Source organism: Schistocerca gregaria, chromosome 2, assembly GCF_023897955.1.
Source record: "Schistocerca gregaria isolate iqSchGreg1 chromosome 2, iqSchGreg1.2, whole genome shotgun sequence".
NCBI classification, from domain to species: Eukaryota; Metazoa; Arthropoda; class Insecta; order Orthoptera; family Acrididae; genus Schistocerca; species Schistocerca gregaria.
The window spans coordinates 763,302,712-763,879,427 of record NC_064921.1 but is presented as its reverse complement, the minus strand read 5'-3'; the positions used below and the strand labels follow the sequence as shown (position 1 = coordinate 763,879,427).

General features: G+C 41.4%; 1 protein-coding gene, 1 non-coding gene and 1 pseudogene across 10 annotated transcripts; all 3 read right to left on the bottom strand.

Annotated features, from left to right (window-relative positions):
• Nucleotides 1–25,985: 25,985 nt before the first annotated feature.
• Nucleotides 25,986–26,103, bottom strand: LOC126337187 (5S ribosomal RNA; annotated as a pseudogene).
• An 11,961-nt stretch (nucleotides 26,104–38,064) lies between these two features.
• Trnac-gca (transfer RNA cysteine (anticodon GCA)) lies at nucleotides 38,065–38,139 on the bottom strand. Its single transcript has one exon. It is a non-coding gene; the product is annotated as a tRNA-Cys (tRNA).
• A 234,342-nt stretch (nucleotides 38,140–272,481) lies between these two features.
• LOC126334984 (ATP-binding cassette sub-family C member 4-like) lies at nucleotides 272,482–574,899 on the bottom strand. Of its 9 annotated transcripts, none has more exons than XM_049997789.1 (29): nucleotides 574,565–574,739; nucleotides 517,268–517,364; nucleotides 509,819–509,940; nucleotides 492,281–492,509; nucleotides 460,400–460,510; nucleotides 442,462–442,596; nucleotides 426,428–426,632; nucleotides 403,197–403,422; nucleotides 394,709–394,865; nucleotides 388,461–388,599; nucleotides 388,263–388,373; nucleotides 369,123–369,305; nucleotides 364,858–365,144; nucleotides 361,950–362,133; nucleotides 356,120–356,239; nucleotides 355,968–356,042; nucleotides 354,724–354,789; nucleotides 337,706–337,902; nucleotides 326,962–327,268; nucleotides 324,662–324,812; nucleotides 324,471–324,577; nucleotides 312,248–312,371; nucleotides 310,076–310,249; nucleotides 294,664–294,791; nucleotides 291,541–291,786; nucleotides 282,629–282,789; nucleotides 280,772–280,901; nucleotides 275,919–276,029; nucleotides 272,482–272,904 (listed from the first exon to the last, which is right to left on the bottom strand). In XM_049997789.1, exons 4-29 carry the CDS (start codon nucleotides 492,352–492,354, stop codon nucleotides 272,860–272,862), a joined length of 3,954 nt encoding a protein of 1,317 aa, XP_049853746.1. In that variant the 5' UTR covers nucleotides 492,355–492,509; nucleotides 509,819–509,940; nucleotides 517,268–517,364; nucleotides 574,565–574,739; the 3' UTR covers nucleotides 272,482–272,859. The 9 variants fall into 9 exon arrangements, with proteins under 9 accessions (XP_049853746.1, XP_049853747.1, XP_049853744.1 ...); XM_049997790.1 differs by having other exon boundaries at nucleotides 355,968–356,039; nucleotides 574,565–574,711; XM_049997787.1 differs by lacking the exon at nucleotides 509,819–509,940 and having other exon boundaries at nucleotides 574,565–574,745.
• Between the last annotated feature and the right edge of the window lie 1,817 nt (nucleotides 574,900–576,716).

Genomic DNA, 576,716 nt, shown 5'->3' with positions numbered 1-576,716 from the left:
GTGGTCAATAATTTTAATAAATCTTTATCCTGCAGTTGTTTTGTCTGTCATCATTTACCGTATTCCAACATTTCTACGGAATCCAAACTGATCTTCCCCATGGTCGGCTTCTACCAGTTTTTCCTTTCGTCTGTAAAGAATTCGTGTTAGTATTTTACAGCCGTGACTTATTGAACTGATAGTTCGGTAATTTTCACATATATCAACACCTGCTTTCTTTGGGATTGGAATTATTATTGAAGTCTGAGGGTATTTCACGTGTCTCATATCTCTTGCTCACAAGATGTTAGCGTCAGGACTGGTTCTCCCAAGGCTGTCAGTAGTTCTAAAGGAATGTTTTCTACTCCCGGGGCCTTGATTCGACTCAGGTCTTTCAGTGCTCTGTCAAACTCTTCACGTAGTATCATTTCGCCCGTTTCATCTTCATCTACATCCTCTTCCATTTCCATAATATTGCCCTCAAATATATCGCCCTTGTATAGACCCTCTATATAAACATTTCTGATTTCCCTTCTTCGCTTAGAACTGGGTTTCCATCTGACCTGTTGATATTCATCCAAGTAGTTCTCTTTTCTCCAAAGGTCTCTTTAATTTTCCTGTAGGCAGTATCTGTCTTACCCTTAGTGAGATAAGCCTCGACATCCTTACGTTTGTCCTCTAGCCTTCCCTGCTCAACCATTTCACACTTCCTGTCGATCTCATTTTTGAGACGTTTGTATTCGTTTTTGCCTGCTTCATTTACTGCATCTTTATATTTTCTCCTTTCTTCAATTAAACTCAATATTTCTTCTGTTACCCAAGAATTTCTGCTATCCCTCGTCTTTTTACCTACTTGATGCTCTGCTGCCTTCACTACTTCATCCCTCAAAGCTACCCATTCTTCTTCTGCTGTATTTCTTTCCTCCATTTCTGTCAATTGCTCCCTTATGCTCTCCCTAAAACTCTGTGCAACCTCTGGTTTAGTCAGTTTATCCAGGTCCCAACTCCTTAAATTCCCACCTTTTCGTAGTTTCTTCAATTTTAATTTACGGTTGATAATCAATAGATTGTGGCCAGAGTCCACATCTGCCCCAGTAAGTATCTTACAATTTTAAACCTGGTTCCTAAATCTCTGTCTTACCATTATATAATCTATCTGGTACTTTATAGTATCTCCAGGCTTCTTCCATGCATACAACCTTCTTTCATGATTCTTGGACAAAGTGTTAGCTATTATTAAGCTAAATTTTGTGCAAAATTCTACCAGGCGGCTTCCTCTTTCATTTCTTCCCCCCATTCCATATTCATCTACTATGTTTCCTTCTCTTCCTTTTCGTCCTATCGAATTCCAGTCACCCATGACTATTAAATTTTCGTCTCCCTTCACTATCTGAATATTTTTTTTATCACATCAAACATTTCTTCAATTTCTTCGTCATTTCCAGAGCTAGTTGGCATATAAACTTGTACTACTCCTGTAGTAGGCGTGGGCTTCGTGTCTATCTTGGCCACAATAATGCGTTCGCTATGCTGTTTGTAGCAGCCTACCTGCACTCCTGTTTTTTTATTCATTATTAAACCTACTCCTGCATTACCCCTATTTGATTTTGTATTTATAACCCCGTATTCACCTGACCAAAAGTCTTGTTCCTCCTGCCACCGAAGTTCAATAATTCCCACCATATCTACATTAAGCTATCCGTTTCCCTTTATAAATTTTCTAAACAACCTGCCCGATTAAGGGATCTGACATTCCACGGTCCGATCCGTAGAACGCCAGTTTTTTCTCCTTATAACGACGTCCTCTTGAGTAGTCCGCGCCCGAAGATCCGAATGGGGGACTATTTTACCTCTGGAATATTTTAGCCAAGTGGATGCCATCATCATTTAACCATACAGTAAAGCTGCATGCCCTCGGAAAAAATTACGGCTGTAGTTTCCCCTTGCTTTCAGCCGTTCGCAGTAACAGCACAGCAAGGCCGTTTTGGTTAGTGTTACGAGGCCAGATCAGTCAATCATCCAGACTGTTGCCCCTGCAACTACTGAAAAGGCTGCTGCCCCTCTTTAGGAACCACACGTTTGTCTTGCCTCTCAACAAATACCGCTCCGTTGTGGTTGCACCTACGGTACGGCTATATGTATCGCTGAGGCACGCAAGCCTCCCCACCAACGGCAAGGTCCGTGGTTAATTGGTGGGGGGGGGGGGAGGGGGGGAGGATTTAATATATATGCTGCTCACGCTGACCGTTGTGGCCGAACGGTTATAGGCGTGTCAATCTAGAACCGCGCGACCACTACGGTCGCAGGTTCGAATCCTGCCTCGGGCATGGATGTGTGTGATGTCCTTAGGTTAGTTAGGTTTATGTAGTTCGAAGTCCTAGGGGACTGATGACCTCAGATGTTAAGTCCCATAGTGCTCAGAGCCATTTGAACAATCCACCTGTCGCGCCTCACTTAAATGGTGCCAGAGAACTTCTGTTTGATGCAACACACAGTTTAACTGCCAGTGGATCCAAATCTGTAAATGTAGGTATACAAGCAGACAGTGACTGTTATATGGTAACCTGAACTGAGGACGTTAAACAATGTGAGGAATGAGTTACGTCATACAGTGCCTTACGCCAGTGCTCTTATGATGTCTGAGTATTTCTTATCAAAATATACCCATGTGCCCACATAGAGCCAAAGTAGCCTGCTGTCAGCCCCAGAAGTATTAAATCCATACAAACTGACTTAACAGACCGAATGTCTAGATTTTTATTGCTCTCATCTGCCTGAACACTATATGAGTCAAATTGAGGACATATAAGATACAATAATTTGGAAAATACTGCGTAACTGTTGAAGTAGTAAAGCAAAAAGTAATCAATGAATTATTTTAAAGATGGGTGAATTTCTGCACCCAACGTACAATTCCTGATGAATCAAAATACATTGACGGAAAAAATCACAACAGTATGTACTGAGCGACAAAACGTATCACGTTTTCTTTAAATACGCGCTGCAACGGCCGTGAGCGTTGATGAACAAGTTCCGGCCTTGTTTACTTGACAAACCATTCACTGCTGTGATGAACCATCATTCTCTATAATGGCTGACTAGCTAAATGATCTGTCGGTCGACAGCCGAGATGGGTACTGAGGCATTTGGGTGTATGACATAACAACAGTATACAAAAGCAGACTCATACACAAGAAATCCTTTGGCAGAACGTACTTCTTAATCTCAGTCTTCACTGTACTAAATGAGTTTGCTGCTGAACAGAGGGAAGATCCAACACTGCTGAAAACCTCAAAAGCCTTGGAGGAGGAGGACCCGAACAAAGAAGAATTCCAATTGACTAAAGAAGGATTTTATGAGAAGAACTATGGTCCAGTGGGGAAGTAATGGTCGCTCATCATCCCTGATCATCTGCGGTCATCCACCCTCGTATTCGTCCATGACGCTCACACATATGGCTATCTAGTCTTTGTGAAGTGTCTAGACAGATTTAGAACAAGGTATCACGGCCAAGTCCCGACCAGTCGTTCAGCACTATGTGAGCCACTGTAAGGAATGCCAGTGACAGAAACATGTGTCGCAGTTACTTCTGGACCAATCCCACCTGCAGCAGCACCTATACACCAAATTGGAATCGAACTCTCGACGAGGTTCCTGTATTCGAGAAACGCGAATTGACGGATACTTATCTGCACTGACTACCTCACCAGATATGATGTCACTAAGACTGTCAACGTTTTGGGAATTGTGAAGTTCCTTGTACAATAAATCACATCGAAGCACTACTTGTGATGATCTCCACGTGTGGAAAAGTTTTTCAGTCGAGATTAGTCATCATCATCATCATCATCATCATCATCATTTAAGACTGTTTATGCCTTTCAGCATTCAGTCTGGAGCATAGCCTCCTTATAAAATGCCTCCATGATCCCCTATTCAGTGCTAACATTGCTGTCTCTTCTGATGTTAAACCTATTACTTCAAAATCTTTCTTAACCGAATCCAGGTACCTTCTCCTTGGTCTGTCCCGACTCGTTCTACCCTCTACTGCTGAAACCATGAGTCTCTTGGGTAACCTTGCTTCTCCCATGCGTGTAACATGACTCCACCATCTAAGCCTGTTCATCCTGAATGCCACATCTATAGAGTTCATTCCCAGTTTTTCTTTGATGTCTTCATTGTGGACACCCTCCTGCCATTGTTCAACCTTGTTGATAAGGTAACCTGATTCCACCCAGCTTTCGCTCCCATACAACGAAGTTGGTCGAACGATTGAATGGTGCACAGATAACTTATTCTTGGTACTGACTTCCTTCTTGCAGAAGAGAGTAGATCGTAGCTGAGCCCTCTTTGCATTAGCTTTGCTACACCTCGCTTGCAGTTCTTTCACTATGTTGCCATCCTGTGAAAATATGCATCCTAAGTACTTGAAACTGTCCACCTGTTCTAACTTTGTTCCTCTATTTGGCACTCAATCCGTTTATATTTCTTTCCCACTGACATTACTTTCGTTTTGGAGATGCTAATCTTCATACCATAGTCCTTACATTTCTGATCTAGCTCTGAAATATTACTTTGCAAACTTTCAATCGAGTCTGCCATCACAACAAAGTCATCCGCATATGCAAGACTGCTTATTTCGTGTTCACATATCTTGAACTCACCCAGCCAGTGTATTGTTTTCAACATATGATCCATAAATAATATGAACAACAGTGGAAACAGGTTGCAGCCTTGTCTTACCCCTGAAACTACTCTGAACCATGAACTCAATTTACCGTCAACTCTAACTGCTGCCTGACTGTCCTTGAAAAGACCTTTAATTGCTTGCAAAAGTTTCCCTCCTATTCCATAATCTCGTGGAACAGACAATAACTTCCTCCTAGGAACCCGGTCATATACCTTTTCTAGATCTATGAAGCATAGATACAGTTCCCTGTTCCACTCATAACACTTCTCCATTATCTGCCGTAAGGTAAAGATCTGGTCCTGACAACCTCTAAGAGGCCTAAACCCACACTGATTTTCATCCAGTTGTCCTCAACTAATACTCGCACTTTCCTTTCAACAATACCTGAGAAGATTTTACCCACAACGCTGATTAAAGAGATACCTCTGTAGTTGTTACAATCTTTTCTGTTTCCATGTTTAAAGATTGGTGTGATTACTGCTTTTGTCCACTCTTATTGAACCTATCCCGACTCCCAGGCCATTTCAATTATCCTGTATAGTCATTTAAGACCTGACTCTCCACTGTATTTGATGAGTTCCGACTTAATTTCATCCACCCCAGCTGCTTTATTGCACTGCAATCTATTAACCATTTTCTCCACTTCCTCAAATGTGATCCTATTTCCATCATCATTCCTATCCCATTCTACCTCTAAATCTGAAACATTACTGATCGTATTTTCACCTACATTGAGCAATTCTTCAAAATATTCCCTCCATCTGCCCAAGCATCCACAGGATTCACCAGCAGTTTTCCTGACCTGTCCAAAATACTTGTCCTTTCCTTCTTACCTCCCTTTTGAAGACTGCTAATTACAATCCAGAATGGTTTTCCAGCAGCTTGACCCATAGTCTCGAACCTGTTTCCAAAGTCTTCCCAAGATTTCTTCTTGGATGCTGCAATTACCTGTTTGGCTTTGTTTCTTTCTTCAACATAACTTTCTCTGTCTACCTGAGTTCTAGGATGTAGCCATTTTTGATACGCCTTCTGTGACTGTGTCATTCCACCAAGCTGTTTGCTTCATCCTACTTTTACACACTACTGTTCCAAGACATTCTTTAGCCACTTCTAGTACTGTGTCCCTGTACCTTGTCCATTCCTTTTCTAATGACTGTAATTGACTACATTCAACTAACTGTACCGGAGATAATTTCAGGTTGCGACATCACACACGTGATGACTACTGCCTACCATCGGCAGACAAATGTCCTCACGAAACGCATTAATAAGATGCTATCAGAAATACTTCTCAAGTACACTGATGTCCAATACAGAAATTGCGATGCAGTACCGCGCATCATGACATTCGTATACAATACAGTGAAGCAAGAAACTACAGGCCTCACGAAGCCGATAAGATAATCAGTACGTTGTTCCCATTTCAGCCGGACGATATTCAGGATACCTACGTGAAACACCTCATCTCCTGGACATCCCCGATAAAGACTGAGAGCGTTAAAATGCCAAACACCGGCCATTGAGATACAGCCCAGGAGACTTAATATGAATTTTTATGCCTGTCCAGAACTGTGTAGGGAGAGGTGCTGATCGATGATGGAAGGTAAAGGAAACTGAAGACCTACTCGCCATAGACAGGAGAGGTTACCTTCAACGCTCATAACGGTGAAGGGGGTGTAACAATAAGACCATAATGAAAGGACCTGCCAGCGCCGCTATAAAGAGGACCATTGGAAACATTCAGATTCAGGGTGCTGTAGTCGCCTCCTATGAGTACATCTAGAACAGCGGATCGCTGTTTTTCCAGCAGGAGGAGCAATAGTGCAGGCACTCGTGCGTGCGTTGTTGTGTAGTGGTTAGCCTCATTGGCTGGCGTGCTTGGTACTGGAAGAGGAGGAAGAAGGATAGAAGAATGGGTTTAAAGTCCCGTCGACATCTAGGTCAGTAGAGATAGAGCACAAACTCGAATTGTGTCAAGGAAGGCGAAGGAAATCGGTCATGCCCTTTCAAATTGCCGGGAGTGATTTAGGGACGTCACGGAAAACCTAAATCTGAATGGCCGGACGCTAGTTTCAATAGTCGTCCTCCCAAATGTGAGTGCAGTCTGCTGACCACTGCGCCACTTCGCTCGATGGATTGCTGTGAATCTCTCTTAACCACAAACACTTTATCTGTTATCTCGTATTTATTATTTCTGGAAGTTTCTTGAAATATGTTATGTTTGTATAATTTTTGTGTATCTGGAATTTTCGATGGTTGTATGAATATTCACATTCTGAAGTATTCAATGACTGTCTAAACAGCAACGGTCTCCGTTCAGGGGATCAGAACTGCTCTGTCTGTCCTTTTGTGTCAGTAGTAAACGAGCTTTCAGTACTACGTGTTTTGCTTCAACCCTACCTGCGGATTGGGACGTGTGGTTTCGACATGACATGACAGTATGTCATGCACACAACTATAGTTATCCCCACAAATCTCATATATTATGCTAAGAAGAAATATGAAATAGAATACTCTAACAATTATTTTAGGTCCATAATTCATGTGTTGCCTTAGTGAATAAATATTCTTAACAACTTACCACTAATATATTTTACGTGTCGAACCCAGGATAATTTATTATCTAAAACTACATTCAAGAAATTAATACAACTACGATAATCGTATGAGAGCTTCTCTATTAAAAGAAGAGCCATCTGTTGAGGTTTCTTTTTTCATTCGGCGGAAGTCCATTTGCTCTAAACCAATTAGATTTGAGCGATTGTATTTTCAAAAGTTATTTTTGAGGCTGTTGAAATCATCACCTGTTTTTTGTTCATCAGCCTTGTGGTTGCTTTCAAGTTATCCGCCACAACTTCCTCTCCTGTTTCAACCTCTTGCTCATAGACTAGATCTTACACCCAGATATTAATCCCACACATTAACCTGTCTTTTATTTCCATCGTTGCTTCTTTGATGTGCAGAATAATAGTAGGGGAGATGTACTGCAACCCTGCCTTACACCCTTTCTATTCCATGAACTTCGTTTTTTGCCCTGCGTTCTTATTAAGCCTTCTTTGTGTTTATACATTTCGTATTATTTCCCCTTCTTCCCTATAACTTACTCTTATTGTTCTGACTATTTCGAACATCTCGCCCTATTTTATATTGTCTAACAATTTTTCTAGCTCTCTGAATCCTACGAAGGTGTATTCATTTTTCTTCAGTCTTGCTTCGATTATCAAGCGCAGTGTAAGAGCCGCCTCTCTGGTGCATTTACCTTTCCGAAAGCCAAACAGATCTTCACCTAAGACAGTATCAGTTTTCTTTTACATTCCTCTACATATTGTTCTTATCAACAGCTTGGGTGCATTAGGTGCTAAGATGATTGCAAAATAGTTTTCGCACTTATCTGCCCTCACTATCTTCGGGATTGATGATTTTTTCCGGAAGTATTTTGGTGTATCTGCAATCTCATATATTCTGCAAACCAGCTTGAACAGTCGTTTGATTGCTATTTCTCCCAGTATTTTTTAGAAATTCGGAAAGAATGTTGTGTACGCATTCTGCCTTATCTGATCACAAGTATTTCAAAGTTCTTTAAGCTCTCACTTTACTCTTGGATGCCCTATGTCTTCCATATCGATTCCCATTTCTTCTTCTGTTACGTCACCAGACAAGTCGACCCCTTCATAGAAGCCTTCAGTCTATTTTTTCCACATACATGCTCTCTCCTCTACATTTAAACATCAGAATTACTCCTGGACTCTAACGCAGAAGACGCCTTTGCTTTTAGTTGCACCGAAGGTTGTTTTTGATATGCTAAATGTGAATATGTCCTGCAACGACCGTTTCTTTTTGGACTCCCCCTTTTTTTTCTGCACCCATTTCGCATTTGCTTTCCCGTATTTCCTATTTATTTATTTCTTAAGTAAGTTATACTGATTCCTCTCTTTTCCTGAACATTTTTATATTTCCTTCCATCATAACGTATAGGGCCTACATGGTGTAAAGAAAAAAAGGTGTGGGCAACTTTCAGGAAATATTCCTCACACGTAAAGGAGAAAACATATTATATGGACATGGGTCTGGAAACGTTTATTTCCATGTTTGAGCTTATTTTCTACTTCTCTTCATGAACACATTAATCATGTGAACCACACAGAAACAGAACGTACCAGCATTACACGAAACGTTTTCTTACACGAAGTGCCCAACATACCTTCTCGGCTACACAATGAAAGTTTCCTAAATGAAATAAAACGCACCCCGTTAGCAAGGATACATGCATCAACCAGCCGCCGCATTCAATCCTTGATGAGCTGATGTATCCATGGAGAACTGCGTATTGTTTCGCAGCCTCTCAAAATACGAGCACGAAGACTCAATATATCTTCGTACCGCTGTTCCGCACACAAGCTTTCCAAATGCAACCACAAATGAAAGTCTGGTAGGTTTAGGTCCATAGAGCATGGAGGCCAGGGAACTGGTCCACCTCTAACTATCCATCTGTGACGAAATCTATTATTTAGAAGCCTACGAACATTAAACTGAAATGAAAAGGAGCTCCATCATGCATAACGTATATATTTTGCAGCTCTCGTAAAGAAAAATGTTCAGGTAAAACAGGTAGAGAATTCTACAAGAAACCGTGGTAAGTTTCTACACTAGTGATCGAAAGTATCCGGACACCTGGCTGAAAATGACTTACAAGTTCGTGGCGCCCTCCATCAGTAATGCTGGAATTCAGTATGGTGTTGGCCCATACTTAGCCTTAATGACAGCTTCCACTCTCGCAAGCATACGTTCACTCAGGTGCTGGAAGGTTTCTTGGGGAAAGGCAACCCATTCTTCACGGAGTGTTGCGCTTAGGAGAGGTATCGATGTCGGTCGGTGGGCCTGGCACGAAGTCGACGTTCCAAAATATCCCAACGGTGTTATACAGAATTCAGGTCAGGACTCTGTGCAGACCAGTCTATTACAGGGATGGTATTGTCGTGTAACCACAGCACCAAAGGCCGTGCATTATGAACAGGTGCTCGATCGTGTTGAAAGATGCAATCGCTATCACCGGAAAGCACTTCAACAGTGGGAAGCAAGAAGGTGATTAAAATATCAATGTCGGTCTGTTTTGTTATTGTGCCACGCAATACAACAAGGAGTGCAAGAACCCTCCGTGATAAACACGGCCACCGAACGAAGTGGCCGAGCGGTTCTAGGCGCTACAGTCTGGAACCACGCGAGCGCTACGGTCGCAGGTTCGAATCCTGCCTCTGGCATGGATGTGTGTGATGTCCTTAGGTTAGTTAGGTTTAAGTAGTTGTAAGTTCTAGGGGACTGATGACCACAGCAGTTAAGTCCCATAGTGCTCAGAGCCCATAAACACGACCACACTATAACACAACCGCCTCCGAATTTTACTGTTGGCACTACACACGCTGGCAGATGAGGTTCACCGGGCATTTGCCATACCCACACCCTGCCATCGTATCGCCACATTGCGTACCGTGATTTGTCACTCCACACAAGGTTTTTCCACTGTTCAGTCGTCCAGTGTTTACGCTCCTTATAGCAAGCGAGGCGTCGTTTGGCATTTACCGGCGCCATGTGTGGCTTATGAGCAGCCGCTCGACAATGAAATCTAAGTTTTCTCACCTCTCGCGTTTTTGGCATTGTACTTGCATTGGATCCTGATGCAGTTTGGAGTTCCTGTGTGATGGTCTAGATAGAATCTGTCTATTACACATTACGACCCTCTTCAACTGTCGGCGATCTCTCTCAGTCAACAGACGAGGTCAGCCTGTACGCTTTTGTGCTGTACGTGTCCCTTTACGTTTTCACTTCACTATCACGTCGGAAACACTGGACCTAGGGATGTTTAGGAATGTGAAAATCTCGCGTACAGAAGTATAACACAAGTGACACCCAATCACCTGACCACGTTCGAAGTCAGTTAGTCCTGCGGAGAACCCAATTCTGCTCTTTCACGATGTCTAATGACTACTGATGTCGTTGATATGGAATACCTGGCAGTAGATGGGAGCACAATGCACCTAATATGAAGAACGTTTGTTTTTGGATATGTCGGGATACTTTTGATCAGATAGTGTACATCGAGGTCGGGTGGAAGAATTTGAGACCCTAACGAACAGCGGTCAACAAGGCGGGCCCAAACGTTGACACAAAATCTTGCATCTACGCATCAGGGATTCAATGCGATGGCAGGTTGATAAACGTATCCTTACCAATGGACGGAATTTTACACATTTAATTTAGGAAAGTGTTTCACACTATAACCGAGAGATATTTTGAACAGTTCGTGTAAGAAAGCGTCTCATGTAATGCTGATACATTTTGTTTTTGTGTATTTCCGATGACTACTATGGTTATAAAGAAAGTAGTAAATGAGCCACAACATGCAAATAAAGCATTTCCGGACTCATGTCACACTTTTTTTTCCTCTATGTGCGAGAAATATTTGTTGGGTATCACTCTTTTCTACCATCCTGTATGAAGAAAGATTTTACCGTCGACATATAATACTGCACTGGATCTAATGACTGAGGGCATGTCATTAATCATTGTCAGGAACAAGAAAGGGACCAGCACACAATGAACTGAGCAAGGCCTTCGTCCTCCACCACTTGATTGTAGGGTCTGTGCTTACTGCTGCCTGCATACATTGCCGGAAAAAATTAGTGGACCTGCAAAGACGACGTCCATTTTGATCCGAAGATGGCATGTGCCACCTGGGGGATGGTTGATATACTGATCAATAGATGGCGTAGTGGCATAGTTTCTGGAGCGCCATCTGTGTCTACCCTGTGGCAGAGAATGCTTACAGCCAAAAGGCTCAATGTGGTGAAAACGTGTGAAGCAAGCAGTCAACCATGCCACAGAGACGCACTCGTTTTTCCTACAGTCAAGAGGGCAAATTTGAAAGGGTTCAAATTGTGGCTTTCCGAGTGGCGGGATGGTCCTTTCGGAGAACTGGCACACAAGTTGGACGTGTTGCGTCAGTTGTGCAAATGTGCTGATATCAGTGGTCACGTGAACATTCTCACACCCGCAGACGAGGTTCTGAACGTCCTCGGACCACAGACGCCCGCCAGGACCGTCGTGTTGTGCAGGCAGCAGTGGCAGATCGTACAGGTATCACAGCATAGATAAGAGGGTTTGCGACCCGTTTACTAACACTGGAACTATGGATACGTCACACCTCTAGTCCGTCTTCCAATCACATGACTGCTTCGACGTGCCAGGGTCGACTGGTGCCGTCAGAAGATCACTCGGGACATGGAATGGCGCGCCGTTGTCTTCAGCGATGAAATCGGATTCTGCCTGCACGCAAATGATGGTCGTTTGAGCCTACGACGTAGACCTCTACATCGATATATACATATATACTCCGCTAGCCACCAAGTGGTGTGTGGCGGAGGGCACAATTCGCGCCAAAGTAATATCCCCCCCCTGCCGACAGTTACACTCGCGGTTCGCGCGAGGGACAAACGACTGTCTGAACGCCTCAGTACGAGCTCCAATTTCCCTTATCTTTGAATGGTGATCACAGCGCGATCTGAAAGTTAGTGGTAATAATATATGCTCTACATCCTCGGTGACGATCAGATTTCGGAATTTAGTGAACAGCCCCTTCCGTTTAGCGCGACATCTATCAGCAAGTGTGTCCCACTTCAAACTTTCTATGAGATTTGTAAAGCTCTCGCGATGGCTAAATGTACTAGTCACGAATCTTGTCGCTCTTCTTTGTACTTTCTCAATCTCTTGAATCAGACGCAACTGGTAAGAGTCCCATACAGACGAACAATACTCCAAGACTGAACCAACTAACGTATTGTAAGCTATTTCCTTTGTTGAAGGACTGCATCGCTTCAAGATCCTACCAATAAACAGCAATCTAGAGTTTGCTTTACCCGTTACTTTTGTAATCTTATCATTCCATTTGAGATCATTTCGAATAGTCACAGCCATATTCTTGACGGATGTTACCGCTTCCAAAAACTGGGCATTTATTTTGTACTCGTACATTAACGGGGATTTTCACCTTGTCCTACACAGAAGGTTACACTTACCAATACTGAGAGATAACTGCCAGTCATTACACCACGCATTTATTTTCTGCAAATCCTCATTGATTTGTTCACAACTTTCGTGTGATACTACTTTCCTGTAGACTACAGCATCATCGGCAAACAGTCTAATGCCTCTGTCAATACCATCAAGCAGTTCGTTTATGTAAATCATAAAAAGTAGCGGACCTATTACGCTGCCCTGGGCACACCTGAAGTTACGCTTGTTTCTGTTGAAGTCACCCCGTTCAGGACGACATACTGCTCCCTGTGTGTTAGAAAACTTTCTATCCAACCGAATATGTCATTGGATAGACCGTAAGCGCGCACTTTTTGGAGCAAGCGGCAGTGCGGAACTGAGTCGAACGCCTTTTGAAAGTCGAGAAATATGGCATCAGCCTGGGAGCCGGTATCTAGAGTCTGTTGTATATCATGCACAAAGAGGGCCAGCTGTGTCTTGCATGACCACTGTTTCCTAAAACCGTGCTGGCTTCTGCGATGATCTTCTCATGGTCTAGAAAGGTCATTGTGTCTGAACACAAAATATGTTCCATGATTCTACAACAAATCTTATGTCAGTGAAATTGGCCGGTAATTATGTGCATCCGACTTCCTACCCTTTTTATAGATTGCTATGACCTGGGCCTTATCCAGTCCCGTGGAACTTCCCGCTGTTCCAGTGATCTCTGATAGATTATGGATAAAAATGGTGCTATATTTGTAGCATTGTCAACATATAATCTTCGGGGATACCGTCTGGGCCAGATGCCTTCCTGGTGTCTAAGGATGTTAGCTGTTTTACAGTCCCACTATGTCAACCACTAAACACTATGTCAGCCACCCTTGCGTTTGTTCGATAATTGAAAGTGGAAATGGTGCTGTAGTCCTCTACCACAAACGAGATTTGAAAACTAGATTTAGAATTTCGGCATTCTGTTTATCATCATCAGTTACATTACCCGTACTGTCAGCAAGAGAAGGTATTGAATTATTTGTAGCGTTCATAGATTTTACGTACGACCAAAATTTTTGGGGGTTATTTTTAGAATCTGCAGATAAAATATTGCTTTAAAATTCGTTAAAAGAATCTCTCATTGTCCTTCTGACAGCTGTTTTCATTTCGCATAATTTCTGTTCGTCAGCGGGGCAGTGACTACGTTTAAAACGACTGTGCGAAATTCTCTGCTTTCTCAGCAACGTCCTAATATGTTTGTTGTACCGAGGTGGATCCTTTCCCTCCCCTGTATTTTTGCTAGGCACATACTTCTCTAGCATGTGGTGGGCAATACCTTTAAATTCCGACCAAAGACGTTCAATTACTTTGTGTCGTGCGACGAATGCTTGGAGCTGACTATGAAGATATTCATTAGTGACACCTGTGGAGCACTGTCTCGTAGAGTGCATTCGTCCAAAACACAAAGGCGACACGCCAGGCCTTATGGTCTGGGGCGCGATAAGTTAGAACTCTCGTTCATCTTTGGTGTTTCTGGAAAGGATACTAACCAGAGCTCGGTACCTGCAGAATTTTGTTAGACCTGTTCTTTCGGCGTTCTTGCAACACGAAGGTGATGCGTTCTTCCAACAGGATAATACTGTCCCACACACTGCACGCGAAACTCAGCGTGCTCTGCAAGACGTACAGCGACTTCTCTGACCAGCTAGATCCCCGTACTTGTCTCGTCGAGCACGTGTGGGATATGATGGGATGAGAAGTGATTCGTGCGACTCTTCAACCAACAACTCTTACACAACTACGTTATCTGATCGAACAGGTGTGGAATAACGTATCCCAGGACAGTATTCGCCATCTGCACAATAGAGCTGATGCCAGAGTCTGCGCCTGCATTGCCGCCTGTGGACGCTACAACACATATTAATACGGATGTTTCAGCATGGGCCGTGACCTGGTATCCCAGAACCGCTTGCGCTATTGATCAGCAAATGTAAGCATTTCATGTACTCCAAATGCACTGTTGCAACAACAAATCTTGAGTGAATTGGAGACCTCTAAAAGGGTGTACAATATTTTTTCCGGCAGTGTCTTGTTTTGCCAGCGGCCAAAGGAGTATTAGTATGCTAAGTGACCCCCTGTTGGTTATGTTGTACTCCGCGATTTCATGAAACAGTCAGCAGTGACCACCAGGCGTCAGGAGAACGTCACTGGCACGACCAGCTTCTCAGGCGCCCGTCATCTACGGTACAACACGTTTCGCAAGTGGCACCCTGATGTGACACGGCCCTCGCGAAGTATCGTAAACCCAACAATAGGCGGCAGACCGCAGCTTGTGCAAGCCAAGCCCGGCTTTCCCAAACTGTACGGGCCCGTTACACAGATACAGCGGCGGAAAGGCGAGACCGGCCTTGGTAGTGAGTTGGCGTAAGATGTTGCCACTATTGAGGAGAGAGACAGAGAGGGGCGGGAGAACGTAAAAACCGGCTGCTGCCTGTGTACACTTCCCAGTGCAGGTATGGATACATATCTCAAGTTCTTTGTTAAAGATTTTTTTCTCAGTTTTTGTGGGACCCTTTAAACGTACGTAAGCGAACTACTGTACAGAGTGGTTCGTAATTAACGGTGTAACATACAGTTGAAAGCGCACGGTACTATAAGTAAAAAAGTCAAGTAAACATGAGCTTTAAAATGCACGTCTTAAGAGCTATGAGCACTTCTTCACGTTCTATACTGCAAAACAAATCTTTTCTATGGTACCCTCTTTGCTTTCCACATTTTGGGAGGAGCTAGAACGAACCAAAACAAAAGAAAAGATTCTGTAAATGTGGGCTCCAAAGTGCATACCTCAAGAGCTATGAGTACTTGTTCATCTTCGCTTTCTATGCATAAATCTAGTACATTAATGGTCTTCCAAGGCAATAGTGAAAGAAAACTCATAGGTAGGAACTAAGGAAACATAGGATGGCCGACTCGAGGAAGATTTCAGAATTAGATTAGCTTAGTTGAAGAAAGCTTTCTTCAATAGAAGAGCTGTGCCGGTATCAGGCATTGACATGGAACTGAGAGAGAAGCTTCTAAAAAATTTACGTATGGAGCAGAGCATCGCATGGAAGTGAAACATGGACCAATGGGAATCTGGATGATAGGAAATTACAAGTATTTGTGAAGCTATCGAAGAATGTAAAAAAAATTCGTGGACAGATGAAGTACGGCATGAAGGTATACTAAAAGGAATAAACGAGCAAAAAAGTTTATGGAGATCCGTCACAAGAAGAAGGGACAGTTAAGAGGCAAATGTGCAGTAGCATTCAAGTATAGTTAACTTGGCGGCGGAGATACAGTGGTGAGGAAAATAGTATGGGCATACAAAGACTGTAACATGCAAAATACGATATATTGAAAGTTCGGTGAGGTAGTAACATGGAGATGAAAATATTTGCATAGTATAGGAAAAATTGGAGAATAACGTCAAAACAGTCAGAAAACTGGTGACTCAAAAATATTTACCCCTTCCGCGAAAGATCAGGGCTTGCAGCTAATACTATCCCATCCCTGGAGCACTTGAAATTACGCCTGAATGCCTCCCCTTCGAGGGTACAAAGTTTCACCTGTCGGAAAGATCTGATTCTGCCTTTAAACTTAGCTAGCATCCGAAATCGACGTACACTGACAAGTCATGGGAGGACGCCGTGTCGCACTTCCTTCTACCCGGCGCAGTGCAACATCTCGACGTGCATCGACTCAACAAGTCGTTGGAAGTCCTCTGCAGAAATATTGAGCCATGCTGCCCCGGTAGCCGTCCATAGTTGCACAAGTGTTACCGGTGCAGGACTTTTTGCACGAACTGACCTCTCGGCTACGTCCCATAAATTTTCGATGGAATTCATGTCGGGCGATATGGGTTGCCAAATCATTCGATGGAATGTCCAGAATGTTCTTCAGACCAATCTTGAACAACTGTGGTCCGGTGGCATTTTGCACTGTCATCAATAAAAATTCCATCGTTGCTTGGCAACATGAAGTCCTAGAACGGCTGCAGATGGTCTCCAAGTAGCCAAATATAGCTACTTCCAGTCAATAATCGCTTCAGCTGAAACAGAGTACCCAGCGCACACCATTACAGAGCCATCACCAGCTTGCACAGTGCCTTTTTGACAACCTGGGTCCATGGCTTCGTGAGGTCATCGCCGCATTCGAACCTTACCAGCAGCACTCACCAACTGAAATCTGGACACATCTGACAAAACCATGATTTTCCATTCGTCTACGGTCTACCCGATATGGTCACGAACCGAGAAGAGCCGCTGCAGGTGATGTTGAGCAAAGGTACCCGCGTCGGTCGTCTGCTGCCACAACCCATTACAGCTAGATTTCGCCACACTCTTCATACTGATACGTTCGTCGTACGTTCTTCAGTGATTTATGGGAATATATCACACAGTTTGCTTGTCTGTTACCACTGACAACTCTTCGCAAACGCCGATGCTCTCGGTTGTTAAGTGAAGGCCGTCGGCCAGTGTTTTGTCCATGATGAGAGGTAATGCCTGAAATTTGGTATTCTCGGCACACTCTTGACGCTGTGGATCGAGTTGTACTGAATTCCCTAACGATTTCCGAAACGGAACGTCACTCACAAGGGGCGTTTGAGAAGTCCGAGAGATGGCACCACAGGCGATTATCGAGGTCATGTTTAGATAGTAGCATCTTTGGAAAGAACGCACGCCAAGTTTAAGCCATATTGGTCTATTTCTTTGTGTTTGGCATTCGCGTGAATCAAGGAAGTAAAGTGATTGTCAAAAAATGGACGAAAAAGAATTTCGTGTGGTGATTAAACATTACTTTATGAAAGAAAAAGCGCCTTAGGAGACTAATGAGAAGTTTGATAAACATTACGGTGACTCTGCACCTTCGATTACAACAGTTTATAAGTGGTTTCAAAATTTTCGGTGTGGCCATATGGGCACAAGTGATGCTGAACGTTCTGGACGCCCTGTGGAGGTTATGACTCCAGAAAAAATTGATGAAATCAATGGTATGGTGATTGACAACAGAAGAGTTAAGGTGCATGACATTGCTAGTGCTGTGGGCATCTCGTATGAACGGGTACATAATATTTTCCATAAACATTTGGACATGAGAAAGCTATCAGCAAGATGGGTTCCGTGACTGCTCACGCTTGACCAAAAACGGAATCGTGTGAAGTGTTGCAAGGATGGTTTGCAGCTGTTCAGGAAGAATCCGCAGGACTTTAAGCATCGTTTCGTCACAGTGGGTGAAACTTGGATACATTACTATGAAACGTCCCCTTAGAAAAATTATACACGACTGTGCTTTACTTTCAATAATCCCTACAGAAGAATGGCCCTGACTAACATTAACCTATACCTTTCACAAATCACTTACCTCACAAAAATCTTCGTTACTCAAGCTACTGCAATACAGCGAGCGCCACTACTGCCAGCTAAATAAAAGATTCGAACTACTGAAGACACTAACTACTGATGGGCATAGTTAGCAAGTGAAAGATTTTGATAGAGAACAAACAATGTATTTACCTTACTAGTGTTCAAAAGTCATAATGTATATAGCAGTTCATGACATCCAGTTTTACAAATTTCAAAACTCCGCCATCTCTTTCCCCACATCCACCACTGCTGGCGGCTCACCTCCAACTGCCTAACGCTACGCGCTGTTAACATCCAGCTGCCCAACACTACAATGGCAGACAACAATGCAAACTAGCCGCAGACTGCACACAGCACAGCCAGTGATTTTCATACAGAGGTGGCGTTACCAATAAAAAAACCTAAACAGCCTACTTACAACTATGGTCCTGAGAGCAAACAGCAATCTAAACAATGGTTACCAAGGGAGATTCTGCACCTTAAAAGGCGAAGACCATTCTTTCGGCCGGAAGGGTTATGGCGACTGTCTTTTGGGATTCGCAATGGATAATCCTCATCGACTATCTGTAAAAAGGGTTAAACTATTACAGGTGCACATTATTCATCGTTATTGGACCGTTTGAAAACCGAGTTGGAAGAAAAACGCCGGCGATTGGACCGCAAGAAAGCCCTTTCCCATCACGGCAGTGCATCAGCACACACCTCAGCTGTTGTGGTCGCAAAATTATTGTAAATAGCATTCCACCTCGTTTCATATCCCCACTATTCTCCAGACTTGGCTCCCTCGGACTACTATTTGTTCCCCAATTTGAAGAAATGGCTGGCGGGACAAAGACTTTATTCAAATGAGGAGGTGATTACAGCAACTAATAGCTATCTTGCAGACTTGGACAATTCCTATTATTCGGAAGGGATCGACAAATTAGAACAGCGTTGGACGAAGTGTGTATGTCTAAAAGGAGGCTACGCCGAAAAATAAAAAAGGTTTACCCCAAACATGTTAATGAACAAAGTAAGAGCATATGGACTACCAGACCAATTGTGTGATTGGATTGAAGAGTTCCTAGATAACAGAACGCATCATGTCATTCTCCATGGAGAGAAGTCTTCCGACGTAAGAGTGATTTCAGGTGTGTCACAGGGGAGTGTCGTAGTACCGTTGCTATTCACAACATACATAAATGACCTGGTGGATAACATCGGAAGTTCACTGAGGCTTTTTGCGGATAATGCTGTAGTATATCGAGAGGTTGTAACAATGGAAAATTGTACTGAAATGCAGAAGGATCTGCAACGTATTGACGCATGTTGCAGGGAATGGCAATTGAATCTCAGTGTAGACAAGTGTAATGTGCTGCGAATACATAGAAAGATCTTTATCATTTAGCTACAATACAGCAGGTCAGCAACTGGAAGCAGTTGATTCTATAAATTATCTGGGAATAGACATTAGGAGTGATTTAAAATGGAATGATCATATAAAGTTGATCGCCGGTAAAGCAGAAGCCAGACTGAGATTCATTGGAAGAATCCTAAGAAAACGCAATCCGAAAACAAAGGAAGTAGGTTACAGTACACTTGTTCGCCCACTGCTTGAATACTGATCAGCAGTGTGGGATCCGTACCAGATAGGGTTGTTGGAAGAGATAGTAAAAGATCCAACAGAGTGTAACGCGCTTCGTTACATGATCATTTAGTAATGGCGAAAGCGTTACGGAGATGATAGATAAACTCCAGTGGAAGACTTTGCAGGAGAGACGCTCAGTAGCTCGGTACGGGCTTTTGTTGAAGTTTCGAGAACATACCTTCACTGAGGAGTCAAGCAGTATATTGCTCCCTCCTGCGTACATCTCGCGAAGAGACCATGAGGATAAAATCAGAGAGATTAGAGCCCCCACGGAGGCATACAATCTTTCTTTCCACTGACAATACGAGGCTGGAATAGAAGGGAGAACAGATAGAGGTACTCAAAGTACCCTCCACCACGCACCGTCGGATGGCTTGCGGAGTATGGATGTAGATGTAGATGTAAGTGTTTTTAGGTTTGCAGGGACTTTTCAAACGCCCCTCGTATATCTACCTCCAACTACTACTCCGCGTTCAAAATCTGTTAAATCCTGTTATGCGGTCATAACAATGTCAGTAATCTTTTCACATGAATCGCTTGAGTACAAATGACATCTCTGCCAATGCACTGCCCTTTTGTACGTTGTGTATGCGGTACTACCGCCAATCGTATACGTGTATATCGCTATCCCATGAGTTTGTCACCTCAGTGTAATTTCAGATGAAGCTCTCAGTTCAGTAGCAGTTGTCACTGAAATGACAGCCGAGCAGTTAATTCCCCTATGACAATAAAGAGGAGTTCAGTAAACTGCAGTAAACTGCCGAGTGAAAATGGAGGTTAGTGTTGAGGGACGATTTCTTGTGGAGCGGCTGGGGTCGGCGCGCTTGACCCCCGCTGCGGCGCGCCTACTTACCCGTAACAAGGTCACCGCGGGGGGACTGTTCACCGCAGACAGCTCTAACGACGGACAGCAACAGGCGTAATTACCCCGTGAAAGCCAGCAGGCGCGCGAGCTGATTATGAACAACGGTTCCCCGTTCCAGCCCCTTTCCGCTATTTCTGTCGGTTGCGCTCTGTTTCAAGAAACGTTCTTGACAACCGGAAACTTCTTATGAGACTTTCGTAGCGTCCGGACAAAACTTGGGGACTTCATGTCAGGGATAATGAAAAATGGTGCCCATTACAACGGCAGTCACTCAGAAATATCTAGTACGTAAGAAGTACTCGTGGCCGATACTGTCAGAAGTATGTGGGACGACAAGCCCATACGTAGTTGATGTAGACGCATTTTACATTTCTGTACATCATCGGCTAGGTCGTATGCGCTCTTCCGTGCGAGAAAATGACGAAGAGACTTGACTCGTATTAGAGAGAAACGGTGCTCAACCTCCAGCAAAAAAAAAAAAAAAAAAAAAAAAAAAGCACTTCTATGACACTCACGTTTTCTCTCTAAGGATAAAAAGAAAAGAACGTGTACCTACAAGCACAGTATGGAAAGTCACCATTAGAATCTCTTCTGAGGCGGTAGGCGGAGCCGAACCAAGGCGGTGGCGAGGTAAACCGCTAAGCGCGCTGGCACAAAGAGGACATGAAAACTGACCGAAAAGAAAACTAGAGGTAAAGACGATTGAAAGATTAACTGGGAGAGCTACGTGAGTTCTCCTACCTCTTCTGCCTACGGGGAGAAGCCTTTCCCTCGGATCGCGTCAGTAAACGCACGCTGCTGCTACAGAGTCATTCCTAATGCGTCAATTGAAAAAAAAAGAAAAACAACATTGTAAAGGAACGACGGCTACGGAACACGCGTGTGTCACTAACACGGTTTCTGTAAGAACAGTACTAGAGCTACACACGACATAAATGACGTACCAAATGATAGAATTACCTTTAGTGTTGACAGGGAAAGAAACGTAAATGGATGTATAAGAGCCAACGACTTCTCTCTCCCTCTTTATTTCACATAATTAAAACCGAACATCATGCAGTGTTAGTCCAGTGTGTATTTTATATCTTCACAGAATATAAATTGCAATTTGTAAGTAATAGGAATTGTTTCATCGCGTAACTATTGCGCTTTCATGTAACAAAAGCAATTACTTTTGATGACAGTACCGTTAACGTACACAAACATACAAAATGTATCTAATTATTCACCAACTTCGACATAATCACGTATACAAACAGTGATGCAATTTTATTCCAGTCTCTGATGGTTCAAATGGTTCAAATGGCTCTGAGCACTATGGGACTCAACTGCTGTAGTCATTAGTCTCCTAGAACTTAGAACTACTTAAACCTAACTAACCTAAGGACATCACACACATCCATGCCCGAGGCAGGATTCGAACCTGCGACCGTAGCTGTCGCACGGTTCCGGACTGCGCGCCTAGAACCGCGAGACCACCGCGGCCGGCCCAGTCTCTGATCACAATATCAATTATTTAGACGATGGCCGGTTTTAGTCCGTAATGACCATCCTCAGTCTTTAGGACATGGGGTAAAAAAGATATGAGGATGGTGATTACGGACAGAAACCGGCCATCGTCTAAATAATTGATATCATGATCAGAAACTGGAATAAAAAACATATGTAATTATTGTTGTTATTTTGTAGTCAATAGAAAGTTCTTTATCATGATCAAAGAGCAACAGATTCCTGTTATTACTGACTTGAGGACAATATTATGGAAATGGAAGAGGATGAAGATGAAGATGAAATGGGAGATACGATACTGCGTGAAGATTTTGACAGAGCACTGAAAGACCTGAGTCGAAACAAGGCCCCCGGAGTAGACAACATTCCATTGGAACTACTGTCTGCCTTGGGAGAGCCAGTCCTGACAAAACTCTACCATCTGGTGAGCAAGATGTATGACACAGGTGAAATACCCTCAGACTTCAAGAAGAATATAATAATTCCAATCCCAAAGAAAGCACGTGTTGACAGATGTGAAAATTACCGAACTATCAGTTTAATAAGTCACAGCTGAAAAATACTAACACGAATTCTTTACAGACGAATGGAGAAACTAGTAGAATCCGACCTCGGGGAAGATTAGTTTGGATTCGGTAGAAATGTTGGAACACGTGAGGCAATACTGACCCTACGACTTATCTTAGAAGCTAGATTAACGAAGGGCAAACCTACGTTTCTAGCGTTTGTAGACTTAGAGAAAGCTTTTGACAATGTTGACTGGAATACTCTCTTTCAAATTTTAAAGGTGGCAGGGGTAAAATACAGGGAGCGAAAGGCTATTTACAATTTGTACAGAAACCAGATGGCAGTTATAAGAGTCGAGGGACATGAAAGGGAAGCAGTGGTTGGGAAGGGAGTGAGACAGGGTTGTAGCCTCTCCCCGATGTTATTTAATCTGTATATTGAGCAAGCAGTGAAGGAAACAAAAGAAAAGTTCGGAATAGATATTAAAATCCATGGAGAAGAAATAAAAACTTTGAGGTTCACCGATGACAATGTAATTCTGTCAGAGACAGCAAAGAACTTGGAAGAGCACTTGAACGGAATGGATAGTGTGTTGAAAGGAGGATATAAGATTAACATCAGCAAAAGCAAAACGAGGATAAAGGAATGTAGTCGAATTAAGTCGGGTGATGTTGAGGGTATTAGATTAGGAAATGAGACACTTAAAGCAGTAAAGGAGTTTTGCTATTTGAGGAGCAAAATAAGTGATGATGGTCGAAGTAGAGAGGATATAAAATGTAGACTGGCAATGGCAAGGAAAGCGTTTCTGAAGAAGAGAAATTTGTTAACATCGAGTATAGATTTAAGTATCAGGAAGACATTTCTGAAAGTATTTGTATGGAGTGTAGTCATGTATGGAAGTGAAACATGGACGATAAATAGTTTGGACAAGAAGAGAATAGCAGCTTTCGAAATGTGGTGCTACAGAAGAATGCTGCAGATTAGATTGGTAGATCACATAACTAATGAGGAAGTATTGAATAGGAAGAGAAGTTTGTGGCCAGAAGAAGGGATCGGTTGGTAGGACATGTACTGAAGCATCAAGGGATCACTAATTTAGTAAAAAATGGTTCAAATGGCTCTGAGCACTATGGGACTCAACTGCTGTGGTCATCAGTCCCATAGAACTTAGAACTACTTAAACCTAACTAACTTAAGGACATCACACACATCCATGCCCGAGGCAGGATTCGAACCTGCGACCGTAGCAGTCGCACGGCTCCGGACTGCGCGCCTAGAACCGCGAGACCACGGCGGCCGGCACTAATTTAGTATTGGAGGCAGCGTGGAGAGTAAAAATCCTCTGAGGGAGACCAAGAGATGACTACACTACGCAGATTCAGAAGGATGTAGGTTGCAGTGTGTACTGGGAGATGAAGAGGCTTGCACAGCATAGAGTAGCATGGAGAGCTGCATCAAACCAGTCTCAGGACTGAAGACCACAACAACAACAACTAAGAGTTTTGTTTATAAATAACAGAAACACGTTTCATATAAGTTCGGTGAAGTATTGAAGCAAGGTTTGATACAATTTTGTTCTACACTTCTTTTTAATTTTACCTTTTTGTTGAAGAAACTGCTTTTCTTAGCGCTATGTCATTAATCTGCATTCTTTTCTTTACTCTTACTACACCATCTTTCTGTTTCACGTTACAAATCAACAGTTTTCGAATAAAACTTGAACTGAACATTGCCATAAATACCATTTATTTTTAGGTAGTAGATAGGATGGCAACTACCTAGAACTAAAATGTTCCATAGGCTACTCAACCACTTACATGTACCCGCTCAATTTCTAAACTGTTCAGCGCTTCTGGTTTTTAGGAGATCTAATAAGATACTGAGGAGGATATGTAAAGGAAGCGATCGATATGAGATAACGCCCGACAGGTACACAACACACCTAACGTACAAGTAACGGGTTCAAATGGCTCTGAGCACTATGGGACTTAACATCTGAGGTCATCAGTCCCCTAGAGCTTAGAACTACTTAAACCTGACAAATATAATGACATCACACATATCCATGCTCGAGGCAGGATTCGAACCTGCGACCGTAGGAGTCGCGCGGTTCCAGACTGATGCGTCTAGAACCGCTTGGCCACCGCGGCCGGCCCAAGTAACGGGAATAGGATCTTAACTGAGCAAAGCTACTAAGAAAAGTACCATAGTCTGAATTTTGTTATGATAGTCTACGGTAACCTACGGTAGTTTTCAATTGTGGACAGTACGTCTGGTTCACACAGCTGCCGCCTACACAGTTCACTTATAATCAACAACGAAGTTCTTGCTGCTACTTCGCTAAGACATTTTAAGATCTCAGAGGTCAGCGAGCAGCTGCTGTTTGACAGAACGCTTCCGAGGTTTGCTGAGTCCCGCCGACTGAGCAGCGGAGTGAGATGCGACGATGGAGAAAGAAAGTGAAAGAGGTCCTCCCGTGTAAACAGGAAAGAGTTGAAGAGTAAGTCTTCTGTGGCTGATTCATAGTATCACAAGAGTTGTTAGTCGTTGTGCCTATTGGAACTACTTGAGGTGCAACGTCGCTACGATATTTTTTTGTTTCCTACTCCCGTGTGTTATTTATCTGGAAAGCAAAGTAACTGGGACGGTATAGGTTCTACTAACAATTTCAAGTTCCCTTTGCTCTGACTACACGAATGACACCGTTCGTGTTCCTCCGAAACATAGCAATACGGTGGAAACCCTACAAATTAGGTACACTGATTCATCACAGATAGTTTCCGAGGAGCTGATAACTAGTAGAAGAACCAATATGGTCTGGCATGTAATTTTCAACCAGTCGCTCCTGGTGGCGGCATAGAAAGTGAAATTCTTCTCTTGCAAGATGTTTCAACATAATTATTTTCGTTTTGACAGGGACATTTCTATTCCCGTGCCACTTGCATATCTTGATTATAATTCGGACTGTATTAATTTATGCCATACATGCCATGGGTGGTTGTTATAAACTCTTTATGTCTTACGTCAGTGTTAAATTTCAGATCCCTCATAAAATTGACGCAACCATTTAATCAGCATATGGTATAGTCTACCAAGATTATCTAATTTAGAATTTTATCCATCTCCAGCAACTTTAGTCGTATATAATGAAATAATAAGCAACCACTTGCATAAAATCCGTCCAAACAGGCCACGAAGGCCCAACGGTATCGACCGACCGCCGTGTCATCCTCAGCCCACAGGCGTCACTGAATGCGGATATAGATTTGCATGTGGTCAGCACACGACTCTCCCGGCCGTTTTGTCTGTTTACAAGACCGGAGCCGCTACTTCTCAGTCAAGTAGCTCCTCTATTTGCCTAACGAGGGCTGAGTGCACCCCGCTGGCCAACAGCGGTCGCCAGACCGGATGGTCACCCATCCAGTTGCTAGCCCAGCCCGACAGCGCTTAACTTCGGTGATCTGACGGGAACCGGTGTTACCACTGCGGCAAGGCTGTTGACCGTTGCGTAAAAGAAATTTAATTTATTTATCGGTTTCGCGCACTTAGTGCCCTTCTTCAGAAGTTTCTGCCTACCCCATTACTTGCTAGTGTCAGTAATAAAGTGCGTACAGCAAGTTGAAATTGTCCAAACATATACATGTGCAGGAGCAATAAGTAAAACAATATCGAATTCATTAAAACAATAATGTAATAATGGGTTCAGTATTGTTTTACTTAGACGCCTGCATATATATATTTTAGAAAAGAAATTAAATTTATTTTATACAGCAGCTTGCTTATTATTTCATTATATTTTCTTATTTAATACTAGTACTACGAGTACGGAAGGTTATGCTAACAACACAGAGGTGGAGAACTGTGGCCTATGGTAGTCTGGGGAAATGAGTAAGTAGATCTCTAACAAGGAACCGATTGAGTGAAAGGTCGCAAGTTAAATTTTTAGTAAGTCTCATTTGAAATGTTGTGTTAATACACTCCTGGAAATTGAAATAAGAACACCGTGAATTCATTGTCCCAGGAAGGGGAAACTTTATTGACACATTCCTGGGGTCAGATACATCACATGATCACACTGACAGAACCACAGGCACATAGACACAGGCAACAGAGCATGCACAATGTCGGCACTAGTACAGTGTATATCCACCTTTCGCAGCAATGCAGGCTGCTATTCTCCCATGGAGACGATCGTAGAGATGCTGGATGTAGTCCTGTGGAACGGCTTGCCATGCCATTTCCACCTGGCGCCTCAGTTGGACCATCGTTCGTGCTGGACGTGCAGACCGCGTGAGACGACGCTTCATCCAGTCCCAAACATGCTCAATGGGGGACAGATCCGGAGATCTTGCTGGCCAGGGTAGTTGACTTACACCTTCTAGAGAACGTTGGGTGGCACGGGATACATGCGGATGTGCATTGTCCTGTTGGAACAGCAAGTTCCCTTGCCGGTCTAGGAATGGTAGAACGATGGGTTCGATGACGGTTTGGATGTACCGTGCACTATTCAGTGTCCCCTCGACGATCACCAGAGGTGTACGGCCAGTGTAAGAGATCGCTCCCCACACCATGATGCCGGGTGTTGGTCCTGTGTGCCTCGGTCGTATGCAGTCCTGATTGTGGCGCTCACCTGCGCGGCGCCAAACACGCATACGACCATCATTGGCACTAAGGCAGAAGCGACTCTCATCGCTGAAGACGACACGTCTCCATTCGTCCCTCCATTCACGCCTGTCGCGACATCACTGGAGGCGGGCTGCACGATGTTTGGGCGTGAGCGGAAGACGGCCTAACGGTGTGCGGGACCGTAGCCCAGCTTCATGGAGACGGTTGCGAATGGTTCTCGCCGATACCCCAGGAGCAACAGTGTCCCTAATTTGCTGGGAAGTGGCGGTGCGGTCCCCTACGGCACTGCGTAGGATCCTACGGTCTTGGCGTGCATCCGTGCGTCGCTGCGGTCCGGTCCCAGGTCGACGGGCACGTGCACCTTCCGCCGACCACTGGCGACAACATCGATGTACTGTGGAGACCTCACGCCCCACGTGTTGAGCAATTCGGCGGTACGTCCACCCGGCCTCCCGCATGCCCACTATACGCCCTCGCTCAAAGTCCGTCAACTGCACATACGGTTCACGTCCACGCTGTCGCGGCATGCTACCAGTGTTAAAGATTGCGATGGAGCTCCGTATGCCACGGCAAACTGGCTGACACTGACGGCGGCGGTGCACAAATGCTGCGCAGCTAGCGCCATTCGACGGCCAACACCGCGGTTCCTGGTGTGTCCGCTGTGCCGTGCGTGTGATCATTGCTTGTACAGCCCTCTCGCAGTGTCCGGAGCAAGTATGGTGTGTCTGACACACCGGTGTCAATGTATTCTTTTTTCCATTTCCAGGAGTGTAATAATGACAGGAAAAATATTTGCTGCTTATGACTCATCATGTGTATCAGCAGGGTGGCAGAAAATGAATGTCCGAAAAGTGCAGAGTTCAACTTTTTATGGGATCTGTGTATTACACTTCACACAATGCACATCGCCGACATTCAGGGAATGCTCAAACCATTAGCTTGCACCATGAACACCGAATGAAAAACGGCGAACCACAGTGGTGAATAAGGTTCGCACCCTCAAGATCGAAGGCGAACTCCCTGGGAGTCGCAAACCCTGCAGGGCGTTCAGCTAGGTATCCATTCTTAAAGGATTCAAATAGAATCATATCGGCGTAACAGTGTGATGAGAACTGATCGAAAGTGAAGGCATGCAACCGAATGCGAAACAGTCTGTCGTGTAAATGTTCGTGAAACTGACTGTTCTTGAAGGTGTAGCTGCGGGTTGTGCGATAATATGTTTTATAGGCCGGAAAAACAAACATCCAGAGGCTGAATTTGTTCATTCGATCCAGGCTGTACGAATTGCAATGTCACAAAATTTTCAGGATGGATACTATGGTATAAAGGAGTATAATTTTTATACATAGACCAGGAATATAGCAAAAGTAAGTTATGTCGACCAGCTATTGTCCAGAAGCAGTGCTCATACCATAGTTCTCTTCCGCCCATTTTCGCACTCTTGATTGCTGCGACGTAAATATTCCCCATTGCCCCTGCAAAGTCACCCACACAAGAAAATCATAGACGGCAGAGAAACTACAGGTTCTCGCAGCACAATAAAAAACATTCCAGCTAATTTACCATCCACATTAACAGTTGGGATAACATTAAGCGAATGCATTAATGCATTGATGTTAGTTGATTTTGATACAACTCTAATTTCCAGGACTCCTTCCATAACCATTTCCTATTCAAATCCCGATTGGTACTGAACAATAAGTTTGTTTATCTCATCTACAAATTTTGGGCCCGTTTCGGCAAATTTTCTGTACATCGTCAAGTTGATGCTGTGTTTGAAATTTCTTAATACTACGTCTTCTAATTCCGTAGCACTGTTTGAATTCATGCAACCATCCACTGCTTTCCTTGGAACCACTGTACTCTACGTCGTGCTCTATTTTAAGTGCATAACGTTGTATGTCACTATCTAGCAATCCTCTAAATCTTATCAACCATCCTTGAAATACACAAACACCAGTTTTTGTAACAAGTGTGTCGTGTCCTCCATTGAATACCCGTAGTTTTTATTATGCACTACATGGTCATATTGCTAGGGAGTTATTCGAAATCTGTGCATGGTTGTTTTTTTTATTATGTTGTAAATGATCTTCCATATTCGTAATTACGTTTACTACACATCCCTTGGATGACTATCCTTCACTACGTTTCACTGGAGATGGGATTTTCAGCCTGCTGGACGAGAATGATGTACTATATGGCTCGACACATATTTCAGTATCACTTTCGCATTTTAAGCATGTGTTGTCATCTTTGTACTCGTCATGTATATTGTCGGCTAGTCGATCGTATACGACACCACACTCTCCACTGATTCATCTCACAATAACTCTATTATTTCCTCCGCCACTTCTTTCTCACTCTGCGAAATTCTTTCGGTTCCTTTCTTATGAAATATTAGTTTCGGCAGCTGTCGTTGTAGATATAATGCAATGTTTGCTTTGTGAGGCGCCATGTCCGTAACCTTAGCTTTTGTAGCAAATAAAAAAACTTTAAAATCTATATCAATGCAACATCATTGCTTTCTGCACTAATAAGTGATGTCGAGGCAACTGTTCCAAACGGCCTGCGAATCCCAACGATGGCTTTTAAAGTGGCACAGCACGTCTTGTTTTCGACACAGTACCACATTGCAGAAGACTACCATCAGTGGCTTATATAGCCCGTTTCACAGCCTTTTACAAGGGCATTCACAGACTGCATCATATGGATCCAATATGGAACACGCTATCACCGACGGGCTACGGGATTTCTTTGTAACTAAAACACAAGGATGATGCAAAGGTAACACTACTGCTCTTCCTTCACGGCCTTCACTGACTTCTTCCAGCAAGACAACGTCACAACCCACACCTTTCGTAATACGCCAGATGTCTCTTTGCTCTATAGCACACATAGCTGCTTGCCAAGATTACTGAAAGAAACCCAACTTCACCGACTGACGACTTACCTGCACTCAGCCATAAATGTCCCGAAAGTGTAGCGAGGATGTTTTAGTGAAGCTGCCTAATATTTACAAACTCACATTTCTGATATTGGTTCCGTTGAACGCCAGACTTCCAGATTTCGAAGAAGGCCAATTGTAATTCCTAATCTATGTATAAAAGTAGTAGCTGTTCTTCGTAGTCAGAAAAGATGTGTTCGAAATGTCGCACATTTATTCTGCCAAGGATATATTTTTGTACTTACAGCGATTATTTAAAACCTTAAACTGTTCGAATGAACATTAATAGGCAAGACAGTACCACAAGAGACTAGTTTCATATATGCATTATGTTTGGTTATTATAACGTCATCTTTCGTCAGAAATAACGGCATGAAATGCTGAGCACCGAGCAGGTCACTCAGTAAAGCGATGTGGGGAAACATGTTGGGGACTGTGTAAATTTATTGCTCAGAAAACCATGCACCAATGAGCTAGGTTAAATACCAAATCCCTCCAAAGCGTCTGAGGCGGCCACGATTCTTACAGTGAACCGCCCTTTATAGTCTGTGTATTCTCACCAAGTTGCACATTGTCCAATACTTTCTCTAATAGTCACCCACAAGGTAAATGTAACCCTAAATTCACACAGACGCTTCATTGAGCTCCCGAATTCCTTCTAAATATCCAAGTAATTTAATGGCTAACTGTGTTTTAAAATATTAACTCAATTTTCTTAACCCTAGAAGCACCAAGGATGGACAAAACTTGCCTGTACATTTTTCTTTTATTAAAATATTATAACAAATATTCATCTATGTTTATGGGCCTTTTCCTATTTGTTTTTCACGTTATATATTGTACATTTATATGGTTAAAATTTTAATAACCGAAAATAAAAAACATAACTTTTATGCTGAGGGGCGTATTTTGTCCTGGATTGGTGCCACCTGTGACCATAATTCACATTGTCTCTAAATTTCATTTGACAATCTTGGCATGCAGTAACTGCAGTAATTCACTTAGAAATCTTCTGTTTCTTAAACTACTTCTTTATTACCTTTATGTACTATCTACATTTGTTTATTCATATACACAAAATTCCTCTGGCTCTCGATTTTGTCGTTTGCGTGCATGGGGTAAATTTCATCTGTAAGTGGCAGAATTCTGTTCAGTTGAAGAGTGTTCCTTGAAAGTTTTCAATATACCGTAAACTATATTTTTGCAAGTTGCATGTGTTTTTATTTCTGTTTTTGAAACTTTTCGTCAACAACAACAATGAATTATTCAGTTAGATCAAAAATGAATCGAAATTTTGAACAGTCTGCATATTCAAATATGAACTTTATGTTTATTGTCTATAAAACCTTCATTGCCCAAATACTGAAAATTGTTGCTTGCTAAGCCTTTTGTCAGAGAAAAGTAGTACATTAACTGAAATATTTTTGGAAACACTATATGTTTTAACATTGGTTTTCAGCACTTTTAAATTTACAATGGAAACGAAATCACTTAAAATAAATATATATTACAAGTTTATAGACTACTGCAACATGAGCGAGTTTTGCCCTTGGTTAGGACTCTCTGTAATCCAAAATATGTTGGTGCTCCTAGGGTTCAGTAACAGGAGGGGGAAGCTTTTGATGCGGTATCATCTCGACTCAGCATGACTCTAGGTGTTTGGGACCAGTTACCAAAGTGTCTGTACTCTGTACAGACGGCAGAAAATTACAGCAGGATAACGCTACAATGGTTATAGTCAGAGACAAGGTGTATGCGTGATCGACAAGCAAGAAAAACAACTGACACCTTTGTCGTCGTAAAACTAAGCAATGAATTTGGGAATATACGATGATAGCACATGGACATCGTCAAAGAGTAGGTAAAGTGATCAGCGTTTACAGGTCAAGCAACTAAATTTTGAAACTCTATGAAAAATTTAACAATGCGCTCTTTCACAGTGTGTACCGTTACTAGATGCATATTCCTAAATCACACTCACTCCACGGCAAGCATCAATTTTCTACTCGTTCCACACTATATTGGGGAGACCGGGGTACGTTTACACACGGGATACGTTTACTCAGAGCACTTTTCTCAGGGAACCTTTCTTACTAGAGCGCTACCGATAACTCAAGATTAGTACTGTCATACATTGAGGGCTCTCACAAACTTCGCAGTACCAGCTGAGTGAACGTCTTAGCGCGAAGAACGTATTTGTATTTATGTGCAAAGTAAGTATATTTCGTAAGTCACATGTCGAAACTCCTACGAAGCATAACTCTTAGAACTGAGAATAGAAAAATACAGGAAGGTCCACTGATCGTGACCGGGCCAAATATCTAACGAAATAAGCGTCAAACGAAAAAACTACAAAGAACGAAACTTGTCTACCTTGAAGGGGAAACCAGATGGTTCTATGGTTGGCCCGCTAGATTGCGCTGCCATACGTGAAACGGATATCAACTGCGTGTTTTACAATAGGAATACAATTTTATTGCATATTCGTGTAGTACGTAAAGAAATATGAATGTTTTAGTTGGACCACTTTTTTCGCTTTGTGATAGATGGCTCTGTAATAGTCACAAACGTATGGCTCACAATTTTAAATGAACAGTCGGTAACAGGTAGGTTTTTTAAATTGAAATACAGAACGTAGGTATGTTTGAACATTTTATTTCGTTTGTTCCAATGTGATACATATACCTTTGTGAAATTATCATTTCTGAGAAGGCATGCTTCTACAGCGTGATTACCTGTAAATACCACATTATTGCAATAAATGCTCAAAATGATGTCCGTCAACCTCAATGCATTTGGCAATACGTATAACGACATTCCGCTCAACAGCGAGTAGTTCGCCTTCCGTAATGTTCGCACATGAACTGACAATGCGCTCACGCATGTTGTCAAGCGCTGTTGGTGGATCAAGATCGTAAATATCCTTCAACTTTCCCCACAGAAAGAAATATGCTATTCAACACCACTTCAACCGCACGCGAGCTATGTGCCGGACATCCATCATGTTGGAAGTAAATCGCCATTCTGTCATGCAGTGAAACATCTTGTACTAACATCGTTAGAACATTACGTAGGAAATCAGCATACATTGCACCATTTAGTTTTCCATCGATAAAATAAGGGCCAATTATCCTTCCTCCCATAATGCCAGACCATACATTAACCCACCAAGGTCGCTGATGTTCCACTTGTGACAGACACCGTGGATTTTCCGTTGCCCACTAGTGCATATTATGCCGGTTTACGTAACCGCTGTTGGTGAATGATGCTTCGTCGCTAAATAGAACGCGTGCAAAAAATCTGTCATCGTCCTGTAATTTCTCTTGTGCCCAGTGGCAGAACTGTACACGACGTTCAAAGTCGTCGCCATGCAATTCCTGGTGCATAGAAATATGGTACGGGTGCAATCGATGTTGATGCAGTATTCACAACACCGACGGTTATGAGACTCCCGATTCTCGCGCAATTTGTCTGCTACTGACGTGCGGATTAGCCGCGACAGCAGCTAATACACCTTCTTGGGCATTATCATCTGTTGTAGGTCTTGGTTGACGTTTCACATGTGGTTGAACACTTTCTGTTTCCTTAAACAACGTAACTGTCCAGTCAACGGTCCGGACATTTGGATGATGTCGTGCAGGATACCGAGCAGCATACATAGCACACGCCCGTTGGATATTTTGATCACAATAGCCATACATCAACACGATATCGACCTTTTCCGGAATTGGTAAACGGTCCATTTTAACACGGGTAATGTATCACGAAGCAAATACCGTCCGCACTGGCGGAATGTTACGTGATACCACGTACTTACACGTTTGTTAATATTACATCGCCATCTATTATCACAAAGCGAAAAAAATGGTCCAACTAAAATATTCATATTCCTTTACGTAATACACGAATATGTAATAAAAAATGTGGGTTCCTATTTAAGAAACACGATTGATATCCGTTTGACCTATGGCAGCGCCATCTAGAGGGCCAACCATAGCGCCATCTGGTTCCGCCCTTGAAGCTAGACGAGTTTCGTTCTTTGTAGTTTTTTCGTTTGATGCTTATTTCTTGAGATATTTGGCCAGGTCACTATCAATGGACCACCCTGTACATGTTCGTTTACAGGATATTATTCGACTTTACAAGACAAATTTTTTTTAATTTAAAAGCCTGAAAGTTACTACAAACATGGCGATGGGGCACCTACACGCAGTTCTGTTGCGGCACGATTACGCACTATTTTTGATTGCCCTTCTAACTATTTCCCACTCAAGGAAACTTCAAGGCAGCAGCAGTTGGAATCGCAGCCTAAAAAAATGGAGGCACAGGAGAATAAAAGTTAGAAAATGGTAAAAACTCTATTTGAACCTATTGAATCTCATGCAGAAAGAATTAATTCTTTGAGAGCAACGACTGATAAGAGCAAGAAATTGCTACAAGCAGGAACGAGGAAAAACGTGGGTAGGCTTACTTCTAATGACACCATTAGCGCTCTTCCCAAAGGCAGGTTTTCACATGGTAACTCTCAATTCTGTCCTGTCTTCTGCCGTCCTCTTCAGGCCCGCGTTATTTCCGCTTCCTTTTATGTCATCTGTCATCTCACATCCCCTCCTTCCTCTCAGTCTCCTCCCGTAAACTATTCCTTCTAAAGCGTCTGTTAGCAATCACTCCCGTCTTAACGAATGTCTCAACCAGTTCCTCTTCCTTTCTCCTATAACCGGCAGCAGTGTGATGAAGAGAATGAAACGTGGCTTTGTATTTACTGCTTGAAACGATAGAACCAATCAAAAAGATATCAAGAATGGGTCCTGTATTTTAGATGTTAAAGGTGGGCTCACGACGATAGTGCCACAGGAAACACATCTTATGTGTGTTAACGTGCATAAATTGCAACTCGGACAGTGATGACAATGACTCTCTACAAAATTATTTTGCATTCTTAAAAGTAATTTGAGTTAAAAGTTTGTACACCAAGTTACATTTTGATAACTATGTTACGAGACCAAACAATTTTGAACAGGATAGATCTAACCAAAATATTTAAAAATGCCGAAAACAAATGCGCGTAAATGTGCCCCTGTTGCCTTACATTGTCAAATAAAAACTTATTTTCTGGGCTAACTCAGCTGATGATAATGATAAATAAATAAATGACAGTCAAGTCAGTGGCTCTTACCTCTTTCTGGAAGGACATACTCGCCTCTGAAGCTGTGACTTTTCGCTTCGTTCAAAGCTTTTACAGCTTCTCAAGAACTTTAGAATGTTTCGTTGGTTGCAGTCGAAACACAGAATCCAGCACTACAATGCTCGAATCAAAAGTAAAGCTTCTACTCAGTAACACGACGAGGATATTCATATCGATACTTGAAATACTCGAAGGAATACGGAAGTAATTGCTAGACAACGACACAGGACGCTTCAGACGACATAGCATTGTTGTCAGCATGTTCCGTCACCATCATTAAGCACCTACGCCACCAATACCTACAGAGTATATCATTGGTTAATAACATCGATAGCAATGATTAACTGATAACTGGAATAAAATTTAAATAATTTAGATGCACGTATGACGTAATAAACAAACTTTGCGACTGAAAGATACCAAGTGATGTCTCAATGATGAAACCGCCCGAATAGCTAATAAACACCCAATCGAATAAACAGCTGATGACGCTGAATATATTTAATCAATTTCCTTGAGCAACGGGAGAAGAAAAGGCTTTTGGTAGTGCGCCAGCCGCACTTAATATTATTCTACGCACTTGCCACCAATTTTCAAACTGTCTTCGTTGTCACAGACGGCAGAAAATTACAGTGTCGCGAACCTACAACGATCACAGCCAGTGTATATGTGTAATCGACAAGCGCGAAAGACTGGTGACGCCGTTCTCATTGTGGAAATAAGCAAAGACTTTGAGAATACGCGATGTAAGCACCTGCACCCCGCCAAACACGAAATAAAGTGGTCTCCCTGCACAAGTCAAGCACCTAACCTTTGAAACGGCATAAAAGATGAAAACAACGCTTTCTTTCATGCATTGTACTGTTACTAACTGCAGGTTTCGAATCACATCACACTCCAATGCACGCATCAAAGTACCAGTACTTTCGTTCTACTTACACAATCAAATAAAATCCTGTACGTTGTTCTAACTGTAGCTAATGTTATGTTGTAAATAAAGAGGTGACAGGAAAGTCAGTGACTCTTATCTCTTGCGAGGACGATATGCATAAACGTGCCTCATACCCGGGACACGTTTACGCTTTCAACTTGAGCCTATATAAAATTATTTCGGACTTGCAAAGTGTCAACGTACCTCTGCGCTTTAGTTGTGGCAGTCTCCCCCAATGCGATTTCCATATTTTCGGAGCCCTGAAGAAATGTATTTCTGGCCGTCGATTTGCTTTGTACGAAGAGGTGTACGCCTGGATACCTCAACCGTGAAAGTACTGACCAAATATGGACGTGAAAATGATAAGTGTGTAACTAAGTGGAAAAACTGACACCACAGCGTAACTATAATAATGATGCTTCAGCTTTATGCAAGTGCAGATATATTTTCGACAAATGCTGCCTTGTCACTTGCAATTGTCCCACTTGTATCTGTTTAGTCACCAGCAAATAATTTCTTTATATTTATACAGTGATATCCAGTACATAAACATGTACATGAATGTATAAACACCTGAAGACGGGCGCAAGCCGGAAACCGGTTGTGTAATAAATAAATACCTTTTTATTGTGACTGGTAGCGTAAATTTTTTGTACACCCTACAGAGAATTTGGTATGGTTCGCTTTCTAACTTCCGTCCCGTGTTGAGTGTAGACCTTTAAGATAAAAGTGTCAGTTTTTCAGAACAGCAGATAGCATGAGCTGTTAGTTACATTTCAGAGACCTTACTCTGAGCAGATCGCATTTAACTATTTCATTTGTGCAACTAGAATGCGGAGTTCATTGTGTTATCTGTCTTGTTAATTTGAAAATGTGAGCTGGTCAGATGAGCAGCTCATATTTTCTCTTCTTTCAGACTGAATAACGATTTTATGAGCAGTGCAGTAAGATTCCATCTTATATTTTGAAACTGAATAGACGTTCGGAAATTTTGAAATCAGCTTCCGCTTGTGAATTCACTTTCCTTCAACTTCTCCCACAGTTACGCGCACCTATTCCCGTACCTTTGTCCTGTATAGTTTCAGGTTCGGCATGGTTATTGATGGATGTGACTTGATTAATTAAAGGGGTGGCCATATGCCCTTCATGTCGCCATCCCGATACGCCAGGGACGGAATGTGTGTGTCCCACATGGTTACGTGTAGTGTTATTCATGTGATAGCGACGGAAAGTTTTCTAAATGTCTCTGATTCGTGTAACTCAGGCAGAACTTGGATACCAGCCACATATTCGGATAGTCAGGTGAGAGAAACGGCCAAAAAGGAGAGGTGGAGTAAAAGTGGGCAGGGATCGCAAGCCGATATCTGGCCACCATCTCCCGTTCCATCTCCCAAGGAACCAAGGAAAGTGTGGGAACCGTGAAACAGAGGTACAAAGAACATCACTGATCTGAAACTTCCTGGCAGATTAAAACTGTGTGCCGGACCGAGACTCGAACGCGGGGCCTTTGCCTTTCGCGGGCAAGTGCTCTAACAACTGAGCTACCCAAGCACGACTCACGCCCCGTACTCACAGCTTTACTTCTGCCAGTACCTCGTCTCTACCTTCCAAACTTTACAGAAGCTCTCCTGCGAATCTTCTAGAACTAGCACTCCTGGAAGAAAGGATATTGCGGAGACATGGCTTAGCCACACCCTGGGGGATGTTTGTAGAGTGAAATTTTCACTCTACAGCGGAGTGTGCGCTGATATGAAACTTCCTGGCAGATTAAAACTGTGTGCCGGACCGAGACTCGAACTCGGGGCCTTTGCCTTTGCCGGGCAGATGCTCTACCAACTGAGCTATCCAAGCATGACTCACGCCCCGTACTCACAGCTTTACTTCTGCCAGTACCTCGTCTCCTACCTTCCAAACTTTACAGCCTGCCTTCCGCGGGCAGGCAAAGGTCTGTGCTGCTGAAGAGAGCCATAGTTCGCTTTCGTGGATGTCTAGTGCATCGGCAGTATCTCAGTATGGACGTAGTTCAATTCGAGGAAAAATTGTCGGAAGTAAAAGAAGGGCGACCGGACGTCCAAAAGCTGGATAAGTGGTGAGAGGGTGTGTTGCAAGTGCCCCCAGCAACAGGCTGGTAAGGCACGTGGGACAACGGCACGAAAGCGCCATCTGAGAGCTGACGAAAAGGGCTATAGCTCTGTCAGGGGCATAATACAGATCTAAAACCGCTCCAGCGCCACGGGAGTGTGAGGGGTCTCGTACCTTATCTTCAACAGCAAGCTGTGGCAAACATAAGAAGCAGTTGCCGCTAGCATGCGGTGGTTGATGGACGGCGGAATAGGAAGTATCTGTGCCACATGGGAGATACGTGACGCCAAATTCTCGAGGCATTAGTCAAATCCAAACCCTCCCACCGTATCGCCACAGGGCATGGCGTGATTCTTCACTCCAAATCACTCTTTGCAGTCATCCACTATCCAGTGGCGGCGCTTTTTGTACGACCTCAAGCTTCACTTAACACTGATTAGAAAAGTTTGTGGCTTATGAGAAGCTACCCCACCTTTGTTCCCCATTTCTTCACACTCCCTACACACAGTCAGAGTGCTACATGGACTGCTTGTAGTACAGGGTGTATCAAAAAGAATGATCCGATTTGGCACGTCTATATTTCTGAAACTAATAAACATATACAATGAATTTTGTTTTTTGGTGAACGGGAAAGTCAAAAAAAATTTTTTTCATACCTTTTCATAGGTATTCAATATGCCCCCTTGAGATGAACGGCATATATCAATGCGGTATTCAGATTGTTCTCGCACTACAGCTAGCATATCTTGAGTTATAGCTTCCACAGCTGTTGTTATGCGATGTCTCAGTTGATTCATTGTCTTTGGTAACGGAGGCGCATGAACAGAGTCTTATAAACCACCACAAAAAATAATCACATATAGTCTGGTCCGGTGATCGTGGAGGCCAGTAATATAAGACTGAATCATTTGCTCGAGTGCGACCGATCCATTGTTCAGTAATCCTTTGATTTAAAAATTCCCGCACATCCAAATGCCAGTGTGGCTGTGCCCCATTCTGTTGGTAAATGAAGTCGTTAGAATCAGTCTCCAACCGTAGGAAAAGAAAGTTCTCAACCATATCGAGACCTGTACATCCTGTAACAGTGCTCACGGCAAAAAAAAAAAAAAAAAAAAAAAAAAAAAAAAAAAAAAAAAAAAAAAAAAAACATACACCATTTCCCGTGAAACTGCACAAAAGAATTACATTTTGGAGAGTTCCTCTCATGTTATATCATGTAAAACTCGAGAGTTTGCTCTTCCCAACATTACGTTGTTCACGCACGTATTTCATGTAATATAATAGTTATGATATTTAAAAAATCTGATGATTCTTTTTACTTCGGAACTCACGAGTGATTCCTTCCGCTGATTTCTTACTATGTTTTACAGCCATCCTCCGCATTGCTCGGCGGTCCCTGTCCGCTCAAATGGCTCTGAGCGGTATGGGACTTAACATCTGAGGTCATCACTCCCCTACGGTTAGAACTACTTAAACCTAACTAACCTAAGGACATCACACACATCCATGCCCGAGGCAGGATTCGAACCTGCGACCCTACCAGTCACGCGGTTCCAGACTGAAGTGCCTAGAACCGCTCCCTGTCCGCCTGTGCATGAAGACTGCTTGACCTTGCTTAATCTGTGGTTGCTCCTTTACATTTCCACTTCACAGTGGCATTACTAACAATCGACTTGGGAAACTAGAGGCGTTGAAATGTTCCTCATGGATTTGTTACTCAGGTAAAATCCGACGATTAGGCCACGTTCGGAATCACTGAGTTCTCCTGGCGAACCAATTCTGCTGTTACTGCTTCTCTACACAATGCACCCCGCCACCTTTTATTACTGTAGTTCCGCTTCTCAAGACATCTAGTGATCAATTACGCATTATGCAAGGGTGTTCGGATACTTTTGATCACATAGTGTAGACGACTGTTTCCACCGGTGGCCGTTTGGGTTTCGCAGTTGAATCTGGCAACAGCGCTGCCAGCTTTCGGAGGCCTTTCGCCGACTCTATTGTAAGTTTAGTGCACGTGCCAGCACTTCACGATCTGTGAACAACGTGTTACATCTTTCAAGCATTCTCCCTCTTTCCATGTAGCACGTTTCATACCCATCCAGGTGCCCTTGTTACACAGAATATATGCGTCGTGTTTGTGTTTGTATAAGGAAGTCGCAAATTTCACAGAATAAAAAATTATTTGGACCACCCAGACAGACTGACTTTGAGATTATCAATGATCGTGCCCCCTGCTTATCAGTCTTCTCTCCTCTCAGCGGTGGTTTTCGACGTCGAGCTGAGGTCCAAGGTCCATGCATGCAGGGAAGTAGGATCCACACGTGTCTCCCGATAACACCACACGAGCAACAGGAAGATCTATCCGGACGTCCTTGTACCTCCCGGCGCTTCCAGCCACGCTACTCCCAGAGAAGGCAACGCGCCAGTGTTCCAGCATCTTCGGTGACCAGACTGAGCTAATCCTGCCCCAAGCGATGAGCGGCAGAGGTTAAGACACGAGTTACACATCCGGGAGTCTCTTTGTCGAAGGGACATTAATATCTAACTTACTTTCGTGCTATCGTCACACTATATAACATAACCCTTCGAATTCGATCGTTCACAGGATAAATGTTCGAAGAACCAACCAAAAATTGCCGCTGACATCGCCGCACTAATGCACAGGCATAGCGAGACATAGCTAGAGGAGAGCTTCCTGAGCGCTTCCCAAACAGCACTTCTGTGACAGCGTATTTTCCTAACCCTGAACTCAAACGGACAATGAATGATGTGACACACTAATTAGAGACGTGTTTGGACTAGAGTAAACCGTATGTTGTTGTTTCGAACGCCACTCTTAACGTTCGTTTCTTGAGTCCTCCAGTCCTGTCGCTTAGCACCTATGCTCTGCATTTCAACTAAAGTGCACGAAGGTCTACCTTACATATTCATTCCTAAGCCTCCCCAGAGATTGTTTTCCTCGACTGTTTGTTAACTGGCGTTTTAATTAACGAATAATGTTCCAATAAGTCTCAACCATTCTATCTCCTGGATTCATTGCGTTTCTTTTAGGCATTTTTTTCTAGTTAACTCGATTGACCTACCTGATCTTTAACAGTCTCCTGCAACATCACAACTCAAAGTCTTTTAATGATTTCATTTCTCCAAATTTTGCACACATTACAAGCTCTGCTCCAAACACAGTTTTTCAATCATCTTTCTCCTGATCTCAAAGATTTTTTATTTGAATGTAAACAGTAGTTTCTTGTATCTCAGGCTGTTTGTGAGTTTCTCTGTAATTTTACAATTATCTGGCCGCATCAAGTAATTAACAGTTGAATGTTGTAGAAACTGCAACCCTGATTTTGGGTTCATAGCAAAAGCGATCTCCCTCTTTAAGAAAGATAGACACGGTAACTCGTATAAAAACTATCGTGGCATCAGTCTTCTGAACACTGGCTACAAACTTTACTCAAAGACAATCAATAACTGCATGAAGAACATCCAAGAAGCTGTTATTTCTGAGCCGGCCGCGGTGGTCTCGCGGTTCTATGCTCGCAGTCCGGAACCGTGGGACTGCTGCGGTCGCAGGTTCGAATCCTGCCTCGGGCATGGATGTGTGTGATGTCCTTAGGTTAGTTAGGTTTAAGTAGTTCTAAGTTCTAGGGGACTAATGACCACAGCAGTTGAGTCCCATAGTGCTCAGAGACATTTTTTTCTGTTTTTTCTGAGGAACAAAATCGATTTAGATCACGCCGTTCGTGCGCAGAGAGCATGTCAGTAGAATGAGATTTTCACTCTGCAGCGGAGTGCGCGCTGATATGAAACTTCCTGGCAGATTAAAATTGTGTGACGGATCGAGACTCGAAGTCAGGACCTTTGCCTTTCGCGGGCAAGGCTTCTATCATCTGAGCTACCCAAGCACGACACATGTCCCCTCCTCACAGCTTCAGTTCTGTCAGCACTAGCCCGCGAAATGCAAAGGTCCCGAGTCCGAGTCTCGGTCCGGCAGACAGTTTTAATCTGCTAGGAAGTTTCAACTTGTCAGTAATTAATAACGTTGTAGAAATAGTCAGAGAATTCCATCTAGAAGCTCATTTGGCCTTCATCGGCTCCGCGAAAGCTTAAGAACTTGTGAGCCGTGATAGCATATGGAAGACTATGTCTAAATGTGGATGTCCTTATCACGTAACATAGGTAGTGAGAAGTGTTTATAAAAGTACACGGACTCTAACAAACACAGGTAGGAGTGACTTAGAAAAAATAGTTATTCACCAAGGTGTAAGACAAGGGTACTTTCTAATATTTACATTGACTTCGCTCTTCGTAAATAAAAATGTAAAGTAAGCAAACGAAAGTAAGATAGTGAATCATGAGTACCTGAATGTGAAGATGACCTCCAGAAACCAGTATAGCAGCTGAACGAAATATACAAGGAATACAATTTAAAATTTCTAGTAATCAAATGTAAATAATGGCATTCTGAGTAAAATATCCAGTTAGATCAAAAATTGTTTTTGGATAATTCAGTAGTTCAACAATTCTCTAGAATCTCTTACTTAGGCTGCTATGTAAGTTTCGATTTTTATTGCGATAGTGAAAATAAAAGACACTAATTCCAAGTTGTCTGCGGTATCATTAGTAGAACACAGGGCCATAAAGTGCAAAAAGAGACCACCATGGAATTCTGTAAAGCGATAGCGGCTCCTGTCCTATAATTAAATATTTTACTTTATTTGCTGATGTAGAAACCACACACTTTATATAAAAGCCTATTCCAGTCTACAATCAACAGAAGATTTTGTAGAAGAGAAAGTAGTTGATTACTGCGTTTACACCGGCGAAAATGTGACACAATCGTGCCTAAAGGCAGCGCTGGAGATTAGAAACAATGCTAGCATGAATGACGAGCTGGAAGCATCGACCTTTATCATGAGATACACGCTATTACATATCATCAATGGCGCACAATTACACGTGCGAGCGAAAGCAAAAACTTACCGGTCTTTCTCATATTCCACAAGAAAAGAATTGACCATGCAGTAAATAAATAACTGCATCAAAATCCCCATGCGTCTGACCAAATACTCTCGAAGCTTCTTATTTGTTGTAATACAAATGCAGGAGCTGGAACTCAGTACACACTTTAATATAAATCCTACACTTCATTCAAAAATTGTTAGATCAGATCAGATGACGTAGTTGTTCATTTCGTTCACTAAAGATATGGCTGTGAAACTTGTCAGAAAATCCTTCTCAGAAAGACAGTATACTGTAGAACAGCTTGCTCCATCCATTCATTAAGGAGTGAATCACATACAAATAAAAATGGGAACTTCGGCAAGAACATGTAGGTATATCTCTGACCTATGCAGAGCATTCACTGGCATCGTGTTTTGTACGTCGCGTTAACAAATGCCGAAGGAGGTTGTGTTGGCCACTGTTTATTACACCACTCTGTAAGTCACACTGCAATAATAGCGTATTCTTTCATAAGACGATAACGTCCTTTTCTTGTATTTCTTGCTCGCCCGTACGTCACAGCACCTACTACACTTTGCAATAGATTTCACATACGGCCCCTGCTAGATGGTGACGTAACTCATCGCAAGCACTTTCGAGGCGTAGTTACTGGACCACCTATCCAGGTCACCTGTCACCGAATTAGCGATGTAAATTGGAAAAATCAGCTCAGCGCCATACCGTAATGTTCTCGACCAGTTCCGATGTCGAGTACCTCGCACATCGCTGTTCGTCGCCATTGTAACCGAGAGGCTGCACTCCACTCTTAAGAGGTGGGCATTTGTGAGTGCTGAACGAATCAGACCATAATTCTAGTGTCAAATTCCTTTCTTTGTTTCCTTTAGATTTACTTTATACAAAAGTTTAAAAAAGCCCAAATTATAGTTTAGTCTGAAGTCTCACTTACAACGCTGGGGGGATGGACTATCGCATTTCAGTGGCAAATGCAGCGGTGGACTCATCAGCATCGTGCGTACGCTGCCAAAGACCTTTACCAATGTGGTAGTTCTTACACGCAAACACGCAACACTTTTCGCACAATTTTCGGATTAATCGGAATCGGCCGGTGCCGTCTGCCTGTAGGATTAAAAATTGGGCTAATAATTCTGAAAAGTCTTCGTCACCGGCGATAAAGAAGCCTGAGAAACCAAAGACAGTGCGTTTTCCTGAAAACATTAAGTGTGTAACAGCAGCAATCGAAAGATGCTCGTGTCGCTCAGGTCTCCAGCATGGCACTACAGCTGGGATTTCCCACGGAGTGGTTAGACAGATTTTGCACAATTTCCACTATCATCCTTACTCAACTCAAACTGTTCAGGCTCTTAAAGAAAGAGAATACTGGAATCGAAGATGGTTCTGTGAATAAATGTCGAATGTTAGTAATGAAGACGGCATTCTGAACAATTTGTGGATGACGCTCATTTCCGTTTGTCTTATTATCTGTTTACATTAACAGACGGAAATTAAGGTTTTAGAGTGACGCGTAGCCAGACAACAGAATAAATAAACCTGTCCATTCCACAAGAGCTACAGTCAGGTAAGCTATCTCTTTAGCAACGATCATACGGCCCTAACAAGATGGAGCGATTTCCCACACGGGAAGAGTTAGCGTAAATGTTGTCAGTGCTTCATTTCCAAATCAAATGCTTCTCGAAATGGTGATATCGCGTGGCCTCACAGTTCACAGGAGTTAACAATGTGTGGCTTTTTCTTGGAGGCTTATCTGACGAGTAAAGTACAGGGTGAGTCAAAAACGACTTCACAACTTTGGAATGAAATAGAAATTTATTGCTATAACTTATAGAATGGGTGGATGTGCCACTTTTCAGGAAACAACCTCACGTTTGAGTCATGTAGTGCATCAGTACTGGTCCCGGTGGAGGTTCGAGTCCTCTCTCGGGCATGGGTGTGTGTGTTTGTCCTTAGGATAATTTAGGTTAAGCAGTGTGTAAGCTTAGGGACTGATGACCTTAGCAGTTAAGTCCCATAAGATTTCACACACTTTTTTTGCATCAGTACCACATTCCGCCGCCAGGAGCACCGGTGTAGTGTACAGCTAAAATGGCTAATTTCACTGCCGCGGAGCTGCTCGTCTTATGTTTTGAGCTCATGAAACGAATTGTGCAACAACTATTCGGCGTAAATTTCGCACCGAACACGCTGAAGATCCTCGAAGCAGGCCTTCAATTCACTCTTGGCACATAAACTTTGTTGAGAAGGGCTATTCACTGCGACAAGGTAAATCACTACTTCGCCTGCGTGTGGAACAGGTTAGAGAGAGAGCTTTACTCGCAGTCCACAAAAATGAACGCAACATGCATCTCGCGAGAGTGGCATTCCACAAAAGACTGTTTGGCAATCAGTGTGTAGACGTTTACACTTGAAACCATGAAGATCACAATGGCACAGCACATTAGTGATGCAGGTAACGTAGCTCGTGGGGAGTTCTGTGCGGAAATACTGCATCGGACAGAGGACGACGAGACATTCCTGAACACAATAATCTTCAGCAATGGGTCAACATTTCATGTCAGTGGCACGGTAAACACCAACAACTGCAGAATATGGGGCAGCGAAAACCCACATGCAACCCTGGAACACCTTTGTGACGGCCCCAAATTAATGTGTTTTGTGCCCTTAGCAGATTACAAGTGTACGACTCTTTCTTCTTCATGGAGAAAACTGTCACTGGTATTGTATATCTGGGTATGCTTGACAACTTTTTTATTCCACAGATAGATGAAGATGACAGAGATGGGATAGTCTGCTGCCAGCAAGACGATGCACCACCTGAGGTCCTCACGGAAATTCTAGATTTCCTCGATAACCGCTTCTCACTTCGTTCGATTGGCCGTGTAGAGCCAATCGAATGGCCACCTCGCTCGCCAGGCTTGTCACCACTGGATTTCTTTCTCGTGTGTATGGTTCTCCCCTATCAAACAATTTAGCCATCCTGACAATTCGAATCTACGCTGCAGTTTCCCAAGTTACACCCGATTTGCTGCAACGAGTGTGGGAAGAAACGGCTTACCAGTGGGATGTTTGCCGCACCACAGATGGTAATCACATCGGACCAAAATGACACTTGACACTTTTATGTGAAATTGTAGGTTGTTTGCTACGAAATGACACATTTACCGATGCCGTAAACTATTTTAATAAATTTCTATATAATTCCAGAGTTGTAAAATCCTTTTTTGATTCACCCTGTATATCAGAAACATCCGCCATGAACAGTTAAAGCACTGAAAGAACGAATCCGGCAAGAGATGGTTCAAATTCCACTGCTTGAGCTGTACAATCTGATAAAAAACTTCAAGGCTCACCTCGATTAATATCTACAACTAAACGGACATCATCTTAATGGAGCTATTTTTAAAAATTAGTTAAATGTACTTAATTGTGTTAAATACTTCTTATGTAATGTAAGGTTGCAAAATTGAACTTTTTTCAGATCCTTTTCAAAATCGCTTTTTACTCTGTACCCTGCCCCAGCCTCTCCTTAGAAGTTGTCTTCAATGAGCAAAATGTGTGAGGCGCTTGATTGTGAATTGCATTTGCTTCATTGGAAAAAATGCATAACCCAGTGGCGTTGGGAGACGCTGCCTTCGAAAACAACAGTTATTCTTCCACCTGAAAAGAAAACTATTGTACTGATGCTGGGTATTTATAAGACATTACGTTAATTGTAGTGCTACATATAAAATACCAATGCAGTAGGTAATACGATTGTTACTATCAATGCTTGATTTAATCTATAAAGAAGTTAGTCTTGGCACTAATAGCCCCCCACCCAGGATTCTTTAAAGAGGAATCGTATTCCCGTGTATAAAACAGCATCAAACGTCTGGTTACTCGCTGTCATTGTTCAGGAGGAGAAAATAATCGGATATAGTAGCAACAACTCCGTTATAAGTGATTAAATAATCTGGGCCCTAAATTGTTTGGAAATACAGACGATAAATTATGTAGGCTCTTTGTTATGTGACAATAATGTGCCTTATTTCGGTACAAAGAATAATAATTTTACTTCCATGATCAATTATAACGTCTCTCATATTCACATTTTTTTCGGTAGTCGTAGGTCATATACTATAATCACATGAGAACTACCGTGGTGTGATGAGTAGTGGCTAGTTCTAAATGTAGAGAAATGTAGGTGCAGATGAGAAGGAAAAACAATCCCGTAAGTTTCAAATATAGTGTCAGTAATGTGCTGCTTGACACAATCCATCGATTAAATGTCTAGGTGTGACGTTACAAAGCGATGTGAAATGGGACGAGCAGTAAGGGCTTTAATAGGGAAGGCTTCGGTTTATTGTTACAATTTTACGAAAATGTGCGTCATCTGTAAAGGAGACAGCGTGTAGAACTCTAATCTTGCTCGAGTAGTCGGTATCCCCACCAGGTCAGATTGAAGGAAGAAATCGAAGCAGTTCAGAGGCGGGCTGCAAGATTTGTCACCGGTGGGTTCGATCTGCACGCAAGTATTGTGGACCTCTTTTGGGAATTCAGATGAGAATCCCTGGAGGGAAGGCGATGTTCCTTTTAGGAAAACTGTTAGGAAAGTTTATAGAACTGAAGCTTACTGCAGAAAGATTCTGCTGCCGCCAACATACATTTCGCGTAAGGACCTCCAAGATAAGACAACAGCAATAAGGGTTCGTACTGAGGCACATTCTCATATCTCTTTCGCTCTGTTTGCGTGTGGAACGGGAACGGAAATAATGTGTAGTGTTTAAGGAAAGCTCTGCTATGCACGATAAGTGGCTTGTGGCGTAAGTAGGTAGAATTAGATAAAGATACTTCGCAACACAGTTTTGTTTAATTCTATAAACATGTATAGAACCGATACTGAGAATTATTTACATTTTTCTGAAAAGATAGTTTTTCTCCTAAACTGTGTGCGGAATTTTGTATATGTCGCCAGTGATATATGTGGATACCGTCTGCAAAATGGACAGCAAATGGAGTTAGTAGTAATGAATAAGAAATTAAAACATCATGCTTGATGCTGTAGTTTTACTGCAACACTTTTGAGCGGATTTTAGTAAAAGATACACTGTTTTCCTTTCATTATTTTGTGAGGCTGTCAGAGAGAAAAATTTGGAAAAGGTTTGAAATGACGCATAAACTTTTCTGGAGATGTCTCAGAGCTCTCAATACAAAATACTGGATGAATTTATTCTGGGCAGTTTGCACGCTTGGAGTTCCATTGCCTCAACGTATATACGACAACATACTTTCTACCTTCAATACGTGACTTATCGTGTTAATTCTTTACGTAAGATTATACATCTTATAACAACATTTACAATTTCTAAATTTGATCAATAAATATACAATATTCTGTAAATCAAATTTTCTTTGCCCATTGGAGCCTTTAGGCAAGCAAAATGAAATTGAATACCGAGTGACTATTTTAGCCGTTCACGAGTACAGATAACACGTAATGACGAGGGCTTTGCTTTATTTCACCCGTCACGTGATATTGGTGTTGGTTTAGAAGCACAAAACGGCAGAAATAGGGGTACAGATGGTTTGTACTTGTCTGTGGTCTAACAAGGGGACCGCACTTATGCGTCATCAGCAATTTCGTCCAAAGTTACAGTATAAGTGAGGCCTCGCCTGAAATGAAAGTAGCAGAAGTGGGAGCTCCAGATGGCGAATAGCTTAGAAAAAAATAGTGTTTTTGGCACGGGTCGGGCAAGGCATGAATTATTTATGTTAGCGCAGTTCCCACACGAAGGTTGGCGCATCAGAAAGAGTACATAACGGTATTACGGGTGTCGTGGGGTCCAGTGCATATGTGTGAACTTTTCTGTCTTTTATTTCCAATTTAATCCTTCCTTACGCAGCAAATACATCGAAATAATACTCACTATGCTGCAGTTCTTAATATGTTCGTGAAGCATATAAAAAGGAAAGGTGAGAAAAATTTGGGATTCCGGATAGCCGGACGGAGTGGCCGTGCGGTTGTAGGCGCTACGGTCTGGAGCCGAGCGACCGCTACGGTCGCAGGTTCGAATCCTGCCTCGGGCATGGATGTGTGTGATGTCCTTAGGTTAGCTAGGTTTAATTAGTTCTAAGTTATATGCGACTGATGACCCCAGAAGTTAACTCGCATAGTGCTCAGAGCCATTTGAACCATTTTTGATTCCCGATAAATTTGGAGGACGGATTGTAATGAAAGCGTACACGAGAACGTCGAATATAAAATAGACACTTTCATCATTTTGCAGTTGATTTACACATGCAGGGGTGATAATCACCATAAAAATAGGGGAAGCAGTATTTTTTTCGGCATCTTGCGCACGTTATAAACATCTCATTTTTACAATTACATCGTAGTTTTAAGGTTTTGTAGAAAAGCATACTTGTTTTACATTCATAAAAGGTTCTCTCACATTTCAAAGTTTGATAGCAAACCACACGTAACCCTTCATTTCGCCATATGACGTGTAATGATAGTCCACCAGAGCAACTTTTTTATACGTTTTTCATTTATTATTACGATTTAAAGCATGTCTCATTTTCAAGCATAAATATAACAAAATACATGTGCATCTTATTTGAAAAATAGCATTTACAATAATGTTGTGCTTCGCTTGAAAATGAGCCATGTTCGAAACAGGCAGCAACCAATAAACAATATTCAAGAAAGCTGCTCTGGTGGATTATCACTACAGTACATTTCATATACTTTGTAGCTACAGAACGGCATGCAAAAGAAATATACAAAAAATATATTTTGCTAAATGTTGGCTAGGATACGGAGTGGTTTTGCCTACACTGGGAACCTTTTGTCCAAGTGCAGGGATCGAGGGCTGATCGAGGATCGAAATGAACCAAACGGAATACTAAGTCTGGGACACTATAATTGCAGTTCCTTCTTGGAAAGTTATTCGTGAAGCCCTCGTGTTTGCTGTAAGTACAATAAGTACAATCCTTTTTTTGTAAATTTACACACCTGGAAATTGAAATAAGAACACCGTGAATTAATTCTCCCAGGAAGGGGAAACTTTATTGACACATTCCTGGGGTCAGATACATCACATGATCACACTGACACAACCGCAGGCACATAGACACAGGCAACAGAGCATGCACAATGTCGGTACTAGTACAGTGTATATCCACCTTTCGCAGCAATTCAGGCTGCTATTCTCCCATGGAGACGATCGTAGAGATGCTGGATGTAGTCCTGTGGAACGGCTTGCCATGCCATTTCCACCTGGCACCTCAGTTGGACCAGCGTTCGTGCTGGACGTGCAGACCGCGTGAGACGACGCTTCATCCAGTCCCAAACATGCTCAATGGGAGACAGATCTGGAGATCTTGCTGGCCAGGGTAGTTGACTTACACCTTCTAGAGCACGTTGGGTGGCACGGGATACATGCGGACGTGCATTGTCCTGTTGGAACAGCAAGTTCCCTTCCCGGTCTAGGAATGGTAGAACGATGGGTTCGACGACGGTTTGGATGTACCGTGCACTATTCAGTGTCCCCTCGACGATCACCAGAGGTGTACGGCCAGTGTAGGAGATCGCTCCCCACACCATGATGCCGGGTGTTGGCCCTCTGTGCCTCGGTCGTATGCAGTCCTGATTGTGGCGCTCACCTGCACGGCGCCAAACACGCATACGACCATCATTGGCACTAAGGCAGAAGCGACTCTCATCGCTGAAGACGACACGTCTCCATTCGTCCCTCCATTCACGCCTGTCGCGACACCACTGGAGGCGGGCTGCACGATGTTGGGGCGTGAGCGGAAGACGGCCTAACGGTGTGCGGGACCGTAGCCCAGCTTCATGGAGACGGTTGCGAGTGGTCCTCGCCGATACCCCAGGAGCAACAGTGTCCCTAATTTGCTGGGAAGTGGCGGTGCGGTCCCCTACGGCACTGCGTAGGATCCTACGGTCTTGGCGTGCATCCGTGCGTCGCTGCGGTCCGGTCCCAGGTCGACGGGCACGTGCACCTTCCGCCGACCACTGGCGACAACATCGATGTACTGTGGAGACCTCACGCCCCACGTGTTGAGCAATTCGGCGGTACGTCCACCCGGCCTCCCGCATGCCCACTATACGCCCTCGCTCAAAGTCCGTCAACTGCACATACGGTTCACGTCCACGCTGTCGCGGCATGCTGCCAGTGTTAAAGACTGCGATGGAGCTCCGTATGCCACGGCAAACTGGCTGACACTGACGGCGGCGGTGCACAAATGCTGCGCAGCTAGCGCCATTCGACGGCCAACACCGCGGTTCCTGGTGTGTCCGCTGCGCCGTGCGTGTGATCATTGCTTGTACAGCCCTCTCGCAGTGTCCGGAGCAAGTATGGTGGGTCTGACACACCGGTGTCAATGTGTTCTTTTTTCCATTTCCAGGAGTGTATTTCCTATCCCAAAACTTTATTTGCCTTTCGTTTTAACGGCTTTACGAAAATGTTAAGTAATACAATATGTTGAGCATTATTTCGATTCATTTGCAGTGCAAGTAATGTAAAAATTGAAAATAAGGAAGTTCTCACACAAAGACTCGACCCCGCTACCCGCGGATTTTCTGGAAACAAAGCTATCAAAAAGGCTCATGCGTCATCCGATCCGCACCTAACTGCAATTTTTTCTAATCGCTTGACTATCAGGAGCTTCCATCTCGGACACTTTCATTTCTGGCCTAGCGCTGCATATACGAAAACTTTGGACGAAATCGGTGATGTCGAGTAGGCGTGGTCCCGTTGTAAGCTTCACAGTGTCGTGGAGGCAGACCATGCGGCACTGTTGATAATGGTCCAATGGATGAGCACGTCTTTCTCAGAGGAAAGCTTCCATACGGTACCGAAACATTTGACACTTTGCTGCGCGGCTGGAGGTACTTGACCATCAAGGTCTTGAGTACAGCAGGAAGGTTTTGGTAGGCTTTCCACGAAGCGCACCAGTGACGTTGTGAAGTAGCGGATGAGAGACTAAACAAGATCACAGCAGTAGATCTATATCTATATACTGGGAATCGGTGTAAAGTCCGTGGGAGAGTGTAATTTTTTACTTTAGATATACTAATGTTCCTTCCCATTCCATTCACGAATGCCCTGTAGGGTAATGACTGGGTTTTCGCCTTTGTGCGAACTGTGATTCATCTAATTTTGTCTGTGCAATCTCACGGGACGAATACATAGACGGCTGAAGAATATTCGCAATATCTGCATAGAAAGGCAGTTCTTGAAGTTTTCTAAAACGTTCCCGCAGAATTTGAGGTGTCTTTCTTCCTGTGTGCATTACACGAACAGCGATGGGCCTCTTACACACATTTGGGCACATCTGATATTACGCAAGTGTCTTTGATGACACTCCATCCAGGATTACGAGCTGCATCCTACTTTTCTGGAAATTTTCAGTTCAGTCGCAGACCTGGTTAGATATCCTTTAGGTACGTTTGTATTTCTTTTTTTAAATACGATACGATGTGATAATGAATTAAAAGCGTGTTTCTGAGGATATTATATGTGAAGAACGCGAGGTAAGTTTCCCACGTTCGATGTTTTCGGACTCATTCAGTCTTCTGCGGAAAAGTATTTTTGTTCCTGAAATATATTCATAGCGGACTATCCCAAATAAAGCTGATAAATACAGTTCACTGCCAACATTAAATTGTACTTTCACACCATAGATGCCACCGTGAGAGCTGGATATAGAGGATGTTTAAAAGTCTTCGCATCAAACTTCTAGGGGGTGACATTTCACGTCATGGGTCCCCTTCTGTTCTTGACGTATGTGAACGACCTCCCTTCCTATCTGAAACAGGAAGCTGAACTGACTCTGTTTGCTGATGAAACAAGCATAATTATTAATCCATTAAAAGAAACTCCAATTGAAAATGATACAAATAAGGTCTTTGGAAAAGTCATTAATTGGTTTTGTGCAAATGAGCTTGCTCTAAACTTTGAAAAAACACAGTACATCCAATTTTCTGCTGCAAAAAGTACAGTTCCTTCAATAAATATAACACATCAACAGAAGTCAGTAGACAGGGTAGAGCATACTAAGTTTTTGGAAGTACATATAGATGAGAATCTTAATTGGAAAATTCATATTTTGGATCTTCTAAAGCGACTAGGTTCAGCAACTTTTGCAATCAGAATAATTTCCAATTTTGAGGGTAGAGAAATTAGTAAGCTAACATACTTCGCATTAAAAGAAACTTCAATTGAAAATGATACAAATAAGGTTTTTGGAAAAGTCATTAATTGGTTTTGTGCAAATGAGCTTGCTCTAAACTTTGAAAAAACACAGTACATCCAATTTTCTGCTGCAAAAAGTACAGTTCCTTCAATAAATATAACACATCAACAGAAGTCAGTAGACAGGGTAGAGCATACTAAGTTTTTGGAAGTACATATAGATGAGAATCTTAATTGGAAAATTCATATTTTGGATCTTCTAAAGCGACTAGGTTCAGCAACTTTTGCAATCAGAATAATTTCCAATTTTGAGGGTAGAGAAATTAGTAAGCTAACATACTTCGCATACTTTCACTCTTTGATGTCATACAGAATAATATTTTGGGCTAACTCAACATTTAGGCAAAAAGTATTCACTGCTCAAAAGAAAGTGGTTAGAATATTGTGTGGGGTTCATAGTCGCACATCTTGTAGGCATCATTTTAAAGGATTGGGAATTCTTACAACAGCCTCACAGTACATTTACTCACCAATGAAATTAGTTCTCAAGAACATGGACCAGTTTAAAAAACAACAGTGACATTCATGATTATAATACCAGAAAAAAGAAAGAGGCCGCGGTGGCCGAGCGGTTCTAGGCACCTCAGTCTGGAACCGCGCGACTGCTACGGTCGCAGGTTCGATTCCTGCCTCGGGCATGGATGTGTGTGATGTCCTTAGGTTAGTTAGGTTTAAGTAGTTCTAAGTTCTAGGGGACTGATGACCTCTGATGTTAAGTCCCACAGTGCTCAGAGCCATTTGAGCCAAAAAAGAAAGACTTACACTATCCTTTACTCAACCTATCCTTGGCACAGAAAGGGGTAATAAATGTTGCTATAAAAATTTTCGACAAATTACCAGTTGAAATAAAATGTCTGACAGATAGCATTAATAGCTTCAAAAATTAATTAAAATCATATCACTTTAGCAACTCCTTCTATACCATAGATGAACTCTTGAATAGGAATAAATAAATCTATAGTATATTCATTTTGCGCCATTTAAAGGAATGGGGTAAAAACAGAAATACTAATCTATAGCTCTGTATCGTAATATATATATTGAAATAATTTGTTTCATATGTGCATTTATTGTGCACTTGAAACGTTCCACATCATAACGGCTAGCATACCGTGCGATTGATCAATGGAACAAGCAACCTACTAACTAACTAACAACATTGGTTAGAGTCAAAGCGTTCAGCTTTCTGGCATCGGCAGACGTCTTTTTGTACTCATTATGTACCGAGAGTTGGCAGAGTGTAGGAACTCTGTGCCATACATGTGCCTTTTGTGTTGCCTGTAATCCAGCCATTTGTTCCGTATGAAAGGGAACAGACCAGAAAAATTAAAAGTTCCTGATTCGCTTGCAAAATATTCTTCTACGCTTAGAGACACTCATTCTTAAAGTTTACTTGTTGAAAATCGCTATGTCAGTTTACTGGATGGAGTTAATATGCAGCACAACTGGTTAGCAAACCTTGCTAATTCGGTGAAATCTCGTCGCCCCAGGGCTGGCCATTACTAGAGTATGCCTAGCGTCGTCGGGAAGCGTCAGCAAGCATTATGTCTCTCACAAATGTTGTTCCCCATAACGTGGTCTGTCACCCATAGAGTTTTGATATAAAGACTTCGAAACACCGTGTATAAACAAATGGTTCAAATGGCTCTGAGCACTATGGGACTTAACATCTGAGGTAATCCGTCCCCTACAACTTAGAACTACCTAAACCTAACCAGCCTAAGGACATCACACACACCCATGCCCGAGGCAGGATTCGGATCTACGACCGTAGTGGTCGAGCGGTTCCAGACTGAAGCGGCCCGCGTATAAACCAAAACTTTAGTGCACAATCTAACTTTTGGACAGTGCATGTTGTTGCCATTTCTCCCATATTTACAGGGTGTCTGTGATATATTGTCACTTCAGAGAGTGTGTAAAAGTTATGAGGAAAGCAATGAAATAACACAAAATTTTCTGAGAATTCAAAGTAATAGTCCTCCCATCGGAGTTTCGAGTCCTCCCTCGGGTATGGGTATGTGTGTGTGTGTGTGTGTGTGTGTGTGTGTGTGTGTGTGTGTTGTATTTAGCATAATTTAATTTAAGTAGTGTGTTAGTCTAGGGACCGATGACCTTAGCAGTTTGGTCCCTTAGGAATTCACACACATTTGAACATTTGAAAGTAATAGTGCTCAACGGCTTACTTATTAAAATCGTGTTTGATTCTCTCTGTGTGTGTGTGTGTGTGTGTGTGTGTGATGTTTTTTTTTGTTTTTGTTTTCTCAAATTAGCTTATCATGGCATTTACACTACTGGCCGTTAAAATTGCCACACCATAAGAATAGCAGATGATAAACTAGTATTCATTGGACAAATATATTATACTAGAGCTGAGATGTGATTACATTTTCAAGCAATTTGGGTGCATGGTTCCTGAGAAATCAGTACCCAGAACAACCACCTCTGGCCGTAATAACGGCCTTCATACGCCTGGGCATTGCGTCAAAAAGAGCTTGGATGGCGTGTACAGGTACAGTTGCCCATGCAGCTTCAACACGATACCACTGCTCATCGAGAGTGGTAACTGGCGTATTGTGTCGAGCCAGTTTCTCGCCCACATTGACCAGACGTTTTCAGTTGGTGAGAGATCTGGAGAATGTGCTGGCCAGGATAGCAGTCGAACATTTTCTTTATCCAGAATGGCCCGTACAGGACCTGCAACATGCGGTCGTGCATTATCCTGCTGAAATGTAGGATTTCGCAGGGATCGAATGAAGGGTGGAGCCACGGGTCGTAACGCATCTGAAATGTAACGTCCACTGTTTAAAGTGCCCTCAATGCGAACAAGAGGTGACCGAGACGTGTAACCAATGGCACCCCATACCATTACGCCGGGTGATACTCCAATATGGCGATGACGAAAACACGCTTCCAATGTGCGTTCACCACGATGTCACCAAACGCGGATGCGACCATCATGATGCTGTAAACAGAACCTGCATTCATCCGAAAAAATGACGTTTTGCCATTCGTGCACCCAGTTTCGTCGTTGGGTACACCATCGCAGGCGCTCCTGTCAGTGATGCAGCGTCAGGGATACCCGGTCTCCGAGCTGATAGTCCATGCTGCTCCAAAACGTCGTCGAACTGTTTGTGCAGATAGTTGTTGTCTTGCAAACGTCCCCATCTGTTGACTCAGGGATCGAGACGTGGCTGCACGATCCGTTACAGCCATGCGGATAAGATTCCTGTCATCTCGACTGCTAGTGATACGAGGCCGTTGAGATCCAGCAAGGCGTTCCGTATTACCCTCCTGAACCCACCGATTCCATATTCTGCTAATAGTCATTGGATCTCGACTAACGCGAGCAGTCGCGAGCAATCGCGATAGGCTAGAATCCGAAAGTTATCAAAGTCGGAAACGTGATGGTACGCATTTCTCCTCCTTACTCGAGGCATCACAACAACGTTTCACCAGGCGACGCCGGTCAACTGCTGTTTGTGTATGAGAAATCGGTTGTAAACTGTCCTCATGTTAGCACGTTGTAGGTGTCGCCACCGGCGCAAGCCTTGTGTGAATGCTCTGAAAAGCTAATCATTTACATATCACATCATCTTCTTCCTGTCGGTTAAATTTCGCGTCTGTAGTTGTGTAGCAATTTTAATGCCCAGTAATGTATATTAAGTAAAAGTGTTTGAGGCTACAAATTATAAGGATTTGAGGTAGAAATACGACGTTCATCACACCACTACATCGTTATTTCTCAGGTGACCCATTTCATCTATACGTTACACTTTCCTGTTAGTCTACAGCGAATGCAGTCGATTAAGTTACTGTGTACCGTGTGCATTAGTCACCAGTGGAGGGACAGAATTATTCACAGTACAACGGCGGTGTAATGAGAATGAAGGACACCATCTCGGAGGAAACTGTTTTACAAAGTGAAGGGAAAGGAAATGCCCAAGGAAAAATACATAAGAAACGAGGCGACGCATTGGTCAAGGCACCGCACACTCATTCAGGAAGAGAGTGGTTAATACCTCCTACCTGTCGCCCCCACAGGTTCCCTGTGATTCCCCTTAATCACTTCAGACTAACAGGCAACACGGTGGCAGTTCTTTTGTCAGTGCTGGGAACAATTATTTCCATCAAACGTTACCATCCATTTGGTGTTCTGTCTCTAATGATCAGACATTAAATGCTTTCTTGTTTTCTTCCTTCCTGTAAGTTAAATCAAAGAAATTGTAAAGCAGAAGTGGAATGAGAAGTCGAAAGATCAGAGAAAGCGCAGGAATAAAGAACGTATAACGACGCGAAGACGTTGTAAGAGTTTGTACGCCACTTCCCAGGAAGTGGTGATAGAACATGATGACCAAAATGATGAAATGTGACGTTATGTAATGTTATACTATAACGGAGATGGAAAGGTTACGCAATGAAGTAACAATCCGATATTTATCAACTCTTTGGAGATTGTCAAGAGACTACGGGCATTAAATATTTAAACTTTTATTCTATTCTAACCTATGTCCGTCATCAACGGAAGTATAAAGTGTGAGCCCCATGGTCATTCGTACACCCCTGTACAAACAGCCTCTGCATATCACTTATAGGGTTATATTAATGCGTAGTATCTGTTCTTTTGGACACCACACGACATATGCAGCTGTGATACATATTGTGTAAATTGGTGGCAAGGGGGGGGAGGGGGAGAAAGGAAGGAAAAGGGATGGAACTAATGATATCAGCTACATCAGCACTTTGTACGTAATCAGCAGCGACGAGTGAAAAATGGGTACCCAACTGGGAATCGAACACACGACCTCCTGTGTATTAGGCAGCTGCGTTAACGAATACGCCGTCCGAACGCAGTGTTTATAGCAAATGTGCAAGCTGTCTAGGACTACCTTTGCCACCTAGCGCCACCTAGTTCATTATATCCTTCCCTTTCATTTCCTTTCTTCATCCTCCCACTGCAACCGAATGTCATGGAGCGTTATCGACGACAATTATAAAGTTTTTCGTTAAGTTTTGGATCACAGTGTCTTCAAACCATTTCACATCCATAAATGACTTGCGGACACAAATGGAATTATAGCAGAATCCTAACTTTTTCACGGTTTGTCACAAGGGCGATGTACTCTGAGTCAGGTCCACTGTTACAAGGCTAGCATGTAGCTTTTTGAGTGTCTGATACCTCTTCCCTGAATAATATGCATACATTTGACGACCAGCCGCATCTTCCTGAAAAAAGCCAAATTGTGTGACCTTCCGCTTGAAGCGCCTCTTCTTCCCAGGTGTCTCCAATTTGGATGACTCGCCTTATTCTTCTTTCGCGAATTTCTCCTTGTAGATTCTTACGACTGACTGTATGCTGATTTGTAGAGTAGCTACATTTCGCTCCATCGCTTTATACAATGGAACTAGAGGCGCTCCTGCATCCCTCTCTTCCTCTGAAAATACTCCCTCAAGGAACACACGAATTCACGCAACTGATTGAATATAATCATGCCATATTCGAAACTTTTTGAAAGTCTCTACAGGTGTGTAGCATTGGTTTGCCCTCTTTTGACTACGTTCATCACACATTGTAAGACATGTAAAGCTGAAAGTCACCCATATCTCTCACAACAGCAGCTCACTGAATACAGGCTGGTACAATGCTTTAGGCAGGGCAGTGCAGCACAGGGGAAATCGCAATGCAGTGAATGCTGACACTGCCATGTTCCTATTCATGCATTGGTGATGGGAGCTGTGCAGTCCACTGTCTGTCAAGTGACCACTAGTTTAAAACAGACTATAATATTAGTCTGCTTTATTGCCTTATTCTCATGGTGGCGTGTACACTAGGGGCAAAAAAAAAAATTTGCAAGCCTCTGATCTGTAGCCTTCCCTGCATGACAGTAGTGTTGTGGGAACAGTATTGGCCTGCTTTATGGAACTTTACTGCAGGGGCTGCATGTGCCTATGAGCATGACTAGGGACAGGTTGAGATGGATAGAGGAGAGGATGGACAGATCGAGAGGGGAGGAGGAGGAGATGCAGGAGGCAGGGTAGAGGGGTAGTGGGCAGGTGGAAAAGGAAGAGGGGGATTCCGAGGCGGAAAGAGAGAAGGCCAGGAAGATGGTCAGACGGAGTCGGGAGGAAGATACAGTCAGAGACAATGGCCGGAGAAAATAGGCAAAGTGGGCGGAGAGAAGATGAACAGACAGAGAGAGTGGGGAGAAGGAGAGGTAGGAAGATGAGGTGAGAGACAAAGGAAGACGTACACACAGAGGGGGGAAGAGGGGAAGTAAGGGTTGGCAATATATGTGTCGACTGCATATGAAGCCATGGGGAAACGGCCAGTATCCAATAATTCCCCCACCATGAATCCAGCAACTAGAGAGGTGTGGGTGCCGAAAAAGATTGTTTCCTGATACTTTCACCAGGTCGTCTACGGACAGTTTGACGTCTATCTGCCTGTCACAGATAGGAGCGACACTTATCGCTGAATGCCACTCAGTGTCGCTAGTGACACTGAATTTACACCATGAAAGTCGCTGTTGTCTGTCACCTGTTGTCAGCGGTAAAAGACGCATGGTAACATGAGATCCCAGCCTAGATTTCAGTAATTCGTTTCCGATGGTTCGTGATGATAATCTGCGTGGTTCTTAGCTGTTGTCATCCGTCTATTCGTCAGAATCAGTCAAATGATGTTACGATCTTCTCGTGGTGTAGTCGTCTCTTCTTGCGACACTGCTGTCCAGTCCAGCTCGACAACACTTGTACTGCAGTCACTGCGCTGCAACCAACTGTTTGTGCGATGACTGAGTCTTTCTCAGAGTCCGAGATATGACAATAAGCTATGGATTTTTATGCATAAATGTCAACAAAGAGCAAATTATTAGATTCACAGTGATTCATTGAAAAAATGTTATTTATGGAAGCAAAAAGATGTTTGAAGCTTAGTGGTTACTAACTCAACGATAAATAAATCCCAGCAAAAAAGACTGTAATTGCTTTACAGTCTCTGAAATAAAGCAAATGAATCTTCTTCTGACAAATTCCCATTATTTAGAAAGCATAAAGACAACTTCACTACTCTTGGCTTACGTCAGACGTAGACACCGCTTCACACCAGACTATCCAGTTTACAGCGCATTACATGTAGAGGAATGATATTTGCACTCATCAAATAGCGTGCTACAATTGCTCATTTGTCGTCAGTTGTCAAAATCATATCTTTTTATAATTCATAAGTAACAGCATTTCACGTTGCGACATTATCTCATCGTACATTCCGCTCTCTCTCTCTAAACTTCACTACCCTATCAGAAGTATCTGGGCACTTATTAACGGACATCAGTATGAGATGTATGCAACATTCACCTTCATGATGACTTCAACTCTTCTAGGGACTCTTGAAATGAGGTGTCTGAATTCCTATTGGAGAATGGGAGCCCATTCTTGCTCAAGATCCGAAATCAGAGGCGGAAGGATTGTTGGACGCGGAAGTCTGGAGTGAAGTCGACGTCTTACGTCACCCCAAAGTTGTTCCATTGTTTTCAGGTAGGGATTCTAGCAGGCTTGTCAATTCGTCAATTCCAGGAATGTTATTGTCCACAAATCAACGCCTTACAAACGCTTCTTTACGACAGGGTGCATGTCATGCTGACACAAACAATCATCGTCTCCGATCTGTTACTCTGCTGTAAGCAGCGCACGGTGCAGTAGAATGAATTCATAACTTTCTTCTTTTAGCGTTCTCCTAAGCACAATACGGGGACCACACCCCATCAACGAGAAGGAACGTCATATCCTGATACCACTTCCTGTGTACTTCACTCTTCGCACTATGCATGATGACAGGCAGTGTTCCCAGACATTCGCCAACCCCAAACCCTTCCATAGGATTACCACACGCTGTAGCGCTGCTCATCACCCCAAATCTCTCGTTTCCAGTCGTCCGCGGTCCAGCGTCGTCGCTCTTTACGCCACCTCAAGCGTTTCTTCGCACTGGCTACTTAAATGTGTGGCTTGTGAGGAGCTGCTCGACCACTGTACCCCACTCATTTCAACTCCCTGCGCACAGTTACCGTGCTAGCTGGTAACACTTTGGGACTCACGAGTGATTTTTTTCCGCTAAATTTCATTCGATTGCTTACAATGACCTTCTGCGATGCTCGACGGTCCCTGTCCGCAATGCGTATTTCCGCCCGGTCTTGTTTAATCTGTGGTCATTCCTTCGCCAGCAGTCAACTTGGGCAGCTCTAGAAGGGTTCAAATGTCCCTGATGGATTTGTTACTCAGGTCGCATGCAAAGGTTAGTCTACGTCATCGCCTCCTTTTACACCGGCAGGTCCGCCTCTCATGACATGTACATTGGGTAGGAGTGTCTGGCAACTTTCAATAAGACAGTGTATCAAGACACTGTTCAAGATGGAAAAACTAACACTACAATAAAAAGTTCATGTATCATGAAAGCACAAAGCTGCCCTAGTAGGTCCTGTGCGTGCCAAGAGTGATGAGTGTCATTTGCAGTCGAACTTCCTGTATCGGCCGCACCCGACCGGCGCCGGCGGGCGGCGGGCACCGTTGCACTGCCAGCGTGGAGGTCAAAGTGTCGAGCACGTAGTCGGCGCTACGGGAGCCTGCTCTGCGTGCGGAACTATCGCATTTCCAGCTCGCCGTCCTAGCCTCGGCTTCTCCTCTAGCCTGCGACCGCTCAAGGACGGCGCCATCCCGTCACGACGGCGTGACGGACGGCTAGCGCTATTGAACGGGGACGCGACGCAGCGCGGAGAGAGCAGCTAAATAGTGCGGTAACGTTAGGCTGCAGCATACCTCATCTGACACAAGTGGCATGGTGCATGATGAAGGGGCGGTAGACAAGAGGTTTTGCGGAACTTAACGAATGTTGTACACACCGGAAACTAAAGAAACGAGTAATAATAATATACGAAAATAAGTGTCTGGTTTACATTAAACAGGCAGGGATAAAGATATACGGCATTCAGTAGTAATACGGCAGACGGAAGGGGAACTGTTACACCACGAATACTTTGACCGAATGGATAGCGACTGGACAGAAATATGGAAATACTGCAATAAACGCATGCTTGAACACAAACGATGGTATTACCCAAGCTTGCAGGTTGCGCTGTCTATTTGACCACGCATAGTAGCTGTGTAGTGTCCTCAACACGCTGCAAGTCTCAGTCGTGGTCAATAGAGTGTCCTGCGTATCTGTGAGAGCATAATGTCGGAGCTAAGTGCCGGCCACTGTGACCGAACGGTTGTAGGCGCTTCAGTCTCGAACCGCGCTGCTACTACGGTGCAGGTTCGAATCCTGCCTCGGGCATGGATGTGTGTGATGTCCTTAGGTTAGTTAGGTTTAAGTAGTTCTAAGTCTAGGGGACTAATGACCTCAAATGTTAAGTCCCATTGTGCTTAGAGCCATTTGAACCATTTTTTCCGTTGTTATTGTTGTCTTCAGTCCTGAGACTGGTTTGATGCAGCTCTCCATGCTACTCTATCCTGTGCAGGCTTCTTCATCTCCATCTCCCTACATCATTCTGAATCTGCTTAGTGTATTCATCTCTTGGTCTCCCTCTACGATTTTTACCCTCCACGCTGCCCTCCAATGCTAAATTTGTGATCCCTTGATGCCTCAGAACATGTCCTACCAACCGGTACCTTTTTCTTGTCAAGTTGTGCCACAAACTCCTCTTCTCCCCAATTCTATTCAATACCTCCTCATTAGTTATCTGATCTATCCATCTAATCTTCAGCATTCTTCTGTATCACCACATTTCAAAAGCTTCTATTCTCTTCTTGTCCAAACTATATATCGTCCATGTTTCACTTCCATACATGGCTACACTCCATACAAATACTTTCAGAAACGACTTCCTGACACTTAAATCTATACTCGATGTCAACAAATTTCTCTTCTTCAGAAACGCTTTCCTTGCCATTGCCAGTCTACATTTTATATCCTCCATACTTCGACCATCATCAGTTATTTTGCTGCCCAAGTAGCAAAACTCATTTACTACTTTAAGTGTCTCATTTCCTAATCTAATTCCCTCAGCATCACCCGAATTAATTCGATTACATTCCATTATCCTCGCTTTTCTTTTGTTGATGTTCATCTTATATCTTTCTTTCAAGAAACTGTCCATTCCGTTCAACTGCTCTTCCAAGTCCTTTGCTGTTTCTGACAGAATTACAATGTCATCGGCGGACCTCAACGTTTTTATTTCTTTTCCATGGACTTTAATACCTACACCGAATTTTTCTTTTGTTTCCTTTACTGCTTGCTCAATATACAGATTGAATAACATCGGGGACACGCTACAACCCTGTCTCGCTCCCTTCCCAACCACTGCTTCCCTTTCATCTCCTTCGACTCTTATAACTGCCATCTGGTTTCTGTCCAAATTGTAAATAGCCTTTCGCTCCCGGTATTTTACCTCTGCCACCTTCAGAATTTGAAACAGAGTATTCCAGAGTCACTGCAGAACTTCTTAAGTAATAAAACCCACAACGTTATCCTGGATGGTGAGTGTTCATCGGAGGTGAGGGCATTATCTGGAGTGCCCCAGAGAAGTATGGCAGGTCCGCTGTTGTTTTCTATCTACATAAATGATCTTTTGGACTGGGTGGATAGTAATGTGCGGCGGTTTGCTGATGATGCTGTGGTGTACGGGAAGGTGTCGTCGTTGAGTGACTGTAGGATGACACAAGATGACTTGGACAGGATTTGTGATTGGTGTAAAGAATGGCAGCTAACTCTAAATATAGACAAATGTAAATTAATGCAGATGAATAGGAAAAAGAATCTCATAATGTTTGAATACTCCATTAGTAGTGTAGCGCTTGACACAGTAACGTCGATTAAATATTTGAGCCTAACATTGCACAGCTATATTAAGTGGGACAAGCATGTAATGGCAGCTGTGGGGAAGGCGGATAGTCGTCTTCGGTTCATTGGTAGAATTTTGGGAAGATGTGGTTCACCTGTTAAGGAGACCGCTTATAAAACACTAATACGACCTATTCTTGAGTACTGCTCGAGCGTTTGGGATCCCTATCAGGTCGGATTGAGGGAGGACATAGAAGCACTTCAGAGTCAGGCTGCTAGATTTGTTACTGGTAAGTTTGATCATCACGCAAGTGTTACGGAAATGCTTCAGGAACTTGGGTGGGAGTCTCTGAAGGAAAGGAGGCGTTCTTTTCGTGAGTTGCTACTGAGGAAATTTAGAAAACCAGCATTTAAGGCTGACTGCAGTACGATTTTATTGCCGCCAATTTAAATTTCGCGGAAAGACCACAAAGATAAGATAAGAGAGATTAGGGCTCGTACAGACGCATATAAGCAGTCATTTTTCACTCGTTCTGTTTGGAAGTGGAACAGGGAGAGAAGATGCTAGTTGTGGTTCGAGGTACCACCGTATCGTGGATTGCGGAGTATGTATGTAGATGTAGATGTAATGAATGTCGCATTCACGAGCCCTGTGAGCACCAAAGCAACACGAAGGGAGCTCCATAAGCAAGGGACTACAGGGCTAGCCGTAATTCCAAAACCACTCATCAGTAATGCAGGTGCCCGTAACAGGTAAACGTGGCGGCCAAGCCATTACACCGGGACAATGGAGCAATGGAAGAATGTCATTATTTCGAACTCCTGGCCGAGTTTACGTCCCAAGAGTGAAACGTGGCAGTGATATGGTGATGATTTGGGTAGTCATATTACATTATTCCATGTGTATCATGGCTCCTCTGCAAGTTCACATTACTGCCAAGGATTACGTGGCCACTTTGCTTAATATGATCCATCCTATGGTGAAATGTTTTTTCCCCAACAGCGATGTTGCATTCTAAGACAACAGGGCCCCTCTGCTCACGTAGCTCGCATAGCCCACGACTGGGTTTGTGGGCACGAGGAAGAATTGTCGCACATCCCCTGGTCACCATTGTCACCAAATAGCAATATTATTGATCCTCTGTGGTCTACTTAGGAGTGAAGGGTGCATGATCTCTATCCACCTCCAACATCGTAGCCTGAATTTGCGACTATTTTGCAAGAAGAGTGGTATAAAATGCCCTGGAAAGCAACATAAGCCCCTTCCTTTTATCCATTCAGAGACGACTGGAAGCTGTTTAGAATGCCAACGAGTTTCCTACACCGTATTATGCAAGGCAATGTGTTGCATTTTTTATGTTTTAATGTTTTTGTCCAACCCCTGTACTACAGTACTTTCACTCCTATCGGGTATATTGATTAAATTTTGATTCGTATGTGACCTTGTTTTCAGTATAGAAAACTGTTACTTCTATAGATCAAGAATGATGTGAGCACTTTTGAGGTTGACATCGCAACACAATATAGACAGAGAACGTACACACACAGCTTATTGCCATATCTCGGAATTTGAGAAAGACTCAGTCAGCGCACAAACAGTTGGTTGCAGCGCAGTGACTGCAGTACAGGTGTTGTCGAGCTGGACTGGACAGCAGTGTGGCAAGAATTGACGGACTACACCACGAGAAGATCGTAACATCATTTGACTGATTCTGACGAATAGACGGGTGACAACAGCTAAGAACCGCGCAAATTATCATCACGAACCGTCGGAAACGTATTACTGAATTACTGAAAGCTAGGTTGAGATCACGTGTTGCCATGCGTCTTTTACCGCTGACTACGTATGACAGATAAATCTACATCTACATCATACTCCGATAGCCATCTACGGGTGTGTGATGGATGGTACTTCTGGTACCACTTGCTGATCCCCACCCATCCTTCCCTGTTGCACTCGTGAATGGAGCGTGGAAAGAATGATTGACGCCTCTGTATCAGCTCAAATTTCTTAAATTTTCTCGTCGTGTCATTTCGCGAGTTGTTCGACTCTTCCCGGTCTCGAAATTTCAATAGTAATACCCTGAGTGATGCACAACGCCTCTCTTGCAGCGTCTGAGACTGAATTTTATTAAGCATCTCTGTAACGCCCTCGCGCCGACTAAACGATCCCATGACGAAACGCACCATTCTCCGTTAGATCTTTCCTATGTCTTCTATCAGTCCGACATGGTAAGGACCCCAGACTGATGAACAACACTCAAGAATCTCTCGAACAAGCGCCTTGTAAGCCACTTCCTTTGTGGATGAATCACATTTCCTTGAGATTCTTCCTATGAATCTTATTCTGGCATTTGCTTTTCCTGCGATTTGCTTCATGTGATCGTTCCACTTACGATAGTTCTGGATAGTTACTCCTAGATATTTCACTGTTGATACTGCTTCTAGCAATTTATCATCAATAGTGTAGTTGTAAAGTACTGGATTTTATATCCTACGTCTGTACAATATGTTACATTTATTGACGTTCACGATCAACTTCCACATCCTGCACCGTTAATTAATTCTCTACAGATCTTTCTGCAAAACGATACAGTATTCTGGCGTTACTAATTTCCTGTAGCTAACAAACAGTCTTATGGAGCGTTCTACTCTACCATTTGTATGCACTGTAAACAGTAATGGCCCTGTCTTTCCTTCCTTGGCGTACTTCGTAAATTACTTTTACATCTGTTGATATTTTTCCGTTAAGAGCGACGTGCTGAGTTCTGTCTCTAAGGAAGACTTGAGTCCAGTCGCAAACCTGGTCTGATACTCTGTAAACTCGTATTTTTTCGCTAAACGGCGGTAGGAACACGGTATCACCCTGAGCGCCGTTGTCTAGAGCGCTATGGGTCTCATGGAGGAACAGACGCATCTGAGTTTCGAAAGATGTTTGTTTGCGGAATTCATGTTGGTTTTTGTGAAGAATAATTTTATTCTTCGAAAATGCCGCAATTTTTGAATATAATATATATATTCCATAATTCTACAACAGGTTGTCGTCAACGATACAGGACTATAATTATGTACATCGTTCATTTGACCCTTCTTGAAAACGAGGACGACCTGTGCTTTTTCTCAGTCGTTGCTCCAGCGAACTACGACAAACTGATGCTAGAAGGGGAACAAGTTCTTTCACATAATCTTTGTGAATGTCATAGGTGACTCATTTGATTCTGATGCCTTTCCACTACTAAGCTATTGTAGTTGCGTTTCTATTCCGAAATCGGTTATATCAATATCCGCCAATTCACCCACTGAAAGGAGCAGCTGTGTTAATATCTTCCGCTGTGAAACAATTTCGGAAGACCGAATTAAGTTTTTCGGCCTTTTCTCTGTTATTTTGTGTTTTTCTCAGCCAGTACATGGGCCCCAGCCCCCCATACACTCCCCCACCAACTCTCCCTTCCCCAACCTACACTATTGGCGGGAATTCCGAATTTTGGTGGGAATTTCTTTGTCTCAGGGCTGTGCTGGCGTCGGACGCTACCCTCCACCCAGGAATCTGTGGGAAATTCAAATTGGCAGTACCCTTTCCAGAACTCTAACCATGGTCCTCCTGGATGGAAAAGCCCAAGTGCACCTCACCATAACACAATTATAATGCCAGAGCCGCTTGGAACTGACAGGAAATTAAAAAAGGCGGTGCCTTTTCTGGGACTCGAACCCTGGTTCTACTGGATGAAAAAATTCCATGAGCACCCCCCCCCCCCCCCAAATGGAAACCGTCCAGATGCAGGAGAGGAAGGTTAAGTTAGTATACTTTACTTATTTTAGTTCTAAACATTCATGGTGGTGTCTGTTTGTTTTATATCGTGTCTCCCTACCACTTTCGCGCAACGACGCTCTGAGCATGTTTTTTAGGGAATTAACTAGTTTGAACCTGGGACCTGTTGCTGGTAAGGAGACGCCAGACCACACATGACATGTAGAATTCAGAAGAGTTCAGTGAGACTAGCGATGATATAACCAAATACTAAATGATCTCAGCGTCAGCTCCACTGCACTCCCTGTAAAAGAATCTTAATACTAACTAAATTTAGTGGAAAGGGTTCAAGGATTTCCTATTTTTAGTTAGCTGGTAAAATAACGTCGAAAAAGCAGTTAAGTTTACCATTGGAAATTTTATTCTACTCACAAAACATCGTTTATAAATTGCACTATTGATAAAAGGAAATGTTTTAATACAGGATGGTAAAAACCAACAGCGTCCAACAAAAATGTGAACGAATATTCCCTGAATGGGTTTCCAAGTTCTACAATGGATCGAAGGATGACCTATGCCATATCACATCTATTATCTAGGTTTAATTTAAGTTTCACAAAAGAGAAAACTATCAAAATGGTCTACAGTGATCCTCAATTATCTTTAATTACTTATTTAACTTGTCGTAAATTACAGTGGCTTCTCAATAACTATATAAAATAGAAAAATTATCGCGTTTCAGATCTTTTCTTCAAGTGGCAAATGTGAACACCATGAGTTTTAATTAACGATCGACACTAGTATTACGCAAAAAGGGGGTGTAACAGATGAGACTTCTGCAGTTCTGAGTGAAGCCTTATGCGCTCATAAATGCGGCATCGCGTGCGTTCATGACCTTGTCGGTGTTTGAGCAGCGTCAGGGCGGCAGCGGCCGGCACAGCAGCCATCCAGCTCGCCGTCTCGGAATCAACTCTCTCTTAACTTCTCCTTACTACAATTTACCGAAGTTAGTTTAAAAACACTATCTGGCTATGTTTTCATCTGACCAATCAGGGTCTCAATGTTAACCTTAAGCTCCGCCTACAAAAATTCTGTCTATCCAATGAGAAACGTTATACTTTTCGTGGTGGGGCAATGTTTTTAAAGTTTGCAACGTAACAGGGACGATAAAAAGTCTCACGCCAAAACCTGCAGCTAGTGTGGTCCTTTTAGCGTTATCGTAAGATCTATACTGCTCTTCTGGATGGCTCTATCTTTTAACATGGGCTGGGGAGTGATCCTAATGTAACAGACACGCGAAAAAGTCTCACGCAAAAACTTGCGTGTGGTAGTGGCCCTTTCTGTGTTATCGTAAGATCTATACTGCTTTTCTGGAGGGCTCTAGCTTTTAACATGGGCTGGGGGTGATCCTTGACGTACCTGAGACGCGAAAAAGCCTCACGCTAAAATGTGCGGGTTGTATAGTCGTACAGGTAGGCTCGCGGCGTGGGTGCCCAGCCTCTCCCTTATCTAGCTTAACACGGTTCTGCTCTCGGCTTCTGTCCTCGTTTCTCCTCTCGGAACTGCGTCTGCCTCACGGTCGGAAGGTCCATTTGCTCACTCGTTACTCGTATTACTTTGGTTAATTTAATGTCACGATTTATTCCGAGCTATGTGACATACTACTGGATTTGCTTATCATGTCAGGGTTTTCATGTAAGGTGTTGGATTTGCCTGACACCTTACAATGCCAGAGCCGCTTGGAATTGACAGGAAATTAAAAAAGGCGGTGCCTTTTCTGGGACTCGAACCCTGGTTCTACTGGATGGAAAGTCCATGAGCACCCCCCACAAATGGAAACCGTCCAGATGCAGGAGAGGAAGGTTAAGTTAGTATACTTTACTTATTTTAGTCGGGACACTGTAGTAAAGATGGGTCCTAATTACATACTTAGTCCCAAAGATTGGGCCTAATTACACAACTATATGCATAGTGCTACACAATGGAAGTCTAAATTAGCAATACTGCTCAAAAATGGATGATTCCATATAACTGGTGTTATCTTGCTGAGAAAAAATGTCGCAGTACCACTCGAAACTGGTGACAGACACACTCAAATATTACACTTCACCTACACGCTGGTGGGGAAAAGAAATGGCTCAAATGGCTCTGAGCACTATGGAACTTAACTTCTGTGGTCATCAGTCCCCTAGAATTTACAACCGCTTAAACCTAACTAACCTAAGGACATAACAAAGATCCATGCCCGAGGCAGGACTCGAACCTGCGACCGTAGCGGCGCACGGTTCCAGACTTTAGCGCCTAGAACCGCACGGTCACACCAGCCGGCTGGTGGGAAAAAAGACTCGGATGTAAGATCTATTTTTATTCTTTTTGGTGGGCAATGTGTTCAACTGACGAGATGGTGGTAGTGGACAGAGAAGAGTTTAAAAAGTTTATTACCTGTAAGCATACATTATCTATTGTTGTTGACGTTAGAGTTCGCTACAGATGGCTACTCAAAAACCAACCTGCTGGCCAGGTAACCGAAGCCACTACATAATACCACAACTGATAGAAAAAATGTGTACCAGTTCTAATTTCTCTTCAGAACTGTCGTGAAAACACCAACACTCATAATGAATGGGTCATAATATAACACATGTACTGGAAAAAACCGTCGACAAAAAAAAAAAAACTGCAGAGGGGGCGGCAGTTGAATTTTCGTTCTCCTCTGCCCTCTGTTGTTTTCCTGCACCCCCCCCCCCCCCCCCCCCCCGACACCCTTCTGTATTCACTGGTCATAGCAGGCCTTTCACTACCCTCCACGGTCGATCGCAGAACATGGCTTTCTACCATCTGGTCGCCTCGAGGCAACGCTACTACTCCAAAACAATAGTGCGTATAGTCAACTAAACAATATGAGATAAAAGGTCAGCTGCCTCAAGTGTAACTTCTGTCTCTAAAATATAGCGACAGAGTCCACACACTTCACCCCTATGGTCAGAACGCGGTTGTGTCCAGTGACCAACCCCAGTAGACATGGCCCCCCTCACCCCCAGCGACCGCAGTTTTGCGATGGAGAACAGTTGCATTTAACGTCAACGCAACACTTTCTTGCAGTCTGTTAAACGTATTTCTCGGAAAGACTGGACTCCTCTTGAATAACAACGAAATTCTGGAGAATGCTCCAGATGGCTTTTCCAAAATTCGGCTGCTTGCGAAACAGGGATCCATCTGCCTAAATCGTCCACAGCCGCACCCCGCAGTGTCTTCAGTACAATGCGCTCCGGCGAGCACATTGCCAGGCGGTCAGCTACATATTCACTACTGTCCTTTAACATTGTTACACCAAGAATAAATGCAGATGATAAAAGGGTATCCATTGGACAAAGATATTATACTAGAACTGACATGTGATTACATTTTCACTCAGTTTGCGTGCATAGATCCTGATAAATCAGTACCCAGTACAACAGCCTCTGGCCGTAATAACGGCCTTGGTATGCCTGCGCATTGAGTCAAACAGAGCTTGGATGGCGTGTACAAGTACAGCTGCCCATGCAGCTTCAACACGATACCACAGTTCATCAAGAGTAGTGACTGGCTTATTGTGACGAGCCAGTTGCTCGGCCACCATTGACCAGACGTTTTCAATTGGTGCGAGATCTGGAGAATGTGCTGGCCAGGGCAGCAGTCGAGCATTTTCTGTGTCCAGAAAGGCTGTATAGGACCTGCAACATGCGGTCGTGCATTATCCTCCTGAAATGTAGGGTTTCGCAGGGATCGAATGAAGGGTAGAGCCACGGGTAGTAACGCATCTGAAATGTAACGTACACTGTTCGAAGTACCGTCAATGCAAACAAGAGGTGACCGAGACGTGTAATCAATGGCATCCCACACTATCACGTCAGGTGACGCCAGATGACGAATACACGCTTCCAATGTGCGTTCACCGCGATGTTGCCAAACGCGGATGCGACCATCACGATGCTGTAAACAGAACCTGGATTCATCCGAAAAAATGACGTTTTGCCATTCGTGCACCCAGGTTCGTCGTTAAGTACACCATCGCAGGCGCTCCTGTCTGTGATGCAGCGTCAAGGGTAACCGCATCCACGGTCACCGAGCTGATAGTCAATGCTGCTGCAAACGTCGTCGCATTTTTCGTGTAAATGGTTGTTGTCTTGCAAACCTCCCAATCTGTTGACTTAGGGATCGAGACGTGGTTGCACGATCCGTTACAGCCATGCGGATAAGATGCCTGTCATCTCGTCTGCTAGTGATACGTGGCCGTTGGGATCCGGCACGGCGTTCCGTATTACCCTCTTGAACCTACAAATTCCTTATTCTGCTAACATTCATTGCATCTCGAGCAACGCGAGCAGCAATGTCGCGATACGATAAACCGATATCGCAATAGACTACAATCCGACGTTTATCAAAGTCGGAAACGTGATGGTACGCATTTCGCCTCATTACACGAGGTATCACAACAACGTTTCACCAGGCAACGCCGGTCAACTGCTGTTTGTGTATGAGAAATCGGTTGGAAACTTTCTTCATGTCAGCACGTTGTAGGTGTTGCCACCGGCGGCAACCTTATGTGAATGCTCTGAAAAGCTAATCATTTGCATATCACAGCATCTTCTTCCTGTCGGTTAAATTTCGCGTCTGCAGCACGTCATCTTCATGGTGTAGCAATTTTAATGCCCAGTAGTATACAATAGAGCACGATGCCGTCATTCCTCAGAACAAAACCATGATAAATGACGGCTGTCCCAACCGCGAGTTGTTTGTCTCAAGGGACAGCCGCGATCTCTTAGGGAAGTCGGCCACCATGCCGTTCCAAGCACTGGGTATTTGTTTTAACATCAATGCGACTCCTTTGATAAAGCAACTGTTAAAAAAGGAAAACACAATCGTGATGAAAATAAATGTCGTCTTTCCACGAAAATAGTCACAGTCCATTTTCTTTTAGTTTTATGAGCAAAATTGGTATGGTTTTTACATTCAACAGCAGGATACAATTTGCATCTCTTTATTTTCCATCCAGCAAAGTGTGCCGCCACTGATCAAAGATGATCACGTGTGTATTACAAACATTTCAGACATGTGAAATAACATTAAAGAATACAATCTTTCACCCCATTAGTTCACATGTTGGAAAAATAAACACAATCTTTTTACATTCAACAACAAGCTAAAATTCAAAAAGACAAAGCTGCTTTGTGCACTATGGTAGTCTGGTTTTACCATTCTGATGCTATATCATACACGCGTTTACGAAACAAATTGTGAGATTCTGTCTTTTAATAGAACCTCCTATAAGTCTTTTCCGTTACATCGAAACTAGTTACCATCTGCATGTTAAAACTGAAATTTTTGATGCATTACTGACCTCTTTTGATATATCTGTAAAGCTTCTGTCATACAACAGCAGATTCTTGCGTTCTGGTTTTGTAAGCAATTTTATAATCACAACCTGTTTCATGCAATCTACTCAGACGTCAGGGAAAGAAACTACTATCATTTCTAGATTCTACAACGAGCTATAATTCAGTTGTTGTCTACTAGAGGTTATGTCGTGTGAAAGTTATTTTTTAAACACGCAGTCGTGACAATAAAAGAAAAAGAAATAGTCATGAGTCCACCAGAATAGAGACAGCCGATTTCTGCTAGTTTTATGAGTAAAATCGGTGTAGTTTTGAGAGAACTGTCTGCTTCCAAACTTTAACCAGTTACAACACTCCTTGTAATAGTACCTCCTATAAGACTTAACTTCATCTCTCTCTCCCGATATATCGAAAAACAATTACCACCTGTGTATTGTCATTGACCATATTTCATATACGACACGGTCCATTGGACCTGGAGGACAGTGCTCGAAGTCCTTTGCACAGATCTGCACAAAATTTTATCATCTGTACTGGAGGAAGACTATATCCAGCATACGAGAGGGACCCTTTATTGCTCCCTCATAAGCAGTGTAAAAATCTTTCATTCCACGTCAAGTCCATACCATCGCTTATGACAGGACATAGTCATTTTCTTTGCACATGTTGGAGCACCCACATACTTAATAAGCCTGCTGCTCAAGGCGAACCTGGCACGCATCCCCTACTACTACTAAGTATAATACTTCACGAATAACTGAATGCTGGCGATTCGAAACAATACTGAACGAAAATCAGGGATGCATGGGGATTTTTCATAAGCTTTCTTCTTGCATGTGATACCACAGTGTCTTAGAAAGAGAGCATAATCATCTTGCAAGCCACCAGATGTTGAAAACACAATCGCAATTACCATGTTACTGTCACATGTGGTCTTGGTTCTACAGGTGCTCACATGTATCGGTAATGACATCCATGTTAAAAACTATACAAGCCGGCCGGTGTGGCCGAGCGTTTCTAGGCTACGGTCGCAGGTTCGAATCCTGCCTCGGGCATGGATGTGTGTGATGTCCTTAGGTTAGTTAGGTTTAAGTAGTTCTAAGTTCTTGGGGACTGTTGACCTCAGATGTTAAGTCCCATAGTGCTCAGAGCCATTTTTAGCCAAACTATACAAACCATATAAAGGAGGTATAGCATCACCTCTGAATGAACTGGTTTTTTTCCACACAGATATCTCGACATCGAATATAGATGGTGATCGCCAGAGTGTGTATTAACAGACCGACAGTACTGTTACTCGTCGCCGAAGCTGTAAGCTCGTAATAAAATCACTGAATTTAGAAAGCGATTCGGCTAAGGAACGTGGTATGAAGCCTGTATTTGCAGCTTCCTCATGCCCCCGCTAGATATTTCCCCAGTATTTGTTATGCGTTCTGTCTCGATGATACATCAGACATTCTACGATATCTCCACTGGGTTACAGGAGATTGCTGATTGAGAATGATTACATACAGTAAATTGTATGTTGATTGAGGTCGTAAGAAATGTACACAGGCTTTTCAGACCTTTAGTGTTACGCTTTCCAGTAGAAATTCTGTCGGCGATTTTAAATCAAATCCATTCAACCACACACCTGCACTGGATCCTATGGAGAAGTCTTTTAATGATTACAGCCACTAGTGAATCATATTAACGGCACTCCCATACCTCGAAACGAGTCGCCTTTTTCCAACAGCAAAATTCCAACTCGGCTTTAGACAGTCCCTATGCGTCTTGTAACTGGTCCTCAGACTCTGCCCCGCCATCCATGCAGCTTTGCGGATGTGATCGTTCCAATTTAAACAGAGAGAGCTACATCTACCGCATTCTGCAAGCTGTGTAGAAACAGAATGAGCTGAATTAATGCTATAGTACTGTGTTTTGACCACTCAGTGGAAATGGAAACATGTCGTAGCTCTGCCAACATGTACAGTGTGTAAGGTCAGCGCCGAACGAAGCATGCTCCTGCAACAGAAGATAGTATAACACACAGTATGAACAGTTACGGTGGTGTTTCTTATTTGGAAAATTTAGAAAGACTCAATATCTTCCACCAAACATTCTATCATCGTTATTCTGTACCATCCAACAGAGAAAAATTATGGACTATAAAAGCTCCGCTAACTTCATCCAATAGAATTTTACTGCATCTCTCTCTTTTGATATATCGACAACAAATACCGTCTGTGTGCTGGCCTCGAGCATATCAGGCGATCCTATTAAATATACAGGTATTGATCCGTTGGAGCAGGTGACCAGCGATCGAAATACCAGTGTAAAGTTTCATCGCCTGTACTGTACAAGGGCCCACAGATTATCAGTTGCAAGAGAGGGTCCCTGTTTTGTTGTTTGATACACTGCTTTTTCTGCTGTAACACGCTTTGTAAACTGCCACACTTTTTTTCCGCCATGACTTCGACGTCTGTGTCAGGTTCTAAACAGACATTAACATGTTTTGGTCCATTGGCTCACCCAGAAAACTAGTCAACACACAGTGTAAATCATGTTGGTGCTGCTGATCCCACAACACACCCACACACTGGGTGATTGAAATAAAAGACAGACACAATATAAGGAAACTGGAAGAGTTTTGAGGCATTGTGGAGCGTTTCCAAACTGCCGTCCGAAGGTGACTGACGACCTCTACATTTAAACTCATAATTCACGGTGACGGGATAGCTAATGGCGCTGTGTTCCATTTCATTGATTCCTCACACTGCTGTCATGCACACAATAACTACACTCCTGGAAATGGAAAAAAGAACACATTGATACCGGTGTGTCAGACCCACCATACTTGCTCCGGACACTGCGAGAGGGCTGTACAAGCAATGATCACACGCACGGCACAGCGGACACACCAGGAACCGTGGTGTTGGCCGTCGAATGGCGCTAGCTGCGCAGCATTTGTGCACCGCCGCCGTCAGTGTCAGCCAGTTTGCCGTGGCATACGGAGCTCCATCGCAGTCTTTAACACTGGTAGCATGCCGCGACAGCGTGGATGTGAACCGTATGTGCAGTTGACGGACTTTGAGCGAGGGCGTATAGTGGGCATGCGGGAGGCCGGGTGGACGTACCGCCGAATTGCTCAACACGTGGGGCGTGAGGTCTCCACAGTACATCGATGTTGTCGCCAGTGGTCGGCGGAAGGTGCACGTGCCCGTCGACCTGGGACCGGACCGCAGCGACGCACGGATGCACGCCAAGACCGTAGGATCCTACCCAGTGCGGTAGGGGACCGAACCGCCACTTCCCAGCAAATTAGGGACACTGTTGCTCCTGGGGTATCGGCGAGGACCATTCGCAACCGTCTCCATGAAGCTGGGCTACGGTCCCGCACAACGTTAGGCCGTCTTCCGCTCACGCCCCAACATCGTGCAGCCCGCCTCCAGTGGTGTCGCGACAGGCGTGAATGGAGGGACGAATGGAGACGTGTCGTGTTCAGCGATGAGAGTCGCTTCTGCCTTGGTGCCAATGATGGTCGTATGCGTGTTTGGCGCCGTGCAGGTGAGCGCCACAATCAGGACTGCATACGACCGAGGCACACAGGGCCAACACCCTGCATCATGGTGTGGGGAGCGATCTCCTACACTGGCCGTACACCTCTGGTGATCGTCGAGGGGACACTGAATAGTGCACGGTACATCCAAACCCATTGTTCTACCGTTCCTAGACCGGCAAGGAAACTTGCTGTTCCAACAGGACAATGCACGTCCGCATGTATCCCGTGCCACCCCATTGAGCATGTTTGGGACTGGATGAAGCGTCGTCTCACGCGGTCTGCACGTCCCGCACGAACGCTGGTCCAACTGAGGCGCCAGGTGGAAATGGCATGGCAAGCCGTTCCACAGGACTACATCCAGCATCTCTACGATCGTCTCCATGGGAGAATAGCAGCCTGCATTGCTGCGAAAGGTGGATATACACTGTGCTAGTGCTGACATTGTGTATGCTCTGTTGCCTATGTCTATGTTCCTGTGGTTCTGTCAGTGTGATCATGTGATGTATCTGACCCCAGGAATGTGTGAATAAAGTTTCCCCTTCCTGGGAAAATGAATTCACGGTGTTCTTATTTCAATTTCCAGGAGTGTATTTTGGTGCTAGCCATCCCTGGAAGGCGTTGCCCCCTTCACCAAGATTTTTTCTCCATCTCAAACAAGCGATTTCAGTCAATCATTATGTCGTAGTCAACAGTGTACCAGTGGATGGATGGGGTGGAAAAGACACCATCGATGTACTGTTGTAATGAGCATCGCAGTTGATAGTGCGATAAATTTTAGCAATTTTACCGTAATTTCAACATCGACCAATGACGCGGCAGCATGCTTTCCAGTTTCCATATCATCGCTGAACAGCACCTCCACTACTTTGCGAGTACCATTGCGAATGTAAAAAGATGACTGTGCAGTACGTTCATTCATTGCCAATTCTCGAACAAATAAACCAAAGTATACCAGACAGCGGCCTACATATCTCTAGCACTCATCTACATCTACATGACTACTCTGCAATTCACATTTAAGTGCTTGGCAGAGGGTTCATCGAACCACAATCATACTATCTCTCTACTATTCCACTCCCGAACAGCGAGCGGGAAAAACGAACACCTAAACCTTTCTGTTCGAGCTCTGATTTCTCTTATTTTATTTTGATGATCATTCCTACCTATGTAGGTTGGGCTCAACAAAATATTTTCGCATTCGGAAGAGAAAGTTGGTGACTGAAATTTCGTAAAAAGGTCTCGCCGCGACGAAAAACGTCTATGCTGTAATGACTTCCATCCCAACTCGTGTATCATATCTGCCACACTCTCTCCCCTATAACGCGATAATACAAAACGAGCTGCCCTTCTTTGCACTCTCTCGATGTCCTCCGTCAATCCCACCTGGTAAGGATCCCACACCGCGCAGCAATATTCTAACAGAGGACGAACGAGTGTAGTGTAAGCTGTCTCTTTAGTGGACTTGTTGCATCTTCTAAGTGTCCTGCCAATGAAACGCAACCTTTGGCTCGCCTTCCCGACAATATTATCTATGTGGTCCTTCCAACTGAAGTTGTTCGTAATTTTAACACCCAGGTACTTAGTTGAATTGACAGCCTTGAGAATTGTACTATTTATCGAGTAATCGAATTCCAACGGATTTCTTTTGGAACTCATGTGGATCATCTCACACTTTTCGTTATTTAGCGTCAACTGCCACCTGACACACCATACAGCAATCTTTTCTAAATCGCTTTGCAGCTGATACTGGTCTTCGGATGACCTTACTAGACGGTAAATTACAGCATCATCTGCGAACAACCTAAGAGAACTGCTCAGATTGTCACCCAGGTCATTTATATAGATCAGGAACAGTAGAGGTCCCAGGACGCTTCCCTGGGGAACACCTGATATCACTTCAGTTTTACTCGATGATTTGCCGTCTATTACTACGAACTGCGACCTTCCTGACAGGAAATCACGAATCCAGTCGCACAACTGAGACGATACCCCATAGCTCCGCAGCTTGATTAGAAGTCGCTTGTGAGGAACGGTCCGATCATAGTGCGTAATTTACGATCTTTCTCTATGTGGATGGGAGTCGCATGGCATTCTTGTATTTTTGGGATAAAGTTAGAGACAGAAATATATTCTCGCATTGGCTTTGACCATCGCTCTCTGAAGCACTGTCACCGATTTGATCTGCAGCTGACCAGAAGTAGACCGCTATATTCCACGTTTCATGGAGGAACATTGCGAACCAATGCTGTAACTGCTGTCCCACACCCATCCAAGAACAAGAGATTTTTCCAGATGCGCGAACGTCGACGAGGTTAGTACCCCTTATCGGTGTATAGTAGATATGAAACTGTTGTGATGATATAACAAACAGTTAAGTAAAAGAAACGGGTGGTGTTATGCATGATGGAGCTCCAGGCGAACGAAGTTTGCAGCATTTTACGTAAATTCTAAAGTATTGTTCTAATGTCTGGGATCATTACCAAGAAGGTATTGGTAAGAGAGAACATAAACACATGCTCTCCTAAGGCTACAAGAGCCTTCACTTAACACATGCTATGATGTCAGACAGCTGCGGTTTCCGACCTATTAGTCATATGGAATGTAACGCTGTAACTATCCCAATGTAAGAAATATATTTCCAGAACATGATATACACTCTCCTTGCAGGTTTCTCTACCATAAACCATGGTGAGAAACTGTATAATGAAAAACTACTTCCTTAGAACATCGATTCCTTGTGATACATGGATAATATAGCTTCCCAGAGATGTATAGCGCCCTTCACATCCGATTATGGTTCAGAAATTATACTATGCTCGCATCAGTTCTATATAAAATGATCGTTAGTAACGGAGAAAGCCTCTTACAAAGAAAGATACAAACGCGTAGCAGTGGTGTTTGGCATGTGAAATTACATGTCGTGCCACCACTAACTCTGCAAACAGGACATCTGAGAAGTAGATGTATACATAGGGATTGTAGTACCTCACAGACACCTGTCGCTAACTTAGAATCGCCGCAGTTATCAAACTGAATACTCGATTTTATGCCCAAGATGTGGCAGGGGAATGGAGTATGTCGCATAAATCTTCGTTCGTCTAGAGGAATGTGTCGAAAAAGGATGGAAGTCCTCTGATGACCAACAGGTTTGCAGGGAAGTAGACAGTGCTCTAAGTCACACACAGAACACGCAGTTGTATGCGAGTCCAACACAGGTTATGTCACACAACTGATGCATTCCGACAGAACAACGGAAAAAATAGTCAAATGACCTGCAGAAACATGTCCCTCTCCTCTAGAATGCATCATCAGTCTACCATTAAATACTACCTCATTACATCTCAACCGATCACTCCATCCACTTTCTGTTGTCGTTTAACGCATATGCAAGTAAGTTTAGAGGCAGATGGTTCTTTTTTTTTTCAGGAAAGCACCAAAGACAGCAGTCAACTCGCGTGTATCACTATTATTTCAAGAGGCATACAGTACAATGTTGCCTCGATGAAAAATAAAAACACTGTTTCCCCGGTTCCCAGTGCTTCCATCTCAGTATTTTCTCGTATTCCTCTTGCTGTCGTATACTCGTTCCCATGTACAAGACTTGTTTGGCACCAATCAGAAAACATCAAAGTACTCCCTCAGTTTCCCCGCATTGCGGCGTATTTTCCCTCAATTTATACGTATTTTCCGTCATTTTTTATACTTTTATCGAATTTATGTCACTTCTATCCATGCAAACATGGCATCACTTCTTGTTCCGTATTCCAAAATTGCTTGTAAACCAGCTGCCAACACCTAGCGCAAATGCACTATTTTTCTGGTCGGGAGGTGTCTGACACTAGTTTCGAGTGGTGTTACGAAATTTTTTCCCTGCAGGATAAAACCAGTTGTATGGTATCGTCAGTTTTTGAGCTGTATTGCGAATTTAGACCACCCTCGTGTAGTGCTATGCATATACTTGTGTAATTAGGCCCAATCTCTACGATTAATTATGTCGTTAGGACCGATCTTTGCATCAGTTTCTCGACCAAAATAAATAAAGTACACTAACTGAACTTTCCTCCCCTGAATGTGGCCAGTTTCCATGTGCTGAGGCTGCACATGGGCTATCCATCCAGTGAACAAGGATTCGAGTCCTGGAAAGGGCACCGCCATTTTTAATGTCCTGTCAATTCCAAGCGCCTCTGGCGATATAATATTTTATGGGGGGGGGGGGGGGGGAGTTGCACTTGGGCTTTTCTGTCCAGGAGGACCAGGATTCAAGTCCCAAAAAGGGTACTGCCAATTTTAATTTCATGCCGATTCCTGGGTGACGGTAGGGTTGTTGGGTGGACGCCAGCACAGCCCTGGAACAAACAAATTCCCTCCAAAATTCGAAATTCCCGCCAAAGTTTGAAATTTCCCCCAGTAGGGTAGGTTGGAGGAGGGGGAGGGAGCGGGAGAGGGTGGGGAGTGAGCTGGGGCCCACGTGCAGGCTGAGAAAACACATGATGTCATCTGGCAGTGGGGTGGGCGTGGTCGTAGGCGGAGTGATCTGGGGTGGTGGAGGAAATTAATTGATCAACTTAATTAATTTGCGCATCAATTTGATATCAAAAGTGTCCTGATGCCGCCATCTCCATACTACTGATGTTGACCATTCATATGACTCATATGTCCTAGTATTTGAGTCCTTCCACTCCTGCTAAGCAAAAATATTTTTCTATCCTTCTCAACACATTTTGTAAAACTCAAGGTCATAATTCACAGTAGCTGGTTTTCAAAAAAACGAAATAGTCTGTATCCTTGACACTGACACTGTAGTAGTGGTGCAAATCAGGAAAATGACTATACACATTAAGTACAATAGCATGGCATCCATTGTTATCTTTATATCCTTTCTCTTTATTTTCGATAACCAATAATATAATTCCTTTTTACGAGCCTCCTTTACGATTTCCGTCTTCCTGGTTAACTTCCACTGCCCATTGTTCGCGTTTTTGTTCATTTCTTGGAAATATTGGCGTCGTGAAGCCTCATTGAATATCATCTTTTACAGTCAATAGCGGAACAACATGGCACTTGATAATTTCATAAGCGACGTTAGTTACATCCAGTAAATACACTCAGTTAAAATTTACTGTACAAAAATTGGTGTAAAATCTAATACAAAATTTACCATAGCAGATTCGGATTACATGATTCCTTTACCGGTGTTAAATTAAGTGCAATGAACCCACAAAGGGTAAGCAGACATGCTCCAAGATTTATTGCATTCCTACTAGGAAATAACTATGCCACAGAACAGGTATTGGGAATTTCAAAACAAGTGTACAATAACACCGCGCACACTACCCAATCCGCACTAAATACGAGATTTGTAAAAAAAAAAAAAAAAAAAAAAAAAAAAAAAAAAAAAAAAAAAAAAAAAAAAGAGTGGCATCCTGAACTCTAAATCCATCAGTGTGTATCATAATAAACAGCGAAAACTCTCACAGGTGAAAATATACGATAATAGAAGCAAAATCGTTCCAATAAACAGGACTGCACAGACGATCCGTTAGTGAAACAAACACCAATGCATGGTAACGTGCCATCCCTGGTGTCAGGGTGGAATAAGGTCCTCTACAGTACACTTTTTGAGGAAGTCGCGATGTAATTGGGTTCAAATTTAGACCGTGCCCTAACTTGGTGTGCTCTGAACGTCAGTGCTTGTAGTTTTTAGTAGTATTTTGAAACTTAATATTTCAAAACCTTTAATAGGTATCGGAATGAAACTTTAACGAAATAGTTATACTGAGACCTCCATCTGAAAAAAAAATTGGAAACTGTGAACACAAATTTTATTCTTTTAACTATCAGTTTTTCACAATAGTAAGCGAGGAATAATTACCAATTCGTTGTTTTGCGTTTTTAAACAATGTTTTGCGTATTTAAAAAAATTAAAATCGGTTTTTTGCCCTCATAATTTAGGAACATACGACATGCTCTAGCATAAAGTATTTAATATATTGTCGAATAATGTGGTGCACTGTGTAGGCAATCGCTATATTATTCGTTTTTTTTACCTTTAATGACTGATGAGTTAATGATACATAACCATGCAAAAAGTTGTTTACAGGAAATTGGAACTAAAAATTTGCATGTCATTTTCTTCTCAGCGATAACGCATCAAGACATTCCAGCTCCATAATATTGTTGATACTGAGTTTCCTTTTCATATTCTTTAGTTTTTTTCCTTTCCTTTGTTGTATTGTCCTCCTTTATTGTGCTTTCAGCAGTTTTTTCATCTTCAGTGACACGTTGCCTGTCCATTCACAGCAGCCCTCTTTTCATGTTGTCCCCACTTTCGGCGATTAACCTGTTCATGGCCTTTAATCTGTTAGCTACTACATCATCAAAAATATTTTTGAGTCCATCACACCAATCTGAAGAGCTGACATACATACAAATTATTTTTGGCAAGCATTCCCAAATGCAATTACCAAAGCTTTCATTCGAATTCTGTGTTTTCGGTGTAAACATTCTTCCAGGAGTTTAGGATCTGAAAGATCTCTATGTATTGGTTTTACTTCTACCATAACAGTATCTGGTTTGGTGCATACATGTGTGTGTTTTTGTCCATTTGCTTCACATCTATTATACTTGCAGCACGAAGTGGAGGCCTTGCAGTTTTGTGAAAGCTCATCAGTGGATATAATAAGAAACAGAGGTGCCCAAATTGCCTTTCTCATCTAACTAGAATTTTTGCTGTTTCTCATGATGGCTAGACTGTAATATTCTGTGGTATTTTCTATTTCCCATTTGGTGAGTCTACCTTGTCCACAAATTGCTTCCAATCACGTCCTCGCAAAAATTCCCATCGGTTCCCCATTCTCTTCAGCACGTATCCTAAACTTTCCATTTTTAAATTTTGGTTTCATGATTCAGTTTCACCATATGGTTTAGCAGTCACAACACTGTAAAAGCCTTTAAAGTCATCAACACGAAGGTTGTGAGTGTATTGCTAACAACATCAAGCAATTGAGCGACTAAAAATAGAGACTGCCCCTTGCTTTCTATTTCATCACTGAAACATTCCAATATTTTGTTACATTTGTGTTCATTTACCTCACTGACACAATCCTGGTAGTGTTCTGTCAGACATTAATAGCCCAGAAACTTGCCTGGAACTACAAATCTAACTGTGACAACTCCATTCAGCAATGTACGGCCTCTCCTCTGCCAAGAACTGTCTTATGCAGCAACAGTATCAGTAGAATGACTAATATCTAGTTACTTTCACTGCCTTCTGCATAGATGTTTCCCTGACATACATTAGAGCATTAGGCAAACGTTTATCATACCTCTCAGATTTGACAGGTGGCGGAGGGAGATCCATCATAGCACAGAATATCTGGGTTGCTTTCCTTCTGATCCCAATACACCTTGTGGCAAAAGCAAGGCGAATATTCATTTCACTACATTTTGTGCGTGTTACAAGAAATGTCACTGTACATTTCGTTACTGTACACACTTGACATTCCACTACAATTTTGCTGGATAGCCCTTGTCTCTTACTTATGTCCTCACTCAAAGTAAGGGATTTAAATGTTACAATATTTGCATTCAGCAAGTGACAAAAACAATTCTAAAAGCTTGTACTTACTAATTAAAATGTAACCTTTATTCTCACTATTTATAATACAGCATCTTGTTCATTTTCGGTAAGATGTTTCACCTTCAGTTTTGAAGCAGTGTCTGGCGAACTTTTAACCCTAACCTCACTTCACTGCGACCTAACAGTTTCTTCATTTTTACTTTTTCCAACAACATACTTTATGTACGTAATATTTACGATTGAAATTACACTTCCTCGTTTTTGGCATTTTACGACACAAGATGTTTGAAATACGCAGTCATAACAACAAGTTTATAGCACGAACAAACGTCAAAAACGTAAGTAAACTCAAGTAATGTATTTGTTTCGAAAAAAGATCGATTGCAATATATCGCTGCTCGTAATACAGTCGATATGTTCTTCAAGGATATTACATAAACGGGTTGCCAAGGAAATTGCGTCTCCAAAATTAAATAATGAGAAATTGTAGGCAAGGTTTTGTGTTTGACAGTAGTGTGACAGCTAAACATTCACGCCCCGCGTCCTCTTTAGAAAGGCATTTAAACACGAAAATGATGAGATGCTATACACAACGGTATATTTTTAGATTTACGAAGAATCAAAGAATTTCACTGAAATAAAAAATTCGATTTTTTGGGCTCTCATGACGTCCAGGTCCCCTTAAGAGAAGATACAATGCTACTTCAGTACGTTGCACGTTACGGTCCACTGTACAGTCGTTGCTGTTAAAGAATTGTTCCATGTGCCGTCCTCGCATTTGGATGCAATACTGCATTCGTCTCTGCACTGAATTACGAATTCTTTAAAATACTGCTGCATCATCTCGTAAATGTGGCAAGACTGTACAATTCGTCGCTCCAGTTCTTCAACGTATCTGTAGGAGTGCTGAACACGTCACCGCTGAGATCATCCCCGTACACTAAACTCTAAAATTTGAGGTCAGTTGATGTTTTCAAGGCATAGATCATACTCCACCTATCGACATTGGACCATATTGACACATTATATGTCAACTTACAACAGCAACAAAATGTGCCAGTGCCTCTGCTGAGCCATTGTGGATACGGGACACCGGCCAGTCAGATATTTACCAAAGAAAAACTGTCAAACAGCCTATGCTTTCAGAAGTTATTTTATTTAGATGACCAGTTTCGGCGTCTTATTAATGCCACATTCGGGCCCCTATCCACTGAAGATGGCGTAATGAGATGCCGGAACTGGTGGTCTGAATAAAATAACTTTTGACCCCATAGGGCTGTTTGACGTTTTTTCTTTGGTAAAAGTGTGACAGTGTCCCATCAAATATCTACCACATTCCCCAACGATGTGGGGTGGCTGAAATTTGACCCCTGTTAGATGCGGACGTAATCGAAACACTTACGTTTCAAATACATTTTACTTCCTAGGGTACTTTTTCATTGTGAAGTCGGTAACCGCTCGGAACCCATCCACTCACAGTTATCTCGCAAATGGACCGTTGTGGACCAGTGTTAATTGGATTCTTTCCGCTACTGTTATTGTTTACTTTCTCCCAACTGAGTCCCAAATGAACTTCTTGGAATGTTTGGTGGCAGAACTAGGGCATATAGAAAGTGTTAAAAAAGTATTCCGTTCTTTGAGGTGTGGTAGTATGGACCAAAAAAAAAAGACAAAAATGTCCATTGAACATAGGCTCTAAAATTAATATCTTAAGAGCTGTGAGGACTTTTTTTTTTTTTTACTGTGAAACGCATCTCTTCTACTGCAAGTTCTTTGCTGTTAAGAGCAACCTACACAACGCAATAAGAAAATCAGTAAACAAAAGAGAACACATTATTCGGTTACCGAGTCTATTGTATTGTGTTGTATGGAACTGGGGACCAATAAACGATGGAGAGACTTCGTCCCCACCGTAGCCCTCAGTGGTCCACAACCCCACACCGAACCCACGGTTATTGCGTGGTTCAGCCCCCAGTAGACTACATTTCTACTAGTTAAAATATTATGGCCGTTCTTCTGTACTTGTATTATCATAAATATCACGTAGTGCTTCACTGTTAATGGCACTTGAAATAAAAAAATTCTAAATGGCGCTTAGAAGCAGTGACGGCCGTAGTAGGGCAGTAGGACGTTCTTAATAAATTATGTATCTATCTGCTTGTCTCATTATTTTTGTAGCTTTAAAGTGGTCGGAATTCTCTGCGGTACCAGCATACCTTCTCTGTTTTTTGGATACAAGTAAGTTATTTACAAAAAGAGATACATTTTTCTTGATTATCCTGCAAATATGAGCTGTGACACTCAGTACCTTTTCCATTTTCAATTTTCAGTTAATCATGAGATTGGTTCATACGTGGCCCGAGGTGCCGCTGAACAACGCTTGTATTGGTCTTGAGCACAAGCGTTTGACGCCCTCTGATCTAGCGACTTCTGCTACTACCAATTCCATGACGTGTCAAAACGTTATTAATATATTACGGATTTAATAATAAAAGTAATGATGAAACTCTTACTGCAGCATATTAAAGAGTGCAAGTCATACATGAACATTGCCACTACCAAGACAGTCACGATTCAATTTAAATCTCGAGCTTCAGCTCGTCCGGCTATCTAGTGACGTCTGCTGTCATTATTTACACAACCAGTCTTGCAAATGTTATTTATTCTCACGATCGCAAATTTTAATCAATTTAATATCATTTGTTTCGTTTGTTAGACATTCAATTTTCAATTAATTTTCTTCCCTGTTCATTTGACTGCGAACATCTTGTTTTAAAGCTCATTGAAAGTTGGTAACCTTTTTACATATTATCCTAATATGTGAGAATGGATCGATATGCTTTTTTTGTAATTCACTTGGTAAATCATTCCGAGTATAGTCTACAATAACAAAATAAGACATTGATTGCAATTGTTTCTGTAAGCGCGCGCTCGTACCTGTGTTGTGTGTGTGTGTGTGTGTGTGTGTGTGTGTGTGTGTGTGTGTGTGTGGTCTGTTAGTGTTTTGTTCGGTTCAGCGTCGATCAATATTTTTGAAGTACAATACCTTCGCCTTTGACTATTAAGTACACATAAAAAATCACGGTAAATGTTTATATACGGTACGCACAACTACTGCATGAGAACTCTTATTGTAAATTAGTTTAAATACAACAGTAGTTTGAACGGCAAGAGTTGTTACCTTGTCCAATGAGTTTCACGATAGTGTCCAACTTCCAGGAGAGCTGCAGCTTGTTTTTGAGGCAACTTTTTAGCTCATCGTGATTACTTCATCTCGCGCAGCGTGAGTCTAATTGTCAAGTGATTATTCGAGCAGCAGTTGAAACTGTATCAAGCCCTGTGGCTTATCAAGAAATCTCGGACTCATCCGAACTCGCCCAGCCCTGCTTGTAACGTTATCTACATGCGGAACAAGGACTCGACAGACACTTGCTTCCGTTTGCCAGGCCGTAGGAGATCGTGTCTGTCATTTCGTGTGTGGAATACCAGACTTCCCTTATGATGCTAAGTGCAAAGATAAAACTATTTTATCAAAACACGAACTTGGTCCATTAATTAGTAACCCCCGATTTTGTAAATAATCTAACTCTCATGTATAAAACAGCTTCCTATTTCTCCTTACTTTACAAATGAGTTAACGTGTAAACTATTTGACGTTAAGCAGGTGAGTGAGGAAAAGTTAAGAAATTGTTTTAAGTTATGTTTAAAGTTTGTTGGAAGTCGCAAAGTGCTCCCATTCTCAAGCACTGGATAAATAACTACGTGACGTGGGCGATAGGGATAGTTTAGTCTGAAGGGAGGGGGACAAACTAAACCACCACCACACCCACCTCCTCCACTCTCCGCTAATCATTTAATACATCTTCACTAATTTACACTCACTAAACGACACGCACACACGACAACAAAAATAACTGCAGTCACAGGTTGGCAACATTCACAACCTACACAGAAGACACTGTGCCGAGTGCGGAACGCTCGAAAAACAATGTCATTTCCCTTGTGAAGTTTTACGAAAGACAGGTGTTGTTGAAAGAGGAACAATATATTGTAAAAAGAAGAAGGTTCATCGAAAAACTTCCGAAAGTATGCGCGCAACCAGTCCATTTCGAACTCAACATTCGCTAACAAAGAAGAAAAAACCAGTAATTCGAAAATATGTAGACAAGAGGTGAGAACACCGTAAGTAAATTGTACACCGATTTTGTGAGGAGATGCAATTTTTAATCAACAAATACAAGTATATAGAAACATATTAGGTATTCATATGTTAATACTTTATAAATAAAAGCGAAAGGCGTCTGGTCCAAAACACTTTAACTGCAGTAAGCTTAAGACGGAAAAAACAATAATAATTGATTAATGCATCTGCTGCGGAAGATGACTACGCAAACAAACATATAAAGCCAATTGAAGTAACGCAAAAAATGTCGCTTCCCTCTCGCAGTAGTATTTGATACACAACTAATGGTGGCTCTCGTTTTTTACCGCAGAATTTCTTAATTTGACACGGATAAATGCTCTATGAACGTCCTGTTTCTCGGTGGCTCAGCAGTTCGGCGTCACCAGTTCCTGGTCTTTTGGTTAGCATCACTGTCTGTAGAACTCGGGACACAGCTTGTCGTCGCTCGGGACTGGGTTTTCACGTTGTCTTAATCATTGACCAGACGCGCAAGTTGCCGAAGTGACGCCCAATAGAAGACTTGCACCTGGTGGACAAACAATTCGCGATGGAATATTCCGGCCAATAAGGCCATACAATCTTTCTATATCAATGTTTGTGTCACCAGCAGAGCCTTTTCTGTTGAGTGCTAGGGTATTCTGCTATCATGCTGAAGCAAGGTTCAATTTTATCTTCGAAACCCGAGATATCCTCCTTGTCGTTTCTGCTACACAAAATCACTCTGGCTCTTCTTGGTGTTGTAGTCTGCAGTCCGAAGATTGGTTTGACGCAGATTTCCATGCTCCTCCATCCTGTGCAGTCCTTTCCATCTCCCCACAACTACTGCAGCCCACATCCATTTGAACCTGCTTACTGTACTTGTCTTTTGCTCTTCTTTGCAATTTTCACCCCCGCCCCCACCCCCTCCTCCGCACATATACACATCACTTTAATATCAAATTGACGATATCTTGTTGTCTCAGAATGTGTCCTCTCAACCTGCTCTTTCCTTTGATGAAGTTACATCATAGATTTCTTTTCTCTCAATTCTGTTCTCTACCTCCTCATTATTTACGCGATCTACAAATGTAATCTTCAGAAATGCCAACTAGCTCTGCAGATGATGAAGAAATTGAAGAAATGTACAATGAAATAAAAGAAATCATTCAGATAGTGAAGGGAGACGAAAATTTAATAGTAATGGGTGACTGGAATTCGAGTGTAGGAAAAGGGAGAGAAGGAAACATAGTAGGTGAATATGGATTGGGGCTAAGAAATGAAAGAGGAAGCCGCCTAGTAGAATTTTGCACAGAACACAACTTAATCATAGCTAACACTTGGTTTAAGAATCATGAAAGAAGATTGTATACGTGGAAGAACCCTGGAGATACTAAAAGGTATCAGATAGATTATATAATGGTAAGACAGAGATTTAGGAACCAGGTTTTAAGTTGTAAGACATTTCCAGGGGCAGATGTGGACTCTGACCACAATCTGTTGGTTATGACCTGTAGAGTAAAACTGAAGAAACTGCAAAAATGTGGGAAATTAAGGAGATGGGACCTGGATAAACTGAAAGAACCAGAGGTTGTACAGAGTTTCAGATAGAGCATAAGGGAACAATTGACAGGAATAGGGGAAAGAAATACAGTAGAAGAAGAATGGGTAGCTCTGAGGGATGTAGTAGTGAAGGCAGCAGAGGATAAAGTAGGTACAAAGACGAGGGCTGCTAGAAATCCTTGGGTAACAGAAGAAATATTGAATTTAATTGATGAAAGGAGAAAATATAAAAATGCAGTAAATGAAGCAGGCAAAAAGGAATACAAACGTCTCAAAAATGAGATCGACAGGAAGTGCAAAATGGCTAAACAGGGATGGCTAGAGGACAAATGTAAGGATGTAGAAGCTTATCTCACTAGGGGTAAGATAGATACTGCCTACAGGAAAATTAAAGAGACCTTTGGAGAGAAGAAAACCACGTGTATGAATATCAAGAGCTCAGATGGCAGCCCAGTTCTAAGCAAAGAAGGGAAGGCAGAAAGGTGGAAGGAGTATATAGAAGGTTTATACAAGGGCGATGTACTTGAGGACAATATTATGGAAATAGAAGAGGATGTAGATGAAGACGAAATGGGAGATACGATACTGCGTGAAGAGTTTGACAGAGCACTGAAAGACCTGAGTCGAAACAAGGCCCCCGGAGTAGACAACATTCCACTAGAACTACTGACGGCCTTGGGAGAGCCAGTCATGACAAAACTCTACCAGCTGGTGAGCAAGATGTATGAGACAGGCGAAATACCCTCAGACTTCAAGAAGAATATAATAATTCCAATCCCAAAGAAAGCAGGTGCTGACAGATGTGAAAATTACCGAACTATCAGTTTAATAAGCCACGGCTGCAAAATACTAACGCGAATTCTTTACAGACGAATGGAAAAACTGGTAGATGCGGACCTCGGGGAGGATCAGTTTGGATTCCGTCGAAATGTTGGAACACGTGAGGCAATACTGACCTTACGACTTATCTTAGAAGAAAGATTAAGAAAAGGCAAACCTACGTTTCTAGCATTTGTAGACTTAGAGAAAGCTTTTGACAATGTTGACTGGAATACTCTTTTTCAAATTCTAAAGGTGGCAGGGGTAAAATACAGGGAGCGAAAGGCTATTTATAATTTGTACAGAAACCAGATGGCAGTAATAAGAGTCGAGGGGCATGAAAGGGAAGCAGTGGTTGGGAAAGGAGTGAGACAGGGTTGTAGCCTCTCCCCGATGTTATTCAATCTGTATATTGAGCAAGCAGTAAAGGAAACAAAAGAAAAATTCGGAGTAGGTACTAAAATTCATGGAGACGAAGTAAAAACTTTGAGGTTCGCCGATGACATTGTAATTCTGTCAGAGACGGCAAAGGACTTGGAAGAGCAGTTGAACGGAATGGACAGTGTCTTGAAAGGAGGATATAAGATGAACATTAACAAAAGCAAAACGAGGATAATGGAATGTAGTCAAATTAAATCGGGTGATGCTGAGGGAATTAGATTAGGAAATGAGACACTTAAAGTAGTAAAGGAGTTTCGCTATTTAGGAAGTAAAATAACTGATGATGGTCGAAGTAGAGAGGATATAAAATGTAGACTGGCAATGGCAAGGAAAGCGTTTCTGAAGAAGAGAAATTTGTTAACATCGAATATAGATTTATGTATCAGGAAGTCGTTTCTGAAAGTATTTGTTTGGAGTGTAGCCATGTATGGAAGTGAAACATGGACGATAACTAGTTTGGACAAGAAGAGAATAGAAGCTTTCGAAATGTGGTGCTACAGAAGAATGCTGAAGATTAGATGGGTAGATCGCATAACTAATGAGGAAGTATTGAATAGGATTGGGGAGAAGAGAAGTCTGTGGCACAACTTGACCAGAAGAAGGGATCGGTTGGTAGGACATGTTCTGAGGCATCAAGGGATCACAAATTTAGCATTGGAGGGCAGCGTGGAGGGTAAAAATCGTAGAGGGAGACCGAGAGATGAGTACACTAAGCAGATTCAGAAGGATGTAGGTTGCAGTAGGTACTGGGAGATGAAGCAGCTTGCACAGGATAGAGTAGCATGGAGAGCTGCATCAAACCAGTCTCAGGACTGAAGACAACAACAACAACAATCTTCAGAAATTGTTTGTAGCACCATATTCCAAAAGCTTCAACCCCCTTCATGTCTGGACTGCTTATTTTCACTTCCGTACATAGCTACACTTCTTCAGGATAAACTTTTAACACTTAAATTTATGTTTGATGTTAATACATTTCTCTTCTTCAGACACCCTTTGTTGCCACTTCCATTCTACATTTCATATCCTCTCTACTTGGCCATCGTTACTGCCCAAATAACGAAACGCATCTACTAATCTAATTCCCTCAGCTTCGTATGATTTAGTTTGACTACTTGCCATTATCCCTGTTTTACTTTTTACAACAGGTAAAACATGTTTATTTTACCAATTTCATAATTAGTGACATTACTTTTGAGGGCACCCTCACCATTTTCCATTTAATGAAGAAAGACAGACTCTGCCTTAGTCACTTTGTTTGGTTACTAGGAGCAGCCTACTCGATCGAAACCAGAAATCCTGATAAACATACAAAGCAACGCAGACTGTGTCTCTCTTTGTCCACTATATTTTACAAATAATTAACTAGCATGTTCTACAAAATTACGGGAAAGGAGCCGTACACACTAAGTGTCCTCTGCGGATATTTCTGCGGAGAATCGTCCTGCCAGCTTCTTACGGCTGGACACTTCCTCGCCGAAATATGAGCAGAGGAGGCCTTATAATACATTCCTTATATTGAACAGTATGCAGTAAAACATACGTGTTTGGTCCACTACCATTTTCTTAACAACTATAGTTATACTGGGTGCCAATCCTTCACTCTGTGACGACAAATGTAGAGAATTACTCATTGGATCGTCACAAATTATTGATGAAGAATTACTTTTTATGTTGTAAATTTTGAAACATGGGCACTCATGAAACAAAAGTCCGCCCCCGGTAGCCGAGTCGTCAGCGCGATAGAATGTCAATCCTAAGGGACCGAGTTCGATTCCCGGCTGGGTCGGAAATTTTCTCCACTCATGGACTGGCTGTTGTGTTGTCCTAATCTCATTATTTCATCCCCATCGACGCGCAAGTCGCCGAAGTGGCGTCAGATCGAAAGACTTGCACCCGGCGAACGGTCGACCCGACACGACGTTTCCATGTCCATGAAACAAAAGACCACAAGTCCATCTAGAATTACACAAATTGCTTATGTGATACGTCAGGAAGTTCCGTTAATGTACGAAAACGTAACAATGATAAGTTTACAGAATGTATTTGTATTACTGTTTTCAAAATGTCTCTTCATTACATCATGTAAATAATGAAATTTCTGTATCTTCATACTTAGGTTACTATTCAAGGTAAAAGTATTTTAACTTGCCCTATTTCTCCGTTATTAACGAATATTTTGGCCCAAACTGGATCACACATACTGAATGACGTGTCTGGCTCCATATTGCCTAAAATATTTAATTCGAATGAACTAATTATAAAGCACAGGAACAAATGGGAAGAATATGTAACGAAAATGGAAGAAACTTAAATATCAGACTCACTGCTGAAGTGAGCAGGAAGCTCGGAGCCAAACTTGGCAACGATACATGATTATGAAATAATATATTTAGTGAGTGGGCTGTATGTCGATGTCCCCATGTGTTCCCGATGAAGACTTGAGCGCTGCGAAATCTATGACGATAAGTAAACAGTGTTGTGTGAAGTAAAAATAATAACAAAGATGATAAACAGTTCATTACTCTCCGAAATATTTGTTGATAATTGGATTACCCAGGAAACTCAAGATCCAGTTTGGTGATTTAACCTGGCGCAAAATTTCGTTACAGAGTCACCCAACTGCAGAGTGAAACCTTCGTTCCGCAAGTGTACCTATCATCGTCATCTACAACAGTCTTTTTTCTTGCCTGTTCTCCATTCAGTATACCCTAGTGTCATTTTACCAGCAACTGCAGTGACCGAACAGGTTGCTTTCGTTTATGATTATGGACATTGTTCGCACGGGAGCGGTAATGTTTTGCTGCGAGTAGGCAACTCACGCCTGCGGAAATTCTCCAGGAAAGGCCACGAACCCCAGTGAGACCTGAGTGAAACATGGCCCGTTCCGGCTGGAGCGGTTGCTACACACTGTTCCCGCGGTCCGCACGGAGCTGCGAGATGAATCTCAATGGCTAGTCAATTTGTCGAGACGTTTATATACTCCGCGTCACGTACTGCGTTCACCATTTTCGGAAGAGTAATAGCTTCTCCATCTCACGGCTGCTGTATCTCCCCGTCAAACGAATTCCATCAACTACGCACATAGCCAAAGCTCTCTGTTTACTATTGACTTTTCAAGGTTAACTGAAGCTATACAAAATTCTGTTAGTATTATTGTAACAACAGAAATAATAATAATGTGAATAACATTGTTTGCAGATAGTAGGTGACATACAAAAATACAAATCCGATATTAAATATAAACTAAAAAATAAGGTGTTATATTGATGAATGATGTGTGAGACTAATTGAAACCATATAATCAGACGAGAAAGTGGGTAAGTAGCATTGCCTTCTGTCTCACAGATATTTAATTAAAAGTTTCTCAAAGAGCGACATCAGAGAGCATTTCATGAAATAAATGATTTTCCGTAGTTTAATTGTCGCGACAAGAAGACAAGCTATAGTGATGATGAAGAACAATTTTCCTTTAATGGCATCGTGCTGCGGAGTGCACTGATAAATTCTGTAGTTTTGACTGAATTTTTAACAGCATTGGTCCATCATCGTATGCGTTGTATCAAGCCAAAGAGTAGATTGACTAGCGTCATTGTACGACGGCGGGTGTCCGATCAAATCCGTACAATTCCTACGAGAAAATGTTACATAAGGTAATACATATGATCGACAGAAATCTGTCAGGGGGGTGGGGGCTTCTAGTTTCAGTTAAAGAAACATTTCCCGAGGGAAGGTTAATAGTGTTCGGTCGTTCAGTTTCGAAAAATCCACCTCCAACTTATTTGACAGCTGAAAAACAACCAAAGCCCAACAGAAGTTATTTGTATGACAAGGAGATCTGATACTAATGACTTTTAAATAATTAACACGGCTAAGTATAGTTAATATAGTAATTATTAAGCCAGCAAATACGAAGGGTTACATGTTGTCAGTACAAGCTCAGACATCAGGAAAGTAAGAAGACTGGCAGAAGAAAAGTGAAGCAACATTTATCATTTGTTCTCAGCAATATAAAACTCGCATTTTATACATTTCTAGAGGCTTCGTTAAGCATGAACGTTCACTTTGATTATAAAAGTGTCCGCTTTTTCCTTGAGAAGTTGCACTCTAGCAAAATATTTCACCAAATACATTCAGGTACAAACAGTCTGTGTGATTTTTCCCCCTTTGGTTTATCGTATGGAAGTAAGTTTCTGAAAGGAAAAGAATAGTGTTTAATACAAAAAAAATAATCTTTATACACGAAAGCCTGAAGTTGGCTACACACGTAACTGCATGCTTGACAAATATGCATGATCTAGCGTTAAGCACAAGCCTGCATAACTCCCTCATGCCTCCGCGAGGTTCAAGCATCCTTTTACATTCATCAGTTTCTACCTGAAATACGCCGAGCTCAGGCGAAGACGAATTCGCTTTAGAAGTCTTTGTCCTTTTGTCATGAAAAACAAAAGAGGGATCGTGACAGGCCCTATGTGGTGTAAATACATATTTCAAAAGCGAAAACTTATTTTCATATTAACATACTCTGTGAGCTGAAGACGTGCCCACTCATTTGCATAAAACTCGAAGGATAGATGAATGAAGAAACGTATTTGAACCTTCTGTCACTCATTACACTTTAGATTAAAAAGCACGATGAATCATGAGGAAGGCTATAACATCACTCGAAAGCTGGACAGCGATATTGCGATGTGTCGCGACAGGAACGAGTTATGAAGACCTCAAAATACCATCGGCAGATTCACCGGAGGCACTAAGTATCATAGTTCCTGATACATCAATACTATCTAACAGGTTCTGAAAAGTGATTGTTTGAAGGTAAGTGAAATGTTTCTTTTACGCTAAGTTTGTATGGAACTGTTTACTTGCGGAACACTTATGACTGCAAAGAAAGATGCAGCTCCATAATTTATTCTCAGATTATGAACATGCAAGTCACTCTACTGTTAACAGTTTCAGAGGTTTGGCCACAATCAATAAAAAGTATACTGGATGCAGGAATACTCATTGTAGTCACACAAGCACTTATATCACGTATACTCCGTGTAAGTATTATTTGTCCCAATAAAATAATAATAATGAATTTCTCTGCTAATAGTCTGTTTTTAGATGTCCCTCATCGTCACAGCTGCAGATTTACGCAAAACGTCATGCCTGTCTTCATATTTTTGGGTTTCCTGAAATGACTTGCTGTAGCACCAAGCACCAAATCAATACACCTACCACTTCGTTTACTCGTAGAAAGTGCGCATGGTGTTCTCTTCGGAGATAACTCAGTAGACTTTCTTGTAAAAGTAGGTTCGTAGTCTACACATGCCTGAGATGGTCCATCAACTCTTCTACAGCGCGTATGTTTGATACTTCTCCATTTTCATTCGACAAGCAAGATTTAACGATAGTAAGGTGTAACAATTATGTACTTGTTATCATAACGTTCAAATATGATTTATAATAACGTTTGTAGCGTTATGATTATTCATTTTTCAGGTATATCTGTGACAGAGTGGAAGTGATTCGCGATAGCGAATGATTTCGAGAAAGAAGTGGAATGTTCCACACAATGTTGCCCGCACTAATGGGGAATATTTAGAGACAGTTCCTCCATCTGAAAGTGGTTAACTATATTTTAATTGCAAACATACTCGCCGTATGGTCCTGCTTACCGTAGCAGGTGCCCAATTTCGCAACAAATGACAAAACATCGAATTGGGGAGTTTTTCACAACGCAGAATTTCTTACGAGACTCCAAAGCAAATTATTGAACATCTCTAGAGAAACGAAAACTTTGCTGTATATTTATACAGGACGGTGATTTCTCTTTGAGGACTGACATGCTAAAGCCATTCAGACAAAGTAACATGAACGGTACAGAAAACCGATTACGCAGAACTCCGCACATTATTGAAACGTGTAGGGATTTTGGAAGTACCATTCAGAATTTTTTATGCTGCTGCGGTAAACCGTATTGATTTAGTAGTAACAGCAGCTGTTGCTTTGAATAATTATTTAGCGACCATTGGAGGTCAGACCTACGATTCATGGGATTTTCTGCACTATGAGGAGAACATGGCATCATCCATGATGAAGTAACTTCAAGTGGGCCTGTTTCAGATATGTTACAAAGGTCTATCGCTAGAATTTTCCATTTGATGATTGTTAAAGAAGAGTTAATTTAATACTTGGTAAATGAAAGATAAGTCATCGTTCTTGGAGTTTTGCCGGCATAATGAGTGCTCCATGAAGTTTCAGGCTTGCAGCCCGATGACGTCGAGATCTTACCATGATATATCGGCTAAGAACCACTCAGCCATCTTCAGGTGAGTTTTATACTGGAGCTGCACGTCGCCAACTTTATACCGAAAATTGACCTGCTGGCGCAACCGCGTAGGTTTTCGTTGTATGACCGTGAGTTTAAAGCTCTCTATCTAATACTGCTCCACCTGAGGTGTCCCCTGTCGAACTGCGGGCTTGCGCAGTTAAAAACAGTTGCCAAAATGTTAAAATTAATTGTTGCTGGAAATGTATGATTTTATGTCTACGACTCAATGGATCGGACTTGTTAGCAAGTTTTCATGTTGTTTCACTTTTCACAAGGGTTCCTCTAATGGATTTATTGTCATGCATCGGCAATAAGTTCGAAACTGATATAACAGCCCTGTTCCATCACTCCCTTCCCTTAACTTACCTTTTCTTCAAATTCTTGTTTTGAACAAACCCCCTCTGTAATGAAAATGCAGATAAAATGCCTTCTGCGCCAACCAAAATTTTTCGCCGCTTAATGTCCGTTGGTAAGTTGTACTGTACTTCTAATTATGAATCTGTAAGCTTTACTACAGGAACTATGTTTAATGTGTAATCGATGTAGTAGTGTATTTATTTGTGAATGTATATAACTGATTGTGATTATAATATGAATATTGTAAATTTCTGGGTAATAGCCAAGGGAACTTTATTCAAACGTATCGACAGCAACGACGCAATGACATTAGCTATGTCATTGCTTATCTTTGCATGTGGAGAATCTCTGTCGCGCCGCGAGCAGAGAGGAGGCAGAACAGCTAGAGTAATGAAAGAGTGCAAAAGTGTTTGTTGGGCGCTCCTGCAGACGCCGTGTGCAGCTATGATCGCATCAGTGTAGGCGCACCTAATTCGTTAACCCACGACTATTGAGAGCACGATAGAAGTGAACAAACGGAGGAAACTGCAGCTCTAACTGTTGCGTGTCTCATAATTATCCACGGCTCTGCAGACGGCTCATGGTACTCAACCAGCAAAAGCAACAGCAGCAGCTCAGCGTTGTCGTAGGCTACGTCCTTCGTCGTCCACACAGCTACAACATAGTAAGACTATTAACTGACAGATTATAACTAATATTGTACAGGCATTACCCAATGCCATTTCTTTCACAAACTTTGACAAACTTTCTTGATTAATAATCTGCGATATTTAAAACTTGTAGGGCACCAGTGCTGTCATTGTGCTCAGACATTATTACCAAGCAGAGTCCCTTTCCTTTCCATGCAAGCACCGAGTGTCATAAAAAATTAAAATTGATTAACTATTTACTGCCAGTTTTTTACCTTTGCTAATGACCCGTTTCAGTATAAATTTTGCTCCCTCAGTAACTGCTCATTCTTATATTGCATAACGGAGGCTTAACGAATTTGCAGTTTTGAGTATTAACTTCACTCAAAGTAACCTAAAATCTCAATGTTAAAACTAATAACTAAAGATACAGCAAAAATTAAGGCTGGACGATTTTGTGTATTCTGTATTTAGCTTAATTAGTGATTTGTGCTGGCTTTGTACGTACTTTTTTGTTCTTATGGTAAAAGTAAATTCATTTGCTCGTTTACTTACAGTAAATTCGATTCAGTCTTTCAATAAATAAAAGCAAACTGCTAGCCTTTTTTCAGATTTTGCATTAACCTATGTTGAGGTCACTAAAACAATTTTTTTACGTAACAAAGTTTTAGTTACAAAGTTACTTATTTAACCAACAACTTCATTTAACTTTGCTTAACAAATTTAGATTAAGTAACGGCAAAATCAGCGCTTTCAGAGTCATTTATTTTCTCGTGAACTGTTGTGATGTGAAAAAAGGTAACAACCTCCTATTGCCATGCCAGTGATTATTCGCTTAATGTTATTTTGCCATTGTCTTTTATTAGGATTCTGGATATTCATTGCCCTAGTGAGCTGGCAACCGTTTAATTATCGTTTGTTTGCTAATCAGGATTTTTTGTATTAAATAATACGTGGTACCCTTTTCCCCCTGGGTGGTTTGTAAGCGATTATACTAAATTTGACTCATTTCAAAATCGTTACCGGTATTTATATTAGGTTTAGAATAGATTCTTGCTTCAGAATGATATGCTGTACACTTTCATCCTGCTAACCGCTAGTATGCTCCTTCGCTAACAGTATCAATACTCACTGTAAAATTTCATTAGCCATACGCGATCACTGTCAGTTATATCGCAATCCAGTAGGCCGATTAGGGAGGGTGAGGTTACAAGAGCATTCGAGTAGGCGGAATTTAAACCAAAAGTCTTCAGGCGATATGTAGATCATACTTTTGTTGTGTGACTCCGTGATGAGAAAGATCTGTCACAATACTTGCAACATCATAATTATATCCACGAGAATATCCAGTTTACAATGGAAGTGGAGAAGGATGACTGTCTTCCATTTCTAAATGTCTTAATCAGACGCAGAGTGGATGGATTAGGATATTTACCGTAGGCGAACACATTCTGGCTACAATTGTAGGCCTCTAGCCGTTAGCAGCCTTCATAAAATATGCACTTTCCTCATACGCTGGTGTATTAGTATGTGTTGTGTCTTATAGAGGCAATATTATGGAGATATAACACCTACAGTCTGTGTTTAAAGAGAATTGACGTTCTTTATACCAAATCAGAACAGCTTTACTACACATGACCTTTCAAAAAATAAAGAGAAGGAGCTATTTGAGTCCAGGACGTTCGTCCCATATGTGGGTAACATTTGCATAATACTGAAGAAACATTATGCTGAAGTATTCTTTCAACCACCTATAATCTTCTTCTCGGTTCGTAAAAGATAACCTAAGTTTGCGTAAGGTTGTAACCTACAGAATACCGAGTCAGTGTAGCAAAGCCTCCATTGTTCAGACCACATGCACAGTTCAAGAAAGGTGCATGGAACATGATCACCACACTCGTTCAGGACATTCCGCGGATTATTCTGCTGCGAAAATCTTGGTCACGACGAGATCCTTCTGGGATTCAATTGTTAAGAAATTTGTGGAAATACATTTGGCAGAAGATCTTATCGAACATGGTGGCCGTTTTCATTTTGATAAGTCTTGGGATTCGGTGGTTTCTGTGCTACCTTCATGAAGTCAAAATTCTACACCTAATCATACGTCCAGTGAGAGTGTTTTCATTATTTTGACCACTGAATTTTAGCTCCACAGGCCCATAAATCTAGAGGAGCGCGCATACAGTATCACTGTTGCGTATGCGCTTGTGGGCCTCAGATGGAGCAATATTCGACAAATGGCGCTGAAATCGGCTGAGAGCGGTCAAGCAGCTAAAACCTATGCGCATGCGCCTCCACGCCAGTCAGCTACGTGCACCAGGAATCTCCAGTTGAAACTCACCTGAAGATGGCTTGAAGTTTGTCGGTAGAAATATCGTGGCAAAATGTCGACGTCATCAGGCTGCAAGCCGGAAACCGCATGGAAGGCAAGTTGCTTGCCAACGAAACTTCATGTACGAACAAAGCTAAATCAGAATAAAAATATATTTGTATTGAAATTGTTGTATAAACAAGTAATTTTTATACTCTATATACTATAACTAAATACTCCTGACAACCTGTACCACTTACCTCTTTGTCTCCTAAAGTTTTTAAACAGACTCTGGGAGCTTCCTCGACTGGTGATCTAGTTGTAAAGGAGTACCTCAACACCGAAAGGTTGCGCAATCGAATCCATGTCAGACCGCGGAATATTTCAGTCTACCTTCAACCTAGCCGTCACTTCTCAATTACATGAAAATTCGCCAGGAACGACATGTGGTTCGAATCACAAGTTAATTGCATGTCCACATTTCCTGGTAGTATTACTGGGATAGGTTCGAGGTCTGCAAGTTGCAGAAGTGGTGTTTAGTTGAAGGACTTGCAGCAGGACGTTTAGACACACTAAATTGTTGTTGTTGTTATCGAGAAAACTAAACAAATTGTGTGTACTCTGATCTACGGCAGCCTCTGATGTACGACTACTTTCATTTTTTTTTCTTTAAGCTGTCTGTTCTCAGTTATAAATTTTTTGTTATTCATCGTTGCCTGTTGCTGGATCACTTCCCTTACCTTTAGCAAGAAGGAGATAATATGCACTATACGTCTTTTGCTTTCTAAACAGCGATTTCTGCATAATAGGTGTGAAACAAAGCATAGAGAAAGAGAGAGAGAGAGAGAGAGAGAGAGAGAGAGAGAGAGAGAGATGTTAAATGAAATGCGTTTTTTCTCTCAAGGGGGCAATATGTGAAATCTTCAGTGCTACCGAAGTAGAGTCTCATCGAATGATGCTTCACAACATCGGAAGACATTCTGGTCATGTATAGAAGATGACACTAGCATCAAAATTAGTGACCAGACACTCATGGAACACAGAGAAACTGAAACTGGAGATAGCAATGCAAACTCAAGGGACTGGACTCTCTCCAAATGTTCTTTTACCAAAAAAAGAAACTGCTACATTGCCCCATTTTACTTCTCGTACACCTTCGGAAATGAATGTTATAAATACTGGGTATCAATGATGTCGAGAAAAAGCTGCAATCGTTAAACGTAAACAAGGCTCCAGGACCGATGGGATTCCAGTCGCATCCTTCATAGAGTTTGCGGCAAAGTTTACTGCCCTATTAACAATTACATATCACAGATGCCTTTAAAAAGAACTCTACCCATTAATTCAAGAAAAGCACAGGCCAGGCCACACATTGCGACCAAACCCTCGCGTTATTTTACTTGTAGCTCAATCCACGCTTTTTAATTACCGACAAATTGCGTAAAAATCACATCAAATTCTTATCTTAACACTTCTACAGTGACTGTGGGTTGTCGACCAAGAGATCTTATATTTTTATTGTTTCAGTTAATATCGTTTTGTTAAACAGGTCGGTATAGAGTTCTTGTTTTTTTCGTGATGACAAGTAACTTCTGCAGCCCTGGTCGCTGTACCCTGTTTTTTGTCTCTCATACCATTAGCCCGAACTGTGGTGTTGCACGACCTTGGGCTCGTCAAAACTGTATCTCTGTTAAGCTCGACTCCGCTGCAACCAAGAACTTCGCGTTCATTCAGCGGCACTCAGATGCTGTTAGTATCTAGAAAATAATGATATCAGCTTAGCTGCATTTCGACTGACCCGAGTGTGCCCTATTTAACATATAATTCACCAAATATCACATAATATAAAATTGCACTAAGCTCCCAAACAGTTCCAGTGTTTGACAAAATTAATTGGAGAGTTTCGCCTTGTCGTGTTGTGAGGTTTGTTGCTGCGTGTGTCATTCAAATGAACGGTAGACAAACCAAGGAAGGTGATCATGAAATAAAATTCAGTGAGACAAGCGTCATATCAAAAACCTCGCATTATTATGCACTCTTGTATAGAGAGGTTACCGAGACTGATAAACATCGTAATAATTTTAACAGGAAAGACGAAGGTGTTAAACTGGATAAAATTTGGATGTCAGCGTTGCACCGCAAGCATGACGATCGATTACTTTCAATCGAGAATGTTGGCATTACCAGAGACAATCTCATAGACGACGCCACGAAATCGACAGTGGCGCTCTCTGTATTGCCTATATAATCAGCGCTTCCTCGAGTTCTCTTGGCAGTTCGCCGCTTTACCTCCGAGGATGTCTCCCGCAGTCGGAGACGAAACGTCAGGAGACAGTTTTATACTTCGACCAGGGCCTATCAGCCCGGAAGTTTTAAGTGAAGACAATACCGGCCGTGAAAGCTTGCATTATGTGGCAGACAAAGCAAGCTTGCACTCCTCCTTCATGTCCCTGATACAGGGACGCCGTTTACAGCCATTGTTAACGCGGCGGTCATAGCTCTAGAGCTTTATATCGTCACTGTCGAAGAAATTCTTGTATTTGTGCTTCACAGATTTCAGAGACGACTTAACAGCATGCACATTAACACCACACCACTTTATACTGTTTACGTCACAAGTCATAGACAACACGTCTGCTCAGTTCAAAGCCTTGCTGTCTTTCCTCCCCATTGCAACTGCACACGATACCACTGCATGTTCCACGTGTTCGGGCAATTACGACTCTCGATTCTCATTTTAACTTCAAGTAGTTGTTTTATAAACCGTGAGAGTCCTGCAATAAATTGCATTTACAATAGGAATTGTAACAACTCTTTCTCCATATTAACTAATTCATATTCAGAACCTCTTAATTATCTAAGCCAGAAGGATATCTGCTTTCCATTTACATGCAGGTATGTACCGAAATTTATTGATCAATAATAACATACCGAAAACATTTATGGAAAAAATTAACAATATTACATTTTGTTGATGAGTATACTTGTACTACTTATGCTCCTCATTTGCCTGAGTTATCCGCGAAAGCACAGTAACAATAAAATGTAACATCACGACAACTACATTTACGAGTGTGGTCGTTATTGTGTCTTTTGCGTCATATTTTACTTCACCTAGCAACATTATGTGATCCAAAGTATCCGGACACCCTCAAAAACATACGTTTCTCATATTAGGTGCATAGTGCTGCCACCCGCTGACAGGTACTCCATATCAGCGACCTCAGTAGTCTTTAGACGTCGTGAGAGAGCAGAATGGGGCGCTCTGTGGAACTCGCGGACTTCGAACGTCGTCAGGTGATTGTATGTCACTTGTGTGAGGCTTCCACACACCTAAACATCCTTAGGTCCACTGTTTCCGATGTGGTAGTGAAGTGGGAACCTGAAGGGATACGTACAGCACAAAAGCGCACAGGCCGATCTCGTCTGTTGACTGACAGAGACCGCCGACAGTTGAAGTGGGTCGTAATGTGTAATAAGCAGACATCTATCCAGACCATCACACAGGAATTCCAAACTGCATCAGGATCCACTGCAAGTACAATGCCAATTACGCGGGAGGTGAGAAAACTTGGATTTCATGGTCCAGCGGCTGGTCATAAGCCACACATCACGCCGGTAAATGCCAAACGGCGCCTCGCGTAAACATTGGACGATTGAACAGTCGTAAAACGTTGTGTGATCTGACGAATCAATGTACACAATGTGGCGATCCAATAGCAGGGTGTGGGTATGGCGAATGCCCGGTGAACGTCATCTGCCAGCGTGTGTAATGCCAAAAGTAAAATTCGGAGGCGGTGGTGTTATGGCGTGGTCGTGTTTTACTTGGAGGGGGTTTGCTCCCCTTGTTGTCTTGCGTGGCCCTATCACATCACAGGCCTACATTGATGTTTTAAGCACCTTCTTGCTTCCCATTCTTGAAGAGCAATTCGGGGATGGTGATTGCATCTTTCAACACGATTGAGCACCTGTTCATAATGCACTACCTGTGTCGGTGTGCTTACACGACAACAACATCCCTGTAATGAACTGGCCTGCACAGAGTCCTGACCTGAATCATACAGAACACCCTTGGAATGTTTTGGAACGCCAACTTCGTGCCATGATTCACTGACCGACACCGATACCTGTCCTCAATGCAGCACTCCGTGAAGAATGGGCTGCCATTCTCCAAGAAAACTCCCAGCACCTCATTGAACGTATGCCTGCGAGAGTGGAAGCAGTCATCAAGGCTGAGGGTGGGTCAACACCATATTGAATTCCAACATTATCAAAGGAGGGCGCCACGAACTTGTAAGTTATTTTCGGCCAGGTGTCCGGATACTTTTGATAACATAGCATAAATTAAAATTCCTTCAATGCATATCTGCAAAGACACGTGCTTAAAAACTTTTGTTAGAAACATTCTTCATACAAATATTTACACTGGTATTAGTACTCATGAACCATAGACCTTGCCGTTGGTAGGGAGGCTTGCGTGCCTCAGCGATACAGATAGCCGTACCGTAGGTGCAACCACAACGGAGGGGTATCTGTTGAGAGGCCAGACAAACGTGTGGTTCCTGAAGAGGGGCAGCAACCTTTTCGGTAGTTGCAGGGGCAATAGTCTACATGAGTGATCTGGCCTTGTAACACTAAACAAAACGGGCTTGCTGTGCTGGTACTGCAAACAGTTAAAAGCAAGGGGAAACTACGGCCGTAATTTTTCCCGAGGGCATGCAGCTCTACTGTATAGTTAAATGATAATGGCGACCTCTTGGGAGGTAAAATAGTCCCCCATTCGGATCTCCGGGCGGGAACTACTTAGCAGAACGTTGTTATCAGGAGAAAGAAAACTGGCTTCCTACGTGTTGGAGCGTGGAATGTCAGATCCCTTGATCGGGAAAGTAGGTTAGAAAATTTAGAAAGGGAAATTGATAGGTTAAAGTTAGATATAGTGGGAATTAGTGAAGTTCTGTGGCAGGAGGAACAAGACTTCTGGTCAGGTGAATACACTGTTATAAATACGAAATCAAATAGGGGTAATGCAGGAGTAGGTTTAATAATGAATAAAAAAGTAGGAATGCGGGTAAACTACTACAAACAGCATAGTGAGCGCATTATTGTGGCCAAGATAGACACGAAGCCCACGCCTACTACAGTAGTACAAGTTTATATGCCAACTAGCTCTGCAGATGATGAAGGAATTGATGAAATGTATGATGAGATATAAGAAATTATTCAGGTAGTGAAGGGAGATGAAAATTCAAAAGTTATGGGTGACTGGAATTCGATAGGGGGAAAGGGAAGAGAAGGAAACGTAGTAGGTCAATATGGAATGGAGGTAAGAAATGAGAGAGGAAGAAGCCTGGTAGAATTTTGCACAGAGCATAACTTAATCATAGCTAACACTTGGTTCAAGAATCATGAAAGAAGACTTTATACATGGGAGAACCCTGGAGATACTGGAAGGTATCAGATAGATGATATAATGGTGAGAAGGAGATTTAGGAACCACATTTTAAATATTAAGGCATTCCCAGGGGCAGATGTGGACTCTGACCACAATCTATTGGTTATGAACTGTAAATTAAAACTGAAGAAACTGCAAAAAGGTGGGAATTTAAGGACATGGGACCTGGATAAACTGACTAAACCAGATGTTGTACTGAGTTTCAGGGAGAGCATTAGAGAACGATTGAGAAGAAGGAGGGAAAGAAATACAGTAGAAGAAGGATGGATAGCATTGAGAGATGAAATACTGAAGGCAGCAGAGGATCAAGTAGGTAAAAAGACGAGGGCTAATAGAAATCCTTCTGTAACAGAAGCGATATTGAATTTACCTGATGAAAGGAGAAAATATAAAAATGCAGCAAATGAAGCAGGCAAAAGGAATACAAACGTCTCCAAAATGAGATCGACAGGAAGTGCAAAATGGCTAAGTAGGGATGGCTAGAGGACAAATGAAAGGATGTAGAAGCATATCACACTATGGGTAAGATAAATATTACCTACAGGAAAATTAAAGAGACCTTTGGAGAAAAGAGAACCACTTGCATGGATATCAAGAGCTCTGATGGAAACCCAGTTCCAAGTAAAGAAGGGAAAGCAGAAAGGTGGAAGGAGTAGATAGAGGGCCTATACAAGGGCGATGTTCTTGAGGACAATATTATGGAAATGGAAGAGGATGTAGATGAAGATGAAATGGGAGATATGATACTGCGTGAAGAGTGTAACAGAGCACTGAAGACCTAAGTCGAAACAAGGCCCCGGGAGTAGACAAATTTCAATTAGAACTACTGATAGCCTTGGGAGAGCCTGGTGACAAAATACCATCTGGTGAGCAAGATGTATGAGACAGGCAAATACCCTCAGACTTCAAGAAGCATATAATAATTCCAATCCCAAAGAAAGCAAGTGTTGACAGATGTGAAACTTACCGAACAATCAGTTTAATAAGTTACGGATGCAAAATACTAACGCGATTTCTTTACAGACGAATGGTAAAACTGGTAGAAGTCAACTTCGGGGAAGATCAGTGTGGATTCCTCAGAAATGTTGGAACACGCGAGGCGATACTGACCCTACGACTTATCTTAGAAAATAGATTAAGGAAAGATATACCTGTCTATCTAGCATTTGTAGACTTAGAGAAATCTTTTGACAGTGTTGGCAAGGGTAAAATATAGAGAGCGAAAGGCTATTTACAATTTGTACTGAAACCAGAAGGCAGTTATAAGAGTCGAGGGGCATGAAAGGAAAGCAGAGGTTGGGAAGGGAGTGAGACAGAGTTGTAGCCTATCCCCGATGTTATTCAATCTGTATATTGAGCAAGCAGTAAAGGAAACAAAAGAAAAATTTGGAGTAGGAATTAAAACCCAGGGAAAAGAAATAAAAACTTTGAGGTTCGCCGATGACATTGTAATTCTGTCAGAGACAGCACAGGACCTGGAACAGCAGCTGAACGGAATGAACAGTGTCTTGAAAGGAGGATATAAGATGAACATCAACAAAAGCAAAACAAGGATAATGGAATGTAGCCGAATTAAATCGAGTGATGCTGAGGGAATTAGATTAGGAAACGAGACGCTTAAAGTAGTAAATCAGTTTTGTTATTTGGGGAGCAAAATAACTGATGATGGTCGTAGCAGAGACGATATAAAATGTAGACTGGCAATGGCAAGAAAAGAGTTTCTGAAGAAGTGAAGTTTGTTAACATCGAGTTTTTAAGTGTCAGGAAGCCTTTTCTGAAAGTATTTGTATGGAGTGTAGCCATGTATGGAAGTGAAACGTGGACGATAAATAGTTTACTTAAGAAGAGAATAGAAGCTTTCGAACTGTGGTGCTACGGAAGAATGCTGGTGATTAGATGTGTAGATCACATAACTAATGAGGAGGTACTGAATAGAATTGGGGAGAAGAGAAATTTGTGGCACAACTTGACTAGAAGAAGGGATCGGTTGGTAGGACACAATCTGGGATCACCATTTTAGTAATGGAGGGCAGCGTGGAGGGTAAAAATTGTAGAGGGAGATCAAGAGATGAATAGACCAAGCAGATTCAGAAGGATGTAAGTTGCAGTAGTTACTGGGAGATGAAGTTTGACAGGATAGAGTAGCATGGAGAGCTGCATCAAAGTTTGTCATCTTATCCTTTTCTATTCACAGAAACCGTTAAAAATGTGACATGTTACATCAATAATTTTCGTGATGGCGGCACCTCTTTCAGCGTCCTTTTTTACTCTTTTGACCGCCAACTTTCTTTTTAACTCTAGGTTATTTAACAAGTCCTTTCTCGCATTTCTTTACACTACATTACTTTTTTAGTACTCAATTTTGTGTACAATTTTTGCACTAACCTTTTTGGTTAACTCTGTGTCACTTTATGCATTTCTGTTTCCATTTTCCTTTCATCAATTTATAGTTTCAGCAATCCTTTTTATTGTAACATTACCTGAAACTTGCAAGAACAACTTAAGAAATTTGACATTTATAATAGTATTTAGTAACATATTTTTGTATTACGAAATTTTTCGAATTTAAACACGCTTTAGAGTCTGTTCCGTGTCAACATTGAGTTCCTTCTTTTATGCTTTCTTACATCAGTTTTTCTTTGGATTTTATGCATTACCATTAACTCACGGTAAATACTTTCTTAAATCTGTAATATTTTCCATAGATCGGAAACTCTATAAGTAAAATGAATTGGCATTTGGACTGTTAGCAATTACAAATGGACTGTTATACACGAACTTGAACTTACATGTAGAATTCTAGCTTGTGCCTGCTTGCTCATCTTTTCCTTAACAAATCCTTTTTCTACTGATTCTTCCTCCTCTTTCTTTACATCTGTCACTGCGTATTTTCTCGGATGAAAATTATTTTTCTCCAACCTTCGGATTCATCAAATTTAGATTGTGTTGCTTCTGGGTCTCCATGAGCGGCGGTAACTTAAGTAAATTCATCTTGTACTACACACCTTTCCCCTTCGTTCTTACTAGCATCTCTTGCGTTCTCATTGTAGTTGGCCTCCTTCTCCTTATTCCGACAAGATAACATAAGATTTTCTGTGAATCTGAACGCTTCTTGCTCAAATTCACTCTAATCTGTTCCGAAACTATCCGAATCGTAAACCACATCATCAATACCTACCCAAATGGTTGTTATATCTTCCTGGATCACATTAATATTTACATATACATCTAGCGGCAAAGTTGTTACTCCATTCCCCGATACCTATTCTTTTCCACTTTCTCTATGCTCTGAATCGCTTTTGCTGTTGCCTGTTTTATTATTCTTGTATTGCTTGTCTCCTTCAAAAGTTACTGTTTCAACTGGATCAAGTTTCTACACATGATCTTCGAGTGGGATTATTTCATCTACATCTTCCTTGGCGAGCATCTTTGCATTATGCTCCTTTTTCTCCCCACTTCCCTTATGCGTTAAGTCATTACCTTCCTCAGTTTTCCATTTGCATTTCGCAGAGTGTTGCACGTCTTCAACCTCGTGCATTTGTCGGCAATCATTGTATGAAACGACAACTGTCATTTCTAGCGATACTTCCATCCTTCTCTTACACAGATCCATTATTTCAATTTGCTTCTCGCTGTTTTTCTAAGATTCTGGCTGTTTGTTCTTTACTTGAACTGCTTCATGTACGACCAGTTCTGTTCTTACGTCCAATGTTTGCCTCCTATTTTATTCCGATTATGGTTCCACTTTCGAAAGCATTTTCCATTGTGACAACTCCTTGTCCTCCAGCCTCCCACCTCATCTCGAAACTACACATGTGATTTTTTGCTTAAAGGCCAACTACTTTTATCCACGCCCGCCAGGCCCTCGCCCTACGTGAGGACTAGTTTTCCTCATCACTGTGCATTCTGTTGTTATTAAAGTTACCTCCACCACCGTTAGCACAGTTGCCTCTACTGTGTCCTCTCAACATAATAGCTTGTGGTCCATTTCCTCCACCTCTGTCAGATAATTCACTTGCCCGAAATTTCATTGTTCACTAGTTTCATGCCAACGACCTTCAATCACTACCTTTTCCAGAAACTCGTCGAATGTTTTGCAGTTACTCCCAATATAACGTTCTGAGTCATCTGGAAGCTTTTTCCAGAGTTCCCATATTATTTCTGATTTGGACTTTCTCTCTTCTCTCTTTTAGGTATCCGATCTTTTGATACCATCTTTCGCAAAAATTCCATAATTGTCAGGCATTCTGACGATGACAAATTAGGGCCAAAAACTGTCTTGATTTTTTTCCAAAAAGTCTCCTTAACCTCAGTAGACGTTGTCTCTTGTTAAGTCCAATCCTGATTTTCTTGCCGGCCGCGGTGGTCTCGCGGTTCTAGGCGCGCAGTCCGGAACCGTGCGACTGCTACGGTCGCAGGTTCGAATCCTGCCTCGGGCATGGATGTGTGTGATGTCCTTAGATTAGTTAGGTTTAAGTAGTTCTAAGTTCTAGGGGGCTGATGACCACAGCAGTTGAGTCCTATAGTGCTCAGAGCCATTTGAACCATTTTGAACCTGATTTTCTTGTGTTGCCTGCCAGGGCATCTATTACTAAACTGGTCCTTTCTATATCACTAATAACAGTCGGTAAATCTCTTTCGCAGTTACTTTTTCGTTCTGTTTACTCAAATTGATTAAGTTATCTTTTATGTTGTCAGATAACGTGTAGTTCTGTGATCTTTGTTTTCATGTGTTTAATTTATTTCTTCGTTTGCTTGCTATCCTTGTCTAACTGATTAGTGAAATGTGTATGCAGTACACCTAAATTACTATTCTCTGTATTCACATTTCTTTTCATGGTTGCTGTATTAATACTCATGTTCCTTAGAATTCGCTTGATAGTGATCTTGAACTGCTGCTGCTCCTCGACTACATTTTGATCTAATTCTTAGCTTATTTGTCGTTAAGTTACAGAATCAATTTCCACATCTGCTTTATCTGGAGTAACTGGTTTTGTTTTTACTTCCAGTAGACACGGAGTGACAACAACGGTTTTTATTTTGACAGAACAGTGACTGTCATCCACCCTTGATTCATCCAAACTACCTATGTCACTCTAGAATGAAATTTTCACTCTGCAGGGGAGTGTGCACCGATATGAAACTTCCGGGCAGATTAAAGCTGAGTGTCATACCGATACTCGAACTCGGGACCTTTGCCTTTCGCCGGCACGCTGTGAAGAGTCGTGCTTGGGTAGCTCAAATGGTAGAGCTGTGAGGAGTCGTGCTTGGGTAGCTCAAATGGTAGAGCTGTGAGGAGTCGTGAGGAGAACACTTGCCCGCGAAAGGCAAAGGTCCCGAGTTCGAGTCTCGGTCTGACACACAGCTTTAATCTGCCAGGAAGTTCCAAATCAGCGCAAACTCTGCTGCAGAGTGAAAATTTCATTCTGGAAACATCCCCCAGGCTGTGGCTAAGCCATGTCTGCACAATATCATTTCTTCCAGGAGTGCTAGTTCTGCAAGGTAAGCAGGAGACCTCTTGTGAAGTTTGGAAGGTAGGAGACAAGGTTCTGGCGGAATTAAAGCTGTGAGGACGGGTCGTGAGTCGTACTTGGGTAGCCCAGATGGTAGAGCACTTGCCCACAAAAGGCAAAGGTCGCGAGTGCGAGTCTCTGTCCGGCACACAGTTTTAATCTTCCAGGACGTTTCACACCAACGTAACTGTTTTAAAAAGGCGACGCCATCTGTTTGTCATCATCTGAACCTTCTGTGTTCGCGACTACACCGTTCCTTTCTACTGTGTCAATGTTACATTCGATATTGAATTTTGTAGCTACCTCTTTTCCAAGATAAAAATTTCGGTTTTACCACTCTGTTTCCAGTCTTACTGTTAAGTAAATAGTCTAATAAAACTTTTCATACATTTTGGAACAGATCTTTTTTTTTGCATTTTGCAAGTTCGTGTCTTTGGACTTTCTCAAATTATGGATAACTTGTATCACAAGAAAAACCTTCAGAAATCTACTGGCTGGAAAATCCTATTTTGGTCGCCACGTTCGACAGAGCGCTCACCATCTTTCTCTGTTAGTTCCATCCGCGCTTTTTAATTAGTAAAAATTACGTAAAAAACGCATCACCGTTATTAACTGTTCTACAATGACTGTTGATTGTAGACGAAGAGGTTTTATATTTTTGTTTATTGTTTCAGTTAGTATCGTTTTGATAGGCAGATCGGTTTAGAGTTTCTATTTTTTTCATGATGGCAAGTCACATTCTGCGACCCCGGTGGCTGCAAACTGCTTTTTGCCGGCCGCGGTGGTCTCGCGGTTCTAGTCGCGCAGTCCGGAACCGCGCGACTGCTACGGTCGCAGGTTCGAATCCTGCCTCGGGCATGGATGTGTGTGATGTCCTTAGGTTAGTTAGGTTTAAGTAGTTCTAAGGTCTAGGGGACTGATGAACAAAGATGTTAAGTCCCATAGTGCTCAGAGCCATTTGAGCCAAACTGCTTTTTGTCTATCCTATCGTTAACTCGAACTGTGGCATTGTATTACCTTGGCCTTATCAGCACTATGTCCCTTAAACTATAACGCTGGACACCACTGCAAGCGAGAATTTCGTTTTCATTCAGCAGCATTCCAACGTAGTTAATATCTAGCAAATAACGATATCGACTTAGCCATGTTTAGATTGCTTGCATTGTTTGAAGCATAATGTGGTGATCTACCACTTATTCCAAAGCAACTGGTGGATGCAGGGTTTCGATGCTCAACTACACTCACTGTGGCATATAAAGTATGTTAACACTGCCTAACATCGTTTTGATTTCGTGATTATATCGGCCAGTCCATAGTCGAAGATTCCACCCTAGGGACAAACAGTTTTGTGACTCATCTTGTATTATTCTTCTGTAATAAATACCGTTACTAAGTACTCTCCTGTTTTCCTTATAGTTATCAAGCTCTGATGGAGCTAATTCACTTTACTATAACTTTGAACGGAATTCTGGATTATTGTTGGATTGTAAGTCCAGTAGATGTTAATTACATTCTTGAGTATGGAAACTAGCTAGCGTTCTGGTTCACTCACATGCATTGAAGCGGCCGTCTTTAATTTTACGTATCAGTTTATGGAGAAGAATTTTCCTTGGCTAGAATTTAGCTTTCAATACAACTTTTCAGTTAGCACAGTAAAATATTCATGCCAAAAAGAATTTAATCAGAAAGCGACGAATCCACTCAATTGAAAACTTCTGTTCTCTCTGTGAGAATTATCAAAATTATCTCAGCAGTCTTCCTTTAGTTGTTTTCCAGTCTTTTATACTGTCAAACACTATGATTTAAGGAAAAAAAAAACATTTCTAGTAGTTCCGAAACTGTCTTGGAAATGGGAGTGTGAAATGGTTTAGACTGAAATTAACACCGTCTTTAAGAATTTTTTTTACATATAATTCACCAAATATTAGGTAACAGGAAATTGCAGTGAGCTCCCACACTGTTCTAGTCTTTAAGAAAATTAACGTCGTGTTGTGAGGCTCGTTGTTGTGGGCGTCATTTGGGTGAACGGTGGAAAAAAACAAAGGTAAGACTGCTTGTTCCCATATCTGATACATTAAATACTCGTCGACCAATGTGCCTCCATTTAGTGCCATTGTTGCTTCGGGGTCCATAGCTCCAAGATTTTGCAGCATCACTAGTTCGAAAATTCTTGCCTATGTGCTTTACAGGTTTCAAAATTACTTATTAGAGTGCACATTAATACCACACCACTACATAGTTGTTAAAACGTACTTTTACCTCAAAATAAATTTTTGCATCATCAGCCATAGGCAGCGCGACTGCTCAGTAAAAAGCCTCACTGTCTTCCTCTGTCCTTGCAAATGCGTGTGACAACATTGTGCGTCCCAGCTATGCGGCCAATCACAACTCGGGTGGTAAAGGATAGCAGCTCACTGATAGATAACTTCTTTATAGACCAAGATAAATTTAACCAGATAAATGCTCAGCCTGTTGAGAATGGTCTTTCTGATCATGGTGCACAGCTAGTTACAATATATGACATAGCTCCATTCAGCAGTACTAAACAGTCCTCCAAAGTAGTATGTTCAGTCAACGATTTAACAATTGCAAATTTCAGGAAAAGACTACAGCAGTTAGAATGGGATGAGGTGTACCGTGAACCTGATGCCAATTTAAAATATCATTTATTTCATGACACTTTTGTAAATGCATTTGAAAACCGCTTCCCCAAGAAAATAGTTAAATATACTCGTAAGAAACCACGTAAGAAACCATGGCTTACTAAGGGTATAAAAATATCTTGTAACCAGAAAAGGGAAATGTATCTGACAGCAAGAAAGAGTAGTGACCCAGAAACTATCAAACATTATAAAAACTACTGTGCTGTATTAAGAAAAGTTATTAAAAAATCCAGAAGTATTTGTATCATGTCTGAAATCAGCAACTCTGACAATAAAATTAAAACAATTTGGAATATTATTCAAAGAGAAACAGGTCAACTAAGAGCACAGGAAGGCAGTATTACCATGAAATTGAATGAAAACTTTACGAACAAAAAGTCAGAAGTTGAAAATATTTTTAATAATCATTTTCTAAATGTTGTGGATATAGTAGGATCCAGGCGTTCATTAGAAGATGCTACGCTGTTAGTGGAAGAGGTCATACATATGCAATTTGATACAATTGAAATCTCACCCACTTATCCCTCTGCCATTAGGAAAATCATAAACTTGTTTAAAAGCAAAAACTCACATGGAATTGATGGCATTTCCTGCAAAATAATAAAAGCTTTTTCTCAACAGATAAGTAAGATCCTCAGCCACCTGTGTAATAGCTCTCTGGAACAGGGGATTTTCCCTGATATACTGAAATATGCTATTGTTATAACTTTGCATAAAAAAGGGGATAGATCTGATGTAAACAATTACCGTCCAATATCCCTTCTAACAGCTTTATCCAAAATTTTTGAGAAAGTAATGTATTCAAGAGTAGCTTCACATATCTGTAAAAATGAAGTACTAACATTATGTCAGTTTGGTTTCCAGAAAGGTTTTTCAACAGAAAATGCCATATATGTTTTCACCAATCAAATTTTGAATGATCTGAATAACCGAACACCACCCATTGGGATTTTTTGTGATCTCTCAAAGATTTTTGATTGTGTAAATCATGAAATTCTGCTAAACACGCTCAAGCATTGTGACATGAGTGGGACAGTGCACAAATGGTTTAATTCGTACCTAACTGGAAGAGTGCAGAAAGTTGAAATAAGGAGTTCTCATAATATGCAAAGATCGGCACATTCCTCAAACTGGGGAACTATCAAGAATGGGGTTCCACAAAGATCGGTCTTGGGTCCTTTGTTGTTCTTAATATATATTAATGACTTGCCATTCTATATTCATGAAGAGGCAAAGTTAGTTCTCTTTGCTGATGATACAAGTATAGTAATCACACCTGAAAAACAATAATTAACTGATGAAATTATCAGTAATGTCTTTCAGAAAATTATTAAGTGGTTCCTTGTAAACGGACTCTCACTGAATTTAGATAAGACACAGTACATACAGTTCCGTACAGTAAATGGTATGACGCCATTAATAAATATAGACCTTAATCAGAAGCGTATAGCTAAGGAAGAATATTCAAAATTTTTAGGTGTGTCAATTGATGAGAGATTAAATTGTAAGAAACACATTGATGATCTGCTGAAACGTTTGAGTTCAGCTACTTATCCAATAAGGGTCATTGCAAATTTTGGTGATAAACATCTTAGTAAATTAGCTTACTACGCCTATTTTCACTCATTTCGTGGATATGGCATCATATTTTGGGTAATTCATCACTGAGGAATAAAGAATTTAGTGCACAAAAGGGTGCAATCAGAATAATAGCTGGAGTCCGCCCAAGATCATCCTGCAGACACTTATTTAAGGATCTAGGGAAATTCACAGTAGCTTCTCAGTATATATACTCTCTTATGAAATTTGTTATTAACAACCAAACCCAATTCAAAAGTAACAGCAGTGTGCATAACTACAACACTAGGAGAAAGGCACAGAAAGAGGTGAATTATACTGCCACTGAAGTCTCTGGTCACTTACCAAATAGTATCAAAAGTCTGACAGATAACCAACAAGTATTTAAGAAGAAATTAAAAGAATTTCTGAATGACAACTCCTTCTACTGCATAGAGGAATTTTTAGATATAATTTTTTTACAAAAGTTGTTATATTAACTTAATTATGTTATTAAACTAACTTAATTATGTCATGTATTGGAAAATTTGACTCGTTCCACTTCATTACGAAATATCATATTCATGATCCATGGAACTAGTATTAATCTAATCTAATCTACTCACTGGTCTCGTTGTTCATTTAGTTATTTCACAACCCTGGGAGCTGTGCTATAAATTACATTTACAAAAATAATTATTACAATTCTTTCTCCATATTAACTAATACATATGCACAAACTCGTTAGTTTCTTAATTTATATCTGATTTCCATGTACATATAGGTTGTTGTTGTTGTTGTGGTCTTCAGTCCAGAGACTGGTTTGATGCAGCTCTCCAAGCTACTCTATCCTGTGCAAGCTTCTTCATCTCCCAGTACCTACTGCAACCTACATCCTTCTGAATCTGCTTAGTGTATTCATCGCTTGGTCTCCCTCTATAATTTATACCCTCCATGCTGCCCTCCAATACTAAACTGGTGATCCCTTGATGCCTCAGAACATATCCTACCAACCGATCCCTTCTTCTAGTCAAGTTGTGCCACAAACTTCTCTTCTCCCCAATCCTATTCAATACCTCCTCATTAGTTATGTGATCTACCCATCTAATCTTCAGCATTCTTCTGTAGCACCACATTTCGAAAGCTTCTATTCTCTTCTTGTCCAAAATATTTATCGTCTATGTTTCACTTCCATACATGGCTACACTCCATACAAATACCTTCAGAAACGACTTCCTGACACTTAAATCTATACTTGATGTTAACAAATTTCTCTTCTTCAGAAACGCTTTCCTTGTAATTGCGAGTCTACATTTTATACCCTCTGTACTTTGACCATCATTTATTTTGCTCCCCAAATAGCAAAACTCCTTTACTACTTTAAGTGTCTCATTTCCTAATCTAATTCCATCAGCATCACCCGACTTAATTCGACTACATTCCATTGTCATTGTTTTGCTTTTGTTGGTGTTCATCTTACATCCTCCTTTCAAGACACTATACATTTCCTTCAACTGCTCCTCCAAGTCCTTTGCTGTCTCTGACAGAATTACAATGTCATCGGCGAACCTCAAAGTTTTAATTTCTTCTCCGTGGATTTTAATACCTACTCCGAATTTTTCTTTTGTTTCCTTCACTGCTTGCTCAATATACAGATTGAATGACATCGGGGAGAGATTACAACCCTGTCCCACTTCCTTCCCAACCACTGCTTCCCTTTCATGTCCCTCGACTCTTATAACTGCCATCTGGTTTCTGTACAAATTGTAAATAGCTTTTCGCTTCCTGTATTTTACCCCTGCCACCTTCAGAATTTGAAAGAGGGTATTCCAGTCAACATTGTCAAAAGCTTTCTCTAAGTCTACAAATGCTAGGAACGTAGATATGCCTTTCCTTAATCTAGCTTCTAAGATAAGTCGTAGGGTCACTCTTGCACACGTGTTCCCATATTTCTACGGAATCCAAACTGATCTTCCCCGAGGTCGGCTTCTACCAGTTTTTCCATTCGTCTCTAAAGAATTCGCGTTAGTATTTTGCAGCTATGACTTATTAAACTGATAGTTCGGTAATTTTCACATCTGTCAACACCTGCTTTCTTTGGGATTGGAATTATTATATTCTCCTTGAAGTCTGAGGGTATTTCCTCTGTCTCATACATCTTGCTCACCAGATGGTAGAGTTTTATCAGGACTGGCTCTCCCAAGGCTGTCAGTAGTTCCAATGGAATGTTGCCTGCTCCCGGGGCTTTGTTTTGACTCAGGTCTTTCAGTGTTCCGTCAAACTCTTCACACAGTATCATATCTCCCATTTCATCTTCATCTACACCCTCTTCAATTTCCAAAATATTGTCCTCACGTATATCGCCCTTGTATAGACCCTCTATATACTCCTTCCAACTTTTTGCTTTCCCTTCTTTGCTTAGAACTGGGTTGCCATCTGAGCTCTTGATATTCATACAAGTGGTTCTCTTTTCTCCAAAGGTCTCTTTAATTTTCCTGTAGGCAGTATCTATCTTACCCCTAGTGAGATAAGCCTCTACATCCTTACGTTTGTCCTCTAGCCATCCCTGCTTAGCCATTTTGCACTTCCTGTCGATCTCATTTTTGAGACGTCTGTATTTCTTTTTGCCTGTTCATTTACTGCATTTTTATATTTTCTCCTTTCATCAATTAAATTCAATATTTCTTCTGTTACCCAAGGATTTCTACTAGTCCTCGCCTTTTTACCTACTAGATCCTCTGCTGCCTTCACTACTTCATCCCTCAAAGCTACCCATTCTTCTTCTACTGTATTTCTTTCCCCCATTCTTGTCAATTGTTCCCTTATGTTCTCCCTGAAACTCTCTACAACCTCCGGTTCTTTCAGTTTATCTGGGTCCCATCTCCTTAAATTTCCACCTTTTTGCAGTTTCTTCAGTTTTAATCTACAGGTCATAACCAATAGATCGTGGTCAGAGTCCACATCTGCCCCTGGAAATGTCTTACAATTTAAAACCTGGTTCTTAATCTCTGTCTTACCATTATATAATCTATCTGAAACCTGTCAGTATCTCCAGGATTCTTCCATGTATATAACCTTCTTTTATGATTCCTTAACCAAGTGTTAGCTATGATTAAGTTGTGCTCTGTTCAGAATTCCTCCAGACGGTTTCCTCTTTCATTTCTTAGCCCCAATCCATATTCACCTACTATGTTTCCTTCTCTTCCTTGTCCTACTGTCGAGTTCTAGTCACCCATGTCTATTAAATTTTCGTCTCCCTTCACTATCTGAATAATTTCTTTTATTTCATCATACATTTCTTCAATTTCTTCGTCATCTGCAGAGCTAGTTGGCATATAAACTTGTACTACTGTGGTAGCCGTGGGCTTCGTATCTATCTTGGCCACAATAATGCGTTCACTATGCTGTTTGCAGTAGCTTACCCGCATTCCTATCTTCCTATTCATTATTAAACCTACTCCTGCATTACCCCTATTTGATTTTGTGTTTGTAACCCTGTAGTCACCTGACCAGAAGTCTTTTTCATCCTGCCACCTAACTTCACTAATTCCCACTATATCTAACATTAACCTATCCATTTCCCTTTTTAAATTTTCTAACCTACCTGCTCGATTAAGGGATCTGACATACCATGCTCCGAACCGTAGAACGCCAGTTTTCTTTCTCCTGATAATGACATCCTCTTGAATAGTCCCCGCCCATAGATCCGAATGGAGGACTATTTTCCCCCGGAATATTTTACCCAAGAGGACTCCATCATCATTTAACCACACAGTAAAGCTGCATGCCCTCGGGAAAAATTACGGCTGTAGTTTCCCCTTGCTTTCAGCCGTTCGCAGTACCAGCACAGCAAGGCCTTTTTGGGTATTGTTACAAGGCCAGATCACTCATGCAGACTATTGCCCCTGCAACTACCGAAAAGGCTGCTGCCCCTCTTCAGGAACCACACGTTTGTCTGGCCTCTCAATAGATACCCCTCCGTTGTGGTTGCACCTACGGTACGGCCGTCTGTATCGCTGAAGCACGCAAGCCTACCCACCAACGTCAAGGTCCATGGTTCATGGGGGGAATATAGGTGTGAATCGAAATGTATCGACTAATCACAACAAATCTATGGGAAAAAAATTTAATGTTATCACATTTTGTTGTCAAGTGTTGCTATTTCGTTACAGCTCGTCTATATGAAGGGTATACCATTATTGATATAAAGCTGTCGTAGTATCCTATTCTGAGCTGAAAAATAATGACGCATCCGAACAAAATGACGTCTTTTACTGAGCGAGAATTGATTCCGATAACGTCAAACATTCGATACCCAACTTGCTCTTTTGTCACAAGACATCCTAAATGCCATAGGCAAGGAAGTTAGATAGATGCAGTACTTCTTGACTTCCAAGAGGCATTTGCTCTGTGTCACACCTTCGTCTGTTAACGAAAGAACGATTATTTAGGGTATCAAGCGCAATTAGTGACTGGTTTGGGGATTGCTTTGTAAGGAGGAAGCAGCACTTTATAATGGGCGAAAAGTATTCGACAGAAGAAGTAACTTCATACATGGGGCATGGTAGTGTGTTGGAACCCTTTTCGTTTGTACTTTATGTTGATAACCCGGCAGATAATATTAATAGTAAGGGAAAGTACTGTCTCTTGGAACACTTTTGGGACTACTGCATCTAGCAAGCCTGTAATAGAAGCCTAACTTACAGCAGAAAACTGAGATTTTTCTAAATATGAAAAACTTTTCCAAGGTTCAATGTGGCCATATGCCTAGGAACGGAGATTCTATTGAAATTTATAGGTGTTCGATCGAAAAGATCTTGGTAATACTGTATTTAATAGTAGTCCAGTCAAATTGCAGAAATACCTTATAAAAGGTGGGGTAGAAGAGTTTATTTTTTCAACTCGTTCATATGGTTGGAAATATTAGAAAACCGAGTTTTGCCAACAAAATTGCGCTTGGGAAAACTTTCTGCAGTAAAAAAACTTGGAAAATTTCGGCTTTTTCCCGTTTTTTCAAAATATCTCAGTTTTATTTGGTCCTATCGCTTTAACGTCTATTTTCTTTTTTAAAGAGCACAAAATTCTCTACAAATTCGATTCTTGCCATTTTTTCTACTCCCAATATCTAAGGCACTACAGCGCCTCAAAAAATACCAATTTTTCCAATTTTGAGCATAGTAGCAAGATACCTTATACTATAAATATGAAAATACATTATTAAGACACACACACACACACACACACACACACACACACACACACACACACACACGCACACATACATACAAACGCACACAAAATAAATTGCCTCAGGAAGCTGAACTTTTATTACCTGCAATAGGCAACCTAATTAGGTAGGTAATTATTCTTGTGTATAAAAGCCACACAGTTGACATTAAAAATAAGTAGCTGTGTTACAATAAAAATGCATTGTCAGTTACTGAAAAATGTTGACAGTTCTGGGTGTGTAATACTTGTAATATTGCACATTAGCGCACTAGAAACAGATATGAGCATCACTTCCAACCTTTTGATGGGCCAGGTTCCTCAGTGTCACAAGAAATACATTAAGTTACGGATTCAGGGTCTGTACCTAGAGTTGATCCCAGATTGACCTTTTCTTTAAACAGCGAGTCAGCCTCAGCAAGTTCGTTGATTTCGTCAGCGGTTTCCTCAACATCCTCCATAACATCTTCTTCACTGTCTTTATATAAAAATTTTTGCACGTTTTCCCAGTTGACCCCAACACATTTCTTGCAAATTGAAGAACATTTCAAACCCGCTTTCTGCAGGAGCACGCTCCGCCACAGATCAGCTTGCATGAGCATGAAACAATGTGAAGAAGTGCTTCAGGTGCTGGATCTTGGCTCATTATGACGGGTATTGGACCATGGTCACTGTGACTCCAGCCCCATTTCTCAGGAGGTTTATAGTTTCCCATCCAACTTTGGACTTGTTTGTAAGTCCGCAACGAATGATGTTGTGCAGCATCTAGTGCAGGTGGCAACCGTGTAAGATTCAGTTTGATTTTTGTGGCAGACTTGGCGAATAGCTGGTACTGCAAATGGTCTAGTGTGTGGGAACTGCTGACACCTCCACTATACAATTCGATAGTAACCTGTTTTGTTGCTGTTATTACTTCTTCACGGGTAGCATATGGTTTATTGAACGTGCAAAGCGCTGAGGTTAGGTGTTCGTTTTTCGTAACAATATTGCAGCACTTAATTTTTCCTTGACCGAAAGAAGCGGATGTTGTATCATATCCGCTAAAGGTGTGAGTGAAAAGAATATATTCACTGTCAAACTTGTAAGATGAAGTGGAAAACCACTTGTCTTATGCATTTCCTCCTCCTGGCTTTAAGGAAAATAAGTTTTCAATGCCTTGCCCCAAACCGGTCATGAGCACAAGCAGGTCAACATCTTCTCCTACAATGACAACACTTCCAAAATCTTCGGTTCCTGAAATGACAGATGTTACAATCATAACGTCAGCATCTTCTTCTGGCTGGTGCACTTCAACGCTACACTCCAGAAGTTCCTTTTTAAGGAGTGTGATCAAACGCATCTTGTTTCATTCGTTGTGCAAAACTTGTCCTGAGGGACTTGGTTCACCATGTCTGATTCAACCACAACGTCAACTGAAGAATGTTTTTTGGAACTACGAATCCTCTCAGTACTCTTTGCGCTACATTTGTCTCCCTCACATGGATACCCATCAAATTCAGATCCAAATTGACGTTCCAAATTGACATCCAAATTGACGTTGCAGGTAAGAAACATAGCTTTGAGATACTGACTGGAAGCAAACATTTTGAGTCCAAGTCACTTTGTGGATAAGGTACCCTCCATGAAAATTTCGTTTGGCATGTGGCAGTCTTAACTGCTTGGTTAAAAAGTAATCAGAATTCCCTTTTGCGCATAGGAAGCATTTCTCTTTGAACTTGAACTGACGTTTTCCCTGCGACCGACGCAGCACGCCTCTTGATTCCTGAGGATGTCGAAGGCTAGCTGCTATCATTCTCTTGTGGCGACGTCATTTATCCACTGCGCCAAAAACAGCGGGTGAAAGCTGCAGCTGAAATATATTTACTTTGCCGTAGTCGGCTTGGTTACGAGTTGTTTATTCTTGTTAGTTTTTGATCTGTGCTTTAAAAATAAAATGTTTTCTCATCTCATGAAAAAGCTGTTACTTCATAAAATATAAAGGCTCCCATAGTGGTGACCCCGAAAAATCGTAGCAGAAGCATAAAGAAAATATATATACCGACGAGAATAATGAATTCAGAGACAAAAGCATGGGGCAATGAAATCAAGATTGAAGACTACAGTCTGTTCGACCAAGGATCGCGGTCCACGCCCTTTGATTCGCCACAAAATGGAACGACAGATGTTAACGGAAAAGATGGGAGTACCAACGCGCGACACGGAAATGTTAAGCTTTCCGCGTTCTGGCCGACGCGCCCCCAGCTTTGGTTTACGCAGGCTGAATGCATATTTCGGCAGCGTGGGGTGTCTAACAACATTGACAAATTTAATATAGTGGTTTCACATCTAAATTTAGAAGTGATAGAGCAAGTAGAAGAAACCTTGTCGCAACAAAATTATTTTTTGCTAAAGGAAGCTCTCGTATAGCATTATACGTTGTCACCATATTTGCGACTACAAAAAATTTTCGCATACGAAGATTTGGGCGACAAGACTCTGCCACAAGTACTCAAAGCCTTACGTACATTAGCCGGCCCGGAACTCCTACCTGAAGAGTCTTTACGTCTAATATGGCTTCGTAAACTTCCTGCCAACATCCGTGCCGTCATTGCAGCAGAAACAGACTTACCATTGCAAGTCTTAGCAAAAAAGGCAGACACCATCGCAAACATCTTAACCGAAGTTTCTGCGTGCTCCGAATTCAACTACAGCCAGGATAGAGGCCCAAGAACGTCTAGTGTGATGGAATCTAACGCCAGTGAGCCAGGAACATGCAATAATACTTCCCAACAGCAGTGCTCATCGACCGAGCCCACCATACAGCAACTGGCAGCACAAGTGGCAAAACTCAACGTGCAAGTAACTTCCCACCACCACCAGCTACGAAGTCGCAGTTGGAAAAGACGAAGAAGTGCTATCCAACAGGATTTGACAGATCAATGGTGCTGGTACCACAGACGCTTCGGTAACACTGCCCGTCAATGTATTCAACCCTGCAGCTACCCAAACTTAAAAGGCGGGCGTTAAAGGGCGCTAACGTTCGTCAACAACAACATAGGCGCCCGAGTCATAGCGTGATTCAAAGAGGTGAAAACGACACGGTATCTGCAGTCAACCAATCACACCGATTGTTCGTGTTGGACCTCTCTTCAGGTGCGAAGTTTCTGATTGACACAGGTTCAGAAGTCAGTGTTTATCCAAGAAATAGAGGCGATATACTCACCACAACAACGCAACATGTGCTGACTGCGGCAAACAATTCCAGAATATCTACCTATGGTGAGAAACAGTTGGCATTACATCTGAATTCTAACTTCCATCCAAAATGGACTTTAGTGGTTGCTGATGTGCCGAGTCCTATAATTGGAGCGGACTTTTTACGCAATTACCGACTTATGCCCGACCTGGTTAACAGTCGTTTGATGACAGTTCCCACAGAAGGGATATTGCCTACTGCGTCTTCCGCGTCGGTTCAAGTGCAGTGCGATGTGCCCGTGTCTTTCCGCACGAAGATTTCCGGCTCCTCTACCGCGTCATCCGCGTGGATATTGTGATACGATTTCGTACCCGCAACTAAGCGGGGCGCACACGTGTGCGTCACGCAAGAAGACACCCGACAGTCGTAACGATTCGTGTACTGTAGGCAATACCAGAGCGCTGTCGGAGGAATCACTTTTTCGTAAACTGCTTCAAGACTTTCCAGCACTCACCGAACCCGTCAACGCAACCAGGAAATGCAGACACAATACTCAACACCACATCAGCACGACACAAGGTCAACCCGTTGCCTTCCGCCCGCGGCGTCTGCCTCCAGAGAAGCTGCTCGCGGCGCGAGCTGAGTTCGACAGACTTCTAAAAACAGGTATTGTAAGTAGGTCTGATAGTGCATGGGCATCTCCAATTCACATGGTCCGTAAAAAAGACAATTCATGGAGAGTATGTGGAGACTACAGGGCGCTCAATGCCCGCACGATTCCCGACCACTACCCAGTACCCAATGTGACTGATTTTAATAGTACGATTAGCAATGCCAAAATATTTAGTGTGATTGATTGCACCAAAGCATTTTCCCAGATTCCCATGGGTCCATCTGACATTAAAAAAACAGCAGTTATCACACCATTCGGTTTGTTTGAGTACAATTTTATGCCATTTGGCCTCAGAAACGCTGCCCAAACATGGCAAAGATTCATGCATGAGGTGCTTCGAGAATTACCATTCGTATTTTGTTATATGGACGACATTTTTAGTATTTTCTGGTTCTGTATATTAGCATGTCGAACATCTGCGGCAGCTTTTCCGCCGTCTGACAGAGTATGGCATAATTATTAACGAAACAAAGTGCACGTTTGGAAAACGCGAGGTTAAGTTCCTGGGATATTTGGTTTCAGCAGCAGGCCTGTCACCTTTGCCTGAGCGGGTTGAAGCAGTACAACAGATGCCCCTTCCCACCAGTTACAAAGGACTTCGCAGATTTTTAGGCATGCTCAACTATTACAGACGTCACTTACCTAAATTAGCTGCCGCCCAAGAGCCACTCACAACGTTACTTGCAGGTAAAAATACAACAGGAAATCGTAAAATCCCATGGAGTCCAGATGCTGAAGCAGCTTTCCATGACTTAAAGAAATGTCTTTCTCGGGCAACACTACTGGGACATCCAAGATTGAGCGCTCCTTTAGCGCTCATGGTTGATGCGAGCCAAACAGCAGTGGGTACAGCGCTACAGCAAGAAGTTGATGGCAGATGGCAGCCGCTCGCATTTTTCTCTAAAAATCTGATTCGACAGCAGCAAAAATGGAGTGCTATTGACCGTGAGTTGCTTGCTATTTACTTAGCCATAAAGCATTTTCGCACGTCTGTCGGAGGGAGGCACTTTGCAATTTTTACCGATCACAGGCCGTTAGTAGCTATATTTCAACGAGACACAGAGCTCAATTCACCACGTCAGTGCACGCAAGTCGAGTACATTGCACAGTTCACAACTGACGGGCGTCACATTTCAGGAAAAGACAACCTGGTCGCAGATTGCCTGTCTAGGAATTGTACCAGTTTAAATTCAGTTCGTTGGACCGAGTTAGCGTCTAAACAACGAGAAGATCCTTTCTTGCGCCGTTTAATAGAGGAACAGAGAACTGCGCTGCAGCTCAGACGTGTGTCTGTCCCAAATATTCCAGACGGAATTTGGTGTGATATAGCAAAAAGAAAGGAGCGACCTAACATACCAGAACAATATCGCCGCGAGATTTATAATGCACTACATAACCTATTACATCCAGGAGTACGAGCTACAGCCAAGTTAGTTTCCTCCAAAGTAGTGTGGCCTGGAATACAAAAAAATTGTCGTGCATGGGCGCGTGCATGCCTAACATGCCAGCGTCATAAAATCAGCAGACATGTCTTTGCACCTATTGCTGACTTCCCATCTGCAAGATTTTCACATATACATGTGGACATTGTGGGCCCGCTATCATGCTCTTCAGAAGAACGCTATTTACTCACAATCATTGATCGTTTTACCAGGTGGCCAGAAGTAGTTGTAATACAAGACATTTCTGCGGAGTCGGTTGCAAAAGCACTGTTGCATTCATGGTTCTCCAGGTTTGGCGTTCCGCAAAACATAACAACAGATCGCGGAAGGCAGTTTGAAAGCCAACTTTTCAATGAACTTTTACTACTGTGCGGGTGCAACCATCTACGCACCACAAGCTATCATCCATCTAGTAATGGAATGGTGGAACGATTACACCGCACGCTCAAAGCTGCATTAATGTGTAGTTCCACTTCATGGCCTGAAGCACTACCGTTGGTCCTACTCGGATTGAGAACGGCCGTGAAGGAGGACTTACAACGCTCTTCCGCAGAATTGGTTTATGGCGAGCAATTGAGGGTTACTGGAGAATTTATCGTTCCAGCATCTACACAGTCGTTCGCCCCTGAGCTATGCACGCAATTCGCGAGACAACTCAGCGTTAGAATGAGAAACATCAAACCCATTAATCCTGTCAGACATGGAGACCGGAGAGTGTTTTTACATAAAGACCTGCAAGCAACGTCCCACGTGTGGCTTCGGGATGATACGGTGCGCCCGCCGCTTGTTCCGCCTTACTCTGGACCATACAGGGTAATCACAAGAGGAAGCCACAGCTTCAAAATCGATAAGGATGGTAAAGAAGAGACAGTCTCAACTGAGCGGCTTAAGCCTGCGTACACCGTAGAGGGTACACTCCTTCCTCGGTCTGCAAAATCACCCTCAAACGTGGAGGCCAAAGAAACAGCAGATAGTCTCGCCGGGCCCTCGGTTTCAGAAGAGGACAATGAAGCAGCAAGTGCAGAACAGGAGCAGCTATTGCCTGCACCAGATGTTTTCACGAGAGCTGGTAGAAAAATCAAGTGCAAGTTTCCCCACATACCTGGTGCACCCGGTTTCAAAAGGAGGGGGGCTGATGTGGTGACGTCATTTATCCACTGCGCTAAAAACAGCGGGTGAAAGCTGCAGCTGATAGATATTTATCTTTGCCGTAGTCGGCTTGGTTACGAGTTGTTTATTCTTGTTAGTTTTTGATCTGTGCTTAAAAAATAAAATGTGTTCTCATCTCATGAAAAAGCTGTTACTTCATAAAATATAAAGGCTCCCATACTCTCATTAACATACTTCTTGTAGCATGCTTCATGCACTATCACTTCTCTGAGCGTTTTCAGAAAACGGGTGTGACCGGACTCCCTGCGTTTAGCACTACAAACGATAAGTGTGCGCAGTCCTTTCTTTTTCACATTGCATCCACCACTCACTGCAGTTTTTTCGCAAATGAAACACAAATTCATGTCAGACATACTCATTTTCATCACCAAAACATATACAGAATGGAATCGACTCCAAACTGTAGGACACTTATTGTTGTGTGCTGATAGCTGTCAGCGCGCTGTGAACAATCACTAGAGATAATTGCCTTCCGCTCACCAAAGAATAAATGCGCTTTTGTCCGCTAAAGAACAATTCCTACATACTTTTTCTTATAACTGATCATTAACGTCAATCAACTGTAGAAAATGTACGGCACCTGTATGCAATCGTATTACATATTGTGACACAAATAAATTTCACGCAATCCGACGTAAATGTGTTCGTAGTTACTGAATATGATGCTGTTTGTCCTGGTCCTGCAGCAGAGTGAGATGGTAAATTCCAATGAATAACATGATGAGTAATATGTTTACACCACACAAATAGAAACTGAAATAACAGTGTTCAAAAATTAGGCAATTTGCCACTTTGGTCGAAATTTGAAAAATTGGTATTTTTGGGCGCGCTGTAGCGCCTTAGATATTGGGAGTAGAAAAAAATGGTAAAAATCAAATTTGTAGAGAATTTTGTGCTCTTTAAAAAAGAAAATAGACGTCAAAGCGATAGGAGCAAATAAAACAGATATTTTGAAAAAACTGAAAAAAGTCCGAAATTTTCAATGTTTTTTGACTGCAGAAAGTTTTCCCAAGAGAAATTTTGTTGGCAAAACTTGGTTTTCTGACCTTCCCAACAATATGATCGAGTTAAAAAAATAAAATCTTCTACCCCACCTTTTGCTAGGTACAGGCTTTTTTCTGACAGTTTCTATGTTTGATTATTATTTCCCACACATCAATAACACTGTGCAACAAAGAAAACATAAATCGAATAAAAACAGGCAATTCCTATCAATTCTAATGTACTGATCGCGAATATTACAAAGCCAATTCAAAATTAGCTCTAGTTTTCATTTAACATTTTTATTATGTTGAGATAATTATATGCGGAGTTTTATGTGAGGTTTAAAATTAAATATTATAATGGTTTGTCAAAGTCATAATAACTAGAAACAATGGATTATATTATTGTTCCTGGTCTTAGTTTTGTGCAATATTTGGGATATAAACATTTTGATACCAACTTTAGTAATCTTTATGTCTCCCTCCTCTTCAACTTCAGTTAGCCTACTTTATTAATGTAAGTAATAATTTTTGCGCATTTGTTTCCAGATTAACTACCAGTTGTTCAAGTTGATTGCTATTGAAGTGAACAAAAATGCCACGAGTTTGTGTTAACAGTGCTGACACATTTTGCTATGTGTGTGGAGAAGTGACATTTGCTTCACAAAAACAGCAAATAACCCTACTGATTAAAAAAAACTTACAGTTGTTATTTTTGGTGCAAAATAGGTGATGAGGATAAACCCTGGGCTCCACATGTGATCTGCAATGTTTGTGCCAGCAACCTCAGGAGATGGATGCATGAGAAAGGATGTTCAATGCCCTTTGCAGTGCCCATGATCTGGAATGAGCCAACTAACCATGTCACTGACTGCTACTTTTGCATGGTTCCTCCTATTAAGAAGGGAATATTGAAGAAGAAGAAGAAGAAGAAGAAGAAGAATCAGACACTGATCTATCCTAATATTCCATATGCCATATGTCCAGTTCTACATGGGGAAGGATTGCCATTACCTGAACCATCGACCGAGTACGAGATTACATCTGATGAGTATTCTGAATGTCCTGAATTGTGTGCATCACAAGATCCAGAGTTTCCTCCAAATATATCATCAACCGGGGATCCACAAAAATTGTTTCAAATAGAGTTAAGTGAACTCATTAGAGATTTGGAGTTCTCTAAAGCTAAGGCTGAGATTTTAGCATCAAGATTGCAGCAGCACAATTTTCAGGAAAGCAATGTAAATGCTTCATTTTACCACATAAGAGAGCAACAATTCACTCTTTTTTTTAACATCCAAGATAGTCTTGTGGTATGTGTGGACATAAATGATCTAATGAAGACTCCCAGAATTAATTACAGCCCTGATGAGTGGAGACTTTTTATTGATTCGCCAAACTTGAGCTTAAAAATTGTGCTTTTACATATTGGTAATGAACTTCCTTCTATTACAGTTCAGCATAGTGTGCATATGAAAGAGTCATACCAAAACATGAAAATGTTACTAGAAGCCAATGAGTATAATGACTCTCAATGCCATATTTGTGGGGCCTTGAAAATGGTTTCATTGCTATTAGGTATGCAGTTAGGGTATACTAAAAATTGCTGCTTTCTCTGTGAATGGGATAGCCAAGCTCATACATCTCATTACAGTTAACATGAATAGCCCACCAGAAAATCTCTTCAACCAGGTTTAAAGAACATTAAGAGTGAACCTCTAGTAGACCCTAAAAAGATTCTGCTCCCTCCGTTGCACATGAAGTTGGGTCTCATGAAAAACTTTTGTTAAGGGAATGAACAAAGATGATGACACATTTGCGTACTTAAGGCAAAAATTCCCTTAAGGCTACTTAAGTTATGCCAAAGTAAAGGAAGGCGTCTTTGTAGGTTCCCACATTTGACAGCATTTTGGAAACCATACTTTTGATGGAATCTCACAAGGTAATGAGATGGATGCATGGGAATGTTTTAAGACCGTCTGTTTACAGTCCTTAGGGAACACACAAGCAATAAATTACAAGGAGACTTTAGATAACATGTTGTCATCTTGTGAAAACCTTGGTTGCAACATCTCATTGAAAGGGCATTTCTTACGTAGTCATCTTGACTTCTTCCCCAATGATCGTGGTGCAGTAAGTGATGAACATGGAGAGTGGTTTCATCAAGATATTGCCACATTTGAGAAGAAGTATGCTGGAAAGTTAAGCCCTACTATTTTAGCAGATTACTGCTGGGCTGTCATAAGGCATGTTCCTGAGTATGCGTGTATACATCAAGCCAAGCAAAAACGGTAATCTTCTGAATTTATCTCTGAACAAAATATGTAATTGTATATACTGTACATATGGACAGTTCACATTTGTAATCCTTTACATACATCTGTGACCAGTTAATTTATATACTTTCTTTTGTGCTTTGCATAGTTCTGATACAAAGAAGACTCACAAAGTATTTTCATTTAAGTAATACTATCTTCATTTTTTCTTGATATTTAACTTTTGTACTTCCAGAATGGCACTGAAGTTTATCAATGAATAGTGGGCTGGAGTGGCCATGCAGTTCTAGGCGCTACAGTCTGGAACTGCGTGATTGCTATGGTCGCAGGTCGACTCCTGCCTTGGGCATGAATGTGTGTGATGTCCTTAGGTTAGTTCGGTTTAAGTAGTTCTATGTTCTAGGGGACTAATGACCACAGCAGTTAAGTCCCATAGCGCTCAGAGCCATTTGAACCATTTGTTTATCAATGCATAACACATAACATAATTCAGGTAATTATTCATTTAAAATTTGTTATACTGAATTTTGGAACATGAATGCATATTTAGTTAGTGGGTTATTTACGCAAGAAAGTAGATTACTTTAAAAAATATTTATGAAGATGATGATTTTGTATCATTTTATACTGTAATAAACATAACTAACTCAAAATCATGCAATTTACATGCATTCACTTCGAATTTGTTGTTCAGTGTAATCAGTAGTCTGAGTAAAATCAGATTAATATGAAATACTGTCAAAAACAAATTACAAGTTAAAACATTTTGAAATAGTAGCTACTGGCAAGTAACATAAATTTTCATTTTTGAGATAGGAAAAATTGTTGGACTATTAAAGAAACTCAGTTCACTTGCAAACGTCACAGTTTCTGTGGTAAAGGGACCTATCATTTCAAAGTACAAGATGCACAACTAGCATAATATTGCATATCCATTCATGCATTACATAACTAATTTTAAAAATATGAAGATGTAAATAAAATAGAAAGAAACTTCCACATGGGAAAAATATATTAAAAACAAAGATTCCAAGACTTACCAAGCGGGAAAGCGCCGGCAGACAGGCACATGAACAAAACACACAAACACACACACAGAATTACGAGCTTTCGCAACTGGCAGTTGCTTCGTCAGGAAAGAGGGAAGGAGAAGGAAAAATGAAAGGATGTGGGTTTTAAGGGAGAGGGTAAGGAGTCATTCCAATCCCGGGAGCGGAAAGACTTGCCTTAGGGGAAAAAAAGGACAGGTGTACACTCGCACACACACACACACACACATATCCATCCGCACATCCACAGACACAAGCAGACATATTTAAAGGCAAAGAGTAAGGGCAGAGATGTCAGTCGAGGCGGAAGTACAGAGGCAAAGAAGTTGTTGAAAGACAGGTGAGGTTTGAGCGGCGGCAACTTGAAATTAGCGGAGGTTGAGGCCTGGCGGATATCGAGAAGAGAGGATATACTGAAGGGCGAGTTCCCATCTCCAGAGTTCGGATAGGTTGGTGTTGGTGGGAAGTATCCAGATAACTCGGACGGTGTAACACTGTGCCAAGATGTGCTGGCCGTGCATCAAGGCATGTTTAGCCACAGGGTGATCCTCATTACCAACAAACACTGTCTGCCTGTGTCCATTCATGCGAATGGACAGTTTGTTGCTGGTCATTCCCACATAGAAAGCGTCACAGTGCAGGCAAGTCAGTTGGTAAATCACGTGGGTGCTTTCACATGTGGCTCTTCCTTTGATCGTGTACACCTTCCGAGTTACAGGACTGGAGTAGGTGGTGGTGGGAGGGTGCATAGGACAGGTTTTACACTGGGGGCGGTTGCAAGGGTAGGAGCCAGAGGGTAGGGAAGGTGGTTTGGGGATTTCATAGGGATGAACCAAGAGGTTACGAAGGTTAGGTGGACGGCGGAAAGACACTCTTGGTGGAGTGGGGAGGATTTCATGAAGGATGGATCTCATTTCGGGGCAGGATTTTAGGAAGTCGTATCCCTGCTGGAGAGCCACATTCAAGGTCTGATCCAGTCCCGGGAAGTATTCTGTCACAAGTGGGGCACTTTTGGGGTTCTTCTGTGAGAGGTTCTGGGTTTGAGGGGATGAGGAAGTGGCTCTGGTTATTTGCTTCTGTAGCAGGTTGGGAGGGTAGTTGCGGGATACGAAAGCTGTTTTCAGGTTGTTGGTGTAATGGTCGAGGGATTCAGGACTGGAGCAGATTCGTTTACCACGAAGGCCTAGGCTGTAGGGAAGGGACCGTTTGATATGGAATGGGTGGCAGCTGTCATAATGGAGGTACTGTTGCTTGTTGGTGGGTTTGATGTGGACGGATGTGTGCAGCTGGCCATTGGACAGATGGAGGTCAACGTCTAGGAAATTGGCATGGGATTTGGAGTAGGACCAGGTGAATCTGATGGAGCCAAAGGAGTTGAGGTTGGAGAGGAAATTCTGGAGTTGTTCTTCACTGTGAGTCCAGATCATGAAGATGTCATCAATAAATCTGTACCAAACTTTGGGTTGGCAGGCTTGGGTAACCAAGAAGACTTCCTCTAAGCGACCCATAAATATGTTGGCATACGAGGGGGCCATCCTGGTACCCATGGCTGTTCCCTTTAATTTTGGGTATGTCTGGCCTTCAAAAGTGAAGAAGTTGTGGGTCAGGATGAAGCTGGCTAAGGTGACGAGGAAAGAGGTTTTAGGTAGGGTGGCAGGTGGTCGGCGTGAAAGGAAGTGCTCCATTGCAGCGAGGCTCTGGACGTGCGGGATATTCGTGTATAGGGAAGTGGCATCAATGGTTACAAGGATGGTTTCCGGGGTTAACAGATTGGGTACGGATTCCAGGCGTTCGAGAAAGTGGTTGGTGTCTTTGATGAAGGATGGGAGACTGCATGTAATGGGTTGAAGGTGTTGATCTACGTAGGCAGAGATACGTTCTGTGGGGGCTTGGTAACCAGCTACAATGGGGCGGCCAGGATGTTTGGGTTTGTGAATTTTAGGAAGTAGGTAGAAGGTAGGAGTGCGAGGTGTCGGTGAGGTGAGGAGTTTGATGGAGTCAGGTGAAAAGTTTTGTAGGGGGCCTAAGGTTCTGAGGATTCCTTGAAGCTCCGCCTGGACATCAGGAATGGGGTTACCTCGGCAAACTTTGTATGTAGAGTTGTCTGAAAGCTGACGCAGTCCCTCAGCCACATACTCCCGACGATCAAGTACCACGGTCGTGGAACCCTTGTCAGCCGGAAGAATGATGATGGATCGGTCAGCTTTCAGATCACGGATAGCCTGGGATTCGGCTGTGGTGATGTTGGGAGTAGGATTAAGGTTTTTCAAGAAAGATTGAGAGGCAAGGCTGGAAGTGAGAAATTCCTGGAAGGTTTGGAGAGGGTGATTTTGAGGAAGAGGAGGTGGGTCCCGCTGTGATGGAGGACGGAACTGTTGCAGGCAGGGTTCAATTTGGATAGAGTCTTGGGGAGTTGGATCATTAGGAGTGGGATCAGGATTGTTTTTCTTCGTGGCAAAGTGATATTTCCAGCAGAGACTACGAGTGTAGGACAGTAAATCCTTGACAAGGGCAGTTTGGTTGAACCTGGGAGTGGGGCTGAAGGTGAGGCCTTTGGATAGGACAGAGGTTTCGGATTGGGAGAGGGGTTTGGAGGAAAGGTTAACTACTGAATTGGGGTGTTGTGGTTCCAGATTGTGTTGACTAGAATTTTGAGGTGTTGGGGGGAGTGGAGCTGGAAGTGGGAGATTGAGTAGATGGGAGAGACTGGGTCTGTGTGCAATGAGAGGAGGTTGAGGTTTGTTGGAAAGGTTGTGGAGGGTGAGTGAGTTGCCTTTCCGGAGGTGGGAAACCAGGAGATTGGATAGTTTTTTGAGGTGGAGGGTGGCATGTTGTTCTAATTTGCGGTTGGCCTGTAGGAGGATGCTATGTACAGCCGGTGTGGATGTGGGAGAGGAAAGATTGAGGACTTTGATTTGGGATAGGAGTTGACGGGTGTGTTCATTGGCCGAGTCGATGTAATGGTGAAGGATTAGGCGGGTGAGGGCTATGGATTGTGCTGTTTGGAACTGGTATAAGGACTGATGGAAAGAAGGATTGCAGCCAGAGATGGGAACTTTAAGTGTGAGGCCTTTGGGAGTAAGGCCAAATGTCAGACAAGCCTGAGTAAATAAAATATGGGAGCGTAATCTGGCTAGGGTGAAGGCATGTTTGCGGAGGGAATGTAAATAAAATTTAATGGGTCGTAGTAGGGACGTTGTGAGGTTGACATGGTATTAGTAGGTGGAAAGGGTAATATGAGGTTAAAGTGAAAGTAAAGAGAAATTTATATAGGAAGAGATAAAGGTGTGAAAAAAGACGAAAAAGTGTTGGTTTGAGATGAGCTATGTTGATCATGTGCTGAACTTAGGTTGGTGAACAACAATGGGTGCAAAGGTTGGGTAGTTATGTTGTCTCCAGATCACGTTAAAGGGTGGGAAAATTCAAGAAAATTTCGAAAAAAAATTTTTTCGAAAAAAGTTTCGAAAAAATAATCTGCGAAAAAATAAAATTCGAAAAAAAATTTTTCGAATAAAATCTCGAAGAATATGTGTGTAAATGTATTCAGAGGACTTGTTATGTACTGGCAGGTTATGATAATGAGGCTAACAATTGTTTGATGAAGAAATAATAACGTGTAAACCTGTGGGAAGCTGCTAAAAAACGATCGGTTTTGTGGGAAAAACGGGAATGGAAATAAAACGAAAGTTGTTGGAAAAAACTGAGATGGTTGTGTAATGGGTGAAAGGAACTGAAGCTGTGAAATAGTATTCACGAGTTTACACGAAATGTTTGTAAACTTGGAACAATGGATTTTATAGCAGCGGTTATGTTGAAAGCGTTGAAAATTTTAGGTTATGATTTGGAAGTAAATTATGTATTATTGAGTATAATTAGGCAGGATAAAATGTATGGTAGATTACGGAAAAATGGAATATGAATACAAAGTGAAACTTCTTGTACAAACGAAAAGAGAAAGTAAGACGATAGAAAAGATTTCGAAATGCAACAGAGACAATAACAAACGTAATTGTTGGGTTCAAATTAATGATGTTGTAAATAAAATAGAAAGAAACTTCCACATGGGAAAAATATATTAAAAACAAAGATTCCAAGACTTACCAAGCGGGAAAGCGCCGGCAGACAGGCACATGAACAAAACACACAAACACACACACAGAATTACGAGCTTTCGCAACTGGCAGTTGCTTCGTCAGGAAAGAGGGAAGGAGAAGGAAAAATGAAAGGATGTGGGTTTTAAGGGAGAGGGTAAGGAGTCATTCCAATCCCGGGAGCGGAAAGACTTCCCTTAGGGGAAAAAAAGGACAGGTGTACACTCGCACACACACACACACACACACACACACATATCCATCCACACATCCACAGACACAAGCAGACATATTTAAAGGCAAAGAGTAAGGGCAGAGATGTCAGTCGAGGCGGAAGTACAGAGGCAAAGAAGTTGTTGAAAGACAGGTGAGGTATGAGCGGCGGCAACTTGAAATTAGCGGAGGTTGAGGCCTGGCGGATATCGAGAAGAGAGGATATACTGAAGGGCGAGTTCCCATCTCCGGAGTTCGGATAGGGTTATCTGGATACTTCCCACCAACACCAACCTATCCGAACTCCGGAGATGGGAACTCGCCCTTCAGTATATCCTCTCTTCTCGATATCCGCCAGGCCTCAACCTCCGCTAATTTCAAGTTGCCGCCGCTCATACCTCACCTGTCTTTCAACAACTTCTTTGCCTCTGTACTTCCGCCTCGACTGACATCTCTGCCCTTACTCTTTGCCTTTAAATATGTCTGCTTGTGTCTGTGGATGTGCGGATGGATATGTGTGTGTGTGTGTGTGTGTGCAAGTGTACACCTGTCCTTTTTTTCCCCTAAGGTAAGTCTTTCCGCTCCCGGGATTGGAATGACTCCTTACCCTCTCCCTTAAAACCCACATCCTTTCATTTTTCCTTCTCCTTCCCTCTTTCCTGACGAAGCAACTGCCAGTTGCGAAAGCTCGTAATTCTGTGTGTGTGTTTGTGTGTTTTGTTCATGTGCCTGTCTGCCGGCGCTTTCCCGCTTAATAAGTCTTGGAATCTTTGTTTTTAATATAAAAATATGAAGAAATTTACTAAACATAAAACCCGATAACTGGAGAATTAGCAATATCCTCAAGATAGCTTTAATTTATAGCACAGCACTTAAATATGTGATACAGTGAAGCACCAAAGAAACTGGTATAGGCATGCTTATTCAAATACAGAGATATGTAAACAGGTAGAAGATGAAACTTCCTGGCAGATTAAAACTGTGTGCCCGACCTAGACTCGAACTCGGGACCTTTGCCTTTCGTGGGCAAGTGCTCCACCAACTGAGCTACCGAAGCTCGACTCACGCCCGGTACTCACAGCTTTACTTCTGCCAGTACCTCATCTCCTACCTTCCAAACTTTACAGAAGCTCTCCTGCGAACCTTGCAATACTAGCACTCCTGAAAGAAAGGATATTGTGGAGACATGGCTTAGCCACAGCCTGGGGGATGTTTCCAGAATGAGATTTTCATTCTGCAGCGGAGTGTGCGCTGATATGAAACTTCCTGGCAGATTAAAACTGTGTGTCCGACCGAGACTCGAACTCGGGACCTTTTCCCTTTTGCGGGCAAGTGCTTGGCAGAGCATGCAGGGACTAGATGGTAGCAGCACAAGGCTACGAGGCACAGCATTAAGAGGATGTGGGGTAGAATGTGAAGGAGAGGGGGAGGGAGAGCCAGGGAGTGGAAAAGAAGAGGAGCAGAGGAGGGAGAAAGCAGTGCACAATAAGAGTGAGGGGATGTGAATTGGAAGGAGGTGAGAGGGCAAAAGGGGTGGAAACTGTCACATGAAGGGTGTCAGGATGGTAGGTCCTCGTAGGCTGAGGCTGGGATGATTCCGGGAATGGAGAATGTGTTGCAAGGATAACTCCCTTCTGCACAGCTCACAAGAGATGGTGGTGGAGGTGAGGATCCAGATGGCCCAGGTTGTGAAGCAACCATGGGAAGCAAGTATGTTAGGTTCAGCTGCACATTGTGGCACAGACTGATCCACTTTGCTTCTGATAAAAATTTGGTGTTAGCCATTTATCCTGGTGGACAGCTGATTGGAAGTGATATAAATGTAAAAAGCTGTATAATGATTGCAGAACAGCTGTTGTGTGAAACATCATGTTTCATAGGTGGCCTGGCCTCTGATGGGATAGGATAAGCCCTTTACAGGACTGTCAGTCTTACTCCAGTCCTTTCACAGGCTTGCCTGCCTCAGCAGCCAGAGACTGTGGTCATATGCATGTGAGTTCTGTTTGCATAAGAGGGTGTTTGTGTATGTTGTCTAATTCCAATGAAAACCTTATTGACTGAAAGCTTACTTATTCGACAGTCTTTTTGTCCTGCCTATTTGCAATGCAGCATCTCTGCTATATGATTAGTAGCAATCTGTCCTTTTCACAACATTTTCTTTATTTCATTCTAGAATTTTCATTGACTGATTACAAGTTCTCTTGGTTCATCCTCCATAGTGATACATATGTACATTCACTGTGAATATGTAAAGATTTGCATCATCCCTAGCCTGGCTGATGAACACCTCCTGGAAGGTGTGACTTTTATGCAGGATGATGCTTCACCCATTTTGCTACACATGTGAACTCTCTTGTGCACACTGTTTGGTGAGAATCACATGGTGAGATGTCACTTCATCATGGTTGGCCTCCAAGGTCACTAGACCTTAGTCCATGTGATTGTTGGTCACGGTGGTTAAAGTCTACCGTGATCATCTCACCTCAATGGAGATGCTAAAAGACAAAATCCGATGGCAGTTTCCCACCATACCTATTGGTACACTGTACAGTCCTGTTCACATTGTCCTTTGACTACAGGTATTGTTGACTGATTACTGCCAACATGTTGAGCTTTTGTTATAAAGAACATTGACTTTGATAAAAATCGATTCTTATGCTAATTATTGCTTTTATATCATATGAAGTGCCATTTGTTAGTCATTCTCTGCACTTTTTTCAGTAAAACCCTGTATCATTACAAACATTACAAAGTGTCAATTTTTACCTCTCTACCTACCTATACAGTGAATTCAAATGTAAATGGGCTTTGGTGTCATCCTGTGGTTACCCTCAGACACAAACAAAATAGTTATAATACATCTTGGTATATTTTTCAAAACAGGAAAAACTAGCAAGTATTTCCCTTCAGGGTGCACAGCACAATAAAAAACAGATGTAGATTATGGAACTCCTAGTTTTCAGGACAACCAGTTCCATTTTCAGGATGTGATCAGGAACTGCTTCAGGTAGTTTTGATAGGGCGGACAGATCACTCATGATTCAAGCTGAGATCAGTATTGCACTATAAAATAAATTTTGTAAAAGATATTTCATAAAATATTTGACTGAGTACTGGGAAACTTTGATGATATCATTTATAAAAGTAGTAGTTTGAATTTAGCATTTGTAGAAGATTTGGGAAATATCTTTAACAGTTCAATAAGGCACTAAGCAGCAGCTATCTGTCATGAGGATGAAGCAGGTCTCCTTCACATCCAGCCTCTCCCAACCAATTCCTCTTTCCTTTCTGAAGAAGAAACTTAAATGTAAAGCTATCATCAATCTGAAGATTGGTTTTAATATCTCAGTGCTTAAATAGGCAGAGTTCTGTAGGAGGTGGTATGCCATTGCCTCCCTTTGGTCTTTGACAACCATTGCTAAATTTTGACCTTACTAATAATTATCAGTTTTAGGATTGACATTTCTTATTCAAAAACCCTCTTTTGTCTTTCTAAAGAACATATTATCGCTTCAAAAAACTACTTATTTCATAATCTATCCTTCAACAAATCGTTGTTATTGCAAGTATTCTAGACTTTTCAGATACCAAAATGAAACATTTTCACAAATCTGGTGTCATAGTCTTGTAGCCACCATTTTCCTGTATCCAAATACATACAACTTTTGTTGAAAAACATGTTAGTTTATGAAATATCCCAATTATAAAATCTGAGTTTATGAAAAATTCTTGATAGACTTTTGTAAACTTCAGTGTGTACCAGCACTTTCAAAACATAAAATAGAGTCTATCATTTATACCTTTTTGAAGATATTCAACCAGTTGTTAATCAAAAACGCATCTTTGCCTAATGTTTATCTGTATTCTATGCTTTTTCTGTGTTCTGTGTCCAGATATAAAATTTAATAGTTTAGTATGTCAACATTTTATGATCCTACATGCATACTGAAATAGGCATTGTACACAATGCAGCATTGTGAGTATGGTGAGGTATAATAGTGTGCAGCTATCAAATAAAGTTCCATGTCAGTCAGAATTTTCTCAAGTTAGAACGAAAGTAACTGCTCGAAAGCTATTTGAAAGTAACATTCATATTCATTTCTTACTGAAACTAGATGGCCAAAAAACTGGTTTTTTAAATGCTGTGAACTCAGGCTAAAATCATGTGCCACTACTGATTAGTTAGGTTGCCATTCAGTATGTCTTTGCACAATTTATAAACATATCAAACTGGTGCTTGATAGTAGCATAATTGACGGGGACTACAAATTTTTGATGGGGTTGATGGTGTTCTGTACTAAAACAAAAGCTTGCATGCGGTATCAATATGATAGCTGCCATGGAAGAAATGCACTTGAATCACACCTTCCAATCTACACAAGAACATTGAGCCTGAAGAAACTACAGAGTACAAATAGTGGATACAGAGAGATATTGCATCACTTAAAACTAAGAAACAGCCAGTATATCTTGTCACATAGGTGGAATCAAAAATTTGTGTGCTTTTTGGTCCAATCAACCAACTAACCAGCCACCCACCACAATATTTCAAAAAAATCAGCTCCAGTGTCTCAAAAGTATGCAACAAATCCCTACAGGTAATTTCTCTTTCGTTGTCGAGAATGCTGTGCCAGGTTTCCAATTCGAAAATAGTCAACCTCCTGTGTATCCCCTTGTTGTCAATTTTCTTGAAAAGGAGCAAATTTAGCTCAAACAATGGAAACTATAGGTAGCAATATCAACAGTGTAGGAAAAGATAGATTGGTGTTTACAGGGGAGATGACAGTTTTCACTAAAGTATATCAGACTGAAGGATGAAGAAGGAGGAATTGTGCCTGTCTGTAACACAATGTGTTATCTTTATGTTATGTAGCAATTTATCCTTTCCTACATTGTAAATATAGCTCAAAAGGTTTTTTTTTTTTTTAAAAAAATTAGTGACAGTGTAAGGGATGACACAGTTGCAGTTTATATCTCTTTGATAAAACTTGTCAATTTACTGAAAAGAAAAGTGAAATTGTGGCTCAATAGAAAAATAATTTAAGAATGTTATGAGTCTGTACTATCACCTAAAAGATTGTAGTGTAAATACTGAATGAAACTTTCAAAAAAAAAGTCGTGATAAATCCGAATGGGTGGAATTGGGAGTACTGTAAAAGAATTAAAGGTATGAGCCAGCTTACAGCACCTAAATGAATTCACCGAGTCCACAGATTTGTACGCTTTGTGTGGACGAAACATTTACGTTGAAGAGACCCAAACTGACCCAGTTACTTCATTTAAGGAAGTAATATTTCCTTCATCTACAAGAGCAGTCATAACAAGGGAAAATAACAATTTGATACGATTAATGTGGGAAAAACAATGGGTGTCATTTTTTGCCAAAATATCAGAGCCAGATGAAGACCCTACAGAATTTTTGATTTCAGTGCTGCAAATAGTACAGTTAGCTGCAAATAGTACAGGTAGTTGTAAGCACATATATATGACAACAGTTAAAGGGATGGAAATGCTACATTGGAAGAGGTATGTTTGGATCCTCCCACCAACGTACTATCACAAACATACTTTTCTCTTCTAAATAATTGAGTTGTCAAAGTAATTTCCCAGATGTTGGCATTACAAAAATTTATGAACAATTTAAATATCAACAATACTAATACTGTTTTTCATTAATTTCAATATTTCAGGTGTTTTATCCCCATCTCACAACAGATTCCTACCTTGTGCCAACCTTTTTCATTCTCAAGTAGCAGTTGCATTCATGTCCTCAGTTATTTGTTAGATGTATTCCAATCTCTGTCTTTTCCCACAGTTTTTACCCTGTTCATTTCCCTCTAGTACCACAGAATTTATTTCACAATGTCTTAAAAAATGTCCTAAAATTCTGTCCCTTCTTCTCATAAATGTCCCTATCACTGATTCTGTGGACCCTGCGGTGGTTTCTTTCTTTTATGTTTTCATTTGTTGTCCTTGGTGTCGATGTAGTGTATTGTGATACTGGCTGAAAAATGAATACTTTAAATAATGTAGCTGACAGGCGCACATTGGTGTTCCACAGTAGTTTCCTTTCACTGTTCACAACCCTCCCAATAATACACAGTTATATATGACCAGTGAACTATTGTTTAACTTTCCAGAAGCCTCATTAATAGTTTGCAGACAAAACCTAACCACAAAGTTCACAGTTCTAGAAGAATATCAAGGTACATATGGAGCAGACACTGCCATTATTTTAACACAAGGCCTAATTATGCTACACTTATTTCACGGATGCATTGTTGTTGATCTAACCCGTGCAGGTTTCTCGTCTGAAACTCAGCCGTTGACTGACTCTATTGGGACCAAAAATTGGTCCCTTATATATCCTCATAATAATAGGTGCTGAAACTACACATTGCTCAAAGTAAAATATACAGAAATTACAATTAAAACTTAATTTATTAAATTAGCTGAATACAATGAAAAATTGGTTCTTTTTAACAGTATCTTCTACTACAAGAGCTAAACCAAATTATTTGTTTAGATCGTGAAATTAACAAATATAATTGTGCAAACAATACCTTGGACAAAAATGTTAATTACTTTGAAGTTAATTAAAGCTGGCTTTGCGAAAATGCTTTTGAATATAGCCAAATAGACCCTTTAAGAATTCTATTAGTTGTTCCTCCAAATGTTTCTAATTAGTACTGAATTTATATGTGTTTATAAGTCAACAATATAATTTAAGTTACAAAGCAATAACTGATTTCACTCTGTAATGAAAGTATCAACTAAGAATAGTCTAAATAAATTAGAAAATCAATTACATACATCAAACCAAGCACAAATGTGATCTGGTGTTATATTTTTTAAAACTGAGGGTCAATCTTTCTCTATTATGAAAATACAGATTATACTCTTATGTTAATAGTAATTAATTCAAAAATGAATTTTAAGTAGGCAGATGGCAAAACAAGAGGGGAAGTAAAAATGTCCCAGCTTGCTTCTTCACAAGCGTCTCCTTGTTTCTCATTCATCCCACTAATTTTCAACATCCTTATGTAATAACACATCTCAGAAGCTTCAGTTCTCTTCTTCTGTGGTTTTCCCATGTGCATGATTCACTTTCACACAATGCTAAGCTCCCAATATAAATTTTCAGAAATTTCTTCCTCAAATTAAGTTCTATGTTTGATGCTAGTAGACTTCTTATGGTCCTCAGTTTTATTGTTACATTAATTGCTAATCTTGTTTCTGCTACCCCTCATTTCTTTTGTCTTTTTTCAGCTTATTCTCAATCAATAGCATGTATGCATAGATTGCTCATCCATTCAACAGGTTCTGCAGTAGCACTTCCTCACTTTCTCTAAGAATTGCAATATCATCAGCAAATCTCACCATTGATATCCTTTCACCCTAAATTTTCCTACCAGTCTTGAATCTTTGTTTTATTTCCATTGTTACTTCATTGACATACAGACTGAAGACCAGCAGCAAAAGATTGCATCCTTGTCTTATGTTCTTTTTAATCTAAGCATTTTATTGGTAATCTGCCACTTTCATTGTTCCCTCTTCATTCTTGTATGTATTAAATAATACCCACTGTTCTCTACAGCTTACTCCTATTTGTCTCAGAATTTCAATCATCTTGCACCGTTTTCATTGTTGAACACTTTTTGTAGGATGATATACCCCTTGAAAGAATCTTGATTCAGTTATCAAGTATAGTGTCAGTAGCCCTTCTCCAGTGCAGGTCCAGTGATTTGGAGGTACTGAGACATAAAGATTGAGGACCTCTGTTGAATACCCTGAAGATTTTCTAACCAGCATGCGAAACACACCAAGGCTTGAGAAACTCTATTTAAGCAACCTATAACAAAGCAGGTGGGTTCTTTCCAGCTGTTATGTTATTCTCTCCTCCTCCCCCCCCCCCCCCTGGTCCCCCCTGACCCAGTTTCTATTTATTTATTTATTTTTGCAGATATCTTCAGTAGTAGCCTATTATTTATGTTGCGTGTGCACATTATCCAAAACTCTTGAAGTGCTTAGCGAACTTAATTTTATTATCCATGACATTCTTTTGGTTAATTGGAACACATAGGTGTGAGTAGTTTACCAAAACACTAGGATTATTACATTTACTATCGATTTTTAATTTTCAATGTCACTGTTTGTATGAAAATACATAACCTGTTACCAACTTTCAGATCAGGTAGATCAAAAGTATTTATAAGTAAATGAATTATTTGTATGGATAATGTTGGAAATATTGTTGTAACTTGGAAATCAACACAACTAAGAATGTTAGTACAACATTATTAGACTGAGTCATGTATGTCAATTGCCATAACATACACTGTATGCAGTAAGATAAGCCAAATGTATGCAAGTAGCTATAATATGGTAACTGAGCATAAGCATAGTAAGGCAGTGTTTAAATAGACACTCATCTCCTGTGGGCTCTGTTGGAACTCCCTAGTATTGCTCTTTCATGGCACACTCTTGTGGATGACAACACATTGCCAGCGCTCACAGCTTTCAAGTAAGTGCACATTACTTCATTCCTCTTCCCTTGGGGAACAGCTCAGATTCAAGGGATGTTGATGGGGCATCCTCCTCCATGAGGCTCTGGCTAAGATGACATGCCGACATTGGGGCGTATGGTCAGAAGTAGTCTGGGCATGGGCAGCATTGCAGTCCGCCATCTCATGTCAATCCATATGGTAAGTTGGATGGAATCATTGTTAGCTCCATGTCCACATTGGGTCCAGAGCCTGGTGGTAGTGGTGGTGGCGCCCCTACGGTTAGTGGCTAAAGCAGAGGAGGTGGCTCCAGTGCGGATGGTACCTGCTTTGGTACTGGTAGCGATATTGTAGAAGCTGCGTCAGGTTTGTCCACCAGTGACGAGGGACCCCTCGTATGTTTTGGAAGGGTCCCAGCCACATAAAGTGATCCATCAAGTGACGCAAACTGGTGTGGCAATGTTAGTGTCCTGGCTGGGGTTGTCTGGTCATCCACACACAAGTGCAACTGGTCGTAATGACGTGCACAGAGGCCCTTCTCTATACGGACATCACAGAAACAGTGGCTGCAGCATCAGGAAATGATGGTGGGAATCCATTTTGGGCACAACCAAACCTGTGGGTCCAGACAGCAATCCTGGGCCAGAAACAGCATGATGACTGTACAGACTGGCGTCCCTGGCCAGACAGGAGCATCTGGGGTGACACCCATGGAACAGTTTGGTGGGCATGTTGTTGCCAAATGGAGGGAACTGAAAGGAAGGCAGAAATTGATGCAAGGCAACATAGGATGAGGACCAAGTCACGTACTTTTTCATATGCGATTTGAATGTTCTAACTAATGTTTTAGCCTCACTGTAGGACTGCAGATGGAATGGTGGGGCAAAAATGTGGCAAATCATGCAGGTTTTACAGAAGGAGGCAAACTCCTGCAACACAAACTGAGGCTATCATCAGAGACCAACGTTGCCAGAAGTCCTTCAATGGAAAAAAAATTGTGACAGGGCTGCCACACTGGCAGAAATTGAAGTTGATGGGCAATGAACAACATATGGAAACTGAGAGAGTTTATCAGTTACTATTAGCTATTATGGATTAAGGAAATGGCCAGCAAAATTGATGTGGAGATGGCCCCATATCTGCAAAGGTTGTGGCCACAGAGCTGCTGTGATGCACCTTAAGAATGAGCCAAACCAAGAAAGTGATGTCACCATCCAAACCAGGCCAAAAAACATGATGGCAGGCTAATTCCTTCTTGCATGACGAGCCCCAGTGGTCAGCACATGGCAATTGCTGGATCTGCAAATGGAGAAGAGCAGAATGGTCCATATCAAGGAGTGGAATGACATCAACAATGAAGAAATTATGCTGAAACACATAGTAGTTTTTGAGGGGGTTGTATGACTGTGATGGAGCTGCCTCAGACCAGCCATGTTGTATGCAATGTATCACTTTCCATATAACTGAATCAGTAGCACTAGCCTGTGTGACTCAAGCACTAGTGATTGGAAAATCATCAACAGAAAAACTCCTCCTGATCAGAAACTGACCAGCCAGAAGATGGGAGGGTGCATCAGCATTCACATGTTTAGCCATGGAGTGGAAGTGAACCTCATAGTTGTAATGAGAGAGGGACAGTACCCAATGTTTAAGGCAATATGCTGCTTTGTCTGGCAACAATGCTGAGGGGTTAAACAGTGAAACTAATGGCCTGTGATCTGTGATGAGATGGAATTTTGCACCATACAGGAAAACATGAAACTTCTTTAAGGCATAAACAATGATGAGGGCTTCTTTCTGTATTTGTGAATATCTAGTCGGAGCCGAATTAAGTGTCTTCAATGTGTATTCAATTGGCCACTCGGAGCCATCAAAATATTTTTGAGGTAACACTGCCTCCAGTCTCTCATATGCTGCTAACACTAAATGTTGACCCGGTTGGTAGGTTACAAGTCAAGGTGCAGATTGTAATGTAGATGTCAGTATGAAAAATGCCATTTCAGAGGCCTGTGTCCAGTGGAAAGACATCCCCTTATGCAGCAAGGCATGTAACAGTTGTGCAACCGATGCCACCCCCAGCACAAACTGATGGTAATAAGCAATCTTACCTACAAAAAACTGGAGTTCCTTGCTCAGTGTTGGACGCAGAAGACCCACAATGATAGAGACATTCTGATGAAGGGGTCTGATACCAGCACTAGAGACCTCAAAGCCAAGATAAACAATAGAAGGCTGAAAGAAGCAGTACTTTTCCATATTTCATCTTAACCTGGCAGCCTGTAACACCAAAAACAGCATATGTAAGTTGTTGAGATGTTCAGCCATGAAGGAGCCAGAGACCACAACATAATCAAGATAGTTGACACAGCCAGTCACATATCTCATGAGTTGTTTGAGAAACTGTTGAAAAATTGCCAGGGTACTGGCCACACAAAGGGCAAGCACAAGTATTGATACAAGCCAAAAGGTGTGTTAATGACCAAGAGCCATTGAGAGCCAGCACCAATGGGAAGCTGCAAATGAGCATTGGAGAGATCAGTCTTGAAAAAATACTGACTATCAGCAAACTTAGCAAAAAGTTCGTCATAGAGTGGCAAGGGATACATGTCAATGATAGACTGAGCTTTTACAGAAACTTTGAAATCATCACAAAGGTGTAACCAACTCAACAGCTTCTCGACAATGACTAAAGGGGTAGCTCATTCAGTTGATGTTATCAGCTAGACAACTGCGGAGGCAATGCGGCAGCGAGCTCCACTTTGACTTGGTCACAGTGCTGGACAGGCACAAAAGAAATGGGTCTGGCTGAAGGTTTCATTGTGATGTTTGCTTTCAAGGTATTTGCACAACTCAAATATACACAAAACAGTCTGGGAAATTCAGAGCATAAAGAGTTGAGTTGTGTATATGGCACTTGGTCAGAGATGAGACTACGTTCATCAGAAATAGTAAACCCAAAAAACTTAAAGATGTCCAAACTAAACAAATTTTCAGTGTGCACATTGTTCACCACCAGAAAAGTCAGCAGATGAACCACAGGTCTGTATGTAATTAGGGCTGAGAAACTACCTAATATTGCAAAGCTTTGTTTTAATATATCTGGCACTGGTGTCAAAGGGGGAGAAACCAAGTCCACGTATATTTGCAAGTTGAGTAATGACATGGCATCACCAGTGTCAACTTGCATGTGCAAAACCTACTGATAAACCTCAACATCAATAAAAAGCTTATTGGGTGCAACAGAGATTTCCAATATATGATTGACATCCATGTCAGCATCTGCAATATGCTGTTGGAATTTTGCATTACAAACAGGAGCAATGTGGTCCATTTTGTTGCACTAGCAGTAAAAGGCTCACAGCTTAGGACAGTCTGGCCCATCACGAGTGACAGAACATGATGGACAAGAGGGAAGTGGGGAGCACTTGCATATTTTGGCAAACTAAACAGCATAATTCAATAGCAATTATTGTTTATCTAAAAGTCCCTATTCAAAAAATCTCTTTCCTCTATTAATTTATTCAGAAAAAAGAGATCTTTAATGGTAACTTGTAAAAAGACAGTGAACAACAATAACTGAAAGTGGATTTAAGTATTGCAATCTTATAAAAGAGAGGCTGCTGGATGCCATTTTAGTCAGCCTGTGAGGTAATGATATGGGGTCCCTTCAAAATAGATGCACACTATTTTTTTTAATCCATCTTTTATTCTACATGTTTGAAAGTTTTGTAGTGTGTAGATATATCCTTTAGGAACAATATTTTCATTTCTCCACATAATTTCCATCCCTCTCAACTGCCTTACGCCATCTTGGAACCAGCACCTGTATACCCGCATGGTAAAATTCTGGACCAACCTGTTGGAGCCACTGTTTGGCAGTATGCACAAGGGAGTCATCATCTTCAAACCTCATTCCACAAAGAGAGTCTTTCAGTTTCCCAAAGAGATTATAGTCACATGAAGCCAGGTCCAGACTGTAAGACGGGTGTTTCAGTGTTGTCCTTCTGAGTTTTGTGATCACTTCCATGGTTTTTTGACTAACATGTGGCCATGCATTGTCGTGCAACAGCAAAACATCCTGCTTTTGCTGATGTGGTCAAACATGACTCAGTCAAGTTTGAAGTTTCTTCAGTGTCGTCACATATGCATCAGAATTTATGGTGGGTCCACTTGGCATGGTGTCCACAAGCAAGAGTCCTTCGTAATCAAAAAACACCTTAGCCATAACTTTTCCAGCAGGAGGTGCGGTTTTGAATTTTTTTTTTTTTCCTTGGGTGAATCTGCATGATGCCATCCATTCATTGCCTCTTTGTCTCTGTTGAAAAATGATGGAGCCATGTTTCATCACCTATCACAATTCTTCCAAGAAATTCATCTCCACCATTCTCATACTGGTCCACAAGTTCACTGTTTCTTTGTGAGCTACTGTCAACATCCTGGGAACCCCCCTGGCACAAACCTTTTTTAATGCCAACACTTTCAGTATTCTGCAAACACTTCCTTCCCCTATCCCAATGTAGTGTGAAAATTCATTCACTGTGATGCATCTGTCAGCTGTCACCAGTTCGTTGACTCTCTGCCCATGGTCTGCAGAGTGTGGAATACGAGTCCTGCTGCTGCAAGGACAGTCCTCAATATTGCCATGCCCACTTTCATCACATAATCTGCTTGCCAACCAACTAACTGTACTGTGATCGAGAGCAGCATCTCCATACAACTTTTTCAACCTCTTGTGGATGTTTCCCACTGTCTCGTTTTCACAGCACAGGAATTCTATGACAACACTTTGCCTCTAACGAACATCAAGTGTAGCAGCCATCTTGAAGACATGCTGTGACGGCACCACTCACGGGAACAGGTTGAACTAAGTTCGAAAACAAGCAGGAAGGATGTATCTACACACTGTAAAACTTTCACACATACAGAATGAAAACTGTATTTTTACAAAAATAGTGTGCATTTCTTTTTGAGTGACCCTTGTACAAGCAAGGTCTGTGCCCAAAATCACTGCACAATGTACACAGACAATTTCGCACAAAGTACAATTCATAAAAGGTGCCAACTTTTATCTAAATTCCATGTCCAAGACTATTTTTCATTTATTGACTGTGAACTCACAATGAATCTCATGAAATGTGTTAACAACATACTGTGCATACTGCAACAGTAATATTGTGAACAATGTTATTTCAAAATGATATTTACTGTGCACATAGTTTCTGTATTGATATTATTATCTCCTTGGAAGAACAGTGTAATCAAGAAATGTGTCAATGACTTACTTGTCTCATCTAAACCTTTGGGTTATATCAGTCTTAAATTGCTGTACTCAAACAGTCAGAACACAGGACATCAAGAGAGTGTAGTGTGTGGCTTACCATCTATCTGTGCATAAATTACAGTAAATGAGACCCTATGTGACCATAAACAGTAGATTATCTCATATCAAAGGGCAGTTAAAGTAGTAAAGTAGTAAAGTTAGACTATAAGTCTGATGTGTAATACATTGTTAAAAACTGTCTAGTTGAGTCAATTTCTTTTTAGCCAGATTCAGTGGATTCATAGCTACCAGAGGCAGAATAGCACAGGTAAATATGGCAGTGCCACAAATCCACCAGCTGATTTGGGAACATATGGGGGCATGGTGTCTTGGCTATAGGGATACCACTTTCTTACGAAGAGGTGGTGACAAAAACCATTTCATTGTAACTGAAAACCACTTTAAGAAATCCACTTTCACAGTGATCCAAACTATTAATTTCTATGAGAAACTTGGAAGGTGAAACAATCCCACATTCAGCACTCCAGGTGAAGCTACTCAGTGTGGTGTCTTTGTAAGAAAAAACAAAAATGGCATTTACAGATTAGAGCATGGAATATTAGATCCCTTAATCATTCAGGTAAGTTATAAAATTTAAAAAGGGAAATAAATAAGTTGAAATTAGATATAGTGGGAGTTGGTGAAGCTTGTTAGCAGGAGGAACAGTTATGGTCAGCCGAATACAGGTTATAAACACAAAATCAAATATGGGTAATGCAGGAGTAATGAATAAGAAACTAGGAATGCAGGTAGCCTACTATGAAGAGCACCGTGAACGCATTATTGCAGTCAAGGTAGATACAAAGCCAACACCAATTACAGTAGTACAAGTTTATATGCCAATTAGCTCTGCAGATGAAGAAACCAAAGAAATGTGTGATGAGATCAAAGAAATTATTCAGATATTTAAGGGTCATGAAAATTTAATTGTGGTGGGGGACTGGTGGGGGGATGAAAGAAGAAGCTGCCTGGTAGAATTTTAAAAAGAGCATAATTTAATCACAGCTAACACCTATTTTAAGAACTGTGGAAGAGACTTGGAGATACTCAAAGGATTCATATTGATTACATAAAAGCAAGACAGATACTTTGGAATGAGATGTTAAATTTTAAGACATTTGCAGGGGCAGATGTGGACTCTGACCACAGTTAATTGGTTATGAACAGTAGAATAAAATCAAAGAAATTGCAAAAAGCTGGAAAACTAAGGAGATGGGACCTTGATACATTGAAAGAACCAGAGGTTGTAAGGACAATTCAGCAATGATTGACTAGAACAGGACAGAAGACAGATGAGTAGCTTTGAGAGATAAAATAATGAAGGCAGCAGAGGATCAAATGGGTAAAAGGCAAGTCCTAATAAAAATCCTTGGATATTACAGAAGATAATGAATTTAACTGATGAAATGAGAAAAAAAATAAACATGCAGCAAATGAAGAAGGTGACTGAACACAAACACCTAAAAAAATGAAACTGATATGAAGTGCAAAGTGACTTAGCAAGAATGACTAGACGACAAATGTAAGGATTTAGAAGTATACTTCACTAGGACAAAGAAGGGTACCACCTACAAGAAAATTAAAGGGGCCTTTGGAGAAAATAGAAGCAGATATATGAATACCAAGTGTTCATATGGAAAATGAGCCCTAAGCAAAGAAGTGGTAGCTGAAAGATAGAAGGAGTATATAGAGGGTATCTACAAGGGAGATTCACTTGAAAGCAATATTATAGAAATGGAAGAGTATGTGCACTCATACTCATAAATTAAGGATAATGCTGGTACATGGTGAAACAATGTCCTGGTGGGCAGTTTGTGGGTTTTAATCAACTCGGGATCTGACCATGTGGAGCATTTGACCTGCAGTCATCGCACAGTGGCACTGGCAGTAGTCCACATGCACAGAGGTGTGTCGGTGCATGTCAGAGTACGGTGCAGCGAGCAAGTGTGCAGATGTTTTCAGACCTGCGAATGGTGACTGTGTGTTGCAAATGGCTCAAAGAACACATATTGATGATGTAATGAGGGGTAGAATACTAGGGTGACTGGAGACTGGTCAGACACAGCAGGTCATAGTATGGGGCCTCCTTGTGCCACAAAGTGTGATCTCAAGATTATGGCAACGATTCCAGCAGACAGAAAACATGTCCAGGCCCTACAGTATGGGATGTCCACAGTGTACAATACTACAAGAAGATCGATATCTCGCCAACAGTGACCGCAGATGGGCACACAGTACAGCAGGTGGCCTTGCTCGAGATCTTACTGCAACCACTGGAAGAGTTGTCTCCAGACATACAGTCTACAGACGACTGAACAGACATGGTTTATTCACCAGAAGACCTGCAAGGTGCTTTCCACTGACCCCTGGTCACAGGAGAGCCCATAAAGCCTGGTGTCAAGAACACAGTACGTGGTCAATGGAACAATGGTCCCAGGTTATGTTCACGGACGAGTCCAGGTATTGTCTGAACAGTGATTCTCACTGGGTTTTCATCTGGCGTGAACCATGAACCAGTCACCAGCCCCTTAATGTTGATGAAAGGGACTTGTATGGAGGTCTTGGTTTGATGGTGTGGGGAGGGATTATGATTGATGCACAAACACCCCTGCATGTCTTTAACAGAGGAACTGTAACAGGTTAGGTGTATCAGGACGTCATTTTGCATCAGTACGTCCGCCTTTTCAGGGGTGCAGTGGGTCTCACCTTCCTCCTGATGTATGATAATGCATGGCCCCACTAAACTGCCATCATGGAGGAGCACCTTGAAATAGAAGATATCAGGCAAATGGAGTGGCCTGCCTGTTCTCCAGACCTAAACCCCATCGAGCACGTCTGAGATACTCTCGGATGGTGTATTGCTGCACATCTTCAAACCCCTATGACACTTCAGGAGCTCCCACAGGCACTGGTGCAAGAATGGGAGGCTATACCCCAGCGGCTGCTCAACCATCTGATCCAGAGTATGTCAACCCATTGTGCAGCCTGTGTACGTGTGCATGGTGATGACATCCCATATTGATGTCGGGGTTCATGTGCAGGAGACAATGGCGTTTTGTAGCACATGTGTTTTGGGATGGTTTTCTCAACTTATCACCAATACCGTGGACTTACAGATCTATGTCATGTGTGTTCCCTATGTGGTTATGCAGTTAGTGGCAGTTTTGTGTAGTGCCACATTGTGTGGCTCCACATTCTTCAATTATCGTTAATTTATGTGTGTAGATGAGGATGAGATGACAGTCATGGAAGATCCAACCATGACAAAACTCTTCCATCTGGTGTGCAAGAGGCAAGCAAAATATCCTCAGAAATCAAGAAGAATGTCATAATTCCAATTTCAAAGAAAACAGGTGCTGACATTTGTGAACATTACTAACTATCAGTTTAATAACTTGTGGTTGCAGATTACTAACACAAATTCTCTATAAAAGAATGGAAAAACTGGTGGAAGCTGGACTCAGAGAAAATCAGTCTGGATTCTGGGGAAATGTAGGAACATGTGAGACAATACTGACCCTATGACTCATTTTAGAAGACACTTTAAGGATAGGCATACCTACATTGATAGCATGTTTAGACCTAGAGAAAGCATTTGACAATGTTGTCTGGAATACTCTCTTTGAAATACTAAAGGTAGCAAGGGTCAAATACAGGAAGCAAAAGGCTATTTACAACATATTTAGTAAGCAGACATTATCTATAAGAGTTACGGGGATGGAAGTAGTGACTTAGAAGGGAGTGAGACAAGGTTGTAGCCTGTTGTCAATATTATTCAATTGCTACACTGAGCAAGCACTAAAGGAAACAAATGAAAAGTTTAGAATATGAATTAAAATGCAGGAAGAAGAAATAAAAACTTTGAACTTCCTGATGACATTGTAATTCTGCCAGAGACAGGAAAGAATTTGATCAGTTAACAGAATGGACAGTATCTTGAAAGGATTGTATAAGATGATCATCAATAAAAGCCAAACAAGAATAATGGAGTGTAGCCAAAATAAATCAGGAGATGCTGTGGGAACTAGATTAGGAAACAAGACACTTCAAGTAGCAGATGTGTTTTGTTATTTGGGTAACAGAATAACTGATGGTGGCTGAGGGGGAGAGGATATCACATGTAGACTGAAAATGGCAAGAAAAGTGTTTCTGGAGAAAAGAAATTTGTTAACATTGGATATTGATTTAAGTGTTGGGCAGACTCTTCTGAAAATATTTGTATGGAGTGTATCCATGCATGGAAGTGAAACATGAATGGTAAACAGTTTAGACAAGAAGAGAATAGAAGCTTTTGAAATGTGGTGCTACAGAAGGATGCTGAAAAATTGTGTGGGTAGATCACATATCTAATGAGGATATCCTGAATAGATCTGGGAAGAAAAGAAATTTGTGGCACAACCTGACTAGAAGAAGGGATGGGTTGATAGGACACATTTTGAGACATCAAGGAATCACCAAAATACTTACTGTACACACCTTTTATGTACTGCAAATTTTAGACTACACCAAAGAGAATGTTCAGTAATATAAAACTAAGACAAGTGTCCTTATTTGTAAAACCAAAAGCATTAACTCATCTTTGTAATACTAATCAAGCCCCTTGAGGCAGAGTATTTCTGAACAAAGTACCCCAAAATGTAAAGAGGATGCCAGATAATAAGTTTGAAATAGTAATGCATCCTCAGATAAAAAAAAGTATGGGCCTTCTATAATGGAAATAAACCATTGACAGGGAAACATAGTACATGGCTGTTGGGTGGAGGGGGGGGGGGAGGCGGGGAATTGCCATTTCCATTTGATTTAGGGGAATTTTCTAAAGCTATTTATTTCATCATCACTGTCTCTGTTGGGGGGATGGGGATGAGGGAGTTTCATAACCTCCAGATCTATTTCTTGCTCAATAATAGACTACTTTTGTTGTAAATTATCTGTGCCCACAATTCCTGTATCACAAATACAACTTGCAATTACCTAAAGTTTTAATATGCCACAGTACCTATGGTTTTAATAATAACAACAATAACTATAAAATATACTAAATATATCAATATAATAATTTGCTTTTGTCAGTGATAAGTATATTACTATAACATAATTTCCAAGAAATTGCAATTTGAGGACTACATTATTTAAAAAGTATTCATCCCAAAATTTGGAAAGTACATGTGCCATGCACCTTATTTAAGGTACAGGCCTGTAATACTAACAAATGTTTACAACTTTGACATGGTCACTCAGCATTACCATATTCCACATAGCATGAAGATGATGAATACAGTTCTGTAGACTGTAGCTATATAAGCATGTAAATAGAGGGGGAGGGGGGGTTATATTTGTTTCAATTATATCTGCAAACATTTGGGAGAGGATATGCTTTCTTTTACTTTTTGCTTAGTGAAAGGTCTTAATATGTCTCCCTTGTCCTACTCAATTTCTTTGGGTGCACTAACATGTCAAATTAGTTGTTTCCAGCAAGTATTTATGGTCAGCTTGCCCATGGATGCCTTTAGGTCAGTATTTTCAGCAACCAGTGAGATTGCAAACCCTCAGCCAAGGAACAATTAAGTAGGATTCTTTGCTGTTACTGACCCTCTTAGTTTTCATGTTACAGTACACAGAAAAAGTTGACTAAAAAGTTTGAAAACTGATCTCAGTAAAAAAAAAAATGATTTTAGTAAATTGTTCTTTGAAAGGTAATGGCATCCATTACTCTCCTAGTGATCCATGCCTGCTTACATGATGATGTTTAGAATCTCACTGTTAATCTTCTTATAAAGTGTCGCAGTTCTGCAGGAAGACAGCATTTTTAGATTACAGTTCTTGTGTCTCCTTTCCCAAGAAAATGCCAAACAAATGAATCAGCTTCTATGGAAACTATGGATAGGATGGGAGGAATGTGGCCTTACCCTGAGAGCTTGCTATCTATGGCTGCCAGAGCCTTTCCTGGAAGTCATTGACCATCTAGTAACAAATTTATTCTTTGTTTTATGCTTCATGTTCATCATGAAGCAGAGTCTTAAAGGTTGCAGAAAGAATCAGGTTATATGTTAACAGGCAGAAGTAGCCAACACTGCAGGAGGCTTCTTTGAAGTATGTTGTTTTTTTGTGTTCTTCAGTCCAAAGAATGATTTGATGCAGCTCTCCATCTTACACTATCCCGTGTAAATTTCAGTGTTACTTACATGGTTGTTGACTGAAGTCCCTCAATAGCAACTCATATTCATAGTCTCTTACTAAAACCAATTTGGATATTTAACAAAGTCAAATAGTAACATATAGTAAACAATTGCTTTATTTTCATTAGTTCACACATTTCTTAAATTTTATGGTGGATACAGGTAGGTGACTTTTCTGAGATCAGTTATGATGGGTTTCTGAAGAACGATGGGTGTTGGTGGCAGTTCTGTGTAGCAAGAAAAACTGTCCATTGATACAAGTACATCTTTATCACTGTTTGTTTGCAATTATTAGACTTTAGAGCTGCTGGAATTGAATAAAATTGAAATGAATACACTCTTTAGTGTCTCATAGTGCACCATCCTCCAGCTTGGTGTGAACGTATTAGCAATGACCACATGCTCCCAATGTCCTCCATTGATATCTCAACAGGAGCAGGGCTGGCCACACCACAGTATTGTAGCCCTAAAGAAGATGGCAGGTGCTGTGCTGCCAGTGTGATCAGACAGAGGGCAGAGGTTTGAGGCTGGTGGTGGTAGAGATGGCAGCGATATCAGCACGGCACTGAATGACACAGACTTGACATCTCATACTGCTCAACTGCTCGACAATGATAGGTTAGCGACAGGCAATTTTAAATGCAGCTGCTCCAGACTGACATTGCTTCTGCTGCTGAGGATTGCTGAGCTGGCCGGGCAGTGACCAGTGGTGGTCATTGTCTGGTTCCTAGTGCACTGTGCTTGGGCCCAATTAATGCTGTAGTTTATCACATTATGGTTCTTCCCTCCTAAGAAACATTCAGTCTCTGGATTTCTGTTGAAAACTGGCTGTGACAGATGCACTGTTTTATTTATGAGTTTTTACACTTTGCGTTGCCTACTTCACTTACAATGACCCTTGGTCCTTCAAACTATTTACACTTCCTTTTTTGACCTCACTAGTGCTGGCTCTCACATTGAGGTTTCATTCACAAATGATTCTGTTCATTATCAGACCGTTTCTTGTTGGTACTATTACTATTGGCTTGAACCCATTGGTTGACTGTTAGCAGGAATTGATTTTGTGCTACTTGCCACTTAAACTTGCAGTAAGCAATAGCTGTTACAGCTAAAATCACACAGTCAGTTCAGGTTGAGGTTTCTATAGTTATGAGTTGGTGCTGATGTTCTGTGAAATAAAATTTCACATGGGCTAAAATGGGACCCATTGATATGCAACCATATTACACAGCTACCATCTGATCTTGGGAGGTGAAAAGGGTTACGTCTGAAGTATTATCTACGTAAGTTACATTTTCAATGGGCAGCATTTCTAAAGGGATGTTGGGTAGGTAACTAAATCCCTTCAGGCCTGAACTTTTCTGGAGTGAGGAAATTTTTTATGTGGCAATGCTCTTAGGTGATTTTTAATGACTTTAAATGCAACATTTATACAAAAATATGGGCCTATTTTCAAAATATGCTTTGTATGCTGGGCTTCATTTTATTGACTAAAATAATTAACTGCAAAATAGTCTCCATTTTAATAAATAGTAAAATAGTCGTTCAATAATTACAGCACAGAATAAAAATAATAATATTTGATTATACAATGCAATATAGTACACCAGTCATATCCATATTTTCATATTCGGATGGCCACAAGCTACAGTACACTGCTACATTGACTTGCTGATATTTTTATGGTGATGCCCAACAGTTGACAGTACTTGTACAAGATGAATAAACTGAACATTCACAAATGTGTACCTCAAGTTTCCAGTGGGAGAAAATACTTGTGTTGCAGCTAAGATACAGTAAAAGTTAATGTACACAATTGTAGCCAAAGGGATTCAAAGGGTTAACTGTGGGTGATGTTTAGGTTGGTGGTTCTTGTGATTGAGGCAGGTAATCAGAAAATTAGTCTAAGAATATTGCATCAGTTGCTGTTGGTTAATAACCCTTGAACCTGTAGCTCTGTGCACAGTGTGCCACTGTCCTCGTTTGTACAATAATAACCACTGTGTTTGCCACAGAGTATAGTCAATACAGACATACCGTTCGGAAGAATTCTGTTTTGTCTGTGATTATCTCTTTAGGACATACTGGCACAAATTTCTGGGAACAGAACAAGGTGAAGTCGCATAGCCTGGGAATAGCATGTTCCCCACTTGTATAGGGCAGATGGATAATTGCCTGGTTCAACAGCACAGTAATTCCTGTATTGGGAGGAGTGTAGGTGACTTTCTGTCTAATGTTATTACTCATTTTACATAAATAAAGCTGACTTAGAAATAATATTTATTCTTTAAGCTAAAAACCTAAGACAGAAAACACACACACACACACACACACACACACACACACACACACACACACACACACACACACACAATGTCAACTTTCTTGCTGTTCCATCCTGCTGAGAATGCATAACTACTTCCACATCAAGTAAATGTGTACTCTTCACAGAATAATTAACTGGTGACACTGTCACATCAATGATTTCCTACCAGCTTAGGCAGTAAGGCTGTACTACTGTTAACAACATTTTGAATAAAGATTTCATGCAACAGCTCCTTCAACCTAGTACATAAGCAACATGTTTCCATTACATTACATTCATTTGTGAGCCTCTTTCAAAGAAATAATGTAATCTACAAGTCTTCCAAAAACATAAACATAAATATAAAAAACACACACACAAATATATATGTATGTATTTGGGACACACCGCTATGTGCTTAGGCTACAAGTGGGAATGATGAGCTAATATATACACTATGTGATCAAAAGTATCCAAATACCTGGCTGAAAATGACTTACAAGTTCATGGCACCCTCCATTGGTAATGCTGGAATTCAGAATGGTGTTGGCCCACCCTTGATGACAGCTTCGACTTTTGCAGGCATACATTCAGTCAGGTGCTGGAAGGTTTCTTGGGGCATGGCAGCCCATTCTTCATGGAGTGCTGTACTGAGGAGAGGTGTCAATGTTCGTCGGTGAGACCTGGCGTGAACTCGGCTTTCCAAAACATCCCAAAGGTATTATAGGATTCAGGTCAGGACTCTGTGCAGGCCAGTCCAATACACAGATGTTATTGTCATGTAATGACTCAGCCACAGGCAGTACATTATGAACAGATGCTTGATCATGTTGAAAGATGCAGTCACCATCCCTGAATTGCTCTTCAACTGTGGAAAGCAAGCAGGTGCTTAAAACATCAATGTAGAGCTGTGCTGTGATAGTGCCATGCAAAACAACAGTGAGTGCAAGCCCCCTCCGTGAGAAACACTACCACACCATAACACCATACCACCTTCAAATTTTACTTTTGGCGCTACACACACTGGCATATGATGTTCACCAGGCATTCACCATAACCCCCTCCCCCCCCATACTGTCATCGGGTCACCACATTGTGCACCATGATTCATCACTTCACACAACATTTTTCCACTGTTCAATTGCCCAATGTTTATGCTCCTTACACCAAGTGATGTGTTGTTTGGCATTTACCAGCATGATTTGTGGCTTATGAGCAGCCACTTGACCATGCAATCCAAGTTTCCTCACCTCCTGACTGTCATAGATGTTGCAGTGGATGCTGGTGCAGTTTGGAGCTCCTGTGTGATGGTCTGGATAGATGTCTGCCTATTACACATTATGGCCCTCTTCGACTGTTGGCAGTCTATGTCAGTCAACAGATGAGGTCGGCCTGTAAGCTTTTGTACTGTACATGTCCCTTCACATTCCCACTTCACTATCACATTGGAAACAGTGGACCTAGGGATGCTAAGGACTGTGGAAATCTCACACACAGATGTATGACACAAGTGACACCCAATCACCTGACAACGTGCAAAGTTAGTGAGTTCTATGGAGCACCCCATTCTGCTCCCTCACAATTATAATGATTACTGAGGTCACTGATATAGAGTACCTGGCAGAAGGAGGCAACAAACTGTACCTAATATGAAAAACATATGTTTTTGGGAGTGTCCGAATGCTTTTGATCACGTACTGAATATTAGTTCATCATTACCTCTTGTGACCTAAGCATATTGCGATCTGTTACAGTAACTGTAGAAGTGTCCTGCTTTTCTTGTCTAATTTTATCCTTCTTTTCCTTTTTCCCAGGCACTCTCCTCCATACTTCTGAACATGCTGCCAGAAATGGATTGAATGTGACCTACTGCAGTGTGAGTTGGAAGCTGTAACTTAACTTTAACAGGTGATGTGATTTATTTCACTTTATATGGTCCTTGATAATATGTAATAAAGTTTTTCCTCTTTCCCTTTGGCACAAAGGGGTTGGGTAACATAACCCATTGTCCAACATGATGCTGATTTTATTACGTGTGCTTTCCTATCATTCCAAGGCTTTTGTGTTCATCTTTCTAACCTGGCACTACTTTTTAAAAAAAATTTATAGATTTTTTTTATGGATGAAGTATCTAATATTGTAAGGGTCTTACACAGTTCCAAAGGAAATGGCACATGCTGACCGAAAACAATCTCATAGAAGGATAGCTTTGTGCTCTTGTGGATTTTTGAATAATACACTGTGACAACATATGGGAGTAATGCATTCCAGTCATTTTAATGGCTGTTAATGTAGTAACTCCACATTTTTTTGCCATATGATGGACTTTCTCAGTATGTCCATTTGCATGTGCTTGTAATGCACTGGCTGTAAGATCTGTAATGAGTAATAATAACCAGCACAACTATTTTCTTAAATGGGCCATAAAATTCATTCCTCGGTCTGTTATAATGGTCTGAAGCATTCTGAACTTTACAATCCATTGGTTATCCATTGCTTATGTCACATTTCTTCCTGAAAGTTATGCATTGCTATTGTGATATTTGCCTGCTTTATTTCTTCATTGATAGTCCATGGTGTCAATGTACTGCACTGTTATACTGGCTGAAAAATTTGGGGGGGGGGGGGAGGGGGGGGGGGAGTTCAACACTGCCTACTGTAAAAAATGATGTAGCCTAGCCTACAGTTACACAGTTGCGTTTCACAGTTCTTTACTTTCACAGTTCCCAACCCCCCCCCCCCCCATATTACACAGTTATATGGCCAGTTCAGTACTGGTAACTTTTGATAAGCCCCATTAATAGTTTGCAGGCAAACATCAGCATACTGCTACAATAGCTTGCTGTTGAATATCTATGAGCAGTAAAAACCTAACCACACAGTTCACAGCTCTTGCAGAATAATACAGTATGTGTGGCACTATTTCTCAAATAAATTTAACAGCCACTGTCATTGTTTTAACACCGGGCCTATTTCTATTACACTGACTCCACTGTTCAGTTGAAGCATTATTCTAACTGATACAGACTTCCTGTCTGAATGTCAATCATGGACTGACTATCTCTGGACCAAAACTTGAGCCTTTATATGTCCACACAATAACAGGTACTGAAACTATACATTGTTTGATGTTTAATTTACAGAAATTAGAATTAAAACTTAAATCATTCAATTAACTGAATACATCAAAAATTTCTTGTTTTTAATAGTTTCTTCTACCACCAAGGCTAGGCTGAATTATTTGTTTAAATAATGAAATTAACAGATATAGTTACACAAACAATACTTTTGACAAACCTTGTAATTATTTTGGAATTAATTAAGGGCTGGTTTTGCTAATATGTTTTTGAATAGAGCCAAATAAATACATTAAGAATCCTGGTAGTTCTTTTTCCAGATGTTTATAATTACTACAGAATTTATATTCGTTTGTAAGTCAAAAATATAATTTATGTCATGAAACAATTATTGATTTCAACCTATAACAAAACGTATTAACTAGGAATAGTCAAAATAAATTAGGGAATTTATTACATACACAAAACTAAGCACAAAATTAGATCTGGTGCTATGTTTCTTAAGACTTAGGGCCAACCTTTATCTTTTATGGCAATACAGTTTATACTCAAGCATGTTAATGGTGATTAGACAAAAATGAATTTTAAGGAGGCAGATGGCAAAACAAGAGAGGAAGTAAAGAGATCCCAGCTTGATTTGTAACACTTTCATGGACATGAAATGAAAAAAAAAGTGATGAATTATCATTAGTATGTAACAGTTTTCTGCTAGTGTTTAAGGAAACAGTCTGAGTATATTTATGCCAATCATCTGAAAAGGTTTATCTGCCTATGGAAACTTCTGCAATGTAATTTTTTGATGACTGAGTTCTGCCCTTTGACCATATGGAACACAGTTTTTTTCATACTGATTGACATCCTGTGTTCTCTGTGCTGTTGATCTGTAGTCACTGGCTAGAACTGAATCATGAGCCTAGCTTAACACCTTGTTTTGTAATTTGGTATCACTGTGTATATCTAACACCATATTTTTCTGGTCAGTAGTCTGTCTTACATGCCAAATTGTGGTTGTTTAGTGAACCACTAACAGTCTGGGTCAGTGCTTTGTACCTCTTTCCATTCTTCTGTTTCTATACTGGTGTATTCTATGGAGCAGATTTTGTGACTGGACCATTAGCATTTCTATGTTATTCAATTGGTTAATGTATTACTTCAGAATGAAATTTACTCAATCACAGTGATCTTAAAGTGATGAGCAACTAGTTGGACCTTTAAATCCTAGTAATCATTTCAATGACGCACGATCAGTTACTTCTTTGAAGTGTCATCCATATAAACAGCAGCAGAAATAAGTTATTCCATGTATTACCACTAGCCTTTCTTTCCCAGTGCTCAAATAATTTTCCTCTGCCTTACTAAGCAGTCTTGATGCATATGCTATTGAATGTCATATTGAATGATGACACAATCCAGTAGCTTGAGGACCAAAATCAGTGTATGAAAGCAGATATGTATACATCTTGTTATATTGTCTACATTAGTAAATGCCTTCCACACAATTTGCTAATAGCCCATACAAACTAACCTACATAAATAAAGACCTAGGAGATTCATTTACACTTGATTAAAAAGGTACATACTGATTTCAAGTTACATAATGTATTGGGAAGTTAATACCCCTACTTGAAAAAACATACATTTATGTGAAATAACACTGTCTTTAACAGTCTCAATTACAACATTGATTTAGTTCACAGATGATTGAGTACATTATCCAGCACCTATGATCTCTTGTAAGTTGACTGGTCCAGCAGGGTACAGCCATACAGTAGTGAGGGGAGTGGATCCGCCTATGTCTTTCAGATTCCTCCCTAGTGTTCTCATCACACCCTTCACTTCTTGTCTAGCATTCACGTCAACTCCTGAAACATTGTTTTATTTACCAAATATGCTGTTCAGTACCTTCTTCACATCACACGAGACCTGCTCTCCTGTTCATTTTCCAAAATCAATTATATGGGATTTATGTCAGGTACTATTAAAAAGTGTTCACATATGAAGCATGAATAAACAGAGTCAAATGCAACAAAAAAATGGACTAACAAGGTGGTACACACAGATGCATTAAAATACTATTCCTAATTTTTACAGTACAAATTATGGACATTGTCCCATTTCAGAATTGTAAAAGGATCCACTCATTTAGTCGCACAGCTTATATGTATCAAATTATAAAGCACGAATCTATTACAAAACATCATTATATAGTGTATAATAGATTTTAACTCAGTCAATAGATAAGACAAAACTTTAAGAATCGCATCATCTTACATACTAAATTCATGACAATGGAAAAAGAACAAACAAGAAAAATTAGATACTTGTGGATCATGTCTATATGCTTTAAGTTCAGTGATATTGCCCAATCCAAACAACTTCTTAGATTCAGGATACACAAGTCTGTATGCATTAGGATGTGGATTTTCAAGAATTTTGAATGGTCTTATATAAATACTGAGAAATTTCTTTATCGCAGATATCAACACTTTAGATTTCTCTCTGGCTTTCATGAACACAAGATCTCCAACCTCAAACTAGGAAAATCTACCTTTACCATCATGTCCCTGCTTTGTCTTATCCCCCTGTATTTCCATTATCTCCCTAACACATTTTACATGGTGGAAATTCAACATTTTCAGAAACAAGGTTACCTAGTCTGTGAATAAACATGATTTCAAATGGTGAAAAACCTGTTGAAGAATGTTGCAAGCTGTTCATAATCTCCTCAATACCACTGACATAATCTATCCAACTGGTATGATTCTTACTACAATAAGCTCTAAACAGTCTTCAAATCTCTCTCATATATCGTTCTGCAGGGTTACTCGAAGGATGGTACACTGAAGTTAGAATATTCATCATTTTTCTGTGATCAACAAAATCTTTCCAAGCTTGTCCTGTAAACTGAGAACCATTGTTTTAGGAATACCCACATAATGAAAATATGTGTTTTCAAACTTAGAGATGATTTGCTTTCTTAAGAGGAAACAGCTTTATTAACTTCAAAAATACATCTGTCACCACAAAAATGTAACAAAATCCATTCTTAGATATAGGCAAGCATCCATAAACATCCACAGACATGAGCTCTAGGTTAGTATTAGGCAGTATTTTCTTGCATTTGGCCTCTACTTTTTAGTTACTTATCTTCAGTCTTTGACATAAGTCACAGCTGGCAATCTTCTTCTTGACTCTCTTACCTATGTTATAAAAATAGATTTTTTTCTGAATCTTTTGTGTGCATTTGGTTGATCCACAATGACCAAAACTCTCATGTCTACAAGTAATTGAAGTATCAATACAGTGTTCTGGCAAACATAGTTTCCAATCCTCTGAGTCAGTCTTATGTTCCCTGAATAAAATACCATTGTGTACCTTATACATTGTCTCTCTTTCCCCTTCCTTTCTTACCCAACATTCTCTCAACCAATTTCCAACTTTGATCATGATTTTGATAGCTACAGATGTCTTTGCAAACTTCCAGCATATCTTTTTCCTACTTTACACCTCTGAAGTACATAATTTTAAACTCTTTCTCTCCTTCTCCAAAGTTATTAGATGATTCATCCCCTAAAGGCAGCCTAGACAAAGCATCAGCGACTACATTGTCTGTGCCCTCAATGTATCTGATTTCATAATCAAACTGCTGTAAAAACAAGGCCTAATGAGTAATTCTGTTACAGTACAGCTTACAGATGTGAAGATAACATAATGCTTTGTGATCAGTATAGATGATGACTTTGTGGCCTGATAAATAATTTTTAAATTTGTTGAACATCCAACAGAGAGTCAAGAGTTCTTTCTCTGTTACAGTGTATGTCTTTTCATGTTTCTACAATACTCTACTAGCAAATGCAAGAGATCTATGTTTAATAACACCATCAACTTCAACCTCCTGAAATAAATGAGCACCCAAACCAACTTCACTATCATCTGTCATAATACAAGAAAAAGAGACAAATCTGGTCTGAACAATATCTGACTTTGACACAATTGTCCTTTGATCTCTTTGATTCCAATCCCAAATGGTATTCTTCTTCAAAAGTTCACATAAGCATGGAGCATTCAAAGTTTGGCTGCTACAAAGTTTTCTAAAAAATCCAGTTAACCCAAAAAATGATTTAAGCTTTTTTTTGAGGAGTAAGAAAATTAGCAATAGCATCAAGTTTCTCTTTATGAGGTGCAATTCCTTTTTCAGGTATAACGTGTCCTAAAAATTTATTTATTTATTTAGTCCTTCAAATCCTACATGTATAGAATATATACAAGGATACTGGACATTGTTAGGTCTTTACAAGATAAAATACAGTTTTCAGTGCATTCCTAAGGACTAGATATCGCAGTAATTTAGCAAAGAATCATTTATACAACAAACATTAGAGGCAACATACAAAGTAGAATATTCATAATGCATCTTTATTTATGTTGTTTGGATTGTAGGTACTCTGTCAGACTGTAAAATCAATGACCAATTAAATATACCTTTAGTTCAGCCTTCAAACTACTGTGTTTACTTACTGATTTAGGGTCATTCCACGCCAAATCAACAAATGAAACCATCATGTTCAACCTTACCCTCTTGGATTTAAATGAAATTAAGTATGCCTATAGTACTCATAAATAGTACCACAAATTAACTTTTTAACATTTTTCTGATAAAAAGTTACCGAGTAATAGACTTTCAAAAATTGGAAAAATGGAAAATTTTTGACTCACAGAACAATGTTGTTTTCTTTATAACTTGTGTTCTAATTAAGCTAGAAAACAAAATTTACTTCATTGGAAACTTCTTTTAAAGAGCTTTTGTATGATACCAAACATCATTAGTTTAACATATATACACACATTGTTTATAAAAACATTGTTGAATTTATCAAATTTTGAAAAACTGTTTTTTTTAATACTCAAAAAATATATGTGAAAGATACACTCTACATCTACATATTCTGAAAGTTTCAACTTGGGATGAGCATGGGACTACTATTAAAAGCAATTTTATGTTTACCACGATTCTCCAAAATCACAGTCAGATGGGTGAATTTCTATTATTTTGCTACACATGAAAATATTACAGTGTTAGATTTTGTTATATTACAGTGTTAGATTTTGTTACATGCTTCACAAAGTGTACTTTTGAAATGAATAACTGCTTATTAAACTTTAGTGCTAACTATTTATTAATAGCTGTAAAACCATGGGGGAAAAAAGAAAAAAAGGTAGCTATCTCTCATTTTAAAGATTATATATAAAATGTATCTTTTGTGTTACTATCTCCAATCTATTCAGTATTTTATCTCTGGTTGATATTGTCAGCAAATTTCACCTGTTGCTGAAGGTGACCCACACATTCTTTTGTTGTGAGGCAGCTGTAGTGAAATATTGTGATTAACTCTGAAATGTGTTTTGAATCTAGCTTAAAGGTGCTTTTGTACAAACCTCACAAGAGTCTGTAAGTTTGTAATCCTACAACCAGTTAATGTTTGCATACTATTAACATAATGAAATATTGTTTAGTATTGAATATAGAAAGCTGGGGCATTCAACTTCAAAAACATTTTTTTAAATTAGTTTGTTCACTTTAGAAATACAAAATGCCTAAAATTTCACCTTTGTGCTGTAATCAATTTAATGAAAAGGGCCACAATAAACACAAAAAAAACTTACAGCCTGTTTCATAATGGATGACAGCAAGAAGACCTTTCTTAAATTTAAATCAAAAAATGTGTGAAAACTGCCATAAAAAATTGCACGAGTGGAAATTTGTGATACGTCTAGTACAGAAAATGATGATGATCTACTGTGTTCTCTGATAAAACAAGAAAGTGAAAAGGTTTTGTGTGACAGTGATGTACAAGACATTGTAGCAAGTGAGGCCTTAGAAAGATTGAATGCTTCTTTGCAGTCCATTGGTGAATCACCAATTAAGAAGAAACAACTGTGTGAACCAAAATATCATAAGGAAAAACTAATTAAATTAACTTCAGCAATTCAAAAAAAGGTATTATTGCTTCCTTCTGAAAAAGAAGAAGGGGTACATGATCATGCAGAATCTGAGATGATCAGTCAGCTAAAGGATAAATTTCGTACATGTACATTTCGAAGTAAACATATGGAAATTCTTACCATTTTACATAAAAGCTAGAGTATTAAGAAGCTTCAAGATGAATTTAATGTAACAATTTACATCACTTGAAGAGTAAAAGATTTGGTGAAGGCCAAAGGAATTTTGTCTTCACCAAACCCAAAACCTGGCAAGACTGTTGATCAAACAACTGCTGGTTTTGTTAGAAACTTTGTTCTGATGAGATAAGCAGGGCAATGCCTGGAAAAAGGATTTGGGCTTGTGAGAGACAATGGAGAAAAACTGTAAGTACAAAAATGACTAGTTTTAAGTAATTTGAAAGAAATTTATGTGAGCTTTAAAGACAACCATCCAGAGCTCCACATTGGATTTTAAAAATGTGCAGACCTACGTAACAAAAATTGTGTTTTAGCTGGAAGTAGTGCTACACACAGTGTCTGTGTGTGTACTACCCATCAAATCTTCGAACTCATGCTGACTGGATGTAACATTCCTCAGCTGACAAAGGATGAAGATAATCCAATAAAAACTTACAAAGACTGCATTGCAAGAGTTGTATGTAATCCGTCATTATCTGCTTGTCATTTTGGTGAATGTAAATTCTGCCCTGGCCCAAAAACATTTAAAATATATTTACAAGATTTGTTTAATACTAATGATATTGATAATATAACTCATCAGCAATGGGTTTCCATTGATCACACATCTCTAGAAACAATCATAAAATCATCGGACAACTTTATTGATTGTTTTTTTGATAAATTAAATTCGCTTACACGACATTCATTTGTTGCTAGTCAACAATCAACCTTCCAAAAGAGACAGAGAAATGAACTTAATGAAGGCGAGGTCTTAGCGATCTGTGACTTTTCTGAGAATTACTCCTTTGTCATCCAGGACGAAGTTCAAGGCAACAAATATGCAAGCAACGATTCATCCCACTGCTGCTTATTACAAGGATGGGAACAAACTCGAGCACACAAGAAAAATATATTATTTCTCTGCTGGAGCAGCAGCACATTATAAAAATAGGAAGAACTTTATCAACCTGTGCCATCAAGGAGAAGATTTCCAAACTGAAGCTGAATGGCATTTTTCAGCCATGTCGCATGGGAATGGAGCGTGTGTTGGTGTTAGTGGAACAGTTAAACAACTTGCAGCTTGAGCAAGTCTGCAATGGCCATACAGTGACCAAATAATGACACCAAAACAACTTTACATGTTTGCCAAGGATAACATAGAAGGAATGAACTTCAAGTACGCTACTAAAGAAGATCACAAAAATGAAGAAATGAAACTTATGGAGAGATTTGATAAATGCTGCAAAATTGAAGGGACACAAAAACTTCACACTTTTATTCCTTTTAGCAAGGGCAAAATAACAACAAAAGTGTATTCAAACTCTGATGATAGTAAAACTGAACTGGTGACAGTTTCTGACAGTGATACAGTACCGTTCAAAGACGGAAAAGGATATGTTGCTTGTGATCATAATGGACACGGGTGGTTAATCTGGGTACTTGAAAAAATCAGGAGAAGGATGAAATCACAGTTAGTTTCTTACATCGACATGGACCGTCACCATCTTTTACATTTTCAGTCATCCAGACATTCTTTCCATAAGCAGTAAGGAAGTAGTGGCAATCATGAACCCCCAAACTGCTACAGGGTGAACATATATAAGTTATCCAGTGCAGAAATGTTGATGTGCAACAGACTGATTAGTTTGAAATATGAAGAAGTGCACTAATAGGACGCCTATTTGTAAATAATAGTAATTACTAACTGAATTTAGGTCAGATCGCAGGTATTCATTTTTCAGTTTTTTTTAATTTTTTTTATTTTTTTAGTTTTCATTTTGTATTTATTAATTACAGAAGCATAAAACATATGTTCTTTTGTCAGTTATAAGTTATTTTTATTTCCACATTTTACAACAACATACAGCTGGTAAGAAGTAGGCCTAATATCTAAAATAAATTAGTTTTTACAAATTTTTAAAGCACCACCCTTAACATAAAATTGCTTTTGATAGTGATCCCATGTTCATCCCAAGTTGAAACTTTCAGAATATGTAGATGTAAAGTGTATCTTTCACATATATTTTTTGAGAATTTTAAAAATACAGTTTTTCAAAATTCGGTAAATTCAACAATGTTGTTTTTTAACAATTTGTGTATATATATTAAACTAATGATGTCCAGTATCATATAAAAGCTCTTTAAAAGAGCTTTCCAATGAAGTAAATTTTATTTTTCTAGCTTAATTAGAACATGAGTTGTAAAGAAAACAACATTGTTCTGCGAGTAAAAAATTTGTCATCTTTTCAATTTTTGAAGGTCCATTACTCAGTAACTTTTCGTCAGAAAAATGTTAAAAAATTAATTTGTGTCATGATTTATGAGTAATATGTGCATACTTAATTTCAAAAAAATCTGAGAGGGTCAGGTTGTAGCACTTGTTGATTTGACATGGAATTGCGCTTTAATATGGTTAAGCAGATCATTGTAAATCTGTATCCCAGTATGTAGAGTGCCTTTTTGGCACAATGATGTTCTCACCTGTTTCATATGAAGGTCAGATTTTTGCCTTGTGTTGTATGCATGTATATTTTCATTTTTTAGAAAGATATCTGGGTGTCTATCAATATATTGTTTGATGAAAACTGATGTTTCATAGATAAAAATGCAAGGAAGAGGAAGAACTGACAATTTTTTGAATATGGGTCTGCATGATTTTGTATTGCTTACCTCTTCAATAATTCTCAATATTCTCTTTTGCATCTTGAAAAGTTCAATATTTGTTGTTGCATTGCCCCAGAACATTATGCCATATTTAATTACAGAATGCACATAGGAATAATATAGATTTAACAGGCTGGCTTTGCTGCGACAAGTTTTTAAGATCCTTATCATGTAGCATGTTTTGCTTAGTTTTCTTTGCAAATATTCAATGTATACCTCCCATTTTGTGTTGTTCTGGAGCCAGAGTCCCAACTTCCACCACAAATTTACACTTACCTTTTTTCAAAGTCATACCTCCCTATTCTAATTTTGAAAACACATCTCTCAACAGATTCAAATGTTGTTCCCAAGTCTTTTCAGTGACCAGAAGTCATCAACATACACTATTAATTCTGAACTCTGAGCTCTTATGGATTCAGCTACAGATACATTTAGTCCAAATGGCACCATGCAGTATTGAAAACAGTTACTTCTGTACAAACATGCTGTATACTTTCTAGAATTAATTTCAGCTGGGATCTGGTGAGTTCCAAAGGTCAAGTCCAAACTACTCATGTATTTTACATAATTAAATTTGTGTAACAGTTCGTCCATGGTCTCAGGATGGTCACTCTCTCTGATAAGAAATTTATTAAGATGTCTAGAATCCAAAACAATTCTCACTCCACCATTTCTCTTACTTACCACAATTAAGGGATTATTGTGAGCACTCCTACTCCTCACAATTATAGCCCATGTTTCCATTTTCTGAATTTCTTTATCTGCATCTTTCCTTTTTGAAAATGGTATGTTATACGGCTTGAGAAAGGAAGGTTGATGATATTTAAGGTAAACTATGCACTGATAGCCTTTCACTTTCTCTGGTTTTTCACCAAATACATTTCTAAGTTCCAATAACAAATTCCTAAGTTGTTCCTCTTGTATATTGTTAAGCGTCATAGCTTCCCTTACTTTACAATCTACTACACTTTCAAAATCCTGATCCTCAGTCCCATCAAAATCTAAATCAACATCAAAGACAATGTTTTGCAAATGGTTACAACTTTCCCCACAGTTTAATATACAGAAATTAGTTTTCACGTAAGTATTACTCTTAGTTTCCAAAATAAACTATTCTTTAGCATTCCATCCGAAAAAAGCCTCAGCTTCCACTATTCAATTCATACTGAGAATTATATTTTCTTCCAGACTAGGGATCACTAATCATCCATGTTAAAAGGTTTTACCTTCTATACCAAATGTTTAAATACCTGAGATTTTACTAGTTTGCTTTGCTTACTTATGGCTCCTCTTATCTTTACATCTACAACAGGCATTTTCACAAAATTCTTACTATACTTGGTCTTGTCTCTAAATTGTTCAGATATACCACAAATCGGGCTACCTGTAACCACAAACAGTTCCCTTTCCCACTGATCAATCTTAATATAAGGACACCCAAAATATAAATTATTATCTTCAGGTAAAAGATCACTTTCAGTTTCATCACACTACATCCATACTGTCTTCACAGGGTTTTAACAACTTTACTGGTATCTTAGCATTACTTTGGTTACTTTTGTTGTCAAGTAAAGATTGAACACAATGAATAGATTCCATAGCACAATGAACATCACTTATTACAGAAGGAACACAAAATATATTACTCTCAAAATTACATTTCCTACTTAGATCTTCCTTCACTTCATTCCACCAATTTGGATACAAATTTTGACTAACTTATCCCAAAATGCACATTTAATTATGTTATCATCAATCTGGTCCCAACAAACTTCAAAAAGTTTTCACCTTTTTCTCTAGGCTTGCAGATTACTCACCTTTACTGTTTGGATCATTACTCTGCATGACATTAATGGAAAGCTGCTTTGACTGGACTAGTTGGTATTCCATGATTCTCACTTTCATCATCATGAACACCACTTTCCTTATCTGCATTCACAAATAGCTCTGAAACTTCACTATTCTTAAAATCCACAAATACCTGATACTCATCATCATCAATATCATCATTAAAATCATCATCATCATACTCTTCCTAAATTACTTCATCAACAACACAAGTCTCATCTCATCTCCATTAAAGTCACGCACCTCGCCTACATTCATTTGCAATAAGCTACCAGTGTCAGACTTCACAGCCTCAGTCATTTCACAGCTCTCATTCACATCTACATAAAAAATACCACCTAATTCAGATCCAATACAGTCATCATCTGTTTTACACACATCTATAACATTGTTTTCTGACAAAGAGATGAAATCATTTGTACACACTAAATCAAAATTCTCATTACTCTCACATTCTGGTTTTTGATTAGTACCGACACCACTACAATTAAACACTGCATCCCAAAACTTTTGATCAAAACATAAAAGAGAAATCTGATGTCCCTTCTGTTCAACTCCAGATACCTGTGCCTCATTATGAACACTGTTATTATTGTCTAATTGCAAGTGCAAATTGGGGGTCCTGTGCTTGTTCTGTTTCCTCAATCCAAAACTGTGGACCTCCATTGAGGCTGACTGCCGTTTCCTGAGTAGTTACCTCTATGATTGTTTCTCCTGTTAAACTGCCCATGGTTATTCCCATTATTTCTATTCTGCTGATGTTCAGAATTTCTGTCTCTATTAATATTTTGACTCTGATAGAAGTTACCATTATCTCTGTTTCTGTAGTTATTACCATTGTGATATCTAACATTTTGATTAGTGTGGTACGTGTGTCTTTCTACCGTCCTATCCAGCCTGTCTACATATCATAAAAATTGTTCAAGACAGTCAACAGGTAAATCCCACTGCAACCTTTCTGGTAATCTCCTTTTGAGTGCATCAATCAAAATCATTTCGTCAAATGGTTTGTCAAGGGTGTGTTAATGTCTTAAGTTTGTTCTCACAAAACTCTTTCAGAATGCTGTCCCTATTCCTATAATTAGGATCATTCAAAAATTCACTTTTAATTCTCCCCTGTTCAGCTTCTGACCAAAATCTATTTAAAAAACTTTTTTGCAAAACTTTGATATGTTTCCCAATGACTTAAATTTAGGATTACTCAAGACAGAGCTTCACCTTCAAGGCGTCTTTTAACAAATTTAAGTTTTTGACTGTCACTCATACCTGACACAAAACTATCTCTACAGTGGTGTAGAAAATCCACTGATGTAAATTTTCTGATCAAAAACTTTTGCTGGGGATGTTGGACCATTCAGTACCATTGTTTAAATACAAATTTTTGTGAGCACAGTTTTCCTGAACTGCTGAAATTTTTCAATCTAAAACATTTACATTAGTTTGCATTCTGTTTTCAACATTTAAATTTTTTTTCATCTAAACTACTAAAGTATTGTTCCATTTTTTCCGCCACAGCATTCTGTTCAACTCTGACATCATTAACATTCTTCATCTGTCATGCAGATTCAATTACTAGCACATTTTCGAAAACAATAAATTTACTTTCAAAGACATCAACTTTTTCACTCACACTTTTTTCCCTCTGATAACCCATTTTTTAGCTCCAAAACCTGATTACTTAGTTGGTCTATTTGGTACTGTACCCTGTCCTTTTTACTATTGTTTCCAGACTGTCCTGTTTTCATTTCCTCTAATTTTGCCAAAATCAACTACAAAATTTCAGTTTCTACTGTCTCTTTGTTGACTATGCTTTCACTTGGTTCAAACATGTCCTGGCTGACTCCTACAGCTTTCACTTCTACCCTCATCTCTATTCATTTTCCTAGCAATCACACAAGTCCACCAAAAAAATTAATTTCACAAATTGTTTGTACTTATCCTTTTTTTTAGATGTTCCTCATTGTAGTTGTAAAGTCCTCTTTCAATGGATCCCATCCATCATTGGTGGTAGTACCTCATCACAGTTGATATGACTTTGTTGGGCAGCACTCGGGTCTTCTTTTTTTGCATGATTGGAGTTTCATTCTTATATAAACTGCAAAAGACACAAATCACTGTCCCTTCTTCTTCAGCAACAGACAAAACTTCATTATCAGTCATCTGATACCGGGCGATGCCCACAATTGTAACCTTACCTTCCCACACATCACCAATGATTTTATGGGGGAACTCAAGTTCTGTGCACAGCATTCCAATACTACAAAAGAAAACCATTAGATTAATTACTGGTTCTCCATATAAAGCACACTGCAAACCATTGTTCTATGAACAAAACATCATGACTATAATAAACCTATATATTTGTTATGTTTTATTCCACACAAGAAAGAAGTTACTGGAAGCAAAACACAGAGAAAATATACATTTCTACAACACAAGAAGGAGCAGATGCATATATACTCCTTACCACAGACTGTCAAAGTCACTTAACAGCTATGAAATGAAGGGGCACAAATTATTTAATAAGCTTCCACAATATGTACAAGAACTACCTGAACAAGTATTCAAACAAAATCTGTATGAATGGCTAGTTGCTCACCCATTCTACGACATAAATGACTATTTCAAATGTAATATAATTTTATAATGTTAATAACATGCCCTTTGTTTTTTTAACTAACAGTTATATTGTATTATATGCCTGACATTGTCTATTGCTGTAATAGCCGAATGAGAATAGAATTACTATTATTATCATCTGCTGAAAGAAAAATTAATGCTTTCAGGCACATCAATTTAATTACTAGTTTTATTTAGACAGAACAGTGGTGGAGTAAGAAACGATCCTGGGCTGTTGCTCTGTTTATTTTGCTGCTTTCTGAGCATGCTTAAATCAGTTAGTAAAATGCACTGATGCAAAATGAAAATGCACAAACAACTGGAATTTAAGAATACTGTTCACCTGATAAACCTCAAATGAAATGGAGCTACCGGAAATTACATTGCCTGAAAATTTCTTTAAAAGTACTTTCTACAGTTGAAAAACTTCTTTATCGAGAGTCACATTGATTGTTCCAGGTGGAATCTAAATTATTCCAATAGTCTTATCATTGTCTTTCGAAAGGACAGAGGTACCGTTACATCCAGAACAAGAGTTCAATAAAAGAAATGAATTAATTTCTGCAGCTGGCTATAAACAGTTTCAAATTAAATGTTAAATTTTATTCCTTTCTATTCCTCCATATTTTGATAGGTCAATTATCAGTTTTTTCGCAACTGAATACTCCTTTTCTTAATTTTTGGTACTAACATGCCTTGAGGTCCCTGAAGACAAAATGTCAGCTATGTATTAATGCCATCTGCCCTACACTTCTCCTTCAATTAAACTTCATTGTTGGCTTATTCCTATATTGTATGATTTCTTGAATCTGCTTAACTAGGTCCAAAAAGACTTAAAATTAGCAATTCCCATCTCAATTGCAATTTGGTGGGCTCAGTCTCATAAATCTCCATCAGTAACAATTTACTGCCTCTTATGAGTAGCTATACGTGATCCACATCTCAAGAAACTCTTCTAAAGAACTGTTGTTCATGTTATTTATTCAAGTTTATAGGTTTATGTTGGTTATTAGTGGTGGGTAACGGGAATTTGTAGATGCCTTGTACAATACTGGTAAAGCTTTTGGATAGTTTTTGTTTCAGTGTTTTGCAAGTTTCATGATGGTACATATTTAATACTTCATGTAAGTCTTTCTTCAATTTATACTGTTTACATAGCAAAACTGTGTTTGTACACTGCTTAACATAAAGTATTAAAGATAGCAGATATTAACTAAGTTTTATCTCCACTGTCAACACTGATGATACTGCAAAAGTAACTGGTAATGTAACTGTAAGAGAAAGTGCTGGTAGATAGACACAATAAAAAACACACAAACACACACACAAATTTCAAGATCTCACAACCCAAGGTTGCTTCATCAGGAAAGAAGGAAGGAGAGGGAAAGACGAAAGGATGTGGGTTTTAAGGGAGAGGGTAAGGAGTCATTCCAATCCCGGGAGCGGAAAGACTTACCTTAGGGGGAAAAAAGGACAGGTATACACTTGCACACACACATATCCATCCGCACATATACAGACATAAGCAGACATATTTATTTATTTATTTATTTATTTCACCTCTATATCTTATATTCATGCTTGTTTCTAAAGCTATGGAGTTTTAAAGTGTCTATTACTGAAAGAGACTGAAAATCTACTGGTGATGTGTGGGAGTGTAAGATTACATGGCACCTTGCAAAAGCTTCACATTATTAGTGAGCATTAAAAATAAGCAGATGTATGCAGCCTATATCTTGTGAAATATATCCCAGCCTGCAATGCAGTAGGCTGAAAATGAAGCTTCAGATATTTTATACAAAGGAAAAAAAGTTTAGAACTTCCACTTCTGCTATTCTTTCCCACAAATAAAATAATTTACATCTGCCTGAAAGTGGCTGTTACAATAACTATTGACAATGACTCAAGATATAGCAACACTAGAAGAGTTTTTCATAGGGAAACAGTTTATACGGAGCATTGCAATGAATACACTATAGACATGGACGTGCACCATATAAATAGGATACACATAGTACTTAACAAATGAGCTAAACTCTTATCAAAAATACTTAACAACAACTAAATCAATAAACACAAAGAAATTACAAAACATGATGGCAAAGGTAAAAAAGCAATCCACCAAAGAAATACCTCTCATACCCAGACACCATATTTTGCAAGATCATAAAAAAATATCATTGCTACGCAGTCCTCAGTCACCCCTCCCCCAACCCCTTAAAATGTGAAAATTTGGAGCACCTGAGAACTCTTGATATTTGAATTTAATCTGACAGCTGGCTCTTGAGTGTGTCAAGGGTCTTGGGATTGGTGACACTGTTGTTTGTAGTGGTGATGCATATTTCAGTTGTGGTGCTGTCTCGGACAATATGCTAGGTGTCCTTTCAGTTCATTCTGCATTTGCAGTGTCTTGATGCAGAGGTAGCACGGGTAAGGCCCTCACTGACTTGACACATTCAGTTGATATCTTCATCAAAATTCCATTGTACAATACATCTACAGTGTTCTTGTCTCTATCCAGCCCCTGAAAAGGGCCAGTATACAGTGGCTGTAAGGACTTGGGCAAGTCTGTTCATAACATTAAACGAGTACAATTGTGTAAGTTTCTAGGTACAAACACATTAAGGGTGCTATGGCAAAGAGACAGTGGGCAACATATATTTGTGCAGTTATGTTTTAGTTTCTGCACTCACTGTGTGAGGTTTTCTGAGTTTGGAAGTGAAGTTGATAGTAAATAGTCTGCTGGAATCCACAGCAGTTTGTTGTAAACCATTTCAGCTACTGACACACCAATCTTGGGTTTGTATGCTGTTTGAAGGCCTAACATCACTAATGCTTCTGTCTCTCTCTTATGACAATACATCAATGCTGCTTTGAGATTTCTGTAGCCATTGTTAAACCATATCTTTGTTGGTGGAGTGATAGCTAGTTATGTGGTGGCATTGGAAACCATACATGTTAGCCAGCTCTAAGAACAGTGTAGACTCAAACTGATGACCTTGATCAGTCATAATGTGGTGGGGGCATCAAAAAAGGGGCAACCCATGTACACAGAAATAGCTTTGCTGTAGTTTTTGCTGATTTGTATGTTGTTCCACCATGAGTTTATCATAGACTATAACCTCTGAAATCCCACAAATATCAGAAAAAAAGTCAGCCACTAAATTCTCCATACCTCTTACATGGTGTACATCTGTCATAAATTGGCTTATGAACTTAGTATAATGGAACTGTTTTGGTGTGAGCATTTATCACAAGTATTTATAAAGACAGATATTATGGGTTTGTGGTCTGTAAACATGGTCACTGATCTAGCTTCCATTTGCAGGTGGAAATATCTAATTTCTTTGTAGGTCACCAATAATGCCCTATCATACATGCTCCACATCTGTTGTGATATGTGTAGCTTCTTGGAGAAAAACTGCAGTGTCTGTCATTGCCATTCTACACACTGGTGAAGTGCTGCCATGAATACTAACTGACTCACATCTACAACAATAGCTAACTGTTCTAACAACCCTACCACAACAAAGGTCAAATGATTGTGGTGTTGCACACACTGCTAAATACTGCATTTTTGGGCAACAACAGACTTACATTAGTAGTAGTAGTAGTTTTATTCATCTGTAGATCTCTTTTTACAAGGATATAGGACATGTCAAAGTATTTACAAGCTTAGATCAATTTACAATAAGCTAATTCGTATACACATATATTTACAGACTTCTAGTTAGAGACAATCATTAGATTTTACTCCTGGTATACAATAATTTATTTACAAATAACTCATTAAATAATGTAATGCCACACTATTCACTCATATTTCACTATCAGTCACTGCACACACTATACACACATTGTTTCATAACACTTCACTCACTACATACACACACACACACACACACACACACACACACACACACACACACACACACACACACAGGTGATCCTTGGGCCATTTTCTGTACTGCAAGTTCCCATTTGCTATCCTGAAAAACTGAGTCAGCATCCCTTCATAAAGAGTGAGATGTTAAGCTCAGAAAGAGGAAGAGGTGTTAGTATTGTGCTATGCATAGCTTGAGGGGAGAGTGTCTCTAGAAAGGAAAAAAGAAGAAAAATAATAAAGTGAAGGTGTTATGTGGAATATTGGATGTTTTATAATCATCATTATTATTATTATTTGTTTGTACAACATTTTTTTATCAAACCCCTACTCTGCTTTATCTAAGTAATCCTTCAATGTATAAAATGTATTGCATAACAGGTACTTTTTAGCTGCCTTCTTAAATAAGTGTATATTTGAAATTTCTTTAATCTCATTTGGTAATTTATTGCACAGTTTTATTCCTTGGTAGAAAATGCTGTTTTGAGTTTTATGTTTATTTTTTCTTGGTAAATGTAAGTTGAGTCTATCTCTTGTTGCATGGTCATGGACAGAGCTGTTTGTGCAGTAATTGCCAATGTTACTTTTGATGTGTACAACTGACTGGTAAATGTGTTCACATGGAGCAGTTAAAATTCCCAGTGTTTTGAACAGATCTTTACAATGAGCTCGACTACTATTTCTGGTTATTATTCTTATGGCTCTTTTCTGGAGTTTGAAAATTGTGTTCATATTTTGTGGATTTGTTCCCCAAAAAAGAATGCCATAGCTAAGAATTGAGTGTACATATGAATAATATGTAACTAAAAGACACTGCATGTTACACACAGATGATAGAATTCTAAGGGCATAACATGCTGATGACATTCTGTTTGCAAGTACCTTTGTGTGTTCGCACCACTTCAGCTGAGAGTCAATATTCATTCCTAGAAATTTTGCATTTGTTACACAGTCTATAGAGGTGCCATCTACATTTAATTTAACAGTGTCATTTTTCCTCTTCAAACTGAAGTTCATGGCATTATTTTTCTTTATGTTTAATGTCAATTTGTTGCTTATTGACCAATCGTAAACTTCCTTGAGAGTTTCATTTGCTTTCTCGGTAAGGAGTTCTCTTGTTCTCTCAGTGACTATAATATTGCTGTCATCAGCGAAGAGAATTTTCTCACCATGAGTAACACTACTGGGAAAGTCATTGATGTATATCAGGAATAGTATTGGTCCTAATATGCTACCTTGTGGAACCCCTATATTAATATGTTTTGGTTCTGATAAGTATTTTACTAAATGTTTAGATCTATTTGAAGTATGTGTTATCTCTGCTCTTTGTACCCTATCTGTTAGGTATGATCGAAACCAGTCATTAGCTACCCCTCTTATTCCTAATGCTTCTAATTTATTTAATAGAATCTTGTGGTCGACTGTATCAAAAGCCTTAGAAAGATCCAAAAATATGCCTGTGACACACTCATCTTTATCAAGAGCATTAAGTACAACTTTTGTGAATTCTACTATGGCTGACTCCGTATTTTTGCCACTTCGAAAACCAAACTGTGATTTGCTTAAAAGATTGTATTTATTCAGATAATTCATTAATCTGTCTTTCATAATTGCTTCTATTATTTTTGAGAATGCTGACAGCAGGGAAATGGGCCGGTAATTTTCTATGTCTTCTGCATTACCTTTCTTAAGCAAAGGTACAACTCTTGCCTGTTTTAGCTGCTCTGGAAATGTCCCTGATGTGAAGGATTCATTTATTATATTTGTTAATGGGCCTTGTATAATCCCTATGCATTGTTTCAGTACACACATTGGTACATCATCTAAGCCTTCTGACTTTTTATTTTTTAGCTTTTGAACAGTTTTATTGACTTCATTCTCTGTGGTTGGAAGTAACATCATTGTATCTAGTGCAACAATTTTTGCAGGTGTTATATTTGTTTTGGGGAATTTTTGCTGTAACTTCTCTGCAATACTTGAAAAATGCTCGTTTACATAGTTTGCTAAGTGTTTTGGATCATTTATTACCTTATCCCCCTCCCTTAGCAGTATGTTATTCTGTGTTTGTTTGCCTCTCCCCGTTTCCTTTTTTATAACATCCCAGACTGCTTTGCTTTTATTCTCTGCATTATATATTATTTTGTCATTAAATGACTTTTTTGCAGCAATCAGCACCTTCCTATAAATCTTTTTGTATCTATGATAGAAATTTAAGAATTCTGGATCATTGTGAATCTTTTTCATGGAACTGAGGTGTTTAAGTGTTTGGGAGGACTTCTTAATACCTGCTGTTATCCATCTGTTTTTGTGAGATGTTGATGCAGTCATGCATACTTTTGGAAATGCTGTTTCAAAGTTCAATTTAAACAATGTGGAGAATTTCATATTCACATTGGTTTCCTTATACACTTCATCCCAGCTTTGTTTTTCTAGTTCTTTTGAAAAATCTTTTATTTTGATTTCTGATAGATGTTGTTTATAGGCTTGTAGTTTAGGGAATGATTCGATGCCTTATTTTACTGTTGTTATTTGACAGAGATGGTCTGATAGTCTGAGATCTTTTACAGCTACATCACATTTTTCCCTGTCTATATTTGTGGCCACATGGTCAATTACTGATGCAGTCATTGTAGTAACCCTTGTTGCACTATTGACCAATAGGGACATGCCAAAACTTTGAAGGATATTTATGAAGGTGCTGCTGGATTCATTTATGATATTAGTGTTGATGTTTATGTCCCCACACAGAATTATGTTGACCTTTGTACTTGAGACTTTATCTAGAACTTCTGTTAATTTATTGAAAAAAGTGTCCACACTACCACTGGGAGATCTACGTAGCAGGTGTCATTAGATCACAACTAATAAAGTCAGTTCATGAAATAATGAATAAACTAGGCACTCATCTTTTCGTATTTCCCATGCTGGTATCATTGTGAACTCATGGCTCAATCATTGAAAATCTAAGTGGTGATGATTCCAAGCTCAGATGTAAAGAGACCTAGGTTTTATTCTGCAATATTCAAAAGTTTTATAGATGTGTTTCACAAACCATTCTTGAAGATTAAACCTTTGAAAGTTAGTACAATGGCGATGTAAAAAAAGTAATCAGCACTCTGAATTTAAGTTACACTGCTTTTTTATTACTTTTGTTGCAGTATCACGTAACACACAAAACATCACTTCACAATACGAAACATACTTGAAAACATCTTCCTCACTGTTAAAGTTCACATTTTATAAACTGACTACAATTTGCGTCTTTCCAACATGATGTCCAAGACTTGACTTTCTGGTCTCTAACTAACTAATAATCGCTTATGTGCCCAAAAATCAGAGTTACAAGTACATCATAGATCATAGCGATAAAACAAAGAAATCACATAAGAATAATATCATTGCAATATAAACATATCGATGTATCAAAGTACCTCTACATTAATGAAATCAAATCTGAATGTTGTCTCAGAAACATGTTAACTACTTTACAGAAACACAGTAGAATATTGCTGGTATCGAGAGGTTGAGGTAAGGTGCCATAATGGTTATGTAATTCAAGTACCATTACACTGTGCATAGTGAAATGAGTGAAAAACGCTGCCTGGCTTAGGCTTACATTTAGGTCACTAGATGCCTTGTCCATGTCTGATGTCCACCTATTCAGTTGCAGACCCTTAGCATTATGTCCCTTGAGTGTATTGGTGAGTGGTGCTTGCACCACAGCTGTTACTAGCTGATGATATTGATAAAAATTTGTTACTCTCATATATCATCTTAGCTCTTGGTAGTTTCCCAGCTTTACCAGAGACTAAATTGCCATGATCTTCTCTGTCAGAGGCAGTATACCTTCTGACAACACAGTATGTCCAAGAAAAGTGAATTGGTTATTGTGTATGATGCATTTATTTTCATTTTACACCACTTTATGCTGAAAAATTCACCTGTGAACTTGAAGATGCTGTTTGTGCATTTGAATATCCAGTGATAACACCAAAATATCATCAAGAAAAGTAAAACAAAATGCCAATCCCCTTATCACTTGATCAATAAAATTGTGCCAAGTCTATGCTGCATTCTTCAGGCAAAAAGCCACAAACAAAAATTTGAATAACCTGAGTGGCAGAATCACTGCTGTCTTCAGAATGTCTCTTGGAGTTACTGGTACCGGTCTGTACGCTTTCTTGCAGGTGAGAACACTAAAAGATTTTGCTCCGGCCAGAACATGTATGAAGTCCTGTATTTTAGATATTGGGGGTCTGTCTAGGATGGTTCTCAAGTTTTAATGTCTGATAATCTCTATACTGCCTCTGTGAATCAGCCTTCTTATGTACTAAGGCTAGGGGTGAGGACCAAGGGCTATCTAACCAGCAAGTTGCTTCCAGCTGTAACATTTCTTTGAATATCACCTTTTTTTCTGTCAGTCCCTCTGGTGCAATTATCTGTGCTCATCATGAAACTGGTTGTCCCAGTTTGATATAGATATAGTGTACTGTACTATGTTTAATTTCTTTGCAGTGGGTCTGTTTAGTTAACTCATCCATTGTTCTTATTGCCAGGTTGTCCAGAAGTTTCTGGTTTTCCTCTTCATTGTGTAGATCCTCAGATACTGAGTTACCAATTGTGTGATGCTGCTTTCACAAGTCCTTCATATTGTACTGTTATCTGTCAGATTTAACAATTGTTCTCCCTGTAAGTCAATGGCAAATATGAAATGTGCTGAAAACTCAGCACCTAGTATAGGTTCTGATATATCAGCCATCACAAAAGACCATGTAAATTGTTTGAGGAAACCCCTCAGTCTTGCACACTTTTGCCCAAACATGTTAGTCACAGAGTTATTCATTGCTTTCAAACATGTCTATACATCTAGTTTGTTATGTGGTGTGTGGCTGACAGGAAGTGTGCTGATATATGACCCAGTATCCACCAAAAACCTTGTTCCTGTCTGTCTGTCTAATAAGTACAACCTCTTCAAAGCAGAAAAAGATGTATGTAGTAATGGTTGCTGTTGCTGACACAAAAACACTGGACTGTTACTGTACGTAACTTGGCTCTTTGAGCAGGAGCACAGCTGTGTGCACCTTACAGTATTTCTGCCTAGTAAGCAAGAAGACCTGGGTTCAAGTCCTGGCTGCAGCACAACTTTTAGTTCATATCTTCAGCTTCCAACATTATCATAGATAAAGATCAGACTTAAATGTCTCAGGGAAAACTCAATTATAAGATCTATACAATCACATGTACTACAGGAGTTCCCCAATACGTCCAATGCTGGGGCGCTGTCATAATGCCAGAGAGCCCTGGTAATAGTGACGATGTAAGGGGAAAATAAGCTGAAGATAGGAATTGAAGTTTGTGTTGGACACGGAATTACACTTGGATGGTTCATGCAGCAATGTTAACTACAGTGCCGTGCTGATGTAATGATCAGTGTTTCTGCCTAGTAAGCAAAAAGATCTGGGTTTGAGACCCAGATGTTGCACAAATTTTAATTCAGATCTTAAGCTCCCAACATTATTGTCAGTACCAGCACACTTCATGTACATCCTCTTGCTGGCTTCAGGTTTCACATCTAACCCAATTTCTTGTCTGATTAAGATTGACTTGTCATTGCTGTTGCATGCACAGTTCCATTCACAGGAACTCTATTGTAGCTTGTAAACCTCTAATCTCATTTGAAATGTTTTTTTGCATGTCATGATGTGACTGCAGTGCAATTTATAGTTGTGGCTCTGGTGTCGTTTTACTGTCCATTGTGGTTATTGTATATAGAATCTGTCAATGTCATTGTGACTGTAGCATTGTTTCATGAATCTCATGGATTCTTTCCCCAGTAGGTAGTAGTTTGTCATCTAATCTCTCCTTGTAAGTGACTGGCACAGTCCTTACTTGTGCTGGAAGCTGTTGTTGCCACACATACCACAGAAACCTGTCAGAGAGTGTTGAACTATCTACCTTGCTGCATAAATATTACCATTCTTTTCATATTGTTCATAAATGATCTCCCAGAACACATACCAAATGCCAGCTCCTTTCTGTATATGGACGACACAAATATCCTGATAACCAGTAGAAGTGACACATTGCAAGATGCAGTTAATGAAAACTACTTGTCATTTACAATCGTGGTTTGAAGCAAATAGACTACTCGTAAATACTAAAAAAACTGTAAGTATGAACTTCCATACTAGACAAAATGTAACTCCCTTCAATGCAGTTATAGTTATCGGCAAAGATGACATTACGTACCGGCAGGACACCAAATTTCTTGGACTTACCATCAGTAACACACTAAATTGGAAACCACTTATTAAGGCATTGTCACAAAAGCTTAGTAAAACCTGCTATCCATTACAATCATTAAAAGATGTAGCCAGTGTAGATACCTTGAAGCTGGTGTACCATGCCCTGTTTGAGTCTGTCTTGAGCTATGGGCTAATCTTCTGGGGAAAGAGCTCTGATTCTCTCACAATTCTCAAGTTACAAAAACAAGTAGTAAGAATAATGAAATGTAAAAACAGAACTGAACACTGTAAACCACTATTTCAACAACTAAAAATCCTGCCACTGCCATGCCTCTATATATTGGAACCAGCTTGTTTTACAGTACAGCACTTGGATGCCCTCGACAGAAATGCAAACTATCACACACATGACACCAGGAATAAAACACAGTTACAAATGATATCCCACAACACAAAGTTATATGCAAATGGGGTTAAATGTATGGCCACTAAAACATACAACCACCTCCCAACAGACATAAAAACAAGCAAAAACCCAAAAATAATGAGAACTAATTTAAAGGAATTGCTACTAAATCACTGTTTCTATTCCATACATGAATTTCTTGAAACAAAACTTTAATTACTTGCAATAAGCTGTTTATTCAGTTGTAGATATTTCTACTTAGTAAGATAATTTAATTATTGTATCTTATCTATATTCTGTCTGTATCTCATATAGGCCTATATATTCTGCTATGTGAACTATGTACCACAATATTTTAATTACTTGTAATAAGCTGTATATTCACTTATAGATTTTTGTACTTAGTAAGATAATTTAATTATTGTTTGTTACTCATATTCTGTCTGTATCTCATATATGTATTGTGCTATGTGAACTATGTACCACAATATTTTAATTACTTGTAATAAACTGTATATTCATTTGTAGATATTTCTACTTAGTAAGATAATTTAATTATTGTTAGTTACTCATGTTCTCTTTGTATCTCTCATATGTATTCTGCTATGTGCAATATGCAGCACTGTCATCTCTCATCACACACCAGCTTTTTTATATTTTTTTCTATATATCCTGTATGTATTCTGATATGTGAGTTATGTACCGCTACTGTCATCTCTCATCATATACCATCTTAACATAATTTTTCAAATTGACTTGTCCTATATCATGATGTGCTTTGCTGTACAAATTGTATGATCTACAGGACCAATAATAAATCAAATCAAATCAGTATTTCAACAGGGTCCTATCTCCCCACTTTCCTTGGTGCAGTACCTCCCTGACTCTGATGTTGACTGACTTCATGCACTGAGAAATTAGTACTTCTTTCAGTCTGTCATACACTCCTTCTGTAGGTGAGTTCACTGCAATGTCTGATATTAAAGTTGAGATCTGCTGATCCATGTTACTTATCACCAAAGTGAACTACTCTTGACTGTTCCCTAGTCTCTGTTCTCAAAATATATTGTCCATATATGTGTATTTTCCATATATGTATGTGATTGAAGACATGAATGAAGGTGCTACTAATTGCAGCCATTGAGTGGGTGAATTGTTGAACTCACTGTGGTCATGCTGTAGCAATCATCACCATTTCTGATGATATTGCCTTACTGGGCTGTGTCAGCATTGTTGAACCAATATTATTTCTTTGGTCCAGCATATCCTTAAAGTTCCTATCTTTTGAAAGCTGTAGCTGCAAGGTGTCTATTTCATTCTGAAGACTGTGAATTTCTTGCTTTATTGAACAATATTGCTTGATGCCTTTGTTCCAACTGCTTAGGTTTGCTGTAGACTCATGCCAATCAATGAAGAGCCTGAAAATGTCAGTTAGCCATCACCAATTATGTAGAATGGACCTACACTACATGTATAGAATATGTATAACATATAGTGAATGAACAAAATTCTTTATCAGTTCAAACTTGGTCAACATTACTTAATGACAACTAGACTCAACTAACACTAAGAAATTACATTACATGATGGAAAACATAAAGACAACTTCCACCAAAGAAACACCTTGCACTCTCTGAAATCACATCATACAAGTGCACAAAACAGTATCACTGCCACATCATGAATACATTGAGGTAACTAAAGTAATGGGATAATGATATGCATATATACATATGGTGGTAGTTTTGTGCACACAAGGTATAAAAGAGCAGTCCATTAGTGCAACTGTCCTTTGTACTCAGGTGATTCATGTGAAAAGTTTCCAGAAGTGATTATGGCTGCCTGATGGCAATTAACTGACTTTTAATGCAGAATTATACTTGGAGCATTTCATTTCAGAAATCATTACAGAATTCAGTATTCTGAGATTCACAGTGTCAAGAATGTACCAAAAATATCAAATTTCAGGTATTACCTCTAACCAAGGACAAAGCAATGGCAGATGGCATTCACTTAACAACTGAGAGAATCAGCATTTGTGTAGAGTTGTCAATGCTAACAGACAAGTAACATTGCATGAAATAAATATAGAAATCAATGTGGGATGCATGACAAATGTATCCATTAAGAGAGTGCAATTAAATGTGGCATTAATGGGCTGTGGGAGAAGATGACCAACATGAGTGCCTTTACTAACAGCATGACATCACTTGCTGCAATTCTGGACTCATGACCATAACAGTTGGACCCTAGATGACTGGTGACTGGAAAACCATGGCCTGGTCAGATGTCTCCCAATTTCAGTTGGTAATAGATGATGGCAGGGTATGAGTGTGGCACAAACACCATGAAGCCATGGAACCAAGTTGTCAACAAGGCACTGTGCAAGCTGGTGATGGCTCCATAATGGTGTGGGCTGAGATAGCACAGAATGGACTGGGTCCTCTGGTCCAACTAAACTGATCATTGACTAGGAGTGGTTATTTTTGGCTACTTGGAGACCATTTGCAGCCATCCACAGACTTCCTGTTCCCAAACATGTCACCACAATAGGTTCGAAGAACATCTTGGACAATTTGAGTGAGTGGTCTGGCCATCCAAATCACTCAACATGAATCCCAACGAATCTTTGTGGGACATAATTCAGAGGTCAGTTCATGCACAAAATCTTGTAGTGCCACATGGCTCATTATTTCTGCAGGAGACACAATGTCAAGTTGCTGCAGTACACCAGACAAATGGAGGTCCGACAAAATATTGGGAGGGATCCCATGACTTTTGTCACCTCAGTGTAATTCTGTGCTTTACCAATGAAAGATTGTTTTTGCAAAAGCTTTCAATATGGGATAAATGTATTTTCATACAGCATTTGTATGTTCATGATTTTAGTTGGTTTACATTCATTATTTGTAATTTAAAAATTGCTCTATATGTAAATTCACCAAAACAAATTCTAATAACCAACACTACTACAACAAATGATTACAAGGACAAGTAAATATCCATGAAGCTCTAGGGACTGGAAATTTATCTTGATTTTTGTATGTATAGCAACTTTTCCTTTGTGTTAATATGAGTTTAGAAATCATGAATCAAAACAGTATGTGGAAGAGATGTGGAGGTACCAGAAGGATTTGTGTAGGTTGTATAATGCTAAAAACAAAGATTTCAAGACTTACCAAGCGGGAAAGTGCCAGTAGATAGGCACAATAAATAAAACATCATATTTATTTTTTGTGTGTTTTATTTATTGCGCCTATATACCGGCGCTTTCCTGCTTGGTAAGTCTTGGAATCTTTGTTTTTAATATATTTTTCCCATGTGGAAGTTTCTTTCTATTGTATTTATATAATGCTAAGTCTGATTTTGAGAGCATATTTTAAATAACAAAAATTTGCAGTATTAGATGTGAACAATGCCCATAAATTATTAGCTATGAAATGCAGACTGAAGCACAAGAAATTGGAGAAAGGTAGTGAATTAAGGAGATGGGATTTACATGGGTTGAAACAAAGTTGGCTAAGAGTTTTGAAGTGAGCTTTAGCGAATGACTGCCAGAAATCAGTAACATAAATGTAACACAAGATAAATGGGTTGTTTTGAGATATAAATTAGTAATGGCACCAAAGAAACATCTAAATAAAAACACAACACCCAGTAGAAATCATTCCATAACACATACTTTGGCAAAATTAATTGACAAAAGGAGAAAAGATAAAAATGCGTCAGTGGTAAATTCTACCCCTTTGTTGCATGAAGAAATTACTATCATGAGATACACTGTAGAACAACTTTAATTACAAACTGCAGAACACTCACATGGGGTATAAACATTAAAAGCTGTACAAAGGCAAAGATGGAAAGAACATAGACCAAAGAGTCTGCAAGAAAAAATCAGAGGTTTTCTCTTTGTGGTCAATAGTTGCGACACAGACAATGAACCAGGGAAAAGAAAATATGGATGTAAAATAAAATTAGATTAACAGGAGCTATAAAACGGCCAGAAGAGAAGTACAAAGTTTTAGAAACATGCATGAATATAGGATACATAGATACTTGAGCCCATTTTTCATGTGGAATTTTTCATTTCATGGCTTCCCTGTTTGTTTCCTTACTTTGCATGTGTATATAGGATTACTGTGAACAGTTGTAAGAACATCAAGAGATTAGATGGAAAGCCAATACTATGCAGAGAAGGGAAAGCTGAAAGATGTAAGGAATATCTAGAAGGGCTATGCACAGGAAACAAACTTGAAGGCAATGTTATAGAAACTCAAGAAGAAGTAAATGAAGATGACATGGGAGGTACTATACTACAAGAAGAACTTGACAGAGCATTGAAAGATTAAGTTAAAACAAGGTCCTGGAGTGGACAAAATTCCCTCAGAATTATTGTGATCCTAGGGACAGCCAATTATGAAAAAACTATTCAACCAGACTTCAAGAATAATGTGATAATCAGAATACCAAAGAACTTCAAATGTTTTGCACTAGACTATATAAGGTGTATGAATACAAAATTGTTTCAGCCAAATGAACAAGCAGCTCTTCTGGAGTGTCTATTGGTGTCTCATATACCAAAGGCTTCACCTCCCCTTTCAAAATGAAATTCACAGGAGCAATTTTGGGAGAATGTGGTAGCCACAAAAGTTGGGGAAAACTTGGCTAAATATTATCCACCATCAACAGCAAAGTGTGGCAGGACCTCATCTTGCTGGAACCATAATTGTTCCCCAACTGCTAGAGGGACATTCTCCAACATTTCTAATACGACTTCAGGGAGAAAGATACAGTAATTTCCTACAGCAGTCATAGCAGGCAGAAGATGCAGCCTAGTCAGATAGTCATGATGGTATACCTCTGTTGATGGAATAACACATGAGTTGCTTAGAAATAGCTATTGTGGCTGTTGACTATTCCTTCCACTGTGAAGGCAGCCTTGTCAGTACACAAAACTCACATTTGAAAATCATCAGTGTTTGCAGTCTGGTTTAGATATCATTGCCAGACTACCACATACTGTGGAAAGTCATCAGCTAATAAATTTTGTATCTGGTAATGTCTGAATTGATGCATGTGCATCTCTTCAGAATGTTCTGCACATTGATGTTGAAAATATTTAGCTCCTTGGCTACTGAACTGAATTGAATTTTATTTGATCCTGTAGGATCACATAGTGTACAGTGAACATACATGTAATATAGGACATCTCAAAAATACAAGAACCTTCATTATCACCTACTTCCTAACTATTCTAACAACATTAGTTATAACTAACAATATTTACAAATTTAATGTGAGCAGTACTCATAAACACTTTTCCACCAGGTAGTCTTTTAGGTTCTTTGAAAACTTTGTGTCATGCACATTGTTACACAGTGTTTTAGGCAGGCTTCTTAGTAATTTGATACCTGAGTACTGGCGTCCTTTTCCAAGCATTTTCGGTTGGTGGGATATGCTTCATATGTCATTCTTTGCCTGTGTGTTGTAGGTGTGTACATTAGCATTTGTAGTCTACTCTGTACTATCTTTTGTGACATAGTATAGTTTTATGTATGGACAAGGAGGAAAAGTTAAGATGGCTAGTCTTTTGAAACAGTTGCTGCATGTTTCAGGAGCTTTTCTTCATAATATGATTCCGACTGCTTTTACTTTTGTAATGTAGGCATCATTTTTATTTCTTAAATGTTTGAGTTTTCCCACATTATCATTCCACACTGCAGTTATGGTTCAAAGAGTCCATGGTATGCTGTGCACAGAAGCTTTTTGTCTGCGTATTATGCTAGCAGCCTCATTATAAATATGATGGAGTTGAGTTTCTTCGGATAGAATTAATATGTTGTTTCCATTTCAATTTGTTATCCACAGTAATACCTAAGATCGTGGAGTGATACATCCAAAAGAAAGCCTAACAACTCAACTACTATTATGAAAGGAAATGAAACTGAAAGACCTGAACACTTGCGTGACCCAAATATCAAGTATTTGTCCAGCGCTGATACTAAATTGTTTGGCCATAACGACGGTGGACCCTCTAAACAGGCAGAGAACCCCAAATGAAGAAAAGTAGTTTTGATGACAGACAGTCATGGTCATGTATTTGCTCGCCTTCTGAGCGGTCAGTCCAGTTTACAAACAATGGCTTACATAAAGCCTGGTGCTTCTATGTCAGAAGTCTGCAATCATGTACGATCCACAGACGTTACTGACTTATCCTCTGAAGACTTTGTTGTGCTAATTGGAGGGTCAAATGACATATATAAAAACGAAACCCACAAAGCAAAACAAGAACTAAAAAGGTGCTTAGGACAGTTGACACACACAAATGTTTTAGTGCTGAACATTCCACATCGGCATGACTTACCATCTTGGTCATGCGTAAATAAAGAAATAATCAATGCCAACCAACAAATTTCATTACTTTGCAAACATTTCAGAAATGTAGAACTCGTACATGTTAATAATATTGGGCGCAGATTCCACACATTACATGGATTGCACGTTAACAACATGGGGAAAAAACTGCTCATCGGAAAAATCGAAGAAATTATCACCAAGAGGCATCAAACACTCAAAAGCAAAATCATCCTGGATTGGCCCCCCAAATATTCGAAGGAAACAACGCCAGCAAAACCTCACTCACCAACATCAACAACAAAAGAAGGAACTAGGTGCCTCCATAATCCAGGCACAGTGAATGCAGTAACAGCTCTACCAATTGCAGACCCAACTCTATCACCAGCAGCAATATTATCAACAGTAAGAGCAACAGCTGAACAACTACCAGGGGAGCCAGACACAGAAGAAAATTCTGCTGCAGATGATAATAGAAGAATATATGCAGTTGGGAAAAGTAAAGCAGCACTTCCAGCACACCTGAATGATTTTTTATTGACAAGGTAAAGGTAAGTCATCAATTAAATATGCCAAAGCCTAACAAACCCTTTAATTTCATGCTGATTCATCAAAATGTCCAATCAATGCTAAACAAATTAAGTGAAGTTGAAATTTTATGTACTGATGAGCTAAAAAACGTTTCTGTAGTGTGTATAACTGAACACTGGCTGCCTAAAGATGCAATGTCAGTCACAAAACTTGCAGACTTCAATCTTTCTTCATCATTTTGTAGAATTACATCCAGTTATGGAGGGTCATGTATATTTGTTAAAAGTGGCATTGATTATTTTAACATAAAACACATTGAACTGTTAGCTGAAGAGAAAATTTTTGAAGTATCCACAGTTGAACTCTCTGCATTAAAATTAATGATCATCTGTGTATATAGGAGCCCTGATGGGAAGTTAAATGATTTCTGTCACCAACTAGAAGCAGCTTTAAATACTATAAAAAACTTCAACAAAACAGTGATCATATGTGGAGATTTTAATATAGATTTTCAAGAAATCTCAAAAGACCAGCAAAGCTTGATGACCCTACTGGAAACATATAACATAAAAACCACCATTGACTCTCCTACAAGAGTTACACCAACAACTAGTACAACAATTGATCAGATATTAATAAACACAAATGTAAATAACAATTTCTGTGCCAGAAATCTTAATACTGGCTTTAGTGATCACTATGCGCAGTTTATTGCTTTGCACACCACAAGTGAAACAACTGAGAAAGAGGAAATTGTAAAAGAAGCAAGGAAATTCACTAACAAACAAATAAACCTTTTTGTACTGAGACTAAGTGAAGAAACTTGGTATGAAGTGTATACTTGTGAAAATACTAACAAAAAGTTTGAACAATTCATGGAAATCTTCATGTCATACTTTGAAGCTGCATTTCCATTAAAAAAGCAAAAATGTCAACCTAACTTCAAAAAGAACAAATGGATTACAACAGGTATTAGAATATCTTGTGCAGAGAAAAGAAGATTACACACTATAGCAAAGACACAGAACATGCCTCCTGAATTTCATTTGTACCTGAATAATTACAAGAGGATCCTCAAAAATGTTGTAAGAAAAGCTAAAACAATGGCAAATGACAAATACATTGAAAATTCAAAAAACAAATCTAAAGCTATATGGGAAGTTATAAAAAATCAAACAACAAGTGAAACTAAACAATATAAAAATATGAACTTATGTTATGAAGGACAAATGATTTCTTGCCCAACAGAAATTGCAAGGACCTTCAACAAATATTTTGCAAACGTAAGTGAACAGTTGGTGAATGGACTGGAAGAACACAACAAAATATCACCTCCATCATGCAATAGTGTGAGAAATGTGTCTACATCTTTGTTCCTTTCAGTCACAAATTCTGAAGAAATTTTATCAGTTATAAAAACCTTGAAAAACCTTGAAAACATGGAATACCAAATGCAATTATTAAAAAATGCTATATTGCCTTAGCTGAACCCTTGACACATTTGTGCAACAGCTCACTGGCATCAGGAACCTTCCCCTCATGCTTGAAAACAGCAAAGCTGAAACCACTGTTCTAAAAAGGAAATCCAGAATGTGTTTCAAATTATAGACCAATAGCCCTACTGCCTGTATTTTCTAAAATTTTAGAAAAAGTTTTTATAAGAAACTGTCTGATTTCCTAAATAAAAATAAAATTCTATCTCCTTCACAACATGGCTTCAGGAAAGGCTATTCAACTGAAAGTGCAATATTTGAATTTCTTAATGAAATCTATGCTAAACTGGATGCAAGTGAGTTTGTGACAGGCATATGTCTTGATTTATCTAAAGCTTTTGACGTCATTGACCATAATGCCCTACTGCAGAAACTTGACCAGTTAGAAATTAGAGGTATATCCAATGAGTGGCTCAAGACATACCTATGTGGTTGCAAACAGGTGGTTGAAGTGCAATATACTGACCATAACAAAATCAGCTACTTCTATTCAGAATATGAAAATGTGCAATATGGTGTCCCTCAAGGATCAGTATTAGGACCCATTCTGTTTCTCCTCTATGTCAATGATTTTATGTACAACAAGTATTGCCAAACTACCCACCAATTTGCAGACGATACAAGCTTCCTTAGTGAGTTCAAAATTAATTGTGTATGTTGATGACTTCTGGTCACTGAAAAGACTTGGGAACAACATTTGAATCTGTTGAGTGATGTGTTTTCAAAATTAGAATAGGGAGGTATGACTTTGAAAAAAGGTAAGTGTAAATTTGTGGTGGAAGTTGGGACTCTGGCTCCAGAACAACACAAAATGGGAGGTATACATTGAATATTTGCAAAGAAAACTAAGCAAAACGTGCTACATGATAAGGATCTTAAAAACTTGTTGCAGCAAAGCCAGCCTGTTAAATGTATACTATTCCTATTTGCATTCTGTAATTAAATATGGCATAATGTTCTGGGGCAATGCAACAACAAATATTAAACTTTTCAAGATGCAAAAGAGAATATTGAGAATTATTGAAGAGGTAAACAATACAAAATCATGCAGACCCATATTCAAAAAATTGTCAGTTCTTCCTCTTCCTTGCATTTTTATCTACGAAACATCAGTTTTTATCAAACAATATATTGATAGATACGCAGATATCTTATTAAAAAATGAAAATATACATGCACACAATACAAGGCAAAAATCTGACCTTCATGTGAAACAGGTGAGAACATCATTGTGCCAAAAAGGCACACTACATACTGGGATAAAGATTTTCAATAATCTACCTAAATATATTAAATCAATAGGTAAACTCTGTAGTTTTAAGGCTGAAGTAAAGGCATATTTAATTGATCATTGCTTCTACAGTCTGACAGAATATATAAAAGCCAAACAACAAAAATAAAGATGCATTATTAATATTCTAACTTGTATGTTGCCTGTGATGTTTGTTGTATTTAAGAATCTGTGCTAAATTACCTGACTATCTAGTCCTTAGCATTGCAATACAAACTGTATTTTTATCTTGTAAATACCTAACCATGTCCAATATCTTGTGATGTTTGTTGTATTTAAGAATCTGTGCTAAATTACCTGACTATCTAGTCCTTAGCATTGCAACACAAACTGTATTTTTATCTTGTAAATATCTAACCATATCCAATATCTTTGTATATATTCTATACATATAGGATTTGAAGGACTAAATAAATAAATAAATAAGAATCTAGTGGATTCTGCTTCTTATAGTCTCATTTCATCCATCTCTAAACCCAAGTGCACAGCCTTCTCTTCATTTCTGACACTGCATACTTAATCTTCTTTAGATTTGTAACAAGTCCATTTTCCAGGAGCTATTGAGCTGCAGTGTTTGCAGATAGGTATGTTCTTCTCTCAAGCTGTGCCACAGTTTGTTCATTGTTCCGCATTGTCATGTCACCAGCATATAATATTTTCTTCTCTTTCTCTTCAACTCCTATGTCATTAACAAACAGATCAAACAGCAATGGCCCCATTAGAAATCCATGCGGCACTCCATATTTGATGATTTGTGTGCTAATCTGTGGGTTGTTGTCAATTCTTTGTTACACAACTTCCTGAATATGGACAGTTTGTACACTGTCAGGTCCACCAGATTCCTGTCAGTCTGATGTATGTGTTTGTGTACCCTTTTTCCAATTAGTAGGGGCACTTTGCTACTCTGAATACCTTTGGTATGTGGCTGCTAGAAGCTGAGCAAAGACTTTCACATGCTCTATGTAGAATAGTGTAGATGTGCCATCAGTTCCAGTAGCCTTTGCTCTGTTGAGTAATTTCACTTTATTTTCTGCCTCATGGTCAGTTATTTCAGTATCTGGCATTTTACATTGGTACAAGAATTTAAAGCAGGAACCATATTATATTTTGCTTACTGATACAATTTTGGAAAAAACGAGTTTAGTATTCCAGCCTTTCATATTGTTATCCTCCATTTTGGAGCCATTATGTCCCTGGAGACATGCTTTCAATCTAGATACTGATTTATTTATTTATTTTTGATCCAACATCAACTGATTACAAAAAAAGTTTTTTTTTGGTCCAGTCTTCTGGATACGTCAAAGCCTTACTTACTAGAGTTACATATTATTGGCTGGCACTTTTATCTACACAACTTTTTCTAAATTGAGTTGAGAGAACAGAGTTACATGTTATTCCTATACTTAGATTGAGGAATCTACAGTTTGTGACACAGTATTCACATCTGACATTCAAACATTTGCAGTTTGTGACACAGTCTAAGATCTGAGATTACATATATTTTTAGATAGATGGTCTTCCATCATACGAGTGTACTGAATCTAGAAACTCATCTATTGAATATACAGGACTGTTTAGGAGCCATAATTTTAATTTTGTTTTTAGTTTTGTAATGGGCAATTTGGAGATATTAGGATGGAAGCATTTCAGTAGTTTTATGTCTGCTTACTGAGGGCTTTTCTCATAAAGTGTTGTTCTATGAGAGATGATATGGGGTCTCTCTCTACCTCTAGTGTTTTGCGATCGTGTATTTATTTATTAAGTGTTTTGTTACTGTTGACTGCCATAATGATTATCTTCAGCACATACAGGTTATGAACAGTTAGTATTTTAAATGCTTTAAACAAATTTCTGCAGGACTCCCTGGCATATTTCTTTCCCATAATTCTAAGTGCCTTCTTTTGTAAGATAAGTACACTTTTCATATTACCTTTACTGCTGGATCCCCATGTCTCTATCCCATAGGGATTCAAATAGTGCAAAATATATTTGCCTCAGAGTGGTGATGTTACAAAAAGGTGTCATTTTTCTTACTACATATATGGTAGTACGCAGCTTTTTGGAAATACCATTCACATGATCAGACCAGTTTAACTCTGCATCAAGTGTCAGGCCAAGAAATTTGGTTGAGTATTGTTTTTTCATGTATTCATCACCCATTAAAATTTGGTTTTCATGAGTTTTTTGCCCCCCAAGATCAAATTCAATTTAGACAGATTTATTTGTGTTTAATTTTGGTTTGTTTTTATAAAAATACTGCAGAATTAAGCCTGCTGCAGTATTGGATTCCACACCAAAACTTCTGAGGACTTTATGCCAGATATGAGATAAAACTTCACTTTCAAATTCATTGAAAACTTCATAATAGTTCTCAGTATGCTAATTTTAGTTTCATGAGGTTTAATTCATCTATGAGGTTTTTGCTACATTTAACTCTGCAGTGAAACTCCTTTCGAAGCAGGTTTCTAACATGGCTCTCAAACCATGGCATGTCTTTCCCATCCCTTACAGCTTTGTTGTTTAAGGCATACACTGAGGGAACATGAAGTTGATAACTGAATACAAATGGTCTCCAGGTAGCTGAAAATACACATCTCCAATCAATGACTGATTCAATTCGACCAGAGGACCCAGTAAATTCGGTGTAAAAATAGCCACAACCAGCTTGCACAGTGCTTCATTCACAACCTGAGTCCATGGTCTTGTGGGGTCTGTGGCGCACTTAAACCTCACCATCAGCTCTTACCAATTTCAACTGGGACAGGTCTGATGAGGCCATGGTTTTCCAGTCATCTAGGATCCTACAGATATGATCACAAGCCCAGGAGAGGTGCTGCAGGGGATGTTGTGCTGTTACAGAAGGCACTCGCATCAGTCATCTGCTGCCATAGCTTATTAATGCCAGATATTGCTACACTGTCCTAATAGGTACAGTCATCATACATCCCACATTGATTTCTGTAGTTATGTTACACAGTGTTGCTTGTTGGTAGCACTGACAATGCCATGCAAATGTCACTGTCTTTTTTAAGATAAGGCCACTAGCCAACATGTTGTCTGAGGTGAGAGGTAATGGCTGAAATTTGGTACTCTTGGCACACTCTTGATACTGTGGATTTTAGAATGTTGAATTCCCTAACAATTTCCAAACTAGAATGTCCCATGTGTCTAGCTCCAATTACCATTATGTCTTCAGAGTCTATTAATTCCTGTCACACGGTCATAATCACATCAGAAATCTATTCACGTGAATCACCTGAGTACAAATGGCAGATCTGCCAATGCACTGCCCTTTTATACCTTGTGCACATGATACTGCAACCACCTCAGTATTTGCATATTGCTATGTCATGATTTTTGTCTCCCTCAGTGTATTGTACAATATTTTTGAAATTTGCCCAATTATACACAATATTTTCAGCCTCCAGAATAAATGTGTAATGTTGACGACTGAGGTAATTTTAAATCTGTTCCTTGTTGGACTTGCTAAGCAGAAATATCTCCCACCTTCCTTTATATTCCTGGTATAGATATGTTAAATGTTACAGACTTAAAATTAGCTTCTTACTTCTGTAGAGAAAATATGGAAAAGTTGTCACATTTGTCAGAAACTGTTTTGGTTTCAAGAACAATGACAGTAATAAATTTTGCTCAGGGCAGTACTTGGAACTATGTACAACAGAATTTTCATAATAAGTTGTTTATAACAGTAAGTACATACAGAGCATCTTCAGGAAACTTTAACCTCTTCATAAAAAACGCCAGCCAAAGTGGGCGAGTGGTTCTTGGTGCTTCAGTCTGGAACCGCGCGACCGCTACGGTTGCAGGTTCGAATCCTGCCTCGGGCATGGGAGTTTGTGATGTCCTTAGGTTAGTTAGGACTAGGGGACTGATGACCTCAGACGTTAAGTCCCATAGTGCTCAGAGCCATTTGAACCATTTTTTGAACTATAAAACAACAACCAAGGAAACAGTGGTTGGTGGTGATTTTAATGTGGATTTATTGAAAAGCTCTGTCAATGAACAATTATTGCAACAAGTAACACTGTCATTCAATTTAATTCCTACTGTAAACCTTGCAACATGGGTAGTAAAAGCTCTGAAACTGCTACTGATAATATCTGTGTAGACAAATCTAGAGAAGAAGCTCATATCACAAAACCAATGGGCTATGTTATCATGACATGCAGTATCTTCTGTTAAATGTTGGAACTTGTCAAGATAAAAAATCTATTAAATCTGAGCACAGGAGGGTAATAAATCAGTGAAAAAATTGAGAATTTTAGGAAATTGTTCAAAGACATAGACCAAATAGATGTTACAATACTTCTAGCTTGAATTGAAAACAAAGCATTCAATAATAAGGCTACTTCCTTTTTTGAAAATTGTTTTTCCCTGAAGGCAAGTCAAATAAAACAGAAGTCTAAAAATAAGCCATGGATCACACAAGCAATAACGACTTCATGTGAGACAAAAAGGAGAATGTATTTACTATCTAGGAACAGCTCTCATGTTAGCATTGTAATGCATTACAAAGAATACTGCAAAATATTGAAGCAAGTAATCTAGACATCAAAACAGCTTTATTGTGAGAAAAAGATAGTTACACCAGGCAACAAAATAAAAACTGTATGGGATGTAGTGAAGACATAGACAGGAGGGGCCAAAAAGGAAGAGGAAAAGATAGCTCTAAAAACAAGTGAGATATGGGTAACAAGTGCGTATAGTGTTGCAAACCTCTTAAGCAAGTACTTTGTTTCCAATACTGACAGCTTGGGGTTGCCAGGTTTGGTAAACAGTGAAATGGACTACCTGAGACCAGTCTTTACAAATAACTTCAGTGAAATGGAAATTACATACATATGAGAATGCAGGCTTTCTCGGCGAATCTTGAAGATAAATTCTTCTCGGGTTGACAGCCGAGTCAATGCATTGTTCTCCGGCAATGTTTCAGCAAGTTTCTTATTTGCCATCTTCAGGCGAAACGTTGCTGGAGAATAATGCATTGACTCGGCTGTCAACCCGAGAAGAATTTATCTTCAAATTACATACATGTTTCCAAAAGAAGTAACATCCACACTAAAATCTTTAAAATCTAAGTATTCTAGTGGTTATAATAACATATTAATGAAGTTAATGGAAGAGTGCTCATGCAAGTTGAGTTCTATGTTAAGTTATTTGAGTAATCATTCTTTTATCAGTGGAACGTTTCCAGACTGGTTAAAATATACTGAAGTTAAGCCTCTTTACAAGAAGGGGGAGAATTTCTCTTTTTCCTGCCTTTTCAAAAACATTTGGAAAGTTTGTGTTCAAGCACCTCCTTAAGCATCCAACTGCGAATAATAAATTGTCCAAGTCACAGTTTGGGTTTCTTAAGGGTTCTGGTATAGAAAAAGCTATTTACACATATAGTAAGAATGTACTTAATTCATTATATAACAAATTAGATGCTACTGGAATTTTCTGGGACCAGTCAAAAGTCTTTGTGTGAAACAGAGCATTCTCTTAAGCAAATTTCATTATTATGTTGTTACCAGCAGTGCTGAAAAATTGTTTTAATCTTATCTAACTAAGAGGAAAGAAAGTGTGTCATTATCAAATACCTGTGTAGTAAGCAGTCAGTCTTCATCTGATTGGGAATTAATTAAATATGGTGTTCCTCAAGGCTCCATCTCAGGCCCATAGCTTTTCTTGTGTACATTATTGACGTCTTGTCTGTTACATTGCCAGATACTAAGTTTGTTTTGTTTGCAGATGATACAAACATTGCACTAAGTAGCAAGTTAAGTACAGATTTAGAAATGGCTGCTAATCAAATTTTCAAGGACATTAATAAATTGTTTAAAGCTAATTCACAGCCATTAAACTTTGAAAAGACCCACTATACACAGTTTAGGACCTGCAAGAGATTTCCTTCCAGCATGTGTATAACATATGAAGACATACAGATTGAAGAGGTTGACAGTGTTAAATTTCTGGGATTACAACTTGATAACAAATTCAGTTGGAAGGGCATATCATAGAACTGCTAAACTGCCTAAAAAAGACTGTATTTACACTTATAATGATGTCAGATGTAGGAGATATAAGTATAAAAAACTTACATACTTTGCTTACTTTCATTCTATTATGTCATGAAGGATTATATTCTGGGGTAACTCATCAAGCTGAGAAAACGTTCTTAGTGAGCAAAAGCATGTTACAAGAATTGTTTCTGGTGTAAATTCAAGAACATCATGTAGAAACCTGTTCAAGAAACATTGATACTAACCAGTGCTTCTTGGTACATTTATTTCTTAGTAAATATCACTGCAAGTAATATATCTCTATTTCCAACCAATAGCTCAGTACATAATACCAATACTAGGAATGAGAACAATCTACATAAAGACCTTAAGTCACATACCTTGATCCAAAAAAATAGTCCAAAATTCAGGAACACATATTTTCAATAAACTGCCAGAAACCATTAATAACTTGGTTTTGATCAAACATAGTTTAAGCAGAGTTTGAAGACTTCTTGATGGGCAACTCTTTCTTCTTTATGGATGAATATCTTAACAGGGACTGTCAGAGCAACTTAAGTAAAAATACCTGTTATACTTCAGTTTTGACAGCACATGGTCACAAAAGTAAAGAGTAAGTATTCTGTGTATGATAAATTTGTTAAAATGCATAACTATGTTTCATTCTGACAGTGTATTAATTCTGTAAATATTATCAGTTCCAGTTTACTGTAATGTATTCACCTATTTTGATAATATCCTGACAAATGATCAGGGTAGTGAGTATTGAATTTTTTGTGTTATACTTTCTGACATGTTCCACACCCACAAGAATCATCTCATTTAGGGTTTATGGAACAAGCTGAATCTAATCCAATCTAGTCCTGTTCACAGCAGTATTCACTGATGCTGTGACAGCCTTATGATCAATGACTCCCTGTTATACATTAACTGAGTTGAAAAGTTAGTGAGAAGACTGGTACAAGGCCCTTGATACCAATTGAGAAGCTACTTAAATGAGAAGTATCGGCTGCAAGGTCTGGTAAGTTGCATGGGAGAGCAGTGCGCTCACCACATTACTCTCCATACTGCATCTGTATGATGCTGAATAGCAGAGGATGACACAGTAGCCATTCATATCCTTAGGGCTTTCAGGGCCTGGCTCAGAAGGCTCAGTTTTTTTGCTTACTACTCACCCTAACCACTTGAGTCCATGCTTGCTAAGTTGAAATCTTCCCCTAATACTGTAGCAATACCAGCCAAACGATAAATGAATAATAAATAACCAGGAAATTTATACTCTAGCTTCTCCCGGTTTTCCTTGAAATTTTCCATCAGTACTACTCCTGAGGCAGATGGGTTATAAAAGCATCTGATTACCATATTTGATCTCCTTGTAACATCTTCAACCAAATTATCTTGCATCCGGGGTATGTATTTATTTCACTAGATATTGTTTTATTATTTATGTCTATAAACACACCTGCCACTGGTATTCAACCTATCTTCACAATATATATACCAATCAGAATTCCAAATTTCATTGTTGCTAATATCTCATTCCAGCAGGCTTTGTGTCCCTAGTGCTTTGTGGGTATTATTTCTGCATGTAAGCAAGACTAGTTCTGGGACCTTTCTGTGGACTCTCCTGCAGTTAACTAATACTATTTTTTTAATACCTTATTATTCTCTGATTTCCTTTGAAGACAGCTCCTCTCTTTAATTAATAGAGCTGATATTCTTCACTGTCTGAAATTATAATGTATATTATCGGACATGAGGAGGAATTTCTCTGTTCTAAAAAAGCCCACATGTTCATACACACATATTCTGGTGAACTAGTATTACAGAGGGTTTAGCTACCTTCTGTAATAAAAAAACTGAGTGAACGGATCAACAAACAACCTGAACGGGTTTCATTGAACATCTGCCATGAACAATTTCAACAAACAGCAAAATTAAATAAATAAATAAAAGAAAGTTGCCATTTCTGTTTGTAGTGCAGTCCTGATCTATTAAGAGGAGTCCTAAAATTCTCCATCTGATAGTAGGGGTCATGAAATCTATATCCATGGTTGTCACAAAATTGTCTGAGACATTGTTTTAAGCCTTCCAGTTGATTCCCAACCAGAGGACAGTGATTGGCTCTGGAAAGCAGCTGCAAAATGTTAATGCTCTATTTCCACCGTGATCATGAAGCTTGCAATTTTCATTGAAGAAGCCTACCATCTGTAGGAATTGAGGAAGGTCTGTAAGCACAGTTGCTAGGGACTGTTCACACCAACATGAGCCATGATTTATTGCCAGTTGTACCCAGTATGTTCAACTGCCACCAGCAGACAAGCAAACAGAGTGGAAATTGGTGTTTCTTCCCAATATGTCTGCTATTTCCCTGAGGGGCTCCTTCATTTGCCTAATGTTGGACCTCTCAATAATCATCAAACCAATCCTCTGCATTTGTCTGGATACATTCCAGGAAGATTGGCCATGGTCCCAAAAGATGTGGCACACCATGGCGCTAAGACATACTGTCAGCAGTGGACAATACGTCAAACCTATTTGTAAGGTGTAAGGGACAGCCATGTGGCAAATATTCACATTCACCAGAAATTCTCAACCTTGCTGCTGTTTATCATTCACCAAAAGTGAGTGTCAGCCCCAGCCATCCAGGATGAACAAATAGGAAGGCACTGTGACATTACAGACCCAAGGTAATGTTAAAATGTTTGTCTCAACTAACCCAGTGTCACTATTGTGTCACAGCAGCATAAAGACTCTCTGCTGTGGTCAACATAGATTCCAGCTGTTTATGGACAATGGCCAATTCTCCTTGTATCTGTAAACAACAGATGATCCATACTTATTTTAATCTTCGTTCACCTGTATAACAAGGAATATAATACTAACTCGAGCAGTTACTACATGCAGTGTAACAATTGCTGTTATGATGCTTCTGGATATCACTTCATAATGACATCAGCTCACATGACATGAATGTTTGAAAAATCCACAATCCCTTTTGTAAGTTGACCAGCACTGTTCATGTTGTTAGATACACATATAATATTCACTTCTTCACAACAGCACATGAGAATGGAGAATAAAATAAATGCTATGCAGAAACAGAAATTGCTGCCACTGCTTGAATATACACTTGACTTGACAGCTGCCAGTACAAGAAAGTGTATGGAGAATCATGCAGAAATCAGGGATATTTAATTAATGCACTCAGGTACTTACAAGCTAATATTGCAATTTTTTATGAGTTCTTTATGAACAAATTAATTAGTTATGTTTCTTGCTTCATTTGATTAACATTACTCCTCAAATTATGATACTTACATGTGTGAAAAAATGTGATGTTTAATACAGAAAAATGCTAGCCAGTCAGCGTGCTTCTTCTGTACAAGTGAATCATCCACAATTTTGTGTTTTTATTTGCTGAATAATGCAATCTTTGTCACCTTTATAAAGGAGGTGACTGTTTTAAAGTTGGATTATGTGAGTTTTCCACCTACTGAAATAAAGTGGTGGGTTGCATGGCACTTGCACTAGAAAGGACTATTACTGCTTTGGTGACTATGATTGAGTTCATTGCAAATGCAGCTATACATATGCATTTGCAAATGCATGTAGTGATGCCAGATCCATCACGTTTTATCCTATAGAGACTTTGTCCTGAATAGCAAGTATTTTAACAGTAGTAGCAAATAAGTTGCTGGAAATGAATGGTTCTAAGTATTATTGGATTTTTTTCAGTTATTGTGCGGTTTCAGTCATGTTTCCTTTCCTTTTGTATGTTCTTTTCTTTGAGGACAATGGGCAGTCTTAGCCTACAAGGAGTGACTACCAAAAAGGTACATGAAATGGGGATGAAGAACATTGTATCTCAAGTTTGTTAAAAATTCTGTTAGCACATCCCAACACATTGAAATGCAAGTCATCTTGAGGCTAAATTTTTCATGTTATGAAAGTTTTTAAAATCTTGCAGGATGGGTTGCTAAGAATGAATCTGCACATGTGTGACACTATATTCCACAATTGTGCTGTACAGTATTCACTGAAATACACCCAGTGATTGCAGAATAGTGAGCTTGCCACTCTCACTGTTACATCAGATTGGATGTATTGGGTTTTCCAAACCCACAACCAGATGAAATGTATAGCTTGTTGCATATTGCAGATGTATTGAGAATTATCCTTCTGTCCACTTCCTTTCAGCAATAAACTGCTGGAATGATCCATAGCTTAGCAATATGTACAATAGGAGTAGTGTAAATCAGTTGCCAGGGAAATGTATTATAATAACAAAATGGGAGCTTTTTGGCCTGGGATTGTTACAATTATTAAAAAAATTTCTGAAGTGTCAAGGAATGACTGAATTGTCTAGGTAAAACCAACATTCCTTGCCATCTGTAGAAGACACGTTCACAGTGAAGTTGATCATGGCTTTGAGTGGAAGCACAAATATGCTGACTCAGCTTAAATTTCATACATACCCACTAGGGCATCATGATGTCACATAATTTTGTAATTTGAGTTCAGTTGGCCAGTAGCTGACATACATTATCATCACCATGCTACAGTGGGAAACCAGAAAATTTCCTCTTCAGTACTGTAAACCAGATATCATTAAACTTGATGATTTTTCTGTTCCTATCTAAAATTACTGTTGTTCTTGGAGATCTCTGTTTACTCTTTGTATAACCAATTACAGTGTCCACTCATGACTGTCACAACCTGATTCTTATTCAACTGACTGCTGTAGTTTTATTGCTGATAATACAAAGTCCTCTTAATATCACATACTTCAGCAGCTTAGGACACAAAGTGCATAAAAAACCCACTCACAGGAACCATTGCTGACACTGAGTTTCATATCATTCACAGAAGCAGAATTGAGCATTATAAAAAATTTGGTGGGTGAAGTAAGAAAAATATCTGAATTGAAAATGCATGGAGAACAAATGAAATATCTTGAGAGCACAGTCTTTGGACACACCAAGGACATTACAGCCATCATGGGGATGTCAGAGTAGGATGTAGCTGTCTGTAAAATTAAAGGTTTACTGACGTTTACTAAGGATGTTGCAGATCATATAGAAAATATCTTGGCATATCACAGAAATTTTAAACATCAGCCAAAGATGCTCTCCAATTGCTGAAAATCAGGAGTAGGTGAATGTGAGCCATGACAGAAGAGTTATTTTCTCATGTTTCAGGAGTGGTATTTGAGAAGACATTGGTCTTTTATGTATTCTACTTAAAGGATCCATTAACAATCATTCAAAGCTCACAGACCCAGTATGGCTTTGGAAATGGTATACAGAATATTAAGTACGAATATAAACTGTTGCAGTCTGCACCAGTGTGGGGCAGAATGGAATAATACTGATGTGCAATGTAAAGAGCAGGAAAAACTGCATTTAAGTTGACGCAACTTGTATGATTCAACTGCTTCAGAATATGAATTATAATTAAATGCTAGACAAAATTAACATTTAGAATAATAGCATTTCTTTACAATATTCATTGAACATGAAAACTATTTAGATTAATATCAAACTTAATGCAACCATACTGCCTTTTAGTTTTTCCAAGCAAACAGGTTCTGATAAAACCATTACCACCCTTTTGTATGGCACATGTGCAGTATCATGTAACTGGATACATAAGGAAGCATGCTCATCAAGGAGTGGCACATGTAAAGGTTAAGTAACTTTTCAACCTTTCAGAGCCAGTAGCTCTTTGTTCTGGCAGAAGGTCAAGGAGGAAAGTCACCCTGAACCCCTGGTCAGAGGAGTCTTACTGGATAGGTGAGAAGAAAAGACGGATTGTTGAGGACTGCACCCAAACAAGATTTGTAAACTTTAGAGTTTAGAGGTAGAAGATAGACAGAGATTAATGGCAAAACCCTTCATCCAAGAATTAATTAGAGTGGAAAACTGAGTGCATTGCATGTGGTAGGGGTGAGGGCAGAGAAAAATAGACATGTCAGAAAATGAAAGATATAGAAAAGTAAAAGAGAGCTAAGAGAATAATACTTTATGAGAGCAAATGCTGAAACCAAAGGCATTAACAGAAAATAAGACAAGGTGGATGGCGAGAACCAAGGACATATTGTAACACCACTTCCCACCTGCAGAGTTCTGAAAAGCTATTGTCTGAGAGAAGAACCCAGATGGCATGTGTGGTGAAACAGGCACTGAGGACATAAATGTCATGTTGTAAACCATGTTCTGCAACAGGATACATGTAGCCAGTGTACACCTTCTGTCTATTTCCATTCATTCTGATCGATAACTTGGTGGTAATCATACCAATGTAAAAGGCTGAACAGTATTTACATGACAGATGGTACATGACTTGTTGTTTCACAGGTGCCCCTCCCTTTGATAGTGTATGTTTTGCCAGTTACAGGTCTGATATAGTTTGTGGTAGCAAGGTGCACAGGATAGGTCTTACTGCAGGGACAGTAATTGAGATAGGAGCCGTAGTGCAGGGAAATGGGTGCAGGAGAAGCACAGGGTCTGAGCAGGATATTACAGTGCTCAATGAGAATAGGATTGACACAGGTTTCAGATAATAATTAAAATTCACATGGTCCTTTTCTGAATCCCATGCCACTTTCCTTGATATGGACCTCATTCTCACCAACAGTTAGCTACACACTTCTGTTCACATTAAACCTTCTAAGAGGCAACAGTATTCACATGTTTGCAGCTGCCTTCCTTTCCATGTCAAACATTCCTTCCCATACAGCTTTGGCATTTGAGACAAACATTGGAAAACAGATGCAGCCTCTTTACAGCAATACAGCACCAGCCTCACCTCAGACTTCACTGGATGTAGTTATCGCACCAGCATAGTTCAAAATCCGATTTCCCAGGCCATCACATCCAGTCCAGGAATGATGATCTCTTCAAAAAACAACTTAGGAATACACCTCCTGTCACTCAGTATTACTTTAGTCTTGAATTCATTAATCAGCTAGTTTGACTAGACTATGATTTCCTAAACTCATGTCTTGAAATGAGATCCATTCCACCTGAAATTTTGCCCAAAACACCCCTTCCCCCCATATTCACAATATCCTGGCCAGACCCTATGCTCCTTGTGCCCCCTTTTCTCCACCCTACACCTCCTACCACTGTGACAGTCCCCGCTGTAAGACTTGCCCTCTGCACCCTCCTACCACCACCTATAACAGCTGTGTAACTGGAAAGACATATGCTATCAAAAAGAATGCCACCTATGGAACAACACATGCCATGTACCAGATGTTATGTAAATACTGTTTGGTTGTTTACATTGGTGTGATTACCATGAAGTTATCAATCAGGATTAGTTGATACAGAGGGTGTACAGCGCCAGCACAAAATATCCTGTTCAGAGCATGGTTTAGAACAAATAATTTTGACCACCATGCATTTTTTATTGCAGATGCCATCTGGGTTCCTCCCCTAGGCACTAGCTTCTCAGAACTCCGCAGGTGGAAACTGGCATTACAATATGTCCTTGGTTCTTGCCACCCACCTGGCCTTAACTTATATCCATGTCTTTGGTGTCAGCATTTCTTCCCAAAATGGATTCTTTTCTTCACTCCCTTTTAGTTTTCTGTATCTTTTATTTTCTGACCTGACTGTTCCCCCCCCCCCCCCCCCCCCCCCCGCCCCCCATATCTGTCTTGAACAGAGCATCAAATGTTCTCTTCCTTGCCCTCATTTTGATCTTTGGTTGTTTCATTGTCTGAGTAATTTAAAGGATCATACACTTTGTCTTAGACTGTTCCAGCCAAACCAGTAACAAGATTTCCTTGTTGGTTTTAGTTGTTTCTTGTTGAATCTTCTACGATTTTGAATTATCTTAAATTTTTTAAACTGGCTCATCCATTCCAATGTAACCCATTAGTCTCTATCTGTTTTTACAGTTGCTCATTTCTGTCATCATGTCTGCTTGTGTTTGTATATGTACGGATAGATATATATGTGTTTGTGCGAGTGCATACCTGTATTTTTTCCCCCCTAAGTGAAGTCTTTCCACTCCCAGGATTGGAATGACTCCTTACCCTTTCCCTTAAAACCCAGATCCTTTCTTCTTTCCCTCTCCTTCCCTATTTCCTGATGAAAGTGTCTTTAAACAAAGATGATGCTACTTACCAAACGAAAGTGTTGGCAGGTTGATAGATACACAAACAAACACAAACATACACACAAAATTCAAGCTTTTGCAACCAACGGTTGCTTCAGTAGGAAAGAGGGAAGGAGAGGGAAAGACGAAAGGATGTGGGTTTTAAGTCATTCCAATCCAGGTAACGGAAAGACTTACCTTAGGAGGGAAAAAGGAAAGGTATACACTAGCACACACACACACACATACACATATCCATCTGCACATACACAGTCACAAGCAGACATTTGTAAACGCAAAGAGTTTGGGCAGAGATGTCAGTCGAGGCGGAAGTACAGAGGCAAAGATGTTGTTGAAAGACAGGTGAGGTATGAGCAGTGGCAACTTGAAATTAGTGGAGGTTGAGGCCTGGTGGATAACGAGAAGAGAGGATATACTGAAGGGCAAGTTCCCATCTCCGGAGTTCTGACAGGTTGGTGTTAGTGGGAAGTATCTAGATAACGTGGACGGTGTAACACTGTGCCAAGATGTGCTGGACGTGCACCAAGGCATGTTTAGCCACCGGGTGATCCTCATTACCAACAAACATTGTCTGCCTGTGTCCATTCATGCAAATGGACAGTTTGCTGCTTGTCATTCCCACGTAGAAAGCTTCACAGTGTAGGCAGGTCAGTTGGTAAATCACATAGGTGCTTTCACACGTGGCTCTGCCTTTGATCGTGTAGGCAGATCAAAAACCCACATCCTTTTGTCTTTGCTTCTCCTTCCCTCTTTCCTGATGAAGCAACCATTGGCTGCGAAAGCTTGAGTTTTGTGTGTATGTTCGTGTATCTATCAACTTGCCAGCACTTTCGTTTGGTAAGTAACATCATCTTTGTTTTTATATATATTTTTCCCATGTGGAATGTTTCCCTCTATTATATTCATACACAAACACACACACAAAATTTCAAGCTTTTGCAACCAACGGTTGCTTCGTCAGGAATGAGGGAAGGATATATATATATATATATATATATATACCAAAAACAAAGATTCCAAGACCCACCAAGCGGGAAAGCGCCGGCAGACAGGCACAACAAACAAAAAACACAAACACACACACAGAACCACCAGCCCTCGCAACCAATGGCTGCTCCCCCAGGAAAGAGGGAAGGAGAGGGAAAGACGAAAGGATGTGGGTTTTAAGGGAGAGGGTAAGGAGTCATTCCAATTACTTTCCTTGATATTGACCTCATTCTCACCAACAGTTAGCTACCCACTTCTGTGTGTGTGTGCGAGTGTACACCTGTCCTTTTTTCCCCCTAAGGGAAGTCTTTCCGCTTCCGGGATTGGAATGACTCCTTACCCTCTCCCTTAAAACCCACATCCTTTCGTCTTTCCGTCTCCTTCCCTCTTTCCTGGGGGAGGAGCCATCGGATGCGGGGTCTGGTGGTTCTATGTGTGTGTTTGTGTGTTTTGTTCGTTGTGCCTGTCTGCAGGCACTTTCCCGCTTGGTGGGTCTTGGAATCTTTATTTTTAATATATTTTTCTCATGTGGAAGTTTCTTTCTATTATATATATATATATATATATATATATATATATATATATATATATATATATATATATATTCCAAGACTTACCAAGCGGGAAAGTGCACGTATATATATTGCTATAATGTTCCCCACATCTTCTTGAATTCATGTTCATCATTGTACCACTGTGTGTGTGTGCGCGTGTGTGTGTGTGTGTGTGTGTGTGTGTGTGTGTGTGTCTACATCTACATCTATGTGATTACTCTGCTATTCACAATAAAGTGCCTGGCAGAGGCTTCAATGAACCACTCTCTATCGTTCCACTCTAACGGTGCGTGGGAAAAACGAGCACTTCAAGTTTTCTGTGCGAGCCCAAGTTTCTCTTATTTTATCATGAAGATCATTTCTCCCTATGTTGGTGGGTGCCAACAGAATGTTTTCACAATCGGAGGAGAAAACTGGTGATTGAAATTTCATGAGAAGATCCCATTGCAACGAAAAATGCCTTTGTTTTATATGATTGCCAATCCAATTCATGTATCATATCTGTGGCACTATCTCCCCTACTTTGTGATAATACAAAACAAGCTTCACTTCTTTGTACTTTTTTGATGTCATCCATCTGTCCCATCTGATGCGGATCCCACACCGCACACCAATACACCAGAATAGGATGGACAAGCATGGTGTAAGCAGTCTCTTTGGTAGACCTGTTGCACCTTCCGAGTGTTCTGCCAATGACTTGCAGTTCTTGGTTGGCTCTACTCACAACATTATCTATGTGATCGTTCCAATTTAGGGTATTTGTAATTGTAATCCCTAAGTATTCAGTTGAATTTACAGCCTTCAGATTTGTGTGACTTATCGCATAATCTAAATTTAGTGGATTTCTTTTAGTATGCATGTGAATAACTTCACACTTTTCTTTATTCAGGGTAAATTGGCACTGTTGCACCATACAGATATCTTATCTAAATCATTTTGCAATTCATTTTGGTCATCTGATGACTTCACAAGACAGTAAATGACAGCATCATCTGCAAACAATTTAAGGTGGCTACTGAGATTGTCTCCTATAGCATTAATATAGATCAGGAACAGTAAATGGCCTGTAACACTTCCTTGGGGAATGCCAGGTATTATTTTTGTGTGAGTGTGACTTGTAATATCTGGAAATCCCACACCTCACCTATAAAATGAACACAAACCCACCCACAATACACTCACGAAATATAAAAGCTTAAGAAAAACAATACCTAATTCACATTGTTCACAGTCAAATAAAACAATGATTAATTGGGTTTGCATTCAGATACTCTGTTGCTTAAATCTCTTTACCATCTCTACATAGTATAGCCCTTTTTCTTTTCCTATAGCTGGCTCTATTAGAAGTAATGTTTTTGAATGGGGAACTCCTTCAACACTGTAGGGTCCAAATTACTTATGAAAATATTTACTCTTCTCTCTTTCTTAATATTTGAGCTCATGTGATGATCATTGATTAATACTAGGTCTTCAGTATTAAACTGTGGTACTTGCACTTGCCCATTGCACCACTGATCTGCACTGCCTATTAGGATTTTTTTTTTTTTTTTTTTTTTTTTTTTTTTTTGTATGTCTTCTATTGGCAATATTTCATGTTTTGGCAAACTTAAGAATTTTAACAAAGATTCTCCTATAAACTGTTTGTCCATTATTTCTAGCGGTGATAGGCCTGTAGCTACAGATGGCAGTTTGTTATTAATCATTTGAAACTCTGGAATCAGTTGTGCCCAACCAGTACGTTGCTTTGAACGATAGGTTCTACAAAGTCAAGCACTTTTCTTCATTATTCATTCATAAGCGTTACCTTGTAGGTGGTATTTTGAAATAGCAATGTTTTGAATGTTTTCACATCTTAAAAATCCTTTAAAGGCTTGACTGGTAAACTGTTGTCCATTGTCTGTCAATATCCTATGATACTTTCCTATATCATTGAAATATTCCTTTAAACACCTAATTACTGCTTCAGTGTTAATATGTTTCATTCAGTAGAGCTTAATGTACTTTGACCAACACTCTACTAGCACAAATATGGAAGTCACTTCTTCCCTGCTGTTGGGTAGTTGACCAAAAAATCTGCTGCTGTGAGGTTGTGCAGTCCCTTGGGTATTATTGGGTACAACTCATACAGCACTGATTGATTATTGTCTTTCATCCTTTGACATACTTCACAAGATCTAATTATTGATAATAGTTTTTGACCTAAGTTCATAAAATAGTGAAATTTAATCATGTTTTTTATACATCAGCATAATCCAAAATGTCCAGATACCCTATGAACAAAAATAATTGAACCAAATTTTATGAGATACACAATCTCCATTTTAGTGTAACTTTCTTGGCATTCCACAATAACACATTCTTTTGGATAGTCCAGTCTGGTACATCATCTGTTGTTCTTTCCTAGTTCAATATTATCCATGTATCACCAAATTTGGTCCATTAATTATGTTTTGTTTAATGGTGAAGTTCCATACTTCATTATTCATGTTGCTTAATGCTAGAAATCTTATGTTAAAGGTAGCACCAGGAGCCTCCGTCCTTAACATGACATTAATTCCTAAATTCATATGTCATAAAGTGTCAGGAACTACATTTTGTGAACCCTTTATGTATCTAGTATCAATGTGGTATTTCTGTAAAAAAAAAATAGTACCTGTTATATAAGCCTACTATGCAACAGGTGACTTTCCATAAGGAATACTAAGGCTAGGTGATCGGTATATACAATTATCTTTGATCCCCAAATCAAAGTTCGAAATTTCTTAATGCTCCATACAATAGCTAATAACTCATTTTCTGTTGCTGCGTAATTTAATTTATGCTTACTTAATGCTTAACTCACAAATGCTAGCATATTGTGCTCTCCCAAACTGATATCCCATTCACCTCAAAACAACTTGCTTGCTATCCTGTACTCAGAACCATCACTACTTAAGTTAAAGGTTTGATCCATTTCTGGACGTTTTAAAATTAGTGCCTCTGCCAATGCTACTTTACTTTTATTAAAAACTTCAGAACAATTCACTTCCCTGAATCCATTTTGACCTTTGCTGTAATATGTTTAACAATCTTGGGTTATTCATTGGTTGACTCCAAATATATCACCGATAAAATCCTGCAAACTCTAGAACCATTTGGTATTGTTTTGTTCTTTTACAGCTCTGATTCATTCTGGATCCGGTTTTGTGCTGTTTATACCTACTAGGTATCCATGGAATCGGAGCTCCATCTAACCAAGAAATGACTTAGATAGTTTAATAGTAATGCCTTTAACATAAAACTTTTCTACTGTCCTTGACAAAATATTATTATGTTCTCCCCATGTCTTGGATACTAGAAGTATATCATCCACATAGATTATTAATTCTTGTAACAAATCTTTACCTAGCACAGCATCTAGGGCTTTTATAAATACTGATACTCAATCCAAATGGTAATACTTCAAATTTGTATGAGTTATCTTCATACAGAAATGCAGTACATTCCTTGAATTCTCATCCAATTTGACCTGCCAGTAACCATCTAACTGAAATATCTAGCTTGTTTGAATTTTGTCAAATCAGTTACTGATCAGTATCTCTTTCAATTTCTATGTGTTTATTCAGAGTATGTGCATCCAGTACCAGACATGCACCCCCTGTGGCTTTACACATGACTGGTAATGGGTTGTTACACATACTTGAGCTATATTCTATTATTCCTCCATCCCACATATTATTTGTTTCTTCTTGTTTTGTTGGGTGTACACTCAAGGTTACAGGGTATGGTTGCAAATGAAAGGAGTTTCATCCTTGATCTTAAAACTACTTATATGATCATCCAATACTTCAAGCTTATCCAAAAATGTTGTAATGCACTTTAGTAATATTTTGCACAAATCATCTTTATGTAAGTCATTCAGTAATTCAGACTTTTAAGCTGTAGCTTTGATTTGTTCTTGTAGTGAACCTTGCATTCCAGTTGTACTCTCTAAGTTTATAACAGTACTAGTTGCTATTAAGTGGATGTTATTTCTGTCTGTATTACCAATAATGTTTCCTTTAAATGTTATTACATAATTATATTTTGTTTCTACAATTACACATTAGAAGTTCTGTGGAGGAATCAAGGACTACTCTGTATGTCATCAGCCAGTCCATACCCTATAACAATTGCAGATTCACATTAGGTACTACTAAACAGGTCTGCACAAACATAAAATTATTCAGTTTTATTGGTAATTGTTCTTCTTGTTTAACCTGTCTAGCTTTAACTCCTGTAATGCCCACTACAAATACACAACTTACAGGAAGTATTGGATAAACCTTTTTCTGTCTTAGAAAATCAAATAATGATTCTGAAATAATGGAAATTTCACTTCCCTAGACTATATATACATTTACTTCATAATTGTATATTGTACCTACAACTTTTGGTTTTGTGATTCTGGTACATTTCTGTCACTCGTCCTGTGCTAGTAGCCAATTCTTAGAGAGTGTGATTTTGCTAAAAGCTATATTTTTTTTTCCTATACGGGCCTATTTTCTATTTGACATGTCCTAAATCATGATCCTTTGAACAGGATGTGGTTCGTTTTCCATCCCTAAAATTGTTTGGGTTGACATAAAGGGATGTATAACCATAACCCTTCTTTCTTGTCACTATTATTATTATTAAACAAATGTGTGTCTGCATTTCTTAAGTAGTATCATTGTAGTTTCGACTTCTCTCCTGGACATTCAGTTACTTGGCAATGATTTACTTCTCATTTATTTTGAAACTTTTGCTTAAACTTCCTATTTTGATAACCCGTATCTTCCTCATTTGGACTATTCTTTTCATTGTTCATGGTATCTAGATTTCCCACAAATGATAACAACTTGTTTACAGCAGCCCAGCCCTGGTACAAAATTTCTTTATGTACATAATGAAGTAGCCGTTTCACTAATACTTAGCTAAATGAACTCCATCTAGTGGGTTGTCTAAACATTTAGATCATGTTAAATCCCACACAGTATACTTTTTAGAACTTTGCCTGAACCATTGTATTGCTTTGGATAGATTCATTCTAAATTAATTTTTCTTATAGCATCCCCTAATAGATAACTTAATGTAAAATCTATTTTCCAAGAATCATCCAATTTTTGAGGTAAAGATGTCGAAAAAAGTCGTAACAAGTATGTTGGATGTACATCTCTGTCAGGTTTAAACTTTCGTAAATGCTTGTACAGGTTCATGCTACTCCCTAATTGTAGTTCTCCTAATAAAGTACTTGTATATAAAAACTTCCATCTTCACTGACTTTCTGTGATTTCTTGTCTCATTTTCGCTACCTCATCTCACATTTTTTTAAATTCATTATTTGGATGAGTTTCTCATCCTCAGAAAGCTGTAAGCTATTTTAAGTTCGTGCATTCTCTTAAAATTTTTGATCTTCTAAGGCCCATATTTTTTTCCTCCAAACCTGTAAAGATATAATGTGAAGAAACGGAATCTCAATTTTCACTTCTTTGCTCTAAATGTTCAACACGATTTTCCGCAACAGAGATCTGATCCTATACAAGTTTACACACATTTACTGCAATTCTCAAAAACTATCTACACTAGTAGGAATGCCTCCAATATGTTCTTGAATTCTGTTATGTACAAGGTCGCGTTGTTGAGGCATTTCAGTATGAATTTAGTTTTTAAAAACATTTAATTTATAATCTACTATAATCAATAAAAATTCCTCCATACGTTAAAGCTTCTCGTCAAATTGAGCAAATCTGTCATTATTACTGTGAGGTAACTCCTCCTTGGATGACTGTATTTTATTATTAATCGCTCTGATTGATTTTGTATCTGCTTAGTAAATTCAACGAATTTTTCCAAAATTATTTCTAAATTCTTTTCTCCTGGCGTGATCGTCTTTCTTGTGGTGACAGGAATATCCAAATATTTTATTTTTCTTCGCAACATGCTTATCATCTATATCGATATTTTTAATTTTAAAATTAGTTGTATTCTACATTTGCCTTATTATGTCACTCACAACCTGTACAACTTTTTAAATTGGTCGAGGCACAGCTCACCATTAACTTAATATTGCGTGCTGCCAACAGTGTGTACAGTGAAGCCAGTTGCTCATGGCTGTGTGCTGCCGATGTGCTGTATGTAGTCTGCAATCTGCAGACGACTGTGTGCTGTTGATGAACTGCATCTAGGCCTCAATGTGCAGACAACTGCGTGTGCACTGAAATCTTTCGACAACTTCTTGTAGATTGCGTACTGTTGTTGTGTGAACACTGGTTCGTTTCTCCCCAACAGATTTCTTCCTTTTTCACTCGATTTTATTAGTCGTTTCTGATTTTGTTTGATGTCTGTACTGCACAGAACACATTGTTGTTTTATTCCCGTTGTCGTTGGTAACGCATTTTCTCCTTAGTGCTTTCTTACAAAATTTTCTTGAGATTTGGCTTTTTTATTACACTTTATCTGTCTTTTAGCTACAAAGGTCGCCATGTAAAGCATTTAAGGTTGGCTTGTGCAATGAGGTCGTTATACTTCACCTCATGCACTAAACACTTAAATAAGTTGCCACCTCAATACTCCTTTTATATACAATGATTGTTGCTTTCTGAATATTCAGTCATCATTAAGTATTATTAATCAGGTTCCAGCTAGTCTGTGCTCTGAATCCGTGTGCCGTCTTTCTCCAACTTTGCTCAGACTTCACTTCCTTACAGACTGCATATAAAGCTGCTGAAAATTAACTTCTCGTTCTCATTCAGTCCACCACATAAGTAAGAAGTGAGATTCAGTTCACCTTTTTTGTTGTCTTAAGAAGTGCAACTCAATATTTGATAAATGAGGACAGCTACCAACTCATATACTGCCTCTTCGTACTATGTACATAACAGATCTGATATTCTAGTTGATAATTAACAATTATGATACATTTATTATCTCTGACATTTCGCATTCTTAGATTTCATGGAACTGTTTTGTCCACACTATCCACTCCATGGAACTTCTGTCTCCACCTCAGCAAGTAGGGTCATCTGACTGCTACGCACCTTTGTACAGTCACTGGATCGTTAGCTCTGGTACCAGCACCTACGATTTAAAACAGCTCCCAACAGTGTGATGTTCACCACTTATTGACTACTCTCAGTCATAAACATCTTTTCTCTGACATGTATTTAAGGATGTGATTTCTCTAATTGAAGGAATGGGATGTATCACTACAGCATCTTCCACAGTGGTAATATTAGAATGGTCTTCCCATGGCTCACTTTGACCCTCATCATTGTCAATGGCTCCTACAACTGGGATTGCACATTCACATCACTTGAACAATGTTACACTATGCCCTGTAGATCTGTTTACACAATGTTGTAAGTTTTGAAAAAAGGTGAAAAATATTAGAAATTTTTCACAATGTAATATGGAATACTAGTATATAACCATGGCCATAATACTCAGAATTATAGCAGTTGTTCATAACTATAAACAACAGAGAGAATATTATATTATGATAAAAATTTACTTTACACACCTCAAAACACACTTTTTCACTACACATCAAAGATGAATTTTAATTGCTTTCAAAGTACACTGACCAAAAATGGCAACAAATGACAGTCATAAAAAGGTTAAACACTAGAGTACCAATATAGCATCTTTCACATGAAGATTCAAAGGCACACTCCTCCCTCCCCCACAGGCAACAGTACTAAAATCCTAGTGGTTAACTGACAAAACATTGGTAACAAAATGCCAGAGTTTAAAGCCCCACTGAGAAGCAGAAAAGCTCACATAATACTAGGCACAGAAAGCTGGTTAGAACCTTAAGTTTACAGTAGCAATGTTTTTGGATAAAATAAGTGTATAGCATAAGTATAGTTTAATGAGAAACAGTGATGGTGTATTTGTTGCAGAAGACAAACTCAATTCCACCAAGATGGAAACTGACGCTTTATGTAAAACTGTTTGGGGAAGTCTCATTATCAGTGTTGGGCAGAAACCTGCACCATACTCATCTCCTGATGTAGGCCTAAACAAAAACTTTAGAGGAAACCTCAGTTCACTTGTACTTAAGTCCCCCATCCACACTCATAATCATCAGTGGAGCCCCGAAATCGTCCAACAATCAATTGTGAAAATTGCAGTTTTGTTGGTAGTGAACATGAGAAGACATCCTGTGAAACGCTACTAAATGTCTTCTATGAAAACTGCTGAGACAGATAGTTTGGGACCCCACTCATGATGGAAATATATTAGATCTAATGACAAAAAATAGACGTAACCACTTTAAGGATATCTACATCGAAAATGGTAGCCATGAAAACAAAACAGTTGTGGCAGCAATGAATATCAAGGTCAAAGAGCAACTAAATCAAGCAGAAGGAGACATGTCTTCAATAAACTAGATAAAAAAACAGTAGTGTCATATCTCAAGGAACTTGAAACTTTCAGTACAGGATAGGAGCATGTAGATGAACTATGACACAAATTTAAAAGAATGGTTGACCATGCACTGGCCAAATATGTACCCGACAAAACAAGTTCATAACAGAGGGGATGGGGGCTACATGGTATACAGTCACTATAAAGAAGCTTGTCAAGAAACAGAGGGCCATAGATAGACAGATGATAAATGAAACATATTTGGCTATTAATAGAGCAATGCATGAAGCCTTCAAGGACTACTGTTGCATAATATTGTCAAATAATCTGTCACAGAACCCAAAGAAATTCAGGTTGTATGTAAAGGCTGTTAGTTGCAATAAAGTTAGTGTCCAGTCTGTCGTGGATGAGACAGGAATTGAAACTGAAGGTGGCAAAACAAAAGCAGAAATGGTCAACTACATTTTCAAATGTCCCTTTTCAAAGGTAAGCCCAGGAGAATCGTCCTACTTTAATCCTCATATCACTGAAAAGTTGTGTGAAATAAGTTTTAGTGTCAGTGGTGTTGAGTAACAGGTGCATCGTTAAAACTGAACAAAGTTCCAGGGCCCCTGATTTGAGGAATTTTTGGTAGGAAGGATTCAACAAGTTATCATGGATGTAGAGTCGTTAAAATGTACAGCAGTAATTTTGAGTGTGCCCCAGGGAAGCCTGTTGGGACGCATGCTGTTCAAGTTGTATATTAATGATCACAGACCGGATTATATGCACCATAAAAACTTCAAAATATACATGCAAATATGCATAAAAAATGCTTATGTTACAATGCACGAAAAGAGTCGAAATATGCTTAGATCAAATAATAAAAAAAACACGGTAGTTACTGCACTGTATCTCAGAGTCGAACCTGTGCATATCAATAACGAGGAAAAACTACGGTCACGCGAAAAATAGGTACATTTATAACACTGGTATCATTTTCTGAATACTTTCTGGTAGAGGTTAGAAAGGGGACCTTTCTGGGATTATTTTCTAAAAATTTGCAAAATGGGGACGCATACTGTGTTTCAAGAATTGTTTCTTCTTTGCTATTGTTGTCAGTAAGATGGGTATGCAATGCGAGTGAGTCGCACCGAAGCAATCGATATGTACAGGACCAACTTCGATATATATCGCACACGGAGGGACATGCTCAAAAACTCGTAATATTTTATTTAAAAACAACACACCATCATGAATTTTTTGAACATCATTAACTTTTAATTAATACTATTGGACCGAAGAATCATTTACAATTTATTTTATATTTTCCACTATTGTAAACATGAACGACCAAATACTGTTCCAAATGTTTGGTAGTAAGATTGTGTCTTCGATCACTGAAAACATTTTTATAAGCAGAAAAGGACCGTTCTATATCAACTGAGGTAACTGGGTAGTATTTGAATTTGGGTGCTATGTTGGCACTTATTGTTTCAGGTAAAAGTTCACCCGTCCCATTAATAAAACTATCAATTTGACACAATGGGTTATCCTTCAAATGTTCTCAAACTTTTCTGTAAGTTTTCTTGGGAATACCTCCGGCAATCAGGAGTTCACTACAATAATTTTATTCATTAACTGAATAGATACAGTCAATGCCAAACCTTGCGTTTCCAGCTTTTTAATATTTGCAGGTATATGGGAAAAATGAGAGCTAATCACAGCAACGTTTTTTAATACTGGAATCATTAAAAGTTTACTTGCACTGGCAAACTGCCAAAGCCTCTGCGCTGTTGAAGTCGTTCATTACCCCTATAATGGTCTCGAAATGTTCATTGTAAAACAACAGCTTGCCACCCGCGTACCCCAACGAATTACCACTGGTTCGGGAGCTAAAGACATAGTTTGTGGTTTTCCTTTGTAGGTCTTGATGCGAACAGGCGACTTTAGAAACACTTTCTTTGTGGCTGAAATCAGTTTATTCACAAACTTGGTACGTACTTCTTCTGCGGGGCGATGTACTCGATGAGTAAAGCACGTCACATGAATGAAATTGCCGGCAGTGGAGGCCGAGCGGTTCTAGGCGCCTCAGTCCGGAACCGCGCTCCTGCTACGGGTGCAGGTTCGAATCCTGCCACGGGCATGGATGTATGTGATGTCCTTATGTTAGTTGGTTTAAGTAGTTCTAAGTTCTAGGTGACTGATGACCTCAGATGTTAAGTCCCATAGTGCTTAGAGCCATTTGAACCATTATTTGAATCAAATTGGGATAAAATACTCTGAGGGCTATTCCTGCTTTGATCATATAGGGATCAGCATCTAAAATAATCACAAACATCCTTTCTTCTGAAGAAGATTCTGAAAATAATTTTCTAATGCCCTCATTTACAAATCTGGCGATCGTATAATGATTTACTTTTTCACGTTTTTTGCAGGTCGCTAAGTAGAAAGAAGAAGGCTCTTCTTTTAAAGCACCAACAATAAAATTTGCAATGTAACTGTCGCAAGTGTCTGTAGTTTCGTCAACTGAAATCCAGAGAATGCTGTCCTTGAGTTCACTGCGTATTTCTTCCAGAACATTTACGTAAATTGTCGGTATGTAATTATTACGCAATGTTGATTCATCTGGTATACTTTGATTTAAGCAATATTTGCGCAGGAAAACTTCGAGTATAGGGTTTGTAAGTTTGCTTCACATAGACCCATGTTAAACCGACTTCTTTGGTTACCTTTGGACAAATCCCTGCTACTGCAGCTATCTGTTGTCAGAATTTGTTGTCATGGTCTTTTCTTCTGCATTACTGTGATATGAATACTTGTCTTGACAAGATGGTCTACTTGAAATTTTTTTTGTATGAAACGTTTTTTTTTTTTTCACACACATTCTTCCCCTCCAGCTACTATTTTATTTCTAGACTCAGTTGATGTATTTCATGTCAACAATACTAACACGCCGGCTTCCGCGAGGCCGACAGTGAGCGCCGCAGCGTCCCAGGTGACTCCATGGCCTGGCCTGGCGGAAACATCCATCACTATGCGTGCGGCAGTCACGAATTATGCATTCCTGTTTATGTAACGTTTACATCCTTAAGTATCGCGTCATTATGCATACAGGGTGTGCCAGAAATGTTGCGAGAAACTTAGAGGAGTTGTAGAACATGTCTTGAGGAACTCCTCGAGGATAGGAATCCGAGTCTGGAAGCGTCATCCAACGACGCTACAGAGCGTCGGAGTTAAGTGCGGCTGCGCCTGCCACTAGTCCACTTGTACGCTACGGACAGTAGGCGCAATGTCTCGCAAAGTTCTTTGTTATGCCGTGATCGCGACTGGTTGCCACTATCGCCAGTGGAGAAGATGGAGCTAGGTGCTGTGTAGGAAAGCCTGGTCTCCTATGAATGAAGTGCTCTGTTGCCTCCGTGAAAGATGGTTTCGGACACAGGTTTCCTTCCACAGTTTATTTTTTTCCTGGAATCCTCTAAAATCTCTGTTGTTTTTCGGTATAAAGGATCAAAACGAAGTGCAGATGGAAAATCACGTCCGAGACCATTGTCTACCAAGGTAATAGAGCGTCGTATTCATGGGAGACAAGGTCTTCCTACGCTAGCTAGCTCCATCTTCTCCACTGTTGATCGTGACAACATTGCTAGGCGTTCCACCTGAGGTCTGTCAGCGGACAGGGTCACGTTTGTTGCCGAAGGGGTGGCCTAGTGGCTCTGTAACGTCTTTGGAGACGGATTCGTATCCTCGATTAGTTCCTCAAGTCACCTTCTACAACATCACGAAGTTTGTCGCAACATTTCTGGGACACTTTGTAAATGGAACGAAAGGTAAGCCCACTGGACAAAGAGTTAGCCAACGTCAAGACCCATTATCTTAAAACCGTGTAACACTTTGATAGTCGTAATAGCTTCTATTTGGAGGGGAAAAGATCCAATGGCCTTTTAGGTACGCCATGTCTAGCTGAAGCTTGCGATGGATGCTGACTGCTACGTTTCACAAGCTCTTCCTCGCAGTCTCAGATGTGTGTATAGGATTAAGGTCGGCTGATTTACTGTGCACGTCGAGATGCCTGAGTTTTCGTCAGACCAGGAAATTATCCATGCAGCCCAGTTATCACTCTTGTTATTATCTTGGAAGATGGGAGCTTCCAGTGCATACTCACCACGAAAATGAAGAAGAAAGACCAATACTTAGTCATCGAGAATGTTGAAATTAACATTCTGCTTCATGTTCAAGGTAACATGAGTTGTTTGGCTGGAATAATTCTGCGAGGAACACATGTTAAACGTCACAGGACCACCTTTGTACTGAATTACAGCCTCTGCATAATTTTGGTAAAATCTAAATGTGTGACTAGGGCCTCCTGTCGGGTAGACCGTTGACCGGGTGCAAGTCTTTCAATTTGACGCCACTTGGGCGACTTGCCCGTCGATGGGGATGGAATGATGATGATGATGATTAGAACACTACAACACCCAGTCCCTGAGCGGAGAAAATCTCCGACCCAGCTGGGAATCGAACCTGGGCCCCCTGGCATGGCAGCCCGTCGCGCTGACCACTCGATTATTGGGGCGGACAGATCAGTGATGGTCGGCCTGATCGCTGTTTATCATGGACGTTTCCCCATCTGTGAAAGTTCTCACCCACTTCCGCACTTTGCTATCTCTCACAACACTGGGGCCATACCTCACTTATCTGTCGATGAACTTCCGCTGCTGCAATGTTACTTCCTGTCAAAACCCGAATCGCTGACCATGTTCGATCAATTGTTTTAAACATTTTGAATGGATAGTATAAACAGCTCACTGGACAGTACCAACTCAAATGGCGTCGTTTGATGAGAAGGCATGTCGGGAGTCGTTGCGCATGAGAGTTTCAATGTTCGCGCTACTTTCCGCTAGTTACGGCGATACGGACCATAATTTCCGAATAACCCTCGTAAATTCGATTATTCTGTACAATCTATGATCACAAACACACATTTTGTCTACTGGGATTATATGTACCCATCACGAGATTAACGCCTGCCAGTCATTTGCTTGTGTAAGAAAGAACTGCAAGTTGACAAACCAGAGTGACTCGAAAAATAAGCTTCACACGAAAAAATGTGTAGAATCCAAAATTGATTATTTTCGAGGGGAACATCTGCTGGTGCTAAAATTAGCCTGTCACCCCAGCCCCCTGGGGGTGGGGCGGGAGCCAACTTTAAACTTTCAAATGGGAACCCCCATTTTTTTTATTGCAGAATCAGATTCTACATAAAGACTACGTCAATTTTATCTTAAACATTTTTTTTTATTCTTGGTAGTTGGCGCTGTAATTCAAGAATATCCGTCTTCTCATTTTTGCGTGGAAATGGGTACAGATAAATAAAAAATACTTATTTACTTCGTAAACTTTGTTTGACTAAAACTGAAACTCTCCCTCTCTCCCCATAGGGTGGGATTTGAGAGAGAGGAATTAGATTTTTACAAATGTTGACCCAAATATTAATTTTTTCCGCAGATTCGGATAAGTGTTGTCTGTAAAACTAATTCCTCTCTCTCAAACCCCAGCCTATGGGAGAAGATGGAGAGTTTTAGTTTTAGCGGTTCAAAATTTACGAAGTAAATAAGTATTTTTTTTATTTATCTGTAACCATTTTCCACGCAAAAATAAGAACACGAATTTTCTTGAACTACAGGGCCAACTACCAAGAATCAAAACAAATGTTTAAGATAAAATGGACGTAGTTCTTTATGTAGAGTCTGATACTGCAATAAAAAATGGGGGTTTCCATTTGAAATTTTAAAGTTGCCTCCCGCCCCACTCCCAGGGGGATGGGGTGGCAGGCTAATTTTAGTACCAGCAGATGTCACCCTCGAAAATAATCATTTTGGATTCTACACATTTTTTCGTGTGAAGCTTATTTTTAGAGTTACTCTGGTTTGTCAAATTAAAATTTACACCCTGTATATATATGTATAAACGTTACGACGTCGGGCTGCTGACTCCTGCGGGGAACGCAGTGCGGTACAGCATATGTGTATAAAACAGGCCCAGGCCCGGCCGCTGGTAACGGCGGGGTCGCGCTCCCAGTTAGTAACAATGAGGCGGCCGCCCCGTCATCGCCAGCTGATCCAGGCGCGTTACCATCCGCTGCTCAGCCGCTGCAGCTGCCGACGCAGTGCTGCAGCCGAGGCAACCGATATGGACGGCAGTTAAAGGGCCACAACTCTTCGAATTGACGCTTCACGACTGACACTTTAGTCTCACTGACGTTTGAGCACTTTTGTGGGATAAACCTGGCATTTGAACGAATGCGATAGGTGTTTCAAAACGAAGTATTCCATATTCCTACTTGCGACAGGACTGGTTAAAACTAGAAAAATTTCCTGTACACAAACTCCAGAAACAAATACTTGTCGAGGTACTCGCCACTTTGCTTATGACGTGAAGGTCGGAAGATTGTTTTTATGCTGACATTTGTTCAAATGGTTCATATGGCTCTGAGCACTATGGGACACAACTTCTAAGGTCATCAGTCCCCTAGAACTTAGAACTACTTAAACCTAACTAACCTAAGCAACCCACACACATCCATGCCCGAGGCAGGATTCGAACCTGCGACCTTAGCGGTCGCGCGGTTCCAGACTGTAGCGTCTAGAACCGCTCGGCCACCGTGGCCGGCCTTGACATTTGTTACTTATCTTTTACCCGCCTCCGAAGCTGAGGCCGCTAATGCTTGTCTATGCGGTCGCACTCGGCTCGGGAGTAAGCCAGTCAGAATCCTGGTGGTGGATGAAATTTTTACAGCCAATATTTGGCCGGAAAGGGAAGGAGAACTGGTGGTGTAAGGTTCCCGATTGTCAGATTATGCGCTAATGCCCTGGATTAAGTTGCAAACACTCCAGGAGTGTCTTATCAGGTAAGGGCAAGTGGCGCTGTTGTTGGTGGTCCGTCCGTCAGATGGGCAAGTTAAACTCGGCGGCCGCCTTCGTGCCATTCGACAGGAGTAGATCAGAATATCGGCACCAAGTTTCGCTTTCTCCAGTAGCTCATCACTTTTTTTCTTTTTTGTTTCTTTCCGTGGTTGTTCTGTATGGCTTGCTGCTCTAGCGGCAAAGCGCATGTCTGGAATCGGAGCATCTCAAGATCGAATCCCGGTTGGACCACCGATTTTTCAGTCTGCGGTTTGTCCTAGCAGTTCGGACTCCACGTTAAACTGTAGGTCCCCTTCCCCAAGTTTACTTTGTTATTATTATCATATGTAACACAAAGTGCGTGCAAGCTTTCAGGCCACAAGTCCACCATGCCAGATTACAAGTTCGCCAGTGGATTCTAAGATGGACTTCTGAAAATTTGTTGTTCACAGCTGCATTTTATTTACAAATGAGGCAATATACACACATAGTGGGACAATAAGTTACCACGATAATATCGTGTGGACATATGAAAATAGTGTGGCGAATATGGAAGCGAAGTATCGAGGTTGCTTCAGTATCAAATTCTGATAACGAGTGGTAAATACACTCCTGGAAATTGAAATAATAACACCGTGAATTCATTGTCCCAGGAAGGGGAAACTTTATTGACACATTCCTGGGGTCAGATACATCACATGATCACACTGACAGAACCACAGGCACATAGACACAGGCAACAGAGCATGCATAATGTCGGCACTAGTACAGTGAATATCCACCTTTCGCAGCAATGCAGGCTGCTATTCTCCCATGGAGACGATCGTACAGATGCTGGATGTAGACCTGTGGAACGGCTTGCCATGCCATTTCCACCTGGCGCCTCAGTTGGACCAGCGTTCGTGATGGACGTGCAGACCGCGTGAGACGACGCTTCGTCCAGTCCCAAACATGCTCAATGGGGGACAGATCCGGAGATGTTGCTGGCCAGGGTGGTTGACTTACACCTTCTAGAGCACGTTGGGTGGCACGGGATACATGCGGACGTGCATTGTCCAGTTGGAACAGCAAGTTCTCTTGCCGGTCTAGGAATGGTAGAACGATGGGTTCGATGACGGTTTGGATGTACCGTGCACTATTCAGTGTCCCCTCGACGATCACCACAGGTGTACGGCCAGTGTAGGAGATCGCTTCCCACACCATGATGCCGGGTGTTGGCCCTGTGTGCCTCGGTCGTATGCAGTCCTGATTGTAGCGCTCACCTGCACTGCGCCAAACACGCATACGACCATCATTGGCACCAAGGCAGAAGCGACTCTCATCGCTGAAGACGACACGTCTCCATTCGTCCCTCCATTCACGCCTGTCGCGACACCACTGGAGGCGGGCTGCACGATGTTGGGGCGTGAGCGGAAGACGGCCTAACGGTGTGTGGGACCGTAGCCCAGCTTCATGGAGACGGTTGCGAATGGTCCTCGCCGATACCCCAGGAGCAACAGTGTCCCTAATTTGCTGGGAAGTGGCGGTGCGGTCCCCTACGGCACTGCGTAGGATCCTACGGTCTTGGCGTGCATCCGTGCGTCGTTGCGGTCCGGTCCTAGGTCGACGGGCACGTGCACCTTCCGCCGACCACTAGCGACAACATCGATGTACTGTGGAGACCTCACGCCCCACGTGTTGAGCAATTCGGCGGTACGTCCACCCGGCCTCCCGCATGCCCACTATACGCCCTCGCTCAAAGTCCGTCAACTGCACATACGGTTCACGTCCAAGCTGTCGCGGCATGCTACCAGTGTTAAAGACTGCGATGGAGCTCCGTATGCCACGGCAAACTGGCTGACACTGACGGCGGCGGTGCACAAATGCTGCGCAGCTGGCGCCATTCGACGGCCAACACCGCGGTTCCTGGTGTGTCCGCTGTGCCGTGCGTGTGATCATTGCTTGTACAGCCCTCTCGCAGTGTCCGGAGCAAGTATGGTGGGTCTGACACACCGGTGTCAATGTGTTCTTTTTTCCATTTCCAGGAGTGTACATTAAGCACCTCCTGTAGACATGTGGCTATCATAGGACAGAATTGTACATACCTCAAAAAGTACCTGATTCTGATTTCACACCAAGGGAAACACCGCTGCGCTACCGTGGCCATGACACACACTGTTGGACCGAGTGAGCTGATGCAATGGCAGTCACTGGACGTGTATTCGGGAGAATGGCAGTGCTAATCCTCGCACGATTATCCAGACTTACGTTTCCCGTGGTTTCCTTGGATCGCTTCAGGCAAATGCTGAGATGATTTCTCTAGTGATAGCATCGTCGACGCCGCATTAAAAATGCAGATATTAAAAATCCTAGCTCAAGATTGCAAAAATTATTTTATTGAGTCTTCTTTCTAAGGTTTGAAGCTCCTCTTGACGTTTTTCCGTCTGTGCGGTTTCAAATTTGGGTTGTTTTAAAATCCACCTTATGCAGACACTATTTATTTCTTTTTATTCATCGAGACATGCTTCGACACCTATGTATCATCTTCTGCGGATCACATTTTATTTCTAGAGATTACACTGCTAATCACACTGGGTTATTATAGATGGGTTTTGCGCTTTTTTTCCATTTTTAGCTGCATGTCACATGCAATATAGTCATGAAGAAAATTCTTTATGCATTTCTGAAGTACTTTATTGTAGGTAGTGGTTGTGTATATTACTGTACTTACATTTGCCGTACTGTTGCGTAACTCTGGTGGATATCACTTTCTACTGTTATTGAGTACACTGTTATTTTTTAAAGAGTGTTTTCATAAACAGGAGTTTCAAAACAGCCCAAAAATATCTTTACTGATAACTAGTTTCAGCTCATTGACGAGCCACCTTCATATCAACATAAGGTTATTATTTTGTTTGGTGCGTTTCAGCCACCAAGCTTAACACATCGTCATAATCTGTTGAACCGAAACGCTATTGTTAAATTGAAGGACTGTACGGGCAAGTAGATGCCAAAGTAAAAGTTTTTTATTCATACGACGTTGGCCATTTATCATAGGTAGATATAGAAGCGTGGTCCGAGGCGCCTCGCCACGGTTCTCGCGGCTCCCCCCGTCGTAGGTTCGAGTCCTCCCTCGGGCATGGGTGTGTGTGTTGTCCTTAGCGTAAGTTAGTTTAACTTAGATTAAGTAGTGTGTAAACATAGGGACCAATGAAAAAATGTCTCTGAGCACTATGAGACTTAACATCTGTGGTCATCAGTCCCCTAGAACTTAGAACTACTTAAACCTAACTAACCTAAGGACATCACACAACACCCAGTCATCACGAGGCAGAGAAAATCCCTGACCCCGCCGGGAATCGAACCCGGGGATCCGGGCGCGGGAAGCGAGAACGCTACCGCACGACCACGAGATGCGGACTAGGGACCAATGACCTCATCAGTTTGGTTCCATAGGAATTTGCCACAAATTTCCAAAATGTTTTCCATACGTAGATACAATGCTCGTACTGCCACACTTCTGTGTTAATACAAAGTGAGTGACAACGGTAACTGTTATATAGTCCATATGTAGATGTAAATAAGACGTACCACTCGCAACGCTAGCTATTGGAACAAGGAAGCACCTGTTTTAAGGTTTGTAACAGAAGGACCGGATTCAGGACCGCTGTCTTCTACCCCGACGTCGGAACTTCCAGAAAGAAGATGGTGAGATGAAAACAAGTCACGATAAGCAGATTACATCGTTTCATCACATGGAAAGCCACGTTAACTAGTAACTCGGCAACTCACTTTTGTCGTAGAACTCTTCTGCGTACACTAAGGTCTCGTTTATCCACAAAATTCACGCGTTATGTGTATTGTTTAATTTTGTTTACTTAATAAATATGACATTGCATTAATCAATTATTTAGTGAAAGTATCCAGATAGCCTATTCATATTGAAAAATTTCAGATTGGAAATTGGTTATTGCATTTGAGTATATGACATCTCACCACACTAAATAAAAATGGAAATGCAGGGCTTTCTCCACGCATGTGAGAAGGTTAACCCTCACAACATTCGACTCTGGGGTACGGAAACCCCCCGTTTCTGGGGAATATACCATAGACAGCGAAAAGGTGAATGTGCGTTCTGCAGTGATGTAAGACAGCAGAGCTGGACCACTTTTCTTCATAGAGAAAATGGTAACAGGAACCGCGTGCTTGAGCAAATTGCTGTTCTTCAATTTCTTCCCCTTCAGCCATATGTGATCTTCCAGCATGATGGTGCGCCACCACACTGGAGTTCGTATTTTCATGAGTTATTGGGAAGAACATTTCCACAGCGATGGATAGGACGTAATGGACCGAACAAGTGATCACCATGATCTGGTAGTTGTGGATTTCTTTCGTGGCGTCATGTGAAAGACAATGTATACCCCGCAAGTATAGTACGTGATCTTGGCGATCTGCACCGAACGATGGTGGATGACAATAGCTTGGCTCCATCATCTCAGAAGTGCCTGCGCAAACATGATATAGTCTACACAATTTACAGATTAGGAAAGGAGTCCGTGTAAAAGGGTATTAATTTTTTGTAAAAAAAAAGAAAGAAACGCTTTGAGTTACTTTACATGATGCCGCAAACTGCAAGTATCCACGATTCACAATATTTTTAATTGCATTTGTAAATCAAGGAGGTTTCATGTGGACACCGTACACTCTTTCTGTATTACGTTTGGCGCCCAATGTGGCCCAATGGAAGCATATACTTTTACTGCAGTAGAACAGTGGTAGTTTTAAGCAAGTAGGTAAACTCTGCTGCTGAGGTTTCTCTTCTGACCATGTCTTAAAGATTCCTCTTCGGAATGAATTCGTAGTCGGTGGTCTAGAGAGAAACACGCTGGAACAGGTATGACATATTCGTGGTTAAGCTACTCATCCGCTATGAAAGTCTCTGAGAAGTCAGAGCCATTCAGTGCAGGCGGTCATCAGAGAAAGCACTCCGCACCAACTAGCACTCCCTCTCGTGCCTAGTAAAGCAGAAGGCAGAGGAGCTATTCTGTGCGTGCAAGACTCAAGGGTAGCTAAACTGCGAATGCACCAGTCCAGTGAGAAAACATCTCCAGGCAGTGATGCTGCTGTTGGAGCTCTGTCTACGAAATGAGGTGAGAGACTCTCTTGGCAACTCGCCTCGGAGTCGAATAACACTGCTTTCAGCCGCATGGAACCCGCTGTGCTTCTAGAGTAGCGATATCAGTAGGCTAAATATCAGAAGACTGTTGAGGCGGTCCAGCGATCCAATTGGCGCAGTAATAACACGCTGTATTCATATTCGGGAAAACGACAGTTAAAATCCCCATCCGTTCATCCTGATGTAGGTTTACCCTTTTAGTCCCCTAAATCGCCTAAAGCGAATTCCAGAATAGCTCCTTTCAAAGGGCACTGCCGTATTCCTTCCCCATCCTACCCTAATTTGAGTTTATGCTCTCACTCTAATGATACCGTCGTTGACTGGCCGCTAAACCACCAGTGTTTCTCCTGCTACTTTGGCCGATGGTGTAAAATGAGTCACACAGGTTAGAAATGGTTACACTAACTCCTAATTAATACGAACACTACTTACTACACACTAATGTTGAGTCGCATGACGTCGCTGCAAAATTTTGCAGTATTTCATGGAAGGAGTCCCAGAAGCTGCAGAAACAGTTATTAGGTCGGAAACGCCTTAAATAACTCATCAAAACTAAAAATCGTTGAAGTGATTACTATTTACTTCAACACGATGCTTTTAAGCGATCAGAATGAAATATTCCCAGTTTTGTCCGCCCCGATAGCTGCGTTGTCAGCGTGACGGACTACCGTCCTACGGGCCCGGGTTCGGTTCCCGCCTGGGTTGGGGATTTTCTGCGCTCAAGGGACTGGATGTTGTGCTGTCTTCATCATCATTTCATCCCCACCCGGCGCGCAGGTCGCCCAATGTGGCGTCGAATGTAATAAGACCTGCACCAAGGCGGCCGGACCTGTCCCGCAAGGGGCCTCCCGGCCAATGACGCCAAACTTCCATTTCCATTCCCATTTTTTGTAGTTTTATTTCTTATTGTTGTTGTTGTTGTTGTTGTGGTCTGCAGTCCCGAGAGTGGTTTGATGCAGCTCTCCATGCAACCCTAACCTGTGCAAATTTCTTCATCTCCCAGTACCTGCTGCAACCTACATCCTTCTAAATCTGCTTAGTGTATTCATCTCTTGGTCTCTCTCTACGATTTTTACCCTCCACGCTGCCCTCCAATGCTAAATTTGCGATTCCTTGATGCCTCAGAACATGTACTACCAACCGGTCCCTTCTTCTCGTCAAGTTGTGCCACAAACTCCTCTTCTCCCCAATTCTATTCAATACTTCCTCATTAGTTATGTGATCTACCCAACTAATCTTCAGCATTCTTCTGTAGCACCACATTTCGAAAGCTTCTATTCTCCTCCTGTCCGAACTATTTATCGTCCATGTTTCACTTCCATACATGGCTACACTCCATACAAATACTTTCAGAAACAACTTCCTGACACATAAATCTATACTCGATGTTAACAAATTTCTCTTCTTCAGAAACGCTTTCTTTGCCATTGCCAGTCTACGTTTTATATCCTCTCTACTTCGACCATCATCAGTTATTTTGCTCTACAAACAGCAAAACTCCTTTACTACTTTAAGTGTCTCTTTTCCTAATCTAATTCCCTCAGCATCACCCGACTTAATTCGACTACATTCCATTATCCTCGTTTTGCTTTTGTTGATGTTCATCATATATCCTCCTTTCAAGACACTGTCCATTCCGTTCAACTGCTCTTCCAAGTCCTTTGCTGTCTCTAACAGAATTACGATGTCACCGGCGAATCTCAAAGTTTCTATTTCTTCTCCATGGATTTTAATACCTACTCCGAATTTTTCTTTTGTTTCTTTTACTGCTTGCTCAATATACAGATTGAATAACGTTAGAGAGAGGCTCGACCCTGTCTCACTCCCTTCCCAACCACTGCTTCCCTTTCATGCCCCTCGACTCTTATAAGTGCCATCTGGTTCCTGTACAAATTGTAAATAGCCTTTCGCTCCCTGTATTTTACCCCTGCCACCTTCAGAATTTGGAAGAGAGTATTCCAGTCAATATTGTCAAAAGCTTTCTCTAATTCTACAAATGCTAGAAACGTAGGTTTGCCTTTCCTTAATCTTTCTTCTAAGATAAGTCGTAAGGTCAGTATTGCCTCACGTGTTCCAATATTTCAACGCAATCCAAACTGATCTTCCCCAATGTCGGCTTCTACCAGTTTTTTCATTCGTCTGTAAAGAATTCGTGTTAGTATTTTGCAGCTGTGACTTATTAAACTGATAGTTCGGTAATTTTCACATCTGTCAACACCTGCTTTCATTGGGATTGGAATTATTATATTCTTCTTGAAGTCTGAGGGTATTTCGCCTGTCTCATACATTTTGCTCACCAGATGGTAGAGTTTTGTCATGACTGGCTCTCCCAAGGCTGTCAGTAGTTCTAATGGAATATTGTCTACTCCCGGGGCCTTGTTTCGAATCAGGTCTTTCAGTGCTCTGTCATACTCTTCACGCAGTATCGTATCTCCCATTTTACCTTCATGTACATCCTCATCCATTTCCATAATATTGTCCTCAAGTACATTGCCCTTGTATGGACCCTCTATATACTCCTTCCAACTTTCTGCTTTCCCTTCTTTGGTTAGAAGTGGATTCCCATCTGAGCTCTTGATATTCATACAAGTGGTTCTCTTTTCTCCAACGGTCTCTTTAATTTTCCTGTAGGCAGTATCTATCTTACCCCTAGTGAGATAAGCCTCTACATCCTTACATTTGTCCTCTAGCCATTCCTGCTTAGCCATTTTGCACTTCCTGTCGATCTCATTTTTGAGACGTTTGTATTCCTTTTTGCCTGCTTCATTTACTGCATTTTTATATTTTCTCCTTTCATCAATTAAATTCAATATTTCTTCTATTACCCAAGGATTTCTGCTAGCCCTCGTCTTTTTACCTACTTGATCATCTACTGCCTTCACCATTTCATTCCTCAACGCTACCCATTCTTCTTCTACTGTATTTCTTTCCCCCATTCCTGTCAATTGTTCCCTTATGCTCTCTCTGAAACTCTGTACAACCTCTGGTTCTTTCAGTTTATCCAGGTCCCATCTCCTTAACTTCCCACCTTTTTGCAGTTTCTTCAATTTTAATCTGCAGTTCATAACCAATAGATTGTGGTCAGAGTTCACATCTGCCCCTGGAAATGTTTTACAATTTAAAACCTGGTTCCTAAATATCTGTCTTACCATTATGTAATTTATCTGATACCTTTTAGTATCTCCGGGGTTCTTCCATGCATACAACCTTCTTTTATGATTCTTGAACCAAGTGTTAGCTATGATTAATTTATGCTCTGTGCGAAATTCTACCAGACGGCTTCCTCTTTCATTTCTTAGCCCCAATCCATATTCACCTACTATGTTTCTTTCTCTCCCTTTTCCTACACTCGAAATCCAGTCACCCATGATTATTAAATTTTCGTCTCCCTTCACTACCTGAATAATTTATTTTATCTTATCACACATTTCATCAATTTCTTCGTCATCTGCAGAGGTAGTTGGCATATAAACTTGCATTACTGTTGTAGGCGTGGGCTTCGTGTCTATCTTGGCCACAATAATGCGTTCACTATGCTGTTTGTAGTAGCTTACCCGCACGCCTATTTTTTTATGCATTATTAAACCTACTCCTGCATTACCCCTATTTGTTTTTGTATTTATAACCCTGTATTCACCTGACCAAAAGTCTTGTTCCTCCTGCCACCGAACTTCACTAATTCCCACTATATCTAACTTTAACCTATCCGTTTCCCTTTTTAAATTTTTTAACCTACCTGCTCGATTAAGGGATCTGACATTCCACGCTCCGATCCGTAGAACGCCAGTTTTCTTTCTCCTGATAACAACGTCCTCTTGAGTAGTGCCCGCGCGGAGATCCGAATGGGGGACTTTTTTACCTCCGGAGTATTTTATCCAAGAGGACGCCATCATCATTTAACCATACAGTAAAGCCGCATGCCCTCGGGAAAAATTACGGCTGTAGTTTCCCCTTGCTTTCAGCCGTTCGCAGTACCAGCACAGAAAGGCCGTTTTGGTTATTGTTACAAGGCCAGATCAGTCAATCATCTAGACTGTTGCCCCTGCAGCTACTGAAAAGGCTGTTGCCCCTCTTCAGGAACCACACGTTTGTCTGGCCTCTCAACAGATACTCCTCCGTTGTGGTTGCACCTACGGTACGGCCATCTGTATCGCTGAGGCACACAAGCCTCCCCACCAACGGAAAGGTCCATGGTTCGTGGGGGGGGGTTTATTTCTTATATTCTCCTTTAATATATAATTTACTTTCAAGGGTCAATTTACTGTTTTCTATAAAATTATTATTTAATTCGTGTAATTGTTCTTATTTTATTTCATACAGTCTACTAAAACCAAGTGCCCTTAGCCCAATGAAAAGAACGAATACGAAGGGACTTCATATGACAGGCCAGTTAACTGTTACTGAATGCCGCGCTGCACTTCGAAGTGCATAACATTATGACCACCGACCCATATATGTCTACATAAACCCATCCAGGCGAAAGCAGCGCCACCTGGCCACAAATTACTCTAGTCAGACACAAGCGCGGTGCTTGTAGTATCAGTGAGCGTATAATCCGTTCATCATAACAATAAAAGTGAGGTAAACGTTGCATTATGTATTCTTCCGAGTTTGCTGGAACCTAATTGGGTTTCCGTTTCACGTGGGACTGCAGCCAAGCTGTCTCGAGTACTGTTAAGTACGATAATGAGGGTACGTTTTGTGCTGTGCGTTACGCTCACGTCGACTTAACGATAATACCGGTCAACAGCTTTACCGGCGCATGTAACTTGGACAGCACTGGCCGGTCAGCCTTCTGTGATGTGAGCAGTTGCAGTAAAGACGTACCGTGATAGAGGCGAGCAGTGGAGCAATACAGCTTCGAATGTCATTTAATTTGTAAGCAGAGTGAAATAATACATTGCAAATTTTCCACAATACGCTCCTTAGACGACTAGACGAAAACCGCAACGCGTTATCCTTTTTAGCTGACGTACTATTGTAATCGAAAACAAGAATGATGAAAATTCCTGACTTAACCAGAGGGTAATTTTTCTGCATAAGCTGTGCGTAACGTAAGAGAGTATTGAAGGATTTCACCGTATCGTTAAATATTGAACCCACTGAAGGTATTACTTCAGTCAGTTGTCTGGTAATCTAACTCATTCCTTATCCGAATCCGAGAAATACATTTTAGTACTGGAAGTGTCATTTGAATATCTTAAAGTTTCATTTAACGTAATTTGGTAATAAAATATCTAATACATAAGTAGGACCTACTTCCAAGAGCGTAACAACACCAGTGTACTTGTGCTACGGCTTCTGATCAAACATCGCGTTTGTGTTTGTTTACATCAGATTTATTCTTATGATGAACGGATTATAGAATGGGCAAATCACGTAGTATCACTTATTAGGTAGGTAGTGATAATGCTCTGCTTGATCAGTGTAGATAAACGACACAGTTTTTAACAGAATCACGAAGTCGCTGTAAATAACGATTGGAAAGTTCTACCAATCGTTCAGTTCCTCGACAATAGAAATCCGCTCCTTGGTCACGAAGCCATTCGAGAACTACTATGTGAATGTCCTCAGCGTTCGAAAATCTCTTTCTTGTCAGAAGTTGTTCTTCGGATTGCCTGGACGTTGTCCTCTGTGGTTGGTGTCGATGGCCTTCCGTCCCGATCAGCACGACCCAAGTCTGTGCGGCCTTGGTTAAATTAACGGCACCATTTCGCTACGTCTGGGTGCGACATTGCCTTTGGCCCATGTACTGCCAGAATTTCGCGGTGAATCTTGGCGCAATTTAGATGTTTTTCCCAGAAGAATCGTACCGTCCCTCGTACTTCAACTTCGGAGTACGTTTCCAGTTGCAGCGCCATTTCACTCACACACCGTGATGCACCTGTTATCTATATCACAGCAGAAAACCCTCTTCTGACACTGAGCCAGTCTTGTTGCGCAACGGTCTTAACGTGGGACGACAGGCGTAATTTACTTTCTGAAATCGCTACGTACTTTAATAAGAGAGTTGGTGACCTCGTTGCTTAGTAACCTAGTCACACAGCTAGCGGAAATATCTTTTTAAAAAAATCACTAGGTGCAATGGATGGCAGCTCACTCCACTTACACTACAATGCGCTGATTCACAGTCCATATTCAAAGTCACTAACGCAGGATTGTACTAGGTTACTCGATTTGGAAGTAACCGATAGCAGTCCTGGCGCCGGACCAAATTTTAACCATCTATATTTGGTCTACAAGAAGACGGAAGTGGTGGCTCACAAGTTTTGGCCGCCCGACTGTAAGTTATTACTGTGAGTTAAATCCAAATATCTGCGCAGTTTCCCGTAGGATGAAGGCGTGTTATGCTGTACAAAGTGAACTATCCACCGGATACTGACGTTAAATTTAGCAGGTGTCTTAGGATTATTTCAGATGTATCAACACTAGGTTTCACCCTTTATCCTTCCCGCATTTCGTATTCACCAATACTGACAAAAACACTACATTACACTGTGCAAGAGCTTGTCACATTGACACGCATGATACAAATACACATCTAACACTTTAGACACTTTAAATCTTACCAACTGTGACACATCTTGGACTCACATTTTTTTTTTCACTGAATGAACGTAAGCATGAAAAGAAGTGAATCTCATTACACTATTGCATTAGTGATGTGAATCCACAGTGATCAAATATCCAGGAGGAACTTTGACAAATTATGTCAAATACCCGAAAAATTAGACTGAGGAAACGCTTTGACTTGTCGATCGGTTTTTCTACGCAATCCGGCCCCAAGATGTTTCCCCCCGAGACCGTTAATCAGTCACGCATCACTCACTTGGCGGAACAAAAGAAACACTATGAGCATTAAAATTGCTCAACTCCTTTATCTAGAGATGTGTTTTGTTTTAATTCGTCTAGTAACGGGATCTTACGTGTCTATACAATTCTTATTAATTACACACAGGACTTAGAATTACTAATAATAAATAACAGTTCAAATAAAATTGAAGTCTAATTTACCAGAAATAACAATGTAATTGAGAAATGTGAAAGTGTTGCTTAATTGCAGTTGATATGAATTAGCGACTGTAAACTCCAGTCAACTGAATACTGCCCGGTCTCAACTGCATTTGTTATAAAATCAAAGTTCCGAGTTACCAGAATAATTATAAGTTTTGACAGCACAGGATATTATCAAGGTCTTATATCAATTCAATAAATGAAAGCTGACCTCGACAGACACATTTCTTGTCTTCACAACTTCCAGAAAAGCTCTGGAACGCGTTAGGATTTTATTAATTCATTTTTTTAGCCTTCATTCTCTCCCTGTGTAGGAAGGGCAGACCGAACGCGAACATACTGGCTCTTCACGGACAGTGGACTATCTGACTATGCTGATCCAATTCATTAGTAACTTGGATACAGGGAGTTGTTGAAGAAGGGAATTACTTTTCTCCGTTCTAAATGTGTTGGAGGGATCCTCTTGGGAAACAGCTCTAACGTTCGTGTTACAGGCAAGAAGAGTCTACAAAAGCGATCGCCTGAAATGTGCACCTCGAGCTAACTTCACTTGCCCTTATATAGCAACTAGACTGTCGTTGCTGCCGATTTTACGTACTTTACGCTAAGGCAGAGAGGACATAGGTTTGAACGTTCATGTATCTCAATATTGTCTTATAATCTTATTAGATATAGTGTCGACGAAGTGTTGAGTGCTACTGACAATGGATTTCAGATTGATTCCGTATTTCTGGATTTCCGGAAGGCTATTGACTCTGTACGACACAAGAGGCTCGTAGTGAAATTGCGTTCTTATGGAATACCGTCTCAGTTATGTGACTGGATTCGTGATTTCCTGTCAGAGAGGTCGCAGTTCATAGTAATTGAAGGAAAGTCATAGAGTAAAACAGAAGTGATTTCTGGCGTTGCCTAAGGTAGTGTAACATGCCCTTTGCTATTCCTTATCTATAAAAATGTTTTGGGAGATAATCTCAGCAGCCGCCTTAGGTTATTTGCAGATGATGCTGTCATTTATCGTCTAATAAAGTCATCAGAAGATCAAAACAAATTGCAAAACTATTTAGAAAAGATATCTGTATGGTGCGAAAATTGGCAATTGACCCTGAGAACGAAAAGTGTGAGGTTATCCACATGAGTTCTAAAAGGAACGCGTTAAACTTCGGTTACACTATAAATCAGTCAAATCTAAAGGCCGTAAATTCAACTAAATAACTACGAATTACAATTACGCGCAACTTAAATTGGAAGGAACACATAGAAAAAATTGTGAGGAATGCTAAGCGAAGACTACATTTTATTGGCAGCACACTTAGAAAATGTAACATATCTACTAATGAGACTGCCAACACTAAGCTTGTCCGTCCTCTTTTAGAATACTGCTGCGCGGTATGGCATCCTTACCAGGTATAATTGACGGAGTACATCGAAAAAGTTCAAAGAATGGCACCACGTTTTGTATTATCGCGAAATAGGGGAGATAGTGTGACTGAAATGATACAGGATTTGGGATGGTCATCATTAAAACAAAGGCGTTTTTCGTTTCGACGAAATCTTCTCACTAAATTCCAGTCCGAATGCGAAAATATTTTGTTGACACCGACCTACTTAGGGACAAACGATCACAATGATAAAAAAAGGGAAATCAGAGATCGTACGGAAATATATAGGTGTTCGTTCTTTCAGCGCACTATGCGAGATTGGAATAATAGATACTTGTGAAGGTGGTTCGATGAGCCCTGTGCCAGGCACTTAAATGTGATTTGCAGAGTTTCCATGTAGATGTAGTGTGAGCATTATTTTGCCTCTAGTTATAAGAAAAAACATTAAATGAATAATTCAAATTCTTTTTTAACTATATTAATGTCAATCGGAATATAGATGGTAAGATCTACCATCTTTTTTTTTTTGTAAATTTTAATTCCAATTGGAGTGAATGATATGTTTCACTAGTGGACTATCGCTTAACGACTTACTGTCAGAAACTTCTAAACTACTTTTGAATCATGAATAAAATATTATAGTATCCTAAAAAGTGGCTATCTTCAGCATATTTCCGAATTTTGGAGTATGGCAACGACAGCATTATTCACAGATGTTCAGAGAAAATAGAACACCTTGAACGACTGGAGACAGGACGCCCATATTCACAGGACAAGTAAATTAGTATGTTCTGCATACATTTGAACCATGTCGGCCCTCGTGTTCAAAATCAACACCGATATCACGGCACAACACCATCTACCGGTAAAATGTGCCAGCGGCTCTCGTTGTCGCTACAAACCGAAGGTAATGGATCAGTGTGACTTGAGCAGAAGTGCAGAATGCCTTGCAGACGTATGCAAGAACCGTACCGTCAAGTCAGTGAATTTGAAAGAGAGCGCATTATCGGCGCGAGAGAATGTAGTGCATCCATGCGCGAAACTGTGCAATGGAGGTGTGCATAATTATTGACGAAAGGCCGTAGAACACGACGCGATGGGTCAGGTCGCACCATCCAGTCCAGCCCCCGATAACAGCGACACCTTATTCGAATGCACTGCAGCACAGATCTGCGTCCTCCTCCGCTCTGGCGCAACAGTGGAACAGCGTACACCAAGGTGCACCATCACTTCGCCCTTTATTACGGCATGGGTTACGTGCCTGTCATCCACTTCTCTGCCTACCTTTGACGAATGTGCAGAAACATGCTAGACGTCAATAGTGTATGGAACAACGTCACTGGGGACAGGAACGGCATCAGATAGTGTTTTGGGACGAATCCAGATTCTGTTTGTTTGAAAATGATGGCCACGCTTTGGTTCGCCGCAGACAGGGGCAGCGACATCGAAGTGTCTGCATTCGCACAAGGCATACAGCGCCAACTCAAGCCCTTATGGTGTGGAGTGACATTAGGTACAACCACAGGTGAGAGATGGCACGTCCCCAGGGCACTGTGTCCAGTGTGACGTAGGCGAATGAGCCGTAACCGTACCATTTCTGCACAACACCCAAGACCCCATTTTTCAGCAAGACAATGGACGACACATGTTGCCGTCTTGGTGTTACTAGATGGCATGCTTTTGCCCTCCCCCACCAGTTCACCAGATTCGTCGCCAATTGAAAATATGTGGCATATGGTGAAACGACGCGTGCAGCGCTGTGACACAATGCCAGGCACCATAAATGAAATTTAGAACCATGTGAATGCAATATGGATAGCTATCCCGCGGGACGCCATTCGCGCATTAGGCGCTACAGTACCATCACGCATAGAACAAGTTATCAGGGCCCATGGTGGACCGAATGCCGACGAGGCAACAGGACACATACTGAACCGAGGTGACTAAAATGCTAACCGTTTTTGCAGTACATACTAATGTACATGTCCTATGAATGTGAAAGCCCTATTCCTAACCGTTCAAGGTGTTCTGATATTTTTGAACGTGAGTGTAATTAAACTAGAAATATTATAATGCTTCAGGCTTTCCCGGCAGAGCGTTGTCTTTTGATTAATGGTGTTTCTGCCGGTTACTCGGTCTTTCGTGCACGAGTGCCTAGCACAACATAGGCATAAATACCGGACTCGTTCCACACTGGAATCAGTGTCAGAGAGCACCTGAAGAAGAATGCGGGTCACGCAGTTGAAATATCGTGCAGGAAAGACGCAAATAACCGGCAGAAACCCGATTAACCAACACGAAATATTGTGTTTGCAAAAACTGGGAGTTCATCTAAGGGTGACGTCAATGTCTATTTTGGTTACGGAAATCAAAACTTCTGTTAAGGCAGCAATTGGCCGAACCGCACAATAACCCTGGGTTCGGTGTGGGGCGGCCGTGGGGTGGATGGACTGCTGTGGCATGTTGTGGGGTTGTGTATCACTGAGGGCTACGGCTACCCCGGTTTAATACACAATACTGGCTCGGCAAATGTACCTGTAAAGGTAGCCCCCTCAGCAGTTTTATAAATTCTGGCAGAAATGTTTAATACAAGTTTAAATGACGAGGAACCACGAAATGAATGAAAAAAGCAATATTTCATCTATATTTTAAAAAAAGATTGTGAGAATTTTTGAGGAATTAGCATTATCTGTACAACAGTACGACTGCTCTGTCAAGTAATTAAACAAATTAACCATGAAATAGAAGCACAAATAACGGAGTCGAAGAAGCAAAATGAGTTTAAAGCGGGATGCTCATGTACTAATGGCTTATTCGCCATTAAACACTTTATTGGATACAGGCCGGAAAGGGAAATGGTGGTTCACTTAACGTTTATTAATCTGCAGAAGTCATACGCACAGTCCCACTACGTAAGTTGTGAATAGCAATGCAAATTTTGGGTTTCGGTAACAGGTATGTCCAGACAATCGTAAACTTATAGGAAGGTTGCAGCAATATGCTTAAAGTAGGTAACAAAATTTCCGGAGAATTCTCCGTAAATAAGGATCGAAGACAAGGGTGACCATTACTACCGCATTTATTTAAAGTATACTTAGACGAATTTTTGTTAAACTGGAAGAAGAAATGTGGTGGAATGAGAATCCTTGTAGGACAATAAATTCTCTTTGCAACAGTTTACTGTATGGGCATCCACAATTAAACTTTTGTGTACTGAATAAAAATCGCTGCAGCTGTTGTAAATCCTTTATTCAAGGAACGACAGGTTTCGTAATTTAAATTACACAATCACGCGCAAATCTGAATAAGAAGAAGAAACAGATTGTAAACAGTATTATGCAAAGATCATATCACAGTGATAAAAAGTGTCCCCAAGCCTGAATACTTACATTATAGTGGTCAACACACTTTTACACTCCGATTTCAACACTTTCTTTAAAATTTGGGGAATTTTGCAAAAAGCGATATGCATGGATTAAAGCACTGTAATGAAAGTCGAACCTTTGAACAAATACGACGAAAAAAAAAAAGATTTTAAAGAGAACCAGAAAGAGAGGGGGAGTTAAAAAACAATGCAAGAATGTTTAAGATTTAGCCGCGCGTGGTAGCCACCTGGTCTCAGGCGCCTTGTCACGGTTCGCGCGGCTCCCCCCGTCGGAGGTTCGAGTCCTACCTCCCGCATGGGTGTGTGTGGGTGTGTTGTCCCTAGCGTAAGTTAGTTTAAGTTACATTAAGTAGTGTGTAAGTCTAGGGACCGATTACCTCAGCAGTTTAGTCCCGGAGGAACTTACCACTACCACTTTTTTAAAGATTTTTTATTTCGTAATGTTATGTTTATGAACGTTTTAGGCTGTTCTCTCCTTGTCTATGAGTCATTTAATCGACATTTTCTGTCTTAATTAGTATGTTTATTTTTGCACCACTGGTATCCTAAAGTTTCCTTAAACTTTGTCTGATGTCACGAACCCTTCCACGCATGCGCGCTCCCCTCGGGACCTATGTTTTGATATCCTGTCAGTTCGGGTATGGAAGTCGCAGCATTCCGTACCAGTGCGGCTTCAGATGAGGTATTGTCTTATCTTTCCTCCTTCCCCCCTCCCTATTTTCGGTTCTTTTTATAATCTTTTTTCTCGTCCTGTTTGCTCATAGGTTCCAGATTCAGTGTCGCGTTTTAAACTACGATTAATGCCTTTTTTCCGAGACGTTAAAGAAAGGGTTGAGATCGGACTGTAAAAGTGAGTTGGCAACTGTAATGTAATTATTTAGTCTTGGAGACACTTTCTATCACAGTGATACGGTCTTGGCGTAATATTGTTTATGGTCTTATTCTTCTTTTTACTCAGATTTGAACCTGATAATGTAATTTAAAGTGCAAAACCGGTGGTGCCGTTAGTAACAGATTTACAACAGGTGCAGCGGCTTTTATTCAACACGAATATACTCTACACTTTACTCTTCATCGATGACCAGATTCTGACAGTAAAAGATGAGTCCAACCAGTTACATGTTCAGAAAAAGCACGAAGTATACTGGAAATGGGGCCTGATAATAAACACAAAAAAGGCAGAGTACACAGTAGTGGGAAAATATGGATGAGTAGGATTCTGCAAAATTAAAAATGTCTCATTTTTACAAGAAATGGGAGAAGCGCATCAGACGCTAGAAATAAAAATGGGCAAGGAAAAAAAATTATTGGCAACTTAACGTGTTGCTGCGAAGTGGCAAAATTACGAAGAAAACAAAGCTCTTGCTGTACAAGTCCTTCCTGGGAAGTATAGCCACTTATGGCGCTGAAATATGGGAGCTAATGAAAAAGGAGAAAAACAAACTGTCACTTGAGATAGGTTTTTGGAGAAGAAGGTGTCGCACCACCAGAATAGAAAACATCAGAATTGAAAGAATACGGGAAATTATAGTTAAAGAGACACTATTATCGACACCATAGATAGCATAATATTAACTTGATATGTCCACATTCAACGAATGCCAAAAAGAATCTGTCAATGGTCATGGGTGAGCGAAGAAAACGTGGAAGACCACCGAAAAGATAAATGCATGATGTTTCACTATGAAAGCAGAAAAAGACGACGCTTTGTCTTCCTCGACGTCCTCGTCCGTCGCAAACTAAATGAATGCCTTGGCCACAGCGTCTACAGAAACCCTACTCACACCTGCCTGTACTTGTACGCCATCAGCCAGTTACCTGGCCAGAAGCGCACAGTGGCACAACTACGGTATGTCGTGCTATAGCGATATCAAACTCGATAACCTGTCTCAGGAATTGATCCATGTACGACAGGTCTTCAGGAACAACGACTACGACGATCAACATACAAATTAAGTGATCTGAAGTAAGAAACACAATAAGACCAGCAGGAAAAGAACTTTGCTCTTTTGCCTTTCTGTGGATCCGTGTCGGGCATGATAAGCCGTCAGTTGAAGAGTTACAAAACCAAATAGATCTTTGGGTCTCCATCGAAAATCCGGCAATTACTGAGACAAGCTAAGGAGGGGTACGTCGCAGAACACTTGAAATGCCCTGAAATTCTTCCTTAGCTGAGCATACTCTAAAAAATGGTCGCTGGAACAAATTTGACGACACCTCCGTCGTGGCTCGAACTAATGTCTTCTGGGACTGTTTATTAAAGAAGCCATTGAAACAAAAATCGCTGGCAACACCAGAGACGGCGGCCTACAACTGAGCGTGGTGCGGTGTCCAGCGATTGCGAGGTTGAAGAGTGTGCATCGAGAGCGGAGTCAACGATACCCGCATATGCCGAGACCGTGCGCACCAGTGATGTTACAGCCAGCAGTTAGCGTGTACCAGCAAACATCAACAGTCATTCCACTTGACAATGATCAAGGAATACTTTGCCGAAAGCTCATGGCATTTCAACCACTTGACGCTGCTGGAAACTTGAGAACATTTTACTCTCAGTTTTAAGCACATTCCATTAAAAAGTTTTATGGATAAAAGAATGTTAGGGAGGAATACGATGAAAGAAAGGAAGGAAGGAAGGGGAGAGAGAAGGAACGTACCATCGATCACAAGGTCATCAGAGACTGAGCACAAACTCTGACTGGAGATCGAAATCGGACGCGTGCTTTCAAATGAATCATCTCTGTATTCGTCTTAAGCGATTTAGATAAATCGTGGAAGACATACATGTAGATCACTGGGCCAACCATTGTACGATATCGTTCAGTGGAAAACCATAAATGGGCCGATTTTTAATTATGAATGACCACGTAATGTTATGATGAAATGTTAATTCGCACGTGTAAATGGTGTGCATGGTTTCCGGGAAAAAAAAATCAAAAAGAAGGTTGCTTCTGTCCTGAATGAGGCTTCTATCTGTTAGTGACACTGTCCTGATGATGGTCTGGTGATAAATATTGCTGGACGCTTGAATCCCACTGAAGTTACGTGGAATGCAGTTACGTACTTGGGAATGTATTCTAAGACTGATTCGCCACCACACGTTATACAAGGTGGTCAGAAACAGTCTGAAAAGCATGTAAGGGTGTTGCAGCGTAGGTTGAGCTGAGAAATAACCGTTGAGAAAAATATCGATACGTTGTGCCGTTTCCGAGTTAATTAGCATTGAAGTTAGCCATCCAGACAGATGCACGCCTAGATTCAAGAGGTCCGCCAGATACGATTAGTGTCAGTTGTTCTCATAGCGTGAGTGATAGCGGAAGACACTGCTCAACCTTTGGCTCGGATTCGAACCTTACTACCGTCCCATGTCCAATTTTTGTCTTATATTCTTGTTCGGTTAGAGGAAACCAAACGATGAAAACGTTTGGCGACACCGTCCCTGGCACGTCAGTTGTTCTTATAGCGTAAATAATAGCGGAAGACACTGCTCAACCTTTGGCTCGGATTCGAACCTTACTACCGTCCCATGTCCAATTTCTGTCTTACATTCTTGTTCGGTTAGAGGAAACCAAACGAAGAAAACGTTTGGCGACACCGTCCCTGCCAGACCTCATGAGTCTAAGTGCACAACGGCCTGATTGGTTAACTTCGATGCTAATTATATCGGAAACGACCAAGGTATCGAATTATTTTCTTAACAATTATTCCTTAGCACAACCTACCCTGCAACACTCTTACAAACTTTTCAGACTTTCTAAACACTTGTACAGAATGTTTCATAGTGTATAGCAGCTACATCAAGTATTAGTTCTTCTTATGTGATACTGGCTTGTTGGTCTGAGCATTTAGGCGTTATCTGCATCACTACAGATTTTACAGTGTGTTAGGAGTAAAGCAAGTGAAAATCAATACAAAAGTCTAAAAAAATTGATCGACAGAAAGTGCAAAATGGCTAAGCAGGGGTGGCTAGAGAGCAGATGTAAGGGTATAGAACCATGTATCACGAGGGGTAAGGCAGAAACTGCCTACCGCAAAATTAAAGAGATCTTTGGAGAAAAGAGAACCATCTGTATGAATATCAAGAGCTCAGAAGAAAAACCAATCCTAAGCAAAGAAGAGAAAGCAGAAAGGTGGAAGGAGTACGTAGAAGGTCTGTACAAGGGCGATGTAATTGAGGGCAGTATTATGGAATGGAAGAGGACATAGATGAAGATGAAATGGGAGATATGATACTGCGTAAAGAATTTGACAGACCACTGAAAGATCTAAGTCGAAATAAGGCTCAGGGAGTAGACAACATTCCATTAGAACTACTGATAGCCTTGGGCGACCTATCATGACAAAACTCTTTCATCTGGTGAGCAAGATGTATGAGACAGGCGAAATACCTTCAGACTTCTTGAAGAATTTATATTATTCTTGAAGAATATAATAATTCCAATCCCAAAGAAAGCAGATGTTGCCAGGTGCGAAAATTACCGAACTATCAGTTTAATAAGTCATGGTTGCAAAATACTAAAACGAATTCCTTTGAAGACTGGTAGGAGCCGACCTCGGGGGAGATCGTTTTGATTCCGGAGAAATGTTGGAACACGAGGGGCAAAACTGACCCTACGACTTATCTGAGAAGATCTACATCTACATGGATACTCTGCAAATAACATTCAAGTGCCTGACAGAGGGTTCATCGAACCACCTTCGCAATTCTCTATTATTCCAATGTCGTATAGCGCGCTGAAAGAACGAACACCTATATCTTTCCGTACGGGCTCTGATTTCCCTTATTTTACCGTGGTGATTGTTCCTCCCTATGCAGGTAAGAGTCAACAAAATATTTTCGCGTTAGGAAGAGAAAGTTGATGATTGGAATTTCGTGAGAAGATTCCGTCGCAGCGAAATACGCCTTTCTTTTAATGATTTCCAGTCCAAATCCTGTATCATTTCTGTGACACTCTCTCCCATATTTCGCGATAATACAAAACGTGCTGCCCTTCTTTGAACTTTTTCGATGTACTCCGTCAGTCCTATCTGGTAAGGATCCCACACCGCGCAGCAGTATTCTAAAAGAGGACGGACAAGCGTAGTGTAGACACTCTCCTTAATAGGTCTGTGACACTTTCTAAGTGTCCTGCCAATAAAACGCAGTCTTTGGTTAGAATTCCCCACAACATTTTCTGTGTGTTCCTTCCAATTTAAATTGTTCGTAATTGTAATACCTTGGTATTTCGTTGAATCTACGTCTTTTAGATTGCACTGATTTGCCGTGTAACCGAAGTTTAACGATTTCCTTTTAGCACTCATGTGGATGACCTCACACTTCTCGTTATTTAGGGTCAACTGCCACTTTTTGCACCATTCAGATATTTTTTTCTAAATCGTTTTGCAGTTTGTTTTGATCTCCTGATGACTTTATTAGTTGATAAACGACAGCGTCATCTGCAAACAACAGAAGGCGGCTGCTCAGAGTGTCTCCCAAATCATTTATATAGATAAGGAATAGCGAAGGGCCTATAACACTACCTTGGGGAACGCCAGAAATCACTTCTGCTGTACTCGATGACTTCCCGTCAATTCCTACGAAGTGTGGCCTCACTGACAGGAAATCACAAATCCAGTCACATAACTGAGACGATATTCCATAAGGACGCAATTTCACTTCAAGCCGCTTGTGTGGTACAGTGTCAAAAGCCTTCCGCAAATCCAGAAATACGGAATCAATCTGAAATCCCTTGTAAATAGCACTCAGCACTTCATGTGAATAAAGAGCTAGTTGTGTTTCACAGGAACGTTTTTTTCTAAATCCACGTTGAGTGTGCGTCAATACATCGTTTTCTTCGAGGTAATTCATAATGTTCGAACACAATATATGTTCCAAAATCCTGCTGCGTACCGACGTTAACGATTTGGACCTGTATTTTAGTGGATTACTTCTACTACTTTTCTTTAATATTGGTGTGATCTGTGCAACTTTCCAGTCTTTGGGTACGGATCTTTCTTCGAGCGAACGGTTGTATATGATTGTTAAGAATGGAGCTAATACATGAGCATACTCCGAAAGGAACCTAATTCGTATACAGTCTGGACCAGAAGACTTGCTTTTATTAACCCTCGCATTCCAAGCGGTGTATTCTCACTACCCCAGGTTGATTTTTTCCCTATAATAATGTTACCTGAAGGGCCACATTCCTGTGGTTTCATGACTTTGTACTAAAATGATCTACGTTGAATTCACACTCAGGACCGTCAAATTTTTTTTGTCTGTATCATTGTTTTCAAGTCATTTATTGGTGGGGTTGTGAGACTACCCCGCTTGGTATGAAACGTCTTATTTTCTTATTTGTAGAAAAAAAAAAGATTTTGGGAAATATATCTGTCATTCATCTTCTTTGTTGAGTTTTGCCATAGATCCAATGTTTGTTATTGTTGCTGGTTACTATTGTTTAGTTGAATTTGACATTCACTGTTGATCTGACATTACACGAGTCAGTATTTCATCAGCAAGTAAGGATGTCCAAAGGAATTTCTAGGGAAGAGATCTTGGAAATTCTATACAATTCTGATGTCAGTGACGATGAAAATGAATGGAACATTGATAATGAACTGAATGAATCAAGGACAGAGAGTTGTTTTGGATGTGATGAAACCATTTCTGAATAAAGGTCATTGTGTAACAACTGATAATTTTTTCATCAGTTTTCCATTGGCTGCTAAACTACTAAAACGAAACACGACATTGGTTGGTACCTTGTATTCCAATAAGAAAGAGATTCCGAAGGAATTCTTGCCAAACTCTTCAATGTTTGGTTTCACAAATGACTTGACCTTGGTTTTCTACGTTCCAAAGAAGGGAAAGGCAGTAATACTACTCTCTACTCAGCATAATGAGAGAAAAGTGAGTGGTGAAAAAAGTGAACACAAACCCGAAATCATACTTCACTAAAACAAAACCAAAGGTGCTGTAGATAATGGGGACAAAATGACAAGAAAATACAGTTGTGTTAGAGGAACGAGGTGATGGCCAACTGAGAAGCTTCATGGAAATGATAGATATTGCAGCACTGAATGCATAGATTCTGTACACACAAAGATTTCCTGAATGGCAGAAGAATAACCGAAGCCGACGTAAACTCTTCATGGCTGAACTGGCATTTGGACTCAGCAAAGGCAACATGGAAGAAAGAACCAAAAATATCAACGGTCTTCATAAAGATGTACAAGATGCACTGAAAGCTTGTGGTATTGCAATTCCTACAGCAGTGATCCAGACCCAGTGTTCCAAGTTACCAATGCCACAACGATGTCAAGATTGCAAGAGAAACGAAGATCGGAAAACAAGATTCTGTTGCATAACGTGCAAGAAACGTGTTTGTAATATACACAGAGAAGAAACTGTTACTGAGAAGTGCATGCAGTGCAAAAATGTACTTGACTGAAAAGTTGAATAAAGTCTTGTGTTATTTTACTGCGGTGACTGTTGAGGTACATAGATTGTTAATTATCTGTTCGTTGAGTACTGAATTTAGTGAAAGATATAAAAAAAATTGTACTTTGTATCTGTAATCTGATTAAATACTTCTAATAACCTGAAAAGTTGTTTTTCAATACTAAGTAAACTCATTCAATGGGAATAACGAAATCTGAGAACAAATATTACAATAAAACACAAAACTCTTTTGGGGTAGTCCAAATACCCCGCTTGGTAAAATAGAGGTGTGAAAAAGCTTGGTAATGGGAGGGTTTAATTTAAGTTGCTTCACTACTCTGAGGATATTTACTTCTACGTTACTCATGTTGGCAGCTGTTCTCGATTCGAATTCTGGAATATTTACTTCGTCTTCTTTTGTGAAGGTATTTCGGAAGGCTGTGTTTAGTAACTCTGCTTTGGCAGCACTGTCTTCGATAGTATCTCCATTGCTATCGCGCAGAGAAGGCATTGATTGTTTCTTGCCGCTAACATACTTCACATACGACCAGAATCTCTTTGGATTTTCTGCCAAGTTTCGAGACAGAATTTCGATGTGGATACTGTTCTAGGCATCTCGCATTGAAATCCGCGCTAAACTTCGAGCTTCTGTAAAAGACCGCCTATCATGGATATTTTGGGTCTGTTTAAATTTGGTATGCGGACCGCAGAGGGAACGCCTAGCACAACGTAGGCATAAATACCGGACTCGTTCCATACTGGAATCAGTATCGGACAGCACCTGAAGAAGACTGCGGATCACGTAGTTGAAATATCGTCCAGGAAAAACGCGAATAACCGGCAGAAACCCTATTAATCAACATAACAACGCCTTGCCGAGGAACCTTGAAGAATTACAAGACATTCCTTATTTACCATCATATGCTACACGTGATTAAATATCAGCTAAAATCTAGACTGAACTTTGAATGAAAGAAATACCAGACCAAGCTGTTTGCTGCTGTCTTATGGAGAACAGAAATTTCACAGGATTCAACGATTTGGGTCAACGTTAAAAGCAGGACACTCATTTAAGCAGAATGTGTTCTGACCAGACTTGTTGTGTTACTGAATGACTGCAGCAATGTGTCTGAATGCCTCTCTCAGCGAGATCACGGCGGATTTGTGCCTCTGTCGTTGTCAAAACGAGATACCGTCCCGCCTCTAATGACCTCACTGACGACGCGCGTTAAGGCAAAGAAGGGAGACAAGCTACTTAAAAAAGAATCTTAAGGGCCTTCTCCAAGCGGATACAGATAAACAGAATAACATAAGCAGGTAGAACCATTACCATCGGTGGAAGTCAAGTACAAGTGTGTGTGAAATCTTATGGGACTTAACTGCTAAGGTCATCAGTCCCTAAGCTTACACACCACTTAAGCTAAATTTTCCTAAGGACGAATACACACACCCATGCCCGAGGGAGGACTCGAACCTCCACCAGGACCAGCCGCACAGTCCATGACTGCAGCGCCCCAGACCGCTCGGCTAATCCCGCGCGGCAGGTGGAAGTCACAAATATTGCATTATGGCCACCTTGCAATGTTCACACAGCCGGTACTTCAGTACTAGTACGCTGCCAGAACTATATGAACAGTCCTAAAACACTGCGATGCATCAATATTTTGCATCCTTTTCTACACATCGAAGTAAGCAAATATGAATCCTAACTGCGGCAATGAAGAGCGGAGCTATGTATTAAAAGTTACCTGAAATAAATTGTGTAAATCAAGAAAGTTTATGCGGAATTTACCGAATGAGACAGCTCAGCTGTTAAGACACTGACCTCATATTCGGGGGGGATGGAGTTGCCAAATATCCTGATATGGGTTTTCCGTGGTTCTCCTTGATCGCAAAGACAAATGCTGGGATAATTCCTTAATCAAGGCCACGGCTGACTAGGCCACAGCTGACTACTTTTCCTATCCTCAGAAAGCATGTTATGTATGTTGTACAACGTGTGACCAGAACGTTATGGGAATTTTTGTTTTCCTTAAAGAATCTTTATTTAGTCATGAACATAACTTTCTCCTCAGATATAACAGTCTTGTACCAACGCTTTTTCCGATCTTGGAAGCACTTCTGAAACTCACTTTTCGTTATGGTGTTCAGCTCCAACAGCGTTTCTGTTTGTATCTCATCAATGGTGGCAAAACGACGGCCTTTCATTGTTTTCTTCAGCCTCGGGAACTGGAAGAACTTGAGGGGGGATATGTGAAGCGAATACGGTGGTTTAGACAACATAACCGTTAGTTTTTATTGTCAAAAAATCACGAACGAGCATTGATGTGTGAATAGGAACATTATCGTTATGCACTTTGCAAGAGTGGTTTTGCCACACTTCTGGCTGCTGTCTTCGGACTGCTTCACGCAAACGGCGCAAGACTTCCAGGTAGTATTACTCATACACCGTGCGACCATAACGCAGGAACTCATGAGGCACTATCCCATGCTAATCGATAAAAACAGTGAGAAGACCCTTCACATGTGATCGAACTTGTCGAAAATTTTTCTGTCTTGGCTCTTTAGGTAGTTTCCATCTTGACTATTGGGTCTTGATTTTGACGTCATACCGGTATATCCCTGTTTCGTCGCCTGTTATAATGTTCTTTAGAAATTCTGAATCGTTATCGGTTTCATTTAACAATTCCTGAGCCATGTCTATGCGACATTGTTTTAGGTCGAAGTTCAACCATTTCAGAACAAACTTTGTGCTACTACTTGTTTCATGTCCAAAACATCCGAAAAAATTGTTTGCCATCAGCCAAAGAATATGCCGACATCATCAGCAGCCTCTCTGATGCTGATTCGGCGATTTTCCAGAACTATTTTCTTTACTGCTTCACATTGTCGTCAGTAATTGATGTACTAGGGGTACAGGGCTATCGTCGTCTTCAATGTCTTCTCGGACCCTAGTTGAAACGTTTATACCTTTCGTAAACTCTTGTTTTACTCATTGTAGGTTCACCAAAAGCCACAGTCGACATTTCGAATGCGGTGCTGCACTTTATTCCATTTCCAAGCGAAATTTGATGCACATTCTTTGATTCATCTTCTTCGAAAGTAAAAATTCGCCGAGCAATAGAAAACACATAAAACTTTTTCGACTGCCAACAGTAAACTAAATACTCGAAACAGCTGAAAATTTAAACATATGTCAGGAACTTGTGTATCAACGTGACAAAAAAAAATGGCATTTGGACGTATAAAGCAGGTAAAATTAAAAAATTCCCGTTACTTTTTGATCACGTCTCGTATATTTTGACCTACTGATTTGTATCGTATTACTTGACAAATCCCATATCATAATGAAAAGATCTTTCGATGAATAAAAATAAATTAAAATTAAAATGAAATGAATATAACTTCACACAATCGACTATTTCATGTCACTGATTCATCACCCTAACCACGCTCTAATAGAAGAAGATGAGAACGATATACAGGGCGGCCGGCTTGTGTGGCCGAGCGGTTCTAGGCGCTTCAGTTTGGAACCGCGTGACCGCTACGGTCGCAGGTTCGAATCCTGCCTCGGGCATGGATGTGTGTGATGTCCTTAGGTTAGATACGTTTAAGTAGTTCTAAGTTCTAGGGGACTGGTGACCTCAGATGTTAAGTCGCATAGTGCTCAGAGCCATTTAACCATTTGGTACATCATAACCGAAACTCCACAGACAAAATCTTAAAGGTTGTTCATGGATATTTTGTGAGTAGTCTGGTACAAGGATCCCCTGGTCTCCTGGAACTCATTATTGGGTAACTGCATTGCTTTTGATTTCTCATCCCCTTTTATCTTTGGATCTGTATTACACTGAAAATATGTGCATAACAGAGCAAGCGTCGACGGCATGGGCTGTTTGTCTTATTTGGAGGCAAACTTATTCAGTTCATCCACGGTACTTGGGTTGTTGACAACTATAATGCCCATTTTACTCTTCGCCCTTGCATTCAGTGCCGTTCCGTTCTTTCGCAGGTTCATTTCTCCGGTACTGTCAGTTGTACATCAACAGTGATACACAGCAGCACCGATAGGAATAAGGATGAAGAGATCTCCGACATTGAACTCGTGTGTAGGTTCGCTGAGTGCAGTGGAAAAACGACAGAACAACTAACGCTATACTGAGCTGTTCCCGCAACGACGGCAACCACATCACGTTAATTCAGTAGGTGTATTTAGGCGCCTAAGAGAAAACTGATCCTTCTCTGACGCTCGCCGTGCGAGGTATGCCAGAATGCCCGATTTGGAAGGGAATGTGTCACACGGACTGGTGACAATCATGCCAACAGTTAGAGTGCGCGGCTTATGGGCTGTGAACACAAGCCCGACAGCTGAATTGAGAATCTTACATGAACAACAAAAACAACGGCAGCACCTGTGCAATCCACAGAAGGTGCAGTCTTTGCAACCAGCGGGCTTCCCAAGTCGAGTGAACTTCGTAACACGAAAGCAATGTGCAGAAAACCACAATTTTCCAGTAGGAAATACAGTCTAGGTTGCAAAAATAGCATGCGCTTCATTGACGCGTTTCGCCTCTTTGAAGCATCTTCAGAAATCATGTATGAATTGCGGGTAACGTATTGATCATAATTGGTCGACATTTTGGTGTGCATCTTCGGCGAAAACATGCAGCTATGCTTAGAAAGGACCACAGTTCCAGGCTTGACGCAAGTATTGTTATAAAAAAGGTTTTCACAGTCGGTACAGTTTGTATACTAATATTTGTGTAAAGTTTTGAAGTGTCAAGCTTGCATGCCTTCGACGAAGGTGCACACCGAAATTTCGACTGCTTATGTGTAGTGCGTTACCCGCAGTTCCAATACGATTTCTGAAGATGCATCAAAAAGGCAAACGCGTCAGTAAAGGCTATGATGTTTTTTTAACCTAGACTGTATTTTTCCTACTGGAAATATATCACGGTTGTTGCACCATGGCCATAAAGTAGGAGGATTTATAAACATAATTTCCAGTTTTCTTGTTGTTTATAGACAAGGTGATGCTTACAAGAGAGGACGTGTTCAAGAGTATATGTAGACGAAAACCCACACACACTGGATAGACAAGGTGATGCTTACAAGAGAGGACGTGTTCAAGAGTATATGTAGACGAAAACCCACACACACTGGTATGGCGAGCCTTACAATGTGTTATTTTATTGGACCTTATCTTCTTCCCGAAAAACTGAACGCAGTTATGTACAAGGTGTTTTTTCCAACATATCCTCCTACAGTTCCTAGAAGATGCACGGCTGAGAATCCGTCAGCTTACGTGGTTTCAAGAAGACGGAGCTCCTACATACACACTTTGCACTCAATGTTAGGAACCACACTGTTGTCCAGTTCGGACAACAATGGCTTGGTCACGGTAGTCCTTTTTCATGACTAGCTCTGTCACCAAACAGTATACGAGTACCAGCAGACTGACTGTTCTGGGAGCATCGACATAACGTAGAGATTGCGGTCGATGCTCGGATTGTTTCATTACTCTGTGTTTGGTGTTATACGTTTTGGTGATAGCACGCTACGCTGTTTCACTGTCGTCAACAAATTTTAACAAAACCAAAGGTAATTGGGATAGAAAACCGAATAAACCATCGGAAACGGCGGTTTCTTTACATCAAAATCATCAGAAAATTTGTGGCAGGTAACTGTAAAATGTGAGTTCCGTGTTTCTGCCTTTACTTGTTCTCTATATTACAAAAAGGACTCTGACTGTGTCTGTGGGACAAGTTGTCGCATATTCTCAATGAGGTTGGGGTTCCAAAACGTCTAGTATCATTACTAAAAGTTCTGTTTAACAGCCATACTGCAACCATAAAGGTTAATGGTGAATACTAAGAATTTTTTGATGTGACAAAGAGAGTCACACACGACTGTATATTGTCACCTCAGATCTACAACATCTATGCAGACTATGTCATCACAGGAGTACTCGTTGGCAGGATGATTTAATTACAATTAGCGGCGGGAAAATCGACCATCTTCATTTGAAAAATGTCATATTTTCGCCTTTAGCTGTTGATAAAATACTTTATAAGCAGTTTCAGTTCTCTGGCCATCATAAGGTTCATAAAAGTATTCACAGCAACATGTTAGGTGATAAAATCATGAATAACTGACTGTCATGATCAAGATGAAGATGATGATGTTTGGTTTGTGGGGCGCTCAACTGCGCGGTTATCAGCGCTTGGACAAATTGCCAACCGGTGCTCAGTCCAATGTTGCCACTTTCATGAATGATGATGAAATGATCAGGACAACACAAACACCCAGACACCTCGAGGCAGGTGAAAACCCCTGACCCCGCCGGGAATCGAACCAGAGGCCCCCTGCTGGGGAAGTGAGAATACAACCGCGAGACCACGAGCTGTGGATTCACTGTCATCATATCGTAATATAAATTACGTCGTCAATCTATAAAAAATGTGCTGGGGAGTGTACACATTCATGTTAAACTGTAATCAGCGTTGAACTCCCTAGCACTCGTTTTAAAGACTGATAACGTGATATGTAATACGGTACGATAACAGTGTATTATCCACGGTTTCATCAGCTGACGATAACGACTTTATATTTCATCTAACATGATGCTGTAAATACTTTTATGAACTTGATGATGCTCAGATGACTGAAACTGATTGTATAAATAAAGTACTTTACCAGCACAACAAGGCGGTAATGCGGCTTTTTTCAGATATACTGGGTGATCAAAAAGTCAGTATAAATTTGAAAACTGAATAAATCACGGAATAATGTACATAGAGAGGTACAAATTACCACACATGCTTGGAATGACATGGGGTTTTATTAGAATCAAAAAAATACAAAAGTTCAAAACAGGTCCGACGATGGCGCTTTATCTAATCAGAATAGCAATAATTAGCATAACAAAGTAAGACAAAGGAAAGATGATATTCTTTACAGGAAATGCTCAATATTCCTCAACAATAGCTGTAGTCGAGGAATAATGTTGTGGACAGCACTGTAAAGGATGTCCGGAGTTATGGTGAGGCATTGGCGTCGGATGTTGTCTTTCAGCATCCCTAGAGATGGTTCAAATGGCTCTGAGCACTATGCGACTTAACTTCTGAGGTCATCAGTCGCCTAGAACTTAGAACTAATTAAACCTAACTAACCTAAGGACATCACACACATCCATGTCCGAGGCAGAATTCGAACCTGCGACCGTAGCGGTCGCTCGGCTCCAGACTGTAGCGCCTAGAACCGCACGGCCACTCAGACCGGCCACCCCTAGAGATGTCGGTCGATCACGATACACTTGCGACTTCAGGTAACCCCAAAGCCAATAATCGCACGGACTGAGGTCTGGGGACCTGGGAGGCCAAGCAAGACAAAGTGGCGGCTGAGCATACGAGCATCACCAAACGACGTGCGCAAGAGATCTTTCACGCGTCTAGCAATATGGGGTGGAGCGCCATCCTGCATAAACATCGTACGTTCCAGCATGTGTTTATCAGCCAGGCTGGGGATGATGTGATTCTGTAACATATCGGCGTACCTCTCTCCCGTCACGGCAACACTTACAAAACCAGAATCATGCATTTCCTCGAAGAAAAAAGGCCCGATAGCGGTAGATGTGGTAAATCCAACCCACACCGTGACTTTCCCACGTCGTGCAATGGAGTTTCCACAACAGTTCTAGGATTTTCGGTAGCCCAAATTCTGCAGTTTTGGGCGTTTACAGACCATCGGAGCGTGAAATGAGCTTCGTTGGTCCACAACACGTTACTCAACCAATCGTCATCTTCCGCCATCTTTTGAAACGCCCACATCGCGAATGCCCTCCTCTTCACTTAATCGCCAGGTAACAGTTCATGATGCCGATGGATTTTGTACGGATAGCATCGGAGGGTACACCTCAGTGCCAACCAAACAGTAGTGTATGGAATGCCGGTGCGCCGTGCGACTGCAGGAGCGCTGACTTCATCGTGCATAGACGAACCAGCTACAGTCTCCATTTCTTCCTGAACTGTCTCAGCAGCATTACGCCTTGTGCTCGGTCGGCCACTACGGGGTCTATCGTCTAAACAACCCGTGGCTTCGAACTTCCAAATCATTCTCCCCACAGCTGCATTTGTCAACGGACCTTTACCCGTTCGAATCCCCTTCCTATGACGATAGGATCGTAACAATGACTAGCACATTCCCCATTCTGGTAATATAGCTTCACTAAAAGCCCCTTTTCAGGTAACGTCAACGTGCTACGACTGCTGGCGCATCTGATTCTCTCTCTCATTACAGCTCCTTTTATACACGATTGTCACGCGCAGTCACTGACGTTTTGCTGTCCAGCGCCATCTGTTGGAAACTTTGTGAACTTTTTTTTGTTCTAATAAAGCCCCATGTCATTCCAAGCATGTGTGTCAATTTTTACCTCTCTATCTACATTATTCCGTGGTTTATTAAGTTTTCAAATTTATTTCGACTTTTTGATCACCCGGTATAAAAAGTGTGGGGCACCACTCCCGAAAACACAACGATATACATTTTGCAAATGATGCTAACCTCATTGTAGGAAGTGAGGAAGAACTTAGTGATCTGATCTCCAGACTGAAAACTTATAGTTTTAAGTTTCGACCTAGAAATAAACATGAAAAGAAAGTAATGGTTATTAATCGCCAAGATTCAGATTAAATTCAAATGCTTAAGCGTGTGGAGGTAGGGAATGACTGTGTGTATCTATGATCTATGATCAGTGACACAGAAAGGTGTGATAAAGGAGTAAAACAAAGAATCGTCCTTGACCAAGCAGCAGTGGTTAAACTCACCAGGATCTTGCAGAACTGGGCTATACCAAAACAACAAGGAGTCGTTTCGTCGACTCATTGGTCTTTCCCGTGTTCTTGTAGGGCTGCGAGACCTGGATCGTGAAAGCCAGTGATAAGAGCCGAAATGATGCCTTCGAGACGTTGGCGGACGATGTTACATTTAGCATGGACCGAGCCGCAATGGTTAAACTCACCAGGATCTTGCAGAACTGGGCTACACCAAAACAACAAGGAGTCGTTTTGTCGAGTCATTGGTGTTTCCCATGTTCTTGTACGGCTGCGAGACCTGGATCGTGAAAGCCAAAGGAGCCAAAGAGAAGGACAAATGCTTCCATCATTCCATTATAGAAGAACTTAGCATTAAAATAAGTTTATCTTCCTGTCTCAGCCAAAGATACTTCCAGTTCCTTCTGCACATTTTCAGAAGGAAGGTGATAATTTAGAAAAGACAGTCTCGCAAGTCAAAATCGAAAGCAGAGGCCGTGATGAAGGACAGCGGGTAGTAGATTGTTGGATCAAGCGAAGGACGTTACCAGCCTATCTCTTCACATTGTACAGAATGAACATTAAAGAAACCAACAAACTGCAGGAACAGATTACTGGCTGCAAATGGAGGAAAAAAGGTTCTATGGACATGTGTTCGGAAATGCATGACCAGGTACCGTGTGTTCCTTGGGTGTTGCATGCTGTGTGGTTGACGCAGCGTACATTAAGTAGCAAATGGCTCTGAGTACTATGCGACTTAACTTCTGAGGTCATCAGTCGCCTAGAACTGAGAACTAATTAAACATAACTAATCTAAGGACATCACACACCTCCATGCCCGAGGCAGGATTCGAACCTGCGACCGTAGCGGTCACGCGGTTCCAGACTGTAGCGCCTATAACCGCACGACCACTCCGGCCGGCGTTAAGTAGCAGAACTGTGCGGTACATACGTTGGGAAAAAGCCGAGATGGTGTTTGTGTACAGTCAAGCAGGTGGAAACGGTCAGGAGGCAGTAGGGTAGGGGTGAGCATATTGACCACTGCGGGCATAGTGGTCACTGGCTGTTACTGCATTGTACGGTGCTCCTACACAGCGGCGGACGCGACAACTATTCCATTGGTACGCCATCTCAGATGTGTTAAAAGTGGAAGATGTTCTGATCACTTGTTTAAAAGTTATTGAATATTTTCGTGTTTTTCAATGTCCTGATGTAAGGTAAGTGTATTTAATTAACTATTATAACCAAACTTTCATTCATAATACAGGCAACATCTTAAAAGAGGTAGGTGTATTTAGGCTACAAAATGATGTGTCTGTGTAACGCGTTGCTCGGTTAGCCCGTAGTGTGGCATTTATGTAATGATGGCAAAGAGGGCAAAGTAGCCACGTCTGTGGCCACTATGCCCGACTGTGGCCACTTTGCCTGACAGAAACTAAAATATATTTTCATTGAAAAATAATAGTATTGCAAGTTTTTTACAAAACTACTGATAGTTTCAAACAGCCAATCCAGCCCACTGCCTCATTGCAGTACTTCATGTGATTTAATTGGCGTCTCCAAGACCAATAGGCCCTATACTTTTGCTGTAAGCTCACGGAATATTTTTCCAATTCCTAAAGCAAATATTATCAAACGAGAAAATAAACGAAAAAAAGGAACAGCTGCAGTTTTGACCGCAAGCCCTTCCAAGATAGAACTACTAGCCGCAAAAGAAGAAAAGAAGAAAAGGAAAGACTTAAGAAAATGAAGCTGGAACTGAAAAAAGAAAAACAGAGTAGGTAGAGGAATGAAGGAAGCAAAGAAGAAGTTAAAGGAAAGCAGAAAACGAAAGCAAAATCAACGAAGTGTGCTTTGTTTAATGACTCGGACGGTGACTTGAGTGATACTGATTGCTTTTTCTGCAGGGACTTATTTCCAAGTCAAGGGAAAATGAAGGATGGATAAGGTGTTCAAGCTGTTTACGATGGGCACATGAGGCTTGTGCTGGGTGTGAAGAAGAAGACAATGACTTTATTTGTGATGTTTGTAAATAAACTCAGTGTGAAACTTTCTTTTCTTACGATGATAGTAATGTTTTTATTTTGAAAATACACTTTCACTTACACTAGAATTTCAGTTTAAATTCTGTATTTTATATCGGGCAAAGTGGCCACCTCATGGCCACTCGGCCCCATCCCGAAGGGCAAAGTGGCCATTTGGTAGGGATAGAGTAAAATATATATATATATATATATATATATATATATATATATATATATATATATATATATATACACCGAGATAAAGTCAAAATTGCTTTATGTAGGTAAATATGTAGGATATCGTATGTTAATATATAGTTCATTTATTATTTATTTTCTTCAAGAAAAAAAAATATTCCTTAGCATGGCCACTTTGCCCACCCTTCCCCTACAGTTATACCAAAACAAGTACCTTACAGGCACCAGCCTCATCACACCACACTTCAAGCCTTTTTTAGGTGTTTGTGATCATGGTTTTTTTCCAGACGGACAAATATGCAAGGAGGCTGCGGTCTGTGTGTACACTAGACTTAGAGGAAGAGGCTCTACAGGCTATTGAGACGAACCCCAGAACAAGCTCCAGGCAAGCGGCCCGCGAACATGGTGTAAGACAATAGTACGGTTATGCGTATCCTGCACGACTATCGTTACTATCCCTATCATCTGCAACCCCATAGAGGCCACTTTGAACGTCTGTTGATACGATACGGCTCCGTACTGTGTTCTGGGAATATTTGTTGTCGTTGCACGCCCACTGTAGACTCCAGACACATGTTCACGGAACCAAAGTTTCGCATTACGGACATTACGGAGTATCACTCATTTACTGTAGCTATTCCATAATTTTCTGTACGATTTCTGGAGTTTCGTGTCTCTTTCTAACTTGGCTTTGCTGTCTAGTCCAGAAGGCACCTTCTCATACTACTTTGGAAGGCCAGTCTTTGGTGCTGTCTCGTGTAACTTTCAAACTGCTTAGAAGTAACACCACTGGTCAGAATGACGTCGAATTTAAACGGAATATTATCGGAGAAGGGGGAAAACGTACGGAAGAAGACAAAAAAATAGTGTGAAAATTGATCAATAGATTGCGCTGCATGTTTGCAGAATACGTAAATGAAAACACCTGTTATGTGCACGACCCTTATATGAACTTATTAGCGCTCAGTACAGTATAACAGACCCTTTTGCGTAGGCGCGCCATCAACGCCCAGAAAATGATTACTTTTTGACTTCTTTGCAATTTTTAAAACGTGCAGGCTATGTAAGTTTCGTGTCAATTTGCAGTTAAACATATCGAACGACAGTTTCTACAGAGATGGGAAACCGACCCACCAATTTCGTCCTGGGTCAGTAACGTAATGTCGAGTATATATTCACTCAAACAAATACATCCGTCGCTGAACGTATCTGAATTGTAACAATGAGTGGCTCTTTCTAATTCCTTTCTATTATAGTTTTCGTTCTCTTCGTTTCTCAGCTTTGATAAATCGTAGAAAAGACATATTATAACGAGCGAAGCTGGTGCATAACTTATTTTTAATTGTATGACCGGTTTTGCTCAGAGACGATTTTTCAACGTAATGGATACAGAACAAATTTTATGCAGAAATGATGTTTGAAAATTGTAGTAAGATATACGAAATACTTTCAGTTTTTGTTAACAACAGATGTCACCTACGTATATCTAATAAAAGAATTGTTAAATTATAGCATTTTTAAAAAATATTTTGTTATCCAAAGTAAATGCTTGGAGTGTTAAAAAATATTGAACATTTTCATAGTTAAGTGTTACAAACATAATACTGGTCATAACATCGATTCTTTGCCATTTTATTTTATACACTCTTTGGAGAGTTGTGTAATTGATACTCCATTCATCTACCTTTGAATCACATGTTATATTTTGACAATTATTTTATGTGATATATGTGACATCTGTTCTTAACAAAAGCTTTTTGCGTAACACTTGTCCTACAGGCTATCCATAGCACTGTACAATAGGTCTCTGACCGAAACAGGTCAGTACGTCATTCCTACTTTCTGTTAATTGGTCACGTGACTAAGAAATCAAAAATTGGGAGTTTGACAAGTTTAAAAGCAATGTATCAACCATTTTATTTATTTATTTTTGGGTCATTACTCTTCTTTCTGACCTGATCCGGTCCGCCACGACTTCCTCTTCTGCACCCAACTCTTCGCTTCACCCTAACTCTTACATCCAACGTCCTCAGTTTCTTGTTGAGTGTATTGCAGTCTCTCTCTACTCCTACAGCTTTACCCTCTACAGCTCCCACCAGTACCACGGAAGTTATTCTCTAATGTCTCAACAAATGTCCTATCATCTTGTCTCTTTTTGTCAGTGTTGTCCATATACTCCCTACCTTTCCGATTCTGCGGAGAACCAACTCATTCTTTACCTTACCAGTCCACCTAATTTTTAACGTCCTTCTACAGCCTCACACTCAAAGGTTCGATTCTCTTCTCTTTCCATTTTCCTAGAATCTGTGATCCACGTTCATACAATAATGTACTCCAATTGTACATTCCCAGACATTTCCTCAAATGAGGGCCTACGTTTGACATTACTAGAATTCTTTTGGATAGAAATGCCTTTTTTAATTCTGTTAGTCCTCTTGTAATATTCTCCTTGTTTCGTCCGTCACGCGTAATTTGGCTTCCGAGGTAGAGAAATTCTGACATTTCGTCTACTTAGTGGTTCCGAATTTTAATGTTTAATTAATTCCATTTCTACTACTTATTATCACTTTCATCTCTCCTCTTTCTTTTACTCCCTATCCTTAATCTGTCCGTATTAGACCGTTCATTCCATTAAACAGGTTCTGTGATCTTTCTTCTCTTTCATTATTCTAATTGTCTAGCTTTGACGATTAAAAACGATTATAAAGACGTTGTCAGTATCGGTACTCATAGTAAAGGAGACATCCTTCCTCACCGCATGTAGGTATCTTACTTTATTCGTAGAAATAATAAGATTCTTGTTTCAAGTACACTACTGGCCATTACAATTGCTACCCCACGAAGATGTGCTACAGACGCGAAATTTAACCGACAGGAAGAAGTTGCTGTGATATGCTAATCATTAGCCTTTCAGAGCATTCACACAAGGTTGGCGCCTGTGGCGACACCTACAACGTGCTGACATGAAGAAAGTTTCCAACCGATTTCTCATACACAAACAGCAGTTGACCGGGGTTGCCTGGTGAAACGTTGTTGTGATGCCTCGTGTAAGGAGGAGAAATGCGTACCATCAGTTTCCGACTTTGATAAAGGTCGGATTGCAGCCCATCGCGATTGCGGTTTATCGTATCGCGACATTGCTGCTCGAGTTGGTAGATATCCAATGACTGTTAGCAGAATATGGAATCGGTGGGGTCGGAAGGGTAATACGGAACACCACGCTGCATCCCAACGGCCTCGTATCACTAGCAGTCGACATGACAGGCATCTTGTCCGCATGGCTGTAACGGATCGTGCAGTCACGACTCGATCCCTGAGTCAACAGATGGGGACGTTTGCAAGACAACAACTATCTGCACGAACAGTTCGACGACGTTTGCAGCAGCATGGACTATCAGCTCGGAGACCACGGCTGCGGTTACCCTTGACGCTGCATCACAGACAGGACCGAATGCGATGGTGTACTCAACGACGAACCTGGGTGCACGAATGGCAAAACGTCATTTTTTCGGATGAATCGAGGTTCTGTTTATAGCATCATGATGGTCGCATCCGTATTTGTCGACATCGCGGTGAACCCACATTGGAAGCGTGTATTCGTCATCGCCATACTGGCGTACCACCCGGCGTGATGGTATGGGGCGCCATTGGTTACACGTCTCGGTCACCTCTTGTTCGCATTAACGGCACTTTGAAAAGTGGACGTTACATTTCAGATGTGTTACGACCCGTGGCTCTACCCTTCATTCGATCCCTGCGAAACCCTACATTTCAGCAGGAGAAAGCTCGACCGCATGTTGCAGGTCCTGTACGGGCCTTTCTGGATACAGAAAATATTCGACTGCTGCCCTGGCCAGAACATTCTCCAGATCTCTCGCCAGTTGAAAACGTCTGGTCAATGGTGGCCGAGCAACTGGCTCGTCACAATACGCCAGTCACTACTTTTGATGAACTGTGGTATCGTGTTTAAGCTGCATGGGCAGCTGTACCTGTACCCGCCATCCAAGCTCTGTCTGACTCAATGCCCAGGCGAATCAAGGCCGTTATTACGGCCAGAGGTGGTTGTTCTGGGTACTGATTTCGCGGTATCTATGCACCAAAATTGCGTGAAAATGTTATCACATGTCAGTTCTAGTATAATATATTTTTCCAATGAATACCCGTTTATCATGTGCATTTCTTCTTGGTGTAGCAATTTTAATGGCCAGTAGTGTAGTAGTACAGTATCGAGTAGCAGCTGATTGGGGACCTATTCAAACAGCAGCCATTTTCTTCAAAGAAAGTGGCACTTTATGTCCTTTTACACCCTCTCTAACCACAAACTGAGAAAAGCAAGTAAGTGCAATTACAGTATATAAGGCGATTGCCAGGTCCCTAGGGAATTATAGGACCTCCAATTTTTACTACGTTAAATCTTCGAGCAAGACTCTGCCACAAGAAGTTTGTATATACTCTTCCTTGTGTAGTGCCTAGTTTTTTCCGCATTTGAGTTAACTGATCTGATCCACAAAAGACGTTTCATTCCTACATAGATAGAAGATCCTTAACCGAGGTCGCTAGCACCCAGTTGTGTGACACACTACTCCAACACAACCAATTCGAATCCTGATGTTAGGACAAATATTTGCTGCCAGTGTCTGAACGACAAGGAGAAGAGAGGAGGCGGTATACAATTCTTGATCACTAGATTTTACAGCAATATCCTGGGTTAAATACCAAACCTCTCTGCAACATCTCATGACTGCCCCTTCTCTTCGTGCATAACATAGCACTAGCACTCATGGCATTCGACCACACGACATACTTGACACTTCGGAACAGGTCGGACTCGGTACCGTAGGTAACCGTTGTGAATATATTAGCCGAGGAGCCGTCGTTGCCCGGGAATGTATTTATTCCAGTCTTCTCTTAGTCCATCTCCTCCTCCCCTTCTCTCTGCCTACATAGTCACCCCCATCCCAATGGAAGGTTGCTGGTTCGTACCCCCACAGTACTTCTTTCCAGACAGTAAGTAATATGTATAGACTATCAAGTTTGGCTGAAATCGATCCAGTTGTTTAAAAGGAATGTGAAATATACATACATCTACATCTGTATGGTTTCTCTGCAATTCAGTGCCTGAATTCTCTACCATTCCACTCTCGAATGGCTCGTGGGAAAAAGTAACACCTAAATCTTTCCGTTCGAGCTCTGATTTCTCTTATTTTATTATGATGATCATTTCTCCCCACGTAGATGGGTGTCAACAAAATATTTTCGCATTCGGATGAGAAAGTTGGTGATTGAAATTTCGTAAATAGATCTCACTGCAAAGAAAACTGTTTCAGTTACTGCCACACCTACTCGCGTACCGTATCAGTGACACACACACACACACACACACACACACACACACACACACACACACACACACACCTTTTGCGCGATAACACGAAACGAGTTGCCCTTCTGTGCACTTTCTCGATGTACACCTCAATCCTACCTGGCAAGGTTCCTACATCGCGCAGCAATATTCCAGCTGAGGACGGACAAGTGTAGTGCAGGCATCTCTTTAGTGGGTTTGTCGCATCTTCTAAGTGTTCTGCCAACAAACGCAGTCTGTTTCGCCTTCCCCACAATATTATCTATGTGGTCTTTCCAATTTGCTCGTAATTGTAATTACTAGGTATTTACTCGAATTGTCAGCCCTAAGATTTGTGCGGTTTATCGTATACCCAAAATTTATCGGATTTCTTTTTATCCATGTTGATGACCTCGCACTTATCTTTGTTTAGTGCCAATTGCCACTTTTTGCACCATACAGAAATTCTCTCTAGATCATTTTGTAATTGGAATTTATCGTCTGATGATTTTACTAGACGGTAAATTACAGCGTCATCTGCAAACAGTCTAAAGGGGCTGCTCAGATACAGCATATACTTTTGTAATGTGTATAGAAGTTAACCATCTTGGTGCCTTTTAGTATCTAGCAATACTATGTGAATTACTTTTGGTTGTTTCGGCATGAAGGAAGACTCTTTCCTTCTGTATGGTTTGAAGGGGAAGACTAACAACGAAAGTCATTCCGATTCAGGCTGTCCTCCGAATGTTAATTTAAAGCGCGCTGAATATTCATCAAATACTTCGAAACAACAGCTTCGTGTCAGGGAACAAATACTCAATTCGACGACTGCCCTCATTACTATTGTCCGTGAAGAATAGATTCCCATTTCTAAAGAAACGTTTGGTCTTATAATCGATAATGTTCTGATAAGAGGAGAGGCTGTCATATTGTCAAATAAGGGTGAAACAGTTGATAGACGCCTGTATAGGAGATGCAGCCGTGAGAAAATGTAGACTGCAATTTGAACAGTGTATACTAAAGTTTTTCGTCGAGTAGTATTATGGAACAAATGCTCACGTATTCTAGTACTTACCTAGCCTACTGCTGATGGATTCTGGAATCTCAATACACATGGGCTATAATACAATCCTCCGCACCACTTAAAATGCTTGCCACACTGCAGCACTAATGATAATAAGCAGCCTTGTATTACTGTAAGTTACTTCAGTGAGAAAAACAAGATCATAGTTTAAGTCTCTTCAACGAAGCCGTATTAAAGACGGAACTCAACTGGTTGCAAAACAGGCGGAAGAAACTCTTTCCAAAGAACCATCCCGGGACTCATCATAAGTGATAAAGGAACCATCGAAAACCTAGATCAGGATACCCAGACGGGGATATGATACACTGCCCTCCGGAATAGGAGTGGAGTCTCTCACCATCTTAACTCCTCCCTAAGTACCTTCGAGGCACGCCAACTAGTAGAACGCAGAGGAGCGTAAGTAAAGCTTGCAACTTCAGAGTCATTGAAGCGACTGTTTTTAAATATAGTCGAAACCAGGAGAATTCCTTGGTATTGCCAAAGCTCACTGTTTCGAAGTAATATCCCCTTTACTTAGCAGTTGTTTGTGGAAACTGGTGAACTGTAAAAGGAAAGAAGTTTAGGATTAGTCGCCCCATCGATAAGATTAACAGCTCGTTTAAAACCAGGATTATTGAGTACACATTAAAACAGTCCTTACTACTCTTGCACCTCCTGTGACTGACCCTCTGACTGTGGCAGCTTGATTAGTTAAAACATTTTTACGAAAGTTAGCTAATCATTTAAATCATCGATGTTATCTACGATAACTCAGACTATACCGCGACTGTTTAAAACCATTTCACAAAATTCACTGACAGACACTACCGTATCTCCGACAGTGACTGACAAAGAGGAGCCAATTTAATACTCTGCAAGCGCAGACTATAATGCTCTGATAACAAGAGCTCGCTTTACTGTCACATATACTTAGGATATTAGTGCACAGCGTGACCACCACACCATCATCCGGGTGACATACTGTATGTAATAAAATGTAGCTTATGTCCGTCCGAAAATTTATCGCATTATCGTATAGGAGTTTGAAGTAAATCGTGACAGAAATTTTCGAGAGTTTTGGTAATAATGATAAAAGACGACTTGTCTTTATACAGACTTATAAATAATGACTGAAGCTTTTTCGGATGCTCTATGATAATCTTTAACATGTAATGTTTTGGAGTTGTAGAAACAGTGACCGAAAGCATTTTTTCCGCTCCTTCTGTAACAGTATGTCTTGATTTGGGGAATAGCTATTTACTTCTAGAGGCGACAATTTTAAGGATGGTGTTTTTACAATTTCGACTGTATGCATAGTTCGGCGATATTTACATTGGGAAGCGGCTAGCGATTGTTAGTTTGTACTATGTACGTGAATGTGAAGATGGATTTATATCGATAGACAGTATATACATTAATCAGTGTGTGGTCACTAAGAATCTCTGCCGACACGCTGATGCTGAAACGATGCTGCTGAGAAGCCTCAGCCATTCCCCGAAGACTGACTGTAGCCCACAGATGACAACTGTACAGCTTGATGATGGCAGTTCTGGTAAAGGCTGCTCTGTCAGTGAAGAAGACCGATGACCGAAATCCCATAATTGTGATGCTCTGGTACAAAGACCATCGACAAAAATACTTCGTGTACAGTGAAATCCACGGTTTATATTTGCTCTCGTTGCGGGTGATAGGGGTAGTAGCAGTTGCCATGCAGGATACACAAAATCCAACTTTGGCTTACACCATACTGGCGAGCCTCTCGCCTGGAGATTGTTCGTCTCCATATTCTGGAGAACCTGGTCCTCCAGACCTGGTGTACACTCAGTCCGCCGCCTCCCTGTACGTTCGTCTGTCTGAAAGGCCCCATGATGAAATAAACGCCCATAAAGAGCTTGGAATGTTGTGTGATTTGGTAGGTATCTGTGAGGGCACTTGTTTTGGTGTAGCCGTGCTGTCTCTCGACCGTGTCCATCTGCTTGGCCGTCCACAAAGACCATCTCGACTTGTTGCCGACATTAATACCGGACCATTCCGCAGCTTAGAGTGCGCTGCGTCAATCTCACAGCCAACAACACACAAGGAACACACAGACATGGTCAGAGGAAATTCATTCGTCAGGGCCATCTACCGTGGACACTTGTTCGTGGGACCTTTTATTCTCCATATGCACTCGAGAATCTGTCCCTGCAGTTTGTTTCATCAACGTTCACCGTATGTATAAATTACCTTTTTAGTATAATCCGTTCGTGATTAACTTGTGGACTACATACTACTATGAAAACCACCCGATTAACTTATGGACTACATACTACTTGTATGAAAACCACCCGAAAGCTAATTGTGCACATAAAATTTTAAAAAGTGAGCCTTTTTAAAGTCATCTAACAAATCGGACCCCCTTTTGACAAAATCCTGGCCATGTCCTTATATGGTGGGTCATTAAAAGTAGTTCTGCCGAAGTGCATGCAGGTCTGTCCACCTTACGTCATTTATTTTCAGTTACAGGTGAAGAACTTTCAGCGATTACAAAAGTGCCCTGTTGTCATTGCGCAGCAAAGGGAAATAACAAGCAGAAGTGATGCGATTAATACATGCACTTCTTCATCCGTGATGATGTAGGCTCCAGCTTTCGGGAAATACTTCGATACGTTTGGTTTGCTGTGCAGTTATCACCAAATGGAAGGGTATTTAGCGAAATTAACGAGTTTACTTTTCGTAATGATATTCACTCTAGAATATGTTATGGAAATATTCTCTCACGATGCTCGTTGTGCCCTGGCTTTTTGTGCTTTACATGTTTAATGACATATCATCGTGGGGAATGCATTGGTTCTCTTGAAGTACAAAAGTAGGAAAAACCAAAGCAAAAATTGAAATTTAACAATTTATATGTTTTTCATTTTCTATTGTTAATTATGTAAGATTACTGATGATAAAATCTATTTGAACAGGGTTTGAAATGCTTATTTCTTTTGTCAATAATTCCACCATCTATTTCGATGTCGTAAAAAGTGTTCACATACTTCCGTGGCAACGATTGGAAAAGGAACGTAGGTTTGGATATGAGCACGGAGCGTTAAGAACTCTGAACTGTCTTGTTAGTCACTACGCAATCTACTTGCTTGGCTTCTTGTCGCATGCGTGAAGTGATGAAAATTTTTTCACTTTCCTGGAAACTATTGAGTGTTGTCACCGTAGCCCAAATAAATGTCCCCTTGTCACCTTTGCATCGTCCTGCAATTTTCGATTGTGCCGGAGAGCGACCTATGGAAGTTTCCCTTGTTGGTAGCGTAGGGCTTTTTCTTTCTACGTGTAACAATGAAATCTGAAATACAAGAACTGATTCCGGGGTTCTTGCTTTTCAGCTGTAGCGTGTTTCTCGGGTATTTTGCTTCAAGTTTAAACGCGAACAGTGTTATATCCCTGGACTTTTTTTTCTGCAAGGGTTTTCGAATACCGTTAATAAAGTACGACCTTATACTGAAAAAAGTATTGCTTCAGAATCCTGGTTGATACAAAATGTGTTACCCACGCTAAAAAATTACATATATTTTTGCTCACCGTAATCCTTCGGGTCTTTAACAGTTCACGAAACAAAAAGAGGTACAAGTTTCAAGTGATTCATCCCGTATATTGTAAAACTGAGATTAGTTGGCAAACAGGAATATTTCAGTACCGCAACTACAGTTCGTAGTGTAAGCTAAAAAGCAGAGACTAACCAGTATTCCGAGAGACTTCCACCGTAAGTGCCAGACAAATTTTTTTAACTTTTTTCTGGTTATTGTAACTTACAGAAGTGGTATGCGTTTTTTGAAGAAAAAAGAGATTCGACTCATTTGTGGAAAATATATTCCGAGTTGATGTAACATCACTTAACAGCAGACATTTGTTTCAGGAAACAGCCTTTTACTTCCTCACGAGATTTTAATTATTTAGCATTTTAGATTCTTGTTAATTGAATGAAGAATCTTTTTGGTCAATTTTATTTAACTGTGATTTGGAACAATATATTTTTCTCTTGCAACAATAAAGGCTTATTTGTTGAAGGTGGAGCCGATTTTAACAGGGGTAATTTTGTTCGTTCGCTCCGCCAAATAATTAAATCTGACTAGAGAAAAAATTGAAATTTATTAAAATGGAAACTGACATGAAAGAAATATTTGTGTTAATATTTAAAAAAGTACATTTGTCATTTTCTTCACAATATTTTTTTCTTATAAAATCATGAGCACTTACAGGAACTACTACAAAAGCTTGTATCATATATACATTTGTTGGTTCCACTGAACACACTATAAATATCATCACAGCAGGAACTCTTCTTTGACTGGTTTTTCACTACGCACTGTTGTACATATGCAGCAGCGAAACAGTTCATTGTTTTCAATTTTTTTTAACACAGTTTCTGACGTCTGCTTGAAAGAGCAGCACACGCGGCACAAAGCAGGACCAATATCTTCGCGTCAACATATTCAGTTTCTTTGGTTTCACAAACGCACGGATTCTATTTCCGGCTGATCTTTCAGGTACGTCTGTAACAAAAGAACATTATCAACATCATAAACGCCAGAGCTATCGCATAAAATACAAAAATTTTGAAGTAGCAGACAACGCTCTATAAAGCATGCACTTGGATATTTGAAATAGATTAAATAGCTTGTTAATTAAATGAGAGTCACTGAATAACACACAGTATTGGCGACGAATCATGTGAAGCTGTTTTAGGCATACTGTTATTAGAACGTGGACTATTTGATAGCTACTTTTTTTTTCTTTTGTTTGAGCGCAGGCGAAGACACTTGCGCGAAACGAAATGTTTATTGTAACAGTTCTAATGACTAGTTCTCAAACAGGTCCACACAACTAAGACAACTAACAACGGACACAGCAGAGCACTTCGAAGACGAAGTAAAATTCTGCACCGGAGACAATACCGTAGGTCGGCTGTGAAGAAATTTAAATATTTAGAAAGAAAGTAGAGCAAGCAATTGACAAGGTAAGGAAGAAAAATGGTTCTCCGGAAGAAAACAGGAAATATTGACGGAATTAACTGGAACTTAATATGTATCCTTCTGATACGTATTATTATCGGGTCACACACAATTTCAAAATTTGCGAAACTACTAAATCATTCGTCTAGAATGACTCTTTTTGTAGTGGAGTATAGGCTATTTTGAACATTCCTGGCAGTTTAAAGTTGTGTGCTGAATCAAATTTCAAACAAACCCTTGCTTTACGAGCTGAGCCATCGAGGGAGGCAAAACGCTCAGTGTGCATCTTCCTGTTGTCAGTACTTCTCCCCTACTTTCCAAATTCTGATGCATTACTGAAACTAACTTTTCTAGAGTAGTGTACTGATACCTCGGCAGGTAAGAACCTTTCTCGCGATCATCGAACGTGTAGATATTCGAGGCTTGGTCTTTGACAATTTTAACGTTTTTCTTGACCTTAATAGCTTATCTTTACGCTATGATCAAAAATTAGAAATTAATTTCACTTTAGTCGTTCAGTTGCTCTGCTCTGTTACGGTAGTTCCTAAATGGAGTTGCTTGACAATGATTCGTCTCCAGATTTCCTTTTAATTGACGAGTTACTTGCCTGTGGAATAACCTACCATTTCTGCAATTCCGTGCAGTGTGTGTGTGTGTGTGTGTGTGTGTGTGTGTGTGTGTGTGTGTGTGGGGGGGGGGGGGGGGGGAGGGAGGGAGAGAGAGAGAGAGAGAGAGAGAGAGAGAGAGAGAGAGAGAGAGAGAGAGAGAGAGAGAGAGAGAGAGAGAGAGAGGTGCATCAGGGGGTGTTGGAACTGTTACTGTATTGTCAATAACTAAATTAAGTAATGTATTTGCTGAGGGAAGTGCACACTTTGAAATTAACTACAGAGAACAACTATTGCACTGCCAGGCAACCTTTTTCTTTTGTGTGTCCTATTGCTTTTAGCTGTTACTGTTTGATGTCAGAAGTCTTATGCTTGGAAATGGCACAAATGGCGGAACTGCTGTGGTAAAGAACAACAGCTAAAATGCAAGATAACATGACTTAAAAAATTATAGTATCTGTGGACCCATATTACAAGAAGGCAATAAAAACTTGTCTCAGACACTATTTGTGTGCTGTTTTACGGTGAAGGCCAAGCTCATCTGGGTTCCATGTCATCCATATCATTATCTGTTAAGTTCATATTAACCCACAAGACTACAGGTTTCAGGAGACCACTTACTTTGCTCTCCTCATTATGAAATGTGTGTAACCGATATGGTCTCTTCCCGTATCACAAAAATGTATTATATGAGCTAGTAATATAAGTGTATGCCGTAAGTATCTGCCCAAAATGAATTCCAAAGAGACCAACTCAATTCCCCAAGGCCAGTTTCAAGACATTCCTGTAGTCAGTCGAATAATATGAGGGGCACTCAAATGAAAACCGAACATTTGTCACGGTGAGACCATGGAATGTTTCTATTCAAGAGTAATCGCCACACTTAAGAAGCTTATCCCACTAAGAGACGACACGATCAGTCCCTGTTTCGTAGAACGAGGTTGGCCGCTGATGGATCCATAACTGCGCTCACTCTTGCACATGCTTGTCTGACAAACAGAAGTCCACGCATGTCTGTCTTGAGGTCGCCGAAGACGTAATGTCACATGGTGTAAGATCTGGGCTTTACGAAGAATGCTACAATGTCCACAACCAAATCCCTGAAGTGTAGCCTTTGTCAGATTGGCAATGAGGGCGTCGGCTTATCCTGCAACACCATGATTCAGTCCAACAGCATTCCTACAGGCAAAGGGCAAAGCCAAAAGTTGAAACATCCAACGTCTTCCCGCCAAAGAAATCCAAAGCTGTTCACACAAGTTCCGGTCATGACCATCATCTCCGACTGCAAGGGTCTTATACTCGTCAAGTTCCTCGAGCACGGAACCCCAATCAATGCACAGCGCTATGAAGACACTGTGCAAGATGCCCAGGAATTCTGTCAGACAGCGTCAGCCTGCCCCCACACCTCCAATCGGATGAAAGCTACGCTTCAGAGCTTTGGTTGGGAAACATTGCAACATTCGCCGTACAGCGCTCATCTTTCACCGTGAGAGTTTCATATTTTTGACGACCGGAAGAAAGAATGCGTGGACGTTGATTTCAGCGCAACGAGGAGGTGCAAGAGGGGGAGTGGTCGTGGATCCGTCGACAGCTGACCACATTCCACGTTATAAACTGACTGTTTCGTCTCCCAGTGGGATGAATGTCTAAATGCGTATGGCGATTACTTCGAATGGAACCATTCAATGGCCCGGCTGTGGCGGGTGTTCGGTTTTCAGTTGACTGCGCCTTGTACTAAATCTGAGGACTGAACCTTATGCTGCTGTCTGTTCAACACCAAAATCAAATGGATACCTCGAGACTAATGAAACTTTGTGCCACACCGCGTCCCTGAGATGGCTCTATGAGGAAGAGGGTAGTAGCAATGCCAGTCCCAGTGTGTTCTACTGATGATGTTCACTACTGCACGCATGCCGCGACGCTTGCCACAGGCCGGCAGCTGAGACTCACCTCTTGGGCGACTGCCCGCAACTGGCGCTCCATAGCGGGCCCAGTCTGGCGCACCATCGCCGTCAGGATGCCTTCCGGCCGCTGCAGCAGCTCGTGAGGCGTCCCGTACTCCTGAAACACACAGTCGTACATGTCACCCACACTATCAGGACGCATCGAATACAAGAATTATGCAACTTTCTGTGCTCGAGTGTGAATTTTTTTCCGGGTGTAAGGTGAGGGTTTAACATTCCCACGACATCACTGGAGACCTGAAAGGTAGTCAGTAGGAATCAAAATGACTCGCAAGCACCGAAAGCGTAAAATAAGATGGTATTTTGTTCAAAAGATCTAGAAGGCAGTAACTAGTGGAGACCAAGTTGATACCGAGTTTCTTGACCTCTTGACAGCCTTTGCTACGGCCCCACGCAGCTGCCTGGTAAACAAAATAAGCTCAACAGAAATTAATAATTAGTCACCCCGCTAGAAGAGTGCTTTGGAGTGCTGTGGATGGTGCTATAGGCCCTCTATTGTTCCCGATTTATATTAATGATATATGAGACAAACTAAGTAGCCCTCTTAATTGTTTGCAGATGATGCTGTCATTTACCGCCTTGTAAAGTCATCAGATGAGCAAAATGACTTGCAACATTATTTAGATAACATATTCGTACGGCGTGAAAAGTAGCAATTGACCCTGAATAAGGAAAAGTGCGAAGTTATTTACAGGAGTACCAGAAGAAATCCGCTAAATTTAGATTACGCGATAAGTCACACAAATTTGATGGCTGTAAATTCAACTAAATACTCAGAAATCACAGTTAAAAATAACCTAAATTGGAACGATCACGTAGATAATGTTGTGGTAGAGCAAACCGAAGACTGGGTTCATTAGCAGAACACTTAGAACGTGCAACAGGTGTACTAAAGAGACTGCTTACACCATACTTGTCCGGTGCAACAGGTGTACTAAAGAGACTGCTTACACCATACTTGTCCGCCCTATTCGCAGTGGTTAGCACACTGGACTCGCATTCGGGAGAACGACGGTTCTATCCCGCGTCCGGCCATCCTGATTTAGGTTTTCCGTGATTTCCCTAAATCGCTTCAGACAAATGCCGGGTTGGTACCTTTTAAAGGGCACGGCCGACTTCCTTCCCTATCCTTCCCTAATCCAATGAGACCGATGACCTCGTCGTCTGGTCTCTTCCTCAAACAACCCAACCCAACCTCCGCCCTATTCTCGAGTATTGCTGTGCGGTATGGGATTAGCATCAGGTGGGACTGACGAATAACATCGAAAAAGATCGAAGAAGGGCAGCTTGTTTTGTATTGCGGAAACATTCTGTTGGCACCCACCTACATAGGGACAAATGATCATCACTATAAAATAAGAGAAACCGGGGCTCGCACAGAAAAATGTAAGTGCTCGTTTTTTCCGCCCGCCGTTCCTTAGTGCAACGGTAGAGAGACAGCTTGAAGGTGGTTCATTGAACCCTCTGCCAGGCACTTTATTGTGAATAGCCGAGTAATCTCGCAGATACAGATATAAAACAGTACCAGGCAGTCAGTGACTCTCCTTTGCTGATGAAAGTCACACGGCAGCGAAGTGTTGTATGGGTCAGTTGGTGGTGCGGGGCCAGCACGTTAAGATGGGTTGACCTGGAGACGGTAGGACGTGCCCGTCGTCACGCTGTAAATGAAGCTGCCTGATTTGTTGGTATATCAAAGTGGACTTTCCAACATACCTACGGGGGATTGTGTACCACAGATTGTAGCTAACAAGGGCCAGAGCCGACGTCACTCCTTGTAAATGATAATCGACCACGAAAGGAATTCACGCTGTTGGTGAATGCTGGTCCATCTTAAGCTGCTCGTCTTCAACGGGCCAAATGACGCAGTCTGGACAATAGCTGACTGGAGAGAGTATTGTGGTCCGACGAGCCACCATCCTATCCCTTTTTCATATGATGCAAGGTGTCGAGTGTACTGACAGCCCTATGAGACGTTTAACCTCCAGTATACGAAGGGTACACTTCAGGTAGTTCTGTGATATTTTGGTGGCCTGTTTCGAACGTGAGTTGTGTCGTCCCATTCGTATTACTGTGAACTTACAGCAAGATCTTTATTTCAACAATATCGATGACTAGATGTCTTCTAAATCTGCTTAGAGCGTGCTGCAGATTCTCTCGCCTTCCAAGATGACAATTTTGTTCACAGGGCTGCATGCATACCTACCGCATCTCTGTTGACCCCACCTCGTCGCCCAGCTGATGCTGTTATCAAGTCTAGAGGCTATCTTACGCGGTTTTAACGTGGTGTCTCCTAGAAGTGACCAACTGTTTGCCCGGTTTGCTTATGGACTTTACAGATATTACCAGACTAAAGAATGAAAACTCCGTATGTGATCGTCGGTGGTGAGAAGTCTGAATCTAAAGTAGTGTCAGTCGTACCTAAGTATGTAAAGGAATTGGCATACAATATCTATGGCTTTCAGTGCTCGCAGATGACAGTTGTTTACAGGGTGTTGACGTTTAAAAACTGTTTTTCCAGAGTTACAAAAGTGGAACGAAGAGAGAAATTTTACCATCGGAAAGACAGACGTTATGTTAATTATGTCTACTATGTCTACTCCACATACGAAGGACATTACTTACAAAACTCTCCCTCAACCTAATAGTAACGTTTGTTCATCTGGGACCATTACTGGTTGTGATTAACGGAATAGTCAAAGCAAAGTTGCATAGTTCATCGTGGATTTGTTTGCCTAGCCAACACAAGAGCTTCACTAAATGCTTAACTAACTCCAACGAGGGATGCTACAAGAGAGACATTTGCTGCAAAGACAATTTTCCCCTCTCAGAACTCTCAGTGCCCATACTGCAGTACTAGTCAAGAAACTAGTTATTTATGTCAACTGATCCCTCTCATTGATACCATGAGAAAAGAATTGGCGAAACAGACTCAACTGTCTTTTCTACAGTATACCGGACTCAAGAACGTGAGCTGCGTGATATGAGCAGTCAGTGTACCCGTGTTTAGAACGAACGGAGTTCCAAACAAGTCGCTATTCTCTTTGAAGTACTTCGGTCCTTGCAGCCCAGGAACAACTCTATGATGACAAACAAAAAGGCGAGAAATTCCTCCTTTCTTTGTTAGGTAGCTTTCTTCTCTATTTGTCTTTTCGGCACAAAAACAACCTGATTTCAAGGTAACTTTCCGATGAGCTATATACGAAATTCAAAACGTTCAACCCAACTTAGAACTGGATCACAATGAAATATTAACTCTTCCTTGTCTGGAGTGTGGCGGAGGGTACTTCGTGTACCACAACTATTTCCCCCATTTCTGTTCTAGTAGCGAATTTTCATGGTAAGATCGTCTGCTGGTAAACCTCCGAGTGAGTTTTAATCTCTATCACTTTTACCTTCAGTCTTTTCGCAAGGCATACGGAAGAGAAAGTTGAAGAGAAGCTGAACTTTAAATTTACCACATGTCTCTGTTGTAATCTCACTAAACTGTTTGAAATTGGGTGAAAAATTTCACACTCCGAAGACTGAAAGGCAGAAAGTAATTAAGTACAAAATCTATAATGTAACACGTTTCTAAAGTGGACTAGAAATTATAAAATAATACAGATTTGTAGCCCCCATAAGACGGTAGTAAACATTTACAGGTGTGAATTTTTAGTAGCTTTGATAATATTTGTAAAATTAGAAACAGAAAACGTGGGACGCTTGCAACGTAACAGTAAATAGTCTAGAGAGTAGTCATAACAGTTCGTATCATTTGCAGTGCAATAAAAATGTTAGCGACTTAGCTGAGATTTTCATACGTCAGTTATCCACTGCATGCTCTTCGTTTTTTGTTTTAAATTTTGTGAACTATTATCATAGCTATTAAAAATTCAGAGGCACTAATGTTCAGAACCATCTGTTTGGGGTTACGAATCTGTATGGGTCTAGGATGATTTATTTTATACTTTTTAGTCCATTTTGAAACTTGTTATATTAAAAAGGTTTTTATTTAAATAATTTCAGATAAGCTAGTACCCCACATAGTAACTACCCCATCAACCAGACTGCCCATCATAGTAAACATCTGGTGCAAAAAACCTGTTGTGATTAAATGAAATGACGCAGGTGATTGGCAGCCAGAAGTCAAATCGTTATACGAAAAAAAATGTGATATTTGAGGTTTCACAGCACTCCATGACAACAGTTTGTGACATATTTGGTAACTAATTTCCTTGGAGCACAGAATGTCCCCGTTTCTGCCTTTACCAGTTAATTAGTTTATGCTTCTCGTTCTCTTCAGTTAAGCGTAAAAGCTCGAGTTCTGAGCCGCGTTAGTGTCAGGGTCTTTTTAGCTAAGTATCAGACGAACTGCTTGAGAGCGAGGAGTGTAAGTTCTGCGTACTTGGGAGGGGAATTCCAGCCCAGTCATTTACTTTGGTCTCAACTATGTTACTGCAACTAATTTTGAGATGACATGTCCTAAATGACACTATGAATCCTTGTTTATTTTAAAGCGTATTTATTTACATTTTTATTAAGGCAAAGTGTATGATGTGCTTGACATGTGCAACGTACCGATAAGTTTGTATATTAGCAATTAATAAGCTAAAAAAATGCCAATCTGACATTTGGGTCGCATTGATCAATACTGAACCCAGTCCGGGAATCCCCCTCTATTCTTCAATCTTCACAAGACTGAGGCCAAAACGCTACACAGGGTGCTAGTTTACTTCATTGGCGGTACTTAGATATTTCCTAGATGAAGTGATTTCACCCGAATCAGTTTGTTAATTAAATTTCTTCGTGACTAACTTGGCGTCCCGCCTTGAACAGGTAAGTGTAATTCGGCAGACTTACCGCGACCTGTCCAGCGTCCATGACGAGCACGCGGTCGGAGTCCATGATGGTGTTGAGGCGGTGGGCGATCGTCAGCACGGTGCACTCCTTGAACTTCCGGCGGATCGTCTTCTGGATCAGCGTGTCCGTCCTGCGACAGCCAGTATTTTAATGTGGACGGTTTAAAAAAGGAAAAACCGGCAACAGTGCGTTAAACTCATAGATAATGCAAAATATGTGTCAGTAAAGCTTCACCACTTATTTAGAGGTAGAGAATTAAGTCCATTACTTTATCCCTGGAAGGAGGGAAAGCTGGGTGTTCAACATCGAGGTCAGTAGGGATGGAGCACAAGCTCCGATTATGTCAAGGATGGGGAAGGAAATCGGACCAGGAACAAACCCGGCATTTACCAGGAACGGTTTAGGGAAAGAACTGAAAACCTAAATCTGCATAGCCGGACGACGCTCTGGACCGTCGTGTTCCCGAATGCGAGTCCAGTATGTTAACAACTGCGCCACCTCGCACGGTTTGTATCCCCCTTTTGTGTCTGACCTTGGTGGTTACACGATTTCACTACAGCAGCATTTCAAACAAATACTAGTATACGAATTCGCCGAGTTTAGTGCAAGGGGCGAACAAGAAGCTCCCGTTCGAGGCTTTCCAGCAGCGTATGCGCAACTTATCGTAACTCCGATGCAGGTATGGAAGCACAAACATCTTGGCAAGGGATTATTGTGGCATTTGCGCTTTTTGTACGTGCATGCGGTAAATGCCGAAACGTCAACTGTTGCAGCGTTATTTTCAGATACGTCTAAACTGGACTAATATGTTCCTGTCTTTTTATTTGGCTGCCGAAGCACAAACACCAGTAGAAATCCATCGGAGAATGAAGGATGTGTTTCGGGTAGCATATCTGTCGAAAACCGCTGTTGTAGAATGGTGTGCTGGTCACGATTCGACACTAGTCGCCTGTCGACCTGGGAAACAAATGTCGTCCATTATGAGTAACAAGTGGGCGACAAACTAACACCAGCCAAGTAGTCCTGATGTCTCCCCCGTCCGATCACCATATTTTCGTTCCCTTCAAACAGGCGCTGAAGTGTCGACGATTGCTGTCTGACGAGGATGTAAAGCGGGCAGTTACGAACTACTTCATTCAACAGGTCCTTGTCTTTAAGCAACCAGTTATCTTCAACCTGATACTTCAACGTTCACGACGATTTTGCGTGTTTGGCATACCGGTCTGGAGTGTACGGCCCTTTTAAGTTCAAAATTACTAATTAGACTAAGACTGAAAAATAGCTCGGTAGATAGTCACAGTGCATTGAAGCCTAACTGGACAAAGTATTAGTAACTCATTTAAAGAGAGCACACTGGTCGTTTCTGAGCGCTGTAGATGGTGCAGTGGTACCAGGTGGTAATGTGACCCTCTACCGCTGACGTAGAACATTGCAGTAAGTGATGTGTATGTGCCAGCCGGTTGTATGCAATATTAATTACGAATGGAATTAAAGTTTTATCTTTTAATACCCGTTGTGAACCTCTCCACAAACTTAAATATGGGATTATTACTGCGAGATGTAGCACCTTCCGATTCTGTCAGCCTACTTTGGCCGATGTAACAAACATTCACCTGAACCAGGATATCGCTATATACGCGCATGCATCGCGCTTTAGTTCAGGGTTTAGAGGACATATCAATGAAACTCTGGCTTGTTTTTGTGTTACATAAAGAGGCCGATAAACTGAATGTATTCAGAAAGTTTGCTAGACTGTCTGTTAGAAGTAAGAATAAACTTTTTTCTGTGGTCTAGGGAGGCTGAGAAACAGCCGTGTAGAGCAGTTGTCGGTGGCATATAGTGAGGGGTTGTACTCACTCTGTGTCTACGTTGGCGGTGGCCTCGTCCAGGACGAGCACCTTGTTGTTCCTGAGGATGGCCCTCGCCAGACACACCAGCTGGCGCTGCCCCACGCTCAGGTTGCCGCCGCCCTCCGTCACCTGCGAGTCCAGGCTGCCCACCGCCTGTTTCAGCTCCACCTGTTCGACAGTCAAAATATCTCTCCTGTTACACCCACCTTACCTCACACAACAGTCTTTAAGATCATGTCAGACTGAGCAGCTACGCTGGCGGTCAGCGGTGGCTGCCAGGCCTCGTATCAAAGATGTCACACAGCGTAAGGCGTGCAAGTTGACAAGAACAAATCAGCCCCATATGCTACCATTGAAGCAATAATGCTTCTTTATTATGACGGAAACTGACCTGGAATTACTGGATCGATTTTTTAAGAAAAATCTTAGAGAATTAGACTGTGCGGTGTTCCAAAGGCCTAATCAGGAAACATCGCGTTTCTTTACCGCTTGAGCGATGCCAGGTAAGAAATGTTATATTTTTAGTATGTTAAGTGGAGACTTGTTATTTCATGTCGAGCGTGGCAGCAAGACGTTCCAGTGGAGACTCCAGACGCGGCGGACGACGAGAGCTAACCACTATTGCATCGTAGTCGACGGCCGGCGGCCGGAAGAACCGTTGGAACTTCATGCTCACCATTAGTAAAATATGTTTGTTTTTTTTTATAAAAAGGAAAGGAAGTTCAATGTTGAATGTGGAAGTATAAAGTCAGTAATTGGATGTGAATTGGTTATCAACTGTTAAATAAACTTCGAGTTGGAAGTTGGAACAGTCAGTTGACGTTGTTACGACATGCGTCGTAAAAATTACTTACGTGTGAGATTTGCAAGTTTTATTAAAATTGAGTCTTCTTGGATAGGTTCTGGCAGGGCTTTGTCGAGAGTGTGGACGATCTTCAATCGTTGACTGGTTTGAAGTTTTATTGGTGAGAGGTCGACACGTATTGATATTTTGAAAATAATCGATATTGTGAAGTGTGCTACGATTCTGTTTTAAAACTTTATCGGCGATTGTGGTCGGGAGGATCGGTTTTAAAGTGGAATATTTCGTTAAATGATAACAGGATTGATTCTTTAGTGACAATTATTTAAGGAAAAATCAGGAGAATTTCAATTTATTCTGGCAAAGATATCAAGGAGTGTCAGACCGCAGAACAAATATATAAAAACTCTGTGACTTTGTTGAACTGTCAAAAATTGTTTTTACGGTAAAACTTGTCTACAACAAGGACTGGTGAAGTTTGCTTCGTCTATCCATATCTTCTAGGTTGAATCTGCTACAGCTTAATTTTTTCTTTATGGATTTTTCAAGCAACTGGGAAAAGAACTTATAATTTGATTTGCGGAGGACCGTCGATATTGGATACAATGTTAGGCTGTTGTGAAGCCTGTTGGTTTGCAAATTGTCTTTTTTCCCCTGCTGCAGACATCGTTGTTGAGTTGCTGCGACAGGATCGGCGGTTCAGTGCAACTGGAAGGGTTAGTTAAAAAAAAAATTAAGTTCCGGCCGCACCTCTGGGAAGACACCGACCACACTGCCGCTAGATCCAAGGGTGATTCGGCTGTTTCTGCCGAACTTTAACGCAACCCGCAATGTTATATCTGGCCTCCAGACACCATGTGCGATATTTTTATATTGTCTCGCTCGATACTTGCAAACTTGAGTTCTACAGAAAAGATGAACAGGACCTTTTTGTAGGACATTTAATGTAGTTAAATTTTGCATCGGGATAAGTTTTCGCTAAAGGCTGTAGTTTTCGAGTTATTCGAGGAAAAGGTACAAAACTGACCTTCAAACGCGCCCCCACTCTCACACTCAGTCCCCACCGGTAAAGATTTCTACTATGTTGTTGACGTCACTCTCTCCTACCTCTGTTCGAAATAATTCGTGCAGTCTCAAATTTTTGATCTACTAGCCTGATTACGCGATCGCTTCAGTCCAGCACATAGAAACTAAAATTTACGTCTGTGTAGATATTACCTAAAAATTTTAACAGCTTAAAATAAATAATTACAACGTTGTATTTGCCAGGCCTTATAACTACGAAACTATTGTCCTTTTAAGAGTGAAGTTTGGACCGAATTGTCAACTTAATTAGTTTCAACGTTCCATCCAATGCGCTCAAGGTCACGTTTAAATTAATAATGTTACCGAAATAGACGACTACGCTGGTGGCTACCATGAGCAACATACTAGAAAACCTGATAAATATAAATGCGGAACGAGTTCGGGGGGGGGGGGGGGGGGGGGGGGAGGGGTGGATCGAAATGCGTTTGAAGGTCACTGTTGTACAGTTTTCTTTAATAACTTTAAAATCGCGGCCTCCAGCGAAAACTGAGTTCAGAATTTAACTACATTAAACTTCCTACAAGAAGGTCCTGTTCGTTTCTTTCTGCATGACTAATAGTTTGCGTGTAGCGAGCTAGAAAATATGAAAATCTAGTGCGCGATTTTTTTTTTTTTTTTTTTTTTTTTTTTTTTTTTTTTTTTTGGCCGGACGACATCGGTAGGGGCAGCTGAATCGCGTTATATACTAGAACAAATATGTATTACAGGTCACTAAAAAGCGAAACCCGTATGGTACAATACAAACAGCTTTCCATTTAGTTGCATCAGACGAGCCATATCTTAAGAAGAATGAGGGACACTAAAGAAATCCAAAAGAATGGAAATTATTTTTAAAAATATGAGGTCCAAATTATACTGACGACGGAACAGCATACTGAAGAGCACATGCAAAAAATAAGTACAGCAAAATTTAACTCTGACATGAAAAATGCAGGCTAAAAATCTGCAGACATTTTGGGAGATTGGAACCGATCAAGTTAACTAGACAAGTAGTGAAATTCTATGCAACACGGAGCAAAACTGAAATTGAAACAATAAAAATTGAAACAAAAATTTATCGGTGCAATAAATGAAGACTTGTACGAAGAAGGAATAAGACCACTTTATGTTAGAGACAGAAAAAGAACTAGAAAATTTACGACTTGACACAGCCAGGAAGAAAAACCCAAGAAGATCAGAACAGCTTTGTATATCGAGAGGATTAGCACCAATGCTGCCATGGTGAGAGAATGGAAATAGTATGAGCACAAAGAAAAACTAAAGGCCCGCCTTTCAGATACTGACGTCAGATGCAGACAGGACTTGTGATTTGCCAATGTAGGTAACATACAGAGAAAGTTACTAGAGATGTAGCATAAGAGATATCAGCCGAAAACAAGCCAAGATCGGTACATGCGAATAACCTAGATGTCAAAGGTTTCTGCTTGGAAGATGTCGCGAGAACCGTCAAGCAAACTAACAGCAAATCTATCTCCGTGTGATACGACCGTTGGGCACCGAGCAGCCTGGAGGTACAAAGCGACTGGGTGATAAATGCACAACAGAACATTTAGTCAAACAACGAAGTGCAGCAGTTGGAAGAATGTGACAATGCAGTAAGATTAAACACATTACGAGATGTGGACAGCGTGTACGCGGGATGCCAAAGGTCAGGAAGCGCTACCTTAGGTAGGACATTACTGAACAGGCTTCGGGCCTGCGTCAGTCCAGGGCCGTCTAGAAACAGGTGGCCCCTGCGTGCGTCCGCCTGACGTCACAGAGTCCCTGCTTTCTCCTGGACAAGCAAGGAGTGCAAGGCAGTTTACGTTACTTCAGAACTGTGACGTGAGAATATTGTCTTCACCATGCTCAGTGAAGATGTGACAACAATACCATTTGCACTACATGTGAAAGAAGCGCATCAATGTGAAGCTGTCGTTGAGGCGACCAGTTTAAGACATGTAGCTACGCTGCAGAATGTGCAATTAAAATTTTATTCGCGGTTAAAGACGCTGATTAGTAAAAAGTTGTGGTTTTTGACAAATTCTTAGCTCAATGTGCGACGATTTGTAGGTGTATTCAGCCAGCCTGTAACGAAACTAAATTTCTAAATAGCTATCAAACGGCACCTGATTATTACGTAATTACAAGCGAACTACATATATTTCACTAAATAAAACCACAGCCGTATATAGCACTGGAGCAGAGAAGTTTTACATCAAATATAGAAGTGTTAGGAGATCCTTTCCAAAGGCCTTCGACTTGAATGTAGCCTTGTTCGGAAGTGCAATGTGGACGGTAAGCAGTACAGACAAGAAGAGAATGTAAGCTTTTTGAAATGTTGTGCTGCAGAAGAATTTTGAAGATTATGTCGGTAGATCCAGTAACTACTGTAAGATGCACTAGCGTGGAGAGCTGCATCAAACGAGTCTTCCTAGTTATGACCTCAACAACAATTAAAACCCAAACACACATCCAAAATCGTAGAGCTCTTCAGGAAGTTGATAAAGCAACTAGAATATTTTCATATCACAGCTACCGTAACGCAAAGGATTAGAATAAGTTTGAATATTAAAGGACGGAATATCAGACACTAAAGAAATAGGAAATATCCCTTCTCAAAAGGCAGGAGCAGCAGCAGCCGCCAGAGGACAGTCTTCAACAGTTAGTGAATGAAGTAAAATCTGATTTTCTGAGAACGACTGAAGTGTATGGCAAAGGATACTTCTCGTTGTATAGCTTTTAGGGCTGCTTCCCGTTGCATTCACATATGGAGCAAGAGAGAAATGAATGTTCATTGTCTCTGCGTGCGCGGTAGTTAAGTTAATCTAGTACTCGCGATCCCTGTAGGAGACACGCGTAGGGTATTGTGCTGGGAAGTAATGCCTTCGAATTCTTTATCTGAAACTTTGAAACGCTTTATATACGAAACGAATGTTATTAACCCTCTGCATGTTTATTGAAAAGACTGAGCACTATGCGACGTAACTTCTGAGGTCATCAGTCCCCTAGAACTTAGAACGACTTAAACCTAACTGACCTAAGGACATCAGACACATCCATGCCCGAGGAAGGATTCGAACCTGGGACCGTAGCTGTCGCTCGGCTCCAGACTGTAGCGCCTAGAACCGCACGGCCACTCGGGCCGGCACACGATTATTCTTCATGTCTATTGCAGCCTGTAACATGTCGCTGTGTAACGGAACTACGTTAGCGCGCGAGAAACGGCGTGCTGTAATAGACTTTCGAATTCGAGAAGGAGCACCTTCTCCTTCAAGATAACGATGCCAGAACACACAAGAGCGCTACTACATTTGCAACATCTTCTAGGACTTCACTTTGATAATGGTGAAGCGGGGCAATCAGAGGTGAGGTGGTGGTCCGTCAAAAACGTCAATCTAGAGTGACGTTATCAGCGCACTGGTTTCTCGTTGGGAGAAATGTGTTCGTCGCCAGGGTGACTATCTTGTGAAATAAATATGTATTCATGAAAAATAAAGATGTACAATCTTGGAACGTCTGGAAACCTTTAAGAGTTTTCACGTACATTCGAAGGGAGTAGTCTTCGTAGTACATTAAGTGTCTGTAGTTAAAGCAGGTTTTTGAAGCTTTTTAAGTATGCTCTCTCGCAATAGTTTGCATCTATCTATAAATTAATGTCAGATCAGTTCCTACAGCATCTCTGCGACTCTTTCATAGGTCTAACAATTTTTTTGTTACTCGTGTTGCCCACATTCATCTACATCCATATTCTGCAAGTCACCTGACGGTATGTGGCGGAGGGTACCTTGAGTACCTCTATCGGTTCTCCCTTCTATTCCAATATCGTATTGTTCGTGGAAAGAAAGATTGTCTGTATGCCTCTCTGATTTTATCCTCATGGTCTCTTCGCGAGATATACGTGGGAGGGAGCGATATACTGCTTGACTCCTCGATGAAGGTATGTTCTCGAAAGTTCAACAAAAGCCAATACCGAGTTACTGAGCGTCTCTCTTGCAGAGTCTTCCACTGAAGTTTATCTGTCATCACTGTGACGCTTTCGCTATTACTAAATGATCCTGCAACGAAGCACGCTGCTCTCCGTTGGATCTTCTGTATCTCTTCTATCAACCCTATCTGGTAAGCATCCCACACCGGTGAGCAGTATTCAAGTAGTGGGCGAAGAAGTGTACTGTAACCTACTTCCTACTACTTTGTAGACGTTCGATATCCCCTTTTAGTCCTTATTTGATATGGATTTCTCTCTCTCTCTCTCTCTCTCTCTCTCTCTCTCTCTCTCTCTCTCTCTCTCTCTCTCTCTCTCCAGTACAAAGTAAAAACGTTTTCGAAATGTGTGCATGTGTGCGTAGCCGCAATGCTTAATAACTCGCTGATTTCAGCACTCGTCTGTTCACGCTGCTGCCCGTGAACAGAGAGCTACGGCGAGGTAGAGAGAGAGAGAGAGAGAGAGAGAGAGAGAGAGAGAGAGAGAGAGAAATGCGCGACAACAAGGGAGTACCTCCAACTGTGAAAATACCGGAGTGTCAGTTTTGACAGAAATAGCGAGTCGCCGTTGGCTAACACCGACAATGTCTTTACACTTCAATCCTCAGTGCTAGTTGTCTCATCGTTTTACACACAATATTGTTCGCTAAACTTTTGGTGTATCTTAAGACGCTGAATACATTCGGGACGCCCAATTTGCGAAGGTACACAGCTGATGAGACATTCTTATCGGCGTTTAAGAAAGTGAAGAAATGTAGGTTTGTCTTTGATTTTATTTGTGTGTAACAGATATGGAGCGATTGTTATGTCGGTGGCGGGAAGGAGAGGGGGGGGGGGGGGGGGGGGGGAAATAAGATTCATAGAGCAACTGAATGGCGAAAATGAAGCTTCCAAGAAATAATTCGCACTGATCTACAGCTTGACGTTATTGATATGTACTGTGACAGTCCAGATTTCTCCAAGCCTTTGCCTCTTTTGCGCAACTCTCCACAAGGATCCCCATACCTTGTTCCCTGAAACGATGGGGTGTGGGGGCGGGGTGTGTGTACAGTACTTGCCGCTCGCACAGCTGGTCTCAGCGTCTGCTCTCTGTGCTCATTTCCAGGGCAACCTTGCGCGTAACCTGTACTTGAGGGGCGCATGCATACCAAGCCCAGCCTTCACGTATTTCCACACGGGAAACCACCAAATAACAGCATGCAGCTGTGTGGCTTGTCAACCCTCTTCGTTAATCCGCGAGGCAGATTCCATCCGGGAAGGCTTCTCTCTTCGAATCCCAAAAGCATCGTGTTAAGACACTCTGCTATTCGGGCTGGTTTAGGACTTAAATAATATGACTACAATAAATTCCTCATCTTACAATGGACTGTGACAAAAGATGCGTATTATACTAGAACTCAATTGCAGAAGTCACGGCCGCAGTGTGGACCAACGGGAGACTAGCGAGACAGGATTTGGGTAACATCGCAGTCAATGACAGTGACGAGTTGGCAACAACAGGTGTCCTACTGACGACCATGACCTTTGTGCCAGCACAGCTGCTATACCGAAACAAGAAAAAAATTGTTGGTGCCTGTGAAGGCAACTCACAATTCTAACCTACAATGCCCACGTCACGTCATATCAATATCCGACCATTATGTATTCACGTTTCAACCTAATGCGTGTCCATTTGGAAAGAATCTACAGGCAGAATAGTTTAACACACAGCCTCTGAATTTTGGTTAATGGTTTACTTGCAGAAAACCCAAGCGACGTAGCCATGCTGAAGAAATTGAAAACCAGAATCTGGTTTCTGACACGAAAAAAGAAACACGTTTGCGGATTTCCAGATATTGTCTGCCATTTTACAGTGAGAAAGGAGAGCAGATAAACATCTTCTGTTGATGTATTACACTGTTCTTTATGTTTGAGACGTTTTTCAGTGCTGTATTTGTACTCTAATAGTCATAGTAGTAGATTGGGTTTTGAAGGCAGATTGGAAGCTCAGACTGCTAGTTTCCAATGCTCATCAAGTGCTAGTTACAACACTAAAAGTCAATCCAAACACATAGTTTTCCTTTTGTCATGCTCGTATCTACTCTACAGCACACTTACCAAAAAATTGAGGTGACGGGGAGCTTGTTTGACCCTACAAGGAGTGCAATGTTACTTCTCATGCTGTAGACAGACAATGTTGGCCGGGAAACTCAGCACTCCGATAGTCTGTGGAAAATGTCAATTCTAGTTGTGAGACCACTTCTCAACTTCGTCTGCAGTAGTTTCATTGGTCCAACTGTTTCCTTTGTACTCAACTAGGGTGTGTACTCAGCGTCTAGTATTAAGCAGTCAAGAGTTTACGGTGCCACTAGAGGTTCCTTACAGATTACGTAACTGTAAGAATGGGATTTAGCTTTCAAAGAGAATTGTTCAAATTGTCACCCTGACGAGGCAATAAGGTACTCTAGTAATGGGGAATTTTGTCTATGTTCATACTCGCTTCTACTCTATTTCTGGCCGGTCGCTGTGGCCGAGCGGCTCTAAGAAATTCAGTCCGGAACCTCGCTGAAGCTACGGTCGCAGATTCGAATCCTGCCTCGGGCATAGACGTGTGTGATGTCCTTAGGTTAGTTAGGTTTAAGTATAAGTAGTACTAAGTTCTAGGGACTGATGACCTCAGATGTGAAGTCCCATACTGATTAGAGCCATTTGAACCGTTTCTTATATCTGTATGGGCTGTAGCTGTCTTAACGCCTTTTCTTCCCTCATACTTCAAACCTGTTACTGTTTCCTTAGTATTGCTGTAGATTCATCAACCAGTTGAGAATTCTCGCGCTTTTCGACTGTTAAAAAGTTTATTTTTCGTCACAGAATATCTATATTCATCAGACATAATGACCTGTAGTCTGAATGTGAAGTTGCAGTTTAAGAAAGACAAACTCCGCTGAGCTATGAAAATTACACTATGGATACTAGAGCTCGATTTGGTCGAGCCAATCTGCTTAGGTTGCCTCAGCCTGGTTGGGTTTACATCCTCTGCCAACTAGCTGTAAGCGCTAAGCGAACTTCCGTAAGCTCTTCGGCCGTACCTCCTCGAGCGCGTCCCACAGCTTAGCGTCGTCGAACTCCTGGAAGGGGTCGAGGTTGAACCTCATGGAGGCGGAGAAGAGCACCGGTTCCTGTGGGATGATGGAGATGCGGCGGCGCAGGTCGTGCAGCCCGATGGTCGACGAGTCGATGCCGTCGATAAGCACGGCGCCCTCCACCGGCGTCAGCCGGAACAACGCCGCGATCAGCGACGACTTACCGGCTCCCGTGCGACCCACGATGCCAACCTGTGGGCAAACATTGTACACGTTACATAGTTATGGGACATTGTATGATTAACGAATGAAATGGGCGACACATTCAGGATACATATCCTTGTTTGAATTTGACGTGTCAGAGCAACATACGACTGATACCCATCAACTTAACTATTGCGTTTTGGGGCAGGTTGTTACTGGAACTGAAAGTTGATAAACTGGGGACGGGCTGCGCCACTTTGTTTTCTTTACTCTACCTGCATGCCACAGTATTGTAATACACTGATTTCTATGTGTACCAGGGCTGCAGACGCATACCCACAAACATAATTACATAGCTACTTTTTCAGGAATAATTAGTACTTTATAGCTACCCACGGAAGTACAACATCGAAATTAGATGAACCGGTAACGTGCGTAAAGAGTGGTCTATATCTAGTGATTGGAACGGTCAAAATTCACAAGTAAAAGACGTTCTAAATTTTTGTAACAGACTGACGCCATCTTGAAAACAAAAATGAGCTACACATCTTTCCTATAACTACGAACCTCCAGCGATCTACTGCAGGCTACTGCTAGAAGAACACCTATTTTCTTCGCATACTACACGTAGAATCGTACACGTGTCCCATTAGTTCCTGTCGTCTCCCTTCTGTTCAGTAATTTTAGGAGATTTCCTACCTCGCAGCCAGTTATTTCGATTTCTTTCATTATTCACCTGTGCATGGAGTACGGATGGAGCAACTGCAGGACTGTAAGAGAAGTAGTTTTAGAAAAAACAATTAAGTATTATATCTGTCATCCTCCCCGAGGAAGCCACTTTATGGTCACTGAGTATCTCGATGGATGGGTTTGATCTGTTTACCGATTTAATACCAGGGTTAAACTTGTTAGGAAAAGTTAAAGGTGAAAAATGTTTCAATGGAATTTCCAACGTTTTACTTTTTCAGTGTGACGACTAAATGTTACAGAATGAAATTACACGGTAATCCAGACCAATAGCTGCTTACACAGGCGCTGATAAATATCAACGGGGACAGCTGAAAATGTGTGCCCCGACCGGGACTCGAACCCGGGATCTCCTGCTTACATGGCAGAGGGGAATGAGCCACCGGTGACACAGATTATAGTGCGACTGCAGAGACTTATCTCTGACCACTGACCCCCCCACCCACCGTGAGACCGACATTTCCAACTCACTTTCCACACATTACATTTGTAGTAGTGGCCCTGCACGCTGTACCAATTACTCGCGGCAGTCAATCTACCTATTCCCGTAAGAGTTTGAGCAATGTGAGCGCATCTCCACTGAAGAAAATCATTGACCGGTAAGCCGTATCTATATGAAGATGGTATCTTCTTCAGAGCGGATGCATTCACATTGCTCAAACTCTTACGGGAATCTGTAGATTGACTGCCGCGAGTAAGGGTTACAGGGGGAGGGGGGGGGGGGCAGGGGAACTACAAATATATATAGTGTGTGGACAGGTCGTTGGAAATGTGGGCCTCACGAGAAGGGGGGGGGGGGGGGGGGGGGGAAGGTGCCAGAGATAAGTCCCTGCAGTCGCACTGTCCTCTGTGTCCTTGATGGCTCAGTCGGTTAGAACGCCTGCCATGGAAGCAGGAGATTCTGGGGTAGAATCCTGGTGGGGGACACACATTTTCAGCTGTTCCCGTTGATATTTATCAACACCTTTAAGCAGCTAACGGTCATTCTTAGAGAGCTGCAAGATCACCAATGGTATATGTTCTTTCGGACATGCAGTTACATTAGATCTCTGTTAAAGGAGTAATGGTTATATTCCGAAGTGTTGTTTAGTTGTGAGAGGCTTACTTGTAGACGTATTCTCCCAGAGCGATAGCGACCTCGGGACATAACGATTCATTAAGTACGAGGACTCTTGCAGTCATCAGAAGAGAAAGATTTAGTTTCCTGAGCGTTATGTCATTGATCTTCTGAAATAATGCTTTTCGCGTCATCCACCATATTTTACAGAATATTTATATGCATGAAAGAAAACACCGCGTTTCAGACAGTAGTCGTTAGGGCTCTTTTCCTTGCGCCCTGTGTCAGCTGCAAGCGTCTGAACGATGCGTAGAGCGCTAGTTGAACTTTGAGTCTTGCCTTCATCTGAAATGTTCCGACAGCAGTGTGGCTGTCTATGACAACTGCTACTCTTGTGTCTTTTGTGGAGAGGTGAGCTTTTCCCAGTTTGCATGGCGTGTTAAATCCCTGAGATCAATATAGTATGCAGAGTCAGCCTTCGTACATTACGTCGTTTCACCACTGTAGCTTCAACATCTATTATTGCTCCAACCAGATCTACGTCTCACCCCATACTGTTCTATTTGAGTGGTATTTTCAACTTGAGATAGGCATTTTCTATTTAAATGAGAAAAGGTGTGAGGTGAGACAAAACTCTACACGTGTCGGGATTTCTCACTTATACGCTGTCGAAATCTCCCTTAATTACAACAGTCCCCAGTAAATTTTCTATAGGCGACTCAAACTTACCTGTCTCTCTAACAGTTCCTGTCGCTGTGAACTTCCAAGGAATACCCACAACACACGTGGTCCAGAGAGTGAAGTTGGCTCAGGAAATTAAAAGGTGGGACTTAGCTATAAATACGCTTTTTCGTTTCATTAATGTTTTCTTTAATGTACTAGTACAACTAGGTCTTACGTTCTTTTATTATGACTGCCGATTTCATTATTTAGGGTATGACATGGTTCATTCATCGGTTCAATATTTGTTGTAATTTTCAAATATTCCCCACACGCTGCAAATTAAATATAACGGTCTTCAATTTACTTATATAGGTTACAAGTTCACAGGCCTAAATAGATATAACAAGATGGTTTTCTTGTAAAACAACAACAAATGCACATAGATAAAGAAAGAGTACCTTGTGTGTTGGCGCAATAATAAAGTTGACTGCTTTGAGCACAGGTGGAGCGATCTCGCCGTATCGCAGCGAGACGTCCTTGAAGACTATCTCGCCTTTGGAAGGCCATTCCTTTGGTGGCTTCTTCCCTGGAGAGAAACAGACAGGCATTACCATTTATTTCACAATTACACTTGTAGAATATACAGAGAACATTCACCATTGCAACTCTACTACGACTTAGAGCCTCAGATCAGCTTGTGACTTGGCCACTGTATAGCGTCTTTAAATACTTCACATGTTGGTCTTCAATGATCGTTTGCTTCCTATACCACGGGAGGCGGGGCAATTTTTAGGACAAGCTGCTCACGTTTGGGAGGGAGGGGGTGTAGTTTCCTAATTCCCAGAATTATTCTTAAATGGACCAACGCCGACTACTACTTCCGTTATTCGGCTCCTGAGAAAGTCGTCTTGCTCCGTAAGCTCAATTTCGTCGGAGAAAAAAAAAAACTTCCTTTCTTGCCCGTTGGCAGTATGTAAATCGCAGCTGAAATGAATCAGCTGTCAGACATACAGTCTCACTCTACTTCAGCATGAGTCACACGACGGGGGTTGGATGATTCGCTCCTCTGTTTACTGTCCTCATTTTCGAAGTACAGCTCATAGTCCCAGACTTCTTCGAAGATGTGCTCCTTGGTAAAATGCAGTTTCGCAGCAGTGTTTTTGCACCTTAAACTTCTTTGGCCAATAATTATGAGCATATTGCAAATATTGCATGGAAATATGACATGAAAAAAAATGAATTTTAACCAAGATGGTATTGGGCTTTTTCACTATCACAGAATCATTACTGGAAACTGAACAGGTAGTTGTAGCAATGGAATATATCTGAGTAACAGGGATGACTATACACCACCTGGTAGCGATACAGCTTCCTAGCTAATGGGACTATTTAGTCACATGGGACTGTTTTAATGATGATAAATCCGTCCACTAAAGATATAGAATATAGACTTTCACACTTCTGGTAGTTTAAAAATATCACCTCATGAAACTTACAAAATATGGTAGCTTTCCATTCTTCACGTTAAGTATACTTTCACACCACCTTCCGACCACGTCCTTTCACCAACGTAAATTAGCAGCGTTTTTCATACACTGAGTTTCAAACTGATGAAGCTACGTTACACGAATGAAGCCACGTTTCATGAACTACATCATAGTCTGCCATACTTCTTTGTATAGTGATAAAAACCTTCAAGGTTCGCAGTTTGGAAATGGTCACATGATTCAGTTACACTCATTTGTGCGTCTGGACGTTATACTCTCTCAAATCCTCACTCCTTAAATACGCGCTTCCTAGAGAAGTGGACAGTGATTGCTGTCTAAAGATATCCACTCAGCGACAGAGCTAAACAATAATGCCAATTTTACTGGTGAGTCCATGCGCCCACACACACTTATATACAAGATTAAGTCAATAATTAACAGGGAAATGTGGTTGTGTTATAGCAACACTTACAAAGAAAAAGCCACTACCTGTGTTTGCAGTTGGGCCACCTGCTTGGTGTGTGGGTGGGGACGGAGATAGGGGCATAGAGTGTGTTAAGAAGCTACCGCTATTCATTAAGTTAAATGAAATGAAGCGTTATTTGGGTGTCTGGTACAAAGCAGAGTGTACTGAAATTCTGGTTTGACTGTGCAGGTCAGGTAATGGTTGGAGTGGAGAAATGTTTCGAAATTGTTAGGAGGAATAATACAAATAAACTCCTCCCTCAGTGTACGTTCTCAATATCGGCGCTCCATTAATTCCCAATGCCAACAATGCTACAAAAATTTCAATCCCGGAAAAAGTAATCTTCCAATCTAAGAATAACTCAGCGGGCACTGTTAATACAGGGTATAGTCTCACCATAACCCATGAGTAGGCATTTATTAGTATCTTCAGTTATAATTTGAATAATTAAGATGGCAGTCTTCTTGGCAAAGTTTAGGCAGATCTAGCTTCTATCATGAACCGATTCAGCGTTCCGGTAATTTCTTCATAAGGTAGAGGCTAATGGAAAAGGACTATCACCACAGAAAACAATATGCGCTGGGCGCAAAAGATCACTACTGCACAAAAATAGGAATTCTTGCTAACAGAAAAATTGCAACACATGACTTCTCTCAGTGTCCAGCGGTGTTATTCGGTATTTCCACAGACTGTACGCCAAGACGCGGACGTCGGACGTTGCAGTCAGCAGTCTGCCTTTTCTCTCAGAGGTAAGCCACGTAGGCGAGATTCCGCAGCCTGGGAAATTTAGCAGCCATGGTAGCTTGCGAAGTAGTTGCCGTTTCTGCACGAGTAACTAAAATTAGTAAGAGTCACAGCGTGTGGCTGAAAACGGTAGTCTCTTGCACGACGACCGTCACTCGCTACTTCTGAAACGCCGTATTGGATTCATCGTATTTTGTTGTTTCTTTATTATAACTTCTTGTTATGACAGTATGCCATTTCATGGGAATGGTGAGTTGTATTTTTATCATAAAGAAGTCACTCCCAATAAGATTTGTAGTAATTAATGTTAGTGAATGGCAATTGTTGTGAATGTCGTTAGGAGATAATATGAACAGTAATAACTTTCCAGGTAGCATGTCATTAGCGTGGCCAAGAGGTCAGATACGTGCACTTAGAGAGTTGAAGAAAGTAAACTACTGGCCATTAAAATTGCTACACCACGAAGACGACGTTCTACAGGCGCGAAATTTAACCGACAGGAAGAAGGTGCTGTGATATACAAATGATTAGCTTTTCAGAGCATTCACACAAGACTGGCGCCGGTGGCGACACCTACAACGTGCTAACATGAGGAAAGTTTCCAACCGATTTCTCATACACGAACAGCAGTTGACTGGCGTTGCCTGGCGAAACGTCGTTGTGATGCCTCGTGTAAGGAGGAGAAATGCGTACCATCACGTTTCCGACTTTCAGAAAGGTCGTATTGTAGCCTATCGCGATTGCGGTTTATCGTATCGCAACATTGCTGCTCGCATTGGTTAAGATCCAATGACTGTTGGCAGAATATGGAATCTAAAGCTCCAGAAGGGTAATACGGATCGCCGTGCTGGATCCTAACGGCCTCGTATCACCAGCTGTAGAGATAACAGGCATCTTATCCGCATAGCTGTAACGGATCGTGCAGCAATGTCTCGATCCCTGAGTCAACAGATGGGGACGTTTCCAAGACAACAAACATCTGCATGAACAGTTCGACGACGTTTGAAGCAGCATGGACTGTCAGCTCGGAGATCATGGCAAGCCAATATTCGACTTGCGGCCAATTTCAGTTGGTGTTCTTTGAACTGCTGCTTGATTTTATCGACGTTCCCATTTTACTCTTCGCGGTATGCGCCTGAGTTGTAATGGTGGCTCCAGATTCAAGCCATAGTTGCTATTATTTTTTGAACAGTTTATCACCCTAGAACTTCAGTCTGGTGACCTTTGGGAGAAGGCCATGCATTTGCGTTTATAATCACCTGTCAATTGATTTAGGACCCATCTTAACATTTTTCGTGAAAATACACTCCTGGAAATGGAAAAACAGAACACATTGACACCGGTGTGTCAGACCCACCATACTTGCTCCGGACACTGCGAGAGGGCTGTACAAGCAATGATCACACGCACGGCACAGCGGACACACCAGGAACCGCGGTGTTGGCCGTCGAATGGCGCTAGCTGCGCAGCATTTGTCCACCGCCGCCGTCAGTGTCAGCCAGTTTGCCGTGGCATACGGAGCTCCATCGCAGTCTTTAACACTGGTGGCATGCCGCGACAGCGTGGACATGAACCGTATGTGCAGTTGACGGACTTTGAGCGAGGGCGTATAGTGGGCATGCGGGAGGCCGGGTGGACGTACCGCCGAATTGCTCAACACGTGGGGCGTGAGGTCTCCACAGTACATCGATGTTGTCGCCAGTGGTCGGCGGAAGGTTCACGTGCCCGTCGACCTGGGACCGGACCACAGCGACGCACGGATGCACGCCAAGACCGTAGGATCCTACGTAGTGCCGTAGGAGACCGCACCGCCACTTCCCAGCAAATTAGGGACACTGTTGCTCCTGGGGTATCGGCGAGGACCGTTCGCAACCGTCTCCGTGAAGCTGGGCTACGGTCCCGCACACCGTTAGGACGTCTTCCGCTCACGCCCCAACATCGTGCAGCCCGCCTCCAGTGGTGTCGCGACAGGCGTGAATGGAGAGACGAATGGAGACGTGTCGTCTTCAGCGATGAGAGTCGCTTCTGCCTTGGTGCCAATGATGGTCGTATGCGTGTTTGGCGCCGTGCAGGTGAGTGCCACAATCAGGACTGCATACGACCGAGGCACACAGGGCCAACACCCGGCATCATGGTGTGGGGAGCGATCTCCTACACTGGCCATACACCTCTGGTGATCGTCGAGGGGACACCGAATAGTGCACGGTACATTAAAACCGTCATCGAACCCATCGTTCTACCATCCCTACACCGGCAAGGGAACTTGCTGTTCCAACAGGACAATGCACGTCCGCATGTATCCCGTGCCACCCAACGTGCTCTAGAAGGTGTAAGTCAACTACCCTGGCCAGCAAGATCTCCGGATCTGTCCCCCATTGAGCATGTTTGGGACTGGATGAAGCGTCGTCTCACGCGGTCTGCACGTCCAGCACGAACGCTGGTCCAACTGAGGCGCCAGGTGGAAATGGCATGGCAAGCCGTTCCACAGGACTACATCCAGCATCTCTACCATCGTCTCCATGGGAGAATAGCAGCGTGCATTGCTGCGAAAGGTGGATATACACTGTACTAGTGCCGACATTGTGCATGCTCTGTTGCCTGTGTCTATGTGCCTGTGGTTCTGTCAATGTGATCATGTGATGTATCTGACCCCAGGAATGTGCCAAAGTTTCCCCTTCCTGGGACAATGAATTCACGGTGTTCTTATTTCAATTTCCAGGAGTGTATAAAGATCTTTGATAGAACAAACGAAGGACTAATTTGCCGATCAGTAAGTATCTGATTCATCGGTTGTACTGAAGTCGACACATTTTGCGTCCGAAGTTGCTCAACGCTGGCATCGTAACTAGTACTGACTTCACAGATATGCGCCTGTTTTTTAAATGCAGTCAATGGCTGTGTGTCCAATGGTAAATCGTAATCGACGAAAGAGGATATTGGAAAGAGGAAACAATGTCAAGATAAACAGGTTTCGTCCCACGTCAGAATTACATTAGTTGTTTAAGAAAAGAGCACTCCCTTCTTTAAATGTTCACACAACTGAAAGACAACAAAAAGCTATTTCTCAGTCGTGTTTGCATTTTACGTGTGGGCGTAGAGGGTCATATTTGCCATATTTGCTGAGAAAAACTAGAACTAAATCTCTATTCGGATCAGTTTTCCAGGATAAAATCTTCTGATGCCTTTAAGCAGACACCGATTGCAGTCTCATACCAGTGGAGATAGCACATAGTGTCATTTTAAAGCTTTAGAACAACCCTTTCAGAGATACCCACGGATCTTAGACTGACACACAGTTCCTTGTTAGAAATAACATCTGTTAGCCGTTGGGTCCTTGAGGAACCTAATGAAGAATACAGAATGTCAATTTTCTAACAACCTCAGGTAATCACACGACCTTTTTTAATCTGTACCTAGACTTCGTAACAATTGCTCGTTTTAGACTCTAGGACTTACGACATTTTGTGTGGTAAACTTTTCCTTACCTTGAAACTCTTGCAGTATTCTTTTAGGAAAATTTAATATCACATCCTATTTATACTTAATTTAAAACAAAAGAATTGCCATATTTAACGTCAGGTGCTTGGAGAGGTTACCTGAAATGGAATACGACTTCGAATCGGAGGAGGATGGAATAGGAGACGGTGTTGTATTTTCGATTTAACTACCATTGCTTTTGCCGTAAGTGAACTAAGAAATCCTTGGGAGATAAAGAAACAGATTTGAATCCTAGTGCTCCCGAATGGAATATCGATGTTATGTTTACCTGTTGTTCAATGTTGCTGGCTCTTACTGTTGCAACTCCTGACAAACATACAGTTCAGGTTTCAGCTAATGGGTATACCCAACTCTCTAACGGCCCTTGTGTATGTACAGGGTGACAATTACTGAACTATATGAAAACAAATTTAAATTAGGTACAAACTACTGCATGCACACACCTTCTTCAACATGTAAACGTCCCTACAGATATTCAGATTTAGGTTATGACATGTTTGATATGCTAGCCATCATTGACGATGTGGCGCCTACGAATAGCGAAATCCTGCAGGACCCGCTGAAGCGTGGGAACATCGATGTTGTCGATGACCTCCTGAATGGCTGTTTTCAGCCCAGCAGTGGTTTTAGGGTTATTGTTGTGTAACTTATCTTTAATAAAGCTCCACAAAAAGGAGTCTAATGGTTTCAGGTCCGGAGAATACGGCGGCCAATCGAAGCTCATGCCAGTGGCTTCTGGCTACCCCAGAGCCAGAATGCGGTCCTGAAGTGCTCCTCCACGACATCAAACACACTCTTGCTTCGATGTGACCGAGCTCCACCTTGCATGAACCACTTCTTGTCGAAATCAGGGTCACTTTGGAAAATGGAGATGAAATCATCTTCCAAAACCTTCACGTACCATTCGGTAGTCACTGTGCCATCAAGAAATATCGCACTGATTATTCTGTGACTGTATATTGCATACCACACAGTCGCCCGATGAAGGTGAATAGACTTCTCGACGGCGAAATGCGAATTCTCAATTCCCCATAAGCGCCAGTTTTGCTTACGGACGAACCCACGAAAATGAAAGTGGGCTTCGTCGCTAAACCAACCCACGCATGCGCATACTAATTCCGATCATGCCCCGTGGTTAACCGTGCACCATGAACGCCCTAACGCAAACTATTAAGAAGTTATGACGATTTTGTTTCATCTAGTTTAATAATTGTCAGCCTGTAACTGTCAGAGAGCGAAATTAGACACTTTACAGTGCCTATCTCTACGAAGGTAGTAGTCAGGAGCGTTTGCGCTGGAATTTCAGCAGATATTTGCAATTTCGTTTTCGCATTGTCCAGCTGGAATCAAGACAAAAAAAAAAAATTGTGCCCAACACGTCTTTCATGTTAAGCCCAGTGTCGACGGAAAGCGTCAGTTTGTCCCTGCGTTATGAAGAAATTTTTTTTTTTTTTTTTTTTTTTTTTTTTTTTTTTTTTTTTTTACAGCGGAATTTTACGCGTCCATTGAATAGAGCTGTCCTAGGTTAGTCTAGGGTGATAATTGTTTGATCGATATGTTTTAACAGGGGCCGTAAAACACGAAGAATAAACAGCAATGCAGAAGCGACTCAGCAACACCGCATGCACTATTTATTTGGACTCATTCCAGCTGGACATTGCGAAAACAAAATTGCAAATATCTGCTGAAACACCAGAGAAAATGCTCATAGTACAATACTATCAGTATGTTGTTGTCTTCAGTCCTGAGACTGGTTTCATGCAGCACTCCATGCTACTCTATCCTGTGCAAGCTGCTTGATCTCCCAGTACCTACGATTTTCACCCTCCACGCTGCCCTCCAATACTAAATTGATGACAGGGACTGCGATTGCTGTGTTCGGATGAGGGCTGACTTGGCATCCCTTCGCTCACAGCTGCAATCGGCGCTGACTTCGGTCGCGCAGCTTGAGGCTGTTGCCAATGGGCACCACTGTGGGGAGCCGGACTTGGGTATCACGGGGATGTCAACCTCGTCCCGTCTGTCCCCAGATCGGTCTGCCGCTGTGGTTGCCCCGGTTGCTGCCCGCAGTGGGGCTGAGCCCTAGCCTGTGGTTGATTGGGAGGTCGTTCCAAGGCGTGGCACGCAGCGAAAGGCGTCCCCTGAGGCTGATCAGAAAGCCTCCCCGGTGCATCCGACAAACCGGTTTCAGGCACTGTCTCTGGCTGAGCCAGATGCAGCTGCCTGCCCTGTTTCAGAGGATCGTTCTCAGCCTTCAAGGTCCGAGCAATCGCAGAGGGTGGGCTTACTGGTAGTTGGGAGCTCCAATGTTAGGCGCGTAATGGGGCCCCTTAGGGATACGGCGGCTAAGGAGGCGAACAAATCCAGTGTGCACTCCGTGTGCATTCCGGAAGGAGTCATTCCTGATGTGGAAAGGGTCCTTCCGGATGCCATGAAGAGCACAGGGTGCAGCCAGCTGCAGGTGGTGGCACATGTCGGCACTAATGACGTGTGTCGCTCTGGATCTGTGGAAATTCTCTCTGGATTCCAGCGGCTATCTGATTTGGTGAAGGCTGCCGGTCTTGCTTACGAGATGAAGGCAGAGCTCACTATCTGAAGCATCGTTGACAGAACCGACTGTGGACCTTTGGTGCAGAGCCGGGTGGAGGGTCTGAATCAGAGGCTCAGACGGTTTTGCGACCGTATTGGCTGCAGATTCCTTGACTTGGGCCATAGGGTGGTGGGGTTTCGGGTTCCGCTGAATAGGTCAGGAGTTCACTACACTCAGCTGGCGGCTACACGGGTAGCGGAGGCTGTGTGGCGTGGACTGGGCGGTTTTTTAGGTTAGAAGGCCTCGGGAAAGTGCGGGATGGGCTGCAATGTCAGAGGGTGCTTGGCAATTACAGGACGTGCTTGGATCAAGGAACGGTCGGAATTATAGTTGTAAATTGTTGTAGTTGCACTGGATAAGTCCCTGAGTTTCAAGCGCTAATAGAAAGCACAGAAGCTGATATCGTTATAGGTACAGAAAGCTGGCTGAAGCCTGAAATAAGTTCTGCAGAAATATTTACGAAGTCTCAGACGGTGTTCAGGAAAGATAGATTAGGCAGAATTGGTGGTGGAGTGTTTGTGTCTGTCAGTAGTGGTTTATCTTGTAGTGACGTCGAAGTAGATACTCCGTGCGAATTGGTGTGGGTGGAGGTTATACTTAACAGCCGAATTAAGTTAATAATTGGCACCTTCTACCGACCCCCAGACTCCGATGATACAGTTGCGGAACAGTTCAGAGAAAGTTTGAGTCTCGTAACAAATAAATGCCCCACTCATACGGTTACAGTTGGTGGGGACTTCAACCTACCCTCGGTATGTTGGCAAAAATACTTGTTCAAAACCGGTGGTAGGCACAAAACGTCTTCCGAGATTGTCCTAAATGCATTCTCCGAAAATTATTTCGAGCAGTTAGTCCACGAACCCACGCGAATTGTAAATGGTTGCGAAAACACACTTGACCTCTTAGCCACAAACAATCCAGAGCTGATAGAGAGCATCATGACTGATACAGGGATTAGTGATCACAAGGTCATTGTAGCTAGGCTCAATACCATTTCTTCCAAATCCATCAGAAACAAACGCAAAATAATTTTATTTAAAAAAGCGGATAAAGTGCCACTAGAAGCCTTCCTAAAAGACAATTTCCATTCCTTCCGAACTGACTATGCGAATGTAGACGAGATGTGGCTCAAATTCAAAGATATAGTAGCGATAGCAATTGAGATATTCATACCTCATAAATTGGTAAGAGATGGAACGGATCCCCCGTGGTACACAAAAAAGGTCTGAATGCTGATGCAGAGGCAACGGAAAAAGCATGCGAAGTTCAGAAGAACGCGAAATCCCGAAGATGGGCTAAAATTTACAGACGCGCGAAATTTGGCACGTACTTCGATGCGAGATGCCTTTAATAGGTTCCACAACGAAACATTGTCTCGAAATTTGGTAGAAAATCCGAAGAAATTCTGGTCGTATGTAAAGTACACAAGCGGCAAGACGCAGTCAATACCTTCGCTGCGCAGTGCCGATGGTACTGTTATCGACGACTGTGCCGCTAAAGCGGAGTTATTGAACGCAGTTTTCCCAAATTCCTTCACCAGGGAAGACGAATGGAATATTCCAGAATTTGAAACACGATCATCTGCTAGCGTGAGTTTCTTAGAAGTAGATACCTTAGGGGTTGCGAAGCAACTCAAATCGCTTGATACGGGCAAGTCTTCAGGTCCAGATTGTATACCGATTAGGTTCCTTTCAGATTACGCTGATACTATAGCTCCCTACTTCGCACTCATATACAACCGCTCGCTCACCGATAGATCTGTACCTACAGATTGGAAAATTGCGCAGGTCGCACCAGTGTTCAAGAAGGGTAGTAGGAGTAATCCATTTAACTACAGACCTATATCATTGACGTCGGTTTGCAGTAGGGTTTTGGAGCATATACTGTATTCAAACATTATGAATCACCTCGAAGGGAACGATCTAATGACACGTAATCAGCTTGGCTTCAGAAAACATTGCTCTTGTGCAACGCAGCTAGCTCTTTATTCGCACGAAGTAGTGGCCGCTATCGACAGGGGATCTCAAGTTGATTCCCTATTTCTAGATTTCTGGAAAGCTTTTGACACCGTTCCTCATAAGCGACTTCTAATCAAGCTGCGGAGCTATGAGGTATAGTCTCAGTTGTGCGACTGGATTCGTGATTTCCTGTCAGGAAGGTCGCAGTTCGTAGAAATAGACGGCAAATCATCGAGTAAAACTGAAGTGATATCAGGTGTTCCCCAGGGAAGCGTCCTGGGACCTCTACTGTTCCTGATCTATATAAATGTCCTGGGTGACAATCTGAGCAGTTCTCTTAGACTGTTCGCAGATGATGCTGTAATTTACCGTCTAGTAAGGTCATCCGAAGACCAGTATCAGCTGCAAAGCGATTTAGAAAAGATTGCTGTATGGTGTGTCAGGTGGCAGTTGACGCTAAATACCGAAAAGTGTGAGATGATCCACCTGAGTTCCGAAAGAAATCCGTTGGAATTCGATTACTCGATAAATAGTACAATTCTCAAGGCTGTCAATTCAACTATGTACCTGGGTGTTAAAATTACGAACAACTTCAGTTGGAAGGACCACATAGATAATATTGTCGGGAAGGCGAGCCAAAGGTTGCGTTTCATTGGCAGGATACTTAGAAGATGCAACAAGTCCACTAAAGAGACAGCTTACACTACACTCGTTCGTCCTCTGTTAGAATATTGCTGCGCGGTGTGGGATCCTTACCAGATGGGATTGACGGAGGACGTCGAAAGGATGCAACATAAGGGCAGCTCGTTTTGTATTATCACGTTATAGGGGAGAGAGTGTGGCAGATATGATACACGAGTTGGGATGGAAGTCATTACAGCATAGACGTTTTTCGTCGCGGCGAGACGTTTTACGAAATTTCAGTCACCAACTTTCTCTTCCGAATGCGAAAATATTTTGTTGAGCCCAACATACATAGGTAGGAATGATCATCAAAATAAAATAAGAGAAATCAGAGCTCGAACAGAAAGGTTTAGGTGTTCGTTTTAACCACTCGCTGTTCGGGAGTGGAATAGTAGAGAGATTGTATGATTGTGGTTCGATGAACCCTCTGCCTAGCACTTAAATGTGAATTGCAGTGTAGTCATGTAGATGTAGATGTTGATGCCTCAGAACATGTCCTACCAACCGATCCCTTCTTCTAGTCAAATTTTGCCACAAACTCCTCTTCTCCCAAATCCTATTCAATACTTCCTCATTAGTTATGTGATCTACCAATGTAATCTTCAGCATTCTTCTGTAGCACCACATTTCGAAACCTTCTATCCTCTTCTTGTCCAAACTATTTACCGTCCATGATTCACTTACATACATGGCTACACTCCATACAAATACTTTCAGAAATGACTTCCTGACACTTAAATCTATACTCGATGTTAACAAATTTCTTTTCTTCAGAAACGCTTTCCTTGCCATTGCCAGTCTACATTTTATATCCTCTCTACTTCGACCATCATCAGTTATTTTGCTCCCCAAATAGCAAAACTCCTTTACTACTTTAAGTGACTCATTTCCTAATCTAATTCCATCTGTATCACCCGACTTAATTCGACTACATTCCATTATCCTCGTTTTGCTTTTGTTAATGTTCATCTTATATCCTCCTTTCAAGACCCTATCCATTCCGTTCAACTGCTCTTCCAAGTCCTTTGCTGTCTCTGACAGGATTACAATGTCATCGACGAAGCTCAACGTTTTTATTTCTTCTCCATGGATTTTAATACGTACTCCTTATTTTTCTTTTGTTTACTTCACTGCTTGCTCAATATAAAGATTGAATAACATCGGGGAGAGGCTACAACCCTGTCTCACTCCTTTCCCAACCACTGCTTCCCTTTCATGCACCTCGACTCTTATGACTGCCATCTGGTTTCTGTACAAATTCTAAATAGCCTCCGCTCCCTGTATTTTACCCCTGCCACCTTTAGAATTTGGAAGAGAGTATTCCAGTCAACATTGTCAAAAGCTTTCTCTAAGTCTACAAATACTAGAAACGTAGGTATGCCCTTCCTTAATCTAGCTTCTAAGATAAGTCGTAGGGCCAGTATTGCCTCACGTGTTCCAATATTTCTACGGAATCCAAACTGATCTTCCACGAGGTCGGTTTCTACTAGTTTTTCCATTCGTCTGTAAAGAATTCGCGTTCGTATTTTGCAGCTGTGACTTATTAAACTGATACTTCGGTAATTTTCACATCTGTAAACACCTGCTTTCTTTGGGATTGGAATTATTATATTCTTCCTGAAGTCTGAGGGTATTTCGCCTGTCTCATACATCTTGCTCACCAGATGGTAGAGTTTTGTCAGGACTGGCTCTCCCAAGGCCGTCAGTAGTTCTAATGGAATATTGTCTACTCCGGGGGCCTTGTTTCGACTCAGGCCTTTCAGTGCTCTGTCAAACTCTTTACGCAATATAGTATCTCACATTTCATCTTCGTCTACATCCTCTTCCATTTCCATAATATTGTCCTCAAGTACATCGCCCTTGTATAGATCCTCTATATACTACTTCCACCTTTCTGCTTTCCCTTCTATCATCTCCAAAGGTCTCTAATTTTCCTGTAGGCAGTATCTACACTCCTGGAAATTGAAATAGGAACACCGTGAATTCATTGTCCCAGGAAGGGGAAACTTTATTGACACATTCCTGGGGTCAGATACATCAAATGATCACATTGACAGAACCACAGGCACATGGACACAGGCAACAGAGCATGCACAATGTCGGCACTAGTACAGTGTATATCCACCTTTCGCAACAATGCAGGCTGCTATTCTCCCATGGAGACGATCGTAGAGATGCTGGATGTAGTCCTGTGGAACGGCTTGCCATGCCATTTCCACCTGGCGCCTCAGTTGGACCAGCGTTCGTGCTGACGTGCAGACCGCGTGAGACGACGCTTCATCCAGTCCCAAACATGCTCAATGGGGGACAGATCCGGAGATCTTGCTGACCACGGTAGTTGACTTACACCTTCTAGAGCACGTTGGGTGGCACGGGATACATGCGGACGTGCATTGTCCTGTTGGAACAGCAAGTTCCCTTGCCGGTCTAGGAATGGTAGAACGATGGGTTCGATGACGGTTTTGATGTGCCGTGCACTATTCAGTGTCCCCTCGACGATCACCAGAGGTGTACGGCCAGTGTAGGAGATCGCTCCCCACACCATGATGCCGGGTGTTGGCCCTGTGTGCCTCGGTCGTATGCAGTCCTGATTGTGGCGCTCACCTGCACGGCGCCAAACACGCATACGACCATACGACCATCATTGGCACCAAGGCAGAAGCGACTCTCATCGCTGAAGACGACACGTCTCCATTCGTCCCTCCATTCACGCCCGTCGCGACACCACTGGAGGCGGGCTGCACGATGTTGGGGCGTGAGCGGAAGACGGCCTAACGGTGTGCGGGACCGTAGCCCAGCTTCATGGAGACGGTTGCGAATGGTCCTCGCCGATACCCCAGGAGCAACAGGGTCCCTAATTTGCTGGAAGTGGCGGTGCGGTCCCCTACGGCACTACGTAGGATCCTACGGTCTTGGCGTGCATCCGTGCGTCGCTGCGGTCCGGTCCCAGGTCGACGGGCACGTGCACCTTCCGCCGACCACTGGAAACATCGATGTACTGTGGAGACCTAACGCCCCACGTTTTGAGCAATTCGGCGGTACGTCCACCCGGCCTCCCGCATGCCCACTATACGCCCTCGCTCAAAGTCCGTCAACTGCACATACGGTTCACGTCCACGCTGTAGCGGCATGCTACCAGTGTTAAAGACTGCGATGGAGCTCCGTATGCCACGGCAAACTGGCTGACACTGACGGCGGCGGTGGACAAATGCTGCGCAGCTAACGCCATTCGACGGCCAACACCGCGGTTCCTGGTGTGTCCGCTGTGCCGTGCGTGCCCTCTCGCAGTGTCCGGAGCAAGTATGGTGGGTCTGACACACCGGTGTCAATGTGTTCTGTTTTTCCATTTCCAGGAGTTTATCATACCCCTAGCGAGATAGCCTCTACATCCTTACATTTGTCTTCTAGCCATGGCTGCTTAGCCATTTTGCACTTCTGTCGATCTCATTTTTGAGACGTTTGTATGCCTTATTACCTGCTTCATTTACTGCGTTTTTATATTTTCTCCTTTCATCAATTAAATTCAGTATTTCTTCTGTTACTCAAGGATTTCTACTATCCCTTCTCTTTTTATCTACTTGATCCTCTGCTGCCTTCACTACTTCATCCCTCAAAGCTACCCATTCTTCTTTTACTGTATTTCTTTCCCCAATTCCTGTCAATTGGTCCCTTATGCTCTCCCTGGAACTCTGTACAACCTTTGGTTCTTTCAGTTTATCCAGGTCCCATCTCCTTAAATTCCCACCTTTTTGCAGTTTCTTCAGTTTTAATCTACAGGTCATAACCAATAGATTGTGGTCAGAGTCCACATCTGCCCCTGGAAATGTCTTACAATTTAAAACCTAGTTCCTAAATCACTGTCTTACCATTATATAATCTATCTGAAACCTGTCGGCATCTCCAGGTTTCTTCCATATATACAGCCTTATACATGCAGTATTCTTTCTTTCGCTTACGCCACAGTTCCGCAGCGATCGGAGGGTCAGCGTAGTTACAACGGATTTGGCAATGTTAGTTGTAGGGACGGCCGGAAGCCCTTCCTGCCGCCACCCCGTACCACCCCAGCTGTCCGAGTCTAGTGTAAATCGTGAAATAGTGCGGACGTGCTTCAAATGTCTGCAACGCGTGTAACAGAGGCGGAACTTGGGGACCAGCCCGGTATTCACCTGGCGGGATGTGAAATACCGCATAAAAACCACATTCAGGCTGGCACTCGTCGTTAATCCGCCGGGGCCGGCGCGCCTCCTACAGTCCAGGAAGCAGCGCGTTAGCGCTCTCGGCTACCCTGGCGGGTCGATATACCCCCAGTATATGTGAACATACAGATTGTAATGAATTGTACACCGGAGAAAAGCTCGAGGTTTCATGTAGATGTCGTTTTGTGGATTAGTTACCCATTGCGGGTTTAAGGGCTTGCATCGTGGAAGCTGCCAGCGAACTCACCTTCCTCCGACTCGAGGGCGGGCTCTGGCGGCAGGCGCGTGTACTCCAGCACACGCTCTATGGAGGTGGCCTGGCTGACCATCTCGTTGAGCTGCAGCACGCCGTACTGCAGCATGCCCGTCAGCAGCAGGGACTGCGACACCGCCAGACCCACGTTAGACCCGGCCACGGAATCTGCAAATGGAACGCAAGTCCACATGTGGTGAAATCTACTGCTTTCGTAACACTGATCATCTATAACTAATTAGCTCACCGGACAAAATATTAGTCACCTCTTTCAAAGAGAATACTGTGCATTTTTGATCAGCTGTAGTGGAGAACTACGGGCATGACTCTACTGCTGACGTAAATCAAGACGGCGAAGTAGTACGTACGTGCTAGTTGGCCGTGTGGACCATGATATTTCAGTATTCACGGCAATCAAATATTGCACTTTCTACAGTATCTTTATTAAAAGTATGCTGTAGACACTTCCGTCTTTTAAGCTGACAACAGCCCTGTTCACTGGTCTGCACCCATTCGTTCTTGGTTTGAGGAACTATCAGGCGCCTCGACTGGCTCACGAAATCATCGCATAGAAAACGACATGGATTTTTTGAAATAACGCGTGAATCGTGACAATCAACGTCTCTGCAGTTTGGCAGCTCTACGGCCCGCCCTCTATTAGGGGCTTCAGCTGGTGTGGAGAACGTGAAAAGCTCGTGGACGCACTTCCTCGCCGAACAGAGACCGTTATAAAATATTGAAGCGGTGGTAACACCGTATTAGCGTGATGATAACTGATTATTTGTCCAGTGTACTTACCCATGTGTACAGAACCTAAATTGTAATACCTATCTAGTAACAACCAGAATCAGTTTTCCCTCTGCAGAGGAATGTGCGTTGATAGGCAGCTTCCTGGCAGATTAAAACTAGGTGCCGCATCGTGACTCAAACTCGGGTTCTTTGCCTTTTGCTAGTAACTGCTCCTTCAGCTTAACTACCCAAGGACAACTCACGACTCGTCCTCACAGTCTTAACAACCGCCAGTACCTCATCTCCTACCTTCCTAACTTTACAGAAGTTATTCTGCAAAACTTGCGGGACCAGCAATTCTAGACGAAAGAATACTGCGGAGACATGGCTTAGCTAGAGCCTGGGGGATTTGCTGTGAGTCGTTCTCGTTTAGCTCAATTGGTAGAGCACTTGCCCGCGAAAGGCAAAGGTCCCGAGTTCGATTCTCGGTCCGGAAGTTTCGTACCTAGTAACATGTTTGGTCATTCATCGGTCTTCCCTGCGGAAGCAAACCTGCGCTGCATCCCTACAGGGAAAAATAGTTGATCACGGACCAAGCTGCTACGTTCTTGATGAATGCCGATTTCAGTTTTCACTTGCTCTTCGAAAACGGAGCACATTAGTTTCATTAATGAAGTGACTTCGTTACGCACCGCCTTACGCAAAATAGTTATCAACATTCTATGTGAGACCTCTGGAAAAGTTGTGGCTAGCATGAGAGCTGTTTAAGGAGGCCATTAACTACTTCCCTCCAGTAAACAGCCCCTGCTCTAATGGCTCCTGCCATTTCTTGTTGATTTTCTACTTTCGACAATGCTACTCCGTAACGGAATGCAGAATGTGCGACATACATGAGTTTCCTCCGACGCAACAGTTAACACACCACCCACAGTTACCGAATTCGTTGCCAATTTATCTCAGAAAACTGCAGAAATTTTGTAAAGTGATACTGCTGATTTCGTGAGCAAAAGGAGACTGGAAAATTAAATTTACAAATTATTGACTATATAATTGTGAGTGATATGAACCATAACTTCAGACATAAGAGATTTTCGAATAGCTTATCGATACAAAACGTCACACGATTTCTATCTCAGTCACTATTCCCAACTACAGTTTGATAAGATGCGTTTCAGTAGCATGCTCTCATCTCGAGGTCCCCTTATGTTACTGCCTTTTACTGTGAACCCCATTTCTTTTAAATAAAATATTTCTGCTAGCTATACCAGGCGGATCAGATACTGAGACGTCGCCTCTCAGTAGAATAGTTCAGTACAATTCTTTGCTGCCTGTGCTTTATACGGTTTACACATAATGCGGCAAACTTAACACTTGGTGACAAAGCTACAATAAAATCGTGTACAGATATTCGGAGGTTTGTTGCGAGTCGTTACTCACCAGAATTAATGACAAGGAAGCTGAACGTGACGAGAGTGACGTAAACGACGCTGAGTAAATCCAGCCACAGCCCCAGTGCAGTTCCAGAGCACACGTACAGGAACCAGGCTGACGTGTGTCTGTCCTGGAAGAAATAGCAGAAAATTATGTGAAATCTCTGAAAACTAATAAAAAAAACATGTACAGTTTTCTGGTGGAAATTAATAAAAAACGGGTTAGTAGTCTTTTCAGAAAAAGCTCTAGACTGATGGGCACAAAACACGATGCTGGACTATTACATTTGAAGTATTTTGTGTTTGCCACCAGCTGTACAAATTCATGAATAATTTTAACTAATTTGTGCAGCTGATGGCAAACACGGAACTCTCTCAATTCCTGACACGTGTATCGAGTCAACTGCAACTGTTATAAATATAACTTTCGTTGCACCGTAACAGCAGTTAATCTTCCACACAATTCAAGGAAAAGGAAAGGATATACATTATTACCACTTTGTTATAAAACGTTTATTAACGAAGTTACATATTTTTCGAATTAGCCTTTTTCTGCAGATAGTAAAACTCCTGTACGGGAATGAATATGTTTTCAGCAGTGTGCAATCCTGTTTTCTCTGTTCGTTCTTGAGATCCAGAAGGAAGTAGATAGCGCATCTCCAGGTGTTGCCGTGTTTCTCGACTTCCATAAGACCGATAATAGATCTATACAAATGAGCTGGCTGACAGCGTCTGCTATGAGCCTGTTCGCTGGCCCACAGGAAAGCAACAACATTAAGATGGTTAGTATGAAATGAAGACCGACCTGCAGGTGATTGATGCCCGCTTCAGTGATTGACATTTGACTAAACACAGTAACACAAGACGCAAGCGAACGACACACTTCGAAGAAATTATCCGAATGGGACGGAAATCTGTGGTATACATGTACAGGTAAACAAATGAATACAATTTTTGAAGAAAAAAACTACTTTCAAAAGGAGGAGCTTAACAGATTGAGAAAACCTATCACGTGTTTGTAGACCTCTGACCCTCAAGCAAGCAACTATTCAGCTTGGTATTTATTGATAAGAATTGTTAGCTGCCTCTCCTGAGGGTATAGTGCCAAATTTAGTCCAATTGGAGCGTTAGATCATCAAAATCCTGAGCTGGTTAGAGGGCCCTGCCCATAATGATCTCTAAGTTCTCAACTGGGGATTCAGCAACCTTGCTAGCCAAGGTAGGGTGAGGCAAGCACAGAGACAAGCATTAGTAACTCTACGTGTGCGGGCTTTATCTCGCTGAAATTTATGCCCAGATGGCTTGCCATGAAGAGCAACAAAACGAGGCGTAGAATACCGTCGACGTACCGCAGTGTTAGAGAAGGGTGCCGCGGCTGACAACCAAAGAGGTCCCACTGAACAGAAATGGCATCCCAGAGCATCACTCCTGTTTGTCGGGCTGGGACGACACTCGTGTTGGTATTCCACCGCTGTCCGAGGTGCCTCCAGACTCGTCTTCGCTGGTCGTCGGGACTCAATCCGAAGGGGTAATCATCACTGAAGACAATTCTGCTCCAGTCTATGAGATTACTGTCTGGAGACATACAGGATCTGACTGTCCCTAATCCTATGGCCTACCAACCAGGAGGCATGGTCTGAGGTGTGATTTCGTATGAGAACCCCCTTTAACGGTCATCCGTGGCACACTTACAGCAAAGCGGTACGCCGACCGTATTCTAGGTCCAGTTTCGTTGCCCTTCATAGCGAGCTATCCTAGGCTTACCTATTATCAAGATAACTCCCTCAAGCACACGGCGAGTGTTTCTACTGCTTATATTCGTGTTTGCCAAACCCTGCCTTTGTCAGCGAGGCTGCTGCATATCTCCCCAGCTGAGAACGTTTGGGCCATTATGGGTTGGGCCCTCCATCCATCTCTGGATTTTCGTGACAAGTAAGTAACACCTACAGCCGTCCTTATGATTTTATTTTATTTTATTTTGTCGCTACCAGTTTCAACACTTCAGTGCGTCATCTTCAGGCTGTTTTTGATGCGATACAGGTTGATATGATCCCCATGCATACCACATCTGTTGCCAGCATTACTGGATGCGCAGATAAGGTGTCAGCACTCAACTCAGTTGATGGTTGGAGTGTTGAAATTATCTGCGCATCCAGTAATGCTGGCAACAGATGGTATGCATGGGGGATCATATCAACCTGTATCGCATCAAAAACAGCCTGAAGATGACGCACTGAACTGTTTAAACTGGTAGCGACAAAATAAAATACAATCAGGTGTTTTTATTTACTTGTCACGATAATAAACAGCCGTCGTCCCATAGACCTCCTGCTAAAAGCATGGACAAAAAATATCACTGGATTCTGACAAACTAAAGCCCCAGCTGGACAGGATTTGAACAATATCTCTCAGTAACTCATCCAACAACTATCAAAGCAAAGTTTAACTGCTTGCATAATGGCCAGAGGTGGACAGATGTGTTACTGACTTGCTAAATTTGTGTATCTCTCTCAAATCTCCTCCTCCCCCCCCCCCCCCCCCCATGAACCATAGACCTTGCCGTTGGCGGGGAGGCTTGCGTGCCTCAGCGATACAGATAGCCGTACGTAGGTGCAACCACAACGGAGGGGTATCTGTTGAGAGGACAGACAAACGCGTGGTTCCTGAAAAGGGGTAGCAGCCTCTTCAGTAGTTGCAGGGGCAACAGTCTGGATGATTGACTGATACGGCCTTGTAACAATAACGAAAACGGCCTGGCTGTGCTGGTACTGCGAACGGTTGAAGGCAAGGGGAAACTACAGCCGTAATTTTTCCCGAGGGCGTGCAGCTTTACTGTATGGTTAAATGATGGCATCCTCTTGGGTAAAATTTTCTGGAGGTAAAATATTCCCCCATTCGGATCTCCGGGCGGGGACTACTCAAGAGGATGTCGTTATCAGGAGAAAGAAAACTGGCGTTCTAAAGATCGAAGCGTGGAATGACAGATCACTTAATCGGGCAGGTAGGTTAGAAAATTTAAAAAGGGAAATGTATCGGGTAAAGTTAGATATAGTGGGAATTTGTGAAGTTCGGTGGCAGGAGGAACAAGACTTTCGGTCAGGTGAATACAGGGTTTTAAACACAAAATAAAATAGGGTTAAGGCAGGATTAGCTTTAATAATGAATAGGAAGGTAGGAATGCGGGTAAGCTACTGCAAACAGCATAGTGAACGCATTATTGTGGCCAAGATAGATACGAAGCCCACGGCTACCACAGTAGTACAAGTTTATATGCCAACTAGCTCTGCAGATGACGAAGAAATTGAAGAAATGTATGATCAAATAAAAGAAATTATTCAGGCAATGAAGGGTGACGAAAATTTAATAGTCATGGGTGACTGGAATTCGGTAGTAGGAAAGGGGAGAGAAGGAAACGTAGTAGGTGAATATGGACTGGGGCAAAGAAATGAAAGAGGAAGCAGCCTGGTAGAATTTTGCACAGAGCACAACTTAATCATCGGTAGCACTTAGTTCAAGAGTCTTAAAAGAAGGCTGTATACATGGAAGAAGCCTGGAGATACTGACAGGTTTCAGAGAGATTATATAATGGTAAGACAGATTTAGGAACCAGGTTTTAAATTGTAAAACATTTCCAGGGGCAGGTGTGGACTCTGACCACAATCTATTGGTTATGACCTGTAGATTAAAACTGAAGAAACTGCAAAAAGGTGGGAATTTAAGGAGGTGGGACCTGGATAACTAAAAGAACCAGAGGTTGTACAGAGTTTCAAGGAGAGCATAAGGGACCAATTGACAGGAATTGGGGAACGAAATACAGCAGAAGAAGAATGGATAGCTTTGAGGGATGAAGTGGTGAAGGCAGCAGAGGATAAAGTTGGTAAAAAGACGAGGGCTAGTGAAATCCTGGGTAACAGAAGGAATATTGAATTTAATTGATGAAAGAAGAAAATATAAAAATGCAGTAAATGAAGCAGGCAAAAAGGAATACAAACGTCTCAAAAATGAGATCGACAGGAAGTGCAAAATGGCTAAGCAGGGATGGCTAGAGGACTAATGTAAGGATGTAGAGGCTTATCTCACTAGGGGTAAGATAGATACTGCCTACAGGAAAATTAAAGAGAGCTTTGGAGAAAAGAGAACCACGTGTATGAATATCAAGAGCTCAGATGGCAACCCAGTTCTAAGCAAAGAATGGAAGGCAGAAAGGTGGAAGGAGTATATAGAAGGTTTATACAAGGGCGATGTACTTGAAGACAATATTATGGAAATGGAAGAGGATGTAGATGAAGATGAAATGGGAGATACGATACTGCGTAAAAAGTTTGACAGAGTACTGAAAGACCTGAGTCGAAACAAGGCCGCCGGAGTAGACAACATTCCATTGGAACTACTGACGGTCTTGCGAGAGCCATTCCTGACAAAACTCTACCAAAATTACCGAACTATCAGTTTAATAAGTCACAGCTGCAAAATACGAACGCGAAATCTTTACAGACGAATGGAAAAACTAGTAGAAGCCGACCTCGGGGAAGATCAGTTTGGATTCCGTAGAAATGTTGGAACACGTGAGGCAACACTGACCCTGCGACTTATCTTAGAAGCTAGATTAAGGAAGGGGAAACCTACGTTTCTAGTATTTGTAGACTTAGAGAAAGCTTTTGACAATGTTGACTGGAATACTCTCTTCCAAATTCTAAAGGTGGCAGGGGTAAAATACAGGGAGCGAAAGGCTATTTACAATTTGTACAGGAACCAGATGGCAGTTGTAAGAGTCGAGGGGCATGAAAGGGAAGCAGTGGTTGGGAAGGGAGTGAGACAGGGTCGTAGCCTCTCTCTAATGTTATTCAATATGTATATTGAGCAAGCAGTAAAATAAACAAAAGATAAATTCGGAGTAGGTATTAAAATCCATGGAGAAGAAATAAAAACTTTGAGGTTCGCCGGTGACATCGTAATTCTGTTAGAGACAGCAAAGGACTTAGAAGAGCAGTTGAACGGAATGAACAGTGTCTTGAAAGGAGGATATATGATGAACATTAACAAAAGCAAAACGAGGATAATGGAATGTAGTCGAATTAAGTCGGGTGATGCTGAGGGAATTAGATTAGGAAAAGAGACACTTAAAGTAGTAAAGGAGTTTTGCTGTTTGTAGAGCAAAGTAACTGATGATGGTCGAAGTAGAGAGGATATAAAACGTAGACTGGCAATGGCTAAGAAAGCGTTTCTGAAGAAGAGAAATTTGTTAACATCGAGTATAGATTTATGTATCAGGAAGTCATTTCTGAAAGTATTTGTATGGAGTGTAGCCATGTATGGAAGTGAATCATGGACGGTAAATAGTTTGGACAAGAAGAGGATAGAAGGTTTCGAAATGTGGTGCTACAGAAGAATGCTGAAGATTAGATGGGTAGATCATATAACTAATGAGGAAGTATTGAATAGGATTGGGGAGAAGAGAAGTTTGTGGCACAACTTGACTAGAAGAAGGGATCGGTTGGTAGGACATGTTCTGAGGCATCAAGGGATCATCAATTTAGTATTGGACGGCAGCGTGGAGGGTGAAAATCGCAGAGAGAGACAAAGAGATGAACACACTAAGCAGATTGAGAAGGATGTAGTTTGCAGTAGGTACTGGGAGGTGAAGAAGCTTGCACAGGATAGAGTAGCATGGAGAGCTGCATCAGACCAGTCTCAGGACTGAGGACCACAACAACAAACAAGTCATTTTTTCGTCTGTACAAGTGTATCACAATACCTGTTTCCGTCGTGTTTTTTTTCTTCATTTTCTTGGAGTATGCATAAAACATGCTGTAAAGCGCGTAAATAGACGGAAAGACTGGATGATGTTTGCGCGAATAGCGATCAGTTATTGCCATGAGCTACATACTTCAAGAACCTGTTTCTGTCCCGCCGATGAGTAGATGTAGTCGAGCCAAAGCACGTGATAGTTTACTTTTATTGAATGCACCGCAAGGAATTTTACTTCACTGACGAAAGAATTCTGTTACAATCTTCCTTCGACCCGTTCTTCAGCATTCTCATCAAGGTGGAGCGATGGAGCACAGAAAATAGGAAGACTAGATCAGTTATTTGCAAGTTTAGTCACCGTGAAAGTAGCCCAGAAATAGGCAACGAAGCACAGTGGCAGATGTTACAACAAGGACGTTGTCCATTGCAGAGGGTCTTCGTCAAAAAATATCGGTAGCCCACATTTGAGAACTAATGAAAGGACAATATTACAGCCCCCGTCCTACATCTCGTGTAGTAATGATAAAAATAATGATAACTGAGCAATTGTAAATTCGGGCTCATATGATAGGGTGCGGAGATATGTGTGTGTGTGTGTGTGTGTGTGTGTGTGTGTGTGTGTGTGTGTGTCAGTGGTTGGAAATGGGTGGGGTGGAAGAGGGGGAGGGGGGAGGGAGGGAGCGTGCACGTGTGCGGACCGTCTACCTGCAGACCCTGAGCCGGTCCCGAAATGCCCATTCTTTTCTCCTTTGTACTGCAGGTAGCCATGACAAAAGTACCAGACCATCAACGCTGAGAAATGCCGTCAGATCTGTGTTCAGGAAAGTGGTTATTTCATACGGCCGCATTCTCCTGGTGTAAGCACAGGGAACTGCGACAGACGAAGTGACCGGAGGAGGGGGGGGGGATAATAAACTAGTATGAAAACGTTTTTATCGATGGATGGGACAGGTGTTCCTGCAGCCTTAATTACTTTGTATGTAGAAGTCTACACAGATGAAAATATGCGTGGGTATATTAGGAAATATCTGCAGGAACAATAACTTTGTGGTTCAGAGTTAAGGACTGTGTCGGTACTACAGCACAGATTTCTTTGAGTTATATGACGTAGGGATCGATATTACTGCAGTAAGGGAGCGAGGTGGTTTCTTAGAATCTTGCAAAATACAGTTTCAGCGAAATTCTGCTTCTATCTTTAACTTTGTGCTACAGTCGCATAGAAGGATCTTCCTACTGTCCTGAGGTAGGAACCCTAACCTTCGTGCTGTCTGGAAAGTCATTCACGAAGACCACTAATTACCTACAATGTACAGTTTCTGATGTTGCTGCTGTGCTCACACAAGTAACGCTGTGTAGTGGCTGGGTGGCCACTCATGATGTCCGTGGGAGTTAAAATATTATTGACTCTCGCTCAGTAAAATCAAAGATGCGATCGAAATTAACAGTGAGAGGAACTAAATGAATATTCATGATCTAATAACATTTAGGTTGATTTTTTGATGTTACAGAAAATTCTTAGTGGTGAGACTGTGTGTAAAAATGGTTGAAATGGCTCTGAGCACTATGGGACTTAGCATTTTAGGTCATCAGTCCCCTAGAACTTAGAACTACTTGAACCGAACTAACCTAAGGACATCACACACATCCATGCCCGAGGCAGGATTCGAACCTGCGACCATACAGCAACGCGGTTCCGGACTGAAGCGCCTACAACCGCTCGGCCACAAAGGCCAGCACTGTGCTTAAAGAAGAAGAAAAAAGTGTTCCCCACTAAAAATTTATATTTGATTTTATAAAGCTTAAGCGGGAGTTTTAATTAAATAATGCAACTCCTTTTCTTTAATGTCACCACACAAAAGCTGGGTGTACTGAATTCAAAAGACGAAAATACTTCCGCCTAGGTTCAACAATAACGCAAGGTATTCAAATTGCCGAACTGGTTAAAGTTGGTCAACATTATCAATAGCCACTGATGCTGTTAGCATTTTGTTTATCCACGCAGACTTAGTCATCGATAATACAGATTATCAATAAAATTTATTAATTTTTATGTATTTATTTTTATCTATCACGCACGCAAACATTTCAGCAATTGGTTTCCGATGCATCACGTCTTCGGAGGCATTATATGTGAGTGAAACTTTAGTCTAAGCGGGTAGGTAGTCTAAATGAAAATTGCACTTATACCTCGATTATTCTTAAAATTTTTCACTCCCTACCCATCGAGGATGGGGCGATCATAGAACACGTACCTTCGGCCAAAGCTCTCGTAGCTGTAACAGAATTAACGTTCTTTCCCACTGTGGAAAATTTGGGACACCATTTCCAGTTTTGGCATTTGCCTGACATCGAGGAGAAGCCTCCCAAAAACGTTAACCGGAACTAGAGGCTACGACTAGTTTAATTTGTTGAGGCAATACTGTCACTGATATGCCAAAGCACTATGATCACTGTCCCAGGGGACTATATGCCCCTTGATGGCGTTGCAGGTACATGACGCGGTAATGGAAATGCTTATGTGCTAACAGAGCAGAGACTAACGGGAAGTCTGTCTAGAGATGCCGATGTGTGGATGAGTCTATGAAAGTGCTAGCAGCGTGCCAATGCAATGAAATGAAATCTTCACTTTTTTTTGCTGCAGAAGATCGCAGAGTGAGCGCGATGTTTCTGAAAGCTATTGTCCCTTTCCATCTTCGCCAGAAAATAAAATATTAGGTAAGAAATACCCTCGAAGATTTCATTGCGAAGAGCAGATTGTTATGACATGGCCCCTGGGAGCAATCATGGCGGAAACATGAGGGGAAGGGGGTCGTTGTTCGAGTGCAACTGGGCGTGAACAAGTGTCGGGAGCATCCAAGGCAAGTTGCTGAAGGATGGTGAATCCACAAGTGACAAGGGATTGGACATCCACACCTCATCACAACAACGTTGGAGGCTTACCCTCTCTGTTAAGCAGGATCTGTGGTGGAATGTGAAACTACGACGGAATGTATTGCTGGGGCAGGCATAAGTTTTACGGATGACGCTGATGAAAATAGGACTCTGCAGTAGGAAACCCTACGTGTTCCCATGTTAACTCAAAAATATGGTTATTTACGATTGCAATGGACATCGAGACTTGACCGTGGACTAATGCAAAAGTATCGTCTGATTAGATCAATAAAGTTCCTTCCTTTCTTCCTCAATATCCAAGCGAACGACTGTTCGGAACTTACAGCCCCACTGGTGCAGTCAGAATTACACCATGGATGTCACTGAGCCGTATTTTCATGGGATTTACAGAAGCAATAAAAGGCCAGATGATATCTGTGTATTACTTGAACATTGTTGCGGATTACATGCATTCTCTAACGGCGACAGCATCTTCCAGCAGGATAACTGTTGGTCTGATAAAGTCAGACTCTTGCTGCAGTGGTTTGAGGAGTATCTTCGAGAATTCAGATTGATGTTTGTCACCAAATTCTAGTGATTCCTGTCCAATGCAACACATCAGAGATGCTACTGGCAGCAGCTCCCTGTCGAGAAGCAGCTGGCCCATAACTTACGGAAATCTACGTAGGACTCGTCGAATACATGCCACAAAGAATCGCTGCTGTATTGCTTTGTTAACGTGGAACAGCATGCTATTAAGCTGGTGGTGGTAAAATTTTATCTGAGTGTACAGGGTGTGTGACTACTAAAGGAGTCAGTAGCGAACAATGAATCAAGCAGAACTAGTAATTAACGCAGGTCCTGAAATCAATGGCTTCTCTGTTTTGACGTATCAATACTGAGTAGAACAACTCACAACACAGTCCTCGACGATTGCGACTACATACTAGCACAAATACATTACAACAAATGTCCCACATGGCGACTGTTCATGTGAAGGCAGGCTTCGGCATACATGCTCATCGACACCCATCCATGTTCAAAAATCCCAGGGGTGTTCTGAAAGCATTAACAAATATTTATAATGTGTTCTCTGAGTTCATCGACACTAACAATACGAGTGCAATACACCAAAGCTTTTAAACATCACCACACCAAAAAATGAAACAAGCTCAAGTCAGAGAAACTGGGAGGCCACGACAGATGACCTTGTCGAAGATTGGTGCTACATATTCCCGAACAGCAACAGGTACATGTCTTGGTGCACCATGATGAATTAATGATTTGCATTTCCTTTCACTATAAGCATCATCCAAATAGCATATCTCTTGCAGGAGATGAAGGCATACACGAATTGTACGTCGCCGAGGTAGGGAATGTGTGTATATCAACTGCTCTGACAGCTGTTCATGTGTTAACGGAAATTCTCCATTCAATGGTAGAATGTGGGTTCTCCTAAGCCAGAACGCGTGGGTTGTGAGTGTTCACAATGCTGTCTCGGGTAAAGCATGATTCGTCTGTAAGTAACAAGCGCATTAGGAACTGAATCATTGCGTAAGTGTGGATTGGCACAAGGCAACCTGGGCTGGAAATTCAGGTGCGGCCAGCGCTTGCACGCTTTGTATATGATACATTTTGTACTATTGTTGCACATGTAATGTCTGTCATATGGTGAAGGGCTAAACGCATTCTGCTGCAAGAATTCTCGTGTTGCTCGTGCCCGGCATTGCATCCACTTGTTAATACAAGCCCCTTCATTCGTGTTGTTGACTATTCTTGACCCAGCTGCGTGTTCCATTTGAGGTTTTAATGAATCAGTGTCGTGCAGGAGCTAATGCAACCTGTTTAACACACTGCTGCCTGGCTGTCTTCTCTGTCGATACGTTTCATCATTAAATCGCGCTGCCTCGCGTGAAATGCCATTACCACGCCTGTAGGTAAATTGCATATCACCCATTTATTCGCATGAAAATCTGTGTAGAGCAGTGGCAACCGCTTCAAATGCTACACATGTACACTGCTATTTCTGTTGACTGTGGGAACTAGTACGTTAGACATTAACAATGGCATGACTGCAGTTACGTATACGTTCGTATCGGCGAAACCATTGGTTTCCGCACCTGTTATTTACTTGTTTCATTACCTTGTACTCGCTCCTTTTGTTTGTATCTATAATTGCGAAACATTGTGTAACGTCCTTCTAGTACGTTAAACTACGTCAATGTCCTCTTTTACTGTATCTGACACTCCAATTAAGCTGCATCTTCTGAGTTTCGAAATAGGTTTGTGCACATTTCTTGTGCTCGCTTGTAGCAGTTCTAAATGTGTGTTTTGAAATGACATGTCCAACAGTCGACACCTATCTTCTGATACTGATTAACAGCAAAGCAGTTATATTTCGTTATTACGGTCAAGCTGTGGAGAAATAATTACGAACTCCATTATATGTTGATGTTTGAATACAGAATACAGGATTCCCTCGACAATGAACTCAACGGACTTCCTTTGTACAATATATTCTGAGTAACGCTTGAAGAAAGAATACGTTTGGCTCCATGTCTTTGATTAATGGATGAATTACTAAAATGGTAGGCAGGCTACACTTCACAGTGCTAAGCGCTTCGTTTTCAGTATCCGTCGCTCTTTTACTATGTAAAAGTTTTGTAAAGTTTTTTGGCTTTTGAGTTCTCTCTCTCTCTCTCTCTCTCTCTCTCTCTCTCTCTCTCTCTCTCTCTCTCTCTCTCTCTCTCTGTGTGTGTGTGTGTGTGTGTGTGTGTGTGTGTGTGTGTGTGTGTGTGTGTGTGTGTGTGAGAGAGAGAGAGAGAGAGAGATATCTCAGTTTACAGAAGTATCATCTACGGAGTGTGTAATCGAAAGAAAAACCTTTATCTGTCTAAGGTTTTACTGTGGAATTCTTGTACGATATTCGCTTTTCTGAAGGTTCCCAATGTTTTTATTTTGTGTATTCGATAGTACGTTCTTGTTCTGCGAAAAGTATTCACAACATGATTTGTACATTTATATGGATGTTTCAGCTGCCGATCAGTAATTGCATTTCATCCCCCGAAGGCTCATTCTTAAAAATTTTATATCTGGGTACAGCTGAAAGGTGGGTCCAAGTTGTCAATGTTCTCGCTTTTTCGTGCAATTTTTTTAACGAACAAAATCAGAATCTGGTTTTATTTTATGTAATGTCATCACGGTAATTTGTTTCTTTGGGTAATTAGTACTCACTCCCAGGATACTGTATGTTTATGGATAGCACCGAAATATTGACAGAACCGCTAATATGATAAATTTATAGTAGTCTGATCTCGTGTTAACGTATAAACGAGCGAGCGAGTAACTGTATGGCGTCTGTGTTCCATGTTTCGCGTGACGACTGCTGAACACTCAGAGCGGTAGAGGGGTTTGCGTGTCCCCTGGTCGGCTGACACTTTATACGCTATCTGGATGCGACGCAGATGATCGAACCCCTATTTGCGGAATGCAAACTGTGTCGTAAAAATAAATATTTTGAAGTTAATGATGTTTTCTGAACTTTGCTGAATGTCGTTGTAGGACAGTGACAACTGCCTGTATGAAGTGTGACGAGAGGTACTGTTTCTCACCTGGTGAGCGTCGAACTCGTGCTTGACCATCTCCTGGACTCTTGCAGAGCGCACTGTCGCTAGGCCGTTCAGCGTGTCGGACAGGTGCGAGAACACCGGGCTTCGTCCTGCAGAAACATCACAATCAACTTTCTGTTATTTGCAGCCGTCGTCATTAATCGAAGCACATCATTACATGGCAGAACACTCACGTATTCCTTCCAACTGCTTCACGTTCCGTCCTGTAGATATGAACATCACAGACAGCCATATGAAGAAAACGGACACGACTGCCAAGGGAACTATCACAATGTACTGAGAGATGAGCACCAGGATGATGATTCCAAACATACAGAGGAATATCTGCAACACAAAGAAACGAAATGTGCCGTTATACAAAACGGAGTGAGAACTCTTGCTTAGAATATGACAAATGTAAGAACGCGCCAATACCAGATTCGACATACTTGGCTGGCACCGACATCAATACCCAAAATTATGTCAATGCCTAAATACCTACATCTGCGCAATTACTCTACAGTTCACACTGAACTGATTTGCAGAGGGCCCATAGAAACACTTTCCGCCTATTTCTCGACCGTTCCATTATCGAATAGCACGTGCGATAAACTAAAACCTAAATCTTTCTGTATGAGCTCTGATTTATTTTATTACGGAGGTGATTTCTCCCTATGTAGGTGACAGTCCAAGTAATTTTCAGTCATAGGAGAAAGTTGGCGATTGAAACTTCGTGAAACACACTCAACACAACTAAAACCCCATTATTTTAATGATTACCACCTTATCTCACATAACATATTCGTGACTCACTATTCATTAATCAGGAATTGTACAAAACGAGCCGCCCTTCTCTGAACCCATCAATGTCCTCCGTCAATCCCATATGAGGAGCAGCTCGCATTGTACACCAATACCCAAAAAGAGGACGTACAAGCATTGTGTAAGAAGTCTCCCCAGTAAAACTATTATAGCCTCTAAGTGTTCGGCTAACAGAATGCCTTCTTTGGTCCACCTTCCCCAGCAAAATTTCTATTTGGCTGTTCCAACCGAAGTTGTTCGTAACCGTAATCACAAGAGACTTACTTGGATCGACAGCCTTCAAATGTGATTTATCGTGTAACCGAAACACTTTTTTGTACTCGTATGGAGGACCTCACCACACAGCCACTTTTCGCACCAAACAGATATCTTGCCTAAACCATTTTGTAATTCGATTTGTTCTTTTGTTGACTGTAATAGAGGGTAAACAATGAATTAGGTGCTGATATCGGCAGTATCGCCATCTATTTGATTGCTGTTCCCTGTGTTTTTAAGTTTGTCTAAAGGAGTTAAGGGGTTAAAGGGAAGAGGGTGATGTTTCAAGACTCTGATATGTTTAAATGAACCAACTTGAATATAAAATGAAACACAGATGTTAAACAGTAAAAGACTAATATAACCGTACTAACATACTAACCACAAACAAGATACAACTTTAGATGAATTTTCTGCTACGGATGCCCGCCATTATTGCATGGTTTTCCTTATTTAGAATAGAGGAAAAATGAGACTTTTCTTTGTTTTGAACTAACAAATTTGAGCACAAAATCAAAATGATAAGCATTTGTAATTTTCACTATTGCTGCTGTTTCCTGTACCGTAGTATATACGAGAGTAATCCCAAAAGTAAGGTCTCTTATTTCTTTGTAAATACATAGGCCTGTTTATTTCAACAATGGCTTACATCAGTTTACAGCTTGAATATTTAGCTATTTTTCGGCATAATCGCCATTTCTGTCTATGCATTTTTGCAGACGCTGTGGCAGATTTTGTATGCCCGTTTCATGCCAGCTCGCCGCCATGCTGTTCAGAAAGTTATGCACCTCTTCTTTCACCTCGTCGTCGGAGATGAATCGCTGGGACCACAATTAACGCGGACAGGTACTGTGAGACTCAAACAGGCAATTCAGAACCGGAGAAGAGGAATGTTGAGTAAGGGCGTACACATTCTCCATGACAACGCTCGCCCACACATCGCTCGGTAAACCGTTGCTCTCCTGCAACAGTTTCAGTGGAACAATCATCCACCCACCCTACAGTCCTAGCTTGGCGCCCAGTGACTATCACCTGTTCCATAGGTTATAGGAATTCCATATATTAAAAGAACATTTGGCCAGAAAGCGATTCAGCTCCGACGACGAGCTGAAGGAAGAGTTTCATAACTTTCCGAACAGCACGGCGGCGAGCTGGTATGACATGGTCATACAAAAACTGCCACAGTTTCTACAAAAATGCAGCGATAGAAATGGTGATTATGTCGAAAAATAGATAAATGTTCAAGCTGTAAACTGATGTAAACCATTGTAGAAAAACAGGCCTACGTACTTACAAAAAAAATAGGAGACCTTACTTATGGGATTACCCTCGTAGATTACTTTCTCCCAACACCAATCGGTATTTCAGATATCGATTCTTTGACGTTACGCCCCTATCGAGAGGCGGTGGCACTGACCTGTATCATGTCAAGCGTTGGAAAAGGCAACAGCTCGTCGATGGCGCCGATGTCCTTGGAGAAACGGTTGAGGATGCGGCCGGCGGGGTTGGTGTCGAAGAAGCGGATGGGCGAGCGCAGCACGCGCTCGAACATCCAGTTGTGCAGGCGGCGCGAGGCGCGCATGCACATGGCGGCGAAGCCCAGCGCTCGCGCCGTGCTCAGCAGGATGACGAACGCCACGATGGCGCCGTACGCCGACACGAACCACGTGCTCGACGGCACCTCCTCTCCGTGGCCCAGGCTCCGCTGCTCCTCCGCCGCCGTCCTGGGGCACACCACACGCTCCCCGTTCACTGTCCCGCATCCTATGCCAACTCCAGTGGCGGCTCGTGCAAGATTTTACCATTCTGCTACAACATGGTGGCCTATAGGCTTTTAACTTACAAGGGTAGTAATCGTAACTAGACTGCCAATATTTTATGTACACTACTGGCCATTAAAATTGCTACACCAAGAAAAAAATGCAGATGATAAACGGGTATTCATTGGACAAATATATTATACTAGAACTGACATGTGATTACATTTTCACCCAATTTGGGAGAATAGATCCTGACAAATCAGTACCCAGAACAATCACCTCTGGCCGTAATAACGGCCTTGATACGACTGGCCATTGAGTCAAACAGAGCTTGGATGGCGTGGAAGAGTAAAGCTGCGAATGCACCTTCAACACGATACCACAGTTCATCAAGAGTAGTGACTGGCAGTAGTGACGAGGCAGTTGCTCGGCCACCATTGACCAGACATTTTCAATTGGTGAGAGATCTGGAGAAAGTGGTGGCCAGAGCAGCAGTCGAACATTTTCTGTATCCAGAAAGGCCCGTACAGGACCTGAAACATGCGGTCGTGCATTATCCTGCTGGAATGTACGGTTTCGCAGGGATCGAATGAAGGATAGAGCCACGGGTCGTAATACATCTGAAACGTAACGTCCACTGTTCAAAGTGCTGTCAATGCTTGTAACCAATGGCACCCCTTACCATCACGCTGGGTGATACGCCACTATGGCGATGACGAATACACGCTTCCAATGTGGGTTCACCTCGATGTCGCCAACCATGGATGCGACCATCGTGATGCTGTAAACAGAAACTGAGTTCATCCGAAAAAATGACGTTTTTCCATTCGTGCATCCAGGTTCGTCGTTGAGTACACAATCGCAGGCGCTCCTGTCTGTGATGCAGCGTCAAGGGTAACCGCAGCCATGGTCTCCGAACTGATAGTCCATGCTGCTGCAAACGTCTTCGAACTGTTCGTGCAGATTGTTGTCGTGCAAACCTCCCCATCTGCTGACAATCGAGACGTTGCTGCACGATCCGTTTCAGCCGTGCGGATAAGATTCCTGTCATCTCGACTTCTAGTGATACGAGGCCGTTGGGGTCCAACACGGCGTTCCGTATTGCCCTCCTGAACCCACCGATTCCATATTCTGCTAACAGTCATTGGATTTCTACCAACGGGAGCAGCAATGTCGCGATACGATAAACCGCAATCGCGATAGGCTACAATCGGACCTTTATGAAAGTCGGAAACGTGATGGTACACATTTCTCCTCCTTACACGAGGCATCACAACAACGTTTCACCAGGCAACGCCGGTCAACTGCTGTTTGTGTATGAGAAATCGGTTGGAAACTTTCCTCATGTCAGCACGTTGTAGGTGTCGCCACCGGCGCCAGTCTTGTGTGAATGCTCTGGAAAGCTAATCATTTGTATATCACAGCACCTTCTTCCTGTCGGTTAAATTTTGCGTCTGTAGCACGTCATCTTCGTCGTGTAGCAATTTTAATGGCCAGTAGTGTATATAGACTGAGGCGAGGAGAGAAACTTTGGTGGAAGGTCGGAAATGGAACCCGGGTCTCCCGCTTTTTAGGCATGTGAGTTATCCACTAAGTTACCTTGGCACAAAGGTTCACACAATTGCACGGATTACCCTAGCACGTCTCACTCCTCCATCCAAATTCGCACTACCCGCCCAGTCTACTGGAACACTGACCTTGCGCAAGTGTGTTCTCTCAACACAAACCAAGAGCCGACTCAGAAAATTGGGCGTATGTCTGGCCGTCTGGATGCCGCGTCGGACTTCGTCGGGCTGACCATATCAGGTAGCGTGTAACGCTGTTTTACAGAACGGGCGACGCGTGGAAGAGTTATTTGTTTTCTAAGAGTAGAACGAGCTGCTCGGGATAGACCCTTTACAAAGCCCACTTATTGTCACCCACATACCAGGCCAGCTATTAAAGGGGGACACATGCGGTACAATTCGGTACGTTAGGGGAGTGATATGAAGTAAAGGTACTTGTCTTGTCCAATCAGTATACCTCAGAGACCTTGTTCAGAACGTGGAGACTGGAGCTATTTTTGGAGATATTTCTGGCACAATGCGTCCCAGATAAAAATGTTAATGTCTAGAGCATGTCTGAGTAATTTTTTATGTTAGAGTAGAGGAAGATTGGGTGGTATCGGACACTCAATTTTTTCCGAAACTACAGTTTTTCTGAAGTCTTCACTGGAACATTCTCCACCCTACAAGTGCTACGATACATACTTAACACGATTAGGAAACTCAAAAATTCGTAAGGTTCTGTTGAAGTTAAGGGCCATAATAAGCCTACGTCAAAGTATTTGTTTGTCCTTTTGTCTTTTATTTATCAGATGTGTAATAAAGACACTTTATATGGGAAAAAATCTCATATGCACAACACACATTTGTGACAAATCCAGTATCCTTCGAAGGTTTCACTGATCGTATAATATTGTTTCCTGTTCATCACCGAAAGTTCTCGGAAAGAAACATTTCTTAAAACAGATTTCACAGCCATTTTTCTATTTTCCCTCAAAGCTTTACGTCTGTTACTTAACACACTCATCGGAACTGAATATTTCTCATACCCTTCCCCAGTTATTTCAAGGGGTCAGACTTTTTCTGCGGCATGCTTCACGTTATTTCCATCCCGTTTATGTAGTAATTTCTCCATATTTGCCCATTAGAAAAGGAATTTAAATTTTTAAATAATTATGGTGTCTTTTGTTCGGTACACACAAAATTGAATTGTACGATACATCCCGAAGGTGTACCTGTGGTAGTTCAACATGGTCATCTCTTCTGCAAGACATTGTCACAACCTACAATATAGAGAATAATATCAGTAGTATCTAAAGATACATTGAAAATGTAATATTTATTGTTTGCAAACGAAACGTGAACTCCAAAGTAAGTTCGTGGACCGAAAAACTCAATAGAAACGGATACGTTGTTGCCACTCCGACACACACCGTCGTTTTAATTTAAAATTCCATGAGCGACCTTTATCCCTCATAGTTCAAAATAGAGCTCTTGTCCAATGCAATCTGAAATCAGTTGTAGGTAATTTTCAGTGAAGGCATTTATTGCTCCCCCGGATGGCTTATCGCACCCACAATGACGAAACTGTCATTTCCTCACCCAATTGTTGGCTGACTAAGTTGTCCTTCAATGATGACAATATGATAGTGGAACATATGTACTAGCCCGCTGAGAGTCTGAGAAGTTTCGGTTGTATCTGGGATATAACGATAGACAGCAAGATTCAATTATAAATTTATGCCCACACATGGTACTACGTCTTGCATAGTCTCACACGCATCTTCAATTTCGATAGGTAGTGAAATCGCTTATTGTGAACTATATCAAGAGGCAGCGATCGTTAACTGATGATAGAATGGGAACAGAAATAGTCTTCTTGCAGTCCTGATGAGCCTTAACTTCGTCATTTAGTTAAACTCATCTTCGGCAACAACCTTGTATAAAACTGTATAGCCCACATGAACGGCTAGATATGCTCTTTCTACATGGGCTTTTGTAGCACCGGGTGGCTACAGGGACAAGGGAACACAATAGGTGGTGGCTGAGGGTGTGAGCTGCCCGTCAGACCCTGGTCTGAAGAGAGCACAAAGGGACGTCCTTGCTCAGGATGTGCCCGCGTCCCAGTGTGTGACGATACGAAAATAACTCTACGAGAATGTTACCGCCATGAGGAACATCAACAGCACGTGGCAAAGAAATTCAGGAAAAAACACTTTGAAGCTGAGAGTATTTAACTCAAAGCCACAGAACAAATACGACAATTTCACCAAGTAACCGATCTCTACTCCTGGAATCTAGGTGCTACATTTAAGCATGCCCTTCCGCTTGTTTGAGTACAATTCTGCTCTTCCTCGGGGCATATCATGAATTTCAAAACTGGAGTATTTGGTATCCTTAACTCTTGATTGCCTACAGTTTTTAGCTGTAGTCTAGTAAGAGACAGTCTTCTTTAAGCCTCCAGTTACACTAAATTGTGAGAAGGCAGAGTGACGTATCTGTATGAATACGGCCGATTAATTGTGAATTGACGTATTTGTAAATATTATAGGAAAAAAGTAGTCTAGTATTTTTTGAGTTATAATGAGCTCTCACTATGTACGGAAGAATGCGCATGGAGCTAAAGTATTGGGAAGCAAAATGGTCAACACTACGTGTTTCTGGCTAGGGAATCGTACAGGGCGAGGTTGCTGGTTGAAAACACGGACAGGAACCGGACACATTGATATGAAGATACATTAACGTATTTTATCTCTCGTGAATATAATAGGGCTGTTGCTGCTGTTCTTATGCAATAATTGTTTAGCTGATAGTATTAGTTTCAATCTCGGGCTATTCGGAGATGATACAGTTCCTACAAGGTAATTTTATCCTTTAAAGATTCGTTAATATTCACTTAGGTCACGACAAAACATCAGCTGTTAACTAGTTCTCAACATAGATAAATGCGAAGTTGTGCACACTGCGAAGTGTAGAAGCATGGTATCATTTGGCAGCGCGGTTAATGAGTCGCACCTACTGCCAGTAAGGTTCGGAAGCAACACTGCGTAGGAACTAGTATTGAAACGGAGACATACAACATGGTCCAGTATCTTTGATATCCATTTGTTGAATTCTAGAACATGTTCTGAGCTCAAACGTAATGAGGTACCTACTACACAAACTCTTCCTTGGGGACGAGCATGGACTTCGAAAACAGTAATCATGTGACTGGCTCTTCTTTCACATGACGTTCTGGAAACCATGGACCAGATCAAGGTCGTGGGAAGATGCAGTATTTCTCGATATCAGAATAGCATTTGATTCAGTACCACATCTACGCTCATTATCAGAAGTATGATCGTATGAAGTATCAAGCGAAATTTGTGCCTGCACCGAGGATTTTTTGGTAGGGAAGGTGCAGAGTGTGTCTTGCACTGAGTTTCATCGATAGATGACTTAACTTAGTGCGCACCCCAGTGAAGTGTATTGGGATCCTTGATGTGCATGTTGTATTTTAACGACATTGTAGACAATATTAATAGTGGTCTCAGACTTTCTGCAGTTATATGTAATAAAATACTGTCAGAAAAAAGCTGCACGTATAATCCGTCGAATCCTTGTAAAGATTTCGGAATGGTTCAGAGATTAGCAAGCTGCTTTTAATGTCCAAAAATGTAAAATTGTGCACTCGACAAAACGGGAGAAAACCCAGTAACCCACGACTATAATATAAAAGAGTCACAACTGGAATCAGTGAACCAATCCTAGTATGTGGGTGTAACAATTTGTAGAGATACGAAATGGAACAATTTAATAGGCTCAGTAGTAAGTGAAGCAGATGGCAGACTTCGGTTCAGTGGTAGAATAGAAGGGAAATTAAATCAGTTAGGAAGAAGTTTCTGCGGCACATGCTAGAACTCTACTGAGGGTTGCCGGACCCTTACCAGATAGGGATATCAAGGGATACTTTACGTGTGCAGAGAAGGCAAGTCGAACGGCCACATATTTGAAACTTCCTGGCAGATTAAAACTGTGTGCCCGACCGAGACTCGAACTCGGGACCTATGCCTTTCGCGGGCAAGTGCTCTACCAACTGAGCTACCGAAGCACGACTCACGCCCGGTACTCACAGCTTTACTTCTGCCAGTATCCGTCTCCTACCTTCCAAACTTTACAGAAGCTCTTCTGCGAACCTTGCAGAACTAGCACTCCTGAAAGAAAGGATACTGCGGAGACATGGCTTAGCCACAGCCTGGCCACATATTTATTTGGCACGTTGGAAAGTGTCACGAAGACATTAAAGAAACTTAACTGGCAGACACTAAGACAAACACGAATTATCTCGAGAAAGCTTAGATAGGTAGCTTCAAGAATCGGCTTTAAATTATGACTAGAAATATAGTACCGCCTCTTATCGCAGCCATAGGAATTCTAAGGACAAGAGTCAATTAATTACAGCGCGGACAGAGGCACTTATAAACAGTAGTTTTTCTCGCGCTCGGTACTTGTATAGAACGGGGAGAAGAGCTAACAAGTAGTACAATGAGAAGTACCGTCTGCCATGCATCTCAGAGTAATTTTCAGAGTATAGTTGTGGACGTAGATTCAGGTCGCGCTCCAAGATATCCGCTGTCACATGCTAAAGACAGCTGAAAGAAATTTGCCTTGTGGGCATGCACAACACGAATAGCTAAGCCCTAGTGGCAAACAGCATCGCATCTGCCTCACTATTAGCGTGGTGAGCGAGCCAACGTTGGTAGTGCAAGTTGTGGCTTCGGCGCCTACAGACTACGGGTTCGGTCACAGTAGGCTCAGCTGTATGTAAAGCAAATGGCAGTCTAAGATATATAACTTTCCATGAGAAAATTGCTGTGTCTGCTACTTTGGCGCGTTTAGTTATCAGATTTTCCGAAGTAGGAACCGTACAATAGGACCAGCCTAGAGATCTATCGGTACTCACTGGACACCATGCGCTACATAATATGTTCCAAATCGCAGAGCATAAAAAGGCGATTTTTCCGGGACTCATACCCCGAGTTCTGTTGGCGATAGAAAGATAGGTTTGGCTGTTTTGGATATCCCTTTGGCTAGGACCATTCATATAACCAACAGAAGGATCGTCTTACTGTAACTATGTTACAGTACAGGGTCAAAGTTAGGATATTATACATTTCCTCCAGATTGGGTAAATGATGGAAACAGGCTGGTTCTTTTTTCATTAGAAGTGTCTACGGCGAGCCTTAAGGTACTTATGCATATATATTGTTGTTAGGCTCCAAAATACAGAGACTCAAAGTAACCCTACCTGTGCACGTAAAATACACACAAAAAATCCGGTGAGAGACGAAAACTTAGTATGTAACGTGATCTAGCACGAATAAATATGCAGTGAATTGTGTTCGTTATTATCAGAATGGTTCTGCGAACGCCAATATAGTACTGGGAACCCCAGTGTACTACTGAAGCACATGCAAAGTTTTTGTGCAGTTAAAATCTGGTCAGAAGTGTAAAACATATTCTGCGTTATTTCAATTTCACATAAGTAAACTATCAAAATCTTCTGACCCACAAAGTTCTTTTCGTATGAGTGACATGCCCTGCTGTAGCAGGGAAAAGAAGAGAACCAGTGGAAAAATGCCCCTATAGAGCTTGAGAATGGATAATATGCTCCCCGTTTTAAATCGCTGACTGCAAAGTGGGGTACAGCCTGCCTCATTCCACCTTCCTGAGTATCTTTAAAAATTTTCCCAAAACTTTTGTACTGCGAACATATTCGTGCTTTATGATAGAAGGGGCCAGTGTCAGTGGTAAAGAGACGAAGTAATAAATACCGGAAGATAGTGGACAGTGGTTATGGAACAGAAAGAATGAAGGAGACAACTGCAGTATGAGAGAGAGAGAGAGAGAGAGATAGAGAAGGGCAGTGGAACACCTCTGATAGTAACAGAACAGTGCTAGGAAATGAGTGAAAAGACAGCGGTAGTGGCAGAAGAATAAATAGGAGGAAAAGTAGAACTGGTTCAGTCGCCTAGAACTTAGAACTAATTAAACCTAACTAACCTAAGGACATCCCACACATCCATGCCCGAGGCAGAATTCGAACCTGCGACCGTAGCAGAAGCGAGGTTCCGGACTGAAGCGCCTAGAACCGCTCGCGCCAACGCGACCGGCAAAAGTAGAACTGGGTGACAGCCAGTGATAATGTGAGAGCGAGTCTACGACACTGACAACGAGGAAGAGAGAGACAGTGATACTGAGAAGAGATAGCAGCATTTGGAATGAATGAGGTAGTGGCAATAAGAGCAAGAGGGAGACAGTGACAGGAGACGGTGGTGGTGGTGGTGGTGGTGGTGGTGGTGGTGGTGGTGGTAGGACAGAACGAAGGAGACTATGGCTGTGGGACAGAAGACAATGACAATGAGTTGGGCTGAATGAGCGAGTGAGAATGGACAAGAGAGACAAGATGTGTATGAGCGACTTTCCGCGATGGGTTCGTGGATGTGAACGGATTACAATTAGGGGGTTTGTAGGAGTGAGCTGTGAGCTGGATGTTAAATATAGTGCAAGGACGGTCGAATGCCAAAATTTCTGAGGAAATATAAAAGGAGGAAGGTAGAATTAGACAGCTGGTATCCTACTTAAAGACATCGTTTTTTAAAAGAAGAGTACATTAGCCTTTTCTGGGCTCCCACAGCATTTTTTCGTTGGTACATATTACTGAAACGTGCCCGCCGCCTTTTTATTTCCATTTCAACTTAATCTCAGGAACTACTACAGGGATTTGATAAAGTTTTCACTAGTAGATGAACTGATACACTAGAAAGGCTTGTGTACGTATTTTAGGAGTGTTACAGGCAAGAGACGTCGTCTGGCTGTTGTTACCAAGCGCGATCGAAGCGAAGCCGGGGCAGGTCGCCAGGCGATCCTAAAAACAATGAAACACCTGACGAATCTCGTATGTTAGTATGGATACGGCGCCAGTTGGCTCTTTGAGGACGCCGACAAGTTTGAGAGCAGCTGTGGCCACATGAACGCTGTCATCCCTATGTTGATGTCTGGTGTGGATGGACAGTGGGGCTAACAGTCTGGGATCGGCGAGAGGTGGGCACAAGTCACACGGGAGGACGTGGCGGTAGTTGCTGGCCTGGAATGTCGTGGCGTGGGGGAGCAAGTAACGCATCATGCTGCGAATCCTTTGTGGCTGCCTTCATTCTCCCAATCTGTTCGCATAGATGGTGAGCCCCCGTTTCCAAATGTTTTAAAAGGAACTGTGTAAGTGGGCTGTTTCTGTGTTGGCAGAGCTGTGTAGCGCTTTGTATTGGATTTCTGGCTGCACTTTCTTTGTAGGAGACTCGGTGACTGGTTGGACTCGTTGGAAGTTAGTCGCCAGTAGTGGTGTGCAGTTGGAAGTTAGTCGCCAGCAGTGATGGAAGTGCCGTTGGGCAGTTAGAGGTGAACAGCCTGCAGTGATGGATATTAAATGTGAGAAGTTAGCACTGATGGAGGGTAGAGGTGTGAAGTGGTTGCGTAGGCTAACGATCTGGAAGTATTCGACTTGGAGATTGAAAATTATTGATGATTACATATCTTTGTACTGAATGTCAATGACTATTTATATTCGTGTTTGAACTGGATGTCACATTGTTAAGGTAAAAAATACATTTGGTTTGCAACAAAATCTTTCCTTTACTAACCACACGCCTATTAGTAGTTCGTGGCTTTAGTAGTTAGAACCTTTTATTTAGCTGGCAGTATTGACTCTCACTGTATTGCAATAGATCGCGTAATGAAGATTTTTGTGAGGTAAGTGTTCAATGAAATGTATAGGTTATTGTCAGGATTGCTTCTTATTCAGGGCCACTGTTTTGTATTAGTTATTCGAAGTCAGGTTGTAATTTTTCTTGAGCAGTCACATTGCGTTGCGCTAGAATATTGTGGGTCAGTGTTGACATGATAAGAAAATGTAAAGAGAAAGTAGATTCAGTACGTTCAGTTTTACTCAGCTGTTTCAGAATCAAATAACGTAGAAGTTTCATCTTCTCAGTCATTCAGCAATTTAAGTACAGATTCACACATTTAAATAAAGAAGTTTCATGTGTTATGCTGAGCTCAAAGGGGACTCTCTAATCGTGCACCAGCTTAATAGCTACTGTTAATAGAATCTTACAGTTTAACTGATATACTGAATTTTACTGTTTGATCCGTGGAGTTGCGTTGCAGAATTACCTTTTAATAACCGTCCTAGTAATGTACTATGTGAATTTAAACGTATGTACTGTGAATACTGAACTGTAGGTTTCTATCCTATGAAATTTGGGCTTTAGTGCCAATAGGGCACGGTTCATGATTTTAAGCTAGAACTTTTATGGTCGTGTGATGTTTTGACTGTAACGTTCCAATAAGAGACAGCTGACGGAATTTCTTCTAAAACCTTGGTTCTATTTAAATTGTCAAATATTGTACGGTTCGTAAAACTAAGCCTCTGATTGTTCAAAACCCTTTGTTTTGTAACACAGTGAATGTGTAAAAGCTGACAGTCATTGTTTACGTTGTACCTAAAATAGCTGGTTTTTTGTTGTAAAATTTTAGAGGGTAGAGGGCGTTGCTGTCTTAGATGCTCTAACTGTACAACATCTGTATACATTGATTGGTGCTGTGGTCGAAGGATGAAAAAGAGTAACTCATGGACGTTAATAGAATTGGTTAAAATTATTTGTTGAGTTCGGTCCGATGGCTATCCGTACCAGGATCCTTGTGTCCTACGTGTATGTTGTTACTAAAAAGGGTCAACCGTATCAAAAACATTCGTTCTAAATACACTTTTGAGAGCCACAACGTGTTGCGAGGAGGACTCTGTCCAGAGCAGTTGCCTCACCAGTAGGAGAGCCAGTAGTCGCAGAGGCTGGTGACGGCCTGCGTGGCCACGATGACGGTTGCGACGGCGAGCAGCAGGCAGCAGCCGCCCGCGGAGCGCGCGTAGCCCCACAGCGAGCGCCACAGCACGCGGGAGTCCACCGCCTCCTCCAGCACCTCGTCGTCCGTTTCCGGCGGCGACGGCGACCCCGGCATGCCCTGCAGACACACACACACCCGTCCTCGCCTCATTTTTCCTGAACAGCCTGCTCACAGGCCGTACTAGCACGTCACTGTGTGCGTGACCGAAGGTGAACCTATACCCAGGTAATCATTTATTTATTTAATTTATTTATTGTTCGGTGGGACCAAATTAAGGAGAAGTCTCCATGGCCATGGAACGAGTCAATACAAGAAATTATAACAGGATAGTAGCAACAGATAAAACGAAAGAAGTAACATTCAGGTGACAATTCGGAAGTTTAAATAAAGAAAATCAACAATGTAACACTGGAATTTGCTTAATTTTTCCGCTCTTCCAGGAGCTCCTCGACAGAATAGAAGTAGTGAGCCATGAGGAAACTCTTCAGTTTAGACTGAAAAGTGTTTGGGGTACTGCTAAGATTTTTGAGTTCTTGTGGTAGCTTATTGAAAATGGATGCAGCAGAATACTGCACTCCTTTCTGCGCAAGGGTAAAGGAAGTGCATTCCAAATGCACATTCGATTTCTGCCTTGTATTAACTGAGTGAAAGCTGCTAACTCTTGGGAATAAGCTATTATTGCTAACAACAAACGACATTAAAGAAAATAAATACTGTGAGGGTAATGTCAGAATTCCCAGACTACTGAATAGGGGTCGACAAGAGGTTCTTGAAATTACACCACACATAGCTCGAACAGCCCGTTTTTGAGCGAAAAACCCTTTTTGATTCAGAAGAATTACCCAGAAAAATACCATATGACATAAGCGTATGAAAATATGCTAAGTAGACTACTTTTCGTGTTGAACTGTCACTTATTTCAGATACTGTTCTAATGGTAAATAAAGCAGTATTTCGTTTCTGAACAAGATCCTGAACATGGACTTTCCACAACAGCTCACTATCTATCCGAAAGCCTAGGAATTTGAACTGTTCCGTCTCGCTTATAATATGCCCATTCTGTCTGATCAAAATATCGGTTCTTGTTGAATTGTGAGTTAGAAACTGTAAAAACTGAGTCTTACTGTGATTTAGCATCAAATTATTTTCCACAAGCCACGAACTTATTTCATGAACTACATTATTTGATACTGTTTCAATATTACAATATCTTTCACTACCAAGCTGGTGTCATCGGAAAACAAATATTTTTGAATCACCTGTAATACTGGAAGGCATATCATTTACATAAATAAGAAACACCAGTGGCCGCAGCACCGACCCTTGGGGAACGCTCCACTTAACAGTGCCTCATTGGGACTGAACATCACAACCACTCTGAATATTGCGGAGAATTACCTTCTGCTTCCTGTTCTTAAAAGTAAGAGGCGAACCAATTGTAAGCTACTCCCCTTACTCCATAATGATCCAACTTCTGCAGTAATATTTTATGGTCAACACAGTCAAAAGCCTTCGTTAAATCAAAGAAAACAACTAGCGTTCGCAACCTTTTATTTAATCCGTCCAAAACCTCACAGAGAATATAGCATTTTCAGTCGTTAAACCGTTTCTACACACACACACACACACACACACACACACACACACACACACACACACACACACACACACAGAGAGAGAGAGACAGAGAGAGAGAGAGAGAGAGAGAGAGAGAGAGAGAGAGAGAGAGAGAGAGAGAGAGAGAGAGAGAGAGAGAGAGAGAGAGAGAGACGATCACCTGACCAAAACAAATCTACTGACAGTCAGACAAGTATCCAAAGCGCTACACAATAACTTAGTACATAGGAAGTAAGAGAGAACAGAAAGTAGCTGGCATATTTGTAAAACGAGATGGGAGTTAAAAAATAGAATAGAGCAGAAGTAAGAGTAAAAATACGTAATAATAATTGTTATTTACTAACAGGACGGAGAGAGAATGTACAGCGATCTTAACACGGTTTTAGTAGTAGCAGCAGCAGCAGGACATTGCGACGATTGTAGTAGTTACAGAACATTACATATTAGTAATACGAGGGCTATCCACCAAGTACATTACGTTTTGGAATTGAAAATAAAGTATTGGAAAATTTTATTATATACAGATGAAAGCCACACTTAAATACTACTTTTCTACATAGTTGCCATTTAAATTAAGGCACTTATCGTAGCGATGGACGAGCTTGGAAATTCCTTCGTCGTAAAATTCGGCCGCCTGCGCCTTCAACCACGTGGTTACCTCTTCTTGAAGCTGTGCGTCGTCATCAAAACGCTGCATAGCCCACCACTTCATTGCTGGGAATAAGTGGAAGTCGCTCGGTGCCAGGTCGGGACTGTACGGCGGATGAGGAAACAACTCGCACTTAAAAGATTCGAGAACTTCACGAGTGGCATTTGCCGTGTGGGCCCGGGCGTTGTGAATCAGCAAGATCTTTGAGCCCAACTTTCCCCTGCGCTTGTTTTGTATTGCTCTTCTGATTTTGTACAGAGTTTGGCAATACCTTTGAGAGTTTATTGTAGTGCCTCTTTCCAGGAAATCCACAAAAATCACGCACAGCTTCAAGAAGGGGTAACCACGTGGTTGAAGGCGCAGGCGGCCGAATTTTACGACGAAGGAATTTCTAAGCTCGTCCATAGCTACGATAAGTGCCTTAATTTAAATGGCAACTATGTAGAAAAGTAGTATTTAAGTGTGGTTTTCATCTGTATATAATAAAAAAAATTCCAATACTTTATTTATTTTTAGTTCCAAAACGTAATGTACTTTGTGGATAGCCCTCGTATTAACCGAAATTTGGTGGTAGCAGCTCACCAGATTCTACAATAGGCGCAGATAATTCAGTCTGAGGTCCAACAGCCCAAAACTCAGCCCTCGGGTGGAGGGTAAATAGAATTACGGGGTGCAGTAGCAGTCTATGAACGAGCAGCTCTGTGTCGCACTGAGGTCCTCGTCTTGATGACGGCCATGTTATGAAGTTCGCTCTTTCATTGCAGTCATGATTCTTCTCTTCCCATATACATATCCAGCTCATTTTAGGAATATGTGCTTCGTTTTTACGTAACATCCGAAAGTTTAACATATTGCAATGAGATCAAACAAGCGGCAGAGGATAACCGCTGCTGGCCCACTTCACTTCCTCGACTACTGTCAACATCGCAGCTATAACAGCCAAGGCAGTAGCTTTAATTTACCCATGTAGCTGGCTTTGAATTGCGCAGCAGTGGAACAAATGTACAAAAAGTAATACAACATTTCTTGTTGGGCGTGCGGCTTTTGTTTAATTGAATAAGATATTAGTTGTGCCTTACTACAAACCGTATTTACTGTCTTACTAAATTAGATCTCTACAGAAGAATACTTAAGATTACATGATTGTTTCGTTGTCTAAGCAAAACATGCTGACCCGGATTGTGGAGGGAACACATTTACGTTACAACTTTACTACAACAAGGAATCGGTTGATTGTACACATCTTCAGACATCAGGGAATCGTCAAATGCGCGTGTGTATTAAGTGCATAGGGAGACCAACGCCTGAAAGCACTAATCAGGTTATAAAGGATGTACAGGATGTACGAGCTATGTGGGTCGGTGTCAACAAAATATTTTCGCATTCGGAGGAGAAAGCTGGTGATTGGAATTTCTTGAGAAGATTCCGTCAACGAAAAACGCCTTTCCTTTAAAGATTTCCTGCCCAAATCCTGATTCATTTCTGTGGCCTCTCTCCCATATTTCGGGATAATACAAAACGTGCTGCCTTTCCTTGAACTTTTTCGATGTACTCCGTCAGTCTATCTGGTAAGGATCCCAAACCGCGCAGCAGCACTCTAAAAGAGGTCGGACAAGCGTAGTGTAGGCAGTCTCCTTAGTACGTCTGTTACATTTTCTAAGTGTCCTGCCAATAAAACGCAGCCTTTGGTTAGCCTTCCCCCCCACAACATTTTTTGTGTGTTCTTTCCAATTTAGGTCGTTCGTAAATGTGCAGTTGAATTTACGGCTTTTAGGTTACTGATTTATCGTGTAACCTAAGTATAACAAGTTCCTTTTAGTACTCATGTGGATGACCTGACACTTTTCGTTATTTAGTGTCAACTGCCACTTTTCGCACCATTCAGATATTTTTCTAAATCTGTTTTGCAGTTTGTTTTGATCTTCTGAAGGCTTTATTAGTCGATAAACGACAGCGTGGACCCATTAAACAAATCGGCCATCAAGAGACTGTGCTACAATGGTCACAATACAGAAAATGGGGCACATAAGGACCAAACATGCTTATCAAAAGTCAAGACCAACTTTTATTCCAACAGGAACCGTTGTGCACAGCGACCGTAGATTGGATGGAAGGAGAGCCACACAGCAGTCAGTCACAGTCCCGTTAGTTTTTATTATGCTTACAAATCTGGATTTCTGCTATAAATGCCCCCCCCCCCCCCAGTGCATTTTCGTTACAATTCTCAACAATCTTACGCCAGTTCATGTCACCATGTTCTTACAGGTGTATAGGCAGAAGAATACAAAGTCTATCTCAGGAGAGTTAATCGACGTGCAAGCTGCACATTGTTTTTGCCCACGAAGTTTGTCGAACGTCTGTCTGCGGGCCTTTCTTTTGGTAGCGTAGAATCGGTATTGTACGTAAATGGGTAATTGTTTGATTACAGAGTTACTGAACAAAAACAAAACCGTGGAAATATGCAATAGCGTGCAACTGAAGGTAGTGTTCAACCACCGTACAAAACTTTTAGTATGAAATGCAGCTTCTAGATGGAGTGTCAAGAAAATTTATTTAACCTCCGAAGGAGGCAGCTGACAAGGTTAGTATTCGAAAGACACGCGGGTACGCTCGTCAATATGAGAATCGTCCGAGGCAGCATTAATTCAGGAGATCCAAAGGACAGCAGTGTTGTTCGTCACGGATTCGTTCAGTCGACGTGAGAGCAGCGCAGAGATGCTTCTCTAACTCCAATACCAGACGCAAAGAGATACGCTTTGAACAACAGAAAGGTTTCCTAATAAAATTCCAATTGCGCGTGTTGCTGGAAGAGTCAAGCAAGATATTAATCCTTCCTAAAACGTCTCACAAGTAAGAAAGATGTGAAAACAGGAGAAAGTCACAAATATATCACAAGAATCTCTTCTCCCGAACCATTCGCCAATAAAAAACAAAAGTGGATCAACTATTTGGGCACATGAAGTACCCAGCATGATACCCCATAAGATGGTTCGCGGAGAATGGGGTGATACAGTCATATCAAGTTCATCGATTCTACAAAATTCAGCGAGCGGTCAGTTTCAGTCTGCAAGTCTCGTTATAGTTGCCAGCGATGCTTACGACACCGTATTTAGTTTGCGCCCTTGTAGTCTCGTAAACAGCATACCTGATATTTTAATCCAGGTTGTCCGTTGTCGTTGGCCAACAGTTGTGTGTTACGCTTACTAACCGTCATTAACTCAATTTCTAGTGCTGTTGATTAAGAACGCACTTCTTGTTTTATGGAACAGTACTGGCACTTAGATCCATCCAGCGGCTTATACATAAACGTCTGCAACGTTAGGGCAATCTGGAATCTGGGTACGCTTTAATACTCATTACGGAATTCCCTCCAATTTCTAGCACTCTGTCTGTGACTACTTAACTGCAGAGTTGATATTGCTGACCGCAACAAGAAATACTGCAGTTTTAGCAACCATTTTACATCTCGCGTTTTGATAGTTGTCGGTCTGTTGGCGGGAAATTATCTATATTGCTTGATAAGGTCGAGGTTTCTGCGCTGATTTGTAGTCAAGATGAATGTGGTAAATTGAAAAGATGACTATTACCTCGATCCAGTCCTAGGCAGCTAGAAATTCATACTACAGGCCAATTTAACGATGGTTTTCCCACATTCGTCTATTTAGAACTGAGACTGTGCCTTTACCAATCAACACAAAAATGCAGCTCTCCATACATTTTCTTGGACTACAGTTTTTCCAGTCGATAGTAAAAAACAAAAATCTTGAATGTAATGCAATAAATCGATTCATGTGAACTGTAGTGACGTTTTATAGTTAGAAATGACAAAGCTGAATAAGCTTTTGAAATTTATTCTTCGTTTCCCCATTTTCATCAATATTAATTTGGCATTTTTGTTGGTATGCAGTATTCTGACTTTTGTTCCTATTTTAAATTTTCAGCTTCAACCTAACATGGGAATGTGAATAAAATATTTCATGGACATTTTCTAGTTTCATTTTACAACTCGTTCGATATCCTCGGTTCGGTCGTATGATGATGTAAGTGCAGATCCTTTAATCATAAAGGTGGCACGAAATTCGTATTAATAAAGTAAGGAGATTTACTTTACGAGTGCTACTGAAATATGAGTTCCGTTTAGGTACCAAAGCAATTGTCTTAAAAATGCTGCGTAGGTAACTGTAAACATTATGAGATACGATACGTTTTGTGTAACACATTTCAAATTTAGCTCTTGTTGTGACAAAGCAAGTTTTTGAACTGACCGAATCAGTTACACCAAAACTGTCAAGTTTTGAATCTTGAGCTCTTCGTCAAATTCCAACGGACGGGCAGCGTGGCTGATATTCAGGCCGGAAATATTGGCCCAGGTAAACTATAGTTACTCCTGAAAATTTCACTCCGGTTTCTGGAATTATTCAGCAAAATCCAAAGAAGTCTGTCCGAAGAATTGCACCAGTGACTGGTTTGAAGTGGTCCAGCACGCAAAAATACTGAGACAGAGCCTATGCATGTTTACATTCATAATTCGAAGTTATCAGGACATTCCTGTACGAGCTGTGCGGCAGAGGGCTGACTGCGAACTAGATTCTCACTATTATTAATAATAAAGGATTTGATGTCGCCTACCGCTGATTGACAGACGAAGCACGCTTCCACCTGAATGGAGGCGTGAACAAACAGAACTGGCAATTCTGCAGTTCCGAAAATCCCCGTTTGTTTGAAGGGAAGCCACTGTATTCTCCCTAAGTTACTGTTTGTGCTGCGGTATGCAGCAGTGGCGTTATCGGCCCTTCTTTCCATGCGACAAACGATCACTAATGAAAGTTACGTTGCCGATTCGGAACCAATTGTTGTCATACAGGTGGCCTTTGAGGACTGGCCCGGCAGCGAGTGGTTCACGCAAGATGGGAACAGACCACATCGCAGCGAACATGTTTCGCTTCCTTGGTGAAACCTTTGAGAACCGAGTCACTGCGTTGGATTAATGCAAATTTACTGGCAGAGAGATGGACTGGTCTCCATACTCGCACTATCTGACTCCTGATAATTTTTGCTGGATGCATTGAAGGCAGTCTACCAGAACCATCCCACCATGGCGACACTACCGGATGTGATAAATTTCATTGTTCATTCGCACCATCTCCATACTGCGAGTGATGTACATTCCGGGAAGACTGCTGTTATTGCAGTGACAGCTTGCAGGTGACGAGTTTTATTATGCACAAGTACTGCACAGCATATAGCGTTCTCCGTCAGAGTTATTTCGAAACTTCTGCATAAAATCCTTACGGGTTTCACAACAAACACACATTTTCTTGCATTCTTCTATCGATCTTAGTTTTTCAGATATATAATTTTGAAATCAGGGACCCCTTCGCTTGACACCCTGTGCCTCAATTAGACCTTTCATTAACCATTGCCACCACCTAGCCAATGGCTTTACGCTCTGACCTGAGGCTTCTGGCTGTTCAGCATGTGAACAATAAAAAACTTAATACGCTTTTAAAATGCCAGAGAAAGGCTGATCAGAATCGCACACATACGCACAGGAACACACGATCCCTTATGAGTTCGTTATTGAAATAGTATCTTTACTGGCAAATATTTCTGAAAACGATATTGTTAAACACATTCGAACATCACATTCACTTCTGTGAGTTGCCTCCCCCTACACTTCCGGAAGGCTATCATCCGATTACTCACTTTGGTACGCTCCTGCTAACCCCTGAATGTCAAACATTCAGTCATTTTAAGCTATTAGCCTGAGGAGAGGAATCAAGCACACTCATTGGTGATTCCCTTCTTCCACCGATTGCTGCTTCCTGTCAGAAATTCTTCCAAGTTTATTTCGAATAGTTATTGGAAAACCCCTACCTTAATGCGAATGTCGCCAGGCCTTAAATTCGTCTCAGACTGACTTGATTAACATTCGATATATGTTTCATACTTGGCCGGCTCTACTCCTACCTAGCTGGGAGTTGGGGCAACTAGACCTACGTAGAAGCAGACACACGGTGTAGGTACAAATGGTTCAAATGACTAAGCACTATGGGACTTAACATCTGAGGTCATCAGTCCCCTAGACTTAGAACTACTTAAACCTAGATAACCTAAGGGCAGCACACACATCTATGCCCGAGGCAGGATTCGAACCGGCTACAGCAGCGCGATTCCGAACTGAAGCGCCTAGAACCGCTAGGTCACAGCGGCCGGCTCACGTTGTAGGTCTGTTGCTAAGTAGTATCGTGATGAAATGTGCGCTTCAAGTACAGATATTTGTTAGAATAACAGGTAGTTTTCTCAGCTCACAAGAACGATCCTTCCCTGTATGCATCAATCGGATTAATAATGCTGTCTTTTGACCACAATGGTGACATATGCGACATTAAGTTATGGTGCAGACGAGAGCCTTCCTGCCGTAGATGCGCCAATGGTATGGGATAAGCTATTCACATTCTTGTCTTACTCGAAAGTGACGACTACATCTACGTCCATACTCCGCAAGCCACCTGACTGTGTGTGGCGGAGGATACCTTGAGTACCTCTATCGGTTCTCCCTTCTGTTCCAGTCTCGTATTGTTCGTGGAAAGAAGGATTGTCGGTATGCTTCAGTGTGCGCTCTTTTCTCTCTGATTTTATCCTCATGGTCTCTTCGCGAGATATACGTAGGAGGGAGCAATATACTGCTTGACTCTTCGGTGAAGGTATGTTCTCGAAACATTAACAAAAGCCCGTACCGAGCTACTGAGCGTCTCTCCTGCAGTGTCTTCCACAGGAGTTTATCATCTCCGTAACGCTTTCGCGATTACTAAATGATCCTGTAACGAAGCGCGCTGCTCTCCGTTGGATCTTCTCTATCTCTTCTATCAACCCAATCTGGTATGGATGCCACACTGCTCAGCAGAATTCAAGCAGTGGGTGAACAAGTGTACTGTAACCTACTTCCTTTGTTTTCGGATTGCATTTCCTTAGGATTCTTCAAATCAATCTCAGTCTGGCATCTGCTTTACCGACGATCAATTTTATATGATCATTCCATTTTAAATCACTCCTAATGCGTACTCCCAGATAATTTTTGGAATTAACTGCTTCCAGTTGCTGACCTATTTTGTAGCTAAATGATTAGGAATCTATCTTTCTATGTATTCGCAGCATATTACATTTGTCTACATTAAGATTCAATTGCCAATCCCTGCACCATGCGTCAATTCGCTGCAGATCCTCCTGCATTTCAGTACAATTTTCCATTGTTACAACCTCTCGATACACCACAGCATCATCTGCAAAAAGCCTCAGTGAACTTCCGATGTCATCCACAAGGTCATTTATGTATATTATGAATAGCAACGGTCCTATGACACACCCCTGCGGCACACCTGAAATCACTCTTACTTCGGAAGACTCCTCTCCATTGTGAATGAAATGATGTCTTCTGTTATCTAGGAACTCCTCAATCCAATCACACAATTGGTCTGATAGTCCGTATGCTCTTACTTTGTTCATTAAACGACTGTGGGGAACTGTGTCAAACGCCTTGCGGAAGTCAAGAAACACGGGATCTACCTGTGAACCCGTGTCTATGGCCCTCTGAGTCTTGGACGAATAGCGCGAGCTGGGTTTCACACGACCGTCTTTTTCGAAACCCATGCTGATTCCTACAGAGTAGATTTCTAGCCTCCAGAAAAGTCATTATACTCGAACATAATACGTGTTCCAAAATTCTACAACTGATCGACGTTAGAGATATAGGTCTATAGTTCTGCACATCTGTTCGACGTCCCTTCTTGAAAACGGGGATGACCTGTACCCTTTTCCAATCCTTTGGAACACTACGCTCTTCTAGAGACCTACAGTACACAGCTGCAAGAAGGGGGGCAAGTTCCTTCGCGTACTCTGTGTAAAATCGAACTGGTATCCCATCAGGTCCAGCAGCCTTTCCACTTTTGAGGGATTTTAATTGTTTCTCTATCCCTCTGTCGTCTATTTCGATATCTACCATTTTGTCATCTGTGCGACAATGTAGAGAAGGAACTACAGTGCAGTCTTCCTCTGTGAAACAGCTTTGGAAAGAGACATTTAGTATTTCGGCCTTTAGTCTGTCATCCTCTGTTTCAGTACCATTTTGGTCACAGAGTGTCTGGACATTTTGTTTTGATCCATCTACCGCTTTGACATAGGACCAAAATTTCTTAGGATTTTCTGCCAAGTCAGTGCATAGAACTTTACTTTCGAGTTCATTGAACGCTTCTCGCATAGCCCTCCTCACACTACATTTCGCTTCGCGTAATTTTTGTTTGTCTGCAAGGCTTTGGCTATGTTTATGTTTGCTGTGAAGTTCCCTTTGCTTCCGCAGCAGTTTTCTAACTCGGTTGTTGTACCACGGTGGCTCTTTTCCATCTCTTACGATCTTGCTTGGCATATACTCATCGAACGCATATTGTACGATGGTTTTGAACTTTGTCCACTGATCCTCAACACTATCTGTACTTGAGACAAAACTTGTGTGTTGAGCCGTCAGGTACTCTGTAATCTGCTTTTTGTCACTTGTGCTACACAGAAAAATCCTACTTTTTTTAATATTTCTATTTACGCCTGAAACCATCGATGCAGTAACCGCTTTATGATTGCTGATTCCCTGTTTTGCAGTAACTGTTACAAATAGTTCGGGTCTGTGTCACCAGAAGGTCTAATATGTTATCGCCACGAGTCGGTTCTCTGTTTGACTGCTCAAGGTAGTTTTCAGATAAAGCACTTTAAAAAAATTTCACTGGATTCTTTGCCCCTGCCACCCGTTATGAACGTTTGAGTCTCCCAGTCTATATTCGGCAAATTAAAATCTCCACCCAGAACTTTAACATGGTGGGGAAATCTACTCGAAATATTTTCCAAATTATTCTTCAGGTGCTCAGCCACAACAGCTGCTGAGCCCGGGGGCCTATAGAGACATCCAATTACCATGTCTGAGCCTGCTTTAACCGTGACCTTCACCCGAATCATTTCACATTTCGGATCTCCGTCAATTTCCTTCGATACTGTTGCACTTCTTGTCGCTATAAACACGTCTCCCCCTTCACTGTCCAGCCTGTCTCTGCGGTATACATTCCAATCTGAGTTTAGGATTTCGTTACTGTTTACGTCTGGTTTCAGCCAACTTTCTGTCCCTAAAACTATATGGGCGTTGTGACCGTTTATTAATGAGAGCAGTTATGGGACCTTTCTATAGACGCTCCTGCAGTTTACTAGTGTTGTTGTTGTTGTCTTCAGTCCTGAGACTGGTTTGATGCAGCTCTCCATGCTACTCTATCCTGTGCAAGCTGCTTCATCTCCCAGTACCTACTGCAACCTACATCCTTCTGAATCTGCTTAGTGTACTCATCTCTCGGTCTCCCTCTACGATTTTTACCCTCCACGCTGCCTTCCAATGCTAAATTTGTGATCCCTTGATGCCTCAAAACATGTCCTACCAACCGATCCCTTCTTCTAGTCAAGTTGTGAAACCAACTTCACTTCTCTCCAATCCTATTCAGTACCTCCTCATTAGTTACGTGATCTATCCACCTTATCTTCAGTATTCTTCTGTAGCACCACATTTCGAAAGCTTCTATTCTCTTCTTGTCCAAACTAGTTATCGTCCATGTTTCACTTCCATACATGGCTACACTCCAAACAAATACTTTCAGAAACGACTTCCTGATACATAAATCTATATTCGATGTTAACAAATTTCTCTTCTTCAGAAACGCTTTCCTTGCCATTGCCAGTCTACATTTTATATCCTCTCTACTTCGACCATCATAGCACATTAATATTGTTATTCCCTGTTGCGTTTTGCCTACTCCTACCTTAACGCGTCTCAGGAGGCGTCTTGTCGGGCCTAGGGAGGGAATTCTCTAACCTAAAAAACCCCATGTGCACTCCACACGTACTCCGCTACCCTTGTAGCCGCTTCCGGCGTGTAGTGCACGCGTGACCTATTCAATGATGCGTAAGAGTCCAACAGCACATTTCGAGCTTACCGAATGTGACAGACACCAGCTTCTCCTGGCGGTGGGCGGACCCTCGGAAATCGCACAAAGAAACCGCTAAATTTTTCACTCAGCAAAATAAACTGTCCTTTTACGCTCCTGCCTAACAAAATCGTCGGAAATCGCGACATATTAGGAAATAAACAGCCTTATATTTGAGACAGTTTAGAATATAAGTGTAATTGCTGGTCGTATCACTCGCAGCAATTTTACTCTTCATTTTCTAATCAGACATAAATCGCAAAATCTAATAAACTCGTTCCTGGGAGAGCACATTCTTATATGTAAATGATATTGAGTGTTGGACAGCATACTTTTCTAAATTAGTAAAGAGTTCCACGATCTGTTAAAAACGCTGAGATGATTATACTTGCACATGGTATGATGCGAAAATACTTCCTTCAACCGTAATCCACGTCCTTAACCATTACGCTATGCTGAAGATATCCAACTATCAACAACCACCTTTTTGATTTTGGTATCTCTTAAGAGGTCTTTTCCACTGATGCCTCACTGATAACTATAAAACAGCGTACCAAACTAGTGACAATTTTTCAACGTGCCATTGGTCTGAAACGAAACACTGTCAGCTGTAACAAAAGCAGCGAAATACGACGAAATCAATATGGCGTTTGTAGTGTTGAGTGCCTCTACCTTTGGATGTCACTTCCTAGTAAACGAAGAGGACTTTAATTCCAAGCTGTGACTTCAGACTCCCAAAGTTCTGACTAGCCAGTGCAGGTACCACGCAGACAGATCTACACAGGGGAAGTAGCTCTGGAGCTATGAAGCTATGAAGGGGGAGGGGGGGGGGGGGGGCAGCTCAGCAGCCGACGGAGCCTGCTTGGGATACATCGTGCCAGCCAGGAAGAAAACTTACAGCGGATCTTACCTCGTGTGAGGTGGGCCTTAAGCGAGCCTAATAGTCCCAGACTGTAAACTGCTTGACACAGATTACGAAAATACCAACTCATGATCTCCAAGTTGGACAAAGCCCCCTACCATCAGATGTCAGCAACTGGCACTGGCATTCCTAACAGCCAATAGGCAGCTGCACCAATGATGAATTATATGATACAAAATATGTAGGCCGGTGGCACGAAATGGGGGTTCGGGTTACATTAGTTTGACGGTACACAGAGTACGTAAGTTGGCTAAATTAGTTTATCAACCACGTCTGTCTAATCTGTAATAACAAAGTAATCGACGCAAACTGCACCTCAGAGGAGAGAGTGGCTGGAATAAAGCTCCTAGCGGATAGGGATCATGGGAGATCACACACCCAAGAACTGCCGTTCACTTCGCAACTCGATAAATTTCTTTAAGCAACTAAGTGGTTTCAGAACGCATTTAACTGCTGCCCGTGAATATCTTAAGTAAACTTCAGTGAGAGACAGCTGGTGACACTAGCATATACATGGAGACGTGTAAGGAATCGAGATGTATCCTGTGGCCTGTGAAGATTCTCTACCACAGCGATACCAGACAATAGAATGCTGCATACGACATGAAACTTACGATGAATGACATTGTACAAGTCAGAATCAGGTACGTCATTCGAGGCTGCTTCACCTTCACAGAATATAGCCTATTTGTCGCTGCGGGTAATCGCAGTCCTCAACCCCACGTGTAGTACGTGAAATTGCATCGCTCGGTAGACTGAGTGGAAGCAGGGGCATCAAAGTGTAGCTAAGCAAGTGAATTCTAATTAGTTTCAGCTATGCTAACATTTAATAACGTCACTATTCAGGAATTATACTAGAATTAGCCACAGTGGCACATCAACTATGAACAAGCACGTTTCTTAAATCCAGGCCGCAAAGAGTTAAAAGCGCGAACAACGTAAAGAAATCTAATCACCCCCAATCTTTTCACATTTCAAACGACAGAATAGTTTGAGTGTATTTCACATTACTCTTCTCAGAATTTAATGCCGCATTCGCTTATAGTTATTTATGAGAACAAGGCAGTTCTCGAGATGAATGAATACAGACGATTGTGCTTTATTGAATCCCCACTCCCCTCCCAAATATACGATATGAACATTTCAGAATCACATTTCATAGTTTCAGAGACAATAATGTGGTACCAGATATAAAAGATGTAAATGAAGGTGGTGATTCAAACCAACGATGTTTATGGAGTATGAACTAAACGTAATTATGCTCGTCGCAAGAAAGAAAAATACTACGGCTAGACGAGAGAACAACACGTTTCAGAGTGTTGAAATTGTATAAATTAATCGTGAAGCAAAGGCAAAACCACTAGCCTAAGTGTAGAAGCATACATATATGGAAGATTATTAGTGCTTTCACTCTTTAAGAAAAAGACCATGATATGGAAATTGCGCGCATTAACTTAGAAACTGATTTCAGTTCAGCTACCACTCTGAAAACTTTTTGCTTTATTTTATTGAAATAATTCTGTTTGTGGTAATATCTTATGCATATCTGCAAAGAATATACATATGGTAAAAAATATTACCCGCAACAGTTTAAAGGGAAAGGATCGGAGAGTGATGTCAGTGCCTCGGAAAATATTTCCTCACCTATCACCAACGTATGATGCAGGATGCAAGCCTTCAGGTACCACACAAGAAAAATAGCTAGATACAAAATCTACACCCAAATAGCTGGAAATTGATACTGCAGATTAAGTATAGCACCGAGCATATAGGTACTTTGCTCCTTCAAATACCCTTGAGATATTATACTACTGAAGTGTTGGAGACGCAAATACTGACAAAGCCATCAAACTTCTGAAAGTTTACCAGTGACGTGGAACAAACGAAGTAATATCGCACAATGTGAAGCTGCAACATAACAAGAAAGTACGCAGTTTTACTGGAAGCGCTGTACACACTATGGATTATAGATTTTCAAGGCTACTCGTATCACTGCATAAAATGAAAAGTAAGGAAGGAAACATTAGATTAATATATGGTCCCAGAGAAGAAAATGTAACATGGATAACTGGGAAAACATCTGGCCTTTACATCATATTTAGACAGGTTCACTGGTGCTGCATGCCAGGGACATTTGAAAAGTCTGAGAAATGCGAGTATTTATAAAATGGGCACTGGGATGATGACTATTCAATGTTATTACGAGAGGTGTTCAATACGTAATGCGACACACTTTTGGAAGTAGGTTGTTTTTATCCAGGATTCCAGTACACCATATATCTCCCACTCTTTTGGCTACAAAAGATTTTTCGACACCATCTCCGTTCAGTGCGACGGCCTTACGCCATCTTACTAGCAGGACCTGCATGCCCACATGGTACCATTCTACTGGTCGACGTCAGAGCCAGCGCGCTGTTGCATCAGTGATTATCTCTCCATTATTCACGTACTGCTTCCTGCAGATTTCATCCTACATTGGTCCAATCACAGGGAAGTCGGGAGGTTTGAGATCCGGACTATAGGCTATATGACGAAGAACAGTCCAACAAAGTTCTATGAGCTCCTCTCAGGTGCGCAGACCTATGTGAGAGCTTGCGTTGTCATGTAGAAACGGAAATGCGTTTGTATTTTTGTGGTGAAAATCACACAAGTCGTTTCTTCGGCTTCCTGAAGGTAGCACAGTTCAGAGATGATCGTTTCATCATTAGGACATACTAACTTCTACAGTATCCCGAAGACGGTCACCGAGGGTGTGGCTTTGAAGTTTTTATTCGGTGGAGATCACAATTTTATTCCTGTTCGAGGTGATGAACCCATGCTTCATCGACTATTACAATGTTCGTGAAATTATTATCACGATCAGCCTCGTAACGCGCAAGCAGTTCCGCACAGATCGTCCTTCATTGCTGTTTATGGTGGTCTGTTAGGCTGCGAGGAGATCAGCGGGTACACACACCTTCGAGTTCAACTGGTGGACAAGTGAGTCAGCGCTCCCAACAGAGACTTAACAGTTGGGCACCGAGGTATTTGATTGAGATCCGTCGATAATCTCGAATGAGTGTCTGCACGTTCCAACACTGCAGGAGTCACAGTTCGCGGCTGGCCGACAGGAGGGAGATCGGACAGGTTTTGCGCGAACTTCTTGTTCCCAACAATTCACCGTGCTTTTGTTCACTGCCAGTTCTCCGTAAGACATCCTGCAAGCACCTATGAATATCAGATGCTGTGGTTTTCTACAGCAAGCAACTCCATGAGAGCGCTCTGCTTGGACCGCACCTATGTTATAAACGACATTTTGAAGGCTACACACAGTGCCGTCACCTATCAGAGCTTCATGATACAATAGGGGCTAAAACGGGAATATTACACTATTTCCTACAACAAATCCCGAAACAAAATGTTTTGCATTACTTATTGAACTCCTCTCGTAATTGAAGGAAAGTTAAACGATCTGTTTACGAGAAAGGTGAGGTATGAACATTGTAGTAGAAATCGTCTTATTATTTCAACATTCATAATTGAACACAGATTCATCCATAAGCTCTACAAGAAAAGTATCAAGAAAGACAGAAAGTAGAAGTACAATAATGAATACACAGTTTTGGAACAGTAGAGAGGCCAAAGCCGGGACGCCAACTACGACAAGTAAATTCATTCTTCAGGTGAAGAAGAAGAAGAAGAAGAAGAAGAAGAAGAAGCCGTCGTCTTACGAGTGTTGAGTCTTAACGACTGTCGCTTACCAATTTAAAGAGCTCTGTATTTTTCTGTGATATTGAAAGCCGTGAACTTCTGCGGATGTCTTCTTCCTGTAAAATGAAACATTCAGTAACGAATCAGCACAAATGATTCTACAGTGAGGGCAAGGTGATGTCTCATAATTGTTTATTTGCTTCTCTCTAGTTGTAACCTGCCATCTAGCACCTAAGATGAGTCGCATTTTTAACTGTTACAAATTTACATTACGTTACTTAACAGAAGACATTATTTGACATTTACTATAAAGATACAACTTCTGCTTGTAAGGTAAGCGGAAGTTTTATAGTGATAGTAGATTTGGTTGTTAAGAATGAGAGAAATTTTTGAACTACTGAATTTATTGCTAGAAGTCTTATTTTTAGGCTTAAATGCAGTGATGTTTGGTGGACTTTAAGGGTAAAGCAACCATCTTGCTAATTTTAAAATCTTGCCTCAGAATTTTGTTACCTATAGGAATGCTGTCTCACTACAAATCATATTTACGAGTACTGTATATAGAATTTAGATAACTTTGTTTCAAAATTTCCTGTTTTCAAGACAAAATTTTTAACTTTTTGAAACCACTCAAGTTCAATTATTTTATTGCCCCTTTTAGAGTATAATTTGGGAACCCTAGTAGTGCACATGACTGATATTTCTGAATAACCTAGCTACCAATGCATTAGACTTACTACCAACAAAATTATTGTAAAACGGGAAAGTAGGTTATTTGTTCTTAAGTAGTATATGGGCCTACGAGCAGTAGTGCAATTTTTAAATCTTGTCTTTATAATGGACAAAGATTTTCAAATACTGCAGAGGCGTAATGCCTCATGTTGTCACAAAGAAAACAGTACTTACTTAAATCGAATGTTTGTCTTTTGCAACAGAACATATTTTTAGCAGTATCCAGCTTTGGAACGGTAAAAGTTCTTTGTTGCTATTATCACCAGAGAAAGAAAGGTCTGTTTACCATTCTTATAAATGGCAAAAACGTATTTTCAGTGTCAAAAAGCTACTTCAATGCATGTTTAATGCTAGTGTTTCATTGAAACAAGGTACAAAGGAAGTCGTTCACTTGAAAATACAGCAGTAGAGATCTCACTGGACACTTCAGGTCTTACGAATTTCGTACAAAGTGAAGCAGCAGTTCATTGTATCAGCTTCAAGTTTGTATGGTACAGTCTGATATTAAAATGTAGCGTCCTCTTGGCAGAGTTTCTACTGAATGGTAATGCTTCGCACTTACCATTGTCGAAACTGATGAGGCTCGCTTGGACAGGGACAGGGAGAGCCTCGACAGCCTCCGGAATTCGTACTCCTGCTATAAAATGACAGATTTATTAGGATGTGACGAAATACTTGAGTACTAGATAAGAGGTTTCGCATTTGTGTACTTACGAGTTCAGGCGTGCCCGATTCTCCCGGTGATTCGTCCTCGTCTGTACTTGACAGCAGCATCGAAAAGCTCTTGCTTCTTTCAGTCAGTTCCTTAAAAGTTCCTTGGTCTTCAACCTTGCCCTATTAAAAGCAAACAACATTTTCTCTATACACCGTTTAAAAAACTGCGGGCGCGCGCACGCGACACACACACACACACACACACACACACACACACACACACACTGAATGTCTATCGTTAAACTGTAATTTAGGTTAACTGAAAGTGCTAAAAAGAAACAGCACTAAAATGTATTTATTCAATGTATTTTTGCTGCATGATTTGATACTAGATTTACTACAGAGTTATATCACTGAATTTGTCTCATCAGGATCTAGTATTTGACGGCAAAAATAGCACAGTTCCATTTAAAAATAACGTCAATGCTTATATATCTGTTCATGAAGTTATGAACGCATTGCTGTTTGTGTCAGCATCATTGTTCGACTAGGTGGAAACATTACAGTAATATCTTTAACGCGTCAAAAGCAATTTGATGTAAAGTTGTTAGGGCATATACACAGGGTGTCCCGCCTAAGAGTCATCAGACAGATTTCCTCTGATTTTTCGGCAGATATTTGGAATTTCTATTTCAGAATGTGTAATTGGAACCAGCACAAACAAATACTGCTCTTTACATGTCTTATGGAACGCACAATGTCTAGTTAAAACTTCAGTTTGTTTCCTTTTATAAGCAAAATGATTTTTAAAGCAGAATTTTACGTAACCATTCGATTGAGCTGCCCCAAATCATTCTCTAGCGATGTTCGTTTTATCTATATGTATTGAAAGCTGCATTATAATATGAAGAATAACCATATTATTACTATTAATTTTTATTAATTTCATTAATATCTTTGTGAATGTCTTCATTAATGCGATACGTGCGAACAGTTCAAGATTTACGTGATATTCTATTTACAACAAAAACGGCTCTACTATGAATTAGGAACACCGCATGATGTGGACTGTTGTCTTACTATCTCAGGTAGATCCATTAACTCTAAGGATGGGTGGAAGATGTAAAGGGCAGCAGTACAACCCGATACCCCACGAACGTAAAGAATGACGGAAAATTAAAAAAAATGTTAACGATTAGGTTCTCCTGATAGTTTGATTGGATTCTATAAAACTGAGACATAGGGATTGGAGACAAATACGAAAAAACAGTGACAATTTTTTGTTTGAACACTTTATGCGGAAGGTAGCCGGGCCTGCAGGTAGTGGTGTTGTATTTAACCACGAGCGCCATCTTTGCAATGTTTCATAGGTCGCGTCAGTCGTCAGAACTGTGTTGTGTGTTGTTATGAGTGCATTATGCTGAAGCCAAGTGAATTAGAACTTGGGGAAAACTGGAGCTCTTATGGTGGGTGCTTCCATACCCAATATACCATATACAGGGAAAACAGAAGCATCACCCGCTAAATCAAAAACAGAGGATAGTGTGTGTTGAGTATCGTGACAGAAGGTAATTGCAGAGTATTGTGTCACAAAATAAGACGATGACAGCTGCAGAAGTTACTGCAGAAGTTAGTGTCGCACGCGCGAATCCTGTCAACACCAAAACACGAAGGGAGATTCGTAAATTGGGAACTGCAGGGCGAGCTGGAATTTCAAAATCACTCGTCAGTGATGAAAATAACCGTAACAGGAGAATGAATGTTGTACTGAGGTCATTAAACCTAGACTACGGAGCAATGGAAATACGTCATTTGGTCGGGTGAGTTGTTTCACACTGTTTCCGACTTGTGCCGAGTTTACATCCTAAAGACTGAAATGTGGTGGAGAGTCGGTAATGATATGGATGGTCATATCGTGGTATTCCATGGGCCTCATGCTTACTCTGAAAGGTAGCATTACTACAAAATACTGAGTCCATTTTGGCTGATCAGGTCCATTCCATGGTAAAATTATTGTTCCCAATGATGATGGTGTGTGTGTGTGTGTGTGTGTGTGTGTGTGTGTGTGCGCGCGCGCGCGCGCGCGCGCAGCTCACCTCACCTCACCTCATCCAGGACGGGTTCTGTGAGCACGAGAATGAATTGTCGCATTTACCCTGGTCAACAGTCAGCAGATCTCAATATTACTAAGAGTCTGTGTTGTTCTTTATGGAGAAGATTGCGTGATCGCTGTCTACCATCATTATTGTTATTTCAATCTGAACTATTTTGCAGGAAGACTGGTACGAAATTCCCTTGAAAACCATACAGGACCTGTGCTTATCGACTGTGAGACGACTGGAAACTGTTTTGAATACCAAGGAGTTTCCTACACGGCACAGGGCATTGTTGTGTTCATGGAGTTTTCATATTTTTGTCTATCCCCTGGATCTTCATACGAACACAAGATCACGGAGCGATACAGTGTGATAAAATATTCGAGCCTTAAGCTGAAATGGTTATTATTTAGTTTCCGTCTAATTAAGCAACTCCTGTTGTCAATAGACAGTTAATGCTTTGGAATCTATGTCCACATCCTCATAAAATCGTACATTGCCTGGAACGCCAGTGGTGGTCTTTTCATAACCAAATATACTGATTTCCGTATTCCTAGCTGTGCTGAGGCCAGGTGGTGTCTTTATTGACAGCTTCTGATTTTAGTTCCAATCGCTTCTTTTGTTGCGTTATCTTAGAAACCATTCGCCCGTGTAGGAAAGGTATGGTAAACATTGAGTCGATTGCTTTGGGACTCAGCACCCCTGACGATACAGCTGGTAGAATAGTTCTGTGACCATGAAGCCAGCGACCACACGGCTGTTATTTACCGCTTGTTGGTAGTTCAGGATGATTCCGACGTACGCTTGCGAAAATTTAACTATTGACGTTGCTGGAAGCTCGAGCCGTTTTAATGACAGCACTCAATGCTATTTTGTCAAAGGGTTTGTAAGATGAAGTATTTGGAAAAAAAAGACCAGGTATTAAATTTACGTAGTATGTAAATAACTTTACTATTGTTTGCCATATAAGGCAAATGGCTGCAGTTCACGTTTGTATGCATGAGACGTAGTCACTGAAAATTTATTGTTCTGTTATGTCAGGCAACTGTACAGTGGAACATATTTTAAATAATAAAAACTGAGGTTGTGCATTATAGAAACACACACGTTAATAGTTGTCCCTACGTATATGAACTTTCTGCAGCCACCTTAACGGAAAGTATCTCAGCTATCAACCAGAAATGAAATTAATGACAAAATTATTTAAATCAGTTTATCACCTTACTATCTGCCAGCTGTTCCACAAATACCTCCTATACTGATTACTTCGGTGGGATACTTCCAACGAAAGAAGGGGAAACAGTTTCGTATTCGTGATGCAAGTAGCTGAACGTTTCACCAATTACCTAATAGAAACCTCTACTATCCATATGACTTTTTGTTGTTCCATCAAAGACAAAACGCTGACATCTTCGTTTGTGATTTATACAAGTTTTAACAGCCGAACTCTGACAGTGTTGTGACCAACAGCAGGTGGATTATGGAAGACAAGTAAAAAAGGTTGGAATTTGCAGCCCTTAGTTCCTTGGCAGTTGCAATCCTCCATTATTTGAGTTATGGGTGGAAATAGGGAACATTTACTCATGTATCATAGAAATAAGCGTTTCGAGTGTCATTCTGAAGAGAGCTACTTCGTGCTAGCCATTATGGTCTGGGCCCCCAAGACCACCAAGGAGTACTCACGTTCGCTGCTCATTTATTTCAACCATGCTCACGTTTTTTGTTTCTTCAGGATAGCGGAGACTCACAGGCACGCTAGTTGGCTAATTCTACGAGAGGCCATTTGGGTGACCGCTTGCCTCTTTTCATATGTTCCATGTTTAGTCACTACCTGCAACAATGTTGACTAGATTTCTTACAGAGTGAAAGCGAAGTATGGAATGAATTCATGTCCGATCCATCTGATGCGTTTCGCACAGTACAAAGCTTTATCTCAACATACGCTTCAGAAGGAAGAGAACGTTCTCGTCAAGAACCGAGATCTCAGAACACGTGGTGAGGTGTGGTCGCTTGGTTTGGAGGGGGGGGGGGGGGGCATGTTGGTGATTGAGAATAATGAATTAAGTTCATTGCTGTAAGTGCTTCCAAGAAACCTAATGACGTTTATCTTCTTTTTCTTCTGTCGCCAAATTTCTGTAGTACTTTATGTGTGATAAATAGTAAACTTTTGAAAACTCAGTTGGTTAATAATGAGTAATGCATAGATTAATGTGTGTCAAACGCTGCGCTAGAGGAAAAAATATCCAATTTCTTTAAGTCACACTTAGTGGATGCGATACTGTAAGTCAACATATTTTCTTGTGAATTTCCAATGGGATGATTAGCTAATTCGGTTCGGGAGCTGCGTGTTTTGCGCCCTAAAAATAGATATAGTTTCCTCAGCACTCAGTTCGCAGCTCAAGTGAAATGTTTTCTACTGAGTGGAAAAAGATTGGGTAAAATTTTGTTTTTAATGGCCCAAAAATCCTATAAGCTCTGGAGAAAGAAACGCTCAGCGAAAGGCGAGGCATTTGCTATAGAACTCTTCTATTGATCGTCAACGCAATTTATATTTGTTAGTGATTTAAACATGCAAGTGACTTTCAACCGAATAGCGTGTGTATAATTGTAATTTAGCTACATAAAAATAATTTTCCGTGGCCCTTTGGAGAAGGTGGTGTTGCAGGATGTTCGGGAATGATGACATGTTAGCGTATGTACACTGAAATGATTTCGTGAAAATAAGATGTTAAGGAAGGCATGATGCAGAAAATGTTTGATATCAAGGCAGAAAGATATTTTAGTAATTTTTTGGCTAACGGAATACAGTGAAAGTTATTAGAAACATTTTTCATTTCTAGATTATAGTCTGCTACCCTTAGGTTAGGTTAGAGCTTTGAAGGAGAAAATAATTTCTGGAATTTGAAGTTGCTATAAGTAATTCTTTAAACGGATCGCTATACTGCACTTACACGAGGGAGATGTTAATTTGTTTTAGCTTCAAGTACGGAAAATAAAAAAATCCACTTCACGAGATTTGACCGCAAATATGACACAGCGTGGTAGTGGTGGTATATCTGTGGTATACCTGGGCTCTCCTCTAGTAACACGGGAGATGCAACAACAGTTTTCAGAAACATTGGATCCATATTTTTTCTGCGATTTTTAGAGCGTAGCTGGTTACCAAAGGAGTTTTTCTCACGAAACATGGATCTTAATTTCTCTTGCTCATTGCATTATTAATAGCAAACTCACCGTATTGGCTTTCTGACACAGTGTTTTGACCAGATGTCCTGACGACCGACTTTTCAAATATTTATTATTTAAAATACTTCGTTTCACTTAACGAAGTCCGATTAACACCGATACTTTGTACTTCTACTACATCAACTATTATTTTGTGACTGTTAGCATTTGCTTTGCAGCATAAATGCCGTCTTTAGTGTCTAACACGCCTATGTGCGTTCTATTTTCAGGTACTGACATCCTGTTTAGTTTAGTTTAGAAATATGACCCAAGTTCTCTGCCACTACGTAAGGTGCGTGATGTGTATTTAATCATTGCTGATTAACAGCCAATGCTTCAGACCTGTTAGCGTAGAAAATAAAAAAATGCATCTGACTACTGAGAGTAACATACCTTAGAGAGACACTGTAATTTTACCGAAAATTTCGTATTAATTTGAAGTTTTAGGACCACTGATGAAGGTTCTCGTTTCAGCCAGCTAGCAGTGTTCAGATACAAAACATTTCGTTGAGTGTCACAACTAATTGTCCGGCGAAGCCGCTGTTAAGGTTTTGTCTACTAATACACACCTCGTTGAGGACAATGATGTTGCTGGCGGCGTGCAGATGCTGGATCTGGTGAGTGACAAGGATGCGCGTCTTGTTAGCGAGCAGAGAACACACGCACTGCTCGAAGAGATGCTTGCCCACGTGTGTGTCCACCGCAGACAGTGGGTCATCCAGCAAGTAAATGTCCGCATCTCCATATACTGCCCTGGAACGAGATAAACGAAATTTAAACCAATCATGCTAAAACCACGGCACGTCTCACATACTTGGGTTTCAAAGCTGTTAGGAGATTGCGCTGATTTCTTAGTACAAGTGGAGATAGATCAAAGTTGGAATGCGTAACTGGTGAAACTATTGCCTAAAGTTTCAAAGATAAACATTACACTCTTCATATTGCTTAATTAATCAAATGGCAGGTAGACTAGTAACGTATTCTTATTTTGTTATTTGCGTTTCTTGCTTCAGTGCTGTGGTCTTTTCTTGTGGCAAAGAGGGGTGGGGGGAGAGGCGGGTTGAGGGCAGGGTATCCGCAACAGATTTCCAGTTTCCACCAAATGTTTTAGTATCTGTGTATTTTTAAAAGAAACTTACTGCATTTCGCAGATTGGCAGTCCACTAAGAGCACATTCATTTTGATTTATATTTAGCAATATGCCCATAAGATGCTACTGAGATAGCTACATTACAAACGTGATTTTTTTATGATGAGATGATTACAAAATAGATTCTTTAATTCTCTAATGGAACTACGTACTCCAGATATGTATTCCATTGAAGTAGTCAAATGAAGACAGGCTGGAGATTTGTCGTTTGAGTGGTGGTGTGATGGTGCAATTTTATAAGCTCTCGAAAGCAGACGGAAGAGGTTAGATGCCTGCAGAAGATATGAGTGTGAAATGTGGTTAAAATGTGAAATGTATGTACTGCGCTCTTATGCTATTAAGGAATTTTAATTTTAATTTCCGCTGGCAACACTGTCCAATTAGATGTGTGCCTCCATTGCATAGGTAAGTTCTTTCAGTCTTTTGGAAAAATACTGTATTCGTCGCACCATTAGTATTAGCTCACCGCATGAAAAATTAGCCACTTGGCGTATAGAAGACAATTTCAGAAGCCTGTAGATAAGCACGGGACTAGGTGGCTGGCGGCAACTGCTACAGTAGCGCAACGTGAGATACCCGGAGATGGTGCAACATTAGTATTTGTCTCGTTCGCTGTGAACCACGGTGTAAGCAAAACCGAGGTAACGGAATGACAAAACTGGATGATAGCTTTCAGATGTACCAGAGGGCCTCCTCTGAAATGAAATGCTGGTTTCACTGGTGCATTGCTTGGTACTGTCTTAATGATTTACCAACAGATAAACTCTTTACGTGAAATTTCAGTTGACTTGTTAGGAAAAACAGTAATTATAGACCGAAGTATCCAATGAGTTTCGCCACTTCTGGCTAACAGTTGCTTTGGTAGGAGGCAGTAATTGTCGTGGTAAGTCAATGCTTGGCCTTCGGTGGTAATTTTCAAGGAGATTCACTACAACGACTATTGGAGCAAAGATGGTTAGAACAGCTGACTGGTCACTCTTAGTAAAGGTTCCCCAGTTATATTGGGGAAAAGAAACAGTGGACTGAGGAATGCCAGAAGCTTGGGAGAAAGTATGTGTGAATAGTGCAGTCTTACTCTCTATAAACATGTCTTTATGTAGGCATGAAAGTGGCGTTGGTAACTGGAGGAGAGCCGATGACATACATCCATTGCTTGGTAGCAGAATGCTGATGTGACGAGTACCTTAGATATGCCATACCGAATTGCTTGGTAAGGTTTTTCTGGTACCGTACGGAGATTGTGTTCCTGTACCAAAGTTGGCAACGCGATGACATTAACGAGGACTCGCGGCAATTTGCAACGACGTATGGAAGACGCTCCTTAAGAACACGCTTCCCTTTCGCCACAACAGCGCCCAGCCAGCAAGAGATCTGCACAGATAGGGACCTCATGTACTGCAGAATCATAATCGTCTATGACCAATGAGTAGTTAACGCTCAGATGAACTTGTTAATGTCGAACATTGTACTTCAAGAGAATAGTTCGTTAATTAGTGCATCAAGTGATGCTTTGCTAGTCCGTGACGGTTGTGAATTAGCTAGTACTCCTGTTGCAAGAAACTGTCGAAGTTAAGTTAATCTTTTATTCGTTTATGTAATAAAGTGAACTATATTTCATGTGTTCTAGTGCAATGGTCCTAGAGTAATCAAAGAACCTACAGTTTTGACCAGGTGGAAGTAGGATTGCAAAAAATGGTTCAAATGGGTCTGAGCACTATGGCACTTAACATCCATGGTCATCAGTCCTCTAGAACTTAGAACTACTTAAATCTAACTAACCTAAGGACGTCACACAACACCCAGTCATCACGAGGCAGAGAAAATCCCTGAGAAGTAGTATTGCCTGGACACAAGAGTTTTATAGTTAAAATTTCATCTTGATGGCTATAAAATCACCAGGTCAATTATAGCACCAACTGGAGGAAGGACGTGCAGGAGCTATCTCACATCTTGACTGGCCCTCTAAGTTCCTAGCCATGAATGCCAATAAAATATACTTTCAGAATTAAACACAACATACGTCAGAGGAAATATCAGAAACCTCCAGGATTAGTAATGTCAAGGCTGGGCGGATAATGACACCCCACACTGACTGCCTCCCCCAATCCATGTACAGTGAATATCGGTTGTTATGGCATATAGAGGTGTAACATGCAATTAGGTATATGTAGAGTTTTTTTCTGCCTCTGAGTTATTTATATTTCACAGTAACGTTTTCATAATGGTCATCCGAATTCAGTACTGTGCAGAAGATACCAGCATCTACTTACAGCAAGTTCACCACTTTCACACCCAGCTGAGACACATACTTGTAAAGACGACAGTACCTGGCGAGGTTGATGCGGGCGCGCTGCCCCCCGCTGAGGGTGGCACCCTTCTGGCCCACGACGGTGCTGTCGCCGCGCGGCAGCAGCTGGAAGTCCCTCTCCAGCGCGCACGCGCGCACCACCTTGCGGTACCACTCGTGCTGGTAGGGCCGGCCCAGCAGGATGTTGTTGCGCACGGTCCCCGCGAACACCCACGGCTCCTGGCTCGCGTACGCCACTCTGCCGTTCAACGACACGCGGCCCTCCGACGGCTGCAGCTCGCCCAGCAGTGCCTGCAGCACTGAACTCTGTAACAGGAAGCACAAGAAGAGTCAGTCATCCGCACCGGTGCTTTGAGCCTTTGAAAAGAGAGAGAGAATGGAAATATCTCTTCCGACCATTATTTTTCAGTCTGCAAGAGAGTGGGCATATTTTGCATTTTCGTAAGAGGATTCGGCAATGACTAGTTTTCTATGTCAGCAGCCATAAGCTGTTCAGCTGCTTTCCCTTAGGAATTTTTGGCCATTGGAGCAGTTAATGTAGTGCCACATGTTAGCATTCTATAGCGCCCTACTATTATGAAATAGGGACAAGAGGACTACACCAATACTCCGAAAGTCACAGTAAGGCGTGCGGCCGAGGTTACTTCTAGCAACAAGTTTCACCACTTCCCTGTTTCATTCGCAAATGGCCACAGGACGAAGTTAAAGAATCCGGTAAACGCTCACCTTACTTTTGCTAATTCATGGCCTCTGCTACTCATTCCCGACTATTGATTTCTGATCTTAAAACATTCAGTTGAGAATTATTAAAGGGCGCAATGAACAGCACTCCTTGACTCAAAAATCCTAATGCTTGTATGAAGCTTGTAATCTTAAACGAGCCGACAGTTTCACAATAAAGCTCGAGTGTAACTTATGTATAGGCTAATGGTGTTAAATGGCGATAGATTCAAACACTTCATAAATGTAGACCATTTCTATTACATCCAGGGCCAGGTAACATCCAAATGATGCAAGCGGCCGCCCGGGCGCCCAGTCAAGGGTTAGCGTGTAAAACTTTTGTATACTTTTCATAGTAGTAGTATTCAGATGCGTTCCGGTGAACATGGTTTAGCCTGTGAGCCGTTTGCGAAATAACTGCGAATATGCGGTTACGATTTGTACTGACTTCAGTACAAAATATTGTCCTAGTTAGTGTAAACGAACTTGAAATATAAACTTTTCGCTTAAGTTCCTTTCCAAATGGCATGAATTTCTGTTTTTACTATTCCCAAAGACTCCTCCTTACATGAGTAACAGGCATTCTTATTGTTGGAGTAGATAGTGTGCTTCAGTGATACACACAGCCGTAACGTTGGTGCAACAACAACGGAAGGGTAACTGTTGATGGTCGAGACAAAAGTGTGGTTCCTGAAGAGGGGCAGCAGGGATTGCATGGCCAAAACTCTGACCAACTTACAGATTATTTGTAAAATAAGCAAACATCGCCTCTGTGCTGGTACTGCGAACGGCTGGAAGCAAGGGGAGACTACAGTCGTTGATTTTTCCTAGGATGCTGCAGCTCTGCTATACGGTTGGGTAAAATATTCCGGAGGTAAAATAAAATCCAATTTGGATTTCCGGATGGGGATTACTCAAGACGCTGTCACCAGGAGAAATAAAACGGACGTTCTATGAAACGGAGAGTGGAATGCTAGATCCCTTAACCGGGCAGGTAGGTTAGAAAATTTACGAAAGGAAATAAATGGGGTGAGGTTAGATATAATGGGAATTAGGGAATTTCGGTGGCAGGAGGAACAAGGTTTCCGGCCACTTGAATACAGTGTTATAATACAATATCAAATAGGGGTAATGCAGGAGTCGATTTAGTAATGAATAAGGAAATGGAATGTAGGTAAGCTACTATGAACAGTATCATCAACGCATTACCATAATCAAGATGGACACGAAGTCTACACCCACCACAGCAGTACGAGTCTATATGCCAACTAGCTCTGCAGATAAAGAGATTGGAGATACGTTTGATGAGATAAAAGAAATTATTTAGCTTTTTAAGGGAGAAGAAAATTTAATTGCTATGCAGGACTGTAATTCGATAGTTGGAAAATGAAAAGAAGAAATGTGTGTGAATATGGGGTGAGGAATATAAGAGGAAGCCGCCTGCTCAAATTTGGCACTTGGTTTAAGAATCAAAGGAAAGTTGTGTACTAGCAGGAGACCTGCAGACATCTGAAGTTTTATGATTCGTTATATCATGGCGAGAGAGATTTTGGAACCATATTTTAAAATTTAAGACATTTACAGGAGCAGCTGTGGACGCTGACCACAATTTACTGGCTATGAACTGTACATTAAAACTGAAGAAATTAGAGAAAGGTATGAAATTAAGGAGATGGAACATGGGTAGCTTAAAAGACCCAGAGGTTGTTGAGAACTTAGATGAAAATGAGACGGGAGATAAAATACTGCGTGAAGAATGACAGAAGTAAAACAGCTAAGTCGAAACAAGGGACCAGGGACAGACGACATTCCGTCAGAGCTGCTGATAGCCTTGAGAGAGGCAGTCATGACAAAAGTCATCCATCTGGTGTGCGAGATGTATGAGACGGGGAAATAACCTCAGACTAATGTAATAAATCCAGTACCAAAGAAAGCAAATAGTGGCAGGTGTATTACCGAACTATCCGTTTTGTAAGTCATGGTTGCAAAATACTAACACGAAATATTACAGAAGAATGAAAAAAACTCTTAGAACCCGACATCGAGGAAGATCACTGTGGATTTCAGAGAAATGTAGGAACACGCGAAGCAATACTGACCCTGCGACTTATTTTCCAAAATATATTAACACAAACTTTTGTTTACAGTATTTGTAGATTTAGAGAAAGCTTTTGACAGCGTTGATTGGAATACTTACTCTGAAATTTTGAAAGTAGCAGGGGTGAAATACAGGGAGCGAAAAGCAGTACAGAAACAAGACGACAGTTATAAGAGTCGAAGGTTACGAAAGGGAAGCAGTGGTTACGAAGCTAGTGAGGTAGGGTTGTAGCCTATCCCCTTTATTATTCAATCTCTACAGTGAGAAAGCAGGAAATCAAAGTAAAAATTGGTGGAGAACAAAGTTCAGGCGAAGAAAAAACAGGTTTGAGGTTTTCCGATGATGTTTTAACTCTGTCAGACAGCAAAGGACATTGAAGAGCATGCAGCCGGATCCCGTCGACATTCTGCCACGATATTTCGGCCCAGAGACGTCCGGCCATCATCAGGTGAGTACACAACTACTGAAGAGCCCAGGTGCAGTCACGGAATCGGCACAAATACCGCGACTGCACCTTGTGTACTCACCTGATGATGGCCGGACGTCTCTGGGCCGAAATATCGTGGCAGAATGTCGACGGGATCCGGCTGCATACCCGGAAATTATTAGAAGAACAAATACGCCGGGAAAATTTCAGAAGTCACATTGAAGAGCAGTTTAACGGGATTGACAATGTTATCAAAGGAGAATATGAAATAAACACCAACAAAAGCAAAACAGAGGATGGAATATAGGTGAATTAAATCGGATGATGCTTGAGGAATGATAATAGGAAACGAGATACTGAAAGTAGATGAATTCTGCCATTTGGGCAGTAAAATAAGCTATGGTCGAAGTAGTGAGGACAAAAAATGTAGACTAGCAATGTTAAGCAAGCTTGCTGAAGAAGAAAATTTTTTATCTAATATTGTCAGGTATTAGGAAGTCTTTTGTAACTATTTATACGAAGTGTAGCTATGTATAGAAATGAAACATGGATTAAACAGTGTAGACCAGATTAGAAGCTTTTAAAAAGTGGTGCTACAGAAGAATGCTGAAGATTAGATGGGTAGATAATATAACTAATGAGGAGGCACTTAATAGAAATGGAAAGAAAAGACGTTTGTGGAGTTACCGGACTAAAAGGAGGACGGATATTCTGAGACATCACGGCATCACGCATTTAGTATTGGAGGGAAGCGTGGGGAGGGGGACATCTTAGATGAAGACCAAGAGAGGAATACAGTAAGCAGATTCAGAAGAATGTAGGGTGTAGTAGTTATTCGGGAATGAAGAAACTTTCACAGCGTAGAGTAACACGGAGAGCTGCATCAGAGCAATCTTCGGACTGTAGACGACGACGACGACGACGACGACGACGACATGGTGGACTTAGAAATACAGAACGCACTGACCAGTTTTATCCTGGATTCCTACCGAGCAGTGCCTGCTGACACGTACTTCACTGTTATGCTCATTTGACCCACCTTGCCGGAGCCGACGGCGCCGACCAGAGCGCACAGCTGTCCCGGCAGGATGCGCAGAGACACAGAGGACAGCGAGCTATGGCTGCCGTCCCAGGAGGCGGTCGCACGCGACAGAGAAACCTCGCCACGCTGCAGGCCGTCGTCTTGCACCACGTCGCGCACCTCCGGCTTCAGCAGGAACTCCTAACCAACACAATAACACACATCTGCCGTCAACAACACACGAACTATGCAGCTGTTTCACATTGGTACCTACAAGTAGAGAATATTCATGAAACAACAGCAGCAATTACAATATTAAGTCCATTCAAAAGGTGTTTGACATTCAAACCAGACCACCACCATCAAACCAGACCACCACCATCAAACCAGACCACCACCATCATCATCAAATCATATATCATAAACATCTAAGACATTATGCCTTTCAGGGTTCAGTCTGTAGTCCCCCTTATAAAATTCCTCCATGATCCCCTATTCGGTACTAACTTTGGTGCCTCTTCTGATGTTAAGCCTATTACTTCAAAATCGTTCTTAACCGAATCCAGGTACCTTCTCCTTGGTCTACCCTCACTACTACTACTACCCTCTACTGCTGAACCCATGAGTTTCTTGGGTAGCATTGCTTCTCCCATGCGTGTAACATGACCCCACCATCTAAGCCTGTTCGCCCTGACTGCTACATCTATTGAGTTCATTCCCAGTTTTTCTTTGATTTCCTCATTGTGGACACCCTCCTGCCATTGTTCCCATCTACTAGTACCTGCAATCATCCTAGCTACTTTCATATGCGTAACCTGAACCTTGTTGATAAGGCAACCTGAACCCATCCAGCATTGGCTCCCATACAACAAAGTTGGTCGAAAGATTGAACGGTGCACAGATAACTTATTCTTGGTACTGATTTCCTTCTTGCAGAAGAGTGTTTTTGGAACACGTATTATGTTCGAGTATAATGTCTTTTCTGGAGACTAGAAATCTACTCTGTAGGAATCAGCATGGGTTTCGAAAAAGACGGTCGTGTGAAACCCAGCCCGCGCTATTCGTCCACGAGACTCAGAGGGCCTTAGACACGGGTTCACAGGTAGATCCCGTGTTTCTTGACTTCCGCAAGGCGTTTGACACAGTTCCCCACAGTCGTTTAATGAACAAATTAAGAGCATATGGACTATCAGATCAATTGTGTGATTGGATTGAGGAGTTCCTAGATAACAGAACGCAGCATGTCATTCTCAATGGAGAGAAGTCTTCCGAAGTAAGATTGATTTCAGTTGTGCCGCAAGGGAGTGTCATAGGACCGTTGCTATTCACAATATACATGAATGACCTGGTGGATGACATCCGAAGTTCACTGAGGCTTTTTGCAGATGATGCTGTGGTGTATCGAGAGGTTGCAACAATGGAAAATTGTACTGAAATGCAGGAGGATCTGCAGCGAATTGACGCATGGTGCACGGAATGGCAATTGAATCTCAATGTAGACAAGTGTAATGTGATGTGAATACATAGAAAGATAGGTCCCTTATCATTTAGCTATAAAATAGCAGGTCAGCAACTGGAAGCAGTTCATTCCATAAATTATCTGGGAGTACGCATTAGGAGTGATTTAAAATGGAATGATCATATAAAGTTGATCGTCGGTAAAGCAGATGCCAGACTGAGATTGATTTGAAGAATCCTAAGGAAATGCAATCCGACAACAAAGGAAGTAGGTTACAGTACGCTTGTTCGCCCAATGCTTGAATACTGCTCAGCAGTGTGGGATCCGCACCAGGTAGGGTTGATAGAAGAGATAGAGAAGATCCAACGGAGAGCAGCGTGCTTCGTTACAGGAACATTTAGTAATTGCGAAAGCGTTACGGAGATGATAGATAAACTCCAGTGGAAGACTCTGCAGGAGAGACGCTCAGTAGCTCGGTACGGGCTTTTATTAAAGTTTCGAGAACATACCTTCACCGAAGAGTCAAGCAGTGTATTGCTCCCTCCTACGTATATCTCGCGAAGAGACCATGAGGATAAAATCAGAGAGATTAGAGCCCACACAGAAGCATACCGACAATCCTCCTTTCCACGTACAATACGTGACTGCAATAGAAGGGAGAACCGATAGAGGTACTCAGGGTACCCTCCGCCACACACCGTCAGGTGGCTTGCGGAGTATGGATGTAGATGTAGAGTAGATCGTAGCTGAGTGCTCACTGCATTAGCTTTGCTACACCTCGCTTCCAGTTCTTTCACTATGTTGCCATCCTTTGAGAATATGCATCCCAAGTACTTGAAACTGTCCACCCGTTCTAACTTTGTTCCTCCTATTTGGCACTCAGTCCGTTTATATCTCTTTCCCACTGACGTTACTTTCGTTTTGGAGATGCTAATCTTCATACCATAGTCCTTACATTTCTGATCTAGCTCTGAAATATTATTTTGCAAACTTTCAATCGAATCTGCTATCACAACTGAGTCATACGCATATGCGAGACTGCTTATTTTGTGTTCACATGACTTAATCTCACTCAGCCAGTCTATTTTTTTTCTTGAAGAAGATGTAACTACAGTTCTAAAACCCAAGGTACAAATTTCAAACGAAGTTAAATACTTAAAATCCCATCCATAGTAGAACACTACTCTAAATACACAGTGGATCATTGAAATTTTAACACCATCTAGGCGGTATGCAACAAATGCCAAATTAAAGTGCCCTCTCTATCTCCATGATCCCACGCGCGCGTGCGCGCAAATGCAAATGATTAGCACTTAGCACAGCTGCTTAGAGTAGGTATGTGTAACGTCACTAACATTCTGCATTTAAGGAGAAACGTACATTAGCCCATGTTGGAATTCGTTATCAGTAGGATCGTGATCTGCAGACACTATATTTTATCATTATGTGGACCATACGGCCTCGTCACGTTCCTGGGGTCAAGGAACTGGGTTGTTTGCAGCAAGGCTACTGTCTACACCAACAGTGCGAAGAAGTACGGAGCACTGCAGTCTGTTTAGCAAGATGACTGTATTAGCTCCGTCGATGCGTCACCAGAGAGATACATCCCGACAGTGGTGCATCCAGCGATAACACTGAGTACATGATTGGCACTGCATAATCTTTTCAGCCGAGTCCCGATTCTATGTACAGTGCCACGATGGACGTACACCTGTGTGGAGGTCCTGAGCAGAAGTAATGTTGCAATCCTCACTGTCGAAGAATCCAGCATTTAGTGTGATGGTACGGGTGGCCATCAGGCACATTGCAGACATGTCAGTACCAGTATCTGTGACCAATTTTGAGCTTTCTCAAAGAGATAAGGCAACACCGTACGTTTCCTGTCTTCCCCTGCCATACTTCGATGCAGATGTTACCATGACCTACACATTCTCCGGATTCTCACACGTTGAAAACGTCTGGCAAGCTGCCAGATGTCAGCCACTAGCAGTGATGAACTCGAACATAGACTTCAATCAGTATGGAATGACGTACCCGTATTTGTTCTCCAGTTTCAATTAGATTTGATGTAGAGTTAGGTTAGAGCCATTACTGCTTTTATGTGGTATATGGGTATTGATCTTTGCAAACTGTATACCTCCAAATTCGGTCATTTTTCTTCCTTCTGTAGTATACAGGAACATTTTATTTAATGCTGGAGGTACTGTTCTTTCTAGTGTTGTAATTTTGTTGGCCGTGCAGAAGCCACTAGCGCTCAAGCGCCGACGAATGTTGGTAGTTAAAGCAGATGGTGTCTATGCGAAGCTTCTCCATATTTAAGAACATTATATTCAATTCATGAAAAAGGCTTTTATTGAAGTTTGTTGACAGCAATGTGTTGGCCGAGTTGATGCTACTGACAGTTCGAATTAATTCTCGCTCTTGAACGGAGGACTGTAATTTCACTAGTTCAAATGGTTCAAATGGCTCTGAGCACTGTGGGACTTAACATCTGTGGTCATCAGTCCTCTAGAACTTAGAACTACTTAAACCTAACTAACCTAAGGACATCACACACATCCATGAACGAGGCAGGATTCGAACCTGCGACCGTAGCGGTCACGGTGCTCCAGACTGAAGCGCTCAGAACCGCACGGCCACACCGGCCGGCAGTTTCACTAGTGCAGCATGGCTGACAGCGACACGATACCTAATAAAGGGTACAGACATACTTTCACATCAGTGTGTGACTTTCGAGTGGAATAATTTGTACCTACAAAGTAGTATTTGCGGGAAGCGTTACTCTCCTGCTTCCATCTTAAGAAACCTGCTGCAGAAAGTCGCCGTTCGCTAGTGCGACCGTGTGAAAAAGCTGTTCTATCGGACATAACGTACAGAGATTGGTTTCGACGATTCAGTGACGATTTTGAGGTGGGTGGCAAAATGTGTTCTGGTCGGTGTGATGTGCCGAGCCAAACGGTGAATGCTGAACGCTACGTAGCAAAATTACTTAATTTGAACTGCGCACTAAATAACAAATGGCTGCAATATGCTCAGCCATGACGAAGTCTTTCTGCTTCACGACATTTCCAAGCCTCATGTTGCAAATCGAGTGAAGGAAACCTTGAAGGGACTCCGAGGAGACGTCACACACAACCCACCAGGTAAATAGATATCACCCCCTCCTGATTACAATTTGTTTCAGTCTATGCACCATGGCCATTCTGAACAACACATAACGTTCTCGAAAACTGGCTCCATGAGTTTATGACCTAAAAAAAAACTAAAAACAATTTCATCACGAAATTGTTACCCGTAAAGTGTGAGAAAGTTGTAGATGTCGAAGGACACTATGTTCAGTAAATATTATAACACTTATTACATTAAAATAAACGTGCTTCATATCTAACGAACAGTGAGAATTACAGTCAAGTGCCCAATATTTATGAACCTAGTGCATTTCAGACATAATACTGGACACTTTACTGGCTAGATTATGCAGTGAACGGTGTCACCTACGTGTAAATCGATGACGACTTGCATTATTGTTGACGAAGATTAAGTATATCCAACATCACCTCTGAAATGTTATATCCCTGGATTTCTGGGTGTTAAACGCAATCCTCTGCCACAAACGAAGATGTGAAGCGTCATACCTCGATCCAAAATGGTGGGTCGACGTTTCGAGAGCCTTCATTCGCCCAATTTCTCTCTTCCCATTACTTCCCTGTGATGACACCCGTATGTCTCTCCAAGCGACTGCACAAAGAGCATCCTGCCAACTCGAGTACCAGTATTTTGTCGAGAGCCTTTCAGTTCATTCATGATTCTTCATCCTCGTTGAATGCACAGTGCACGGTCCCATCTATGAACTGACGTGACAGAAACACTAACAGAAATTTACGATACAAACTAACTTCTCAGTGACTGCTGAAGTAGTTGTAGGCTCTGTAGCTCATTGTTCTGTAGATGTCGCTGGCTTTTGTCGTGACACTGACCATTGTGATCTCTTCATTATGGGAAATGGTGTGTCCAGCATCACTATACAGGTCTCAAAGATTATCGTTGAGTTAGTAGTCACACTATCATCTCTAGGGAGGCGGTCGTTGTTGTTGTTGTTGTTGTTTTCAGTCCTGAAACTGGTTTGATGCAGCTCTCCATGCTACTCTATCCTGTGCAAGCTTCACCTCCCAGTACCTACTGCAACCTACATCCTTCTGAATCTGCTTAGTGTAGTCATCTCTTGGTTTCCCGCTACGATTTTTACCCTCCACGCTGCCCCCATACTAAATTGCTGATCCCTTGATGCCTCAGAACATGTCCTACCAACCGATCCCTTCTTATGGTCAAGTTGTGCCACAAACTTCTCTTCTCCCCAATCCGATTCAATACCTCCTCATTAGTTATGCGATCTACCCATCTAATCTTCAGCATTCTTCTGCAGCACCACATTTCAAAACCTTCTATTCTCTTCTTATCCAAACTATTTATCGTCCATGATTCACTTCCATACATGGCTACACTCCATACAAATACTTTCAGAAATGACTTCCTGACAAATCTATACTCGATGTTAACAAATTTCTCTTCTTCAGAAACGCTTTCCTTGCCATTGCCAGTCTACATTTTATATCCTCTCTACTTCGACCATCATCAGTTATTTTGCTCCCCAAATAGCAAAACTCCTTTACTACTTTAAGTATCTCATTTCCTAATCGAATTCCCTCAGCATCACTCGACTTAATTCGACTACATTCCATTATCCTCGTTTTGCTTTTGTTGATGTTCATCTTATATCCTCCTTTCAAGACCCTATCCATTCCGTTCAACTGCTCTTCCAAGTCCTTTGCTGTCTCTGACAGAATTACGATGTCATCGGCGAACCTCAAAGTTTTTATTTCTTCTCCATGAACTTTAATACCTACTCCGATTTTTTCTTTTGTTTCCTTCACTGCTTGCTCAATATACAGATTGAATAACATCGGGGATAGACTACAGCTCTGTCTCACTCCCTTCCCAACCACTGCTTCCCTTTCATGTCCCTCGACTCTTACAACTGCCATCTGGTTTCTGTACAAATTGTAAATAGCCTTTCGCTCCCTGTATTTTACCCCTGCCACCTTCAGAATTTGAAAGAGTATTCCCGCTAACGCTGTCAAAATCTTTCTCTAAGTCTACAAATGGTAGAAACGTAGGTTTGCCCTTCGTTAATCTAGCTTCTAAGATAAGTCGTAGGGCCAGTATTGCCTCACGTGTTCCAATATTTCTACGGAATCCAAACTGATCTTCCCCGAGGTCGGCTTCTACTAGTTTTTCCATTCGTCTGTAAAGAATTCGCGTTAGAATTTTGCAACTGATAGTTCGGTAATTTTCACATCTGTCATCACCTGCTTTCTTTGGGATGGAATTATTATATTCTTCTTGAAGTCTGAGGGTATTTCGCCTGTCTCATACATCCTGCTCACCAGATGGTAAGAGTTTTGTCAGGACTGGCTCTCCCAAGGCCGTCAGTAGTTCCAATGGAATGTTGTCTACTCCGGGGGCCTTGTTTCGACTCAGGTCTTTCACTGCTCTGTCGAACTCTTTACGCAGTATCGTATCTCCCATTTCCATAATATTGTCCTCAAGTCCATCGCCGTTGTATAGACCCTCTATATACTCCTTCCATCTTTCTGCTTTCCCTTCTTTGGTTAGAAGTGGATTCCCATCTGAGCTCTTGATATTCATACAAGTTGTTCTCTTTTCTCCAACGGTCTCTTTAATTTTCCTGTAAGAAGTATCTATCTTACCCCTAGTGAGATAAGCCTCTACATCCTTACATTTGTCCTCTAGCCATCCCTGCTTAGCCATTTTGCACTTCCTGTCGATGTCATTTTTGCGACGTTTGTATTCCTTTTTGCCTGCTTCATATCCTGCTTTTTTTTATTTTCTCCTTTCATCAATTAAGTTCAATACTACTTCTGTTACCCAAGGATTTCTACTAGCCCTTGTCTTTTTACCTACTTGATCCTCTGCTGCCTTCACTACTTCATCCCTCAAAGCTACCCATTCTTCTTCTATTGTATTTCTTTCCCCCATTCCTGTCAATTGCTCCCTTATGCTCTCCTTGAAACTCCGTACAACCTCTGGTTCTTTTAGTTTATCCAGGTCCCATCTCCTTAAATTACCACCTTTTCGCAGTTTCTTCAGTTTTAATCTACAAGTCATAACCAATAGATTGTGGTCAGAGTCCACATCTGCCCCTGGAAATGTCCTACAATTTAAAACCTGATTCCTAAATCTCTGTCTTACCATTATATAATCTATCTGATACCTTTTAGTATTTCCAGGGTTCTTCCATGTATACAACCTCCTTTCATGATTCTGAAACGAAGTGTTAGCTATGATTAAATTGTGCTCTGTGCAAAATTCTACCAGGCGGCTTCCTCTCATTTCTTTGCCCCAGTCCATATTCACCTACTATGTTTCCTTCTCTCCCTTTTCCTACTACCGAATTCCAGTCACCCATGACTATTAAATTTTCGTCACCCTTCATTGTCTGAATAATTTCTTTTATTTGATCATACATTTCTTCAATTTTCTCGTCATCTGCAGAGCTAGTTGGCATATAAACTTATACTACTGTAGTAGGTGTGGGCTTCGTATCTATCTTGGCCACAATAATGCGTTCACTATGTTGTTTGTAGTAGCTTACCCGCATTCCTATTTTCCTATTCATTATTAAACCTACTCCTGCATTACCCCTATTTGATCTTGTGCTTATAACCCTGTAGTCACCTGACCAGAAGTCTTGTTCCTCCTGCCACCGAACTTCACTAATTCCCACTAAGGGAGGAGGTCATTAAGTTTATAACCACATGTTGTCCAAAAAGGGCCGTTTGTGAAACAGAGGGACATCAACAAGGATCAACTGCTGATCGACCTGCTCAAAGCAGCAGCGTTTCCCTGAGGCAGTTGCTTACAAGGAGTACATATTAGTATACACCAACTCAAGAACACAAGTTATGAATGTGGCCACAACGGTGATACAGACCTAACTCTGGTGCAAAAGAACGTAATTGAAACTATCGCCAAAAAATCCAACTATTTGTTTTTGGAAGACATATGCAGCGTAATATTCGTCTGTTAGGTGCCTTCGCCGTAACACCTACTATTGTCTATTTGTTACTAGGGGGATATGATCATTCGACCAGTTGATGAGGAAGAGAACTGCTGTTTGCTGGTTCAAGAAAAATAGATTCGAATATTTCATGGACACACAGTATTCTCTTCTACGACATTAGAGAAATAACTGATTAACTGAAGTAAAATTTGTCTGTTACTTATCCTTTCGTTGACTTCTGACCAAGTTTGTTAATGTAAAAAAAAACACTGATTTGCAGTCTACGGTAAACTGTAAGCTCCGTGTAACTTCTGTAGCGTAGTCCAAACAACATGGCAGCTTGGCAGATTAAACCTGTATCGGTTTTACTAGAATGTTAAGTTGCTGAACTTATTAGACAGAACATTCCTCACAGTGTTTGAATCAATTTTGATGTTCCATACCTTTCATCCCCTGAATTTCTAATACCAGTATTCTTTCTTCAAAGTTCATCATCTTATTCTTCCAGTTTCATTCCGTTAACTTGCTGGTGGCAGCACCTCGGTGACGGCTGAAGTAATTCACAGAGTCATTCCCATGGCGCATGGCTGTGTGTCAGAATTCCGCGTAACAAGTCCGCTAATTAGGTTCACGACCCGAGCGGCATTCTTTAACAGCAATCGCCGCTATCTGCTTTGGCGATCTGCGTGTGTGAATGACTGTACTACTAATACAGAGGCATTTTTCGTTTCATACTAAATGATTTCTCACGACTATTACATTGGTCGTTGCAACACTTGTCGCGTTTTCGTAAGTAAATATGTACAGAACAAACTGGAGCATTCAGTAAGAATCATTTTGCAGTAAGACTGGCTTACGAACTGTTAATGTTCTTTGATTACATTTTAATGGGAAAATTCTCAGAACAGCTTCCGTTGTCAGTGACTCACGCTCATCGGTATGTACTTTAGAATGATGATGTTATGGTCTTCAATCCAAAAATTGATTACATGCAGCTCTCCATGCTACTCTACCCCTTGCAAGCCTCTACCTTCGAATAACTACTGAAACTTTCATCCTTCATAATCTGATTACTATAATGAGCTGCCCCTCCCTCTAGAATGTTTACTCCACGCTTTCCTCCAATACTAAATGGTTAGGCCTATCCCTTAATGTTTTGGAATGTATCTTATCAACCGATCTCCTCTTCTAGTCACTTTGTGCGACAATTTCTTTTCTCCTTAATTCTATTCGGTATCTCCATACTAGTTACACTTCATTTTCAGCATTCCTCTTTAGCACCACATTTCAAAAGCTTCTATTCTCATATTGTCTAAACTGTTTATTGTCCATGTTTCACTTTCATTCATGGTTGCACTTCATAGAAATTCTTTCAGAAAAGACTTCGTAGCACTCAAATCAATATTCGATGAGAACACATCTTTTCTTCAGCAGCGCTTTTTTGCAAATGCTAGTCTACATTTTATATCATCTCTGTTTAGGACGTCTGTTATTTTGCTGCCCAAATAGCAAAACTCATCTACTTTAAGTGTCTCAGTTGCTAATCTAATTCCTCAGCATCGCCCGACTTTATATATTCGTTTTGTTTTTTTTATTATTTCTTCCTTTCAAGATACTGTCCACTCCGTTCAACTGCTCTTCCCAGTCCTTGCTGTCTGTCAGGCTTGCCAGTGACACAAATTCTGTCGAAGTTTTTAATTCTTCTCCCTTAATTTTAATTCCTTGTCAAAGGTTTTTCTAGTTTCCCTTACTGCTTGCTCTAAGTACAGATTGAATAACATCGGGATAGGCTACAGCCCTGTCTCACGCCTTTCTCAATCAGTACTTCCCATTCATGCGCAAAGCCGAGTGTACCTGTCGTCTGACCATCGTACAAGTTGTAAATAGTCTTTCGCTCCTTGTATTTTACCCATGCTACCTTCAGAATTTCAGAGAGAGTATTCTAGCCAAAATTGTCAACAGCTTTCTGCAAGTCTACAAATGCTATAGACATAGGTTAAGCGAAGGCAAACCTATCTTCTAGAAGAAGTCGAAGGGTCAGTATTGCCTCGCTTGTTCATTTTTCTGGAATCCGAACTGCTCCTCCTGGAGGTCACCTATCCGTTTCTCCATTACAGTTAACTATTCATTGTTTAACGGTGTGGCTTGGCGGCTTAGTGATTGTCAGGCTAAGGATGCAAAGACCTAGGGATCAATCCTCGGTAAGTCCTAGGATTTTTATCTGTGACGACTACATTCACTTCTAGCAATACCCACGAAAGTGAAACATGTCAAACCGCACTGGGAGCCGCATTCCATATTCAACGGTATGTTCCCATACAAGTGGCTGGGGAAATCAGTTCAACCGCCGCACAGAAGTAAGATTACCAACACGGTTCAATTGGCTCTGAGCACTATGGGACTTAACATCTGAGGTATTCAGTCCCCTAGCATTTAGAACTACTTAAACCTAAGGACATTACACACATCCAAGCAGGAGGCAGGATTCGGACCTGCGACCGTAGAGGTCGCGCGGTTCCAGACTGAAGCGCCTAGAACCACCTCCAATAGAACCGGCCTAGTAAAGCACAGTGGTGCCCTAACAAACTTTCGGATTGATGACATTTACGTTCAGTTCTTATTTACTACGATATCGCATTATAAAAGCTTATACAGATGTTTCACAGATTTGTAGTTTGTGCTATGTTATAGAATGTTCTGCTAAGGTTTTTTTATGTGCAGATATTGAGGCGTCAATCGTAATTGGACGGAACTCATTTCTATTCGTCATCGGTCCATTTACCATATTCCAAATTTTAGGTTAGCGTTTCTTGTAAGAGTAGCAGTGAAACAATGGATAAAAAGAAATAATTTGTTTGGGAGATGTCTAAACACGGAAAAAACGTTCGCCGTTCTGTACTTCGACTCCTTGAAAGATATTTTCGGGGACTATTCATCAAGAAATATAGTACTTAATTTCGAAAATAAAAAGAGAGGTATAAGTATGCATTAGAAAGTGTAAAATAGACGAGAAACGCTTGATTATGATATAGTCCAGTGACTGACAGTGACAAAATCTATTCGCGTATTTATCGAATTAGTCTGATCAAAGCCAGAATACGGAACTTAGAACGTCAGTAAGTTCTGATGTCACCTATTGTTAGTGCAGTTGTACTTTCTGACCGCCACTTCAACGTTAGCCATCTCAGTCGATGTACATTTTTTTCATCCATTATTGTTCCCCTTTCACGAGTTGACTAGTCACGTTAGGCATCAACAGTTTTGAAACTCATCCTCTCAGTCATGTGACACTTGCTGGCTCTGATACATTTGCTTCAGTCAATCGTCCTCCCACCGTCTCCCATTTTAAATGACATAGTGCACTGTCATTTAGTTTCTTTCACCAGTACAATTGCATTAACGAATATCTAAGAACTCACTGAAATGGTGCACGAATGATCAGAGCTACATGCACACAAAATTTCTATATTGAGAGATATACTTTTCTTGATTTTGATGAGTATCTACAGATAAGCTTTTCGAACCCCCAAACGTGAAGAATTTCCCTTTTTCTCTGTTTTCCAATCTACATTAGAAGATACATTTAATTCTTTCTGTCGAAATTGTATACTACATAAGATAGGAACCGATGAGAAAAGGGTTACAGCAACAATTTATGGTGGGCAGATAGATCAAAATAATTATTCCAAGAAGCATGCATTTTAATGTGACAGACTGTAGGTTACGCTACGTTTCTGTAATTGACAGGACCAGAGTAGTTGCGTTTCGGATATTCTGAAAGTCTGCGACTTTAATGCTCAGTTTCCAACAAATATATACGTTCTTTGGTGGGGGATTTCTCCCACAACGGTACATAGTAATCTATTGGAAACATTTGTCCAAGCACGTCACAGTATTATTACTTTCTGCTTTGAGGTGGTGAGTGACCACTAAGTCAGGAAACGATAGTGGGACGCGATCTCCCAACACATGGAGAGGTGTAATTTTGTTTGAACTGTACAACCTTAGAGCCCAAAGTAGAGGAGGCATTCAGAGTTTTTGTTTCCATTTTTTTATTTAAAATCGTTGTACTTGGGCACATATTGACTCACACTAGTTCACTAACGCCGATTTCTTACATAAACGACTTAGTACTGAGTAATAGAATCTCTGAGCTTTGTTCTCCTTTCGGGTAACGCTCGTTTCACAGCACTTTCCGCAATCGTGTCTTCATTTTGAAGTCACGTGCAATATCGACGACCGCGTTGTCGGCTATCGACTTTGTGACACTGAAGAATATGAAAGTTTTTGCTCCTCGATTCACTCGCAGCAATTTAAGCTCTCCTAATAGGTTCCTGCCTGACCACTCACTCCGAAATAGCTAAATATGTATTTTTAGCCTTGGTTCTCAAACCAGAAAAAACGAAGGTAACATCGAATATTGCAGAACATACTTTTATTATATTTGTGAGAAATGCCACAGAACATGCTAACAAAACAAACATGAGGATAAAAAATATTTTCACGTGGCAGGATGCAAACCCACAGATTTTGACCACAGTAACCATGACGTTATCCCTTATGGTGGCACTTAATCATGTAATAGTTTGTTTCCAATCTTGGTTATCATATTCTCTCTTGAAGGCTAATATCTCTGTTACGTTGTTAAGTTTAATGATAATGGTAACGTGTTTGTGATTTTCAATTCTCCGTTACCTTTAAATGGGATACTGGCAATCATAAAACAAGCGTGTTTCATGCTTAATTTGTAAATTATTGACGATAAAACTCACCCCTGAGAGAGAACTTTTATACGTAGGCATTAACTGTCGATAAATCTTTGTATTAAATTTTATTACGGCAATAATTATAATAAGTCATTCAAAGAGTGTCGTGATTTTGTAAATCTCCAGTGTCCGCGCATGAAGTGTTGAGAGGCCCATATCGAACGCCCATGTCGATAGCCGATCATGTGGTCATCGGTATTGCATGACTTGAAAATGACGTCATGTTTGCCGAAAGCAGTGTGAAACGAGCGTTAACCGAAAGGAATGAAGTTCAGAGATTCACTTACTAATAAGTCCGTCCTGACATTTGGTTGGAATTTGTTGAATTAATATTGAATTAAAAAGAAAAAAATACTATCACCAAAGGCTCTTGGGTGCACGGAAATATTTCATAATAAATATTTTCTAACCAGAAATTGTTTATTGAAAGAAGATAACACGGAGTCTACCGATATTACATTGCTGTCTGTGTTGAATTATCTCTATGTATTAGTGAACAATATTAATTTACAAAACACGGCGAAAGCACCGAAATTTCGAATTCTGAAACGTTCCAAGTAAATAAATCCCTTAAGCAGTAGGTATGCCCCTGAATTAACTACTGTTTGTTTCCATTTGCTATTTGCAGATTGCGTGTCACAGCCTGTGGTGCAGCATTTCAAGCAATGTTTCAAATTTGAACTCTAGCACGAGACTTAAGCTGGTACGCAACAGGAGAAGTGAGTCGTTCAGAATGATCTCTAATTACAGGAACTGCACACGTTCATGAAGTTGCTCCACCATTTATTCCAAGTCCACGATCCACAACTTTGACAGTATACGGAACGTTTGGACTATCCCATTGTGATTGACTTTTAAAACCTACAGCGTCAACTGTTACGGTATTACGATCTCCCTAGTTGCAATACTCTTCGGACTGCATTGGGGGCACTTTCTGGTGCAATTTTAACAAGGGACTGACAAGGCATCGCTACCGTTGAATATTTGTCAGTACTCTCATCGACATGAATTTCCAATAAATTGTGTGCCTCCCTGTTGAAGATACTGTGACCATAGTTGGTAACGTAAGTAGTAGCTCTGGACTATCGTCCAGCTTCAGCTGTAGTCATATCGTGTCACTCTTCAACTGATCGCCTCTAAGATGGTCCGAGTTATTACGCAGTGAAGTCAACAAGCAGGGAACTGCACTTTGATTCGCCTCATGGAGATTCCGTTCTAACATGACACGCTCCTGAACTGCATGATCGTTAGACGATAGCAACGGATCTATGTAACACTTGGCGTGGTACTATACAGTCTCCTGTTAAGCATACACAGAAACATTTGTGGTAGTATATTCGATGAAATAATGTTTTAATGTGTATCAAAGGAATGTAAGGTCAAACGTCGTTTCTGAAATTATCCACGAACTTAAGGCCTATCATCAGTTTCAGCCACTAACTGTTCCGATCCGTCTGCACAACAGCAACATAGCGTTGGAAATCAGAGTGCTTTACCAAGGACCAATTATAGCTGGCGTAGCTACACACTACGGGTACGCTGCTGCAATAGCAGATGATGGACCCTTAGCCTTGGTCAATTTTCTACAAAGCACAGACAATAAGACATTGATCATTAACACGCAAGGAAGAACTATCATAACGTTGTGTCCCATTCGTCTACGTCAATCACATCCATTGAAATGCCAGAGGCTCCGCATGAGAAATACTTATCTATGCAGCTACTGAGAACTGATGAGGTTTCCCCGCTAATGATTCGCTGAAAATTGTTAAGTTTTGCTAGCCTAAGATACAACTCCATATGTATCGCTCCCGTGGGGATTGTGAGGACAATATTAGGCTAATTACAGCACACACGGAGGCGTTTGAGCTGTCTCCCCGCGCTCCATACGTGAACGGAACTGGGAAAAAATTCTAGTAACTGGTACAATAGCACGTACCTTCTGCCATGGGCTTTACTTGGGGTTTGGAGGGTGGAGATTTAGGTTAATCCGTCCCTGACGTCCAAGAGCCTACAGCCATTCAATAGCCCCTGAACAGAAACATGCTCGACTGACTGGTCAGTGTACCGTACCGACTGTTAGTATTGCAGACGAATTCAATACCGCACTGGTTCATCCCGCTCACTTGAAAGGTGTCACAAGCTAAGTCAAACGTAGGTCAGCTGAGACAGTTCACAGTGTCTGGATTCAGTTTGCACGTTGCTTCCAGCAGTTTCTTGCCATGCCTGATGACTCTTCTGGGTCTACAACGTGTAACACGCACTGCCACTTCAGTATTTCTGTTGAGTGAGTGCTGTGAGTATTTTCCTAGTCAGTACAGCGGAGATAGTGAGTTTTTTCGGGAGGCAATTAACTGGAGAATGAATCTAAGCATGCTAGTCAAATAATCCGATGGACGATTGGATAAAACAACCATTAACGGTAGTTTAACTATAAGTATTTCATACCTTCCAATGGCATGGCCACGTTTATTTATGGAAGTTGACGTCTGGTCATCCTCTATAGTAGGTTTGTTTAAAAGAGGGGGGGGGGGGGAAGGGGGGAGGCACCAAACTGCTAGGTCATCGGTCCCTCGTTCCGATGAAAATAATTCCACAAGGGTGGGAGTAAAATAATCCAGACATACAAAACACAGCTGGAAGAAAGGAGAAAACCACAAGAATAACAGAAGGGCAACACACACTAAAATGGACAAAATTGCAAGAAAACCACATAGAGACGCAAGAAACTTTAATCAAAACAAGAGAGCAGATTACCACGGCTGGCTGGCCATGAGAATGAAATGGAGAAGCCAGTCACTATGCAACACATTATAACCTCCACCCTGAAATAACTAGGGTGGAGGACTCAGAGGGACAAAGGACATGCGCTAAACCTTCGATCACATGATAAAACCCACCCTCACGAATAAAACGTAAAAGTAAAGCTGCTGTTGAGGTATTGTCGCCTAACACCGATCGTAGGGTGCTGGGAAAGTTAAAAGTCCAGCACAGAGCGGCTGAAAATGGGCAGTCCAGCAAGAGGTGGACGACCGTCATTCGTGAGCCACAGCGACACCGAGGTGAGTCCGCGGGACGGAGGAGGTAACCATACGTTAGCCAGGTATGGACAATGCGGAGCTGGAAGATGACAACTGATTCCCTACGAGAGGACCGCATGGAAGACTTCCACACATTCGTAATCTCCTTAATGACACGCAGTTTGTTGTGCGTACTGTTATGCAATTCCGTCACCCAAACCGAAGAAACCCTAAGGCGTAAGACAGAACTCATGTCAGTTTCGGAGATGCCCCTCTCCAGAAGAGGTTTCCGCGTAGACTGTTTGGTCAGCCTGTCAGCAATTTCTTGCACGGGATTTCGACGTGTCCTGGGGTCCACACAAACACCACTGAATGACGGGGCCGTTCCAGGGCATAGACAGTCTCGTAGATGGCCGCTACCAAAGGATGGCGAGAGTAGCACTGGTCGATAGCTTGTAGGCTACTCAAGGAGTCAATACACAGAAGAAACCACAGGGCATGAACGGATGTTCTCAAGAGCACGAGATATGGCCGCCAGCTCTGCAGTGAAAACACTGCACCCGTCTGGCAAGGAGTGCTGTTCAATATGTCCTCCACGAACATACTCAAAGCCTACGTGACCATCAGCCATCGAGCCGTCGGCCCCGGTACATGTCGAGAATCGAGAGGAAGTGATAGCGGAGAGCTTCAGGGTTAACTGAGTCTTTAGGGCCATGTGAAAGGTCCAGAAGAATCTGCGGCCTAGGTGTACACCATGTAGGTGTATGCGAACGGACCTCATGGAGAGGTGGTAACGAGAAGTACTGCAGTTCAGACGGAAGGGACCGGACGCGAACCGCGATCCTAAGCCCTAGCAAAATGAGACGGTAATTCGGATGCGCAGGAGAACGACAAATGTGTGTAAAGTAACTGGCGAGCAGTTTTGCATGCCTAACCTTCAATGGAGGGACTCCGGCCTCCACCGGGACACTCGTTACCGGACTCTTTCTAAAAGCTCTCGTCGCTGAGCCAACGCCACAGTGGTGCACTGGGTAGAGTAAACGCAAAGCAGAGGGCGCCGCCGAACCATAACCAGACTCCCATAGTCAAGGCGTGATTTAACAAGGGATCCGTAGAGCTGCAGCAGCGTAGAGCGATCTGCACCCCAGTTGGTGTTGCTCAGGCAGCGGAGGGCATTTAGGTGCTGCCAGCACTTCCGCTTAAGCTGACTAAGGTGAGGTAACCAAATCAATCGGGCGTCGAAAACCAGTCCTAAGAATCGATATGTCTCCACTACAGTTAGTGGATCGTCATTAAGGTAAAGTTCTGGTTCTGGATGAACGGTGCGACGCCGACAGAAGTGCATGACACACGACTCTGCGGCTGAAAACTGGAAGCCGTGGGCTAGAGCCCATGACTGCGCCTTGTGAATGGCTGCCTGTTGGCGCCACTCAGCAACACCAGTGCTGCAGTAGCAGTACCAAATGTAGAAGCCATCCGCATACAGAGGTGAGACGGACGGCCCTACAGCTGCTGCAAGACCGTTAATAGCCACTAAAAATAGACACTCAATACGGTGTCATGCGGAACTCCAGTCTCCCGGATACGGGAGGAACTATGGGAGGCACCGACTTTGACACTGAAAGTACGGAGCGGCAGGAAGTTTTGGATAAAAATCGGGAGCGGGTCCCGAAGATCCCACTCATACAATGTGGCAAGGATATGTCGCCAGGTCGTGTCGCAATCTTTACGCAAGTCAAAAAAGGCGGCTACCAGATGTTGGCGTCTGGAAAACATACGTATAGCAAATCAATGTAGAGACTTCGAAAAATGGAACTACTAATGTCCCAGTCTCTCCCGACAACAAATATTTTACACTGTGCAAGACACCAATCAATTCGCGTTAGTGTTGAAATGGCGCTTAGTCTGTCGCTAACTGCAGGCGACTAAATTCTGAAGCTTTATAGGAAGGAGACACTGCTATAGCATTCTATCGCTGTCAGCTCTTTCCGGTCTGCAAATGAACTGAAGTAGTAAGGAAAACGGCAGTGAAAAGTTACCTTCCGAAGCACTGTCAACGTCTGTCTGACGAATTGTAAGGTTGCGTCACAGAGATTTTGGTTACAAACAAACACCAGAAATAATTATGTTCTTCCACAACGTCCACTTAGAAAGCACAAGAATACAATACTCTAACTGCTGTAACTCTGCAAAACTTTGTAGTGTGATGTTTACTACTTGTCACTGGGTGAAAGTCTCTCTTATCTTTAAGATTCAGTTTCGCACAAAATATATCAGCGATTGACAGGACTTCAGACGATGCCAGGAGTGACCTAATGTGAGCCGCTGAGGGAACTGGCGAAGCATTAAGACACTGACTCATATCCGGGATTCAGTCTGTTCAAATCCCAGTCCGGCCGGACAAATTTAGGTATTCCGTGGTTTACCTTTGTTGTTAAAGAAAACGTCGGGATGATTTCTTCCACACCCTTTTCCACTCTCAAACAGCGCTCCCTCTCTAATGATCTTGCAATAGACAGAACGAACGAGTCTTTCTTTGCTGTGCTCACCACGTAATCAACAACCAAACTTTCGGACTGAGTACACATAAAACAAGTGTTCTGAGTAGCTGAAGAAATCTACCAGACAGCATACCGAAATATGGTACTGAATGTGTAGTAGTCATTTTAGTCCTCAACCTAAAAACATCAAGGCTTCAATCTAATTCATTCACTAACAAGCCAAATATTGCTGTATATCTGTGTCCACGACCGTTCCACTAGCTCAAACGAGAAGCAAACGCCCGTAAACGCTTATCTAAAAAAAAGTCAAAACTAAATATTTAGAACCAACCTGTATTCTATTGACAGAGACCCGGGTTTCTCCCACAAAATTCACCGCGATGGGGACGACTATTCCGAGAATCAGATTCAGTCCGTAGAAGAACTGCGACATCGCAAACACCTGCAATAAAGAAAACAGGATGTTATGTTGATGAACCACACTATTAGTTAGCTGACAGCGACACTGCGGCCAGCTATGGCTGTTTACCTCTGCAGCAGTGGACACGCCGCCGGCCAGCCAGTAGGCGAGCAGCGTGGTGAAGAGCGCCGTGCGGTCAACCAGGAACTCCAGGGCCAGAACCAGGTTGCGCAGGTATGACGTCCGGGATACTCGCGAGATCTCTGACCTGGCAACACACAACTGCTGTTTACCATCTTCATTAAAGCAAGCTTGATATTTAGGAGTATACAACTTACGTTTTACGAAAACATACTGAAAAAACTAGCATCACCTCACTTTTGTGCAGATTTACTGTCAAAACGCACGATCCGGTGATAACAGGCATATAGTTTTTTTCTCAGTTCTGTCTGTCAGACGCGTAAACGTACACGTCTACTACCACAATGGCCGACAACCAAGTACAATGGACAAAGTCACGCTCATAGCCAGGTCCACATCGCCCGCATCAACCAACGGGACATACAGTAATTATGTTAGTTCAGAAGAGGGAGGGAGGGAGGGATCAGGTAAAATATCACCAAATCTTGTTGGGAGGGGGGATGGAGGGGCGGGGGAGAGCAATGAAAGTGTCACGTCAACTTTTTCCATTCACATTATTATATTCAAATTATTATAACGGATAACATTTTGTTCTATAAAATTAATCCCTAACACAGCCTCTCTGCACTGAATTGTATGCTTTACACATGTACTTGCCAGGGGTTTCTCGATTTGAAACGAATGTCAGATTTAATTCGGGAAATTCCCTGCCATGTCGGTCGAAATCACTTAGTTATTCGAGCACACCGCCGAAAAAGATTCAGAGGATAATGCGTATCAGTCAGTGAGTCAACCGTGATATTTTGCAACGTACTTAAATCGGACGTTATTGTGTTCAACGTGTATTTATTGTATTGTATGTGAACCGGGGGCACAGAAACGACGGAGAGGCTCCGTCCCCGCCGCAGCCGCAGTAGTCCACAACCCCACGACGACTACCGCAGTCCACTTCACCCCTCCGCCACCTCACACCGAACCACTCTTTCAGGGTTATTGTGCGGTTCGGTCCCCGGTGGACTCCCAATCAATATTTTAAAAGGGAAGTGAGGGGAGGGGAGGAAGGGGGTGGAGTGGTGGGGGGGGGGGGGGTACAACAAGGAACTGTTTCGTTTCTGCGCGGCTCTATTTGCACATGGTTTTTCCTTTTTCACTGGCGGGCGCCAGTGTACGAGCACACTTGCATTCTGAGCACTACTTCGCTGCTCTGCTCCATTTTGCGCCGCGCCTTTGTGTGTGCGGCGCGTCCGCGGTGGATGTGGCTCAAGAAACGTCATGCTAATATCGTTTAACATAGTCCCTAGCCTTGATGTATGCCTCAGTTCGGCGAGAAAAGGAGTCCAAGTTTCTTCATGTAAAACAACTACAGGTGAAGCCATTCATGAATAATCAACTCCCGTAGGAGTAAAAAACTGCAGCGATATAAGTCGCTGATTTTTTACACGCTATTCCGAATAGTTGCAGACATTTTCTGCAGGTTTAAGAAAGGCTGATTTAGCGAGCCAGTACACATACGATAGTATTCCTGTATGTTCATCAAACAAGGAGGGCGTATATACTGCCTCGTGAAAATGATAGTTACCTTGGAGAAAGGGAGTATCCACAGCATACTAATCATGAAGACGTAGAAAAAAGGGCAACATTTGGCCTCCGAGGATGTTGAAATAAACATATTGGATCACATTACGGTAACTTGAATGAGTGGGCCCCAATGCACGATACTAAAAACATGTGCAAAAGCTCGCCTCCTACCTGGACAACACCCTTTACGGTTTAAACGGCTCACTGGGCAGTCGGTGTATTCGCAGCCTTGCAAAAACAGGTAAAATCACGGCACGTCGCACCAATCAACACGCCTCCAGGCAAGTATTATCCAGTTTTGGGCGTTGTTTGGTCCACTGATCACGCGCACCTTTGTGCCGATGTGAGCTACCTGACACTATGCAATTTCCTTCGCAAAGTTCGCTCAAAAACATAAATATGCATCTTACACCATTCCTTGTCGACACGTTGGACAGCCCGCGTTGATAAACCAATAAATCGGGCACATTCGTTCTCGATGTGGTTTTGGGCAAGTCAGAACACGGTAGTACCAATCTCACATTGTCGCATCTCTACATCGACCCATCTTATTGCGCTGATTCCATACACCTCACTGGAACATACCATTTCCCTGCCATTACTTGCTTGGTGGTGGGTCAATGACCAACTGGTGCCAGTTCTATACTATCTACAACATGATTTATATTTTGTCCTGTGAGAGTATGTTATAAGATATTTACAGTATGCAGCTTACGGCATATATCTTGAGACTTGCTGAGGACGAACTAAGTGTAGAAGCACACTATCTGATCAAAAATATACAGACCCCCATTACTAGACATTAATTAGGAGTGTGTCCACACTTCGCCTTTATAACCACTTAACTCTGCTGGGGATACTTTCAGCGAGGTGTCGGAATGTCCGTTGGGGAATGGCAGGACATTCGGTTCAGGAGCTTGAGCCACAGAAGATAGTTACTTTTGACACTGAAGTCTGGAGCTAAGGGACATTATAACGCTTCCCAAACCATCGCGTCAGTGATGTTGCCTTATGACAGGGTGCACTTTCATGTTGATGCGATCAGTCATCGGCTCCGAACTGTTTCTCTAGTGTACGCAGTACTAAATACAGTCTGTTCAAATCCTTCTACAATTAGCGTTTTATGAAGCGTAATAACCTGGCCACACCACGAAGAACATCCCCATACCCTAATACCACCATCTCTGTACTTCTCTGTCGGCACTACACATACCGCCGAGTAACATTCTCAGCCATTCGCCAAACGTTTCCATCGGATTGTCACAGGATGTAGCATGATTCATCGCTCCAAAACACTTGTTTCCAGTCATCCACTGTCCAGTGTCGTCCCTCTTTACATCACCTCGAGTGTCATTAGGCACTGACTAGAGATATAGTAGTGTGGCTTGTATACTACTGCAACGCATCCTTTCTTACTCCTTGCGCTGTCATTGAGCCAGCTGGACTGCTGGTAGCAATTTGATACTCAAGAGTGACTGATTTCAAGCGTTTTTTTTTTTTTGAACCACCTTCCGTAATGCTCGATGGCCCCTCTCCATCAGTACATGGCGTCTAACCGGTCTTCGTTTAGCTGTGCTTATTCCTTTGCGTTTTCACTCCACCATCACACCAACAGCTGACTTGGGCAGCATTAAAGAAGTTGAAAAATCGGCGATACATGTTTTACTCAGATGACATCCAATGACTAGTCCATGTTCGAAGTCTAAGAGCGTTCGTTACCGACTCATTTTGCTGTCACTGTCTTTCTACTGGCAACACTCCCAGCCTCCTTTTATACTGGTGAGGATCCCCCCCTCTCGTGGCATCTAGTGGACATTCCGCATTGCATAGAAGTGTTCAGATACTTTTGGCCAGATAGTGTGTACTTGTTTGATTCAACTTTATGGATGGGACCTTAGGTGCGTTCTGCTGTATCATTAATGGATTTCAAAATAACAGTTTTGTAAGTGAACAAGTGTTTCAGGAGAAAAACAGACGTTACGATGTCATACTATGGGCTATTATGCCGTAACACATACTATGCCGTCGACAATTTTCAAGATTTGAAACTTATGCCATTTGCCAGCTTCGGCTTTGGTTGGAAGCGTCTTTGCCTTGACAAAGCACGTCGTTCTGAGGAATGTGAATTACGTGCAGCAGGTTGGAACCCCTGCCGTGTGCTGCTGCAATAGGATAGATCAATGGTGTCACAATCGATTCTATATTTGTGTGCGGCCACTAGGTCACTTATCTCTTCTCCACTCTACTACTTTGTTGCTCCCGATAATGACCGAATCTACAGGTAAATAATTAAAAAGTGTAATGGGTGTTCTTGTGATCTCATTTTGCAAACCGCGTTTTCCGAGGTCGTCATACACTTTCACAAGGCTTACGCACAATATCTGTTTGTGGTGTAGACGGCAGTATGTGATTATGTAGCTGATAGTACAGATTGCATCACTGTTGTAATTTCATTAAAGTCGTTATAGGGCCTGACAAAGGCCGCTGCAGTACGGTGTTTAATTGTAAGTATTTTATGAGACGCGGCAGCACAACAAGAAGAATGTCAATGAAATTTGTAAACCAATATTCCCTGTAGTGCTGAAGTCAGTCTTGTTACTGGTTCCCTTGCGAAGGATAAACTAGTAAACGGTAATTGAAGTGCAAATCTTCTGAAGAAACTGTGTGGAAAAAATGTGAGATGAGTCCTAGAATCCAAAAGTAAAACGCATTTTTCGTAAGGAAAATGGACCTTCGCACAGGGGTGCATTGACAGGAGTACTGTGTATCACTCCCATTTTGAGGCCCAGCAAGACTCACCCTGTGGCCGGAAAGTGTCTATAGGACTGAAAAGCTATTCGCAGCCACTTCGTAATGTACTCCCCTAAAAGGTCCACGTAAACAGGTAACCATAACAATCTCTCAGATATCACACTGCACGCAGCGTAACTACGTCGCAACAACATCCTACAGTAAGTGCCAGTTTTCTGCCCTCGTGATTGTGTTGGTTTCTGTATAGTTTACCCGCAATACTACGCCTTATGGAACCTATGTAGTTGCAGTCTATGGCCATAAGACCTTTTGGGAACGTCGTCACAAGTCCAATGTAGGTGTTGATGGGCACAGGCGAGGAGTAAAGCTTTGTATCGAGCAGTCATCAAGGGTACAAGAGTAGGTCTTCTGTTCCTAAAGTCCATATCGATGACGCTGACACTTGTTGATGACTCTGCATTGAAATCTGCAGCAATTTGTGGAAGGGTTGCACTTCTGTCACGATGAAAGATTCTTTCAGTCGTCGTTGGTTCCGTTCTTGCATGATCTTTTTCCGTTGTCGGAGATTTGATGTTTTACAGGATTCCTGATATTCACGGAACACGCGTGGAATGGTTGTACGGGAAAATGACCACTCCATCGCTATCACAGATTATGTGTCCCATCGCTCGTGCACCGACTGTAACACAATTTTCGATATCAAATCTTGATAACGTGCCATTGTAGCAGCAGTAACCCATCTAACAACTGCGCCAGACACTTGTCATATAGTCACTGCCGACTGTAGCGCCGTATTCTGCCTGTTTACACAACTCTGCATTTGAATATGCATGCCTACACCAGTTTCTATGACGCTTCAGTGGATATGTATTATCTATGTACTGCTAATAACACAGGCTGTAGAACCGACAGTAAATAAAGGCAGTTGAGATACCCGTTTTCCATGACATTGGATATCCAGAGACTCCATCCAGTTAATTACTGCAGGTGTTACGTCTAAGAACTCTTTACAGGTTCCCATGAATTTTCTTTTTGGCCAGTCGTTCAAAATGTACGCAAGTCTCTGTTCCAATGGTCTACGGTCGCATTGGTCATAATCGGTAATTCCCCACTTGAGTAGCATTGCTTTGGTCGCGGCGTGACCAGTTCTGATACAGTTCGCACGTAGGCGCACGCGCTCTGGCCCATCTCTGTAGACCTGCAGAGTTGCCACACAGCCGAACGATTGGAGGGCTGTGGAGGAGATGTTGCTCCACGCAACCTGTCGCACCGGTCCGCCTATGAATGGGTAACGCAGGCGCTTTGTCAAGAGACACAAACTCTTCGTACTGCTATGTACAGCCCGAATAGATCTCACGAACAGCTACCACGAAATGCAAGACAAATATTAGAAACTAACAAATGGGTACGTGACCACATGTACAACGATGGAAACTGCTCGAATTTCTCCTCACATATGGTAGAAGTAGGTCTCCGCTCGCTCTCTGTCTATGTCAACTGCGTATGTAATTTCGTTTTGAACCTGTAACTCAACCTACATTAACAAGGTTTAGTTACTTTTTGATGCCGGATTATTTCGAAGTCAAAACTAAACTCGCTCACGCTCCATGTCAATATTTTAACGGTAGGCTTATTCATTGAGTATTTTCCTACAGAAACAATGTAATTAAACAATTCGTAAGTTCAAGTTTTGCAGAAAAATTACCTGCTCAGAATAGCCACTCACTAAAATGTCCCTTAATTATATTATAACCAGAAGTTTGATACGTTTATGTCAGTATATGTCCACTTCAAATGGTAATAAAAAGGAGTTGTTACGGTGTACCATTGTTAAGGAAGACCAAGACAAATGCTCACCTACCACTGCGAACAGATTTTGCTTAAGCGTGCATACTGTGGATACGTACTTCCTGGACTGGGCGACCAGCTTAGCGAACGGCATCTCCCAGCCGTACATCTTGATGACACGCATGCCCGACACGATCTCGTTCATCAGTTTCATCCTCTCATCCGTCCGGATCGCCACTTCCTTGCGGTACTTGGCCGACAGCCTTCCCGTTATGTCTGCAAACAGAAAACAGGGTCATCATCACCACCTCACGAGCAGAGACAAAGATTTTCCAACGAGTTGTAAGAAGTAGCAGTAGCCATTTCAGCACCAAAACGTTTTCATGCGCAAACTGGAATAGAAGAAATAATATGAAAATCTGAGGGCGTGAAATTTGACCTGCTCCCATCGTGGTAGCTTCGATACATTTTTTTGAGACTTCTCACGTAACTAAAATTAACAATACTTCCAGATAACCGCCTTGGCTGTATCAGTGGTTACGGAAACATTTACGAAAAATTACTGCAGTTTCAAGTTAAATAATTAGCATCTGTATTTCTCATTTGTGAATGTCCATCCGTCTGCCCCCCCTCTCCCCCCCCCCCTCTCTCTCTCTCTCTCTCTCTCTCTCTCTCTCTCTCTCTCTCTCTCTCTCTCTCTCTCTCCCTCCCCCCACCCCCACCCCAGGCATCGTTCAGATCCCCGATCCGACCAACCTGCTTTAAGTTTCTCATAGTTTACGTAAATCGCTTGAGACCGATAGTAGTTTGGTGCTTCGGCAGGTGACAGCTGATTTCATTCTCCATCTGCTTTTCAGTACTGTCGAAAAACTCGATCCTTACGCCTATCATAATGATCCTTGGTGCGTATCACGCTTCTATTTGTATAGCACATAAATTACACTGGGCTGAAGTACTTGCAACTTGATATTACGGTGGTACATCTGTAGTGACGTTTCTTTGTGGACACTCGATAAATTTCAAAATTCTTTGATTACTAGTAATATGAAAACAATTTTAAAGTTTTTCACAGGAATGTCCATCATTGGCAAGCAACGTATACAAGAAGAAATGGGCAAAAAATAAAAATCAGTTGTTTTAAGGAGGTGCTTTCTCTTTGAAACAAGTAGGAGACAGTTTTCAGCCATCCATTTCATGTGGTGCATTTGAAAGCAAATTCGAATTTTTCCTGGACAAAATTCGAGGTCTATGAACTTCCATGAAACTATTAATGCGTAACTCAGAGTTAACGAGACACACTGTGGCCTTTTAGTTAGAGGGCATGGAAACTTTGTAGCAGCAAGATTTAATATTTTAGGTTCTCTAGGAGAAATTATTTTCACAACTCACTGAAAAATACTAGTTGTCAGTATTTTGTTATTTAAAGCTTCTCAGAAATACTTGCAACTAGTCACATATTGTAATGCCACAATTTTTTTTCACCATGACCGGTTATGAAGTAACCTAGCGTCCCGCCATTTGATGGTACACAATGTTTCAGTGGCCGCTTGGTGGGTGTGTGTGTGTGTGTGTGTGTGTGTGTGTGTGTGTGTGTGTGTGTGTGTGCGCTACAAGCAACCACTAAAACACTGTGTGCCATCAAATGAGCCGCTAGGCGACTTGAGACCGGCCATAGTGAAATAAGAATTTAACCATCACAAAAAGCGACTGGTCGCAGCTATTTCTGGAAACCTTTATTCGTCAAAATTACAATGTTCCACATATATAATGGAGCAAAGTTTTACCCTTGAACTGTTGTATGATCCGAGTCATGAATTAGTAACCTTCTGAAAGCCAAATGAAGACTAAGTATCTTACTCTGAGAAGGGTCTGCCATCGAAGATGTCATAAGTAATGAGACAGGCCGGTAATAATGAACACCAGGAGCCTGACGAAGCATAGTATACTCTATCGGAAACTGTACCATATGATATTTATTGCACCTTAAATGATTACACTGCACATATGTGAGGAACAGGATTTCGCTAATTTGAGAGATAAACTGCGAGTTTTTAGTTCTTAAAGAGTTAGTAACATTATTCATTTCTTTGACAGAATGGAATCATTGCGATTTGGCTGTATGCATATGACATTGCTTCATGCATATTACTTACATTCTTCGTTTTGAAAATATTCGCGGCTATTAATACAGTACTCTCGTATTCTTTGTCACCTTTCTGCAAAAGCGATATTCTTAAGTAATATGCAAACACTGAATACGACGTGACAGCCAGTAACTGTCCGCTATCCGGATGCTCTGATTCAGATGATTTTGTTTTGAGACCAAATGCAGCTGAATCACTAGTGAGGTGTTTAGTTTGCGATTAAATGCTACGCCACATACTTGTGCGCACTGATGTCATCTTAATTTTTCTGAAACTCGTGTTTTCTGAGCGCGTGATTGTCTCGTGATGTTTCCACACTGGTTAAATATTGGTTCACCACGTTGTTTGTCGAACCTTAGGGTCTTACATCGCGTCATTGTCCCAGATGTCTGAGGCCAGGTGGTCACGTGCCGCAATACGGTAATTCAGCGCTTAATACCTTTACGGCCTCGCTTATCGTGAGTAGGCCGACGAACCTCGTGGAGTGCGGTGGAATAAGAGGCGGGGGAACAAGTGTTAACTATCTCAAGCAGAACAGCTGCCGTGTCAATTTTAGGAGGCACAGAATACTCATGCTGTAGGTGTGTCTAGCAATTATTCCTTCCCCATATTCTCTCGAGAATGGAAACTATTTTTTTCTCTGCAATCATACTATTTAATGGGTGTTTAGTGTTGCAAGTCTTGGCAATAATAGCGCACGATAGACGTAGAAATGACCTTGATACCAATGAAATTTTGTTTGTTTTGTACAATGACAAGTGCCAACTTGTTCTGTCACACACTTTTTTATACAGATTTTTGAACTAGTTGTGCTGTATGCCACTTCAAATGTACAATACATAGTACTGTGACAGCATGACAAACTATCTTTGATTATGTAAAGGTAATAATTCGTTCAAAACTGGTGAAGATTCAGAAGGCTTCTGGTGATTTTAGCAGTTAAGTGAGGGTTCAAAAAAAAAATAGGAACGTGACAGCTCGTCTTTTGAACATGATTTACGTAAACGACATTTAGCAATTGTAAAACAGATGATATAGTATGATACTGGAGGATGAGAGATTATAGGTTTATGAGATACCTGATGCGTAAGATATTTTATTCGATGAATTGCATGAACTGGAATTTTCTAATAACTCGTGAACTCTGCGCAAAGCTTATTGACTAAGCAGATGAAAAATTATACATGAGCAGAGGGCTTCGTTATACAAAACTTAATTAGAATCTCTCATTATGGGAATACTCCTGCACAAATGTTCTTTGGCAACGGGGAAGTGATGGATTTGAATCACGATGTGTTGGAATGCTTAACATATTTTCCAGATTTGACACACACATATTTACAAGAAAAAGAAACACGTGGTTGAGGAGCTTCTGAGTCTAATGAATATGTTCTGACGCCCTTAGCTGTCTGTGTTAAGAGCTTCAAATATAGCAATTTAGGGATGGAATGTACGCAGTGGATGGATCTTGGACAAAATGTTTTGCTCTAAAAGTCTGAAACTTACGAAGCGCACTATGTATCGAAACAAGCTGGAAACCTAACCTTTCTTTCGCGGTGTAGAGAAATTGGAGGATGTTCTACTTCGGAGCTGCCGAAACCTATGTCATTGAATACAATATTCTGAACGAGGTATGAATTTTCTTTTATTTTTTACACCTCAATACAGCTCAACAGTAACTATGATTCATTGATTTCTGGCTAGCCACATTCATAATTAACGGCTTTTTTCTCCGGACGATCGCGCCGACCCATAAAGAAATAAGGTGAGCAGTAACAATGCATTTCATGAGGTTTGTAAGTTGTTACTGGATGACACCTTGCAGTGATATTTCGACTGACAACCATTTCAGCCATCTGCATGTGAGATTGTTGGTGCATGTCGCTGGCTTTATGCCGAAAATTTGTGCGGTGCTGTATGCACTTAGATCATCTCTTCATGACCGCACTGTCTTGTCTTGCTGCATCTGAAGCACGCAGTCCCAAGGGCAACGGTGATATTACGTGTGTGCCCTCTGACGAAATGCGGGCCTGCGGAGTTAAAATTCATTTTTCAAAATAATGAAACTGTCGTCGGTCGTGCCCTACAGAGGCAAAATTTTGAGTTTATGAAGATATAAGAAAAATCACTGTGCCTCTTGTCTCATGAAGTTGAAAGCCGCCATTACGATTAACCAATGTTCTGCCGAACGTATTTCCACAGGTTCCTTAATTGTCTAATCCTAGAAGCGACTTATCATTGCCTGGAGTTTCTTTCCAGAATAAGCCATAGTAGGTCCTGTGGAGATACAAGGCTTGGCTGTGATTAATTGGGTTACGAAAGGCCAGTGTGGCAAAAGTGTATTGCGCACATTTCATGAGCTGCGCGTGTGGTCCGACCAATATAGGCTTTGCAATAGTGAGATAGTATTCTGTAGATTACAGGAATACGCAAAACTACCTCATCCTTTGTGGAGCAGAGAAGAGCACATGTTTTTTGTAGATGAATGGAAGATGAACATGATGTTTCTCCACTGATCAGCCTAATTTAGATAAAATGTTGCTCACATGTGGGAAGAACTCCATGGACTTGAACAGCTCCTCCTCTTCTTCATATTCTGAATTATCCCTGTAACACCTCGTTTAAGCTGTTCTGAATTGATGCGAGGAATATCCATTGCCTTTAAACACAGACTGTAGGTGTTAGAGCTCCTTTGCAAAGTTGTCTCTATCACACCCATGTCCCTGGTGCACTATCGTACGAAGGACGCCCATTGTCTGCGAAAGATGGTGACGGAGCTCTAAATGTAAGATCGTATTTGTGAGATTACAGTAAACAGAATGGCTAAGTGATCCATCCACTTCCCAACTGACAGACATCTAGAAAAGGAAGACTACTATCTTTCTCCACTTCCATCGTAAACTGGAGATTCTCATGAATAGAACTGGTAGAACACCTACGCTTAGTTTGGACACAATGGATACATTTCACTTCAAACCAAAACAGCTTTAACAGGGAGTAAACGTGTTCATTCATAAGATAAAGGAGCTGTACGTCTAGGGCGTTCCTCCCAGGTATGAAGAACGTTTCATCTCAATCACAATGCTTCCGCCCACCACAATTTCCTCCAGGTCTCTGAAATATCTGCTATTCTTCTCCTTGAAGATCCCTCATGGTGTGTGACATATGCTCGTAGCGCCTGTTGTCAAATACTCGCGACCACTGTTCTCACTATCTCCATATCACAAACTTAATACATGCTGCATAAGTATAGATTTAACGAACTAGATTTAGAACTTTTGTGTATAGTCTCCAATCGTTCCTGGCCATTAACAGGCAATCAAAGGTATTGTAGAAATAAACAGGTACAGAGAAATTTAAGTAGGTGCAGATAGTAGGAAAAATAAACCCATGATGTTCAGATACGGCATTGGCAGTGTCCTGCTTTATAGAGTCACGTCGTTTAAATATCTACGCGTGACGATGTGTAGCGACATAAAATGGAACGAGCATTTGAGGACTGGTAGGGAAGGCGAATGGTCGACTTCCATTTATTTGGAGAATTTTGGGAAAGTGTGTTTCATCTGTATAGAAGACAGCATGTAGGACGCCAGAGCGACTTGATAGTGAGTACAGTTCAAGTCTATGGGATCCGTACCAAGTCTGATTAAAGGAAGATACCGAAGCAGTTCAGAGGCGGGTTGCTGGATTTGTGATAGGTTCGAACAACATGTGATACGGAGATTCTTCGGGAACTCCGACGGGAATCCCTTGGACAAATGCGACGATCCTTTTGAGGAACACTGTTGAAAGACATTGACTGTGGAACGGTTCTACTGCCGCCAACAAATTTCGCGTAAGGACCACGAACATAAGATACAAGAAATTAGAATTCATACAGATACAAATAGGCAGTCATTTTTCCCTCGCTCTATTTGTGAGTGAAACAGTAATGGAAATGACTAGTAGTGGTGCGAAGTATCCTCTGCCACGCGCCATACCGTTGCTTGCGGAGTATGGATACAGATATATATATATATATATATATATATATATATATATATAACAACAATAATAAGCCATACGTGAAGTATGCTAGCGGCAAGACAAAGCTTTCTCTGCGCGACAGCAATGGAGATACTATCGAAGACAGTGCTGCCAAAGCAGAGTTACTAAACACACCCTTCCATATGGCTTCACAAAAGATGAAGTAAATATTCCAGAATTCAAATCAAGAACAGCTGCCAATGTGAGTAACGCAGCAGTAAATATCCTCTGAGTAGTGAAGCTACTTAAATCACTTAATAAAAGCAAGCCTTCTGTTCCAAACCGTATACCAATAAGGTTCCTTTCAGATTATGTTGATGCAATAGCTCCATACTTAATCGTATACAACCGTTGGCTCGATGAAAGATTCGTATCCAAAGTTGCACAGGTCTCACCAATATTCAAGTAAAGTAGTAGGGGAAATCCATCAAATTACAGGCATATATCGTTAACGTCGATATGCTGCAGGATTTTGGAACATGTGTGTTCGAACATTATGAATTACCTTGAAGAAAACTGCCTATTGACACATAGTCAACATCGACTTAGAAAACATCGTTCTTGTGAAACAACTAGCTCTTTACTCGCATGAAGTTTTGAGTGCACACACTACCACACAAGCCGATTGTAGTGAAATTGCGTGCTCATGGAATATCGTCTCAGTTATGTGACTGGATTCGTTGTTTCCTGTATGAGTGGCGACAGTTCCTAGTAACTAACGGAAAGTCATTGAGTAGAACAGAAGTGAGTTCTGGCGTTCCCCAAGGTAGTGTTACAGGCCTTTTTGTGTTCCTTATCTATATAAACGATTTGAGAGAATCTGAGCAACCGTCTTAGGTAGTTTATAGATGACGCTCTAAACTATCGACTAGTAAAGTCATCAGGAGATCAAAACAAATGGCAAAACGATTTAGAATAGATATCTGGATGGTACGAATATTGGCAATTGACCCTAAATAATGAGAAGTGTGAGGTCATCCATATGTGTGCTAAAAGGAATCCGTTAAACGTCGGTTATACGATGAATGAGTCGAATATAATTGCCGTAAATTCAGCTAAATACCTATGAATTACAATTACGAAAAACAAACTGGAAGGAACACACAGACAATGTTGTGGGGAAGGCTAACCGAAGACTTAAGTTTATTGGCAGGACACTTAGAAAATGTAACAAATCTACTAAAGAGACTGCCTACACTACGCTTGTCCGTATTCTTTTAGAATATCAGATAGGATTGACGATGTACATCGAAAACGTTCAAAGAAGGGCAGCAACGTTTGTATTATCGCGAAATAGGGCAGAGTGTGTCACTGAAATGATACAGAATTTGGTCTGGACATCATTGAAACAAAGGCCATTTTTCGTTGCAGCAACATCATCTCACGAAATCCCAATCAACTTTCTCCTCCGAAAGCTGAAATATTTTGTTGAGACCGACTTACATAGGAAGAAAGGATCACCATGATAAAATAAGGGAGATCAGAGCTCGTACGAAAGATGTAGGTGTTCGTGCTTTCTGCGCACTAGAAGAGACTGAAGCAACGGGAATTGTGAAGGTGGTTCGATGAACCCTCTGCCGGGCACTTAAATGTGATTTGCAGATTATAGATGATGGTAAAGGAGCACGAATGAAGAAAATGAATTCAGTATACACACTAACTATGAACATCTACAATAAGAAGAAAATTTCTATCAATGCAAAATTGAGACTTCACCAGACAGTGGTCTGCTCTTGTAACGAAAGAGTTTACGGACGGTGTAGCGACCTCTAAGAGCTGAAGATGCTTAATTTAGAGTGTGTTCTACGGACACATTCTTTGAATGGGCCAGGGGACGTTAACACAGCAAATTACAGTTTCAGGTAAACAAGAGAACTGAAGTTCGCTGGGTCCAATAGGTATAAATGGATCTGGAAGAAATGTGACGACAAGAAACGGAGATACACAACAGGGTTATTGTCTAAATGAAAAATTCAGGCGTTCACGGGTTGCCAGGACAGAACTAGACTCAGAACCAAAATACGGCCACAAGAGCGAATGAGGTTGCAAAGTATGGGAATGAAGGAATATTGGACAGGGAGAAAGAGCAGAAGAAACTAAGCTGCCGCGAATTAACGTGGTTATCAGATAGCCAAAACGGAAATAATAATGTTATTTCCTTTTCTAATGACTTAACATATTTGAATACACCCTGAGACAAGCTGAAGACTATTTAGCTCGGTGAACATTTTCTTTCATTAGTTTTCTTGTTCGTCGTTGATGAATTTTTAGTTTCGCATCTACAGCCTCCATTTCTTATTATCCTCAGAAGGCGTAAAATTTATTCTCACAAACTAGTAAAATGCATACAACGTGCATTTTGTAAATCAAAGATAGGTGTTGTGGGAACGTAATGAATGTAACAGTATTAGTAGATATGCAACAGTTTTTTACTTACGCTGCGATGGTAAGGTGATGAGGAAGACGGAGGCCACCCCAACGAAGGAGGACCAGCCGACGAAGCTGTGCAGCCAGTACATGACGATGGGTATCTGCAGGAAAGGCACCCACAGGAAGTGCGCCCACATGATGACACGGTCGAACCTACTCAGGTCATTCGTCATGAGGTTGACGATGTAGCCAGTTGCCGTGTTGTCCATAGTCTGCCTGCTAAGACGCAACACCTGTCACGGAAAAGAAAAATCTCAATAACCGACAGTATTTCTCTCAGAAAAAAAACAACAACTTAGTGCACATCAACTTTCGTATGCCGAAGCAGCTCAAGAGGTTGGAACGTCAAACGTTTCGTTCTGAAATGTTGCGCGACAAAATTCAAAAAATTGATTTGGCAAATTGTGACAAAGCTACTCCTAGTTCCTTTACCATTACGACCGCCCTCCCCTACCCACGCAGTTACGCCAGTTCGTGGATGGTTGTGTTGTCTTCAGTCCAGAGTGGTTTGATGCAGCTCTCCATGCTACTCTATCCTGTGCAAGCTCCTTCATCTCTAAGAACCTAATGCAACCTACATCCTTCTGAATCTGCTTAGTGCATTCATCTCTTGGTCTCCCTCTACGATTTTTACCCTCCACGCTGCCCTCCAATACTAAATTGGTGATCCCTTGATGCCTCAGAACATGTCCTGCCAACAGATCCCTTCTTCTAGTCAAGTTGTGCCACAAATTCATCTTCTACCCAATTCTATTCAGTATGTCATCATTAGTTAGTGTGCCAAAATATGGTAGTTCCTTCTGCAAGCATCCTACTCTCCAAGTCCTCATTTCGCAAGGCTTTCTGGTTGTCAAAATTATACCTCGTTTCGACACCACTGTTGCCGTTAAGGTAATTCTTCAAGAGCAGTAAAGAAAATTCCTGAAAAAGCTTTGCAGCAATGCATGACGAAGTGGGAGAACCCTTGGGAGAATTATCTGAACAGAAGGCAACAAGAACTACTGAACTTTAAGTTCGATGGAAATGTTACTAACAGAGTATTTTTATGAACAAGCGTCGTGTGCTTATATGCTGGGCGAGGTAAGAGGCTACTGTAACTTTCTCAGAACAACCATATATGAGTGCCGCCTATTTCTCTTTAAGTTTTGTTGTTACTTTCACTTTCAGTTCATAACAGCTTGTCAGCCATGTTCAAAATTCTTGTTTGCAATTCCTGAATCACTTAGGAGGATGAGGAGATTAGAGTTTAACGTCCCATCGACAGAGGGGTCATTGGACACAGGAAACAAGCTCGGATTAAGAAACGTTGGAGAAGGATAGCGGCCATGCCCTTTCGAAGGAACCATCCCGGAATTCGCCTTAAGAAATTTAGGGAAATCATGGAAAACGTAAATCAGGGTTGCCAGATGCGGGTTTGAACGTTCGTCCTCCCGAACTCAAGTCCAGTGTGTGATCCACTGCGCTACCCCGCTCTGCCTGAACCACTTGTAAAATCTGTATTTTGTGAAAATCATTTATGCTTGGTGCTCGGCAGCGTAAGTATGATAGACGCAGACACTGTTGCATTATATCTCTCTATCATTCTCTTGCTCGTGACAGTTAACATCCGTTTTAACATTATACCATTCCATACTTTTTACATACGAAGGCGTGTTGAAAATAATGCCTCCGAATTTGTGTGCAAACTCACAATAAATAAACTCAAAATAAAACTAACTTTATCAACTTTCCACATCTTTATTCTTCATGGCTACATATTTATTGCTCAAGATACTGACGCTGGCGCGAACACGTTTCTTCCAACAAGAAACCAGTTTTTTTTTTTTTTTTTTTTTGTACTGTCACCGTAGCATGTTGTCGAAGTGATACTCTCACTACAGCTTGCATCGCTTCATCACTATGAAAGCGAAGTCTCCGAAGGTGTTCTTTAAGTTTTGGGAACAGAAGAAAATCTGATAGGGCCAAGTCGAGGCTATGGATGATGATCGATGACAGTCAACCCAAGGCGGCGGATTGCTACAGGTCTGGCACTATCGTGCTGAAGCTAGGGGTGTCCCAAATGTGGACGAATTGTTAGTATCCTTGCTTTCAGTTCTCTGACGATCTCTCAGTTTTACATGCGCCACATTACACGCTAGAATTCGGAGCGCTCTAGAGGCAGAAGGTTACAACGTGGGTCAATAAAGCGGGAAAGCTGACCAAGTATTAAAAATGACATCATCCGAGTACTTGACTTCGTCGATTTTTGGAAACAAAGGTTTAATTACAGTTAAACATGAGGGTTTGGTTGAACTACCTAAAGGAGCTGTAAATCGAATGTAAAAAAAAAAACCTAGTTATTGGGATTCCTTACCCACGAGAGAATTGATAGGAATTCGACCTGATATAAGCCGCTTGATCGTGAAGGTTGTCACTAATTCCCTAAATACTATTTTGAGATTATATGTTGAAATTATTCTTCATTCATCAACGCCGAAAATGCCTGGACGTTACTAAATTTATTTTGTTGCTGCACATTCAGCTGGAGTAAAGAGACCCCGCATTCATAGACGGCTAAGCTATGGAGGGGTATGTTGTGAGGCCGACTTTGGGTATATATAAATGCTAGAGGCAATAGCGAAGATCTTTCCACAGCGAATTACCTCTCTACGTCTGCAATACTCAACAGATGCTCTTGTATTAGTAGATGTGACTAAGTTGTCGAAATAGCAGAAACGACACACACACACACACACACACACACACACACGAGGAGTTCTAATATGCGACTGATCTGTCAATAACTGCCAACTAACGAAATATTGTACTTGGGGATATAGTGGAATTTCATTACTCGTGAAAGTAAGGTACATGGAATTCTAAAAGTATACCTGAACTCCGAAAACCACGACGATACTTCTGCCCTTAGAGCAAAAGTAATTCAAATACCCGATGATTTTAATTTTTTTAAATAGTAAATCATCATGAAATATTTTAAGAATCTCTTAATACTTCAGACGTTAGACAACGGTTACTAAAAATGCCAATCACTCGTGATTGACGACTTTTCTAAAATCCGAGAACTGATTTGAGAGGCAGTTTGTAAATACCTTGTAATTAGTGACGGCTCTTTCGCTGCACTTCGTACCAATTCTAAATTACCAAGGAAATAACTGTACCGAACTTCTAATTAATAACTACTGATCAACTTAAAGCTACTGTAAAAATACCTTTCAATTTTGCGTCACAAGAATCGGTAAATTAAGATAAGCATTTGGAGCATGAGCAGGAATAGTGGGAACATCAATAAGAATAGTTGTACGTGCTGAACTGGGATCACTCGCGTGTCGAACCACTGTCGTGACTGCGTGATACTACGGTAGGGAAGATATTTCACAACTACTGCCAAGTAATTTGCAGGCAAAAATTACTAGAACACTGTACACGCCATCCGTATCAGCGTTCTTGGCAAGACACTGCCGCTGGTAATTTTCAAACCATTGTCCGATTACCGCAAGGTGTGCAAGTGAACGTTAATCCACGAAGAAGACAGCTTGTACACTGATCCGTTTACGGCTGTAGCTAGACTTAATTTCGCCATAAGCTTCTCTAGCTGGACGATAACAGACCAAACATTTCGACAAAGCGAGTAAGACCACAAGGGTCAAAAATATTTTTAAGCGAATTGCATTTGGAAAAAAAATTAATAGTAAAGAGCGACATTGGAAATAATCTCTTTCTGTATACACATAGAAAAAAATTGCCTTCTCCACCAAGTGCAGATCTCAGCCCCAGGAAGAAAAACTTCGCGCAAAACTCAACTCATCGCGCTTCATATATGATGTACGGACAGTGGTAACAAGATGGTTTTAAAGTTGCTGGAATGATTTATTAATGTGAAGAATTGTGAAGTTTCACCACGGTTTGGAAGCCATGTTGAACTGTGGGTTCTATCACTAGGTAAACTAGTTCGAAGGTCTGAAGGAGGTAATACGATACAACCACATGTAGGATCATGCATAATGGGACACTGTGGTGTTAAAACGAATCTTCGGGTAGATAGTGATTTCCTTAGACTTTCTCCAAATTATGGATTCGGTGACATGCCGACACATGCTAAATAAAATCAGGCAAGTGTCTCACTGGACAGAAACTATTTGTCGGGTGGAACGTATCACTTTATCCTGCATGGAAAGGCATCCTTAGGGAGATATTCCCCGCATGCCCCCCAGGCCTGTGCCGTGTTACTGGTTCATAACTATTCGCGTTGTACAGTCACCTACATCATGTAATCTTTGATACTTCTTGTGCAGTTCAACGACACAGCAAAATCGCCTCCACGCATACTACCAATCGACAGGGACGTGGATTCGATATTTTGAACTAATTACGAAATAATACGCAGTTGGCAAATTACAGATAGCTTTCTAGTACATTAATGACTTAGAGAAGTGAATTAATTGCAAACTCACCATATGTGCAAACAAGGGCTTATTTACGAGGAGCGTGAACAGAAGTTTAAAAATACCTAGTGAGATACGCACAAAAGATAACTCCAGGTGAAAATTTTCAAACAAGGATAATGGAATATAGTTTAATTAAATCGGATGATGCTAAGGGAATTTGATTAGTAAATGAGACACTTAAAGTAGTAGACGAGTTCTGCTATCTGGGAAGCAAAATAACTGATGGTAGACGTAGAGAGGATATAAAATGTAGATTAGCAATAGCAAGAAAAGCCCTTCTGAAGAGAAATTTATTAACATCGCGTATAGATTTAAGAGTCAGTAAGTCTTTTAGAAAAGTATTTGTATGGAGTGTATCCATGTATGGATGTGAAACATGGACGATAAATAGTTTAGACAGGAAGAGGGTAGAAGCCTTTGAAATGTGGTGCTACAGAAGAAAGCTGAAGATTAGATGGTTAGATCACGTAACTAATGAGCAGGTACTGAATAGAATCGGGGAGAAGAGAAATTTGTGGCACAACTTGACTAGAAGAAGGGATCGGTTAGTAGGACACGTTCTGCGGCATCAAGGGTTTACCAATTTAGTGATGGAGGAAAGCGTGGAGGGTAAAAATCGTAGAGGGAGACCAAGAGACGAATACACTAGGCAGATTCAGAAGAATGTAGGTTACAGTAGGTACTGGGAGATGAAGCTTGCACAGTATAGGGTAGCATTGATAACTCCTTCAAACCAGTCTCTGGACTGAAGACAACAACAAAAATTTTCAACTTGCTATCAATGCATAGAAAAACAGCGTTTCAGTAATGACAAAATGTAGTAATCTTTAAGTACATAATCAGTCGCAACTACAGCAAGTCTTGTCATACTACCACCTGGCAGTAACAATGCGTGACATGTCAACTGGAATGATCTCACGGCGTAATTTTTGCATGTTTGGCACACATGGATTAGCAGCTTGCTGGAAAACGGTGGTTTGACTACAAGAGCAGCTTCTCACAACACACTCACAACCTATTCTGCAGTTCTGTGTAAGTGCCGGACACCGTCAGCTCAAATTACTAGGCCCATCGAATCTTTAGAAATAGCGTCAGAAAAAATTGATCACGTGCTGTCGTATCTAATGCAAGAGTAGCAGATATACTGGAGTTTCTGGCGTAGGAAGCACAGGTGATATTTCTCGGGAATATATACTTCTTTAGTTCCAAAATGCATTTTCTTTTGGCGCAATCTACGAAAATATTTCCATACACACATGCAATGGTTCCGTAAATAATACTGCGAAAAAATTATACTGTAAGCGCTCGCATAAATACTCGCAATAATTTACTCAGCTCCATTGGTGAATGAGGACCTAGTTAAATTATCCCTCAGTCAAGAACTGATTCGCACAGGTTTATATGTCGACATAGGCATCACGAAGATGCGTTACATGAGTGACAAAGACACGTCTGTCAAGTGCGTAAGCACTAATCTGGCATGAATATACGTGGTAATGCCGGCGCTTAACTTGAGCCTGATACAATGCCCCTTCTGAGAGATCTTTGATGTCGTGTATGCAGCGGGCCCTGATCCTATGCAAAGTACTTGTGCAATAACAGTAAACTATTTGAAATGATGTACATAAAACATTTTAGATATTCATTCATTCAGTTCCTCCCTGTAACCGAGGTTTTGATCCGATGCGCAAACAAATATGAAGCAAAGCACAATATAATGTGTGAAATATTCTGTTTCTTAAAACGAAGAACCTAATTTCTCTCATCACACTTTTTTCTAACAGATTTACTCGCATTGACCCGAAAGAACTACATTGTTTGTCCGTTTTATGAGACATGTTTAACGATGCTGAAGAAATTTGTCGACCGTTATCCTTGCCACTAAGCACCGGATTCTGGAAAGTATACACCATCACGTTACCTTCCATTCAGAAGGCTGTTGCACGCAGCGACTGTTATATTGACTTGTAAACAATAGATTTCAGCTATCACTCATCCTTCTGAAATTTCAATCCTCATATCTGGATTTCAGCTAGAAACTAGACATTCTCAATTCACTATCATTTCTGATCAATGCATGTAATGCCTGTTGGTCGGGCTTCATCCACAGTTCATGGAGTATTCAATGAACTGTGGATGAAGCCCGACCAACAGGCATTACATGCATTGATCAGAAATGATAGTGCATTGAGAATGGCTAGTTTCTAGCCGAAATCTAGATCTGCGAATAAAATTTCAGAAGGACGACTGATAGCTGAAATCTATTATTTACAAGTATACATCTGTTTGCAAGAATCTTCAAGATAATTGGGTGTCAGACAACTATCTTCTGACCGTGCAAATACACAAGACAGGGATGATGCAGAAACGCATTCTTTAGTGGCAAGACTTCGTCGGCAAGAATAAAATTTCTCCCCGGGTCCGCGAAAAGCATCTGAAAGTAGAGAGAGCATTTCACGAGCATGGTTTCTGATAAACAGAGTGCATAACTTTCATGAAAGACAGAATAACAGCCGAAAAAGACTATCGGTGACGCTATATTGCTATTTAATCTGTCAACTGGAGGGGTTTATTCCCTTCGTAGTGGTACTAAAAACCATTACTAATTGTCACCGCTAGTCAGACGTCAGTCTACTTTGAGATTTTCAGTATTGCTTTTCTCTTAATATAAAATTGTATCTGATGGAAAAACCGCTAACAGGGCCTTTTCAGCTGAATTATTTTATAAGGATCACGCATGGAGTAAATTACTTCTCCCCTGCCGTAGGAAATAATACCCCGATCAAAAGTCTGCTACGTTTTCTAGCATGACCTACACCGCCAAACATTCCAGTCAGTAGACAAATGTAAAGAAGTAAGTAAAAACCAAAGGTGATCAGGGAAAAATCACATATTATGTAAGATAAGCTTGTAATCCATTTGGGTATAAATACAGTCACTGGAAAACAAGGCTTTGCTTCATGTTTTATATAGGAGATCTTGTTCACAAGAGCGGTGGTGGCGTGGAGTCATGGAGACTAGTAAGTGATTGATACTAATAGCAGTAGTCTATGAAAGTTCCTGGCAGATTAAAAGTGTGTGCCGGCCCGAGACGCGAACTTGGGACCTTTGCCTTCCGCGAACAAGTGCTCTACCGACAGAGTCGTGCTTGGGTAGCTCAGCTAGTCTCGGTCCGACACACAGTTCTAATCAGCGTACAATCAGCTGCAGAGGGAAAATTTCATTATGGAGCCATTATCTAGCTAACTGTACCTGTCTATGTTTACGTATGATCTAGATCCTGGGTGTGTATTAACCATAACCGGCGCGGACGTTACTGGTGGCGATGACAGCACAACCGACATCCTTTACTCTGCATGCAAAGTTTTTATTCGCTTTTGAATATATTGGTGGTATGAAGATCACACACACACACACACACACACACACACACACACACACACACACACACACACACACACACACACAGAGAGAGAGAGAGAGAGAGAGAGAGAGAGAGAGAGAGAGAGAGAGAGAGAGAGAGAGAGAGAGAGAGAGAGAGAGAGACTGCTATATGCATGTGTATTTAAATACAGAGATATGTAGACAGGTAGAAAGACCGCGCTACGGTCGGCACCGCCTATATACAAATGCCTGGCGCAGTTGTTAGCGCCGTTACTGCTACTACAATGGTGGCAGGTTGTCAAAATTTAAGTAAGTTTGAACGTGTTATAGTCGGTGCACGAGCGATGGGACACAGCATCTCCGAGGTAGCGATGAAGTGAGAAATATACCGTGAATATCAGGAAGTGCAGCCCTCCAGCAAATTGCTGCAGATTTCAGTACTGGACAATCATCAAGTATCAGCGTGCGAACTATTCAACGAAACACCATCTATGTAGGCTTTCGGAACCGAAGGCCCGCTCGTGTACTCTTTATGACAGCATACACGAAGCTTTACGCCTCACCTGGGCCTGCCAACAGACACATTGGACTGTTGATGGCTAGAAACATGTTGCGTCATTGGGAGAGTCTCGTTTCAAATTGTATCCAGCGGTTGGACGTGTACGGATATGGAAACAACCTCATGAATCCATGGACCCCGGTATGTCAGCAGGGGACTGTTCAAGCTGGTGCAGGCTCTGTAATGGCGTGGGGCGTGTGCAGTTGGAGTGATATGGAGATACGACTGACAGGTGACACGTACGTAAGCATCCTGTTTGTTCACCTGCATCCATTGAGCATTCCGACAGACTTGGAAAATTCCAGCAGGACAATGCGCCCACACGTCCAAAATTGCTACAGAGCGGTTCCAGGAACTCTCTTCCGAGTTTAAACACTTCCGCTGGTCACCAAACTTAGTCGAGTGCACGACACGTCATGTTGCGGCACTTTTGTGTTCTCGCGGGAACTCTACACGATATTGGGCAGGTGTACCAGTTTCTTTGGCTCGTCAGTGTATCAGTTCCACAATTCCGTCAGGCTCCACCATGAAAGTGAGAAATTAGCAGACAAGCACACATATTTCAAGAAATAGAAGTTGCTGTGTTGTACATTCTGCTCTTATCTATTAATCTTCACCCCCAATTGTGTAAGGAATCTAACTTCCACATATAAACGTCACATCTCGCGATCTGTGTGTCCTACAATAATATGATTTTGCACGTACATTCAGTGGTATACGTGGATACTGCCTGAAAAATGTGTTGGAAATAGTAGTAGTAGTAGTAGTAGTAGTAGTAGTAGTAGTAAAGAAGTAATAAATTGAAATTCACGCCTGATGCTGCAGTTTACCTGCATGAAAAGAGAAAATTTGAACAATAAACTTTTTCCTTCATAGTTTTATGGACGAGATCAGCGAGAAAAGTGAAATCACGCGTAAAATTTGTTGTAAGGCGCAAAGTGCTCTCTGTTTGATATACTGAATGAATACAGTCCGGCCGAGTTACACTGCCTCAAGACGTAATACACAAAGTTTGTAACTGCAATTCTTATTGTATTTAACCTTTAAAATATGATTATAGTTCTTAAAGAATGGTTTAGGGTAACATTTCATGTTTTTGTCACACTTGGAAGCTATTACGTAGGCAATCTGCAACTGGGATCGTGCACAAGGTTACCCTTTGGCATTCGTAGATCCGTAATCAAAGTGTAAATGAGGACTCTCAATGAAGTAAAAAGTTTTCCATTTCGTAGCGTGGCGATCCAGTCTCTAGTATGTAGACTGAGGATAAGAAAGGTCTTTGTTGTAATGTTGAAATTGTTTATTTATTCATTAATGAAACACATTTCAGCTAATTTAAGGCATGTTGAGACTGGCAGACAATGTTAAGTTATGGATATCGATGCTAGAACATCCCCAGAAATATATAAAATGGCCTCGTTATGCAGGAAAAATAATCGAGGCAAATACGTGCTCCCGTCATGCACTAAAAGTGTAACATCCGATAACCTTGCCGGCACCCGTAATGTGGACCACAGAATGCAAAGCAAGATCAGGCCTCTACAATCTGTCAAATGGCGAACATTCCGGAAGCGTCGTTCTACACCCTGCGACCACGAACAGTACTGGGTCACAGAAATACATTCTTTAAGCCTCAAGATGTAGAACGTGACAGATTCTGCCTTGCATTCAGCTGACTACAAGACGAGTCACGACAACGTCATCGAATGTTATGTCGAGTGTTATGCTTTTAATACATGACAGGAGCATATATTTGCCTCAAATATCTTCTTGCACATGACGAGGATAATTTATTCTTGCGGATGTTTGTCATCGATATCCGTAACTAACTTATCGACATTTTAAGTCAACCTGAAGATGCAACGAATTACGCGAACCGGGTGTTAATGAAGAAATGGACAGTAATTTCAACATCGTAAGCAAGATTGTTTCCTTCTCCTCTCGAAGAACTGATTTAAACAACGCAATGGGACAGTTAATGCCAAAGATCTGAATTATCTGATCACCATGTCTTATAAAAATGGATCCAACCTCCGCAGGTAGAATCGCTAGCACTGGCAGTAATGCTGCGACCGATGGGACAAACAGGCGGTCCCTGAGGTAGGCGGCGGAGGAATTCGCAAAGTGAATGGCTGGCCAAATAAGAAATCCAGAGCGTAGTAAAGTCGGCGTAAGCTTACACGAACAGTCCAGGGAACAATCTGAATCGAAAACATAATACCGACAAGGCCAAACGTATTGCTAATCGACGGCGCGTGTATGCACTGAGATGACGAAAGTTCTGGGACAGCGACATGCACATATACGAATGGCGGTAGTATTGCGTACACAAGGTATAAAAGGGCAGTGAATTGGCGGAGCTGTCATTTGTACTCAGGCGGTACGTATGAGGTTTCCGGCGTAGTTATGGTCGCACGACGGGAATTAACAGACTTTGAACGAGGAATGACAGTTGGAGCTAGACGCGTGAGAAATTCCATTTCGAAAATCGTTAGGGAATTCAATATTCCGAGATCCACAGTGTCAAGAGCGTGCCGAGAATACCAAATTTCGGGCAGCACCTGTCACGAAGAGCAACGCAGTGGTCGATGGCTTTCTCTTAACGACCGAGGGCAGCGGCGTTTGGGTAGAGTTGTCAGTGCTAACAGAAGCAACACTGCATGATAACAGCAGAAATCAATGTGGGACTTACGACAGACGTATCCGTTAGGACAATGCGGCGTAATTTGGCGTTAATGGTCTACGGCAGCAGACGACCATCGAGAGCCTTCACTAACAAGACATCCCCGCAACGGCACTCCTGGGCTCGTGACCATGTCGGCTGGACCTCAGATGACTGGAAAACCGTGGCCTGATCAGATGAGTCCAGATTTCAGTTGGTAAGAGCTGATGGTAAGGACCGATGGACCCAGACTGTCATCAAGGCACTGCGCATGCTACTGGTGCCTCCATAATGGTGTGGACTGTGTTTACATGGAATGGACTGGGCCTTGTGGTCCAACTGAACAGATCATTGATCGGAAATGGTTGTGATGGGGTTCGGCTACTTTGAGACCATTTGCACCCATTCATGGACTTCATTTTTGTGGGTAACAATGCACCATGTCACTGAGCCACAATTATTTGCGTGGTTTGAAGAACATTCTGGACATTTCGAGCGAATTATTTAGTCACCCAGATCGCCCAAAATGAATCCCAACAAACATTCATGGGACATAATCGAGAGGTCAGCTCGTGCACAAAATGCTGCGCTGGCAATATTTTCGCAATTATGGATGGCTATAGAGGCAGCGTGGCTCAATATTTCTGCAGATGACTTCTAATGACGTTGGGTTCCTACGCTACTCCCGGCGAATTTAAGTCCGACACGATTTTAGGTGGTATACCCTGACTTGTCACCTCAGTGTAGGCAGTCAGCAAGACTGACTGCAAGAGCATGGCCGCAGTGTATACCTAGAAAGTCGCGCCTGTGGACGGCACCAGGTGACACGCTTGCCGCTGTGTCGGCGGACAACCCACGATCAAGCCGCGGCCGGAGTGTGTGACCCGAGTGTGTTGACCTGTCTTCCATATCGACACTTGGGCTGAAGGGGGTATCTGAATCACTGCTGGACACCCATACCGCAATGAGGATGCACCCAAACTTATGTAGCATGCCACTTGCCACTCTTGTCAAGCGGGGATCACGTTCCATTCTGCTATGTTATTTGCACTTCGATGTCTAATAAGGAACGAATGCATAGGTAGCGGACGAAAATATGGGAACACCACGAACACACCACTATGTCTAATGCGGCGTAGGAAAACCGTTGGGATTCAGAATAGCTGCCAGTCATCTCAGTATGGATTAATGAAGGTCCTCTGCGATTTTCGAGTGCATGTCACATCTTTCCTCGAGCAAAATCATGTCACGTTCAGGTAACGAGGATGGAGGTGGACAACGATCAGGCACCCTTATCTCCCAAGAAGGCCACAAACGCTCAAAATGAAGTCTTGTGACCGGAAAGCAGGGGCAGATGCGGCAATTCATCCTCGTGTTCAACAAACCACTCCTGGACGGTGCAAGCTTCGTGAACAGCGTTAACATTGGGGGACAAACATCGAACCATGGGATGGATCTCATCAGCCAAAATCGTCACGTGACACTTGGTAGCAATGCAACCTTGCAGGGTAGCCACGGGGCCCATAAAATACGATATTGCTGGCCAAATCACCACCGAACCCCAGCCATGTTTCACTCTTGGGACGTTAACTCTACCAGAAATTGAAAACAGTGGGAGACAAGCACGATCCTCCCAAACTGATTTTTTCCGTTGCTCATCATTGATGAGTCGTTTTGGACTTCCAGCTCCCCTTGCAGTCTCCTGCTTATCGAGCACTCTTCATGTTGTTTCGGTACTAAAAGGGTTCGTGAGAGAGAGTTCTGTTACGACTTTTGAAACTGTTCACCTCTTATTTTTCGTCACAACTGTCTTCAATGACCGTCGCGATCGCTCAAAAAACACACACTTCGATCCGCGTTGTGACTTAGCGGATAATGCTTTTCTGCTTTCTCTGTATACGGTATAAACCTTCGATACGGTGAACCGACGAACACCAAACACTTCGGCTACCTTGGTTACGGAAGCAGCCACCATACGAGTACCGCCTATTAGCCCGCTACGACATAATGCAACTCACACCTACACAGAATACTGTTCTGACATGACAAACGCGTAATGTATGGAGAACATTACACAGGTGTCGTGGGTGGCTAAGCCTACAGGCTTGGCTGACTTACGTGTTTATGTTGAAGCAGTTATTTCACGCGCTGTTCCATGTACGACTAGACGGCAACTACCATTTTGGGAAATGTGACAATAAGCACTGCTTTTGTTAACGTGTTATTGCTTCAAGGAACTATTTGACATTTTGCTAAAAAGTACTTCGTTCATAACGCTCCTGAATCTGCTCATAGTAACTATTACACGGTGGTGGTTTTTGATTGACTTTAGCTTCTGTAGTATTTAGATTCGTTAAGCATCACACATCCATTACATCTACATTTATACTCCGCAAACCACCCAACGGTGTGTGGCGGAGGGCACTTTACGTGCCACTGTCATTACCTCCATTTCCTGTTCCCGTCGCCTATGGTTTGCGGGAAGAGCGACTGCCGGAAAGCCTCCGTGCGCGCTCGAATCTCTAAATTTTGCATTCGTGATCTCCTCGGTAGGTATGAATAGGTGGAAGCAATATATTCGATACCACGTCCAGAAATGCACCTTCTCGAAACCTGGAAAGCAAGCTACACCGCGATGCAGACCGCCTCTCTTGCAGAGTCTGCCACTTGAGTATGCTGAACGTTTCCGTAACGCTATCACGCTTACCAAATAACCCTGTGACGAAACGCACCGCTTGTCTTTGGATCTTCTCTGTCTCCTCTGTCAACCCGACCTGATACGTATCCCTCACTGATGAGCAATACTCAAGTATAGGTCGAATGAGTGTTTTCTACGCCACCTCCTTTGTTGATGGACTACATTTTCTAAGGACTCTCCCAATGAATCTCAACCTGGCACCCCCCTTACCAACAATTTTATATGATCATTCCACTTCAGATCGTTCCGTACTCATACTCCCGGATATTTTACAGAAGTAACTGCTACCAGTGATTGTTCCGCTATCATAGAATCATACAATAAAGGATCCTTCTTTCTGTGTATTCGCAATACACTACATTTGTCTATGTTAAGGGTCAAGTAGCCACCAAGTGCCTATCCGGTGCATATTTTCCTGCATTCAGATGCAATTTTCTAATGCTGCAACTTCTGTGTATACTACAGCATCAATCACGAAAAGCCGATGGAACTTCCGACACTATCTACTAGGTCATTCGTATGTATTGTGAAAAGCAATGGTTCCAGAACACTCCCCTGTGGCACCGCAGAGGTTACTTTAACGTCTGTAGACGTCTCTCCATTGAGAACATGATGCTGCGTTCTTTTTGCTAAAAACTTTTCAATCCAGCCACACAGATTGTCTGACATTCCGCAGGCTCTTACTGTACCAGGCGACAGTGGGGAACTGTCTCAGTGGATGGTAGATGGCCTCTCCGTATTTTAACTTTATTTTTAATCCATTCGAGTTTGGGCACTTCCCTTGCCAGTACCAAGGTGTGTATGAAAATAGCAACCTCTCCAGACGTGCTCAACCAATGATTGGTTCTCTACTGATTGGAATTCAGACACTTTTCTCTGGAACGTAATTGTGTGGTTGTGCAGCAGATGCAGCAGACAACTGCCGTTCAAGAGTGCCGTGATCACAGATCTCATTTGCGACCGTGTACCGTATGACCGTCTGTGAGTGCTCGCCAACAACTCAGGAAACCGTATCCTCGTATTCGTACAAGCTCACGTTCTTGTTCAAGTCCCGTATGAAGAAGTCTTTACGATCAGCTGGTTTCCTCTCAGACTGACGAGAGACTAAGCTGCTTTCGTGTGTTATCACCTGCCGAAAAATTAACGTGTCTAGCAACATGGAACTGCGAACAATGGTTTTACAGCGACATCAAGTGGCATTTCCTACTAAAATATCGGCCGTTACTGTCGACATTTCTCTTGTCCTAGTTTTTGCCGCCCCTTTAACTGGAAATCTTTATCAGTTGTCTTTAATGGGCAAAGGAAGTGTTCTGTTTGACCACGTGCATAAGCAAACGCGGCAGTGCATGTGACACTAGCACGAAGAAGCCCTTTGGTAGCTCGCCAGCACTGTGCCGCTGTCTTTTGTAAGCATTACACTTCCAGAGGGGGGACCATTAGGGAGGCCAGCACACTACCTGCACATTAGGCCACGAGCTCTTTTCTCTCTGTGGGACCAAAGCAAAACTGACCCTGTAATTCTGAAGTGGCCATTATCAGAAATTCGAATGTAACAGTGAAATAGCATCTGCGTGCACGAAATCCTCAGACAGGTTTTTCTCTTTCAACTTTTGTAGTCTTCAGCTGCGTAGTATATTAGGATATGTTGATAATTTTACTTTTGGACCGTCTAATTACAACAGAATGAAATAATTTTCGTGCCATATGCGTTTCCCCTTCATTCTTTGCAAGACATCTTCAGTGACCTGGAATATGTATATATTCTTGGTTATACTATTTAGTTTACATTTTGAGACGATGTATATATAGGTTATAAACAGTTTTGGCAATTTGATTTTCTGTGATTTAACAGTAATTTAAAGTTCTACTTACAAGTTTTGTGGATGTTGTTCTACATGTTGTGCTTTTGTTCCATTTTTGGCGCTGTTCTTTTTATAACTGCCATTTCAAATTTTGTTTTTGAGGTTTCACATCATTAGGAACTGAACACTTGTTTTTGTTATGTTTTGGTTGGTGTTGCCAGTTGTCAAATGTTATTGGCAACGATCAAACGTTATTGCGAACTATCGAATGTATTTATGTGATCTGTGCGCATCATTTTGTGTGTGTGTGTGTGTGTGTGTGTGTGTGTGTGTGTGAGAGAGAGAGAGAGAGAGAGAGAGAGAGAGAGAGAGAGAGAGAGAGAGAGAGAGAGAGAGAGAGAGAGAGAGATACTTATTAATGGTCGCGATGCAAAGTGCTATTTGCGTTGGTCACTTCTGAACTACAGTTTAGGGTCTGCACTCTCGTTCACATATTTTTGTTGCACAGAAGGTCTTTAAAGATGATTACTTAATAGTTAAAGAGATTATTGTTTCGTTGTGGTGCAAACAATTAATTCGCACGTGAAATTGGAGCAGGAATAGTATCAATACTCTCAATGGTCCTTACACACTAACCGCGAGCAACATCACAGCAGTCAATGAAGGTCCCCGTTTCGTATTACTGCCTGTAGAGCAGTTATCGCATATTTCACTTCCACTTCTCTTAGCTCACCCTTCAGTGCTTTTCCATCCACAGCCTAGGAAGTTAAGAGAGAAACGAGGAAAGGGGATTCCATTTTGGGAGATGACGTACTCTCGAAATTCGATCAGTCAGCTACGCTGGGGGTACTTATGTGGAGAGCTAAACAAGAAGCTGTCGGTTTCATCAAGCTCTGTACTGTAACACTTTTTCGTAAAAAAAAGCCCTTATTTATGAAGGTATCATCTTTGTCTCAAAACAAAATTGTGCGCGCGTTTCCGCTCAGGCATTGAACTTAGGCATTATCTTTTATATGATTCCATTCTTCAAATTGTCCTGTCCTGCAGTTCATGAAGCATGTATTTTGCCTTCTAATTCGAAGGTCTTAAAATACCTGCAACATTTCACACCACAGGATTGATCTAAATCTGCACCTATGTACATATTTCTCGAGCCATTGTACTTGCGTGACGGAGGGTACCCGGTACCACTAAGTCATTTCCGTTCTCTACTCACCAATAAAGCGAAGGAAAAACGACTGTCTATATGCCTCCGTATGATCTCTAATTATCTTCGTGGTCCTTACGTGAAATGTGTGATGACGGAAGTAGAATCGTTCTGCAGTCAGCTCCAAATTCCGGTTCTCTAAATCTTCGTAATAGTGTTCCTCGGAAAGAAAGTCGCCTTCGCTGCAGGGATTCCCATTTGAAATCCCGAAGCACCTCAGCAATAGTTGAATGTTGTTCCAATACATCGGTAAAATAATCTAGCAACTTCCCTCTGAATTGCTTCGATGTTTGCCTTTCATCCTATCTGCTGCGGATTCCCAACACTCTAGCAGTACTCAAGAGTAGGTCGCACTTGCTTCCTACATACGGTCTCCTTTACAGATGGACCACACTTCCCAAAATTCTCCCAATAAACTGACGTCTACCATTCGCCTTCCCTACCACAATACTTTCATCCTCGCTCCATTTCATGTCGCCTTGCAACGTTGCGCCAAGATATTTAAATGCCGTGACTGCGTCAGGCATAACATTACAAATGCTGTATCCAATTGTTCTGAGTTTGTTGTTTCTATTCATCCGCATCATCTCATTTTTTTCTACATTTAGAGCCAGCTGCCATTAACCAATCCAACTAGAAATTTGTGTAAGGAAATGTAACAACTACAGCCGTCCGTGTGATGTCATTTACTGTATGGCTACCAGTTTCGGTGCATTTGTGGACTATATTCAGGCCTTAACTGACGCTGACGGAGTTAACACCACCCGTATACACTGTCTGCGACGAACATCTGTAACTGGTTTCCGTAGAGAACCTGTAACCGCGATGTTGTCTCCCCAACTAAGTATCAACTAACACAACATCGCGGTTACAGGTAGTATCTACATCTACATACATACTCCGCAATCCACCATACGGTGCGTGGCGGAGGGTACCTCGTACCACAACTAGCACCTTCTCACCCTGTTCCACTCCCAAACAGAACGAGGGAAAAATGACTGCTTATATGCCTCTGTACGAGCCCTAATAGCTCTTATCTTTGTGGCCTTTCCGCGAAATGTAAGTTGGCGGCAGTAAAATTGTACTGCAGTCAGCCTCAAATGCTGGTTCTCTAAATTTCCTAAGTAGCGATTCACGAAAAGAACGCCTCCTTTCCTCTAGAGACTCCCACCCGAGTTCCTGAAGCATTTCCGTAACACTCTCGTTATGATCAAACCTGCCAGTAACAAATCTAGCAGCCCGCCTCTGAATTGCTTCTATGTCCTCCCTCAATCCGACCTGATAGTGATACCAAACGCTCGAGCAGTACTCAAGAGTATGTCGTATTAGTGTTTTGTAAGCGGTCTCCTTCACAGATGAACCACATCTTCCCAAAATTCTACCAATGAACCGAAGACGACTATCCGCCTCCCCCACAACTGGCATTACATGCTTGTCCCACTTCATATCACTCTGCAATGTTTCGCCCAAATATTTAATCGACATGACTGTTTCAAGCGTTACACTAATATAGTATTCAAACATTACAGGATTATTTTTCCTATTCATCTGCATTAATTTACATTTATCTATATTTAGAGTTAGCTGCCATTCTTTACACCAATCCTGTCGAAGTCGTCTTGTATCCTCCAACAGCCACTCAACGACGACACCTTCCCGTACACTATATCATCATCAGAAAACAGCCGCACATTGCTATCCACCCTATCCAAAAGATCATTTATGTAGATAGAAAACAGCGGACCTACCACACTTCCCTGGGGGCACTCCAGATACCCTCACCTTCGATGAACAATCACCATCGAGGACAACGTACTAGGTTCTAGTACCACTCCTGCAATATGCTTGACAGGTTTTAAGCCATCTTGTATCCTGGCTTGGCTTTACAGGTGAAAGCTTGCCAGTTGGCTTTCCATGGGGACCAGCGTGGTGCATGTTACATTAGTCGGTAGTCTGAGAAAAAGTAAGACCAATGGCTGAGAATATTCTGTGCGCCATACTGAAATCTGCTGCACCCCATGTTGGAAAGTTACAAGCCGCCTGGCTTTCCTGGCGGTAAGCTAGTACTGCATACTCTTTGTCGTAACTGGAGATACGCGGGAGACATTTCTCTCCACTTTAACTGATTACCGTACTTTGTATTTATTAACAAATACAATACTAAAAACCGAGTTAATGTCTAAACTTATGTCGCTTTGGCCAAGGGGGGACCATGCCAGTTAGTTTCCCCAGGAGTTGGGAACGGCCTAGGCGCACAGTACTTGGAAGAACAGGGCAGTCCCCTCGCCACTCAGACGGTTAAGTCCCAGGCTTACTCGTGTGGAGGAGACACTGAGTGGGCTTACGGGACTCCCGTGTCACTCAAAGAAGGACAGGATTTTAGGTGGTGGTGGTGGTGGTGGTGGTGGTGGTGGTGGTGGTGGGTACGGTACTTCCAGTGCCCGGCTAACTGGTTTGAGATCTTAAGGGCTGGCCCGCCGCCTGATGACATCTGGAGAGAACACACTATTCTTTAAGAGGACAGGCCAGCTGCTGTGGGAACCGGATCTGGTTGAGTTCCCGTCGCGTTGGCTTGGGGTGTCGAAAATTCTCGCTTGTATAAATAACTCTCTGCTTCACCTACTGCCTCTACGTCAGACGAATTTCTGCTACTAACTTGTAGAGGACAGAAGTAAATAACATTTTACCTGACTGGTGTTTGAAGCCGTACCGGTGCAAACGGGAAAGTCGCGTATACGGACACGTGCTCGGTCGCTGAGAGGCTGATCATTCCGGTGTTCTGCGCTGGCACGTCGTCACGTCGGCTTAGCGCGATCCGCAGATTCCGGGCTCGTGCAGATCTCCTGCGTAGCCTCGTCTCCGCTTCAATTGAGACTAAAGATTGCTGAGCGTATTATGCAGCACCGGCTCGTTATGTGAGGGATTTACCATTTTATAAGGTTACAACGACACCACACTGCCATTAGATTCCACTCACGAAGATATATTCTTTTCGTTTCAGTTCGGACAACCAACTACTGCCTAGTAAAACTAGGAGTCGTGCCGTTTGTTCACCTTAGGGACCGTACAGCTTGTATCCATTATTCTTCCCTGGACATCATATTTGTGCTGAATGATTTTCTTTCATGTTAGATTCGTACTGTCGATCTGTTGGTTTTCTTGTGTACAAAGGACTTTTCCAATAAATCACAAGCTTTTTTGATTTGAATCTCACTTAAAGTAAGTAGTGTTCTCTTCATGTCATTTTCATTATTAATTATTTTTAATATATAGTTACGAACTGATGTTATAGCAATTTCCCACCTTAGGTTATCATGTTTGGACCAAATTTCAGATAGCATATTTCCATTGTGTTACAAGTATCAACAGTAGTGAAAGTAGACGTCTAACTCAACTCAGTTATGACAGTAATTAATGGTACAGTCCGGTCTTCTACTTCCTGGCTACCAGTGCTTTCAAACATCTGTCCACCAGACCTTCGTCGAAAAGCGGCTCTTTACAGCCTCTGTCAGCAAGTTTCTGAAAACAACTCCATCCCTCTTCATGACGATTTGCAATCACTGCCCAGGAAACGCCTCAAATCTAGAACACCAGCATATGAAATGGGAGTCCAAATGCTATCCACAGGATTCGGCCAGAACGCTAAGTGGAAACTTGAGTGGCAAGCTACAAGAACCCGAAACCACGAACTTTTAGACAATCCAACAGTTTCAGTTCCAGGCTTCCACTGACCAAGGGAGGTGTGGGTGCAGTTGAACAGATATCGGACTGAAGAGGTAGGTGCAAATACAACATGCACAAGTGGGGCTTTTCAAGTGAAAGTGTGTGTGTGACCGCGATGACACCCAAACAATGAGCCACATTGTGAATGACTGTCCAATCAGACACTTCCCTAGTGGCAGTGAGAAGCCACATCAAGCATCCCACGAAGCACTCCGCTGAATCAAGTCCATCAACATCCGAGAGTAGTCTGATACGCTTTAAAACTTGGGCACTATATGTAATTTCACATGTTCATTTTTATGTATATTTCTTTGTTTTGCTAAATGTGTATTACTGCAACTGATGCATACGATATAAATAAAAGGGATGTGTCAGTCTATGTAGAAATCTTAACGAGAGGACACACTAGGTTCACACACGCGGATTATTGCGAGAATATCCCAACTGATGGAAGAGAGTGTCAGCACTGCCAACAGAAACGTCTAGTTGAGCAAAGATGTTTGTTTTTAGTGCGCTCAACTGCGCGGTTATCAACACCCATCGAAGAAAGAGGTATTTTTGATAGATTGATCACTATGAATGAGTGTCCGCCAGTTAAAACATCGCAGGAGTCATAGGTGTGGGCGGCCGGCTGGTACGAAGGAGATCGAACAGATTTCAGCGAGCTTGGTGGGCTGATGACAGACGCTTCTCCGAACTGCTCACCATGGTTTTGTTCACTGCCAGTCTCCGTAGACATTCTTCAAGCTCCTACGAGCACCTGCGATGCGCTTGACTTCCGCCAAAAGAAAATGAGAGCTTTCTGCTTGGAACCCACCTCTCACAGACGCCACTCTAAAGGCTACTTATAGCGCCACCAGTGTCGGTACTTCATGAAATTCTTGGAACTGCCGCAGAAATATTACACATTGACACTAAATTCCAATTTTTTTTTAACTGAAAGTGGCCGAGAAACAAATATGTTGCGTTATTTATTGGACGCTCATCGTACTTTGATGATTATGCTCTGACTGACTCTTCATCGGTATCCATGGAGACGGGGAAGGTCGTGAGAGGGAGGGGGCCGAATACTCTGAAGCAGCAGAGCCCGGTTTAACTTTCGTTTTTTTCTTCTTATGCCTTAGAGGTTTCGGTTCTATGATTTCAGGGACAGGAGGGTCGTTCTTTTCTACAACCTGCAACCTGTGGCTCCTTCAGCCACTGACTGCTGGCAGACTGCTGGTCCGTTTCGTATTGGGAAAGTGCAGGGTGCAGGAGATCACTGCACAGACTGTCCTTCCCCAACCGACCTCCACTTCTGGGAAATTTAGTGAAGTGGGCGTCAAACCCTCAAAGGGGACCGTCAGTAATTGAACGAGAAAGCTTGAGGGGGGGGGAGGTTTTAAATGAACTAAAACTGACAGATGTCCTTATAACAGCCGAGTCGTCAACGTGAAAAATTGACGTCTAAGACTGCTGTCAGTCACTTCTTACTATAGGCAAGGATTTACTGCGAGTAAATCCAAACTGACACTGCAAGGAGTATTGAAATTCGTTTGCTGGATGGTTTATTCGTGATTGTTTTAAATTTGAGAAAATTTAGTAGTTAACTCTCTCAACAACGCTATTATCTCCCTGTCTACCGGACACTATGTTACTTTCGCTATTGTTATTTTCATAATTTCAAAGTATATTAACTTTTCCCTCTTGTATTTCATACTACGATCTTACGTTAAAATTAATATCAGACCAAATCAGTCTTAAATATGAATGTATACACTATTACCACAATGTTTATGTTCCTCTATTTTATCCTTGTGCAATGTTGAGTTTTGTGTCGCCATATTCTTGATATATGTTACCAGTATTTATGTCTTTTCGTAACTGGAACTGTGTCTAATCAGTACTCAGGTACAAGAAACATAGTACTTTATCACCTATAATTTAGAAGGAAATATTCTTAATTATAAGTAATTAAGTTAAACTACATTAAAGTAAAAAAATCAGTCAAATGTTTTGTGAAATGTCAGAGCAAGGTATAAAATAGTTCGGAGGGACGTTCAACGTGCCTTTGAATGAACTCTAAATCATGTTCAGCAAATAAAGCGCACAAAATATTTGTTATTTTATTTTTAACTTTAGGACAAATTATTTCACAAAAAGGATCATAGTTTTTCAGTTCTGATTTTCAAATTTTTCGGAAAATATTAAATACATTTAAATGTATTTATGTAGATCAAGATAAATCAGATTTCTATCTCATTTTATTGTTTCAGCATCAAGGAATTCTACAATTTCTACACCAATTTAACTTTTTATGCCAAAAATAGACCATGAAAAGAGAAACGTTTTGACAGTATTTACATAGCTAGCAACAGAGTTAAATATTTCAGTTTTTCTTAATTACCCTGAATTACCCGAATTACTCCCAAGTTTTTTTTTTTTTCAAAACTAGACTTTATTCTACTCTATTTGCCCATCACCTACTATGAAATTTCGGACAAATTCCACTACGTCATTTCTAAAGAGTGTTCTTTTCTTTCCCTTAAAGCACTTGACCAAAAAGAAATAAAGGGGAAAGAAGTAAGAACACAGATTCAAAGAGCTACAAGCTCTTAATCGACGTACCATCCCCTTTCAGGAATGGAATAAAACTTACCGTTCTTTCAGACTCACTCCGAAGACGGCTGAACGTTTTAGTCAAAATATTAGCACGAGACAAAGTTTACTTACGGCCAAATTCGTGTAATTTTATGGATGAAGTGAAATGTCGGATTACCTTGCGGTAGATGAGACTGCAGCAGGCGACCCTCATGCGCATGCCGACGAACTGCGTCTCCTTGGAGTAGTGGTGCCAGCAGAAGATCCGGACCAAGACGGCGCCGATCAGCCCCGCCGAGTACCCGTACGCCTCCTCGATGGTCGTGCTGGAGCCCGGGCTGAAGAATTCTATGATCTTCGCCAGCAGCACGGATTGCATCGTCCTACAAACACGCACCACAACACCACTAATCCTTGCTTCTTCTAAAAACACAGACATTAGCAAGGCCAAAAACAGTACAAAATATTTTGGGCTGCTAGACTTCATTCTGTCGTCCTGTTGACCACACTATTCTAACAACTTTGTCCATTTTGCTGTCCTAACCTGGCGACCATCTCGGAAGTTTTACATTAATAATTCAAGCAAATACGTTTAAATTGCTGGATTAAATACTGCTATTGTGGTCTTCGGTCTGAAGACTGGTTTGATACAACTCTCCATGCTACTCTATCCTGTGCAAGCCGCCTCTTCTCCGAATACCTACAACAACGTACATCGTCCTGAACCCGCTTACTGTATTAATCTCTGTCTTGTGTCTACGATTTTTACCCCCTCCCACACTTCCCTACAGTACTACACTGGTGATCCACTGAAATCTCAGAGTGTTTCCTCTCAACCGATCCATTCTTCTAGGCAGGCTGTGTCACAAATTTCTATTTTCCTTAACTCTATTCTGTACCTCCTAGTTAGTTAGGTGATCCACCCATCTAATCTTCAGCATTCTTCTGTAGCACAAATTAAAAGTTTCTATTCCCTTATTGTCTGAACGATTCATCGTCAATGTTTCACTTCCATACACAGCTACACTACATATAAATACATGCAGAAAATACTTCACGTAAATCAATATTTGATGTTAAATTTCTCTGTCAGAAACGCTTTTCTTGCCATTTCTAGTCTACACTTAACATCCCCTATACTTCGGCGGTCATCAGTTATTTTGCTGTCCAAGTAACAAAACTCCCGTTTCCTAATTAATTTCCTGAGCATGATATGATTTAATTCGACTACATTCCGTAATCGTTGGGTTGCTTTTTTGATGATCATCTCATCCTGCTTTCAAGGCACTGCTCTTGCAAGTTCTTTTCAGTTACTGACAAATACGATGTCATCGGTAAACCTCAATGTTTTTATTTCTTTTTCCTCAACTTTATCTCCAACCCAAATTTCTCTTTGGTTTTCTCTACTGCTTGTTCAGCATATAAACTGAGTAACATCAGGAACAGGCTACAATCCTGTGTAACCTTTCTCAACCACTGCTTCTGCTTCATGCCTCTATTCTTTTAACTGCTGTCTGATTTCTGTACAAGCTGTGTATAACCTTTCGCTGGTTTTTCACCACTACCTTCAAAATTTCAAAGAGTGCATTCCAGTCGAATGTTAAAAGCTTTCTCTATGTGTATGAATGCCACAGTAAGTCTTAGGGTCAGTATTGGCTCCCGTGTTCCTGCATTTGTCCAGTATCTAAACTGATTTTCCCCGAGATATTTTCCGATCACTTCCATTCTTCTATAAATAATGTGTGCACCTATTTTGCAGCTTTTACTTACTGAACTCATATATTCACATCTCTTAGCACCTTTCTTATTTGGAATTGGACTTAATAAATGCTTTTGAATTCTGGGGGTATTTCGGCTGTCACATGTTGCACACTGCGTTGAAGAGTTTTGTCATGACTGGCTCTCCCAAGGCTGTCAGTAGTTATGACAGAATTTCATTTATTAGATGTTCGTATTCTCTTTCGCCTGCTTCGTTTGCAGGATCCGAAATCTCTATCTTACCATTATGCAATCAGTCTGAAAACTTCCCTGATTCCAGGTCGCTTTAACGTTTATAAACTTCTGTCATGATTCTTAAAGCCAAGTACTACGATGATTAAATTATGCTCTGTGCAAAATTCTACCAGCTGTCTACCTCTTTCATTCCTTACCTCCCCCCACCCACCCCAATTCCATATTCACCTACTAGTTTTCCTTCTGTCCCTTTTCCTACTATTAAATTCCAGTGTCAAATCATAATTAAATTTTTAAATTTTCGTCTCCCGTAACTCACTAATTCCTTTTATTTCATCATACATTTAATCAATATCTTTATGTGCGAAGCTGATTGGCATATTAACTTTTAGTACTGTGGTAGGTGTTGGTTACGTGTCTCTTGGCTATGATAATGTGTTCAGTGTGCTGTTCAAAGTAGCTCACCGGCATTCATTTTCTGATTCACTTAGAGCCATCTGCATCGCTCGCGTAGACTTTATGGCCTGCAGAGATTTTTTGTTTTTGTTTTATTGAATTATGTTGTTCACTAACTGCAACACCTTTTAAGCTATCCATGCTAATTAAGACCATATAAGCATGGACTTTTCGAATGTACTTCTGACTAAAAAGCTGTTGTAGTTGGAGTCCAAAATACTTTTTAATCATGCCTTTCGCGTTCTTGTGGTGATTTTTTCTATACCAACTTTCATCGTGTAACAAATAATTCTTTATACCTAACCGAGAAACTAAATACCGATTCTCAAATTCAGGTACAATTTTTTTTAATGTTAAGAAATAGCTACTTAAATTTTCCATCCCATTTTGCACTCCCTCAGGCATCGAATTTGCAGAAACACTGAAACACGCATTTTCATTTTCTGTCTGAGAAACCAAATACAAGTTGTAGTTTCAGCTTCAAAATTCCTTTAACAGCGACATACTTTCAAAAAACCTTCATCCCTGTTTCACATCATTTGGAGCGGAATTTTGGACAATTCCTTCCTCAGCGATGCTTACAGTATAAGGTCCACACACTCTCTGAACTTCCATTTTCTGCCGTTAGCAGTTTGGGCTGGGCGACGGTGAGTCAGTGAAATAGTGAATAGTCTGACCCTATTTTACCCCCTTGGGGGTTGAATTTCCAAAAACAGTGAAACAAGAATTTTTTCCTCTCAAACCGAGAAGCCAAACATCAGTTTTCAAAGATTTAGCTTTAAAAATGCTTACGCAATAAAATATTCTCGTAAAAGCTTACACTCCCATAGGGCTTTAATTTTTAAATAACAGCGATACACACACTTATTTTTACATACATCTGAGAAGCCGAAATTAAGTATTTCATAGATTTAGCTTTAAAAATGCTTTCATAATAAAATATTTTCATAAAAATCTCATCCCCTATTTCGCACCCTTAAGGGTTCAATTTTCAAAAACGCGAAACGTGTACTTTGTTTATAACCGAAAAGTCACATACCAGCGTTCATATATGTCACTTTAATAATACTTTAAAAGTTCTTTAATAATGATATATTTTCAAAAACTTTCACTCACTATTTCACCCCACAGGGTTAAATTTCCAATCATGCTGAAACACGTATTTCTTTATTTCTGACCGATAAACCAAATTCCGTAGTTCTAGCTTTAAAATTGCCTTAATAGCGAAATTATTTTTAAAAACCCTTCCTTCCTTCCTTCCTTGTTTCATCCTCTTAGGGCTAGAATTCTGAAAGATCCCTCTGTAAACGACGCCTACCTTGTAAGATCCACGCCTTCATATTTCAAGTTTCTATCCTTAGAGGTTTGGGCTGCGCGATGACGAGCCCGTCCGTCAGGACATTGTCTTTTACACATAGAGATTAAACCTACTCCTGCATTATCCCTATTTGATTACGTTTATACCCCTACACTCGCCTGACCTTAAGTCCCGTTGAACCTTCCCCTGGACATTATTAATACGCCAATCGCGGTTTGGGAGAGGGGGCAGTACACTTTTGTCAATTTTACTCCATCGCCCAGTATCCACATGTTAAAGGCTAGCCCATTTTTTCAGTATCTCTACACCCACGTGTTTTTACCACTGTATAGGTCAAATCTACTAGAACACACTTCCTAAGGACGTGTGAGGAGAGAAGACAATGGTGGTTAAAGGGAAAATAAAAAACAGACTAAACAAGAATGAGACAGGGGTAATAGGTGAGAAAAAGAATGAGACGAGGACAATGGCAGCGGAACAGACACAGCGAAAGTCGCGAAGGAGGAGACTGGTGAGGAAGAGCGAGAGAAAGGGATGAAGACCGTGATAATGGGAGAGACAGACTGGGGAAAGTGCCAATGGTGGAAAAAGAAGACTGCAGGGGAAATAGAAATGTACAGTAGCAGTGGGAGGGAGACACTGAATACGAAGACTTAACTATAAAGAGAGACTGGGTGATAGGATGTTCTATTTCAAAAAAAGAGGGCGAATATGTTAGCATACCAACATTTTTGGTGAAGAAGAAGAAGGAACAAGGACTGGGGCAGCTGATTGCCGACTATTCTGTCAGAGTCTTTTACAGAGGAACATATTCGCCTTTGTTGTAAACTGCACGAGCATTTACCGCCGGTTTTATACTCCATTAAGTATGAGACTGGAGCACTATCTTAAACCATTATATCATGTTCAGGGATCCTGGCACGTGACCCAATATGGCCAATAGTTATAAATTTTGATCAGATCTCCCTGTGAAACTAGGACAGATTCCAAAGTGCATAAAAATTGAAATACGTTGATCACTAGCATCAAGAGAGAAGCGGATCAATCACTGGTCCCAAAGAACTATTCGTGTTTACAGATTTGAAGCATCTGGTGCTAAAATTAATTTCTCCTGAACGAGGTCAAGAGCAACAGATAACTTTATTTTGTCAGTCACACGTGCTGTGTTTCATCTCGGATGAACAAGTGAACAGAGAGTCGGCAGCAGGGTACGTCAGTGCTGGAACAAGTGGACGACTGAACACCACACACGCCGTGGGTCACACCGGCGTGAAGGGTCACTGCTAGCGATATCAACGCAACAGGGGCTAAGTGGAAGCTGATCACGGCCAACGCAGACCTCGACTGCAATGTTCTTTTCTGTTTCCGCATATTGAACGTTTCCGTAGTGTGTACACAGGGGAAAGACAATTGTTTATATCGGCAAACAGAAATATCCTTTCATGTTTCTTTCATGTTCTTTTCAAACAGTTACTAGCTGTACCAAGTCACACGTTGCCGTGATTCAGTCCGGTTAAATGGAAAAGGACACGTTTCTAATGTGAGGGGATTGGATCCATGTGCTAATATAATTCTTCCCCTTTGCCCTGTCCATCTCGTCCACTCCCTCTCTCCTCCTCCTGTCACAACAACAACAACCACGTCCATTTCCTCCCACTGCTCTGACCACCACCTCTCCTCCCCCCTCTCCTCTGAATTTAAGCCAAGTTTATTGTTATTGCAAATTTAGATTCTGTAATGGTATTCCCATCATAACCCGATAAGCCAGAAATGCAACTTCCTTACTGTCTGTGAAAACCATCTGCGAGGAAGAAAAACCAGAACATTGTGGATACAATTAATGTTTGAAAATATATTTTATGTGAAAGAAATATAAGTGGCCGAAACAATTTAACTGTTTAATCTCCGCGATTTTCCTAAATCGTTTCAGGCAAATGACGGGAAGGTTCATCTGGAAGGCCACGGCCTCTCTTCCTTCTCCATCCTTCCCTACTCTGAGCTTGTGCTCCGTCTCTAATGACTTCGTTGACGACGGGACGTTAATCACTAATCTTCTTCTCCCCCCTCTAATGGTTTAAATACCCCACTATAGTAGTTAAAACTAACTGTGAAAAAGGAAACAATACTGAACATTTTTTACAGCAGAGCATTTTCTTTCTCAAGATCAGTTTTAACAGGAAACCTGTACCAAGTTGCTTAAAGAAATATACAGTCTATGCCTGTCTGAATATTTGAGTATCGTTTAAAATTTGAAGTGCATTTGTCTAGAACTTTTCGAGGTTTTTGCTAACGGCGTTTCACTGTTACTCACCCAAACGTTTATTCGAATAGTGCGGAAAACATTGACTTAAGTCGGGTGGCTGTAATTAAAATGCAGCTGCGCAGCGAAGTCTAGCATAGGCTACAATTATCTAATGGCAGTGAAACTTGGTACATATGCTAATGTGTAAATGCAGACCCAATTTACGGTGGAAAAACTTAGTTTCAATTTTGACGATCAGGAACAAATTTGGCAGGGTACTCCACCTCCTCGACGTCTTTGTTCAGTATGAACAAATTGTGTAAGCTACATTTAATAGTAAAATCAACATCATACACTTATGTTTTTTCTTTTCTGCTCACGCCCTGTTCCTAATTCATCACATATGGCAACATTTCTAAACGTTTCTCTTGCAACCACAGCGCTAGGTTTACGCTTGGTGGCCAAAATGGGGAGTATGATTTAAATAATAAAAATTGAATTGTAGTCATGATTCAAAGGCTGATGCGTTAATTACTCTAGATTAAATTTAAGTTTGTGATCTAGTTTTACATGTTTAATCTCGCTGGTTTGAGCAAGGAAAACTCTTAATAAAATCCCCCGTAGTAGGAGTCACTGTACTTAAGGACTGGATTCGCTGGCGTTAGTCATTTCAGTACTTAAAAACCCATAAGATGGTGGCTCGTGAGAAACAGCCGTTTCTCTTTGGAAAGAGGCTATTTCGTTGAGGATTCCCTGCCCTATTCACAGTGAGTACTTCCCCCATCCAATGGGGGAAGTACAAAACATTACAAGGTAACAAAGTAACAAAAACAACTGAATGGGGGAACGACAATACGTACAACCAGTTTTGTAGTTCATTAACATTCGTAAACGTACAATATTTTGACATATAGATTTAAGTTAGACAAAGCTAACAACGTAATATGCACATCGAAGAACAACTAGTCAGCGATACTACACTCCTGGAAATGGAAAAAAGAACACATTGACACCGGTGTGTCAGACCCACCATACTTGCTCCGGGCAATGCGAGAGGGCTGTACAAGCAATGATCACACGCACGGCACAGCGGACACACCAGGAACCGCGGTGTTGGCCGTCGAATGGCGCTAGCTGCGCAGCATTTGTGCACCGCCGCCGTCAGTGTCAGCCAGTTTGCCGTGGCATACGGAGCTCCACCGCAGTCTTTAACACTGGTAGCATGCCGCGACAGCGTGGACGTGAACCGTATGTGCAGCTGACGGACTTTGAGCGAGGGCGTGTAGTGGGCATGCGGGAGGCCGGGTGGACGTACCGCCGAATTGCTCAACACGTGGGGCGTGAGGTCTCCACAGTACATCGATGTTGTCGCCAGTGGTCGGCGGAAGGTGCACGTGCCCGTCGACCTGGGACCGGACCGCAGCGACGCACGGATGCACGCCAAGACCGTAGGATCCTACGCAGTGCCGTAGGGGACCGCACCGCCACTTCCCAGCAAATTAGGGACACTGTTGCTCCTGGGGTATCGGCGAGGACCATTCGCAACCGTCTCCAAGGAGCTGGGATACGGTCCCGCACACCGTTAGGCCGTCTTCCGCTCACGCCCCAACATCGTGCAGCCCGCCTCCACTGGTGTCGCGACAGGCGTGAATGGAGGGACGAATGGAGACGTGTCGTCTTCGGCGATGAGAGTCGCTCCTGCCTTGGTGCCAATGATGGTCGTATGCGTGTTTGGCGCCGTGCAGGTGAGCGCCACAATCAGGACTGCATACGACCGAGGCACACAGGGCCAACACCCGGCATCATGGTGTGGGGAGCGATCTCCTACACTGGCCGTACACCTCTGGTGATCGTCGAGGGGACAATGAATAGTGCACGGGATATCCAAACCGTCATCGAACCCATCGTTCTACCATTCCTAGACCGGCAAGGGAACTTGCTGTTCCAACAGGACAATGCACGTCCGCATGTATCCCGTGCCACCCATCGTGCTCTAGAAGGTGTAAGTCAACTACCCTGGCCAGCAAGATCTCCGGATCTATCCCCCCATTGAGCATGTTTGGGACTGGATGAAGCCCGTCTCACGCGGTCTGCACGTCCAGCACGAACGCTGGTCCAACTGAGGCGCCAGGTGGAAATGGCATGGCAAGCCGTTCCACAGGACTACATCCAGCATCTCTACGATCGTCTCCATGGGAGAATAGCAGCCTGCATTGCTGCGAAAGGTGGATATACACTGTACTAGTGCCGACATTGTGCATTCTCTGTTGCCTGTGTATGTGCCTGTGGTTCTGTCAGTGTGATCATGTGATGTATCTGACCCCAGGAATGTGTCAATAAAGTTTCCCCTTCCTGGGACAATGAATTCACGGTGTTCTTATTTCAATTTCCAGGAGTGTAGAATACCCAAATGATTTACGAATGACAACTAGCATTCCGCGTTTAAAGTCTTAATTCTCGTCGTGCGGCCATAATTACATCGGAAATCTTTTCACATGAGTCACCTGAGTACAAATGACAGCTCCGCCAATCCACTGCCCTTTTACACCTTGGGTACGTGATACTACCGTCACCTGTAGAAATGCATATTGCTAGGCCATGACTTCTGACTTCGTTTATTTACGGCGGTGTAACAAACGGGGAATTGGAAGTTTCTGGAGACAAAATCTTTGTATAAAATGTGCCTCGTCGTCTGTCCACAGAAAACTAAGGTAAAAACTTGAGCTTTTGATGGTAACCTCTTTCATCTTCCTTCAGGAAAAACTATATCTGCTTCAATGATGGCGTTACGAAGGCATTAAACTGTCTGTGATTGGCCGATATACGTCATGGTAACGTCATGCTGCCAGAAATCATGTCGACATATGTAATGCCAACAGTGCAACTTCTCGCATTGGAACATAAACACTGCGAATTTCCTTGAAATCTCGTAACTTCGAGAGCACACTTCCAGACAGCTCTAAGTATATGGCCACTGTCCTGCTTGAATTTATTGTTTGATGATAGAGTCCTAGCAGGTTTATGCATAGGACAACTCATATGTTTCATCAATGCTCAACTCGGCGCTCCTATTATCATTGGTCACGTGCCGACAATTTGCCGAGCCTCACCCAGAATGCAACGTTCTGGAGTTAAAAATGGTGTCTTAGGTGAACAAACCAGCAACACATACATGTTTGCTGTAGTATTATAAACGAGCTGAAAAGCAGATCGATTGCGAAGAATCCTTAAAGGCCCTGAAGATCTCCCGAAATCGCGAAGCTTGACTATTTTAGGGACTACCTACAATTGAGATTTTTGCGTTAAAGAGTCCGAAAGACAAAAATGATAGAAGTTGCGGCTCCAAGCGCGTTTCTGACAATATTCAAAGCCAACATGCTCTAATAGCATCTGAAAATGCCTCATACATACAGTTGCTTGGAAACTCAGGAGGAGAGTATATGATGCGAGGTTCTTGCTCGAAATATCCAACTACCCGAACTGAAACATTTTCGTTTTTATCTGTGATGAAAACTGCTGGTCTATGTTTTCGGGGTCACCGAAGAGAAAATACAATTACTGGTCTTTTCCTATTTCGTTAACCTTTTTTGCTACTTCAACTTTTCAGAATTACACTTTTATCTGTGCCCCCTATCGTAATCCATAACGGATAAGTCATTTAAAGAGTAATCTTTCGTCTGTCGTCCGTGTAAGCTGATGGCTTTGGTTACTTTGCAGCTGCAATTGGATAACAATTCTTTTATGTTATTTCACTGTTTCTTTTTCTTTCAGCTTAACTGCTTGAGAAGCTCAGGAGCATGCGTCTTCCAGTTCAAGTTTCCCTCGATATGTACACCCAAATGTTTGGAGCATTCTGCCCTACTTACTGAATTCTGCTCGTGTCCCTGATCAGTTGTTGGTTTGAGTACTTGTACAGAACTGAGTGAGATTTTTAAAATTCAGGCAGAGTTCATTTTCGCCGAACCACTTAATTCTTTGGAAAATATTTATTAACTCTTCTGTTTGTTTCTCTCTAACGGAATTTATTAGAACAGCAGTACGTCTGAAGTACCATTTTTGCTCGTTGACTTAAGTAGGTCATTCACGTATAAAAGCAATGGAAGTGAACCCAAGGATGAACTCCAACTCCCTTTTGAATTATTCAGCACATCGTAGAAAGAACTAATACTCTGAAATGATTTTTTTCGCCAACTACGAGGTCTTGAATAAGCACTGAAGATGAGACATCCGTAAACTCCTTATGTTTCATGACAAAGAACTGCCTGTGGCATCGAGTAGTTCATGACTCGTTATTGAAGATAAAGCAATGTGTCCAAGCAATGAGACCAAATAATTTTCAAGCCCAGTTGAGTTTTGTCAATAGATTATCAAGTGCTGTACTGCAGAACTGAATTCCTATAGTTTGTATTAATGAAAAATTAAGCAACCTTCAAGAATAATGTTTTACTTTTAATTGTCTCCATAGCTACGTCTGAAGCGATGAAAATCCATGCTCCACCCTTGTCTCAGATCACCAGCAATATAAACACTATGTGATCAGAAGTATCCGGACACCTGGCTGAAAATGACTTATAAATTCGTGGCGCCATCCATCGGTAATGCTGGAATTCAGTATGGTGCTTGCCCACCCTTAGCCTTGATGACAGCTTCCACTCTCGCAGGCATACGTTCAATCAGGTGCTGGAAGATTTCTTGGGGAGTGGCAGCCTATTCTTCACGAAGTACTGCACTGAGGAGAGATATCGATGTCGGTCGGTGAGGCCTGGCACGAAGTCTGTGTTCCCAAACATCCTGAAGGTTTTCTGTAAGATTCAGCTCAGGACTGTGCAGGCCAGTCCATTACAGGGATGTCACGGTCGTGTAACCACTCCGCCACAGACCGTGCATTATGAACAGGTGATCGTTCGTGTTGAAATATACAGTAGCCATTTCCGAATTGCTGTTCCAGCAGTGAGGAGCAAGAAGATGCTTAAAACATCGATGTAGGCCTGTGCTGTGATATCATAACACCACCGCCTCCGAATTTTACTGTTGGCACTACAAACACTGGCACATGACGTTCACCGGGCATTCGCCACACCCACACCCTGATATCTGCCATCGGATCGCCATATTGAGTACCGTGATTCGTCACTCCACACGACGTTTTTCCACTGTTCAATCGTCTAGTATTTGCGCTCCTTACACTAAGCGAGGCGTCGTTTAGCGTGAGCAGCCGCTCGAGCCTGAAATCCAAGTTTTCTCACCTCCTGCCTAACTGTCATAGCACTTGCAGTGTATCCTTATGCAGTTTGGAATTCCTTTGTGATGGTCTGGATAGATGTCTGCCTATTACACATTACGACCCCCTTCAACTGTCTGCGGTCTCTGTCAGTCAACAGACTAGGTCGGCCTGTACGCTTTTGCGCTGTACGAGTCCCTTCACATTTGTACTTCATTATCACATGGGAAACAGTGGACCTAGGGATGTTTAGGAGTACAGACGTGTGACAAGTGACACCTCATCACCTGGTCACGTTCGAATCCTTGAGTTCTGCAGAGCGCCCCATTCTTCTCTCTCGCGAGTCGAATACTGAGGTCGCTGATATGGAGTATCTGGCAGTAGGTGGCACCACAATGCACCTAATATGAAATACATGTTTTTTCGGGTGTCCGGATACTTTTGATCAAATAGTGTAAGTTGTAGGGGTGGCATTGTAGAAGACGAGCTTACGGGGCCTTATTTCCGGTAATCATGTTTGGATGATATGTATTATCCGATGCTCATTCGCTATGTATTGCCACTCTGGTCGGACTCACTCTCTTGTACGCTGAAGTATGTGATTTCAAAATAACAATGCAGCATCCAATTTCGATTGTTATGTCCATGAGCACATTCACAAGATACCCTCATCTTTGAATTGCGAAGGTACGTCGCATAACACGGCCAGTGTGATCGTCGTAAGTCTTGTGGATTGTTTCCGAACGCATCTTATGAAGTCGGTGTATCAAATCTCAGTAGAACCTGCAGATTAGCTTGTTCGTGGGAATGTACTTGTCTGTCTCGTTGTAGAAAGGGTATTTGAGAAGATGCGTAAAAGACTGTACATACATTGCATGTGGAGGTCGTGTCTCAAACGTTGCTACGGAAGCTGTCGTCGTAACTGATATTTTGCGTATCGCACGTTTTTGCTTGTTGAGTAGAGGTAGTGAAACGGATGGCCGTTTAGAGAATATCGGCACTTTGAAAAAAGATTCGTTCTGAGCCACAACGTCGCGGCACCAGAGTCCTCCATTAATGAGACACCAATATTCAGGGATGACGGGAACTGTCATTCGAAGTAAAAAGAAATTCAAGTAAACATGTGTTCTAAAACTCATGACTTTAGGGCTATGAGCACTAGATCTTCGCCACTGTGAAACCTCTTTTGTACTGTAGGTAGAACTATGGCTCTTAAGACACACAATCTAGAGCCCAAGTTAACTAGATTTTCGTTCCTTTCATGTCCTTGAATATTGGCCATTCTTCCTGGGAAACCTTTTCTAAACTCAAATTCATTGTAAGACGGGCTTTAGCGATGTCGACCGGTAATTCTGTACATTTCTGATGTTTTCTAGTTGCTCTGACTCATTCGCAGCTCAAAAGATTATCTGGCTTGCGGTGTATGTTTTCGAAATTTAATCACAGGTTTTCAGACAGCTTGGTAGACGAAAGGGAGGAAAAACTGGGAAGTACAAATTACGGTAATTTCCAGTGTTACGCATGCAATTTTTATCAGACTTACGGAAGGCAACAGGAGAAACATCTAACACTGATAGTGAAGTAATTACAGGTTGCGCTGAAATGTTAATTGGTGGACTGTATCGAGCTTAGGGAACAACTACTTTGCGGTATCAGACACGTGGAAGCAATTACAGAGGGCACGGATAAGGACAACGATTAACCAGGTACTCCTGCAGAAGATGGCACGCCTAGTGTAATAGAAGCTACAGGTCCTGCTTAGTGTTTTAATCAGATTAAGGTAAACTTGTACGAGTTCCAAGCATATATCGTCAATGCAATAAGACTGTACAGGATTCTGAGCTGAGCAACTCGAGATAATGTTTCGAAAGTATTATTTGTGTTTTATTGAATAACAATTTACCCTTATACCTACTTTTCTAAGTGACGGCCGCCAGTTTCACTACATGATCTACAACGTAATCCACTGACAGAACTGAACTCTGACTTCGAATCATTTCGCCTCATTGCTTATCCACGTATATGAGAGTGTAATTGCTTCTCCATCAAACTCCACACTGTCGTCTTCAAAGAGTTCATCGCAACGAGAAGTTTAGCGGAGTTTATGAATAAATTTCCCTCTACGTGGAGCAACACCTTTTCAAAATCTGCTGAGCGAACTTTAGCCACATTTCTGTAGCTTGAAAGACCTAGCTTCCAGTACTTATCTATCGATGGTGTTAATTTCTGCCAATTGTAATGACATCTGTCCCAAACGTTTTCTGTGTACTTTCGGAGAGCTTTTGGACCACCAGTCATTTAAATGTCTTCATGCTGTTCGCCGTGAATTCCTCCCCTGTAACAATCTCTTTATATAAGAGTATAAGTTTCACCAATTTCCTTCAATTATTTGTTTTATATATTCCATCTCCATCTTCCCCTTTAGTTTTTACCCTTTACAGTTCCGCAAAGTATCACCATAGTTATTCCTGAAGTCTTAGGACATGTCCTATCACCTTGTACTTTCTTCTGAACGTGCTCCACTCTCTTCGCCGATTCTGCTGAGAACTTCATTTTTTTCTTACCAGTCCACCTAGTTTTCAGAATTTTCCTATAGTCCACATCTCGATACTTTGAGTCTCTTCTTTCAAGTTTCCCCACTGCCAGTAATTCACTTCCGTCCAATGCTATGATGCAAACTTACATTCTCAGAAATTTGTTCCTCAGATTAAGGCCGATGCTTGAATTTAGGAGCCTTCAATTGGCTAGTAATGCCTTATTTTCCTGTGCTAGTCTGCTGTACCATACACTGAATGCATGTTTCATCTAGGAGCCTTCAATTGGCTAGTAATGCCTTATTTCCCTGTGCTAGCCTGCTGTACCATACACTGAATGCATGTTTCCAAGTTCCTGTAGAACGTTTTGCACCATTTTCAACAACCAGTCATAGGTGAGCAGATGTAAAGGCCGCTGTGCACACATCACACAGTATGTATTCTTTTCCCCAATTTGTGCCACAAATGTAGAAGCGGCACATTTTTGTGCGAGTCATTCTTGAGTACTGCTTGAAGGCCTAGAAAACCACGATGTGGACTTCAAAGGAGACGAAGCAACTCAGAAGCGTACTGCTAGATTTCTTACCACTGGTTCGAAATGGTCCGTGGGTTAATAGATTGGAGAACTTGGATGAAAAAAAGTTGATTTTTTGCAAAATCAACAAGTGAGAGAAACTGCTGAACGCTTCTGCTGCTCCAGTACTCATACAGTATGAGGACTAAGGACAATATTAGCGGGATTATGGTCAGTAGAGACATACAGCCAATCATTTTTCAGTGTCTCCATTTCCTAGTGGATGAAGAAGGGGAGGGGGAATCAGCAGTGGGGCAAAATACATTCTGCCGTGCATTGCACGGGGCAGCGTTCGTCTGTTGATACAGAAGCGAGGGCCTACGAAGAGAGTATGACGTCGCTTAGTAGGATACAAACAACGCCGTCACAGGTTGGTTTATTGCAGTGGGAGTTACGGCACATTATATGCCGCAAATAGTCGCATGTAGACTTAACTTCTTGGAGAACATTATCTATTTGTTTCGTGTAATAGCGGAAATGATGTGAAGATTTGTGGCTCTTGCGTGTTTGGTGAGAGACTACGTCGTTCGATACAGATGGTGTCGAAACGTGCCAATAGTTTGGAGTACGTCATTTCAGTATTGGCAAGATAACGCTTGCCTTAAATGAGTCAGGATCATTGCTCTGTGGTTCAAAGGAAGTAAGAGATCCGCTGGACTTGCCAGCTAAAGCACCAATCTGAGTCCATTTTATCTAGGACGGACCAGAGGGCGAATTTTATGCTAGTTCCAGATACATGAAAACTGCTCATTTTGTTTATTGCTTATTTAGCCTCACTAGATACTTTAGTATTACTGAAAAGTGTGACTTTTGCTATTGCGAGATAACTTTGTGGAAAGCGTTCCCAATGATTAAAAGCGGCAACAGTCGCAAAATAATATACTAAGCGCTAATTATTTGCAGGGTTTATGTGAACATCTGTGTTTATTGACTATTTTGACCATACACTTATTTTCTTAGGAGCGTCAAAATAACTTCAGAAAATGGTGTCCAACGACCGCGTGTTACCGATTTAGTGACGTTCATTTTAAAGCTTTCACTCTTGTTAACGTAACAGTTCAATGTCTGTCAGTTGCGTCAAGCAGTTACCACTGTGTGATACCGAGGGTACATTCCGGACACAACCCAAAACTGAGGAAGCGGAGAAGACCGAAATAGTCCCACAGATGATCATTTGAGGACAGCTCGGCCGAATTAGGAGTATAATTAGGAGTATAATAGGCACACGTGATTGTTATTCTGTCTCAGTTCTTACTTCGTAATGTAATTCCAGACCTTTCGATGAAGTAGATAATGGAGACACTTAGAAAAGCTAGTAACAGCCAATCAACGAAGATCGGGGAAAAAACCACATTGTAGCAATTTTATCAACCTGAGACATTCCAAGAGATTCATTTCTACAAATGAAGAGAATCTATCGTGGATAACAACTTCTTCAGCATTATGATATGGTACTTACGGTGAAGTACTCTTACTAACCTGCAAAGCACAACATTATGTGACAATATTCTGAGCTACACTGATCATATGAAGTTACTGCCAATGCAACGATATTGGCTGAACGTATATCATTATTATAGTTTTTGATGAGGGCCGGTTCCACAGCCTTACAGTAATTTCTAGACTTGGTAATTACCGCTTATGGCTGTCATTTTGTGTTTTCTGATTTAGAACGGTATGGTCAAAATGCAAATACACTGATCTAAATACAACTGCTATTCTGAATCAAACCAAACTAAGCCTAAGCTTGAAACAGGAGTTTAAGCTTGTTTGTATATTTGCATGTGTAGTATCTGAAGTTGCTTTGGCAATAAACATTGAAAATCATACTCAAAAATCAGTATACTTCTATGAACTATGAGAAGAGAATTATGTCCGGGTAATTATCACAATTGAACGAACTGGATCACATACCTTACAATAACATGTTCTATGAACATGAAGACACCAACCCAGGAACCCATAAACCAGAACACACTGAACAGCGCTCTTGCAAAGTTTGGCTTCTTCCCTTTCTCCTTCGCCCTCGTTAGTTCCTTATCCCAAGATCTGAAACAAGTCACACAAAATGCATTATCGTAAACACTACATTGTTAATTACACAATAATTCTCTTTGGGTGGTTCTCTATTTAAAGATAAAGTCACTCAGAATTTTTTCCTAACCTTTATAAGACTTAAAAGAAGGAAAAGTCGATGATAAGTTTATTAGTTCTGTCTTATATAGTTCATATTCATGATGATAGTGTGCAACTTGTTATTTGCACAGAAGTTGAACACACACACACACACACACACACACACACACACACACACACACACACACACACCTACATGGATGGACACTACAGACACAGTTTTGCAACTGACTACTTACCATAATTCAAAAAATCCTTTACATTATACAATGAGTTATTGATCTGTGAAAACTTTTCCTGTTGTCAGCCGGACAGCTCATTCCTCTGAGTAGAATGTTTAGTTTTATAGCTGTGTAATAATTCAATAGTTACTTTTTCTCAGGTACGAAAATGGCTTTCACCGAGGTTTTGTTAGATCGTTTTATTATATTTGAAAATAATGCAGTCACTATTCCAACTCGGTTTACTGATAATTTCATAAATGAAAAAGTGTGACACAGAGAGAGGCTCTGAATAATACAAATGCATGGTCAGTATAGAATTCATCAATCACCACACACACTATCTACAGGTGAAGTACAACAGCCGTTGGTCATTGGTTCCGTTTCTTCAGTACTACACTTGAGACATATTAGCGACGAAGTACGTAGTTACATCAAGAGTAGAATGGGATTAACAAATCTTAGGGTGATATAACATGTGCGAGATGATACTTAGGAATATGAAGTCACTTTGCATTGCCATTGTATGATTAACAAGATTCAACTTCACTAAATAAGAATAGTATATGGAAAATACACAACACAGAGCATAGTAACAGGGTATGTACTTTGGGATCTAAGGTAGGTTAATTATACGCTAGAAGAACATAGTGGAAAATTGTACGTGCTAAAGGAGTAAGAATATGTAAAGCAGGGCGCATTTTTTAGTATCTGTGAAAGATTAAAAAGTCAAAATATGAAGAGATGGTCAACAGCATAAAACTACTGAAATTCAAAATACTCTTAATCTAAGACACTGAATGATCTCTGTAATACCTTTTAATTCTTGACACGGAAATCCCAAGTTATCTTTCGGAATGTTGAACTGTAGGGTGTGAAAGCGGCTCATGGAACACACTTGTTTGATGAAATTGTCCAACCTGACTCATAGCTGACAGGTACGATGTCTTACAGACAATTTAATAACATTGTGATGCCAGCCATGACAACGATATATAACCGGTTTACGTAGTAGTATAAACATCTACAATTCTTTTAACTTGGCCCACGTGGGTATAGTGTGAATACAGGCCATTTTGTACAGGCATTTTCTAACATTCTTAACACTTACTGGAACAAGGAATATAGCAATTAGGGTGGAACTTACACACGTGGAACTATGCCTTCTAAAGCTGCTTGTTTCGGGTTTCCCTACAAAACGTATAAATCGTGCAAGAAGCAGCTGGAGATGTGCGTTTCATTATTTGAAACTAAAGCAGTTTGTGACAAGCACTTGCTATAATTAGGCGCACGGTCGTAACCTACGCGATTCAAAACCCAACCTGGTGCTCCGGTATTTAAATCCTTCGCATTCCAGCATAGCTAGTCAACGTCACAAGTGATGCATGTTTGTAGTTTACGTAACTTTCGTAACGGTAGCCACTGCTAACGGAACGCTTATCGCTTCCTGCCTCAACTGGACCTGCAACATTGTTTGCTGAAATTACACAATCCTCAAAAGGGAAATCAAGCTGTTTCTCTCTGTAACCAGCATGTACGAGTACAACATAGGTGCAAGGTATCTAATCTACGTGGAGAAAACCGGACAAGTGAGAGTAAAAGTACAAGTACAAATTTACTTGGGTATATACATAGTTTATCCATAGATTTTGTTTAATGAGTTAGCGAGTATCAAAATATAGGGGAAATGTCCGCGTCTTTTGATCGCATCGAATAAAAGCTTAATTTCTTTACACCGCCAAAGGAAGGGACCGTCGACTTTACTATTTGGCACAACTTTTAACTTGATACCTCAATCCGTTCCTGAGAAAAACAGGTTTTAGCAAGTAGACTGACAGAGACAACAAAATGGAACCCTTATGGTAGCGGTTCCATTTTTCCGGTTGAGATACGGAACCCAAAACAATGAACAAATGAATTATATAAGCAATAAGTAACAACAATACGCGCTATTGGATCAATACGTGACCAACTATTATTTGAAAATGAAACTATCAACCACAACGACGATTCGAACATTTTTTTAATTAACTGAATATTTAGTGAATTGCACGACAAATTTAAGTCCCTCTGTTCATGTCAAGTGTCCACATCATCTATGATACATTATGCTATGGTTTCACTCTTAATACTTTCGTAAGATACTATGCACATCTCTCTCAATTCCACAACAGGTACTTATTACAGAGATGATATGGTTCAGAGACCAGTGTCTACGTTTATAACCTCCAACGTTGAGCATTATGAAGCGTTGCACAAACCAAGAAACCGTAGCCAGTAGTCAGTTAAAAAGAAATTTAGGGATTCACATCTTAACGACTCCTTAGTCATTAACAGAGCATATGGTCGCATAGAGCAAGGCTAAGGAAGGAAATTGGTGGCAACTTTTTCAAAGGAACGCACAATGCGTTCTACCTATCGATGTTACATAAACGTAAATTTGAATGACAAATCGTAGATGTGCACCATGCTCTTTCCGAACACGAGAAGTACGAGGATGTGCTTGAAAGTAATGCTCAGATTTTTATGTGAAAACTCAAAGGTTCAGATAAAAAAGAAACGTTAACATTGTACATCTTTACGTCTACATATGTGCATGCCTCTGCCGCCAAAAGTCTGAATTGTTTGTAGCACGGCTGCGTGCAACCAAATTACATCGGAGCGTGAGAAACAGCGTGATGTAATCGAGTTCCGCATTCGAAGAGTCCGTTCACACAGAGCACACTATACTTCAGCGTGACAATGCCAGACCATACACGAGATCTACAATCCGACCACTTGGACTCGCTGCCACCTCCCATCCTCAGTACGTACAGTCCCTACCTGGCCACCATCTCCGAACTTCAAGAACACGTTCGACGACTTCACTTACATAGCGATGAAGTGATGCATGGGCAACTGAGGTTGTGGCTTCGTCAACAAAGTTGAACATTGTACAATGATGGTATCAACAAACCAGTGTCTGTGAAAAATGTGCTGATCGCCAGGGCGACTTTTCAGAAATACGTATGCAGCGAAGAAGAATACAGATGTACAAACCTGATCGTTTGTTTTACTTAAAAAGCGTTAGGAGTTTTCGTATAAAAATCGGAGGCATTAATTTTCATCACGCCCTCGTGCCATAACTGTTGTGTCACCTCAGTCGGTATAAAAAATTACGCCATAGGAAAAATGTTTGAAGTAATTGCAGGTACAGGCAAAATAATCTGTAGAAAGCATAGCAAACATTTCGCAAATTTGAGCTAAAAAAAAATTAAAATAGAAAGTGATGTCCACAAATTATTAAGAAGGAGAAAAAACACTAACCAGGAATGAATTATCCGAATGAGGCTGAAATCGGTAAACTGAAGTACATGTACCGACAAACAAATGATTACAATTTCAGAAAAACTGGGCGATTATTTCAAGAGAAAGAGTTTCACAAACCGAGCAAGTCAATAACGCGTTTGTCCACCTCTGGTCCTTACGCAACCAGTTACTCGAGATCGACAGACTTGTTGAATGATGTTCTCAGGGATATCGAGCCAAATTCTGTCCAGTTGCTGCTTTACATCGTCAAAATTTCGAGCTGGTTGGAAGACCCTACACACAATGCTATACGTGTTCTCAATTGGGGAGAGATCCAGCGACATTGCTGGCCAAGGTACGGCTTCGCAAGCACGAAGATAAGCAGTAGGTAGTCTCGCCGTGTGCGAACGGGCATTATCTTTGTTAACTGTAGACTCAGGATGCCTTGTCACGAAGGGCAACAGAATGTGGCGCAGAGTATCGTCGATTTGCCGAGCCCCGATGACAGGCGAAGACGTGTCTTGGAGACGCCCGCAGTAAGGACCGACGTCCGGGGATGATGGTCTACGGTTCTATTTCCTTTCATAGCAGGACCCCTTTGGTAGTAATCCTCGGCGCCCTTACAGCTCAGATACGTCAACTATGTTCTACGACTAGTTTTGTATCCCTTCATGGAAAGATAAAGGCCGCCCGCACACGGCAAGCGTTTAACTGCTTATCTTCACTCTAGCGAAATCCAACCTTAGCCATCAAGGTCACCTGATCTCTCCCAGATTGAGAACATTTGGAGCAATATGATGATCTAATGTGCCAATTGACAGAATTTGACATGATCTCCCTCGGGAGGGCATCCAACAGCTCTATCAAGCCAAGCAACTGCTTGCATGAGAGCCGGACGTAAACCAACGCATTACCGTCTTGCTCACTTTGAAGCTCACTCTCTTGAATAAATCATCCAATTTTATTTTAATGTGAATTATGTACATCTACCGATTTCAGTCCCGTTCTGATATAATCCCTTCGTGGCGCAGGTTTTTTTAGTGTTACACAGTTTTAAAGTTTTTATATGAAGATTTGTCTGTGTTGATACTTATTTTCACATCTCTTGGACCACTGAACTGATTTCAGTGAAATTTGGTTCGTATACGAACTCCTCCCTCCCTCCCCCCCCCCCCCCCCTTGAACTACAGACCTTGCCGTTGCTGGGGAGGCTTGCGTGCCTCAGCGACACAGATAGCCGTACCGTAGGTGCAACCAGAACGGAGGGGCATCTGTTGAGAGGCCAGACAAACTTATGGTTCCTGAAGATGGACAGCAGCCTTTTCAGTAGTTGCAGGGGACAACCGTCTGGATGATTGACTGATATAGCCTTTTAACATTAACCAAAACGGCCTTGCTGTGCTGGTACTGCGAACGGTTGAAAGCAAGGAGAAAATACAGCCATTCGTATCTCCGGGCGGGGACTACTCAGGAGGACGTAGTTATCAGCAGAAAGAAAACAGGAGTTCTACGGATCAGAGCGTGGAATGTCAGATCCCTTAATCGGGCAGGTAGACTAGAAAATTTAAAAGGGGAAATGGATAGGTTGAAGTTAGATATAGTGGGAATTAGCGAAGTTCGGTGGCAGGAGGAACAAGACTTTTGGTCAGGTGAATACAGGGTTATAAATACAAAATCCAATAGGGGTAATGCAGGAGTGGGTTAAATAATGAATTAAAAGAAAGGACTGCGGGTAAGCTACTACAAACATCGTGAAAGCATTATTGTGGCCAAGATAGACATGAAGCCCACGCCTACAACAGTAGTACAAGTTTATATGCCAACTAGCTCTTCGCAGATGACGAAAAAATTGATGAAATTTATGAGATAAAAGAAATTTTTCAGGTAGTGAAGGGAGACGAAAATTTAATAGTCATGGGTGATTGGTATTCGAGAGGAGGAAAAGGGAGAGAAGGGAGAGAAGGAAACATAGTAGGTGAATATGGATTGGGGCTAAGAAATGAAAGAGGAAGTCGTCTGGTAGAATTTTGCGCAGACCATAACTTAATCATAGCTAACACTTAGTTCAAGAATCATAAAAGAAGGCTGTACACATGCAAGAAGCCTGGAGATACTGACAGGTTTGAGATAGATTTAGGAACCATGTTTTAAATTGTAAGACATTTCCAGGGGCAGATGTGGATTCTGACCACAATCTATTGGTTATGACCTGTAGATTAAAACTGAAGAAACTGCGAAATACCTTCAGACTTCAAGAAGAATATAATAGGTTGGTTGATTTGGGGAAGGAGACCAGACAGCGTTGTCATTGGTCTCATCGTATTAGGAAAGGATGGGGAAGGAATTCGGCCGTGCCCTTTCAGCGGAACCAGCCCGGCATTTGCCTAGAGTGATTTAGGGAAATCATGGAAAACCTAAATCAGGATGGCCGGACGCGGGATTGAACCGTCGTCCTTCCGAACGCGAGTCCAGTGTCTAACCACTGAGGCGAAGAATATAATAATTCCAATCCCAAAGAAAGCAGGCGTGGACATGTGAAAATTACCGAACTGTCAGTTTAATGAGTCACGGCTGCAAAATACTAACGCGAATTCTGTACAGACGGATGGAAAAACTGGTAGAAGCCGACCTCGGCGAGGATCAGTTTGGATTCCGTAGAAATATGGGAACAAGTGAGGCAATACTGACCCTACGACTTATCTTAGAAGCTAGATTAAGGAAAGGCAAGCCTACGTTTCTAGCATTTGTAGACTTAGAGAAAGCTCTTGACAATTCTGACTGGGATAATCTTTCAAATTCTGAAGGTGGCAGGGGTAATATACAGGGAGCGAAATGCTATTTACAATTTGCACAGAAACCAGATGGCAGTTTTAACAGTCGAGGGGCATGAAAGGGAAGCAGTGGTTGAGAAGAGAGTGAGACAGGGTTGTAGCCTCTCCTCAATGTTATTCAATCTGTATATTGATCAAGCAGTAAAGGAAACAAAAGAAAAGATCGGAGTAGGTATTCAAATCCATGGAGAAGAAATAAAAATTTTGAGGTTCGCCGATGACATTGTAATTTTGTCAGAGACAGCAAAGGACTTGGAAGAGCAGTTGAACGGAATGGACAGTGTCTTGAAAGGAGGATGTAAGATGAACATCAACAAAAGCAAAACGAGGATAATGGAATGTAGTCGAATTAAGTCGGGTGATGCTGAGGGAATTAGATTAGGAAATGAGACACAAAGTAGTAAAGGAGTTTTGCTATTTGGGGAGCAAAATAACTGAAGATGGTCGAAGTACAGAGGATAAAGAAAGTAGACTGGCAATGGCAAGAAAAGCGTTTCTGAAGAAGAGAAGTTTGTTAACATCGAGTATGGATTTAAATGTCAGGAAGTCATTTCTGAAAGTATTTGTATGGAGTGTAGCCATGTATGGAAGTGAAACATGGACGATAATAGTTTGGACAAGAAGAGAATAGAAGAGAAGTTTGTGGCACAACTTGACAAGAAGAAGGGATCGGTTGGTAGATGTTCTGAGGCATCAAGGGATCACCAATTAAGTTGAGGGTAAAAATCGTAGAGGGAGACCAAGAGATGAATACACTTTACAAATTCAGAAGGATATAGGTTGCAGTAGGTACTGGGAGATGAAGTTTGCACAGGATAGAGTAGCATGAAGAGCTGCATCAAGCCAGGCTCAGGACTGAAGACCACAACAACAACACTACTAACTGTCTGGGAATAAGCACAGTGGAGATGAGAACCACCTAGCTCTCCCATTGGGGCGACATAGTCGACAGACCAGAGGGGTGGGTGGGGGGAGGGGGTGGGGAGGGAGACATGTGCTATGTGACACACACAAGCTGAAAGGCTATTAAAATAGGTAGTAATATATAAACGAGGATTAAGGTGGCCTCCTTATTTCAAACATTTATGAATAGTCACAGCTTATCATGATTAATGATGTAGTCATCAAACAAATCTATATTTAGTTCATACTTTACATAGCATACAGGCGCGCGAAGGCATTGCGGTATCTCGTTGTTGTGGCGGTCTTCAGTCCTGAGACTGGTTTGATGCAGCTCTCCATACTACCCAATCCTGTGCAAGCTGCTTCATCTCCCAGTACCTACAGCAGCCTACATCCTTGTGAATCTTTTTAGTGTATTCATCTCTGTCTCCCTCTACCCTCCACGCTCCCTCCAATACTGAATTGGTGATCCCTTGATGCCTCTCTTCAATACAAATTAAACAGGGCCAAAAAAAAAAAAAAAAGAAATGTAGAAACAATGAAAATGTAAGAAAATTTTCCTCTGGATTGGAATACTGACCAGTTCGTACAGCTTAACACGCTACAATGAAGCTTGAGGCACACGGAGATGAGCCAGACTGATCGAACACGAGAGGCAACTTAATGACAGTTGATTTGCCACACAGGGCAATCAAGTAGTTTGTACGTGGTGTCCCAGGGTCGGCTAGGTAAACTTTAGGCTATTCTCAGCTGCGGCTTCAGAAAATGTGACTAACAAAGAGGTAAAATATGACAACACATAACTAAGAAGACGCGATTCACTAACACATGGTGCACACGATTGTCCCCCCATGTCCAGTCGAAAGAAACGCAGTCGTGTACTCGCAAATTTTTGTACAGTGGTAGGTGGGTATGCCACGAACATACTAAAAACGCTGTCCGGTGGGGTGAGAACGTGTAGGGTGGAGCAGGAGCTTGAAGGTCCTTTTTTTACGTCTTTCTGAAATAACTTTAAAAACTAAAGTTTCTAGCAAATCTGTATACCAGTACAAAATTAAACTACATTCAATTTCCTACAAGAAACGACCGATTTATTTTTCTTTCATGGTGTGGGTTACTGTAGTCATGTCCTAGTTCATGAACCACGGGCAACGTATGAGTGGCCAAGTAAGTGGTCCCGGCAGTCGGGATACCAGTTACTTTGGAATAAGGCAGGGCAGCTCTGACATATTCTGAGTGGTGGTCACCTCTGTGCTCATACGGCAAAGACTACCAAATCCTCCGGTTAGTCCCTTAGCCGTTAGGGGTAAAACTCAATGGGACTCGGGGCAAGTGAGGCTAGCAACCAGCTTCCCTGGTACTTTAAATATGATGCTGGCAACAATCAGAGCAAAATGCCTCGGGCCTTTGGAGGTGACGGAGTCCCACCTCTAACTGACAAACCAGGGACTCCTAAGATACGACTTGGCAAACAAATGGTAATGAGATGGGGAGCCATTAATATCAATGGGGGCTACTCTGGGAAGAAGGTAGAGCTGGCAGAGGCTGCAAATAAGATGCGACTGGACATTTTAGCTGTTGGTGACATTCGGATAAGGGGTGAGAAAGAAGAGGAAGTGGGAGAATACAAGGTCTACCTGTCAGGAGTGAAAGCAGCAATAGCACAATGGGGTGTAGGGCTTTACATCAGGAAAGAAATGGAACCCAGCGTATTTGCAGTAAGGTATGTAAACGAACGACTGATGTGGATAGATTTGACAGTGTCTAGCAAGAAAATTAGGACTGTGTCAGTATATTCGCATTGTGAAGGGACAGATCAAGGTAAGATGGATAGTTTTTATGAGGCACTCAGTGATGATGATGATGATGATGATGATGATAGAGTAAAGGACAGGGACAGTGTTCTGCTCATGGTTGATTTTAACGCCAGGATTGGAAATCGAACAGAAAGGTATGAAAAGGTTATGGGTAAATTTGGAGAGGATATGGAGGCCAAGAGGAACGGGAAACAACTCTTGGATTTCTGTGCCAGTATGGGCTTAGTAATCACAAACTCCTTTTTTAAACATAAGAACATTCACCGGTATACTTGGGAAGGCAGGGGAACCAGATCTGTCATTAACTATATAATAACAGATCCGGAATTCAGGAAGGCTGTGAGGGACACACGTGTATTCAGGGGATTCTTTTATGACACTGATCATTATTTAATCTGCAGTGAAATTGGGATTGTGAGGCCGAAAGTGCAGGAGGTCAGGTCCATATGTAGGAGGATAATAGTGGAGAAACTTCAGGATAAGTAAATCAGGCATAAGTACATAACAGTGATCTCAGAAAGGTACCAGTTAGTTGAATGTAGTCCATTACAGTAATTGGAAAATAAATGGACAAGGTACAGGGGCACAGTACTAGAAGTGGCTAAAGATTGTCTTGGAACAGTAGTGTGTAAAAGTAGGATGAAGCAAACAGCTTGGTGGAATGACACAGTCAAGGCAGCCTGTAAAATGAAGAAGGCCTATCAAAAATGGCTACATATTAGAACTCAGGTAGACAGAGTAAGTTATGTTGAAGAAAGAAACAAAACCAAGCAGATAATTGCAGAATCCAAGAAGAAATCTTGGAAAGACTTAGGAAACAGGTTGGAGACTATGGGTCAACTTTCTGGAAAGCCATTCTGGAGTGTAATTAGCAGTCTTCGAAAGGGAGGGAAGAAGGAAATGACAAGTATTTTGGACAGGTCAGGAAAACTGCTGGTGAATCCTGTGGATGCCTTGGGCAGATGGAGGGAATACTTTGAAGAGTTGCTCAATGTAGGTGAAGAAGCGGTCAGCAATGTTTCAGATTTCGAGGTAGAATGGGATAGGAATGATGATGGAAATAGGATCACATTTGAGGAAATGGAGAAAATGGTCAATAGATTGCAGTGCAGTAAAGCAGCTGGGATGGATGAAATTAAGTCGGAACTCATCAAATACAATGGAACGTCAGGTCTTAAATGGCTACACAGGATAATTGAAATGACCTGGGAGTCGGGACAGGTTCCATCAGACTGGACAAAAGCAGTAATCACACCAATCTTTAAACATGGAAACAGAAAAGATTGTAACAACTACAGAGGTATCTCTTTAATCAGCGTTGTGGGTAAAATCTTCTCAGGCATTGTTGAAAGGAAAGTGCGAGTATTAGTTGAGGACCAATTGGATGAAAAACAGTGTGGGTTTAGGCCTCTTAGAGGTTGTCAGGGCCAGATCTTTATCTTACGGCAAATAATGGAGAAGTGTTATGAGTGGAACAGGGAATTTTATCTATGCTTTACCGATCTAGAAAAGGCATATGACTGGGTTCCTAGGAGTAAGTTATTGTCTGTTCTTCGAGATTATGGAATAGGAAGCAAACTTTTGCAATTAATTATAGGTCTTTACATGGATAGTCAGGCAGCAGTTAGAGTTGACGGTAAATTGAGTTCATGGTTCAGAGTAGTTTCAGGGGTAAGACAAGGCTGCAACCTGTCTCCAGTGTTGTTCATATTTATGGATCATATGTTGAAAACAATAGACTGGCTGGGTGAGGTTAAGATATGTGAACACAAAATAAGCAGTCTTGCATATGCGGTTGACTTAGTTGTGATGGCAGATTCGACTGAAAGTTTGCAAAGTAATATTTCAGAGCTACATCAGAAATGTAAGGACTATGGTATGAAGATTAGCATCTCCAAAACGAAAGTAATGTCAGTGGAAAAGAAATATAAACGGATTGAGTGCCAAATAGGAGGAACAAAGAACAGGTGGACGGTTTTGAAGTACTTAGGATGCATATTCTCACAGGATGGCAACATAGTGAAAGAACTAGAAGCGAGGTGTAGCAAAGCTAATGCAGTGAGCGCCCAGCTACGATCTACTCTGTTCTGCAAGAAGGAAGTCAGTACCAAGAATAATTTATCTGTGCACCGTTTAATCTTTCGACCAACTTTGTTGTATGGGAGCGAAAGCTGGGTGGATTCAGGTTACCTTATCAACAAGGTTGAGGTTACGCATATGAAAGTAGCTAGGATCATTGCAGGTACTAGTAGATGGGAACAATAGCAGGACGGTGTCCACAATGAGGAAATCAAAGAAAAACTGGGAATGAACTCTATAGATGTAGCAGTCACGGCGAACAGGCTGAGATGGTGGGGTCATGTTACACGCATGGGAGAAGCAAGGTTACCTAAGAGACTCAGAGGTTCACCAGTAGAGGGTAGGAGGAGTCGGGGCAGACCAAGGAGAAGGTACCTGGATTCGGTTAAGAATGATTTTGAAGTAATAGGTTAAACATCAGAAGAGGCACCAATGTTAGCACTGAATAGGGGATCATGGAGGAATTTTATAAGGGGGGCTATGCTCCACACTGAACGCTGAAAGGCATAATCAGTCTTGATGATGATGATGATGTAGGACTAAGTTTCCACATTGGAGGGGAAGAAAAAACATCAGGTTATCAAAAATAAAGTTTTATTGGGAAAAATTAATTTTTACTGTTGAATGAAGTGTTAAGAGCAAATAATAAATTTGTGTACCACATATAAGTGCAGGAGTATCGTTCTGTGGGATAAATTGTGTTCAGGGGATGTAACAGGAAGTAGAGCGGAAGTATGAGGCAAGGTAGACCGCCATATTGTGAGTGTGCACTTACTTCCTTCATAGGTCTGCAGACTGAGCAGGCGATTGTCATATCACTCTAGCCATTTCGTCAGAAGACGCAGCTACAGGATGTTTCACGAAGTTACACCTACCCTTTGGCACTGCGACTGGAATCACTGACGTTCCAGCGTGTACACATGCCTGAGGGTGTTTATTTGTAAGAAAGTGCGTTAACAAGGCATGTAATAAAGATATGAGTAGTTGGCAGTACTAATGCAAGATATGCATATAGGGAGAATCTAGATCTTTTACAATTGTTTTACAATGCTAGAGTGAAAACTGACAGTCTTGCAGGACGGGTAACTTCCCCCAATACCAGCACTCCTCAGTTTTCAGTTTACAGACAGGCTAATGCCTCCCCAGCGTTTCTTGTCCAGTTCTCTGTGAGTAGACGAAATAATTTCACTGAGCTGAACGCGTTTTTGGCTTTGGTCAGCCATATTCAGGCTGGCGTGCGTGCGCGTGTGCGCGCGTGCGCGTGTGTGCGTGTAGTGGTGGCGGAAATCTGGACACCATGCCGCTTGTTTCGCCCACGGGCTCTGCTGCCGAGGCGCCTCCTAGCGTGCCCGTCGCTGCGTATCCACCCTCACAGCAGGGTGAGTGGTGGGTGGTAACGGGATCGTGTCGCTCGAGGCGGGGGGCCAGTGTGAAGGCTGGACATCTGACCTGGCCTATTATCCCTGTGAGAACTTGGGGCCGTTCCTTCAGCAGGGTCCGAGTAGGCACACGTGGCTAGGCGCTTGCTAGTTGTCGGGACTCACGTTAGGCGCGCTGTGGAGTCCATTGAGGAAACAACGGCTAGGGCTGGAATGAAAGCCAATGTGCACGCTATACTGTACGTCTGCAGAGGCCTCGTGTGGCATGTGGAGGCGGCCTAACCTGCGCTTATCGAGCGTGCAGGGTGCAGTCATCTTCAAGTTGTGGCTCACGTCGACACCAATGATGCCTGTCGTTTGGGTTCTGATAACATCCGCAGTTCCTATGAGCGGCTTGCTGAAGTGGTGAAGGCTGCTAGTCTCGCTAGTGGGGTGCGAGTAGAGCTCACAATTTGCAGCATTGCATCCTTTGATTTGAAGCCGAGTGGAAGGTCTTAACCAAAGACTTAGTAGACTCCTGATGGTCTTGGTTCCCTATTTCCGGTGTTATGGGGTAGAAAATGGTAGGACTCCCCTTGATAGGCCATGGGTGCACTACACTAGTGAAGCAGAGTACCTGTGGAGTGCACATTTTTCTACGTAAGAGGTAGCTTGAGGTACTCTGATGAGTATTCGTCAGTCGAGAAGCAGAGAGCAAATCACACCAAGATCAGAGTGAAGACACTTCGACTGTCAACATTTTTTATCAGTGAATTGTCTAAGTATTCGTAACCAAGTCACCGAATTTAATGTCCTCCAGGAGATTGGTCCCGCTCAAATTATTCTGGGGACACGAGAGAGCGCTGAAATCGGAATTAGAAAGATCTGTAATATTTAGCGAGTCACGGAACATGTCGGAAAGACAGATTAGACTTATTGCAGTAGACAAAATATTATCTCTAAGGAAGTCGAATTTAAGTCTCACTGTGAAGTTATTTGAACGTGTATAAAAGATCTAGGTAAAATCAAGTTAATTGTTCCATGTTTTTACCGAACATACATAGCACGTATACATGCTGGTGATGCAGTAATAGTGGGAACTAACCTACCGAGTGTAGACTGGGACGTTATGGATTCACTGCATATGGTATGAACAGTCAGTCTTGTGAAGTACTTTTGAACAACTTTTTCGGAAACTGCCTTAAGCAACTAGTGAGACAACACGCACGCAATGTAAATATTTTAGACCTTGCAGGTACAAACAGCCCTGACCTTACCGACGGTATCAAAATAGACAGGGGCTAGTGATTATCGTGATATAGCGACCATGGTTACTGAAGTTAAAAAATCGGTCAAAAAGGATAGGAGGATATTTTGGCTAGAAAGAGCAGATAAGTACCTGGGCTTCTTCAGATGTTGGGAGAGCTGGGGCTGGAGTGATCGTTTTTGATACATTTCATGCTGCGAAAAGTGTTTCAGCCAGTGGTAGTGGAGACAATGAAATCTACGCTGTCTATTACACGTTGAAAGCATATTTTACTTGTGGGCAGGCTTTTCAATGCGGTACATACGTTGATAGCCCCATTTACTGAACTTTTTTTTTTTTACATAATACATCTACATACACATTCCGCAAGCCACTGTCTGGCGCTTAGGTGAGAGTACCTTGTCCCACTAGCAGTGACATCCTTTCATCTTCCATTCGCCAAAAGAGCAAGGGAAAATGTAAGGCGTATATGCCTCAGTAGGAGCACAAATTTCTCTTATCTTTGTAGTCCTTATGAGGAATCTGTTGGCGGCAGGATAATCATTCTGCGTCAGTTTCAGATTCGGTTCTCTAAATTTTCTCAGTAGTGTTCCACAAAAAGGATATCACCTTGCTTCCAGAGATTCTCATTTGTGTTCCTAAAGCATATCCTTTATACTTGGGTGTTGATCGAATCTACCAGTAACAAATGTAGTAGCCCGGCTCTGAGTTGCTTTGATGTCTTCCTTCAATCCGAACTGGTGGGAATCCCAAACATACTGCAGTAATTTACATTTTCTACATTTATAGCTAGCTATTGCCCATCACAGCAACCACAAATTTTGTGAAAGCCATCTTGTATCCTCATACAGTCACTCTACGACATACTCCCGTACTTAACAGCGTCATCAGCAAACAGCCGCAGATTGCTGCTCATCCTGTCAAATCATTTCTGTGCACAGAGAGTAATAGCAGTCCTGTCTCAATTCCCCGGGGCGCCCTTGTCTCTGACGAATATTGAGCGTCGAGGACAACATATTAGGTTCTATTACAAATTAAGGCTTCTAGCCACAAGCATATCTGCAAACCTGATCCGCATTCTCGTACATTCTTTAGTCTGATGTGGGCACTATGTCAAATGCTTCTTGGAAATCTAGGAATATGGAATTTGCCTGTTGCCTTTCATGCATGGTCCGCAGGACACTATGTGGGTAAAGGGCAAACTGACTTACACGAGCGATGCTTTCTAAATCCGTGGTGATTTGTGGCCAGATCAGGCCCAGATCAGCAACAGAAATAGGTCACCTGGTTTTTATGAAACGCAAGTGACGCAACGCATCGAAGCACAGTAGTGTTGACAAGCATACGACGAATCCCATCCATCACATATATTCACGCTCACCTTGCAAGGTATGTCAGTGTACAGTAAATCGCTCCACCCCACAGACCACTTTACGACTGCCAGCAATTTCTGATTACAAGAGATTTATGCTGGCTACCAGTAACACAGCTAATGGTGAGAGAAGCGCTATAACTTTCCGGTCATTTATTAATTCACTGCCAACTGACTGCAATATGGTTACACTGCCGTACAAAACACAGTTAATTATAGACAACAGGAAGGAACCACATTTAGGAATCCAACTGCAAGTACTTAAACTGAAAATAACCTCTACATAAACATGAAATCAGTGAATTTATTTTATCTGCAAACGCAGGAAATGGACAGATAATAATGGGGAGATTTAGTCTGTCTAAACTGAAAAACGACCGGCACTCGTGGTATGAGAAGTCGCCTTTCCGGAAGAACGCTACAACTGCCGTAGCAACTACGAATCTCCCCTTTAACACTGTAGAACAGTGTGCAGAGATTTACATAGTATCTGTTCGTATGTGTTTATCGCGTAAGTATCTCGTGTCTGTGGGGAAAAATGATCATCATAATAAAATAAGAGAAATCAGAGCTCGAACGGAAAGATTTAGATGTTCCTTTTTCTCACGCGCCATTCTAGAGTGGAATTTTATAGAAATAGTATGAAAATGGTTCGATGAACCTTCTGCCAGAGACTTAAGTGTGAATTGCAGAGTAACAATGTAGATGTAGATGTATTCCGTATAATACAAACGCACTATGCGGAAAAGAAATACCCCGCCCCCGGGCATGTTTGCGCACTGCTTGTCGAATGATTCATAAGGCAAGCTGTGGGAGGCCTTTGTGAAACACCACGTAGTCGCTTATTGTAATGTAGTGGGGTAGACAGAGCAGGGAATCGCCTGCTCACTCCTCTGTTTGCAGAGATATGAAAGAGAGAAATGCATGAGTACAACCCGAAGACCAACCTCCTCCTCATTGCACCTACTCTCTACCTCTAACCTGTCACACCCCCAGAACACGATTTACACCTTAGTAGGTTCTACTGCACTTAGGTGAAGAATGCACACTGAGATTAATTTTTTAACACAATAAGTTTTTTGTGAATGTAGTCAAATGTTGCGGGAATTAGATTAGGAAATGAGAGGCTTGAAGTAGTAAATGAGTTTTGCTATTTGGGAGCAAAATAACTGATGATGGTCGAAATACAGAGGACATAAAATGTAGACTGGCAATGGCAAGGAAAGCGTTTCTGAAGAGAAATTTGTTAATATCGAGTATAGATTTAAGTGCCAGGAAGTCGTTTCTCAAAGTATTTGTATGGAGTGCAGCCATGTATGGAAGTGAAACGTGGACGATAAATAGTTTAGACAAGAAGAGAATATAAGATTTCGAAATGTGGTGCTACATAAGACTGCTGAAGATTAGATGGGTAGATCACATAACTAATGAGGAAGTATTGAATAGGATTGGGGAGAAGAGGAGTTTGTGGCAAAACTTGACTAGAAGAAGGGATCGGTTGGTAGGGCATATTCTGCGGCATCAAAGGATCACCAATTTAGTATTGGAGGGCAGTGTGGAGGGCAAAAATCGTAGAGGGAGACCAAGAGATGAATACACTAAACAGATTCAGTAGGATGTAGGTTGCAGAAGTTGCTGGGAGATGAAGCTTGCACAGGATAGAGTAGCATGGAGAGCTGCATCAAACCTGTCTCTGGACTGAAGACCACAACAAGTTTTTTGTAGAAAATTTTATGCGGTTTCATTTTGTATTGATAAACATTTTCGCCAGAAGCTTGGATTTCGAGTTATTCAAGAAAAACATAAAAAGTGACCTTTAAAGGACCCCTCGCAACACCCCACCGGTCATAATTTTTAATGTGTTATTCATGAACTACTTATCACTGTTAGCATAACTGAACTGTGGGACACGAACAGCGTTCGGACACGAAAAAAAGTTTTTCAAATTATCCAATAACGATTAATGAATGCTGAGGAAGAGACGTCATCCTAAAGGGCAAAATTATCTTACGCCTTTGTTGGTTTCTCATGATCGAAATCTTGTGCTGCATATGAATCTAGCCCTACATTAAAATCCTTTCGATTGCGATCCGTGTGTCACACACTGCAAACTTTGACATTACTTGTGTGCTAAGCTTTTTGTCAGACGTCTATGACATGGGCACAACTGACACTTGTCAACATTTTTTTCAGTTGAGGGGAGAAGAGAAAACATCAAGTGCGAAGGAATGTGTCTGCAAATTCAGGCTGTAGAGTTTCCCAGTACATACATCTGCAAGAGACATACCAATTCCTTGACAAAATATTTGAAATACTTCTGTGGTAAATGAACAGACCTGACACAAAAATGTGGCTTCAAAGTGGCTATAATACTTGTTTTAAACTACCATTGCTGTCTGCAATGTTTGGGGTGTGAATTATCAATTTTTGTTAACTCTTATCAAATTTACTGCAAGTCTTCAGTTCTACCAAAAGTACTCCATTTGAGGAAAACAGACTTTTTACAAAGAGGAAGAAACTAGTATTGTTAATAATAATCGATAAACTAACAGAACATAGAGCAACAAGATATCTACTCACTTTTCCAGCCGATCGCCTAGATCCTGTGTACAGTCTTCTTCGAGCCTTTCATACAAGTCATCTTCCGTGATTCCTTTCTTGTAGCTCTTCCATATCAACTTACGAAGCCACCTGCAACAAGATAAGCGCATTTAAGAATAAATCACGTTTGGAGTCCACAATCGAATATATGGTTTGCGGCTGGTGCACTAATTTAAAATCTGAAACCAAATCAGCTTGGTTCGTGTTGTGTAGTTATTCTTTGGTTAGGACCTTAAATCAACTATTTCTTGGCGCCAGACAAATTTACTTCACAGGCCGGCACGAACGAGAACGCAACATGCGATATCTCTCGTGCAGTTACCTTGTGTACGACTGAAGCAAGCGTGTTTCAAAATTGTTTTCTGTTGTCAATTCAATTACTCGTGACATACTTACGCATAATGATTACGGTTGTATACTCGAGGCACAAAACTCATCGGTGACTTAAGTATTTGAAGATATGGAAACATTGGTCAATAAGGAGATACGTACCTCTGTCATTAACCATCCTTTCGTTAGCGTCCCGCATGTCTGAACTCATTAAGAGTAATAGGGACGTGTGATACATTGATGCACTGAGGTATTTTTAGATTTTTTGTCAATGACGTGGGTGTGGGAGATTGAAAAGGAGCTCCATGGCGCACATTCTGCTATACATTACTTTTGGTGGCATGCCTGCGAATTTGCGCAACGATGGCATTACCAGAAAACTGAAAGGAAATAATTTCACCTGCTGCTAGTGCGAAATGAGCGTTCCTACAGAACCAAGTGGGTTGCCAACCTAGCAGCAGCCAGTGCGGCAAATCCACTGAAGCCAGCCACGGAAGAGAGGTTTTCGGGGTTGTACAACAACCCACTTGTAGTCGGACAGTGTTAGGGAGGAGACTTGTGCTGCCGTCTCCTTGAAGAATGAGCGTTTGCGTTTGAACCCGAGTTCATGTCCGCTTAGGTTATTGTCGCAACAGGTAAGCCTTCATACCGCGCAGTAGAACCCTGGCGCAATTCATTTTATTTCCTCCACGGTCATCCGATCTCCGCGTGTTTCTATCATTTTAATATTTGCAGTGAAATGTGAAGAATACATTTAGTTTTCACCACAATTCCTGTGTTTATAATTTCTTTCACTCGACCAGCCGAAACAAAGGATAGTGTATTGCTACTTCCTCTCATTTTACAGCTCTGGAGTTTGTCTACAGTCATAATATCGCTGTCCAAAACTGCAATTAGGATCGAACCGACGCCATTTGATCTAAAGTATTTCTTTTTCCTATAATATGCGCTGGTATTCTTTCGAGGAAATTATTTGACAACGGGGTGTTAATCAACATCAGTGGGAAGCTTGACACGAAGTTGAAGTTACACTGAAAAATAAAGTACTCAAGACGACGAACTACGAGCAAAAATATCCCTAACCTACAAATTGCAAACATAATAGAAATGCCGTGTGGCTAGGGCCTCCCATCGGGTAGACCGTTTGCCTGGCGCAAGTCTTTCGAGTTGACGCCACTTCGGCTGCTTGCGTGTCCATGGGGATGAAATGATAAGGACAACACAACACCCTGTCCCTGAGTGGAGAAAATCTCCGACACAGCCGGGAATCGAACCAGGGCCGTTAGGCATGAGATCCCGTGGCGCTGACCACTCAGTTACCAGGGGCGGACATTGCAAACAGACAGCCCGTGATAACGTAAGCTTAATGATGCTCTCATTCTGGAGGAGTGAGTTTCAAATGCACTTTGACCATACTGAGGTAAGTTTTCCTCGCTTTACCTAAATCGCAATGTGTGAACTGTGAGGTCGAATTCGTGGTTTACTCTGTGCCAAATAAACCTGTCCTCCGTCTCCACTCACCTCTTAACTGTATGCAACCCGCCCCGGCTTCCCACGTTTAGCACTACGTATTCAGGCCGGACCACTTGGCTGTCGTAACGGTGATGAATTAAACAAATCTTCGTCGTGAATCTGTGTTGGTGAAAATCTTATGAAAATCCCTACAATAGTTCCCGAGATAAGCGTTCCAATACATACAGAGAAACGTGGCGGGGTATTTTATAATACGCACTGAAGATAAATTCAGCATGAGAATGTACGCCTGGACAGATGTGTCCACTCAGACTTTACTCTGTAGAACATTATCAACCACTTAACAAGACACCCATCTGTCAGAGTACTTCGGAGTTATTTGTTCGGTGAATATTTGCCTAACGGAACACATTACGTTACGGTACAGCGAATGTTCACCAAAATCTGAAGAAAGAATCGGATGTGCCCCGAATGTAACACAGCCTCTAATTTTCTTAATATACGTAAAAAGATCAGATTGGTCGCTGACGGTACTGTTTATTGCAGGGTAGTACCGTAATTACACTTTCTTAAGGAAATGCGAAAGTACTTACAAACTTTCGAGTTCATGTAATGGATGACAGATCTCTAAATATGAATAAATGAAAGATTACGCCTATAACGCGAAGTATCCGGTCACAAGAATAGTGACTAACATCTTGATCACGTCACATTTAGGAGTAGCATTAAACGCGACTAACACGTAAAACGCTATCAGGGAAAGCTGAAAGAACATTTAGAATTGTTGGAAGTGATCTGGGAAAGTGTAGTCTTCCTGCCAAGGTGATCACAAACAAGACGCTAGTTCGAACAATTCTAGTATATTGTTCGATTGTTTGCAGTTAGTATCAAGTTACCTTGATAACAAACATCGAATAGATTGAGGAGCACACACTACTGCGTTCAAATTAAGTTTATGTAGTCCATAAGAACGCGTAGTTATCGCAGAATCCAGTCTAGTAATTTTACAGAACTCGAGTTCGAGAAAAACTGATATCATCCCACCACCATCGTAAACTTTACTAGGAGTCATGCGAATAATTTAAGAGAAATTGGGACACACGCACACAGGCATAAATACATGTTCCGTCACTCCGTAAGCATATGGAGTAAGACAGAAAAGCGCTAATATTTATTCAACGTATCCTTCCTTACGCACTTGAGTATATAGGTACAGTTAATCTTCCTGGAGATGGATTGACGGACTGAGTATTTCCAGGGAACACCTTAGTGAACGTGTGTTTTACACTCAGCAAGAGATATTTCAGTATCAAGTGGAATTTTGCGTTAACTTGCAAAGTATATGCTTGTTTCTGATGCATCCACTCTTCCAGTTATACAGCATAGGATTAATCTGTAGAATAGTACGCTAACGTCTTAACATGTGTTAGGGAAACATTACCAAGCACTATCTCATTAATACTACACTTCTTGGGATCTACGTTAGTTCCGTATTTTCCAAATTTAAAAAGCGTGTATTTTTTCTTCCGATTCTTTATTTTATTACTTTTATTGGATGATGAAGTAAATTTTTGTTGATTTCATCATCAATAATTGTTTGGAAGCAGCTATGGTTTCGTGGAACCAAAATTTGAGACGTGTTCCATTTATTTTAATGAATCCAACTTTATGTATTCTGACTCCTAACCACTACTATGTGTGCACATAGAAACCAGGTAACTGAATTCGGGTTCAGTATGATAAAATTTGGCTACATTCCATTTTGAAGTCAGAAATAGTAAGGATGAGAACATGTGAGACGAAGTTAATCGGGATGAAATTTTGTAAAAACAGTCGCTAAATCTGTGAAAACTGAGCTCAACTGTGTTTTTCATACTTTTAAAATTCCGTTGTTGGATAGCATTTGCCGTCATCTGCTTGATCAGAAGGCAATTGTTCATCTTTTATGAAGTCATTGGAAACTATAGGCCAGATTCACGAGCCATTTTGTTCAGTAGCTGCTCAACTGCTTCAAGCTTTGTGGTGATAGTCATTCTGCACACTCATTGATATTATGATGAATAATAAATGATCTGCTAGCAGGTACCTCGCGATAACTAATGTTGTACTAACAGTTTTAAGACTGTGCCTGTATTCATATAAAATTCATACAGGAAATTTTGACGTGTGAAGAACACATTTAAAGGCAGCAACAAACGTCGAATTTTACGTGTTCTGTTTTTCCAACGGTGTACACGTATACTATAGATGGTGTATTTTCATAAAGTAGCCGTAGATAATATACATTAACAAGAACATTGTTGTACTTAAAATTTCCATGCTTGTAGCTAGCTTTGGGTATTTTACCTTTATGTTATGCATATCCATTTGTATTTGCAGAATTCTTGTCGCTAGCATTGAATCTCAAGCCGTTTTCACAGCTCGCAATTACCAGGTACACAACACTAGCTTCAGTGTGGCATTTACATCTTCCGAGCTATATTACAGAAGAAGGAAACGCTTATAAATAAAAGAGACTTATAGCGGAGGAACCAATCAGAATTTAATTGATTAATATTATTGTATGAACTGGGACGTCCTACAGGCGGAGGAGCTAAGTATGTACATCTCAATCACTTCATCCACCATTCCACGTCTCGTATATTAGAGCAGATTCCATTACAAAGTCCAGTTATGGTTCTACCACTGTTCAAGTAATATAATTTTACACAGAAGCGCTTCCTCCGCCATACTGCTCTCTCCTCGTCCACCTCCCCAAAGAAACCACACTTTCCTACTGAAAACAGTCTGCATCTTCCCCGATACAGTCTAACTAGTCGTACATTGTTTTTATTATTGTTTGGATAACGATCTGTAAGATTACAGTGAAGTTTCGTGTACTGATCCGAATCTATGTATAAACTACGTGGATTGAATCTAAGCATGGTTATAAATCTAAATTTATCGAACTAATACCCCTTTCATATAGAATCCGGTGGCCGATAAGAGTGTACTGATCTTTAGACAGTACCTAGCCTCTCCCCGATGTTATTCAATCTGTATATTGAGCAAGCAGTAAAGGAAACGAAAGAAAATTTTGGAGTAGGTATTAAAATCCAGGGAGAAGAAATTAATACTTTGAGGTTCGCCGATCACATTGTAATTTTGTCAGAGACAGCAAAGGACCTAGAAGAGCAGTTGAACGGAATGGACAGTGTCTTGCAAGGAGGATATAAGATGAACAACAAAAGCAAAACGAAGATAATGGAATGTACTGAAATCGGGTGATGCTCAGGGAATTCGATTAGGAAATGAGACACTTAAAGTAGTAAAGGAGTTTTGCTGTTTGGGGAGCAAAATAAATGATGGTCGAAGTACAGAGGATATAAAATGTAGACTGGCAATGGTAAGGAAAGCGTTTCTGAAGAAGAGAAATTTGTTAACATCGAATATAGATTTAATTGTCAGGAAGTCGTTTCTGAAAGTATTTGTATGGAGTGTAGCCATGTATGGAAGTGAAACATGGACTTAACTAGTTTGGACAAGAAGAGAATAGAAGCTTTCGAAATGTGGTGTTACAGAGGAATGCTGAAGATAAGGTGGATAGATCACGTAACTAATGAGGAGGTATTGAATAGGATTGGGGAGGAGAGAAGTTTGTGACAACTTCACTAGAAGAAGGGGTTGTTTGGTAGGACATGTCCTGAGGCATCAAGGGATCACAAATTTAGCATTGGAGGGCAGTGTGGAGGGTAAAAATCGTAGAGGGAGACCAAGAGATGAATACACTAAGCAGATTCAGAAGGATGTAGGTTGCAGTAGGTACTGGGAGATGAAGCTAGCACAGGACAGTAGTATGGAGAGGTGCATCAAACCAGGCTCATGACTGAAGACAACAACAACAACAACAACAACCTTTTTTTGAGTAATTTAGATTGAAATATACGCTAGGACTGAAAAGAAATATTTTACCTTTATTTAGCCCATTATAAATGTCTATTATCAGCGCTATTCTCCAGTAATGTCTGTTTGCTGGGCGAGGGTATTGCGCAAAGAAAGTAAGTACGGTTTCGGAGGGAGCTCTTCCTCGCCCTCTTCAAAAGCTAACAGTAATTCCGCCACTTTTCTCGTATTCAACAGCTAGGCCTTTTCCAGTACAAGGTTGGGGGGGGGGGGGGGGGGAGGGGGGTGATACCCGTCCGTCTCAGAATTCTGCGTCACGCAGTTACGGTTTAGTCTTACTATCTTTCTGCTTAAATGTGCTTTTAAATGCAGCGTTTCCTTATCAGCTGCGTAGCGAGCTTGCGGGCGTATTACCTGAGCCAGCTGAATCGCCGACATCCGCCCTACAAGTCGGATGAAGCCGCGCCATTACAGCGACGTGAGTCAGCAGTCCGTCTACATACCCTCAACTCCGCGCGAAATCTTTAAGAGTTTGCTGGCGCATCCGGGCGACGGAAAGATTATATTATCGACCATCACTAATCAACGAAGAAAGAATTTCGACGAACTCCACTATTATGAACTAATCTGCAGCTCATTCTATTAGCTACGGAATTATTAATTTTATTCATGTATTTACTTATAACCTACAGGCAATCTATACCAGCCAATCTCTAACAACTATTGATGTAGTACGTTCCAGATATAGCAATGGCTTAATACTACAAGAATAAAGTCATGTGCGGAAACTTAACATTACATTGGCAATAATTACATTTATTTTACGTGGTTTAATATTTGAACGGCATCGAATAACGAAGCACTGAGATTTATATTTTTGTCCCTTTGCTATCTACATGAATCATCTGTCCTTTCAGAAAAGTGAGTACGAAGAGAAATGCAATGTAACGGCACACGAGTAATGTTAACAGTTTACGCATACCGGAAGCATATTTCTCTGAAGAACTTTCAAACCAGTTAACCAGAAACGAGTGTTTTTCAAGAAACCACTCTGTAGAACATGTAAATTTTATTCCTCAGGACGCAGCGAGGATTATTTTGTACTGGAATTAATCATTTGTTTCGACTGAGTTTAGTAAAACGTTTTCACATTGACATCATTCAAATGCCCAGAAATATATTTTATGAAGTATTCTGGTTTCGAGACAATGAAGTATATATTATTGTGAAGGAGCAGGTTTCATTTACCAATCAACTCGTCTTAAATTCTCACTTCAGTGGTCGCTGACTACCAATGCAGTGACATTTTTTGGTGTGAAGGTTGCAACAAGCTTTCTCATTCTAAGGTAACGATTTAAGTAACTTTCTTAGAATGAATTTCTTCCCGTACTTACATTTTTAAGCTACTTTGCCTAACAAATCAAAATGGAAGAGAAAACTTTATCTTAGTAATGGTGTAACATTTTACAAATTTTTGTGATAATACTCACGTGCGGACATTGCCTGTTCTACTGAATAACCATACGTTAAACATGCAACAAACTACTACTGAAAGCCATAGCACTAGACTAACGCTATATGTATTTAGTGATAACATGCTCTCCAAGGAGCGATAAATTTTTAGAGCTCCGTAATATAGTTCTTAATTATATAGTGTTTACCGACATCAAAGATATAAAATTAATTTGCGTTACTGATACCGACTGTCCGCGTGAGGAGGAAATTTTAACCGTCCCATCGACAACAATGTCATCAGAGACGCAACACAAGCTCTGATTAGGGAATGGAGGAAAGCAACCTTGCCCTTTCGGAGGAACGAACCATCCTGGGCTGAAGTGATTTAGGAAAATCACGGGAACCTAACTCAGGATGGTCGAACGCGGGTTTGAACCATCGCCTCGCGCATGCGGGTCCAGTGTACTAACCACCGCGCTACGCCTCACGGTTTATACGTGTGAGGGACGAATAGTATTACTGGAGAATTTTGTATTATTGGGATTATGACATGGTTTAAGGCATGCGTCTTTGTGTAATATTACGTCTGCTAATGGTTGAGATATCAAAGGCTATGAAGGTTCAGAACTTTCGGACTTGCACAAGTCCAACTAACCGAACTGTTTATGCGCACCCACGTAACAGTTGAGCCGTACCATCACACCGGTGTGTCTGACCACCATTAGAGCCGACATGTGTTACGTAGGTTGCAGCGAGAGTTGATACCATTTGCTTTATTCAGCAGTAAGGGTCTCTCTTTGTGTAATTTCAACCCTTCTCTCTTGTTAAAGTTGTTCTCGTGCTTTTTGAAGTTCTACAGTATCCCTGTACATTCTACCATAGTAACGATTGGAGCTCCATTGAAGTAGTATCAGAGAAACGAATTTGGTGTTTCGGTGAGCCCAGTACACAAACTTCAGCTTGTGATTTCTCCCTGTCCGTCGAGTATTGCTCTTGTGTTCTTTAAGCTAGATGTTAGTATTTCCTTTTTCAGTTCCTCTGCACACTTGACCCGATGCAGCAGCGATTTTGTGTACTGTTATGGTAAGCAGCGGGTATTGGTTTTCTGCAGAGTTAAATTATTCGGGCACATTTCTTGTTGATTTGAGTGCTATGGCAATACTATGTCGTCTTAGTACTCTGCTGATGCGATTTGTGACAGCTTTACGAATGGGAAAAAATGCCCTCGTTGGTCCATTTCAGTAGAAGGTCCAGATCTTAACATATAGTACCCTATTTATCTTTGTCTGAGTAACCGTTTCTTCCGAAAGCAATTTTTAAATCGAGCTCTTCCTCGAAGTATTGTGATTCACAAGGTCCGTAACACACGTCGGCGCCAAACCGCGACCTTAGACAGCGGTCTGATGATGTCATGACACGGCGCGACCGTTACTTGGCATGCGTGTTAACAATTCGGCTTTCTGAGCTTGTCAGAACCAAACTTCTATACGAGTCTTTATAGCTCCTGATGACTACATCGTCAGGAGAATTAACATTAGGCTTAGGAATATGGTTTGGAAATTTACGAGGTACACAGATAAATTCAGTGAAAGCCTGCATTGTACATACGGCAGGCTGTCAGTAGTGTCAGATACCTTATATTAAATAGAAAATGAGCTACGTGTTCACTTGGAAAGTTGATCAGACTCACTAGAAAATGCTGAAGCTTATGTAAAGAGTTATCAGTCAGTGGAGGGAGGTGCTTCCAGCGAAGCTGAATGAACCTTTCCAAATGGGAGGCACTTGTTTGCAGCAACTGGTTTTCACGTGATGCGGTTATGCGGTTCTTCCTTCCTACAAAACTAGGTTTCTTGTCGATGGTGGCGTCATTTTACAAGCAAGCGAAAATAACAGCAATCAAAACCGAAATTCAAAGTCTACAAATAACTGGTGAAAGACTTTCTTCGCAAAACTGTCAGTCGAGAAAGTATGTAGTCGTTACAGACAACGAAAGTATTGCGTTCGAACGAACATACCTGTATGAACTAGCAGTTACATTATCATTACGTACTGCTCAATGTGCTGGTGTATTTCCTGCTCTCTGCAAGCGTGCTCTAGATATCATAACCGATGCCATTGTAGAAACAAAACGTAATGAAGGTATCAACTATAAGTGAAAGTGAGGACTTTCAATAAAAGCCTCGAAGCAAAGTAAATGACTTGATAAGTAATTTAATAGTCTTATTCTCTTGGCATATATTTTATGTTTTCCCCTTAAAAATATATGCCAAGACAATAGCAGACTATTAAAGGGAAGAGGAAATTATGCAGATCTGAAGAGGATGGCAGAAGACCGGACAGCCTGGAGAGTTACCATGTGAAAACCTGCCTTTTGGCAGAACACTGATTTTTTTATGTTGCCTGAAGGTTGTGCATATTTTGTCCCCATAGATGAAATGACTTTTGAAACAGCTTTTCCTCCAGAGTCTTCTAGTGGTACTTTTTCTTCCTTATGTCTAGACCAGGAGTCACTAAGTACTAGTAACTTGGCTGGCAAATGTGGATTGATAGCTAAAAAACGTCTTCAAATGTTCTTTCGTCATATTACCGCTCACACGTGCATGTATGAAAAAATCTGGAGAGCACCGTTTTTTTATTTCCTTCTATTTCCCTTGACTTTCCATTTGGTACTTAGAAAAATGCCAATCGTCCATCCATTGATATAGTGACATCCATCGAGTAACTGTTAGTCGCACTTAACTGATTTGCCATGTCGATTTAGTAATTCTCTCCCCTTTCATGGATAGCGTGCTTTCGGAAGAAATCACGTAGTTAAACCGACGCTAGTCACAGTTCCATAAAGAACCTATTTGGAGCTAATCTGTCGTCTTATGCGCATGGACTTCAACATATGTTTGATCTGCTTGAATACTCTTCTTTGTCGTCCTTTTCGTGCTTGGAGCACGGTTATACAGCATGATGTTATCGTTGACCTTTTTAAAATTAGTAATAAATTCCAGTGACGATGTAAAGGTTTCACACCCTTGATGTCTGACTAAGATTTCCTTTAAAAACTGCATTACCTTTACCTTTCCCGCCCGGTTAGCCGTGCGGTCTAACGTACGGATTGGGAAGGAGCGCCTGGTCCCCGGTACGAATCCATCCGGCAGACTTAAGTTTAAGTCCGGTGAGCCGGCCAGTCTGTGGATGGTTTTTAGGCGGTTTTCCATCTCCCTTGGCGAATGCGGGTTGGTTCCTCTTATTGTGCCTCAGCTACACTATGTCGGCGATTGCTGCGCAAGCAAGTTCTCCACGTACGCGTACACCACCATTACTCTACCAAGCAAACATAGGGGGTTACGGGGGTTACACTCGTCTGGTGTGAGACGTTACCTGGGGGGGGGGGGGGGGGGGGGGGGGGGGGATGGTGTCCACCGGGGGCCGAACAGCACAATAACCCTGAAAGAGTGGTTCGGTGAGGGGCGGCAGAGGCCTGAAGTGAACTGCTGTAGTCGTCGTGGGGTTGTGGACCACTGCGGCTGTGGCGGGGACGGTTCTCTCCGTTTCTAGGCCCTCGGTTAACATACAATACCTTTACTTTTATTTGCCACATAGAAAAGTATGCTTTTAATATTGCTTTTAGTCTTCAGTTTAGGATATCTTTTCAGGGGAGTATCCATGTATGTTCAAATCTCTGACGTGATAATCAACGTATATGTTCCGTAGTATGTTGTCATCAAACACCGTGATGACCCTTTCGACTTTAAACTTATCAGAACCATGTTGAAATCCACTTTCACTGCTTCCATCTAACTTTCCGTATAGCTAACGACTGCAGTTAGGTGTCGGACAATGTAGTAATATCATAGGCATGTGTTACATCAATTCATAACCGGCGTTAATATTTTTATAGTATAATAAATACCAGAAAACACGAATTATTCATCTTCTACACCAATACCATCTTCACGAAGTGTTCGTCCTAACTTCATCTCAGTCAATCGCAATATATTAGCGGCTGTTTACCGATCGCCGATCCATCTGACGCTTCACTACACAAACAAGTTTACAAAACGCAGCTTCACATAAACAGTTCACCATTTCTACTGGCCTCTACTGGTGCAGCGGCCGGCAAAGGCCTGTATTCCATTGTACCAGTACGTCCCGCACTGCAAAGGCCTCTAATGGACGACAGAGGTTTACAGATAAACTAATGTCACCGGTGCAGTGAGTTTACATTGTTGCTATGAGGCAATTTATGCCCAGTCTTTTTGTCACAGGTAAAAGGTGTGTTTGTACCTTTGAGTTTAAAGACGTTGCGTATCATCTAATACTGAATGTTAGCCACGGATGAATGTATGGATGATCTTGTACGCGTTTTGTGCTGTGATTATTTCGCCGTTACTAAGTGTTTCAGTGTGCCAACTGTAGAGCCGCTACAGCCATTTGTAATACCTGTTTTATTACTTTCATTTCTTGCTTCTATTTAACTTAAGAGAGTGGTAGCTGGACAGGGCTCTTGACGATATACCTGAATGCTGTTTTTTGTATTGCCTTGTGATGAGAGGTGTGTTGTGGTACGATCACAATAAATTTCAAATTTTGTGCATAATTCATCATTCTTGTAGTCAGGCCTAGAAAGTTTATGCTGTCATCTACTTTGTGCTTAATTGTGAAAATGATATCGTATTGGAATCTTTTTAACTATCTGTTTAACTCACGAGTATTATCTTTTGTGCCACTGATTAAAATTTTGGTATCATCTACACATCTGTAGTCGCAAATAATGATGCGGTAGTTGGCATTTAGAATCTGCTTCTAGAGTTAATTGTTGAATTTGAATTAACTGTGAGTGCAAATTCTGGTAGGTCCATTAGCTCATTTACATGTGTGGAAGGTATGTGTGTTTTCATAGGTTGGTATTCATCTGCAGTGCAGGACGTACAGATACAATGGAATATAGGTCTTGCGTGTCAGGTAACCAAGTGTGGCTGTACCTGGAAATTTTTTGTTTTGGACATGTTGCTTTAACTGTTTTGTTTCTAAGTGTTCTGTTGTTACTGAATGAGAGTTTCATTAAGAATTTGGTAGAGATTGTTAATCATGAACTGCAGGCTTTCCTGGCCGAAATTTGCGTTGTGACATTTGTTGTATCGACAATAGGCCTTGGTACAACTCCTAACTTTTCGTCTTCCAGTGCTGGAAATTTCGTCAGAGGCTTCAACGATACAGAAAGCAGTTGCCTTCTCAAACAAGCTCAGCAAGCCGAATTTCTTTAGGTGAACCCCCATAACGCTTGGTTCCTAACGTCATCAGATCGCTGTCTAAGATGGCGGAGTCGCGTCGACGTGTATTATGGAGTTTATAGTGACGAAGAGTTGGCGCTGTTTCTTCTATTTAGCACTAAAGCACAAAACGTGTCTAATTTCAGTCCTCCGCCTTTTCCGTTGAAATTGCTTTTGTGCATTTGAATTTTGATCGCCCTCTGTACTGTGGTTCGACAGTGCTAAAACCATACTGTTAGGGAAACTAAGTTGCACAATCCGCTTCTATTGCTTTTCTGCCTTGCCCAGGCGACAACTGCTTGTGTTCCTTAAGGTGGGTAACAGTGCCTCTTTCGTGGTTTCTATAAACATTGAACAGAAAGAGCAAGGGATTTTATACACCGGAGTCGTTTCTGACATTGTGGTTTTAGTAAACTGTTGCTATGATGGAATGTAAACACAGGCCATAGAAATTCAAAAGTACAAAATTTCAACAGAAAAGAAGGCTTGAAATTAGACTAATTGAGAGCCTCAGGGCTAAATAGAACAGCGCCAACTCTTCGCTTCCCATCTACAAGTTCCATAACCTACCGTTGCGACGACAAATATAAACACTTCGATTTGCTGATGTGGTTTAACACTGCAACTGCTTCCGTAGGCGCTGAGGCATGACAATGTGTCCAGCAATGGAAGACGAAATGTTAGGCTTTCGATCACGTACTAGTACCCATAATCGCCAATAAAGCTTTGTTTGGAGTCTGAAATTTGGATTGTTCTTACTTCATTACATCTCTTATGGGGATTACATTTTGTGGACTTTTGATTCTCACCTGAGTGAAAATGCTTGAGGTATCATTGATTCAATGTTTATTGCTTCTTGAGTGGTTATTAGGACGTTCATGTTATTCGAAATGTATTTAATTATCCTCTGGGTTCTGGCTGTTGGGTCCATAGGTATTTCTGTATTATTGTTGCCATGTAAGAAGTCTAAAGTTTTCTCCCCTGAATACCGTTCAGTTCATACGGTCGTATTGCTCTTATCAACTTTTACAATTGTTGCGTTGTATGTATTTAATTCAGTCTTACAGCGTCGTCTTTTCTTGTGTGCGCGGAATGGTTTTAGCATATCATCTAAAATTGATTTTGAGGCAGTTTGCTTTTCTGTCAATTTGCTTGTGATGGGTGACGGTTGAAATCTGAGTGACACTGGTGATGAACTAACGTCGGTTCTTTTCGTCCTGCGGAGTTTAAATATTTTTAATCCTCTTGCTGAGTAGTGACCTTTTTTCTGCAATGAATATTACGTCAGTATTTTCGAGGAAATGTGTGTATCCAACTTTGGAGGTAACTTACTTGAAAAGATTGTTTTTCTTCCCTGTATGTAGTTTTCATTTTCTGCATAATGAATTCAGTGAACTTACTAACCTTCAGTACTTTAGTCATATTTCAATCGGTGAAGCAAACATCCTTACACTAACTACGCGTTACAAAGTCGTGTATTGATCGTTTTTCCACGCAAAGTTCGTGAGTTAGTTTTCCTCCTATAGTTTCCGCACGTTTTACAATTATTTATTTGCGGTGGCTCTGTTCGTTTTGATGTTTTGCTATTGTTAGTTACATTTTATGCAAGTTAACAAAGGATGTTACCAGCTACTTCTAGATTAGAATGCAATGATCATGGGCGCCCTAACGAGTATCAACGTCGTCTTTCGTCAGAAACTTAATGACGTGAGTCAATGTTTCAGCTGATTCCAAAATAAACATTTGTTGACAGTTTTCAGTAGATTTATAAACGTTGCCAGGAAAATATTGTGACGATTTAGGCTAAATGTACTTTCTACATTCTGTTTTCTTTTTTATATCATTTGCCCAATTTTACAGGCGCAACTCGCTCAACAACGAGTGGAATGAGAAAATGAAATATTTATAAAATAAAATTAAATTCAGCGCCTGGAACGTACAGAGTTCATATGGAACAGTACAGAGTAATCCGAAGTGCAGTGTAAGTAAAACTGAAATTAACTGAGCGTTTGGTGGTAGTAAGGTCGTTCTATTCACCTCATGAGCTCTTATGACAAATGACTGAACATTGATAAACGATGCGCAGCAAAGAATCAAAGTAGTAGCATACAGTCCACGTGAGAAAGGTGCACGGCTATCTGAAGCCCTTTACTACGTTTTACAGTGAGCAGCGCATAGAAAATTATGGAACTTTGTAACACAGAAAACGAAAGATGTCATGTTGGAGGAAGAATTACTTTTATTTGCTGTAATCGTAAGCGAAGGCAGCACGCTAAGACAAACTATCTGATAAAGAAATGAGCCAGGCGAGAACACTAAACAAAAATAAAAAGAAATACGAGTAAGTCAGATACAAATCTGAGAAACGCAACAGGATCATATGTATTTTACAATAGTGTCTTATACCATAAAAAAATTTCAAGACTACCCCTTCTCCAGAGATGACTAAAAATTTAAGGAATCAAGGAACGCAATGTGGAACGAATGAAAAATGACAGTTGAGACACAGCATTAGGTCAGATTGGAATATGAAGGGAGACTAACTGCTCGTTCATTCATAACGGAAATAAATTTGTATGTTTTGAATTAAGATCGTCTCGGAAACTTTATTGGCTTGTGTATTTAGCAACAGCAAGTCTGTAACAGTATAGACAATGAAACAGCTGTGATCGTGATCTTTGGAATGGTGGTAGGTTCATTGCAGGTACTAAATGTGGCGAGTAGGAGTGTATGTTGTAACGCACAAAACTTCAGCGTTGAGGCAATACGACAATGAATGCTGGCCAAATCTTCCGCTTCTGAACCCACAAGCCTCGGGGGAAAATCTGAGATGCAACTGGTGCCCTGTTACTAGTCCGAAGCCAAAGTACCGATAAGAAAAGCAATCTTAACAACCGCAACATCGATCCGTGTGGTGCAGTAATTTGGCACGAATCCTCGCTGCGGACGTTCCTTGTTGCCACCCAGTAGGGACTGGGAGAACGTCTTGTCCCGTCCCCCTCGGAGCCAGATCAGCTCTCGCATACCGCTTACTGGGCACCGTAACATTCTTCTCCTCTTCCCCTCCCCTCCCGCAGCCACCGCACCGGTCATTAGCTGGGATGCACCGTTCAGCATTTTCCTCGCGCGTGGCATCAGAGCTGACAAAATTAGCCCCGTTACCGAACGTTTTCACGGTTGCCTCGAATCCACAGCTTTGCATACGGATGCATAATTACTAACACTACAGCGCTTATCGAAAACCTACGCCAAAAAGCACTAACCTAAGTCATTTTGTAGAAGACAAATTTAAGATAAACAGAAACACTTAAATTTTGGTTAAATAAAAAATTTGCTTGGAAGGTTTTATGAGGACGGTGCATTATTTCCCCTCAAATACCGCACTACAAGATTGTTTTCTAATCCGAGAGCATAATCTCCATTAATCGTATTACACACAACGTCACAGTATCAGTCTTTCCATGATGCAGTTGTTTCAGGACTGTTTTGCTAAAAGTTGAGCTAACGGAAAAGCTAATTGAGAATCACACGTGAGCCATGGAGAACTTTGTTCGCAAGCTGCTTGTGAAACTAAGTGAAATATAGTAAAATTAGAGTGTTTTATAGTCGTGTTTTATCCTCTAATCTCAGCCAAAGTATTCATTTTGGAAAAAGATCATTTATCTTCGCTTAACTGAGAATGAAGCAGCTGCTAGCAATGGTGGTGCTGAATCCGGCACTTCACTCCTCGAGTCAGCTTACGGAATGTGAAGCGCGGCACATCTGATATCATTTCTTAGTTATCCCGTTCCTTTCGCGAAATTTGGAAAGAATGACTCATTAAGCCTCCATAAGCGCTCTAATTTCAAATTGTTCCTGTTGTTGGAATTTCGTTATATGCATGTGGAAGGAAGTACTAGATTTCCCATTTCTAACATTCGATATTGGGATTTTAATAGTTAACCTATCGATGATAAATTGTGCTTTTCTTGTAATGTCTGCTATTGCAGTGATGACCATCTCCGTAACTAACTCGCCCTTATTTAACGAACCCGAGACAAAGCGCGCTGCTCCTCTTCGGATCTTCTCTTTACCATTATTAGATCACCTGGCAGCAGTTCCAAACAGAAAAGCGATACTCCAGGACTGATCTAACTAGTTTTTGTTGAGCCTCTTTTTACGAATCAGTTACTTCTACTTACAATTAATCTAATGAATCATGACAGACTAATTCCTATATCTTATTTTAAGTGGTCGTTTGGTTGGATACTCCTATATATTTCTCGATTATTCCTGTTTCCAGTGATTTATCGTCAAAAGTATTAGGTTGGTGTATAAGCTAGTAGCGTTTTTCCAAAGGTTTAATAAACAACAGCTACACGTAACAGAGACTTCAGTCATCAATAATATAGTCTCCTTCAATATTAATATGCCAACGCTGGGGTAACTTTTCGATTCCACGAGTGTAGAAATCACGTTCTTTTGAGGCGAAGAATTCATCGAGCCGTTTGGAGCGCATTTTTATGCGGAAAGGAAGTTCTTTCAAGATAGATCAATAGAGAGCGGAAAAGGTGAAAATCTGGGGGCGCAAGGTGAATAATGTGGATGTGGAATGACTTCCCAGCATAGCTCCTGTAGTGTTTTTTGGCAGTCTAGGAGAATGCGGGCGGGCTTTATAGTGGAGTAGCATCACTTGAGGTAGTCTTTCTGGCTGATGTTCTTTGACTGCGTCTGCAAGACATTTCATTGGTTGACAAATGTCATCAGTGATGCAATTCGTAGTACGCCACACCGTCGCTGTTCCACCAGATGCATTTCGTTATATTTTATAAAAGCGCCCAGGTCCTTAAACGGGACGTTGCTGATTTGTTTGGGCTAAACCGTTCCTTTCTTTTCCTTACGTTAGCATGAAGGCACCATTTCTCGTCACCAGTAACTACACAGGATATGAATGGTCGGTGTTGTTCACCAGCCAATTGATGAGCAAGAAGAGATGCGCAGATGGCCACCCGCTGATTTTTGTGATTTTGGTTTAGAGCGTGCGGTACCCATACACCCGATTTTTGAACCTTCCTCATTGCATGCAAATGTTAAACAATAGTGAAATGATGACAGTTTCTCACACTTGCCGGTTCTAGAGTACACTGGATGTAGATCATTTTGGGTTTATGATTTTAAACAATTTCTTCAAACCCCGAAGGTCTTGCTGAACGTGGAGTCATTAACATCAAAACGAAGCTCCCTAAAACCATTTGCTTGTTTTGCTCTGTCCAGTGGCATTACCCCTACACACGGCGCAAATGTTTCTGGCCGCCTCCGCTGCTGTCATTCCTTTATTGAACGGAAACAGAAGAATAACTTCTCCACTCGGCACTCTGCTTTATAGCGGCCATAGCTCCACTCATCTCAAAATGGCAATATGTAAACTCATATGGTAACAGTCAAATATAAATAAAAATGACAAATAAGCCCTTAGCAATCGGAATACCAAAATGCAAAACAAAAACGCTTTGAACTTACGCACCAACCTAATATAACCTTACAGCAGTGAGTCTTTCCGCTTATTTATGGGCAAAGCAATAAATTTACTTCCATAGAGCGTTCCGCTCAAGCATGCATTACTGCATATACCTTGTTCAATGTTTCTACGTCACACGTGAATATATTTTTCTAAGACAGAGGATTAATTGGTATTACCCTGATCACAGAGATTTAGTTCCTAAGACTGCTCCGACTACGTACAGCAAGAAGCTTGTAGTTAGGTGGTATGGTGACCGAAACGCATTAGGACTTCCCGGTATCTGTGGTTTCGTCATCGACAATTAGTAAGCGGACTCGCGGTTTGCCCGATGTCCGAGCTTTGGCCGTAAAACCGCTAGCGTCGACCAGCACTGCAAAATAACAGTGGTAGTTGTTGACCCTGATGTGTCTGGGAAATTTCCTGGTGCATTCACTGTTGTTGAACCGAATCGAGGAGTTAGCATGAAGAGGAACAGAGATAGGAGGGGACGGAGCAAGGAAATAAAATTTAGGGTGGACAATGTTTTGCGGTCAACTGATGCCGACGTCGCACACGTCTCCATCATTGTACCTTCCGTTGAGTTCGTACCTCATTCTCCTACGGATACTACAAGGGAGATCATAGAAAGCAAATGTAAAAGATGTACTAAGTATTATTTCTTAATATCAGCAACTAAAGCCGAACCATTTGCTCGGCAGCACCTAAATACATAACTTCCAAAGACATTAGAATTTTGCAAAATGCTGTGTGTTAAAACTTGTTCCTTTCTGCACCGTTAGTGTAAGAATCTAATGTTAGGTGCGATTCCACAGGAAGAGTACGTCCGCGATACATGTTAAAACATTTGTCAAAGAGGGAGCGCTAAATTCAGAACGTTTGCAGACGATAATGTTGCCTTCATAAAATTATCATTGCTGAAAATCTGTACGAAGAATTCATGAGACACAACTTGCTCTGTTTATCCATGAGACCCAGAGAGCAGTAGGTCATGGTGCCTGGATTGATGTGTTCTTTGACTTTCCGATCGAGAGGGGTAGCGCAGTGGTTAGCACACTGGATTCGCATTCGGGAAGACAACGGTTCAAACCTGCGTCCAGCCATCACGATTAAGATTTTCTGTGATTTCCCTAAATCGCTCCAGGCAAATGCCGGGATGGTACTTCTGAAAGGGCACGGTCGACTTCGTTCCCCATCCTTCCCTAATCCAAATTCAATGGGACCAATGACCTTTGTGTTTGGTCCCCTTCCCCAAATCAACCAACCAACCTTGACTTTCCGAAGCATTTCCGTGCAGTTGCTCACTCTCTTCTACAAAACGAATTACAAGAGCACGAAGTATCAGTCCCGCTTTGTAATTCGTTTCAGGTCTTTCTAGCAGATACAACACGCCATACCGGGCAAGATTATCAAACACTCACTATTAACGATATTCATAAATGACAAGATGGATATTTTCAGAAGCTCCGGGAAAGACGTGGAACGACTAAGTGAAGCTAGCTGTTGGGTAAGCAGATGCTGGAACAATTCGTTGCAAGAGTCTTCAGAAAATGTAATTCACCCACGGAAGGAGGAGTTTACAAAATCCTCGTTCGATCATATCCTGCTCGTCAGTCGAACCCTTACAGGGTCAGTTTGTGAAGATGGGAGACCAAAACAAAAGAGGCTCGTTTCGCAACGGATTTTTTGTAGTGACAGCTTCACTGAAGTTTGCCAAAATCAGTGGTAACTTCCACCAGACAGGCGTCGTGCTAACAACGAGAGATTTACTATTAAAATTGCGAGACCGTACTTTCCGAGAAAATTTAAGAAACATCTTACTCTCTTTACATGTATTTCACGAAATGATCATGAAACATCACAGAAATTAGAGTGCATGCGCCTAACTGGTACTTTTTTCCTTTCCGCGCACCATTCACGAAAGTAGCAAAATGTGCAAGTAATGATAGTTGCTAACGGAAGTACCCAGCGTCACAGCCGTAAGGTAGATAATGGATTATAAATTTACATAACGCATTTGATGCGGATAAATAGGAAATAGTGAGTGTAAACAAAACAGGGTATTCACTAGCAAACACGTGTTCAGCATTTGACGCGTTACGATGATTAAGCATCTAAAGAACAAAGCTCTAATGCAGTAGAAGTATAATATTTAAAAAAAGGTATGAGTTAATGTTTACTTCAGATTTAGGAGACACACATTGCCTGTTTTCAAATTATGACCAAATACTAGGGAGCTTTATCATTAAGTAACGAAGGAATGTTATATCATAAAATTAGTGGCGAACAACAGAGTGGGGATGCCACGCAAATTTCAAGAATTTCTTGAAGAAACCTTAGGTATCAGTCGCGAAATCTCCGACACCATCGAATATTTTATATAACGACGATGTGGGTAGAGGGGGCGTTTCAGAGGTAAGACAAGGCTGCAACCTGTCTCCACTCTTGTTCGTATTATTTATGGATCATATGTTGATAACAATAGACTGGCTGGGTGAGATTAAAATATGTGAACACAAAATAAGCAGTCTCGCATATGCGGATGACTTAGTTGTGATGGCAGATTCGATTGAAAATTTGCAAAGTAATATTTCAGAGCTACATCAGAAATGTAAGGACTATGGTATGAAGATTAGCATCTCCAAAACGAAAGTAATGTCAGTGGAAAAGAAATATAAACGGATTGAGTGCCAAATAGGAGGAACAAAGTTAGAACAGGTGGACGGTTTCAAGTACTTAGGATGCATATTCTCACAGGATGGCAACATAGTGAAAGAACTAGAAGCGATGTGTAGCAAAGCTAATGCAGTCAGCGCCCAGCTACGATCTACTCTGTTCTGCAAGAAGGAAGTCAGTACCAAGAATAAGTTATCTGTGCACCGTTTAATCTTTCGACCAACTTTGTTGTATGGGAGCGAAAGCTGGGTGGATTCAGGTTACCTTATCAACAAGGTTGAGGTTACGGATATGAAAGTAGCTAGGATCATTGCAGGTACTAGCAGATGGGAACAATAGCAGGACGGTGTCCACAATGAGGAAATCAAAGAAAAACTGGGAATGAACTCTATAGATGTAGCAGTCAGGGCGAACAGGCTGACATGTTGGGGTCATGTTACACGCATGGGAGAAGCAAGGTTACCCAAGAGACTCAGAGGTTCAGCAGTAGAGGGTAGGAGGAGTCGGGACAGACCAAGGAGAAGGTACCTGCATTCGGTTAAGAATGATTTTGAAGTAATAGGCTTAACATCAGAAGAGGCACCAATGTTAGCACTGAATAGGGGATCATGGAGCAATTTTATAAGGGGGACTATGCTCCAGACTGAACGCTGAAAGGCAATGACTATGACTATGTGGGCAGCACAAAGGATACACAGAAAATCGCAAAATAAACACGAAAGTGACCAACAGTAGTATTAAATACTATTTCATATGCTTTAGAGTGATTTAGATGTAGCGGTAGGACGATGGATGGCTCTGAACGTGATACGACGTTCAACAATTATTTCAGAAACTTTTTCAGCATAGAGTTTACAGAATTCATCCATGGAGCTATCGAATTCTAGGAAAGACAGTGATCGATTAAAAATTAGACTCCAACGCTAGACATTGTGATAGGCAGTATAATAGACGGTAAGTTGTGAAGTTTGACAGACGATGACGCAACAAAAGCATGCAAACCAAGAGGATTATACTTTAAAACTACTAAGAACGCACTGGAAGCTTCTGTCGAAAGTGTTTATGATTGCTGTTGGAAGATTAATATTTTCTTCTCATTGACTAAAATTGGTGTGGACAGTTAACCTGTGAACAATTTCGTCATTCATGTATGTTGCAACGTGATGTAATTATTTCCAGTGGACATATCTAAACATACTATGAACATTATTTTCAATGCTATCCAGATATGTTTTCAGTTTCATTACTGGAATTTCTAATTTTCGCGGGATATTTATAGACTGCCAATTTATTTTATTGTGAGAGCAAATCAGAAAAACGGGATCTTCTTGCAGCAAATGTCCGTCAAACGGGGTTAGCGTTGAAGCACTGTTGTCCCGAGATTTTTCTCCTGCAGAAAAACTTTTCTCATCTCGACTTTGATCTTTTGAACAACACTTGAGCAAAAGTCTTCTAACAATGAGAGTGAGGTAGTGCACAGTTTTCTTTTGCATGGGCAGACCAGTCTCTTCTGCTGCGATGTAACTTCACTAAATGCGTTGTACAAGGTGAAGGCCAGTAGTACTATTAATTGTGATAAACGCATGGCAGGAAAGTAGTAACATTACCACATGCTCAAATCCGATTCTTACTCTGAACATAATTTTGACAGGTCCGTATCGTTAGAACATTTACCTTTCATGGACGACATGTACATCAGCACACAACAAGCCATCCGAAGGCGTGTATCAGAGGGTACTTCTGATACCAGGAACTTATTCCCCTCCTCCTCCCCCCCCCCTTCCTCTTCCACGCTCTAATAGCCCTGGGGAAGAATGAGTATCGGTAAGCTTCTGTATCAGCTCTAATTTCACCAATTTTCTCATCGCCGTTATTTCGCGAGGTGTATGTGAGATGTAGTAATCTGTTGTTCGATTTTCTTGGAATCCACTCTCTCGAAATTTCAATAGTAACCTCTCCCTGATGCACCCAGCCTCATGTAGCGTCTTCCAAAGGGGGTTTTCGTTGAAAATCTCTAACGCTATCGAGCAGACTAAACGATACCGTGACGAAATGCGCCGCCATCCATTAGATTTTATGTACCATCCCATGGTAAGGATCCCACAGTGATGAACAGTGGTCAAGACAGCGCCTTAGCCGCTTCTTTCGTGGATGTGTTACATTTCCTTAAGATGCTTCCTATGAATCTCAGCTCAGTCTGGGATCTGCTTTCCATACCATTTTTATACGATCTTTCTACTTTAAGCTGCACTGGATGGTTACTCGTAGATATTTTGCGGTACACACTGTTTTCAGCAATTTTCATCAATAGTGTAGTTGTACAGTAGTGGATTTCTTTTCCTATGTCTACTCAGTATGTCAGTTTTCTATATGTCAGCTGCCAGAGCTTACACCATTCATCAATCCTCTACAGGTTATTCTGAAAATCGATACGGTCTTCTGGCGTTGCTACTTCCCTGCGGACAACCGCATCGTCTTCGAACAGTCAAAGAGTTTCCGATGCTTTCTAATACATCATTTAGATACTCATGTGTCTCACTCAGGAATTGTAAACAAAGAAACGGAAGGCGTATCAGTTCTGTGAATGAATTATTTATGTGGACATCCCATCCGTTAAAATCTGGAATCTATTATTCAATTTAGTCGTTTACTTCAGTTCCAAGGAAATTAGGGCGCTTTTACTGTGCTGTCTGACGAAATTTAAGAACTTTCATTTCCGCTGAACACAAGGTAAGAGCTGAAGCTAATCTCTAGCCTCACACAGCACGTGATTTCTACAGGACGTTCTGATGGGCAAATGCGGTTTTTTGTGAGAATTTTAGCATTGCAGAGATGTCATACGTAGCTTCATGCAGGAAACTTCCATTGCTGTAAGGTGAGATTTTTTAATGAATAAAGTCTCGTTCTCTTTGGCAAACGAAACTATTGTTCATTTCTTCGAAACACATCATGAATATACGAGCGTATGCAATATTCGCTTTTTCTGCTGATATTGTCTGTATACCCGTGGATTTTGTGATGTTGCAGCAGAGAAATCTTTACACTTCATTAGTGTTGCATTACAATAACCTTATAAAGTTTCCAGACACCTCGCAAAATATTTACGTTCAAGAATTATAGGAACTGGCATGTACATTTTGGCGTTTTATATTAACAAATTTCAAGTATCAACGCTTTGTGTTTCACACAGTAAAAAATAGTTCTTAATTCAAATATTGGATGCATTTCACACCTGAAGATCAGACAGTACGCCGTCAAACATCTCAACACAGAAGCGGTCTCGTCAGAAATGGAAACGCAAAGCATCGTTCGATACAAGGTCTCAAGCACGGATCGATAGAGGAATCCCCACAGCCATTCTGGAGCAAGGTCGCAGGGAAGGTGGTTCGCGTCTGTCTTCCGGTTACCTCGCGTGCTTTATCAAGACGAAATCTGCAGCAACGGTGATTGTGATGTGTAAAGGACAGCGAAATGTATCGCGACAAGTAATTCTTTCAGATCTGTTTTTTTTCCCTGGGGGAAGGAAGGTTTTGTTGGTGTGGTAATGCTCTTAGATGATCTTTCATGATTTTAGAAGCAAGATTTATATAAAATATGTATGTTTTCAAAACTACTTTGAACATTTTGCTTCGTTTTATGAACTAAATTAACTAATTACAAAATATTCTCTAGTGTAATAAATAGTAAAATGAGCAATAATTACCATGCAAAATAACAACAACAATATTCAATTATACAATGGAACATAGCGAACAAACCACATCCGTGTATTCTGATGGTCACGAGCTGCTGCATGGACTTGCTGACTTTTTCATAGTAATGCCTAACAGGTGGCAGCACTTGCGCATGATGAAAAAATTTAACATTCGCAAATGTATACCTCAGGTTGCCGTCGGAAAAAACTTCTGTTGCAACTAAGACACAGTAAAAGTTAATGGACACAACTGTGTCCAGAGAGCCGGAAAGAGTTAAGCTGGCACACTTTTTGACCAAAAACATGCAAAGGCCTACCTAACCCTCAGCCAGATTTAGGACGCTACGAAATGAGTTACAGCCTTAAAGCTGGCAAATGTCTGGTGATTTATCGTTCTAAAATACCAATGATATGCTACACACCACCAACAGATTTAATTATGCACCAAGTGACGCTTACTTGCTCTGACATAAAGAATGAAAAGACGATTTAACCTTAACGTCTCGTGGTGATAACAGATGGGACACAAGCTCGAATTGGGCAATGATGGGGAAGGAAATTGGACGTGCCTTTTCAAAGGAACCACTCCGTAATTTACCTTAAGCGAAATGGGGAAATCGCAGATGACCTTGCATCTGGATGGTGGGGCTGGGATTTTGACCGGTCTCGCCATGCATAGGAGTCTAGTGTCTCGTCTTGATTTAAAGGACAGGAACTGAGATTGGCGTTAAGAGAATTTGCACATTGTCAACCACAGAGAATCTTTTGTCGGATGTAATTAACAGTAAATTTTCCCAAAACTTCTTAAGTGGCATTCACCTGCGCACTTTGGAAGATCCGACTTATAATCTACACTCCTGGAAATTGAAATAAGAACACCGTGAATTCATTGTCCCAGGAAGGGGAAACTTTATTGACACATTCCTGGGGTCAGATACATCACATGATCACACTGACAGAACCACAGGCAACAGAGCATGCACAATGTCGGCACTAGTACAGTGAATGTCCACCTTTCGCAACAATGCAGGCTGCTATTCTCCCATGGAGACGATCTTAGAGATGCTGGATGTAGTCCTGTGGAACGGCTTGCCATGCCATTTCCACCTGGCGCCCCAGTTGGAACGGCGTTCGTGCAGGACGTGCAGACCGCGTGAGACGACGCTTCATCCAGTCCCAAACATGCTCAATGGGGGACAGATCCGGAGATCTTGCTGGCCAGGGTAGTTGACTTACACCTTCTAGAGCACGTTGGATGGCACGGGATACATGCGGACGTGCGTTGTCCTGTTGGAACAGCAAGTTCCCTTGCCGGTCTAGGAATGGTAGAACGATGGGTTCGATGACGGTTTGGATGTACCGTGCACTATGCAGTGACCCCTCGACGATCACCAGAGGTGTACGGCCAGTGTAGGAGATCGCTCCCCACACCATGATGTCGGGTGTTGGCCCTGTGTGCCTCGGTCGTATGCAGTCCTGATTGTGGCGCTCACCTGCACGGCGCCAAACACGCATACGACCATCATTGGCACCAAGGCAGAAGCGACTCTCATCGCTGAAGACGACACGTCTCCATTCGTCCCTCCATTCACGCCTGTCGTGACACCACGGGCTGCACGATGTTGGGGCGTGAGCGGAAGACGGCCTAACGGTGTGCGGGACCGTAGCCCAGCTTCATGGAGAGGGTTGCGAATGGTCCTCGCCGATACCCCAGGAGTAACAGTGTCCCTAATTTGCTGGGAAGTGGCGGTGCGGTCCCCTACAGCACTGCGTAGGATCCTACGGTCTTGGCGTGCATCCGTGCGTCGCTGCGGTCCGGTCCCAGGTCGACGGGCACGTGCACCTTCCGCCGACCACTGGCGACAACATCGATGTACTGTGGAGACCTCACGCCCCACGTGTTGAGCAATTTGCGGTACGTCCACCCGGCCTCCAGCATGCCCACTATATCCTCGCTCAAAGTTCGTCAACTGCACATACGGTTCATGTCCACGCTGTCGCGGCATGCTACCAGTGCGATGGAGCTCCGCATGCCACGGCAAACTAGCTGACACTGACGGCGGCGGTGCACAAATGCTGCGCAGCTAGCGCCATTCGACGGCCAACACCGCGGTTCCTGGTGTGTCCGCTGTGCCGTGCGTGTGATCATTGCTTGTACAGCCCTCTCGCAGTATCCGGAGCAAGTATGGTGGGTCTGACACACCGGTGTCAATGTGTTCTTTTTTCCATTTCCAGGAGTGTATATTGACACTCCGGAAACCATCGAGAAATGCATGGCACAGAATAGGTGCCATTGTACCAGTTATTAGGGTTTCTTCCCGTTCCATTCACGTATAGAGCGAGGGAATAATGACTTAATGCCTTGTGCGTGTTGCAATTATTATCTTGTCTTCAGGATCTCTAAGTGAGCGATATATAGAGGGTGGTAGCATATTTATACGGCCATTTAAAGCCGAGTTTTGGAAATTTGTTAGTAAGCTTCCTCGGAATAGTTCAGGTAACTCTTCATGGGGCTGCCAGCTCAGTTTCTTGCGTATCTGTTGAACTCCCCAAGGATGAAACAAACCTTTGACCAGTCGTGCTGGCATTCTCTCTGTACGTCCAGTATCCTCTGTTTCTCCTATCTGGTGCTGGTCCCGTACACTTGAGCAACATTCTGGAGTGGGTTACACGAGTGATATGTAAACAATCTCTAATGGCACTTCCCCTCTAGTCGACCAAGAAACCTGTTTTACACGAATGAGCCTATGCGATCTTGCCAGCCAAAAAAATTATCCCTACAAAGTATTACACCCAGGTATTTGTATATGTTGGTAGATTCCAATAATGACTCATTGATTTGGTAACAGGATACTACGTTTTTTTGTTTTTGAGGGACACAATTATATATTTTTGAACATTTAAAGCAAGTAGCCAACCTACGCACCACTTTGAAATGTGACAATATTTATGCAACTTTTCAGACAGCACTTCATTACAGATAACTGCGTCATCTGCAAAGAGTCTGAGGTGGTTGTTAATAATGTCACTGAGATCATTAATATCCGACGTGAACAGGAAGGGACCCAACACTTTCTGGGGCACACCCAAAGTTACTTCCACATCTGACGATGACTCTCCATCCAAGGTAATATGCTGCATCCTCGTTGACAATAATTCCTCCATCCAGTCACAAATTTCAGTCGATATCGCTTATGATGGTACTTTTCACAATAAGAATAGGTGTGGTATTAAGTCGAATGCTTTTCAGAAATCAGATACTGCGTCTTCCTGACTTCCTTGATCCAATACTTTCAGTACGTCGGGTAAGGAATGTGCGAGTTGGGTTTCATATAATAGATGTTTTCTGAATCCATACTGGTTGGCGTGGAGGTCATTTTATTCGAGATACATAAATATGTTCTGAATATGATCTAGGGTCTACAACAAATTGATATTAGACGGCAATTTTGTGAATGGGTGTGATCTGCTCTTTTTCCTAGAACTGGGCAATTTTTTTTGTTCGAGGCATCTACGATACATTATAGTTAGAAAAGGGACTAAATCAGCCGCAGGTTCACTACAGAATCTGAGAGGGATTCATCAGACCCTGGAACTTTGTTCAATTTTAACTATTTCAGCTGTTTCGCAACACCACTGATACTAAAGCTTACTTCACTCATTTTTTAGCAGTAATGGGATTAAATTGGGGTAGATTTCATAGATTTTCCGTTGTAAAGGTACGTTTGAAAACGTAGTTGAGCATTTCAAGTTTTGCTTCATTATCCTCAATTTCAGTTCCTGTCTCATTTGCTAGGGACTGGGCACTAGCTCTGGGTTTTGTGGAAGATCATTTGAATATTCTGCTACGGTAACCACTAAAGGCTTCACGCATTGCTATCTTGACAGCCAAATATTTCATTCAACATGTAGCTCTAAACCTTGTTTTATACCTATTATGCAGTAGTCCCCGATATTGCAACATCAACAAATATTGAAATGTATTGACAATCGGTACATACTTGCTATGAAACATCTTCCGATACCGTAAGAGGTTTAAAATTAGTAAACACGTTATTCCTGAATAAATCTGAAATCACGTGGGTTGAAAAAGGGGAACTGAAAATGTTTTCAGTAGCCTAAAAAGTAACATTTTTTATCAGATCAACTTAAGGAGCCTGATCGTTTGGTTTGCCCTTTCACCAGAACCTGTCTCAAGAATTCTCTGCCGATTGTGCTGGTCACGCACAGATCGCAGTTCAGCTAAAGGCTTTAGTTCGCCATTATAGCCGTTCTCAGTTTCCCATTCCGGCGCACACTTCAGATGAATATACATCTGTGGAAATCTCTAAAATTTACTATCTAGGACCAGAGAAAAGATTCATTGTGTCGCCAACTGTTCAAAGGAAAAAATTGTACAATAAGTAACAAATTGCATTAGTCTCAAAGAGCGAGGGGAACTATTTGAAACAAGGCTAAGATTATGACGGGGAAGTTCATTGAACCTTCTTAGCCTTATGACTAACGTAACTCTGCCACTCCTTATGAGAGGCATGCTTAAATAACTGTTGCGCTTGCTCCAGAGGTTTAGTAGGTGCTAATGTATGCCGAAGTAACACGACCGATCTCTGCAGAGGATGAGTGCGTTAATTTCTAGGTAGAGAGCTTTTCGACCTGCTTAATGTGACCATTAACAGACCTTTGAGTGACGATGTGTGTGACAAAAGAACACGGGCGGCCGTCAGAGATAAATATAGGTTCACCTGTCTTTCGCAACAAGTCCTATTTTGGACGTCGAGTGCTTGAATCATTGTTCCGAAGCTCACTAGACTCGTATATGTTGGATAGCGTGTGTCAACGACTTCCTTAGCAGTTCCTTGGAACAAGGTACTCAATAGCACATATGGAAACTCGTGTTTATGATCTTAGTATTATAATTACCAGTCTCAGGACTGAAGACCGCAACAACAACAACATACTTGCACTTAACTCTGGAAGGTGGGCAGTCCATAAGCAAAATACACACACACACACACACACACACACACACACACACAACCTGAAACCTCTAACAGATCACGAAAGAACCATCTTCAAGCGAAGTATTGAGTCCACAAAGTGTATGTAGAACAAATCGAAAGTTTCCAAATGAGCTAGAGAAATGATCACGCATCTATCATATTTCTCAAGTCAATATCCCATTTCTCGACTCACTAATCGTATGGGGATGAATGACAGCATACTGACTGTGCGCTAAAACTTATTTGAGGAAAATTTTAACATAAATGAGATACTTAACTACCAATAGACAGAACGTTATGGATGCCCAGCTTCATACCTATAATTTACGAAGTTAACTTTTGAAGCAAGAGTAAGGGACTCATCTTATTACAAATACCATTTTATTTGTGTCTACGTATTTATTAACCGGACAATTTTTATACAGCATCATAGATAACGGTGGCCACTGCCGTAATCAATTATCTATGCCCCTATCTCTTAAAGAATAGTATAAACAAAAATGTGGAGATTACATTTTTTCGTCAAATATTGTTCACACCGAGGTTTTATTATGCTCTGTATAGAATCTTATTCGTAATTATATGTATGGAAATGTATATATTATTCGACAACAACGTCATTGCACCTGCGAGTGAGGTCGCTACGATCGGCTTGTGAGTTAGCGCGTTATCGGTGTTTATAGTATACACACAACTGACCTGAAAGTATTGGTTTTTCCCTGGTCGCCTCTGTACTCGTTTAATGTAACGTCACAGCTTGTTGCGAGAACGGCCAAATGCCATTAAATCGTGACTGATCAGTACAAGGATGTATAAAATTCACTATTATTTCGCGTAGTTCGGTTCATTTTTAATGTTATGTCTTCACACAACTAAAGCTATCCCAACCACTACACTTATTCCAAACGTTGCAGTTTTAAATCTATAAAAGTACGTAAGTTTCGCAAAGGTCTTCTGATGCCCTGAAAAATTCGAGAATCTTAACAAAAGATTTCAAATAATATTGTTATACTAACGCCCGCTTTACACAGCCTAAGAGATTTCACCAATGTTACAAATCCAAGATTAAGCTCCAACTTTCATAAAGGATGTTTGAGAGTTATTTTAGAGTGTAACACGGGCCTAACGCACAATGCTATGCCGTTCCACTACTGTTTATTGCTTCCACAGCCCGAAGATTTTTGATGCGACTCTCCACTCTGATCTATCCTGTGCTCGCTTTTCACCTCCGAGCAGCTACTGCAATCTTCATCAGTTTGAACATGCTTAGCGTATTCATATTTAGTTCTACAATTTTACCCCTCACGCTTCCCTCCAGTACCAAACCGACAATTACTTGACGCCTCGGATTGTGTCCTATCAACCAAGTTGTGCCATAGCCTTTGCTCCCCAGTTGGATTGGACACCTCAGTTATACGATCTGTCAATCTGATCTTTAGCATTCTTCCAAAGTACCAAATTTTCTGTTCTCACCTTATCTGAACTATTCATCGTCCACGTTTCACTTCCGTACACAGCCACACTCCAAACAAATACCTTCAGGAATGACTTCCCAATACTTCAATTTATATTCGTTTCTAACAAATTCCTTTTTCAGAAATGCTTTCACTGCTCTAAGTGGTGACTTCTTCGGCCATCAGTTTATTGCCACTCGCATAAATCTACATCTAGTGTCATTTCCTTACCCAAATCCCTCAGCAGTTTCGCTCTATAAAATACAAACGCCTCTAATACAATTAATGGTTACAATAAAATAAAAAGTCTAGTGAGAGATCTTATTCACAGTATCAACAATGTTTAATGTTTGTCCTACTGCTTTACCACTAATTACTTTCTGCGTATGATGTACCTTCAATATTTTTCCAGCACTCTGAAATCTACTTTCACATTTGCCTAATTTATTCTTCAGTGTATTTTTGTTCTGTCGTTGCAACTACCAAATTCTTGATTTTTTTTTTTTTTCGCCAGACGAGTTTCGCTTTTCGCTCGATTTATTGCTTACATCGGAAAATGCCGTTTGCTAGCACTTTGTTTTTCTGCGTTAGTGATAATTTTGGTCTCATTTTTAGTTTTTCTGCAGTACCATACACTGCTTATGGTTTTCACAACACACTTTCATGCACACCACTGTACTCTGTTTTTGTACGTATGTATTGTTGAAGCACAAAAACAAACAGAACACATTGGTGTACATAAGTGTTTTGTGAAAAACGAAAGTGCATAGTGCTGCACAACTAAAAAGTTGACCAAAATTATTAGTATCTAACGCAGAAAAACAACGAAGTGCTAGCAGACGGCATTTCCCGATCTGAGTGAGAAAAAGCGAAAATCATCAATGCTTTACCTAATAAGGCGAAACGCATCTGGTGAAAAAAATCACGCATTTTGTAGTTGCAACAACAGAACAAAAATACCGTCAGGAATTGTAAAGCAACTACAGACACTGTGGCCGCACAAATAAAGCATTTAACTGCCTAACTTAATTCTGTACACGCCGTTTCATACAAATTACAACAAACGTACTGCTAGGCCGTGAAATGCACTTTCACGAAAGACGCAGGTGTCGTTAACAGAATAAGGTGTACTTACCAGAGAACGGCCCTGGAGAAGGGATTGGCGCCCTTCTTGGGGTTGGGCTTGCTCTTGTAGGTCTTGGCGTCCATGTCTGGCGGCTGGTGTGCACCGGCTACGCCACCGGCATCACGCGTGAGGCAGTCCCGTCCTTATCTCCGCTGAGCTGCGCTGCGGCCCACGATCTGGCGCCGCCGGCTGCGCCCGCCTGCTTTATTTATACGCGGCTGCGAGGTTTTACCGTCCCCTAGAAAAGAAGCAAGAGCGTAACTGCGCGCGCGCGCCACTCGGTTGGACTTCGCACGCGACACGGCAGCGCACCGGACTGAGCAGAGCGCAGCGTGGCGACGCTGCTCGCTTACCGACCAATGACGCGCCGCTCTCGCTGCGAGCGCGCCGACCGCTGCGCCCCCTGCCGCCGCAACCGGAAACCACCCCCTACCGTTCCCCACGTGTGCTGCTGTGAGCCGTCACTGCTCTGGCGCTGCGGGAATGTTTCGGGGTCCGCGTCACTGACTACACATCGTTTAAGACCTCAACACATTCACCAATTTATCGGCCGACTGATCGACCGAACAATTTCTTGACAGACAGCCTACAAACGTCGCGACTGACCGCGCTCAGCGATTACAGCGCCGCCCTGTTGTAGTAATTTGCTTATAAGATTCTGAACGTGGCTGCGCTTCAGCAACTGTACATGCAACAACTTCATAGATTGGTAATAACAGCCAACCAGCTCCTAAATACAGATTTAGTAACCCTTGACCATGGTTTCTTCTTCAGAAAGTTATGACCTATTGACAGAGATTACAACATTGTGTACAGAACACTTTTGGTCTCGTTAAAATTTTGTTAATTACAGGAAATATTTACAAATAATTGTATTTCTTCATATGACAAGCTTTCTCAGTACGACCACTTCCATTGGCATGATGCTTCACAAATTATGATGCACTACAAATGTTGCTGGGTTTGAAGGGAGATCAGTCACCACACGTGGTGACCATAGAGTAAATATCTCTGGAGTGAGCTTTCACATGCGCAGCACAGATTTTGTGTTGTTGTCAACTTACTTTGCTTGGACATCGTGTGTCCGTATAGCGCCCTGTATATTTCGAATGTCACTACAACCCTAGCACAGACGGATTCTTTTCGCACGTGTCATGGATTATTTATATATGTTGCGCAGACATTTTAACAGTATTCATTTGATACTGGGAATAAAGCAGCTATGTAATTTTTAACGGCAAGTGTTATTACGTTCTGCTTCTTTGCGATAGGTGTCACAGGTCAGATGGACTCGATTTTTGGTAGTTATCGGTATGATACGGCACTTTATAGTATCACAGAGCCTGACGTACATTTTTGCAGTGATAGTCTTGCAAAACGACTTGAAAGTACACTAGTACTTTTGCAAGTGTTCGAAAAGCACCGAATTTGCCACACATTAGCGATTACATCCCTGCTAATTCGTCCTTTTTGCTGCTATTTCTGGGTATTTATTTTCTCGTTTTTGCGACGTACAGCACTTTTTTTTTTTTTTTACTGGTGACACTTTGAAGTACTTATTTAACGCATTTTACGTACTTGTTCTCAGTTTATTAAATAAATAGTAGACTGAGTAATCTATATACATAATCGACAAGTCACTGATAAATGCATGGAGGATAGTATTTGCTGAAATAACTAACCATTCGCTTTCCTGTTTCACTAGTAAATTTACAAGAGGAAGCGATTGTTTGTAAGCTTTTGTACGAGCCGTAATATCTGTTACATAGTCATAAAATCGTAGAACAATAGGTCTACAAAATCAAGCCTAAATTATAATGCGTCTCGAAATTTTTAACATATATAATGTCTCTTACTAATATGATAACTATAATCAGAATTTCTAAAATCATTAGGGGAAGTAGCAACAAAACGACTATTCACGTTGGTGTGTAGAATATATGACTTTCAGAAAAGCATCATCCACACAATTCCGATGACGGCAAGAGCTGACAAGTGCGAGATTTATCGCACAATCAGCATAACAGCTCATGCATCGAACCTGCTTACAAAAATAATATACAGAAGAATGGAAAAGAAAATTGAGAATGTGCTAGGTGACGATCAGTTTGGCTTTAGGAAAAGTAAAGGCACGAGAGAGGCAATTCTGACGTTACGGCTAATAATGGAAGCAAGGCTAAAGAAAAATCAAGACACGTTCATAGGATCTGTCGACCTGGAAAAAGCGTTCGACAATATAAAATGATGCAAGCTGTTCGAGATTCTGAAAAAAGTAGGGGTAAGCTATAGGGAGAGACGGGTCATATACATTATGTACAACAACCAAAAGGGAATAATAAGAGTGGACGATCAGGAACGAAGTGCTCGTATTAAAAAGGGTGTAAGACAAGGCTGTAGGCTTTCGCCCCTACTCTTCAATCTATACATCGAGGAAGCAATGTTGGAAATAAAAGAAAGCTTCAGGAGTGGAATTAAAATTCAACGTGAAAGGATATCAATGATAAGATTCGCTGATGACATTGCTATCCTGAGTGAAAGTGAAGAAGAATTAAATGATTTGCTGAACGGAATGAACAGTCTAATGAGTACACAGTATGGTTTGAGAGTAAATCGGAGAAGGACGAAGGTAATGAGAAGTAGTAGAAATGAGAACAGCGAGAAACTTAACATCAGGATTGATGGTCACGAAGTCAATGAAGTTAAGGGATTCTGCTACCTAGGCAGTAAAATAACCAATGACGGACGGAGCAAGGAGGACATCAAAAGCAGACTCGCTATGGCAAAAAAGGCATTTCTGGCCAAGAGAAGTCTACTAATATCAAATACCGGCCTTAATTTAAGGAAGAAATTTTTGAGGATGTACGTCTGGAGTACAGCATTGTATGGTAGTGAAACATGGACTGTGGGACAACCGGAACAGAAGAGAATCGAAGCATTTGAGATGTGGTGCTATAGACGAATGTTGAAAATTAGGTGACTGATAAGGTAAGGAATGAGCAGGTTCTACGCAGAATCGGAGGGGAAAGGAATATGTGGAAATCACTGATAAGGAGAAGGGACAGGATGATAGGACATCTGCTAAGATATGACGGATTGACTTCCATGGTACTAGAGGGAGCTGTAGAGGGCAAAAACTGTAGAGGAAGACAAAGATTGGAATACGTCAAGCAAATAATTGAGGACGTAGGTTGCAAGTGCTACTCTGAGATGAAGAGGTTGGCACAGGAAAGGAATTCGTGGCAAGCCGCATCAAACCAGTAAGTAGACTGATGACAAAAAAAAAAATAAAATAAAATTCGAGCTACATGGTATGTACCCATGAAAAGTTGCTATCTCTCCTTTCACATTTTTTTTCTTTGCATCCGTAGTAACAACAGTAATTCACCATCGCTATTACATTATCAACAAACGGTGAAACACAACAAAAACTCTTGATATTATAAACTTCAAACGCTGCGGAAAGCACACATGCACAGCGAAGTCCCGAAATCACGTGACAATCCTGGTTTAATGTTGACAACATGCGCAGAACGCAGTGCTCACTCCAGAGATATTTACTCTATGGTAGTCACCGAGCGAGGTGGCCCAGTGGCTAGCACACTGGACTCGCATTCGGGAGGATGACGGTTCAATACCGCGTCCGGCCATCCTGATTTAGGTTTTCCGTGATTTCCCTAAATCGCTCCAGACAAATGCCGGAATGGTTCCTTTGAAAGGTTACGGCCGACTTCCTTCTCCGTCCTTCCCTAATCCGGTGAGACTGATGACCTCGCTGTCTGGTCTCCTTCCCCAAACAACCCAACCCAATCACACGTGGTGTACCAGTGGGTGGTGAACTCTGCCTAAGGGTAGACGACGTGTTTGAAGAAATGGAAGAAGCCCGTGAAGATAAGGAAATCCCGACGTGTCCTAATTAGCTTCGAACAGCTTATCATTCAAAAGTAACAGCAATTTTACTTTCAGATCTGTTTTATGCCTGGCACAAAGTTTCCTGAAATCACAAAGCATAGGCTGAAAAACATTCAGTCAGTATGGCCAGCCGGTGACTCTCAGTGTCTTTTCATTTCAGTAAGTTTTTTTTTTTTTCATTTCTGGCTTCAAAGTGTATCTGCATCACACGGAAAAGAGAAACGTGAGGCAGGTCCTCTCTCCGCATAGCAAACTATAGCAGACGGGAATAACGTCGCGTGTGGCTTATAGCTGCCAAGCTTGTCGCGGACAGCCTCCAATATATCTCTCTTATTTTCCCGAGAATGGAGAGACATGTCGCCGTCCTTCGACAGTTAAAAAAATATTCGATAAGTTAGTTAAATTTCGAACGCAGCAATCTGTGACCCAAAACCCACCAAATGTCAACTCGCCAGCGACTACATCCTTCAGTGCTAACTTTTCAAAATACAGGTATGACAGGTATTTTACTTATTTAGGAAGTATCACATTAACTGTGAGAAATAATGTAATGAGAAGAAGTTCATTATCAAGCGATGAGCATAAGATGCCGAAAAATATTACTTTTAACAAATAGGTTTCTCAAAATCGAATGAGAAAGACGGCATGTTGGAGAACACGCGCGAATGCCAAAACAGTGGTTTTTCATTTTTACGAGATAAGTTTGACGGAAAAACTAACTGCAGAGACGCATGTAGCTCTGCTTTATCTACATAAAACAATTTTTGTATATGCATCGGATTACTCGAAATTTCCCTTATTGTGTATTGTGCCACACAATTGCGTTGAGCAACCAGCACTCAAGTGACGATGCGACAGGGATGTGTGTCAGTGTAGTATCGCTGTCATCCCAGTGTGAACCACATAAGTCGCTTCAACTATGTTTCTGTGCGCTCCGTCGATGCGAGTTGTTTTTGTGTTGTATCGCGGGTCGCATCTTGTATCTTATAGGATATCGTGTATGAAACGCAGGGAAAACATTACTGAAATGTCTCTATACGTGCTGTGATCAGTCTGCCGTTGTCTCCGTGGTCCCTTTGTGAGGCACACGTGGTGGGCCGAGGAATGGCTCTAGCTTCCTTGCTAGTTTGCCTTCGTTCAATATCCCCTGACAGCCATATCTGGTACGGCTCCCACACACTTGAGCAATATTCAGGGATGGGTGGCAAGAGTGTTTTGTAAGCAATTTTCTTCGTAGTCTGCATTTTCCCAGAATCCTACGAGGCGTCGAAGTCTGCCGCCGCTTTACCTATTGCTAATCCAGTGTGATCATTCTTCCATTTCATATACCTACAGTTTTTTACGTCCAGGTATTTGTATGGGTTGACCGATTCTAGTTGTGCCTCACTGGTGTTGTCGTCGTAGGATGCAAACTTTTTTTCTTTTTGAGTAGCGCACAATATTAGATTCATGAACATTTTCCAATCTTTGCACCACCTTGAAATCTTGCCAAGATCTGACCGAGTATTTGTGTTGATTTTTTTTTTTTTTCAAACAGTACTTCGTTACAGATAAATGCATCGCCTGCAAACAGACTGCCGTTACCATTAAGATTGTCTAAAGCAGTTAATATACACCATGAACAGCAAGAAGGGGACAAACACACTTTCCTGGGGCACGCCTGAAGTTACTTCACAATTTGTTTTTGATTCATGGCGATTTTGAAAATTTGCTATCTTTGACGTCTCTGAAGGGTGAGGGGGCGGTGGGGCGGCGATGGAAGAGGTTCTTGCTGCTCCTGTATGTAGCATACGAGTATAAATAGCCAACGCCCCAAGTTCTAACACACCACAAATGCCTAGGATTTTAATTGTAATAACCATAACCATAAAGCATATATAATGTTTCAATATTAAAATTTACTTACGTCAGCGATTAAGACATAGTTACTGCATAACCTCAAAGAAATTAAAAATCGGAAAAAATACATCATTTGAAAAGCGCTCGCCACTCAATTTGATAACATGCAAGTTTCAAGCAATTGACTGAAGAGCTATTGAAATAATAGCAACAATTTGCACGATATGAAATCGAAATGTGCACTTACCACTATCAGTATTTCATTAGCGCTGTCTTTTGAATGCAGGACCGCAGACTATGGACATGCAAGCTTAATATGGGGAGAATGATGCATGTTTCTGTCTATTTTTCAGATCCTTCAATAAACTTTTCATGGTAATGACTGGAAGTAGGGAGCAGTGGAAGAACGAACCTCGATAACGCTCAGCAGACATAGTCTGGTATACCGACGGACTGAAAACAGAGAGAGTAATTTCTCTAGGGTAGCTGGCCACGGTGTTCCAGGCCGAAATATCTGCTATCGGCGTAGGTGGCACAAGAATCGTGGCATCTACGTTCATTTAGAAAGCCAACTACTGACGCAGTTCTTGTTTGTGGGTCTATGGTATATTACAACTAATGGAGGGTCTAACTCAGCCAAAAATTGTGTTTAGTATCTTATACAGATAACATCAGACCATGGGGTTTTGTTCAATTTTACCGATTTCAGCTTTTTCTTAATTCTGCTGACACTAGTGTCACTCATCTTTGCAGCGGAGCAAGTACTGAACTGGGGCAATACTCCTGGATTTTCCTTTGTAAAGGAACATTTGAAAACAGAATTCAACATTCGTGCTTTTGCTTTGCTGCCCTCAATTTCAGTTCCTGTGTCGACAATGAGTGTCTGGGTAGTAACCTGTGTCTGTGACAACATTCACATACGACTACAATTTGCTTGGGTTTCGTGAGGACTCTTTCGGTAAAAGTATTCTAGGGTAGTCACTGAAGGCTTCACGTCTATTAGTGTCCACAGCCCTATGCTCTGTTTTACATAAGTTATGTAGCAGCTGTTATTCCTTTAGAAGTTTCTTTACGCACCTTGTACGTTGTGGGGGCCCCACACGTCATAAAGAGTTGTACTAAGTACACATACATTAACCCATTAACGAGATGCAGAAATTTGGTTTAGGCGCTGAACTGTGCGATAAGGACGTTTTAACGAGATATTCAGACCACCGTAGGCGGGACGTCTTGGTTTGTGCCGTGTTCCTTGATTTCCGGGAGGCATTCGATACAGTTCCGCACAGTCGTTTAGTGAGAAAAATACGTCTTAATGAATTCAGAACTTCTTAGAAGATGAAAGTCAACATGTCGTTCTCAATGGGACGGAAGAGAGAGGTGTAGGGAATACCCCAAAGGGCCGCTGTAAGAACGTTACTGTTAACAATGCACAATAGAAATCATTTCTGTTTAACATGCTCTATAGAAATCATTTAGTTGTAATGTAACTGGTTAGTCACATGTTGCTGAGGGACCATAAATATAGTTATTGCTGTTGTATTATCCGAAATTTTTTGCAAGGAGGAACAGGGCTCATGAAGCCTGGAGTACTGAGTCTTTAAACACCCCATTGCTGGAACATGGTGAGAAAGGCCAACTGCAAGCTTAGGACGTTGGCCAGCCGAGGAGCAGATTTTCGGGAAGTTTCCCACTAAAGCCGTGTGAGAATGCTGGCGAAAGACGCACAGAACCACAGGCCTGTACCTCTGACGTCAAGCCAGTTGCAGAATTGTGGAACATGTTTTAAGCTCGCATATTGTGACATTTGTGAAGACCGAAAACGTCATCTCGAGGAATCAACATGGGTTAAAAAGAAAAAGATCGTATGAAACCCAGCTAGCTCTGACCGTCTACGTGACCCACAAGAATGTGGACACTGCCGCACAGGTGGATGCCGTGTTCCTTGACTTCCGAAAGGAGTTCTATACTGTTCCACACTGCCGTCTAACGAAGAAGATACGAGCGTACGGAATATCAGACCAATTGTGTGAGTGGACTGAAGAGATTCTATAAAACAGAACACAGCACGTCACTCTCGATGGAAAGAAGTCTTCAGACGTAAAAGTAACTTCTGGCGCGCCGCAAGGTGTGTCTTAGGACCATTTCTTTTCATAATATCAATGAATCACGTAGCAGGTCACGTCGGAAGTTTCAGGAGGCTTTTGGATAATGATGCTATTGCATACAGAGAAGTCGCAACGCTAGAAAACTATAGTGGCATGTTGGAAGGCCTGCAGAGGATAGATGCTCGATGCAAGGATTAGCAACTGACCATCAACATAAATAAATGTAATGTATTACTAATATGCAGACGGAATGACCCTTTATTGTATGATTGCACGACTGAAGAAGAATAACTGGTCGTAGCTACTTCCATAAAATATCTAGGAGAATGGAGACGGAGCAATTTGAGGGGAACGGCGACATAAAAGTAATCGCTAGTAAGGCAGATGCCAGACTGAGATTCACTGGAAGAATCCTCAGGAAATATAGTCCATCAACAAAGGAAGAACTCGTAGCTTACAAAACTCTCGTTCGACCAGTACTTGAGTGTAGCTCGTCAGTGTGGGATCTATACCAGATGCTAGTGATAGAGGAAACAGAGAAAAACCAAAGAACCAGCAGCTCGTTTCTTTACAGGTTTGTTTAGCAGTAAGCGCGAAAGCGTCACGGAGATGCTCAGCCAACTCCAGTTGTAAGTGGGCCGCTTCTGTGTTGGCAGTGCTGTGTAGCGCTTTGCATTGGATCTCTGACTGCGCTTTCTTTGCAAGAGACTCTGTGGCGGGTTGGACTCGTTGTTGGAAGTTAATCGCCAGTAGTGTTGGGCAGTTAGAAGTTAGTCGTCAGCAGTGATTCAATTACTGTCGGCCAATTGGAGGCGAACAGCCAGCAGTGGTGGATGTAAAATGTGATAAGTTAGCATTGATGGAGGGTAGAGGTCTGAAGTGTTAGCGTAGGCTAACGATCTGGAACTATCCGACTTAGAGACTGAAAATTATTCATAATTATATACCCTTGTACTGGATGTCAATGACGATTTACATTCGTGTTTGAACTGGATGTCACATTATTAAGGTAAAAAAATACATTATTTGGTTTGCAACAAAATCTTTCCTTTGCTAACCACATGCCCATTAGTAGTTAGTGGCTTTAGAAGTTAGAATCTTCTTTTTAGCCGGCAGTATTGACGCTCGCTGTATTGCAGTAGTTCATGTAATGAAGATTTTTGTGAGGTAAGTGCTTAATGAAATGTATAGGTTATTGTTAAGATTTCTTTTTAGTCAGGGCCATTCTTTTGAATTAATTATTTGAAATAAGGTTGTAATTTTTTGAGCAGTGAGATTACGTTGCTCTACAATATTGTGGGTCAATGTTGACATGATAAGAAAAAGTAAAGACAAAGTAGGCTCAGTACGTTCAGTTTTACTCTCAGCTGTTTCAGAATCAAATAACGTAGAAGTTTCATCTTCTCAGTCATTCAGCAATTTAAGTACAGACACACTCATTTAAATAAAGAAGTTTCACAGTGGCAGACGCTGCAACAGGCGTTTTACATCACGGTATGTTCTACCATTAAAATTCTGAGCGTGTGCTTTCTTGGGAGAGTCAACAAACATAATGCTTCGTCCTATGAATGTCTCGCTAAAAGAACATGAGGATAAAATAAGAGAGATTCGAGCCCACATGCAGGTTTACAGGCGATCATTGTGACCTCGAACCATACGCGATTGCAACAAGGAAAGGGGGAAGTGAAAGCATTACAGAAATTTCTCTCCGCCACACACACACACACACACACACACACACACACACACACACAAAGAGGCGTATATCATGCTGCACGGCGTAGCAGTTTGTGTCGTTGGCAGGCGTGGTGATGATGATGATGATGATGGTGATGATGATGTTTGGTTTGCGGAGCGCTCAACTGCGCGGTCATCAAAGCCCGTACGAAGTCCCAATTTTTTCACAGTCCAAGTTTTACACAATCCGAATTAGCCACGGTCACGAATGATGATGATGTTGATGATGAAACGATGAGGACAACACAAACACCCAGCCACGGGCAGAGAAAAATGCCCAACCCGCCCGGGAATCGAACCGGAGACCCCGTGATCCAGAAGCAGCAACGCTAGCAGCTGAACCACGAGCTGCGGACACTGCAGGTGTGCTGCGTGGGCAATTAAAATACCACCACCTGCTGTTGTTATTTAGTGTTTATTACTTCTTGAAGGTCTTCTGAATTACTTCTGTTCGTAATGTTTGCGTTGTCTGCAATTTTCAATGTTAGTATAAATAGCTGCATTCTCCGTCCTGAAGTTCATTTCTCTTGTTTCTGTACGTTGGTGTTCGCAGTAAACGTGCTACGTGTTGTACTTTATTGACGATCCTGCTTTCGGATTTGGACTTGATTATAGTTACGAGGTGGAGGAGGAGATTAGTATTTGACGTTCTGAAGACAACGAGGTCATTAGAGACGGAGTACAAGCTCGGATTAGAGAAGGATGGGGAAGGAAGCCGGCCGTGCCCTTTCAAAGTAACCATCCCGGCATTTGCCTGAAACTATTTAGGGAAAGCACGGAAAACCTAAATCAGGATGGGCAGAGACGGCTTTGAACGTCGTCCTCCCGAAAGCGGGTCCAGTGTGGGTTATGAGGTGGAAAATATAGCGTAATTTAACAGTTTATCTACGAACAAAAAAATGGTTCAAATGGCTCTGAGCACTATGGGACTTAACATCTGAGGTCATCAGTCCCTTATAACTTAGAACTACTTAAACGTAACTAACCTAAGGACATCACACACATCCATGCCCGAGGCAGGATTCTAACCTGCGACCGTAGTGGTCACGCGGTTCCACACTGAAGCGCCTAGAACCGCTCGGCCACATCAGCCGGCTATCTACGAACATTATGCATCTAAGTATAGCAGATGACTAATATTTACTTTCTGCTTTGCTCTTCATGGCGGGTAATGCTTCTTAGGATTTGTTGCAACACATCTTGAATATAACTATTATTATTCTGATATGCCCCCAGAATGAGATTTTCACTCTGCAGCGGAGTGTGCGCTGATATGAAACTTCCTGGCAGATTAAAACTGTGTGCCCGACCGAGACTCGAACTCGGGACCTTTGCCTTTCGCGGGCAAGTGCTCTACCAACTGAGCTACCGAAGCACGACTCACGTCCGGTACTCACAGCTTTACTTCTGCCAGTATCCGTCTCCTACCTTCCAAACTTTACAGAAGCTCTTCTGCGAACCTTGCAGAACTAGCACTCCTGAAAGAAAGGATATTGCGGAGACATGGCTTAGCCACAGCCTGGGGGATGTTTCCAGAATGAGATTTTCACTCTGCAGCGGAGTGTGCGCTGATATGAAACTTCCTGGCAGATTAAAACTGTGTGCCCGACCGAGACTCGAACTCGGGACCTTTGCCTTTCGCGGGCAAGTGCTCTACCAACTGAGCTACCGAAGCACGACTCACGTCCGGTACTCACAGCTTTACTTCTGCCAGTACCGGACGTGAGTCGTGCTTCGGTAGCTCAGTTGGTAGAGCACTTGCCCGCGAAAGGCAAAGGTCCCGAGTTCGAGTCTCGGTCGGGCACACAGTTTTAATCTGCCAGGAAGTTTCATATCAGCGCACACTCCGCTGCAGAGTGAAAATCTCATTCTGGAAACATCCCCCAGGCTGTGGCTAAGCCATGTCTCCGCAATATCCTTTCTTTCAGGAGTGCTAGTTCTGCAAGGTTCGCAGAAGAGCTTCTGTAAAGTTTGGAAGGTAGGAGACGGATACTGGCAGAAGTAAAGCTGTGAGTACCGGACGTGAGTCGTGCTTCGGTAGCTCAGTCGGTAGAGCACTTGCCCGCGAAAGGCAAAGGTCCCGAGTTCGAGTCTCGGTCGGGCACACAGTTTTAATCTGCCAGGAAGTTTCATATCAGCGCACACTCCGCTGCAGAGTGAAAATCTCATTCTGGAAACATCCCCCAGGCTGTGGCTAAGCCATGTCTCCGCAATATCCTTTCTTTCAGGAGTGCTAGTTCTGCAAGGTTCGCAGAAGAGCTTCTGTAAAGTTTGGAAGGTAGGAGACGGATACTGGCAGAAGTAAAGCTGTGAGTACCGGACGTGAGTCGTGCTTCGGTAGCTCAGTTGGTAGAGCACTTGCCCGCGAAAGGCAAAGGTCCCGAGTTCGAGTCTCGGTCGGGCACACAGTTTTAATCTGCCAGGAAGTTTCATATACTGATATGGTTTTCCAAAGACGAAGAATTCCTCAAAACGACGTTTTTTCGTCTTTAGTTTTGTTTGCTGTTGCGTTATTCGGTCACTTATGATTTATTTAGCGTCTGGTAATGCTTATTAATGTGAAAAACTCCGACTTGCACTGTGTTTCATGGTGTACATTGAACTGTAGGAGCCACTACAACTGAGTAAATCAGTTCGAAAGTCGGAGGAAGGTAACTTCAGAGTACTTCCAACAGGATTACGATCACTGTGATGGTCAAACCAGTCTTCAGCTTTATGACAGATTTACCTTTACATACTTAAGTCCCGACACTTATGTTTCATCATCTGTGTTCTATGTTTTCGGCAGTGTTAAAATATCATACAGACTTACAATCGTTTTCTATCTTGTAAAATAAAAAGGAGACCAAAAGAGACACATATATGACGAAACACGGTTAAATAAAGAGAAACAATTAAAACAATATGATAGGCTGAATCAGAACTCCAATGATAGACTTTCGGATGCTGCTCAGGGATATTTTTCGTGTTTTTTTTTTTTTATATAACCACCCGTGATCTCCGGTGACTCGTTACAGAGTAATTACATTTTGTTTGATTTCATACCTATTGTATCGGTATTGGAGTGAGAATATCTGAACAACAAAGCAAATGATGACGGTATGCCTTGTGTGTCTTGTTTGGCAACAAAATTGTTCCATTCACTCATGGTACTTCTTGTTGACAACAGTAACGCTTACTTTATTTTGGTCCTCAAGCCTGCATTCAGTACTGCTCGGATCTGTCTCAACTTTGTTTTCCCGGCAATGTTGGTTGTACGTTAACAGAGATGTACAACAGTATGGATAGGTTTGCTCATGAAGAATAGGCACCAAAGCATCCGGGCTACGTTTTCACTGAATGCAATAGAAAAGCGGCATGACGATGCTATGCTCAGCTGTTTCCACAGCAATGGCAAACACATCACATTAGTTTTGTACCTGTACATAACTGCCCACGAACAACCTAATTCTCTCGCGTTACTATATTTTGCTAATAAAGTATTTTCATAGGAATTCTGGTAACAAATCCGTATAAATCATAATTACGTTATTACCTTGTAACGAGCCACAGAAAACCACCCCTACCTTATACTAAAATACTCAGAAAATATCCCTGAACAACCTCCGAAATTTTGTCCGTGTAGTTCTGGTTCGCCCTACATACAACTTCCGCCTCCGTAGCTCAGTGATCAGCGTGTCTGGCTTTCTGGATGCTGTGCGGAGGAACCTGATTCGGTTTCCAGGCTGCCAGGGATTTTTCCTCCGTGGGAAGCCTGGAATGGGGTGTACTCTGCTTCCTGAGGGACGTAGCGCCTCCAAAGTCTAGAAAGCTGTCTACGGCCGAGACGACTGTGTGCTGACCACATGTCGCTCCGTACCGCATCCAAATGATGCCATTGGCTCAGGTTGTCACGGCGGTCGGTAGGTCTCTATTAGTTCATCCAGGTCAAAACGCGGCGGATATAAACTACAGGACAAAAACCCGCCACGAAGAAAATAACCGAACGGGACGAAAAACGTGTAGATGTGATGTACATCAGCAGACAAACAAATGATTACAATTTCAGAAAAAACTGGATAATGTATTCAAGAGAAACAACGCCACAAATTCTGGCCTTCATGCAAGTAGTTATTCGGCTTGGCACTGATTGACAGAGTTGTTGGATATCCTCCTGATGGATAGCGTGTCAGATTCTGTCCAACTGGCGCGTTAGATCGTCTAAATTCCGAAACGGTTGAAGGGCCCTGCCCATAATGATTCAAACGTTCTCAATTGGGAAGAGACCCAGCGACATTGCTGACCAAGGTAGTGTCCGTCAAGCATGAAGACAAGCAGCAGAAACTCTTGCCGTATGCTGGCGGGTGGTATCTTGATTAAATGTAAGCTCAGAATGGACTTCCATTAACAGCAACAAAACGGAACCTAGTATGTCTTCTACATACCGCTATTCTGTAACGTTGCAGCGGTTGACAACTAAAGTGGTCCTGCCAAGAAAAAGAAAGACACTTCAAACCATCGCTTCTGGTTGTCAGGTCGTATGGCGGGCGACAGTCAGGTTGGTATTCCATGCCTTCTGTGGTCACTTCGAAGTGGGACGTAACACTGAAGACAGATCTACTCCAGACACTGAGATACCAGGTCCCGATGGCGGGCGAGAAAGTGTCTGGAGACGCCCCAAACAGAACTGGGTCCCCAACTTGACTGTCGCCCGCCATACGGACCGACAGCGAGAACTGATGGCCTGCGGGATCATTTCATTTCATAGCAGAACATCTTTGGTTGTCATCCGCGGCGCCCATACAGCACAGCGGTAAGTCGACAATATTCTAAGAGCCGTTTCGTTGCCGTTTATGGCAAACCGTCCTGAGCCTACATTTCTGCAAGATAATGCCCGCCCGCACACGGCGAAAGTTCTTAATGCTTGTCTTCGTGTTTGCCAAACCTCACCGTGGCCAGCAATGTTGCCGGATCTCTCCCCAACTGAGAACGTTTGGAGTATTATGGGCAGGGCTCTCCAACCACCTCTGGATTTTGACGATCTTACACGCCAATTGGACAGAATTTGGCACGATATCCCTCAGGAGGGCATCCTACAACTCTGTCAATCAACATCAAGCTGAATAACTGCTTGCAGTCCGCAGCTCGTGGTCGTGCGGTAGCGTTCTCGCTTCCCGCACCCGGGTTCCCGGGTTCGATTCAAATGTGTGTGTGACATCTTATGGGACTTAACTGCTAAGGTTACCAGTCCCTAAGCTTACACACTACTCAAACTAAATCATCCTAAGGACAAACACACACACCCATGCCCGAGGGAGGACTCGAACCTCTGCCGGGACCAGCCGCACAGTCCACGACTGCAGCGCCTTAGACCACTCGCCTAATCCCGCGTGGCGGTTCGATTCCCGGCGGGGTCAGGGATTTTCTCTGCCTCGTGATGACTGGGTGTTGTGTGCTGTCCTTAGGTTAGTTAGGTTTAAGTAGTTCTAAGTTCTAGGGGACTGATGACCTCAAATGTTATTTACCATAGCGCTCAGATCCATTTGAACTGCTTGCATAACTGCCAGAAGTGAATCAACGCGTTACTGATTCGATCAGTTTTTGAAGCTCTTTTTCTTGAATAAATTATGTAATTTTCCAGAAATGTTGTCATGTGTGTGTCTGCACATATACATTATACCTATCGATTTCTGTCCCAGTCAGGTGATTGTTTCGTAGAGTTTTTTTTTTTTTTTCCATCTCGCATAGTGCAAATCAAGAACGCTTTTCAACCGATTCGTTTTGCTTCATTTGACTAGACGTCCTCATGGATGATAAGCGGTTACTGTTCCTTTTCACATATTATGACATCTGTTTCTTTGCTTTTGTTGTCAGCAGAGACTGCAGTCTAAACTTGTACTGCATATACACTGTTTACCTCATCTTGGGTTTTAGAAGCGCAAGTTGTCTTTACTTGCATACGGTTTCTTTTTACACTTTTAATTTGAAAAGCTTTGCAATACACTTAACTTATGAAATTCCACTTTTAACTATCTGCGAAAGAGGAAGCCTATGGTTTAACGTCCAATTAACAACGAGGTCATAAAATAAAGGTCGGAATAAAATTTCCTTTTTGAGCAAATCTGGCGAAGGAAATCGGCCGTGTCCCTTTCATAGGGATTGTCAGGACATTTCCCTTAATCTTTTCACAGCAACTACCGAAAATTTAAATGGGGAGGCTATTACAGGGATTTGAAGCCAGTCTCTCTCGAACGAGAATCCAGTGTTTTAAACTTTCGTAATCTCTCTCAGTGTTGATGTTAGTGTTTTACAGTTAGAGCTATGCTGTTGTGACCCCAGTTCGAAAAATAATGGCCTCTTAACGGTTGAGAGGAAGTGATAAGTGAATTTCCATGAAACGAAAGCCTTTTTAAAGTATGTGAAAGACACCACAACTATTTTTCGCGCTCAGCTTTCAGATGCTGTCCTATAAAAGAGTTCATTGACACTATTTCATTTATTTCAAATTTCATACACTCCTTTTTTTGCCACCCTATTATGGACTATATCGCCGTATTAACTGACAATAGATGTTTATACAGAACAATTATAGATATAGCAGTTCTGTTCAAGATGTTCGTTTGAATTTAGCAATAATACGAAAGGCGTCCAGAATAAATTTGCACTCTATAGCCGTGATTTGAAAAGAAAAAAGTCCTCGGTTCAAGTCCCGGGTTAGTGCACAGTTTTAATCTGGCAGAAATTTGAAGTCAGCACACACAGTTGTGTAATGAAAATTCATTCTGCAAACAATTACTTGGGCTGTGGCTAAGCCAAATTTCCTCAGTATACTTTCCTCTAGGCGTACAACTTCTGTAATGTATGCAGGAGAACTTCTGTGATGTTTAGAAGGTGGAACATTAGTTACTGGCGGAAGTTAAGCTGTGAGACCGGGAAATCATGCTAGGATAGCTCAGTAGTAACCGTACTTACCCACGAAGGGCAAACGTTCCACATTCGAGTTGGAGTTATGGAACACTGTTTTAATTTGGCAGCTATTATACAAGCAAACGTGTTCCAACTAAAATCTTTCACGGTTCTCGTAATATAAATCTTAAGTTCTCACCAGAGCACCAGTAAAATGTTTCTCATATTTTAGCTAAGGCAGAACGAAGTATTAATACTACAACAATAAAAGATCTAGATGTGAATATTTGCCGATTTTTCATACGTGTAGTGGAAGTGGACCCTCCAACACAGATTTTCATAGTACAGACGTAACATTTTATTCATGCGGTAATTGTGGTGTGAACTGTTTCCAATGGCTGGTGCCGGTAGCAATTAATCTCATTTCATCTTCAAGTTCTCTGGCAGCTATTTGTGAAGACATTAACAATATTCATATAATTAGTAATTAATATCGGTCAGATTTTCGAAACAAATTTCCTTGAAGAGTGAAACGCCTTTATTCAAGTTTCCACTGCTTCAGATTTCTCGGTATTTCTATTGCAATCCACCATAAGGAAAACAAGGCCGTTATTATTCGTACTTATCTTCGCCAGCGCTCAATATCTACGATTAATTCGCACACAAACGGCAGCCTCTCATTCTCTTTGTACTGATTACAGCGTATCTTATGAAGCACAGCAGAAGATCTATTTTTATGCAATGACAAGGCTATTAAAGCTGCAGAAATTCGGAAGAAGAGAGCTTAAATGTTCTCGTCCGGAAACGGCAAGTAAAGTAACTTAAGAAGCGCTGGCAAGGACAGAGTAATACCGCTGTGTACAAATATTCTGTGTCCAAATGTTTCCCAAGACAAGCATTCAGAACGCACTGCGTTTGCCACGTTGCCGAAATGTGAGACTCCGCCTTTCACATCAGGAGCTGGAATGCACTGTCTTGTAACAGATCGGAACCAGTGGACGCCACTGCATCGCCTTTCCCGCTCATTGAATCGCTTGAAGCGATATTGTGACATAGCGCCAACGTCACTCACCTGTTCTATATTTAGCTACTGCTTGCAGGTCCCGTTAAAGAGAGGAGTCCACGCTCAGAAAATGTAAGCCAAAGAAAAATTGGGTGCTTGCGTTTCAATTTCTTGATCACATTTTAAGATGACTGCAAACAGAAATTCAGAAAAATAACTTATTTTCTGTCAATACAATCTGCAAAATTCTCTCTCATGAGATGTAAATTGAAACTGACAATGAAACTGGAAACATCTCTGAGAGCATAAAAATAGCGTATATATTTCTACAGAGCGAAGTCGAATTCCACAGACAAACTTTCGGAGGCTATTCGGGGATATTTTTGGGGTATTTTGGTTTACAGAAACCGTGGTCTTCGACAGTCGCTACAGAGCATTAGGGCCTAATGTAACTCTAATTCAGTCGATTTGTTATCTAAATTATCTTTCTTTCTGTGAAAATACCTTCACAATAAAGAAAAAGTCAGTAATATGCACCAAAAAGGACAACACAGACCACAGAGTAACGCAACAACCCATCAGACGGAATACGTACACAGCCGTCGCTGTGGGAACAGACAAACAGCGTCGTTGTGTCGCTCCTGCATTGCATTCATTGAATCCATACACGAGGTGCATATCGGCCAAATCTTGAGCAGTAAACCTATCGATACTACTGGGTATCACTGTTATCGTGTTACTAACACTGCTGGAAAAGCAAATCCGAGACGGAATCCGGGCAGTACCGAATACAAGCTGGAGGACGAAGAAGAAAGTGAGCGTTAGTGTTGTCAATAGCAACGTCCTCGAGTGAATAAGTAAGTTTGGTTCCAGATAAGAGACACAGCGCTTACCATTCTCATTAGCACTGTTACGCAAATATTGTCAATGCAATATAGATACGAAGATGAAAGGGGGAAAGAAATCCAAAACTCAAGAAATATCTCGGAAAACCTGGGAAATTTTGTAGGTGGAGTTCGCGTTCATCCTGTTTAACATTTTACCTCTATAATTATCCATATCACCATCTACAAACTCGTGTTCATTTCTTAGCGAGACACCTGTATAATCAGCTTTATCTTTGTTACTACCACCAGAAAAGCCGAACATCCCCCGTCAACACATCACTACATGCTATTGACGTTAATAACTGCCTCAGCTCTCAAATCTGAAGACAGATTTCGCTACTTTATATAACGCTTTCGCCCACCTGATCGCCATCATATACCTCACATTTAACATTAATATTTATCTCATTAAATGCTAAAAACCGTTCCCCTCCCCTTATGACACCTTAAAGCTCCTATTTTTTCAGATACTGGTGCAGAATACTTCGATCTACATCAATCCCATTGTGATACTGATATCCATCCCTCATCGTTTCTTCTAATAGCGACAGTTACACTGTTTTAGTGTCATTTCTCTACATAGTACTAGCGCCAGAACACAGCCATTACCAAAATCACAAAGCTCAACATAAGAGTAGAAAGCTGTATATTATATTCTACCAACAGGACTGGCATAGAAACAACCATTAACAGTAGTGATCATCTACAGTGACAATTATTATCCATGTAGAAATCAAACGAAATGTTGACAAGTCATTAACGAGTGGCAAGGTCCTCTAGGGTACGATAGCAAAAAGTGTGTAATTCTGAATGGCTCTAAGCACTATGGGACTCAACATCCGAGGTCATCAGTCCCCTAGACTTAGAACTACTTAAATCTAACTAACCTAAGGACATCACACACATCCATGCCCGAGGCAGGATTCGAACCTGAGACCGTAGCAGCAGCGCGGTTCTGGACTGAAGCGCCTAGAACCGCTCGGCCACAACGGCCGGCTTGTAAAGCTGAGTAACAACTTTTTGCAAATCGTGTTTAAAAGCAAAACATTAACTAGCAAGCAAATAAAAATTAATGCAAGTCATAAATTTAACCAAAATAAAAACAAATGATGACTTAAATGGCTTCCACAACCAATTCTGAATTAACATCTTTCGGCTATATTCGGGAAGTTATTACAGAAAGCTTCAGTCCAATACATGCTACAGTAAAGTCTCTTTTCTTTCGTTCCAGATTCGAAAGTTGATTTTCGCAAGAATATCATCGTGACGAGTCAGTAATGAAAGAGGTTCGTGATGATAATCGGTTGCTGACAGCACACCGATAGATCATGATCTACCTAGCAGCTTGAAAGAAAACACGTTTTTAAAAAATGGCACAAGACACAAGTAAATCGTGACTGGCTGTTAAAGGTAACAGTGCGTTTTAAAGCGACGCTTCCAGGACGGTGCGGTGCGCCGGTCCCAGATCAGATCCACTCGGTGAATTAACAGCGAGCGTCGGTGTGCCGGCCAATCTGGAGGTGACGTTTAGGCGGTTTCATACACCCCACTGAGTGAATAGAGGGCTGGTACCCATGTCACATTTCAGTGACACTATTCATAAACATTTAGATAATTTTTGTTCGCTTTCACATGAATAATAATACACGCAGGCAGTTTGAGTAGAAATTTCCGCAACGGGATGATAACAGGAAGGGCACCTGGCGACCCCTAAGTTAATAAAAATCCGACACCTCGCCGATAAGGGTCAAAGGCAGAAGAAAAGGAAGAAGGTGAATACTATACGATATTCAACATCGTTTTTCATAGACATCTTAGTGGCTTGTTTTAAATAAGCTGCACTTGCTTTTCTCAGTTGTCTATCCTGAGACTTCACTTCAAACTCTCAAACTTTTTCTATATTTAGATCTCGACATATTGTGTCACTGCCATTACACTACTGAGGGGAACATTTAAGCTGCAATTCCTCTTAATATTAGCTAATGTAAGTCTCAGGAAAAACAGTGAGGTGCCGGCATTTCAAAACTGTGAGCTGTCTTTGGCGGCTACGCAGCGCTTCAAATGGATTTAATTGACCTATGAGGTTTTGAAAGAAACAGACGTACAGGTTCATATTTTGGAAATCATGTCTAATCTTTATCTCACATCTACATGTGTATATTCCGTAGGCGTTAGTGTAGTGTCTATTACAGCGTGCTACCTGTTTTCTGAGGAGACTTTCGTGTGGGACATGTTGAATACAACCGATCAGTGCTTCAACTTTAAGACGGAAGAAGCTTCCTAGGTCGCCTGGACACGTCATCTAGGAACGTCACTGATACGTGAGGCATTGCTTAAGAGTTGGAGGTCCTGGAGGTAATGTGACGAAATATGTCATTAACGTGAGCTATGCGTGGCGATGAACGGGCAGGACAGAACATGGTTATTCACATATTGCCGTGCGTTGGTGTATCCTTTGGTGTAGTTTACGACTATGGATACGTTCACAAATAACAGTAGCTAGCAAGATACTCGTTATAAATTGTTTATATTAAATGAAAACTGCATCTAATTTATAATTATCTACTACTGCAATAACCATCAACCAAACGGTTATTTTGAACGCCACAATGCTTTACAGGGCATTGACGCATTGGCAGTGCTACGCCATTTTCTTCTTCCGACCTTTGTAGTCATTTGATTTCATTTCATTTGATTTACTCAGGGAGACAAAACAACAGTAACCGTAGCCCACGTTGCTCGCACCGAAACTGAGTTTATTTTGCAGTTTCTTTCTTTGTCCTTTTAGTACAGCCAGACGGTACCCTTGGAGAGTAATAGGAGACTCTTTACCAGTGCTTTACTAGCCACAATTTCTTCAGGAATTACTTACTGAAATAGTCTGAGTCATTTGGCCTCCAATGCTAAGCACTGGAAGTTTGAGTGTGACATGGTTTCATCCCCCAAACCACATAGTCTGCACTTAGAGGAGTCTTTCTCAACACTAATCGTGTGCAAGTGTTACCTGAAGTTGCCATCACCAGTCATTAGTCATACCATGAGTTTAATCTGCCTCCTGTTCAAGTCAAGGATTGAAGAACTTATCTTAAGATATTGTTTCGGAATAATTAGCTTGCCGTGTTTCTGTTTCTGAAACTGTGCCCAATATTACGCATTCTATCTCCTAAGCGAGCTACGTAGTTTTAGTGGTGGTTAGGATAGGTTCTGGTCTAACAAATGGAGTCGTCGCTGCTGCACTGGCCAGCCTATCAGCTTGTTCATTGCCACTAATTCCTGAGTGACCAGAGACCCACTGCAGATTTATCTTGTTGCGTTCCCCTACCCCCAAACGGGCTCCACGACATTCTGCAGCGATGTTGGATCTCGTTGCAGGAGCTGATGGAGAATTTCAGAGCTGCCTGGTTTTCCGAACGAACGTTGATGCCACGATCCTAGTAGCACCTACGAACATTCTCCTATGCGCACATTCAGTATCTCCACCTGGAATACCGTGGCCAGCTAACCTGAAAAAATACCTGCCTCTAGTCTATGGCGTACACCATATGCACTGGCCTCAGCACCTTCGTTTGTTCCCGACCCGTCAGTAATACACATTAAGTCTCGTTAATGGCATCGTGGTTCGTTTCTCCGCTGCTCCCTACTTCCAACTGTTACACTGAAAGCCTTATTGAAGCAACTGGAAGCTACTACTGTATAGTCAGCCTTGAATTGATTTACCCAACCAGTTACAGGGAACTTGCAGTCTAACGTGCACTCCGAATCACATTGCATTTCAGCGTTTTTCGCATTTAGGAACATTTTCAGAGGTGCAAGACATGATAACTAACAGATAAAAAATCCTATGATTGAGTGGGTATCGAATCATAGACGTTTATCGCTGAACCACCGAGCTCTGAGACGTCCTGGTATCAAAAGACTCAGATGCGTAGGTCTACGGCAAGCGTCTCTGAATTTCTGCAGTTATCCGCATAACCTTTCAATGGTTCCCTGACTTGCAAAACTTCAAACTGCGTTATCTAATAATTTACTAATCATCATAAAGTTTGCCTCAAAATCTGATATGATCTCTGATTGTCTTTTCTCTTCTCTATCTTTGTTTTGTCCTATTTATAAATGTAGTGCTGCAACGGCTAAGCACTTTTGTATCGTGAGCCTCAAGCCAGATTACAATGACATCCGAAAATTTGTCTCAGTAACGTCTTCGTCCTTACTATCGTAGTCACCCCACAATCTACTTCATCGCAGTCACCACAGTCGAACAACAGACGTAATAGAAACAAGAGTCCTGGCAATGACCGCTTATCACTGACCCACAACAAGGAATACTGGCACCCAGCCGGCTCATTTGACCTTCACGAAACTCTGTTACACCTCTCCCTTCGTCGGAGTGATTCACAGGCATAATGGCTAGGCTACCGCCGTTGCTGTGGAAAATTTCTTATAAGCAATAGGTACGTAGTTTGAGTGGTTGAAGAATTATTCTGCAGTGCATTTAAGCACTGTTTATGCGCAATCCTGACCGGATGTTCAAGGGGTAGGCAGTTTCATCAACTTAACATTTTCGATATTTAGCTATTCAAGTACCAATGCGAAATTTCTTTTTTTTTTAATTCAAAAGTTTTCACATTATTATTTCTCTACTAGTATGAACTACATCAAATACTACAATTCCTGATGAAAAAATATAATCTGTACAAAACCTGATAAAGAAATTAGAAGATTTTGACAGATTAAAGATTCCCCTAGCCTATGAGTGGCACTCAAGTGGCTTAGGTTTCAGAGCTTTGTCAGTAAAAACGAGATAGAGACTCGTCTCGCAATCCATCTAGAGGGCCTCTACAGCAAAACAAAAGTTTCACGTAGTAACTTTCTATTCGCCTTGTCGAATTAAAATTATACCAGGTTTCTTTTAGAACACAACATGAGGCTCAATATTTTCTGTATTGTTATCGACTGCAGATTCTGTACAACCAAAATATTACAGAAGTAATATCATATTTTTATAACGCGATTCTAGGTACAAAATGGAAAGCAGCCTGAATATGATGAACTTCCTAGAGAAATAGTTAAAGCTGGACGTAAAATAATACGAAAGGAACTTGCAATTTTTTTACGGAATGTGTGCAGAATAAAATATTTTGAAAAACTGGAAAAATTCTGTTGTTATTCTGATTTCCAAGAAAGGAACCATTTAAAATATAAGAAAAACTATAGACCTCTCAATTTACGGTGCATATTGGTTGCTGTATTTCTTCAAGTACATCAGGTTCTTAAGCTAAGCTTCCGATTCCTCGGAAAAGGGAAACTTACAGTCAGAATGTATTACCAGTTTTGAGTTGTGACAATGAGACACAGACGACTTGAGTGAAATAGAAATAGACGAAATATGAAGCCAGGCGTATAGCTGGCAAACGTATCGTGGCGGTAGTTTCTGCACTGCAAAAGATAAGTCAAGACCAAGATGACATCTGCTGGACTGTGGGAAGAGACAGGAAATATGAGAGGAGCAGCTTGGATGCGTATCACCGAAGACCATAACGCAGGAAAAATTGTAGAGAAGCCTTCATACAGCAGTGGATGTCCAGTGGCTCAAAACTAAGATGAACTGTTTTCGTAATGTCTCTCCGTCTTCGGCACAAGTCCCCTGTGCGTCACGGTTCGCCTACGATGAGCTAACACCCTACATCAGTTTGACAATTAATTTAATTTTGTTTTATGTGAACCTGTTCGTGGCGTTTTTGTGTTGTATTTCTGAGGCAAAGATGGGAAACTAGCCTGACATTTGCCTAGACAACAAATAACTGTTGATCAATCACCTTCAGTTAACAGATGTTCTGTGATTCCGTAGCTCCTTATTACAGTAGGTGGACTTGATTTCATTTTAATTCAAATTATTGTGTCGCAGATTACTGCACTATGAGACAAGCAGGTCGAGGAGATCAAACATACTATAATGTCTGCTGTATTCATCTGAGGACGATACTAGTTTTTCTTTTGTCTTTCTGTTAGATTTATGTGCACGAAACTCAATGATTTTATAAAGTAATGGAGTCCAAAGATCGCTGGTTTAGTTGGTTTTCTTCAAGTCATATCTTCCTACAGCAATCAGTAAGCAATATGACTGAAATAGTGTCCCCTTTGCAGTCGACGTGTACTGGTCAGAACTGGGCAAAATAAGTGTCAGCTCTGCCCCTATGGAAATTTGGGAAAGTATCTCAAAAATTGGTTCAAATTACTCTGAGCACTATGCGACTGAACTTCTGAGGATATCCGTCGCCTAGAACTTAGATCTAATTAAACCTAATTAACCTAAAGACATCACACACATCCAAGCCCGAGGCAGGATTCAAACCTGTGACCGTAGCGGTCACTTGGCTCTAGACTGTAGCGCCTAGAACCGCACGGCCACTACGGCCGGCAAAAAGTAGCCGATACATAGTGGTAGAAGGATAATGAAATAGTTGAGATAAGGAAGAGGTGCTAGTGAAAGACAGCAATCCGTATCATGATCTAGTACATACTCCAACATCTTGCAACTATTTACTAAATGAGAGAAATAAGAAATATACGTTGTCAGCCATCAACGCCAGAATTTTACGTATACTTGTGGCCGCTAGTCACAGAAACATACCTACACGTCTCTAGATGACCTCTTCGGTTAATCGTGTAATCGTATAACTTCTGATATTTTGTATGTATATGTGTATTGATGGGACGAAAACAGGAACCTGAAAAATAAAGGATGTTTAAAATATATGCGGTAAGCGTAAAAAAGTCACACATTGGACAGTACATATTCCCATTCGTTGCTACTGCTTTGCACATTCTTCTAAGTTGTATACACGCAAAATGCTCTTCATTTTATCATTACCTATACTCTCTCTTCTTCGTACTACCTCTATCGATCTCCAGTTGCATTCTGCTATCATTCGACTCTGGATGCCTACATTCAGTGCTCTACGTTTCAAGGCCGTCGTCACTGCTAAGACTAATAATACATCGTAATTAGGGCGTATTGGAGTTGCCAACCACGTGTGAGTCTGTACATGAAGGTACATGAGCAAACTGACCAGAGAAGTTATTGGGACTTCAAGAGACTGACGTGTATTGCAAATATTGGTGCAACGTGATGCCTTTTTCTTACTCAATGTAATTATCACTTTTTTTTACAGAAAAACATTGCAGGACTAACTAGCTTTCGGATAACATGTACTACATAGACTCACGTATCATTTATTGCGAATTGTACCAGTTTATGGTAAGCACCATATCTTTTTATATTTATTTGTCATAGCGCCAAGAAAATTATCGTAACAAGTTTTCTACAATTTTTCATAGCCATAAAACAATTACACATAATTATGTTTTAAAGAAAATGATAATATAGTTAGTTGCTAGCACTACGCTTTCGTGGGAAAGGAAAGCTATTATATGAAATTTCATACTATTTCTCCAAAGATGGAAGGATATTCGTCTTTAATCTACGCTACGCCACCGTGTTTCAGCGTTTCCTATAAACGTTGTGGTAACTCGCTCGAGATCTGCGTTTACTTGGGTAAGGTCTCCCGTCGCAATGGAGAAATGTACCGTTGTACAGCTACGAGGGCTGAGAGAGTGAACGTATGGTTATCGCAACACGCGGCTTCGCAAGTTCGGGGAAGCACCTCGGCGAAAGTAACCAGATTTCTAAGACATATGCCGTTCTATGGCGAAACAGCAGGCAGTGACTTATTCTTTCCCCGTGAGTGACAAAGAACGTCAGTGATAGTCATCGTGTTTTTCCTGAGCAGTGTCTGTTCCTGACAAAGGAGAAGAACAGAGTTACAGTTTTACACTCACTTTGCACTCGAATTCACAGTCATTTATTCCTTGAGCCAGCGCAAGCCTGCACATCCTTCACAATACTCATTATACAAGGTAATCCAAAATCAATATAGCGATTACTAGTAGCTATAACTATTCAGTACACAGCAATACGTCGATAAGAATTACAGATTGTAAAAGAAAGTTCAGAATTTCAATTGTTGCGCAAGCACAGTGAATCGCAAGACAGCACATACGCATTTTGAAATCCATAGCTTCCAAACAGTTTTGTGTCAATCGTACTAGGCATGACGACGCAGTTTTCTGCTCTTGAACACGTGGGGCTCCGGGCTGGACACCAATAGATTCCTTTTGATGGGATTATGTTAAAGCCCTTGTGTATATGTCTCCTCTGCAGAAACCAATTTCCGAACTCATAATGTGCATCTCTGCTGTTCTATCGGTGAATTCTTATACTTTTCAATACATTGTGGTAGCAAACAGTGATCAAAGTTATTACTAATATTTACTATCAAAACCCGTCATGATGAAAAATTATTTATTCTGGTGACCGGTTTCGACCACAACTGTTGTGGTAAATCATCAGAAGGAGGTTCTTGCTCATTGGTCGGAAGATGACCACAGTTGTGGTTGAAACCGGTCATCCCGATAAATAATTTGTGATCAACACTGTTTTTGGTAGTATATATTAGAATTCATATACGCTTCAGTATATATGCTGGAAAATGGATTATCGAGTAGCCGTTATCCGTGTGACCAAGTGGAGTCATGTAGAACATCTCTTCCCAGTCATCATTCTTTCCAGCGCATCCTTTATTACCCAAGCTCTTCTCATCCAGTGGCTTGGTCAATTTATTATCCTCCTTTTAATTGTTTCAGGTATCTGTCTTCCCTCGTTCACACTTTGCAACACAACCTTATTCCTTATTTTATCAGCCCCTTCCTCCCTTCCACTGTTCTCCAGATTAACATTTAAAAAGCCTTTAAGCATTTCTTCTCTTTCAACCGCGTTATTCATGTTTCGGTCCTATTCAGGGTAACACACCATACAAAGCACTTCACTAATACTTTTTCTAATTTCTTTTTAATAGGCAACAATTAATACGGCTGCTTCTATTAAATCTTCCATTTTGCAGTATCTATCCTTGTTTTTATTTCTTGGGTACCTGCCATGTTACGGGTAATTTTGCATCCTAGGTATCTGAAATTATCAACTTATTCCACTAACTCATCACAAAGTTTCATTTTTATCTTTCTTGAATGCCTTATAAAAATAATTGTTTTTGTATCCCTCACATTCTTCTTTATTCCAAATTTCTCAGAGCTGATGTTTAGTCGTTTTATCATATTATTAATTGTCTATCCGTTTTCATTTAGTAATGTCGCATCATCAATAGACCTCATATATTTATGGCGCAAGTTATTTCCTTGTCCGCGTTTGCTTCCTCATATGTATTTGCTTGAGGCAGAACCACATTTTGTTATTACCAATTCGTTTACTATCCTTTCTATAGAGTTATTGACTGGAATTGTCAAGGAAGAGAAAATGGATGTCAAAGGTATTTATTATACACAAAAAATTTAAAAAATCTTATTCAATTTTAACTGACTGGATCTCAATCGGATAACAATAATAACTAGTTTCGTTTGAAAAAGTCAACCATATCCAATTGCGAAAAAAAAAAACCGAACGGAAAAGTATTATAAGTTGCAAGGATTTTTTGCATTTATGGTATAACAGAGAATATTTTTTATCACAATATTTGGGTGAAGAGATAGAACATACGCATTTTCGTGAGAAATTAGTGTAACTGTAGGTGAAACTTTGTACATATGAACATTTTTATCTATTCTATTGACGTCTGGTGACATCTAAAAATTTTATTTTTGCCTTACACATTAATTTCCTTTTACGATGGTGCGGTCTTCACCTCTGTGTGGTTATTTTCATCTTTTATTATATGCAAAGTTCTACAATTTTTATTTTTATTAAACTACTTACTGGCTGAACTTGGGGTTTGCACCCCTCCATTGTCCTCTACATCAGAAAAACACTGTTCCGACCCATACTTTGCTATGAAAATTATGCATGGGCCTCTGCTGCCGCCACCCCCACCCCTTCTAAGTTCAATAAGTTCTTCCAGATGCTTGAAAGCGATGCACTCACATCCGTTTACCTCCTCGCTCCCCCCCCCCCCTCCCCACCCCCTTTTCATCTACAGATTACCTATCCCAGGGCGGGTGGGTCGTTCCAGGTTTAGTGAAAGGACATCTTAAGCTCAATGTTTTGTTTTTTACATAGTGTTTAAAATGTTTTTAATATGCTTTTCTTTTTTATTCGTTTCTATTTTATATTATGATTGTTTTAAATTACACATATCTCTTATGTATCTAAATACTCCCACTATTTCTTACTTGGAAATATATCACCTTATATTAGTCTTTTTTGTCTTCTCACTTAACTTGTCAGTTGACTGACGAGCAATTTGACTCTACCGCTGCCAGCATGCCCCCACTCTCCCTACCAACCCTGTGGGGCTAAGGGGGATGAAATTACAATAAACAAATAAAAATGTTTTTGCATTCTATGGCTTTATGTGTTATGGTTTAAATTTCTTACTGTCACTGTATTTTTGTATCTGGAATACTCGTACGCCGTCTGCCGGTGCATTTTGCAGCTGTTCTGTTTGACTTACGCGAGTATAGCCAGCTGGAGACTAAATCTGCTGTTTCCTTCGAATAAGTCACTCTCAAGATAAATCTTCTTGCATATCTCTGTATTTTACCTATGTGAACTGACAAGTTAGTTCACGTAACGATTTAGTGCATAGACTATTATCTTATACTTGTGTGCATTTCCATCCGACATCGTATGCTTTCCTTACTTTTATAGATTTAGAAACACATTGTTGCTCTCCTAGTGATGTGGTCTATTTTTAAGAAACGCATCTCGTTCATAAGCTTCCACTGTAGTGTACAGATATTCATTTTATATATTTCTGATGTGAATGCTCCCTGACATTCACATGCAGTGTTCACATGAGGTTACACTAATGTCTTACCAAATTGGGCATGTTACATCTCCTTACTTACATACTGGGATAAAACCTTTTCTCTTTGATATCATTTACGAAATAACGTACAACAGTTTTCTGTTTGCTTATTCTTTCCCGATCCGAAGATAGTTTGATTTTTTAAACCGAAATTAGTTATATTATTCTTGTTATCTAATTACAATCTGGACAATCCAGACCTACCATAAAAATGTACGTATATATATATATATATATATATATATATATATATATATATATATATATATGTCTATTAAAAAAAAACAGATAAAAATTCGCTTGATGCCTTCCTGAGAGACAATCTCCACTCGCCCAGATTAACATTATAAGTGTATACTAGGTATTGCTTGAATTCAAACAAATCGTATCGACAGAAATTGAGAGATTTAACGAAGTAAATTAACTAACGACTGAGCTGGTCTCCCATGATACAAAAACACAAGTCACAACACTGTTGCAGAAACAATAAAAAGCATGTCAAATTTCAACGAACACAAAATCACCAAGATTGGAGATCTTTTACACAAGCTCGAAATTAAGGCGGACTTTAATGCGAAATGCTTATAATAGTTTCTACAACAAAACATCATCTCGAAGGCTGGCAGAGAATCCAAAGAGATTCTGGCCGTATGTAAAGTATGGTAGCGGCAAGACACAATCAATGCCTTCTCTGCGCGGTAGCAATGGTAATACTATCGACGACAGTGCAGCTAAAGCAAAGCTACTAAACACAACTTTCCGAAACTGCTTCACCGAAGAAGACGAAGTAAATATTCCAGAATTTTAATCAAGAACAGTTGCCAACATGAAATTTTGGAAATTTTTGTTTAAGTTCCTATGGGACCAAACTTCATAGGTCATCGGTCCCTAAGCTTACACACTACTTAATCTAACTTATACTAACTTACCCTGAGGACAACACACACACACACACACACACACACACACACACATACACACACATACACACACACACACACACACACACACACACACACACACACACACACATGTCCGACGGATGACTCATACATCCGACGGGGAGCCTCGCGAACCGCGGCAAGGCGCCTGAGACCGTGCGACTACCCGGCGAGGCTACCAACTTGAGTAACGTAGAAGTAGACATCCTTGCAGTAGTGAAGCAGCTTATTTCACTTAATAAAAGCAAGTCTTCCGGTCCAGACTGTATACCAATTAGATTCCTTTCATAGTGTGCTGATGCAATAGCTCCATACTTAACAATCATATACAACCTATAGCTCGACGAAAATTCAGTACCCAAAGTTTAGAAAGCTGCACAGGTTACACCAGTATTCAAGAAAGGCAATAAGAGTAATCCACTAAATTACAGGCCAATATCATTAACGTCGATATGCAGCAAGAGCGTACATTGTGTTCGAACATTATTTATTACCTCGCTGAGAACGGGCTATTGACACACTGTCAACACGGATTTAGAAAACATCGTTCTAGTGAAACAGAACTAGCTATTTACTCACATGAAGTTCTGAGTGTTACCGACAAGGGATTTCAAATTGATTCTGTATTTCTAGATTTCCAGAAGGCATTTGACACTGTACCACACAGGCAGCTTGTACTGAAATAGCGTGCTTATGGAATATCGTCTCAGTTATGTTACTGGATTCGAGATTTCCTATCAGAGAGGTCACAGTTCTTAGCAATTGATACGAAGTCATCAAGTAAAACAGAAAGGTAGTGTTATAGGCCCTTTGTTGTTCCTTATCTATATAAACGATTTAGGACACAATATGAGCAGCCTTTTTAGGTTGTTTGCAGATAATTCTGTTGTTCATGGTCTAGTAAACTCATCAGAACATCAAAACAAGTTGCACAACGATTTAGAAAAGATATCTGTATGGTACGAAAATTGGAAATAATGAGAAGTGTGAGGTCATCCACCTGAGTGATAAAAGGAATCCGTTGAACTTCAGTTACACGATAAGTCAGTCTAATTTAAAGACCGTAAAGTCTACTAAGTACCTAGGAACACTACCTTGGGGAGAGCCACAAAACATTTCTGTTTTACTCGATGACTTTCCGTCAGTGGCTACGAACTGTGACCTCTCTGGCAGGAAATCACGAATCCAGTCACATAACTGAAAATATATTCCACAAAAGCCGTTTGTGTGATACAGTGTCAAAAACCTTCCCGAAATCCAGAAATACGGAATCCATTTTAAATCCCTTGTCAACAGCGCGAGTAAAGAGTTAGTTGTGTTTCACAAGAACGATGCTTTTTTAATCTGTGTTGACTGTGTGCCAGTAGACCGATTCCTTCGGGGTAATTCATAATGTTCGAACACAATATATATTCCAAAATCCTGCTGCATGTCGACGTTAGTGATATGGACCTCCAATTTAGTGGACTGAATATTGGTGTGAGCTGTGCAACGTTCCAGTCTTTGGGTACGGATCATTCGTCGAGCCAACGGTTGTATATGATTGTTAAGTGTGGAGTTATTGCATCAGCATACTCTGAAAAGAACCTAACTGGGATACAGTCAGGGCCAGCAAACTTGCTTTTATTAAGTGAATTACTCGTAAGTTGCTTCACTGCTGCGAGGATATCTACTTCTACGTTATTCATGTTGGCAGCTGTTCTTGATTCGAATTCTGGAGTATTTACATCGTCTTCTTTTGTGAAGGCACTTCGGGAAGCTGTGTTTACTAACTCTGCTTTGGCAGCACTGTCTTCGATAGTATCTTCATTGCTATCGCGCAGAGAAGGCATTGATTGTGTCTTGCTGCGAGCATACTTCACATACGACCAGAAACTCTTTGCATTTTCTGCCAGGTTTCGAGACAAAGTTTCGTTGTGGAAACTATTATAAGCATCTCGCATTGAAGTCTGCGCTAAATTTCGAGCTTCTGTAAAAGATTTCCATCTTGGAGATTTTGAGTCCGTTTAAATAGGGTATGTTTTTTACGTTGTTTCTGCAACAGCGTTCTGAGTCGTTTTGTGTAGCAAGGAGGATCAGCTTCACCGTACGTTAATTTATTTGGTATAAATCTCTCAATTGCTACCGATACTATTTCTTGGAATTCAAGACACATATGGTCTGTACTCGTATTATTAGTTTGGAAGGAGAGAAGATTGTCTCTCAGAAAGGCGTCGAGTGAATTTTTATCTGCATTTTTCAATAGGTATATCTTTCGTTTATTTTTGGAGGATTTGGGGGTTACAGTATTCGATCTCGCTACGACAACCCTGTGTTCACTAATCCTTGTATCCGTTTTGATGCTCGTTATTTACTCAGGATTATTTGTTGCTAAGAGGTCAAGTGTGTTTTCACAACTGTTTACTATTCGCATTCGCTCATGAACTAACTGCTCGAATTAATTTCCAGAGAATGCGTTTAGCACAATTTGGGATGATGTTTTATGCGTACCTCCGGAATTAAACAAATATTTTCGCCAACATATCGCGGGTAAATTAAAGCCACCGCAAACTATAATTGTATGAGTCGAGTACGTATTTGAAATCAAGCACAAGTTTCCTTTGAACCTCTCAGTAATTGTATCATCTGAACTGGGAGGTCGGTAAAATGACCCAGTTATTATTGTATTTCGGTTGTCAACGATGACCTCTGCCAATATTAACTCACAGAAACTATCTACTTCAATTTCACGACAAGATAAAGTAATTCTAGCAGCAACATACACGCCAGTGCCAACTGTGTTTAGCCTATCCTTTCGGAACACTGTTAGGTTCTTCGCATAACTTTCGGCTGAACTTATCTCCGGCTTTAGCCAGCTTTCAGTGGCCATAACGATTTGAGCATCAGTGCTTTCTATTAGCGCTCGGAGCTCTGGTACTTCCCCAACACAGCTACGACAATTTACAACTGTTATACCGATGGTTCCCGTAACGTTTTTCCTGTGTTGGGCCAGCATCCTTTGTGATTGAAGCCCTTTTTGTGTTTTCCCGAAACTCCTCTAACCTAAAAAACCGCCCAGTCCACGCTACACAGCCCCTGCTACCCGTGTAGCCGCCTCCTGCTGTAGTGGACTCCTGAACTATTCAGCGGAACTCGAAACGCAACCACCCTATGGCGCAAGTCGAGGAATCCGCAGCCTACACGGTTGCAAAACCGTCTGAGCCTCTAATTTAGAACCTCCACTCGGCTCTGTACCAGAGATCCGCAATCGTCCCTCATGACTATGCTGCAAATGGACTGCTCTGCTTTCATCTCTCAAGGAAGGAAGACTGACAGCCTTTACCAATTCTGTTAGCCACTCGAAACCAGAGAGAATCTCTTCCGATCCAAAGCGACACACATCACTGGTACCGACGTGAGCCACTACCTGCAGTGGCTGGACCCTGGGCTCTTCATGACACCCGGAAGGACCCGTTCCACGTCTGGGATGACTCCACCCGGTATGCTCACGGAGTGCAAATTGGATTTCTTCCCCTTCTTGGCAGCCAAGTCCCTTAGGGGCTCCACAATGCGCTTAGGCGTTGGAGCTCCAACTATCAACAATCCCACCCTCTGTGATTGCCCGGATCAATCACCAACTTTCTTCTCTGAATACGAACATTTTTTGTTGGCGCCGACCTGCATAGGCAGAAACGATCATTGTAGTAAAATAAGGGAAATCAGAGCTCGCACGGAAAGACATAGGTGTTCGTTTTTCCAGGCACCGTTCGAGAGTGCAATAATGAATTACTGTGAAGATGGTGCGATGAACGCTCTGCCAGGCACCTAACTGTGATTTGCACAGTATCCGTGTAAATGTAGATGTAAAAGTCACTCAGAAAAACAGAATCAACGAAATTCTAGAAATAGAGAAAGGACAGCTGGGACATGTATAAATAAGAAATATCAGGGAGACAGACAATGGCTGATTGTGCCAAACGTAGTGGTGTACAACGACCTGGAGCCCATTACATATACTATTACGAAGAAAACGATCTCTGGTTTTCGCCACGTTAGGACGACACCAGAAACCAGATTACCAAGAATAATTATTGACAAACTTTGTAGGAAATCAGGGAGAATACGAACGAGCTGGAATTAAACCCTGGACAAACTGCAAAACTAAATAGCAAATTCAAAGAATTTAAAAATCACATAAATAAAATTTAACCATAAAACAGACAAATGACATACAATAAAAAGGGCGTTTACGAATGAGGACCGACGAAAAATGAAAATTTACTGGGAAATTTGCAAAGACAATTTATTGAAGAAGATGCCAGAAAAGGGCTGACTGAAGAGATCGTAAAATCAGAAAAAGAAGAAGAAGAGAAAGAGAAACTTTTAGTCACTTCAGACGTATTTGGAAGAGTATTTCCACCGTATTCTCTGCCGTGAAACCAACTATGCACAGACGATAACGCATAAATCAGATCTGTTAATCGAGCAGGTAGGTTAGAAAATTTAAAAAGGGAAATTGATAGGTTAAAGTTAGATATAGCAGGAATTAGTGAAGTTCACTGGCAGGAGGAACAAGACTTTTGGTCAGGCGAATACAGGGTTATAAATACAAAATCAAATAGGGGTAATGCAGGAGTAGCTTTAATAATGAATAACAAAATAGGAGTGCGAGTAAGCTGCTACAAACAGCATAGTGAACGCATTGTTGTGGCCAAGATAGACACGAAGCCCACGCCTACTACAGTAGTCCAAGTTTATATGCCAACTAGCTCTGCAGATGATATCCACTATACTGAGCAAAGGGAGCGGCGTGAATTGGGGTATCGTTTTTTTTTAGAAGAATGTATTCTTATATTAAAATAAGGTGTGCGCCTTAGGGATCATGTTGTCATCTAAAATTTCCACGTAATGCTTGCACGTCGCATCACCATAAATTTACTCTTCTGCTTGTCGGTAAGAAGTAAACAGCCCGAAGCCAACGTAAAACTTCGTTACGCCTTCGCCATAATTATCAGAACTTCCGCTGAACTTAAGATGACAACTGTTTCATCACGGTTTATAGTTATTTCGGTACCGTCACTGGTTCATGTTGCAAGGAGACGGCAACGGTGCCGTATGCTGATGTGATCTGGATAGATATTACAGGTTTCGTGGTTGAGCGTGGGTCGGGAATTTCCAGTCTGAACAGAATGCGTAACATATGATTTCAGAAACTGATTGCCCAAGAAGCTGACTGAGCCCTGGCTGAAGTTGAATCACATTAACTCGACGATATTTACTTACAGATTTTTTTCTATATCCACATCTATTTATCAAGTCAGAAAAAGTAGTACAGTCATTTATTCGCTTTTTAGAAAGCAAAGAAATAACTAAATAACAGTGCAAGACTGTAGATGTAATATTTACAGATAACTTGCAGTGGGCTCCTTTAGAGAACTGGGCTGGACATACATGGTGTTCCAAAGCTTTGGGTCCAGAATTAATCAGGCGGTGGAGGATCCAAAACTGAGCATTATGAGATGACGAACAAATGGTTTGGAAAGGATATATCAGATGTCACGAACCGTAGAGTGAGCTATGCGAGTAACGCACGAGTCTGCAAACTCTGAAGTTTCTGCATCTAAATTGGTAGTGCTTCCTTGAAAAACAGCACCATCTTCTGTGTTGGGTCGTTTTTGTATTAAATATTAGTAAAAACTGGGCACTTGTTGGTAGGGTCCTAGCTAATTGTCTTATTCTACAACGGACAACAGGTGTATTTCAAAGAATGTGTCAAAATTTTATGCATATATTGAGACTGATGGATGTTACGTCGAACAGTTGAGGTGAACCCAGGTTGTTGCTATAAAGCGTAAGCTGTTAATGACAATCAGAAACTACATACTAATATCTGATGTTGGTTCCTTGCTGCCCCAAAATTCACGGACGAATAGGAAACGCACAACTAATACAGCAACCCAACTTCCATCACTGCAATAACAAGAGACGAATCCTTGTCATTATTACCTTACGGAGATGTAGTGTTCTATTAAGCTACACCATTTTTATATACCATCTGTATTGCCTGAAAGGAGAACGAGTAGTAATTCAAAGAGTCACTAATAACAATAAAATACGGTGATGGAAAGTGAAAACAAAAATGATCTCTCTGAAGCAACAATTCCCTTATAACTCAACTTCTATTCATATACCACACTGGTTACGTCACTATATATGATGCACCAAAGTCCCATTAATCGGACCCTGAGTAATCGGGTCCGCAGCACGTGGTCTACTCTTTAGCGTTGCTGTTTCTGGATCACGGGGTCCGGGGCTCGATTCCCGGCCGGGTTGGGGATTTTCTCTGTCCGGTGACTGGGTGTTGCCGTTATCCTCATTATTTAATCAACATAATTTGTAACTGTGGTAAGATTGGACTGTGTAAAAATTGGGAATTTTGACGGGTGCTGATGACTGCGCAGTTGAGCGCCCCACAAACCAAACATCATCATCATCATCATCAGTAGTCGGGCCTCTTAGTAATCCGGCTCATGATGTTGTTGGAGAGTGCGAAGAGCCAGCTGGGGAAAAGGACGGTTTCGTGAAGGGATGAGATTGAGGAACTGAACGTAACTGTTTATAGATGGTTCATACAATAACGCAGTAAAGGATTTTTTTACAGTTAGTGAACCGGATAATAAAGCAGTTGCGTTTAGCAAACATCCTGGCGACAGTTGCCGGATAAAATTCATGCAAAGGAGTTTGTAAAGAAAATACATGAAATAACAGAGGAAGAAGATTTTATTGATAATGTCTTGTACAATGCTGATGCTGATTATACCTGCCTCTCTTACAAGATGCTTTCTTCGACAGTATTCGTTGCCGAGAAGAGAACAAAAAGAACAGTAACAGTGTAACATTACTGGCTTGTTGTAACGCAAATGAGAGTCATAAAGCACCAATCATGATACTGGGAAATCCTGAAATCAATAATATTTTCAATACAGCTATAGAAAAACACTACTAATGCAATTTTTTGCTCAAGAAAGGGTGGAGGGACAGAGAAACAGTTTCTAGGGGATTCCGCGAGACACTTGCACAAGCTGTGAGAAAAGAGCAAAATTGGATCGATTCATGGATCTCCTTAAAATACGTCCAATTCTTCCACCGCAGGATTCATATGCTGCCCCAAAGACGGGAGGAAGTAATAGTTAGCGATGACAAGCACTTTGAATGGTTAAATTTGTGTAAGTTTTTCACAATAGAACATCGAACTTTGAGAAAATATGGCGGAAGAAAAGTTCTAGGCCTAATAAAACTTCCTGCCTCATCTACAGTTCGGAAGTGTGGGCCATGACTGCAAAATACCAGCCGGCCGGTGTGGCGTGCGGTTCTAGGCGCTTCAGTCTGGAACCGCGTGACCGCTACGGTCGCAGGTTCGAATCCTGCCTCGGGCATGGATGTGTGTGATGTCCTTAGGTTAGTTAGGTTTCCGTAGCTCTAAGTTCCAGGGGACTGATGACCTCAGAAGTTAAGTTCCATAGTGCTCAGAGCAATTTGAACCATTAGAGCCAATCAAGAAGAGTACTCGTGTAGGAAAATCAGCTGCTGATAGTGCCTGAACAAGCTGTAAATGCTATGGCTATAGCTGATCCTCGAGTAACATACCGTACAATACCGTTTACTGCTCATTCACCGGCTTCAGAACAGTATGTTGGGCGTTATCGCCTATAGATACCGATTCTTGCAAGACTGACATTAGTTTATAAATAGCGCAATCTTCTGTTTACTGAGCGATCACGGAGACTTTATGGTAGATTTGAATCTTCGTCCTACCTGCTCATCGATAAACTGAGCCAACACACATAGACAAGTATCATTCAGATTCATATGCCTTCAATTCTAGTATTCCTTATAACAGTCGTATAGCCACAAGCACGGTGGAGCTTCTCTTCCTGAAAGTGGCCACACAAAGTTGATGGACAACTTCTAAAGCGTGGTCAGTGACAGAAGAAGTGTCTGCAAGGGCTGTGTTTTGCTGGAAGAACTTGACTTACTGACATAGGAATAGCAGCATAATGGTTGGGATAATGTTCAATTTTCCTTCACTGGACACCAGTAGTTGGCTGTAGCTCCACACACCACGAAACCTCGAGTTAGCCTGTATGCAACGGCCTGATATACACTTTGGAGCGTGTTTCCGTTTAGGCTTGCAGGTGTTGTTGGGTCTAGCAAAGTCCCATCACAATACATTCCTTTAGCAAATTAACTGTCCCTTGATGTCCCAGGACGTGCCACATTAACCGATCCCATCTTTTAGTCAAGTTGTGCCATAAAAACCTTTTTTTTAAGCCAATCGATTCAGTACTTTGTCATTGGTTATCGCACCTACAAACTAATGATTATTCTGTAACATCACATTAAAAAAATTTCACTTTCATCTTGTACGAGTATATATTCATTAACGTCCATATGACAGCGGTTCCAAATCCATGTGCCGCGGTCCATTTGGAGACCGTGGGCAGCATGCCACTGGGCCATGAACCCTGTGGAGAGTCGAACATAAGACAAAAATTATTGTCAGGTTCTGGGTTTAACTCGTTTGTAGTCAAGCTCAGCGAGTACGGAATGAAAGAAGAGTTGAAATGTCCGGTCACTGTACTATTCACAAGTAAATTCTGACGATTCGAAACCTGCTCTCTGCTTTTTTTCATCTTATTTATTTATTTATTTTTTTGTACAGAAAAAATACATCAGAAGAAGTTTGTTCAATGGACTGCCAGTATATATTTTTAAATGTGGAAAATTATCAGTACCGTGTGCCGCCAGGCGGTTGGAAGTGTACCCCCTGCAGACAGTGCAACAGGGTTAGTGCGTGTCCTTGGCTGGTTGATCATGACCTAAACGCATAACATGTGACAATGTGATCGTAATTTCTCGAGTTGGTAGTTTCTCGGATACCACTGTTCTCAAGAATGACTCTCTTTAATTTACTCATTCAATATCCAGACACAATAAGAAAGAAGGAAGGAAGATGGGTGTCTAACGACCCATCCACCGCTATGATAATTGGAGATCTCGGATTTCTTACTACTGGAGTGGAAGGAAGCGACCATGGCCCTGTGAAACAACCATCCCAGAATTTTCATGGGTGGCCGCAGAAAACCGATATCTGGATGGCCGACCCAAGAACTGAACCCGAGTCTCTCGGATGCGAGATGAGGGTATTAGCCATTGAATCACCTCGCCCAGTTTCCGTGGAGATAATGCTGAATTACCATTGACTGAGTTTTCTCCATACTTGGCTGCTAACATAATGCATATTTGTGCTGGTTCGTGGAACTGAGATATTTGCATTTCGGCACTCACAGTAATTTTTATAGCTAAGTCTTTGCACAAAAAAGAAAGAGAGAGAGAAAGGAGAAAACTGTTACTTAAAATTGCCTGTAATTTATACGGGCAAATTCAGTCCGTATAGAATTTACGCACTGCTGTAGCAGACGCCTCTGTGTATCGTTTGTTGTCTTCGACAGTTTTATACAGGACTGCTACAGAGGAAATATTAAAGATGGCATATTCGGTTTGCAGACGCCGATTTAATTAGATGTGGAAACAGCAGACAATAATGGAAACCGTATGGATGATTGCAATGATTGAGATGGTAGTGATTCGCAAGTACTCTTTTCTCTGTTAATTTCCTTAAAAATTCCTAGCTCTGACGGATAATCGCTAATACAGACAGAAAAAAATTATAACAACAGAGGAACACCTGTACAATTATGAGGATGGTCTGATAAGTAATGCCTCCGAATTTTTTATCCGAAAACTCTTAAAGCTTTTTAAATAAAACAAGTGTGATTAAAATTATACATTTTTGTTCTTCATGCCTACATATTTTCAGTCCTCTGCCGCTATAGGGATCCTAATTGTAGCGTGACTATGTCGATGCGTGAGAAACAGCGTGTTGTAACCGAGTTTAGAATTCAAATAGTTCGTCTACACATGGAGCACCCTCCCCTTAAGCTTGTCAACGTCATTCTACACACGACTGCTGCGACATCTGTAACTACGCGATGCCCGGGGTCCACTGTCATCGATGATCCTCCATACAATACCGTCATGATGACGACATGAAGAATAAAGAAGTAGAATTTTAATAACGTTTGTTTTATTTAAAAAACTTTAAAAGAGTTTTCTCATAAAATATTCGGAGGTATTACTTCTCATCACCCCCCTCGTAAATTGATCGAAGTGTATAGGTATAACAATTGATGTGGGAGGGGGGGGGGGGGAAACGCGCTTGCTATGTCTCTGTTTATGGTAGCTTAGAACCGAAAGTTAGGTCATAGCTTCCTTGGTTCACTGGATACAGTTCAGCAAACATAGAGAGGCTCTTGTAGTTAAGGTTTTGGGTGACAGTCCTAAAAAGGTCTTGACGCTACAACTGAAATCGTCAACTTTATTAAAGTAAGGCCTGAAAACGCAATACTGTTTGACGTTTTGCGTGATGAAATGCTCAGTGAACTCACACAGATTTTACTTCTCTGTGACGTTCGATAACCTGCTGAGGCGTAAAATACTGTTCAAATTTTACTGACGGTTGGAGATTGTGGTGGAAAGCTCTCAAATTCCTACTTACAGTATGTGATTGATGATAGCTGGTTCATGCGGTTGGCACATTTGGCGTATATTTTCGGAAGTATGCAGATGTATCAACAACCATTCCTGCTGTAAATACATGATGTGCTCATACGATAAATCCTATTAGTCCAATTGATAGCCCTCAACTTTCTTAACTCCGCAGGACGTACATAAGGTTTTTGTGCAAGACAAAATAGAAAAATGATACCGAAACTTCAGCGATGGGCTCAAAAATTGGGACAAGATACCTTCGACATATTTTCACCCTTACATAATATTCTGTAAACCAACGAAGTCAGGTTTGATAAAACAAGAGCCATAACGAATCACCTCAAATCCTGATAAAACAAGAGCCATAACGAATCACCTCAAATCCTTGGTCTCCAGTCTCAGGTAATTTAAAATTATACATTTTCCTAAATTATATGCAAATATTTTTAATAGTCCTAATTGTCAATACTAATTTCCTTTTAACAGCGACTACGTATTTTAAAACTAGTGGTAATTTATTTCAGTTACTTGTCATAAACTGTGATTATATGTTTTGTTCTCCATTCTCATCGATGATAAGTCAACTAATTAGACTTACTAGAACAGTAAATAAACATTTACATTTTCCTTTTAGGAACTAATTCCCAGAAAATGATGGTTAAATTCAGTGAACCAAAAATCGCTTTGAAGAAGGTTACTCAAGAAAATTAAAAATGTCCTCAAGTGAAGAAGACTTTTTAATTGAAATATCTTGTGAGCAGACTCGAAAATCGGTTACTGAAACAACACCATCGGTCTCATTGCGGATAATTGTTCGGCAAGAGCATCCAGCAATTGCCAAAATTCGACTGACACATTTGATGAATTTTTCGACAATCTATCTGTCTGAACGAGAGTTTTCAACTTCACTTTTTTTAAAAAATAAGCACAGGAATAGACTGAGTGCAGATACTAAATTAAGGCTAAAATTAACCATTGTAATCCAGATACTAATTCTCTCGTGGGGGAAATACAATACCTAAATCTCATTGAGTTATTTTTAAATTTGGTCTCTAGATTTTGAGCTTTAACGTACACTTGTGACAGCTAATTGAATACAATAAAAATCAAGCTTTTTACAAAAGAGGTGGTCCACGCAGCTAAGAAGGTTGGGAACCATTGTCATACATTCCAGACAAATACTTTCAGAATAGACTCTGTTCTATTCATTATTCTCCAAGTCAGTAATAAACGCCTCTTAGCAACGTAATTGTTTTCAGGAAGACTACAAGATCCGACCTGTAGCCGAGAAAACCTACTTTGTTAATCATCAGTACAGCGCCTACTTTAATTCCTTGCTATTTCTGCAGACGATCTACAGGGTGGCGCACGAAATGTGTTACCATTTTGTTTTTGAATATAAACTTTATTGTCAATACAATCTGAAAGGAACATATACTATAATGAAGAGCCGTCCATGGCGATTTCTTCCACCTCAGCACATGCTCAATATGTCCACCATTTCGTTTCCTAACTTCCTTCAAATGAACACTGATGTTAGTGATTACCCTACGGCACATGTTTTCCGTAATTTCACTGCAAGCTTGAAGAATAAGTCTTCTGAACTCCATTACTCCAATAAATCACGTGGACGTTTCGGGAAATTTTTTTCCTTTAGGTACCCCCAAAGAAAAAAGTCACATGGATTGAGGTATGGACTATTGGAAGGGGGGGGGGGGGGGAAGGGGGCAATTTTTTCCGTCATTGAAGCGACCTGGAAACCTGAGTGAAATGATCCGCATATCGAAATGCTCGTGTAAAAACTCCAACACAGTGTTTTCACTATGTGGCCTTGCCCCATCTTGCATGAACCACTGCGTGTTGAAGGGCTAGGCAGTAGCAAGAAGCTGTGGAATGAAGCTATTGTGAAGCATGCTCAAATAACGCTCGCTATTCACATTTCTTCAAAGAAAAAGGGTCCAATAAGTCCGTGACTCGAAATTGCTGCTCGTGCTGTAATCCTCGGAGCATAATGTTGTCGTTCATGAAGCACTTGTCGGTTTTCAGTGGCCCAAAAGCGTTTGTTAACCACACCGTCTAAATGAAAATGCACCTCGTCTGAAAGCCAAACGTTGTTGAGAGTTTCTTTCTGTCCTCCGACCAAACAGTAGTCTACGCTGCTTGTGTTCTTCAGTGAGCTTCTGTGCACAGGTCATCTTGTATGGGTACATATGGAGGTCACTTCTAAGAATGCGTTAAACGGAGCTTCTGCATATTCCCAGTTGCACTGCTGCCGTTCTACACGATTTCTCGGGACTTCTCTGTACAGCAACTCGTACCGCTTCAGTATTCTCCGGCGAACAAACAGGCTTAGGCCGAGGTCGCTTCGCTGCCAATACTGTTCCTTCTTGTACAAATTTATCGTACAACCTATGGATGGTCTTCTTGCAAGGGACCCATCGTGTGTTAAACTGTTGTCGACAACGCCTCTGAGTCACAACAAGGCTTTTCATTTCATGAAAAAGTAACACAATTGTCGATCGTTGCTGTGTCGTCAGTCCTCCATTGTCAGCCATTGCTGATTACTAGTCTCCTAGTGGCAGTATCGTGAATTACACGTCATTTCGTAACTCATTTGTTTCTCCAAGCTCTGTTGGTACCGCTGTAGAGATCCCAGCGGGATATCTAATGTGTATCGTAAATTGTGAAAGAAACAACTGGTTAACACATTTCGTGCGCCACCCTGTATAAAGACAAAATGAGGTAGAACTTCAAAATTATTTAATCGAAAAAGCGAAAAAGAAACATGTGTAATTAGTTATCCCCAGCTAGATCCAATACGACTACGTGTTCTCACTAACCTTCACACTTGCCTACGAAAATTGGAAAAACTACTCAGTACTTAGCAGCCTCACACAGATACGGACTTACAAATCCTTGGTCATGTTCCGTACCGGAAGAAATATTTTATCTATTACTGCGGTTTACTAACTTCCAAATTTAGACACCAGTAATACCACCTATGCAGCACATCCATTCCAGAGAGGCCACCACTTCTACATCTGGGAGCCCTACTGACCGACTCCTAGATTCCGAGAGCTACCAACAGTCACCGAAATTCGAGAGTGAATTTTCAGTCTACAGTGAAATAAGCGCTGATTTGAAACTTCCTGGCAGGTTACAACTGCTTGTCGGAGGCTCCCAGGTAGATGCTATTTTCCTAGAGTTCCGGAAAGCGTTCGATACAGTTCCGCACTGTCGCCTGATAAACAAAGTAAGAGCCTACGGAATATCAGACCAGCTGTGTGGCTGGATTGAAGAGTTTTTAGCAAACAGAACATTGCATGTTGTTATCAATGGAGAGACGTCTACAGACGTTAAAGTAACCTCTGGCATGCCACAGGGGAGTGTTATAGGACCACTGCTTTTCACAATATATATAAATGACCTAGTAGATAGTGTCGGAAGTTCCATGCGGCTTTTCGCGGATGATGCTGTAGTATACAGAGAAGTTGCAGCATTAGAAAATTGTAGCGAAATGCAGAAAGATCTGCAGCGGATAGGCACTTGGTGTAGGAAGTGGCTACTGACCCTTAACATAGACAAATGTAATGTATTGCGAATACATAGAAAGAAGGATCCTATATTGTATGATTATATGATAGCGGAACAAACACTGGTAGCAGTTATTTCTGTTAAATATCTGGGAGTATGCGTGCGGTACGATTTGAAATGGAATGATCATATAAAATTAGTTGTTGGTAAGGCGGGTACCAGATTGAGATTCATTGGGAGATTCCTTAGAAAATATAGTCCATCAACAAAGGAGGTGGCTTAGAAAACACTCGTTCGATCTATACGTGAGTATTGCTCATCAGTGTGGGATCCGTACCAGATCGGGTTGACGGAGGAGATAGAGAAGATCCAAAGAAGAGCGGCGCGTTTCGTCACAGGGTTATTTGGTAACCGTGATAGCGTTACGGAGATGTTTAGCAAACTCGAGTGGCAGGCTCTGCAAGAGAGGCGCTCTGCATCGCGGCGTAGCTTGCTCGCCAGGTTTCGAGAGGGTGCGTTTCTGGATGAGGTATCGAATATACTGCTTCCCCCTACTTATACCTCCCGTGGAGATCACGAATGTAAAATTAGAGAGATTCGAGCGCGCACGGAGGCTTTCAGACAGTCGTTCTACCCGCGAACCATACGCGACTGGAACAGAAAAAGGAGGTAATGACAGTGGCACGTAAAGTGCCCTCCGCCACACACCGTTGGGTGGCTTGCGGAGTATGAACGTAGATGTAGATGTAGATGCAGCGGGAATCGAACCTGGGACCTTTGCCTTTCTTGGGCAAGTGCTCTACCGACTGAGCTATCCAAATATGACTCATGAACACCCCTCGTAGCTGCGAAGGTGAGCAGTGATTTGCGCTTCCACAGATCAGTCGGCAGAGCACTTGCCCAAAAAAAAAGGCAAAGGTGCCGTGTTCGAGTACTAGTCCGACACGTAGTTTTAATATCTCAGAACGATTCAACTCCCCGACTCGTCTAAACCTCTTGGTCTTTCACCCAATCAGCCTCAAGGCAGTCTGCACACATTCTAATTGGTAATTTCCTTTTCTTTCCTCTGGAATGTGCTATTACCTGCTAGGCCTATTCTCGGGTTTATTTCCGATTTAAATTGGTGCTGGTTCAAATCAGACGTCATGGGAAACTCATAAGCGCTTAAGGTAGAATTGTAGGATCTGATCGCAAAATTAATATTGCATTGTGAATTTCCTCTACCACTCACATTACGTGTTATTAGCAAAAGAGCAGCCCATCAGCTTAACTCTGGGCAAAGTCCAATTAACCAGAATGCCAGACGCCAGTACCTGCGCCCTTAACAGCCATCTTTCTCGTCAGACTAAAACTGAATGTAGATCCTGCCCCAATAACCAAACTCGGAATAGGATAATTATTCCTTCGGACTCTTGTATGAACAGAAAATGAATACAATACGACCTCCAAACAGTCTCAAACGTCGAAGTAGATACTCTTCAGCAAAACATCGCACGCGCAAACGACCATCACTGACACCGAGGTAGAATTTCTTCTCGTTACGAAACACAACTTTTTTGACCCATCTTTCGCATTGCAATCGAAAGCAAGCATCAAGTACATGAGGTGTGGGAGTAAGGCAGGCGGTCATCAGTGCGCGAAACATACCACATCTTCCATCATCGCCGGCCGCTGTGGCCGAGCTGTTCTAGGCGTTTCAGTCCGGAACCACGCTGCTGCTACGGTTGCAGGTTCGAATCCTGCCTCGGGCATGGATGTGTGTGATGTCCTTAGGTTAGTTAGGTTTACGTAGTTCTAAGTCTAGGGGACTGATGACCTCAGATGTTAAGTCCCACAGCGCTCAGAGCCGTTTGAATCATTTTTCTTCCACCGTCAAATGTTAGCGAAAGATCATGCCGAGAGCCCGAGAAAATTCTGGTTGTACGTAAAATCGCTAAGCGGGTAGGAGGCTTCTATACAGTCACTCGTTGACCAATCTGGTGTGTGAATAGAAGATAGCAAAAGTAAAGCTGAAGGTGTAAATTTCGCGTTTAAGAAATTGTTCACGCAGGAAAATCATAGAAACATGTCGCCGTTTTATTCTCGCACAGACTCCAGCATGGAGAACATAGTAGTAATGGTAGTGGCGTAGAAAGGCAACTGAAAGAGCTGAAAAGAAATCAGTCGCCAGGTCCAGATGGACTCACAATTACGTGTTACATAGAATACTCTGCGACATTGATCACTTACTTAGCTTGCATTTATCGCGAATCTCTCGCGTACCCGGGGGCTTTCCAGACGAACGGAGAAAAAGCGCAGGTGGCTCGTGTACATAAGAAAGATAAAACAACGGATCCGCATAGTTACTGACCAATATCCTTAACATCGGTTTGCTGCAGAATTCTGAGTTCGAGTATAATAAATTTCATTGAGATAGAAAAGCTTCTGTTCGCAAATCATTACTGTTTTCGCTTGTAAGAAACTTAGGTAGCCCTTTTCTCATATGAATCCAAAAAGTCATAGATAGTGGACAAAGGCAGATTCCATTTTCCTATATTTCCGGCAAGCGTTTGACACCGTGCCCCACAGCAGACTCTTTACGATTGTCCAATCATACGGAACAAGTGCTCATATATGTGAGTGGCTCGAGATTTTTAAATAATAGAAACCAGTGCATTGTCCTTGACGGTGAGTGTTTATCGGAAACAACGGTACCGTCAGGAGTGTTCCAGGAAAGTGAAATAGGATCGCTCTAATTCTTTATATACGTAAATGATCTGGTGGACAGGGTGAAAAATAATTTACGGCTGTTTCATCTACATCTACGTGATTACTCTGTTATTCACAATCAAGTGTCTGCAGAGGGTACACTGAACGACATTCAAGCTGTCTCTCTACGGTTCCACTCTAAAAAGGTGCGTGGGAAAATGAGCACTTAAATTTATTTGTGCGAGCCCTTATTTCTCTTATTTTACAGTGATGATCATTTATCCCTATGTTGATGGGTTCCAACAGGATGTTTTCGCAATCGGAGGAGAAAACTTGTGATGAGCAGATACCGTCGCAACGAGAAACGCCTTTGTTTTAATGACTGCCTTTACAATTCACATATCATGTCTGTGGCTCTATCTCCCCTACTTCGCGATAGTAAAAACGAGCTGCCCTTCTTTGAACTTTTTCGATCACATCCATCATCCCCATCTGATGCGGATCCCACACCGCACAGCAGTACTTCAGAATAGGTCGGATAAGCGTGGTGTAAGCAGTCTCTTTAGTATACCTGTTGCACCTTCTAAGTGTTCTGCCAGTGAATCGCAGTCTTTGGTTTGCTCTACCCACAATGTTACCTATGTAATCGTTCCAATTTAGGTTATTTGTATTTGTAATCACTAACTATTTAGTTGAATTTACAGCCTTTAGATTAGTGTGACTTTTCGCGTAATCGAAATTTAGCTGATTTCTTTTCTACATCTACATCTACATCTACATCCATACTCCGCAAGCCACCTGACGGTGTGTGGCGGAGGGTACCTTGAGTACCTCTATCGGTTCTCCCTTCTATTCCAGTCTCGTATTGTACGTGGAAAGAAGGATTGTCGGTATGCTTCTGTGTGGGCTCTAATCTCTCTGATTTTATACTCATGATCTCTTCGCGAGATATACGTAGGAGGGAGCAATATACTGCTTGACTCTTCGGTGAAGGTATGTTCTCGGAGCTTTAACAAAAGCCCGTACCGAGCTACTGAGCGTCTCCACTGGAGTTTATCTATCATCTCCGTAACGCTTTCGCGATTACTAAATGATCCTGTTCGAAGCGCGCTGCTCTCCGTTGGATCTTCTCTATCTCTTCTATCAACCCTATTTGGTGCGGATCCCACACTGCTGAGCAGTATTCAAGCAGTGGGCGAACAAGCGTACTGTAACCTTCTTCCTTTGTTGTCGGATTGCATTTCCTTAGGATTCTTCCAATGAATCTCAGTCTGGCATCTGCTTTACCGACGATCAACTTTATATGATCATTCCATTTTAAATCACTCCTAATGCGTACCCCCAGATAATTTATGGAATGAACTGCTTCCAGTTGCTGACCTGCTATTTTGTAGCTAAATGATAAGGGACCTATCTTTCTATGTATTCGCATCACATTAGTGATTTAGTACTCATGTGTATAACTTCACACTTTTCCTTATTCAGGGTCAATTGCCACTTTTAGCGCCATACATATATCTTATCTAAATCATTTTGCAATCCGTTTTGGTCACCTGCCGACTTTACAAGATGGTGAATGACAGCATCATCTGTAAACAATCTAAGACTGCCCCTCAGATTGTCTCCTATGTCGTTAATATAGATTAGGAGCAATAGAGGGCCTGTAACACTTCCTTGGTTCAAAATGGTTCAAATGGCTCTGAGCACTATGCGATTTAACTTCTGAGGTCATCAGTCGCCTAGAACTTAGAACTAATTAAACCTAACTAACATAAGGACGTCACAGACATCCATGCCCGTGGCAGGATTCGAACCTGCCACCGTAGCGGTCGCTTGGCTCCAGACTGTAGCGCCTAGAAGCCGCCCGCATCTTGTGGTCGTGCGGTAGCGTTCTCGCTTCCCCCGCCCGGGTTCCCGGGCTCGATTCCCGGCGGGGTCAGGGATTTTCTCTGCATCGTGATGGCTGGGTGTTGTGTGTTGTCCTTAGGTTAGTTAGGATTAAGTAGTTCTAAGTTCTAGGGGACTGATGACCATAGATGTTAAGTCCCATAGTGCTCAGAGCCAGCCTAGAACCGCACGGCCACTCCGACCGGCAACACTTCCTTGGGGAACGCCGAATATTATTTCCGTTTTACACGATGACTTTCCGTCTATTAATACGAATTGTCATCTTTCTGACAGGAAATCACGAATCCAGTCGCACAACTGAGGCACGCAGTTTGGTTGGAAGACGCTCGTGGGGATCGGTGTCGTAAGCCTTCTGGAAATCTAAAACTATGGAATCAATTTGACATCCCACTTCGATAGCATTCATTACTTCACGGGTATATTGTCAGAGAAAAAGACGAGTAGCGCAGTTGCCATAGTGTAGTGGTTAAGATACTAGATTGTCGCATGGAGGGTCGTGAGTTCAATACTCACCCAGACTGTACAATTGTAATTTCTATATTCGGTTCTAGTACATTCAAGAAGTATCCACAAATGGCAAGTATCATCGTACTAGAATGTTCTGTAGCTGTATATATACCGTATATGTTCTGGCCTGAGGCAGTTCGCTCCGCGCCCATGTATGTGCAAGTGCTGAATAAATCTTCGTTAAGTGAAGTTAGTGTTTGTCGTTCAACTACTTACACCTTCCTCCACGTGACAATATAAAGAGCTAGTTAGTTGTGTTTTACAGGAACGATATTTTCTGAATCTGTGCTGACTATGTGTCAATAAATCGTTTCCTTCGAGGTACTTCATAATGTTCGAACACAGTATATGTTCCAAAACCCTCCTCCAAATCGACGTCAGTGATATGGGCCTGTAATTCAGCGGATTACTCCTACTTCCCTTTGCTGATGACTCTGTGCTGTACGGGTAGGTGTCGTCCTTGAGTGGGCATAGGGGGATACAGGATGACGTATACAAAATAGCAGCTTTCTCTAAATGTACAAAAATGTCTGTTAAGGCGGACGAGTGGGAAAACAATCTAAAAATGTTCGAATACGGATACAGCATTAGTAATCTGCTGCTTGACACAGTCACATCTGGATGTGTGTGTGATGTCCTTAGGTTAGTTAGGTTTAAGTAGTTCTAAGTTCTAGGGGACTGATGACCACAGCAGTTGAGTCCCATAGTGCTCAGAGCCATTTGAACCAACAGTCACATCTGTTAAATAGCGATATGAAATGGACTGAGCACATCAGGCTGATAGTCGGGAAGGTGAATGCTCGACTTCGCTCTGTGGCGTGAGTTTTGGAAAAGTGTAGCTCATCTGTAATGGAGACAGCGTATAGAAAGCTGGAGCGACCCATTCTTGAGCGTTTGGGATCACTTCCACGTCGGATTAAAGGAAGCCATCGATGCAATTGAGTTGCGTACTGCTAGGCTGGCTGCCGGTAGGTTCTATCAGCATGCAAGTATTGCTGAAATGCTTCTTGAATTCAAATGGAAATCCCTGGACGGAAGACGATACTCTTTTCTAGAGGTATTATTGCGGAAATTTAGGTCGACTGCAGATCGATTCTACTGCCACCAACGTGCATTTCGCCTAAAGACCACGAAGATATGATGAGAGAAATAAGGCACATACAGAGGCTCATAGACAATCGTTTTTCCATCGCACCTTTTGCGAGTGAAACAGGAAAGTAGTAGTGGTACGTGGCACCCTTTGCCATGCACCGTAGCTTGCAGAGTATGTACGCAGATAAAGATGTAGATCAGCCTTGCTCGCAGCTCAGTTCACATAAAAAGGTCGCTTATACTATTGGTGCAACATTGATCGTAATTCAGTGTGCTATCAAGAATAACTGGCCGTTTGATGTGGTGGTGAGGGCTCTTCTGAAAATAATTTTTGATTTTTGGAAGTTTCCAGTAGCGTTTGGCAAAAAGTGATAATAATCACAGAAACAAAAAAAGTTTATATTGATATTTGGCGACTGCACAGACAGAAATCGAGGAAGTTCTACCAACGTTCGGGTTTAACAGATCTGCGTAACTCCATGTATTTTACTGTATCACAAATCACAGTTCCAGAATTATGACATATTCCAAAATCGAAATTTGTGTAAGTTTATAAAATAATATTAAATGCTTGTATGTAATGCTTTTTGTACTTCTGCTCAGCGTATTAACACTATACAATATGTTCAATTAATCCAGCAATAAAAGTAGTTGTTTTAGCAGAAAAATAAAAATAGGAAATAGAGACATATGATGAAAACCTCCGGGAGCGCAAATGTTGACCAGGCCTGCTCAAGAATAACTTAAATGATTTAAGCAGCACACCTCAGGGAAGTTCGCAGGAGGCACTACTTAATCGCTAAACTTCGTCGAAACTTAGCCAGTTTGCACAAAATACTTGTAAATTATATACATTACCCTTCCTCGTAAGTTAGTCTATGTATTAGTGAAAACAGTATCAAAAACATTAAAGTAGTTCCTAAGATTAAGCCCTTCATTTACAGACATAAAAACGAGGCACGGGGCTTTAATCTGTAGTACTTACAGATTCTGGTGAAGCTTCTTTGCTCTCTAGTTGCGACGCCTGTTCACTTTATTGCTTTTCCTGCCAGATACCACCTTTTCCGTAGCTGACCAGCTCGTAGTTACCATCATATCATTACCACTATATATATATATATATGTAAATGGACGTTAAACATTGACCATATATACATATATTTGCTGCCGGAAATATGCGTAGTATGAAATTTTGTGAAAGGCATTTGTGTATAGCTAAAATGTGTTAAAGATGGAACAGATATTCCTTACATACCAGCAATACAAAAATGTATTTCACAAAATTTCGTCCTACGCATATTTCCGGCAGTAAATGGACGTTAAAGATCGACAGTCTGGCAATACTGTAATCACAAGTACGGCAACTACCTCTGTCACTGGCTAGGTGGATTGCTGTGCAGTTGGTGCAGTGGATAGCATGTTGGGTTCGTATGCCTGGAGGTCAATGGTTCGATTCTGGGTCGAGGTGTAATTGTTTTTATTTGCCAGTTTCATTCTTCCATATAATATGTAGTCTACACCGTTTCTTAGGACTAATGTAACCGACATTTACACAATTGATATTTGGAAATTCTTGACAAACCATGTTGTTAGCCGTACTGGTGACTTAAGGCCAACACAAAATGTAGTGGACCTGAACGTGACCAGAGTAACAGCTGGTACTAATCGATGGGGCAATTGGGGGAGGGTACACAGAAAACAGGTTTGTAATCTACTAGATGCAGTGGGTGAAACATTTCAAATCCACGACGTGGAAAAGGCTTGTTTAAAAGATGGTTAGTGAAAAAGATTGTAGTTCCATTTCTGCATTCGCAGTACGTAAGTGCACATGTTTTGTAGAAAACCCACTGGAATCGCTGTGTGACGATTAATACAACAGAACAATAGATACCGTATCACGTAGAATACATTCAGAAAATATAAACAAATATGCCTCGACCCAGAACCGAACCCGTGATCTCCTGCAAAATAACCCATAGCGCTAGCCATTGCACAGACTGCACAACAATATGCATATAATCTGACAAAGGTAGTTACCGTACATGTGATTACACTGTCGCCAGATTGCCAGTCTTTAACGTCGATTTGCTGCCGGAAATATGCGCAGAACGAAATTTTTCTGCAAAGGCCAAGTGCGCCATTTTTTCTTCACCGTTTTGGGTTTTCCTTGATTTCCGTAAATCTCTTCAGGCAAATGCCGGGATGGTTTCTTTGAAAGGGCACGGCCGACTTCCTTATCCATCCTTCTCTTATCCGATGGGACCGATGACGTCGCCGTTTGGTCTCCTCACAGAAACAAACCAACCGACCAACGTGCATATCAGTGGCTGATGACATTTCTGTCAGTGTCTTTGTTGCTTTTTCTCTGTGTCGAACAGTCTTCCCACAAACATGTCAAAAACTTTACGACTTTTCTTGCATGGTCGTAACTGCACCACTAAGTGGAGTACACCTGTTGGGATAGACTAACCGTTTTGTATCCACTCGTCCACATTTCAGCATGTAATCTGCTGTCCACGGAAAAATCTGCATTAATGACATGCTCTTGCCACATGTTCGTGCAGGTACAAACTAACCTAAAAGTATACGACTTATAATATCTATAATTATTAGTCTGCAAACGAATCAAATACCGCTGTAATGTTGTTCACTACGCCGTCATCAGTCACCAATACAAAAATCATCACACACTAATAGAAATACCTGCACTTACGCCCGTTGGTTGGTTGGGACCAAACAGCGAGTTAATCAGTCCCATCGCATAAGGGAAGGATGGGTAAGGAAGTTCAAAGGAACCATCCCGGCATTTGTCTGAAGCGAATTACTGAAATCACGGAAAACCTAAACCAGGATGGCCGGGCGCGGTTTGGAATCGTCGTCCTCCCGTATGTGAGCTCAGTGTGCTAACCACTGCGCCACTTCTCTCGGCACACTTATAGTCGTTACACCCTGTAGGCATTTATAGATTACATACTCATTACCAGTATAACTATAAATTATGTACCAGACCCTCATCGTGTATCAGATCATCCATTAGTGACAACCGTGGAAATCCATACAGTTATTCCTAAGATTACTCTTCATGTACAGATAGAAAAACACGGAGGAGGGCTTTCAACCGAGTCTTTTGACACTTAAACGTGTTGCCATACTAGGCTATTATTCTGTCTGCAGTTTTCGCTTACGAGTATTCTTTGCTAAAACTAAAATTTGTAATTAATAATTGAAGTCAGTAAACCAACTCACTGCATTTAAATATGTGCATTATTTTTCATGGCAAATTTCAACGACTAAAGCTCATGAAAACATGTGATATATTGAAAGATAACAACAGAAAATTTCGTGCAGCATCTGTTTTTCAGTGCAATATCTTATTTTAGACAATTGGAGACCCATGAAGGGATCAAAAAAATGGTCCAAATGGCTCTGAGCACTATGGGACTTAACTTCTGAAGTTATCAGTCCCCTAGAACTTAGAACTTCTTAAACATGACTAACCTAAGCACATCACACACATTCACGCCTGAGGCAGGATTCGAACCTGCGACCGTAGCGGTCACGTGGTTCCAGACTGTAGCGCCTAGAACCGCTCGGCCACTCCAGCCGGCATGAAGGGATCACCAGAAGGGCTTGTGCACTAGTGTAAACAAAACTGAAGTTTACCCCAGTAGAGTCTTGTACCAAGGAAGGGGATGTTGTTATGGGTAGCTGGCATCCTCTTTCTGCAACACAAATTCACATGTGGATTAATATGGATCTTTATTCACAATAAGCTGCTAATTAACTTGAATAGAGTCCATGTTCATGGTAAAAGCTCATCACTAATAGTCCTCTTGTAGACAATATCGGTAATCTCGCTATTACACCAATGTGGTCGCTATGTACTGTGGTAACCTGCGATGTGAACTGAGTGACGCCAACTGGAACATGAGTTAGTGACTCAGTGAGGTAGTGACCCTCCGGTCAAGGGCGGCCTGAATACATGTTGTCGAGAAGACGTTGGCAGCGTATACCTTGCGAGTCTATCTCTGGCCTCTCTCGTGAAGGCGCGCTTGATCGAGCGCCTACTATCGATCTTCGCGTTGCATCTTTGCCTACCGGTGTGATGGCGACAGCTTACGCCAGCACATCCCAGAAATGAGAAGCAGATAGAATCTTCGCACTTCATATTGAAGTAGCGTCTCGACAAGTTTCCCACTCTTCATCTTTGTCTGAAAATGGAATACTGTAATAGAATAAGGAAGAAAACCCAGACAGTAGGATCATACAAAGTAGTATTAAATGTATGATTATGAAACAAAGAACATTGTGTATTATTTTTTAGTATTGTTTTCCATCACAGTTTTCGTGTAACCTGTACCAAATTTAGTCCCTCTCCTCCTTGGTGCCAATGTTCTTTACTTGCTTTTTCAAGAACTGCATGGAGTTTACTGATTTTTCATTTGTTCTTTTTTTCTGCTCTGGTGTTGCGAAAGACAAGCATTTTCACCAGCCTCATCCATGTTTTCCTACCAGCCTCTATACTAACAAGCTAAGGCATCGCATCTCTCCATCCGACTCGTCTTTTCTTTTTGCTACACAGTCTCAACGAACATTTATATATGAGAAAATAGGATGAAGAGATATAATTGAACATTTACCTGAATATTGATTACGTGAAAAGGGCGATGTATTTCGAAACATGTTTCTTTGTGGTTTGCTTGAGAGATACAAACTGTCAGGTTACAGAACAATGCACATTTGTTTTCACACAATCATTCCGCCACGCTATTGTGATACGTATGCGACACGAATCAAAAAACGACAGTTAACACAAGCAATTTCCGAGTAGTCAGAATGCAGAAAAGTGCGTGTCGTAAACAATACATATGCAAATTTTGAGCATTACAGCGATATAAATATAGTTTACTTCTTTTACAGTGGCATGGCAATTAATGTGTTATCCCAATCTGTAGTGTGCGAATAGGGGGAATTATTGAATGCTGAATCAGTAAGAAGGGTCCATAATACCATTTTTGAGAGTCGCAAACGAGAGGTATGACGCAGTTAGGTTTTCTTCCTTCGCGCACTATGACGATTTTCTATGCCGCGTATAATAGTTTTGTCTTACGTGTTTCCGCTGAGCTTAGGTGACTCTAATGAGTGTCGGAATAGTGCTGTATCACGTATGTGTGAGAAGGGAGATGGTGAAATCCGGTGCCGGCACATACCCTACTTCTCCCTAATACCACCAAGGACGCTGTCGTTCCTAACGCCCGCAATCGTCGGACGGATAGCCGTGAGCAGCGTCCCATGACCTTAGCCGAGGAAACACAATAGAAAAATTTGAAATTTATTCCAGGACGTTTGTCTAAGACCAGATGAGCAGGATCTTTACACCACCTTTGCTGGCCAAATATTGGCTGTGAAAAATTTTGCCACCACAAGGAATCGAACTGGCTACCCTGGAGCCGACCACCACTGCAGACGCGCTCGTCAGTGAGGTGGATGTATTGTAAAAATTTAAACACCACAAAAATAGTGAATGTAGCAAAATTGTGAATAAATGCTTATGCTCATACTCAAGGGTGCGATCTCATCGGTGGAACCCGACGCGTGGAGAGATCGACACCTCAAATTGAATAGGACGGTGACGAAGTTAAGATGTAGACTTATGCGCATCATTGTTTCAAACATGCGGAGTATGGGGCGAACATGAAATATGCTGAGACGTGTTAGCACATTATTTTGCAAATACTGTTACAGCCTCGTAGTAGATTGTGTTGGGAAGGACGGAGGGTACCTGGACCTCCTTGACTGTACCGAAATTTTATTGCAATAAAAGTGGATTAATTTCCATTTTCCTCCTTTTTGGGGGGAGGGACGACAAGTAGGGAGGGAAAGTGGGACAATTCTACTGTTCATAAATTTTCCTAATGTTTTTACACTGAACATTTGGCTCATTCACATTTCCCATCGTTTTGACTTTAGGCTATTTAATAACTTTCCATAAAAGCTTCCTGCCGTTTTAACATAAGATACTGGGTGGATTAGAATGTACCGGTTATGCTGGTATGAGTAAAATTTTAGCTCATTTTTTTCAGAAATAAGTAACCTGTATATGAATATTTCACGGCTGAAATCTGGTAACGTTGCACTGACATCGCGCGTTTTCGTCATCTCTACTCCAGAAACCTTACAAGTGACATTCACAAGCTCTTGAGATGCAATACGAGTCTTCCGAATTTTGAGAGAGAGGTTTAGTGTGAGAAGGGACCTTTGTATTTGTTTTAGAGTGATGAAAAAGGTTTGGAATAAGTTTGCAAGTATAAAGAGAGAAAAGAGACTGGACTGGAAAACCAGTCCTTACTTACAAACTCATTTTTTAAATATAAAAAGCGTCAGTGAAAATGAGTCGAGAAAGTAGCAAGTAGGGAAAGGAGTAGGACATTGCTGCTGCCTTTCTCCTACCATTTTCAGTCTGTACTGAGATAATATGACTGCCCATGGCCCACTATGTTTCAAGGGGATAAAAATTATAAGATGAAGAATATGGTCTAAGGCGCTGCAGACATGGACTGTGCGGCTGCTCCCGGCACAGGTACGAGTCCTCCCTCGGGCATGGATGTGTGTGTTTGTCCTTAGGATAATTTAGGTTAAGTAGTGTGTAAGCTTAGGGACTGATGACATTAACAGTTGAACATTTTTGAAGAGTATGGTGTTTGAGGTTTCCAGACGATATGGTCCTTTTAGTAACGGATGAAAGAGAATCACAAGATAAAGTGGACATCGTTAAACCTAAAGAAAGAGTTGTGGAATGAAACATAATACGAAGAAAAGAAAAATAGTAGTACTAGGAGGTAATAAAAGTGTAGATATTATGCTGCATGGGAAAATGTTAGAACATGAGCAAAGGTCTAAAACCTAGCAAGCACGATTCAAAATGATTGGAAGAGAAGCACAGAAATTAAAATCGGGATATAAATGGCGAAAGGGGCATTGTGTAAGAAAGTGAGAGTTTTCTGTAGCAATATTGAGACAGATTTGAGGAAAAGACGAACAGAATTTTTCGGATGGAGTGTCCTTCTACATGGCGCTGAAATGTGGACAGTGAGGTAGAAGGATAGAGCAAGGCGGAGGCTTTCGAGAAGTAAACATAGCAGAGAGTAGAAAGAATAAGTTGGATGAATAGAGCGGAAATAGAGGAGGTACTGAAAAGAGTTGGAGAGCAAAGGTAATTAAAAGATATAATAAAAATAAGAAAAAGAAACTGGATTGGACATACATTAAGGAAGTTCGAAAGGCTTAAAAAGCTCTTAGAGAAATAAGTTGAAGGAAAAAGGAGGCGAGGAAGGACGAGATATCAGATCCTGGATGATTTGCAGGATGACAGCACGTGAAGCAACATTAAAAAGGAAGCAATAGATCACAGAAAGTGGAAAATCAAAGGACCTGCTAATACAGCAGGAAAGTGATGATGATTACTCTAAAATTATCCTCAGAAGTTAGCCTATGTTTTTTGATAATATATTACTACAGAATAATTCTATGCTAAATTTCGACGCTGTTCCTTTTGAACGTCATTTTGATGTTTAACGGTTTGTTTCGAAAACTTGTTGCATTACTTGAACTAGAAGCAGTGAGAGTACATAGTAATTTTTCGAAAGACGTCATTAGGGTCCTTGAACATTACATGCTGGGTGCTTTGAGTCGAGGAATATGCATCGACCTCGACCGTCTTCGATTATTATCGAAGGACGTCACGCGACCTACTAGTTAGTTGTCAAAGACTATTACGAGGGAACCAATGAATTCACTTAAGGGTTAACAAAACGATTCTGCTGAAAATTCACGTCACTTTCCTTACATACAGAAGACGAAAGTTTGTTACATGGAATGAAGCGGAAACACTTTCTTCTCATGTTGGAACTCATTTCCTGTAAATAATCCTTGTACATTAATCACGAGAAACACTCTACCTGGTCTGCTAGAGGATACACCTTTATCAGGGAGAGAAATTTTTATTTTACGCATGATGGAGCTATTGCATCTCATTGTCGACGCCCGTCGGCTACTAAATGTCACACTCCGGATTTAAGCCCTCTAGACTTCCATTTGTGGGACATTTGGAAGCTGCAAGGTGCAAGGGTTCTTGGTGCTCGTTTTGTGGAAGGCAGTGTCACTTGTACACAATACTACTGGGATACATCAGGGCGTCTGAGTTCCAAATCTTTGGCGATATGCTGGATAGGGTTGGCAGGAAACGATGATTATTTGCTGATGACACTGTACTTCGTATTAAGTTTCATACAAGAAAGGGTCGTCATTGGCTGACTGAAGCTGGATACATGATTCTTTAATTCCGTGCGCGTTCATCTTTTTTTTCTTTATTTTTTTTTTCACTATGGGACTTAACATCTTAGGTCATCAGTCCCCTAGAACTTAGAACTACTTAAGCCTAACTAACCTAAGGACAGCACACAACACCCAGCCATCACGAGGCAGAGAAAATCCCTGGCCCCGCCGGTAATCGAACCCGGGAACCCGGGCGTGGGAAGCGAGAACGCTACCGCACCACCACGAGATGCGGGCTACGTTCATCTATTCCAGATGTGTAATCTTGCGTTTATGAAACAGTAAAGTATAGATTCAGGCAGTCTGTAACGCAGTTGTCATTCATTTGTTTGTTTTGAAGAGTCAGCAGCCGTACATTTCAGCCCCAGCCCAATCAGTCAATCAGTACCAGTTGTCGTCTGTTACGCAAAAAAAAAAGCTTTCTCTTTGTTTCTGTGTATTCTTCGTATTTTAATTCTTAAATCGGTTCTCAGTTGTAATCTCGTGTTTTTGTAACTGTAAATTAAATATCCAGGAACTACGCAGGACAACTGTCATTTCTTTTGAACGGCCTGCAACACAGTCTACTAAGGCGTCGGCCTCCATTGATGACACGTCTGGTGGGTAGCAAATTGCATATTTAGTTTCCTCTGTGTGTTTCTATAGTTTATTTCTTAAGTTAGTCGGGCTGATATGGACGAAATGGGTGCGTGCTGTGTGTGGACGCAGGAGAAGCTGACCGCAGTCTTCTAACAGCTTTGGCCACGGTCAGATGTATTGATGCAGCTGCTTCAGGATGTAGCTGCGGCGGAGCATCTGGCGAAACGCATGGTAACGCCTTCGTATCACTCGAGGTGGAGGGTCAATCTGGAGGGTGGCAACGTGGCCACACTCACTCACCCTTTGCGTGGACAGGTGGATTACTCCTTCAGCAAGGTCGGAGCAGGCACATGGGGGGAGGGATTTGTCGGTTATCGGAAGCTCCACTGTTAAACTCACCATGGAGGTGCTTAGGGAAATATCAGTCAGATTAAGAAAGAAATCCAATATGCACGCAGTTATTTCTGCCGGGGGATGTCATACGAGGGGAAGCAGCCCCGTCTGCCGGCTACTGAATGTGCAGGGTGCAGCCGTCTGCAAGTTGTGGCCCACGTCGCCACCAATGACACCGGTCGCTTTAATTCTGAGGGGAATCCAGTTCATACTGGCGGCTGGCCAAAGTGGTGAAGAATGATGACTATGTGGTTTAAAAAGGAAGAAAGAAAAAAAGGCGGTAGTCTGAGGTATTCTGACGAACGCTCGTCCATCGGCACGGCACACAGATAGCGAAATCAGACCGTGTTCAAAGTAAAGACACTTCGACTGTCAAAATTTTATCGCCTAAGTTCCCGAATTTACTGCACTCCAGAAATTTATCGCGCTCAAATTATTCTCGAGACCTAGAGCTGGCTGAAACCACAAGTGAAAACTCTAAATATTTAGCGAGTCATGAAACGTATGCCGGAAAGACAGATTACATGCCATAGGAAGGGGAGTGTTCATTGCAGCCGACAAAAATATTATCTTTATCGAGGCAGAATTTGAACCTGACTTTGAAGCTATCTGGGCGCTTATAACTGGTCTAGGTGAAATGAGCTTAACTGTTGGACGTTTTTCCCGGGCTCCTGACTTCACTGTGACAGTCTTAGAGTCATTCAAAGAAACAGTCTCGTATTATGAGAACATCAGTCTTTGCCCTCTGTTACTCTGAAGCAGAATTTGTTTGTACTGTCTGGTGCAGCCCCGGTCGTACCAGACAGGCTTAAGTTGCTTTAAACGAGACCTGCAGAATCATCACAAGGCTGCCTGAGATCACTTCTAAACATCTACGGCGTAGCAACTATCCCATCCCCGGACATCCGCCGAGAATCTACCGCGCGACTAGGAAGATACAAATCAAGGAACCTAGAGACCCATTACTTGAATGGATACTCAGCAACAACTGCCCCCTCAAGCAAGTGGAAGTTTCCTCCATACTGCAGAAACCTTCACTGAACAACCTTCAGCATTCATACAAAACTCCTGCCGTAACCAAATCGCAACATCACAGAATGGATGGTACCGGGTGAGAAATCTGACTGACATGGAGAACGCTCAACAGGCTACGATCTGGAGTCGGCAGGTACACCACAAACCTGAAGAAGTGGGGATTTTCTTGGGACTGCATCTTGTGCGAATGCGGAGAAGAACACACCACGGATCATCCCCCCATCTGCAATGCTCTGTCTAACTACGTGCTTCCAAGTAGAAATTATTTCAGTAACCCACGAAGCCTGTGAAACGGCTAAATATTGGTCATACAGCATTTAAAATGCGACTACGTAACATCTGTCTGTACAAAGCTTTTAGTACTTGAAGTACCAGACTGAAATTATCTGTGTTATTTTATCCAGTTTGGTTAGAACAGATTAATGGTCTCAAGCTCAACAAGCTATGTAAGTCAACTTTCGTTGCTCATTTGGCCCTAAACGGAAACACAGAGATAAGTATCGAAGAAAACAGAGATATTAAATGTTACAGAAACAGGAGTGCAGATGATTTTGTTAGAAGAATTAGAAATATATAACCACATATACAATAAATCTGACAGCATCCAGAATGGCCAACTAGAATTAAAAAACTAAATGAACTTTCAAAATTTCATATAGCTCCTTTAATTTGAAATGAGAGAAATAATGATTAATTAACAGAGAAAAATTCTTCACTGACCGTTACCACTATCTTTCAAACCTAATTAATAAAATGTATAACTGTGCAAACTTATCTGTACGACAAAGAAGTTCCTCTACAGTAGCTCCAGATATTTTTACACATATCACATGCTTCAGCACATCAAATCACCAGTTGGTGCAAACAAATGTGTCCGCCACCTTGTATTCAGTTCAGTTAATTGATCAGCATGGAACATAGAGGAAAATCAAACCTCTGTCGTACAATACGCAAGGAGAGCTTTTCTTTTCATGAAGTAAGTACAATGTATAGAGCATATATAGTATAAGGGTATAGGTATATAATCACAAAACCTTTTTTGTATTTTAGGATGCAAATATAAAGCCTTTTGTAATCTATGCAACTACAAAAAATTTGTTATATTTTAGGGCACAAATGTAAAATTTGCAAAGAAGTCAAAGCTACCATCTGATGATGGTCTCAGGCCAGAAACTAGTAACAGTACAATAAAACCATTACAAAGAAACTTGTGATGGTTGCAGTATTTCCTACAGTGTAATTATCTATGTACTGTTTTGATTATATGATACTTGTTTTCCGGCACGATTAAATTAAAATGCAAAGAAGATCTACTCGCAGTAGTGCGGAAGTAACGAGACCACATAATATTACTTGGAGGTGACATTCAACTACAGACTATAGACAGTATGAAAATATCATCCGCTCTTTCGGACATGTCAGAAAGAGCAGATGACATCTTCATATAGTTAAGGCTAACTGGCTGACAACCTTCGTCAGTGCGGATTCACGCGAATTGCCTGAACTCTTACAGGATTCGGTGGATTGTCTGCCGCGAGTAATTGGTATAATGGCGAGGCACTACGAATGTAATGTGTCTACTGTTGTTGTTGTTGTGGTCTTCAGTCCTGAGACTGGTTGGATGCAGTTCTCCATCCTACTCTATCCTGTGCAAGCTTCTTCATCTCCCAGTACCTACTGCAACCTACATCCTTCTGAATCTGCTTAGTGTATTCATCTCTTGGTCTCCCTCTATGATTTTTACCCTCCACGCTGCCCTCCAATACTAAATTGGTGATCCCTTGATGCCTCAGAACATGTCCTACCAACCGATCCCTTCTTCTTGTCAAGTTGTGCCACAACCTTCTCTTCTCCCCAATCGGTATGTCATTAATCTCTATCGTCACACTTTGGTTTTTAATGTGTTTAATTTTTCTGCCTTTCCAATCCATGTGTATACTGTATCTTTCAAGATCATAAAGAGTGTCTTCCAGTTTGCCATATCAAATGATGTAAATAAGTAAAGGCGTTGTCAGTATTAGTATTAAATTTCAACTTTAGGGAGATTTACTTCAGCTTTTAGCTGTATTTTGCCTTTTCTTACTTTTTCCCTTGGCGTACTTTTACTGCATGGGGAATTAGGTCTATCGCTACGTAATTGGAGAAGTCTATCGTGTTCCATTGTTCAAGAAAGAGTACTACCTAATTTTCTACAGAATCATTTGGAATAGATACCTAATCGTAATAACAGATCATAATTTTGAGAAGTTCATCTTTCATTTTCACTCTACGGTTCTGCCACAGCTGAGCTCTGCTGGTACCTCATTATGACCTGGACCTGTGAATCGTTTCTAACGACCATTAAGAGAAATTAGAAGACCACAGTAATCGACTCTACTAGCAGGTCATTGGCAGCACTTGGCCCATGTGCTGAAGATCTACACTATTCACTGGTTCACGTGGAACCATCGTGAAATGGCTTACTCGATGTTTTTGCGGTAGGGAAGATTCTAAAGAACCTATTCCAGTCTGAGACGCGAACGCAAGAGCCTGAAGAGAGGTGCAGAGAAGGGAAGGGAAGGGAAGACGAACCCCGCGCGCGCTATCACAGGCGCACGTGTTGGTGACACTGCAGGATGCCGTGCAGATAAGATGGGCCAGGCGCGCCGTTAGCGTGCAACCGTGCACACTGCTGTCCACTGAGATGCCCGGAAGTTGTGGGTGCGGGCAAAGTTCTACTTCGATCGGATTCCAGTCTCGTCGGTTCGTTACCAGACTGGATCCCAGTTGTATATAATGATATCCACAACACAGCCAGCTTAGTCACTTCGCTTTGCCTACCCTCAAAAATCAAGAATTTGTACAGCCAGAAGCTATTTTCACGTCGAGATAAACCAATCTGTACGCTGTCTCTACATTTTTCCGAACTGATAAAATTTCTAAGCGTCCTACTCCATAGCTGAACTGTCAGCATATCTATCGCACGCAGGCCTCAGATTTGATCCATGGCATTGCTAGGAGCTCATTTCTTGATGAAACTGCGCAAACTCGGTGCACTCTGCCTCGTGAAGACGACTGATGAAATATTTTCAAGAAATGCCATCTGAGGCGATCCTTACATCCTACGCTATTACAACGGCTACTGGGAAAGTCAGATCCGGTCGGTCGCGAAATGGAAACCACTGGAGAAATCAACCATGTTTTACCAGCAACAGTCTGGTACACCTGCCATCTACTTCTCCACTCTTGTAGCGGTGTCTCAAATTTCCAGTAATCTCGTCATAGAAGGCATCGCCTGCGCTTTCCTCCACTTCTCTTCGTCGGTTCGCCGTTCGCTGTCTGTGCCAAATTCTTGTCTTTATCGATAGCGGTTCAAGTGATTAAAGATGAACATCAGAGGGAGCCTATCCGAACTATATAGTAGGTGATCAAACACTTCCCATCGAAAACGCTGCAGTGGCGTCCTCATTACCCCTGCAGTGTGCGGGCGAGAATTGCCAATGAAGAGGGAAATGCGTGAGTTATATGGGGTTGCATGGAATCAAATGAAACCTCTCAGTGGGCACGCATGCATGGCAGGAGACATCATTGTTCTAGGCATCTTCACTTGCTCACTATGTGCTCAGAACTGAAAATAGCGATGCGATGCGATCGGCTGCCCAACACATCTGTGCAAAGCTTGTTTGGATTTTCACAGTCGTTTCCATTTCGCAACCTATCGGACATTACTTTCCCAATAGCCCTCGTAAATTGACTTCAGATAATTTAATACAGTCAAATAAACAACTCTACTGCTTTCACAGTACATTTTATACGCTTTAATAGAAGCTTCACATCAAAGGTGGATTTCCAAGTTCACTAAAAACTTCACCGTTAATTACATTGCTACAGAATTTGGCAAGACATGGATCAGTTTTAACTGATCTCGCAAATGAGAGTTTACGAATAAAATAGTTCAAATGGCTCTGAGCACTATGGGACTTAACTTCTAAGGTCATCAGTCCCCTAGAACTTAGAACTAGTTAAACCTAACTAACTTAAGGACATCATACACATCCGTGCCCGAGGCAGGATTCGAACCTGCGAGCGTAGCGGTCGCGCGGTTCCAGACTGTAGCGCCTAGAACCGCTCGGCCACCCCGGACAGCATCAGTCATTTGAAATGCGACTTCAAAAAAAGTTTTTAGTGAGAGAATCTGTTCGGTGCAGATGTGGTTCGGACAAATCTTGCCAGTTCAGCAGACATGTTTTGGATAATTTTGGGCTGATTCTATTATACAGTATTTTATCGAAAAATATACACATATTGTGGCAAGTAAAATAATGGTTTAGTAGCTTTAAGTTTCTCGAGGACACCTGACAATTTGTGTTTGGCACTTTTCTGGGTGAAACTCCAATTGTTCGCTGGACATTGTAATTGGAATTAAACAATGACCGATTTCTTCATTGTGATTGGCATCTTTAGCCAAAGTTTTCTTTATTACCGCCACATGACATTATCCGGCAGTGACTGAAGCCCTACAGACGATTGTGAAGTAATGTTAGCAGGATAGCCAGCTGGTTGATACTTCTTTATCTGTTGAAATGCCTCAGAAGACTGTGCTCTGATCCGGAATCCGTTGTGATAATGATTGTTTATTCCATTTGTTGGTAAGCATATTGGAGACTCCGCATAGTGGTTCTCATCTCTGCTGCTTTAATTGTGGTAGTCGGTGGTAATCACGATTTTCCGCTGATTTTGGGGGTAGTATCCCAGATAGTGCATCCACATAGTTCTTCACGTAGCTTAGGGAAGCAGGAGCACGCTTGAAAGTTGTTATTAACCTCCGGGGGAGCAGAGCTCTTACTGCATGTCCCTCTATACTGATGTTTAAGGGTAATTAGTTGCCACGCTCGTTACATGGTCAAAACAGCAGATTTGAAAGTAGCAAAAATCATTTCTATCTTAAAACCAAGTAGGCAAATAACAAACATTAAAGCTACTGAACCATTATTTTACTTGGCACAATATATATGCTTTTCGAAAAAATGCTGTATAATAGAATCAGCCCCCACCCCCATGAACCATGGACCTTGCCGTTGGTGGGGAGGCTTGCGTGCCTCAGCGATACAGATGGCCGTACCGTAGGTGCAACCACAACGGAGGGGTATCTGTTGAGAGGCCAGACAAACGTGTGGTTCCTGAAGAGGGGCAGCAGCCTTTTCAGTAGTTGCAGGGGCAACAGTCTGGATGATTGACTGATCTGGCCTTGCAACATTAACCAAAACGGCGTTGCTGTGCTGGCACTGCGAACGGCTGAAAGCAAGGGGAAACTACAGCCGTAATTTTTCCCGAGGACATGCAGCTTTACTGTATGATTAAATGATGATGGCATCCTCTTGGGTAAAATATTCCGGAGGTAAAATAGTCCCCCATTCGGATCTCCGGGCGGGGACTACTCAGGAGGATGTCGTTATCAGGAGAAAGAAAACTGGCGTTCTACGGATCGGAGCGTGGAATGTCAGATCCCTTAATCGGGCAGGTAGGTTAGAAAATTTAAAAAGGGAAATGGATAGGTTAAAGTTAGATATAGTGGGAATTAGTGAAGTTCGGTGGCAGGAGGAACAAGACTTCTGGTCAGGTGATTACAGGGTCATAAACACAAAATCAAATAGGGGTAATGCAGGAGTAGGTTTAATAATGAATAGGAAAATAGGAATGCGGGTAAGCTACTACAAACAGCATAGTGAACGCATTATTGTGGCCAAGATAGATACGAAGCCCACACCTACTACAGTAGTACAAGTTTATATGCCAACTAGCTCTGCAGATGACGAAGAAATTGAAGAAATGTACGATGAAATAAAAGAAATTATTCAGATAGTGAAGGGAGACGAAAATTTAATAGTAATGGGTGACTGGAATTCGAGTGTAGGAAAAGGGAGAGAAGGAAACATAGTAGGTGAATATGGATTGGGGCTAAGAAATGAAAGAGGAAGCCGCCTAGTAGAATTTTGTACAGAGCACAACTTAGTCATAGGTAACACTTGGTTTAAGAATCATGAAAGAAGGTTGTATACGTGGAAGAAACCTGGAGATACTAAAAGGTATCAGATAGATTATATAATGGTAAGACAGAGATTTAGGAACCAGGTTTTAAGTTGTAAGACATTTCCAGGGGCAGATGTGGACTGGTTTGATGCAACACTCCATGCTACTCTATCCTGTGCAAGCTTCTTCATCTCCCAGTACCTACTGCAACCTACATCCTTCTGAATCTGCTTAGTGTATTCATCTCTTGGACTACCTGTACGATTTTTAAGCTCCACGCTGCCCTCCAATACTAAATTGGTGATCCCTTGATGCCTCAGAACATGTCCTACCAACCGATCCCTTCTTATGGTCAAGTTGAGCCACAAACTTCTCTTCTCCCCAATCCTATTCAATACCTCCTCATTAGTTATGTGATCTACCCAGCTAATCTTCAGCATTCTTCTGTAGCACCACATTTCGAAACCTTCTATTCTCTTCTTGTCCAAACTATTTATCGTCCATGTTTCACTTCCATACATGGCTACACTCCATACAAATACTTTCAGAAAAGCCTTCCTGACACTTAAATCTATGCTCGATGTTAACAAATTTCTCTTCTTCAGGAACGCTTTCCTTGCCATTGCCAGTCTACATTTTATATCCTCTCTACTTCGACCATCATCGGTTATTTTGATCCCCAAATAGCAAATCTCCATTACTACTTTAAGTGTCTCATTTCCGAACCTAATTCCCTCAGCATCACCCGACTTAATTCGACTACATCCCATTACCCTCGTTTTACTTTTGTTGATGTTCATCTTATATCCTCTTTTCCAGACACTATATATTCCATTCAACTGCTCTTCCAAGTCCTTTGCTGTCTCTGACAGAATTACAATGTCATCGGCGAACCTCAAAGTTTTTATTTTTTCTCCATGAATTTAATACCTATTCCGAATTTTTCTTTTGTTTCCTTTACTGCTTGCTCAATATACAGATTGAATAACATTGGGGAGAGACTAAAACCCTGTCTCACTCCCTTCCTAACCACTGCTTCCCTTTCATGTCCCTCGACTCTTATAACTGCCATCTGGTTTCTGTACAAATTGTAAATAGCATTTCGCTCCCTGTATTTTACCCCTGCACCTTTAGAATTTGAAAGAGAGTATTCCAGTCAACATTATCAAAAGCTTTCTCTAAGTCTACAAATGCTAGAAACGTAGTTTTGTCTTTCCTTAACCTTTCTTCTAAGATAAGTCGTAAGGTCAGTATTGCCTCACGTGTTCCAGTATTTCTACGGAATCCAATCTGATCTTCCCCGAGGTCGGCTTCTACTAGCTTTTCCATTCGTCTGTAAAGAATTCGTGTTAGTATTTTGCAGCTGTGGCTTATTAAACTGATTGTTCTGTTTTTCACATCTGTCAACACCTGCTTTCTTTGGGATTGGAATTATTATATTCTTCTTGAAGTCTGAGGGTATTTCGCCGGTTTCATACATCTTGCTCACCATATGGTAGAGTTTTATCAGGACTGGCTCTCCGAAGGCCGTCAGTAGTTCCAATGGAATGTTGTCTACTCCGGGGGCCTTGTTTCGACTCAGGTCTTTTAGTGCTCTGTAAAAATCTTCACGCAGTATCGTATCTCCTATTTCATCTTCATCTACATCCTCTTCCATTTCCATAATATTGTCCTCAAGTACATCGCCCTTGTATAGACCCTCTATATACTCCTTCCACCTTTCTGCTTTCCATTCTTTGCTTAGAACTGGGTTTCGATCTGAACTCTTGATATTCATACAAGTGGTTCTCTTTTCTCCAAAGGTCTCTTTAATTTTTCTGTAGACAGTATCTATCTTACCCCTAGTAAGATAAGCCTCTACATCCTTACATTTGTCCGCCAGCCATCCCTGCTTAGCCATTTTGCACTTCCTGTCGATCTCATTTTTGAGACGTTTGTATTCCCTTTTGCGTTCTTCATTTACTGAATTTTTATATTTTCTCCTTTCACCAATTAAATTCCATATTTCTTCTGTTACCCAAGGATTTCTACTAGCCCTCGTCTTTTTACCTACTTGATCGTCTGCTGCCTTCAATACTTCATCCCTCAAAGCTACCCATTCTTCTTCTACTGTATTTCTTTCCCCCATTCCTGTCAATTGTTCCCTTATGCTCTCCCTGAAACTCTGTACAACCTCTGTTTCTTTCAGTTTATCCAGGTCCCATCTCCTTAAATTCCCACCTTTTTGCAGTTTCTTCAGTTTTAATCTACAGGTCATAACCAATAGATTGTGGTCAGAGTCCACATCTGCCCCTGGAAATGTCTTACAATTTAAAACCTGGTTCCTAAACCTCTGTCTTACCATTATATAATCTATCTGATACTTTTTAGTATCTCCAGGGTTCTTCCATATATACATCCTTCTTTTATGATTCTTGAACCAAGTGTTAGCTATGATTAAATTGTGCCATGCTGCGTCCTCTTTCATTTCTTAGCCCCAATCCATATCCACCTACTACGTTTCCTTCTCTCCCTTTTCCTTCACTTTCCTTCACTTTTCGTCTCCCTTCACTATCTGAATAATTTCTTTTATTTCATCATACATTACTTCAATTTCTTCGTCATCTGCAGCACTAGTTGGCGTAATAAATTGTACTACTGTAGTAGGTGTGGGCTTCGTATCTATGTTAGCCACAATAATGCGTTCACTATGCTGTTTGTAGCAGCTTACCCGCATTCCTATTTTCCTGTTCATTTTTAAACCTACTCCTGCATTACCCCTATTTGATTTTGTGTTTATATCCCTGTAGTCACCTGACCAGAAGTCTTGTTCCTCCTACCACCGAACTTCACTAATTCCCACTATGTCTAACTTTAACCTATCCATTTCCCTTTTTAAATTTTCTAACCTACCTGCCCGATTAAGGGATCTGACATTCCACGCTCCGATCCGTAGAACGCCAGATTTCTTTCTCCTGATAACGACGTCCTCTTGAGTAGTCCCCGCCCGGAGATCCGAATGGGGGACTATTTTACCTCCGGAATATTTTACCCAAGAGGACGCCATCATCATTTAATCATACAGTAAAGCTGCATGCCCTCGGGAAAAATTACGGCTGTAGTTTCCCCTTGCTTTCAGCCGTTCGCAGTACCCGCACAGCAAGGCCGTTTTGGTTAATGTTGCAAGGCCAGATCAGTCAATCATCCAGACTGTTGCCCCTGCAACTACTGAAAAGGCTGCTGCCCCTTTTCAGGAACCACACGTTTGTCTGGCCTCTCAACAGATACCCCTCCGTTGTGGTTGTACCTACGGTACGGCTATCTGTATCGCTGAGGCACGCAAGCCTCCCCACCAACGGCAAGGTCCACGGTTCATTGGGGGGGGGGGGGGGGGAGCAAACAATATATAATACCATATTGCTGAAGAGCATACACGTAACAGCTAAAACAGTTTTTCTGGGGGGATAAAATTTTTTGGGGTGGATCTGTTCCTGGGGGGGTGACATCACGTCTCATTTTACTTTACTTGACATTGTGTTTTATATTATATGACATGGCTCTAATAGAAACAAGTAAAAAAGCGTGAATATGTCAAGATATTGTGATTTAAGAGTTTCTGTAGCTGCCAGGTAAGTTGAAAAGTTAATTCCCTTCTTTTGTACCCCAAACTTTCCCAGGACTTATTCGCCTATTTATGCTATGGTAGAAGAATTTTTCATTCTGGTAAAGTGTAAAACTTAAACATATCTGCAGTTCGGTAAGGAAGATGGAGCGCTTCATATATATTATATTCAGCTGATGCCACTCCATAACCATTAGAATGCTTAGAGGTACCCAGCTTCGAGTATCTCGATATGTACGCTTTACCTGTTGATCTAAATAGTCGGAGACGTTTCCTATGTGATTAACGTAGGATGATTTAGCTGACCAGTCTAGGAACTGTAGGATGCCTGCAAGTGGAAGACGCGAGTGTCCACAGTAAAGTCGTAATGGAGATGCAGAAAAATTGGGAACACTTGGTCACTGAGGATGCTGAAATAAACATCTTGGTTCACGTTCACCATCACCTGCATGAGTAGATTCAAGTCATGGAACGAGATCACCAGCGGAAGATCACAGAACCACCTCCGTCCTGAACTGCACTAACTCGTCTAATTCAGTTAGTTAAACACTCCATTTGCCCATCGGTGGACTCGACGCCTACCACCGTTTGAAAAGAGGCAAAATCGTGACTCGTCTGATCACACAATACACCTCCTGTCAGCTAATGATCAGCATCTACACTATTTGAACAAAAGTATCCAGATATCCCAAAAGATGTCAGGGACCTCAGGAGTCATTAGACATCGTGAGAGAGCAGGATGGGGCAATCCGCGGAACTCACGGACTTGGAACATGGTCAGGCGATTGGGTGTCACCTGTGTCACACGTCTGTATGAGAAATTTCTCACTCCTAAACATTCCTAGGTCCACTGTTTCCGATATGATAGTGAAGTGGAAGCGTGAAGGGACACGTATAGTACAAAAGAGTTCAGGACGTCCTCGTCTGTTGGCTGACAGAGACCGCCGACAGTTGAAGAGGGTTGTAATGTGTAATAGACAGACATATATCCAGACCATCTCACAGGAATTCCAAACTGCTTGAGGAACCACTCTAAGTACTATGACAGTTAGGCAGGTGGTGAGAAAACTTGGATTTCATGGTCGAGTGCCTGCTGATAAGCCACACATCACGCCGGTAAAGTCAAACTACGCATCGCCTGGTGTAAGGAGCGTAAGCATTGGACGGCTTAACAGTGGAAAAACGTTGTGTGGAGTGACGAATCACGGTATACAATGTGGCGATCCGATGGTAGGGCGTGGGTATGGCGAATGCCCGGTGAGCGTCGTCTGCCACCGTATGTAGTGCCAACAGTAAAATTCGGAGGTGGTGGTGTTATGAAGTGGTCGTGTTTTCCATGGCGGGGTTTGCACCCCTTGTTGTTTTGCGTGGCGATGTCACAGCACAGGCCTACGTTGAAGTTTTAAGCACATTCTTGCTTCCCACTGTTACAGAGCAATTCGGGGATGGCGAATGCATCTTTCAACACTGTAGAGCACCTGTTCACAATGCACAGCCTGTGGTGGAGTGGTTACAAGACAATAACATCCCTGTAATAGACTGGCATGCACAGAGTCCTGATCTGAATCCTTTGGGATATTTTGGAACGCCGACTTCGCGCCAGGCCTCACCGGCCGACATCGATACCTCTCCTCAGTGCAGCACTCCGTGAAGATTGGGCTGCCATTCCACACGAAACCTTCCAGGACCTGATTGGACGTATTTCTGCGAGAGTGGAAGCTGTCATCAAGGCTAAGGGTAGGCCAACACCATATTGAGTTTCAGGATTACCGATGGAGGGCGCCACGAACTTGTAAGTCATTTTCGGCCTGGCGTGCGGAAATTTTTGATCCCATAGTGTATCTTGTTTGGCCCACTGAAGATATGCAGCTTTATTTGCTGCTATGAGGAACGGTTCCAGAAGTTTCACGACTTACGCTCGGAAACTGGTTAATATGGACCTGCATGCGCTGAGAGTAGCAATTTACTTTGGATTTAAAACCGACTGTCATTGACAAAGAGTGGCCCTGATCTTTCTACGCCCACTTTTCTTATGCCGTGATACACAGATATGAGCGGTACAGCATTTGTTGTAGATAAGCAGAGCATTCCTCGTTTACATATTAACAAACTGATGTGGCTATGAGCACCTCCAAACACGATAGCCACCCTCTGCCATTCTGTCACGTCTCTACGTTAGGGTGACCAGACGTCCCGGAAAACCGCGATTGTACCGGTTTTCATCCCTGTGTTCCGGTGTCCCGAAAATTTGTTTCGGGACGCTCAAAAGCCCCGGAATTCAGTTTTTAAATACATTTCGCGAAACCTTCTCAAATTTTTGTGATTTCTGTATATTAAAGGATATACAACACAAGAAATTAATATATTTTAGCTTATTTGTCTAAAACTTCCATTGTTCCATACCAGTAATCACAGTATAAGTATTGATACACTCGGGCAATAATTTACTTTGAGCGGTACTTTGGCCAACAAGTAGTAAGTTGCATTATTGTAACAGAGCTATGAAACCGTGCGATTGTCGCGCCACTTACTCACACACTCATTGTCAGAACAGTGTAGTAGTTGTATTGTCAGACAAACTGCAATAGATTTTTCTCATATTAGTGGTATTTTTCCTGCACTAGTGTAAAACGCAATGCCGAAACGTGCCTGCAAGTTCAGTGACTGTTATTCCAAGGAATGGAATTTCATTAAGAAAGGTCGTTTTGATTACGAAGCAGAGTGTTCCGTATGTAACTGTTTTATTAGTATAAGTCATGGTGGACGTTCCGACATAGTTGATCACATCAGGTCAAAGAAACACATTAACAGATACAGTTCACCGAGCTGCAGTAAAACTCTACAAAATTATTTTGTGAAACATCAGTCAAGTGAAGAGACGAAAGTTCAAGCAGCCGAGCTTACACTAGCCTACCACACGGTAAAACATCACCAAACTTATAGATCTAGTGATTGTACTAATATGCTTAACAGCATTATGTTTAATGATTGCGAAAAAGTTTAGTTCAGCAAGAACTAAAGTGTCATCCTTAGTGAAAGGAGTTATTGCTCATTAGAGTGTAAAGGAAAGCCTTGAATACATCAAAAAGTCTTCTTTCTACGGGATATCCACTGATGCCAGCAATCATAAGGCCACTAAAATATTTCCGTTTGTTGTTCAATTTATGGATATTGATCAGGGAATTCAGACCAAACTGTTGAATGTGAGTTCCCTACCTAATGAAACATCTGACGAAATTTCAAGATTTTGTATGAATACTATCGAAATATTTTATCTTGAGAGAAATAAATGTGTGGCATTTTGTAGAGACAACACCAACACAAACTTTGGTGGTTTAAAAAGACAAGGCAAATGCAACGTATTTACCGAATTAAAGGCAACATTGCATGAAAACATTGAAGGCATAGGGTGCCCTGCACATGTTTTACACAATAGCGTGCAGACATCTGCTGACAGTTTAAGCTGTGATGTTGAAACTATCGTCATGAAGGTATACTCACACTTTTACATATATGCTGTTAGAACAGAGAGGGTTAAGGAGTTCTGTGATTATGTGGGAACTGAATATATGAATGCAATGTGTCACTCGAAAACTCGCTGGTTATCATTGTTTCCAGCAGTTGAAAGAGTAATTCGCCTGTTTGAACCGTTAAAAGATTTTTTTCCTAAATGAAGACAAAGCCCCCAAAATATTGGTTCAGTTTTTCAGTAACCCTTTAAGTGAAGCCTTCTTATGGTTCATTCACAGTCAGCTTAGCACTTTGCAGCATGGGATAAAGGAAATTGAGGGAAGCACGAAAAGTGTAATAGAGGTAAATGATGTTTTGAAAAATACTCTGGAAACTGTTACTAAGAGGAGAGAATAGCAGTTCATTTCTTTTAATGTTAAATCTGTCCTTAAAAGAGAAGAAGTATCAGAAGCAGCGGAAAGGAGTTTTAGAGAAGAAGTTAACAAGTTTTATGACACTTGTGTAGAATATCTCAGCAAGTGGAGCGCCTCATATTTACCCTCATCGCCGATGTTTGATTGGATGTCACTGAAGGGTGCCAAAGGGGGAAAGTTTCTTATTTGAAGAGTAAAGAGATTGAAATCGATGATTCCATTCTCTTTGATCAGTTCGGCATACTGACAAATTTTGTTGAAGAAAGTCTTCACAAGTGGAATGATGAAAAAAAAAAAAAAAAAACACTATTGGTATGTCATGAGAAGTGGGTGAGTTGTTTTAAAAGCTGAGACTGGCTTCAGCATTACTCTGAGTTGGTAATAATTGCAAGGTACTTATTTGCAATCCCAGCCCATAATGCCAATGTGGAAAGAATATTTCCGCTCATGAATATCTATTGGACTGATGAAACAGAATGGAGGTGGACTCTCTTGAAGCAATCCTGCAGATCCTGTACAACTATAAAATGGATTGTGCCGAGTTTTATCACTGGGTCTCAAAGAACAAAAACATGATCAAAAAGGCTAGAGGCAGTGAAAAATACCCTTTTCTCCAAGGACAGCCAATTCCATCTACAAGTGCTCAGTAATATTAAAGCTCATGTTAATATTATTGATTAAAAGTTGAATGGCTGTAAAATTTTAAAAATCGTAATACATTATTTTATTACTGTATATGTTTATTAAATGTCTTTAATTATACAGATAATCTATATTATATCAATGTTTTGTATCCTCTTATTGGTTATAATAATCTGGTTAACAAAATGTATCAACAAAACATTAATATTTAAAATTAAGAAACCTGGGTACATGTGGAATGAGGTGTCCATGGCACCCGGGTGAATGTGTCCCGGTTTTCACCGAAAATAGTTTGGTCACTCTAGTCTACGTCCACACGTCTTACTGCACTCGTTTCATACAACCTACTGGCGTACACAAGTGCAACAAAAATGTACGGCAAAAATTTCAGGACGCATCCCTCAAATGCAGACAAAGAAATTATGTTTTATGAACTTGAGTTTGGAAACACCTTCTTTCAATGTTGCAATTCATTTTCTCCAATTCATTAATCACAGGAAACACACAAGAGTAGTACGTTACAATCATCAGCAGACGTCTATCCTCAAGCAACTGTTGAAACAAGTCATCAACAAAGATCTTCTGTCAATGTTTAGGCTGGCATTGTTGATGGCTGTTTGGTAGGGCCTCACTGTCTTCCACCCAGGCTCAACGGACAATGTTATCATAATTTATCATAATTTCGTAGAGAATGTTCTACCTAGTCTGCTAGCAGATGTGCCTTTAGCTGTGCGACAAAACATGTACTTCATGCACGAAGAGCACCTCCTCATGTTAGTGTCAATGTCCGTCGGCTTCTAAATAACAAATTCAGTGAGAGATGGATAGGCAGAGATGGAGCAATTGCCTGGCCTCCACGTTACGCGGAACTGAACTCACTGGACTTTAATTTGTTGGGACATTTGAAAGCGCTTGCGTACGGAACCCCAGTAAAAGATGTTCACAGTCTCCGTGGCCGTATAATGATGGAACGCTGGATACCATACGCAATACTGCAGAGATGAACCAGCGCATCCGAGATTTACTACGACGGCGGATTGATCCATCTATGAATGACCACGGAGGGCATATTGAACATCTTCTGTGGGAAAGAGTTGCATGTGGTATGCTGGTGTTATCTGTTCGTATGTGTTTCCGATGATTTATGAGTTGGAGAAAATGAATTGTAACATGAAAACAATGCGTTTCCAGACCCCATGTCCATACAACGTAATTTCTACGTGTGAGGAATTTGTCCTGCAATTTGTGCCGTACATTTTTGTTGCACTCTGTATACACTACTTCACTGGCATAAAATGCTTATTCTGAAATATGTAAAAAGTTGTGAATAAGCTGGGTTACTCCCAACGATATTACATTAATTTACTTTATTTACATTAATAAAGCATTTTTTTAGTTGAAGTGGTCTTGCTTTCAGCTGTTAAGAGTCTTATTTTACGATTGCAACTTCGGCATTATGCCATTTTCAACCATCTACAAAACATATTACAACGTAACAAAAACAACTGAATAGGGGAACGACAATACGTACAACCAGTTTTGTAGTTCATTAACATTCGTACACGTACAATATTTTGACATATAGATTTAAGTTAGACAAAGATAACAACGTAATATGCACATCGAAGAACAACTAGTCAGCGATACTAGTTAATATTCATTTCGTGTACTGCAGTGTGGTAACGCTTGCTACTTTTGCGTGGGACGCATCTTCCGAAAGACGAAAACCGAATTTCGGAAACCGTTTTTCGCCGTCCTGTTTACTTGTAAGGGGCTGAAGCAGATTTGCTAGCTAAGTTAAATATGGCATCTGCTCCAGTTTCTGATTTAGTCAGTACAATAGCTATTTGTCTTCACTTATTGGAGGTAGACAGCTTTGTGCTCAGTCTAATATGTGAGCTTCACCTTCACTGCACAATAAGTCACTCCATTCATATTAGCAGACTAGTTTGAAAACAAGATGTACCCTGACAATTCAAGCACGTTTCAAGATCTGTTGTACGGTTACGTGGGAGCGAAAATAGACTGTAGAAGTGGAAAATCGGCACCTTGAAACGGGTTTGCACAATCGATTTTGGAGTGTTTACATGACCAACCAGAAGCGTTATTGGTAAATCAGTTTACGAAATCCGGTTTTGGAAGTGCATTTAAATATAGTAAACGTCATTGATTCTCGTTTCACTAGCAGCAATTAAAGCTGTCCTCGTACGTTCGTGCCACATATTCGGAAATAAAAATAAAAATATTTCTGACAAGAAGAACATGAAAATTATTGCTGCTCGTTTCACTCGCAAGAATTAAAGCTGTCCTCTTAGGTTCCTGCCTAACCATGCTCTCGAATTTTGCCAGGTGTTGGGAAACGATGAGCCGAATATTTGTGAAGAGGAAGGATATGAATTTTATTCTTGCTCGTCTCAGTTGCAGTAATTAAAGTTCTCCTCTTAATTTCTTGCCCAACCACTCACTCAGCAATCACTAAGTATTTATTTCGTCCTTCGTTCTGTAATCAGTCAGAAATATTAATAACATGTCTTCTATTAAATTCACAAGAAAGTCCCATAATGTGTTAAGAAGGCTAAGATGAAAAAAAGTATTTACATATAGCGGGATGCGAGCATACATCTTTCGACAATATCCGTTACGCTAGCACTTGGTCATGTGATCCGAGTCTTCTGTCTTGGTTATTACAGTTTTTTTCTTCAAGGTTTATACCGTTGATGTGCTATTAACTAAATATGGTGTTAATGGTGACGTGTTTGTGATACATATTCAATGCGCCGTTGTTTTGAAACGACATACGGCAAGTTATAACACAAAACATCTAAATAAGCCAAAATGAATATGGCGATATTTCGTGTGGCGTCAAAATGACGTCACGTTTGCATTATCTCTTATGAGATGAGTGTTACCCTATGTAATACGACTGATTGTCGCTGAAAGTCTGCACTTGTAATATATGACACTAAATGTCTAAAACAATCGAGAAAATTTCTATTTCTGAGTTCTGTTTCTTCATTCCTTATGTATTATGGTTGTTCTTTGAAGGCGCTATAAATTTCAGATGACTACAGAGGAAGGCAGATTAATAGATGCTCTAGAAGAAACTGAAATTTATTGCTCCTTAAAAAAATAACCACAAAACCCACTCTGAATGAACAAACAGACCTGAGAAATAAAAATTTTCTCAGTTGTTATTTACTCTCCTATATTATAAGTACACACTTTAAGTGTCAACCTGTCATCATATATATAATCCATCGCAGTACATCAAATGAAATATTGACTAGTGGCACTCTTTGATAGGTGCGTGTTACGTTGTAATATCTGCCTAACGTAAACCTCTTTGGTCAAAATCTTTACCCATACCAATGTCAGACAACTACAAAATTGGTTGTACTTTTGTCATTCCCACTTTACATTGTTCTCATTACATCGTATTGTGTTTTGTAGAAGCATGAAAATGGCATAATGCAGGAGTTGTAATCTTAAAATAAAAAACAAACAGCTGAAAGCATGTCTTCATTTTAAACAAATTATGGAAGCTGGGGATCCACATTGCAATAAATTAAAGAGAAATTATTGAAGGCTAGAATGAGATTTCCGTAACAGGGGAAGTTAAGTAGATATTGACATGTTAAAACGCGGTAAACAATATTTCATGCATGCAAAACGTTCAGAGGATATGGTTTGGTAATACGTAGATCATTTCGTTTCTGTTATAAATCCCTAAATAATTTTCTTTGGTAGCAAACAGAACTTTTTGTAAGACATTGCCCTTCAGTAACTCTGATTTTAAATGCACAGCATTTCCTCGTAGAAGTTGGAAAACGGGGTGGTTTCCAAACTATTTCCGCTGCCCTGAATATTTTGAGTGAACAAATAAATAAATCGAAAACGGTGCAAGCGAGCAGAAGAAAGCAAAATGATGTATTAACAAATTATTAGTGGTACCTAGGAATTTCTTTGATAGTGATAGGGAAAACGACTTCATGCCAGTAAGTTACCGTAAAGAGCTTTTAACTTTTCTATTCGGCAGCCTGCCTTGCTTAGTTTTAATTCACTGTTAGCATACTGTCACGATCGAGAAAGTGTGTGAAGCGATATGCGTAGGCAAATTTGCCGGGCATGTGAAAATCGAGCTTACGCAGTATCTGATTCAAGTCCATCACCGATGCAGTACCCTGTAGTTATGTGTGATGTCATTGCTCTACAGTGACTAAGCAATGTGGTCCGTTCTTTGGGGACTGGAGATGTCAACTACGAAAATGAAGTCTGAGACGAAAAGGTCATGGGAAATCTTCCACATTTCCATTAGCTTTCTAATTACGTCGCTTCTACTGTTACCGACTCTGCTGCTATGATATATTCTTATTTTCTTCCTTTGATTACAGTTACCATCCCGATTCTAATTTCATATCCACGTTGCGTAGGAAATCATTTTCCCTTCGCTCCTTTTGCGAGTAAATCAGGGAAAGGAATGACTAACCATGGTACGAAATGCGTGCCTTCATGCAATGAACAGCGATATAGGAAGTCCATTCGTAGATGTAAATTGATATATTGTACACACACAAATAATAACAACTACTTAAAGTACATATTGATGACTTGGATATTATTATTCCCTGGTTATGTGCAAGATCTTAGAGAAGTTTCTCTTAGATGTTGACTGAGAGCTGGACCAAGAAATACACTCCCAATTATTTCTAAAGGTCATCCTTCTTATCTTACGGTCATCTCGCTATGGTGCGGTTAAAAAATGAATAAGAGTCCGAACGTTCGGTAATGCTTCACAGCTCACGCTTGAGTATGGAATGAAATGTGCCAAAAAGTGAAAGAAACTAATCAATACTATGTGTTTAAAGTGCATAACGCTATATAGCCAACAGCAAAACACTCATGCCTCTAATGAAAAACATCAAAATCTGAAGAGTTTTTAGGAAGTTGTACGTGGATACATCAGAACAGCTTTGTAAAACACTAGTGTAAAGCTCTGATGAAACAGAATCAACTGAATTTATAAATGGCTTCTAGATATGAAAACGCATTAGAGTGCAGTAGCTTGGATTGACTGGCTCCGTCAGGACGTAATTTTTTTTTTCATTTTTTTCTATAACGAAATTTCATGTTAAAGCAAAATTCTGCGTAACTATAATGTTTCTTAGTGTATATGAAGTAATGCAATTACTGAGACTAAACATTAAATTTAAGCCCACAAACGCTCATTGATAGATAAAATAATCGGTTGGTCCTACGCGTTTATTTTTACGAGTCACAGTTTAGTTTCACTAAGCATTTCAGAGGTTTAAACCTCCATCATGAGATGGATTTATGTGACGCCATCTTTGCTTACTTCAGCGTTTAAAAATTTCGTGTGATGTAATCATAACGAGAAAAAGAGACAGTGCTACAGCTTACCCCAAAGTCTCACTCAAAACACATATCTGTGTCATTAATTCACATAAGTCCACCTGATGATGAAGGTTTAAATCTGTGAAACACGTAGTGGAAATAAAAAAAATTGTAACTGCTAAACGGTACACTTGTAGTTTACTTGATACCAGTAACCTAAAATGTTTGCATTTAAAAATAAAATAATAGGATTGACAACTTTTTCTGTAACAAGATTAACAAAAACAGTAAGCTATTGACGTTGGCAGTCGTGGTAAAAAAATTGGTACCTTAGGTAGAAATCAGTATAAATTTCAATAAAAAACTAAAAAAGGACAGATTTTCCCGTGAATAGCTTCAAGTGCAAGCACACAGCTTGTGTGCCATCAGTGTCGTCAACGCCTGAAGGTGCTTAAGATGTTGCTGAGATAAATGACAGTTCATTAAGTGACTGTGCGTAAGTTATCAATATCTGAAACGCAAAATAACGCAACAAACAATGTGAATGAGATCATTCCTCCCAAGAACGTATTTTTTCTACAATCCAGGTAAATGCAATGAAAAATTCTAATACTGTATATGAAATAACTTTACAAATAGTGGACTACGACCAATTAAAATAAGCTAAAGATAAACAGTATTGACTGTATTGCTCCTACAGTATTATAAACTTTGCAGACGTTTCTGCTCAACGATTACTGCTGTGAAAACGTGTTATCGATTTAGCCTATAGGTTCATTACGCAGCTCGAAACATTATGTTCCCGAAAAATCTCTTACTTGATCGACCATGAAAAAGAAACCTTTTCGACGTGCCGTGCTTTTCGAAATACAAGCACCACTGATATTGCTTGTATATTTTCTAGCGAAGTAGAAAATGCGATCTACTTCCGATTTTTTTATGACCTGTCGAATTGCAAATAGACGACAAATACTTGGAGTAGCTCCACCCAGAAATCAAATGCCAAACTGGACATCCTCCAAACGTTTTTACCGTGATTTCCTGTGTCAGTGAACAGAATTACTGGATGACTCCTTCATCTCAACTCCTATTTCTGCTTTGTGAGTTTTTGTCACGGCTCCAACGTTTTCAGTACAGATTTGAGTTAAATGGCAAACAAATAAAACAAATGCACACTCTGAATTTCGATATTTCAAGTCACAAAATCCACGTTTCTCTTTCTAAATGAGAAAAAAATAGCGTACAATACTAACTTCGACAGCTATATTGTTACTCTTAATACCTTTCCATTTGCAAGAGATCTAGGAATGTGTATAAAATTATATTTCTCTCATATCTAAAGAAATGTAAATTACAGAAAATGGATATAACTGAACATTAAATTCTTGTGATATTACTGAAATGTATTGTTTTGCGAATTAAACACTCGTTCGGCGCCTTTGTTTTTTTATTTAAGTCTGAAATACAATCTGCAACTTATGTTATGTGCAAATTTGTTTAGTCCGGCAGTAATGTGATCATCAAAGTAACTTTTGGAGGGAATATTTCACTTAACGCCAGATAGACTCTAATAATTTTCTTAGGTTCATGTAGATTACAAAATACCTCTATTTTTAGTTAGTCCCTATTAAGCTCTGCCGAAGATAAACCGATTCTGGCTTTTATTATAAAATGTATTACATTTTAAAATACATTTTATACTATTGCTTTAGGTAAAAATTCTTTGAAACCGATAAGAATTCGCAAAATCTATTACATATGGGTTTTTTTTGATGAAATGTGAATCTCAGAATCCAGCAATGAAGTTAACAATAACACGGAGTGAACGTCAGAAATGACACATAGCAATAAGCAATTACCAGGATAGCGTCCGAACTGTTAAACAATTCTGGTGTGTATCACTTGTAATTTCGGGAGGGAAAGCATTAACAAAGGGCAGTTTCAATTAGAAAATTATCTTACCTTTTCGATGGAACATGTGTTGTTGATAATAACATAACATATGTTCAGATGTCTTTCTGTTTCAGTACAAAAGAGTCTTTCTTTCGGATGGAAGGCATTGCGTTTCGATCTTCAGTAAACATTCACTTGTGTCCTTTTCTCAGACTGCACTCGACATCACTGGAAATTTGACTGTACTTATAAAAATCTTTGACTCTATCTGTGTGTCTTCGATCTTTAATGTGATAATCTTTGTCAAAAATCGTAGAGCAGGAAAATCCATGGAGTGAGCGTTGAGACGTGTAGAACAGGATTTTTCCCGTCAACACACTTCGGCAATAAATTCGCTTGTCTTTGTGTTACTTACACGGAAGTACTTGCCTAAAAAATGTAACTTTTCCTCTTTCCATGTATTTCAGTTTGCTTCTGTAGCACCAACAATTATTCACAATCGCTGTTACTAACAAAGATATGTGTAAAAAACGGACAAATACGAGTAACATTAAAATTACAGCGTTAGCGCATAACACAAACAAACACCGTTATATTTTTATAGCATAAAAATTGCTGTTTAATGTTGACGACATGCACTTTACATCAGGTTCACTCCATTGATACTCTTAATCTTTGTCAGCAGTATACGGGAACGATATTACAGACGTCGTACCAAACAGAAGAAATTGCAAAAGAATAGCATTTTCAGTCGTAGTGTGTACAATAGGTATAACACCCAATGTGGGCGGCAGCTGTAATCCTATAATACTTACTGTAATAAGTATGTATCTTCCCCAAAATTTCAACACTACGATAAATGAAATGAAACGGACGGTAAACCAGAATTCTTAAAACTATTTTTTTCCTCATAAAATTTAATGTGTCTAATAATTAATATTTCGAAATGCGACACTCTGCGTCCACCCGTGTAAGCCAGTGCATGCGAAAAGTCTCTGGCAAACAAAGGTGATACACTGACAGCCCATTCACGTGGTAAACGTTTGAACAGCTGGTCCACAATAAGAAGTGCAGTTCGACTGTACTACGACACCTAAGCGCTGTAAAGAACATAATAAGTCGCTTTAGGAAGAAATAAATAATCTGTATTGGAGAGGAACGAGTTTGACTTATTAGCTGATGACCTTTACTGTCTAACGATTCTCCAAGAATATATGACTGACTTTAATATTTTAGAATGAACGCCGAGCTTCACTTTTATGTAGCACTGAAGAAAGTCATTTTACAAGCGATACTCAATGATTATTTTTTGTAGGTAACTGCAGAGGCAGATATCATTTACAGTCTTGCGTAATCTGTATATATGTTATTGAAATAATCAACACTTTTGGAAGATTGCCTTTGTGCATGTACATTCTAGATCATCACAAAACAGGTAGGTCAGCCGGCAGCGCACTTGCCCGCGAAAAGAAAAAAGTTTCCAAGTTCGTTTTCGGGTCCGGGACACAGTTTGAATTTGGCAGGAAATTTTAAATCAGCGCTCACTTCACTGCAGAGGTAAAATTCATTCTGGAAAACTTAAAGTTTCCCATCATCAAAGGAGCCGTGGGAGATATCTCTGTCATCCCTACTACTTGCAAATAATGCGTTATGCTTCCATATTTCACTTTCGTTCCCAGAGATAAAGATTATAGTAAGTGTACTGTATAATACGTAGAGAACAGCGTATTACTGCAATGAAACGAATTAATTCTAACATTTTATCGTTTTTCTGTGCAAAAATGAGACCCTGAAGAAAACGTAGGACTTAACGCAGTGTTTTAGCAAAAGACGTAACTTATAATTGTTCAATGCAGTTGTCAATACGCGGTAGAAAACGTTTGAGCGAAGCATTATATATATATATATATATATATATACCAAAACTTTAAATAGATAGCCGTAAATAATTATCACCCAAGTACTCCTCATCTTATGATGATTATTACGAGCTACTAACAACGTGAAGAAGCGCTTTCGTGATACGCTGATAAGATGTTCGGGAGGTGCAGATGAGAATATACCACTGACAGACGAAAAATGTGGTTCTGATATACCTGTCAGAAATTACCTTGCAACGAGCCTACGATTCGTACCGATAGATACACGCAGGGCACACTTGAAGCGAGAAAACATCACTTGTGAACTCACGGAGAATACGTTTCCAGTTTGCCTTTCTTCG

Bases quoted from the DNA above. Each gene is read 5' to 3' on its own strand.
- LOC126334984 (XM_049997788.1), bottom strand. From the start codon at position 492,354: ATGGACGCCAAGACCTACAAGAGCAAGCCCAACCCCAAGAAGGGCGCC. The intron at 369,306-388,262 runs GTTGGTTCTAAA...TGTGTTGGTTAG, and splicing joins TCTCTGTCAATAGAATACAG to GAGTTCCTGCTGAAGCCGGA. The intron at 280,902-282,628 runs GTGAGTACAACC...TGGCTGTCGCAG, and splicing joins ACCGCCAACGTAGACACAGA to GACGGACACGCTGATCCAGA.